The sequence below is a fragment of the Nycticebus coucang genome, chromosome 3 (assembly GCF_027406575.1).
Source record: "Nycticebus coucang isolate mNycCou1 chromosome 3, mNycCou1.pri, whole genome shotgun sequence".
NCBI lineage: Eukaryota > Metazoa > Chordata > Mammalia > Primates > Lorisidae > Nycticebus > Nycticebus coucang.
Window position 1 is genome coordinate 61600001 of NC_069782.1, and position 553221 is coordinate 62153221.

At 46.4% G+C, this 553221-nt stretch overlaps 15 protein-coding genes, 1 non-coding gene and 5 pseudogenes across 52 annotated transcripts; 10 read left to right on the plus strand and 11 right to left on the minus strand.

Annotated features, from left to right (window-relative positions):
* Positions 1-21194: 21194 nt before the first annotated feature.
* LOC128580577 (adenylate kinase isoenzyme 1-like) lies at positions 21195-22728 on the minus strand. Its single transcript, XM_053582593.1, has 2 exons — positions 22558-22728; positions 21195-21452 (listed from the first exon to the last, which is right to left on the minus strand). The coding sequence occupies exons 1-2, from the start codon at positions 22723-22725 to the stop codon at positions 21198-21200; spliced, it is 423 nt and encodes a 140-aa protein (XP_053438568.1). The 5' UTR covers positions 22726-22728; the 3' UTR covers positions 21195-21197.
* Positions 22729-25039: 2311 nt separating this feature from the next.
* GTF2F1 (general transcription factor IIF subunit 1) lies at positions 25040-33758 on the plus strand. 4 transcript variants are annotated; one of them, XM_053585098.1, is made up of 14 exons: positions 25040-25077; positions 25271-25459; positions 25547-25593; positions 26481-26553; positions 28169-28362; positions 29611-29781; positions 31481-31665; positions 32199-32352; positions 32437-32498; positions 32585-32704; positions 32824-32897; positions 32978-33116; positions 33318-33435; positions 33519-33758. In XM_053585098.1, exons 2-14 carry the CDS (start codon positions 25448-25450, stop codon positions 33721-33723), a joined length of 1554 nt encoding a protein of 517 aa, XP_053441073.1. In that variant the 5' UTR covers positions 25040-25077; positions 25271-25447; the 3' UTR covers positions 33724-33758. The 4 variants fall into 4 exon arrangements, with proteins under 4 accessions (XP_053441073.1, XP_053441074.1, XP_053441076.1 ...); XM_053585099.1 differs by lacking the exon at positions 25040-25077 and having other exon boundaries at positions 25085-25459; positions 32824-32894; XM_053585101.1 differs by lacking the exon at positions 25040-25077 and having other exon boundaries at positions 25085-25459; positions 32440-32498.
* Positions 33759-36828: 3070 nt separating this feature from the next.
* PSPN (persephin) lies at positions 36829-38878 on the plus strand. Its single transcript, XM_053584048.1, has one exon. It carries the CDS (start codon positions 38077-38079, stop codon positions 38626-38628), a length of 552 nt encoding a protein of 183 aa, XP_053440023.1. The 5' UTR covers positions 36829-38076; the 3' UTR covers positions 38629-38878.
* A 2-nt stretch (positions 38879-38880) lies between these two features.
* ALKBH7 (alkB homolog 7) lies at positions 38881-40593 on the minus strand. Its single transcript, XM_053584047.1, has 4 exons — positions 40363-40593; positions 39526-39699; positions 39311-39435; positions 38881-39107 (listed from the first exon to the last, which is right to left on the minus strand). Exons 1-4 carry the CDS (start codon positions 40591-40593, stop codon positions 38945-38947), a joined length of 693 nt encoding a protein of 230 aa, XP_053440022.1. The 3' UTR covers positions 38881-38944.
* Positions 40594-40712: 119 nt separating this feature from the next.
* Positions 40713-53512, minus strand: CLPP (caseinolytic mitochondrial matrix peptidase proteolytic subunit). 2 transcript variants are annotated; one of them, XM_053584045.1, is made up of 6 exons: positions 53235-53512; positions 53074-53145; positions 52467-52563; positions 49943-50130; positions 48727-48832; positions 40713-40946 (listed from the first exon to the last, which is right to left on the minus strand). In XM_053584045.1, the coding sequence occupies exons 1-6, from the start codon at positions 53430-53432 to the stop codon at positions 40720-40722; spliced, it is 888 nt and encodes a 295-aa protein (XP_053440020.1). In that variant the 5' UTR covers positions 53433-53512; the 3' UTR covers positions 40713-40719. The 2 variants fall into 2 exon arrangements, with proteins under 2 accessions (XP_053440020.1, XP_053440021.1); XM_053584046.1 differs by lacking the exon at positions 40713-40946 and adding an exon at positions 46101-46472 and having other exon boundaries at positions 53235-53506.
* LOC128581358 (myoneurin-like) lies at positions 40967-45982 on the plus strand (annotated as a pseudogene). Its single transcript, XR_008378800.1, has one exon. The product of XR_008378800.1 is annotated as a myoneurin-like (transcript).
* Positions 53513-71492: 17980 nt separating the features above from the next.
* ACER1 (alkaline ceramidase 1) lies at positions 71493-100920 on the plus strand. The gene is made up of 6 exons (XM_053585186.1): positions 71493-71597; positions 93584-93698; positions 93784-93925; positions 95190-95327; positions 100086-100223; positions 100442-100920. Exons 1-6 carry the CDS (start codon positions 71505-71507, stop codon positions 100608-100610), a joined length of 795 nt encoding a protein of 264 aa, XP_053441161.1. The 5' UTR covers positions 71493-71504; the 3' UTR covers positions 100611-100920.
* LOC128582729 (U6 spliceosomal RNA) lies at positions 97261-97367 on the plus strand. The gene has a single exon (XR_008379175.1). It is a non-coding gene; the product is annotated as a U6 spliceosomal RNA (small nuclear RNA).
* An 11840-nt stretch (positions 100921-112760) lies between the features above and the next one.
* Positions 112761-202786, plus strand: MLLT1 (MLLT1 super elongation complex subunit). Of its 3 annotated transcripts, XM_053584494.1 has the most exons (12): positions 112761-112864; positions 123569-123749; positions 132782-132864; positions 183320-183463; positions 186482-186607; positions 190619-191170; positions 194856-194943; positions 196693-196801; positions 199088-199187; positions 199473-199544; positions 199782-199853; positions 200063-202786. In XM_053584494.1, the coding sequence occupies exons 1-12, from the start codon at positions 112853-112855 to the stop codon at positions 200189-200191; spliced, it is 1668 nt and encodes a 555-aa protein (XP_053440469.1). In that variant the 5' UTR covers positions 112761-112852; the 3' UTR covers positions 200192-202786. The 3 variants fall into 3 exon arrangements, with proteins under 3 accessions (XP_053440469.1, XP_053440470.1, XP_053440471.1); XM_053584495.1 differs by lacking the exon at positions 186482-186607; XM_053584496.1 differs by lacking the exons at positions 112761-112864; positions 132782-132864 and having other exon boundaries at positions 123580-123749.
* Positions 202787-208937: 6151 nt separating this feature from the next.
* LOC128582277 (long-chain-fatty-acid--CoA ligase ACSBG2-like) lies at positions 208938-294451 on the minus strand. The gene is given in 14 exon segments (XM_053586024.1): positions 208938-210831; positions 211933-212179; positions 212706-212845; positions 213119-213336; positions 216607-216840; positions 216943-217124; positions 256176-256343; positions 260438-260587; positions 267321-267404; positions 270081-270201; positions 281072-281161; positions 283237-283294; positions 283297-283464; positions 294364-294451. Coding segments are annotated over 13 exon segments (1857 nt in total). The 5' UTR covers positions 283382-283464; positions 294364-294451; the 3' UTR covers positions 208938-210751.
* Positions 231048-232312, minus strand: LOC128582278 (long-chain-fatty-acid--CoA ligase ACSBG2-like). The gene is made up of 2 exons (XM_053586025.1): positions 231818-232312; positions 231048-231379 (listed from the first exon to the last, which is right to left on the minus strand). The coding sequence occupies exons 1-2, from the start codon at positions 231879-231881 to the stop codon at positions 231048-231050; spliced, it is 396 nt and encodes a 131-aa protein (XP_053442000.1). The 5' UTR covers positions 231882-232312.
* Positions 271118-271918, minus strand: LOC128582460 (ribulose-phosphate 3-epimerase-like; annotated as a pseudogene).
* On the minus strand, positions 277750-279434 carry LOC128582279 (WD repeat-containing protein 5-like; annotated as a pseudogene).
* A 9870-nt stretch (positions 294452-304321) lies between the features above and the next one.
* RFX2 (regulatory factor X2) lies at positions 304322-440345 on the plus strand. Of its 10 annotated transcripts, XM_053585958.1 has the most exons (19): positions 304527-304581; positions 356765-356822; positions 381433-381530; positions 384794-384883; positions 387421-387500; positions 389511-389772; positions 413155-413229; positions 422176-422357; positions 422852-422971; positions 425394-425509; positions 426442-426560; positions 426839-426951; positions 427450-427604; positions 428264-428361; positions 429539-429688; positions 430429-430637; positions 434606-434759; positions 435769-435811; positions 436374-440345. In XM_053585958.1, exons 3-19 carry the CDS (start codon positions 381441-381443, stop codon positions 436487-436489), a joined length of 2172 nt encoding a protein of 723 aa, XP_053441933.1. In that variant the 5' UTR covers positions 304527-304581; positions 356765-356822; positions 381433-381440; the 3' UTR covers positions 436490-440345. The 10 variants fall into 10 exon arrangements, with proteins under 10 accessions (XP_053441931.1, XP_053441937.1, XP_053441938.1 ...); XM_053585956.1 differs by lacking the exon at positions 356765-356822 and having other exon boundaries at positions 304322-304581; XM_053585960.1 differs by lacking the exons at positions 304527-304581; positions 356765-356822 and adding an exon at positions 359341-359400.
* LOC128582257 (NTF2-related export protein 1-like) lies at positions 375448-375838 on the minus strand (annotated as a pseudogene).
* A 13865-nt stretch (positions 440346-454210) lies between the features above and the next one.
* On the plus strand, positions 454211-518405 carry RANBP3 (RAN binding protein 3). Of its 19 annotated transcripts, none has more exons than XM_053585967.1 (19): positions 454225-454439; positions 476313-476368; positions 482968-483171; positions 491673-491709; positions 491804-491890; positions 493815-493886; positions 499674-499739; positions 500574-500666; positions 501671-501804; positions 503133-503204; positions 506543-506662; positions 508483-508586; positions 509349-509427; positions 510397-510499; positions 511040-511164; positions 514615-514735; positions 516798-516940; positions 517749-517935; positions 518087-518405. In XM_053585967.1, exons 1-19 carry the CDS (start codon positions 454418-454420, stop codon positions 518128-518130), a joined length of 1869 nt encoding a protein of 622 aa, XP_053441942.1. In that variant the 5' UTR covers positions 454225-454417; the 3' UTR covers positions 518131-518405. The 19 variants fall into 19 exon arrangements, with proteins under 19 accessions (XP_053441954.1, XP_053441955.1, XP_053441956.1 ...); XM_053585968.1 differs by having other exon boundaries at positions 511055-511164; XM_053585978.1 differs by having other exon boundaries at positions 454346-454439; positions 482968-483064.
* Positions 461240-462993, plus strand: LOC128582255 (Y-box-binding protein 1-like; annotated as a pseudogene). Its single transcript, XR_008379012.1, has one exon. The product of XR_008379012.1 is annotated as a Y-box-binding protein 1-like (transcript).
* On the minus strand, positions 512018-513261 carry LOC128582256 (proline-rich nuclear receptor coactivator 2). The gene has a single exon (XM_053585988.1). It carries the CDS (start codon positions 512856-512858, stop codon positions 512439-512441), a length of 420 nt encoding a protein of 139 aa, XP_053441963.1. The 5' UTR covers positions 512859-513261; the 3' UTR covers positions 512018-512438.
* CAPS (calcyphosine) lies at positions 518315-521095 on the minus strand. Its single transcript, XM_053585989.1, is given in 5 exon segments — positions 518315-520295; positions 520379-520582; positions 520755-520932; positions 521005-521059; positions 521062-521095. Coding segments are annotated over 5 exon segments (558 nt in total). The 5' UTR covers positions 521087-521095; the 3' UTR covers positions 518315-520199.
* A 3105-nt stretch (positions 521096-524200) lies between these two features.
* VMAC (vimentin type intermediate filament associated coiled-coil protein) lies at positions 524201-525980 on the minus strand. The gene is given in 3 exon segments (XM_053585991.1): positions 524201-524460; positions 524463-524514; positions 525741-525980. Coding segments are annotated over 3 exon segments (489 nt in total). The 5' UTR covers positions 525918-525980.
* Positions 525981-526910: 930 nt separating this feature from the next.
* NDUFA11 (NADH:ubiquinone oxidoreductase subunit A11) lies at positions 526911-534389 on the plus strand. Of its 2 annotated transcripts, none has more exons than XM_053585992.1 (4): positions 526911-527127; positions 532314-532406; positions 532683-532808; positions 534211-534389. In XM_053585992.1, exons 1-4 carry the CDS (start codon positions 527031-527033, stop codon positions 534321-534323), a joined length of 429 nt encoding a protein of 142 aa, XP_053441967.1. In that variant the 5' UTR covers positions 526911-527030; the 3' UTR covers positions 534324-534389. The 2 variants fall into 2 exon arrangements, with proteins under 2 accessions (XP_053441967.1, XP_053441968.1); XM_053585993.1 differs by having other exon boundaries at positions 526918-527127; positions 532686-532808.
* Positions 534390-553221: the final 18832 nt, after the last annotated feature.

Sequence of the window (553221 nt, forward strand, 5' to 3'; positions counted from 1 at the left end):
GCTCTGTGCTCTACCTTGCCCCGGCCCAGCACTCGGCGTACCATCGTCTCCATGGAGCAGTCGAACACAATGACAGCGTTGGGAGCCCGGCCCACCTAGGACCCGGCCACGAGGACTGGTGAGGCTGGGGCTGGACGCACTGGCCCCCACACCCCAGCTATCCAGAGACGAGCAGTCTAAGGTCACACAGGCAGGTAAAAAATAGGCCTCCCTGGCTCTTTTATTTTTATTATTTTATATTTTATTTTATTTTTTTATTTTGAGACAGTGTCTCACTATGTCACCCTGGGTAGAGTGCTGTGGCGTCACAGCTCACAGCAACCTGAAACTCTTGGGCTTAAGGGATTCTCTTGCCTCAGCCTTCCAAGTAGCTGGGACAGCACCCACCATGCCTGGCTATTGTTTGGTTGTGCTTGTCATTGTTTGGCAGCCCTGGACTGGATTTGAACCTGCCAGCTCCAGTGAATGTGGCTGGCACCCTAACAACTGAGCTACAGCACTGAGCCCTTATTTTATTTTTTTAGTTTGAGTTTCACATATTTATCTTCTGGAGAGGTATAATGGGACCTTTGCAGCCAAATCCTTCCCCTATCCCCCCCCCACACACACACACACAGGGAGTGAAGAATTGCCTTACTGTCCCCAGTCACCCAGCTTCCCCCTGCCCTGGAGGCACCCTGGTCACCTTCTCCTGTGTCTCCTTCTGGAGCTCTGCTAGGCATCAGGGATTCAAGCAAAGATAGTCCCACCTTTTTTATACAAATAGTAAAGACATTGAATTGGCTGCAACTTCATTCACTTAGCAGAGCTTGAGATGGTTCTGCATTGGCAAGTAAGACATTTGCTGATTCTTTTTTTCTTGAGACAGGGTCTCACTCTATCTCCCACTTAGGCTGGAGTGCAGTGTCATCATAGCTCACTGTGGCCTCCAACTCCTGGGGTTAAGCCATATTCCCACCTCAGCCTCCAAAGTAGGTGGTACTTAACAGGTCTTTCTGTTTCTTGTAGAGATGGAGTCTTATGTTGCTCAGGCTGGTCTTGTCCAATTCTTTTTAACCACTATATAGCATTCTTTCACAGGGATATACTGTATTTTATTCATTTATTTATTTATTATGAGACAGAGTCTCACTTTATCACCCTTGGTAGAGTGCCATGGCATCACAGCTCACAGCAACCTCCAGCTCCTGGGCTTAGGAGATTCTCTTGCCTCAGCCTCTCCAGTAGCTGGGACTACAGGCACCCACCAGAATACCTGGCTATTATTTTGTTGCAGTTTGGCAGGGGCCGGATTCGAACCTGCCACATTCAGTATATGGGGCTGGTGCCCTACCCACTGAGCCACAGGTGCTGCCCATATACTGTATTTTATTTTATTTATTTATTTATTTGAGACAGACTCTCACAATGTCACCCTAGGTAGAGTGCTGTGGTGTCACAGCTCACAGCAACCTCAAACTCTTGGGCTAAAGCAATTCCCTTGCCTCAGTCTGCCAAGTAGCTGGGACTACAGGTGACTGCCACAATGCTTGGCTATTTTTGTTGTTGTTGTTATAGTCATCATTGTTGTTTGGCAGGCCAGGGCTGAATTCCAACACACCAGCCCCGGTGTATGTGTCCAGTGCCCTAACCACTGAACTATAGGTGCCAAGCCACCATATTTTATTTAACTGCTTCCTCATGGATGGATTAAGTTGAGGTATTTCTTTTGAGATGGATTTAAGCACTCCTGACTTGGCTTCCTCCGGCCCAGACACTTTGACTGGAGAAGGTAGGTGCCCCCCCACTAGCTTATCACTGCTGGGTTCACCTCAAGGTGCCAGGTGCCACTCTACCTCCTCCCCACTTCTTCAGAATTTCCTTGTAAAAGAGAATCTGGCAGTACATTTATATATATATATATATATATATATATATATATATATATATATATATATATATATATATATATATATATATACAATCACAATCAAGTGGGTGGGATTCATTCCAGGAAAGCAAGGATGGTTCAATGCAATTGTCTTAACATCTAGGCAAGAAAAAACCCATATGATCACCCTCATAAACACAAAAAGTGCAATTAATAAAATTCAGCACACATTCCTGATTTTAAATGATTTGTAAAAGATAACTATCAGGAATTGCTAAATATTTCCTCTGTCTGCATCTTACTTAATGGGGAAACTTGCTTTCCCACTAAAGTCCACATCCATGCATTCAATCAATTGAAGACTGAAAGATAATGTTGCCCGCTATTGCCACTTTTTAAGTGGCAAATCTGACTTAGTAAAATTTGAGAGGGTTAGCTAAAGGCAGTGAGATGAAACAAAGCAATTCAAGAAAGCAAAAGTGTAAAGAGGGAGGTAAACATATCTGTTTTCAGATGATGTGATTATATTTCTGGAAAACCTAAGAACATCAACAGATCAGCTAATACAGACTTAGAAGAATCTGATAAAATAACAGGATATAAAGTTAACATATGGAAACCAATAGCCTGCGCTGCATGTATACAAAAGTCACAGTTACAAAAGGAGGCTCCACGTGAGATCAGTTGAATACATGAGCATGAGCTACATGATAGAATACTATGCAGTTGTAAAAAGGGACAAGAAAGATCTCTTGGTCCTGATGTGGGGTCTTCGGGATATACCATAAAGTAAGTAAAAAAGTTGAAGAATAGTATATATAAAATAAAAAGAACATATACACACACATCTATTTTTTATTTACAAAAAGAAATAGCAGAAGGACAAACTGAAACCTAATGAAAAAGGATCCCATGAAGGAAGGAGGGCACAAGCCAGGGTGAGAGTAGACAGGGATAGAAACAGGATCTCTCTGGATACACCTTTTTATGTGGCCTTGACTTTAGAATCATGAAATAATTTGCCAGCTCACAAATTAAATTTGGAAAAGCAATCTTTTTTTTTTTTTTTTTTTAGAGACAAAGCCTCAAGCTGTCACCCTGGTAGAGTGCTGTGGCATCACAGCTCACAGCAACCTCCAATTCTTGGGCTCAAGCGATTCTCCTGCCTCTGCCTCCCGAGTAGCTGGGACTACAGGCGCTGGCCACAACACCCGGCTATTTTTTGGTTGCAGCTGTCATTGTTGTTTGGCAGGCCCAGGCTGGATTCAAACCCGCCAGCTCAGGTGTATATAACTGGCACCTTAACTACTTGAACCACAGGCGCCAAGCCTGGAAAAGCAATCTTTAAGTATTGAAAAACAGAAAGAAATGACCCAACTGTGTATCAATTTCATTACATAATGACACAGAGAAAATGATTATTTCACGTGACCCAGTATTTCTAATGAACATTCACAGTGGGAGAGTTGGCCCTTCATATCCATGGGCTCCACATCCATGCATTCAATCAATTGAAGACTGAAAATATTTGGGGAGTGGGCAGCGCCTGTAGCTCAGTGGGTAGGGCACCGGCCCCATATACCGAAGGTAGCAGGTTTGAACCCGGCCCCAGCCAAACTGCAACAAAAAAAATAGCTGGGCATTGTGGTGGACACGTATAGTCCCAGCTACTTGGGAGGCTGAGGCAAGAGAATCACCTAGCCCAGGAGTTGGAGGTTGCTGGGAGCTGTGACACCAGGGCACTCTACTGAGGGCAATAAAGTGAGACTCTGTCAAAAATATATATTTGGGGGGGAGAAAAATATATATTTTTGGGGGGTGAGGAGAAAAAATTGCATCTTCAAGGTTGAATGTATAATATTAAAAAAAAAAGAAAAGAAAAGGAAAACAATTGCATCTGTACTAAACAAGTACAGACTTTTTTCCCCTTGTCATTATTCCCTAAACAATACAGTGTAACAAGTAATTTACATAGCATTTACATTGTATTAGGCCTTATAAGTAATCTAGAGATGATTCACAGTATACAGGAGAATATGTGTAGGTTCTATGCAAATATTACATTCACTGTATGTCAGAGACTTGACCATTCGTGGCATCCACAGATAATGAGGGACAACTGTATTTTATAAGGAAAACTAGAGCTGCACAGAAAGATTAAATTTCCTTCAGTAATTTCATACTTCTTTAAATTTCTTTTTACATTTAAAAAATTGACATATATGGGTGGCGCCTGTGGCTCAGTGAGTAGGGCGCCATATACCGAGGGTGGTGGGCCCAGCCTTTTGGCGAGTGCCTGTCGTCCCAGCTACTTGGGAGGCTGAGGCAAGAGAACTGCCTAAGCCCAAGAGCTGGAGGTTGCTGTGAGCTGTGATGCCACAGCACTCTACCGAGGGCAACAAAGTAAAACTGTCTCAAAAAAAAATTGTACATGTTTATGGGCTAAGTAGCGATGTTTCAATACATACAGTCTTATTCTTAGTAGTTAACATTAGTATGTTGTTTTGAAACTATTTTGTAGCTAATGATATCATACAAATAAGTATGTTTATGGTATTAGGAAACAAAATGTTTAGGGAAAGAGAAAAGAGAAGGAAAAACACTAAAGGTTATGTGTGAACTAGAACTATGAACTTGTGACTTGTGCTTTTTTTTTCCCTCTTTATAAGAGTATGTTTCCTGGCTCCGTCTGCTGGGAGGGCCTGGAAGCGATGACAACCCAATACCAATGTGTACTCTTTGCCCCCAAAATTGTGCCCCACAAATAAAGGGCTCCTTGGAGAAATGGCCCATTCCAGGACTGGAAAGGACATGTGAAATGTGGGATTTCAAAGTCTTATTCCAGAAAGCAAAGGAGCCTTCAACAGGGACACCAGTGTCAGTGTGAAGGGGCTGCTCTTGCCCCAGGATGTGACCACTTGAATATTAGAAAGAAAAATGACTGGAATTGATTAAAACACCTGGAATATGTGAAAAGCCATGAGTTCAAAGTGACGATAGAGACAGAGAATAAAACAGAGGAGCACAAAATACAATGGAGCCTCATTGTCACCATCGGTGCAATTGTGATACCAACTCCTTAACCTAAAATTAAAAGGAAAGACTTATCCCATATTTTTTCTTTTTCACTCTGTTGCCCTGGGTAGAGTGCTGTGGTGTCATAGCTCACGGCAACCTTAAACTCCTGGCTCAAGAGACCCCCTTGGCTTGGCACCTGTGGCTCAGCAGCTAGGGCACTGGCCACATACACCAAGACTGGTGGGTTAGAACCCAGCCCAGGCCTGCTAAACAATGACAACTGCAACCAAAAAAATAGCTAGGCGTTGTGGCAGGCACCTGTAGTCCCAGCTACTTGGGAGGCTGAGGCAAGAGAAAAGCTTAAGCCCAAGACTTTGAGGTTACTGTGACTACCAGGGTGACATAGTGAGATTCTGTCTCAAATAAAAAAAAAAGAAAAAGAAAAAGATCCTCTTGCCTCAGCCTCCCAAGTAGCTAGGACTACAGTGCCCACCCAATGCCAGGTTAATTTTTTCTATTTTTAGTAGAGATAGAGTCTTGTTACTGCTCAGGCACCCAAGCTCATGCGATCCACTCGCCTCAGCCTCCCAGAGTGCTAGGATGACAGTCATGAGCCACTGTGCCTGGCCTTATCCCAACTTTCTTGCAGAATATATATTTCAGGATAATAAAAAAGAAATAATTCTTCTTTAGGAAAAAACTCCAGGTAATATGCGAAGAAACTGACCATAAGAAAAAATTGCAGTTTTGCACCACTTAAAAAATAGCTGACTCAGATCAGCAACAATTCAAACAATTAGAGAAGAGTTTGATGGCGTATTTTGCAGCAGTCACTCTGACACTGCGTGAGTTAGTGGGGCTGCTGTAACAAAATACTGCAGGTCTGGACTCAAAGAAATGATTCACTTCACAGTTCTAGAGGCTGGAAGTCTGAGATGAGGTTCGAGCAGGGTGGGTTCCTTCTGAGGCCTCTCTCACATGACAGACAGCTGCCTTTCTCCTCTCTCCCCACACGGACACCCCTCTGCGTGTTTTCCACAGTGTCCTCACACAGTCACCCCCTCACTGCGTTTCCCCTGTGTCCCCACACGGTCACCCCTCAGCGTGTTTCCCCTGTGTCCTCACACGGTCACCCCTCTGTGCGTTTCCTCTGTGTCCTCACACGGTCACCCCTCTGTGCCTTTCCCCTGTGTCCTCACACGGTCACCACTCTGTATGTTTCCCCTGTGTCCTCACACGGTCACCCCTCAGCGCATTTCACCTGTGTCCCCACACGGTCACCCCTCTGTGCGTTTCCCCTGTGTCCCCACACGGTCACCCCTCTGTGCGTTTCCCCTGTGTCCCCACACGGTCACCCCTCTCTGCGTTTCCCCTGTGTCCCCACAGGGTCACCCCTCTGTGCGTTTCCCCTATGTCCTCACATGGTCACCCCTCTCTGCGTTTCCCCTGTGTCCTCACACAGTTACCACTCTGTGCATTTCCCCTGTGTCCTCACGCGGTCACCCCTCTGTCCATGTCTGCGTCCTTACACGGTCACCCCTCTGTGCCTGTCTGGGTCCTACTCTATTCTTATCAGGAGAGCAGTAATATTGCATTAGGATTCCCTCTACTGAGTTTTTTTTTTTTTTTTACCTTGACACCCCCACCTTTTTTTTGAGACAGATTCTCACTTTGTTGCCCTAGGTAGAGTGCTGTGGCATCTTAGCTCATAGCAACCTCAAACTCTTGTGCTTAAACAATTCCCTTGCCTCAGCCTCCCAAATAACTGGGACTACAGGTACCCACCGCAACGCCCAACTATTTTTAATTTTTATTTTTTTAAAGACAGAGTCTCACTTTTTCGCCCTCAGTGGAGAGCTGTGATATCACAGCTCACAGCAACCTCCAGCTTTTGGGCTTAGGCAATTCTCTTCCCTCAGCCTCCCAAGTAGCTGGGACTACAGTTGCCCACCACAACTGTTTGTTGCAGTTTCGTCAGGGTTCGAGTTCTATCCTGCCACCCTTGGTATATGGGGCCAGCGCCCTACTCACTGAGGCACAGGTGCCACCCTGCCTGCTATTTTTTGGTTCTAGTTCTCATTGTTGTTTGGCGGGCCTAGGCTGGATTCAAACCCGCTAGCTCCAGTGCATGTGGCTGGCACCCTCGCTGCTTGAGCTATAGGCACTGAGCCCCTTTCCCCTTTTTAAAGACACTAACTGCAAATACAGGCATATTCTGAAGGAATGGGGGTTAGCATTTCAACATTTACATTTTGGTCTGCTCACTGCAGACTCCTTACTACAAGCAGGGCAACAAGGCATCCAGGAGCCTCCTGAAGTAATGCAAACCCCAACAGTATCAGGTTGCAGAGCTCTACACCAATTTTACACCAGTTCACTGAGTAGGCACTAGAAGAACCAAGATGCTCTGGGGTAGACAGTTTCCACCATCATCACATTTCAATGGAAGAAGAATTTTTGGGGTGGCACCTGTGGCTCATTGGGTAGGGTGCCGGCCCCATATACCGAAGGTGGCAGGTTCAAGCCTGGCCCTGGCCAAACTGCCACAACAACAGCAACAAAATCGCCAGGCATCGTGGCAGGCACCTGTAGTCCCAGCTACTTGGGAGGCTGAGGCAAGACAATCGCCTAAGTCCAGGAGTTGGAGGTTGCTGTGAGCTGTGATGCCACAGCACTCTACCCAGGGTGATAAAGTAAGACTCTATCTGAAAAAAAAAGAATTTTGGGAGCATGACATACACCTTTGTTTTTCCCACTTTCTCTTTCTCCAGACTGCCAACTGGGGCTGGGCACTGTGGCTCACGCCTGTAATCCTAGCACTCTGGGAGGCTGAGATGCATGGATTGCTTGAGCTTAGGAGTTTGAGGTTGCTGTGAGCTAGGCTGATACCATTGTGCATATCCAGGGTGACAGAGTGGAACTCTGCCTCAAAAAAAAAAAAAAAAAAAAAAGCTTCCCACAGCTGGGCCCCAGTAAACATTAAATATATAACACATTTAAAAAATAAAATGCCTGCAATCTCAGCATTTTGGGAGGCTGAGGCAGGAGGATCACTTGAGGTCAGGAGTTTGAGGCTAGCCCAGGCAACATAGCAAGATCCTATCTCTATGGGCAAAAAAAAAATTCTTTTTCAAGACTGAGTCTTGCTCTGTTGCCCAGACTAAAGTGCTGTGGCATCAGCCTAGCTCACAGCAACCTCTAACTTCTGTACTGAGGTGATCCTCCTGCCTTAGCCTGTGGCAGGTGTCTGGGACTACAAGTGCCTGCCATGATACCCTGTTATTTTTTTCTATTTTTAGTAGAGGCAGGGTGTCACTTTTCCCCCAGACTGTTCTAGAACTCTTGAGAGGATGGAATCCTCGCACCTCAGCCTCCCATACTGCTAGGATTATAGGCTAGCACACCTGGCCAATAAAAAAAATTGTTTACAAGAATTAATTAGACATCGTGGTGTGTATCTGTAGCCCCCACCTACTTGGGAGGCTGAGGCAGGAGGATCACTTTGTTTGTATTTCAGCACCATTGCACTCCAGTCTGGGAGACAGAGCCAGATCCTGTCTCTAAAAAACAAAAACAAAAATAATTAAAAATGAAAATAAACAAACCAACCATGGCCTGATGGAAGTTCACATCACCTACAAAAAAGTGCATTTGAGACCTGAACATAACACCAATTTACAAGAAATATAGAGAGAGGAACATTTTTTTTTTTTTTTGTAGAGACAGAGTCTCACTTTATGGCCCTCGGTAGAGTGCCATGGCGTCACAGCTCACAGCAACTTCCAACTCCTGGGCTTAGTTGATTCTCTTGCCTCAGCCTCCCGAGTAGCTGGGACTATAGGCACTCGCCACAGAGAGGAACATATTTTTTTAAGAATGCTTTGCACCTGGGTGCAGTGGCTCACACCTGTAATCCCAGCACTCTGGGAGCTGAGGCAGGTAGATTGCTTGATCTCAGGAGTTTGAGACAAGCCTGAGCAACAGTGAGACCCTATCTCTACTAAAAATAGCTGGTTGTAGTGGCACCTGCCACTTTTAGCTGTAGTCTCAGCTATTTGGGAGGCTGAAGCAAGAGGATCACTTGAGCCCAGGAGTTTGAGGTTGCTGTGAGCTGTGATGCCATATCACTTTACCCAGTGTGACAGAGTGAGACTGTCTCAAAAGACCAAAAATAAAAAATAAAATAAATAAAAATGCTTTGCAGGGAGGCGCCTTTGGCTCAGTGAGTAGGGTGCCGACCCATATAGCGAAGGTAGCCGATTTGAACCTGGCCCCGGCCAAACTGCAACAAAAAAATGTCTGGGCGTTGGGCGAGCGCCTGTAGTCCCAGCTACTCTGGAGGCTGAGGCAACAGAATTGCCTAAACCCAAGAGCTAGAGGTTGCTGTGAGTTATGACGCCAGGCCACTCTTCCCAGGGTGACAAAGTGAGACTCTGTGTCTAAAAAAAAAAAAAATGCTTTGCAATCAGCAAAGTGCTCATTATTTGAAACTAACAAAAACCAAAGACCGGGCGGTGCCTGTGGCTCAACGAGTAGGGTGCCGGTTCCATATGCCGTAGGTGGCGGGAAAAATAAAGAGACAGAGATAGTAGGAGCACCTGTAAGGCACAAGAAGCATAAGACACAAATCAACCAGCTGCAATGGGTCCACCTTATTTGAATCCTGACTAAAACAAGAAATAAGTATAGAAAGATCAAAATAGTCACCGAAATTTGTGTATCAATTCATGACTTGGTGATATTAGAGTATTAAGGTGTAATCATGGAATTGTTATGATTTTTTTTTAGTAAAGAGCTAGCTTTATTCTTTAGGAAGTGCTATGATTTTTACAAAAGGCTTCATCTTTTAGAAATATAAACTAGATGGCAGCCGAGTAACAGCTTCCTTGCATCTGGGCACCGTGAGTCTGGGGAGATAGGACTCCAGGCATCTCTGGCTGGTGGGAACTGCCTATCATCACTCCTATGAAAATACAGGGAGTCAGCGAGAGACTTCTGGACCCCAAGAGGAGGACTAAAACAGTGGAAAGCCGGCAAGTGGTCGCGTGTGTTCAATCCGTCTAAACCCGCCCACAACTTCCACAGGCACAAGAACTTAAAGAGCAAGAGGAAGTGAAAGGAAAATTAGGGCAAGGAAACAGATAAAAGAAATCACTCATGAGGAAGAATCAGCAGAAAACTCCAGGCAACATGAAGAACCAGTCTAGAACAACCCCACCAAGGGACCATGAGGTAGCTACTGCAGATGATTCCACCAGTATAGAAATGTTAGGAATGACAGAAAGGGAATTTAGAATACACATGTTGAAAACAATGAAAGAAATGATGGAAACAATGAAGGAAATTGCTAATAAAGTGGAAAATAACCAAAAGGAAATCCAAAAACAGAATCAAATAAGAGATGAACGATATGAAGAATATAAAAAGGATATAGCAGACCTGAAGGAACTGAAACAGTCAATTAGGGAACTTAAAGATACAATGGAAAGTATCAGCAACAGGTTAGACCATGCAGAAGAAAGAATTTCAGAGGTAGAAGACAAAGTTCTTGAGATAACTCAGACAGTAAAAGAGGCAGAAAAGAAGAGAGAGAAAGCAGAACGTTCACTGTCAGAATTATGGGACTTTATGAAGCGTTCCAACATACGAGTTATAGGAATTCCAGAAGGGGAAGAAGAATGCCCCAGAGGAATGGAAGCCATACTAGAGAATATTATAAAAGAAAATTTCCCAAACATCACCAAAGAGTCTGACACACTGCTTTCAGAGGGATATCGGACCCCAGGTCGCCTCAACTCTAACCGAGCTTCTCCAAGACACATTGTGATGAACCTGTCCAAAGTCAAGACAAAAGAAAAGATTCTGCAAGCTGCCAGGAGTAAGCGCCAGTTGACCTACAGGGGCAAATCCATCAGAGTGACCGCAGACTTCTCTAATGAAACTTTCCAAGCAAGAAGACAATGGTCATCTACCTTTAATCTACTTAAACAGAACAATTTTCAGCCCAGAATTCTGTACCCTGCTAAGCTAAGCTTCAGAATTGACGGAGAAATCAAATCATTTACGGATATACAAACATTGAGGAAATTCGCCACAACAAGACCAGCTCTACAGGAAATACTTCAACCTGTTCTGCACACTGACCACCACAATGGATCAGCAGCAAAGTAAGAACTCAGAAATCAAAGGACAAAACCTAACCTCCACACTGATGCAAAAGATAAAATTAAGCAATGGACTCTCACCAAATAAGATGAATAGAATACTACCACACTTATCAATTATCTCAATAAATGTTAATGGCTTGAATTCCCCACTGAAGAGACATAGATTGGCTGACTGGATTAAAAAACACAAGCCATCCATTTGCTGTCTGCAAGAAACACACCTGGCCTCAAAAGACAAATTAAAGCTCCGAGTCAAGGGTTGGAAGACAATTTTTCAGGCAAACGGAATTCAGAAGAAAAGAGGAGTTGCAATCTTATTTTCAGATACATGTGGATTTAAAGCAACTAAAGTCAAAAAAGACAAAGATGGTCACTTTATATTGGTCAAGGGAAAACTACAACAAGAAGACATTTCCATTCTAAATATTTATGCACCCAATTTAAATGCTCCCAGATTCTTGAAGCAGACCTTACTCAGTCTGAGCAATATGATATCTGATAATACCATCATAACAGGGGACTTTAACACACCTCTTACAGAGCTGGACAGATCCTCTAAACAGAAATTAAACAAAGATGTAAGAGATTTAAATGAGACCCTAGAACAACTATGCTTGATAGATGCATATAGAACACTCCACCCCAAAGATAAAGAATATACATTCTTCTCATCACCCCATGGAACATTCTCCAAAATTGATCATATCCTGGGACACAAAACAAATATCAACAGAATCAGAAGAATTGAAATTTTACCTTGTATCTTTTCAGACCATAAGGCACTAAAGGTGGAACTCAACTCTAACAAAAATGCTCAAGCCCACCCAAAGGCATGGAAATTAAACAATCTTCTGTTGAATAACAGATGGGTGAAGGAAGAAATAAAACAGGAAATCATTAACTTCCTTGAGCATAACAACAATGAAGACACAAGCTACCAAAACCTGTGGGATACTGCAAAAGCAGTTTTGAGAGGAAAATTCATCGCTTTAGATGCCTACATTCGAAAAACAGAAAGAGAGCACATCAACAATCTCACAAGAGATCTTATGGAATTGGAAAAAGAAGAACAATCTAAGCCTAAACTCAGTAGAAGAAAAGAAATATCCAAAATCAAATCAGAGATCAATGAAATTGAAAACAAAAGAATCATTCAGAAGATTAATGAAACAAGGAGTTGGTTTTTTGAAAAAATAAATAAAATAGATAAACCATTAGCCAGACTAACTAGAAATAGAAAAGTAAAATCTCTAATAACCTCAATCAGAAACGATAAAGGGGAAATAACAACTGATCCCACAGAGATACAAGAGATCATCTCTGAATACTACCAGAAACTCTATGCCCAGAAATTTGACAATGTGAAGGAAATGGATCAATATTTGGAATCACACCCTCTCCCTAGACTTAGCCAGGAAGAAATAGACCTCCTGAACAGACCAATTTCAAGCACTGAGATCAAAGAAACAATAAAAAAACTTCCAACTAAAAAATGCCCTGGTCCAGATGGCTTCACTCCAGAATTCTATCAAACCTTCAAGGAAGAGCTTATTCCTGTACTGCAGAAATTATTCCAAAAAACTGAGGAAGAAGGAATCTTCCCCAACACATTCTATGAAGCAAACATCACCCTGATACCAAAACCAGGAAAAGACCCAAACAAAAAGGAGAATTTCAGACCAATCTCACTCATGAACATAGACGCAAAAATTCTCAACAAAATCCTCGCCAATAGACTACAGCTCATCATCAAAAAAGTCATTCATCATGATCAAGTAGGCTTCATCCCAGGGATGCAAGGCTGGTTTAACATACGCAAGTCTATAAACGTTATCCACCATATTAACAGAGGCAAAAATAAAGATCACATGATCCTCTCAATAGATGCAGAAAAAGCATTTGATAAAATCCAGCATCCTTTTCTAATTAGAACTCTGAAGAGTATAGGCATAGGTGGCACATTTCTAAAACTGATTGAAGCTATCTATGACAAACCCACAGCCAATATTTTACTGAATGGAGTAAAACTGAAAGCTTTTCCTCTTAGAACTGGAACCAGACAAGGGTGTCCTCTGTCACCTTTACTATTCAACGTAGTGCTGGAAGTTCTAGCCAATACAATTAGGCAAGACAAGGAAATAAAGGGAATCCAAATGGGAGCAGAGGAGGTCAAACTCTCCCTCTTTGCTGACGACATGATCTTATACTTAGAGAACCCCAAAGACTCAACCACAAGACTCCTAGAAGTCATCAGAAAATACAGTAATGTTTCAGGATATAAAATCAATGTCCACAAGTCAGTAGCTTTTGTATACACCAATAACAGTCAAGATGAGAAGCTAATTAAGGACACAACTCCCTTCACCATAGTTTCAAAGAAAATGAAATACCTAGGAATATACCTAACGAAGGAGGTGAAGGACCTCTATAAAGAAAACTATGAAATCCTCAGAAAGGAAATAGCAGAGGATATTAACAAATGGAAGAACATACCATGCTCATGGATGGGAAGAATCAACATTGTTAAAATGTCTATACTTCCCAAAGCTATCTACCTATTCAATGCCATTCCTATCAAAGTATCTACATCGTACTTTCAAGATTTGGAAAAAATGATTCTGCGTTTTGTATGGAACCGGAAAAAACCCCGTATAGCTAAGGCAGTTCTTAGTAACAAAAATAAAGCTGGGGGCGTCAGTATACCAGATTTTAGTCTGTACTACAAAGCCATAGTGGTCAAGACAGCATGGTACTGGCACAAAAACAGAGACATAGACACTTGGAATCGAATTGAACACCAAGAAATGAAACTAACATCTTACAACCACCTAATCTTTGATAAACCAAACAAGAACTTACCTTGGGGGAAAGACTCCCTATTCAATAAATGGTGTTGGGAGAACTGGATGTCTACATGTAAAAGACTGAAACTGGACCCACACCTTTCCCCACTCACAAAAATTGATTCAAGATGGATAAAGGACTTAAATTTAAGGCATGAAACAATAAAAATCCTCAAAGAAAGCATAGGAAAAACACTGGAAGATATTGGCCTGGGGGAAGACTTCATGAAGAAGACTGCCATGGCAATTGCAACAACATCAAAAATAAACAAATGGGACTTCATTAAACTGAAAAGCTTCTGTACAGCTAAGGACACAATAACCAAAGCAAAGAGACAACCTACACAATGGGAAAGGATATTTGCATATTTTCAATCAGACAAAAGCTTGATAACCAGGATCTATAGAGAACTCAAATTAATCCACATGAAAAAAGCCAACAATCCCTTATATCAATGGGCAAGAGACATGAATAGAACTTTCTCTAAAGATGACAGACGAATGGCTAACAAACATATGAAAAAATGTTCATCATCTCTATATATTAGAGAAATGCAAATCAAAACAACCCTGAGATATCATCTAACCCCAGTGAGAATGGCCCACATCACAAAATCTCAAAACTGCAGATGCTGGCGTGGATGTGGAGAGAAGGGAACACTTTTACACTGCTGGTGGGACTGCAAACTAGTACAACCTTTCTGGAAGGAAGTATGGAGAAACCTCAAAGCACTCAACCTAGACCTCCCATTCGATCCTGCAATCCCATTACTGGGCATCTACCCAGAAGGAAAAAAATCCTTTTATCATAAGGACACTTGTACTAGACTGTTTATGGCAGCTCAATTTACCATTGCCAAAATGTGGAAACAGCCTAAATGCCCACCAACCCAGGAATGGATTAACAAGCTGTGGTATATGTATACCATGGAATACTATTCAGCTATTAAAAAAAATGGAGACTTTACATCCTTCGTATTAACCTGGATGGAACTGGAAGACATTATTCTTAGTAAAGCATCACAAGAATGGAGAAGCATGAATCCTATGTACTCAATCTTGATATGAGGACAATTAATGACAATTAAGTTTATGGGGGGGGAAGCAGAAAGAGGGATGGAGGGAAGAGGGTGGGGCCTTAGTGTGTGTCACACTTTATGGGGGCAAGACATGATTGCAAGAGGGACTTTACCTAACAATTGCAATCAGTGTAACTGGCTTATTGTACCCTCAATGAATCCCCAACAATAAAAAAATAAATAAATAAATAAAATAAAATAAAATAAAAAAAAAAAAAGAAATATAAACTAAATGTTATGAATGGGAAAAAACTACTGAATCAGTGAGCAGGGCGCCGGCCCCATATGCCGAGGGTGGCGGATTCAAACCCAGCCCCGGCCAAACTACAACAAAAAAATAGCTGGGCGTTGTAGCGGGCGCCTGTAGTCCCAGCTACTCGGGAGGCTGAGGCAGGAGAATCGCCTAAGCCTAGGAGTTGGAGGTTGTGTGAGCTGTGTGATGCCACGGCACTCTACCGAGGGCAATAAAGTGAAACTCTGTCTCTACAAAAAAATAAATAAATAAATAAATACTGAATCTGAATCTGAGTAATCCAGTAGTTATCCTTCAGTGTGAGAGAGAAAGGAGGGAAAGAGGAATAAGTTAAATGATACCAGAAGGCAGCACATGCACAAATCCCAAATGTGGAACTTTGTCTAGGACAACTGCCAACGAGTCCCAGGCAAGGAGGGTGGCCACAACTGGATTAGGAGAGAACTATAGTGAGACTCTGTGTCCTTGCCCTTCGGGTATAAGGCATGGACCTCATTTGACACCTAAGTTTAGCCTCACAGCATTTCCACCCCCTTTCCTTCTTCTTTCCTTTCCTTCCTCCCTCTCTCCCTCTCTGCCTCCCTCCCTTCCTTCCTTCCTTCCCTCCTTTTTGACAGAGTCTCACTCTGTTGCCCCAGGCTACAGTGCAGTGGTGTCTCCATAGCTCACAGCAACCTCAAACTCCTGGGTTCAAGCCATCCTGCTGCTTCACCCCCCTGAGTAGCTGAGACTACAGACAAGTGCCATCACACTTGGTTAAATTTTTTTTTTTTTTTTGAGACAGAGCCTCAAGCCGTCCCCCTGGGTAGAGTGCTGTGGCATCACAGCTCACAGCAACCTCCAACTCCTAGGCTCAAACGATTCTCCTGCCTCAGCCTCCCAAGTAGCTGAGTCTATAGGCACCTGTCACAACACCTGGCTATTTTTTGGTTACAGCCATCATTGTTGTTTGGCAGGCCCAGGCTGGATTCGAACCCGCCAGCTTAGGTGTATGTGACTGGCGCCTTAGCCACTTGAGCCACAGGTGCCAAGCCGCTTAGTTAAATCTTTAAATTTTTTGTAGAAATGGGCGCCTGTGGCTCAGTCCATAAGGCGCCAGCCCCATATACCAAGGGTGGCGGGTTCAAACCCGGCCCCGGCCAAACTGCGACCAAAAAATAGCCGGGCGTTGTGGCGGGTGCCTGTAGTCCCAGCTGCTCGGGAGGCTGAGGCAAGAGAATCGCCTTAAGCCCAGGAGTTGGAGGTTGCTGTGAGCTGTGTGAGGCCACGGCACTCTACCGAGGGCCATAAAGTGAGACTCTGTCTCTACAAAAAAAAAAAAAAGAAAAATGCTAATATATGGGCGGCGCCTGTGGCTCAGTCGGTAAGGCGCCGGCCCCATATACCGAGGGTGGCGGGTTCAAACCCAGCCCCGGCCAAACTGCAACCAAAAAATAGCCGGGCGTTGTGGCGGGCGCCTGTAGTCCCAGCTGCTCAGGAGGCTGAGGCAAGAGAATCGCTTGAGCCCAGGAGTTGGAGGTTGCTGTGAGCCATGTGAGGCCACGGCACTCTATCGAGGGCCATAAAGTGAGACTCTGTCTCTACAAAAAAAAAAAAAAAATTTGTAGAAATGAGGTCTTGCAATGTTGCCCAGCCTGGTTTCAAAATCCTGGCAATCCTTCTGCTTCTAGGATTACTACACCCAGATAATCGCTATATCTGGATAATTTTTTAAGTTTTTTGTAGTGATGGGGTCTTGTTCTTGCTCAGGCTGGTCTCGAACTCCTAGGCTCAAATGATCTTCCTACCTCTGCCTCCCAAAGTGCTAAGATCACAGGAATGAGCCACAGTATCCAACCAATACTTATGTATTTTAATTTTTATTTTTATCGCCAGGCACAGTGGCTCACACCTGTAATCCTAGCACTCTTAGGAGGCCGAGGTGGGTAGATCACTCGAACTCAGGAGTTTGAGACCAGCCTGAGCTACAGTGAGACCTCATCTCTAAAAAATAGCCAAGCCTTGCTGGGCGTGATGGCTCATGCCTGTAATCCTAGCACATGGGAGGCCAAGGTGAGCAGATTCCCTGAGCTCACAAGTTCAAGGTCAACCTGAGCAAGAGCAAGACCCCGCCTCTAAAAAATAGCTGGGTACTCTGGTGGGTGCCTGTAGTCCCAGCTATCTGGGAGGCTGAGGCAAGACAATCACTTGAACCCAAGAGTTTGAGGTTGTTGTAAGCTATGATGCCATAGCACTCAAATGAGGATGAGACTCTGTCTAAAAAAAATAAAAATTAATTTTAAAAAATTGTGATAAAATATACATTAAAAAGTTTTTATTAATTATAGAGTCACAGCAAATATTCTCAGAGAGAATAGAGAGGCCCCAGTGGGTCCAATGAGAGGACCCTTTGCCCAGGTCCCATAATGGGGATGTCCGGATGGTCATCCAACATCAAAATCAGGAAATAGACAATGGTATGTATTTATTTGTACAGTTACCTGCATGGCAGGTGACATTAACTTTCCATCAACCAAACTGATATCTTTGTCTTTTAAAAAACAGTTAAGGTGGGCGGCGCCTGTGGCTCAGTCGGTGGGGCGCCGGCCCCATATACCCAGGGTGGCGGGTTCAAACCCGGCCCCGGCTGAACTGCAAACAACAAAAAAAAAAAAATAGCCGGGCGTTGTGGCGGGCGCCTGTGGTCCCAGCTACTCGGGAGGCTGAGGTAAGAGAATCGCTTAAGCCTGGGAGTTGGAGGTTGCTGTGAGCTGTGTGATGCCACGGCACTCTACCGAGGGCCATAAAGTGAGACTCTGTCTCTACAAAAAAAAAAAAACAGTTAAGATTCGGCGCTTGTAGCTCAGTGGTTAGGACGCTGGCCACATATACTGGGGCTGGCGGGTTTGAACCCAGTGGGCCTGCCAAACAACTACAACAACAACAATAGTCAGGTGCCTATAGCCCGAGCTACTTGGGAGGCTGAGCCAAGAGAATTGCATAAGCCCAGAGTTTGAGGTTGCTGTGAGCTGTGATGTTCATAGTACTCTACGGAGGGCAACATAGTGAGACTCTGTATCAAAAAAAAAAAAAAAGTTGGGCGGCTCCTGTGGCTCAGTGGGTAGGGCACCGGCCCCATATACGGAGGGTGGCGGGTTCAAACCTGGCCCTGGGCAAACTGCACAATACTGCAACAACAACAACAAAAATAGCTGGGTGTTGTGGCAGGCGCCTGTGGTCCCAGCTAGTTGGGAAGCTGAGGCAAGAGAATCGCCTAAGCCCAGGAGTTGGAGGTTGCTGTGAGCTGTGACGCCAGAGCACTCTACCAAGGATGACATAGTGAGACTGTTCTCTACAAAAAAAAAAAAAGTTAAGTAGAAAAAGAAAGTTAATGGAATTCCAAGTCCTAAATACTTGGCAATAGTATGCAGAGGTGGGAAACACACAGACTGAAGTCAACCAGTGACTTTGGTGGGGAAGCCTGGGAGAGACGCTCACATCACCACCACCACCCTCACCAGGAGCGGGCAGTGTCTGCAGCCTCTGAGCACGCCGGCGCTCCGAATGGAAACGCCAACAAGGAAGCCTTTAGTATGTCTGTGAGGAAACATTACAAATGCATGCACTCGGGGGCGATCCCTGGACGCCCAGGTTGAACCACAATCGCGGTTTGGCCACACTGGCTGTATCTGGGCCTAAACGTCCTACCGCTATTGCTGGTTCTGTATTTTCAAGCACATCCCAGATCCCGTTACTGGCGTTTCCTCGCTCATCCAGAATGCCGTCACCACATCTGACAGGATTAACATTAATTCTTAGATACCATTTAAACATCGTCCGCGCCACACGACACCTCTGCAGACTCTACCGCAGGGACCGCCACAAACTCAACTGCCTGCCTGGCGTGCCCGGGAGGCGCAGAAGGCACACCCCTCCGACCATCTCACGGCGTAGGGGTTAACAATCAGGGACCTGAAAGTAAGGCTGCCTGGGCTCCGCCGCCTAAGGGGTGAGACCCCGGGCCAGCCCTCTGGTCCCGCTGCGAGCGCCTGTTACGTTCTGTTAGATTGAGCGCGTTGGTGCGGAGCACCCGGAGCTGCGCGGGCTGGGTGAAAGCTCGGACAGCGCGCACGCTGCTGTTGCCATGGGGACCTGCAGGCCCCCCCACCCCCCGCTGCCAAGTCAGTCGGTTTTCGAGAAAAGCTGGCGGGGTTGATATGTCAGCTCCTATTGTTGAACGCTGGCCAAGAATCCAAAAAAGGAGAAGTGAAGCACCGCACAGTCCAAGCCCAACAGGTTGACGGTGTACCAGACGGGTCCCCGGGCGGTTCGGGATTTGCAGCTTTTGTTCTGAGACTTCGCGGCCACATGTGGAACCCACCCGCGGGGGCATCCGCTACCGTCCAGGCCTGGGGGTGAGGTCCGCAGAGCAGGGAATTGGCCCGGCCTCTGCCCGTGGGGAACGCCGGGGCCGGGAGAGGGCGCCCACGAACCAACCCCTTTTTAAGCTGACTGCACCGAGACCGCTAGACCTCTGGATTCTATCAAAGTGCCAGGACTTCTTCGAAAGGGATTTTCACTGGGATCCAGCAAGTCCCAGAAAAACCTAGAAGGCCTACAGCCTGCAGTTTCTTGTTCCCTGTCTAACCACTCAAAACGGAATGGGAATGATCCCCACCCCACCCGAAGTCCATAGGGAGGTTTAAAATTAACCTGGCCTGGATTCAGTGGTGCGACCCGGTAATCCCAGCACTCTGGGAGGCCAAGGCAGGAGGATTGCTTAAGGCCAGGAGTTTGAGACCAGCCAGGGCAACATAGCAAGACACGCCCACCCATCTCTACAAAAAATAGAAAAATTAGCCAGGTTTGGTGGTGCACACCAAGCTACTGTAGTCTTAGCTATTGGAAAGGGTGAGGCAGGAGTATCACTTGAGCCGAGGAGCTCAAGGCTGCAGTGAGCTATGATGATGCCACTGCATTCCAGCCTGGGCAATCCTGTCTCTTAAAAAAAGAAAGGAGGCCGGGCGTGGTGGCTCACGCCTGTAGTCCCAGCGCTGTGGGAGGCCGAGGCAGGTGGATTGCCTGAGCTCAGAGGTTCAAGACCCATATGAGCAGCAGTCAGCTAGAGTAAGACCCCGTCTCTACCAACAACATCAAAAACAGCCAGCACCGCAGGAGAAAGAAGAAAATCAACAAAAAGGAGTACTTCAAACAAAAGAAGAATGAACAAACACACTGAAATTAAAAATTTAAAAAAAAATTAAAAAAAAAGAAAGGAAGGGAGGGGAGGAGTATTTCCTAAAATGGCAATATAAATAAAACCAACCAACAGGATAAAAGAAAAACAGATAACCTGAAGAAATTCATATTCACTACAACTTGTTCAGTGCCAGCCCCTCCCCCTCTACTCAGTGTTCCAATGTCTCCATGTCACCACTTGGACCACACAATCTGAAATCGCCCACTCCTATTCTTCCAGAACTTTATTGTGTTTCTGTCTTTCTTTTTTTGTTTGTTTTTTTTTTTGGCCGGGGCTGGGTTTGAACCTGCCACCTCTGGCATATGGGACTGGCGCCCTACCCCTTGAGCCACAGGTGCCGCCCATGTGTTTCTGTCTTTCATTGCACTTAATGATCCCAGAAATGTCTTTGTTAAGAGCAGGGACTGTGTCTTATGAACTCTGTACCACCCCCACACTCAAGGACAATTCTTATTCTAAGAAGTTCAGGGATGGGCAGTTGGGAGGTTAAATAAACAGATGAATGAGCAACTGTGCTATGTATTCCCTCTCTATGGCCTAGAGAAGAGGCGGAACCCACCTGCTACTAAGGGGGTGAATTGTTCATCTCCCAGGTGCTGGGAATAAGGCATAAAGATAATAAAATAACTTCCTCCTTGCCCCCAAAGAGCTTGTTATCTCTTTACCTGGGTTCCAGAAGATTCCAACACCTTGACTGTCCCTTGATAACAAAACACTGCATTTTCCTCTCAGAACCTCCCTGGAGTCTCAACCCCTCTGCTCTCCAAGCAGTGCAGGCTTACCCAAGGTTGTGAGGGAGGGATGGGCTTTGCACCTTGACACATGCATGCAGGCATGCGCACACACACACACACTTTGGGGCCACTCACGATACGCTCAAATTCCTGGGCCTGTTTCAGCTCCCGGGGAAAGCCGTCGATGAGAAAGCCCTGGCATTCCGGGTGGGACAACATGTTGTCACTGACCATATCTAGGATGATGCCCTGGGAAGGAAGCAGGTGGATTCAGCACCTAAGACCCACATCTTACCATGACCCTCACCCTGGGGTGACCAGTTTCTATGAGGGTCACCCTAGCAAGCTTGCCTCCTCAGTCTGGACCTCAAGTGAAGACAGGGTGACAGGCTCAGTGCCCATAGCTCAGTGGTTAGAGTGCCAACCACATACACTGAAGCAAGCAGGTTTGAACCCGGCCCAGGCCTGCTAAAATAATAACTGCAACAAAAAAAATAGCCAGGCATTGTGGCAGGTGCTTGTAGTCCCAGCTGCTTGGAAGGCTCAGGCAAGAGAATTGCTTAGCCCAAGAGTTTGAGGTTGCTGTGAGCTGTGACGCCACAGCACTCTGCCCAGGGTGACAGCTTGAGACTGTCTCAGCAAAAAAAAAAAAAAAAGACAGGGTGACAATGTCCTGCTCAGCACCTGGATTCTGAGTCTGCTCTGATGGTCCAGTGCAGGGGTCCTCAAACTGCAGCCCACGGGCCACATGAGGCGGTGTGATTGTATTTGTTCACGTTTTGTTTTTTTACTTCAAAATAAGATATGTGCAGTGTGCATAGAAATTTGTTCATAGTTGTTTTTTTTTTTAACTATAGTCCAGCCCTCCAGCAGTCAGAGGGACAGTGAACTGGCCCCCTGTTTAAAAAGTTTGAGGACGCCTGGTCTAGGGAGACCACTGCTGAGAACTAGAGACCAATGGTTTACTGGCGGGGGATACCTACCAGAAGCTGGGGGTTTTGCGTGTCATCTAATCATCACCTCAGTATTATGAGGTACCGAGGTTCCCTCCATTTTACAGGTGAGGAAGCAGATTCAAAAGAGCTCAGTGATACTTGCAGAGTCATGAAGGGAATAAACACTAGCTAATTATACAGGGTGGTTCTTAAGTGCCAGGCAGTCTGCCTAATGCTTTATAGGGGCAATGTCATCCAAACCTCTCTACAGCCTTTTGTTGTGGTCTCCCCATTTTACATACAGGAAAATAGAGGCTCACTCTAACAAAGCAATGGCCAAGCCAGGAGCTGAGGTCTTGCTGCATGGCCTGTTCCCATGGCCCCTCTTCTTCCCCTCCCCACCACCCGTGAGCTCTCACCGTGGGCACCAAGAGTCCCTGCAGCATGAAGTCATGGATCTGCCGGCCCCGCTGGGTGCCTCTCTGGGCCTCCTGACGCAGCAGCTGGCCCAGCCCCACATGGCAGAGACCATACTTGGTGGCCATATACTTGCACTGTGTTCCTTTTCCACTGCCTGGACCGCCCATCACGAAGATGATCAGGACAGACTTCAGGATGTCTGTGGTGCCCGAGGGTAGAGGGAGGGGGTTGGATTAGCACCTGGGGATGCTGGGGCGGGGGGGGGGCTCTGTGATTGTGTTCAGAGGTTAGTAGAGCATGTCCTGAGGTGACACTGGATACAGGTCTCTTGGTGTACCCTCTTTTGCCCTAGAGTAGCATCTGTGGGTACATGTCCAGGCATCCTGTGAACAGGTGCTAATGTGTTGCTGTGGCTGAAACTGTAAGCTTCAATAGGCAGGCCCTTTGTGCATGGCAACTCTCTCAAGCATCCCAATGACTTTATTATCCCATTTTACTGTTGAGGAAACTGATCCCTGATTTCCCATCCCCCTGCCTTCACTTTGTGCTAGCCTAATGGGTCTCCTTTCCGTTCCTTGAACTTGCCAAACTCATTCCTCCCTTGCTGTTCTCTCCACCTGGCTCAGTTCTGTGAAAGGAAAATCATAGCCTCAGGCACCTGTGAAGAGTTGGCCCCACAGATCATTCATTAAGAAAATCTCTTGTGTGGGCGCAGTTGTCACGCCTATACTCCCAGCATTGTGGGAGGCTGAGGTTGGTGGATTGCTTGAGCTCAGGAGTTGAAGACCAGCCTGAGCAAAAATAAGACTGTCTCTACCAAAAATAGAAAAACTAGCCAGGTGTAGTGGCAGACACCTGTAGTCCTAGCTACTCGGGCAACTGAAGCAAGGATTGCTTGAGCCCAGGAGTTTGAGGCTGCTCTAAGGTAGGTTGATTCTATAGCACTCTACTCAGGGTGAGAGAGTGAGCCTCTGTCTAAAAAAAAAAAAAAAATCTGCTAATTTCTTGCTGATCTCCCATAAGCAAGGACATACAAATTGTACCTATGTCTAGCACCTAAAACTAAATCCCATCGGATTCCACACTAACAATGAATTACAAGTTTATCTTACAGGTAACAGACTGCAGACAACCTGAATCAGACATTCTTTTACCTATCCAAGAATATCTACATAATTGATGCTTCCCTCACTACCTTATTTTATGTAAAATTTATAGGTTTCTTGGGCCTCACAAGAACGTATCCACTGCCTCATAAGCACACCCCACCCTTCGCCTTTATCCTTTGTTGCCTTTAAAATGTAAAGGTTTCAACCCCCCTCCTTTTGGAAAAAAGGGACAGTTTGCACTCCATGTTTTGCACAGGTGCATCCTCAAACTCTTGGCTTAATAAACCTGCATTTATTGATATTTTTTGCCTCATTTATTTGTGTAGATAGTTCCTTCTGGTCAGTCACACCGCAGCCACCAGGCCTTCTGTAACAAGTCTCAAGAACCTCCACACCTCTAATACACCCTGTCTCAGAACCCCATTTCCTCCACAGCATTAGCCACAGTCAGCCCTGACTTCTGTTTACTTGTTGTGGTCTCCCCCCAGCCCAGACAGATTCTGTACCCCACAAAGGCAAAGATGATCATTACCGTATTCCCAGTAGTTGGCACAATTACTGCCATCTAGTAGAGGATGAGGAATAAAGGAATATCCAAGGCTACCAGACACATTTACGGCGTCTGCAGTTTATGGTCCAATACTTGCTTCTTGTTTCCCTCCTCCTGTGCTTAGCCAACTCCTATGCATCCCTCAGGGCTCAGATGAAACCTCTCCTCTTCCCTGAGCCCTCAGAGCTAACTGTGCTACTTCTTTTCCCTCCCGGGTCTCCTCCACGGCCCTGTAACCTACAAGAGGGAGGGGAGCAGGTTGACAGATTCCCTCCGTCGTGGGGCCCGGAACTCTGCAGGTCCGGAAGAGGATCGAGGAAAGGCTGAGTACGCGCAGTTGTGTCACTGTCATGAGGAGGTGTCGCGCGCACTTATGTAATGGGGGGGAGATACCTGCACCCCCTTCCTTTCCTCTACATCCTCCTTCCCTTTCCCTAGCAAGCCAGTCACCCCCGCGATGTTACCCTTCTCCCGAGGCCTCAGAGGCCTGCACTTCTGGGCCAGCTTGGACTTGCACAGACCCATCCCGTCAGCAGCCCCTTGCGGTGGTCGCGCCCCATTCCCACCCACGCTGACTCTTCCTGGCTTGGTTCAACGTCATAAGGGACCCCGTCCCGATCATTTTGCGAGGTGATGGGGTCCCCTCCCATCCCTGTAGTAGCTGGAGAAGAAGAATCCGAAACTATCTCTCAAGAGCCGAGCGATGGTTGCTATGGTGAAGCGGCCTCCGGAGCCACTTCCGGGGAGAGATAGCACATGCGCAAAGCTCCTAAAAAGCCGCAAGTAGGGGACTGAGTCAACCTCCCTACCCAGGATGCTCCGCGGGAACTTGCGGGCTGACGTCAGGAAGGTGGGTCCTGGTAGGTAGCGATTAAGTTAATCCTCTATATAAGAACTCCAGCGGCAGAAGCCAATTCTCGAGTCTCAGATTCACCTTGTGTTTCCTTCTCCGGAAAAAAAGGCAGGAAGGGCACAGGTGACAGCGTACTGAGGTGACCCCAGCCTCCGAGGCGGATGCCATCGAGACGGGGCTAGGGAAAATTTCACTTCCAGGTTACGAGCAGACGGATCTGGCCGAACGCTGCTTCCGGTTAGCTGCGTAGGGTTTGGGGTCCTGGTTCGTGGCCATAGACCCTACACCGAGAAGGCGGCTTCCACTGACTGAGGGACGTGAACTTCGGGAGAGACAAAAAGAATCCGGTCGGACCGGACCCGAACTGACCATTGCCCATGGCGACTCTAGTGAGTATGAATGAGGCGGGTTCGCGGGTTCCGGCGGGCGGCGACCTCCGCAGCCCCTCACTCACGATCTGCCTTCTCTTTCCGCAGGGCCCCTTGGGCCAGAATGTCACTGAGTACGTCGTTCGTGTTCCCAAGTAAGTCCTCGGCCCCACTGCCCATCCCCACCAAAAGGAATTATACCGTCACGAGGCTTCCTCCAGATTGGTAGCGACTTGGAGGGCAGGGCTAGGATTTGGGGGTAACACTGTTTCTTGAATGAATGAGTGAGTGCATTAATAAACAGCACGACTCAGCTACTTGGCCTAGTATTCAAGACTTATGTGGTCCTTTGCTGCCCGGACTCTAGCCGTAAAGACATATTCTTTGTTCTCTTTTCAGCTGGTCAGGGTTTTTTTTTTTTTCCTTTCTAGGCCTTTGTTCATGCTGTTCCTCTGTCAGGAGCGCCTTCCTCTCCTCCAACCCCCAAACTCTGCTGTGGATTCTTCTTATTTTTTTTTTTTTAGAGACAGAGTTTCACTTTGTCGCCCTCCGTAGAGTGCGATAGCATCACAGCTCACAGCAATCTCCAGCTCTTGGGCTTAGGCGATTCTCCTGCCTCAGCCTCCCAGGTAGCTGGGACTACAGACGTCCGCCACAACGCCCGGCTATTTTTTGTTGCAGTTTGGCCAGTCGGTATATGGGGGCCGGCCCCGCCCTCTGCTGAGGATTCTTGTTGATCATGCAAGACCCGCTTCCAATATTTTCCTCTTTAAGGAAGTACTCCCAGCTTGTCTTCCTTCTTCCCTCCTCAAAGCTGAGTTCTCAATTATCCCCACATCTTGGGTTTCCCCAAATTTTTCCCCCTCCTTCTGCTCTTTGCCTGAGGTCAGGAGGTGATGAGTCCCAGCTTTCCTGACAGACTGGAAGTCCCTGGAGTCTTTTATGAGTCCTTAGTATTGCCCACCACAAAGGGCTGAGGCACTATGAGTTTGTTGATTGAATGGTTGGTTGGATTAACACTTCCTCTTCTTGCCCACTCCAGGAACACAAATAAAAAATATAACATAATGGCATTTAATGCCGCTGATAAAGTCAACTTTGCTACTTGGAATCAGGTAAGTCCTTGGATCTTGGGGTTAAAGAACATGACCCTGGATTTGGTGGTTGTGATAGTTGTTTGCCCTTTCTTTTTCTTTCTTTTCTTTCTTTCCCCTCCCTCCCTCCCCCCTTTTTTTTTTTAACCCACAGTGCCAGCTTCTAAGTAATATTTGCTTAGACATAATAATAATTTAGCTTAGTTTCCTCAGTTTTCCCCGAGTGGACATAAAACAATGACAAAGGCTCAGGCTGAGGTGCTGACAATGACTTTTGTGTGTGTGTGTGTGTGTGTGTGTTTTTGAGACAGTTTCAAGCTGTTGCCATGGGTGGAGTACCGTGGTGTCATAGCTCATAGCAACCTCCAACTCCAGCTCAAACAATCTTCTTGCCTCAGTTTTTTCTATTTTTAGTAGAGATGGGGTCTTGATTTTGCTCAGGCTGGTCTTGAACTTGTGAGTTCAAGCAGTCCACACGCCTTGGCCTCCCAGAGTGCTAGGATTATAAGCATGAGCCACCATGCCCAGTTGACAATGATATTTTAAAATGTAATGTAGGGTAGTGGCAGGTGCCTATAGTCCCTACTACTCCAGAGGCTGAGGCAAGAAGATCACTTAAGCCCAGGAGTTTGAGGTTGCTGTGAGCTAGGACACCAGAGCACAGATAAAAATAAAATAAAATGTAATGTAGGGCCGGGCATGCTGGCTCATGCCTGTAATGCACTGTGGGAGGCTGAGGCAGATGGATTGCCTGAGCTCAGGAGTTTGAGATCAGCCTGAGCAAAAGTAAGACCCTGTCTCTACTTAAAATAGAAAAATTAGCCAGTCATGAGCCCAAGAGTTTGAGGTTGCTGTGAACTATTACACCAGCACTCTAGCCTGGGGCAAAAGAGTGAGACTCTGTCTCAAAAAAAAAGGTGTAGTGTAGACTGTTAAATTGCCCAAAGATTTAAATTTGGAAAAATCTCCTTTAAAGGTATCTAAATTCCTGGAGCAATTCTGAGTCAAATGGAGAGAGTTCTAAAGGAGGTAGTTTTTACTGTTTTTGTTTTGTTGTACTACGGAGATCTTGTTTATTTTTTTTACTTTTAATTTGGAAATAATTTTCAGAATTTCAAAAAGTTGTAGAAAGAGGCCAAGTGTGATGGCTCACACTTGTAATCCTGGTATTCTGGGAGGTGAAGACAGGAGGATCACTGGAGATCACTTTAGGAGTTTAAGACCAGCCTGAGCAAGAGCAAGACCCCATCTCTACTGAAAATAAAAATTGACCAGGTGTGGTGGCAGGTACCTGTATTTTCAGCTACTTGGGAGGCTGAGGCAAGAGAATCTCTTGAGACCATGAGGTTGAAGTTGCTATGAGTAGGCTGATGCCATGTTACTCCAGCCTGAGCAACAGAGTAAGACTCTGCCTCCAAAAAAAAGTTGTAAAAAGGGATGCAGTACAAGGTTTACCCAAATCCCCTTTACCCAGGTTCACTGAGCACTAACATTCTGCTTCCTTTTTTACTATGCCAGAAGTTGTCTTTGAGCATCTTAAAGCTCAGCTTAGGGAGAGTGAAACATGTTTCTAGTTGGGGCACAGCCCAAGTAGAGGCAGGGACCCTGAGAGGTTTTGCTTCTTGCTCCCCTGTAGGCTCGACTAGAACGGGACTTGAGCAACAAGAAAATTTACCAAGAGGAGGAGATGCCTGAGTCAGGTGCAGGCAGTGAGTTCAACCGCAAGCTTCGAGAGGAGGCCCGGAGGAAGAAGTACGGTGTTGTCCTCAAAGAGTTCCGGGCTGAGGACCAGCCCTGGCTGCTCCGTGTCAATGGCAAATCAGGCAGGAAGTAAGTGGGGTGTGGGTGGTGGGTGCCAGCCAAGGAACCAGCCCACATGCTCCCTCATGCCTGCACACTTTGTAGGATGTGGTCTCTGAACCTGTGCAATGAGAGAGCCAGCACTCCCACCCTTATAGGGTTTTATTTTTACAGATGAATTGGGTTGGTGCTCGTACCTAGGCCTCATGCAGCTCTGAGTGCCACAGTGTAAGAAGCCCGAGGGGCTGATGAGGGCAGAGGTGTTGTGAAGCTTGGGACAATCTTTTGTAGAGAGTGACCTGAGGACAGGGCAAGAGAGGTGAAGGTCAGGCTGATGAAGGGCACCCCAAGCAGCCTAACCGTCTGGACATGTGGGGAAGAAGTGTGTGATGGTGACAGACAGTGGGCTGGCTGGTACAGGGCAGTGGATGACATGATATGGCCAGACCCTGGGCCTTGGGGATCCCTAAAAAGCTGTAGTCAGAGAAGGGCATTCAGGTGAGATGACTGCCTGGACATTTGGGGCATAAAAGGGTGTGGCAAGGCCCTTGAGGAAGCTAGGAAGTCATTTAGGCTCCTGGAGATGTTGCCCCAGCCAAATGTCCTTCAGATCCACCAATGTCTCCCTGTCCCACCTCAGTCCTCTCCCTGTTTCTTTAGGCTCCCAGCTGTAGCTTGAAAACCGTGGAACCAGAGGCAAATCTAGACAGGTCTGACTCCAGGGCTGGGCTCTTCATGGCTGATCTAGTTCAGCCCTTGCACAAATGATCATGATACACATAACATGCCCACCTCTGAACCCATTCTGTGAGGCTGGAGTGCTGGCCCTGCTCCCCAGATGTGGAAGTTAAGACTTGGGTGGTCAGGGCAGCGCCTGTGGCTCAGTCGGTAAGGCGCCGGCCCCATATACCGAGGGTGGCGGGTTCAAACCCAGCCCCGGCCAAACTGCAACCAAAAAATAGCCGGGCGTTGTGGCGGGCGCCTGTAGTCCCAGCTACTCAGGAGGCTGAGGCAAGGGAATTGCTTAAGCCCAGGAGTTGGAGGTTGCTGTGAGCTGTGTGAGGCCACGGCACTGTACCGAGGGCCATAAAGTGAGACTCTGTCTCTACAAAAAAAAAAAAAAGACTTGGGTGGTCAAAAAGCCTCCCCACGGCTTCATATAATGTTGGGCTTTCTTTGGAGAGCCTTGGTAAGCGCCTTAGAGGAGGCAGGGTCTGGGAGTGCAGGCAGGGCCAGGCCAGTCTCTTTGGGCCAGGCTGTGACTGTGGCTCCTTGCAGGTTCAAAGGCGTAAAGAAGGGAGGCGTGACAGAGAACACATCCTACTACATCTTCACTCAGTGCCCTGATGGGGCCTTCGAGGCCTTCCCCGTGCACAACTGGTACAACTTCACACCCCTGGCCAGGCACCGCACCCTCACTGCTGAGGAGGCTGAGGAAGAATGGGAGAGGTGAGTGCGATGGGTGGGGCTGTGCCAGGGTGTGGGAAAGGGAAAGTGTTGCCAGACTTCATGCTGGGAGATGGGGCTCAGTGGAGGCTGGGGCAGACACTGACCTGCCCTCACAGGCTCTAAGCGCAGTGGGGAGGCAGACTAGAGACTCTCAGGTCAAGATGGGCATGTGCAGGACGCTGTGAGCAGTGGTGAGGCAAGAGCATGGATGGGCAGAGCAGGGTGGTCTAGATAGCCTCTCCATTTCCCCCAGCTGGGTTGGGGTCCTTGGCAGGGGGTCCTGCGAGTGGGCTCCTGAGCACTGGCATTGGTTGGGGTCTGGAGGTGAGATGGGTGAATGGCACGGGGCTGTAGGGACACAGTGTATGAGGCCAGACCAGAGTGACTATGGGAAAGGATGAGGCTGGGCCCAGATTTGGGGCCTCGATGCCTAGCTCAGGATGAAACTGCCATAAGGCTCCACCACCCTGGGGCACCTGCACACGGTGGGAGAGGCACCCTGGGTAAGTCTGCAAAACCACATTTGCATGTTTCCAGGATTAGTGAATGCTCACAGAATTTGTGGCTCCTAAAAGGTTAAAAAATCACCATTTTTTACCCCTTTGCTTAATCATTTTGCTTAGTTTTTACATTTTTGAATGAGTCATGGGTTGATTCAGCTCCAAAAGCAACCCCTATAAAAGGCAGACAGGCATGGCACCTTTTTTTTGTTTATTTTATAAGAGACAGGGTTTTCTTATGTCACCCAGGCCAGAGTGCAATGGTATTGGTAATAGCTCGCTGCAGCCTTGATCCTCCCACCTCAGCCTCACGACTAGCTGGGACTACACGTGTGTGACACTACACCCAGCTAACTTTGTTAGTTTATTTTTTGTAGAGATGGGGTCTTGCTATGTTGCCCAGGGTGATCTGAACTCCTAGGTTCAAGCAATACCCCCACCTTGCCCTCCCAAAGTACTGGGATTACAGGTGTGAGCCACCACTCCTGGCCTTGGCTCTTTTTCCCAGTAGTGTTCTGGGGATGCCTTTGGTTGCTTCATTTGCTATATTTTTCTTTAGAATCTGCATTGTAAGGTCATTAGATATAGTTCCATTCTTTAAAACATCCATGAGCAAGATGAGCACAGTGGCTCATGCCTATAATCCTAGCAATCTGGGAGGCCGAGGTGGGCGGATTGCCTGAGCTTCAGGAGTTTGAAACCAACCTGAACAAGAGTGAGACCCCATCTCTAAAACTAGCTGGGCATTTGGCAGGTGCCTGTAGTCCCAGCTTCTTGGGAAGCTGAGGCAAGAGGATCACTTGAACCCGAGTTTAAGGTTGCTGTGAGCCATGATGATGCCACAGCACTCTACCCAGGGTGATAGAGTGAGACTCTTGTCTCACAAAATAAATAAATATATAAAAATAAAACATCCATGAGCAGTGAGACAGTATTACAGTGTTCCAGTGACCCAAAGGAAACATCAGTACCTTGCCATTGTGAGCTGAGGGAGGTGCCGAGACAGAGAGAACCATGTGAGCCCTCCTCCTGGGGGGTCTCGGGCAGGGAAGGAGTCAAGGAGGGGGCGGGTTCTCAGGTGTCCACTGCTACCTGCTGAGTTGTCAGGGGTCAGAGCACTGGCAGTGCCTTCTGGGGCCCTGGCGCGGGTGCAGGGCTGGTGGCTTGTCAGCCACTCTGCCATCCCCTTCCCCCCACAGGAGGAACAAGGTGCTGAACCACTTCAGCATCATGCAGCAGCGGCGGCTCAAGGACCAGGACCAAGACGAGGATGAGGAAGACAAGGAGAAGCGTGGCCACAAGAAGGCCAGTGAGCTACTCATCCATGACCTGGAGGACGACCTGGAGATGTCATCTGACGACAGCGAGGCCAGCGGCGAGGGGTGTAAGGCTGGGGGCCCACTAGTACCAGGGCTTTAGTTCCTGGAGGTGACTGGTGGGCTAGCTGCTGAAAGGAAACGGTCGCTCACTGCAGTCCTGGAAATGAGAGGCTCTCAAGGCCACCCAGGGAAGCAGGACCGGGGCCGGGGAAACTTTGAGGCCATGGCCTGTAGTGAGGAGTCCACTGGAGGGCACTAACTACATAGGGACAGCCAGTCTGAGCCCTTCAGCATGCTCTGGGCTGCAAGGGCTATTGTGGTTGTCTGGTGCCTGGCAGTGGGGGATTTCGGCACATGGGGTATGCAGTGGGTGTGAGAGCATTAAAGGAAGGATTTGTGGATACAGGCTCAGGACTGGGGAGTTTGCCTAGGAGATGTATCCCCTGGGCCAGCCCTGCACATTTCGGGAGCACTTGGCTGGCCCTAGAGAGGGGCAGTGTCCCCAGGCTGCGAGGCCTGAGGATGTCAAAACAACCATAAAATATGAGAACTGAGATACATGTGTGGCCTGAACTGCCCCTACTTCTCCCTCCCCCAGGCAGCAGAGCCCCCAAGGCAAAGAGGAAGGTGCTACCCACCAAGGCAGGCAGGAAGAGGAAGAAGAAGAAGGGCTCAGATGATGAGGCCTTCGAGGACAGTGATGATGGGGACTTTGAAGGCCAGGAGGTGGACTACATGTCAGATGGCTCCAGGTGAGTGGTGAGGGGCAGGTATATGGCCCAGCCCTGAGGTCCCACGGCCCCCCACACACCCTCTACCCACTCCCTGTCTTACAGCAGCTCCCAGGATGAGCCAGAGGGCAAGCCCAAAGTGCTGCAGCAGGAGGAGGGGCCCAAGGGTAGGCCAAGACTAGTGTTGGCTGGTGGGGGTTGGGCCAGCTGTGCCCCACTCCCGTCACACCCGGCATGGCCTCCTGCCCCCCAGGTGTTGATGAGCAGAGCGAAAGCAGCGAAGAGAGCGAGGAGGAGAAGCCACCTGAGGAGGAGAAGGAGGAGGAGGAAGAAAAGAAGACACCCACCCCACAGGAGAAGAAGCGCCGGAAAGGTGGGACTCACAAGGCCTCAGCATTCAGGTCCCTTTATCTGCAGTGGAGGTGAGAGTGGGTGCAGGGGTCCCAGGGTAATTCTAAGCCCAGTTCTGTGCCACCCCCCACTTCCCTGCAGATAGCAGTGAGGAGTCAGACAGCTCGGAGGAGAGTGACATTGACAGCGAGGCCTCCTCAGCCCTCTTCATGGTAGTAAGTCCCAGCTGGGGGTGGGAATGTCCCAGCCGTCTAGTTTCTGGACTGATATCCCAATTCTACCTTTATCTCTGCAGAAGAAGAAGACACCCCCCAAGAGGGAGCGGAAGCCCTCAGGAGGCAGCTCAAGGGGCAACAGCCGCCCAAGCACACCCAGCGCTGAGGGCAGCAGCACCTCCTCCACCCTGCGGGCTGCTGCCAACAGACTAGAGCAGGGTGAATGCCCAGTGCCTCCCCACTGCCCCAGCCAGCCCCCACCCCTACCCTGGGATCTGAGGCCACAGGGGACAGAGAGGAAGGGTGGAGGCCTGTCCTTTGAGCCTTTTGTACCTCGATCTTGGCACTGTTCAGCCCAGGGTCCTGCCCCAAGTTCCAGCTCCCTATCCCTAAGACTCAGCCCTGACTCTGCTCCAAAAGGGAAGCGTGCAGGTGAGACACCGGCAGCTAAGCGGCTGCGGCTGGACGCTGGGCCCCAGAGTTTGTCTGGAAAGTCAGCCTCACAGCCACCATCGGGCAAGTCAACACCCAGCAGCGGGTGAGTTGGTAAGGACAGTGGGGAGGGCAGGGGCCAGAGGGGAGATTCTTACTCATGCCACCTCCCCACCCTCTGCTCCGCAGTGATGTGCAAGTGACTGAGGACGCTGTGCGCCGCTACCTCACCCGGAAACCCATGACCACGAAGGACCTGCTGAAGAAGTTCCAGACCAAGAAGACGGGCCTGAGCAGCGAGCAGACTGTGAATGTGCTGGCCCAGATCCTCAAGCGACTCAACCCTGAGCGCAAGATGATCAATGACAAGATGCACTTCTCCCTCAAGGAGTGAGGCTCTGCTCAATAAACAGGCTCTGTTCTCCAGGACTTCTCAGCTCATGAAGTCTGTGCTCACTGCCACGTGTCCTCTGCTGTTTGGTGTCTCTCCCTGAGTCCCAGCGCCCCAGTGTTAGCAATTCTTAAGCAGTTCTCTTCCAAGCCCTCCTGGAACCTTCAGATGCATTTTAGACCCTCTCACCCCCTTTTCCTCCTCACTCACCCTCTGACACACCGACTAAGCATCTGTGCTGCCTGCTGGGAAGCTTCTCTAGCTTCGTCTTCCCCTTCACTGGGCCTCTCTTCAGCCTCATTTGTCCACTGTGTGGCCCATTAGGTATTTAGGTTGCCAGTGACTCCATTTTCAATTGCTCAAAGTTGCCTTTGTTTCCTTTGCAGATCATTGTTCTGTTCGAGTAGTCTTTTATTTATTATTTATCATTATTATTATTATTTAGAGACAGTCTCACTTTATCGTCCTTGGTAGAATGCGGTGGTATCACAGCTCACAGCAACTTCCAACTTCTGGGCTTAGGCCATTCTCTTGCCTCAGCCTCCTGAGTAGTAGGTGCCTGCCACAACGCCCAGCTATTTTATGTTGCAGTTTGGCCAGGGCCGGGTTCAAACCCACCACCCTCAGTATATTAGGCTGGGGCCAGTGCCCTACCCACTGAGCCACAGGCACTGCCCAAGTAGTCTTTTTTTTTTTAATTGTTTTAGAGACAGGCTTGACGCCCATAGCTCAATGGTTAGGGCATCGTTGGCCACATACACTGAGGCTGGTGGGTTCGAACCTGGCCCTGGTCTGCTAAACAGCAATGACAACTGCAACAAAAAAATAGCTGGGAAGGGTGGCGCCTGTGGCTCAGTGAGTAGGGTGCCAGCCCCATATACCGAGGGTGGCGGGTTCAAACCCAGCCCTGGCTGAACTGCAACCAAAAAATAGCCGGGCGTTGTGGCGGGCGTCTGTAGTCCGAGCTGCCCGGGAGGCTGAGGCAGGAGAATCGCTGAAGCCCAGGAGCTAGAGGTTGCTGTGAGTCCTGTGACATCATGGCACTCTACTGAAGGCGGTTAAGTGAGACTCTGTCCCTACAAAAATAAATAAAAATAAAAAATAGCTGGGCACTGTGGCGGGTGCCTGTAGTCCCAGCTATGGGAGACTGAGGCAAGAGTATTGCTTAAGCCCAAGGCGCACTACTGAGGGTGACATAGACTCTGTCTCAAAAAAAAAAAAAATTGTTTTAGAGACAGCATCTTGCTCTGTCACCCAGGCAGGAGTGCAGTGATCTCATCATAGCTCACTGCAGCCTCCAACTCCTGGGCTCAAGTGAGCCTCCCACCTTAGCTTCCTGAGTAGCTAGGACTGCAGATGCCCACCATTACACCTGGCTCATGTTTTAATTTTAAGGATCTTTGTAGTCTTACCAGACACATCTAGAATCTCAGATTCCTGGGTTTCCTGTTCTATCTTCTGACTCCTCTTCATGATTATTATTTTTTGTTTGTTTGTTTTATTTGAGAGAGTCTGTCGCCCTGGGTAGAGTGTCGTGGCATTATAGCTCAGAGCAAACTCCCAGGCTCAAGTGATCCTCCTGCCTCAACCTGAATAGCTGGGACTATAGGCACCTACTATGGCACCCAGCTAGTTTTCCTATTTTTAGTAGAGACAGGTCTTGCTCTTGCTCAGGCTGTTCTCCAACTCCTCAGCTCAAGCAATCCACCCATCTTGGCCTCCTAGAGTGCTAGGATTACAGATGTTAGCTACCACGCCAGGCTGTGATAATTCTTTTTTTTATTTTTGAGACCGTCTCACTATGTCACCCTGGGTAGAGTGCCATGGCTTCACAGCTCACAGGAACCTCAAATTCTTGGGCTTAAGTGATTCTCTTGTTTTAGCCTCCCAAGTAGCAGGAAGTACAGGTGCCTGCCACGATGCCCGGCTATTTTTTTGGTTGCAGTTGTCATTGTTTAGCTGGCCCAGGCCAGATTAAACCCACCAGCCTGGGTGTATGTGATATACACCCTACCCACTATAAGCTATGGGTGCTGCAAAGATAATTATTTTCTTAACTGTTTTTTTTTTTTTTTTTTAGACAGTCTTACTTGGTCACCCTTGGTAGACTGCTATGGTGTCTTAGCTCATAGCAACCTCAAACTCTTGGGTTCAAGTGATCCTCTTACCTCAGTCTCCCAAGTAGCTGGGACTACAGGCACCTGCCACAATGCCCAGCTCTTTTAGAAAGACGGTCTCGCTCTTGTTCAGGCTTTTTTTTTTTTTTGAGACAGACTCAGCCTGTTGCCCTTGGTAGAGTGCTGTGGTGTCATAGCTCACACCAACCTCCAATTCGGGCTCAAGCGATCCTCTTTCCTCAGTTTTTCATTTTTAGTAGAGATGGGGCCTTGCTTTTGCTCATGCTGGTCTCGAACTTGTGAGCTCAAGTGATCCAACTGCCTTGGCCTCCCAGAGTTAGGATTACCAGTGTGAGTCACAGTAAGAGGCCTGGCCTATTTCTTGTGTTTTGTAATTTGGGACTGGACCTCACGGTCAGCTGGGGGTTCTTTGTGGGGATCCTCGGTAGCCTACTTTGCAGGGTGTTCCTTCCTGATGGTTTTCCCTGTGATTCTGCCTGCTACCCAGAGTATCATCCCATGCCCATTTTATATGTGATTCTCAGCTCAGGGACTCTGTCTCTAAATGACCACCAAAGCCTAACCTTCCTGGTTTCTGGAGCTGATTTTTCAGTTTTCCAGTGATGTTCACCTTATCTTTACATAGGCTTGGTTATGCATTTATTTTGTCCGGCATTGCCAGCATTCTGTAGGAGATAGGCTTTTCCAGTTCCTATGCAGTAATGTGGCTGAAAATGGAACTTAGTTGACTTCAGTCTCTGCTTCTGAACCTCTATTCTGAGTAATCTGGTTGTGGGGAGGATATTCTGTCTTGCCAGTGGTTGGAAAATGCAGGTTGGAAACTTAACCACTCAGCTCAGCAGGCCCTTGGCTGCTGAGGGGGAATGCCTGAGATAACAGGCTAATTCCTAGGAATGTCCCCCTTTTGGTCCAGCCTGCCTCCTACCCTCCTGTCATACAGGAAAGCAGCCCTGGCCCCTTGCCTTGGCAGATTCTCCCCTGCTGTTCGTGTCATGCAGACCTCAGTCTGCAGCCTCTCTACCAGGAGACTAGGCAGTATGGCACAATGGTTAGGGGGAGGGGGCCTTGTACTAAAGGGGACGTGAGTTCAAATCCCAAGTCTGTGACTTAACTCTGAGTGACTTCGGACAAGGGCCTTTTTGTTTGGTCTGAAGGTAACCTAAGGAAGTTCTCGCTGACGTTGGAGTTCAGGACACTGCCAGTCCTGCCTTATACACGAGGCAGTGAATGTCCTTGTGGCTGCTTCACTTACCTTTGTGTAATGAATCTAGAAGAAGATTTCTTGTGGCAGAGATGAGATTTACAATTCCAATAGCGGTTCATAATTCAGAGTTGCTACTAATTTACATCCTCACCAACAGTGTCAAGAGAATGCCTCAGTCACTCAAACCTGTATGCAACCATTCTATTTTTTGCCAATCTGATGGGGTGCAGACTCTAAATTTTACCCCATTCTCTCGTGCATGGGGTGGAGCCCCTTTTCAGACATCACAGGCTATTTGTACATATATTCCTTTGCCTCAGAAGGGGCCTCCAACTCCCCTCAGGCTTGATGCTCTTAGACCCCAACTAGTCTTGGGGTTCTCAGGTTGGCCTTTCGGATACAGGAGTGCCTGCCCCCCTGTATCCTAGTCCTTGTCTGTTCTCTGGCCTCTCCCTTTTCCTGTTTTGATGCTGACTCCGCCAGGCCCGGAGACAGGGGCATGAAGTCCTAATCCTCTAGGCAGGAGCCATAAGGGACTCACCAACCTGCCAAGCTGCTCTGCCCAGCATAAGCATCTGTCCCACCTGGCACGTAACCCGTTACATAGGGGCTTCTGACCCCCAGCACCCTGCCTTAGTGGGGAGGGACCCCGATGGTGGGGCCCCTGGAGCCCTCCACCTCCCTCTCCAGGCCATAGGTGGGGTGAGGACACTGGGCACCCACCCTGGGTTCAGCCCTGGCTACAGGCACAACCCTCATAAATCGGGGCATCAGGAGTGTCGGAAATGGGTCTGTGGAATGTCAGGGTTGGGTGGGCTGGGAGGGTGAGCCCTTAACTCTTAGGAGGGAAGGATGTAGGTTAGGAGCTTTGGCCTGGACCTGAGGATGTGGTAGCTGAACTGGTGCAGCAAATGGGGCCTTCTGGCTGCAGCAGCCGGTAGTGAAGAGGTTAGCCCCCCAGCCCAGGCAGGAGATAAATTCAGGACACAGACCTCCTCTGGACTTGCTGTCACAATGGCCACCAGGATGGTCCTGCTTTGCTCTCTGCTGCTGCTGTCACTGCAGTCAGGCCTGCACTGGGGCCCCAGTGACGGGGAGGTTCCAATGGCTAAAGGAGAGTTGTCTGAGCAGGTGGCAGAGGCTGGCAGGACCCAGCTGGGTAAGGACTCCCCAGGATCCCCATGGATTCCCAACTCCCTCCTGTCCAACCTTGGCCCAATATCAGCGCCCTTCTCTCCCCCAGGTATCCGCTGGTTTCCTGCACGCCTGCGCCGAGCACCAGCTGGCCCATGCCAGCTGTGGAGCCTGACCCTGCCCGTGGCAGAGCTGGGCCTGGGCTACGCCTCAGAGGAGAAAGTCATTTTCCGCTATTGTGCTGGCAGGTGCCCCCTTGGTGCCCGCACCCAGCATGGCCTGGTGTTGGGCCGGCTGAGGGGCCAGGGCCGAGCCCATGGTGGACCCTGCTGCCTGCCTACTCACTATGCTGATGTGACCTTCCTTGATGACCGTCACCACTGGCAGCGGCTGCCCCAGCTCTCAGCGGCTGCCTGTGGCTGTGGCGGGTGAAGGTGCCAGCCCAGGAGCCACACACTGGAGGAGCTCAGCTGACGTATTTGTTGTTGGCCTGGACACCGGAGAAACACCGGAGGGGAGGTAGAGCAGGGTGGTCAGCAATGAGCACAATAAAAAGACCACCCTCCCATACTTGTGACCATATTTTCAACCTCTACTGCCCACTGGGGTCGCCAACATCAGGTGCCATCCTGGGCTTCCTCAGTATGTCCCAGCTCCGGCAAGCAGCTAGCACAAGGACTCCCGGGTTGTCCATCTCCAACTTTATTCACAAATCTAGTCTCTAGGAAACTTGGGGATGGGCCTGGGGTCAGCAAGCAGGAGGTGGCTGTCTGGGGTCCCTTGGCCCCATCCCTTCTGGGAGGGAGCGGCAGATAACAGAGATGCGTCGCCTCCGGGGAATCCATCGCTCCCCAAAAAAGGACTCTTCATCCTGAAGGATCTCATGGGAAAAGTCATAACGGGCCGAGTCCCTGTGAGAGAAAACAGAGTCTATGTGATCAGGTGGGATAAGGGCAGCCCCTGCTCCAGGCAGTCCTGTGTTCACCTGTTTCCATCCCCCCACACCAGCTTAGAGCATCTTCTGCAGGGGCTGGATTGAGGGAAAGTGCTCAAGGTAGTGGGTGGACATTCAGCACATCCTGGGACAGGTAGAGGCTCCTTTGGCTGGTGGTACCTAAGGATGTAGAGGGAGCCTGGCTCCAGCAGGAGTTCCAGCCAATCTCCTGGCTCCTGGGTGTGCACCAGCCGCATGACACTGGAGGACAGGAGGGACAGGCCGGCAATGGTGTTCCCACAGAACTGGAAGAAGGGGTGTGGTTGTGGGTCAGGCTTTGGCCTGGCCTGCCCACCCCCCAGGCTGGGCATCTAAAGGCTCTGGCCTCTGCCCACCTTGATGCTGTCCACGTGGGGCTTGATATAGCCCCGAGGCTCCAGGTCCAGCACATGAACTGAGGAGAGCAGAGTCTGGCCAGGGCCAAAGGCAGCCGCCTCCACGCGCTGCAAGATGGCCCAGCTGGCCTCTGACCAATGCGACTTCTCTGTCTCCCGGAAGCCGTGGATGGCCTGCACAGAGGGTTGGGGTCAAGCCTGGGAGCTTACGGGGGAACAGGGTAACTGAAGCACAGATGGGGCATAAGGCAGGGCAAGGAAGGGGCTGGTCCTCCCAGTCTGATTTGATGCACCCTCAACGCGCAACCACTACCTCATCTAGGTCTCAAATCGATACAGGGGACCCCAGAGCCCATCTAGGCCTGACGTCAGTCCTTTGCAGCCACCCCCAGTCTCCAGTTCATCTTCCCCAATGCTGGTCCTGCCACAAAATTAAATTTTCAAGCACTCCTCTCAACTTGATCCCACTCAAGTCTGTCTCTGTCCCCAACAGTTGCCCTCCCTCATCTCACTACAAACCACCCTAAATTCCAAATTTCGAGGTTCCATATCCTGCCTCCAGTTAAGGCCAGGCCCCCAAAATACCCTTCCTCTGGGTCCAGCCTCTCCTACTGCTCCAGCCCCGCCCCTCGCTCTAGGTACCTCCCTGCCGTGGCCCTACCCCAGCGTGACCGGCCCCCAACAGCACCGGTTCTGTCGGTACCGCCACTGTGCGTCCCCGCCCATCCTAGCGCCCACCCACAACCACGCCCCCGGCGCATAAGCCCCGCCCTCCTCAGCTTTCTATTCCTGGGGCCTGCCACCCCCCCCTCGCTCCCCACGCCAAAACGGCCTCACCGCGTCCCAGTGGTCATATTCGTAGCGGCGGCGACGCAACTCAGGCTCTAGCTCCCGACTCAGCGTCTCCTCCTCAGCCGCGCTCAGGAAGCCAGGCCGCACCACGGCTGCGTCCCGCAGGCGGTTCAGCACGGCCGGGCCCGAGCCTCGTACCCACCGCGGCCCAGGCAGTGTCCAAAGAGCCAGCCGCCCACTCCCGGCCATAGTCCTGGAGCCGGGTAGTGGAAGCATTCGGGGTCAGGCAACGCCCACACTCCACAGCCATTGGCTGTGACTTGACAGTCTCCACCAGAGATTGGCTTTCTTCAGAGTCCCGCCTCTCCCTCAAGACTAGTGGTTGTTGGCTGCGCCGGTAACTCAAGGGGTAGGGCTCCAGCCTCTTACACCCGGGCTGGCGGGTTCGAACCCCCCCACCCCCACCCGCCAGCTAAAACAACAATGACAACTGCAACAAAAAAATAGCCGGGTGTTGTGGCGGGCGCCTGTAACCCCAGCTACTTGGGAGGCTGAGGCAAGAGAATCGCTTAAAGCCCAAGAGTTTGAAGTTGCTGTGAGCTGTGACGCCAGGGCGATAGCTTGAAAATCTGTCTCAAAAAGAAAAAGAAAAAAAAAAAGGACTACTGGTTGCTGCTCGGCCCACCTTTTCAAGTTATTGGCTCCCCAGAAACCGGTCCTCCCCTGCGCTATTGGACACCATCAACACAGTGGCGTAGACCATCGGCTGTGCCACAAGTCCACCTGTAACCTAACCCCGCCTCTTTCATAGTCTGTTTAGGGGTAAGGTCCCACCTAATGGGTGCTGGGCCAAGACTTCGTATAGGGCCCAGGACAGGTCCGACGTCAAGGGTCAGAGGAGGATTTGGGCCAAGGCTAAGGTCATGGAGTCGGCTAAGGCGAGAAGGGTCCTCAAAATAAGGCGGTGTGATTGTATTTGTTTTCGTTTTGTTTTTACTTCAAAATAAGATATGTGCAGTGTGCATAGGAATTTGTTCATAGTTTTTTTTTTTAACTATAGTCCCGCCCTCCAACGGTCTGAGGGACAGTGAACTGGCCCCCTGTTTAAAAAGTTTGAGGACCCCTGGAAGGGCTCAGTACAGTCAGGCTGAGGTAAAGGGGGTCAAGGTTACAGTGATTTTTTTTTTTTTAGGTTTGAAAATGGCTATGTGGGGTGGCGCCTGTGGCTCAAAGGGGTAGGGCGCCGGCCCCATATGCCGGAGGTGGCGGGTTCAAACCCAGCCCGGGCCAAAAAAAAAAAAAGAAAGAAAGAAAGAAAGAAAATGGCATTGTGGTCCTCTTTTTAAAGATTCCTCATATATGAATGCTGAAATATTTACAGGTGCAACAATACCTGTACTTCCAAATAATACGTATGTGTCCACATACACAGGGTGCCATAAAAAATGTATACACTTTAAAGAAAGGAAAAAACTATTAAAATTGTAATACTCAATATATATCAATAACATTTGTTATCTTGTATTTGTAACTTGTATCTCTTGTAATTGCAGTGACTTGAGTATTACAATTTTTTGGCACCCTCTGCGCACACGTGCGTGCGTGTTTTAGAGGCAGGGTCTTGCTCTGTCACCCACTCTGTATTGCAGTGGCATCATCACAACTCACTGCAACCTCAAACCCCTGGCTTCCAGCTCCTGCCTTAACCTCCCCAGTAGCTGGAACTTCAGGAATGCTCTACCATGCCCTGCTAATTTTTTTTTTTTTTCCGAGACAGTCTCAAGCTGTCACCCTGGGTAGAGTGCTATGGAGTCATAGCTCACAGCAACCTCCAACTCCAGCTCAAGAGATCCTCTTGCCTCAGTTTTTCTATTTTTTTTTTTTTTAGTAGAGATGGGGTCTCGAGTTTTGCTCAGGCTGGTCTTGAATTTGTGAGCTCAAGCAATCCAACCACCTCAGCGTCCCAGAGTGCTAGGATTACAGGCATGAGCCACCGCGCCTGGCCAAGCCCTGCTAATTTTAAATTTTTTTTGTAGAGACTGGGTCTTGCTGTGTTGCCCTGGCTAGCCTCAAACTCCTGGCCTCAAGTGATCCTTCCAATTCAGCCTCCCAGAGTGCTGGAATTATAGGCATGAGCCAATGCACCCAGCCTAAATAATGTATAGTATATCTTAAATAATCCATAATGAAAAGGTCAAACAACTGTAACCAATGAATATTACGCCCGAGCTCTTAATTTTAAAAGAAATTGACCCTAACTTTCCCTCTAGCTACATCTTCCAGACCTCTGCGCTCCTTGATATCAAAATTCTTAAAAAAACTTGTCTATTTCCAATATCCACCCCACATCCCCATCTTCTTTCTTTGTGCGTGTTTCTGGCTTTTGGCTCCCACAGCACTAAAAGTGCTGATTTAAGGCCCACAGTGCCACCCACAGTGCCAAATCCAATACTCAGGTCTTGGTATGGCCAGCTCATTCATCCATATGCAATGTCATCTACATTTTAATTTTAACCTCTTGACTATCAAACACCAGATGCAACTTATCCAAAATAACTCCTCATCCCCACCCCAATCCTGCTCCTCCCCTAGGCTTCCCATCTCTAGTGAAGTTATCTTTCTGGCTGCTTTGGGCCAACAACTTGGAGGTTTGAGACTGCTCTCTTTCTCTTGTCACACAGATCTCACATCCTAGCCCTACCTTTAAAACCTAGCTAGAAATCTTGCTAGCACTTTTGGGGGCCAAGGTGGGATAATCACTTGAAGCCAGTTGGAGACCAGCCTGGGCAACAGGCAACATAGCAAAACCCCATCTGTACAAAAAAATTTAAGAATTATCCAGGTATGGTGGCACATTTTTACTACTGGGGAGCCTGAGGTAGGAGGATTGCATCAGCCCTGGACTTCAACGTTGCAGTGAGCTATCACTGTGCCACTTCACTCCAGCCTGGGGAACAGACCCAGGCCCTTGCTGTGGAAAAAAAAAAAGAAAAGAAAAAAAAACAGGGAAGGTAGTATGCAGGTAGCTGTTGTCTGAGAAGCCAAGTGGAGGTGGGGTGGTCAGGGAAGACCTCACTGAGGTGGTGACATTTGACACCTGAAGGTGAGGGATGAAGCCATGTTGTTATCTAGGGGAAGAGCAGTCCAGGCAGAGGGCACAGTCAGTGCAAAAGCACTGTAGCAGGATTGTGCCTAGCATGTGGGAGGAACCAAAGGAAGGCATCCCAAAATGCCTCCCAAAATTAGATGCAGGAACCATCATATCCAGCCTGATTTTTTTTTTTTTTTTTTTTTTTTTTGAGACAAGAGTCTTACTCTGTGCCTTGGGTAGAGTACTGTGGCATCACAGCTCACAGCAACCTCAAACTCTTGGGCTCAAGTGATCCTCTTGTCTCAGCCTCCCAAGTGGCTGGCTCTACAGGCACCTGCCACAACACCTAGCTAGTTTTTCCATTTTTAGTAGAGACAGGGGTCTTGTTCTTGCTCAGACTGAATTTTTGTTTTTTTAAACTGTCTTAAACCTCACAAGAATGGAGGCTCTTTGAGAACATTTTTTTGTTTTCTTCACAGTATGCTGCAGCCTTCAGAACAGTGCCTTGAATATAGTATACACTCAGGAGAGTTTGCTGAAGGAAGGGAGGGTCTAAGTCTCAGTGTCAAAGTGGAAGCAGAAGGGGCCTGTGAACACCTTTAAGAAGTGGAGATGGAGAGAGCGAGTGAGGAAACCGTGCTCCCGTGAGCTGCTGTGGATCAAGTGTAAAATTCCATTCTGATATCAAAATGCAGTATTCACACCACTGTGACCCTTTTAGAGAGACTGAACAAACAACAAGAAGCAGGTTTTCTTTGTGACTGCACCATAGTGATTGGGGAATTCCAATGTAAAGCTCATAGGAATGTGCTCACCTCATTTTGGTGCAATCTACAGAAGCACTTCTGAGAACAATGTCTTTCTTGATCAGAGTCAGGTGAAGGCTGATGGATTTCAGAAATTGTTGGAGTTTATATACACAGGAACTTTAAATCTTTTTTTTTGGCCGGGGCTGAGTTTGAACCTGCCACCTCCAGCATATGGGACCGGCGCCCTACTCCTTGAGCCACAGGTGCGGCCCAGGAACTTTAAATCTTGACAGAGATATCTAGTATTACTGGAAACATTGAATTGAATCAATAGACTTGCCTTCTTACTCTGCGAGATTATAACACTTGGGAGAAATCAGAAAGTCTCTGCAGATTAAGTTTGGGCAAATCCTAAACAAGGAGCTTTGTCAAAGAAGTTATCTCAAAGTAAAAAGAACCCTTTCAACTCCCAAAAAGCAGGGCAGAATAAAATAGTGCAATACCCCAGTAACATTTTAGAAAATGCATCTGTTGAATTACTCTTAGATGCAATTAAGTTGTCCACACTTGTAGTAGAGCAAATTGCACAGAGAAATGATAATTCAGAACTCAAGTTAACATCAGTTATGGAAAACACTTTTCCAGCACAAGATACTGTGCAAACTATTACAGTGAAACGGAAACGAGGAAAATCACAGCCCAGCTGTGCTCTGAAAGAACACTGTATGTCCAATATAGCCAGTGTCAAGAGTCCATATGAGCTGGAGAACTCTGGGGAAGAGCTGGATCAGAGTGTCTCCAAGGCCAAGCCAGTGTGCAACACGTATGGGAAAGTATTTTCAGAAGCCAGCAGCTTGAGAAGGCACATGAGAATACACAAAGGAGTCAAACCTTACGTCTGCCACTTGTGTGGAAAGGCATTCACCCAGTGTAACCAGCTGAAAACACATGTAAGAACTCACACAGGTGAGAAGCCATACAAGTGTGAATTGTGATAAAGGATTTGCTCAGAAATGCCAGCTAGTCTTCCACAGTCGCATGCATCATGGTAAGGAAAAACCCTACAAATGTGATGTGTGCAATTTACAATTTGCAACTTCCAGCAATCTCAAGATTCATGCAAGGAAGCATAGTGGAGATAAGCCATGTCTGTGAAAGGTGTGGACAGATATCTGCCCAGGCCAGCACCCTGACCTATCACGTGCGGCGACACACTGGGGAAAAGCCGTATGTGTGTGACACATGTGGGAAGGCATTTGCTGTCTCTAGTTCTCTTATCACTCATTCTCGAATACATACAGGTGAAAAACTATACATATGTGGTATTTGTGGGAAAAGTTTAATTTCCTCAGGAGAGCTCAACAAACACTTTCAATCCCATACAGGAGAAAGACCATTTATCTGTGAATTGTGTGGAAATTCTTATACAGATATTAAAAATTTAAAGAAGCACAAAAGTCCATTCTGGTGCAGATAAAACTAGATTCCAGTATAAAAGATCATACTGTGAGTGAATAAGATTCCATACAAAAAAGCCCTTTATCAGAAGCTATGGATGTGAAGCCTTTTGATATGACTTTGCCTCTAGCTCTTCCACTTGGGGCTGAGGACCAGCACATGCTTCTGCCTATCACAGATAACCAGTCTCCTACATTAGATAAGTTGTTGAGGTCAACTGTGAATGGCTATTCAGAACCACAGCTGATTTTTTTACAACAGTTATACTAACTTTGTGAGGAACATGGAATTGCTAAGACATCTTTGGTAGTGACATAAACATCTCTGGCAAAGTGCATATATCCATAGTAAATTCCCATTCATTTGAGTTGTGACCATTTTTCATTCACTGAAGTAAAAGCACCAAAGATATATATCTATATCTATATATCTATCTATCTATCTATATATATATATGTGAAGTGGAGATGGAAAGCACCTCAGATGCAGAGCAAAAACACAAAGATTTAATTTAATTTAAAATCACAGTGTCTCAGCCAGGCTGCCCCACTGCAGGGGCACTCCTCAAATCCAAAGTTCCTCAAGGGGACTCTCTAGGCTCAGCAGCAAGGGGTGATCAGGGCTCACTTAGGGGTATGGCTGGCACTTGGACCCTCAACATGACTCCGAAGATGAGGTGCCGTTCTCTCAGGAGCTTGCTGGGACAGGGTCTGCCACTATTGTTGCCACAGGCTCCTTCTGCACCAGCTTGGGCTCGTCCTCACCATCCTGGGGAGGGTGGACCAAAACCTTGTCTAAGATGCCAAATTCCTGGGCCTCCATGGGGCTCATGTAGCGGTCCCTCTCCATGGCTGACTCTGGTGAGGGAAGCAGGTGGTACACATGAGGATAAGAACAGAGAGCTAGGGCCAGGACTGGCCTGAATGTTTGTGTTCCCCCCACCCCCCTCAATCCCTATGTTGAAGCCCTAGCCCCCAATGGGATAGTATTTAGAGATAAGGCCTTTTTGCTTTTTTTGAGACAGTCTTATTCTGTTGCCCTGGATAGAGTGTCCTGGCATCATCATAGCTCATAGCTACCTCAAGCTCCTGGGCTCAAGCAATCCTTTTTTTTGCCTCTGCCTAACCCAGCACAATGTGTTTTCTATTTTTAATAGAGACAGGGTCTTGCTTTTACTCAAGCTGGTCTGAGCTTGGCCTCCCAGAGTGCTAAGATTACAGACGTGAGCCACCATGCCCTGTCCTTGAGATAAGGCCTTTGAAAGGTAACTAGGGTTAGAGGAGCTCATGCGGTGGGCCCCCATAATAGAATTTGTGCCATTTTAAGAAGAGACTCCAGAGAGCTTGTTCTCTCTCCACCATGCAAGGACACAACGAGAAGGTTCATAAGCCAGGAGGGGATCCCTCGCCAGGAACTCAACCAGCCAGTACCCTGATCTTAGACTTCCAGCCTTTGTGAAAAACAAATCTCTGTTATTCAGGTCCCTCCCCCCAGTCTACATTTTGTTAGGCAGCCCAAGTTGAGTAAGACACGTCCTCATTACACCAATTCTTCCCTGTTTGATTTTGACCTCCTCACTCCGTGCCTCACTTTCCCCATCAGTAAAATACCTATTCCATTTTTTTTTTTTTTTTGAGACAGAGCCTCAAGCTGTAACACTGGGTAGAGTGCCATGGTGTCATAGCTCACAGCAACCTCCAATTTCGGCTCAAGTGATCCTCTTGCCTCAGTTTTTCTATTTTTAGTAGAAACAGAGTCTTGATTTTTTGCTCAGGCTGGTCTGGAACTCATGAGCTCAAGCAGTCCACCCACCTCAGCCTCCCAAAGTGCTATGATTATAGGCGTGAGCCCCTGCACCTGTCCTTTTTTACCTTTTATTGATACACATCCAGGAAAGTGTACAATTCATAAATGTATATCAAGATGGCTTTTCAGACTGAACAGATCCACAGGACCAGCACCCAGCCCAAAAGATGGAACATTGCTAGCTTCCCCAAAACCCCGCTTGGGTGTTAGTCACTAATCCTCTCCACCTGCTTCCTATGCCCCAAAGTAACTCCTACCCTCACAACATAGATTAGCTCTACCTATTTTTGTTTAAACCACAGCTAAGCTATGGGCACTGGGCCAGTTTGGGGCTCCCATGAACAGTATTGCCATTGTGTCCCTGTTCACATCTTTCATGGACACAAGCATCCATGGTTACACACTGAGCAGGGGAGCCAATGAATTTTTCTGCATGTTTAGGCTTAGCTAATAATGCCAAACAGCTTTCCAAAGTGGTTGTCCCATTTTCACGTCCACCTGTAGTAAATAAGCATTCCAGGTACTCTGTGCCTTCATCAGCATTTCGTATTGTCAGGTTTTTTTTTTTTTTTTTTTTTTTTATATATATATCTTAGTTGTTGTAGAGGACTGAAATGGCATTTTAATTTCCTTTCCCTAATACCTAATAATGAGTGATGTTACACATATTATTAAATATCATCACTTCTTTTTGAAGACCATGTTCAAACCTTTCAATTTCAATGAAGTTTTTTTGGTGAGGATTTCATAAGTTTATATTTTCTAAGGGCTCAGAACAGTGTTTCTTTCTTTTTTTTTTTTTTTTGTAGAGACAGAGTCTTACTTTATCGCCCTCGGTAGAGTGCCATGGCATCACACAGCTCACAGCAACCTCCAACTCCCGGGCTGAAGTGATTCTCTTGCCTCAGCCTCCCGAGCAGCTGGGACTACAGGCGCCCACCACAACACCCAGCTATTTTTTGGTTTGCAGTTCAGCCAGGGCCGGGTTTGAACCTGCCACCCTTGGTATATGGGGCTGGCGCCTTACCAACTGAGCCACAGGCGCCGCCCAGAACAGTGTTTCTTAATAAGACATGATTCTGCCCACTAGGATATACTTGGTGATATCTGGAGACATTTTTTGCTTCTTACTACTGGGGGAGGTTAGTGGCCTTTAGCGGGTGGAGGCCAGAGGCCCAGGACAGTCCCCACTACAGAGGATGATGTCCACAGGACTGAGACCGAGGAGCCTGGCTTAGAACATACATGGCGTGTTTGTATGCACTGAATAAATAAAGCAGGGCAGGTAGGAGCAGGGGCACTCACCGATCACCTGCAGGGTCTGCTTGGTATGCTTGGCGTAGATGTTGTAGAGCTGTTTCTTGAGTTTCATGATCTCCTCTGCCTGGATGGCAATGTCTGTGGCTTGGCCCTGAAGGGCATCCCAAGTGGAGTGAGAGATCAAAGGCCAGAATCAGTGTCACCCACTCATGAAGAGGCTCAGGATGAGGACTTGAGAGCCCTCCCTTGGCTTTGTTTGGGCTTCCAGTTTTCAGGCAGAAACAGGGATCTTCACATCCCTCCACATCTTGCTTTTTCCTGCCACTGGAAGGCCTTCTTGACTATACTAAGCATATTCTCTTATTTTCTGCATCTGGGGCCTTGCAGACTGAAGAAGAGCCCCTTCCAAGCCTAGCTAATTCTTAGAGACAACAAAAAACTCACTGCCCAGCATACCTTTTAAATACAAACCAACAAATCCAGAGCCCACACCCCCCAACCACCTCCCTCATGGGGCTCTCATACTACAAGCCATTTTCCTCCCCTACTCTATTCACCCAGGGCTGGGTACCAGACAACTAAGGACAGTCCCTACACCCCAGAGCCTACAAAAATGATTCAAACTAGGCCATCCTGAGGCTGTTTACCTTGCCTTGCCTGTTGCTTCCTATAGAGGCCACACTGCAGACTTGTGCCCATGTTTCCCCCTCCCTTCCTTTGCACCCCTCCCATGAACCTGGTGATTCTGTGTGATCCTGCATGGCATGCAATGGCTTAGTATGTCCCTTCTTCTTGGGATCTAAGTAACAAGCTACTTTTTCTTTTTCTTTTTTTTAGAGACAGAGTCTCGCTTTATCACCCACTCTATCAGTAGAGTGCTGTGACATCATAGCTCACAGCAACCTCCAGCTCTTGGGCTTAGGCGATTCTCTTGCCTCAGTCTCCCAAGTAGCTGGAACTACAGGCGCCCACCACAGTGCCCGGCTATTTTTTTATTGCAGTTTGGCCAGGGCCAGGTTAGAACTGGCCACCCTTGGCATATGGGGCTGGCACCCTACTACTCACTACTCACTGAGCCACAGGCACTGCCCACAAGCTATTTTTTCAATGTCAGTTGTCTCCCAATCTGTTGGCCTCACCATATGTGAATGAATAACAAAAACCTCCATTTTAAAACACTGACACCCACACCTGACTTCTGCCTAGTCTGTACCCAGACCCTGTCCTGTATCCCATCAGCAGCTTATGGCCCACCACTCACCCGAGCACCTCCAGATGGCTGATGGATCATGATGCGGGAGTTGGGCAGTGAGTGGCGCATGCCTGGGCTGCCTGCAGCAAGGAGCAGGGAGCCCATGCTGGCGGCCTGGCCCACACACCATGTGCAGATGGGGTTCAAGATGTACTGCATCGTGTCGTATATGGCCAGGCCTGCAGTCACCACTCCACCTAAGGGCAAGAGTGTGAATGAGAGGCTGGGTAGAAGCAGCCTTTTGAAACAGAGGTCAAAGGGGCTCAGGCCTGTAATCCTAGCACTCTGGGAGGCCAAGGCAAGTGGATCTTTTGAGCTCAGGAGTTCAAGACCAGCTTCAGCAAGAGTGAGACTGTCTCTAAAAGTTGTGGTGGGCACCTGTATTCCCAGCTACTTGGAAGGCTGAGCCAAGAGGATCACTTAAGCCCAAGTGTTTGAGGTTACTATAAGCTATGATGCCACAGCAATCTACTAAGGGTGAGAAAGTGAAACTGTCTCAAAAAATAAAAATAAATAAATAAAAAATAAAGCAGAGGTCATACAGGCAGATGTCACCATGGTTAGGGAACAGGCAACCAGGTGGGGCAAAAAGGAAAGTGCTTGTTGTAGTCAGGTGTTGCCACACAAACACATGAGCCCACTGAGACCAGATCTAGCAAATTTCCAAAAGAAACTACAAACCAGAAGAGAGTGTCAGCTAAGTGTGAAGACTCAGGAGCCAGCCTGCTTGGGTATGATCCCTGGCTGGGCAATTTATCATCTGTGTGACTGTGAACAAGTTACTCAGACCCTCTGACCACAGTCCCTCCAAGTAGATGGGAGATAACTAAATCATCTGCCCCATGTGGGCTTGGTATATGGACAAAATAAGTTAAATATGAATGAAATACTTTAAAAAGTGCCTGGTATATGGCTGGGCTTTGTATCTCACCCAGCACTCTGGAAGGCTGAGGCCAGAGGATCCCTTGACCTCAGCAAAACTGAGACCCCATCTATACTATTTACACGTTGTGTCAGGTGCCTATAGTCCCAACTACTCAGGAGGCTGTGGCAAGAGAATTGCTTGAGCCCAGAAGTTTGAGGTTGTTATATGAGCTAGGCTGAAATGACAGTATTCTAGCCGGAGCAATAGGGTGAGACTCTGTCTTAAAAAAATAATCGTAATATGGCTCGGCGCCTGTGGCTCAAGCGGCTAAGGCTCCAGCCACTACACCTGAGCTGGCGGGTTCGAATCCAGCCCCGTCCACCGCCAAACAACAATGACGGCTATAACCAAAAAATAGCTGGGGGTTGTAGCAGGCGCCTGTAGTCCCAGCTACTTGGGAGGCGGAGGCAAGAAAATCGCTTGAGCCCAGGAGTCAGAGATTGCTGTGAGCTGTGATGCCATGGCACTGTTGGCTCTGCCTCAAAAAAAAAAAAAAAAAAATAATACAATTATAGCCTAAGAATATGGGGAAAGAGGAAAGGGAGGGGAAAGGAGGGGAGAGGAGAGGATGAGTAGAGGGAGGGTAATTGGTGGGACCACACCTACAGTGCATCTTATAAGGGTACATGTGAAATTTACTAAATGTAGAATATAAAGGTCTTAACATAGTAACTAAGAAAATACCGTGAAGGCTATGTTAACCAGTTAGATGAAAATATTTCAAATTATATATAAAACCAGTACATTGTACCCCACGATTGCATTAATGTACATAGCTATGATTTAAACAAACAAATAAATAAATAAATAAAAATTAAAAAAAAAAATAAAAATGCCTGGCTTGGTGCCCGTAGCTCAGCAGTTAGGGTGCCAGCCACACACAGCAGGCAGGTGGGTTCGAATCCTGGGCAGGCCTGCTAAATAACAATGACAACTGCAACAAAAAAACAGCCAGGTGTTGTGGCAGGCGCCTGTAGTCACAGTTACATGGGAGGCTGAGGCAAGAGAACTGCTTAAGCCCAAGAGTTTGAGGTTGCTGCAAGCTGTGATGCCAAAGCACTCTACTGAGGGCAACATAGTGAGACTCTGTCCCCCCCCCCAAAAAAAAAATGCCCAGTGTAGTGAAGAAGTAATCAAAACTGCCTACTCTCTAAGCCAGGTGTGGTGGTGTGCACCTGTAGCTCCAGTCACTCGGGGAGGCTGAGGTGGAGGTTTTGCTTGAACCCAGGAGTTTGAGGCTGTGATGAGCTATTATTGCACCACTGCACTCCAGCCTTCGTTACAGAGTGACACCCTGCCTCTAACAAAATAATTTTTTAAAACTTTTTTAAAAAATTGACTATTCCCTTAAATCCACCAATTTTAAAAGGTCAGCCAGGTCAAGCTGACAAAACACTAAGCTTGGGATTACAGAGGTGCATTCTGTGGGTGAATCTTAGGTTTCAAAGCAAGCAAAAGGTACCTTTTGGGTAGTTTCAAGACACTTGAGATTCTGAAATTCTGGACCCTTTCTCCAGACGGTGAACATACCTGACTAGGGATTTTGGTCCCTGAGTCACCTGTGTGTCCTGAGGAGCGACCATGACACCCAGGAAAGGCCCTGCTCACCAGGGCTATTGATGTACATGTGGATGGGCTTCTTGTTGCTCTCCGACTGCAGGAACAGCAGCTGTGCAATAACAAGGCTGGCAACGCTGTCATCGATCTGCAGGTGGGGATGGTGGGGGGGGGGAGGGTATCCCCAGATTGGAGATGGGGAAAGAGTTTTAAGGAAGGGGCCTGGGAGATGGAGCTAGGGATGGATTAGGGAACCTGAAAGGGGTTCAGAGCCCAAGTGAGCCCAAGTAAAAGGTGTCAGGAAGGATTCAGGACCCAGAAGGGATAGAGGGTTATGGCTGGGACTCATGTGTGTCTGAGCACAGGAAGAGGGGAATCCGGACAGAGGAAGGGAAAGGATTAGAATGGTCAAGGACAGGAACTGGAACCCAGGAATGGGGAGGGGATGCGAGGTGTCAGGGAGAGGTACTCAGAGATACCGAGCAGAGGGAGTGAGGACCGGGGCAGGGGACTGAGGGCCAGGAAAGGAGTGAAAGGCAGTGGGAGGATTTGGGCCAGAGCGGAGCCGGGGGTGAAACCCTAGAGATCGCGAAGTCGTGAAGGAAGCGCTCGCGGGGTCGGGGCAGGCGGTGAGGAGGGTCCCGGCGCGGGCGCTCACCGGGCCCATGACGCACACGATGCGCTCCCGCAGCAGCCGCGAGTAGATGTCATAGGCGCGCTCGCCCCGGCCCTGGGGAAAATGAAGGAGGTGAGGGTTCACTCTTCCCCCAGCGCCCCCGCCCAGAGCCCCCGCGCCGCGTCTCCGCCCGGCCGCTGTACCGTCTGCTCCACCACGATGGGAATGAGCGGGAGGGCGCAAGCTGGCGTCGCGTGCAGGCTCCGAGGTAGGGCCAGGCTGCTCTTGGGTATCTGCAGCGGCGGCCGCTGCATGCGGAAGCGAGCGGCGAGACGAGGCCCCATCGCTGGGCCCCTGCTAGCGGCTACTCTGGCCCCCTTAGCCAATATTCCGTGCCACATCCCTCCGCTCGGCTTCCGTCAGATGGCGAAACTACAACCCCCGGCGTGCTTTGATCACGAAAAGCACGCACGCTAAGATGTTCACTTCCGGGAAACCGGGCGGGCACTGCTGGGGGCGGGGCGATTCAGGGGCGGAGCCTGAAGGGGGCGTGGCCAGAGTAGGAAGTAGATGCTGGAGAACTTTTAGGTCCACCAGTTTGAGTTCCCTTGGAGACCAATTGTTTTAGTTTTTTTAATTAAAAAAAAAAAAAAAAAACATGGCTCGGTGCCTGTAGCTCCGCGGCTAGGGCGCCAGGCACATACACCAGGGCTGGCGGGTTCGAACCCACCCGGGTTCTGCCAAACAACAATCACAACCAGAACAACAACAAAAAGAAAATACCTGGGTGGTGGGCGACTGTAGTCCCAGCTACTTGGGAGGCTGAGGCAGGAGAATCACAGCACTCTACCGAGGGAGAGTGAGAATCTGTCTCAAAAAACAAACAAAACAAAACATATATGTTGAGACAGGGTCTAGTTTTGTCGCCCAGGTGAAACGCAGGGGCCTGATCACAGCTCACTGCAGCATGGGACTCCTGTTCTCAAGGGATCCTCTCATGCCAACTTTCAGTGTAGCTGGGCTTAGAGGTGCAAGTCACTGCACCTGATCGTGTCTTAGTTGTCTACTTTTTATTATTTAAAAAATCAGCTCCGGCCTTCCCACAGCTCATCTGAAGTGGGAACCCATAAAGAACTCAGACTGGGCATTGGTGTTTAAAGAGCTTCCAGTCTGGTGGGGCTGACTCCGACTGGGATTGCCCCAGTCCACTTTTGGTCGCCTGTGGGATAGAGAGAAGGACCCCAGGCTGTGGGAGCCCAGAGGTTGGTGGACTCTGTGAAAGCTGTCCTTGGAGAAGTGGATTTTGGAACTGGGCTTTGAAGGATAGGTAGGAGTATGTTAGCTGGGGAAAAGGCATTCCCAGCATAGGGAAGAGAATGGGCAGAGAGTGGAAGGAGGAAGATTCCTGGTAATGCTGGGGCCTTTATTCCTCCTTACAGACCTTCTCAAGGCAGATCTTTTTTCATCTGTCAGCTCAAATGTCATCTAAGAGTGCCTCTTATTTTGTGTCCAGTGTCTACAATAGTGCTGTCACACAGTAGGTGCTTATCAAATACACAATGAACAAAGAGATGAAGAGGTGATAAGGGAGAAAGTTTAGGAGAAAAGGCTTTGGAGGCATCTGCAGAATGGGGATAATGATGAGCTGCCTCCTAGAGTTGTTGTGCATAAGGTCCACAGGAAGTGTCCAGGAATGCAATAAGTGCTCAATTTGAATTAACTATTGATATGTATTAGCTATTTAGGTGTGATATCAGGGACTGTGAAGGTCTGAGAGGTCCTCCCAGTCTATTTGAAGTGGATTTTAACATATCAATAAGAGTTCTCCAAAATGCCTAAGTGCTGGACTCTTAAAACTCCATACTGGGTCCTGTAGATAATAGTAGTCTTGTACTCTCTGTGACTTCAGGAGGACTTCAGTCTGATGAGGAGATAGAAGAGGATACAGATACTCTCAGCCTCATACAATCAGGGGCAAAACAGAGGGAGGGTCACAGAGGTGGACGAGTTTGGAGGAGGCCTGGAAAGTGCCCAAGGCAGAAGACCCAGATAGAGCCAAATGCTGGCAGGCAGGACCTCACTGTGGAGAGCTGGCATTTGGGCTCAGAGGGTGGTGCCCCCACAGTCTGGAAACTCACCTTTATTTCCCGCTGGGACTAAGGAGGTGAGTGGGCAGCAGCTGTCCCAGTTTCTACTGTGAGTCAGGCGGGTGGCCCTGCCTGGCTGGTTCCCCTGGGGCCTTAGCTCCTGCTCCACCCTGGAGAGATGGGCCAGGCCCTACCACCCCCATAGCCCTTCCCCTGGGCACTTCCCTGCACCCACCCTGCCCTCCCAGCCTCTGAGGTGGGGGTCTTCATTGCTGCCTCTTCTTCCCTGCCCTCTTTGTTTCATCTCTACCTCTAGACAGTTCAACTGCTAATCACCTTCATCAATACCATCCTGGCCTCTCAACAGCTCTCTACTGAGTGTCCCAGCTTACTTGTATCCCTGTGCCCTGCTGTCTTTTCTTTATTCCACAGCCTACTTGATCCTTGGAAAAGCTGAATTGAACTATGGCTCCCCAGAACTCCTGCCAACCTCTGCCCTCATCTCCTTCCAGCCTCCCTTCCGCACTGGGCTCCAGCAGCCACACTGGTCTGCAATCTCTTCCTCAAAAACGGCAAGCTCGATCCATCACAAGGCCTTTGCTTTGCTCTGCTTTGAGTCTAGCTCTTTCCCAGCACATATATCTCAGCTCAAATACCATCCCTTAAGAAAGCCTTCCCACGGGCGGCACCTGTGGCTCAGCCGGTAAGGTGCCGGCCCCATATACCTAGGGTGGCGGGTTCAAACCTGGCCCCGGCCAAACTGCAAGAAAAAAATAGCCAAGTGTTGTGGCGGGCGCCTGTAGTCCCAGCTACTCAGGAGGCTGAGGCAAGAGAATCACTTAAGCCCAGGAGTTGGAGGTTGCTGTGAGCTGTGTGATGCCATGGCACTGTACCTAGGGCCATAAAGTGAAACTCTGTCTCTACAAAAAAACAAAAACAAAAGCCTTCCCACATCACCTTTGCAAATGTCCTAGGCACTCTTCAGAACGTAAGCTTTGTTAGTGTTCTGCACTTTGCTACTGTCCGAAACAAATGAATTTCATTAATTCATTTGTTTCTTGATTGTCTATAGAATGTCAGCTCTGTGGTCCTTAGGATAGTGTTCATCTAAACTTTTTGATTAGAACTTAATAAGGAGAAACATACCTTATATAGTGTCTGAATACATGAAATACAAAAATTTTATGAAGTTATCCTTTAAATTCCTTTTTTATTTTTATTTATTTATTTTTTATCTTTTTGAGACAGAGTCTCATTCTGTTACCCTGGGTAGAATGCCATCTCTTGGCTTGGTGCCCATAGCACAGTGGTGAGGGCACCAACCACATACACCTGCCCCAAAGGTGGTGGATTCGAACCTGGCCCAGGACAGCTAAACAGCAATGGCAACTGCAACAAAAAATAGTCAGGCATTGTGGCGGACACTTGTAGTCCCAGCTACTTGAGAGGGTGAGGCAAAAGAAACGCTTAAGCCCAAGAGTTTGAGGTTGCTGTGAGCTGTGACTCCAAAGCATTCTACCCAGGGTGACATAGTGAGACTCTGTCTCAAAAAAAAAAAAAAAAACCATTTCTTGGGCTTGAGCAATCCTCTTGCCTCAGCTTCCCAAGTAGCTGGGAGTATAGGCATGTACCACCACATTTGGCTGTTTTGTTGTTGTTGTTTGTTTCTATTTTTTTTTTTTTTAATAGAAAAAGAAAAGAGAAAAGATCCTCATCCAGGTTAGAGATGGGGTCTTGCTCTTGCTCAGGCTGGTCTCAAACTCCTGAGTTCAAGCAATCTACCCACCTCAGCCTTCCAAAATGCTAAGATTGCAGGCGTGAGCCACCACGCCTGGCCTTAATTCTATTTTCAGAGGCAAGGATTATTCTATTGCCCAGGCTGAATAGCTGGTACTACAGGTACACACTGCCATGCTCAGGTAATTAAAAAAAAAATTTTTTTTCTTAGAGACAGGATCTTGCCCAGACTGACCTTGAACTTCTGGCCTTAAGTGGTCCTCCTGCCTTGGCCTCCCAAAGTGCTGGGATTACAGGCATGAGCCACTTTACCTGGCCTTATCCTTACTTTGAGCGATGTCCTTTGATATTTTCTATTCTGTTAGTCTATTCCAACCTTGGTACTATTGAAATTCTGAGTTGGAGAATTCTTTGGGAAGAGGGAAGGGTGTCCTGGGCACTGCAGGGCATTGAGATGCTCTCTGGACTCTGCCCCCTCTGTGTCAGGAGCACCCCCACAGTTTTTGGCCGGGGCCAGGTTTGAACCCACCACCTCCTATATATGGGGCTGGTGCCCTACTCCTTTGAGCCACAGGCGCCACCCTCAAAGTTGCTTGTAATAGAAATCATTATAATAGAAATGCCTCAGATATTGCTAAAGGCCCTCCAGAGGCCAAAGTTGCTTCCAGTTGAGAAACACTAAATTAAAGTGGGTAGTGACCTGAAGCTGAAAAAAAAATGTAACTTATTTTTCAATATTTCGGGTTAATTAAGGGTACAAAGAATTAGGTTACATTGTTTACATTTGTTAGGTAAAGCCCCTCTTAGAATTATGTCCCACCCCCATAAAAAGCAACTTTGAGGGTGGCGCCTGTGGCTCAAAGGAGTAGGGCACCAGCCCCATATATAGGAGGTGGTGGGTTCAAACCTGGCCCCGGCCAAAAACTGCCAAAAAAAAAAAAAGCAACTTCGGACAGTGCCTGGCACGTTGTAGGGACTCCATAAATATATATTTTTACACAAGGTATAATATAATATACCTTAATATATATAACAATATAATATATTTATAATATATAATATATTTATATATAATATATTATATAATATATTTATATATAATATATATTTTTACAAAAGGTATATATATATTTTTTTCCTGAGTCAGAGTCTCACTCTATTGCCCAGGTTAGAGTGCTATGGTGTCAGCCTAGTTCACAGCAACCTCAAACTCCTGGGTTCAAGCCATCCTCCTGGCTCAGTCTCCTAAGTAGCTGAGACTACAGGTGCTCGCCACAATACCTGGCTAATTTTTCTGTATTTAGTAGAGACAGGGTCTCACCCTTGTTCAGGCTGGTCTCAAACTCCTGAGCTCAAGGGAACCTCCTGCCTCAGCAACCCAGGGTCCCTGGGTGCTAGGATTATGTATATATTTTTAATGTGTCTTATGTCTTTTTTTTTTTTTTTTTTTCTGTAGTGATGTGATCTTAATATGTTGCCCAGGCTGGTCTCAAATTCCTGACCTCAAGCAATCCCCTGCCTCAGCCTCCCAAAGTGGGAGGATCCCAGGGAAAGCCACCACCCTCCATATTTATTTAATCATTTGAGACAGAGTCTCACTATGTCACTCTTGGTAGAGTGCTGTGGCATCCCAACTCACAGCAACCTCAACTCTTGGGCTTAAGCAGTTCTCTTGCCTCAGCCTCCCAAGTAGCTGGGACTACAGGTGCCCACCACAATGCCCAGCTTTTTTTTTTTTTTTTTTTTTGTAGTTGTCATTGTTGTTTAGCAGGCCCAGGCCAGGTTTTAACTCACCAGCCCCAGTGTATGTGGCCGGCATCCTAACCACTGAGCAACAGGCATTGAGCCCTCATAAGTATTTAATGTGTTTTATTCCTCTAAACTTTGTTTACTCAGTAAGTTCTGTATGAATGAATATTTTGGCTCTCACCTGCAAATCAGCCTGTCCTACTGGTTTTTGGTTATCATTCTATGATCAGAGAGAAGCTCTGATTGCAGTTACCTTTTCTAGGGTGAATGCAAATGGGCCTATTGAATTGATATAAATTGAAAATTAAAAAATAAAAGGATTTTTAGATACTCCAACGCATAAAATAGAAGAAAAATAGAAAAGAAAAGGAAACAGAACTAAGAGGTTGTGGATAAAGGATACTCCAAAAAAAAGCTTGTGGGAATTGCTACCATTTCTCTGGGAACTAAATTGATATTCCATTTCAAGTCCACACAGTCCACTTCTAATTATTAATTTCTACGAAATGATTAAAGGAGTGAACCAAGATTTGGCCACAAGGTTGCTTATGGCAGAGTTGTTTATACACCTGTTGTTTCAGTTAGCTATTTATGCCTAACAAATTTTAAGAATTTGAAACAAACACAGCTCATTATTTCTCACAATTTGAGAATCTAAATGGGGCTCAGCTAAGTGATTCTGCCTCATGTGAGGTTTGCATTATGGTCTTTACTCCACCTATGGCAGTGGGCTTCCGAGAGAGAGTTAGCAGAAGCTACCTGTTTTCTGGCTTAGAAGTCACATGGCAGCTCTCCTGCCATATTTCTTGGATAGAGCAAGTCACATGCCACACCCAAATTCAAGGGTTGGAGAAAAGGACATTGTGGGATGGAAGGAATTGATGATGGCGGTCTTTGGAGACAGTCTATCACACTGCACTATGAAGAGTTGGAAATAAATGTCAGTACGATGGCTGGGCATGGTGGCTCACACCTGTAATCCCAGCACTCTGGGAGGCTGAGATGTGAGGACCACTTGAGCTCAAGAGCTTGAGACCAGCCTGAGCAAGAGAAGAGACCTCCCTCTCTACTAAAAATACAGAGGGTACCCCAAAAAGTATACACATTTTAAGAAAGAAAAAAAACTGTATTAAAGTTTATTTATTTATTTAGTTAGTTAGTTATTTTTGAGATAGTGTCTCACTTTGTTGCCCTTGGTAGAGTGTCGTGGCATCATAGTTCATAGCAACCTCAAACTGTTGGGCACAAGTGATCCTCTTGCCTCAGCCTCCCAAGTAGCTGGAATTATAGGTAGCTACCACAATACCTGAATTTTTTTTATTTTTTATTTTTAGAAACAGTGTCTTGCTCTTGCTCAGGCTGATCTGGAACTCTTGAGCTCAGGCAATTCATCGCCTTGGCCTCCCAGAGTGTTGGGATTACAGGTGTGAGCCACCGCACCTGGCCTGTATTAAATTTTTAATATTCAAGTCATGTTTGACTTCTGCAATTACAAGAAGTGCTCAATGTGACTTGTATTCTTTTTTTTTTTTTTTGTAGAGACAGAGTCTCACTTTATCACCCTCGGTAGAGTGGCGTGGCATCACAGCTCACAGCAACCTCCAACTCCTGGTCTGAGGTAATTCTCTTGCCTCAGCCTCCCGAGTAGTTGGGACTACAGGCACCTGCCACAACGCCCAGCTATTTTTTTGTTGCAATTTGGCCGGGGCCGGGTTTGAACCCACCACCCTCGGTATATGGGGCTGGCACCCTACCTACCCACTGAGCCACAGGCACCGCCCAGTATTCATTTTTGTTATAGATATATAGAGAGTATTACACTTTTAGTATAGCTTGCTTGTTTCTTTGTCTCACTATGTCACCCTGGGTAGAATGCCGTGGCGTCACAGGTCACAGCAACCTCAAATTTGGGGGCTTAAGCGATTCTCTTGTCTCAGCCTCCCAACAAGCTGGGACTACAGGTGCCTGCTACAACACCTGGCTATTTTGTTGTTGTTGTTGCAGTTGTCATTATTAATTCAGCTGGCAGGGTTCAAACCCGCCAGCCTTGGTGCATGTGGCCGGCACTATAACCAGTGTGCTACAGGCACTGAGCCAGTTTGCTTATTTCAAAAAATATGTACACATTTTTTTGACACCCTCTATAACAAAAATTAGCAGGGCATTGTGGCACGTGCCTGTGGTTCCAGCTACCTGGGAGGCTGTGAGGCAAGAGGATCACTTGCTCAGGTGTTTGAGGTTGCTGTGAGCTATAATGATGCCACTCACTCTAGCTGGGTGACAGGGCAAGACTCTGTCTCAAAAAAAAAAAAATGTCTATAAGAAGACACTAGTCAAATGGCTTAAATTTTAAAGTTAAACCAAATGATCAAATATCCGTATTGAGAAATACAACCCATATTTACTGAGTACCTACTCTGCTTGAGGTTTTGTTAATTAGTTATGACAGTGAGGGAGAGAAGTCTTGATATCTTAGAAGATAGAAATGTCTTTCCTTCCAAGTAGCCATCTCGACATTGCCATCCAGAGTCTGTAGCGTGGCTCTATCACATGAATTCTCCATTAGCCAAAACCTAGTCACACTTTGCCACACTTCAAGGCTATTGGGAAATTTGTCTATTCCATCGATATTCATTGGGCATTGACTGTGTGCACAGCACTGGGGCACAGCAGTAAACAAAGCAGGCAAGTGCAAACAAAGGTAAAAATTCATGCCTACACGAAGCTTCATTCTGTGTCACCCAGATTCCCCTTCAAGGAGGGATTTGCTGCCTTGCTGAGGGATGTATGGTAAGCCCCCAGATTCCACTGATATGGTTAGCCTCAGCTGCACAGAGCCACCTCTAAGTCCCGTTTGTCCCAAGACAGCCTCACACCCAGTGCTGGGGCAAGGAAGAGAAATAAAGGTCTGGACATCTTGAGTTAATATGGAATGCTCTGAGCTCCAGAGCATTGTCAATGAAGGCCTCATCCAGCCTCAATCCCAGTTCACCAGTCCCCTTTCCCCAGTCCGGCTTGCTTCTTTGACAGCTCTTAATGGCTAATAAAGATCTTATTCCCCAAATTCCACAAATTCAGTATCCTCTTCCTAAGAGCCAAATGGTAACCAAGAACTTCATCATGCTTTTTTATGGCTGTAGTACATTCCACGATATAAAAGACCCGTAATTTATTTAGCCAGTTCCTTGTGGACAGATGTTTTCCCTGTGAGGAATAATTTTGTTTTCCTCTTACCAGATGTGTCTTTGAAGAGGCTTTTCTGCCTTGGCGAGCCCCACTGCTCAGCCTCTCATCTTCTTTATCTACATCCCCTTGGGACTCTCATCCAGCCTCATGGCTTTAAGTGCATGTGTGTGTCCCTGAATGTCTCCCAGGTTTGCCTTCCTCATCCAGATGTCTCACTTGAGCTCTAGACCCACCTCTGTCCTAACTTCTGTCAGATTTCGAATTAAGATCCTCAAAATTGGCATGTCTGAGCCTGAGTTCATGCCCATCTTGGCTCATTGCTTGTTCATCCTTGAACTTGCTCTTGCTAAAAAGCCTTCCATTGCCAGGTGCAGCAGCTCACACCTCTAACCCCAGCACTTAGGGAGGATGAGGCAGGAGGATTGCTTGAGGCCAGGAGTTTGAGACCAGCCTGGCCAATAGCAAGACCCTCATCTCTACAAAAAATAACATAATTAGCAGGCATGATAGTGTATTCCTGTAGTCCCAGCTACTTGGGAGGCTGAGACAGGAGGATTGCTTGAGCCCAGGAGTTCCAGGCTGCTGTGAGCTATAATAGTGCCACTGGACTGTAGCCTGTGTGACAGAGTAAGACACTTATCTTAAAAAAGAAAAAAAAAAGGTTAACCTCAGAATACCCAGTTGGGGTTATTAGATTTAAAGAGGAGACAATGAGGAATGACAAAATTGCATAATGCCATTCTGTGGGAGGAATAGGGGACAAAGACTCAATGCAAGAGAAACTTCCAAATTAGGGTTTCCAGATTTGGCAAATACAAATACAGAAGGCCCATTTAAATTTAGATTTTAGACTTATGAGGAATAATTTTTAGGTTAAGTGGATCCCATGCAGTATTTGGAATGTGTGTATGCTAAAAAGTTATTTGTCATTTATCTTCTCTGAAATTCAAATTTAAATTTTATCGATCAGTGCTTCTCCAAGTATGTCGTGGAGTTAAGCGTGTTAACAGATGATGTGATGGATTTCTTGAAACTCTGAGGTGGCTTGGGGACATGGCTAAGACTGAAGGAGTTTACGGACTCCCAACAGTGCCTCTAAATAGGGTCTAATTATACCAGATACCTTGCCTCTACTCTCCTGGGAGTCTGGAGTTGATCAGTAGGGATGGTACCAGGAAAGGACACTTGTAGATGTCTCCTCCTACCCCACAACATGAGGTATTCAGGTCATATCTGCCCAATTGGCTGGGAGATTTGGGGGTCTAACCCTTGTCCTTAGCAGCCTTAGTCTCCTCTTTAAGACAAGGAAATGCTTGGAAGTAGTCAGAGGATCCCAGACTTGGGAGCCATTCACAAATCATCTGTACAAGTTTGGCCCTATTCACATATTCACATATTCACACCTATGTGGGTACTATTATTTTCACTTTTATTACTCAAATTTCTAAACATGTAGAAAACATAGGATGAACTTTATAGGGAGCTCTCACTGCTTACAGCCAACATCAGAGATCAGCAAACATTTTCTGTATAAGTCTAGATTGTAAATATTATCATCTTGCTAGGTGTTATGGGCTGAGTTGTGTCTCCACAAATACAAATGTTGAAGCCCTAACGCCCAGAACTTCAGAATGTGACTGTTTTTGGAGATAGGGTTTTTAAAGAGGTCATTAAGGTTAAGTGAGATCTTATGGGTGGGTTTTATTTCAATATGACTAGAGTCCTTATAAGAAGAGGAGATGAGGACACAGCCTCACACAAAGAAAAGACATCAGGCACAAGCCAAGCAGTGAGGCCTCGGAAGACCAACCCTGCTGATGCCCTCACCTTGGATTTCTAGCTTCCAGAACTGTGAAAAAAAAAATACATTTCTGTTGAGGAAGCTGTCCATCTGTGGTATTTTGTTATGGCAGTCCTAGCAACCTCATATATTAGGTCAGATGTTCTCTGTTGCAATGTTTAACTCTGCCATCATAGCAGTAAAAACAGCCATGGGCAGCAGACAAACCGATCAGTGTGCCAATAAAACTTCATTTACAGGGGCGGCTCCTGTGGCTCAGTCGGTAAGGTGCCGGCCCCATATACCAAGGGTGGGGGGTTCAAACCCGGCCCCGGCTGAACTGCAACCAAAAAATAGCCGGGCGTTGTGGCGGGCGCCTGTAGTCCCAGCTACTCGGGAGGCTGAGGCAAGAGAATCGCTGGAGCCCAGGAGTTGGAGGTTGCTGTGAGCTGTGTGAGGCCATGGCACTCTACCGAGGGCTATAAAGTGAGACTCTGTCTCTACAAAAAAAAAAAAAAAAAAAAAAAAAACTTCATTTACAGGATGGGGGCAATGGTTCACTCCTGTAATCCTAGCACTTTGGGAGGCTGAGGCAGGAGGATTACTTGATCCCAGGCATTCAAGACCAGCCTAAGCAAGAGTGGGACCCCTGTCTTTACCAAGAATAGGAAAATTAGCCAAGTGTGGTGATGTGTACCTGTAGTCCCAGCTACCCAGTAGACTGAGGCAGGAAGACCACCTGAGCTCAGGATTTTGAGGCTACAGTGAGCTATGATGATGCCACTGCACTGTAGCCCTGGCTTAGATTCTACAATTAAAGTTTTGTTCTATTTGCTTGATCACATAGCTGCATAGTTTGTTTAAAGAAAAAACCAACTCCATCTTATTTTTTTTTTTTTTTTTTTGAGACAGAGTCTCACTCTGTCACCCTGGGTAGAGTGCCACGGCGTGAGCAACTTCAGTCTCTTGGGCTCAAGCAATCCTCTTGCCTCAGCCTCCTGAGTAGCTGGAATTATAGGCTCCCACCACAATGCCTGGCTTTATTAGAGATGGGGTCTCACTCTTGCTCAGGCTGGTCTCAAACACCTGAGCTCAGGCAATCCGCCCACCTCGACACCCAGCCCCCATCTTACTTTTTGGTGCATTTCAAAGTAAACTGCAAATATTACACACTCTTTTAATTTGACTATTGTGAAATAGTGAATATGTTTAGAAGAGGATATATAATGTATATGTTTGGTTTAAAGAAAAAATAAACAATCCAGCAATTGTACTTCTTGCTATTTACCCAAATGAGTTGAAAACTTATGTCAACTAAAAATCTGCACACAAATGTTTATAGAAATTTTATTCATAATTGCTAAATTTTGAAGGCAACAAAAATGCCCTTCAATAGGTAAATGGATAAACAAACATTGTGCATCTAGACAATGGAAAATTATTCAGCAATAGAGAGAAATGAGCTGTTGAGCTACTAACAGGTATAGAGGATTTAAATGTATAGCACTGAGGGAAAGAAGCCAACCTGAAAAGGCTCAATGCTGTGTGATTCCAGCTACATTTGTGTATATGGAATTCTGTAAAAAGCCAAAACTATGGGGACAGTAAAAGATCAGTGGTTCCCAGGGATTGGGGAAGGGGAATGAGTGGGTGGAACACAGGGGATTTTTAGGGCAGTGGGACTCCTCTGTGTGATCCTACAATGGTGGAGACATGTCATTGCACATTGTCCAAACCCAGAGAATGTGCAACAGCAAGAGAGAACCCTAATGTGAACTAAGGACTTCAGTTAATAACAACACGCCAGTATAACAAACATCCCACCTTAATGCAAGATGGGACTAACAGAGGGAATGGCGTGGAAGGTGTGGGAAGTCTATGCTGTCCGCTCAAATTTTCTATAAATGTAAAACTGTGATTAAAAGATAAAATCTTTCATTTAAAAAAGTAATAAACACCTGTATACCAACACTGAATTTAGGAAGTAGCACAATGACATCAAGAAAAATGCCTGTGAGGGCGGTGCCTGTGGCTCAAAGGGGTAGGGCACTGGCCCCATATGCCGGAGATGGCGGGTTCAAACCCAGCCCTGGCCCAAAAAACAAAAAAAAAAAAAAAGAAAAGAAAAATGCCTGTGTTAACTCATGCTACGAGCATCCTCTCCCCAGACTCTCCAAGGAGATGAGCACTCTTCTGGATTTTGTGTTCACTATTCCTTTGCTTTTTGTTTGTTTGTTTGGGAGTTTTGTTTTTTTGTTTGTTTGTTTTAAGTATTTTTAGCGTGGTAGCACTTACTTGTAATCCTAGCCACTCAGGAGGCTGAGGCAGAGGGTCTCTTAGACCCAGGAGTTTGAGGCTGCAGTGAGCTGTGATGACACCACTGTGCTCTAGCTGAGTGACAGATCAAGACCCCATCTCTAAAAACAAAAATTAAATTAAATTTAAAAATGTTATCACATATGCATGTCTCCCTAAACCCAAGGCAATATTAAAAATAATGACTAGGCCTCCCTCTGCATGAAAAACCCCTTCCTTGCTGGGTTGTGAAGAGGAGCTTGTTTGGTGTCACAGAGAAAAGACCAGGGTAGGGAGGACCTACCGGAGTGAGAGAAACTCAAGGCCGCAGGTAGTGACCAACCAGTACTGCAATATTTTAAAAACAGACACATTCATCCTGCTGTGTGCCTGCTGAGAGAGCAGCCCCGCCCTAAAAACTAATTAATTATTTAATATAGCTGAAGTTTTATCATTGTATAAATATTGTACAACACATCATAAAATCTATGATAGTATAATTATATTGTATTATAATCTAAGAATATATAAAATATCATAATGTAAACATATCAAAATTAGGTAAACAGACTTTTTTGGTCCCAGCTGTATCTTGCGAAGATTCATTTATGTCAATGCTGTGCCTGCTGTTCATTTATTTACATGTACCCATTAAATTAATACCCTACCATTGATTTATCTGATCGACGATTCATAGATGTTGGTGAGAAATTCCAGAATTTTACTATTGCAGGGAGGACTGCTATGAATAATCTTGTGCAGGAATCCTGGGTCCATGTGTGGAGGTGTCTCAGGGCAGGAGAGCTCCTCATTGTAGGACATGTGCGATTTTCTGGAGGGGTTAGAGAGGCCAGTCCACTGTGGCACATGCTCAGGCTCCCTTTCCACAGGAGGCAGTGGGTACAGGGACGTGGCTGCCTTGGTGGAGGATTTATTTCCCAGCAACTCTTGCATCTAGTCGAATGTGACTAAGTCTGACCAACAAGAGGGCAGCAAAGTGAAGAATGTCATTTCTGGACTGAGGTGAAGGATTCAGGGTATCCTCTTTGTGTTCTTCCCTTCTACTGGGGCTACCCTGAAAATAGCAAAGGAAAGCAGGCCATGTGTGGGAACGGAGACATCACAGGATAGCAGGAGCCTAGATTGCTAGCTAGGTCCCCACTCCATTCTGACTTTCCAGGACAGATGTGTATTCAATGGACTTTGTTTACATAAGATACAAAGTTTTATTCTTTTTCTTTTTTTCTTTTTTCAGAAACAGGGTCTTAGTCTGTTCTTTGTTGCCATAGTTAGAGTGCAGTGACATCATTACAGCTCACAGCAACCTCAAAGCCCTGGGCTCCAGTGATGTTCCTCCCTCAGCTTCCCAAGTAGCTGGGACTATAGGCAGGTGTCCCATGCCTGGATGATTTTTCTATTTTTTGTAGAGACAGGGTCTTGCTCTTGCACAGGCTGGTCTCAAACTCATGGACTCCCAGAGTGCTAGGATTAGAGGCATGAACCACCATGCCCAGCCTGTGGTATTTTCCTGTTCTAGCAATTGAGCTACCTTACCCAATAAAATACTAGATAATATCAAATTGTTTTCTAAAATGGTTGGCCACTTCACATTTCCATCTGTGTGATTGAGAGTTCTCTTCCTTCTCATCCTTACAGGTACTTGGAATTAGAAAACTTTTTTATTTTATTTTATTTTTTTTGGCTCCATGAGGAACACAGTCTTGAGGACACCTTTAGCCTGAAAGACTCAATTTGGGGGCAGAGGAGAGGAGCAAAACCCTACCTAACAGGTGCAGCAAACACTATCTGGGTGATGGGCAGACTTACAGCTCTGACTCAAGCATTACAAAAGCTATCCATGTAACAAAACCATTTGTACTCCCTTAATATTTTGAAATAAAAATGAACACAAAAGACCCAATTTGGACTCCTGACCTTCAGAACTGTAAGGTGATAAAATGTGTGCTCTCTTAAGCCGCTAAATTCATGGCCATTCATTACAGCAGCCATTGGAAACTTATACACCATGTTTCCTAGACTCCAGCCTTTCCCTCCCTTTCTCTTTCTGACCTTTCTTGCTGAGCCACCCCCTGCACATCTGGCTGCTCTGTTCTCCCTTGTCAGCTCTGTGATTTCCCAGGTTCCCTAGCCCGGGCTGGGCATGGGTACCTGTCACCACCTTGCTTCCTACTGCTTCACCAAGATTAAGAGAGCTGGATCCACTGGCTGCGCCTTGCCCCCCAGATAGGAACAGAAAGGGACTCCAGGGTCCATCTGCTCCACCCCTGCACGGAGCAGGGACTGGCCTGAGGTCACTCAAGGGGAAGGTGTCAGGCTCCCTGCTGCAGGGCTGGGTGGTGGTGGTGGTGTCTGCTCTCCCAGCCCACCTGGGGAAGGGACTTGGGGGCCAGGGCTGTGGCTAAATGGTATGTGCGTGGGGGGGGTTGTTGCCGTATGGAAGAGTCAGGTGGAGCTTCATTTCAGGCTTTGGGCACCTCCTCCCTCATCTCCATACTCAATATTCTTCCCATTTTTTTCCTGGGATCTCAAAGGCAAGGCACCTCTCTGGGTACCTGGCGGAGTGTGACCATTAAAGCCTTTGACACCTTGTCAATGGCAGCAGCAGCAGCACCAGCACCAGGACCAGCAATGACATTAGCCTTTTTTCATTCATTGCCCTGTCTCTCTAAAAATAGGGGTGGGGAAGCCCCCAAGAGCAGACACGCCTCTGGTGTGCAGTTCTGGAGAGTCTGGGGTCCCCAGTCCTGACTTCCAAGGATTCAAGGACTGTGAAAACTCCTGAGTCAGGTAGGCCTGGGTTAGAGTTCTATGTTCCTTTACTTCCTAAGCTGTGTGAATTGCCCTCTCTGATCCTTGGTTTGCTCACTCGTAATATGGAGAGGAGGATAATCCATCCAACTGTCACAAAGGCACGTAGAGACCAGTGGGTCAAAGGCTCAGCTCACAGCCTGGGCCAGAGTAGACTCTCAATAAACAGTAATGGCTTTTGTTATTATTGCCGACCTTGAATTTTAAGACAATCACACTTCTTTTTTTTTTTTTTTGAGATAGAGTCTCACTATGTCACCCTTGGTGGAGTGCCATGGCATCACTGCTCTCAGCAACCTCAAACTCTTGGGCCGAAGCGATTCTCTTGCTTCAGCCTCCCAAGTAGCTGGGACTACAGGTGTCCGCCACAACGTCCCCCTGTTTTTTGGTGGTTGTCGTCATTGTAGTTTTTAGCAGGCTCAGGCCGGGTTCGAACCCACCAGCCCCAGTGTATGTGGCTGCTCCCTAACCACTCAGTACAGGCACTGAGCTGCAATCACACTTTCACTAACTGCTTGCTAGTGCCTGGCTCTTTTCTATGCACTCAGCTTTCAGTATTATCTTGTTAAATGTTCTTCACAGCCCTAAGAGAGAGGAACTGTTGCTATCTCCAGGTTACTAGCAAGGAAACTAAAGCTCAAAGCAGAAAATGGTAGAGGGAAGAAAGCAACATCACCAATCTGAGCCTCAGTTTCCTCACTTGTAAAATGGGAACAGTAATTGAGTAGCACCACACTTTCTGGGCTGTTGTGAAGATTTAATGACCTAATGCATCATCTCCCTTGGAAGATAATTTTTTTTTTTTGAGACAGAGTCTCACTTTATCGCCCTCGGTAGAGTGCTGTGGCATCACAGCTCACAGCAACCTCCAGTTCTTGGGCTTAAGAGATTCTCTCGCCTCAGCCTCCCAAGTAGCTGGGACTACAGGCACCTGCTACTACACCTGGCTTTTTTTTTTTTTTTTTTTTTTGTGGTTGTCACTGTTGTTTAGCAGGCCCAGGCTGGGTTCGAACCCTCCAGTCTTGGTGCATGTGGCCAGTGCCATAAACACTGTGCAACAGGAACCGAAGCAGGAAGATAAATTTTGATATGTTGACCTACATTCAAAATAATTGAACTGTGTGGCAAGTAGTCTCCTTTTTAAAATTCTCAATAGAGGCTCAGCGCCTGTGGCTTAAGTGCCTAAGGCGGCCAGCTACCCCGTTTCCCCGAAAATAAGACATCCTCCGAAAATAAGACCTACTTACAGGAAAGATAAGATGTCCCCTGAAAATAAGACCTAGCGCATCTTTGGGAGCATACCTTAAAATAAGACACTGTCTTCTTTTCGGGGAAACAGGGTACATACACCTGAGCTGGCAGGTTCCAATCCAGCCTGGGCCCACCAAACAACAGTGATGGCTACAAACAAAAAATGGCCAGGCATTATGGCGGGTGCCTGTAGTCCCAGCTACTTGAGAGGAGGAGGCAGGAGAATCGCTTAAGCCCAGGAGTTGGAGGTTGCTGTGTGCTGTGATGCCACTGCACTCTACCCAGGGCGACAGCTTGAGGCTCTGTCTCAAATAATAAATAAATAAATAAAAATAAAAATAAATTCTCAATAGAGGAGAGAAGCTGGGTCAGTGCTAATGTTTTATGCCTCTTAACACTCCCTTTGTTTGATCTAAAATGATCCTTTACCAGGCAACAATATCCAGTTGAAAGTGATGTTATTATTTGTTTACATTGTATTTATTTTTTAGTAAGCTTGTCTTCCTGGAAGGTTGTATTTAATTTTTATTCACTGTAGGGTTACAATGTTTCCTTTTCCTTTTTCTTTTCTTCTTCTACTTTTTTTTTTTTTTTCAGAGATATTCTCACTCTGTCCCCCAGGCTGGAGTGCAGTGGAATGATATAGCTCATTGTAGCCTCAAACTCCTGGAGCTCAAGCATTCCTCCTACCTCTGCCTCCAGAGTAGCTGGGACTACGGGTGTGTGCCACCATACATGGCTGATTAATTATGTTGTTGTTGTAGAGACAGGGTCTCACTATGTTGCTCTGGCTAGTCTCAGACTCCTGGCCTCAAGTGATGTACCCACCTCAGCCTTCCAAAGTGCTGGCCTCCTCAAAAAGGCTTTGAAGGTGGCTTCTGGTGGAAGATGGAATATTCTGAGCATATGAAATATCAACCACACAAGAGAAATGGCTTCAATCCGATCCAACTTTCCATAGGACAGATGGGAAAACTGAGGTCCCCAAAGGGGAAATGAATGGGCAGGGACACTTGGCCAAGAACTCCAGGGAGATGAGCTGAGTTCTTGGCACTAGGTGTCTGGCTGTGCTGCTCCTGGCGTGGGGCTCTGGATGGTGCTGAAATAGTAAAACGTAATGGTGGGGAGGACCCTGGGGTCCAGATCCAGCCTGGGGTTACTTCCTATGTGCCCTCTGCAAATGTCTTTGTGCTCCGTGTCTTGGTTTGGTCATCTGTAAGATGGGGACAGCGATAGTGGACTCATCCCATCTCAGTGGACTCCATATTATTATTATTTTTCATTACTGTTCTAAAAACAGTCCTCCCCACCCCACAACTCCTTGCAAGCCTGGATGGGAGGCTTCCCTGCCCGCCCCCCACGCCCACAGCTCATGCCCAGGGCCACTGCCACTGCTCAGCCAGGCTGCCCTGTTGCAACCAGGAGCGACCCAGCAGGTTTTTCCTCTCAGCCTGCTGCGGGCTGGAGGTGTCCCCTCCCCACCTTCACAGCCCGGCCCTCTGAGCCTCCCTTGTCCCCAGTGTTAGGCACAGCCAGCAGGTGGCCGGTGCTGCGTCAAGATGCCTAGTATCCTTGCCTATCAGAGCTCTGAGGTGGACTGGTGTGAGAGCAACTTCCAGTACTCGGAGCTGGTTGCTGAGTTCTACAACACGGTGAGGACCAGGCCGGAGGGGGGCGGAGGAGCCTCACCAGACAGGTGCAGGTTTGAACTCACACCCTCACTGGGGAATCTTGCTTGAGTGAGTCACCTGTCTGAGCTATGGGTTTTCTCAGCTGTTAGCCAAGGGGAGCTGACTTTCATCTATTTGCTTGTTTTCACTTGGTGCCAAGCTCTGTGGTAGGTTTTGGGAACATAACTGTTGGCCAGAAAAAGGGCTGGGGTCTGGCCTCCCTGAACAAAGAAGGCTCACAAGACTTCAGGTGTTTGCAACTCAGGGTAATGGTGTTGTGATAGCAGGGCATATGGGCACCTGCCAACAGCAGGGGACAGAGGGACCCCCTGAGCCAGAGGGTCAGTCCAACCAGGGGTCGCTTCCTGGAAGAGGTGACCATGTCTGTCTTGTTCTCAGCTACATCCTCAACCCAGGGTGACCAACTTGTCTCTGTTTGCCTGGGACAATACTGGTTTCTTAAAATTCCATCTCCCCAGAAATCCCTCAGTTCTGGGCATAGCAGGATGGTTGGTTACCCTACCTACCACCAGCCCTGCTGAAGGACATTAGAGATGCTCAGATATCACAGATGCAACACCTGGCGTCCATGGCAGTAGTGCTTAACTGAAGTTCAACAGATGCAGGCAGCCAAAGACCATGTGTGCACCTGTGCTGCCCCTGTGCTGGGTGCTGGGGACACAATGGTGAAGGAGGCAGGGTGCATGCCTTCCAGGAGCTGCGGGGATGGAGTGTGGTCTGCACACAAGTTCTGTGCCTGGATGCAGTTCATGTACAGCAAACCATGAGCAAAGCATTATGGGAACATGGCTATTACATTCTTGCTGTGTCCCAGACACCATACTAAACATTTAATCTTCACAATGACATTGGGAATTAGAAACCATATTCCAGGTTAGGAAAAAGGCATTCAGAGAATTTGAAGACTATGCCCAAGACCATCCTGGTAGGTAGAGTCAGGATTGAAACTTGGTGAATCCAGGAGACATTTTTGTAGGTGGGTAAGTGGCTCAGTCCCAAGATTCCCTCATTGCTCTGACCTTGTTACCTTTGAACTTGTGGCTTCCCAGGGCTGGTGGATGGCAGTGTGAGACTCAGGGCTCTTCACGGAAGCTCTCACTGGTTCTTGTTCTTCTCTGGTCCTCAATAGTCCCATCTGTAAAATGGGAGGGAGCTGAACGTGCCAATCTCAAGAGGCTGAGGAGAGGGGCAGGGATGCCAGATCCCTTCTCTCTGGATCTCCAGCAGCTCTGTTCAGCCCATCTCCAGGTGGGGGTCCCCTCAGAAGGCACTGATTGACAGGGGGTGACTCAGAGGTGGGCTGGGCCTGGGGACAGCTGCGTGTTCTCATTTCATGCAAAATCCTCCCCCACTGAATCCTCTTTAGCCTGTCTCCAAATGGAGCAACTTGAGCAATGGCAGCTACTGCACAAGGCTGCAGGTCTCACGCTCTCTTCTGGCTCTGACACCCATTAGGAAAGAGATTTTACATCATCCTCACTCTGTAATTTCATTTCCAGATATTTATCAAGGAGAAAGTAAAGTTTCATAAGATAAGACTTACCTTTCCCTGGTGCAAACATACCTGGATATTTCCTATTCTAATTTATCCAAAACACTGTGCTCAGATGAGTCAGAGTTATACCAGAGAAATTTCTGTCCTGTCTTTAGGCCTATTAAAAGGAAAAAGGGAAAAAAAGGGTTTCCCTAAATCTTTCTCTTCCAAAACTCTTTGAGCATGTAGCTAATAAATAACATAGTTGTGAAAGTTGGGGTGGCAGACTTTTCTGCACAGCGCTGGCTGGTGCCAGCAGCAGCCAGGGAGCAGCCACAGGTAATACATGAATAAACAGGCAGAGCTGTGTGCCAATAAAACTTTTTTTAACAGACACTGAAATGTGAATTTGCTGTAGTTTTCACATCATGAAATAATCTCCTTTTAATTTTTTCAACATTTAACAATGTGAACATCATGCTTTAGTTTGCATGTGATTCGAGGTAGTGGCTGAACTTGGTCCATGGACTACAGTCTGCCAGCTCCTAGTCTACTCACTAAACAACAAGCAGTCACACACAAAGCAATACGTTTTTTTCTTCTTTTTATACCTCTCATTCCAGGGATTAAAAGTGAGTTTATTTCTAGTGACTATGGGCATGCTTGCTATGGGCAATTTGACAGCTTGTGTTGAGAAATGGATTTACAAATGACCGTCCTCTTCCTGACTTAGTCATTGCTGCACTAGGAATTTTTACCAAGGAGATAATCCCCAGAGACAGCGATATTTATACACAGAGTCACCCCTGAATCATTTGTATAGAAATGAATAAATGAATTAAAAAAATGGAAGCTGGCCATGCTTGGTAGCTCACTCCTGTAATCCTAGCACTCTGGGAGATGAAGGCAGGTGGATTGCCTGAGCTTAGGAGTTTGAGGCCAGCCTAAGCAAGAGTGAGCCTCCATCTCTAAAACAAGCCAGGCGTTGTGGCAGACACCCGTAGTCCCAGCTACCTGGTAGGCTGAGGCAAGAGGATCACTGAACTCAAGAGTTTGAGGTTGCTGTGAGCTATGACGCCACAGCACTCTACCAAGGGTGACCAAGTGGGGCTCAGCGCCTGTAGCTCAGGGGCTAGGGCGCCGGCCACATACACTGGGGCTAGTGGGTTTGAACCTGTCCTGGGCCTTCTAAACAACAATTACAGCTACAACAAAAATAGCGGGGTGTTGTGGTAGGTGCCTGTAGTCCCAGCTACTTGGGAGGCTGAGGCAAGAGAATCACTTAAGCACAAGAGTTTGAGGTTGCCACGAGCTGTGACACCATGACACTCTACCTAGTAAGACTCTGTCTCAAAAGAAAAAAATATATGGGCGGCACCTGTGGCTCAGTGAGTGTAGCACTGGCCCCATATACCAAGGTTGGCGGGTTTGAACCTGGCCCCGGACAAACTGCAACAGCAACAACAAAAAATACGAAAGCTATGACTTTGCCAGTGACATGTGTAGGGCTGAATGCACTCTGGGGAAATACTATACAGCTGTTTAGAAGCATGTTTCTGATCCAGGGATGTAAACAAGTAAATTAAAGAGAAAATATTTAGCAGAAAAAAATTTAAAAATATGTTCATATTGACTTCATCATTATCCATTGAGGAGTCTTTCTTTTTTGTGACTAAGTCTCACTCTGTCACCCTGGGTAGAGTGCTGTGGCTTCAGCCTAGCTCACAGCAACCTCAAACTCCTGGGCTCAAGTGATCTTCCTGCCTCAGCCTCCCTAGTATCTGGGGACTACAGGTGCACACCACAATGCCCAGCCAGGTTTTCTATTTTTAGTAGAGATGGGGTTTCGCTCTTGCTCAGGCTGGTCTTCAACACCTGAGTTCAAGCAATCTACCTGCCTCAGCCTCCCACAGTGTTGGGATTATAGGCATGAGCTGCCTCACCCAGCGCCGTTGATGAATCATTACTCACAGTTGGGAAATACTTCTCTGAAGAAGAATCTTACTTTCTTGCTGCTCTGCTTTCAAGAAACTGAGCCTAGGGCTGAGGAAGCAAAGCTCAAACACTTGTGGTCAGGGTTGTAGAAGAAGACAACACTGATGCACTCAGCCCAGGTGTTGGGGGTGTCTTCATAGAAAAAGGCACCTAGGAACTTGGGTTTTGGAAGATGAATAGGAGTTTGCCAAGTAGAGTAGGAGAGCAGAAAAGGGAGAAAGATGTGTCCAGGGAAGGAAAAGAGGAGCTGTTAAGTTTGGGAAAGGGAGAAAGCATGTTGCATGGCTAGAAGGTGGGGAGAGATGAAGACAGGCCTGTGTGCTGGGAAGGTCAGAGTGTCTGAAATGTATCCTGTGTTCATTCATGAATTTGCACACTCATCCAACCAAATTCTGTAAATCAACCCATGCTGGGTGATCCTGGGCTTCCAGAGAGGGTCAGTGCTCCCAGGCAGTCGTGGGTGGGAAGTGAGGGGTGGGGTTAGAATTAGAATCAGATTCCTACATCCCCATGGTGAGCTTGAGGCAGAGGGAGGAACAAGGTGCCAGAGGCCAGGCAGTGGGGATACCACAGGACGGACTGGGGAGGCGACATCAACAACACTGTGGACACTAACTCTTGAAGAACAGAGGAATGTCCTCTAAGGCTTTCAGGGCAAAAGGGCATGTGCAAAGGTCTTGAGGCAGGACAGCACTCCATCAGGAAACAGCCAGTAGCTTGATGCCCAGGCTATCTGTGGGCAAGGGTTTGAAGGCTGAGAGACCAGGCTGGAGAGGTGTCCAGGGGCCAAGTCCGAATGCCAGCTGGAGACTGTGTGCTCCATCCTGAAGGCACTGGTGGACTTGGATGGTTCTTGAGCAGAGGAGAGTCATGACAAAGTGTTGACTGGGACACTTGATTACATTTTGCAGATGTCTGGGAGATCCAGGGAAGGTCATCTAACAGGAAGAGAAGTCATGGAGCGGGAAGGGCTGGCTCAGTGGGGCTGGAGGAGAGGCCAAGGTGTGGGCCTGCAGACTGGCACTGGTCTCCAGGGGTTTCCTGCTGGGTCCCTGGCAACTTAGGAGAGTTTCAAGTGGAAAAGGCAGATGTTTCAAGGCTCCTGAAGCCCGAGAGGCTACTGGGATGCTGAATTTCTTTTCTGAGGGTCCTTCCAAGGCTTTAGAGGCTCTGAGTCTCATTACAAAACAAAGGAATGGTGTCCTGGCACAGGGAACTGCAGGCACAGGCACAGAGGCAGAACTGAGTAGAGGCGCCTGGTGCCAGTGAAGAGGGGGAGGTCAGAACGGCCCCTGTTCCTAGCCTCTGTGCTGCTGGCCTGTGCCCTGTGGTTCTAGCCCCTGCTCCTTGTGGACACCGTGTGACCTGGGGGAGACCTGCTTCTTTCTGAGCCCCTGGCTGCATGCAGTGGGCAGGTCCCATGAGCTCTACACCATGACTGTGAACTTGAGATCCAGACATACCTCCCTCTTCTGCCTTCCTCCTCATCAACATTCACAGCAAAAACAATTTATGATCAGGCTCCTCTGGAGTGCCAGGCCCTGCAAGAGAGTAAAGTGGGTGTAGTCCCTGTCCTCAGGGAGCAGCAGACGCAGTGAGTCAAATAATTACATGCACACATCTGGTGATCCATCCCATGACACATCCAGTGATCAGACTCAATCATCCCTCTGGATATTTTTTCTCCTTTTTGGTGACCCACAGCCTGCTAGCCTGGGGCTGACTGGGGGTCTGAGATGATGGGGTAGTGATTTCTTCTTCATTCAACAAGAATTGAAGGAGCATCTGGTATGTGTCTGGTTCTGTTTTAGGCTCTGGGGATACAGCAGTGGGCAAAAAGACAAAAACTCCTGCCCTGGTGGGGGCTACTCTTCTGAGGATAGGGAGACAGACAATTAACCAAGTCCAGGGTATGGGGTGTCAGGTGGTGGTAGTATGTGCTGAGGAAGAAAACCTCATTCATCCTTTTCTTCAGCAAGTATTTACTAAGGACCCATCCAACAGAGGGGCAAGTGTGGGGCCCCAACTCATATCAACAGGAAGGGGATAAGACAGCCCACATGTCCATCAGCAATGAGTGGACAGACCACACCTTGTCTGTAACACTCAACAGAGCACAGTTCAGCTGTGAAAAGGAAGGTAACTCTCACACAAGCTACAATGTAAATGAACCTTGGAAGCACTGCAGTGAATCACAAAGGACCACAAATTGTGTGATTCCATTCATAGGAAATATCCAAAACAGGCAAATTCATAGAGACTCAGACAAGATTTCTTTGGGGGATGTTGAAACTGTTCTGCAATTAGACAGTATCTATACTAAAACCATTGAATTGTCCAGTCTAAAAAGACTTTCATCGTAGTAATTTATTTTCAAATAAAAAAATATAAATATATATTTTAAACCCCACAGTTCCTGGTACATGCTATGAGAGATGTGAAAGTGCCGTTCATTAATTTTATTTGATATTTATTCATTGTATTGAACAAACAGCACTTAGTATAATCCCTATAAAAAATCCCATGAAATAGGAACTCTAATGTGTGCCATTTTACAGATGGGGAAATAAAGACTCAGAAAGGGTAATTTTCTTTCCCAAGGTTACACACCATGCAAATTACAAATGCCTAAAAGTTGCAAATACCCAAAGAACCTGGTCTCAGAGTCTCTCACTTAAGCTCAGGCTGTGAAATCACTTGCTTACCAATTAACGATTAATTATGTTCATCTTCATTCACTCACTGGAATCCTGTTGCTGGACTGAGGACTCCATCTGCCTGTCACCAAGCCAATCAATGGAGAAGCGGATGAGAGATTAACAATCCACTTTTATTAACAGAAAACCCAGCAATTCCAGAGAACAGTGAGGATATCTCTTTAAAGAGCTTTTCTGCTGAGCGGTGCCTGTGGCTCAGTGAGCAGGGTGCCGGCCCCATATACTGAGGGTGGTGGGTTCAAACCCAGCCCCGGCCAAACTGCAACAAAAAAAAAAAAAAAAAAAAAGAGCTATTCTGCTTTCCTGTTTCCCTTTGTTATTTTTATACCCTCATAGAAAAAGTAAGCATCAGCAAAGTTATTACTCATCACGCTATACATTAGAGATTCTCTTCATAGGTTACAAGGTTTCATCATATCTCCCTAGCTTAAAGTGGTTCTATCTTTAAAGCATTCCTACTCTAGACTACATTTACAGTTAGTCAGTGCTCCAGGTCTGGAGTTGGGTAGGAAGGAAGGCACTGCAGTATCAGTGTTGGAGCTATCAGAGGAGCAGGGTGTGTTGTTGCTGCACAGAGGCCAAGCAGGCTGGGCACCCTGCAGCTGATCCCAGTCCTGGTAAAACACCCGGGATCCTCCCAGAACACAGGAGGTTTGTGAGTTGCCGCCACAAGCCTCCGTCCCCATCCTACCAACCTCCCATCCTCCTGGGAGGCTGTCCCAGCACCGTGGTCCTTAGAGCATCTGGTCTCTTAACTTCATTTATAACAGAAGGCCTTGGACCTGAGTAAACAGCTACAGATTGTAGCACATGGGCTCACCCAGCCTCCAGGGCCTGTCCAGCAGCACCCTGCATGTGCTGGCTATTTAGGACAGCAGTGGCCACCAGCAGTGATCCCTTGTCCAGCATAAACCAATGACAAAAGCCAGGTATGGAGGGTGGGAGTTTGAGTTTTTGGCAATGAGGAGAAAGAACCAGGTATGTTTGGAGATGTTTGTTGAGTCAATGGATCCAACACATTTTTCTTGGGTGCCTATTGGGTGCCCCAAGTTAGAGATGTTAGGGACATAGTGAGGGATCACACACACACTCCTGTGTGAGGGATCACACGTCTCCTGTCCTCAGAGGATTCCCAGTCCCGCAGCAGAGGGCAGAAAGGGACAGCAAGTCAAGAGATGGATGACTGGAGGCTGGGCAGTGGCTCCCTCTGGTAGTCCCAGTACTCTGGGAGGCCAATGCGGGTGGATCACTTGAGCTCAGGAGGTTGAGACCAGCCTGAGACACAGTGAGACTGCATCTCTAAAAATAACCGGCCATTGTGGCCGGCACCTGCAGTCCCAGTTACTTGGGAGGTCGAGGCAAGGGAACGAGCTGTGACACCATGGCACTCTACCCAGGGGACAGCTTGAGACTCTGTCTCAGGAAAAAAAAAATGTAATGGATAATTGGCAAAGGGAAAGAAACTTACCCTCTCTGAGCCTTTGTTTTCCCGATCTATAAAATGGAACACATTAGAGCACCTACTTTGTGGGATTTTTATGAGGATTATAGCAAGTGCTATTTGTTCAATAAAATGAATAAACATCAAATAAAATGAAATGTAACAGTGGATTGGGAGAGAGCTCATTTATGGGAGCTGGGTGGGGCAAGGCTATAATTTCAGCTTAGGGTGGTGGGGGTGAATGAGGAAGGGGTCCCTCACTGCCTTTTCCCAAAGCTGAGGTGAGAAGGCGATTGCCCCACTCCCTCCACACTAAGCTATTCATTCAGTCCCCTTTGCTTGCCACACATGCTGCTGGGTACTGCTGATAAAACACCAGGCAGCTCCAGAATAACAGCCACACAGCCTGTGTGCCGGGCACCTGTACAGATTACTTACGTGCATTCTGTGCACGTGTGATTCTCTACAACAGGCATCCTCAAACTTTTTAAACAGGGCGCCAGTTCACTGTTCCTCAGACCATTGGAGGGCCAGACTATAGTTTAAAAAAAAAAAACTATGAACAAATTCCTGTGCACACTGCACATATCTTATTTTGAAGTAAAAAACAAATCGGGAACAAATACAATTCACACCACTTCATGTGGCCCGCGGGCTGCAGTTTGAGGATGCCTGCTCTACAACAACCTATTGAACACAGACTGCGCCGGGCCCTGTTCTAGGCATGTGTGGATGTGGGGAAGGTTTTCAACAGCAGTGGACAAAATATGCAAAACTGGTCCTGTGGCACTTAACTTTGTCATTCTCACTGCAGCATCTGAAGGTAGGAGGAGGGAAATGGGGTGTACTTTGTCTCCCAAGATCCTGGATCCACCTCAAGAAGGCAGGAACTTTGTTTTCAGGAATAGATTTGGTTCTTGAGCACTGACTAGGGACTCAAGGAGTGGTTGTTGAACACATGAATGAACAAGTGAATGAATGAAGGGAGGTGAAGTCACTGGCTGGGGCTCGGACCCAGGGAGTCCAGCTCATGTGTGTCCAGGAGCTTGGGACTGGGCTGACTCTGGAAAGAATCCCAGACAGGGATATCTCTCCTGCCTCACAGGTGGGGCAGGATGCTGGCAGCCCAGCCCTGAAGGCAGGGAGGGAGAGTGGCATCAGGACAGCCAAGTGGCCAGTTAGTCACTGTTTCCACCCGCTGCTGGGTCCTCCTTCTGAGCACTGGGGCATGGTTGGTAATGCCTACTGTAGCACTGCTGGCCTCTGAGCTTGGAATAACTGTGCCAGTGACCAGTCTATTATGATTTCCTCAGCAATAATGACAGTAGCCTTTGCTGTACATTGAGCCCATGCCACGTCTCTGTCATTGTTCACACCCCTCAGCAGTCTACAAGGTGACACTGGAGGTTCACTCTCAATGCAGGTAAGAGGCCCAAAGGTGTCAGTCACACAGCCAGGCAGCAGGGGAGCCTGGCTTCATCAATGCCGCTCCTCCTATCTTTCATAGGCAGAGGTTAAAAGCAGCTTCAGAGTCCCACAGAGTTGTACAACCTCAGAGAAGTCACTGCAGCTCTTTGAAATTTAATTTTCTCACCAGCAAATAAGAACCAGAAAGCTGGACCTCCTGTGCAAGACATGTGAGGCTTAGAAACAATCTCTGTAAATTTATGTGGTCAATAGATGAGAAGGTAACAGCCATGATGTCCTCCCCACTTTCTTTTTTTAAGTTTTTTTTTTTTTTTAATTTCAACTTCCTTGTTCATTCTTCTTCGTTTGAAGTACTCTTTTTTGTTGTTCATTTTCTTCTTCCTCTGGTGATGTTCTTGATGTTAGTAGAGACGGGGTCTTACTCTGGCTCACTGCTGTTTATACTGGTCTCGAACCTCTGAGCTCAGGCAATCCACCCGCCTCGGCCTCCCACAGCGCTGGGACTACAGGCATGAGCCACCACGCCTGGCCGCCCTCCCCAGTTTTTTGACATAGAATCTCATGTTGTCACCCAGGCTAGAGTACAGTTTTGTATTCATCATTGCTTACCGTAGCCTACAACTCCTGGACTCAAGTGATCCTTCTGCCTCAGGCTCCCAAGTAGCTGGGACTGCAGGCACCTGCCACCATACCCAGCTAATTTTTCTATTTTTTATAGAGACAGGGTCTCACTCTTGCTCAGGCTGGTCTCAAACTCCTGGCCTTAAGTAATCCTGCCTGTGGCTCCCAGAGTGTTGGGATTACAGGCATGAGCCACTGCACATGGCCCATGGTGCCTTTTATACAAAACTTTATGCATACAAGACTGCCTGCAGGGTTGTGCCTGTAGCTCAATCAGTAGGACGCTGGCCACATACACTGAGGGTGGCGGGTTCAAACCTGGCCCCAGCCAGCTAAAACAACAATGACAACTGCAAGAACAACAACAACAAAAACATAGCCGGAGGTTGTGGCAGGTGCCTGTAGTCCCAGCTACTTGGGAGGCTGAGGCAAGAGAATCGCTTAAGACCAAGAGTTTGAGGTTGCTGTGAGCTGTGACGTCACGGCACTCCACCCAAAGCCACAGCTTGAGACTCTGTCTCAAACACACACACACACACAAGCAAGACCTCCTGCAAAGTTTTTCACACATATCATGGGTGATCTGTCTGAGGTGGTTCTGAGATCCAGTCAATAGTCACCATTTACTGAGCACCTACTAGTTCCTGAGGGTGCAGTGGAGAGTAGGAAAGATACAGCTGTCCTTTGCTTTCAAGGTTTAGCAGGAGAGCAAGCGCATTCTAGAACAGAACCAATGTTCTGAAAGTGGAATAACACAGTACAGAAAAGACAGCCACTTGACCCTGGCTGGGGACTCAGGAAGGCTCTGTGGAGAAGGTGATGCCCAGGCCAATGGTGGCACAGAACCTGGCCTGGCCCAGAGGGGAGGTGGGGAACAAGACTTTTCCAGGCAGTGGGAACAGTATGTGCGAGGTCCTGGAGATAAAATTGAAGAGTGGTGACTTACAGAAGGAATTTACAAGCCAAGTTTAAGATTTTAGATTTTGTTTACAGGGAGCCGTGGGATATGTGGTGTTGAGTTTGGGAGAGTAGTTGAGGCAGTATCTCTGGGCAAGTGTTGATATGCCCAAGTACCAGTATTTGGCTGAAGGCAGAAGAACTTGTCACAGATGTGTGTGGACCTGAGGGAGAGCCATGGGCTGAGAAGAGTTCATGGAGAAGTTAGTGTGGCCCTTGTCCCGTCTGTCCTTGGACCCCATATGAGAGGGGAATTATGCAGCCATCTGTCGAGTTTTGTTCATTCAGCGTCCACTGCCCCATTTTCTTTTGACAACTGTCTAAGTCCATTTTGTGTTGTTATAAAGGAATACCCAAGACTGGGTAAATTACAAGGAAAAAATTTTTTCTTGGGTCACGATTCTGCTAGCTGGAAGATTAGCAATCTAGAGATGGGCTTGGGCTGCTTCCACTTAAAGGGGCAGGGTAAGGGCAGGGTGGGGGGAGAGATACTAGGCTAATTTTAAGACAGCCCTCAGCTCTTCCAGGGTAGGCTTTTGTCTGTTCATGAAGGATCCACCCCATGATAACACCTTCCACCAGGCCCTACCTCCAACGCTGGGGATCAAATTTCAACATGATGTTTGAGGGGACAGACATCCAAACCACAGCAACAATCATCAGCCCTCCCTGCTGGCGAGGTGTTGGTGGCGTGTTCAGTGAAAGTGCTCCCTGGAAAGATTGTCCTCTGGAGCAGTGTTTTTCAACCTTTTTTATCTCATGACACACTTGAACATACAGTTAAACTTCCCTGGCACACTTACATTATGTCAATCAAAAAACAAAAGAGTAAAAAAAAATAGAATATAATTACTGTGCTTTGAACGTCTTTTGAAAATTTAATTAATGATCTTTAAAAATTTTCATGGTGCCATAGATCCACTCATAGCACATGAGTCAAAAACCATTGTCCTACAGACTCAGAGCTGCCCAGGCGTCTGGTTCTCCTGAGTCAGGGCCATGAGTCCCCATTCCTTTCATGAGAAGCACTGCCATAATGAATGAATGAAGTATGTGCACACACATACTTAATAAATCATAAATAACATATTTATTACACACTTGCCAGCTCTACTTTTATCATGTAAATTCACCATAATCATTTCTTGCTGTTTGTACCAAAGGGCCTTCGCCCACGCACTGGTGGTGATGGCTCCATTGTATCCAAGCAATAGAAAGCTAGCTTAGGCAAAAAAAAGGAAAAATTTATTAAAAAATGTAGATAATGGGCTCGGTGCCTGTGGCTCAAGCGGCTAAGGTGCCAGCCACATACACCTGAGCTGGCAGGTTTGAATCCAGCCTGGGCCCACCAAACAACAATGACAGCTGAAACCAAAAAATAGCTGGGCGTTAAAGGCGCCTGTAATCCCAGCTACTTGGGAGGCAGAGGCAGGAGAATCACTTGAGCCTGAGAGTTGGAGGTTGCTGTGAGCTATGATGCCACAGCACTCTACCCAGGGCAATAGCTTGAGGCTCTGTCTCAAAAAAAAAAAAAAAGTAGAAATGGCTTTTCCAAATGCATCATCTGCAGTGGAGCCGCCACCAAGACACAGATTTGTGTAAAAACCCTTACAGGGAAGACCATCACTCTTGAGGTCACATAGAAAATGTAAAAGCCTAGATCCAGGCTTTTAAGGAAGGAGTTCCTCTTGATCAGCAAAGACTGATTTTTGCTGCCAAGCAACTGGGATGGACATACTCTGACTACAGCCTTCAAAAGAAGCCCACTCTTCTTCTTGTGTTAAGACTTCATGGTGATGCTATGAAAAGGAAGAAGTCTTATACCCTTCCCAAGAGGAATAAACGTAAGAGAGAGAAGGGTAAGCTGATTGTCCTGAAGTGTTGTAAGCTAGAGGAGAATGGCAGAATTAGTTGCCTTCACTGAGAGCGTCCTTTGGATAAATTCAGTGTTGGAGTTTTTATGGCCAGCCCACTTGTTAGCATTACTGTGGCAAATGTCTAATTTACTGATTCAATAAACCAGAAGGCAAGTAATTATATATGAGTTAAACAAAAGATATGAACTAAAAAGAAAAGTAGATAGTGCATTGGAAAGATACTGTGATTTGGGATATCTTAGAAATGGAAGGAGCACTTTCTAGGGAAGGCTGAGGCCCACGGCGGCTCTGGAGGACTCTGCAGAAAGGTATATGTTGGCCCTGCATATTTGCTTTGCTCTCTGCCTTAGACTCTCATAGTTGCACGACAGCTGCCACCTCCTAAATCTTACAATAGCATTCGAAGGCTTCTTTCGAGAGTTTCCAATGGAGCAACTCAATTTTAGCGACTCCAAAGCTGTGTGTCTGCACCAAGTCACAACTTTTCAAAAGAGATAATCTAATTGGCACAGCTGGTGTCTCATCCAGTAGGGTGGGTTCTTATTACATAAACGTCCAGTCTGGGGGAAGGTACCTGTGTGTTCTGGGATAGCTGATCTGGAAATATTTCCAATGCTAGTGATTGCATAACAAAGGCATGTGTGATAAAATTCTGGCCAATGATGGCTCAGCATCTGTAGCTCAGCTACAGCGTGCTAACACTGCAGGGTGCCAACCACATACACAGAGCTGGCGGGTTCGAATCCAGCCCTGGCCTGCCAAACAACAATGACAACTACAACCAAAAAAAAAAAAAAAAAAAATAGCCAGGTGTTGTGGCAGGCGCCTGTTGTCCCAGCTACTTAGGAGACTGAGGCAAGAGAATTGCTTAAGCTCAAGAGTTTGAGGTTGCTGTGAGAGGTGATGCCACAGCACTCTACTGAGGGTGACAAAGTGAGACTCTGTCTCAGAAACAAATAAATAAATAAAATAAATTCTGGCCAATGAGACATGAGGGAAAGCCTGATGGGAGCCTTCTGGGAAAGTTCTGTCTATTGAAACCTGGCCTTTGGACATTGCTGTGATGTCCACAAGGACAGGCTGAGAGCAAACACAAATTCTCAAGGACAACAATTCCCAAACATTTATATTTTGAAGACCCTTTTATATTCTGACATATTATTGAGGATCCCGAAGAGTTTCTGTTGATGTAAATCATATCTATCAAAAGACCTTGTCTATTGGCAGCTACCAGAACCAAGAACCAAGGTGGAAATCAACGATAAAAGTGGAGACATGGGCTGAAGCACCAGTTCACCCATGATGCTTGAGGAAGGTCCTCAAATTGTGATCTTCGAACTTGTTTCACAATCACAATTATGGAGAGCTGAGGGCTGTCCTAGAATCAGGGGGACTTGTGCTTCGTGAACCTGTGCAGGTTCCCAGTTGTCCAGTTACTAGGTGCATGGATACTGATCTTACATTATCTGAATGATTTCCCCACAGCCACCACTGTGCTCTCTCTCTTTTTTTTTTTTCTAAACAGGGTTCTTGCTGTCTCCTAGGCTGCAGTGTTATCATAGCTCACTGCAATCTCAAACTCCTGGGGTCAAGCAATCCTCACACCCACCTTAGTCCCCAGAGTAGCTGAGGCTATAGATGGACGCCATCATGCCTGGCTACATTCCCACCTCAGCCTTCCAAAATGCTGAGACTACAGGCACGAGTAACCACACCAGGTCTGTTCTGTCTTTTTGAATCTGAATCCTTTAACCAGGGCTCTGAGAATAACAGATACCTAGTTAATAGCGGGCTATTTCTTCACTTTCTAAGGCAATTGAGGAGCCCTTATAAGGGGAAGATTTTATTGGAGGAGAGAAGGAAAGAATAAAGCAAGCTGACTGTCCTTTAGTTGACATGTGCAGAAGAAAACACTGTGTCTGAGCTTATGTGAGACATTTATGTTTTTTGTTTGTTATGTGTGATACCCACTGTGGCTCTGAGTATCTGGGAAGAATTTGTGGGGAATCTAAGTCCTGCAAATCTGCAGGTCACTGCATGAAGCCATTGAAATTCTAATGCTTGTCCACAAATGAGACCCGGGGACCTTTAAGTCAACAGTGCTCAGAGGTAGGTAGCATCACAGATGCAGATATGGTTTGTTTGTTTGGTTTCTTTTTAGCCCTCAGTAGTGCTCTAGCATCACAGCTCACAGCAACCTCCAACTCCTGGGCTTAGGCAATTCTCTTGCGTCAGCCTCCTAAGTAGCTGGGATTACAGGCGCCTGCCACAACACCCAGCTATTTTTTTGTTGCAGTTTGGCTGGGGCCGGGTTTGAACCCGCTACCCTCTATGTGGGGCCGGCGCCCTAGTCACTGGGCCACAGGCACCCCCCACCAATGCAGCAATGGAAGTACATTACCTTCTCAAAACCCTGTCATTAGTAAACCAGGTGACATGGATTCAATCCCATGTCACTTAAATCCCACCACCTGTTTTATTTATTTATTTTTTGTGAGACAGAGTCTCACTATGTCATCCTAGGTAGAGTGCCGTGGCATCACAGCTCACACCTCAAGCAATTCTCTTGCCTCAGCCTCCCAAGTAGCTGAGACTACAGGTGCCTGCCACAATGCCTGGCTACATTTTTTTTTTTTAAAGAGACAGAGTCTCACTTTCTCACCCTCGGTAGAGTGCTGTGGCATTACAGCTCACAGCAACCTCCAACTCCTGGGGTTAGGCCATCCTCTTGCCTCAGCCTCCTGAGTAGTTGGGAGACTGCAGGTGCCCGCCACAATGCCTGGCCTTTTTTTTGGCAATTTGTCAGAGGGGCCGGGTTTGAACCCGCCACCCTCGGTATATAAGGCCAGGCAGCCTCCAGCTATTTTTTGGTTGCAGTTGTCATTGCTGTTTAGCTGGCCTGGGCTGGGTTCAAACCCGCCACCCTGTGCATGTGGCTGGCATGCATGTGCCTGGCACCTTATCTACTGTGCTATGGGCGCCGAGCCGCCACTACCTATTAATTTGGAAGCTTTGGTTTCAATAAAACATACAACTAAAAATGGCTTAAGCAGAAAGAATAACATCTTATTTTTATGAAAATGGAAGTCTGGCGTAGATGGGATAGGTTCCTTCAGCAGCAGAACAAACTTCAGCAGCAGAATATCAAACTGCTTAATATTTCATCTTTCTGGTCTGGTATCTCCAGGGTACAAGGATAGCAGAATATTGTCCAGGGACCGTGGACATAATGTCCTGGCATCCTTGAGACTCTTTCTGGGATTCCTTGAGATCAATGGGGTTTTTTTTTTGTTGTTGTTGTTGTTGTTTGTTTGTTTGGTTTCATTTCGTTTTATTGTTGGGGAATCACTGAGGGTACAATAAGCTAGGTTATACTGCTTGTGTTTGCTGGGTGAAGTCCCTCTATTAATAGAGGTCAATGTTATTTTCATACTATGAAGACATTATTTACTGTTTTCACTCTGATTCTCTAATGAGGCTACAATTGATTCTCCCAGTGGCTACACGATATGTAATGATGGTGGCCAAGGGAATGTGGAATATATCCTTATGTAGTCATGTGTTTTTAATTTCTCAGTTTCTTTCTGATATAGTAAATGTTTTTTTTTCATTTTTCTTTTTTCTTTTTTTTGAGACAGAGTCTCAAGCTGTCTCCCTGGATAGAGTGCTGTGGTGTCGCAGCTCACGGCAACCTCAAACTCTTGGGCTTAAGTGCTCCTCTTGCCTCAGCCTCCCAAGTAGCTGGAACTACAGGTGCCTGCCACAACACCCAGCTATTTTCTTTGTTGTTGTTGCAGTTGTCATTGTTGTTTTAGCAGGCCTGGACCAGGTTCGAACTCACCAGCCTCAGTGTATGTTGCCGGCACCCTACCCACTGAGTTACAGGCACCACCCTAATATAGTAAATCTTGATAAATATAATTTACATCAGCAAAAACTCTTTGGGGTCCTTGATAATATATAAGACTATAGGGCAGTGCCCATAGCTCAGTGAGTAGGGCACCAGCCACATACATCAAGGCTGGTGGGTTTGAACCCAGCCCAGGCCAGCTAAAACAACAATGACAACTGCAAGAAAAATATAGCCAGATTTTGTGGTGGGTGCCAATAGTCCCAGCTACTTGGGAGGCTGAGGCAAGAGAATCAGTTGAGCCCTAGAGTTTGAGGTTACTGTGAGCTGTGACACCATGGCACTCTACCCAGTGACAGCTTGAGACTCTGTCTCAAAAAAAAAAAAAAAAAGGAAGAATATAATAGGTTCTTGAGAACAACATGTTTTGGAACTGTTGTCCTGGAGAATTGTGTTTGCTCTCAATCTTATTTCCTCATGTTTGCAAAATAGCCACATCTTAAACATCACAGCAACGTCCAATTTTTTTTTTCACTAAGCCAGATTTCAATATAAAGAACTTTCCCAGAAGCCTCTCATGTCTCATTGGTTAGAATTCAATCACACACTCTTTTCTTAAGCAATTATTAGCAATGGAAATGACTCATGCCTTGAAATTAAGTCTTGCATCTGAAGGCCATGGCTTCCTGATCCTTTTTTTTTTTTTTTTGAGACAGAGTCTCACTTTGTTGCCCTCAGTGGAGTGCTGTAGCATCAGAGCTCACAGCAACCTGAAACTCCTGGGCTCAAGTGATCCTCTTGTCTCAGTCTCCCAAGTAGTTGGGACTATGGTGCTATAAGTATCTACCACAATGCCCTGCTACTTTTAGAGATGAGGTCTCATTCTTCCTCAGGCTGGTTTCAAACTTATGAGCTCAGGCAATCCATCTGCCTTGGCCTCCCAGATTACAGGTGTGAGCCATCGCGCCCAGCATTCTTCTTTTTCAAACAAAATTTGGGTTTATTTAGCAAAAAAGAAATGGGGTATGTATAGCTTAAGGTATAGATTCAGCAGATGTAGCAGAGTCTTAAAATAACAGTGGTTTAATGAAGACAAAAATTTATTTCTCTTTTACATAACATCTCATCAGAAATTTCCAAGACTCATGCGAAAACTTTCTGGTGCCAAAGACCCAGACTTTGGGTTATCTCTAGAGATTGTTATCTCTAGGCCATTGCCTTCGTCCTTAGGGTCCAAAAAGCCACCTCATCCCATCTGTAGGGGTACAATTTAGAAGCCACACTCTACCCTTCTGCTTATGTATTATTCATCAGAACTTGGTCACATGGTCATGTGTAGCGCAAGGGAGTGTGGGAAATGTATTCTTTAGCCAAGTGGTCATATGCTCAGCTTTAAAAAAAATATTCTGCTAGAGTAGAAGAAAGGGGAGAATTGGATTGGCTTATATTCCCCTTCTTGGTCTGGGCCTGGCCTTTCCATAGGATGTGTGTTCCCAGTCACAGTTTGGCTAATGAGGAAGAAGGATGATTGTTTTCCTTTGCAGGCTTCCCTACCAACCCTGGCCCTCCTGCAGCTCCAGAAAGTGGTACTGAAGCAATGCCAACATCTTTGGGCAGGGTGGGGGGCTGGCTTCTCCACAGTCATGGATACCAAGGTCTCCCAGGCAGCAATACCAGACCCCAGACCCGCTTTTCCTCATACTCTGGCTGACTTGATCCTCCTGAACTTATCACAATCACAGAGGATCAAATCCATGTGCTTATCACAAGCCTTAAAGGTGCCACTGAATATCAGGCCATCTTGTAGGAGATGTCTCATTCCTTCATCAGTGTGCTGTGGCCCCCTGCTACTCTTGTCCATAGTCATTATTTGCTGTTCCCTCAAATCTGATGTCCACAGTTAAAACTTCAGAATTCTTAAGACTTAGGGGAAGGCTAGATACAGAGATGATGCAGGTTCTCCTGGAGACCATGCAAGCTGGGAAGAAGCTTCAGCAGTAGACGGAGGCTGGTTTTTGCTTGGAATCAGCTTCCTTGGTGTTCCAATACTGCTCTAACCACCTCTTGGTGTCTCAGTTCCTCTGGAAATCCACCCACAGGTAGTTGCTCCTGCTGAGATCGCCTCAGATGCAACTCCCATTCTTGACTGCTCAGTGAGGTTGTCCTGTCTGGTCCGGACTTCCACCTCTACCCCCTGCTGTTCTGTGACCATATCAGGTGGAAGTGGTCCCTCTGTGCAGCACGAAGTGCTCAGCCTCCACTCTCTCCTGCTAACTGCCATGTTCTTGGTAGTCTTACTGATAGGCACTACTTTGATTCATTTGTTATTCACCAATCACTGATTGACACCTGATAAATAGCTTCTTCTGCCATGAAAACAGAGCTCTGATCCTTCTCATAAAACACTCACAAGTCCTTGGGATCTGATTTCAAATCCTGGATTCTCCATAACTGGTAGGCGATGGTGCTGGAAGCATCTGACCCCTCTGCCACTGGGTATTTTCTTCTATTATGTTGTTATTCCAATACTTACTTGAGTGGATTTTTTTGAGGATGAGTTAATATTTTGCCTGGAGCCTGGAACTAGTAAGTGTTGAATTATAGGGGGATAGGAAATTAATCCACTGGTAACCTTATCAATCATGGGATTCTAAATAAGTGCAGCCATATTCTATAGCCTCTATTTCCCCTCTTCCTCCCTGAGGAAGCTTTTCCTGGTCACCTCAACCCACAGTAATATTTTCTTTATCTCAGAAAGTTAATGCTGCATAATGAATCATCCTAAAATTTAGTGGCTTGAAACTATGACAAATTTTATTCTGCTCTTGGGTCTGTAATCTGAGCATGTATAGCTCATCTCTGCATCAGTTGGGGCCTTCAGCTTGAAGGGTAGGAGAAGGATACTCGGAAGAATCAAACAGCTGGGGCTCTTTCAGAATTTCTCTCTATCTCTATGTGATCTCCCTATGTCAGTGGTTTTCAACCTAATGCTGCAAATCTTTAATACAGTCATAAGGGGTCTCCATCCACAGGTTGAGAACCACTGCCCTATGTGACCCCTCCAGCATGGGGACTTTAAGGGTAGCCAGTTCTATTGCATGGTCTTTTTTTTTAAACTTTAAGGCAGGGTCTCATTCTGTCACCCACTGTGGTGTACAGTGGTGTGATCATGGCTCACTGATCACAGTTTGCAGCCTCAAACTGTGATCACTGATCACAGTTTGCAGCCTCAAACTCCTGGGCTTACGCAATCTTCCTGCCCCAGCCTCCTGAGTAGCTAAGCATGCACCACCATGCCTAGCTAATTCATAAGCAACTTCCTTTTTGATTCCTAACAAATGCAAACAATGTAACCCAGTTGTATGTATACTAATATTAATTTGTAAAAATAATTTTGAGTTACATCAGAAAGAAAGTGTTTTTTGTTTGTTTTTGTAGAGACAGGGTCTTATCTCTACAAAATGGTCTATGTTAACCAGGCTGGTCTCAAACTCCAGGGTTTATTAAGCCATTCTCTTTCCTCAGCCTCCCAAACTGCTGGGATTACAGGCTTGAGCCACTGCACCTAGCCCAAAAGTCTTATTCTCTCAGATAGAGACAGTAAGGTAGAAACCACAGTCCCTTTTATAACTTGACCTCAGAAGTCACAGACCATCACTTCTGCTTCATGCAAGTCAATGGGATAGTGTGTTGTCTTTTCTTGTCTACAAGGCCAAGGACTAATCATGACCTCCATATCTACAGGAAGGGAAAAGAGGGATAAAGGACAAGCCTTATTTAATGGAGTTCTTTCCCCTTAAGGACTGACCTGGAAGTAGTAAATGTCATTTACATTTTTATCCCATTGGCCAGACCAGGTCACATGGCCAGAACTGGGTCCAAGGAGGGCTGGGAGATGCTGTCTCTCACTGAGTAGTTGTGTGCCCAGCCAAAACCTGGGAGATACTATTTTTAAAGGAAAGTGGTCACACTCAGTGAATGAATAGAAAAATGGACAGAATTATGTGATTTTTAAATTTATTTTAAGGGCCAGGTCTTGGCCTCACTTTATTGCCCAGGTTGGAGTGCAGTGCGATTATCATTGCTCACTGTAGCCTCCCACTCCTGGGTTGCCTTGGAGCTGGGACTAAAGATGCATGTCACCATGCCTGGCTAATATTTCTATTTTTTGTAGAGACAGGGATCTATGTTGCCCAGGCTAGTCTCTGACTCAAGGCTTCAAGTGATCCTCCTGCTTCAGCCTCCCAAAGTGCTGGGATTACAGGCATGAGCCACTATACCTGTTCAAGTAATTGATCTATTGATGATCAGTTGATGGTCAAGGTCAGTTGAAAGGTTGACAGATGAGTTGTTGCCACTTTGAAATGCACTTTGGGACTGCTGCTGCTGACTCAGGTTTTGGACAGAGGGCAGCTCTCCTTCTGAAGCTAAGTCCCTTCCCCGATTAACAGGCCCTCTCTCCTTGTCTCCCTGTGCAGCCCAGTCCTCCCCTGTCTCACAGGCCCTCTCTCCATGTCTCCCTGTGCAGCCCTGTCCTCCCCTGTCTCACAGGCCCTCTCTCCTTTTCTCCCTGTGCAGCCCAGTCCTCCCCTGTCTGACAGGCCCTCTCTCCTTTTCTCCCTGTGCAGCCCAGTCCTCTCCCTATCTGACAGGCCCTCTCTCCTTGTCTCCCCGTGCAGCCCTATCCTCCCCTGTCTCACAGGCCCTCTCTCCATGTCTCCCTGTGCAGCCCTGTCCTCCCCTGTCTGACAGGCCCTCTCTCCTTGTCTCCCCGTGCAGCCCAGTCCTCTCCCTGTCTGACAGGCCCTCTCTCCTTGTCTCCCCGTGCAGCCCAGTCCTCCCCTGTCTGACAGGCCCTCTCTCCTTGTCTCCCCGTGCAGCCCAGTCCTCTCCCTGTCTGACAGGCCCTCTCTCCTTGTCTCCCCGTGCAGCCCAGTCCTCCCCTGTCTGACAGGCCCTCTCTCCTTGTCTCCCCGTGCAGCCCAGTCCTCTCCCTGTCTGACAGGCCCTCTCTCCTTGTCTCCCCGTGCAGCCCAGTCCTCTCCCTGTCTGACAGGCCCTCTCTCCTTGTCTCCCCGTGCAGCCCAGTCCTCCCCTGTCTCACAGGCCCTCTCTCCATGTCTCCCTGTGCAGCCCTGTCCTCCCCTGTCTCACAGGCCCTCTCTCCTTGTCTCCCCCGTGCAGCCCAGTCCTCTCCCTGTCTGACAGGCCCTCTCTCCTTGTCTCCCTGTGCAGCCCAGTCCTCCCCTGTCTGACAGGCCCTCTCTCCTTGTCTCCCTGTGCAGCCCAGTCCTCTCCCTGTCTGACAGGCCCTCTCTCCTTGTCTCCCTGTGCAGCCCAGTCCTCCCCTGACAGGCCCTCTTTCCTTGTCTCCCTGTGCAGCCCAGTCATCCCCTGTCTCACAGGCCCTCTCTCCACGTCTCCCTGTGCAGGCCAGTCCTCCTCTGTCTCACAGGCCCTCTCTCCACGTCTCCCGATGCAGCCCAGTCCCTCCCCTGTCTCACAGGCCCTCTCTCCATGTCTCCCTGTGCAGCCCAGTTCCTCCCCTGTCTGACAGGTCCTCTCTCATTGTCTCCCTGTGTTTCAGTTCAGCAATGTCTTGTTCTTCATCTTCGGACCACTCATGATGTTCTTGATGCATCCGTACGCCCAGAAACGCTCCCGCTTTGTCTATGGCATCGTGACCCTCTTCATGGTCATAGGTAGGCAGTGTGGGCTGTGACAGTGGGGACAGTGTGTTGGGGAGGGTGAGCCTCTGACTGTCTGCCCTTGCCTCTGCCACTGCAGGCCTGTTCTCCATGTACTTTCACATGACGCTCAGCTTCCTGGGCCAGCTGCTGGACGAGATTGCCATCCTTTGGCTGCTAGGTGGCGGCTACGGTATATGGATGCCCCGCTGCTACTTCCCTGCCTTCCTTGGGGGGAACAGGTGTGGCAGGACTGGCTGTTTTGGGAGGGTGGGGCCCGGGGAGGGTGGGGACCAAGTCTTCAGTTGACCCTGACTGAGCTCACCGGGGCCACATGGGTGCCTTCCTGTAAATCCTCTTTTTTTTTTTTTTTGCAGTTTTTGGCCATGGCTGGGTTTGAAGCCGCTACCTCTGGCATCTGGGTCCAGCACCCTACCCCTTTGAGCCACAGGCGCTGCCCCTACCTCCTGTAAATCCTATTGGGGACCTTGGAATCCCTCCCCTGACCAGCCTGATCCATCCGGATCCATCCTGACTTCCTTGGGCTTCCAAGCACCCTCTCCTGATCTTACTTGGTTTCTTGGAATTCCTCCCTTTTCTCACCCAGACAACCTGAGACCTTCTCTAGACTCCGTCTGAGCCACCTGGGGTGGGAGGAGTGTCCCAGGGCTCCGTGCCTAAGCTTACCTGTGACCCTACCCTCACCCTCCACCCCTGCCTATACTTCCTGGAAGCATTCATCTGGTTCTCTTAGGCCCCCTAAATCCACCCTACTCCAATCGCCTCTGAAGCCTTCTTCTTGAGGTAAACCTTCCAGGACATTCCCCCTTACCCCAGTTGCCTCTGGGAGCCCTGTAATCCTTCCTTGGTCCCTTGGTGTCTCTAGAAACCATTGTTTGACTTCTCTTAAATTTACCTGGCCCAGAGATCCTTCCTCCCAGCCCCCCTGGGCTCCCCAGTCACCTTACCTGGGAGCGTCACTGACTCTCCTCATGCTCCCCAACTCTACCTGGGTCTTTTTACTTTATTTACTTATTTATTTGAGATAAGACCTCTCTTTTGTTCCCAGGCTGGAGCACAGTGGCATCATCATAGCTCACTGCAGCCTGGAATTCCTGGGCTCAGGCAATCGTCCTGGATAGCTGGGACTACACGCACATACCTCCATGCCTGGATGATTTTTCTAAGTTTTTGTAGAGATGGAGTCCTGCTGTGTTGCTCAGCCTGGTCTCGAACTCCTTGTCTCAAGTGATCCTCTCGCCTGGGATTACAGGCATGAGCCATCACACCAGGCCTGGGTTCCCCCTTAGACCCTTTTTGGGCCCACATGGGCTCCCTGGGAACCTCTGCTGAGTCCACCTGGGAAACTCGGGATCCTCTTTGGAACCTCCTGGGTTCCAAACCCTTCCTTTTTCTCACCCATGTCGCCACCAGGTCTCTGAGTGAATGCCCCTAAATCCCTCAGGACATCCCTTTCCCACATACAGCTGAGCTCCTTTCTCCTAGGACCCAGTTCATCTGCCTGGTCTTTGTCACCACCATGGTCAGCACCTTGCTGTCCTTCCTGCGGCCCACAGTCAATGCCTACGCCCTCAATACCGTCGGCCTGCACATCCTCTACATCGTGTGCCAGGAGTACAAAAAGTGAGTGTGCTGCGGCACTGGGCAGCCCAGTACCCCTTTGAGCTCCTCTGATAGTCGCTCTGCTCCAGGCATTGACCTCTGCTCAGTGGGGGGAAGGGTGGGGGGATATCCCCCCTTCAAGGTCATCCACTAATGTGTGGCGGGCCAGAATTTGACTTCCATCCCTTTTTTTGTGATGAGGTCTCACTCTGTTGCTCAAACTAGAGTGCTGTGGCATCAGCCTAGCTCACAACAGCAATCTCAAACTCCTGAGTTCAAGCTATCCTCCTGCCTCAGCCTCCCAACTTACTCCTTCCTCTGGGTCAGAGGGTGATAGGTGGGGAGGTAAGAAGGAATAATTGCAAGAATAACTATAATCTCCAATCACTATTTTTGCTAGCATAGGGCAGCAGCCCCATAGAGAGGAAGCTAGGGAAATACAGACTTTAAAAGAACTTTTCTCCAATGCTTTGGTTTCCTATGGGGATCCTTATCGGCCAACTGAACTGGAAACCATTGGCCAACCCACTGGAAATCACTGGTCAATCCACTGGCAACCACTGGCCAGCCCAAATGGAAACCATTGTCCAGTAACTGGAAACCATTGGCCTACCCAAATGAAAAACATTGACCAACCCACTGGAAACCATTGGCCATTCTAATTGGAAATCATTGGCCATTCCAACTGGAATCTCAAGGACAAGGGAGCCTGTGAATTTGACCCACACATGTTGCAAGGCACAAGACTGAGAGAAGTGGAGTGATAGGTATAGATTGGAAAATGGGAGATATGGCTCACACACGTCTAACACAGTTAACCACACTCAGTTTATATGGACATTCCTTCAGTTTCTCAAAGATGGCCTCTTAGACCTGGTGTTGTTTAGATCAGAATCCAAACATGGTCTTTTAGGCCTCTTATCATACAGCAGTCCCTCAGTCCCCTCCTCCTTCCGTGTCTATATGCCTCTGATTTCTTTGTGAAGTCCAGACGTTTGTCATGTAGCATGATTCATGTTCTAGATTTGGCTATTTACGGCAGTGTCTTCTAACATGTTCCCTCCTTGTTTTTTTGTATTTACTGCAAATTAATCATTAGATATAACAGATGTTGATTTAGGTGTTTTGGGTTGTTTTGCTGGAATATTTCATGAGTGATGCCGGGTCTTCCTGTTCCATCCCAGAAGAACCTGGTAGAGTGATTGTTCCACGTGGAGTGTTGTTGAAGTGGACTAGTTGGTTTCCATGGTGTCACCAGGTTCCTTCCTATAAAGTTTTCTGTCAACCTTTCACCTAATGGTTTCAGCAGCCATAGATACTGCCTCAATCCATTTTCTTATCATGGGTTGCAAAAGGGTGATTTGCAGATTCTATTATTCCTTCTGGAGCTCTTCCATCAAGAAGGACAGAATATCCACATTGAAATATAGTTAAACAAGAAAGACACGATAGAGGATTGATTCTTTCTCTTTATTTACCAATTTCCAGAGTACTGAGTTGGTGCCTTAGCCATCTCTGGTAGGGACCAACAGAGCAGATTTTATTTTATTTTATTTATTTTTTTATTTATTTTAGAGACAGTGTCTCACTTTGTCACCCTTGGTAGAGTGCTGTGGCGTCACAGCTCACAGCAACCTCCAACTCATGGGCTTAGGTGATTCTCTTGCCTCAGACTCCCGAGTAGCTGGGACTACAGGCACCTGTCTACACTCAGCTATTTTTGTTGTTGTTGTTGTTGCAGTTTGGCCGGGGCCAGGTTTGAACCTGCCACCCTTGGTATACAGGGCTGGCGCCCTACTCACAGGCGCCACCCAACAAAGCAGATTTTAAAAAAGTCTCATTGTGGGGCAGTGCCTGTGGCTCAAAGGAGTAGGGAGCCAGCCCCATATGCTGGAGGTGGTGGGTTCAAACCCAGCCCCAGCCAAAAACTTCAAAAAAAAAAAAAAGTCTCATTGTACTCGCTTTGGCAGAACATACACTAAAATTGGAATGATACGGAGAAGATTAGCATGCCCCCTGCACAAGGATGACACACAAATTCACGAAGCATTCCATATTTAAATAAAAATAAAAAGGTATCATTATGAACTCATGGATTTTTATAGCTCCAAAGTATTTCAATTTATTACAGTCATTATTCTGTTTTACAAACTTTTCATGTTGAAATAATAATAGATTCATGGCAAGTTGCAAAAATAGCAGAGTCCCATGCATCCTTCTCTCAGCTTCCTCCAAAGGTAACATCTTATGTAAACCTGCCACAACTTCAAAAGGAGGGCATTGGCCAGGCATGGTGGCTCATGGCTGTGATCCCAGCATTCTGGGAGACTGAGCTGGGTGGATTGCTTGAGCTCGTGAGTTTTAGACCAGCCTGAGCAAGTGCAAGACACCGTCTCTAAAAAATAGCCAGGCATTGTGGTGTGCCTGTAGTCCCAGCTACTTGGGAGGCTGAGGAAAGAACATCACTTGATCTCAAGGGTTTGAAGTTGCTGTGAGTTATGATACCATAGCACTCGATTGGAGGTAAGAAAGTGAGACTCTGTCTCAAAAAAAAAAAAGAGGACATTGATATTGGTACAGTATTGTCAACTAGACTACAGACTTAATTCAGATCTTACTGGTTTTTTGTTCATTATGCATTTTGATGTTTAAACAGTTCCATTTTAGACTATGGGCAGAGCCTGTGCTTTTAACCATAAAGAAGTTGCTGTACCATTCATCTCAGATATGGCTTCTTCCCAAGGGACACCAAGGTTAGCTCTGTTGTAAGGGGAAACGCAGATTCTGATCTGAGTTGTCCCAACATTTTGTGTCCAGAGAACATTGCCCCTGGCTCACACATTCACACAGAGACATACACATCTCATAGACACAGACATAAATTTTCAAGCCTGATTCACAGGGGCACACACATCTATACCCCTAAACATATAAGCAGAAAAATATTTGCTGGTTAAGAATAAAGATCATGGCTCGGCACCTGTGGCTCAAGCAACTAAAGCGCCAGCCACATACACCTGAGCTGGAGGGTTCGAATCCAGCCCGGGCCCACCAAACAATAATGACGGCTACAACCAAAAAAATAGCCGGGCATTGTGGCGGGTGCCTATAGTCCCAGCTACTTGGGAGGCTCAGGCAGGAGAATCGCTTGAGCCCAGGAGTTGGAGGTTACTGTGACCTGTGATGCCATAAGCACTCTACCCAGGGTGACAGCTTGAGGCTCTGTTTAAAAAAAAAAGAATAAAGATCATGCAATCAGACAAACTTGGTTTAGATCCTGGCTCTGCCAACTTACTAGCTGTGTAACCATGGTATTGGGGCAGGGCGTAGGGTCACTGTCAGTGCTTCATCTCCAAGATTGTTGTGAGGAGAGAATTAATATCTGAATGATATTTAGTTAGTTAGTTAATTATTTTTGAGACAGGGTCTTGATCTGTCACCTGGCTAGAGTGCAGTGGCATCATTGAAACCTTAAACTCTAGGGCTCAACCGATCCTCTTACCTCAGCCTCCTGAGTAGCTGAGATTACAGTTGCCCAACACAGTGCCCGGCTAATTTTTTCTATTTTTTGTAGGGATGGGGTCTTGCTTTTGGTCAGGCTGGTCTCCAACTCCTGAGCTCAAGCAACTTTCCCATCTTGGCCTCCCAGAGTGCTGGGATTATGGCCTATTTTTGTTGCTGTTGTTCACCTTCATATAAATAATATTTTTTGCTTTGTATTTTTTTATTTTGCTTTTTGTATTTTATTTTTACCCTGTTTTCTTCTTTGTACATATTCGTGGGGTACAAGTGCAGTTTGGATTCACGGTAAGTCACATAGTGGTGAACTCAGCGCCTCCTGTGCACAGATCATTGCAGACTGCACCCGAACCTGCCAACCTTACGGACTTTTAAAAGTTCACACCTGGCATCCTGTAAATGCTTAGCAAGTGTCAGCTCTAATCAGGGATCAGCCCCCCCATTGCTGAGTGCTCCTTCCTTTCTCCCAGCCTCCAAGCCTCAACTCAGAAGGGGGAGTTTCCTTTTTTTTTTATTAAACCTTAGCTGTGTACATTAGTATGATCATGGGGCACCATACACTTGGTTCATATATCGTTTGACACATTTTCATCACATTAGTTAACATAGCTTTTGTAGCATTTTCTTAGTTATTTTGCTAAGACCTTTACATTCCACATTTACTAGGATTCACATATACCCTTGTAAGATGCACCGCAGGTGTAATCCCATTAATCCCCCTCCTTCCCCCTCCCTCCCCCCTCCCTCCCCTCCCTTTCCCCTTTCTCCCTATTCTTAGGTTATAACTGGGATATAGCTTTCATGTGAAGGTCCTACATTAGTTTCATAATAAGCGTGAGTACATTGGGTACTTTTTCTTCCATTCTTGAGACACTTTACTAAGAAGAATGTGTTCCAGCTCCATCCATGTAAACATGAAAGAGGTAAAGTCTCCATCTTTCTTTAAGGCTGCATAATATTCCATGGTGTACATATACCACAATTTATTGATCCATTCGTGGATTGATGGGCACATGGGCTTTTTCCATGACTTAGCAATTATGAATAGGGCTGCAATAAATATTCTGATACAGATATCTTTGTTATGGTGTGATTTTTGGTCTTCTGGGTATATGCCCAGTAGGGGGATTACAGGATTGAATGGCAGATCTATTTTTAGATCTTTAAGTGTTCTCCATATCTCAGAAGGGGGAGTTTCCTATCAGCCCCGCGGGTGTTGCTCTCTGAGTCAGGCTCTGGGTCACATTCCTCCCTCTCCAGGACCAAAAATAAGGAGCTTCGGCATCTGATCGAGGTCTCTGTGGTTCTGTGGGCCATCGCCCTGGCCAGCTGGATCAGTGACCGTCTGCTCTGCAGTTTCTGGCAGCAGATCCACTTCTTCTACCTTCACAGCATCTGGTGAGCACCTGCCTGGGAGCCTCAGGGCAGGAGCCTGGGGCGTGGGGGTGGGGGGCAGAGAGGGGAGACCCAGATACTGGGACTTGGCAGTAGGGGAGAAGGTTTCAGTCCAGGGCCAGACCCAGAAGATCTCTTTGGATGATCAGGGTCCCTGAGAAGTAAGGAGCAGGATGAGGCTGGAGACACCTGCGCCCTTACTACCCTTCCTGTGCCCACAGGCATGTGCTCATCAGCATCACCTTCCCTTATGGCATGGTCACCTTGGCCCTGTTGGACGCCAGCTATGAGATGCCGGGCGAAACCCTCAAAGTTCGCTACTGGCCCCGGGACACTTGGCTCGTGGGGCTGCCGTACGTAGAAGTCCAGAATGGCAACAAGAACTGCTGACTGTCCGACTGCCTGTGTCTTGAGGGAAGAACACCTGGACTAGGACTGGAGAATGTGGCTCTACCTCCATTCTTCCTTCCCTGCTCTCCTGTCTTAAGTCAGGGGGTGGATGTCGTGACATCTCTGATGATCCTGGAGGGCTGCCTCACACATCTCCCCTCCATGACCTGCCCCTGTCTTCTTTTATTTCCTCCTCTATGTCCACAGCTTCCCCATGACCATTGTCACACAAGCTGATGGAGCCAGATTACCAGCTGCTAGGATGACTGGGTGATGTGTACTCACCAGGCTGGAGCTTGTCTCCTGAGCATCTGATAAATATTGTTGGTCACTAGCAGACTCCCTGGATGTGTCTTCAGCCATAGCAATGTCTTGGTACTTAGGGGGCATTCCAGAGAACAAACATGACATCCAGCCACCTCATTCTACACATACACTCACAGACCCTGTTATGTTCCCATGGATTTGTGGGGTCTTCAGTTTTATAGCTGAAGAAAAGAGAGGCAGGCCCAGTCTGGGCAATTGGATGCTTTGGAGTCATGAGGACATCTAGGGGGCATGAGGGTGGTCAGCACAGCTTCTCAAAGCAGTGGGGGGTGGGGTGGGGAAAGGATGGACATCTAGGGGGCATGAGGGTGGTCAGCACAGGGTCTCAAAGCAGTGGGGTGGGGTGGGGAAAGGATGGACATGTAGGGGGAGTGAGGGTGATCAGCACAGGGTCTCGAAGCACTAGGGGTTGGTGGGGAAAGGATGGACATCTAGGAGGCGTGAGGGTGGTCAGCATAGGGTCTTGAAGCAGTTGGGGGGAGGTGGGGAAAGGATGGTTTTTATGATGGTTAAGAGCACAGGGCTTGGAGACAGGCAGATGTAAGTTTGAATCCTTGCTCCACCATTTCCTAGTTGTGTAATCTTGGGGAATTGGTTTTGCCTGCCTCCAAAGCTCAAGCATCTTTTCTGCAAAATAGAAATAATATTTCTTCCTTCATGGGATTCCCTCTGTGTGGATAAAACAAGCTAATGTATCTCAGGTGCTTAGCATAGAGTCCACCTGTCCATCCTTTAATTATCCACTGAATAATTTATCCATCCATCCATATTTTAATTCATCCACTGATTAATTTACGCATCTACCCATCCATCCATTTTTTATCCATCTATTGAACTCTCCATTGAATCATTTATCCACCTATCCTTTAATTTTCTCATCCACTAATTTATCCATCGATTCTTTATTTCACCTTTTGCCTATCTTTTTATCCACATATTCATTCATTAATGTATCCATCCATCCATTGAACTATCTATCCATTTATTATCCACGCATCCATTCTTCTACACTTAGCCATTCATTTGTCTGTTCATTTAATCATCCCAATCATTCAGTCATCCTTCACATTCATCTATTTTTACCCACACATCCATCCATCCCTTCAATAAAGGTATATATTGAGTTTCTACTGTATTTCAGACTTTGTAGATACAAAGACAACAAAAACGTGCAAAGTCCCTGCCCAGGTGAAGGAGACAGGTATCAAATGAATGAAATGATACATGAACAGAGCACTTCTAGACACTGATGAATACTATTAAGAAAAGATAAAAGGTGGTGGTGTTCTAAAGAATGGGTATTTGGTGAGGGACAGTGCACTTTTCAGACGAGCCCTCAATGATGAGGAAAATCAGCCATACCAGCAGCTAGGCAAGACCATTCTGGGCAGAATGGGAGGTGTGAAACCCTTGAGATGGGAATAAGCTTTCAAACTGGAGTGACAAAAAGAACTATGGCCAGACCTTAGTCAGTGATAGGGAAGGCATAGTAAGATGTTCTCCACCTGGGGAGCCCAGATTAGTTTTAATGTCCATGGATCACTTGACATTGTCTGCAAAAGATGGGTGTCTGAGCATATTATCATGTAGGCCCCTGGAGTGTATAATTTCAGATAGATTAAGAATATTCTCGTTTTATTGATGTGGCTCGGGGGGCAAGTGACTTGCCCATGACCACGCAGCCTGGATTCAAACCTAGATCTGTCCTTCCCCGAAAGCTCTTTGTACCACAGTGAGTCAGCAGTACAAGTAAACCCAAATCCCATTCCCCAGCTTCTGGGTTCTTCTGACTTTCTTGTTCTACAGATCAGAAGTTCTTCACCTGTGGCCCCAGAATAAATTGTAATGGAGGAAGAAGGGGTAGTTTCTCCAAACTTGAGAAATTATCTGCAAAATGTTAGGTGTCTTGGTATATTTTAGGGGAGAAGAGCTATGCTTCCAAGCGATTCCCTGAGGGGTGTTTGATGCCCCAAAAGTTAAGAACCTCAATTCACGATCTTCTGGGAGAGAATGGGAGTTGTATACAGAAGCATCTGCCTCTAGACTTCTTTCCCTCCTTTTCTGGCTTTTGCAGCTACATCTAAAAAAGCACTCTCTGTCTGTAAACACAGGGCACAATCTGTCCCTAGCATCTGTCCCCTGACCCTTACTGGTCCATCCTCGTAGCCTTGTCTTGGGGCATGGATGCAGCAGGTAAGCAGGACGCCTGGTGCTTGTCCAGTCTGTAATTCTAACTATCTGCGTGACCTTGGCAGGTCCTAGTACTCAGCAGGGAGGATTCTTGGTGACAAAGGACAAAATAATCACCTCCAGGCCAGTGCTCTGGTTCATGCCTGTAGTCCAAGCACTTTGGGAGGGCAAGGTGGGAGGATCACTTGATGTCAGAGTTTGAGACTAGGCTGAGCAAGAGTGAGACCCTGTCTCTAAAAATCTAAAAAAGTTATCCGTGTATGGTAGTGCACACCTATAGTTCCAGCTACTAAGGAGGCTGAGGCAGGAGGATAGCTTGAACTGAGAAGTTCAAGGCTGCAATGAGCTGTGATTGTGCCTTTCACTCCAGCCTGGGCAATAGAGCAAGACCCTAATCTCCAAAAACAAACAAACAAATCATCCATAAAACAAAAGAATTCATGAACCAAAACCCACATATTCTTTTGAAGGTAAGGCTCAGGTTGCAGATGTGGCTATATCCAGGCTTCAGATGATGTTGCCAGTGCCAGGCTCTCTCAGTCCTTCTGGTCCGCCTCATGGATGGGAAGGGGCCACCAGCAATGCTAGGCTTGTATGCTCTAAGCTGAAAAATAAACTTAAAAGCTCCATGCGCAACATGAAAAGGCCCTCAATGTCATTAGTCATTATGGAAATGAAAATCAAAACTGCAATAAGAGACGACTTCACAGCCCCTAGGTTGCCATAAGCAAGAAAAACAAAGCAAACAAAAAACCCCTTCCCCTAATGGAAAATAGGTGTTGCAGAGAATGCAAAGTAATCATAACCTTCATACATTGCTAGAGGGGATGTAAAATGGTGTAACTAAGGAAAACAATTTGGTAGTTAACTGTAAGTTCTATCCATCTGTTGATGAATGGATCAACAGAATGTGGTGTAGCAACAAATGGCATATTATTCAGTGACAAAAAGGAAGGAGGCTCTGACACAGGTTGCAACATGGATGGACTTTGAGGACATTGTGCTCAGTGAGAGAAGCCAGACACAGCCACAGTGTGACTCTGTTTCTATGAAATGTCCAGAACAGGCAGAGGCACAGAGACAAGAAGTGAATTCAGGGTAGCCAGGCTCAGCACTCGTAGCTCAGTGGTTAGGGTGCCAGCCACATACACTGAGGCTGGTGGGTTTGAACCTGGCCTGGGCCTGCTAAGCAACAATGGCAACTGCAACAACAACAAAAAATAGCCGGGTGTTGTGGCGGGTGCCTGTAGTCCTGGGCTCAAGTGATCCTCCCAAAGTGCTTAAGCCCCTCAGCTACTTGGGAGGCTGAGGCAAGAGAATCACCTAAGCCCAAGAGCTGGAGGTTTCTGTGAGCTGTAACGCCACAGCACTCTAACGAGGTTGAGAAAGTGAGACTCTGTCTCTAAAAAAAAAAAAATTCAGTGTAGCCAGAGGCTGGGGGGAGGAGGAGAGGGAAAAGACTCTTAATGGGGACTTGGCTTCTTCCTGGGATAATGAAACCACCTTGAAATGAGTTAGAGGTGATGGTTACACAATGTGGTGAATATTCTAGATGCCACTGAATTGTACTCTTTAATGTGGGTAATGGTTAATCTTATGTGAAATGAATTTTACTTCAATTAAAAAATAGAGGCCAGACATGGTGTCTCATGCCTGCAATCCCAGCACTCTGCAAGGCTAAGCTGGATGGATTGTTTGAGCTCAGAAGTTCAAGACCAGCCTGAGCCAAAGTGAGACTCTGTCTCTAAAAATAGCCGGGTGTTATGGTGGGTTCCTGTAGTACCAGCTACGCAGGAGACTGAGGCAAGAGGAACGTTCGAACCCAAGAGTTTGAGGTTGCTGTGAGCTGTGACGCATGGCACTCTAGCTTGGGGCAGCAACAGAGTGAGAACCTGTCAAAAAAAAAAAAAGAAAAGAAAGGAAAAAAAGAAAAAGAAAAAGAAAATAAAAACTGAAAAGCTCCCAGAGTCAATTACTGGATGAGGTTAGGTCATGGGCCTACCTCCATCTTTAAACCAATCCCAGTAGCCAGAGGGATTGCCCTCTGATTGCCCTTTGATTGGCCAGACCCAGTCAAGTCATCTGGGCCAGGGAAGCCTGTGATTAGAGGTTTGCCATCCCCCACTATGTTGACTGAAAGGAAGAAAGGGAAGTGAGGACTGAGGTCTTCCCTCAAACCTTGAACTTTGTCACAAATTGGCACTGTCCCAGGAGGCATCTGCCATTCAAAATTTTTCCAGAGGCACCTTACATTGGCCCGGGGTTGGGGGGAGCCCTCAAATCAGGGACCGTTACCAGAAAAAAAAGAGGGAACGAGGCTAAGAGAGGGAAAATGGTAAACATCTAGTGGAAATGCCTTGTTTTTACATATTTTGGGTCTGTTCTCAAACCATTCATGGATCCCTGTAAGAGTCAAATGCCCAGTATGACGTTCACGGCCTTCTCCAAGTTGGAGTTAACCTGGGGTAGGTTGGTCCCTGCGCTCTGCTCCGCTCTAGCCGGGTGATGTCTACCATTGCCGTGAGTACCCTTGTGGCTGGCAGCAGGCTAGACCATCTACCAGGTGAACTGTAGGGGACTACTAATGTGAAGGTTTCCCCTCGGGTACAATGTACATTATTCAGGTGATGGTTACACTAAAAGCCACCACTTCATCACTACCCAATACATTCATGCGATTGTATCCTCTAAATCTATTTTTTAAAACCAAAATTTACCTCACATAAGAGAAAAACTCAAATCAATTCAAGGTGGGGGATGGGGAAAGAAGAGGCAGGAGGGGATGGGTGTGCTCTCACTTAATGGGCACAATGTTAAGGTGTATGGCATACCTCTTGGGGATGAGACACAATTATAAGAGGGACTCTAAGTAACAATTACATTGTAACCTAATTCTTCCTACCCTCAAATTAACCTGACAGAATAATAAAAAAATGAATTTACTAAAAAAAAAAAAAAAAAACAAAAAAACAAAATTTAACACATTAAAAAAAAGGTCTTGGTGGTACTTGTGGCTCAGTCGGTAAGGCATCGACCCCATATACCAAGGGTGGTGGGTTCAAACCTGGCCCCGGCCAAACTGCAACAACAACAAAAATAGCCCGGCGTTGTGGCGGGCGCCTGTGGTAAGGCAAGAGAATCACCTAAGCACAGGAGTTGGAGGTTCCTGAGAGCTGTGTGACGCCAGGGCACTCTACCAAGGGCGATAAAGTGAGACTGTTTACCAAAAAAAAAAAAAAAAAAAGGTCTTCTCCGGGTGCAAACAAACTGATCCAGTAGAGGGCGGTAGAGACTTTTCGTAGAGGTAGTTTAGTTACAGACCGGAAATCAGATCCCAAATGCCCAGAATGGGCGGTGCCTGTAGCTCAGTGGGTAGGTCGCTGGCCACATACACCGCGGCTGGAGGGTTCAAACCCAACCTGGACCAGCTAAAACAACAATGACAACTGTAAATAAAAAATAGCCAGGCGTTGTGGCGGACGCCTGTAGCCTCATTTACTTGGGAGACTGAGGCAAGAGAATTGCTTAAGCCCAAGAGTTTGAGGTTGCTGTGAGCTGTGACACCACAGCTCTCTACCCAGGGCGACATAGTGAGACTCTATCTCAAGAAAAACAAAACAAAACAACAACAACAAAAATGCCCAGAATGTTGATTTATATCCCACCTGTGTCTCAGTTTCATTGTTTGTAATATTGGGATAACATGTTCAATAGATGCTATATTGATTTAATATCGCCAGTCATGCATTCTGGCAAATCCTCAAATTATCATTTGCTTTATGCTTTTCTTTAAATCTATTTTGTTTACATTGATGTATTTAAAGAAGAAACATTATATCACTTCAATAAATAACTTGTCTGAGCAAAAGTAGCCATACACTTAGATACAGTAGCAACACAAAGTGTTATTAACTGTAGTTCAGTTGATTCTTAAACCAGGCTACTTACTAGAATCCACAGTTGGGCTTTAAAAAAAGGTGTGTGGGGGGGGGGCGGGGGTGGATGTCTTTTTCCCATTCTAGAATAATAAAACCCGAATCCTTTAAGGTGGGGCCTGGGAACTGGTATTTTTTTTTCTTTTTGAGACAGGGGCTCACTCTGTCACCCAGGCTGGAGTACACTGGTGTCATCATAGCTCAATGCAGCTTTGAACTTCTGGGCTCAAGTGATCCTCCCAAAGTGCTAAGATTACAGGCCGAACCACCACACCTGGCCTGGGTACTGATATTTCTAAAAACTCCTGTGGGGAGGGGGACTCATATGGAGATTTGAATGTCCACTTAGAGTTGGAAAGGCCTATAAGAGAAATTGCCACTCGCCTCAAGGTCTGATGCCCAGAGTGGTTCTCTTTGCCATCAAGGGAGATTGGAGAACGGTAGGGAGGGGTTAAAGGTGCACAAAAAGGCTATGCATAGTCTGCTTCTTTTGAGACACTCATTCTTAAAACTCAGCTGCCATGCTGTAAGGAAGCCCAGTCCACTCTGTGGAGAAGCCTATATAGAGAAGAACCAACAGACAGGACTAACTTTGGTGGTCATAGATACACGAGCCACATTAGAGAGGCAGATTCCCTGAGCCTCAGAGAGTACCCCAGCTGTCCCCACTGAGCTCTGCCCAACTTGAAGATTCATGAGCAAAAGCAATGAGAATTGTTAAGTCACTAAGTTTAGGTCGTTTGCTGTATAGCAGTAGAAAACCAGAACAATGTTTTACACAAGCTTACCTTCAAACCTATATTCAAACATTATACTCTTCTCCAAAACATCGAAATTCCCCTTTGCTGTAACTCAGGGTTTATCTTCAGTTTCCTCTCCACCAGGAAGAGATGCCTTCCCTGACCTCAGTATTCAGAAAACATTTATGGATGTGCTCTGTCTCATAGGGGAGGCTCGTGGAAGGCTTAGAATGTGGGTATCTTAAGGGTCTAGTGCTCTGTCTCATAGGGGAGGCTCGTGGAAGGCTTAAAATGTGGGTATCTTAAGGGTCTAGTGCTCTGGACTCATGGTGGGTTGCTATCTCTGCCATAACTCATCTTGCAACTTTGGGCAAGTCACTTTACCTCTTATGAGCTTCAATTTTCCCCACCTGTAAAATGAGAGCAATAACACCTACCTCTCAGTATTATGAGGATGAAATGATATGAATACAAAATTTGTCCTCTCAAGCTTATACATAGCAGGTGTTGGTTATGACATGACCACCATTAATGAGAAAATGGAGCATCCCTCTGTTTACCTTCTGGAAGAAGGAACACAGCAATTGTTATCTTAAGCAAGGATATATTTTTATTCTTTTTTTTTTTTTTAAGAGATAGGGGTTTCATTTTGTTGCCCAGGCTGGTCTTGAACGACTGGTCTCAAGCCATGCTCTTGCCTTGGCTTCCCACAGTACTAGGATTACAGGTGTGAGCTACCATGCGTGGCCCATTTTAACCATTTTTGACTGCAGTTTAGTGGCATTAAGCATATTCACAGTGTTGTGCAACTATCACCACCATTTGTCTCCGATTATTTTCATCTTCCCAAATTGAAACTTTGTCCCCGGGAAACACTAACTCCCCACTCCTTCCCAGCACCTGGCACCCACCATTCTACTTTCTGTTTCTGTGACTCTGGCGGCTGTAGGGACCTCCTATGAGTGAGATCACACAGGATTTGTCTTTTTTTGACTGGATCACTTCACTGAGCATGGTTTCTTCATCATTCACTTATGTTGTAGCATGTGTGGAAATTTCTTTCCTTTTAAGGTTGAATGATAGTCCATTGTAGGGATATACCACATTTTATTCATACATTCATCTGTTAGTGGACACTTGAGTTGGTTTCCCAGTATTCTTTCTGATGCTTAAATGATTCCACTTTAGCCAGTGGAAGCCAAGGGAATTCAATTTTGAAAATCCCCACCAGTTCTGTACCTATTTAATAGGGTAAATTCCCAGATGACTAATGGTGTGGGGGATGAAGCTCATCTTTGCAACAATTGTGGCCTAAAGGTTCTTCCCTCCAAGTTTCCTTCAGACAGATTGCTATTTTCCTACCTTTTTTTTTTGACAGAGTCTCACTCTGTTGCTCCCAGGCTACAGTGCCTTGGCCTCAGCCTAGTTCGCAGCAACCTCATCCTCCTGGGTTTAAGACATCCTTCTGCCTCAGCCTCCTGAGCAGCTGGGACTATAGGCACTTGCTATCAGGCTTGGCTAATTTTTCTATTTTTAGTAGAGATGGGGACTTTCTTTGCTCAGGCTTGACTTGAACTTTTAACCTCAAGCAATCTTCCTGTCTTGTCCTCCTAGAGTGCTGAGATTTAGGCATGAGCCATTGCACCTGGCCATTCAGGAAAATTTTTGATCCTTCACTTGGAGCAGTGGTTCTGAAAGTTGAATGAGCCTCAAAACCATTTGCAGGGCTAGTTGAGCAACTGATGGGTACTCAAGCCTCCAAATTTTCTGATTCCATAAAACAGAGATGAGACCAGAATCTGCATGTCTAAAAAAGTATGAAAGTGATGCTCACGCTGCTGTTTGGGGACCACTTAGAACCATTTATACAGTTATAGGATTAAAAAAAAATTTTTTTTAGTTAACTTGTATATATTTGAAAAAAAAAATTTTAAGGTTGTACCAACATTGGAGTTGCTGCTTAATTTTCTCAGCATGATCTCCATTTTTTTTTTCTTTCCAGCAAAACCTGCCCAAGATTATAACTCATGGTGGTGTTACCAAGACAGCAATCCAGCCTTCAGAGTTTTTTTTTTTTGAGACAGAGTCTCACTTTGTCACCCTGGGTAGAGTGCTACGGCATCACAGCTCACAGCAACCTCCAACTCTTAAGTGATTCTCTTGCCTCAGCCTCCCAAGTAGCTGGGACTACAGGTGCCTGGCTATTTTTTGTTGTAGTTGTTATTGTTGTTTAGCTGGCCCAGGCTGGGTTCGAACCCACCACCCTCAGTGTATGTGGCTGATGCTATGGGTGCCGAGCCACCTTCAGAGTTTTTATCTAGACTCACTTCTATGCCTCAGTTATTCATTTTCTGGTGCTACTCTTCAGTGCAAAGCAACAATTTCACTACCTAAATGCTTGACTGACTCTTAAATGAGAAGTGGAGGGTAAAACAACCCCCCAAACCCCAACCCTCCCCCTTTTTTTTGAGACAGGGTCTCACTCAGTTGCCATGGGGTCGAGTGCCATTGCATCATAGCTCACAGCCAACTCTTGGGCCTAAGTGATCCTCTTGTCTCAGCCTCCTGAGTAGCTGGGACTATAGGGACCTGTCACAATGCCAGGCTACTCTTTTTTTTTTTTTTGTAGAGACAGAGTCTCACTTTATGGTCCTCAGCAGAGTGCCTTAGTGTGTAAGTGGCCTTACACAGCTCACAGCAACCTCCAACTCCTGGGCTTAAGTGATTCTCTTGCCTCAGCCTCCCAAGTAGCTGGGACTACAGGCGCCCGCCACAACGCCCAGCTATTTTTTGGTTGCTGTTTGGCCGGGGCCGGGTTTGAACCCGCCACCCTCGGTATATGGGGCCAGCGCCCTACCAACTGAGCCACAGGCGCCGCCCAATGCCAGGCTACTTTATCAGAGAGAGTCTCCCTCTGGCTTAGGCTGGTCTCACACTCATGAGCTCAGGCAATCCACCTGGCTTGGCCTCCCAGACTGCTAGGATTACAGGTGTGAGCCACTGCACCTGCCCAACTTGATTTTTATTTATAAGGAAGAATTTAAAATAACTGCTCAAGGGTTCCCAAATCACAAGCAGAAGTCTTAATCTTAAGGAACAGTGGCTTACAAGATCCTGAAAAAGATGAGTGTATGCCTATTTCCAACTTTGCAAATTGCTGTGTAATTTTGTGATCCCAGGTACATCAAAATTAGTTTTGGGGGGCCAGTTGTGGTGGCTCACAGCTGTAATTTCAGCACTTTGGGAAGCCAAAGTGGGAGGATCACTTACGTCTAGGAGTTTGAGACCAGCCTGGGCAATATAGTCAGGCCAAAAATATTTAAAAACAAAATTAGCCAAAGGCCAGGCTCAGTGGCTCTCACCTATAATCTTTGCACTCTGGGAGGCCCAGGCAGGTAGATTGCCTGAGCTCATGAGTTTGAGACCAGCCTGAGACACAGCAAGAACTCATCTCTAAAAAACTAGCTGGGCATTGTGGCAGGTGCCTATAGTCCCAGCTACTTGGGAAGCTGAGGCAAGAGGACAGCTTGAGTCCAAGGTTTGAGGTTGCTGTGAGCTTTGATGCTAAGGCACTCTACAGAGGTGACAAAGTGAGACTCTATCTCAAAACAAAACAAACATTCAAAAAATTAGCCAGTCATGGTGATGTATACCTTTTGTCCTAGCTATTCGAGTGCTTGAGGCAGGAGGATCCTTTGAGCCTCTGGGTTAGAATTTACAGCTATGTTCTTGTCATTGCACTCCAGCCTAGCTGATAGGGTGACACACTTTCTTAAAAAAAAAAATGTTTTTGGAGGGATTAGCATTACTTAAAATTTTATAGACAAAATGAGACTTTTTTTTTTTGTAGAGAAAGAGTCTCATTTTATCACCCTCAGTAGTGCCGTGGCATCACAGCTCAGAGCAACCTCCAACTCCTGGGTTTAGGCGATTCTCTTGCCTCAGCCTCCCAAGCAGCTGGGACTACAGGTGCCTGCCACAATGCCCAGCTATTTTTTTGTTGCAGTTTGACCAGGGCTGGGTTTGAACCCAGCACCCTTGGTATATGGGGCCAGCGCCCTACTAACTGAGCCACAGGTGCCGCCCTACTAACTGAGCCACAGGTGCCGCCTGAGACTCTTTTTAAAAACTTTGTCTTTATTGACAAATAATAATTGTATATTTTGTATTGGGTAGAATGTGATGGTTTGAGATACGCACACATGGTGGAAATAGCAAATCAAGGTAATGAACCTATTTGTCACATCACACACTTACCATTTCCTTGGGGTGAGAACATTCAAAATCCACTTTTAGCATTTTTTAAATATACAGAGTACATTATTACATATTATACTACCTTGCTGTGCAATAATAGATCACCAGAATTTATTCCTCTTGTCTAACTGAATAAACACGAGACTTTCCTGATCATTCCAAGGGCTCATTGCATCACACAGTGATCATATACAGCTGGGAAATAGAAGTGTCCTTGGGGCTCCCTCCCGACACATCGAACCTGAAACCTACCCGGCGGTCGGGGATGCTCCGGCGCGGGTATGTAGCTGCCACAGGGCAGCGACCCCTGCGGGCCACCGCGTACAGACACGCACGCACGCCCGCCCCCGCCCCGCTCCACGTGCCGCGCACACCTCAAGCTTCGCTCGGCACAGCTCGCCTCGCGCCTCCCTCCCTCCCTCCTCCCGCCCCTCCGCTCCCGGCTTCCTATTGGCTGCAGGCTTCGTCCCTCCGACCGCCGTCCGGCAGGCCCCCGCCAAGCAGGAAGTCCCGCCTCAGGAGCGGCCGTCCCGGCGGAAAATTGGCCCAGGCAGCTGTCAGTCGAGGCGGCGGGCCCGAGTCCGCGGCGAGGGCCCGTGGTCGGTGCGCGACCCGGAGTGGCGGTGGTTTCCGGTTCCGCGGGGCTGGCGGGCAGGCGGGCAGCCGGGAGCGGCGGCGGCGGCGGCGGCGGCGGCGGTGGTGCTTGACGGACAATGAGGGTGGCAGGGCGGCGCTGAGCGGCGGCGGCGGCGGCGAGCGACGCGGAGCCCGGGGGCGGGGTGGGGCACCAGCCATGGACAATCAGGTGAGGAGCGGCCGCGCCTCCCCGGCGCAGCCCTCCCGGCCCTCGCCCTCCCTACTTCCGCGGGCCCTGCCCTTCTCTGTCCCGGCCTCCCCGCCCCCGTCCCGCGCCCGTCTGCCCCGTTTTGTGCGCGCTCGCCGCTCCCGGGGCCTTTATGTGGGGCGGGGGCGCCCCTCCCCCATTCTCGACCCTGGCCCTGCTGGAGCACCTCGGACCCCCCTCGGGGATCCTGGCCGGGCCTAGAGCCCCAAGGGATCCCGCTCTTGGGGACCGCAGCCTGGCCCAGAGTTCCCTGGAACGCCCCTGCGGACCTCGGTCCGACCCAGAACCTCCTGGGACGCCCCTAGGGACTCAAGCTCGGCCCTGAACGCCCTGGGACGACCCTAGGAACCCCAGCCTGACTTAGAGTCCCTAAAGCCAGCTCTCAGGATCCCATCCTGTCCCAAAGCCTCCTCAGATCCCTCTTGGGACCTTTCACATTCCTCAGATCTGTCCTGTACCCTTTTGGGTCCAGGAGCACCCTGTGTGTCTTTTCCTCTCTGGACTTTTAGTCTCGCGTCGCCTCAAACTTCCTGACCCTCTCTTACCTGCTGCTAGTCTTCCCTTAAACCTCAGGTCGGGTTTGAGTTCCCCCAGGGCCCTAGGATCCTGGCCTGTATCCTCTCTCTTACTTGAACCCTGACCCAGCCTAAGGCTTCTTTCCTCTCATGCCCTACCTGGGCCTGTGCCTTTGCCCGACTGCTCAACTGGAGCAGCCCTTTCCCCTCACACCTTGTCCCAGCTTGAGCTCCTAACTGGTACCCCAGCCTCCCTGTTTAGCTCCAAGGACTCAGGGCTGTTTAGTGTCCTCTTCCTTTGGACTTGGATTTGCTTTTTCAGATTCCTTAGATGTACCCTACTGTTTCAGCTCCCCTCTAGTTTCAGGTCCTCCTGATTCTTTATTGGACCCCAGTGCCTGAGGGGCTGTCTCTTGCACCTCTTATACCAGGACCAGAGGCAGTTTCTTCTCTGACCTGGAGCCCCCAAATCCTTCAGATACCCACTGCCTGCCATTCCTCTCAACTTGGACTCTCATTGCCCCTGGGATCTTGATTTATGCTTCTCACATGTAACCCCAGTCTAGTTCCTGGCTTCACAGTCCTACAGAACCATACGACTGTTTTTACACTCAGGGTCTCCCATTTCATCCTGACCCCTCTGGCCTGATGCAGCTTTCAACCATTACTCTCTCCTCCCTCTGCCTCATTTCTTGCTCCTTCCCCAAGATCTTTCAGCCTCTGTCTAAACCCAGGGTGAGCTCTCATTCTCCCTGTGTTCTCTGGACAGCTCCTTCCCTTCCATCTGTGTTGGTTTTCTTAAATCTGAGGCCTTTCCAGCTCCTGGAACCTCCTTCACCCAACTCTACTGCCTCTTTTTCAGTACCCAAGCACCTTCCCCGTTCCCGCAAGCCCAGACCTTTGCTGTCCCCAACATAGGATCATTTCTTCCTCTGTCCCTGCTGTACTCTCTGGTTTTCTGGGGTGCAAGGCCGGGGGGAGGGAGGGGGGTGGCGACTGAAATCTCTGCCATTTCACAGGGGCAGGCTGGAGCGTCCCTGGCTGCTGGCACCACTGAGGTAGCTGTGTCTGGTAAAGGGGGGGCAAAAGGACCTCTCTCCTGCCTGTCCTGCTGCCTGTGGCACAGGGTCATTGAAGCGGGTGACCTGTGCCTCTGGCACCACTTGCAGAGTTTCCCTTTTGGCTTTGATGTTGTTGCCTTTCTCTTAAGAGGTAAGGAACAGTTTCCAGCATTTCTGCAGCATGATGTGAGTTAATTTCTCTTGAAGGGCTAGAGCTTTTGGCTTCCAATCTGTATTGTGTTAAAAAAACAAGCAAAATGTACCTTTGGTGTCCACTTTCAAGGAAGGCCACCTCTGGAAAGGTCTTGCTGGGTACCACAATGGTGTAGAGGATGGCCTGGATTCCCATTCCTTAGTACTGAGGGGTGATGTCTTAGTTCAGAGTGTGTCCTTTCCCCTTGTGATGTGACAGGCTGTGGAAGTCTGGGTGATTGTCAAGATAACCAAGTGGTGGAAATAGGTGGCGTTCTTGTTCTGTGACAGAAGGAAGTAAAAGTCTTGGTTTGGATTGACATCAGGGAGAGCTAGATTTGCACTGCCCCACAGGGCAGGCACCAGCACCTGTGGCTACTTTATTTAAACTCCAATGAAAAATTCTGTTTCTTGGTTGCACCAGCCACTTAGTTGGGCAGCAGGGACCCAGCTTTTCTATCAGTGAAGAAAGTTCATTGGACAGTGCTGGTCTACATCTTTGCAGAAATATTTGCAAGTGAAGCTGGTCCCAGAGGAAAGTGTATATGGACCCAAAGTCTGATTCTCCTTCCCCAGCTGTGTTTTCATACATATTTGGGAGAAGCCCAAGAGCTCTGTTTCTTCCTATAGAGCTGGAGGCCCCTGGGAGAACACAAGAAAATGGTGTCTTTTACCCAACTAGGTGAGTTGGCCAGAGCGTCCCAGCATGACATGGCTCAGGGAAAATGCTTTGAATCCAGCAGAATCCTGGCCTCCCCATCCCCTCCCCTCCAGATGATACTAACATGTAAATGTCTTACAGTGGAAACAGCATGACTGGGTGGAAAGTTGCTAACTTCTGAAGGCTTTGATTCTCTTTTCCTGTTTTACTTTCCTGTAGAACTTTCAGACCCAGCTAAGAAGTGGGATTTCCCATTTTACACTGGGCTCTCACCTTCTCAGGATTGGCATCCCATTGCCAGACACAGTCTTGCCCCAACCCTAACTCACACATTTTATTCCCTGCCTGTTTCCCCAGATCTGTGCTAGTTTTGTCTGTGGTGTTTGTATTATTATTATTTTTTTTTTGTAGGGGATGAGTGAGTGCTTTGCTTACTTAAGGGTTGTGTTTGGGAGGGGTGTGGTTTATCTCCAGGGCTGGGGCCAGGAGGTCCTGGGATGCAACATGATGCCACGTGGATAAGGCCAAGCAGATGCTTAAAAGATCAGGGAAGGATCTGGGAACTGCCACTGGGACTGGGGTTGCCGAAGGAGTTGGGAGGGGGTGTTTTTGTCTGGTAGTCATGCTCTCCAAAGGACCAGGGAGTACTCCTTCACAGTGGACTATGCCAGGCAGTTAGGGCAGGGCAGCCCAGTCAGATCAGGCAGTTGCTGCTTGCTCATACTGCAGACGTTCTTCTAACGAATTGAGAGCAGCACCTTGTGATGGTTCTCTTTGGATGGGAAAGTTTGTTTCTGATGGGATTGGCCTCACATTCAATACAGGGAAATGCAGGCATAGGAAGTCTCCAGCTACAGATCAAGGCCTGGTAGGATTCTTCTCCAAACTTGTAGAAAATCTCAGAATGCCCCGAGCACTGACCTTGATATCCGACTTCCTCTTCTATTCCCAGTTCTAAAGCTATTGCCTGGAAAGTGGACCTGCCAATTTTCTCTCCTTAAGTTATTGTAGTGTAAAGTAGTACTGCAGGCGGGGACCAGAGTCCTGCTTCCCTTTATGTCTGTTGTAGTTTCTGACAGCAAGGTTTTTGCATTCAGCTTTGCCAACTGCTGGTTAAATGAAAGTCTCTTGTTTTCCAGGACCACCTGGTCTGGTAACAAATGACTTTATTGGGGTTGTACAGATTCAAAAAATCCTCCAAGACTGCTCCCCTTTCCCCTAGGGAACTTGGGAGATACTCAGTACACTGTTTACATCTGAGGGTACCTTGTACGTAAATACTCCACCCAGGTCTCTCCTGACAGTTTGGTGAGGGTCGGTCTAACCAGGAACCCGAGAACTCTGAGGGTGTATTTGCTTATCCATGTCTGTACACACATTCTTAGAGAATTTCCAGAGAGAAATTCATTGAACCCCTCCTCATCCCTTTGTTATTAACCTTATGCTCCAAGTTAGGGGGATGAGCAAGGGGGATGTGCAGCCCCCTGTGTGCCAGTGGCTGGAAGACCAGAGCCTCAGGCAGCTGTCAATGAGAAGTCCCTGCCCTCTGATTTGGCAGCCCTCTGCTTTAGAGGGTTATCATGGACAGGATCCATGCTTATCTTTCTTACATTCTAATTCCATGTAACCCCCTGCGGGGGCCAGGAGGGAGAGCTGGTGTGCAGAGTATTTTATCTGGTCTTGTTGGCCATTGCTCCCCAGGATTGCAGAAACCCCATCACCTTTTCCCATTTGTGCATGTGTGGATTATGTTGCCAGCAACTGTGCTAGGTCCTTGTGGACCTCAAAATTAATTCAGGCTGAGGAGGGAAAAGACTCTTCAGTGCTCTCTCCTGGGAGGGAAAGAGATTGTTACATCAGAGCGAATTAGATGCAGTAACCTAACTCCAGGCATAATTATACCGCTTGGTAAATGTGAGTTCCCTGAGGAAAGGGCATCTATTGAATAGAATTCCCACCAGAAAACTGGGAAGTCTTACAGATAAACTAGTTGTTAAACACCTGCCTTCTGGGGCCCAGACTTCCCACAGGCAGGCTCGCAAGAAGAGGGATGGTTGGGTGAAGAAAGGGCTTAGAATTGGATGGAACTGTTGGAACAAGGCTGGCTCCTTTCTCTTTGCCAGGCGAGGGCTGGTGCAGTCCCCACATGGAAAGATCTGTACTCGGTAGTGCGAAAGTGTCCAGGAAACTGCCTTCTAGGATCTGTTTGCCTGGCCTATGTGATTAGGATTTGAGCCCTTTGATTCCAAGTGCCCTCTGCCAGCTGGCCTAGAGAGGATGGTATCCCAGTTGAGCCCTCTGCCCGCATGTGTCTCCAGATGGCCCTTGGAGGCCTTACTCATGCTGCCTACTCTGTCCACTGTCTTTCAGATGATTTCTGAAAGTGTAGAATGGCTAACACTTTCTGGGGCAGTCTCGGAAAGTTCACCTTTGTTCTGGGCTTCTATTGGGGAGTGGGTGACAGGGTGACCCCAAAGGTGCAGGGAAGTGATGGTTGCTGAGGCCAAGCCACTGGGGTCATTTCTAGCCACCCATTCCAGAGGTTCCTCAAAGTAGTAGCCTTCATGCAGCCAGTGATCCTGAAGTCTTGAAGGAACTTGTGAGATTGAGGCTCCCTTGTGAAAAAGTGGGGGGGACTGCTGCTGACAAGCCAGATTCATTCATTCCAAGATATCTTTGTGAGCTTAACCTGTCCCTTGACCTCAGCAATCAGAAACCTTCCTGGAGAATCAACTAATTAATTTGCTTCAATTCTTTGGTTCTGATAGCCGGGGAAGGTGTCCAGGTGGAGTGTAGGAAGGAGGAGGTATAACTATTGGCTGTGGAATTGGCTTAGCTGTATAATACATTATCATGACTTGACAAGTCAAAGCAGTTGGCTGAGGCTCAGCTTCTTGCTTGCCTCCAGTTAATGTATCGTGAATGTCTTACTGAATCAGTGATTGCTTTTTTTTTTTTTTTTTTTTTTGTTAATACAATGGCACAGTATCTGTGTTATCCCATCATCTTCATTTCTTAGAAGATTCCAGCATTCAGGGGAGAAAGCCCCAGAGTGCTGAAGGCCAGTTGCTGGGACCTTGAATCTGTTGGTTGAGTTTGTGGTGTACCTTAAGCAGGGGTGTTGAGGCTGAAGCTGGCACCAGCCCCCAGGGCATAGATGTCAACTGGGCAGTGCTTTGGGCACGGGCCTACCGGCTGCAAAGATCACCCATTGCTGCGTTGGAACCTTCCTGTTTACTTTGGCATCTGTGGCAGAGTTCTGGTGCTTACATTCTCCCTCTCTCCAATGGAATTGTGGTCTTTTATTCTTTCACAATAACTGCTCTGCCGCCTGTGTGCCCTGGGTAGGAACTTCATGTCATCGAAAATGCTGGGAAGTCAGCTGAAGTCTGAGCAGCCACATTGAATAAATCATTCCAAGGCGACGATATCATTATGTAGGAGTTGCCTCTCAGAAGCAGAAGTCATTTTCCAGTGTAGTAGTGGTATTGTTCTGATGACATGTATTTAGTTTTCACCTGTAACTCTCCCAGCAGTTCAGGGATTATCTTCTGTTCTCAACATGAGCACAGGTCAGAAAGAAAGGCAAAGGCCCATATGTGTAAGCCGACATGGTGATCACAGCATATAAGGGATAATGTAAATATTGTCTTGGGTTTGTTTCTGTTGAACATTCTCTATATGCAGCGCCATTCAAATAGATGCTTGTGGTTGATTTGAGTATTTCTTGTTTTGTTTTGTTTTGTTTTTTGCAGTTTTTGGCCAGGGCTGGGTTTGAACCCATCACCTCCAGTATATGGGGCCGGCGCCAAAGGATTCTTTGGCCACAGGCGCCGCCCTGAATATTTCTTGTTTATCCAGACATTCAGTTCCTCATCTCTAACTTTTGACAGGGTATTTTCACCTGAATTCCATAAATTCTCAGTGCCTGGGGTTTGTGAGGGTGCCTGAGCTCTGGCCCTGCCCTCTCCTACCATCTCTGGCCTAGGCAGCATCCCTCTTTCTGGATCTTGGTGTTGTTGGATGTCTTTCACCCTTGGTTCCCGCTACTTCCCTATATTCTGGGCTCTATTTACTCTCCCTCTTTCTTTTTAAAATTTGAGACAGGGTCTTGCTCTGTTGCCTGGGTTAGAGTGTAGTGGTGTCATCTTAGCTCACTGCAGCCTTAAACTCTTGGGCATAGCTGGGTGCAGTGGCTCACACCTGTAATCATAGCACTCTGGGAGGCCAGGGCAGGTGGATAGCTTAAGTTCAGGAGTTCAAGACTTGCCTGAGCAAGAGTGAGTTCCCATCTCCACTAAAAATGGAAAGCCTAACTGGGTGTTGTGGGGTGTTGAGGCGGGACACCTATAGTCGCCGCTGCTTGGGAGGCTGAGGCAAGAGGGTTGCTTGAGCCCAATTGGTAGAGGTTGCTGTGAGCTGTGATGCTAAGGCACTCTACCCAGGCAACTGAGTAAGACTCTGTCTCCAAAAAGCTGGGACCACGGGTGTGTGGCGCTGTGCTTGGCTAATTTGTCTATATTTTAGAGAGACGGTGGTCTTGTTCTTGCTCAGGTTGGTCTCAAACTCCTTGTCTCAAGTGATCCTCCTACCTCAGCCTCCCAGAGTTTTGGGATTATAGGCATTTTCCAGCCACTCTTTCTGCTTCCTCTCTCTTCCACCCCAGGGCTGCCCTGGCTGTTTGTCTTATTCTGCCTTTACCACGCACCACCCACCCCCACCAGAGGATGTTGATGCTGTCCGTCATGCTCTTAACCATCAGTTCTCCTTTTTTTTGTGTCCAATCTGGATGCACCTCTGTCCGGGTCCCAGCCCTCCCCTGTAGTGTACCTTGTCCCCTCTTCCTGTGGAGCCCCAATATGATGATTGTGCTCAGCCAGGGGAACTCATTCTGCCATAATTCTTTTTTTTTTCAATTAACTAATTTTTTAGTTGTTAAGTAAAAATTATATATAGTTATTGTGTGCAACTTTTTTTTTTTTTTTTTTTTTTTTGAGACAGAGTCTTTGTTGTCCTGGGTAGAGTGCTGAGGTGCCATAGCTCACAGCAACCTCAAACTCTTGGGCTTAAGTGATCCTCTTGTCTCAGCTTCCCAAGTAGCTGGGACTACAGGTGCCCCCACAGCACCTTGCTGTTTTTAGAGACGAGGTCTCACTCTAGCTCAGGCTGGTCTCAAACTCTTGAGCTCAGGCAATCTACCTGCCTCGGTTTCCCAGAGTGCTAGGATTACATGTATGAACCACTGGGCCCAGCCTATTGTGTACAACTTAAAAAAATTAATTTTTAAAATTTTACTCTTCATTTGCCTTATTTCTTGCACCTGGCTTGCTGTACACTCAGAGCCTCAAGCCTGCCTTGCCAGCTCTGCTGTACGCTGAGACATCGCTGTCCTCATTTGCCACTTTGGCCTTCTTCTTGGAAAGCACCACTTAGAGCTCCCTGACCTAGAAGGCTCTCTGGTTTAATTAATCCAGTGTTTGAGGGGGCCTCAAGTATGGTGGTTCCAAGATAGAAACGAAGAGGACAAAGATGTCCCTGCTGCCAAAGAGTTCTCAGGGGCCTCAGGGAACATCAGCAGCCCAGGGAAAAGGACAGGACAGAGCAGTGACTATGGAATTGTCCACACTTTGCAGAGACTTCAAGTCTCCTGGGGCATGGACGTTCTTTGGCGTGGGTCAGAAAAGACACTAGGGAAAGTAGCACTTGAGCTGCGACTGGGGGATGAGTAGTTTTAGGATAAGTTTAGGACATCCCAGACTGTAGGACTAGAAGCAATGAAGGCAGATAGAAGTGGACATTCCTGGTATGTTTTGGGCTAGCCAAACATCACTTGAGGTGGAACATAGGGCATGTGTGTTTCCTGTATTTTCTAGTTCTGGAATTCTAAGACATGCCATAAATTTAGGAATGGCTGTGTGCGCGCATGTGTTGTGTGTACCCAGTGGGGGAGTGGGGTGGGACTCAAACCCTTGCTCATTATCCACTGTAAAATGTATTCTCACTTCAAAAGGGTTAAAATGTGAAAAGAAGGTGAGTGTTTCAGACTTAAGGAAATATGCAGGTGGAGGATGGGAGGTGTGCTGAGGGGCTAGGACTTCATTCTCAGGAGGTGGCAAACTGCCAGAGCTTTAAAGCGGTGGGGGGCTGGAGGGGGAGGCAGCCAGATCCATCTGGTCTGACCTGCTTTCATTGCATGACAACTGAGAGCAGAGAGAGAAGGGCAGAGGGAGAGAAGCCAGTCAGGCTCTGGGACACTCAGCCAGAGGCAGGGGTTTGAGTGGGCCTTGGAATTCCAGAGAAGAGACAAATATAGGAGTGACTATGGCTACAGGGACACGCATGGGCAGTTGGTGAACTGGAGGGTCAGAGGCCCAGATGGAAGCTGTCTGATGTAGGGCTCCAGAGGGCAGCTGCGTGGGAGCTTCGCTTGGGAAGTGTGGGAGTCACCCACGGACTGCTTTGCTCCAGTTATCTCAGGACTCAGTGGCAAGTGTGTAAGTGTCCACTTGGCCCCTGCTTTATTTTGTAACATTCTTATATTTGATACTAGGTGTCCAGGCCATATCTATTAAAAGTCTGAGGAGGTTTTCACAAACTGGAGTGAGAGTTTGCCATCGGTTCCCTGTCGGTGATTTTGGCTGAGCCAGGTAGTAAGAATGCTTAGAAAACTTGTGGTTTTGTGTTCAGTATAGGGAAACTGGTCTGAGCTGCCTCAAATTTCAGGGCAGTCTCAGACACATGTGGGGTGAAGACAGCTTGACTGCCAAGGCCGTGGCTCTGCTGGGGACCTGCCACCAGGTGGCTGCAGGCTCACCTCTCAGTTCTCATTGGGAACCACCCATTCTGGCTTTGAATCTGCAAGCCAGGGTTTTAGCTTGTGACTTAGGGGATCTCAGGGAGCCTTGAGGAGGTGTCTTATGGGATGGCTAAGAATGAAAGTGCTCTGATAGGGAGCTTAGATGCTTTGCCCAGGAAAGCATGTGAGCAGGCCCTGCGGTTACATAGACCTGGGCTTGGGTCTGGTCCTTGCTCCTCACCAGCTGAATGACCTTGTGCGAGCTGCTTGGCAGCTCACTCTCAGAGCCTTGGTTTCCTCATCTGTGAAATGAGGTGACTGCCTGTGGGCTACACAATTAATTGTATTTGGTAAGATCTGGTGGGGATTCCAGTTCCAGACATTCACCTATTCGAGCAGAGTAGGTGAAAGCCATCACCAGGGGCTCTGCACCCATAGCACAGTGATTATGGAGCCAGCCATATATACTGAGAGTGACGGGTTCAAACCCAGCCTGGGCCAGCTAAACAACTGCAACTAAAAAATAGCCAGGTGTTGTGGCGGGCACCTATAGTCCCAGCTGCTTGGGAGGCTGAGGCAAGAGAATTGCTTCATCCCCAGAGTTTGAGGTTGCTGTGAGCTGTGACGCCATGGCACTCTACCAAGGGCGACATAGTAAGACTCTGTCTCAAGCTGTTATCTTGGGTAGAGTGCTGTGGCATCATATCTCACAGCAACCTCAAACTCGGGCTCAAGCAATCCTCTTGCCTCAGTTTCTCTTTCTTTCTTTTTTTTTTTTTTTAAGTACAGATGGGGATCTTGCTTTTGCTCAGGCTGGTCTTGAACTTGTGAGCTCAAGCAATCTACCTGCCTTGGCCTCCCAGAGTGCTAGGATTATAGGCATGAGCCACCGTGCCTGGCCAACCAGGGTAGTTTCTGATGGTGAGGAGTGCTAAGAAGAAGAAGGGCTGTGGTGATGAGAGTGCTGTGGGTGGCGGGGGCTCTCTCAGATTGGATGGCTGAGAAGGTTCCTTGTGGAGGTGACAGTCAAGCTGAGAGCTCAGGGACAGCAGAAGCTAAAGCATGGGTAGGCCAGGCAGAGCATCCTTGGCAGAAGGAACTGAAAGTGCTGTGGCCCAGAGGCAGGCATGAGCTGGGCTGATTGGAGCACCAGCCAGGAGGCTGTGCGGGTGAGATGGAGTTGGAAAGGGGAGAGAGGAGACACAGGGCTTGTGTGGGCTTGCCTAAGGGAGAAGGCAGGGGGTATGTGTGGCATACTGCAAGTCCCCCCCAAGCTATGCCTATTCTCTTTACTGATTTGGGAGGATATTGCCTCTCTCAGAGTCTCTGTACTGAATGTAGCCAGCACTGAGAGTGCGCCACAGGGGAGGTGGCAGAATAGCTGGCAGTGCCCTGTCTCAGGCTCGTACTGACCCTGTTCCCACTTTTCTTTCCCTCCAGTGCACTGTCCAGGTCAGGTTAGAGCTGGGGCATCGTGCCCAACTGCGTAAGAAGCCCACCACGGAGGGGTTCACCCACGACTGGATGGTGTTTGTCCGTGGCCCTGAGCAGTGTGAGATCCAGCACTTCGTGGAGAAGGTGGTCTTCTGGCTGCATGATAGCTTCCCCAAGCCCAGACGTGGTGAGTGGCTCCCAGCCTTGAGTCCCTGTGGCACTGACCAGTGTGGCTTCACTCCTGCAGAGTCCTGTCCCTGCCCAACTCCGGGAACAGCAAAGCCCCGTGCTGGGAGGCCCTGGCTCCTCCTTGGGATAAGGGCATTCGAGCTGATGCTCCTCATTCAGCTGTCGAGTTAGTCGCAGGGAAAACTGAAGAGAGGTGGCAGCTATCTGTCATGTCATCATTTAGACTTGGTCTCTGAGGGGGTGGGAAGGGTGTCCTAACCCAGCTGGTGAGTAAACAGGAAGTTGCTTACTGGGATTGAGTCTGTTTATTTGTGCCATTTTTAAGAATTCCTAATACTTGGAGTTGAAGGAATCACGGGAGCTCGTGTCCCGGCTGTCTTGTCTCCTACGCGTCTTCTTCCCCATTTCAGGCCTCAGGCTGACATTGGTGAAGTTCCTCAGTAACTATCCCCATCTGACCTCCCTGGAGGGCTCAATCTGATAGTATATAGGCAGGAACTTACCCAGTTTATGGTTAGAGGGACTTCCTGGGGAAGTGACCCCGAGGGAATGCAGGGTGGGTAATTTGGAACAAGGTTGGTGGTCTTGGGAGCTCTGTGGGGGCCGGCACCATGTCTGATTTTCAGACCACTGAGTCCCCAGTGAGTATGTATTGATAAAGGAATGAAGGGCTTACCATATTGAAGTGTTTCACAGTAGGGAATTGCTGTGCTGGGCTGCTGGTCCAGGTGGTTCCTGGGGCTGATGGGGGCTGAGCTGGGCATAAGCATGATGTCCTTTGCTGAAGCTCTGGGGATGCCGGCCCTGTGCCTGCAAGTGGTTTACAGTCTAGTGGTAAAGTGCCACATGCTACAGAAATAGACTTGTGGTTCCAAAGGGATGCCCACCTGAGGTTCCTAGTGATGCAGGAGCTATTTCTTTTTCTTTGGGTTCCTTCCATCAGCCTTCAGTTATTCCCTTCACTCCTTGTTTTTCCTTTCCTGGGTCCTCTCCTTCTTCCTCTTTTCCTTCCTTCTTTTCTAAGCCTTTTAGAGGATTGCAGCTATGGTCCCTGACAAAGACAGATAATGATAAAGCACCTCTTAGTAATAAGAACACATGGCATCTCTCAAGCACTTCCCACTAAGATCTTTCTATGCGGGATCATGTTTTGTTCTCACCACAACCGTCTTTACCAGCTGGGGGACAAGCCAGATGCCTGTGTTTTGAAGGAGGGTGAGCAGGCTAGTCCGTGGGCATGCAGGGTCCCTGTGGCCGCCTGTTTTTTATTGGTGTAGGGCCACGCCCATTTGAAGAAGCCTCACCTTTGCTTGCTTTGGCTGCCCTCCTCTCTTCCACCTGGGCCTGGCTGTCTCCTGCAGCATTCACTACAACTCTTCCTCACTGTATCTCTCACTCATCTTCTCCCCTTCCCTCTGTCTCCGAAGCACTAGGATGGACCTGGGATGATAATTCCCATCCACTTTAAAACTATTTATTTCATCTTCATTCCTAGCTTTGCTAGTAACCACGCAGCTTCTGGCAGTAACATGAATGGTGGTCTGCATTAATCACTTTCACCAGCTACCTGCTTTGAGGTCACATAAAAGTAGCATGTTCTCCAAGCCCCAAGTATCTGAAAAATGGGGTGATGGCTAAGGCTCACTCTCCTCAAGTGTTAGTTTGTGGGCAGCCCTTAGACTAGTAGCTGGACCCGTTGGTTGTAAAGTCTGTCCCTGCAGCCATTGTGCAGAGGCCAGTATGCAGAGGGCATCCTTATCAGATGTAACAAAGAGTAAACACCCAATTCCTTATTGTTGGATTGAATAAAACTCTGTTGGACTAAGAATGATACTTGATGTACTTCAGAAGTATCTTTTATACCAAATACGGACACATTATCACAAATCAAACAGAAACATGTAAGGCACAAAGTTGCTGTTCCCCACTCGCATACTAGTTCTGCCACCTGGAGCAATCTTTATAGCCCTTTCTGGATTGTGTTATTTTATCTGTTGTTGTTACTTTTTTTTTCTTTTAGGGCAACTTTGTTGCCCTTGGTAGAGTGCCATGGCATCATAGCACACAGCCACCTGCAGCTCTTGGGCTTAGGCCATTCTCTTGCTTCAGCCCCCACCCCCCTCAAGTAGCTGGGACTACAGGCAGCCGCCACAATGCCTGGGTATTTTTTTTTTTTTTTTTTTGCAGTTTGGCCAGGGCCAGGTTTGAACCCACCACCCTTGGTATATGGGGCCAGCGCTCTATTCACTGAGCCACAGGCACTGCCCCATGCTGTTACTATTTTTTTTAACAAATTCTTGCTTTGTGCCCAGGCTAGAGTACAGTGGTGTAATTCTAACTCATTGGACTGTTTTTTATAGTCCAGTATCTTGCTCTTGCTTTGGTTGTTTTTGTGTCTTTTTACCTTTAAGAGCCTTCATGGAAGAGTTCCACGGTACTGTTTTTAGGGAGGCCTCAGGCTATTGGGGCTAAATTGCAGTTTCTTTGCCCAATACACCTACATAGCCACATGCTTTTAGCCTTTTTTCTGGTTTATTTTTTTCCTTACACCGTCTTAACATGTTATATGTGTTACTTATCTTATCTATCCCTTTCAAGGAAGAGAGTTGGGTTAGTTTTGTTTACTGCTACATCCTTTGTGCCTGTCGGGATATAGTAAGTGTTTACTGAATGAAGGAATGAATTCATCCCTGTGAGTCCTTGTCCCTGCTATGCATGCTATTTTTATTTTCTTATAAAGAGACAGGATCTCTTTCTGCAGCCCAGGCTACAAGGCAATGGCATGATCATAGTTCACTGCAACCTCGAACTCCTAGCCTCAAGCAATTCTTGGTCTCCTAGAGAGCTGAGATTATAGGTGTGAGCTTTTATACTTGGCTTTTTTTTTTTTAACACCCCCCCCCCCCCCCAAATATTTCATTCTGGTTCTCTCTGACTTCTTCAATCACAATGAACCCTTTTGGGGGCCACCTAGCCATCACCCTGGGCCTTTTCTCTCATGTTCTTCTGGGAGGGATTTATTTATTGCCCTATGCTGAGTGTCAGAAAATGCTCATCCGGGCATTTTGGAATTAGGATTTTCAGATTAGGGATGCTGATGGAATGCAAATATTCAAAAGTCTGAAAAAAAACACTTTTGGTGCCAAGCGTTCCAGATGAGGGATACTTACCTTGCTCTATCACTTAGGGCTTTGCAAATGCTGCTTCATCATCTTCTGACGAGTCTGATGACACTGGGTTCTCATTCCATTACACATGACCTGGTTTTATTTTATTTTATTTTTTGTTGTTGTTGAGACAGAGCTTCAAGCTATCTCCCTAGGAAGAGTGCCATGCGTCACAGCTCACAGCAACCTCCAACTCCTGGGCTTAAGCGATTCTCTTGCATCAGCCTCCCAAGTAGCTGGGACTACAGGCACCCGCCACAACGCCCGGCTATTTTTTGGTTGTAGTTGTCATTGTTGTTTGGCGGGCCCAGACCGCATTTGAACCTGCCACCTCTGGTATATGTGGCTGGCGCCCTAGCCGCTGAGCTACAGGCACCACTGTGGTTTTTTTTCTTCCCTATAAAAGCATTTAAGGTGTTTGTTAGGATACTAAGATATGGGATTTTTATTGTTGCTCATTGTGTTTTGTGACTTTTAGTTCCTTTATTTTAGCTCTGTAAAGTTTCTATTTGATAGTTTTCTTCTACCTGTTTATTTCCTCTGTTTTTCTCTTTCTGGGAGGTTTATTACTTAACTTTTCTACGTCTAAGTCTTTTCATCTGTAAAATAAGAATGATTGTCTCTGCTGTGTAATATTGTTGTAAAGATTCAGTGGACTAGAGTTGGGCACTTAGAAATGATAGCCACAGTCTGTGTTTGTTTGTGTAATCTGCCAAATTGTTTTTTCATATCTCACCTTTTTAAACAAAAGTATCTTTTTGCTATGCTATTGGGGAGATTTCCTTTATTTTCCAGTCTTGCTGTTGAATTTAAAAACTGTAAGTATTTACCTGTAGTGTCTAAGAGCCCTTTCTTGTTTGTCGGGTATATCTCCTTAAATCTGAGGACATTGACTCCTAGGTGGTTTTTTCCCCCACTTTCTCTTTTTTCTCTAGTTCTCTTGCGGTTTCTAGATTATTTCCATTTCCTTGGCCTCTTTGCTCCAGGTGGGAATTTATTCTGAATTTGCTCTTTCATGGGAAGATGGGTCCTTATTAGCCAACAGGCTTGACAGTTCACAGGCCTCCCAGTTCCCTAAATGAGAAGGCCTTCACTCAGGGGTTCAGTTTCTGTACTTCCCTGAGATTGTCCTCTCAAGACATGGAACTTTTTGGATTTCCCCAGTGGGAAACTTGAGACTGCCCATGCTCTGGGTAGGGGGAGGTGAGAGGGAGGAGTCTCCAGGCCTGTGGTTCCAAACACAGCCTCACAGTTTGCCTCTTTTTTTTTTTAATAATTGTTTTAGTGAGACTTAATTCACATACCATAAAATCTACCCTTTCATCTGTACAATTAGTGTGTTTAGTGTATTCATATAGTTGTGCAGCCATTACCCCTCATTCTACTACCGCTGTCTAATTCCAGAGCATTTCTTTTACCCCAGAGAGAGCCCAGGCCCCCTTCCAGTTCTCACCCTCACAGTTCATCGAACCTGTCCCAGCCCTGGCCCAGTCCTTGAGAGCTCTGGCCCCATTCTGCTGTCCCTGCCCTGCAGCACTCCATGGCAGATTGTAGGCTGCTGCTTCCTTGTCCTGTCCCCTTGCCTGGTCTGCCCTGTCTACTTTCTGCCTTCTAGAGTCATGCGTAGCACTTGTGTCTCCTCCCCCCTGCCTCTGCACCCTCAGGGCTTTGTTTTGTGCTGAATTTGGCCACATGGCTCCCAAGCAGGATGGTAGGCCAGTGCATCTGCCTGGTCTCCTGTGTTGGACCAGAAGCCCTAACCCTTTACTTATCTCTGGAGGGACAGATGTTTTTCCAACCTGGAAGTACCTATCACTTGAAACATAACATGGGGAGGGCATGGAGAGTAGATTTAGAAATATAGTCACCCTCAGCAAAAGCAAGTGACCTGGGAGTCAGAGGCCTAGGAAGCTGAATGTGTTCCTTTTAGGAGGTGGTGCTGATATGGGGCTTTGTGGCTGGATGGGGTTCAGACAGGGGTCTAGGTGTGGGCAGGAAAGGGAGCATAGGGTGGAGTCTGCAAGCAGACTGCCTGTGGTTCCTCTGCTGGGGATTACAGGTGGGAGCTGCCCACTCTTCCTTTCTGGCCTATCTCCACTTTCCTTCCTACATGTTCCTTTCTGGTGCCTGGTCCTGAATGAGAGTTATGGGGATAGAGGGCAGGCTGCAGAGGCAAAGCACCAAGCAGATAGCTCTTGTGCAGCTGCAATGCTGCCACTTCTCTCTCTCTCTGCAGACCCCACGGAGGTTACAGACATGACTTGGCCTCCCTGTTTAAGAGTGTCTGAGTAATTCCTGTCCCTGGATGCCTGAGGGAGCTGTGGCCAGTGGTCTGCTGGGCAGTGTTTGACAGATACTTCCGAATGCTTCTGAAAGGAGGGGTTATGTCAGCAGGTCCAGGCTCTGGGGAGATACCCTGTTTCCCTGAAAATAAGACAGTGTCTTATTTTAAGGTGTGCCCCCAAAGACACGCTAGGTCTTATTTTCAGGGGACGTCTTATCTTTCCTGTAAGTAGGTCTTATTTTCAGAGGATGTCTTATTTTCAGGGAAACAGGGTAGTATGGATCAGGAATGATGTACACAATGAGAACAAGAAGGCAAGAAGGCCTACAGTAGGCTGGGCTAGGTAGTAGGTGCCTGTGATCTTGATACTCTGGGAGATTGAGGCAGGAGGATCCCTTGCTTGAGCTTAGGAGTTCAAGGCTGCATGAGCTATGATGGCACCATTGCATTCTGGCCTGGGTGATGGAGCAAGACTCCGTCTCTTGATAAAGAAGAAAGTCCTATAGCTGAGAGATCTAGGATACCAGGGAGTCTATGAGAGGGAACTGTGACCTGGTCAGGTGAGAGGCTTAGAGCAGGGGTCCCAGAGGAAGTGATCTGTGATTGAGAGGCTCACCATGGCTGCATCTCCAGACCTGACACCAGGCTGCTGAGTGCTGGGATGGGAGGTGATGGAGCTCCTTGCAGGAGTGTGAGAAGCAAGGGCAGGGGGAGCTACCAGGGGCGTGTCAGGCTGTGCAAGGCTCTGGTTACCCTTGCGGAAGATGCCCAGGAGGGAGCCTGAGGCAGGATGTGAGAAGTGTGGCTCAGGGACAGTGACCTGCACTCCATAAGCGTTCGGAAGTGTCCTTGAAAGCCAGGCGTTGTGGCGGGCACCTGTAGTCCCAGCTACTTGGGAGGTGGAGGCAGGAGAATCGCTTGAGCCCAGGAGTTGGAGGTTGCTGTGAGCTGTGATGCTACAGCACTCTACCCAGGGCAACAGCTTGAGGCTGTGTCTCAGAAAAAAGAAAAAGAAAGTTCTTGGTGAAAGGTAAGTTGCAGGAGAGGGAGTCAGGTGGCCTCCATTCTTGAGGGAGTGGTGGGCCCTGAGCTGAGGGATGCTGCATGTTAAAGAGGCAGAGGAGTTGGTTTGGGACGGACCTTGTTGTAGGAGCAGAACTCCAGCGGTGGCTGGAGTAGAGGTTAGGTTGGGGCTACTCATGACAGCTTTCTGCAGACTGCAGATTCTCCCTTGTGACTCAGAGCTGCTCTGTAGGGAGGCTGCTCCTTCCTTCCAGGGGGCCTGACCATCAGTCTGAGATGACCATCAGTCCCCAAGAGTAAGCACAAAGCGGCCAGAGGTGTCCTCTGGGCTTCTGTTGTTATCCTAACCCCTGACTGCCAAACACAGGTAGTGGTGGAGTGAATGAATGAATGAATGAATGAATGGGTATGATCCCTGATACAGTTTGGTAGTGCTAACAGCTCCTATGCAGACCCCGATGTCCATGTGACAGTAGCGTTTAGAGTGCCCAGCAGGGGCAGCTAGGATTACTGTTAGCTCAGGTGAGGAAACTTGTACACCAGCTGTGTACAAGGCCTTGCCATCTAGAAACTTATCTCATAGTGGGGCATGCAGCCAGTGGGGAGAGTAGTGCTTGAACCAGGCTTTCAGGGAAGGGGAGGGGACTAGGGTAGAAGGGACCCTGGGAATAGTACGTGGGCCTGGGCTGGCTTACATCCTGGTATCTGTCCTGCAGTTCCAGTTTCAGGGGCCAGGGATGAGTGGGCTTGGGAGCCTGAGCTTTTTGACCCCCTTCTTTGCTTTCCTGCAGTTTGCAGACTGGGACCTCATGCAGAGATGCCTAGCCAGCCCTGCCTTTGAGAGACCCAGTCTCTCCATATCTACCCTGCTTGCCAATTTTGTTTGGATAGATATATGACATATACAATATTAGATATTTGAGTCTTTAGTAGAAAAATCTAATGGTTTTGATTTTAAAAATCATGTTTCATTATGTTCCATTGATAGTTTTCTAGCAGTTTCTGTCTCGTTTAAGAATTACCTTACTAGTGCAGATCTATGCATATAAAGGTTTTTAACAATTGGCATTATGTTAGGTGAAATGAGCCAGATACAGAAAACAGAATGCATATCCTTAGTCCATGCAGAATTGAAATCAGTTGAACTTAGAGAAGCAGAGGGTAGGATGGTGGTTGCCAGTGGCTGAGCTTGGAAGGGTTGACATTGGGCCTTTCTGTTCTGCAAGGCGAGTCCTGGATCTGCTCTTCTGCATGGTGCCTGTTGCTGGCAGTGCCATAGTAGGTGCTTCAAGTTGCCATGAGTGTAGATCTTATGTTAAATGTTCCTAGAAAACAAAATCAGTAATAAAGGGGTGAGAGGAAACTTCAGCAGGTGATGGACATGTTTGTGGCCTTGATGGTGGTGATGAGTGTCTGCAGATCCCGAACTCATGGAGACATAGGTATGAAATAGGTAGCTTCCAGTGTGTCAATCAGACTTCAGTAAAGTGGGTAAAAAAGCTGCAGACAATCGGCAGGGTTTCTTCATGTCTCCCAATTATGGTTGCTTCTGCAGAGGGAGGGATGGGAGACAGGGGATTTGATTTCCACCAATTGTTTTCTTAAAAGAAACTGCATTTCTTTCCATGGTGTGTTATCAAAACATTTGACAGCTTGGCTTGGTGTCCGTCGTTCAGTGGTTAGGGCGCCAGCTGCATGCACCAGGGCTGGTGGGTTTGAACCTGGCCCAGGCCTGCTAAACAACAATGATAACAATAACAGTGACAGCAACAACAAAAAATAGCCAGGCGTTGTGGCGGGCACCTGTAGTTCCAGCTGCTTGTGAGGCTGAGGCGAGAGAATCGCTTAAGCCCAAGAGTTTGAGGTTGTTGTGAGCTGTGACACCACGGCACTCTTCTAAGGGGCAACCTAGTGAGACTCTGTCTAAAAAAATAAAAAGACATTTTGACAGCTTATTCTGGAGGGTGAAATTACAAATGATTATTTTATGCTGTTCTTTGTTTCAGTTTGGTAGTGTTTTCCTCCCCCCTTCAATCTCTGGGATTAACAAGGTTCTATTTGCACCCTTGGGACGATTCTCATTATGTGCTGGAATAGAACTCAGATAGTAGATTCTCTGCCACCTCCATGCTTCTCCATCTCCCAGTGTGCATGTCCTGGGCACAGACCAGGGCTCAGCTCCTGTGTTGGAGGCTGTCATGGTGGAGTGTGCAGCCCTGTCTAGAGGAAGGAATCCCACCGGCTCGCTCACCTCACTCAAGTCTGTGACTTGGTGCAGAGTGTAACTCACTAATACCCCTTCCTGTTCTCTCTTTGCTGACTGCCCTGGTGACCAGGTCACCTCTGCCCTGCCCCTTTTATTCCTTGGGGCCCCTTGAGCATGGAATTTGACTCTCCTTGGGGAGCTCAGCTTCCCAAAAAGCTGCCCTCCTGATAGCCTCAGCAAGGAGGTGGTAGAGGTGGCAGGGAATTGAGGGGGCACATGCTATTGCTGCTGGGGCCTGGGCCTTGAATGGGCAGGAAGCTGATGGATGCATTTTCTCCTTCTCTTTTTAGTGTGCAAGGAGCCCCCCTATAAAGTGGAGGAGTCGGGGTATGCTGGCTTCATCATGCCCATCGAGGTGCACTTCAAAAACAAGGTAGGGGTTCGATCCCTGTAGCACAGTGGTTATGGTGCCAGCCACATAGACCAAGGCTGACAGGTTCGAAACCGGCCCAGGCCAGCTAAACAATGACAACTGCAACAAAAAACAGCCGGGTGTTGTGGCGGGCTCCTGTAGTCCTAGCTACTTGGGAGGCTGAGGCAAGAGAATCACTTTAAACCCAAGAGTTTGAGGTTGCTGTGAGCTGTGACAGTATGGCACTCTACTGAGGGCAACATAGTGAAACTCTGTCTCAAAAAACAAACAAAAAAACCCCCTAGAAGCTAGGATCCTTGAGTAGCAGCGAGCAGGATGCACATCCTGGTAGAGGTCCCAGCAGAGCCCCTGGGCCAAGGATGCCATGGGCTGTTCACAAGGGAGGTAGTAGAAGTGGCCAGTCCTCAGCATGGACACACGTGCTGGTGATTGTCACAGGGAGGATATTGGTTTCCATTCCAATTGCTCTTGAGGGCCAGTGACCCTGTACCTGAGTGCCACTTCTTCAGAGGAACAGCATGGCTAGTCACCTAGAGAATTTGTCTGTAGCAACACGCCCTGATGGGGACAGGTTTCTCCATGGTCCTAGAAGGACATGTGAAGTGACTTAGATCTGGTAGTAATACAGATGTCCCATAACAGGCAGCTGGTTGGGTACACTTACCTAAGTGCATCTTCTGAGTAGAATCTTTGATGACCTACAGGGAGAGTAAATTCTTAATATTGTTGAATGACAGAGGCAAGTTATATGAATAATATAGAAAAAAATTATATCCATTAAAAATGTTAGCAAGGTGTAATCTGGGGGGTAGGATTGCAGAGGATCTTTATTTTCTTCTATCTGTGTTTTTTAAACTTTTTGTTGTTGTTGTTTAGTAATTAAAATAACTGGAGAGCCTGCCCATGTTCCTCTTCTTGGTGTCACCAAGGGGCCAGCAATGGCATTTCCTGGCTCAGGGCAGCTTGGCCACGGCTGGCTGCTTTCCTACAAATGCAGCTAGACTGGCGTGGAGACTATGCTGCCATCTCCTGGGAAGGTCCTCCTGGGAGGCCTGCAGTATGCCCTACTTACTTGCAAGCCCTCAGTGTATACCAGCCATGTGAGATGCATGGCAGGAATTGCACTGTTGCGTACACCACCTGTGGTAAGGGCCTCTAGGAGTGGCACTCAGATGTGTTGCCCTGTAGAGAGCTGGGTGACCTTTTAACAGATGTGACCAGATTTCAGGTATGAGGCCCTCTGGGGTCCTGTTCATAGAAATCTGGGTCATCCTGAGGCTTTTTGGGAGTTGAGGTCCCATTGGGAAAAGAGTGGAGACCATCTGAGGGTGGACCTCCAGGGGACCAGGGGCTTTGTCCTGGAGCAGGTGAGCTGCCAGACTCTTCAGGCTCCCTTTGGTACATGTGGAAGGGGAGTGCTAGCCCATGCATGGCACTGGTGCCTTGGAGGGATGGCAGTGGCACCAGAGTCCTTATGGCTAGTCTGAATTCACCATTGGGTGACTCAGATCAAATCCCTTCAAGGTTCCAAAGCAGTTTGGGGAAGGGAAAGCCAGTAACACCCTCATTATCCCCTGACACCTGTCTGGTCCCTGACCCAGCTTGCAGCCATGCAAGCACAGGTGGTACCCACTCCACTTGCCAGTCCCTTTAGGTGTCTGCCAAAAGACTTCAGCCAGTCCCTGGCTCCGTGGCAGGGGGTTGCCAGCACATGGATTTTTGGGACCTCTTTTCCTAAGGCTGGCTGCCTATTTGGAGGGAGGGTGGAGCAAGGCTGGGACGGTTTCTTATCCTGGGTTTCTTCTCCACGCCCTGTGGTAACCCCCAGCTGGCTGTGGACTGGCAGCCCCAAAGTAGTGGTGAAACGCATTCTGAGCATGTGCTATATCTGGCAGTGCTCACCTGAGCCTGAAACCTGTCTTTGGGCTGTTTATGTACTGAGTTCCCTGAGGCTCCACTGTGATGGGGAAAGGAAGTGGGCAGCCCTCTGCCCTAGGGTTTTTACTGCTGGGCTTAGCAGCCTCCCTTGTGCTGGGCCTCAGGGGCAGGTCACCCTTTCTGAGGATATTCTTTGAGTCTCTGCCTATTCTTTGGGGGTTCTTGGGGTTTTCTCTGGGGGGTGTGTATGTGTGTGTTTGCATGGGCTGTATGGGACCAGTGGTCCTCCAGAGAGCCTGTTGCTGTGCTCTTTGGAAGGCCCTACCAGGGGTCCTCAAACTTTTTAAACAGGGGGCCAGTTCACTGTCCCTCAGACCGTTGGAGGGCCGGACTATAGTTTAAAAAAAAATACAAAAACTATGAACAAATTCCTATGCACACTGCACATATCTTATTTTGAAGTAAAAAAAAAAAAAAACGGGAACAAATACAATCACACTGTCTCATGTGGCCCACAGGCAATAGTTTGAGGACCCCTGCTAGGCACTGCGCTCAGCACATTTCCACCTGCCTGGGCACCCTCTGGGGAGTGTGTGTGCAGGCTCTGCCACATCCAGCTCCTTAAGGCAACATCTGGTTTCTGCTCAAAGTGTTTGTTTTAGGGCTGGTTTATTGAGGTCTAATTTACATACAGTAAAACCCTCCCATTTTAGGTGTAGTGGGTTTTTCGGATCTCAGCATGTGTTTTCATTTGAACTCTGTTGGAGGATGGCCAATTTTTCTGTTAGAAAACAAAAAAAGACTATATTCCTCAATGTTTGTTTGAACGGTTCCTGCAGACACTGCATGGCTGGGACAGAGCTCCACCATGAGTCTTTTCTGAGGATTACAGTGTTGTCTCTCAGGACAAAGGCTGGCTGCTTCCTGTGCTCTGCACCTACTAGCTGGGATTCCTCTGGTTCTGATGGTGGCTGTGCTCACAGAGCCTTAGAGGGCCCTGCACCCAGAGAACCAGGGAGTGAGGCCCACCACGAGGGTTAGGGGTACGGGTCCTCATCACAGCTGTGGGGGTGTGTGCAGCGTGCCAGGCCTGTGCTAAGCATGTATGTTTTTAGTCTCCAAACAAGCCGCAGAGGAAGGTCATCGCCACAGTCTGTGGCTGGAGGAATTCCTGGATACTGAGTCACTTAGTGCCACAGATTATTTGGCAGAGCTGGGCTTGGAACCAGCTATGCGCAAGTACACACCCATTGCTTAAATTCCTGAGACATGATTTGCAAAAACTGGCTTAAAAAATAAAACTAACTGAAATAGGCATTACCTAGAATGATAGCTCTTAATGAATCGGGCTTTTATTTACATCTAGGGGCCAGGGACAGTATTTTTTTTTTATGTATTGTGTTCTACAAAGATTATTTACATGTGGGTCCCTATTATAGATTTTGTAAAGATCAGACAGTTGTACAAAAGTTGGTAAATTGTAAAAGCAGCCGATACAGACCAGAGAATACAGAGTGCTATTTGGAACAGGGTTGGGATTTGCAATGATTTTTTTTGCCCTGACATAGGCAAGGCTTGCATTTGGTTGCTAGGCATGGCTAACTCATCAGCGGTGGGTTGTAAGGGGGTAAGCCTCTAGGTCAGGTTGGCAGTATTGGTGTCTAGAGTGAATAGGGAGAGAGCAGTTAGGGGTACCTGGGGGCTCAAATTCCAGTCACTGGCTGTGTCACTGGGGACAGGTCACTCCTCTGGGTGTCAGTTTCTGCATTGTATCTACTTCTCAGGGCTGTCAGGAGGGTAGGTAGAGCACTGGGTGCAGGCCTAGCACAGGTCTTACACTCCTGAGTGTGTGCTGTTGCTGTGGAGCTGGAGTGGGCAGGGAGTGTGGTGGAGGAAAGAGCCTGGGAGACTTTAGAAAGCTGAATCTCCAGCCATGATAGAGGTGCTGTCGCTTCTTTAGTGAGGGCTAGGTCCATGGCCAGAGCAGAAAGGCACTTCTCAAACACAGAACCTTTCCTTATGTTGTGTGAGGATTTTTTTTTTTCTTTTTAGCTAGTATGTTTGACCTTGAATGTGGTTTTGTCTGTAAAATGAAGGAATTGTGTTTTATGTGGTGTTATGCACTGGAGCTTAACTGAGGCAGCATTTTGATGGACCTGTTGAGGAAAGATGCTCTTTTGATAATACATCACCCCTTTCTTTCAAGGAAAAAAGAAATGGAGGACTTCATCTGGTTACAGAAGTAATACATGTGTGTTGTAAAGAAATTGTTCTGAAACAAGAAGACAACATTGTTCAACATCTGCTGGGAATGTGTTCATTGGGCAACTCAGATTTTTTGCTGTTCTGTGTGTCTGCAAATGACAAAGCTTAGAGTATTGATTTGGGGTTTACAAATAAAGTTTCATGAGTAGGTGAATTCGAAAATGTGGAATCTACCAATGATGAAGACAAACTATACTATAATATGTGTGTCCATTCATCTGTTAGTGGACATGTGGGCTGCTCTGTCTGCTTGCTATTGTGAACAGTACTGCTATGAACATTTGTGTACATGGACTTGTTTCAATACCAATTTTCAATTTCTTCGGGTATACAGCTAATAATGGAATTGCCAGGTTATGTAGTAATTTTGTGTCTAACTTTTTGAAGAACTGTCAAGTTATTTTCCACAGTGGCTGCACCATTTTATGTTTCCACCAGCAATGTATGAGGATTCCCCTTTCTCCACATCCTCAGCAATGCTGCTTATTTTCTATCTTTTTTTTAAGTTATAGCCATCCTAGTGGGTGTGAAGCGGTAACACATTGAGATTTTTATTTGTATTTCCTAATTGCCAGTGATATTTTGCATCTTTTCACATACTTGTTGGCTGTTTGTATGTGGAGTAATGTCTTCATACATCCATTGCCCATGTTTGAGTTAGGCTGCTTGTCTTCCTGTGGTTGCATTATAGAAGTTCATTATGTATTCTGGACATTACTTCCTCACCAGGTGTGCACTTTGCAAATATTTTATCTCCTTCTCTAGATTGTTTTTTCACATTCTTCATAATACCCCTTGATGCACAAAAGTATTCAATTTTTGTGAAGTTCAGTTTATTTTTTTCTTCAATTGCTCAGACCATGCGTGTCAAATCTGTTACTCTGTTGCTAAATCTGAGGTCGTAAAGATTTATCACTTTGTTTACTTATACTAGTTTAATAGTTTTAATTCTTAGATAATTGGTCCATTTTGAGTTAACTTTTTTTTTTAGACAGAGCCTCAAGCTATTGCCCTGGGTAGAGTGCTGTGGCATCATAGCTCACAGCAACTCAAACTCCTGGGCTCAAGTGATTCTCCTGCCTCTGCCTCCCAAGTAGCTGGGAATACAGGCACCCGCCACAATGCCTGACTATTTTCTTGGTTGCAGCCATCGTTGTTTGGCAGGTCCGGGCTGGATTTGAACCTGCCAGCTCAGGTGTATGTGGCTGGCGCCTTAGCTGCTTGAGCCACAGGTGCCGAGCCAGAGTTAACTTTTGAATATGGAAGGAGGGGTAGGGCCCAGCTTTATGCTTTTCCGTGTGATTTAACAGGCGTCTCGGTGCCATTGGTTGAAGAAACTCTTCTTTTTCCATTAAGTGGTCTTAGCATCCTTGAAAATTAATTGACCATAGATTTTGAGTCTAAAACTGAACTCTTTTAATTGTTTCCATTCATCTGTATGTCTGGTCCTATGCTCATACCTTACCGTTTTCATTACTATAGCTTTGTAGGAAGTTTTGAGACCTTCAACTTTGTATTTTGTTTTCTTCCTCCTTCAGTATGAATTTGGTTATTCTGGGCCCCTTGTGGTTTTATATGAGTTTAAGGTTTTGCTTTTCTATTAAAAAAAAAAAAACAATTGGAATTTCAATAAAGATTACATTGAATTGCATTGAATCTGTGTATCATTTTTGGGACATCTTAGCAATATTAAGTCTTCCAGTCCATGAACATAGGATGTCTTTCTATTTAGTCAGGTTCTTTTTAAATTTTTTTTGGCAGTGTTTCGTAGTTTTCAGTGTATATAAATCTTTCACCTGCTTGATTAAATTCATTCCTGGGTATTTTATTCTTTTGGATGCTATTGTAATTGAAACTGCTTTTTTATGTGTTGATCTTGTACTTTGCAACTTTATTGAATTTGTTTATTAGCTTTAGTGATCTCTTTGTGGCTCCTTTGGGATTTTTATATATATGGAATCTTGCCATCAGCAAGTAGAGATAGTTTTGCTTCTTTCTATTTTGGATGTCTTTTCTTTCTTCTTCTTGCGTCATTGCTCTGGTTAGGACTCCCGGTACAATGTTGGGCAGTAGTGGTGAAACTGGGCATCCTGTGTTGTTTCTGACCTTCAGAAGGAAATGCCTTTTACATTAAGTGTGATGTCAGCTGTGGGTTTTTCTTTCTTTCTTTCTTTCTTTTTTTTTTTTCTTGAGACAGTCTCAAGCTGTCACCCTCAGGAGAGTGCCATGACGTCACAGCTTACAGCAACCTCAAACCCTTTGACTTAAGTGATTCTCTTGCCTTGGCCTTCCAAGTAACTACAGGTGCCTGCCACAACATGCAGCTATTTTTTTTGTTGTTGTTGTCATTATTGTTTAGCAGGCCTGGGACGGGTTTGAACCCGCCAGCCCCGGTGCATGTGGCCAGCACCCTGACCACTAGGCTATGGGCGCCCAGCCAGTTCTGTAGTTTTCTTATGATATCTTTGTCTGGCTTTGCTATCAAGGTGATGCTGACCGGAAAGAATGTGTTAGGAAGTTATTTCCTCCTCTTCTTAATTTTGGTAGAGTTTGAATAGGATTGGTATTCATTCTTCTTTGACTATTTGATAGAGTTCATCAGTGAAGCCACCTGGTCCTGAACTTTTCTCTTTAGGAAGTTTTTGATTACCGATTTAATCTCTTACTTGCTATAGATCTGTTGAGATTTTTCTACCTCTTCTTGAGTGAGTTTTAGTAATTTGTTTCAAGGACTATGTCCTTTTTATGATTAGTTTGTTGGTATAAAATCACTCATAGTATTCTATTGTAATTCCCTTAATTTTTGTAAAGGTAGTAGTTTTATTTCTGATCTTGGTTATTTGTGTGTTCTATTATCTTACTCTAGCTAAAGTTTTCTCAATTTAGTTGACTTCTTCAAAAAAATACCTTTTTTTTTTTTTTTTGAGATAGAGTCTCACTCTGTTGCCTTGAGTTATCATAACTCCCTGCCACCTCAAAATCTTGGGCTCAACTGATTCTCGTGCCTCAGCCTCCTGAGTAGCTGGGACTACCAGTGCCCACCACCATACCTCACTCGTTTTTCTATTTTTAATAGAGACAGGGTCTCATTTTTGCTCAGACTGATCTCGAATTCCTGATCTCAAGTGATCCTCCTGCCTTGACTTGCCAAAGTGCTAGGATTATAGGGCGTGAATCACTGTGCCTGCCCGAAGAACAAACTTGATTTTATTAAATCACCCAGTTGTCTTTTATTCTTTGTTTTGTATATCTCTGTTCTTATCTTTCTTTCTGATACCTTTGGGTTTTGCTTGTTCTGTCTCTAGTTCTTAAGGTATAAATTTAGCTATTGATTTGGCATCATTTTTATTTTTTAATGTAGGCTTTTGTATGTATAAATTTCCCTCTGAGCACTGCTTTCATTGCATTCTATAAGTCTTGGTATGCTGTGTTTTGTTTTTATTATCTCAAGGTATTTTCTAGTTTTCCTAGTGATTTCTTCCTTACTAGAGTCTCTAGAGAGAAACAATAGGAGAGGGGTGTGTGTGTGTTTAGGGGAATTGTCTCATCTGACTGTGGAGGCTGAGAAGTCTGACAATAGTCTATCTGCAAGCAGGAGATCCTGGCATGTTAGCAGTGTGGTTTATTCCATATCGGAAAGCCCCCAAACCAGCTAAGACCAAAGGACTAGGACCAGATACCTGGAGTGCAAGGCTGGAGAGGCTGGAGAGGCTGGAGTGCTGGTGTCTGAGGGCAGGAAAAGAAAGCCCCAGCTTCAGGAGAGAGTGGAAACCCCTTTCCTTTGACTTGTTTGTTCTCTCTGGACCTCCAGCCACCTCCTTGACACATGAAGCAAGTCTCCCTATTCAGTCTACTCACTCACACACCAGTCCCTAGAAACACCTTCACACACACACCAGAGCATGTTTTTCTTGTTATCTAGGTGTGCCTTAATGCAGGCAAGCCTAAGATCAACCATTTGAGTGGCACTTGGTGAAAATTTGTTGAATGATTGTCCAAGTGAATGAACCAGATTCATTCCAGAGGGGGTAACTGTTACGCATCTATGTATTAGAAACCTCTTGGCACAGTGCCTAACTTTCAAAAAATTGAGGTGAAATTCATGTAACATGAAATTAACCATTTTGAAGTGAACAGTTCATTGGCATTTAGTACATTCATGGTGTTGCACAACTACCATCTCTCTCCAGTTCCAAAACGTCATCACCCCAAAAAGGAAACTCTGCCCAGGAAGCAATTGTTTCTTATTTCCCCTTCACTCCAGTCCCTGGCAGCTACCTGTCTGAGTTCTGTCTCCGTGAATGTAACTATTCTGGAAGTTTCTTCTAAATACAGCATGTGATCTTCATGTCTAGATTCTATCCTGAGGACTGTATTTGTGAGTTCACCCATGTGGTGGTGTGTGTAAGAACTTCCTTCTCATGGCCAAGTAATATTCCATTGTATGAATATGCCACAATTTGTTTATACATTGATGAACATCTGGGCCATTTCTTTTTTTTAGCTATTGTGACTAGTGCTCTGTGGACAGGGATATATACGTGTTTGAGTGCCAGTTTTCAATTCTTTGGGGTGTTCCGTCAGCCCTCTGTATCCCCTGGTTCCGGATCTGTGAATTCAGCCAACCACAGATATAAAATATTTGGGAAAAAAAAATTTCACAAAATTCCACAAAGCAAAACTTGACATGCCAACTGCTATGTTGATTCCATGTGAATGAAGTGATGTGTAGGCATCGTATTAGGTATTTATAAGTAATCTAGAGATGATTTAAAGTATACTGGAGAGTGTTCATAGATGATATGCAAATACTATGCCATTTTATGTAAGAAACTTGTACCTCTGTGGCTTTTGATATACAAAGGGCATCCTGGATCTAATCCCCCATGGCTGTTGGGGTATGGCATTTCTGGGGCACATGGTAATTCTGGGTTTGATTTCTTGAGAGATCACCAAACTCTTTTCCATAGTAACCAAACCATTTTACATTGCCACCAGCAATACAGAACATTCCAATTTCTCCACGTCCTTGCCAACATTTGTTATTTTCTGGGGTTTTTTTTTGTTGTTGTTGTTGTTGTTTGTTTGTTTTTAATTATAGCCATCCTAATGGGTATGAAATAGTATCTCATGGTGGTTTTGATTTGAATTTACCTCGTGACTGATGATGTTAAGCATCTTTTCATGTGCTTATTGGCCCTTTGTACATCTTCTTTTCTTTGAAGACATGTCTGTTCAAGCCTTTGGCCCGTTTTTGAATTGGGTTGTTTTTCTTTTTGTTGCTGTGTTATAAGAGTTCTTTATATGGATTCTACATAAATTCCCATTTTTCAATGTTGCAAATAGAGCACATTGCCGGGCAGACTATGATGTGAGCTTTCCTGAGTTGGGAACTCTGACTCTTTGAGAGCTGTCCATATGGTCTCCCTCCCATCACAGGTGGACCAGAGGCCTCTATGTGCTGTGGCTGACTTGTTCTTTTGGAAAGTGGACTGGGGCCTGGGATACCTATTGGTACTGTTGGGACATAGCTGTGGTGCCCAGGATGAATCAATTTGTTCCTAAGTATACTAGGACTAGGCAGATGCAGGGGATTTTGCTGAAGTACTCCCTTTACATCTGGTTGTTGTCCCCAAAGTGGTCACAGGTGTTTTATGTCCTTCCTGTTCCAGTGAGTAAGTTAACATTTTGGACCCTGAACTGTCAATGCATGTAACTTAAATTTTCTTTTTCTTAGTAGCCATGTTGAAAAAAACAGGTACAGTTAGTTTTAATAATATAATTTATTTAACCCAGTATATCTAAAGTATTACCGCTTAAACATGTAGTCAATATTATTATATTTTTAATGGGATATTTTACATTGCTTTTTTTCATACTGAGTCTTCCAAATTGGTCTGTATATTATACTTACTATACATCTCAATTTGCACACAAAAGGCTTATCAGAAAGAGTTGTTCTGTATTTAGATTCTATAAAATTCACAAAGACATAAGTTCCCATACTCTCGTCAGTCCAAATGCATGTAAGAATCTTCCAATGACTGAACCATGTATGGTTTCTGATAAGTTAGGGGTTTTTTACATTTTTAAATTTTAAGATAATTTTAGACACAGAAGAATTGCAAAGATAGTACAGAGAGTTCTCACAGACCGCAAGGTTCCCTTAACAGTGATCAACACTGAGAAATTAACATTGGTACTACAGTAGGCTGCATTTAGCTGTCACGCCTCTTTTCTCAGTGTTGCCTCGTCTTCTGGGACCTTTATTATTTTGACATGCATTAGGAACGTGTCTTGTAGAATCTCCCTCAGCTTGTGTTTGGTGTTTTCTCATGACTACTCTGTGGTAAGAAGACCACAGAGAAGTACCATTCTTTGTATGTTGTATTAGGAGGTACCAGTTATGTTTTGTTTTTTTGTTGTTGGGTATTCATTGAGGGTACAAGAAACCAGGTTACTCTGATTGCATTTGTTAAGTAAAGTCCCTCTTACAATCGTGTCTTGCCCCCCAAAGGTGTGGCACACACCAAGGCCCCACCCTCTCCCTCCTTCCCTCTCTCTGCTCTTCCTTTCCCCACCCCTCCCTCCTTCTTTCTCTCTCTGCTCTCCCCTTCCCCCAAACCCCACCAAGTCATTAAGGGTCATTAATTGTCCTCATATCAAAATTGAATACATAGGATTCATGCTTCTCCATTCTTGTGAAAGCTTTACTCAGAATAATGTGTTCTACTTCCATCCAGGTTAATACAAAGGCTGTAAAGTCTCCATTTTTTTTGTTGTTGTTGTTGTAGAGACAGAGTGTCACTTTATGCCCCTCGGGTAGAGTGCCAAGTCTCCATTTTTTTATGGCTGAATAGTATTCCATGGTGTACATATACCACAGCTTGTTAATCCATTCCTGGGTTGGTGGACATTTAGGCTGTTTCCACATTTTGGCGATTGTAAATTGAGCTGTAATAAACAGTCTAGTGCATGTGTCCTTATGATAAAAGGATTTTTTTCCTTCTGGGTAGATGCCCAGGATTGGGATTGCAGGATCAAATGGGAAGTCTAGCATGAGTTCTTTAAGGTATCTCCATAGTTCCTTCAAAAAGGTTGTATTAGTTTGCAGTCCCACCAGCAGTGTAAAAGTGTTCCCTTCTCTCCACAACAACGCCAGCATCTGCAGTTTTGAGATTTTGTGATGTGGGCCATTCTCACTGGGGTTAGATGGTCAGGATGGTTTTGATTTGCATTTCTCTAATAATTAGGGATGATCAGCATTTTTTTCATATGTTTCTTAGCCTTTCATCTGTCTTCTTTAGAGAAGGTTCTATTCATGTCTCTTGCCCATTGATATATGGGATTGTTGGCTTTTTTCATGTGGATTAATTTGAATTCTCTGTAGATCCTAGTTGTTAAGCTTTTGTCTGATTCAAAATATGCAAATATCCTTTCCCATTGTATAGGTTGTACACTTGCTTTGGCTGTTGTCTCCTTAGTTGTACAGAAGCTTTTCAGTTTAATTAAGTCCCATTTGTTTATTTTTGTTGTTGCAATTGCCATGGCAGTCTTCTTCATGAAGTCTTTCCCCAGGCCAATATCTTCCAGTGTTTTTCCCATGCTTTCTTTGAGCATTTTAATTGTTTCATGACAAATTTAAGTCCTTTATCCATCTTGAATCAATTTTTGTGAGTGGAGAAACGTGTGGGTCCAGTTTCAGTCTTTCACGTGTGAATATTCAGTTATCCTAGCACCATTTATTGAATAGGGAGTCTTTCTCCCTATGTTCTTGTTTGGTTTATTGAAGATAAGGTGGTTGTAAGATGTTAGTTTTATTTCCTGGTTTTCTATTCGATTCCAAATGTCTGTGCCTCTTATTTTTGTGCCAGTACCATGCTGTCTTGACCACTATGCCTTTGTAGTATAGCTTGAAATCTGATATGCTGATGCCCCCAGCTTTGTTTTTTATTACTAAGAACTGCCTTAGGTATATGGTTTTTTTTTTTGTTTGTTTGTTTTTGCAGTATTTGGCTGGGGCTGAGCTTGAACCCGCCACCTCCAGCATATGGAGCCAGTGCCCTACTCCTTTGAGCCACAGGCACCGCCCGCTGTATGGGTTTTTTTTCTGGTTCCACACAGAAGTATTTTTTCCAAGTCTTGAAAGTGCAATTTTGGTATTTTAATACGGATGGCGTTGAATCAGTAGATTGCTTTGGGAAGTATAGACATTTTAACAATGTTGATTCTTCCCAGCCATGAGCATGGTATGTTCTTCCATTTGTTAAATATCCTCTGCTATTTCCTTTCTTAGGGTTTCATAATTTTCTTTCTTTTTTTTTTTTATCCACACTTTTCTTTTTTTTATTTTTATTTTTATTTTTTTTTTTATTGTTGGGGATTCATTGAGGGTACAATAAGCCAGTTACACTGATTGCAATTGTTAAAGGTAAAGTCCCTCTTGCAATCATGTCTTGCCCCCATAAAGTGTGACACACACTAAGGCCCCACCCCCCTCCCTCCATCCCTCTTTCTGCTTCACCCCCCCATAACCTTAATTGTCATTAATTGTCCTCATATCAAGATTGAGTACATAGGATTCATGTTTCTCCATTCTTGTGATGCTTTACTAAGAATAATGTCTTCCACTTCCATCCAGGTTCATACGAAGGATGTAAAGTCTCCATTTTTTTTAATGGCTGAATAGTATTCCATGGTATACATATACCACAGCTTGTTAATCCATTCCTGGGTTGGTGGGCATTTAGGCTGTTTCCACATTTTGGCGATTGTAAATTGAGCTGCCATAAACAGTCTAGTGCAAGTGTCCTTATGATAAAAGGATTTTTTTCCTTCTGGGTAGATGCCCAGTAATGGGATTGCAGGATCAAATGGGAAGTCTAGCTTGAGTGCTTTGAGGTTTCTCCATACTTCCTTCCAGAAGGGTTGTACTAGTTTGCAGTCCCACCAGCAGTGTAAAAGTGTTCCCTTCTCTCCACATCCACGCCAGCATCTGCAGTTTTGAGATTTTGTGATGTGGGCCATTCTCACTGGGGTTAGATGATATCTCAGGGTTGTTTTGATTTGCATTTCTCTAATATATAGAGATGATGAACATTTTTTCATGTGTTTGTTAGCCATTCGTCTGTCGTCTTTAGAGAAAGTTCTATTCATGTCTCTTGCCCATTGATATATGGGATTGTCAGCTTTTTTCATCTGGATTAATTTGAGTTCTCTATAGATCCTAGTTATCAAGCTTTTGTCTGATTGAAAATATGCAAATATCCTTTCCCATTGTGTAGGTTGTCTCTTTGCTTTGGTTATTGTCTCCTTAGCTGTACAGAAGCTTTTCAGTTTAATGAAGTCCCATTTGTTTATTTTTGTTGTTGTTGCAATTGCCATGGCAGTCTTCTTCATGAAGTCTTTCCCCAGGCCAATATCTTCCAGTGATTTTCCTATGCTTTCTTTGAGGATTTTTATTGTTTCATGCCTTAAATTTAAGTCCTTTATCCATCTTGAATCACTTTTTGTGAGTGGGGAAAGGTGTGTGTACAGTTTCAGTCTTTGACATGTAGACATCCAGTTCTCCCAACACCATTTATTGAATAGGGAGTCTTTCCCCCAAGGTAAGTTCTTGTTTGGTTTATCAAAGATTATGTGGTTGTAAGATGTTAGTTTCATTTCTTGGTTTTCAATTCGATTCCAAGTGTCTATGTCTCTGTTTTTATGCCAGTACCATGCTCTCTTGACCACTATGGCTTTGTAGTACAGACTAAAATCTGGTATGCTGATGCCCCCAGCTTCATTTTTATTACTAAGAACTGCCTTAGCTATACGGGGTTTTTTCTGGTTCCATACAAAACGCAGAATCATTTTTTCCAAATCTTGAAAGTACGATGTAGGTACTTTGATAGGAATGGCATTGAATAGGTAGATTGCTTTGGGAAGTATAGACATTTTAGCAATGTTGATTCTTCCCATCCATGAACATGGTATGTTCTTCCATTTGTTAATATCCTCTGCTGTTTCCTTTCTGAGGATTTCATAGTTTTCTTTATAGAGGTCCTTCACCTCCTTCGTTAGGTATATTCCTAGGTATTTCATTTTCTTTGAAACTATGGTGAAGGGAGTTGTGTCCTTAATTAGCTTCTCATCTTGACTGTTCTTGGTGTATAGAAAGGCTACTGACTTGTGGACATTGATTTTATATCCTGAAACATTACTGTATTTTTTGATGACTTCTAGGAGTCTTGTGGTTGAGTCTTTGGGATTCTCTAAGTATAAGATCATGTCGTCAGCAAAGAGGGAGAGTTTGACCTCCTCTGCTCCCATTTGGATTCCCTTTATTTCCTTGTCTTGCCTAATGGTATTGGCTAGAACTTACAGCACTATGTTGAATAATAAAGGTGACAGAGGACAACCTTGTCTGGTTCCAGTTCTAAGAGGAAAAGCTTTCAGTTTTACTCCATTCAGTAAAATATTGGCTGTGGGTTTGTCATAGATAGCTTCAATCAGTTTTAGAAATGTGCCACCTATGCCTATACTCTTCGGTGTTCTAATTAGAAAAGGATGCTGGATTTTGTCAAATGCTTTTTCTGCATCTATTGAGAGGATCATGTGATCTTTATTTTTGCCTCTGTTAATATGGTGGATAACGTTTATGGACTTGCGTATGTTAAACCAGCCTTGCATCCCTGGGATGAAGCCTACTTGATCATGATGAATGACTTTTTTGATGATAAGCTGTAATCTATTGGCTAGGATTTTGTTGAGAATTTTTGCGTCTATGTTCATGAGTGAGATTGGTCTGAAATTCTCCTTTTTGTTTGGGTCTTTTCCTGGTTTTGGTATCAGGGTGATGTTTGCTTCATAGAATGTGTTGGGGAAGATTCCCTCTTCCTCAATTTTTTGGAATAATTTCTGCAGTACAGGAATAAGCTCTTCCTTGAAGGTTTGATAGAATTCTGGAGTGAAGCCATCTGGACCAGGACATTTTTTGGTTGGAAGCTTTTTTATTGTTTCTTTGATCTCAGTGCTTGAAATTGGTCTGTTCAGGAGGTCTATTTCTTCCTGGCTAAGTCTAGGGAGAGGGTGTGATTCCAAATATTGATCCATTTCCTTCACATTGTCAAATTTCTGGGCATAGAGTTTCTGGTAGTATTCAGAGATGATCTCTTATATCTCTGTGGGATCAGTTGTTATTTCCCCTTTATCGTTTCTGATTGAGGTTACTAGAGATTTTACTTTTCTATTTCTAGTTAGTCTTGCCAATGGTTTATCTATTTTATTTATTTTTTCAAAAAACCAACTCCTTGTTTCATTAATTTTCTGAATGATTCTTTTGTTTTCAATTTCATTGATCTCTGATTTGATTTTGGATATTTCTTTTCTTCTACTGAGTTTAGGCTTAGATTGTTCTTCTTTTTCCAATTCCATAAGATCTCTTGTGAGATTGTTGATGTGCTCTCTTTCTGTTTTTCGAATGTAGGCGTCTAAAGCGATGAATTTTCCTCTCAAAACTGCTTTTGCAGCATCCCACAGGTTTTGATAGCTTGTGTCTTCATTGTTGTTATGCTCAAGGAAGTTAATGATTTCCTGTTTTATTTCTTCCTACACCCATCTGTTATTCAACAGAAGATTGTTTAATTTCCATGCCTTTGGGTGGGGTCGAGCATTTTTGTTAGCGTTGAGTTCCACCTTTAGTGCCTTATGGTCTGAGAAGATACAAGGTAAAATTTCAATTCTTTTGATTCTGTTGATATTTGTTTTGTGTCCCAGGATATGATCAATTTTGGAGAATGTTCCATGGGGTGATGAGAAGAATGTATATTCTTTATCTTTGGGGTGGAGTGTTCTATATGCGTCTATCAAGCATAGTTGTTCTAGGGTCTCATTTAAATCTCTTATATCTTTGTTTAATTTCTGTTTAGAGGATCTGTCCAGCTCTGTAAGAGGAGTGTTAAAGTCCCCTGTTATGATGGTATTATCAGATATCATATTGCTCAGACTGAGTAAGGTCTGCTTCAAGAATCTGGGAGCATTTAAATTGGGTGCATAAATATTTAGAATTGAAATGTCTTCTTGTTGTAGTTTTCCCTTGACCAATATAAAGTGACCATCTTTGTCTTTTTTGACTTTAGTTGCTTTAAATCCACATGTATCTGAAAATAAGATTGCAACTCCTCTTTTCTTCTGAATGCCATTTGCCTGAAAAATTGTCTTTCAACCTTTGACTCGGAGCTTTAATTTGTCTTTTGAAGCCAGGTGTGTTTCTTGCAGACAGCAAATGGATGGCTTGTGTTTTTTAATCCAGTCAGCCAATCTAGGTCTCTTCAGTGGGGAATTCAAGCCATTAACATTTATTGAGATAATTGATAAGTGTGGTAGTATTCTATTCGTCTTATTTGGTGAGAGTCCATTGCTTAGTCTTATCTTTTGCATCAGTGTGGAGGTTAGGTTCTGTCGTTTAATTTCTGAGTTCTTACTTTGCTGCTGATCCATTGTGGTGGTCAGTGTGCAGAACAGGTTGAAGTATTTCCTGTAGAGCTGGTCTCGTTGTGGCGAATTTCCTCAATGTTTGTATATCCGTAAATGATTTGATTTCTCCGTCAATTTTTAAGCTTAGCTTAGCAGGGTACAGAATTCTGGGCTGGAAATTGTTATCTTTAAGTAGATTAAAGGTAGATGACCATTGTCTTCTTGCTTGGAAAGTATCATTAGAGAAGTCTGCGGTCACTCTGATGGATTTGCCCCTGTAGGTCAAGTGGCAGTTACTCCTGGCAGCTTGCAGAATCTTTTCTTTTGTCTTGACTTTGCACAGGTTCATCACAATGTGTCTTGGAGAAGCTCGGTTAGAGTTGAGGCGACCTGGGATCCGATATCCCTCTGAAAGCAGTGTGTCAGAATCTTTGGTGATGTTTGGGAAATTTTCTTTTATAATATTCTCTAGTATGGCTTCCATTCCTCTGGGGCATTCTTCTTCCCCTTCTGGGATTCCTATAACTCGTATGTTGGAACGCTTCATCAAGTCCCATAATTCTGACAGTGAACGTTCTGCTTTCTCTCTCTTCTTTTCTGCCTCTTTTACTGTCTGAGTTATCTCAAGAACTTTGTCTTCTACCTCTGAAATTCTTTCTTCTGCATGGTCTAACCTGTTGCTGATACTTTCCATTGCATCTTTAAGTTCCCTGATTGACTGTTTCAGTTCCTTCAGGTCTGCTATATCCTTTTTATATTCTTCATATCGTTCACCTCTTATTTGATTCTGTTTTTGGATTTCCTTTTGGTTATTTTCCACTTTATTAGCAGTTTCCTTCATTGTTTCCATCATTTCTTTCATTGTTTTCAACATGTGTATTCTAAATTCCCTTTCTGTCATTCCTAACATTTCTATATAGGTGGAATCATCTGCAGTAGCTACCTCATGGTCCCTTGGCGGGGTTCTTCTGGACTGGTTCTTCATGTTGCCTGGAGTTTTCTGCTGATTCTTCCTCATGAGTGATTTCTTTTATCTGTTTCCTTGCCCTAATTTTCCTTTCACTTCCTCTTGCTCTTTAAGTTCTTGTGCCTGTGGACTAAGGGTTACAGGACCAGAGGGGTGAGAAGGTTGAAGTGAAAAAAGGGATGAAAGAAAGGAGGACCGAGTGATAAGAAAAAAAAGAAAGATAGAGAAAGGAGAGGGGGTGGGTATAAGGAATATTGACAAAGACAAGAGAGGCACAGAAAGAGGGAGACAGGGCAATGTAGGTGTACAGTAGGGTACTTTGACACAACCTTAAAAAAAACCCCACCTTCTGGGGGTGCCCGGTTGGGTGGTTCCCTGGAGGTCAGCAGCTCTTTGCTAACCTGATCAGACACAGTACCCCACCTCCACCAAGTAGAGGGGAAAGACAAAAATGCTATAAATCAAACCAAAACAAGCAAACAGAAAACTTTACGGGGATAAAATTGGGTGAAAAACCAAATAATAGCGGTAGAAACACTAGCAAAAATGAAGTTCTAGTTATTGAAAAAGGCAGCAATGGGAAATTATAATTGAACTAGAAAAATTGAGAAAGAAAAAGGGATCTGTAGGGAAAAGATTGAAATTAAAAAACAAAAGAACATGAACAACGTCAAAATAAACAAACAAAAAAAAAAACCAAACAAAAAAAAAGAAAAAAATACACAACCTAAAACAAACCAGTTTGTATATGTTATTGAATATTGTCTGGGCAACACGTGGTCTTTTGGGGTATGAGATGTTAATCATAGTTCTGATACGTCTGGAGGCTGCTGATTTCTCAAACCCCAGCAGGTAGACACCCTAAATCTCTCTTCAGCCCACTTAAAAGGCACTTTGAACTTGTAAACTTGCTGAGCAGAAGCTTTCCCAGCTTTCTCGCAGGAATCACTGCTGAAGTGGCTATCCACTTACCCAGTGTGCCAAAACCGGTCTCACTGTGCCCCTGAGGGTTAGGGCTGCAAGGCGGCTCAGGCCCCACCCTTAGGCTACTTGGTTGCTGGGTTACCAGCTCCCACCTGTTTCTAGCTCTGCGACCCTTAGGGCAGAGCTTGCCGGGGCAGATCACTGACAATGGTTCCGTGTGACCCACTGCCAAACACTATTAGCTCCGTCTAGCTCAGCGGCTCAGACTGGGGCCCTAGACAATGGCCAGAGTTCTCCGCACTCCCGCTCAGGCCCTCCCCAAGGCAGTTCAACTCAGTGCCAAGTCCAAGGACACCAAAACAGTTCACAGGTAAGGCCTTTCTGGTTTGCAGTCTCGCTGCTACTGAACTTACAGTTGTGGGCGGGTTTAGACGGATTGAACACACGCGACCACTTGCCGGTTTTCCACTGTTTTAGTCCTCCTCTTGGGGTCCAGAATTCTCTCGCTGACTCCCTGTATCCTCATAGGAGTGATGATAGGTAGATCCCACCAGCCAGAGATGCCTGGAGTCCTATCTCCCCAGACTCACGGTGCCCAGATGCAAGGAAGCTGTTACTCGGCCGCCATCTTGCTCCGCCCCTCATAATTTTCTTTATAGAGGTTATAGAGGTCCTTCACTTCTTTTCTTAGGTATATTCCTAGGTATTTCATTTTCTTGAAAGCTGTGGTGAATGGAATTGTGTCCTTATTTAGCCTCTCATCTCGGCTGTTATTGGCGTATACAAAGCCTGCTGTCTTGTGGACTTTGATTTTGTATCCTGAGACATTACTGTATTTTTTGATGACTTCCAGGAGTCTTATGGTTGAGTCTTTGGGGTTCTCTAAGTATAAGATCATATTGTCAGCAAAGAGGGAGAGTTTGACCTCCTGCTCCCGATTGGATTCCCTTTATTTCCTTGTCTTGCCTAATTATTTTGGCTAGAACTTCCACCACTATTTTGAATAGTAATGGTGACAGAGGACAACCTTGTCTGGTTCCAGTTCTAAGAGGAATAGCTTTCAGTTTTACTCCATTCAGTAAAATATTAGCTATGGGTTTGCCTTAGATAGCTTTGATCAGTTTAAGAAATGTGCCACCTATGCCTATACTCTTCACTGTGCTAATTAGATAAGGATGCTGGATTTTATCAAATGCTTTTTCTGCATGTATTGAGAGGATCATATGGTCTTTGTTTTTGCTTCTGTTGATACAGTGAATAATGTTTATGGACTTGCATATGTTAAACCATCCTTGCATCCTTAGGATGAAAACTACTTGATTGTGATGTATGACTTTTTTGATGATAAGCTGTAATCTGTTGGCTAGGATTTTGAGAATTTTTGCATCTATATTCATTAGTGAAATTGGTCTGAAATTCTCCTTTTTAGTTGGGTCTTTTCCTGATTTGGGTATCAGGGTGATGTTTGTTTCTTAGAATGTGTTGGGGAAGATTCCTTCCTCCTCAATTTTTTGGAATAATTTCTGCAGTACAGGAATAAGCTCTTCTTTGAAGGTTTGATAGAATTCTGGTGTGAAGCCATCCGACCAGAGCATTTTTTTGTTGGAAGATTTTTTAATGTTTCTTTGATCTCAGTGCTTGAAATTGGTCTGTTCAGAAGCTCTTATTTCTTCCTGGGTAAGTCTAGGGAGAGGGTGTGATTCCAAATATTGATCCATTTCCTTCATATTGTCGAATTTCTGGGCATAGAGTTTCTGGTAGTATTCAGAGATGATCTCTTGTATCTCTGTGACATCAGTTGTTATTTCCCCTTTATCATTTCTGTTTGGGGTTACTAGAGATTTTACTTTTCTGTTTCTAGTTAGTCTGGCCAAAGGTATATCTATTTTATTTATTTTTTCAAAAACCCAACTCCTTGTTTCATTCATTTTCTGAATGATTCTCTTGTTTGCAATTTCATGGGTCTCTGATTTAATTTTGGATATTTCTTTTCTTCTGCTGGGTTTAGGCTTAGATTGTTGTTCTTTTTCCAGTTCCATAAGATGGTTTGTGAGTTTGTTGATGCTGTCTCTTTCTGTTTTTCAAATGTAGGCATCTAAAGTGATGAATTTTCCTCTCAAAACTGCTTTTGCAGTATCCCACAGGTTTTGGTAGCTTGTGTTTTCATTGCTGTTATGCTCAAGGAAGTTAATGATTTCCTCTTTTATTTGTTCCTGCACCCAACTATCATTCAACAGAATGTTGTTTAATTTCCATGCCTTTGTGTGGGGTTGAATGTTTTTGTTGGAGTTGTTCCACCTTTAGTGCCTTGTGGTCTGAAATTTTACAAGGTAAAATTTCAATTTTTTTGATTCTGTTGAGGTTTGTTTTGTGTCCTAGGATATGATCAGTTTTGGAGAGTATTCCATGGGGCAATGAGAAGAATATATATTCTTTGGGATGGAGTGTTCTATATGAGTCTATCAGGCACAGTTGTTCTAGGGTCTCATTGAAGTCTCTTATATCTTTGTTTAATTTCTGTTTTGAGCAGGGGTCCTCAGACTTTTAAAACAGGGGGCCAGTTCACTGTCCCTCAGACCGTTGGAGGGCCAGACTATAGTTATAAAAAAAAATATATGAACAAGGATTCCTATGCACACTGGACATATCTTATTTTGAAGTAAAAAAACAAATACAACATTTAAAATGAAGAACAAGTAAAGTTAAATCAACAAACTTACCAGTATTTCAATGGGAACTATGAGCCTGCTTTTGGCTAATGAGATGGTCAATGTCCTGTTACATATATGTTACTGCTAGTCGTAACAATTGATGCATGTGTGCATCTGCTAGTCTAGATCTGGTTGGAGATTTGAGATGTTTCATTCTGGAAAAAGTCTGTTCACAGACATAAGTGCTGCCATCGATGGTTGCCATTTTGAGTGCATGGTTCCTGAGATTAGGATGTGTCTCAGAGGGGAGAGATGCATAGAAATTAGGAAGGCTGCTTGACTTGAATGTGTCTTTCAGAGAGTCACAATTCTGCAGTTCAGCCAGTTCCATTTGGTAAATCGTATCCACATTTTCAATGTCAATAGAAAATGGGTTACGGAAAAGCTGTATGTCCTGTTCATGGAGATGAAGCTCTTTAAATCTAAATTGGAACTCCTTTGCAACTTTTCCAGTGAATCTGCACGTTTTGTTTGGGAATGCAACCAGTGGTTTTTCCGCTAACAGATATTGAGTTGTGGGGAGATGGCAGAAATTTTCCTCCTTCACTTGTTTGATGAGAAGGCTTAATTTTACTTCAAATGCTTTCACATGTGATTGCATATCACAGATGAGCTTCCCCTTTCCTTGAAGTTGCACACTGAAACTGTTGAGTAGCTCTGTTACATCTGTCAGAAAGGCAAGGTGCCATTTCCATTCTGCATCATTGAGCTCTGGTACTTCTTTGTTTTTTGAAATCAGAAAAGCTGTAATCTGTGGAAGTAAATCACAGAAATGTTTCAAAACTCTCCCTCAACTCAGCCAACGGACTTCTGTGTGGTACAGAACATCTTCACAGGCAACATTTATCTCAGACAGAAATGCCTAAAATTGTCTGTGGTTTAGTGCATTACCTTTAATGAAGTTAACACAAGATACCACAGTTTTCATAACAGAGTCCCACTTCAGTGATTTACTACACAGTGCTTGTTGGTGGATGCGGCAGTGTATGGCTATTGGATGAGAATTGTTATGTCTGTCCATCTCTTGGTTAATGGGAGCAATTACTCCTTTCTTAGACCCCACCATGCTAGGAGCACCATCAGTTGTCACACTGGCTAGTTTTGCCCAGTCCAGCTCCAAACTATTCACAGTTTGGCAAACCCGTTCATAAATATCCTCTCCTGTAGTTGTTCCTTTGATGTTTTGCAGTGCAGCAAGCTCTTCTGCGACTTCGAAATAGTCATTCTTCCCACGAATAAAAATTAGAAGTTGTGCAGAATCACGAACATCATTACTTTTGTTGAGTGCCAAGGAAAAATAGGAAAGTTTTTTTGTGGAGTTTTGCAAATGCTGATGCAAATTGTCTCCCATTTCTTCAATCCTTCGTGTAATTGAGGGTCCTGAAAGACTCACTGTACAAAATAATTTGGCCTTCTCTGGACACAGCTCTTTGGCAACAGAAAGAAGGCATTCTTTAACAAATTCTTCCTCCACGAATGGTCTGCCAGTGCACACTGTTAGCTTGGCAACTTGAAAACTTGCTCACGGTGATGAAGTATTTAGCTGTTTCTGCTTCACAAAAGTATTTTGCTGAGTTGTCAATGTATATTTCAGTTTTAATATTTTATCTTTTCTCACTTCTTCGACTAAACAATCATTTATCTTTATGTTGAGTTTGATAGTGTCAACACAAATTGTATTCTTTGAACACAGACACTATATTCTGGCATATCAAACACACAGCTCTTTCCTTGTACTGCATGAAAACGTAATCATAAGTCCACTGTTCTTTGAATATCCTACACTCCGAGTCAATTTTTCTCTTTCTTGATATCATTGTTTCCTAGGGACTCCAAATTGCGATTGGTAAAATACTAATATACATATATAGTGCTCCAAAAACAATATACCAGCAATAACTTTGCCCACACAGAGACATATAGACTGCACTGCCCATCAATGCAGTCTGATCAGTGCCCATCAATGCAGTCTGATCAGTGTCCATCAATGCAGCCTTGCCAGTCCACATCATTTCAGTCTCACCAGTGCCCGTATGGTGGAACTCTGCTTTTACCTCAGGCTCACACTGGTGCGGTGTGGGAACAGGCACGATTATAGAGCCGGTTCCTTCAGCACCTTTCCAGTTCACACTACCCTGTGCGAACCGCACTGTGATCTGTGAACTTACACAGATGGGTGAGAAGACCCATGCGATCAGATTCCACTTCAGGAAAAAAGAAGGCACGTATGCCTTTTTTCTTCTGAATCTAATGCAAGTTCAGCCATACAAGCATATGGCTGAACTCGCACTGCTCAGAGATCGCAACAGTGTGAACCGGGGCTTACATAGCACACAACATACAACATCATACACAACTGAATAGCAATCAGAATGTAAATGCACTTAATGTTGATTATATTGGGTTTCCTACTCCTCGGCTGTCTGCAGAGCCGGATTAAGTTCCCATGGGGCCCTAGGCAGATTACCACTTTGGGGCCCTCATGTGATAACACTGAACACTGACCATTTGCATTAACACTGACCACTGACCATTTGCGATAACACTGAGCACTGACCATTTGCATTAATACTGAGCGCTAATAATTTGCATTAACACTGAGCACTTACAATTATCATTATCACTGAGCACTGACTATTTGCATTACCTCTGAGCACTGACAATTTGCATTAGCACTCAGCACTGACTATTTGCGTTATCACTGTGACGCAACCCCCCCAGAAACCACCCCCAACCAACTAACCAACCTAAAAAAAAAGGCTCCCCTGACTTCAAAAAAGGCTCTTCTAATTTCGAAAAAAGGCACCTCCTGTCTGCAAAAAAAAAGGTCTCATAACTTCAGAAATAAAAGCCCCCACCACCGCAAAAAAAAGGCCCTACTAATTGCAAAATAAAAAATAGACCTCCTAACTTCAAAAAAAAAAAAAATAAATCCTAACTTGTTTTTACCTCGGTCCTTAGGCAGCAGCAGGCTCTGCATAGGCAACCTGGTGACTCCTCTGATTACACCAGAGATTGAGAGGAGGAGTCGGAGAGTAGGAGAGGAGTCGGAGAGTGTGGGGCACATTCCACACATGCACACTGCCGGCTGGGACGAGTGGGCTGCTAAGCAAGACAGCAAAAACACCTGGTGGGGAGAGACAGAGAGAAGGAGGCGCAGGAAGAGACAGAGAGAGAGAAGGAGAGGAGTTGGAGAGTTGGCTCACATTCCACACATGTGCACTGTGGTCCCCGACAAGTTGGCTGCTAAGCAGGACAGGCAGCTGTGGCAAAAACACCTGGTGGGCCGGATAAATATTCTTGGTGGGCCGCATGTGGCCTGTGGGCCATAGTTTGAGGACTCTCGGTTTAGAGGATCTGTCCAGCTCTGTAAGAGGAGTGTTAAAGTCCCCTTTTATTATGGTGTTATAGGCTATCATATTGCTCAGACTGAGTAAGGTTTGTTTCAAGAATCTGGGAGCATTTAAGTTGGGTGCATAAATATTTAGAATTGAAACATCTTTTTGTATTTTTCCCTTGATGAATATGGAATAACCATCTTTGTCTTTTTTGACTTTAGTTGCTTTAAATCCACATGAAAAGTATCTGAAAATAAGATTGCAACCCCTCTTTTCTTCTGAATTCTGTTTGCCTGAATGATTGTCTTCAAATCCTTAGCTGTTAAGTTTTAATTTGTCTTTTGAAGCTAGGTGTATCCTGCAGACAGAAAATGGATGGCGTGTGTTTTTTAATCCAATCAGCCAATCTCTGCCTCTTTAGTGGGGAATTCAAGTCATTAACATTCATTGAGATAATTGAGAAGTGTGGTAGTGTTCTATTCATCTTATTTTGTGAGAGTCCATTGCTTAGTTTTATCTTTTGTATCATTGTAGAAGTTAAATTCTGTCCTTAATTGCTGAGATCTTACTTTGCTATTGATCCATTGTGACAGTCAGTGTGTAGAACAGGTTGAAGTATTTCCTATAGACCTGGGATTATTGTGGCGAATTTCCTCAATGTTTGCATATCAGTAAAATATTTGATTTCTTTGTCAGTTTTAAAGCTTAACATAGCAGGATATAGAATTCTGGGCTGGAAATTGTTCTGTTTAAGTAGATTAAAGGTAGATGACCATTGTCTTCTTGCTTGAAAAGTTTCATTAGAGTAGTCTGCAGTCACTCTGATGGATTTGCCCCTGTAGGTCAACTGGTGCTTACTCCTGGCAGCTTGAAGAATCTTTTCTTTTGTCTTGACTTTGGACAGGTTCATCACAATGTGTCTTGGAGAAGCTCGGTTAGAGTTGAGGCGACCTGGGGTCTGACATCCCTCTGAAAGGAGTGTGTCAGAATCTTTGGTGATATTTGGGAAATTTTCATTTATGATATTCTTTAGTATGGCTTCCATTCCTCTGGGTCATTTTTCTTCCCCTTCTGGGATACCTGTCACTCGAATGTTTGAACACATCATAAAGTCCCATAATTCTGACAGTGAGCGTTCTGCTTTCTCTCTCTTTTTTCCTGCCTCTTTAACTATCTCGGTTATCTCAAGAGCTTTGTCCTCTACCTCTGAGATTCTTTCTTCTGCATGGTTTAACCTGTTGCTGATACTTTCCATTGCATCTTTAAGTTCCCTAATTGACTGCTTCAGCTCTGCTATAACCTTTCTATATCTTCATATCGTTCATCTCTTATTTGATTCTGTTTTTGGATTTCCTTTTGGTTATTTTCCACTTTATTAGCAGTTTCCTTCATTGTTTCCATCATTTCCTTCATTGTTTTCAACATGTGTATTCTAAATTCCCTTTCTGTCATTCCTAACATTTCTTTATAGGTGGAATCCTCTGCAGTAGCTACCTCATGGTCCCTTGGGGTGGTTGCTCTGGACTGGTTTTTCATGTTGATAGGAGTTTTCTGATGTTTTTCTTCGTGAGTGTTTTCTTTTATCTGTTTCCTTGTCCTAATTTTCCTTTCACTTCCTCTTGCTCTTTAAGTTACTGTGCCTCTGGCCTAGGGTTTCAATGATTCCTTTTGGTACAGGACCAGAACTATGAGAAGATTGAAGAGCAAGAAGGAAAATAATATTTAAAGAGGAAAAAAAAGGACAAAAAAAGAGAAAGGAGAGGGGTTGAGTAAAAGGAAATATTGACAAAAATAAGAGAGGCACAGAAAGAGGGAGACAGGAGCAATATAGGTGTACAGTAGGGTACTTTGACCCAACCTTAAAACCCCCCAACCTCTGGGGGTTCCAGGTTGGGTCAGCAGCTCTTTGCCAGCCTGTTCAGACATAGTAGCCCACCTCCACCAAGTAGAGAGGAAAGACAAAAATGCTATAAATCAAACCAAAGCAAGCAAACAGAAAACTTTATGGGATAAAATTACGGGGAAACCCAAATAATAGGGGTAGAAACACTAGCAAAAATGAGGTTCTAATTGTTAAAGAAGGCAACAATGGAAAATCATTTTAAACTAGAAAAATGAAGAAATGAAAGAAGAAAAATCTAGAGGGAAAATGTTGAAATTTAAAAAAAAAGGGAGTGGGGGGCTCGGCGCCTGTGGCTCAAGTGGTTTAGGTACCAGCCACATGCACTGGAGCTTGTGGGTTCAAATCCAGCCTGGGCCCACCAAACAACAATGAAGGCTGAAACCAAAAACAATAGCTGGGTGTTGTGGCGGGTACGTGTAGTCCCAGCTACTTGGGAGGCAGAGGCAGGAGAATCGCTTGAGCCCAGGAGTTGGAGGTTGCTGTGAGCTGTGGTGCTGCAGCACTCTACCTAGGATGATAGCTTGAGACTCTGTTTCAAAAAAAAAAAAAACCCCAAACAAAGCAGTATATATATATCTTGCTGAATATTGTCTGGGCAACAGATGATCTTCTAGGGTATAAGATGTTAATCAACAATGCTGATACAGCTGTATGAGATGGAGACTGGAGGCCATGCTGATTTCTCAAACCCCAGAAAGTGGAGATCCTAAATCTCTCCTCAGCCTGTGTAAAAGCCACATTAAACTGCTAACCTTGGCTAAGCAGAAGCTTTCCCAGGAAAGCACTTGTCGCTGTGATCGCTCCTGAAGTGGCTATCCACTTACCCAGTGTGCCAAAACTGGTCTCACTCAATGCCCCTGAGGGCCAAAGCTGTAAGGCTGCTCAGTCACTAGATTATTCGCCCAGGGTCTCTCGCCCTCTCGCTTTGCAACCCTGAGGGCAGAGCTTGCCAGGGCAGTTCTCCCATAATAGCTCTGCACAGCCTATAGCCAAACACTTTTAGCTCCGTGGGGCTCAGGGACTCAGTCTGGGGCCCTAGACAAAGCTTAAAGTCCTCCGCATTCTCGCCCAAGTTCTCCCAAGGTAGTTCAACTCAGTGCCAAGTCCCCCAAAAAACCAAAACAGCTCACAGGTAAGGCCTTTCCAGTTTGCAATCTCACTGCTGCTGTACTTATAGCTGCCAGCAGGATTAGACCAAACGAACACAGGCAACCACTTGCAGTTCTCCATTGCTTTTGTCCTCCTCTTGGGGTCTAGAAGTCTCTCGCTGACTCCCAAGGGTTGGTTCTGGGCAGATCCCACCAGCCAGAGATGCCTGGAGTCTTCTCTCCCCAGTCTCACCGTGCCCAGTTGCAAGAAGCTGTTACTCGGCCACCATCTTGCTCCTCCCTCCAGGTACCAGTTTTTAATGTGACTTATGGTTAACAGGCGATGCTAACCTTTATCTCCGGGTTAGGGTGGTGCCTGTCAGGTTTCTCCATTGTCTAGGTGTTATCTGTTAGAAACAAGTAACTAAGGGAATTAAGCCCTCCATCTTGGAGCCCAGGAGCACACTCAAGGAACTGTAACAAACTGGTCGACATACCAAGATGGGCAACATGAGGAGCGTCCACTGAGTACATGTGGAGCATGTGAAAAGTAGGCCAACTTAGGGGGGTCCTACTGTACTTATTTTTTGGGGGAGGGGATACTTAGAAGCTATGCAGGTAACTTGTTTCTTTTCATACAGGTTGAGTATTTCTAATCCCAAAGTCCAGACTTTCAAACTTTTTTTATTTTTTTTGAGAGATTGAGTCTCATTATGATGCCCTCGGTAGAGTGCCATAGCATCACAGCTCACAGCAATCTCCAATTCCTGGGCTTAGGCGATTCTCTTGCCTCAGCCTCCTGAGTAGCTGGGACTACAGGCACCTGCCACAACGCCTGGCTATTTTTTGTTGCAGTTTGGCCCGGGCCGGATTTGAACCTGCCACCTTCTGTATATGTGGCCGGTGCCCTACCCACTGAGCCATAGGCACTGCCCAGTTTGAAACTTTTTGAGTGCTGACATGATGCTCAAAGGAAATGCTCATTAGAGTATTTGAATTTCTACTTTTTGGATTAGGGATGGTGAATCTGTAAGTATAATGGAGATATTCCAAAATTTGAAAAACTCTGAAATCTGAAACATTTCTGGTCTGGAGCATTTCAGATAAAGGATACTGAGCCTATAGTTACGCCTGCTGAGCGCCCCCTGTGGGTTCTAATGCTAGCATTTATTTCCTTCATATCTTCTACATTTATTAATTGGAATTTTTTGGTAAGGAAGAGTTGTCCCTTCTCCCCCATTTATTTATTTAGTCGTTTATTTATATCAATATGGATTCTTGGATATTTGTTTTTTATTTGTGTTATAATCCAATGTATAAATTGTTCTAGTTTTGTCCAGGGAGAGCTCTCACTTTGAAGTTAGCTCCTTGCTGGGCCTGGTGGGTCACACCTGTAATCCCAGCACTCTGGGATGCCAAGGTGGGTGGATTGTCTGAGCTCACGGATTCGAGACCAGACTGAGCAAGAATGAGACCCTGACTCTAAAAATAGCCTGGCGTTGTGGCGGGTGCCTGTAGTTCCAGCCACTTGGGACGCTGAGGTAAGAGAACCACTTGAGCCCGATGAGGTTGCTGTGAGCTATGACACCATGGCACTTTACCCAGGGCAACAAAGTAAGACTGTCTCAAACAAAAAAAAAAAAGTCAGCTCCTTTTCCCAGGTCCAGGCCCACACAACCATCACATCTTTTTTCTCTTATTATAGCTTTGTTTTTCCCAGATTGTCCTATCAGAAGATATGTAGCCCTTTGTGTCTGGTGTCTCTGACTTAGCAAAGTGCACTTAATTAAGATACACTCATGTTGTTGCATCAACAAATCATTTGATTCTTTTTCTGCCGAGGAGAGTTCCATTATATGAATGCAGTGCAGTTTATCCATTTATCTGTTGAAGGACATCTTGATTTCTAGTTTTTGGTCATTATGAATAAAGTTGCTGTAAATATTTGCATACAGGATTTTGTGTGCATATAAGTTTTCAGTTTATTTGGGTAAATATCCAGGAGTAAAGATTACCAGGTCATATGGTATATCTCTGGTTAACTTTATAAGAAACTGAAAACGGTTAACTTTTATAAGAAACAGCCCAACAGTTTTCTGAAGGGCTGTGCTGTTTTGCATTGCTATCAGCAGGAAAACTTCATGTTGCTTCATAGCCTCACCAGCACTTGATGGGTCAGGTTGTTTCTTTTCTCTTTCCTCTTCCTTCCTTCTCTCAGCTCCAGGTGTGGAGCTGAGTCTTGGGTGGGCTGGGGGCCTAGGGGCTGCTGGCCCTCCTGAAGCCTGGACCTGCCTCCCTACCCCCCACCCCCCTTCTTTTGTCTGTGTGTGTTGTATCTCTCTGTTAAACACCTTTATTGAGGTATCATTCCCACAATCTACAATTCACTCCATTTCATACAGTCCAGTGGTTTATTTGCATATTCAGAGCTGTACAACCATCATACCTTCACCACTGTCTAATGCCAGTGGAATTGCTGGGTCTTTTGGTTATTGTGTGTTTAACTTTTTGAGTAACTGCCAGATTGTTTCCCACTATGGCTGCACATTTGCAGTGTATGAGGGCCCCAGTTTCCCCACATCCTCACCAATACTTATTTCCTGTCTCTGATTACTTAAGGCTACCCTAGTGGGTATGAAGTGGTACCTGATTAGGTTTTGACTTACATCTTCCAGATGGCTGATTATCTTTTTATGCGCTTATTTGCAGTTCATGTATTGGTCAAGTATGTCTTCAGAATTTTATTCCTCCCTAGTTTTCTTTTTGGGGGAGAGCTATTTTTCTTATTGTTGACTTTTGGGAGTTCTTTATCTTATGTGTGATTTGCACATATTTTCTCCAAATCTGTGGCTTGTCTTGAGGCTATGCTTTTCCTTGTGCTGCCCAGTGGCAGCATGTGTGGGATGGACGGTCCCTCCAGCAGGGAGATGGCACCTAGCAGGGGAGGTTTATTCTTTGCAATTGAGGGTTTTTAAATGTTTATTTGTTGGCTGGGTCTCATTGGTTCATGCCTATATCCTAGTACCGTGGGAGACTGAGGCAGGAGTGTCCTTAGAACTAAGGAGTTTGAGATCAGCCTGAGGAAGACTGAGACCCCATCTCTACTTTCAAAAAAGAAAGAAAGAAACTAGCTGGGTATAGTGGTGTGTGCTTGTAGTCCCAGCTACTCAGGAGGCTGAGGCAGGAGGATCTCTTGAGCTGAGGCGTTTGAGGTTGCTGTGAGCTGTCATGACGCCACGGCTCCCTACTCAGGGTGACAGTGATACTCTGTCTCAAAAAAAAGAAGAAAATGTTTATTTGCAGTGAGGAGGATGAATTGTTTTTCTTCTGTTCCTTGCTGGAGTTTGGATTATCCATGCAACAAATACTTGCTAAGCTTAGGGCCTGCCAAGGCCCAGAGTGGATAGTAGCAGGCATCTAGCAGAGAAAGTGATGGCCCCAGAACAGGTCATAAGTTCACGGAAGCTGATACGCTGGGTGCTGAATGCATCACGGGAACCCAGTTAGGTTGGCCTCAGAGATGTTCCTGTGAGGCTGAGAGGACGGGAAGGCTACTTCAAGTGCAAGGACAGTTGTATGAAGACAGAGTCTGGATGTAAGGAATGAGAATAGGGAAAGGGGAGCTGGGTAGGGCTGCTCAGCGCCAGCACAGTGGGGGCCACTGGGATGTGATCGCAAGTGGGGCCCTCTGAACCCTCCGAGTCCCCAGCTAGGTGCCTGCCCATGCTCTTCTTAAGTAGATCACTCACATTATAAAGCAGACCTGGCTCACTCTCCCAGAAATAATCCAGTGATTGTGCCCTGGGGTCAGTTTGGAAGCAGGGTCTGGGCCTCAGAGGGGCCCTGAGGGTCCACGGCTGACCTGCAGGACATATGGGTGTGGAGCTGAGTCTTGGGTGGGTGAGGGGCTTGGGGCCGCTGCCTGTCCTGAAGCCTGCACCACCAGCCCACAGGCCCCCATGGTGACCCTGCCACATACCTGCTCTGTGTTCATCGCAGACTGACTTCTCTGCAGTTGATTTTTTTTTTTTTTGCTTTGATTTAATTTGAGTCATTAGCCAAGATCAGCAGTTGGAATCAGGAGCTCTTCTCCAAGACCTCGTTAGATGTGACTTGATTTTCCTTGGTAGTCCTCTTAGATCTCAGTTTTGTCTTTTTCACATCAAAGTTGTTTGCCATTTATTCCTGTGTTTCTGGCTCAGAGTACTTGGCAAAATCAGAGGTGCTGAGAGAATCAGTTGTCAGATGGAGGAGAGAGGTGGTCTGGGTTCCCAGAAATGACCCACTCTGTCATTTCTGTGTCCGATGTCATCCCCACAGCTTACCAGCCGGGCTCTTATGCATGTGGAACCCAATACTCACAGCGACAGCAGAGGGCTGTGCAGGCTTGGGTTCCACTCCTGTTGGGACCTCCCTTCACCATCAACATGATGACACATTTTAGGAGGAGGGAAAGAAACATGTTAAGGCTACAGACTGATTTTAAGAGATAGTACAATGTTCAGAAGTGGCAAAATGTGAAAAAGAAGTGTTTTTTTGTTATTTGTCACCCTCCCCCACCCACACACCACGCTATCAGTAGCTGTCACTAATGTTCCACAGTTCTGCTCACATGGGGTTATCTCAAGGCCCGGGGAGGGCGTGTTGGGACATTTTATTAGAAATTTTGCATGATTTTGGCTTGAAGTTCTTAGACACAAGTGAAACAGCACTGGCTTCAGAGTCTTAAAACCCTCTGAGGCCTCTTCTTGGACATATCCCAGGTTACAGGCGTTGGTGGGCTATGGGCAGCTGCACAGGCAGTCTGGCAGAGCTGGGAACATGCCAGGGTAGGTACCAGGACCACCAGATCTTGGTCCCCCACCCCCACCCTCTTATGGTAGAAACAGCTGCAAAAACCATCTGAAGCAGGGCCAGCAGGGCTTTCCTGGCCTGCCCTCAGGTTAAACAGAAACTAGGGAGAGCTGATCCCAGTGGAGTGAGGGACGGTGCAGGTTCTGGGGCTTGGCACACCCTCTCAGAGCCCATTGTGTTCTCGCCTTGTCTGCACACGTGGCTCCTTGCCTCTCCCGAGCTCTACAGAGTTCAGGAGGCGAGCAACCCCTCTGTGAGCACTCAGAGCTTCCCACCAGGGAAAATTGGCTGATGCTGCAGCCGAGGTCTCAACAGTAGACTGTGAGGAGCCAGAACAGAAGGGACATTGTGTAAGGACACACAGGGAAGGTCAGGGGGCTGCCAAATTGTGACAAGCTGCATGAACACACACTGGCCATGCTGCTCAGTTTGTCTTTCCCGGTGGCTTCTTTCTGTGCCTCCATGGATTTCCTGGAGGGCAGAGTCTGGAGCCAGGTGGAGAAGTCCCTTAAGAGAACCCCACAGCTCATCACAGTTACCCAAGGCCCCCTGGGGGCAGACAGTCCCCACTCCAACACCAACTGCTGGCTTGGAGTTGGAAGCACATGTTATGTTCCCCAAATTTCCTTCTTAGTCCACTTCTCTGAGACACTGTCTCTCAACAGATTGGTGTATGTCCTGTAGGGATGGGAGTGATTTGCATTTTCGCTCCCCAGAGCGGGACACAGAGAGGTGCTATGGAGTAGCGTGGGTCAGGGCCTGCCATTTGTGGAGCCCTTCCTGGACCTGGATCCTTCCTGCTGGCCACACAGGGTGGGGGGTGGGGGGTGGGGCCAGGAGGTGTGGGCCAGGCAGCCTCAGTGCAGGTTGGAGAGAGGTTGTCTCTGTGTTGGGCAAGGGCAGGCTCATGCCTCTCTGTCTTGCAGCTACCCTGCGACAAGCATGGCAGGAGGGAGGGAGGAGGCAGAGGAGCTGGCCCTGTGGGGCTCAGCGGAGGTACTAGTGGAGTTGGCATTGGTGCTGATGATGGCTGTCATCACATCCTGGGGGATGCGACCACCTGGCTTCTATTTTATCTGTTGTAATCCAGGTTTCTTCCCTTTACTTCCCTATTTTTTTTTTTTTTTTTGCAGAGACAGAGTTGCACTTTATTGCCCTCGGGCTTGCTCTTCACCTAGCCTGGAGTTTGATGGTGTGATTGTAGTTCACTGCAGCCTAGAACTCCTGGGCTTAGGTGATCTTAGCCTCCCAAAGCAGTGGGTTTCTTTCACCACCACACTTGGCCCAGGTTTCTTTTCCAAACTGCTGTTTTACATGTGCCATGTATATTGCAAGCTGCTTTCTCCTTCTTTTTGGTGTTAGGTTGGGGAGAAATCATTCAGTTAGGCTTCCAGATAATAGAAGCCAACTTAAAGCCTAAATATGTTCAGCTGTTTCCATAGAAAGCTCTTTACCACTTGTGCTTGCCTTTCTGCCTTCTTTGTCTTAGTTTCTAATTGCTTATCGATTCAGGGATTTACTTAGCTTATCACAACTGCAGATAACACTGTAGTGTGCAGGATAAAAATTGGAACTCTGTCCTGTGCACTGCCCTCCTCCTGAAAATAGTTGAGCATCTAGGTTCTGGACTGTTTCCCTGTGTGTTTCACATTCGTATCAAAAACATTTTTTTTCTTTTCTTTTTTGAGACAGAGTCCCTGACTAGAGTGCCATAGCATCATCTTAGCTCACAGCAACTTCAAACTCTTGGGCTCAAGCGATCCTCCTGCCTCAGCCTCCTGAGTAACTGGGACTACAGGCACACCTCACAATGGCTGGCTACTTTTTCTATTTTTAGTAGAGACGGGGTCTCATTCTTGCTCAGGCTGGTCTCAAACTCCTGAGTTCAAGCAATCCTCCCTCCTCAGCCTCCCAGAGTGCTAGGATTATAAGCATGAACCTCTTTGCCCAGCCTGGAAAACATTTCTTCAGTGTAAAAGCACTGGAGGTCTGGTGTATTCACTGCTTTGCAATTTGCTGTCTTCTCCTGGCAGTGTGTCTTAGGGGACCCACCATATTCGTGTGTCTGAGCATCTGTATGCAGCTGGGTTTTGGTATTCCTACTTTGCAGGTGAGGAAGCTGAGGCACAGACAAGCGACGTGACTGGCCAGGGCTGCACAGGAAGTGGGCGAGTCAGCTGGGCTACAGAGCCTGCCCTTGGAGTCACCAGCAGCACCTGTCGAATTTCTTCCAGGGACAGCCAGTACTCCATGGTGGAATTCATAGTTCAGAGGGACAAAAAGAGAACTTCACATCCTTCTCTGACCAGGGGCAGCCCCTTCCTGACAGGCTTATAAGTTGCTTGCTGCTTCTGCTGTCTCAGACAGTGGTTCAGTGATTGTCCACCCTGGACCTGACCTGGAGGCCCTGAGGGCACCTGCAGGAGTCTCCTCTGCTTCATGTGCAGTGCAGGCAGGCAGACATGGTAGGGGTCCTACCAGCCAGAGGCACCATTGTGCTTTCTCTCTCCCTCCTCTCACTGAGGCTCAGAGAGATGCAGCAGTGCAGCCAAGGTCACACAGCAAATTGATGATGGGCTGCTTCAGCACCTAGGGGGTCTGACCACATAGCCCACAGTTTTCAGCACACATTGTACTATTTTTCTTAAGCCTTTTTTTATTTTTAAGTTTTTCCTCTTCTAATTTCAAAGGTGGTATGTGTAGGTTGCAAAGAATTGAAATCCTGTCTGCAGGCCACTTCCTTGAAGTAACCACAATGCACAGTTAGTTGTCTGTTCTTTGAAAGCGTCTTTTTGGCTGAGTGTGAGTGTGTGAGTGAGTGTTGGGGGTATGGTGTGCAGCTTTTGGACTTGCTGCCTGGCCCTGCATCTGTGGGTCTGTGGAGTGAGTCCTGTCATGCGGGTCATCTGTGGTTTACCTGGCTGTTCTGCTGAGGAGCATGTCCTGTCACAGCAGTGACTTGTGGCCCTCCTGTACGCTTGACAGATGGCATTCTGGGAGTGAGATTGCAGGCGTGGGCTGTCTGCTGCTTGGACTTCTTTTCCCATGTCTCCTCTCCGGCTTTCTGCTAGCCAGTCAGCCAGCCCTGTTCCAGTTTGTTGTGAGCTGGAGAACCAAGCATGAGCACGTCAGGACTTTACCCAGAGGAGGCGTGGGAGGCCTCTGATGTGCTTGCCTTTTATTGCTTCTGCTTGGCTTTGTCAAATGATCAAACATCCCAGAACCCCAGTTTCTTCCCCTGATGGCCGGTGAGGATAGTGACTCATTCTGAGAGTATTCGTGTGGATGGAATAAGGTGCTGGGTAAAGCCTGCTGCCAGCACCTGGCTCCTGGAGGGTTAGGGCCAGCTGCTGCTGCTGTCTGCCCACTGAAGCAGGGTCTTCTGGGGCGGGGGGAGCAGGATTAGAGGATTCTCCACGGAAATGTGTTTACCCTCTTCCCAGCACTGCACAGAGGCTGCTCACAGGCACACGAGTGGTATTGAACTGAAGTTCAGATTCATAAGGCAGGCCAGGCAAAGCCTAGCATATAAGTTTAATTCTTTTCTAACATAGAAAACTGTAAAAAATGGCCTTTATAAAGAAGTAGAGAAAATGGCAGAGCAACCCCTCCTCCCTCCCATCCCCCTCCTTCCCCCCCCAGTCTAGCTTTAACAGCTGCCGACATTTGGGTCCTGTTTTCTCATCTCTGTTCCCAGCACTGTTTAGAATCAAGTCCTGGACATCATATCTTGTCATCTGTAGATATATCGGGATGTGCCTGTAAGAGAGAGGACTTTGTAAACAAAACACCTAACCACAACAGCATCATCATAGAAGCTGATAAATTAATAATTCCTTAATATCACATATCCAGTCACGTCACTTTCTTCTCTTGTCACACACACACACACACACAAACACGAGTCAGCTGTGTCTGTGTCCTGGAACCCACCCCTGCAAGTGCTGGGGACTAATTTGTTCAAGTGAGGATTCAAATAAGGTCAGTGTATCACTCTTGACTCTTAAGCCTCTTTAAATCTTTTTTCTCATCCTCTCTTTCCTCCCTTGCAAAGTATTTTGAGAAGAAGGTGTATTGTTTGTCCCACAGGGATGTTGATAGTGACATTTCAGTGTTTCCCTGGCACTTGGATCTAGATCCACAATCACATTCAGGTTTAACTTTATTATGTTTTAGAGTCTAGCATATGTGAACTCTGGGGCCTTACAAGGGAATGTCAGACAGGAGGGTCCTCAGGAGGGCTGGTTCCTCTGCTCTCACTCTGATGCAGGGAGGTCACTCTGGGTGTCCTCCAGGCCACGTGTGGGCAGGAGGGGACATTGGCCTCACCTGCACTAAGACGCCAAGCACTGTTGGCAACCACAGGGCCATGGATTGTGGCCCTGACGTGCCCTGCGACAGGACTAGCCTGGCCTCAAGGGCCCCAGACAAGCACTTGGCTTGATGCCCACCCTTTGGTGCTATGGAAGAGTGCACGCCGTGCCTCTGGCGCTGGTGCTGTGGACGAGTGCATGCAATGGAACTGGCTCTGGCTCTGTGGACAAGTGTATGCCATGGCTCTAGCTCTGGTGCTATGCATGTGTGCACGCCATGGCTCTGGCTGTGGCGCTGTGGAGAAGTGCATGCCATGGCTCTGACTCTGGCACTGTGGATGTATGCACACCATGGCTCTGGCTCTGGCACTGTGGACAAGTGCATTCCGTGGCTCTGGCACTGTGGACGAGTGCACACCATGGCTCTGGCTCTGGCACTGTGGACATATGCATGCTGCGGCTCTGGCTCTGGCACTGTGGACAAGTGCATGCTGTGGATCTGGCTCTGGTGCTGTGAACGTGTGCATGCCATGGCTCTGGCTCTGGCGCTGTGGACATGTGCATACAATGGAACTGGCTCTGGTGCTGTCGATCAGTGCATGTCGCGGCTTTGGTTCTGGTCATGTGGGTGAGTGCACGACGTGGCTCTGGCTCCAGTGCTGTGGACCAGTGCATGCCGTGGCTCTGGCTCTGATGCTGTGGATGAGTGTACGTCGTGGCTTTGCCTGTGGCTCTGGTTCTGGCACCAGTGTGGTCAGTTCCTCTGCATCTTAGTTTGCTAAGGTTGGAAACATGCTGGGTTGTGGCCAGTGGCCTGGGAATGGGTGGCTGCCACCGCTGAGAGTGGGGCCACATTGGGGTTCAGCTAGAGTAGCCAAGGCTGTTACCCTCCGGTGACCCTGCCAGTCCTTACAAGGCTGCTAGGCCTTGGAGCTTGGCAGTGCTGCCATGTCCAGTCTCACAGGAAACTAGGTCTCCAGGAGGCTGTCCAGGGAGGGATCTGCAGCCCTTCTGGGAGTCCCTAAGTGTCATGGGTCCTAGGTCTCATCCAGAGAGAGTGCCAGTTAGCAGCCATCCTCAGCGTGCTATTGCTGGTGGCACAGAGGGCTCTCCAGGCTGCAGCTGCCTTCCTTCCCCTCCAGGGAGTTGTGAAGAACACAGGCCGGTCTCCTCTTGCTGTAGCTGCCCACCCTGTTGGGTTTGTGTGGGTGTGTGGAGCCTTCTAGGGCCCAGGGGCTGCACAGGAAGCCCCCTGGCCAGTCCTGGCCCTGGTGCTGACCACATTCTCCACCCTGATTCCCTGTCTTCAGCTGTGACAGGGGACACTGGGAGCACCCATGTGGGGCTGTGAAGCACACACACATGCAGTGTTTAGTGATGCCCCTGGCCACATTCAAGGCTCTGCAGGTGCGTGACATAGTTCGGTCATGTCATGTTGTCATTGCAGTGGCTGTCTCACCTTTGTGCCCTGTCCATAAAGTTAGAGACCTTCCTTGGTCTTGGTCACTGCTGTGAACACATGGTAGGCACCTGGTACATTTTTGGTGGATAAATGAGTATTTAGGGACATTTGGCAGGTGGGCGTGCTAGCTTTGGTCCAGGCCTGTTAGGAGCAAAACACAATGGTGTCATTGTCCACTGTGCTTGTAGTCTGGTGGAGCAGGAGACCTTCGTCCTTCAGACTGTGACAGCACCTGGAAGAGAGCAAAGCGTGTGCCATACTTGGGGGCAGAGATCAGAATAGTTGGTGGGGGAGATCAGGGTGGGCGTGTGGTGCTGACTTCAGGCTATAGAAGTTATTGGTAGGTTGAGTTGAGCCACCAGCCGGTTTAAACGCCAGGTTGAAGGGGGGCCGGGTTGAAGCAGCTAGATGGTTAGGAAGTAGTGGGGGTCCAGGAGAGAGGGGACAGGAAGGGGCTGCAGACAAGTGGCTGGACGTGCTGTACAGCCAAAGTGCAAAGGGGCCACTGGGTGCAATGACATCTGGGAAGAGGATGGCCCAGCACTGAGCCCCAGGGTACCCTGTGGTAGGTAGTGGGCAGAGCTGGGTTGCGTCCCTGGGGAGTCCTATGGCTTCAGGTACTATCTGGTGGCTGCCCCTACCCCAGGTGCCCTGCTCAAGCCAGTGAATCCTTTGTGGAAAGAAAGGCATCTTCTGCTCGTGATAGCAACAACGCTAAGACTATGTCTGTGGCATTGCGTTGAGGCCACCTCTAAAGGACCAAAGCCTGGCAGACTGTGAGGGCAAGCCCCAGGCCTGTGTCTTTTCACTGCTGTGAGGATGTCAGCTCCCAGGCAGGCCTCCCCTCTTGTACCTCTCCCCAAGGGCCTAGGCTTCTTGGGTGGGAAGGGCTCCCTCAGCCACATCCCTCCTCTGAGCATGCAGCCTTGCTGTGCTGCATCCACTCAGGAAAGGCTATCGGGGAAAGCTTGGAGCATTTGCAGAAGTAGAGTGGGGCAGTAAGCCCTCTGTGGCCATCGCTGATGGTGGCCACCCTTGACAGTGGTCAGCACATGGCCAGGCCCATTATGGCTCAGTCCCTCCCACTGCCACCCTTGCATTTTTGGAGCACGAATCCCACACATTATCATTTCATATGTAAATACTTCAGAAGGGGCTGAAAAGATGGCCATGCTGAGACTATACCTATGAATTAATAGTGCCTTGATTATGCTATTATCATATTAATTTATAATAATTCCTTAGTTCCTTAAAATGTCAGTGTTTAATAAGTCTAGTATATTTCGGTTTGAATTAGGATTTCTTTTTCTTTTTTTGTGTGTGTGTGTTTCTTTCTTTTTTTTTATTGTTGGGGATTCATTGACGGTACAATAAGCCAGGTTACAATGATTGCAATTGTTAGGTAAAGTCCCTCTTGCAATCATGTCTTGCCCCCATAAAGTGTGACACGCACCAAGGCCCCACCCCCCTCCCTCCATCCCTCTTTCTGCTCCCCCCCCCCCACGTAACCTTAATTGTCATTAATTGTCCTCATATCAAAATTGAGTACATAGGATTCATGCTTCTCCATTCTTGTGATGCTTTACTAAGAATAATGTCTTCCACTTCCATCCCGGTTAATACGAAGGATGTAAAGTCTCCATTTTTTTTAATGGCTGAATAGTATTCCATGGTATACATATACCACAGCTTGTTAATCCGTTCCTGGGTCGGTGGGCATTTAGGCTGTTTCCACATTTTGGCGATTGTAAATTGAGCTGCAATAAACAGTCTAGTACAAGTGTCCTTATGATAAAAGGATTTTTTTCCTTCTGGGTAGATGCCCAGTAATGGGATTGCAGGATCAAATGGGAGGTCTAGCTTGAGTGCTTTGAGGTTTCTCCATACTTCCTTCCAGAAAGGTTGTAGTAGTTTGCAGTCCCACCAGCAGTGTAAAAGTGTTCCCTTCTCTCCACATCCACGCCAGCATCTGCAGTTTTGAGATTTTGTGATGTGGGCCATTCTCACTGGGGTTAGATGATATCTCAGGGTTGTTTTGATTTGCATTTCTCTAATATATAGAGATGATGAACATTTTTTCAGGTGTTTGTTAGCCATTCATCTCTCACTTTAGAGAAAGTTCTATTCATGTCTCTTGCCCATTGATGTATGGGATTGTTGGCTTTTTTCATGTGGATTAATTTGAGTTCTCTATAGATCCTAGTTATCAAGCTTTTGTCTGATTGAAAATATGCAAATATCCTTTCCCATCGTGTAGGTTGTCTCTTTGCTTTGGTTATTGTCTCCTTAGCTGTACAGAAGCTTTTCAGTTTAATGAAGTCCGATTTGTTTATTTTTTTTGTTGTTGCAATTGCCATGGCAGTCTTCTTCATGAAGTCTTTCCCCAGGCCAATATCTTCCAGTGATTTTCCTATGCTTTCTTTGAGGATTTTTATTGTTTTATGCCTTAAATTTAAGTCCTTTATCCATCTTGAATCAATTTTTGTGAGTGGGGAATGGTGTGGGTCCAGTTTCAGTCTTTTACATGTAGACATCCAGTTCTCCCAACACCATTTATTGAATAGGGTGTCTTTCCCCCAAGGTATGTTCTTGTTTGGTTTATCGAAGTTTAGGTGGTTGTAAGATGTTAGTTTCATTTCTTCGTTTTCAATTCTATTCCAAGTGTCTATGTCTCTGTTTTTGTGCCAGTACCATGCTGTCTTGAGCACTATGGCTTTGTAGTACAGACTAAAATCTGGTATGCTGATGCCCCCAGCTTTATTTTTATTACTAAGAAGTGCCTTAGCTATATGGGTTTTTTTTCTAGTTCCATACAAAACACAGAGTCATTTTTTCCAAATCTTGAAAGTACGATGTTGGTATTTTGATAGGAATGGCATTGAGTAGGTAGATTGCTTTGGGAAGTACAGACATTTTAACAATGTTGATTCTTCCCATCCATGAGCATGGTATGTTCTTCCATTTGTTAATATCCTCTGCTATTTCCTTTCTGAGGATTTCATAGTTTTCTTTATAGAGGTCCTTCACCTCCTTCGTTAGGTATATTCCTAGGTATTTCATTTTCTTTGAAACTATGGTGAAGGGAGTTGTGTCCTTAATTAGCTTCTCATCTTGACTGTTCTTGGTGTATAGAAAGGCTACTGACTTGTGGACATTGATTTTATATCCTGAAACATTACTGTATTTTTTGATGACTTCTAGGAGTCTTGTGGTTGAGTCTTTGGGATTCTCTAAGTATAAGATCATGTCGTCAGCAAAGAGGGAGAGTTTGACCTCCTCTGCTCCCATTTGGATTCCCTTTATTTCCTTGTCTTGCCTAATGGTATTGGCTAGAACTTCCAGCACTATGTTGAATAGTAAAGGTGACAGAGGACAACCTTGTCTGGTTCCAGTTCTAAGAGGAAAAGCTTTCAGTTTTACTCCATTCAGTAAAATATTGGCTGTGGGTTTGTCATAGATAGCTTCAATCAGTTTTAGAAATGTGCCACCTATGCCTATACTCTTCAGTGTTCTAATTAGAAAAGGATGCTGGATTTTATCAAATGCTTTTTCTGCATCTATTGAGAGGATCATGTGATCTTTATTTTTGCCTCTGTTAATATGGTGGATAACGTTTATGGACTTGCGTATGTTAAACCAGCCTTGCATCCCTGGGATGAAGCCTACTTGATCATGATGAATGACTTTTTTGATGATAAGCTGTAATCTATTGGCTAGGATTTTGCTGAGAATTTTTGCATCTATATTCATGAGTGAGATTGGTCTGAAATTCTCCTTTTTGTTTGGGTCTTTTCCTGGTTTTGGTATCAGGGTGATGTTTGCTTCATAGAATGTGTTGGGGAAGATTCCCTCTTCCTCAATTTTTTGGAATAATTTCTGCAGTACAGGAATAAGCTCTTCCTGGAAGGTTTGATAGAATTCTGGAGTGAAGCCATGTGGACCAGGGCATTTTTTGGTTGGAATATTTTTTATTGTTTCTTTGATCTCAGTACTTGAAATTGGTCTGTTCAGGAGCTCTGTTTCTTCCTGGCTGAGTGTAGGGAGAGGATGTGATTCCAAATATTGATCCATTTCCTTCACATTGTCAAATTTCTGGGCATAGAGTTTCTGGTAGTATTCAGAGATGATCTCTTGTATCTCTGTGGGATCAGTTGTTATTTCCCCTTTATCGTTTCTGATTGGGGTTACTAGAGATTTTACTTTTCTATTCCTCGTTAGTCTGGCCAATGGTTTATCTATTTTATTTATTTTTTCAAAAAACCAACTTCTTGTTTCATTAATTTTCTGAATGATTCTTTTGTTTTCAAATTCATTGATCTCTGATTTGATTTTGGATATTTCTTTTCTTCTACTAAGTTTAAGCTTAGATTGTTCTTCTTTTTCCAATTCCATAAGATCTCTTGTGAGATTGTTGATGTGCTCTCTTTCTGTTTTTCGAATGTAGGCGTCTAAAGCGATGAATTTTCCTCTCAAAACTGCTTTTGCAGCATCCCACAGGTTTTGATAGCTTGTGTCTTCATTGTTGTTATGCTCAAGGAAGTTAATGATTTCCTGTTTTATTTCTTCCTGCACCCATCTGTTATTCAACAGAAGATTGTTTAATTTCCATGCCTTTGGGTGGGGTCGAGCATTTTTGTTAGAGTTGAGTTCCACCTTTAGTGCCTTATGGTCTGAGAAGATACAAGGTAAAATTTCAATTCTTTTGATTCTGTTGATATTTGTTTTGTGTCCCAGGATATGATCAATTTTGGAGAATGTTCCATGGGGTGATGAGAAGAATGTATATTCTTTATCTTTGGGGTGGAGTGTTCTATATGCGTCTATCAAGCATAGTTGTTCTAGGGTCTCATTTAAATCTCTTATATCTTTGTTTAATTTCTGTTTAGAGGATCTGTCCAGCTCTGTAAGAGGAGTGTTAAAGTCCCCTGTTATGATGGTATTATCAGATATCATATTGCTCAGACTGAGTAAGGTCTGTTTCAAGAATCTGGGAGCATTTAAATTGGGTGCATAAATATTTAGAATTGAAATGTCTTCTTGTTGTATTTTTCCCTTGACCAATATAAAGTGACCATCTTTGTCTTTTTTGACTTTAGTTGCTTTAAATCCACATGTATCTGAAAATAAGATTGCAACTCCTCTTTTCTTCTGAATGCCATTTGCCTGAAAAATTGTCTTCCAATCCTTGACTCAGAGCTTTAATTTGTGTTTTGAAGCCAGGTGTGTTTCTTGCAGACAGCAAATGGATGGCTTGTGTTTTTTAATCCAGTCAGCCAATCTAGGTCTCTTCAGTGGGGAATTCAAGCCATTAACATTTATTGAGATAATTGATAAGTGTGGTAGTATTCTATTCGTCTTATTTGGTGAGAGTCCATTGCTTAGTCTTATCTTTTGCATCAGTGTGGAGGTTAGGTTCTGTCGTTTAATTTCTGAGTTCTTACTTTGCTGCTGATCCATTGTGGTGGTCAGTGTGCAGAACAGGTTGAAGTATTTCCTGTAGAGCTGGTCTCGTTGCGGCGAATTTCCTCAATGTTTGTATATCCGTAAATGATTTGATTTCTCCATCAATTTTTAAGCTTAGCTTAGCAGGGTACAGAATTCTGGGCTGGAAATTGTTATCTTTAAGTAGATTAAAGGTAGATGACCATTGTCTTCTTGCTTGAAAAGTTTCATTAGAGAAGTCTGCAGTCACTCTGATGGATTTGCCCCTGTAGGTCAACTGGTGCTTACTCGTGTCAGCTTGCAGAATCTTTTCTTTTGTCTTGATTTTGGACAGGTTCATCACAATGTGTCTTGGAGAAGCTCGGTTAGAGTTGAGGCGACCTGGGGTCCGATATCCCTCTGAAAGCAGTGTGTCAGAATCTTTGGTGCTATTTGGGAAATTTTCTTTTATAATATTCTCTAGTATGGCTTCCATTCCTCTGGGGCATTCTTCTTCCCCTTCTGGAATTCCTATAACTCATATGTTGGAACACTTCATAAAGTCCCATAATTCTGACAGTGAACGTTCTGCTTTCTCTCTCTTCTTTTCTGCCTCTTTTACTATCTGAGTTATCTCAAGAACTTTGTCTTCTACCTCTGAAATTCTTTCTTCTGCATGGTCTAACCTGTTGCTGATACTTTCCATTGCATCTTTAAGTTCCCTAGTTGACTATTTCAGTTCCTTCAGCTCTGCTGTATCCTTTTTATATTCTTCATATCGTTCATCTCTTATTTGATTCTGTTTTTGGATTTCCTTTTGGTTATTTTCCACTTTATTAGCAGTTTCCTTCATTGTTTCCATCATTTCTTTCATTGTTTTCAACATGTGTATTCTAAATTCCCTTTCTGTCATTCCTAACATTTCTGTATAGGTGGAATCATCTGCAGTAGCTACCTCATGGTCCCTTGGCGGGGTTCTTCTGGACTGGTTCTTCATGTTGCCTGGAGTTTTCTGCTGATTCTTCCTCATGAGTGATTTCTTTTATCTGTTTCCTTGCCCTAATTTTCCTTTCACTTCCTCTTGCTCTTTAAGTTCTTGTGCCTGTGGACTAAGGGTTACAGGACCAGAGGGGTGAGAAGGATGAAGAGCAAAAAAGGGATGAAAGAAAGGAGGACCGAGTGATAAGAAAAAAAAAAGAAAAATAGATAAAGGAGAGGGGGTGGGTAAAAGGAATATTGATAAAAAGAAGAGAGGCACAGAAAGAGGGAGACAGAGCAATATAGGTGTACAGTAGGGTACTTTGACACAACCTTAAGAAATCCCCACCTTCTGGGGGTGCCCGGTTGGGTGGTTCCCTTGAGGTCAGCAGCTCTTTGCTAACCTGATCAAACACAGTACCCCACCTCCACCAAGTAGAGAGGAAAGACAAAAATGCTATAAATCAAACCAAAACAAGCAAACAGAAAACTTTACGGGATATAATTGGGTGAAAAACCAAATAATAGCAGTAGAAACACTAGCAAAAATGAAGTTCTAGTTATTGAAAAAGGTAGCAATGGAAATTATAATTAAACTAGAAAAATTGAGAAAGAAAAATGATCTGTATGGAAAAGGTTGAAATTAAAATACAAAACAACATCAACAACATCAAAATAAACAAAAAAACAACCAAACCAAAAAAAAAAAAAAAAAAAGACACAACCAAAAACAAAGCAGTATGTATATGTTATTGAATATTGTCTGGGCAACACGTGGTCTTCTGGGGTATGAGATGTTAATCACAGTTCTGATACGACTGGAGGCTGCTGATTTCTCAAACCCCAGCAGGTAGACACCCTCAATCTCTCTTCAGCCCACTTAAAAGGCACTTTGAACTTGTAAACTTGCTGAGCAGAAGCTTTCCCAGCTTTCTCGCAGGAATCACTGCTGAAGTGGCTATCCACTTACCCAGTGTGCCAAAACCGGTCTCACTCTGCCCCTGAGGGTTAGGGCTGCAAGGCGGCTCAGACCCCACCCTTTGGCTACTTGGTCGCTGGGTTACCAGCTCCCACCCGATTCTAGCTCTGCGACCCTGAGAGCGGAGCTTGCCGGGGCAGATCGCTCACAATGGCTGCCTGTGACCCAGAGCCAAACACTATTAGCTCCGTCTGGCTCAGCGGCTCAGACTGGGGCCCTAGACAACGGCCAAAGCTCTCTGCGCTCCCGCTCAGTCTCTCCCCAAGGCAGTTCAACTGAGTGCCAAGTCCAAAGACACCAAAACAGTTCACAGGTAAGGCCTTTCTGGTTTGCAGTCTCGCTGCTGCTGAACTTACAGTTGCGGGCAGGTTTGGACGGATTGAACACACACGACCACTTGCCATTCTTCCACTGTTTTAGTCCTCCTCTTGGGGTCCAGAAGTCTGTCGCTGACTCCCTGTATCCTCACAGGGGTGATGATAGGCAGATCCCACCAGCTAGAGATGCCTGGAGTCCTATCTCCCCAGACTCATGGTGCCCAGATGCAAGGAAGCTGTTACTCAGCCGCCATCTTGCTCCGCCTCCTCTTTTTTTTTTTTTCTTTTTTGTTAGAGACAGAGTTTCACTTTGTCGCCCTCGGTAGTGTGCCATAGCGTCACCGCTAACAGCAACCTCTAGCTCTTGGGCTTAGGCAATTCTCCTGCTTCAGCCTCCTGAGTAGCTGGGACTAAGGGCACCCGCCACAACGCCCAGCTATTTTTTTTTTGCAGTTTGGCTGGGACTGGGTTTGAACCTGCCACCCTTGGTATTTAGGGCTGGCACCCTACTCACTGAGCCACAGCCGCCGCCCTGAATTAGAATTTCTATAAGACTCACACATTGAGATTCACTGATTTGTCTTTTAATTCCTTTTAAACTATAGATTATCCCTCAGCCTTTTCATTCATTGACTTTTTTTTTTCTTTACAATTTGTTGAGGAATCTGGGTAAGGCATCCTGCAGAGTCTGACACCATCTGGCTCTGGGGCCTTTGCCCCATTGTGGCCCCACGGCCGTCCTCTGAGTGGCATGCTCTCTGCCAGCACCTGCATTTGGGGCTCAATCTCTGCAGAGGGCCCAGCTCTACTGGCAGCTGGTGGTCTGTGCCTGGGCATTACGAAGCAGTGGTGCTTCCATTTCTTCGTGAGTTAGCTGGGACTATCTATATGGTTCACCCCCTCACTGTCTCCATCTTTACCTAGTGGCATCATTTTGGTAGGAGAAGCTCAAGAAGGGCTTGGTTGCCCACACTACCCACTTTTATCTCCTGGATTCAAACCAGCCGTGTGCTCCCAATAGTGAGAGCCAGAAGTCACCTTTTGTGCTGTAGAGTGTGGTTTTCTTACGATCTGGCAGTTCTTAAGCCCAAGTCCTCCTCCACCGCTGGGCACAGCTCACTGCAGGAATAACTTAGGGCAGTGGTTCTCAACCTTCCTAATGCTGCAACCCTTTAATACAGTTCCTCATGTTGTGCTGACCCCCAACCATAAAATTATTTTCGTTGCTACTTCATAACTGTAATTTTGTTACTGTTATGAATCTTTATGTAAATATCTGATATGCAGGATATATTTTCATCGTTACAAAGGGGTTGCAACTCACAGGTTGAGAACCGCTAACCTAGACCCTTCTCCCTGGGTCACCTGTTGCCACCTCACTCTAATTTCCCCTTTGAGCTGCCTGCCACTCCCTCCCAGGTTGTGGGGTTCCCCGCTGCTCTAGTCTGGAGGCCCCCTCTCCTTCCCCCCTTTACCTTTCATGACCTGATAGACTCCTTGCCCTTCTTTAAGCCATCACAGCCTCCAGGGAGCCATCCTGGCCCCCTTCCTACCCCTTAATCCATCGTGGCTTTCCAGGCATTTGGCTAATGTGGAGCACCTCCCCAGAGCTGACCATGCTTTGGGGAGAGGGCAGGAGAGGAGCCCCTGCTTCCCAAGGGTTCTCTGGCATTGTGTTGAGTCCTCCCTTTAGAGGCCACCTCTAAAGGACCAATGCCTGGTAGACTGTGTGGGCAAGCCCCAGGCCTGTGTCTATTCCCTGCTCGCCCCCTGGGACACATGCCTCAATACAGGCAGGGGACCCAGAGGAGGGGTGATGACCATATCTGGAGCTTTAAGGAAAGCTTTGTAGAGGGAGTGAGAGCTTGGCAATGTCTCAGAATATCTACCGGGTGATGTCCAGCTGCCCATAGCAAGTGTACATTGGGGCTTAATGCCAGGGCTCGTGGCCTGCCCTCCCCTCCCCCTGAGGCTCTCCCAGCTTCCTGCCATGCCTGTCCTGTGGTGGAGGCTGCCTTTCATGTTCCGGCAGGAAGGAGAAAGATGATGAGAAACTTTCTCCTTGCAGTTTTGTTTATGATTGGGAAGTAAAGCCCTCCCAAGGCTGACCTCCCCTTCAACTCTTTACCCAAACCTAGGTCACATGTCCACCCCAGACAAGAGGAAGGGGACTTCCTAGTCTATCCTAGACACTTCATGATTCCTCCCTTGGGTCTGTGTGGAAATTTGCTCTTCTGAGACCAGGGGCTCCCCCACCAAATTAGGTCAACATCAGCTACACTGGTTGGCCTTGGATTGGGAAGACCTGTTCACTTGTCTGCTTTCACCAGCCTGAACGCTGTGGAGGCTCTTCACCTTGACAGAGCGCTGGGGGATGGAGTCATTCGCAGTCTGCTTTTTGGAACTCCTGGGCGCTTGTGGGAGCTGCCACTGCTGTCTGTGTTGAACAGGCACATTGCCAGCCAGGCTCTCAGAGCTACTTAGACAAACCAATGGCCATGGGGGCAGCCTGAGGGGAGACATCCCTGCCCCCTTCCCTATTGCTTAAAAACATTGCCATGTACACTGTGAGCTCAGGGTACACGGGGCGTAGGAAGCTTGGGGCTGGGGCCTCTGCCATCTTTTTGGTGGTCTCTTTCAAAGCTCTGAGTGTAGTTTTCTCTCTCTCAAACTTTTACCACCCCTCATACTCCTAATTTTTTCCTCTTATAATCAGTAGCATTTTAACAAATTGGGATGTAATTCACATACCAAAATACTTTCCCTTCTAAAATGTACAAATTTGGTGGTGTTTAGTGTATTCACAATGTTAGACAATGTCATAATTTTCTGATTCTAGAATATTTTTATTACCCCTAAAGGAAACCCTATATCCATGAGCAGTCACTGCCTATGTCCCCTCCCCCTCCCCTTGCTCCTACCCCCAACTAATCCACTTCTTGTCTCTGTGGACTCACCTGTCCTGGACGTTTCATGGCGTTTTGTGTCTGTCGTCTTTCCTTAGTGCAGTGTTTGTAAGAGTCATCCCCATTGCAGCTTATGCCAGGCAGAGCCTGATGCCTTTTGCAGCTGAGCAATACTTCAGTTGTGGGTGGACCACACTTGCTTTCTGTTCATCTGTTGTTGGACATTTGTGTCATTTCCACTTTTTGACTATGGTAACAGTGAAGATGGACACATGTATCAAGTTTTCGTGTGAGCATGTGTTCGTTCTCTTGGGTACATATATCTAGAAGTTGGTGCATGGTTCATATGGTTACTCTGTATTTAACATGTTAACTGCCAGATTTCCAAAGTGGCCTGTACCATTTTACAGTCCGTCTAGTATTGCACAAGGGTTCTATTTGTCTTTTTATTGTTTCAAATTTTTTTTTATGTTCTAGATATTAACCCTTACCAGATTAATGATTTGCAAATATGTTCTCTTATTCTGTGGGTTGTCTTTTCACTTCCTTGACAGTGTCCTGTTTTACAGCACAAAATTTTAAAATTTTTGATGAAGTTTGATTTATCTAATTTCCTTTAGTTGCCTGAGGCTTTGGTGTCATATATAGGACATAATTGCTGGCCATAATCCCAGCACTTTGGGAGACTGAGATGGGAGGCTCTCTTGAGGCCAGGAGTTCAAGACCACCCTGGGTGACAGAGTGAGACCCTGTCTTTCAAAAAAAAGAGAGAGAGAGAAAGAAAGGAAAAATATTTGTCTCATCCAATATCAGGTGTATACTTGTAAGAGTTTTATAGTCTTAGCTCTTACATCTAGGTCTTTGATCCATTCCGAGTTGTTTTTTTATGTGAGATCGAGTTCACCTTCATTCTTTGTTGTGTGGATATCCAATTGTCCCAGAATTATTTGTTGAAGGGACAATTCAGTCCCCATCAGATGATCTTAGCCCGTGTCCAACACCGGTTGCCCATAAACCTCAGTGCCCATTAAAACTTCAGTTTCTCAGTGTGACACTCAGGCTTGTCTCAGAGTCTTCACTGTTTTTTTACTTGCCCAGTGTTCCTGCCCCAGAAGCACATCTCCATTCTGTGGGACCCCCAACTTACATAATTTGGTGCGAGGTGGGCTCTTTATATGAAGTATTTTGCTTTGGCACAGAAACTTGACCCTGTGTACTACCTTCTTCCCAGCAGGCCTGCCTCTGCCTGAGCCCCCGACTTTTGCTACAGATGTCAAACACTGCTTGGTCAGAGCCTTGCTTATGGCCGCTCCTCCCTTACTTGTCCTGCACATCCATCCTGTCTGTGCTGTAGGCAGTAAACCAAAGGGAAGGTCTCTGTCTCGTGGGGCAGCAAGGGTTCTGCCCCTGCCAGTGGCAGAAGTGTGCTCTTAAGCATCTAAGCACATCGTATTAGTGATCTTGGTTTCTGTCAAGAAGCCTACTATGCCCAGTCCACTGCAGGAGAGTCATAAGTTGATTTATTTTGAGGAAGCAAAGGAGGTGGACCAGGAGAGATGGAGAGGGGGAGTGGAGGCAGGTGAAGGAGAAAGGAAGGAGCTGGGCTGTCACCTGGGAGGCCTATCCCTGTCCTGTGGCCACAGCCTCCTGCCTGCCCCTCTGACTCAGACTTCCCTGTTTTCATTGTTTAAGGAGGAGCCTCGAAAAGTTTGCTTCACCTACGACCTGTTCCTGAACCTGGAGGGCAACCCGCCCGTGAACCACCTGCGCTGCGAGAAGCTCACCTTCAACAACCCCACCACTGAGTTCCGGTACAAGCTCCTGCGGGCTGGCGGGGTGAGTGCCCCAGAGGGTGGGCCTTCCCCCACCTGGCTCAGTGGCTGCTGTGCTGGCCACGTCTGCCCTGTCCTGGCTCCCTGTGTCAGAGGCATGCATTGGTGTTGGAGATGTTTTGGGATCTCCTTAACCCAGGTGCACACTAAGCAGGTGGTACCTGGAGGTGTATGCCAGGGCGTGGGTGGCTGTGGGTGATGAACTGCTGGTTCTCCCCCGCTTCCTGGGTGGCAGTGGTTAATTAGCATCTTCCTTCAGGAAGTGTCAGGGAAGGAATGGGTGTGAGGCCGGTCTGTCCGCGTGGCCAGGCCTAGACCTGGCTCGTAACCAGCCTGGCAGGGCCACCTGGGAAGGTGGCAGGGGGTCCTCTGTGAGTCACCTCTGTCCTATGAGGCCAGAAGACAGCATCACTTCAGAACTAGGACTTTTCAGTGAGTCGTATGGCCTGGATCTCTGTGCGGTGACCTGAGTGGAGCCTTTAGGGTTCTAGGAGGTGGAGCCTTTGGGGCTTTTGGAGATGGGGTGTGGCATGGTAGCTGGGGGAGGAGGACAGGGCACCTGGCTGCAGGTGGGTGGTCGTGTGGCGGCATGTGCAGCCTGTGGCTTGGTCACAGTGTGGCATAGCCACCTCGGTGACCCAGGGTCACAGAGCATTTGCCTAGATGTCAGCCTGTGCTTTTCTCATGGAGTAGGGGCCGGGTATGTATATGGGTATGTGTGGTAGGAGGGGCCACGTGTAGGGTATCTGGGGCTATGTGTGAGGGTGTGCGTCACGTGTGGGGTGTGTGCAGGGGAGACCCACCTCCCAAGGCAGTGGGGAGCCTGGTGGTATCTTGGGCTCCAGGAACAACCACACACTCTCTGCCGAGCACAGCTGAGTCCATGATGAACTTGTTACTTTTTGGTAAAAGGAATAGTTTGTGGCAGGTTTGAATGAGTCCTGCCGTGTCCCTAATAAAGACACCTTCTGGCTCTGAAGGACGGGTGAAGGAGGCGCTGGGTAGGTCTGCATGGACAGTGTGGCCCTGCGACCTCCCTGCTCTGATCCGCCTGCTTCCCACCTTCGGGTTTCCCACTGCTTGGCGCCAGGTGTCTCTGGGCTCCCTGAAGCCTTGTAGTTACGTTTCAAAGAAACAGCATCTCCCAGGTCTCTTGGGCAGCAGCCAGGACCAGCTCCCAATGGATGCAGTTTCCATTGCTCTGAAGAGAGGAATGCTCTGAGGACTAAGTGAATGTAGCAAGGGCTGGGAGGAAGAGGAGCTGGGGGCAGGTCCTGCTCAGCCTGTGCAGGGCTGGTGGGGGAGCAACCCAAGCCCTGTGGGCAGAGTGAGGGTGGTGGGCACCATCCACCCTCTGGGAGGGCTGCCCAGAGGAGGAGCTGGCTTGCTGCTCAGGAACTTTCTGGGCCTTCAGGGCTCACTCTGAGCTAGTGGCCAGGGTCCCCTCTAGCCTCAGGAGCAGTCTGAGGGACGGTGGCTGTTGTCCCGTGCTTCCTTGCATCTGCCTTTGCTGTCCTGAAGCCCAGAGTGTATCCAGCAGCGAGTCGCTGCAGCCCTTGCCCATGTAGCTGTCAGTGCTGGAGGAGCTGAAGAGCAGGCAGCCCTCCTCACATTCCTTACCAAGAGATCCCTTGGAGTTCTTGAAATTTCTTACGTGTACTTACAGAATGACTAGGGTGGGACTTCCCAGTGTTCTAGCCCTGTACCGCTCCAGGCTCTTTCTCATCCTTCACCCTGGTGGCCGAGGGTCTGTATTTACATCTGGGGAGAGGGGTCACCATGGCAGCACTGTGTTGCAGATAGAAGTGATCCACTTGTTCACTTTACCTGTTCTTTTTCCAAGGGTCTGTGTTACAGAGGAGAGAGGCACTTCCTGGACCTGAAGTAGTGTCAGTCTAGGGCACTGGTTGAGAGAGACTAGGGATGGGTTGACATGGGAGGAGGGGTGCGCACTCCCTGTGAGCATATCTGCAGGTAGGCAGGGCCTCAGCTGCCCTGGAGCATGGGGTATCTGTGGCCTGTCTCCAGGGAGCTACCTGTCAGGCATAGCGAGTGTGTCAGTCCACTGTTGGGGACTCCCAGGAACAACCCCACAGCTGTGTCCCTGTGACCACAGTATGTCAGCATCCTCAGATGAAGGGGTTGGCTTGTCCAGGAATCACAGGTGGTAATTGTTCTTAGTGGTACTGCTTCTGCCTGAATTCAGTACTTGTTAACTGTGTTTTCTACTTTTGTCTCGATTTGTGGCCATCTAGGAGGCTTGTCAGCATTAATCTGTAGTATGAGTATTTTGAGATCTTACGCAGGGCTTCCTCTCCCTGTAGCCAGTGTCCTAGGGGCACCTCCTGGAAGGATCTTAGCCTCCAAGACCAGACCTGGCACTTCCCCCAGGCTCAGGGCTGGCTTTGCACAGCTGCTTTTGCAGAGGACGGTGGGCTCTCCCCCCATGCAGGCCGCCTCCTGCCGTTGTCTCAGCATGCTTTGGGTCAGCTTCAGTCACCTGCAAGAAGATAAAGGCTTGTCCTGCGGTGCATGTGGGACACACTGAAGTTGCATCTGTGCAGACACCTTGGAAATGGCTCTCTGCAGCACGCTACCTGTCTTGGGCACCTGGCCTCTCACCCTCACCATGCTTCTTTCTGGCCTCTTGGCCTTGGCACATAGGCTGAGCATGGGCTGCAGCTGTCTTCTCATGCGTCCTGGCATGCTCTGCCAGTCTTCTCAGCCAGCTCTCTGCTCCACTGTGCCCTGGGGCTGTGCAGCCTAGCCACCCCAGGAGCCTAGGCTTCTCTTCACTCTTCACCACCCAGCCTGCTTCACCCGAGTGCTTAGTACCCAGCTCCCAGCAGGGAAAGTACCTGTGATTCTTCCAGGAAAGGGGAGCTCAGTCTCTCCTTTCTCCCCTCACCCCAAGAGGGAGCCCCGTTGCTATCAGCACGTCCACATGTCCACACGGGCCTCCTTCCTGTCTGGGACTGCTGGCCCCTGCCCATCATAATGCCTGTCTCTTCTCTGTCACTAGGTGATGGTAATGCCCGAAGGAGCAGACACGGTGTCCAGGCCCAGCCCTGACTACCCCATGTTGCCCACAATTCCACTCTCTGCCTTCTCTGACCCCAAGAAGACCAAACCGTCCCACGGCTCCAAGGTTAGTGAGGTGGAAGGCCTAGTTGTGTGGCGCTGCTGAGCTGAGCCTTCCACACCTGCACTCGCTCCCTTGGTGTCTTCCTCTTTGATCTCTCTGGCTTCCCCTATACCGATCACTGCCACTTCCTTAGGATTTCAGGAATGAACCAAGTGATCTTGGGTACTCTTCCCCATCCATCTTGAGGCCATACACCTGCCTGATCCCTTCCCTTCCCCTCATCCTGTTGAGCATGGGCTTGGCCACAGGACTACGCAGCCCAAAGCCCCAAGAGCTTCGCAGATGGCTGGCTAGGGCAGCCTCTGGGCAGAGCATTTGCATCCTGGACCGTGGCTGCTCACCTTCTCAGCTCTCCTGAGCACAGCCTGGCCAACCCCTGCCCTTGGCTGTACTTCTCTAGCAACGGCTTCCTTGGGGATGGGGGAAGGGGTGCATACAGTTTTGAGGAGGAAGAAATAATTTATCGTCCTCCTCAACCCAGTCAAGCAGGTGGCACTTGGTCTTCCTGAGGCTTCTCTTTCTCTGAACCACCCCAGAGTGGCTGCTCAAAGGACAAGCTGGAAAGCCCCTTGGAGAGTATCGTGATGTCCATATAAAGCTGTGAGCATGGGTCCTGTTCCTCTGCAGCCACCCACTTAGCACAGCCATTCCTGGGGGCTGAGGCCTTCAGGGCCCTCAGGTGGCTCCTGGGCATCATGCCTCTGAATTCACATGTCGTCTCCACTTCTGTGTTCTTTTTGCTCCACTTTCATGGGCTGGGGAACCCCAGATGGGACAAGTAGGGTTCTCAGCCATCATGCAGCCTCATCTGCCTGCTTGGCTGGAGGAGAGCTACAGTACCCAGGCAGGGTCTTTTTGGCCCTTTTGACAAGGCTGGCAGGTCTTGGAAATTGTCGTCAAAGTCTTCAAGCAGGGAACAGAGCCCTGAGGTCTAGGCCTGTCTTCCCCTGAGCTTCATGGAGGTGAAACGAAAGAGAAGCTTTTGCTAGGTGTCTCAGCAGCTTCCTTTCAAGCCATACACGGCTCTGTGGAAGTCCTGGTTATTTGACAGTTAAAGCCCTGTGGAAAAATGCCTTCCCTGCAATCAGCAGGCTTTGGAAGCTGCTCTTGGCATCTCTTTTGGAAAGTGGTCTTTGAGACCCCTAAGAGTCCTGGAGCCAGGTGTGTTTATCTGCCAGGCTTCTCTGGCTCCACTCTCTGCATTCTGGAGCCTTCTCTAGCCAGCTGGTGGAGAGGCTCAGGAGGTGTCTGTGTAGGTTTCTCAGGTGGCTCAAGGTCCTGTCAAGCCTCTCTCTGGCTCTCCAAGAGGGCCCCTTGTCCTTGCCATCACAGTCGCAGCATCGGGACCACAAGCCTAACTGCATGAGCCTGTGAGTGGCTCTCTCCTTCTCTGGCAATGGCTATTCACCTGGAGAGTCTGAGTTGTTCTCCAGGCAGAGGCCCAGCCTGGCTCACTGAGGCTGGGAGAGTAGGCATGGGGTGGGCCTTCTCGAACCTTCTTTCTTGGAATCCCTTGGGCTGGGGGACTGTTGGTAGGTCTGGCTGTTGCAACTATGGGTGATTTGGTTGCTAGCATTTGTCCCCACCTCACAGCCCCCAACCAGGGGTAGCATGGTGGCAATCAGGGAGAGGACATGACCCTCTAACCTCCGTGCCTAGGTTTATGCTGCAAGGAAGATGGCTCCTTCAGTTCCCGCCCCTGCACACCCAGGCCAGCACAGTTGGCAGCTGCTGCGATGCCCCATTCCCCCCATTTGATGTCAGACACTTGGCCTGGTGGTTTTTTTTCTAAGTCTCAATTCTTAACCATTCAGGGGTCGTGGACACCTGTAATAAGAACATAACTCTGATGGATCATCACTCCTATGGATGTCTGTGTAGTGCTCAAAGTTGGTAACCTTAAGAGAGCCAACTTTGTGGCCTGGTGTGTGCCCCTGGGAAGGCTCCTAGCTGTGGCAGCTGACCCCAGGGCCAGTAGCCTATGGTGGGAACTGTGTGTTTGCTCTTGTTCCATCCTTGGTGGTTGTGACATCATTTGAGCTCCTTTGGTCCACATGGGCATGTATCCATAGTGAGAAGGGGACAAGATGGCATATGGCACCCCTGCTTTATTCTTCCCTCCTAGGGAGCAGCCAGCTGGGGAGTGGAACCCCCAGGCATGGGCCCTGTTCCATGCACCATCCCCAAGAAACATACCCCAGGAGCATAGCCAGCTGCGGGGGCTCATAGTGTGAACAGCCCTTCCCACTGCCAGGGCATCAGCCAGGCCAACATGGGTAAGGAGGCATCAGTGGCCCCCTAGCCTCTGGGACTGTTTCTGAGCCTTTAACGTTGATATGTTTTGTGAATTTGCAAGAAGACGATGGGAAGACAGCAAACTGAGTCGACCAGACATGTGGCAGCTGCTCCATCTGTCCCTGTGGCTCTTTACGGGGAGGAATCTGTCCCTGGACACTCAGGTGGCCTTGGGAACAGGTAGCAGTAGCCCCTGACCAGCCTGCCCCTCCCGCATGTCTGGTGGTGAGCTAATGAAGTGATGAAGCATGGACACCTCCGTCTTCCCTGGTGCTTTCACTGGGCCCCAGAAGCCCTTCCCAGGACAGTGGGGCTGCCCTCAGAGCTGGGCTACTACTGGGGAGCCTGGGAGAGTGTTCACCCAGAGAGCCTCTGGGCTTACCACGCACCTCACCTGGCTGCTGTTCCATATTCCTGGATGTGTATGGCGACGCAGGGTGTCAAGGAAGACGTGGCCCCCACTGTAGGAGAGCTGATGGAGTATGGAGGGAGGACAGGATGGAAACATACAAATAGCAAAGCTCAGGCTAGGGCGTGGGCTGTGCTACTGTGGGTCGCCAATCCTGACGAGAATTCACCGTCTGCCAGGCCTGTGCCATCGCCTGGGGAGGTGGGTGCTTCTGCACTTGTTCAGAGGAGATGCCTGCCTGGGGTCCCGTGGCATTACTCCTTGGAGTTTCTGCCGCTCATTGTGTTTGACCTGCTTCTGTCCCCATTGGGAAGCCTCAGAGTCCAGGCTTCACCCTAAACCCTCTGAGACAGAGGCTCAGGAATACCTTTCCTGTCTCAGGAAGGCCAGCCAGGTGGTTTCAATTCTGAGAGGCCTAGTGCTGTCTCTGTGTAGTGCCCAGTAACCCAGTAGGTGCTCAATAGCATGGCTCCAGTGAACAGCTATCCCCAAGGATGGTGGAGCTGGCTGCATAGTGGAGGTGTGGGGACACAGGAGCCAAAGGAGCTCAGGGCGGAGGTTGGAATGTCAAAGCAGGAGACAGTGAAACAGTGAGCGTGTGTGCTGGGGGGTCAGAAGAGACTGAGAAAGGGACAGGGCCTGCACCAGGGTCCCACGTGCCCAGTGGCAGCCGTGAGCATTGGTGAGAGCGGGTGATGTGGCTTGCTGTGCTTGTTCTGACTCACTGTTCTCTTTCTGAGCTCAACAGGGGGTATCAGTGCATTCAGAGGGGTCTTAGCCTGCAGTCTCAGGGACTTGCTCACATTTTCTAGTAGTAACGGAGCAGCTCCATTTAAAACCCTAACCTGGCCAGGCCTGGTGGCTCAAGCCTTTAATCCTAGCACTCTGGGAGGCTGAGGCGGGTGGATTGCTTGAGCTCAGGAGTTTTGAGACCAGCCTGCGCATGGGCAAGACCTTCTCTATTTTTAAAAAGTAGAAAAACTAGCCAGGCATTGTGGCCGGTGCCTATAGTCCCAGCTACTCAGCAGGCTGAGGCAAGAGGATCCCTGAGTCCAAGAGTTTGAGGTTGCTGTGAGCTGATGCCACGGCGCTCTACCTGTGGTGACAGAGTGAGACTCTATCTCAACAAAACACAAAAACTCTCACCTGCCTTTTCACTTTATGGAAAAGACTCTAATTGAGTCTGAAACAGGTGGATTATACTTTTGTAGGGGGTTGGGGGTAGCAGAGCAAGGCAGTCCTTGTGACCAGGTGTTGAGATGCCATGTGATCAGGTGTTCCCCCCTTGCCTGCCCCCTTTGGCATTGCAGGATGCCAACAAGGATTGCAGCAAGGCCTCCAAGCCACACAAGGTAACCAAGGAGCACCGTGAACGACCCCGCAAGGACTCAGAGAGCAAGGGCTCCTCCAAGGAGCTGGAGCGCGAGCAGGCCAAGAGCTCCAAGGACACCTCGCGGAAGCTGGGTGAAGGCCGGCTCCCCAAGGAAGAGAAGGTGCCTCCACCCAAGGCTGCCTTCAAGGAGCCCAAGATGGCCCTAAAGGAGACCAAGCTGGAGAGCATGTCCCCCAAGGGGGGTCCCCCACCCCCACCCCCACCCAAGGCTTCCAGCAAGCGGCCAGCCACCTCAGACTCACCAAAGCCCAGCGCCAAGAAGCAGAAGAAGAGCAGCTCCAAGGGGTCTCGGAGCACCCCAGGCACCTCACCCCGTACCTCCTCATCCTTCTCAGACAAGAAGCCGGCCAAAGATAAGAGCAGTGCCCGAGGGGAGAAGGTGAAGGCTGAGAATGAGCCCAGGGAGGCCAGGAAGCCCCTGGAGGTAGAGGAGTCCAACTCGGAAGATGAGGCCTCCTTCAGGTCAGAGGTGAGAGGACCCCTCCATGTCAGCCCCGCCTGGGAGGAAGCCAGGAAGAGGGGTGCACATCAGCAGGCAGCATGGTAGGAGATGGGATCCGGAGCCCAGGGCTCAGGTCTTCACCAGCTTCTGTGCCTTGTACCTCGGTTTCCCTCTGCCAGGGTGATAGAGCCTGCTTTGTGAGAGCTGCCCTACTGATGGCCCTGGGCAAGCAAGGTCTCAGGGTGCTTAGGTTCGGGTCTTGGAAGCTGCCTTGGGGTGAGCAGGGTGAGCCTGGCAGGAAATCCTCTCTGATAACTGGGCATCAGGACATCTCATCTTGCTCTCCCTGTCTAGAGGTTTATTGATGGCACCTGAGCTGTGCCCAGTTCCCTTCCCAGGTGGCTATTGGAGGCGGGCAGCCATCAGCCCATCCCTCTCACCCATGGCTGCTACACACGGCTGGGACTTGGGATGATATTCTTCTTTGGCCCAACTGGTTTTCTAAGTGTGGGGCCAGGATCCCTTTCATGGTATGTCACCATGAAAGGCTCTGGGCTTATCCTGCAGCAGCCATGACTTTAGCCACAAGAGACAGTAGCTCGGCTTGGCGCCCATAGTTCAGTGGGTAGGGTGCCAACCACATATACCGAAGCTGGAGGGTTGGAGCCCGGCCGGGCCTGCTAAACAACAATGACAACTGCAACCAAAAAATAGCCAGGCATTGTGGTGGGCACCTGTAGTCCCAGCTACTTGGGAGGCTGAGGTAAGAGAATTGCTTAAGCCCAAGAGTTTGAGGTTGCTGTGAGCTGTGACGCTGTGGCACTCTACCGAGGGTGACATAGTGAGACTCTGTCTCCAAAAAAAAAAAAAAAGAGAGAGAGAGAGAGTAGCCAGACTTGGCCTTGAAGCCAGACCTTGTTTGGGGCCTCCAGCGCGGTATGTGGCTCCTGGTGTTCAGAGAATACATGTATGCATACATGAATGAATGAATGGTAGAGTTTAAGTTCCTCATCTTTATTGCTGGCCCCAACCCTGTCAGCCTTTTGTGGTTTCCAAATCTTTACTAGCCTGTGAGGGAGAGATTTGCTCTCCAGGCTGCTGTTCAGGCTCTGTTGGGACTTTGAAAGCAATTCCCAGAGACAGAACTGGAGCTGGTGGCAACACTGGCTGGGGGTGACTGACCTGTGGGAAACAGCTTATAGATATCCATGGGGGAGGGGAGGCTGAGCACCCAGCACTTCTCAGGGTGAAGACAGTGAGTGTCACCTGCCTGTGATCACAAGGTGGCAAGCCCTGGTGCTGACTTCCAGAAACTCTGGGCCTAGGTGGCCCTCTCAGTTGCAGCATGTTCTGTGGGTGCCTGCTTGGCACCTGAGTCTGCTCTTTCCTCTGGATATGTAGCTCTGAACAGGTAGGGAAATCCTGTCCCATGACCAGGCCTCTCTGGAGTCTTATAGGCCCTGCCCTGCTAGACTGGCCCCAGCAGTGTGTTGCACCAGGGCTCCAGATTCCTACTCTGTTGAGGAACATGTAGGATGTTCTGTGAGGCACTTCTGGCCATCTCAGGGTTGCCATGCCAAGATGGGGCATGGCAACCAAGACCTGTCCAGTGTCTGTGGGCTCAGGGTTGGAGGTATTTGAGGAAACTCCGGGGGTTTCTTCTTGGCTAAAGACTACCCATCTACCCACTGAAGGACTTCAGTTAAGTCCCTGACATTGCCCAGCCCTGTGGCTTTGGCAAATTGCAGGCACCTGTGGTGAAGGGGCAAGGTGGCCCGCAGGTTTAGAGGAGACTACACTAAGGAGCTGCAGCTGCCACACACAGCTGCCTCTTCCCTGCCCTGCAGTGCCCCACCTGGCCCCATTCCCCAGTTCCTCTGGCTGTTTCTTTGGGGTCCCTTCAGGCCTTGGGGTTCCTGAGCCAGTCAGTTCAGTCCACACATGGGCCAGTCATGGGCCCTGGGTGCCCTGTGTAGCCTAAGCACCTAGGTGTACTCCAGCAGCCCTTTTGACCATGCCACCTCCAGGCTCTTGGCTGACACCATTTCTGATTCTCCCTGCCTGTTGGATTTGCATGACTTTCCCCTGTGAGCACAGTGCCGCCACACCTGGGGCTTTGGGGCCCTCTTTGCATTCTGTCCCTGCTGACCCCAACCAGTGAAAATGAGAGCATGCACAGGGTGGGGGTGGTGAAGCAGGGGCCTGGGACCATCCTACCAGCCCACCTTCTTGTGCAGGCTGGCAGTTCCCTCACAGAAAGGGAAACTAAGGTTTGACACTGGGGACCACCTTGGTCCAAGTCGAGAAGCCAAATGGTGAGGAGGCAGGTTTAGAACAGGGCCCCAGAGATGGGACCCCTCCCCCAAGAATAAGCACTCCAGGGATGTGTGGGTGTACACGCCACACTGTCTGGTGTGTGCTAGAGAGTCAGGCTGGTCTGCACGGGTGGTGGGAAACCTGTATGGGCTTTCCTGGGGAGGGTCCCCAGAGAACATCATTTGCCAGTGGCAGGGTTCATAGCAGGAGCTACAATGGGCTGGGTGAGGCTGCCCCAAGCCCTGACCCCTCCTTTCTGCATGTGCCAGGGAATCTCTCCCCAGGCATCTTCTAGCTGTCACGGTGTGGGGGCTGCCCACACCCAAATGCAGTGGGGAAGGGCACCTGCCAAGACCCAGCAGGTCAGCTGGCTCCCTCTGCTAGCCCCTCCCTTCGCTTGATGAAGGGGTTCCAGCCACTTAGTTCCATGAGATGGGTCCCCTGAGGTGAGGGGCTGCATAGCCCCCAGCCTAAGGACAGACCTGCTGGGTCTGAGACAGCCTTTCTGGGGCCTGGGGTACCCTGAGCCAGGGGACCCTCCCTGAGCCTTCAGACTCCTGACTTCTGCCTTCTAGAGCCTGCCCATACCTGCCCCACTGCACCTACTGGCGCACACACTTGTGGGCAGCCCCATTCTGGCCCAGCCTCTGTGCTCAGTGACTGATACCTGTCCACCTGCGAGATGCAGCCCCAAGCTCCCCGTCCCTTGCACAAACACGTGTGCATGTGCACATTCTCAGCTACCCTCTCACCTGGGCATCTTGTCCCCTCTGTCCTTGTCACGATTATTTTGGTTTTTAATGCCCCCTGGTGGCTGAGCCTGGATGAACAGCAGCCGAAGGAGGAAGGACAGCCGTGGTATCTGTTGCCAAGTGTGCACACATACTCAAAATTACCTTGGTAGCCAGGGTTGGTGGCAGCACCTAGGCAGGGTGGTGGAGCTTTGTATCATCTCTGAGCCCCAGGAAAGTGTGTGAGTCTGAATGAGAAGCTTCCATTTCCAGCTCTCCTATTCCAGACCTCCCTGCCACCCCCCAGCCTCCCTCTTTGAGAACTGTGTTGCCCCATACACTCTTTTGCCTAGTCATATGAGAAAGCCTAGAGGTATTCTGAATCTTGCCTGGTGCTGCTGGAAACTGGAGTCCCTTGGTAGGACAGTCCCATGGTGTGCTGAGACTGAGGAAAGTAGGCTGCAGTGTGCGTGAGGAGCTGGGTGCCAACTTCCTGGCACGTTCTTAGGAGCAACATGGGTGGGTGTCCTGGGGACCCCTTGGGATGTCTGGGACAGACCTTCTGGGCAGTGGCACTGCCCGAGGGCATCTGCCCTGCCCCTTTCTCAGCTGAAAGGTGATGGCTCTTCCCTCTCTCCCCTCTGCTGCCATTTTGTGGGGTGAAGTCTGCCCAGTCAAGCCCATCCAACTCCAGCTCCAGTTCAGACTCCAGCTCGGATTCCGACTTTGAGCCGTCTCAGAACCACAGTCAAGGTGTGTAATGAGGGCAGCAGGAGGGGACCCCACAGGAGTAGAGCGTGCCCCCCACTGGAGGTCAGTGGGTACAGGGCTGCTGGGAGTCAGAGTGCTCCCACCCTGCCTCTCCAAGTTCACTGGCAGTGGAGCCTGCTCCATGCCAAGTTTTGGCCAGCTGTACACCCAAGTCTAGAAGCTGCTGCTGCTGCCAAAAAGACTTAAAACTTGCTGGAGGGCAGGGAGGGCCAACCCAGTTGGTTTCCTCTGGGCTGCATTTGGGCTTCTCAGCTTTCCCAGACTTTTCCAGGCTGGGCCTGCACAAGGACATGCCCATAGGGTTTTTGGTGGCTTGAATGGAGTCCGTATTTAAAAACAAAACAGACCAGGCACGATGGCGCACGCCTGTAATCCCAACACTTTAGGAGGCCGAAGTGGAAGGATCATTTGAGTCTAGGAGTGAGACCAACCTGAGCAAAAGCAAGACCCCATCTCTACAAAAAACTAGAAAAATTAGCTGGGCATGGTGGTGCATGCCTGCAGTCAGCTTCTTGGGAGGCCAAGGCAGGAGAATCACTTGAGATCAGCAGTTTGGGGCCTCAGTGACCTATGATTGTGCTACTGCACTTTAACCTAGGCAACTAGCAAGACCCCCATCTAGGGAAGATAAATAAATAAATGAAAATGAAAGCAAAACAGAAACAGGTCACGAGACCTTCAGCTGGGTTGGGGGGTGCTGCTCCTTTCTGTGGCCATTGGTGTCCTGGCACCCATCCCCGTGCTTTGAGCTGTGCTGATAAAGGGCTAGTGCCCTTCTGATGTGGGCCCTGCCAATTGCCAGAGACCATGGGCTCCACCCCTCCCTGCACCATGGGCCCATCTGCCTTCTCCCTGGAACCTGCCCCGACTTGGGAGGGTCCTGGGAAGCCACCCGGAGTCCACCAGCACCCATCCTCTGCTGGGCATAAGCTTCCCTACTAGTGCTCTGGAATGAGAGTCTGCTTCCCACACAGCTAGAATACTAGGGGCTGGGGGAGGGGCGCATAAGGGGGTCTGGCCTGGATTTCAGCCAAGCTGTTCCCAAGAGGGGCTGGGGGATGGGGCCCTTGAGCCCACACTCCTTCCAAGTGCTCTTGTCTGCTGGGAGGGGGGAACCTGACAGAGTGGGATCATGTGACCAAGGTAATTGAGGTCTTTGTGTCCCTCTGTTGCCTTGGTAACAGGAATATAAACCAAGATGCCGTCTGCAGGGGACTAAAACCCTGGGCCTCTGGAGAAAGGGGCGGACAGGGTCAGGAGCAGCAGAGGATATTACCAAGGGGGTGGGCAGGCCCAAGTTGGGGTACAGACTGAGCAGGGGCATCTTGTGGCCCTTGGGCAGAGCATCCGCACCCCTGGCTCCAGCTCCTGAGCCCTCCCCGGCAAGGGCTGGCTCATCCTGGGTGCTTGGCAGAGCCAGTGATCTCTGCATCTGGGAGCAGAGGAGGGGTTCTCATCCGGCTTTGGCAATGGAGGGGCCCTGCAACCCTGCTGCAGGACAGGGCCACGAAGGTAGAGAGGGAAGGGGAGCCAGAAGGGGGCCCCAGGAAGGGGCAGTCATGGTGTGAGGCAGTTCTTGGAGGTGGATGACCAGGTCCCTGGCAAAGCAGCCTCCTAGGCAGTTGGCAAGTGCACTGGGGTCCACAGTGTCAAGAAGCATGCTGGGGCCTGTGGGGGAGGGGCCACCGGCTCAGCTGGAGCCCTCCTCTCTCTCCCCTCAACCTGCCCCAGGACCCCTGCGCTCCATGGTGGAGGACCTGCAGTCGGAGGAGTCCGACGAGGACGACTCTTCGTCAGGCGAGGAGGCTGCTGTCAAGACAACCGCAGGGAGGGATTCCAGGTGACTGGGCCCAGTGGGAGAGCCAGCGGGTGCAGGCAGGGGCCCTGGGCAACCCTCTGGGTCTGCTGGAATGGTAAGGGTAAAGCAATGGCTAAAGGGTCTCCTGGCAGGATGGGGGTGGTCCCCAGGTGGCCTCAGGGCAGCCCGGGTGTCAGGGTGGGCTAGGGCCATGTGTTCTCTCCTGATCAGCCAAGTAAGGAACCCTAGGTGGCACCCTAACTTGTGGTTGCTGGTAGGTGCGGGCTGCCCAGGAGGGAGAGTAAAGTTCTGATAAAAGATCTCAATTGCCATTGGAGAAGAGAGATAGGGAAAAATGACTTGTGCCCTATAGTCTGAGGGCAGTGTTGCAGGGAGGTCAGGAGTGGGGAGCAAGAAAGAGGTTTTTCTGGTCTTGGGTCAGGGGAACCCCCAGTCCTTCCCTATGTGTGCTGCACACAGCACCCACTGAAAGCCCTGGCTGGAGGCTTGTAGACACCTAGGGTGGGGACCTGCTTTAGTGGCCTGCAGGCCGTTCCCCTAAAGGTGCAGGGGGAGCCAAGTTGCGTCCTTTGGATACCCCCCAGATCCTTGGGTGGGTGGGAGGCTCGGCTCCAGAGACATGGGCATCAGGAATGGGTCTGGGCATGTGTAGGGCAGGGGCAGTGGCCAGCAGCCCAGTCCTCTTGCAACTCTCCTCCCCTTAAGGCTGTGTGGCTCCTCTTGAAGATGGGGTTGGTCATCTGTCTGTTTCCAGTAAGGTATCCCCATATGGGATAAAATCCTACCTTTCCAAGAGCGATGACTATGACAGCCCTAACAGGCCTTGTGGGCCGTGCTGCCTATACCAGCATGGACACAGCGAGGCTCTTGGCCTTTGGAAGGCACAGATCTGAGGCCCCAAAGGGCTCTTAACCTCTGGACACAAGGAGGACAGTGACTTCCCTGGGACAGGGTAGTGGCTGCAGGCTCTTGCCTCAGTTTGGTCACATTCAGTGGAGATTCTATTGGGTGCCAAGAGCTATGAGCAGAAAGGCTGACAGATGTTCCCATTTTTGAGGGGCTCACAGCATGACACAGGGACCTAGATGAGGGAACACTTCTTGATGTCCTTTGGGGCCATGTGTGATGACCCTGGGCAAGGGCAAACCTGTGGGTGTCAGGGAGGGGGCCATGCAGGCCACCTTGTCTGAGCTGGTGCTAGCAAAGCCCCCACTCACCCCACTCTGCTCCCTGAGAGGCCCAAGTCTTTGCCAGAGCCCAGCTATTGCTTGTGGGACACAGGGCAGGGGCAGGTGGGAGCAGCACTCTGGGAACGTCACCTGGGCAATGGGAACAAGGACTGAGGCCAGACCTACAGCCTCCACAGGCCATAGGCAGAGTCCAGGAGGCTGCTGCACTTCTCTGGTGCTCATTCTGGGGGAGGTCTGGGAGGCCAGGGAGGAGCAGGACAGGGGCATGGCCACCTGGGCCTGGCTGTGGCCTCAGGTGCCTTCGGGTGCTTCACTGAGCAACAAGGGCCAGGATGAGTAACGTGTTGTGAAGTGACAGTTGTCAGTGTCCCTCTCGCTGGATTCAGCCCAAACAGCCCTGTTGGAGCAACATCCCAGGTACCAGAGAAATGGGTCTCTGAGGAGAGCTTTGCAGATCCAAGCTGGGTGACTTTCTGGATGTTGAGTGACCAAATGCCTCCCCGTCAGTAGTCGTGAATGTTTGTCCCCTGAGCCCAAGCTCACTGTTGTCCTCTGTAGTCCTCTTGGCAGCCTCTTATAGATGAGGAAATGGAGGCAGGGATGGAGGACCTGCCCCCAGGAGGTGGGAGGCTAAAAGCCTGGGCTTCGCCACCACCAGACACCCCATGTTTAAGATTGTTCCCTCCAATGTAAGGAGGCAGCCTGTGGGCCAGAGCACAGGGGTTGGGTGGCTGGGGTGGGGGTGGGGTCAGAGCAGTGCTATTAAGGGAGAGGGTAGATCCTCTCACAGGCAGCTCTGATGCCAACAGAGCCACAAAACCAAGCTGGCATGTGCAGTGCCCCCCAATCCCTCCCAGGATAGGTACCAAGGTCCTGTCCAAACCCTGCCTGGGCATACTGTGGCTGGCCCCAAAGGACTGGTTATTCAGGGATTGTCCATCCTGGGGCTTTTCCTCTTTCTTTTCTCTTTTTTCTTTTCATCAGAAGTAGCTGCCTAGAGCTTAGAGGGGGGGTTGTCTGTGGGAGCACCAGTTTGGTAAACGGGAGGGCCTGAGCCTGTGATAGCTGCAGGGCTGGGTGGGGTGGTGGGGACCTGATAAGCCATGTTGGTGTTCAGGTTGAGCTTCAGTGACAGCGAGAGTGATAATAGCGCTGATTCCTGCTTGCCTGGCCGTGAGCCCCCACCCCCCCAGAAGCCACCCCCACCCAACAGCAAGGTAAGCTTGGAGGCCCTGGGGGTACCCCACCATCAAGGCTGCTCTGGTGGTCCTGTCCCTGTCCTGAGGACTGAGGGCAGTGGGCGAGGAGGAGGCTGGATTCACCATCAAGCCCCAGGATGGGCAGGCCCTGACTAATCAGTCCTTTGGGGCCAGCCAGAGTATGCCCAGGCAGGGTTTGGACCTTGGTGTGCATCCTGGGAGGGATTGGGGGGCATTGCACATGCTTGCAGCTAGGGGAGAGCGTAGGCCAAAGCTCAGCAGCGATCTGGGGTTCCCCTGCAGGCATCAGGCCGGAGGAGCCCTGAGTCCTGCAGCAAGCCTGAGAAGACCCTCAAGAAGGGCACTTATGACAAGGTGGGGACACAGCCAGTAGAGGGCACCCTGGACTGTCCTTGGGTGAGGTTGGCCCTCCCTCCTCCTCCCAGCAGTGCTTAGGAAGGTGCCTCTTGCCCCTGGCACTGAGATACATCCTGGTGGCCCTCTGGGGCAGAACTGGTGGCTCTGCACTTTAAGGGGTGGCCCTGGGTGTTGGTGGGACCAGGAGGTGGGGCGGGCTACCTCATCTCACCTGCTGAGCCCGCCCTCTTGCAGGCCTACACTGATGAGCTGGTGGAGCTGCACCGGAGGCTGATGGCCCTGCGGGAGCGCAACGTGCTGCAGCAGGTACTGGTCCTGACTGTGTTGCCTGGCTCAGCCCTCCCTCAGGACCAGGGAGATGCATGCTGAGGTTGAAGGTGCCTCTGAGGGTTGTGAGCTGCTAGAGCACCTGGCTGCATCCCCCAGGAACCCAGCCCTTGTGGGGGTCCTGTGGCGTGGTGGCATATCTGCCCTCAGGACACTATCCCTGAAGCCACCCTGCCACTGCCTTGCAGATTGTGAACCTGATTGAGGAGACTGGCCACTTCAACGTCACCAACACCACCTTTGACTTCGACCTCTTCTCCTTGGATGAGACGACCGTGCGCAAGCTGCAGAGCTATCTGGAGGCTGTGGCCACATGACCCGGGGCTGGGTGCTGGCCCCCTGCTGCCAGGGTCCTGGGAGGCCACGGCCATGCCCTGCCTGCCCTTCTCTCTCTCAACTGGCCTGCCCGCAGCACTGCCTTAGTGACCGCCCTGTCCTCGGCCCTCACAGCCAGCTGCACTTTCCTTGGTGGCTCCCTACCCACCCTCTTCAACTTCTGGGGCCGAGGGGCTAGGCCAGCACTGCTGTTCCCAGCCACACACGAGCTGTCCCTCAGACTCCCCTTGGAGAGCGGCTTGTGTGAAAGGCAGCTCTGGTCCTTGCTCCCTGAAGGGGAAGAAATGGGCATGGATGGGGACCCTATCCCAGCCTTAGGACCAGCCCCTGCTCCACGGTGGGCTGTGTGGCATGGTTTCACTGCCTGGGCCTGAGTAGCTGGACCAACTGCCAGGAGCTATTTCTAGTCTCCCTGAATGGTTCAGAACATGTCCCCACCCACCAGGACCTCATAAGGCCCTGACTGTGTGTCTGCGTTGTTTTCATGTGTAGACTGAGGGCAGGCGTCACTGCTGGCTCTCCGTGCTAGGACTCCGTGCTGTGTCGTTCTCTCTGTATTATATACATGTGTGTGTTCTGTCTGTGCAAGAGTGGTTTCGGGTGTGCATCTGGGCAGCAGTGCACGTAGGGTGGGGTGGGGGGCTGATAAGGTGGGGCTTGTAGGTTAAAATGTCTCCACAGGTCTTGTGGTCAGGCTGGAGGCCGAGCCAGGAGCGGCCAGCCCTCTGAGACGAAGGGAGTAATCCTTTCCTCTTTGTGGTTCCAAGGGCACTGCTGCCACCTCCCGCCAGTCCTCCCTGGACAGTAAATGCTACATGGGGTCAGCGAGTCCTTAGGGCACCGGGAGCTGAAATCTCCACTCTGGGTGTCTTTGTGCCCCCATGGTCTCCAGGGCCAGACTTGGCACCATGGGGCTCTTCCCACAGGATCCTCTTCCTTTCCTTGATCAAGTCTTCGAACTTTGAAAAAAAATGAGCTTTTGCCAAATAAGATGGGATCATTTGTGGAGTTTCTGAGGCACATCTGACTCTGAGTCAGCTCCTCTAGCATGGGCCTCGGCCATGACAGGCCAGGTCACTTGGCTGGATTGGCCCCCCCAGGCTGCCTTTCTCTCCACTGTGGCCCGGCCTGGCCCACCCCGCACTGCTGCAGCCCTTGCTGGTGCTGAGCCTGGGGACTCACTCCTGTATGCCTGAGGCTCTCCAATGGCTGGCCGGTCCTGCTCTGCTCCAGTGCCCCCTTCCAAGGCCAGGGGGCCCTCATGGGGCCCACCTTGGCATGGCTTCCAGTCACCTCTGTTATTTAGTCACCTCTGTTTCCCTAGACCTTGACTTGAGTATCCTCTAGCTCCCACCTCCTACCCTCTGACTTTAGAGTCATTTCAAGTCCTCCTGCCCTGACCAAAATGGGGAGGAGAACAGCCCCATATGGGCTGCCTTCTCTCAAACCTCACTCCCGGCATGTGAATTTAGCCATGGGCTGAGGGACTCCATCATCCCCCCCACCCAGGTCCCTAATCTTGTCTGTGCTCTGATTCTGTCTGGCAGGCACAATCTGAACACTCCTTGGGCAGCTCCTGTCTCCAAGGCTTCCCCCAGCACCAGTTGTCTGGGAACACCCCAGAACTCTGGGGAAGGGCCTGCGATGTTGGTGGAAGCCTCTGGAACTCCTGGCCACCATGCTGCCTCTCCCAGTCCCACAGCCTTCAGGTGCCAACAAGAAAGAGGCAAGCTCCCGCCTCATCCCCTTCCAGGCAGGCCAATAATACTCCAAAGTGGACCTTCTTCTCTTCTCTGGACACCCTTTAAGACATCGGACAGAAGGAATTGGCCTGTGATGGGCGGAGTGGCGGCAGCTGCTCTACCCTCTGTGCACAGAGGCTGCCAGGGATCTCGGACCCTTGGGCTTTCTCTTTCACAGGATCCCCCAGGATTCACAGTGACAGCTATGTGAGCAGCCTTCGCTCAACTGGAGGAGGGCCAGGCACACCTGCCTGCCCTCAGCAACAGTGTCTGGCCCTTCCTGCTGTTTCCATGGCCCCCGGAATCACCAACTCCTGTCTCAGTTACCTCCTCCGGCCAGAAGGCCCCACCACTGTCCTCCAGAGCTGCTCTGGGCCCAGGGCTGGCTCCATGGCCACCTAGTGGACATACTGGGCCATCAGGCCCTGCCCACCCCCACTGCCTGGTGGCTGGGCCCATAGGGCTTTGGGGACACTTCCATAGGAAGGGGCCCGGCACTTTGTGATTGCCATGTGTTTTGTGTTAAGCCGCCTGCCCCCAGTGCAACCCCTGTGTTTTACTCTCCTGAACAAAGTGTAAACCAACGCCGAAAAGCAAATGGTATCGAATACCTTCATTACCCATAAGGGTTTTTACAAAGAATGTGTCTCACTAGGAACTAGGACACTTCAACCTGAGACCAGCTCCTGGTTAAAAGGAATAAGGAGAACTGCGTTTGTAACTGAGTTACAGGATTGTTTCTGTCCTGGATTTTAAACTTTTTTGTTAAATTGTGAAATTATGGAGGAGTTTTATAGAAAAAAAAAGTGAAATAAAGTCAGATGGTAAAGCAGACCTGCATATCTGCTTGGTTCCTCCTGCAGGGGTGGGGCTGGAGTGTGAGGCAGCATGGGTACCTCGTGCCCACTCTGGACTAGGCGAGAGGAGGGCTGGTGCCGTCTGCCAGTCTGCCCGTGGTAAGTTTTCTCTGCTACAGTGTGGCAGAACTGGGTGAGCCTCCAGGATGCAAAGCTCTTGCTGGTCCTATCTTAAGCATGTCTGTCCAGCTCCCCCGAAGAGGAGCACCAGTGTATTACTGAGTGGTCCACACCAGAGGCTGATGTCCTCTGGCCACCCTGCCCATGGTGGCAGCCGTTGACTGAGGTCACTCTCATCGACAGGCAGCAGCTGGGCGCAGCTTAACACCAGGTCATGCTGGGGTGTTTTTTTCCCTTCTCAGAACCAAAGATCCTGTCCCCAGTGTCAGTGTTGTGGCTGGCCCTGCCCAGGGCCTTTCCTACCAGTGAATGGTTTCGGATCCAAGCTTCTAAAGAAGGGTTATGGAGTGACAAAGGGTCTAGATTAGTCTCCCAGGGTTCTAAGACCCCAGCACACAGTGGAAGGACCATTTATGTGTAAAAATATAGTAGAGTGTTCACTGAGAGTTATCTCACAGCCACCAGAGGAGGTGGGCACTGCCATTAGAACCTTCACTTACAGAGGAAGAACCAGCTCAGAGAACAGACTGCCCTAAGATCACATCAGCAGATGCCTTTCCACAGCGTGGGCCAGCTGTGTGACGGCGTCATAACTGCTGTGATTACATGCTCACTGGTGGCTCTGACCCCTGGACAAGCAATCTAAGAACTTCGTAGGAAGACACTTTGGTCTATCCTTGCAGGCTATGGTTCTGTGGCTCTAGAGCAAGACCTTCCAGAAGGCTCCACAGGTGACTTTCTAAAAACTTAGCTGGAATTCTTTAAGTTAATACTTAATGTGACTGTGTGTCTCTCGGGGATACTGAGTGTAGATTGTAATTGAGCAGATGTAGGGGGGCCTCCCATTCCATCTTCATGACACTCCTGGAAGGTCCTGATGCTGCAGATCTGTGGACACCTGAGTATCAAGGGTCTGAGTCATGAGTAAAGTATTGTCCTTAAAAATGAAACATTACAGATAATACTGGGGTCTTCGTCTGGTGCGGTGGCTCATGACTGTAATCCTAACACTCTGGGAGGCTGAGATGGGAGGATCACTTGAGACCAGGAGTTTGAGACCAGCCTTAGTAAAGCAAGACCCCGTTGCTACTAAAAGAAAAATCAGCCAATTGTGGTGATGTGTATCTGTGATCCTAGCTACTTGGGACGCTAAGGGAGGAATTTGAGGCGGCTATGAGCTAGGATGAGATTCCATTAATTGGGGCAACAGAGGAGACCCTGTCTCAAAAACAAAACCAAAAACTGAGGTCTCTTTGGACCTATCCTTCCACAGCAATCCTTTTCCAGTGAGGAATTAAGATATAGTATTAAGAGACATTTCCTTGTGTGTGTGTGTGTATAATATTTTTACTTTTCCTGGAGTTAAAATTTGCCTTTGCTTTGTCTTCTGTGCATTAATCAGGCACAAAATCTTCCCAAAAGTTGTACGGAAGATTCTTGATGTCTCAAACACATCTGATAATCTATCAAGTTTTGATTTTCTTAAAATCCACCATCCAGCTGGTTTCTCTCTAGGCTACAAATGTTGTCTTGATAGTTCACCTCTCTTCCTGTCTCACAGACCCTGCTTCTCAAGTCTGACTTCATCATCTTCCTGCACGGCCTCCGTTGGTGGTGCACACCCTCCAGTAGCACTCTAAGAAGGACACAGGCCAGCTGGAGAACTCACACATCTGATGTTGTATTTATTCTATTCTCGCTTGATTGAGAGCCTGGAATAGTTTTGAGTTTTAGGTAGGAAATTATTTTTCCTCAGAATTTTTAAGACCTTGCTTGAGAAGGCTGATGCTAATCTGATTCCTAATCCCTTTGCACTTTTTTTTTAAGTTAACATCAGTAGATTGTTTATCTTTAATAATTATAATATTTCTAAAGCTTTCCACAAAAGGGCATTACAGTTCAATTTATTGCAAGCATCTTTTAAAACAAAAAGTCAGCACTATACTATAAAGGGCAATGAAGAACATCTTAAGTAAAAAGAGAATCATTTCAATCCAACAGACTTTTTTTCTCCATATCTACACCCAATGGCGATATTTTATACTTTAATTTCTAAACAGACAAATTTTTAAAAACTGATGAAAGCTACGTTTTACTCAGGAATACTATTTTCACATACATATAGGTTATTTAACAGTAGGTGTAAATTTGCTAAGCTTCAGGTGGCAAGATGCTAAGCTGTAAATTTAGTACTGTCCAGCTAGTTGTTTTCTTCTTGCCCTGCAGATGTTGGCAGCACGTACTGTTGAGAGACAACCTTGTTACCACTTCTTTTTTCATTATCAAATGCACTGCAGTAGAACATTTATGTCCTTAAGATGGAAGGCATAGCAAAAAGCCTCCCACAAATCTACTGGATATCACAATGTTCTGTTTGATAAATTCTGTGATTTCTTCACTTACATTTGTTGATTTCAGTTGATTTTTTCTTTACATCTTTTTCAACACTTCTAGTCGATTGCGTATAGCCACTGTGACTGGCGATCTGAAGAGGAAAGCCACCACCTCCTTCAGCCAGCAGTTGCTGCAAGCTTTACAACTTTCTATAACAAAAATCCTGCACATCTTACAAGGGTATATGTGAAACTTGGTAAACGGTCTGTAAAGCTAGTGAATGATGCCCCATGATCATATCAATGTACACAGCTATGATTTAATAAAAAAAAAAAAAAATCCTGCACACCAGCCAATGACACCACCCATTATAATCTGGGTAGCTACTGAGTATTTCTCTAGCTTTGGTCCAGAACCATGGCCAGATGCTCGATTCCACCAGTGATGTCTTCTTGCATACTCAGTTAAATCCAGCACTCAGTAATAGTCATCATCACTTTCATCATCTTGGGGAAGGGTTTGGCCCTTTGGGCTTTTCAATCTAGAAGCTTTCTTGGGTAGCATATGTGTATGTAGCTTTAGTGGATACCATTTTTCTTTTTTAATTTAATGTAATTGTATTTTTTTGAGACAGAGTCTGTCATCCTGAGGTAGAGTGCTCCGGCGTCACAGCTCACAGCAACCTCAACTCTTGACCTCAAGCAATCCTCTTGTCTCAGCCTCTTGAGTAGCTGGGACTACAGGAGCCCACCACAATGCCCAGATAATTTTTCTATTTTTAGTAGAGACAAGGTCTCGCTCTTGCTCAAGCTGGTCTTGGACTCTTGAGCTCAGGCAATCCTCCCCCGCAGGCCTCCCAGAGTGCTGGGATTACATAGGTCTGAGGCACTGTGCTCGGCCATGTGTTAGTGGTTTTAATGACTAACATTTTTTTCTTGGAGTCCCATCTGTGTTTACATTACTCACCTGTTCTTGCATGTTGTCTGCTCTCTCTTAGAATTCTTAGCATATTAATCATTCTTTTATTTCAAGATACTAAGGGGGTACAAATATTTTAGGTTACATGGATCATTTTTGCCATGTTTGAGTCCTGGCTATAGGTGTGCTGAATAGTGTTCACAGTACCCATTAAATGGGTTTATTTCCCTTCTCCCCACTCCCCCAGCTTCTTTCCACTGAGTCTTACTTCCTTCTGTGCACGTATGTGCTCATCAGTTCACTCCAATTTAATAGTGAGGACATGGGGTGTTTGTTTCTCCATGCTTGTAATATACTTCACTTAGGAAAACGGCTTCCAGTTCCATCCAGATTGTTGCAAAAGGTATTAGTTCATCTTTTTTTCTTGGCATATACCACATTTTATTAATCCACTCATGAATTGATGGGCACTTTGATTCCATATCTTTGCAATTGTGAATTGTGCTGCAATAAACATTTGAGTACAGATGTCTTTTTTGGGTTTTTTGTTTGTATGTTTGTTTTGAGACAGAGTCTCACTCTGTTGCCCTGGGTAAAGTAACAGAGTTGGCATCATCATAGCTCAAGCATCCCCAAACTCTTAGGTTCAAGTGATTCTCTTGCCTCAGCCTCCCAAGTAGCTGGGACTACACGTATGTGCCACCTCACCTGGCTAAGTATTTTATTTTTAGTGGAGATAGGGTCTTGCTCTTGCTCAGGCTGGTCTTGAACTCCTGAGCTCAAGGGATCCACCCACCTCAGCCTCAGAGTGCTAGGATTATAGGCGTGAGCCACTGCACCTGGACTGCAGGTGTCTTTATTAATTTATTTTTTTGAGACAGAGTCTCACTATGTCGCCCTCAGTAGAGTACTATGGCATCACAGCTCACAGCAACCTCAAACTCTTGGGTTTAAGCGATTCTTTTGCCTCAGCCTCCCAAGTGGCTGGGACTATGGTCACCCGCCACAACGCCCGGCTATTTTTTGGTTGCAGTTGTCATTGTTGTTTAGCTGGTCTGGCCGGATTCAAACCTGCCAGCGTCAGTGTATATGGCCAGCACCGTAACAACTGTGCTACAGGCGCTGAGCCAAGGTGTCTTTTATATAAAATGATTTCTTTTCCTTTGGGTAAATACCCAATAATGGAATTGCTAAATCAAATAGTAGGTCTACTTTTAGTTCTTGGAGGAATCGCCGTCCTATTTTCCATAGAGGTTGTACTGATTTGTAGTTCCACTAACAAGCATACTTTTCTCTCTGCATCCACACCAGCATCTGTTGTTTGTGGACTTTTTAATAAAACTCATCCTAACTGGGGTAAGTTAATATCTCATTGTGGTTTTAATTTCTATTTCCCTGATGATTAATGATGTTGATCTAAAGCATGAAACCATAAAAATTCTTTTTTTTTTTTTTGCAATTGTCATTGTTGTTTAACTGGCCCAGGCTGGGTTCAAACCCGCCAGGCTTGGTGTACGTGGCTGGTGCCGTAACCACTGTGCTATGGACGCCGAGCCAGAAACCATAAAAATTCTAGAGGAAAACATAGGAAAAACTCTTCTAAATGTTGGCCTAGGCAAAGAATTTATGGAAAAGACCCCAGTGGCAATCATGGCAACAACAAAAATTAATAAATGGGATTTGTTTAAACTAAGAACTTTCTGCACAGCTAAGGAAATAATCAACAGAGCAAACAGACAACCTACAGAATGGGAGAGAGTATTTGTAAGCTACACATCCAATAAAGGGCGCATAACCAGAATTTACAAAGGACTCAAGCATGTCAGCAAGAAAAAAAATCCTATTAAAAAGTGGGCAGAAGACATAAACAGATAGATGCTTCTCAAAAGACAAATGGGCAAGAAGCACAAAAAAGTGCTCCATCATCAGGGAGATCCATATTAATCATTTTTATTTAAGAGGCATAGTGTGGGGCCAAGCACAGTGGTTCATGTCTATAATCCTCTCTAGAAGGCCAAGGTGGGAGAATCACCTGAACTCAGGAGTTCTAGACCAGCTTGAGTAAGAGCGAGATCCTGTCTCTACTAAAAGTTGAAAAATTAGGCAAATTACAGTTGTGGCAGGCACCTGTAGTCCCAGCTATTCAGGAGGCTGAGGCAAGAAGATCACTTGAGCTCAGGAGTTTGAGGTTGCTGTGAGCTATGATGATGCCACAGCACTGTACCCAGGGCGACAGAGACTCTATCTCAAAAAAAAAAACCCACAATCTGATAATTCCAAAATCTCTGGCGTGGTGATGCTTGCTTGACTCGTTTCTCTACACTGTTTTCTTTTGTTTCCTTTTAGCATGTCTTGTATTTTTTTGTTCTTGTTGAAAACCATATGTGATAATATACTAGGTAAAAGGAACTGAGATAAATAGGCTTTTTGTGTGAGGTTTTGCGTTTCTCCAGCTAGGAGGTAGGCTGTGTTTGCTATTTGCTGTGGCATCAGAGGCTAAATTTTCTTGTGGCATCCTTGATTTTGTCTCTTCTCTTGCTGTAGGTTTCCTTAGAAATAGTATGTCTTGCAGTTCATGTGTAACCCACAGTTATTATACCGGACCCCTGGTAAAACATGGGGGAAGGGAGCGTTTTGCAGTCCTGTGAGTATTTCATGAGCCAGTGCTCCTGGGCTGTGGCCTTCACAAGTGTTTCTCAGAGGGAGTTGGAGTTGGCGAGTTCCCTCCCCCAAGGTTGGTCAGGCCATTTTTAGCCTTTCAGCTGTTTTTCTGGTTAGGATGGACACGATGACTTCCTAGCACCACACACGCTGGACCAGAAGCCAAGCCAACCAATTCCATGTGTTTATTTCTTGGATAACATTCCCTAGTATTTCTCCAGGGAAATAACATATTTTGCTGTGTATAATGTGCTCCCTTGTATAATGTACACACACACTTTTGACTCAAACTTGCAGGAAAATGCCCCTCAAGAAAGTGGCCAGGTTTCAGCCAGGAGAGGCACAGCTGGGGAGGACTAGCACCCTCCTGGTAAATTTACAGATCACACATACCCACCCTCCCAAGCCACTGCTCTGAAGCCTGCCCCCTCCCTCTCTCCCAGGAGCCCTTCATTCCCTGCCACATCACCGGCACAAGTGAGATGGACAAGCATATGGCTGGCAGGGCAGGAGCATTTGAGGCTACTCAGCCTGCAGGTAGCCAGGTGGGTCCCTGGGACCTGTGCAGGGCTTGCAGTCCACCTTCACCTGGCCAGGCCTCAGGCCTCAGGCCTCACTCTGCACATTCCTGCCATCAAGTCCTCCCCTAATCACGGCTCTCAGCAGAGGCCACTCTGGCCCGCTCCCACTGAATCCCAGATCCTCCCAGACTAGAAGATCTTTTAGACTTACGGCACCTCCCCCAGTGCACCCAGCAGGCCCCAGCGGGATGGCGCAGCAGCCCTAGGAGTGCTGCTGGGCTCCCCTACTTCCAAGCCATACTACCTATATATAATATATAGTTATTTTTCCCTCAAAACTTTGGGCAAAAACATGCACATTATACAAAGCAAGATCTGGTGGCTCTCCTTGAGTGCCAGTTCTTGGTACAGTCTCTCCTGATGTTGCTCTTCTGCTTCCTACTCATGTACAGGACTTTTGTAGATGCTCCCTGTGCATGTTCTGGCCTGGTAGCCACTTGCAGCCCCAGTGGGAACCTTGTCAGGGCTGAGCACTTGGCTGCGCGTGTCCACGGGCTTCACAGGGTCATCTCTGTATCTTCTCTACAAGGTGGGTGCCAGATGAGATTTAACATGTGCCATATGAACAAGGAGTCTCCCAAGTGTTTTTGATGAATCCAGTGTGTGAACTCCTTGAGCCTGGGTGTCCTTGACCCCATACACAGGCTAGTTGCAGGCCCTTGTCTGCCCTCTTATGCACCTCAGGGTGCTTGCAGGCAGCTGGGCCACAGCCCTGCACTGTCTCTAAAGAGGACAACAGGCCTGGGTGGCGCCTGTGGCTCAACGAGTAGGGCGCCAGCCCCATATGCTGGAGGTGCTGGGTTCAAACCCAGCCCCGGCCAAAAACTGCAACCAAAAAAAAAAAAAGGACAACAGGCCTGTCCACCAAACCCCAAACTACTTCTTACTTAAGATAGGGTGTGTATTTTTCAAAGTGAAAGGAAAGAAACCCAGGAGCTTTGTCAAGGCAGCTTCTGAATCTCACGGAGCCTTCACTGCGGAGCCAGGCACCACTGACATCTCCTCCTGGCAGTGGGAGCTGTCCCAAACACTGGAGTGCTAAGCAGCACACCAGCACCCACCCAGTCCATGCCAGATTACCAGATGTGACCACCACAGACATCACCACAGGAGCCCTATAAGCAGACTTGCTCCTGGGTGAGAGCCACTGCTCTAGTGAGCCAGTTTTATTAATTCTTTTAGACTTACAGCACTTCCCCTGAGAGTCATGCTAGTGGCCAGCAGGCCCCCTCGCTGGGCGTGCTTTCCTCCCTCTAAGAATTGGCTCCTTGATAGTCAATGGAAAGGGACACAGAGAGGGAATGGAGCCTCTTCCTGGCCACAACTAATCAGTCCTCCTTGTAAAACTTTTCAATTTCCTCTTGGTATATTTTGGCCACGATTGCCCTCTTCACTTTCGTTGTTGCCCCTGTAACAGAAGCAAGTCCCAGTCCTTCCACTCCTAGTAGGTCCCCAGGCAGTCCCTGCAGCCTGGCTGCCCAATAGGACAAGCGTTGGCAGGCTGAGTGTGCTCTAGGGATATGGGGAGGAGGGACATGGAGCAGCAGGAGGCTTTAGCTGGGTAGCCAGCAGAAGAGCCCTCGGTGCTAGGAGCCCATCCCAGAGTTCCTGAGAACCTGAGGCACTGGTTAAGACGTGGATGCCAGGCAGGGAGTGGTGGCTCACACCTGTCATCCCAGCACTCTAGAAGACTGAGTCAGGACAAGTGCTGGGCCTAGGAATTTGAGACCAGCCTGGGCAACACAGACCCCATTTCTACAAATATTAAAAAAAAAATAGCTGGAGGGCGCCTGTGGCTCAGTGAGTAGGGCACCGGCCCCATTTACTGAAGGTGGTGGGTTCAAACCTGGCCCCGGCCAAACTGCAACAAAAAATAGCTGGGCGTTGTGGGTGCCTGTAGTCCCAGCTACTTGGGAGGCTGAGGCAAGAGCATCGCCTAAGCCCAAGAGCTGGATGTTGCTGTGAGCTGTGAGGCCACAGCATTCTACCAAGGGTGACAAAGTGAGACTCTGTCTCTAAAAAAAAAAAAATTAGAGGGACATGGTGGTGTGTGCCCATGTTCCCAGCTACTTGGGAGGCTGAGGCAAGAGCATCGTCTAAGCCCAAGAGCTAGATGTTGCTGTGAGCTGTGAGGCCACGGCATTCTACCAAGGGTGACAAAGTGAGACTCTGTCTCTAAAAAAAAAAAACATTAGCTGGACATGGTGGTGTGTGCCCATGTTCCCAGCTACTTGGGAGGCTGAGGCAGGAGGATTGCTTGAGCCTAGGAGTTCAAAGCTGCAGTGAGCTATGATCATAACACTGCACTCCAGCCTGGGAGGCAGAGCTCCTGGGAAAGGGGCTGAGGGGTTTTGGCACCATGCCCTGTACCCTGTCAAGACTTACACGTGTTTTGCTGAATGATATAGGCAAAACCACATGGCCACCCAAGCCCCCCAAATTCAGCCTCAGCCCAGGGCTGCAGAATGCCACTGGCCATTTGGGCCCTTTCCTGTGCCCTGCCTCTCACCGAGCTCCCCGCCAGCAATGGAGAAGTCTGTGTTGAGGATGGTCCACTTGACAATTCTGGTACTCTCTGACTGAGCTTCCACGTTGATGGTGTCAATGACCTCGCTGATGAACCCTGTGATGATGTGGTCCTGGCCATTGATGATGTCTGTCAGCCTTGTAGAGTGGCTCTTGAGTTGCCGGCAGAAAGCCACGGCCTCGCTGGTCAGCATGTTTCGAGGCTCTCCTGTCTCCATATTGACCTGGCACTGCCGGGGGGAGTGGAGTTGGGCTACTCCTAGTCTGCCTCAGCACCTGCCACTTGCATAAACACCCAGCTCCCCACTGCACAGATGAGAACAGAGGCCCTGCCTGGGAGGGCATGTGTAGTGCTGCCCTGCTCTGTGACAGGCCGGGCCAGCCAAGCCGCACTGCATCTAACTGCTCTCTCACATCACTTGTCCTAAGATCAGGGCCACCAGTGCCTCCAAAAAGACAGGGGATGGTCTCAAGTGCCCATGGTGAGCACCAAGCACTATCTTTGGAATACTGTTCTTGGGTGGAGCCCCTTACCTACAAAATCCAGCACAGCAGGCCACTTCTCTGGGGTCACCTGGACCCCCACCCCACCCCAGCTCCCCTAGCCAGGGTGTGGCTAATATCCTGGACTTGGCACCGCGAGGGTGCCCCTCCCCTCTGAACCTCAGCATCCTCATCTTGCAACCAGGTCACCAGCACCCACTCAAACAACTGACAGTCCAGATTGTCATGAGGCCCAGGGACAGCCCAAGAGACCTTCAGCGTGAGCAGGGCGCACAGGTACGGAGCATCCTGGCCCACCACCACCACGTGCCGCACAATGGGGATGTACGTCTTTACGCGGTCCTCGATGGGTTTGGGGTTGACCTTTTCCCCAGAACTGAGAGTGATGATATCTATATGCAGAAAAGGAAGAGGTTTCATCTCTGAAAAGCTATAGCAAGTGAGCGAGGATTTGGGGTAGGGAAACTGGCGCAAAGCAGCCCCACCTTGCAAGGGACCCATAGCTGCTGCCCTCTGCATACAGACACCAAAGATGTATCCCAGGCATAAAAAAGGCACCCCTTCCTCCAGGCTGGAAATCAGTTCTCAGGTCAGCCCACAAGTCAGCCTTGTGCTGTGTGCAACCTGTACCACTGTCCTGCAGGGCCTGGCCCTGTCTTGCTCACCATTGACATTGCCTGTGATGTACAGGAACTTATTAACATCCAAAAAGCCCAGGTCCCCTGTGTGCATCCAGCCTTGGGAGTCCATCCTCTTCTCTGTCTCCTCCTTGTTGTTGAGATAACCCATGAAGATGTTCCGGCCCCAAATAGAGATGTTCCCAACACCCTCCTCGTCTTCCTTATGCACCCTGGTGTGGGCCCTGGGTAGCCCCTTCCCAGAGCTGTGGGGAATGAATGAGAAGGGGAAGTGTTAGACATGAGCAGATTTCATCCCTCACCAGATCAGGGACTCTCCTGTCCTTGCTCACCACCCCTCTTTCTCTTATTCACAAGACCACACAGATTCTAAGACTTCTTTCTTCCTTTTACCTCCTAAGAGTCCCACTGACCCAAAGTAGGTGGCCGATGTACAGCCACAGACTGGAAGTACAGACACCTAGCCAAGTCCCAGCTCTGAGCCAAGTCTAAGGAGGACGTAGAGGCATCACACCCAGCCCTTGTCCTCCAGGAGTTCACAGACCAGCCCAGGGCACAAGGCAAGACATATATAGGCCGGGCAAGGTGGCGAATGCCTGTAATCCCAGCATTTTGGGAGGGCAATGAAGGAGGATCACTTGAGGCCAGGAGTTTCAGATCAGCCTGGACAACATAATGAGATCCCATCTCTACAAAAAATAGAAAAACTAGCCAGGTGTGGTGGTGGGCACCTGTAGTCCCAACTACTTGGGAGGCTGAGGCAAAAGCCCTGGAGTTTGAGGTTGGAGTGAGCTATGATGATGCCACTGCATTCTAGCTTGGGCATTGAAGAAAAGAGAGAGAGAGAGAAGGAAAGAGAAAAGGAAGGAAGGAAGGAAGGCGGGGGGGGAGGAAGGAATGAAAGAAAGAGAAAGAAAGGAAGAAAGGAAGGAGAGAGAGAGAGAAAAAAGAAAAGAAAAACAAAAAGCAAAGAAAAGGAAAGAAAAGAAAAAAAAATTCAAGGTACCTTTCAATGGAATCAGTTGATGCATCAACTGTCTGGAGACTCAGGGCAGCCTTAAAACTGGTCCTGATCTACACACAGGCCACATACTGCTATGGAAGGAATTGGGTCTCCTTCACCCAAGTCATATTAACCCCAAAGATGATGGCATATGTAGATGGGGCCTTTAGGAGGTAATTAATGTTAGATGTGCTCTTGGGGTGGGGGCCCCCAGAGAGCTTTCTTTCTGTTAGGAAACATAGCAGGGACATAGCAAGAAGGGGGGCTGTCTGCAAGGAAGAGTGCCATATCAAGAACCCAACCACTTGACAGCTTGATCTTGGACTTTAGCTTCCAGAACTGTGAAAATATCAATCTTCACCCATGAACTAATCACCTCCCAAAGGACCTACCTTCTAATACCATCACCTTGGAAGTTAAGATATCAAAATGAATTTTAGGGGAGGGGGCACAAAATTCAGACCATAGAAGTCCTGAACCTCCTCTTAGAGAAATTACTTTATTTATTTTTATAAACTTTTTTAGAGACAGGGTCTCACTCTGTCACCCAGGCTAGAATGCAGTGTTGTGATAAAACTGCATTGTAGCCTAAAACTCTTGAGCTCAAGCGATCCTCCAGCCTCAGTCTCCTGAGTATCTGGGACTAAGGCACTCAACACCATGCCCAGCTAGTTTTTATTTTTAGTACAGATAAGGTCTTGGTATGTTGCCCAGGCTGATCTTGAACTCCTGAGCTCAAGGGATCCTTCCCACCTTAGCCTCCCAAAGTGCTGGAATTATAGGTGTGAGCCACCCCGCCTGACCTCAAGGAGTTACTTTAGAAAGGTCAAACTTCAAAACCCTTTTTCTGTCCTTTGTGAAGTAAACTACAGCTCCAAACTTACTTCCTCAAGGACCCGAGAGCCTGAAAGAACTCTTGGTCTCTCACTTTCAGTCTCCTGGGTTTCCTTTAAAACTCCCAGTCACCTCAGCATCAGTCAAAGTTGGGTTCACTTTTTGCTGGACTATTTTACTTTTTGCAGTAGTATTTTGGAAAAAATGTGTCCTCCCTGCTTTAACAGGCATCTGTCTGCCTGTGCTTCCCTTTGACTGTAGTCACCTAGTGAGAGGTGAGCCCAGGCAGGAAACCAGCCCAGTAAAAGGGCTATGACTTGCTCCTCATTCCTCATCTTGTCCTGTCCCATCAGTACAGGCTGCATGCAACAGAAAATGCATGTGGGGTCCCTTAACTAGATCAGTAGTTTTAGTAACTGACTTCCAAAAGGTGTCCACAATTTTTTTTTTTTTTTTTTTTTGTAGAGACAGAGTCTCACTTTATTGCCCTTGGTAGAGTGCTGTGGTGTCACACAGCTCACAGCAACCTCCAACTCCTGGGCTTAGGTGATTCTCTTGCCTCAGCCTCCTGAGTAGCTGTGACTATAGGCGCCCCCCACAACGCCTGGCTATTTTTTTGTTGCAGTTTGGCCGGGACTGGGTTTGAACCTGCCACCCTCGGTATATGGGGCCAGTGCCCTACCCACTGAGCCACAGGCACCACCCAGGTGTCCACATTTTTATGTAGCCCCCTCACACACTGCTCAGGGCTGACCTGTCATCAGATGTGGCAGAAATGACTGAGTGCCACTTCCGAGGTTAGCTCATAATAGATAATAGGATTGTCGGATCAAATATAAGATGCCTAACTAATTTTAAATTGCAGACAAAATTTTTTTAGTATAAGTTATGTCCCAAATAGTGCATGGGATATACTTACACTAAAAAATCCAAAATTTATTCATTATTTATCTGAAAGTCAAATTCAACTGGACTCCTGTATTTTTGTTTGCTAAATCTGGCAACCCTAATCATAAAAGACACTGTGGCTTTCACCTTGCTCTCTCTCTCTCTCCCCTCACTTGTTCCGAGGGAAGGTGGCTGCCATACTAGGAGGACCTTCAAGCAGCCCAGTGGAGAGAATCATGTAGCAAGGAGCCAGGGCCTCCTGCTGATGGCCAGCAAGGAGGGAGCCCCCAGCAGCCATGTGAGGGAACCTCTGTGGAAGCAACTCCCCAGCCCCTGTGGAGCCTGCAGAGGAGTCAGTGCCACTGACAGTTTGACTGCACCTCATGAGAGGTGCCCAAACCAGAACCACCCAATCATCAAGCACCTCCTAAACTCTTGACTCACAGAGACTGTGAGGTAGTAAATTATCATTCTAAGTTGCCAAGTCTGGCAGTGACATTCACAAAGCAGTAGGCACATTCACAGACAGTGGCTCTCACCTGAGATGCTAGGGTGTTAAAAATTATTTGCTGTTAGTAAGAACAGTTTGCAACTCAAAATGCAAATCAGAAAAGGGCTTGAGGTCATCCCCTCATAGGCTCACTCATTCATTTGCCTTTGGACCTGTGTTCCTTGGTGGGCAAGAGCCAAGTAGGGTGACCACATTTGACCTTAGGGTTCCCAGGTTAGGAGAAGGGGTCAGCCCACATCCTGGGCCTCTTTGCCTGCCTGTCCCTCCCCAAAGACCCACCTCAGCAGCCGGAAGGCCTTGTGGCTGGATACGGAGTGGATGCCTGTGCACTCGGTCAAGCCATAGAACTCAAAGATGGGTATGTTGAGGCTGAGGAAGAAGTCCAGGGTGGCCCTGGGGAGCCCTGGCCCCATGTTGAAGAACTGCTGGCAGTGTTCCAGGCCAAAGAACTTCCTGGCTGGGTTGAAGGTCAGGCTCTTGGCCAGGCCAAAGCATAGTGGAAGATCTATGTGCCTTGAGAAGCAGACACGGGGTAGCAGAGCATGGCCTCGGGACATCCCAGCCCAGCCTCCAGCAGCCCCCCAAAGCAGGTAGCCCTAGATATCCCAGCCTCACCCAAACATCCGCTTCTGATTGGTCCTCAGTCCCAGCATCATGGCCCACTTGTCAAACTTCCTCCGCAGCGTGGTCGAGTCCAGCTGGCTGGCCTTGAGGTTGTCAAGCATCCGGTCCCAGATCCATGGGACGCCATAGAATGTGGTGGGCCTCACCTCCCGCAGAATGTCCATCAGCGAACCCTGCACAGGCAGGGGCATTGGGGCCAGCAGAGGAGGGTCCTCAGCCCCACCCCTGCCAGACCAGACAGGCTTCCTGTGTTCGCCCCCACCTCCAGGTGTTTGCAAGCCGAGGCAGGAGCCAGGTCATGAGTGGCAGGGAGGTGGTTACAGCGATTGCTAGAGCTTGGGTGAGGACCACCCTGCGCAGGCATACATGGCAAAGTCCCTGTCCTCTTCCCTGTGGCCCAGCACATGGGAGATTCAGCCACACTGTGGGCTAGCCCGGTAGTTCATGTCTCCCTCTCCTGGAACTGAGTCAGATGAGGAGGAAGAGAAGAGATGTAGGGTGGGGAAGGGGGAAAAGAAAGAAGAGATAGAGAGAGAGGGGAAGAAAGAGAAATACAGTAAGAGAAAAAACTAGAGAGAGAAAAGGGAGAAGGAGAGAGAAAAAAAAAAGAAAGGGATAAGGCAAGAGAGACACACAAAGAAGAAGAGAGAAAGAGGAAGAGGCAGCAAGAGAAAGAGAAAAATAGAGATAGAGGGAGGGAGAGAGAGAGAGAGAGAGAGATATAAGACAGAGAAAGAAAGGCCAGGCATGGTGGCTCATGCCTGTAATCCTAACACTCTGGGAAGCTGAGGTGGGTGGATCACCTGAGCTCAAGAGTTTGAGACAAGCCTGAGCAAGAGCAAGATCTCGTCTGTACTAAAACAGAAAAACTAGCCAGGTGTTGTAATGGGCACCTGTAGTCTCAGCGACTCAGGCCGGGCACAGTGGCTCAGGCCTATAGTCCCACCTACTCAGGGAGAGTGAGGCAGGAAGATCACTTGAGCCCAAGAGTTGAAGGTTGCTGTGAGCTATAACACCACAGCACTCTTCCCAGGGTGACAGAGTGAGACTCTGTCTCAAAAAAAAAGTAAATAAAAAGAGAGAGAAAGAGAAATACGCAGAGATGGGCAGAGATAGATGTAGGGCAAGAGGGAACAGGAGGAAAGCGACACTACCAGCTCTGGCTTGTCACTATTTTCCAATCTTCTCAGTTCCTAAGAATGATTCCCTGGTGACCATAACCAAAAACCCACTCCTGAGGGATGGAGGTAAGATTTGCCCTCTCACCCAATGTGAAGCCCACGGCCCATAAGCCATGTCTCCCAGGCCAGTCAGGGCCACAGCTGCCAGCTGATGCAGTTCTCCCACATCAGACACAAAATGGTTTCTTTTAAAAAGTGCCCCAAACAAGGCTGAGTGCAGTGGCTCACACCTGTAATTCCAGCACTCTGGGGGGCTGAGATGCTTGAGCTCAGGAGTTTGAGACCAGCCTAAGCAAGAGCAAGACCCAGTCTCTAAAAATAGCCAGGAGTTATGGCAAGCCCCTGTAGTCCCAGCTATTTGGGAGGCAGAGGCAAGAGAATCGCTTGAGCCCAAGAGTTTGAGGTTGCTGTGAGCTGTGACACCAGCGCACTTTATGGAGGGCAAGAAAATGAGACTTTGTCTCAAACAAAACAAAACAAAACAAAACAAAAAAACCCTCCCAGACCTGTAATCCTAGCCCTCTGGGAAGCTGAGGCAGGATTGCTTGAGCTGTAAGGTCTGAGACCAGCCTCAGCAAAAGCAATACCCCGTCTATACTAAAAATAGAAAAACTGAGGCAAGAGGATCGCTTGCACCCAAGAGTTTGAGGCTGCTGTGGGCTATGACTCCATGGCACTCTACCCAGGGCAACAGAGTGAGACTCTGTATCCAAAAAAAAAAAAGCCCCAAACCATACTATTTTGTGACCTGTGAAAAATGATATGAAGTTTCAATAGTCATGTTCATAAAATTTTGCTTTTCTTTCCATGAGGACTTTGCGGAAATTTGTTCCTTCCCTAAGTACCTATTCTATTAGCGCAATTTACCTCTTGTCTGGAAAACCCTAATTTATACCTTGGCCCCTCTACAGAATAAGATTTTGGGGTAAAAATGAGCCACCCCAAACCCTCTATGGCTTTTCTGTTTCCTATCTTGATGGCAAATGCGTGCTTTTCTATGTTCACAGATGAATACAGTGTGACTGATGTGTCACCATATACCTCAGGGACCTTGTGTGCTATTTTTTAAAATTGTGGTAAAATATATGCATAGTATAAAATATGCCATCTTATCCATTTTTAAGTGCACAGCTCAGTGGCATTAAGCACACCCACAGTGCCGTGCTACCATCACTACCCTCTGTTTCCAGAACTTTCTCATCTTCCCAAACTCAAACTCTGCCTCCATGAAACACTAACTCCCCACCCATCCCAGCCCCTGGCACTACCTTCTACTTTCTGTCACTGTAGGAATCACACACGATTTTTCCCTCTGTGACTGGCTTATTTTACTGAGTGTAAGGTTCGTCTAGATGAAGCAGAGTCTCCTTCCGTTCATGACTGAGTCCACAAGGATGGATTTAACTGTGTTTAACCACTCTATGCTGAAGGACACTCTCCTACATATAAGGGCTGAAATTAGTTTCCCTCTAACCCCAGAAGGGGTGGGCAATGCGTCCCATTCTCCATAATACCAACTATCATCCACTCCAACACTAGCTCCTATCCACTCCAACACTAGCTCTGATCCTCATCCACTCCAACACTAGCCCTCATCCACTCCAACACTAGTCTTCATTCACTCCAACATTATCTCTCTTCCTTATCCACTCCAACACTACCTCTCATCCTCATCCACTCCAACACTAGGTCTCTTCCTCATCCACTCTAACAATAGCTGTCATCCACTCCAACAATAGCTGTCATCCTCATCCACTCCAACACAGGCTCTCATTCACTCCAATACCAGCTCTCTTCCTCAGCCACTACCACACTAGCTCTGACCTTCATTCACTCCAACACTACCTCTCATCCGCTCCAAAACTAGCCCTCATCCACTCCAACATTAGCTCGCTTCCTTATCCACTCCAACACTAGCTCTCATCCACTCCAACACTAGATCTCATCCACTCCAAAACTAGCTTTCATCCACTCCAACACTAACCCTCATTCACTCCAACATTAGCTCTCTTCCTTATCCACTCCAATAGTAGCTCTCTTCCTTATCCACTCCAATAGTAGCTCTCATCCTTATCCACTCCAACACTAGCTCTTATCCTCATCTACTCCAACACTAGCTCTTATCCTCATCCACTCCAACACTAGATCTCATCCACTCCAGCACTAGCTCTTATCCTCATCCACTCCAACACTAGATCTCATCCACTCCAGCACTAGCTCTCATCCTCATCCACTCCAACACTAGCTCTCATCCACTCCAGCACTAGCTCTCATCCTCATCCACTCCAACACTAGCTCTCATCCACTCCAGCACTACCTCTTATCCTCATCTACTCCAACACTACCTCTTATCCTCATCCATACCAACTCTTATCCTCATCCACTCCAACACTAGATCTCATCCCCTTCAGCACTAGCTCTCATCCTCATCCACTCCAACACTAGCTCTCATCCACTCCAGCACTACCTCTTATCCTCATCTACTCCAACACTACCTCTTATCCTCATCCATACCAACTCTTATCCTCATCCACTCCAACACTAGATCTCATCCCCTTCAGCACTAGCTCTCATCCTCATCCATTCCAACACTAGCTCTCATCCTCATCCACACCAACACTACTTTTAACCTCATCAACTCCAACACTAGCTTTCATCCACTCCAACACTAGCTCTCATCCACTCCAACACTATCTCTTATCCTCATCCTCTCCAACACTAGATCTCATCCGCTCCAGCACTAGCTCTCATTCTCATCTACTCCAACACTAGCTTTTATCCTCATCCACTCCAACACTAGCTCTCATCCACTCCACCTCTTTCCTTTCTTTGGTGGGGAAACTGAGGACCAGAGGCATGGTAGGGCCAGTGTGGACTGAGACTTCCACTCAGGACAGCCCTTCATCCACTGCTTTTGTCACCCAGTGGGGGTCAGGGAGCTCCACTGACCTTCACAGCTTCTGGCTGAGCAAAGTAGAGTGCCCCAGCTACCTCAATGGTGACCCACATGTCGAAGATTTGGGCCCCCATGTAGGTGAGTGGGAGGTAGTTCACCAGGACTTCTTGCCCTTCCGGGGGGCACTTATAACAAAGGCTCTGGACAGTGGCTGCTGTGGTCCAGGTGATCTGAAAGACAGTAAACCAGTCCCGCAGGCCCCCTCATTCTCAGACCCCAGAAGTACCTGTGTGGGTGGCTGGGGACAGAGTTGGGGGCCCAGCCTTCTCTGGGTAGGACACTCACATTATCATGGCTCAACATCACAGCTTTTGGGGGGCCTGTGGCTGACAGGCTGAAGACCAAGGTACAGCACTGATTGGGCTTTTGTGAGTCGATGACCTGGTCCAGCCTGTAGTCTGAGACACCCTCTGCGAGGTCCAGGAAACTTTGCCACTGCTCCAAGAAAGAGAGAAGCCCCAGGAAAGCTCCCCGGATTTCCCTCAATCTAGCAACCTCAGCTCTAGGCCAGGGGTTCACAGAGCTCTTGGCATCCCCCAGCATAGAACTTGCCCCAAAGCACACCATGGCCTTGCCCCCCTCCCCCACCATCCTCTCCCTGGCCAGGCTCACCGAATACAGGTTTGTCTGCTCCGTCTGGATTACCTCCTTGTACTGAACAATGGCTTTGAGATGCTTCAAGCAGCCCTGGATCTGCAGGACATCAGCTGCTCAGCCGTGCACAGCCTCAAGGCCCATGTGCACGAAGGCAGCTGACACCCAAGCCCACAACCATCACCACTATTTTCAGAACATTCCATCACCCTAAATGGAAGCCCTCTACCCATTAGCAGTCAATCCCCTTCTCTAGGCCCTGGTAACCACTGATCTCTGCTTTCTTTTGTGTGGATTTGGTGATTTCGTATTAGAAGGAACACAATCTGTGGACTTTTGTGTCTAGTTATTTCACTGAGCAAGCTTCACCCGTGCTGTGGCTGCTGTGGACTGTCATCAGAGCTTCGCTCCTCCATATACCTGAACAATATCCTGTTGCATGTGCAGACTGCATTCCGCTTATCCACTCACCCAGTGAAGGACATCTGGGTTGTTTCCCTTAATGGCAGTCATGAATAATGCTGCCATAAATATTTGTGCACATTGTTTGTTTTCTTTTCTTTCTTTCTTTCTTTTTTTTTAGACAGAATCTCACTTTGTTACCCTCAGTAGAGTGCATGGCATCACAGCTCACAGCAACCTCAAACTCTTTAGCTTATGCGATTCTTTTGGCTCAGCCTCCCAAGTAGTTGGGACTACAGGAGCCTGCCACAATGCCCAGATATTTTTCTTTTTTTTTTTTTTTTTTGAGACAGAACCTCAAGCTGTCACCCTGGGTAGCGTGCAATGGCATCACAGCTCACAGCAACCTCCAACTCTTGGGCTCAAGTGATTCTCCTGCCTCCACCTCCCAAGTAGCTGGAACTACAGGCACCTGCCATAATGCCCAGCTGTTTTTTGGTTGCAGCCATCATTGTTATTTGGCGGGCCCGGGCTGGATTCGAACCCACCAACTTGAGCCACAGGCGCTTGAGCCAATGCCCAGATATTTTCAGAGACAGGGTCTCACTCTTATTCAGGTTAGTCATGAATTCCTGAGCTCAAGCAATCCCGCTGCTTGGCCTCCCAGAGTGTTGGGATTATAGGTGTGAGCCACCATACCTGGACCTTTGCCTATTTTTAAATCAGGTTGTCTTTTTGCTATTTGTTCCCAAATTGTTTTTTTTTTTTAATTTTAGATTGTGAGGGTACAAACAACTAGGTTATAATATTTGCATTTGTTAGTGTTGTAGTTGTGTCCCACTCCCAGGAGGTGTGCCATATACCTTTACATTGTGCCTATTAAGTGGGAGCACACCAATCCCCTCCCTTCCTTCCTTCTTCTCCCTTCCTCCTCCCCCTTCCCCCAACTTGAATTGAATTGAGTTTTTCTTGTGTGGACATGAATTAGATCATCTACTGGCTTCATATTAGTATTATTAGATACTTGATTTTCCATTTTTATGATACTTTACATCCAGATTAATACAAAAAATGTAAGGTCTCCATCTTTTTTATGACTTAATAGTAGTCCATGGTATGTATATACCACAGTTTATTAATACATTCCTTGGTTAATGGGCATTTAGATTGTTTCCACATCTTAGTGATTGTAATTTAAGCTGTGATAAACAATCTAGTGCATATGTTCTTATGAGAAAATGATTTTTTTTTTCTTCTAGGTAGATGCCTAGTAATGGGATTGTAGGATCAAATGGAAGGTTTACTTTTAGCTCTTCGAGGATTCTCCATACTTCTTTCCAAAGAGGCTGCATTAGTTTGCATTCCACCAACAGTGTAAAAGTGTTCCCTTTTCTCCACATCTGTGCCAGCATCTCCAGCTTTGGGACTTTGTGATGTGGGCTATTCTCACTGGGGTTAGGTGATATCTCGTGGGGGGGGGGGTTGATTTGCATTTCTCCGATGATTAGGGCCAATGAGCATTTTTTCATATGTTAGTCATTCATCTGTCTTCTTCAGAGAAGATTCTGTCCATGTCTCTTACCCAGACCAATTGCTTTTCAATTTAGTTGTCCACATGTAAAAATTAGGGAGATTTCACATTACTGTCCAGAGTTTTCTTGGGGAAACAGTGATCAAAAAATGTTTGAAAAATATGATTCTTGGCTTGGCACCTGTAGCACAGTAGTATACGGTGCCAGCCACATACACCGAGGGTGGCCAGTTCGAACCTGGCCTGGGCCAGCTAAACAACAATGATAACTGCAACAAAAAATAGCCAGGCATTGTGGCAGGCACCTGTAGTCCCAGCTACTTGGGAGACTGAGGCAAGAGAATCGCTTAAGCCTGGGAGTTTGAGGTTGCTGTGAGCAACTCTACCAAGGGTGACATAAATGAGTCTCATATATATATATATGAGTCTAGCCAGGTGAGGTGGCTCACACCTGTAATCCTAGCACTGGGAGGTAGAGGCAGGTGGACTGCCTGAGCTTAGGAGTTTGAGACCAGCCTGAGCAAGAGTGAGACCCTTCTCTACTAAAAAAATAGAAAAATTAGACAGGCATAGTGGCAAGTGCCTACACTCCCATCTACACAGGAGGCTAAGGCAGAAGAATTACTCCAGCCCAGGAGTTTGAGGCTGCAATGAGCTATGATGATGCCACCACACTCTAGCCTGGGGGACAGAGTGAGACCCTGTCTCAAAAAACAAAAAGAAAAAAAATTAAAATGATTCTATGACACCCTATGGCCTTGCTGGCTGGCTCTGACAGTGGCACATGGCACTTATTCGTGCACTCACCAACTGTATGCCAGGCTCCGTTCTAGGTGCTGGGAACCCAGCAGTGAGAGCTGAGATAATACTGGCTGCCTTCATGGTATTTATGTCCTTGGGAGAAGGGGGAGCTCAACAGACAATAATTAAAAATAAATAAGGCAATGTTAGAATCCACTAGCATATAGTTCAGCGTGACAGAAAGGAATGGGGATTGCGTGGGGAGGAAGTTTGAAGGCAGTATTTTTATAAAGGGTGATCTAGAAAATTCCTACTGGCAAGATGACATTTAAGCTGGCCAGGAATGGTGGCTCATGCCTGTGATTCTAGTGCTCTGGGAGGCCAAGGCAGGAGGATCCCTTGAGCTCAGGAGTTTTGAGACCAGCTTGAACAAGAGTCTTTAGTAGAGACCCTATCTCTACTAAAAAAAGAAAAACTAGCTGCGCATTGTGGTGGGTGCCTGCAGTCTCAGCTACTTGGGAGACTGAGGCAGGAAGATCACTTGAGCCTAGGAGTTTGAGGTTGCTGTGAACTAGGCTGACACCATAGTACTCTAGCCTGGGCAACAGAGTGAAACTCTATTTGAAAAAAAAAAAAAAAAGATGACATTTTAAGCAAAGACCTGAGGGAGGTGAGGGTGTGAGCTATGGAGGTATCTGGAGGAAAAGAATTCCAGGCAGTGGTCACAGTCCATGCCAAGGCCTTGGGGTAGGACCATGCCTGGCATCTTGGAGGCACAGTGAGGAGGCTAGAACAGAGTAAGGAGGGGGAGAACTGGAGGAGGGGAGGAAAGAGAGGGGACAGGGTAGGTTGTGCAGGGCCTGGTGAGGTGAGAGGTGGGAGCCCTGGGAAGTTTTTGAACAAAGGAAGGATACTCATTTATTATCTCAAAGTCACCATAATTCAGAAACCCAGAGTGCACCAATGGGTCTCTGCTTAAGAGTCTCACAAGCCCAAAATCAAGGCATCAGCTGCCCTGTGCTCCTTCTGGGGGATTCAGGGGAGGATCTGTTTTCTTGCTTGCTAAGGGTGTTGGCAGAATTCAGTTCCTTGTGGTCCAAGGAGGAGGTCCCCCTCCCTGTCTCCTCACTCACTGTCAGCTGTGGGTCAATCTCAGTTTCTGCAGGAGAGCTGCCTTCCTTGTTTGTAGCCTCTTAATCCATTTTCAAAGCCAGCAACAGCATGTTGAATTCCTCCCATGCTTTGAAAATCTCTAATCTCCCTTCCCCCTCACCTCTCCTACACCCAGCAGGAGGAAATTCTCTGTGCTTTTAAGTCTTCATTTGCCTAGGTAATCCAGATAAATTCCCTGTCTTGAAGTCCTTAAACTTAATCCCATCTGCAAAAGTTTCCCTTGATACACAGGGTACCATAGTCACAGGTTCCAGGGATCAGGCATGAATGTCCTTTGGCCATTATTCTGCCTGTGACACAGAGCCAGTGGGATTTCCTGGTGCAGGTGGAGGAAGAGACAGGAGCCACCAGGATGATGCCCGAGCTGGGATCTTAGCAGCAGGAATGGTGAAGCTGCCACAGCCTGAGTCAGGGCAGAGGGAGGAGCAGTTTCGGGGGAGAAGAGCAGGAGCTCTGTTTTGCACAGGCTGAGCTTGGGATGCCTGTTACACATCCAAGTGGAATTACCAGGAAGACTGAATACAGGAATGTAGAAGGCTGCAGCGATAGATGCCACTGGGATAAACACTGGGCAAGAAAGAGAAAATCACAGTAGAACACATAAGGGAAGGAGCAGCCTGTGAAAATGGCTGACTGGGGACATGTCTGGCCCCTTAGGCATCCAAGCTTTTGAGACAAAGTCTTGCTGTGTCACCCAGGCTAGAGTGCCATGGCCTCACCCTAGCTCACAGCAACCTTAAAACTCCGGGGTTCAAGCCATGGGATTCCATTCGGTCAAATGTCTATAACAGACAAATCTATGTGGACAAAAGTGGGCAGGTGGTTGCTGAAGGTTGGGGGTGGGGAGGGCTGGGGCAGCAGGGAGTGACTGCTAATGGATGGGGTTTCCTTTGGGGTGATGAAAATGTTCTGCAATCAGGGAGAGGACATCATTGCACAATATGGTGAATGTACTTGAATGCCCCTGAATTGCCCACTTAAGAACAGTCAAGATGGGTAGATGGTACATAATGTGAAATTTTTGTAAAAAGCAGGCTGGGAGCTGGGGATGGATTCTGCTGAAGCTGGCAGATGGAAGTCACAGCTCAGCTTCTGATTGGCTGTTATCTCAAACAGAACTGCACCAGGATGTACAGTTTCATTTTGTCCCTTCTGTAAAATGGGCTTAAAAGTAGTTTCTGCCTCATAAAAGTTGTTTACAAGAGACAAGGTCTTGGCTTGGACCTTGGTAAAGTGGGTGCTCCATGCATGTGGATTCTTATCACAATCATCATCCCAATATTATTATGAGGTCACCCAAAATCCAACAATCTCTCTCACCTAGAGGAGTAAGTTGACCTTAAGCTTGGATTTGCTACATCGTGGGGTCCCACCTCCCACCTTGGGGTGGCTTGTAGCATGAGCCCCGGAGACAATCTTGGACTGGCCCTGACTCCCTCAGGACACATCAGAGGCAGCAGCATGCAGAGATGCCCCAGGAAACATAACACTCCAGCACGTTTTAGGGGGCCCCTCTGGACCGGCCCACCCACGCCGATAGGGACCTACCATTCCCAACTGTGCACAACAATGGGATGGTCTGTGACCCTCTAGTTGAACTTCATTTCTTTATTAGGCAAGGTCCATGCCTGTAACCTAAGCCATGAACCCCCCCCCCACACACACACACAGCAAGCTCCCCTGGCTCCCAAGCCGGCGTGTCACTGACCTGTAGGATTTTCTGCAGCTGCCTGTCATTATCCACCACAAAGATGTCCATCTCTGCGTTTTCGGCGATGATCTGGCAGGACTTTGGAGTGCTGTTAGTCAAGATGCCAACAGAAAAGCCTCTAAAAGAAGCCAAAAGGTGAGGGCTTGCTGGGTGAGTGCTTCAGGGAAACCCAACATTCTTGGGAGTCCCAGACACCCCGATGCGCACCGTTATTTGAAGGTGGGACTCAGGGACAGCCCTGCCCTGGCCCTCCCTCAAGGGATTCTCAATGTTCAGGATGGGTGGAGAGAGGGCTCAGCAAGAGAGAGCCCAGATAAACCGAGAAGGTTTTCTGGAGGAGGGGTGATGGGTCTGGAGGGAGGAGGGGCTCTGGGAGATGGAAGAGGGGTTACAGGAGCAGGGCTCCGCAGGATCTATGTGAGTTTAAACGTTGGGAAGGGTAAGCTAGGCTATGTTCAAGACTGGGTCATTGACAAATATCACTGAGCACAGACTGAAGTGGAGCTATGGTCAGAGCTCCCTGTCCTAAGGACTTTTCCCTGAAACCCGTCTCAAGAGAAGGTGCGCTGGTGGCCTCCATGCATTCCCAGGAAAGACAAGGAACCCTTACCCTGCCAGGATGGCACCGATGCTGGCAATGACCCACTCCTCTGAATTCAGCCCCATGATCCCCACACCGTGGAAGCGCTGGAGGCCCAGCTGGGGAAGGAGGTCCTCATCAGGCTCTGACAGGCTGGCGGCTAACACCCCCAGCCTGCCCAGGAGCCTCTGGCTTACTAGTTCAGACTCCCTTTTGTCTGTTGACCATTGTCCTTTACCCCCTCTGATAAAGTAACCCATCCTTCCATTGCAAGCTCCACATGTTTATCCAGAGCAAGGCTTCTCAGCCAGGGGCTGATTCTGTTCCACTTAAAACCTTGTGACACCTGGAGGCATTAGGGGTTGTCACAAATTGGAGGAGGGAATGACAATGGCACTGAGTAGATGAACAGCAGTGAAGGTCGCCATAGTCCCCACCCCAAATCCAGCCCCAATGACCTAATAACAGGATTGAGAAATCCCAAAATACAAAATGCCTACCTGACATTTGTACACATAAATTATTTTGCAAAGTCAGGACAATAGTATCTACCCATGTTATCACAACATGATTTCTTTCTTTCTTTTTTATTTTTTTGAGACAGGGTCTTATGCTGTCATCCTAAGTACATGCTGTGGCATCATCACAGCTCACAACAACCTCAATCTCTTGTGCTCAAGAGATCCTCTTGTCTCAGCCTCCCAAATAGCTGAGACTACACATGCCTGCCACCATGCCTGGCTAGTTTTTCTCACTCTTGCTCAAGCTGATCTCTAAAGTCCTAAGCTCAAGGGATCTGCCACTTTCAGTCTCCCAGAGTGCTAGGATTACAGGTGTGAGCTACGGCAACCAGCCCCTGATTTTGTTCACAAAACCATGTATCTCATTTATTTTCCCCAGTCTTTAAATATTCTCTACAACATCAGGCTGTGTGTGGCAGCCCATACCTATAATTCTAGCACTCTGGGAGGCCAAGGTTGGTGGATTGCTTGAGCTTAGGAGTTCAAGACCAACCTGAACACGAGAGGCTCCTTCTCTACTAAAATATAGGAAAACTAGCTGGGGGTTGTGGCAGACACCTGTAGTCCTAGTTATTCAGGAGGCTAAGGCAAGAGAATCCCTTAAGCCCAGGAGTTTGAGGTTGCTGTGAGCTATGATGCCACGACACTCTACCCAGGAGAACAGAGTAAGACTCTGCCTCAAAAAATAAATAAGTAAAATAAAAATAAATATTCTCTGTGATGTCAAATATAACACCTCTATAACACGTAATATCAGACGTCATGATTTAATAATCCCCCTTATTGGTTGATACATAGGTGGGTTCTGGTTGGTGCATTTTTCTTGTTTGCTTGTTTCATTTTTCTTGTTTGCTTGTATCAGATAAAATGCTGCAGTAGCTCAGACTTTGCTTATGCACATGACTTTTGTGCCAGTATTTGGATCAACTGAGCCATCAAAGGTGGTGCACATCTCAGTTCCACTCGATCATTGTGGCATAAAAGGTGAGTCCATCAGATCCAGGTGGGGCCTTTCCAAGCTATGCCAGACTCTTAGATACAGCAGTCCCCCCCTTTCCTCTTCTAACAGGCATCTCAACCCAACACAGCCCCCATGGAATTGAGGAGTTTATCCCCCCATCCCAAACCTGCTCCCTCCCTCCACTCTGGCCTGTCATGATCTTAGTCAATAGTAGCTCCATCCTTCAAGTTACATGGGGGTAGAAACTTCATTCTGAGACACCCAAGAAATCCTGTGAACTTTATCTTCAGAATTTGGTCACCTATCACCCCCTCTCCTGCGATTATCACCTTGGTCCAAACTGTTTCCATCCAGTCTGTCCTCCCCCAAACGGCCACAGAGGGTGCTTGTGAATGCCTGAGTCAGAGCTTGTCCCTTTGCCCACAATCCTGCACGGCTCCCACCTACATTGGGAGAAAAGCCTAAGTCCTCCCTGAAGCCACAAGGGCCTGCAAGACCTACCCCATCCCTTCCCTGCCCTCCCCTCCTCCTTCTTTCCCGCTCCTCACTGTGCTCCAGTCACACAGGCCTCCTTGCTGTACCTCCAACAAGCCAGATGCAGTCTTCACTCAGGGCCTTCACACAGGCTGTTCCCTTGACCTGAACACTCTTCCCCCAGATCTCCTATGACTCCCTCCCTCACCTTGTTTAAATCTTTGTTGAAATGTCACCCTCTCTCAGCAAGGCTCCCCTTGGCCACCATATGTTAAAATTTTAACCCTGGCTTAGGCTCTGTTGACTTCATTGTCTAACTAGAACCTGAGTTACTTACAATGCTGACTTGGGCTAGTCTCTTGAGGTCTCTTATCCCCTTTTCTAATCAGAAACAAATAGGCATTCATTCATTCAACAAACACCAGAGGGCCAGAAGAAGGCAATCTGGCTTCCTGCCCTCCTGGAATTGGCCAATTAAACAAATAAATGACATGGTACCAGATGGCAGTGAAGGCTGGGCACAAAACGTTTGAAAGAGGCTGTAATGGAAAGGGTAAGGAGGAAGGTCTGGGGAACCAGGGCAGTAAGGAGAGGCCTCTCTAAGAAATGCCACTGTGGAAGAGACACAGTAAGGACAACAACCATAAAAATAATAGCTAATGCTGACATGGTGCTTCATGTGGGCCAGAGCTATTTGATGTGTGTCTCAACTCACTGAATCCAGCAGCAATCCTGTGTTAGGAGCTATTTTTTATATATTTATATATGAACGTTAATGTAAAATATTTTACATTAAAATTTTATATATTCACATATTTTACTAGAAAACATATATTAAACTCAATATAGAAGTATAAAATTCATATATATTAGATGTATTTTACATATTATAAAAATATAAGATATATACTTTAATATATTCAATATGTTTAATAAGTATACATGTTGTATATATCAAAATGTCCATTTTACATATGAGGAAACTTGAGGCACAAAGAAGCAAAGTAAACACGCAGCTAATGCTGGGCTGGGATTCAAACTGACGTCATAAACAGCCTGATTTTCTAGATTTTCTTTTCTTTTTTTTTTGAACTGGGATACAGAATGAATACTGCAGTATGTAATTTTAATCACTGGCTGCGAAACACGAGAGAACACGAGATGAAAGTGAGAAGAACGGGGATGGGGTGAGGGTGGGGCTGGTTCACAGCAGCGCGCAGGCGCAGGATGGGGCCGGAGAAGCGCGCGGCAGGAGGGGCGTGAGAAGGCGGTTACAGTCGCGCGCAGGCGCAGGATGGGGAAGGAGAGGCACGGGTAGGAGGGGCGTGGGAGGACGTGGGAGGGCGGTTAGAGTAGCGCGCAGGCGCACGCTGTACCTTAAGGAAGGCTTTGGCCGCTCTCCGGCATTCTTCATAGTACTCGATGTAGGTGAGCAGGTGCCAGTTGTCCTTGTACTTGGAGCCGAGCGCGATGTAGTTGGCGTACTTGATGGCTGTGCCCATGATCATGTCGTGTATGGTGAGCGGCGCCTTCTCAGTGAACGAGTTCTCGTCCTGCCGCAACCGCACCTCGCCATGGCTCTGTGTGGTCCAGTAACTGGAACCTGTGAGCAGACGGGATCCGCGGCGGCCGAGACCGCCAGACAGGCAGAGGAGGAGCGGGATGGAGGGGCAGGGGAGGAGGACAGAGAAAGGATTCAGGGCCAGGGGACAGTAAGATTCATTGACCCAGAGAGAGTTCAGGAGGAAACCTCCCAGCAAGCAAGCCCAAGGTCGCTCCGGGACTCCCTCCCTCCCCAGAAACCAGGCCCCTCTGACATGTGCTGACCACCTTCCACCCCTGGACACCCAGGCCAGCATTGTGGCAGAAGGATAGTGCCCCTAGCTCTAGCCTTCTCTAAAGGGACAAACAGAAACAAAAGGACCTCAAGGATCCCAACCCTGGCTGAGCCACCCATAGCCAGCCCTGAAAGCCAGACCCTCACCCTCAAACTGGCCTCTGCAGGAACACTAACCTCATCCAGGGCCCGAGGAGCCTCTACCTGTATTTTTTCCTGAGTGCCGAGCACCTTCCTGCCATGGCCTCCTAGTCTTTTTTGAGGTCATTGTGTCCAGAATATCTTTGTTTCCCTTCTCACTGTCTGGTGGGCATCCAGTTTGCTAGAGCTGGGCAGACATATTCAAACAAAATTACAGGGGGTAGAGGGTTGGCAGCGTCCAACAGGGAGGCACAGGGTTCCCACCTAGTCATGGGGATGGATGGCCAGGGAAGGCAGCTCTGAACAAAGGGTAAAAGTTGAGCAGGCAAAGAAGGAAGGGAGAAACAGCTTAGGAGAGGGAGCAACATGATGAAGGCCCTTCCGGCTGGAGTGTAAAGGAGGAGATATGCATAAGAGAAAATGAAACAAGGAGTTAGTAAAGAATTGTTTCCACAGCCTTCTATGTTCATCTCCCATGCAGCGTGCAGCCCGCTTCATCCCTGGAAGGAGCTGAAATATCTACCTCTCCCCCAAACCCTCTCTCCTACCCACAACACATTTTCACCCCTCTCTGTCATTAGGAGGACAAAGCCAGGTCTTGGCTCCACTTTCTTTTTATCAGCTTTGTCACTCCCACTGTAGCCATAGGGGACAGTGGACTCCAGACTGTACATCTAGAATGTTCTTGCCCATTGCCAGTTCTTGTGACATCACTGGATTCCACAGCCCTGAGACATGATAGGGACACATCCCTCTGCCCCTTTGCAGAGGCTTGTTTTCGAAAGCAAGGAGGGGGTCCATCCAAGAAGACTGTTCACTGACCCCACAAGCCAGTGGTCTCCAGAGTGACAGTCCCCAAGCAAGCTGGGGGCAAAGTCTTGGGATTATATCTGGTGGGTGGAGGGACTTCAGCGTCACTGCATTGCTGTGAGAGGAGGCAGATGAAGAAGAAGTGGCCTCTATGAGGCCAAGGAAGCAGAGCCCTGGGCTTGCAAAAGGTCAAGTTAGAGGACTTAAGTCGCTGTGCCTGGGTTTTTATGAACTTTGCCAACGAGCATGATCTCTATTTAGAATAGTTTCCCAAATGTGTGTACAATGACATTTTCTTTTTCTTTTTTTTTGGAGTTTTTGGCTGGGGCTGGGTTTGAACCTGCCACCTCTGACATATAGGGCCGGCGCCCTAGTCCTTTGAGCCATAGGCGCTGCCCGACATTTTCAAATATTGTTGGATGTTGTTGAGATTGACAAACTATGAGCCAAAAAAAATAGGCTGGGTGCAGTGGCTCATGCCTGTAATCTTAGCACTCTGGGAGGCCCAAGTGGGTGGATTGTTAAACCTTAGGAGTTCAAGACCCCATCCTACTAAAAACAGAAAAAAAAATAGCTGGGTGTCATTGAGGGCACCTGTAATTCCCAGTGTTCAGGAGGCTGAGGCAAAAGGATTACTTGAGCCCAAGAGACTGAGGTTGCTATCAACCTTGATGATGCCACAGCACTCTACACAGAGTGAGACTTTGTCTCCAAAAAAAAAAGAAAAAAAATAGAATGACCATGTTATCCTGCAGTTCTACTTCTGTGTATATGCACCAAAGCATTGGAAGCAGGGGATTGAAGAGAGAATTGTACACTTATTTATGTTCATAGCAGCATGATTTGCAATAGCCAATTGGAAGTAACCCAGTGCCCATGCCCATAATGTACAAATAGATAAGTAAAATACAGGAGATAGAAGTATCTGAGGGCTGTTTGGAAAGTCTCAAACCATGCAAAATGGAACATGTTATTAGCAGTGGCTGGATACTTTCTGGACAGCCCTTGTATGCGAGGTAGAATATTCAGCCAAGGAAGGCAATTCTGACACTAGGTACAACATGGATGAACCTCAAAGACATGTTCAGTGAAATAAACTAGTCAAGGAAAGATAAATACTCTTACGATTCCACTCATACAGCATAGAAAGGAGTAAAATTCAAGAGATAGTATAATGGTGGTTGTGAGGGAAGGGAGGAATGGGGAGTTGTTTAATGGGTACAGAGTGGAAAGATGAAGAAAGTTCTGCAGATACATGGTAGTGATGGTTACATGACAATGAGTGCACTTAATGCCACTGAAATGTATACTAAAAATGACAAACTTTGTGTTATATATCTTACCAAAATTTACAAATAAATTTAATATCTTGTTGCTTCTTAAAGAACAACTATTAGAATAGTGAGGACAGAATGAGAATCAGTGTAGAAAATACATAGATTCCTCTACTGAGGTTGAGCTTTTTTTCTTGACAGTCTATGCAAAGATTTTTTTTCTTATCTATGCAAAAAGACTAGACATTTTAAGAAATACTGTATTTTGCTGTGTATAATGTGCACTTTTTGCCTAAATTTTTGAGGGAAAAATAAGGATGCACATTATACTTGGGCACTATTTGTTACTGGTACATAAAATTTCTTGTACATTGTATCTGTCATTTTTTTTTTTTTTTGGAGACAGAGTCTCATTATGTCACCCTCGGTAGAGTGCTGTGGCGTCACAGCTCACAGCAACCTCAAACTCTTGGGCTTAAGCAATTATCTTGCCTCAGCCTCCCAAGCAGCTGGAACTACAGGCGTCCCCACAATGCCCAGCTGTTTTTTTGTTGCAGTTGTCATTGTTGAGCTGGCTCAGGCTGGGTTCAAACCCCCTGACTGAGCTACGGGCACTGCCTTATATCTAGTTTTTATTTTGTAATAATTCGTTACATAAAATTTCTTACACCATAGTATGTTAAGAATGAATGTTAAAATTCCTTTATAATACAAAAACGTACCCAAATATAAACAAATAAAAATTTGAAATAAAAAAAGGCTTTTTGGGCTAAAAACCTGGGTGCACATTATACATGGGAGTGCATTATTCATGGCAAAATACTTGTAGGTTGGCAGTGACATGTTTAGATACAAATCAAGAGTATTCCCATATACCCAGATTAACCACTTAGAATACTTGAAAAGGGAGAAAAATCACACCTACAAATAGAGACGATTCTATAAAATAGAATTGAATTGACCCAAAATTATTCAAGATAGTTATGGGTAAATTATAAAGCTTTGCTTAAAAAATTACAATTATGGAAAACATGGTAATGAATATACCTTGAAAAGGACACGTGTTCAGAGTGTAAGAGCTGAAATAAGCAGAGTGAAAAAAAGCTGAAATAAGCACCTTGCTCAGCTTCAGCTGGGAGAGTATACATTGGCCAATTTTTCACTCCTTTGTGCATGTCTGGGAATGACCTGGAAAGTGCCATGATTACAGATTCAGGGGTTACACATAAATTTTAGCAAACAGGTGAATTTGCAAATACAGTCAGCAAATAATGAAGATTGACTGTACTTAGATATTAAAAAGTAAAAGCCCAGTAGCCCAGCTCTATGGTGGGTGCCTATAGTCCCAGCTACTTGGGAGGCTGAGGCAAGAGAATTGTGTAAGCTCAAGAGTTTGAGGTACTGTGAGCTGTGACTCCACAGCACTCTATCGAGGGCAACATAGTGAGACTCTATCTCAAAAAAAAAAAAAAGTAAAAGCCCATCAAATGATTGAGGAGGGCCATTAAATATGACACTAGCCTTTTAAGTATTGCATTAAATTGTTTTTGTAAAGAGAATGCCTTTATAGATTTCTGGTATATTTGTAATTTTGTATTTTATAAATGAAACAAAAGGGGCTCTGGGAGCTTGTGGGTGTCCAAAATCCCAAGAGATGCTGAGTTTTGTGTCTCCTGTTCTAATGCACTGTCCATCTCAGCCAGTTGTTTATGAATGGGATCTTCAATTACATCTGCCATATCTTTCCTTGGGGGGGGGGTTGATCTATTCTGGTTATTCATGTTACCAGAGTTTTTCTGCTGATTCCATCCCATGGTTGTTTTACTCCCTTTGATTTTTTCCCCTGGGGCTTTGTCGAGGGCCTGTACAGTGTTGTGGCCTGAGAAACTGGGGCCCTGTCTGGTGTGGTGGGGCTAAATGGTTCTGTCTTGTTTTCAGCTGGTTTCTGTTCCACCCTAGTGAAACAGATACTCTGGATTGAAGTGTCAGCTGTGGAGAAATATCAGCAATTAAGTCACCCCGCCCCCCACTGGCAAACAATTGGAAAAGAAAAATCAAACCTTCCTACCACCGTGCACCCAGGGCACCACCTGATTTGTCCTCAGCTGATTGGTTCAGTTCAAACGGTCCAAATCAATTGTCTCAGTATGCACCTATCTTGGGTGAGAGAGTTTAAGAGGTCTCTGGAAACTGGATCACAGGGGTCTGGTGACTACTCTGGTGTGGCTTGCTCCAGTGCTGCATGGAGTCAGGAGGAGCCACCCAGCCAATAGATCAGTCTGGGAAGGTTGCTGCCTCCTTCCCCACCTTGCACCACTGTCACACCCAGTCACTGATAGCCCTGCAGTTGGCTGACCCAGTTGCCTGCAGTGAACCAGTACTCCAGGATTTTGCACATGCCTGAATCACAAGGAAGTCTGCCAGGCCGCTGCACTCTGACTCTCTCTAGCAGGAGGAGGTGAGGCCTGACAACCTCGGGTGCTTGATGAAGGTTGGGGGTTTTCATTCAGGTCCATTCTCTCCCCTGATTAATGTTACTGACAGAACAGAACGGAAAAACTTTGCGGTTCCCCTGCAGAAGAGAAGCTGCATTGAGTTCCAAATCAGCTTGTCTTTGCTCTTGTATTGTCTATAGGCTAACGATCCCCTGAGGGCCAGGTGCATCTTAGGTTCGGTAAAGCAGACCTCTGGGTCAGCCCCACCCTGGGAGTTTCCCTGGTTTGCAAGTTGGAGTTGCCTCAGGTAAGTCCTATACTCACAGTCTCTGGTTGCCCAGGGAGACAGGGGATGTGTCTTCAGAATATTCGGTAGTGAGCCATATTGCTAGCAAAAGAGGGCTGCTGTTTTGTTTTGTTTTTTTTAATCATAGCTGTGCACATTAGTATGATCATGGGGGATGATACGCTTGGTTCATAGACTGTTTGACACATTTTCATCACACTAGTTAACATAGCTTTCCTGGCATGTTTGCCAAGACCCTTATGCCAAGACCCTTATGCCTCAGGCAACCGCTGCTCCGGTGCAGCTCCCTTCCGGCCAACCATCCTCTCTCCACTCCCATGCCCCAGAGTCTGCACTGACCAGATGCAGCCTGGCACTGTCTACACCCCTTGAGGAATCACCCAAGAGTCTGGACTCCTGGGAGACAGGCCTCCAGACCTTGGAGCGAGAGCAGAGGGGAGCACTGGGAGCCTGGGGTTGCGGGCAGAGAACACACACAGTTTTACAGTTTTATGCCTGGCTGTATTGTCACCAAAAGATGGCTGTTGCACTGTGCCGCAGGGAACTGCCGCTCCAGTGCAGTCCCCTCTCCGCCGACCGTCCTGTCCTCACTCCCGTGCCCCAGAGCCGGCGCTGACCAGCTGCAGTCGAGGCCCCGTCCACACCCCTTGAGAAATCACCCAAGACTCTGAACTCCTGGGGGACTGGCTTCCAGACCTCAGTGTGAGTGGAGGGGAGCACTGGGAGCTCAGAATTCCAGGTAGAGACTATATACAGTTTATGCAGTTTTATGCCTGGCAGGAGGATGCCATAGCACCCTAGTAGGGGAGGTAGGTCCAGTTTTTAGAGGGTCTCTCCCATGGAGTGTAGTGGGAGGACCTTTGAACTCTGCCCAATTGTTTGTCAGAATCAACATTTTAAATGAACCCTGGCCACTTCCTTTCTGCAGGCGAAGGAATTTAGCTAGATGAAAGACTCAGGTACATAAACACACTAAAGATGTTCTTTGTGGCATTATTTTGTAACACAGCATAGGGATTGGCTAAAGAAATTGTGGTTGTGTCAGAGACAAGATGGCTGATTGAAGCCAGCTTTCCACAGAGGCTCCTATCCAGAAGGAGAGTTAAAGGACAGAAATTTAGCGAGTAACCTGGTGGATTAGAGCTGCACCAAGAGAGAAGGTTAAAGAATGCACATCAACCCCGCTGAGGTGAGCTGCGACCACAAGGATACAAACAAAAGGTACAAAATCCACCAAGCAGACGGGAGTCCCTTCCCCCATGAGAATGGCTCAGAGTGCCCCACAAACAAACAAGCAGAGTTCAAAGGTCCTCCCAGTACACTCCATGGGAGAGACCCTCTAAAAACTGGACCTACCACCCCTACTGGGGTGCTATGGCATTGTCCTGCCAGGCATAAAACTGTATAGAGCTTTGTATATTCTCTGCCTGCAATTCTGGGCTCCCAGCACTCCCCTCCACTCTCAGTCTGAGGTCTGGAGGCCTGCCCCCCCCATGAGTCCAGATTCTTGGGTGATTTCTCGAGGGGTGTGGACAGGGCCTAGACTGCAGCTGGTTAGTGCTGATTCTGTGGCACAGGAGTGAGGAGAGGAGCGGCGGTGCCCCGAGGTGCAGAGCAGCAGCCATTTTTGGCAACAATAGGGCTCACCCCCAAATATTCTGAAGCCACACCCCTTGTATCCCTGGGCAACCAGAGGAAGCCAGGCATCTTCTCAGGTGGCAATCACTGCAGAACAGATCAGGGACTGAAACGCAGGCCCCATGAGTAAATGGTTTGCCTGAGACAGTACCGGCCTGGGTGGAGTGCAGGGACTAGAAAATGCATGCGCAGACTCAGGAAATCCCAGGGTGGGGCTCACCCAGAGGACCACTTTACTGAGCCTAAGACGCACCCAGCCTTCAGAGGATCGTCACCTATACACAAAGGAAGGCAGGAGGCTACAACTGACACCTAATTGTGCTGCGAATACAAACCTGCATGAGCAAAGGCAGGGCCTGAGGTTCAGGTTCTGGAAATTCAAAACAGCTTCTCTTCTACAGGGGAATTTAGCACGGACAGAAACAAATTCCCACAAAGTTGGGTTCTCTTCTGTCGGTAACATCAATCAGGGGCGGGGCTGGAACCGAGTGAACATCCCCCAGCCTCCATCAAGTGCCCGAGGTGGTCAGGCCTCACCTCCCCCTGCTGGATAGAGGCAGAGAGCAGTGGCCTGGCTGAGCAGATACAGATTTCCTTGTGATTCAGGCAGGTGCAAACCCCTGGAGTATCTGCTCACTGGACGCAACTGGGTCACAGCCCTGAAGGGCTATCAGTGACTGGGTGTGACAGAGGTGCAAGGTGGGGAAGGAGGCATCAACCTTCCCAGACTAATCTATTTGCTGGGTGAGTCCTCCTGACTTCACGAAGCACTGGAGCAAGTCATATTTGAGTTGTCAGCAGACCCCTGTGATCCAGTTGCCAGAAACCTTTTAAACTCTACCACCTGAGACAGGTACTGACTGAGACAATTGATTTGGACCTTTTGAACTGAGCGAATCGCCAGAGGACTATCCAAGTGGTGCACTGGGTATGTGGTTGTAGGAAGGTTTGATTTTTTTCCTTTTCTGATTGTTGCCTGTGGGGGGTGCAGTGACTAAATTGCTGGTATTTCTCCACAGCTCAGACTACAACCCAGATAACTGTTTCACTCGGGTCGGACAGAGACCAGCTGAAAACAAGACAGAACCACTTAGCCCCACCACACCAAACAGGGCCCCAGTTTCTCAGGACGTAGCACTGTACAGGTCCTCGACAAAGCTCCGGGGACAAAGTCAAATGGTGTAAAATAATCATGGGTGGAATCAGCAGAAAAACTCTGGTAACATGAATAACCAGAATAGATCAAGCCTCCCCACCCCCCAAGGAAAGATACGGTAGATGTAACTGAAGATCCCATTCATAAACAGATGGCTGGGAAGTCAGGAATCGAAATCAGAAAATCAGAATTTGGATTGCAAATAAGATTAATAGAATGGAGGAAAATTTGGACTTAGAAATTCGAGGAGGAATTCAAAAGTCGGATTAGAAATTCGAGGAGAAATTCAAAAGTTATCTCAAGAATTTAATGAATTTAAAGACAAAACCACCAAAGATTTTGATGCACTGAAGCAAGAATTTGCAGCCCTCAAAGATATGAAAAATACAGCAGAATCCCTCAGTAACAGAGTGGAGCAAGCAGAAGAAAGGATTTCTGACATTGAAGACAAAGCTTTTGAGTGCTCACAAACTCTCAAAGGGGAAGAGAAATGGAGAGAAAAATTGGATCATTCTCTCAGAGAGCTCTGGGATCATTTGAAGAAGGCTAATATCTGCCTCATTGGAATCCCTGAAAGTGATAAAGTGGCCTCGCAAGGCACAGAGGCCCTTCTCCATGAAATTATGGAAGAGAATTTTCCAGACATGCCAAGAGATTCTGAAATTCAGAGAGCAGTTTCAGAAACCCAGCATGACTCAATCCAAATAAGACATCCCCTAGACATACCATAATTAACTTCATTAAAGTTAATACGAAGGAAAAGATTCTGAAAGCACCCAGACGTAAGAAATCCATTACCTACAAGGGGAAGAATATTTCAGAGGATATCTCTGCTGGGGAAACTTTTCAAGACAGAAGAGGGTGCTCATCAACTAAAGCAAAATAACTTTCAACCCCGGATCCTGTATCCAGATAAACTGAGTTTCATTTATGATGGAGAAATTAAATACTTTAAAGACACTCATATGGTGAAGAAATTTGCCATAACCAAACCAGCTCGTCAGGATATTCTCAGACCTATCCTCCATAATGACCAGCCCAATCCTCTACCACTAAAGTAAACTCACTCTGAAACTCTTCATCAAACTCCAACTTCCACAGTGGCGAAATGTGGAAGGCTGACACCACAGCATCTATTTTGTAGGCCAAGTGCTATTTCCGGTACTAACAGACTTAAGTTCTATTTCCCTGCAAATGCTAGACCTAAGTTTCTATTTCCCTGCTAACACTAGGCCTCTTCTCATAAATCACGTGAGCGAAACTTTGAAGGTTGCTGTTGGAACTTATCTCCACCAAGGCCAGGAACTTATCTATACCAAGGCCAGGTTGCTTGGATACCTGGTGACGTAAACCTCCTCCTTCACCTACCCTTATATACCCTAGAAGAACTTTGCAATAAACGAGACTTGATCAGACTCCTGTCTTGTCTCCATTCTTCGTGCCCCTTGCCCCTTTTTCATTCTCACCGCCTCCTCCAGGTATCCCTGTCAACTGACCCGCGGGCCGGGTCAGCGAAAAAATTAAAAATGTCCACTGGACTTTCGAAAAACTCAATACCCAAAATTTTACCAGACTTGTCAATATTCTCCATTAATGTGAATGGCTTGAACTGTCCTCTAAAGAGGCACAGGTTAGCTGACTGGATACAAAAACTCGGACCAGATATTTGCTACATACAAGAATCTCATCTTACCTTAAACAATAAATATAGACTCAGGGTGCAAGGATGGTCATCCATATTTCAAGCAAATGGTAATCAGAAAAAAGCAGGTGTTGCAATTTTATTTGCAGACACAATAGGCTTTAAACTAACAAAAGTAAGAAAGGATAAGAATGGTAACTTCAAATTTGTTAAAGGTAATACTCAATATGATGAGATTTCAATTATTCATATTTATGCACCCAACCAGAATGTGCCTCAATTTATAAGAGAAACTCTTGACAGGCGCAACTTGATTTCCACCAGCTCCATAATAGTCAACGATTTCAACACTCCTTTGGCAGTGTTGGATCGATCCTTCCATAAGAAGCTGAGCAAAGAAATTTTAGATTTGAACTGAACCATCCAACATTTGGATTTAGTAGAAATCTATAGAACATTTCATCCCCAAAAAACTGAATACACATAATTCTTATCAGCCCACGTAACATACTCCAAAATCGATCACATCTTAGGTCACAAGTCGAACCTCAGTAAATTTAAAGGAATAGAAATTATTCCTTACATCTTCTCAGACCACCTGTTGTTCAGTAACAACAGGAATCTGCATACTCATACAAAAACATGGAATTTAAATAACCTTATGCTGAATGATAGCTGGGTCAGAGATGAGATTGAGAAGAAAAATGCCAAATTTTTGGAACAAAACAACAACAAAGACATGAATTATCAGAACCTCTGGAATACCGCAAAGGGAGTCCTAAGAGGTAAATTTATAGCACTGCAAGCCTTTGGAAGAGAACGGAAAGAGAAGAAGTTAACAACTTAATGGGACATCTCAATCAACTGGAAAAGGAAGAACATTCCAACCCCAAACCCAGAGGAAGAAAAGAAATAATCAAAATTAGAGCAGAATTAAATGAAATTGAAAACAAAAGAATTGTACAACAGATCAATCAATCAAAAAGTTGATTTAATGAAAAGGTCAATAAAATAGGTAAACCTTGGGCTAATCTAACCGGGGAAAAAAAGCGTAAAATCTCTAATTTCATCACTCAAAAATGACAAAGATGAAATAACAACAGACTCCTCAGAAATTAAAAAAATCCTTAATGAATATTACAAGAAACTGTATTCTCAGAAATATGAAAATCTGAAGGAAATTGACCAAACTTGGAAGCACGTCACCTTCAAGACTTACCCAGAATCAAGTGGAAATGTTGAACAGGCCAAAATCACATTCTGAAATAGCATCAACCATACAAAATCTCCCTAAAAAGAAAAGCCCAGGACCAGATGGCTTCACGTCAGAATTCTACCAATTCTTTAAAGAGGAGCTAATACCTATATTACTCAACCTGTTCCAAAATGTAGAAAAAGAAGGAACACTACCCAACACATTCTATGAAGCAAACATCACCCTGATTCCCAAACCAGGAAAAGACCCAACAATAAAAGAAAATTATAGACCAACATGACTAATGAATATAGATGTAAAAATATTCAACAAGATCCTAACAAACAGAACAGCAACAGATCAAACAAATTATACATCATGACCAAGTCAGGGTTATCCCAGAGTCTCAAGGCTGGTTGAATATACGTAAATCTATAAGTATAATTCAGCACGTAAACAAATTAAAAAACAAAGATTATATGATTCTCTCAATTGATGCAGAAAAAGCTTTTGATAAATCCAGCTTCCCTTCATGATCAGAACATGTAAGAAAATTGGCATAGAAGGGACATTTCTTAAACTGATAGAGGCCATCTACACCAAACCCACAGCCAATATCATATTGAATGGAGTTAAATTGAAATCAAATTTCCACTCAGATCAGGAACCAGACAAGGCTGCCCATTGTCTCCACTGCTCTTGAACATTGTAATGGAAGTTTTACTCATCATTACTAGAAGAAAAGGAAATCAAGGGTATCCATATAGGGTCAGAAGAGATCAAACTTTCGCTCTTCACAGATGATATGATTGTATATCTGGAAAATACCAAGGATTCTACTACAAAACTCTTAGAAATGATCAAGGAATACAGCAGTGTCTCAGGTTACAAAATCAACATTCATAAATCCATAGCCTTTATATATACCAACAATAGGCAAGCAGAAAAAAAAAGTTAAGGACTCTATTCCATTCACAGTAGTGCCAAAGAAGATGAAATATTTGGGAGTTTATCTAACGACGTGAAAGAGAACTTTACAGAGAACTATGAAACTCTAAGTAAAGAAATAGCTGAAAATGTTAACAAATGGAAAAACATACCATGCTCGTGGCTGGGAAAAATCAACATTGTTAAAATGTCCGTACTACCCAAAGCAATATATAATTTTAATGCAATCCCTATTAAAGCTCCACTGTCATACTTTAAAAATCATGAAAAAACAATACTTTGCTTTATATGGAATCAGAAAAAACCTCGAATAGCCAAGACATTACTCAAAAATAAAAACAAAGCAGGAGGAATTACGCTACCAGACCTCAGATTATACTACAAATTGACAGTGATCAAAACAGCATGGTATTGGCAGAAAAACAGAGAAGTAGATGTCTGAAACAGAATAGAGAACCAAGAGATGAATCCAGCTACTTACCATTATTTTATCTTTGACAAGCCAATTAATAACATTCAGTGGGGAAAAGATTCCCTATTTAACAAATGGTGCTGGGTGAACTGGCTGGCAACCTGTAGAAGACTGAAACTGGACCCACACCTTTCACCATTAACTAAGATAGACTCTCACTGGATCAAAGATTTAAACTTAAGACACGAAACAATAAAAATACTAGAAGAGAGTGCAGGGAAAACCCTTGAAAAAATCAGTCTGGTCGACTATTTTATGAGGAGGACCCCCAGGCAACTGAAGCAGCTTCAAAAATACACTACTGGGACCTGATCAAACCAAAAACCTTATGCACAGTCAAGAACACAGTAATTAAAGCTAGCAGACAGCCCTCAGAATGGGAGAAGATATTTGTAGGTTACGTCTCCGACAAAGGTTTAATAACCAAAATCCTCGGAGAATTCAAATGTAGAAGCAAGAAAAGAACAAGTTATCCCATCGCAGGCTGGGCAAGGGACTTGAGGAGAAAATTCTCTGAAGAAGACAGGCACGCAGCCTACTGACATATGAAAAAATGCTCATTATCTTTAATCATCAGAGAAATGCAAATCAAAACTACTTTGAGATATCACCTAACTCCAGTAAGATTAGCCTATATCACAAAATCCTAAGACCAGAGATGTTGGCGTGGATGTGGAGAAAAGGGAACACTTCTACACTGCTGGTGGGAATGCAAATTAATACATTGCTTTTGGAAAGATGTTTAGAGAACACTTAGAGATTTAAAAATAGACCTGCCATTCAATCCTATAATTCCTCTACTAGGCATATACCCAGAAGACCAAAAATCACATCATAACAAAGATATTTGTGACCAGAATGTTTATTGCAGCCCAATTCATAATTGCTAAGTCATGGAAAAAGCCCAAGTGCCCATCGATCCACGAATGGATTAATAAATTGTGGTATATGTACACCATGGAATATTATGCAGCCTTAAAGAAAGATGGAGACTTTACCTCTTTCATATTTACATGGATGGAGCTGGAACATATTCTTCTTAGTAAAGTATCTCAAGAATGGAAAAATAAGTATCCAATGTACTCAGCCCTACGGTGAAAGTAATTTATGGCTTTCATATGGAAGCTATAACCCAGTTATAACCCAAGAATATAGGGAAGGGTGGAAGGGAGGGGAGAGAGAAAGATGGGCAGAGGGAGGGTTATTGGTGGGAATACACCTCTGGTGCATCTTACAAGGGTACATGTGAAGCTTAATAAATGTAGAATATAAATGTCTTAACACAATAACTAAGAAAATACCAGGAAGGCATTGTTAACCAGTGTGATGAAAATGAGTCAAACCGGCCTGTCAGTTGGTCCAGAGTGAGGAGCTCGGGCGCTGGAGCCAAGAGAGACTCCTGAGGTTAAGCTTGCTGCTGCCACAGCCACCGCTTGGGCCTTTGCCTGGAGGGAGCCGCAGAGGGTCCATTGCCGCTGTCCTCTGGAGGGCAGCATGATTAGGAGCCTGGACCTCCAGGAGGGATTTTTCATCATCCCCCCTCCCCCCAACCAGGGAGCCAGAGAGCGGCCGCCAAACAAAGGTACCAATTGCCCCACGAGAGGAGGAGGAGCCATAGCTTCAGGCTCAGCAGCCACTGCACCCACTGCCCTTCTTCCCAGTCTCTTCCCCTGGGCTGCTGGTTTTCAGGGGGAGGAGGAGAGGGGATTCTGGACGTGCCAGGGTCAGATCTCGCCTCTGAGGAAGGTGCAGGTGAACCCGATGTTTGTGAGGGTGTATCGGTCCCAGAAGCATCATGAAGGCCCTTGATGAGCCTCCCTATTTGACAGGGGGCACTGATGTGAGTTCTAAATACAGAGGAACCTTTTGTGAAGCCAAGATCAAGACAGCAAAAATACTTCTTAAAGTCAAGGTGACATTTAGACATGATTCTTCAACAGTGAAAGTTCAGGATGACCATATAAAAGGCCCACTAAAAATTGATAGGTCATGCACTAGCAATTAGTGATGTAAGTTACATGTAGATCTAAAACCTCAGAAAGTGGGTTAGGAGCAAGATGGCGGCCGAGTAACAGCTTCCCTGCAACAGGGCATGGTGAGTCTGGGGAGATAAGACTCCAGGCATCTCTGGCTGGTGGGATCTGTCTATAATCATCCTTTTGAGGATACAGGGAGTTAGCAAGGGACTTCTGGACCCCAACAGGAGGACAAAAACAGTGGAAAACTGGCAAGTGGTTGTGTGTGTTTGATTGACCTAATCCCGCCGGCAAACATAAGTACAAGCAGCAGTGAGACTGCAAACCAGAAAGGCTTAACCTGTGAACCGTTTCGGTGTTTTTGGACTTGGCACTCAGTTGAACTGCCTTGGGGAGAGCTTGAGCAGGAGTGTGGAGAACTTTGGGCATTGTCTAGGGCCCCAGACTGAGCCACTGAGCCGGACGGAGCTAATAGTATTTGGCTGTGGGCCGCAAGGAGCCATAGTGAGAATACTGCCCCGGCAAGCTCTGCCTCAGGGTTGCAGAGCAAGAATGGGGCAGGAGCTAGTAACCTAGTGACTAAGCAGCCTAAAGGCAGGGACTGAGACGCCTTACAGCCTTAACCTTCAGGGGCAGAGTGAGACCAGTTTGGGCACATGGGAGCCTCAGGCTGTTGTCCTGGGTAGAGTGCCGTGGTGTCACAGCTCAGCAACCTCAAACTCCTGGGCTCGACGCCGCCTGGACCTCCATAAGAGCTGCGCTGCGACCCCCAACCTATGATCTGCGCCCGCCGGGCCTCCGCATGCCCTGAGCAGGAACTGCAGGAGCTGTGCAACCCTGTGTCCTCACTCGTGTACCCTCCTCTGCACTGGCCCTCTCATCTGGCCAGGGACACTGGCAGCCGCGTGCCCACCAGAGCCTGCCCTGCCTCTGTGCAAAGCCCTTCTCCTGGCCAGAGACTGCTGGAGCCTTGGGCTCCCTGTGCCCAAGTCACTGGGTGCCAGGCACTCCCAGAACCAAGCTCACCACCTCCCACCCTGTTGCTGGATCTGGTGTGTCACACTCTGGAACTGCTTCCACAACCAGAACTCCCTAGCTGGGACAGCCCATAGGAACTACACAGGGTCATGCCCTACAAAGATCCAGCAACAACAGAGTGATCCCGCTGGGGTCTAATCTTGGAGAGACACCTCCCCAACTCTGAGGACAGCCAGAGGCAATGGTGAAAAATAAACATGAGGCGAAATCAACAGAAAAACTCTGGCAATATGAATAATCAGAGTAGATCAACTCCCCCAAGGATCAATGGGGCAGACACAGCACAAGATCCCATGCACAAACAAATAGCCAAGATGTCAGAAACCGAATTCAGAATCTGGATAGCAAATAAGATCGAATTAGAATTCCAAAAAGTAATCCAAAACACATCTCAAGAATTCAACAAATTCAAAGACCAAATGACCAAAGATTTTGGCACATTGAGACAAGAAGTTGCAGCCCTCAAAGATCTGAGAAACACAGTAGAATCCCTCAGTAACAGAATGGAGCAAGCAGAAGGAAGGATTTCTGACATTGAAGACAAAGCTTTCAAACGCTCCCAAACTCTCAATGAGGAAGAGAAATGGAGGGCAAAAACAGATCACTCTCTCAGAGGGTTCTGGGATAATTCAAAGAAAACCAATATTCGTCTTATAGGGATACCTGAAAGCGATGAAGTGGCTTCACAGGGCACAGAGTCCCTTCTCCATGAGATTATGAAGGAGAACTTTCCAGACATGTCAAGAGATTCTGAAATTCAGATAGCAGACAGTTTCAGAACTCCAGCATGACTCAACCCAAATAAGACATCCCCCAGACACCTCATAATCAATTTCACTAAAGTTAATATGAAGGAGAAAATTCTGAAAACAGCCAGATGAAAGAAAACCATCATCTACAAGGAGAAGAATATTAGAATAACTGCAGATCTCTCTGCTGAAACCTTTCAAGCTAGAAGAGGATGGTCATCGACTTTTAATCTCCTAAAAGAAAATAACTTCAACCCAGGATCCAGTACCCAGCTAAACTGAGTTTCATTTATGACGGAGAAATTAAATACTTCAATGACATTCACATGTTGAAGAAATTTGCCATAACTAAACCAGCTCTCCAGGATATTCTCAGACCTATCCTCCATAAAGACCAGCATAATCCTCCACCACAAAAGTAAACCCACCCAAAAACTGCCAGCAGAAAAAAGAAATAACCAAAATCGGGCGGTGCCTTTGGCTAAGTGAGTAGTGTGCTGGCCCCATATGCTGAGGGTGGTGAAATCAAACCAAACCCCGGCCAAACTGCAACAATAAAAAAAAAAATTAAAAAAAAGAAATAACCAGAATCAGAGCAGATTTAAATGAAATTGAAAACAAAAGAATGATACAACAGATCAATAAATCCAAAAGTTGGTTTTGTGAAAAGATCAATGAAATAGATAAACCTTTGGCCAACCTAACCAGGAAAAAAAGAGTAAAATCTCTAATTTCATCAATCAGAAATGGTAACGATGAAATAACAACAGACTCCTCAGAAATTAAAAAAATCCTTAACAAATACTACAAGAAACTCTACACTCAGAAATATAAAAATCTGAAAGAAATCCACCAATACATGGAAGCACACCACCTACCAAGACGTAGCCAGAATGAAGTGGACATGTTGAACAGGCCTATATTAAGTTCTGAAATAGCATCAACTATACAAAATCTCCCTAAAAAGAAAAGTCCAGGACCAGATGGCTTTACATCAGAATTCTACCAAACGTTTAAAGAAGAACTAGTACCTATATTATTAAACCTCTTCCAAAATATAGAAAAAGAAGGAATATTACCCAACGCATTTTACGAAGCAAACATCACCTTGATCCCCAAACCAGGGAAAGACCCAACAAGAAAAGAAAATTATAGACCAATATCACTAATGAATATTGATGCTAAAATACTCAATCAGATCCTAACAAACAGAATCCAACAACACATCAAAAAAATCAAACACCATGACCAAGTGGGATTTATCCCAGGGTCTCAAGGCTTGTTCAATATACGTAAATCTATAAATGTAATTCAGCACATAAACAAATAAAAATAAGGACCATATGATTCTCTCAATTGATGCAGAAAAAGCTTTTGATAATATCCAGCATCCCTTCATGATCAGAACACTTAAGAAAATTGGTATAGAAGGGACTAAACTAATGGCCTCTTAAACTAATAGAGGCCATCTACAGCAAACCCACAGCCAATATCATATTGAATGGAGTTAAATTGAAATCATTTCCACTTAGATCAGGAACCAGGCAAGGTTGCCCATTGTCTCCACTGCTATTTAACATTGTAATGGAAGTTTTAGCCATTGCAATTAGGGAAGAAAAGGAGATCAAGAGTATCCATATAGAGTCAGAAAAGATCAAACTTTTGTTCTTCACAGATGATATGATCATATATCTGGAAAACACCAGGGATTCTACTACCAAACTTTTAGAAGTCATCAAGGAATACAGCAATGTCTCAGGCTACAAAATCAACACCCATAAATCTGTAGCCTTTATATATACCAACAATAGGCAAGCAGAAAAAACAGTCAAGGACTCTATTCCTTTCACAGTAGTGCCAAAGAAGATGAAATATTTGGGAGTATACCTAACAAAGGACGTAAAAGATCTCTGCAAAGAGAACTATGAAACTTTAAGAAAAGAAATAGCTGAAGATGTTAACAAATGGAAAAACATACCATGCTCATGGCTGGGAAGAATCAACATTGTTAAAATGTCTATACTACCCAAAGCAATATATAATTTTAATGCAATTCCTATTAAAGCTCCATCATCATATTTTAAAGATCTTGGAAAAGTAATACTTTGTTTTATATGGAATCAGAAAAGAAAAACCTCGAATAGCCAAAACATTACTCAGCAATAAAAACAAAGCAGGAGGAATTGCGCTGCCAGACCTGAGACTATACTATAAATCGATAGTGATCAAAACAGTATGGTACTGGCACAAAAACAGAGAAGTAGATGTCTGGAACAGAATAGAGAACCAAGAGATGAATCCAGCTACTTACCATTATTTAATCTTTGACAAGCCAATTAAAAACCTTCAGGGGGGAAAAGATTCCCTATTTAAAAATGGTGCTGGGTGAACTGGCTGGCAACTTGTAAAGATTGAAACTGGACCCATGCCTTTCACCATTAACTAAGATAGACTCTCACTGGATAAAAGATTTAAACTTAAGACATGAAACTATAAAAATACTTGAAGAAATTGCAGGGAAAACTCTTGAAGGAATCGGCCTGGGTGAATATTTTATGAGGAGGACTCCCCAGGCAATTGAAGCAGTATCAAAAATACACTACTGGGACCTGATCAAACTAAAAAGCTTCTGCAGAGCTAAGAACATAGTAAATAAAGCAAGCAGATAGCCCTCAGAATGGGAGAAAATATTTGCAGGTTATACCTCCGATAAAGGTCTAATAACCAGAATCCACAGAGAACTCAAACGTATTATCAAGAAAAGAACATGTGATCCCATCTCAGGGTTGGCAAGGGACTTGAAGAGAAACTTCTCTAAAGAAGACAGATTTGCGATCTACCAACACAAGAAAAAAAGCTCATCATCCTTAATCATCAGAGAAATGCAAATCAAAACTACTTTGAGATATCACCTAACCCCGGTAAGAGTAGCCCACATAACAAATTCCCAAAACCAGAGATGTTGGCATGGATGTGGAGAAAAGGGCGCACTTCTACACTGCTGGTGGGAATGCACACTAATACGTTCCTTCTGGAAGGATGTTTGGAGAATACTTAGAGATCTAAAAATAGACCTGCCATTCGATCCTATAATTCCTTTACTAGGTTTATACCCAGAAGACCAAAAATCACAATATAACAAAGACATCTGTACCAGAATGTTTATTGCAGCCCAATTCATAATTGCTAAGTCATGGAAGAAGCCCAAGTGCCCATTGACCCACGAATGGACTAGCAAATCGTGGTACATGTATACCATGGATTATGCAGCCTTAAAGAAAGATGGAGACTTTACCTCTTTCCTGTTTACAAGGATGGAGCTGGAACATATTCTTCTTAGTATCTCAGAAATGTAAGAAAAAGTATCCAATGTACTCAGCCCTACTATGAAGCTAAATTATAGCTTTCACATGAAGGCTATAACCCAACTATAGCACAAAACTAAGGGGAAAGGGCCAAGAAAGGAGAATGGAGGGGGGATATTGGGGTGGAAGGTGGGCAATAGGTGGGGCCACACCTACAGTGCATCTTAGAATGGGTACAGGCGAAACTTACTAAATGCAGAATACAAATGTCTACATACAATAAGAAAATGCCATGAACAGTTTGATGAGAATATTTCAAATTGTATATGAAACCAGCACATTGTACCCCTTGATTGCACTAATGTACACAGCTATGTTTTAACAATAAAAAATGAATTAATTAAAAAAAATAAACAATAAATTTAAAAAATGTGTCAAACGGTCTGTAAAACCAGTGTATGGTGCCCCATGATCACATTAACGTACACAGCTATGATTTAATAATAAAAAAATTAAATAAATAAAATAAAATAAGAAATTGTGGTTGCATGCAGTGGAATATTATGTAACTGTTAAAAAGATGCAGGTTTCTCCCCTAAACTGATCTACAGGTTCAATGCAATCTCTATCCAAACGCAGGCAGGCTTTTTCATACAAACCAACAAGCTGATCTTATAAATTTATACAGAAAGGCAGAGGATCTAAAGTAACCAAAGCAATTTTGGAAAGGAAAAATAAAATCAGAGGACTTACTACATGATTTTATTTTTTAATTTTAATTTATTTACTTATGTATTTAGTTTTGGGACAGAGTCTCATTCTGTTGCTATGGGTAGAGTGCCCTGGTGTCATCATAGCTTCTAGCATTTTAAAACTTATTATAAAGTAGGGTGATCAACCATCCATGTTTATCCAGAAATGGAAAAGTTATTAAAATTTGGAACTTTTGATTAAAACTGGGAATGTCCCAGGAAAAATAGGACAAAATTTGTCATTCTGCTATAAATCTATAAATCTAGTGTAATCAAGGAAGTATGGTTTTGGTGTAAGGATAAACATGCAAATAAATGGAACAGAATAGAAGATCCAGAAACAAAACTTTACATTTATGATCAACTGATTTTTCTCTTCTTTCTTTCTTATTTATTTATTTATGTGTTTATTTTTTGAGTCTCTGTTGACTTGGGTAGAGTGCCAGGGGATCATAGCTCATAGCAACCTCAAACTCTTGGGCTCAAGGGATCCTCTTGCCTCAACCTCTGGAATAGTTGTGCACCTGGCTAATTTTTCTAGTATTTTTAGTACAGATGGGATCTCAGTCTTGCTCAGGCTGGTTTTGAACTCCTGAGCTCAAGTGATTCTACGGCTTCAGCCTCCCAGAGTGCTAAGATTATAGGCATGAGCCACCATGCCTGGCCTGATCAATGGATTTTTAACAAAATTACCAAGGCAGTTCTGTTGGGGGAAAATATGCATCTATGTATCATCTATCTATCTATATCTATCTATCTATCTATCTATCTAAAATATGTATCACAAGCACATGAGTGCATCTTAATTTTCATCAAACACAAATGTTAACTCAAAATATATAAATGTAAGAGCTAAAAATAAAAGCCTTATAGCAGAAAAGATAGAAGAAAAACTTGATGGCTTTAGAGTAGGCAGAGATTTTCTATCTACAATACCAAGAACAAGAACATAAAAGAAAAAAAATAATAAATTGGACTTTATCAAAGTTAAACACTTTTTTGTGCTTCAGAAGAAACAAAAAGATGGGCTGCAGAACTGGGAGAAAGTATTTGCAAATCATAAATTTAATAAAGGATTCATAACTAGATATATAAAAAATCCTAATGTGCAACAATGTTTTTTTGTTTTTTTGTTTTTGCAACAATGTTTTTAAATGGGCAAAACATTTGAAAAGATGCTTCTCCAAAGAAGATATACCAACAGCCAATAAGCACATGAAAAGATGCTCACTGTCCTCAATCATCAGGGAAATGCACATCAGAATGATGGAGTACCACTCACACCCACGAGGAGTGACAATAATAACAATAGGAATAATGTAAACAGGGCCAGATGCAGTCCTCACGCTTGTAGTGCCAGCTACTCAGGAGGGAGGACCAGCCCAGGAGCTTGAGGTTGCAGTGAGTTATGATTATACTACTGCCCTCCAGCCTGGGCAACAGAACAAGACCTCATCTCTAAAAAACTAAAAAAAAATAAGAAGTGTTACTGAGGATGTGGAAGAACTATAACCTTCATACACTTCTGGTTGGAATATGAAATGGTGCAGTTACTTTAGAAAACACTCTAGCAGTTTCTTAAAATGCTTAGATGCTTTTATTATCATTCAGACTGACAATTTTTAAAATTTTGATAACATTAGGGCTGATGTGGGTGTAGGAAAATGGGAACTTCTCAAGACCTGTAGGTGAATGTGTATACATTCTGTACTCAGCCAGGAAAAACAATGTATTGAATATATACCATATCTCAGGCACTGAGCATGCGTAATATGAAAGTGATTGAGAGGGACCAAAGAAATATTTAGCACCGAATTGACTGAGGAGGAAGAGTCAAGCACGCAAAGAACAGACAAAGAAGCTTCTAGAAGGAAGTGCAAAGGTCTGTTTGATGGAGAGTGTGGGAGAAAAAAATAATGTCAAGATCTCAAGATCTTCATGTCCTAACTCCAAGAAACCTATGAATATATTTTAAGTTATGAATCTTGAGATGTCCTGGGTTATTTGGGTGGGCCCAATGTTATTGCAAGTGTTCTTGCAGTAAGAGAGAAGCAGAAAGGTCAGGGTCATGTGGGGTGTGATGATGGAGGTGATTGAGTGTGTGTGACAGAGAGAGAGATTGAGATTGGAAGATCCTATGCTGCTGTCCTTGAAGACAGAGGAAGGGACCAATCGCTTCTCAGCCTTTTGGCTAAGATCAAGTGCAGAGGAAGAGGCCACAAGCAAAGGCATGTAGTAGCTTCTAAAAGCTGGAAAAGACAGCCAAGCACAGTGGCTCACACCTATAATCCCAGCACTCTGGGTGGCTGAAGCAGGAGAATCACTTGAGGCCAGGAGTTCAAGACCAGTCAGAACAAGAGTGAGACTCTGTCTTTGCTGAAAATAGGTAACTTAGCCAGGCATCATTGTGGGCACCTATAGTCCCAGCTATTCAGGAGGGTGAGGAAGGAGGATCACTTGATCCCCAGAGTTTGAGGCTGCAGTGAGTGATGAAGATGTCACCGCCACTGTATTTCAGCCTGAGTGACAGAATGAGACCCTGTCTAAACAAACAACTCCCCCATACACACATACAAACTAGAAAAGGCAAGAAAATGGATTTTTCCCCCAGAATCTCCAGGAGGAATGTAGCCCTGCCAGCACCTTGATTTTTAGCGCAGTTAAATCCATTTTGACCTTCCAGTCTCCAGAACTATAAAATAATAAATTGATATTGTTTTCAGCCATTCAGTTTGTGGTCATTTGCTGTGGCAGTAATAGGAAGCTAATTCAGAGTGTGGCTGGTGGGGTAGTGGGAAAGGGGAAGCTGAATGCCAGAGGTCACTCCTAGCTCTACTAGGTTTGCAAAGTCCAGACATAGAAGAAGTAAAGTTTTTCTCTCACATAATTACTCTGGAAAATTTATCAAAGGATAATCTCTACCTAAATGAAAGAATCATTCTTTAAAGAAGGCAAAAACTCCAAAAAAACAGGGGATCCAATCCGGGAGTAGGGGAAAGGGATAGCTCTGAGTGGTAGCTTGTAGAAGGCACTGTTAAAGTTCCATCCTGATCCCTAGTTGTTCATAGTTTCCTTTTTCCCAGAGAACTGCCCTCCCTCAGATGAGGTTCAAGGGCCCACCTACTCTCCTTAAAGTGAGACAACACTGTGGCACCACTCATGCCTCGGAGCTTCCCACAGGATCCATCTGAGGTTACAGTCCAGCTGAATCTATTAATACATGCATCTTTTCTTGCTTTCTTTCCCTGGCCTATCCTGCTCCCTTCACCATTTTCATCTGAGAGCCCCCACCAATAAATCACAAAAAAATTCTCCATTTCATGTTTTGCTTCTAGGAGACCCAACCCAGGACAAGCTAAAACAACAATCAGTCCAGCTTAGGACAGAAGGATGAAAAAAAAAAAAAGCAAGGTTGGGCGTGGTGGCTCATGCCTATAATCCTAGCACTCTGGGAGGTCAAGGCGGGTGGATTGGTTGAGCTCAGGAGTTTGAGACCAGTCTGAGCCATAGCGAGAGACCATCTTTAAAAAAAAAATAGCCAGGCATTGTGGTAGGCACCTATAGTCCCAGCTACTCAGGAGGCTGAGGCAAGAGGATCCTTGAGCTCAAGAGTTTGAGGTTGCTGTGAGCTATGATGCCACAGCACTCTACCAAGGGTGACCAAGTGACATTCTATCTCAAAAAAAAAAAATGCAATGAATAATTAATTGAGCCTTTGGAGAATATTGATAAGCATGACAGATTAGATGGAGCAATTAGACAGATATGAAAAAGAATCACCAAATTGGAAAAGAAAGGCAACTACTAACTCTGGGAAAAACAAAAGATTGGACCACACAGGAAATGTAATAATATGATAAACTACTTGACTCAGTTAACTAAGAATGATTAACATTAAGAGGATGGAGAAGAGAAAATGGGTAGAGAAGGGGGAAGAAGAAGACTAAATCTTCACTCACCACAATAGAAAAATGTAACATAATATTTCAAAGTGGATAAATAAAAAAGCAGTACCACATATTTAAAACACTAGAGGTAAATATCGAAAGAAATCTTAAAAACTATCTGAAAGAGGTTGCCTCTATGCGGTAATTTGGGACACTGCTGTTTTTCAAAAAAAGTCCAAAATCCCTTATCTCAAACGCTTGGGGCCAGATGATGTGGTTTGGAATTTAGAATTCTCCGGCCTTCAAAAAGGTAATACAGTACATATTCTATCTAGCATATGCCTCCTTCCCTGGCATCTGAGAAAGCCCAGTAGAATCCATCTCATTAGTATTTCTGCAGTAATATGTATGCATATTCCCAGTATGTGGGATAAAATGAAGACCACAATTATGATTATTTCAGTTTAGATCAGACTTTATTGCCAAAAACTCTTGGTTGTTGGAACTTTTTGCATTGGGAATACTGACTTTTAAAATGACACATACACACATACACACATTTTACTTTCAATACCACTTACATCTCTGTCCTGGGTTGTTCAGTGTTCAATCTGCACAACCATACATGGGTGCCCTGACTTGGATAAAAGTAAAAACTAAAAGAAGGTGGACATCTGTTTTTAGTGCTGCTAAATGGAATGTAAGATGAAGGTAGAGAAAACTCCCTCAGACCTGGAGCTTCACAAAAAAAAATTTGTCAAGTGAATGAACAACCATCCATTTACACAGGCTGCCCTGGAGAATGCAGTGGGGTCCCCAGTCATTACTTAGTCTTACCCGGAGAGCATCTGGCTGAGCAAAGTATGTGACTGCCCCAATCTTTATAGGTATCCAGATGTCCATCATCTGTGCTGCAATGTGGCTGAGGGGGAGGTAGCTGACCACCACCTCCCGCTTCTCCAATAGACCAAAGTCTTTTGAAACTGCCCCTGCCATCCGCGTGATCTAGAACACAAAGGGTGATCCAAAATGCCTTGCCCCTGGCCACTTATTTAGCAAACATAAGGCACATCCTATATGTTAGGCACTGTTCTGGTACTTCACAAACATGGAGTCATTTAACATAACACGGGGGGTTGGTGACTACCAATCTCTCTATTTTATGATGGTGAAACTGAAACACAGTATGGGTCACTTACTTGCCTGAGGCTAGTGGGAGTTACAAGACTCCCTGGGCTGCTTTGGGGTAGGGTGGTTTGCAGATCCCCTTGGGTCCAACGACAGATTCAGAATGTCTTCGTGGACACTCAGAAAACTGAAGGTTTCAGTAAGAGTCCCAGAGTCAAATCCTGCCTTCATCATTTGTTAGAACTTGGACTATTCACTTAAAATCCCTCATGGCCTCTATGTCCTAATCTGTGAAGTGGAGAATAGAGGCTTCCCATGTCCATTATAAAACAATGGAACCAATACTGTCAAATAAACAAAAAGGCTACTCATAATCCTATAACATAAACACCCCCCAAATTAACATATTTGTGCTTTTCTTTCTCCAATGCATACATTCATATAAAGCCTTAGTGTATCTATAATTTTGCCATCTCTATTTCTCACTGGTGTTGTATATCTCTGGTGCATGGTTACCGCATTCATCCAGCCACAGAGACCTCCTTGCTGTTCCTCTAATACATTAGGCATGGTGCAGCCTCAGGGCCTTTGTACTGGCTGTTCCATTTGGAATGCTGTTCCTCCAGCTTTTTTCCCCACTGTACCATGGATGGCTACTTCTTGGATGTTAAGTCTCAATTCAAATGTCACCTCCAGGCTTGGCACCTGTAGCTCAAGTGGCTAAGGCACCAGCCACATACACCAGAACGGTGGGTTCGAATCCAGGCTGGGCCTGCCAAACAACAAAGACAACTGTAGCCAAAAACTAGCAGGGAGTTGTGGCAGGCGCCTGTAGTCCCAGCTACTTGTGAGATTGAGGCAAGAGAATTGCTTAAGCCCAGGAGTTGGAGGATGCTGTGAGCTGTGATGCCACAGCACTCTACCCAGGGCGATAGCTTGAAGCTCTGTCTCAAAAAAAAAAAAAAATGTCCCCTCCATGGAAGGGCCATCTCACCCAAGCTGAGTCCTGTCCAAATTCCAGACCCATAAACAATACACAGTCAATGTTTTACATCACTAAGTCCTAGGATGTTTTGTTACACAGTAACAGCATATAGCATATTAAATAATTTAATCTGCACAGCAACTCTAAAAGGTAGGAACCATTCTTATATCTATTTTAAAGATAGGGAAAATGAGGCCCTGAAAAGTTAAGGAATTTGCCCCAAGGACACATAGCCAGCAAATGGAAGAGCTAGGATTCAAACACAGGAGGTCTTGCTTCAGGGCCTGTGCTTATAAGCCCTGTGCTAGAAGAATATTTTACCAGACATGAAACCACTAAAAGCATAAGTGCTAGCCAGCACAGGGAGAGGATCCTTTCCAATCAGATTTTGTTCACTCATTCATTCCCCAAAAGTGAATCAAATACTTCACTGGCTACCAGTGAATAAAACAGGCCCTGACCTTGGGGAGCTAATGCTCATACGCATATAACAAGTGAGCATATAACACATCGGTGTCAGAAATGCTAAGGCAATGGCAGCCATGGAGGACTGTGCGCAGAGGAGGGACAGACCCTGACAGGCAGCCATGGAGGACTGTGCGCAGAGGAGGGACAGACCCTGACAGGCAGCCATGGAGGACTGTGCGCAGAGGAGGGACAGGCCCTGACAACAGTTGCTCCCAGGTGCTTCCTGGTTGCTGCTTGGGGGGAGACAGTGCCTGGGGGATGAAGGCAGGAGGGGTGAACAGGGCAGAGGCACAGGTCCAGGAAAGCACTGGTGGGGGCTGGACCCAAATTAATTTTTCTGTATCTTGCATCATACAGTTGGGTCCAGGCTTGTTTCTTTACAAGGGTTCCTGTGATGTCTGAATATTTGTTTTTACTCCTATGATTTATTGACAACTGTTTTCCTTGTTATTATGAAAAATATATCTATACATCTGATATTACAAGAAGCTGAGTTTCAATTTACTTATACACTTTAATCCCTAGTTCACTGTCTTGCTCAAGAGGAAGTGTGAGAGAGTAACAAAGTAGTTGTAGAAGAATCAAAAAACCTTTTAAGAGGTCTCAGGTGGCACCTGTGGCTCAAGGAGTAGGGCACCGGCCCCATATACCAGAGGTGGTAGGTTCAAACCCAGCCCTGGCCAAAAACTGCAAACAAAAAACAAACAAAAAAAAGAAAGAAAGAAAAGAAAAGAAAAAACCTCCAAGAGGTCTCAAGCTAAGATTCAGGAGGAGGAAGGGAATTCAGCAACAAAAAAAAGTGTTTGCAAAAGGCTTGGATTCACATTAAAGTGAGAAATCTGGGTTTGGTGTGGAGGTTTATGTTTGTAGTTCCAGCACTTTGTGAGAAGGCAGGAGGACCACTTGAAGCCAGGTGTATGAGGCTGCCATAAGCTAGGATGGTGCCTGCAAATAGCCACTGTGCTTCAGCCTGGGCAACATAGCAAGATCCCACTCTAAAAACAATTAAAATTAAAACTAGCAATCTTTCTGACTCACAGAGAGGAACTCTAACTTATAATGGATGCATACTCTGCCACACCTTTTTTCTGCTTTTGTGACTTGCACACACGCATATCACTTGTCATTTTTCAGTTTTTAACAAAAATTGCAATTTGCCTTGTGTACTGTTCTGCAACTGGCTTTTGGATGTTTATCACTGCACCCTTGGACATCTTTGCACATCAGCTACATACATCTACAGTGTAGTTAAATGTGTAGATCATGCAGCCAGCTGGCCAGGGCTCATGTGCTGGCTCTATGGCATTGCCCAGTGTGTGACTGAGGACAAGCAAGGCTCTGGGCTTCAGTTTTCTCATCAGCAAAAGACCATGTGCCAGAGGAACTGGACAGACACTAAGAGGAGTCGCTAAGCATAAAACGCTGGCATACAGTGACCATGAAACAAATACTATCTCTTTATTTTCTTTAAAGAAAGCTTTATTAAGATGTAACTGTTATGCAATAAATTGCATATATTTAACTGCAATTTGACACAAATTGGGAAGTGTCTACCCCTGTTAAACCACCAGCACCATTAGGATAGTGGATGTGTCCCTACCCACCCCCCACTGAAAGTTTCCTCCTGCCCTGCCTGCTCCTTTCCAGGCAACCACCCACTTCCTTTTTGTCATTATAGAAACGTTTGAAATTTCTAGAGTTTTATTTCATTTTAATTTATTTTTTGAGGCAGGGTATCACTTTGTCACCTAGGCTGGAGATTAGTGGCATTACTGTGATCCTTATGCCTTAGCCGCCTGAGTAGATGAGACTACAGGTATGCCTACCATACACAGCTAATTATTTTGTTTTTTAAAGACAGGGTCTCACTATGTTACCCAGCCTGTCTTGAATTCCTGGCCTCAAGTGATCCTCCTGCCTTAGGACTACAAGTGTAAGCCACCATGACCAGCCTCTAGGACATAATATGAATGAAATCACACAGCACGCATTCCATTTATTCTTTTACAAAAGTGATCTAAATTACCATCAGTCTTGGACTCTGCCCAAACATGGCTAAGTTTGTCTCTAAGAAGCAGCCTACCTTAAGCAATCAAGAAAATCAACTTCTGTTGGATCCCTCTCCCCAAGGCACAGAACGCACATGCTGGTTTTCCACATACTTATTTTATTATTTAACACAATTCTGAGCTCTCTACAAGTATTAACTTGTTTCAACTTCAAAACAATCCACAAGGTAGGGACTATTCTATCACTCCCATTTCACAAATGAGGAAACTGAGGCTTGGAATGTAAGTTGTCTTGCTCAAGATCATAGAGCCAGACTTTGGAACTGGGTCTGCACAGAATCTGTTGATTTCAACCCCTGCACAACACCACCCTCTCTGAAGCGACCACACAACTCTCTAGCCCCCAGTGGTGAAGAAACCACTGTGTGCTAGACCCCTGGATATCACCCTGCCCCTGGAACAAAAACATTCTGAAGCTATCACTCCAGAAAGAAGGGACTTTGGCTTACATTGTCATGGATGAGCATTGCTCCCTTGGGTGGGCCTATGGTCCCCGAAGTGTAGATGATAAGGGTGCATTGATTAGCTTTCTGGCTCTCAATAATTCTCTCCAGTTGAGTGTCAGGAATGCTACTGCCAAGTTCCATGAAATCATCCCACTGTGGACAGAAAATATAAGCAGAGGATAAGGAGACAGCCAGGAATCTCCTTCCTGGATCAGATCTTGTCCTAACAACCTTTCCTAAAGCGTTATTTCACAGAAAGAGAAATGGCTTAGGATGTACCAGTCCTGGAACCTCCTATGAAAGTCCTAAGATGTCTGATTCTGCTCTGTCACTTTGGAAGGGCCACTTAAGCTCCCCTTGCCTCAGTTTCCTCATTTGTAAAATTCAGACCCAACTCTGTGGAGTAATAGAGTTACTATATGTACAATAATATGCTTGGAATAGTAGGGGGCACATGATTAAGTAAATTTTAAATAAAGACAGGTTGCAAAAGGGCTGTTGGATCTAAGCCATAGTGGAAACTGCAGCAAAAGGTAAAAGTTGCATGCCTATAAACATATTATTAAATGGTCAGTGGTTTTCATAAAAATAGTATTGATGCATTGCAACTATTAAAGCCAAGAAAGTAAAATGATAGTAAATTCTGTCTTGGGTATACATAAAATAGCTAAACTTAAAATGATACGTGTATCAGGACCAAACTCCTTGGGCTGTCTAGACACTAATAGAGTTAATACATATAAAATGTTCAGAACAGTACAGTAGTTGGCATGTGCTAAGTGTTCTGTGGCATCAGATATTATTTGCTGCCTTCCCAAGTTCCACTCCTCACCACCAGCTTCTTCATCATTGGTTGGACAGGGCTGATTCTACTCATAGGTTCAGAAATCAACCTGATTGGTTTAGGACAGAATATTCCATTAGCTTGGGTCACAATGATTGGATCTGGCCTGGGCATGTGACCTCAAGTGGTCCAATCACAGTGAAGATAAAGACTTTAGCCAGGAATTCTGGAACATGGACTCTGGGCATGAATGAGTCAAGATGTGGCCATAGAAGATGCTGAACTATCTCAGGGCTATGAGAGGAAGCAAAGCCAAAGTGAGGCCAAGAAATCAAGAAAGCAAAATAGAGTCCAGGTCACATTCTTTGAGTCCTTGGTTACAATTATGCCTGAAATCCACATCCTAAGCTGTAGTTACATAAACAGACAAATTATCTTCTTTTGCATAAGTGATTTGGGCTTGGGCCTTTGTCACTTGCAGCCACAGGTATTCTTACTGATAACAGATACATTATCTCCATGCTGCAGAAAAGGGGGGCTGAGTCTCAGGAGGGATAGCTTACTTGCCCAAGGTCACACAGAAAGTAAACAGAGGAACTAGCATTCAAACCTGATTGCCTGTGCTCTTAACTTATAGAATCCAGTGTCTCCAAGTGAACTGTTGCATTGTGTTTACTGAGTATCACATGGAACACACAGAAATTCTACCACTGAACACCCCATAAGGCTTTAGATGAGGATTATACACTAACTTCAAGATGGAGGGGCACAAGTCCTCCAGAAATGGCCAGTGTCACCAGCTTGTGATGCTTGTGATGATTCTGGATCCATCTAAGGAGACACCACCCTCTCCTGGTGTCAAGTGGGTGGGGGCCAGGCATGCTGTTCAACATCCAACAGTGTATTGGAAAGCCCCTTACAACAAAGAATTATCCACCCCAATGTCAACAGGAATGAAGATGAGAAACCCTGCTGTAAGTACTATTGCTAAGAAATGAGCCCCCCTACCTTTTTTCACATTTGCAATTTTATATTTATTTGCCTGACTAGTGCCTGTTAGTCAGTCAACCAAAATATTAATGATACATCTCCTATCTGTTCCATCTTTGCTCAGAACAGTGGGAAAATGGCTGTGAACTAAATAGGCAGAGTCGCTACTGTCAAGGATCATACAATCTCAGGAGAGGACACCAACAATAAAAACAAAGCTGGTGATGTGGCAGACTACAGCTTTTCCTAGGGAAGCCCACTGAGGAGGAAGTGCCCAGTGTCATGACATTGCTAAGGAAGCACATTACAAGTAGGAGGCCCAGCAATTGTAAAGGTGTGGGGATGGAGAACAGTTGTATATGTTCTAGGAGCTAAATGTAAGCCAGTGTGGCTAGAGGGTGCAAGAGGATAGTGGTGGGAGATGGGTCAGAAAGTTTGGCTTGGTGCTCATAGCTCAGTGGGTAGGGCACCAGCCACATACATACTGAAGCTGGTGGGTTTGAACCCGGCCCAGGCCACCTAAACAACAATGACAACTGTGACCAAAAAATAGCTGGGCATTATGGCGGGCACCTGTAGTCCCAGCTACTTGGGAGGCTGAGGCAAGAGAACTGATTAAGCCCAAGAGTTTGAGGTTGCTGTAAACTGTGACGCCACACAGTCTACCAAGGGTGACATAGTGAGACTCTGTCTCAAAAAAAAAAAAAGAAGAAAAAGAAAGTTCCATAAGACAAGGACATCAGGACATTCACATCAGATCTTTGGAGTAAAAAAGAAGTAAAAACAACATGAAAAAAAGCTGAGATAGCAGTTGAAAGAAAAGTTACACGTTGGGGGCGGAGACAAGATGGCTTATTGAAGCCAGCTTTCCACAGAGGCTCCCATCCAGAAGGAGAGTTAAAGGACAGAAATATAGCAAGTAACCTGGTGGATTAGAGCTGCGCCAAGAGAGAAGGTTGAAGAACGCACATCAACTCTGCTGAGGCAAGCTGCAACCCCAAGGATATAAACAAAAGGTACAAAATCCATCACCAAGCAGACGGGAGTCCCCTCCCCCATGAGAATGGCTCTGAGTACCCCATAAACAAATGAGCAGAGTTCAAAAGTCCTCCCATTATACTCCACAGGAGAGACCCTCTAAAAACTAGACCTACTTCCCCTACTAGGGTGCTATGGCACTCTCCTGCCAGGCATAAAACTGTGTAAAGCTGTATATATCCTCTACCTGCAATTCTGAGCTCCCATCACTCCCCTCCACTCTCACTCTGAGGTCTGGAGGCCTGTCCCCCAGGAGTCCAGATTCTTGGGTGTTTTCTCGAGAGGTGTGGACAGGGCCTGGACTGCTGCTGGTCAGTGCTAATTTGTGGCATGGGAGTGAGGAGAGGACAGTCAGCTGAGAGGGAATCACACAAAGAGTGGCAGTGCCCCGAGGCATAGAGCAGCAGCCATTTTTGGCAACAATAGGGGTCACCCCTGGATATCTATGCTCATGGCTGGGAAGAATCAACATTGTTAAAATGTCCATACTATCCAAAGCAATATACAATTTTAATGCAATCCCTATTAAAGCTCCACTGTCATATTTTAAAGATCTTGAAAAAATAATACTTCATTTTATATGCAATCAGAAAAAACCTCAAATAGCCAAGACATTACTCAGAAATAAAAACAAGCAGAAGGAATCACGCTACCGGACCTCAGACTATACTATAAATTGAAAGTGATCAAAACAGCATGGTACTGGCACAAAAACAGAGAGGTAGATGTGTGGAACAGAATAGAGAAGCAACAGATGAACCCAGCTACTTACCGTTATTTGATCTTTGACAAGCAAATTAAAAACATTCAGTGGAGAAAAGATTCCCTATTTAACAAATGGTGCTGGGTGAACTGGCTGGCAACCTGTAGAAGACTGAAACTGGACCCACACCTTTCACCATTAACTAAGATAGACTCTCACCAGATTAAAGATTTAAATTTAAGACATGAAACTATAAAAATACTAGCAGAAAGTTTAGGGAAAACTCTTGAAGAAATTGATCTGAGTGAATATTTTATGAGGAGGACCTCCCAAGCAATTGAAGCAGCTTCGAAAATACACTACTGGGACCTGATCAAACTAAAAAGCTTCTGCACAGCCAAGAACACAGTAAATAGAGCAAACAAGCAGCCCTCAGAATGAGAGAAAATATTTGTAGGTTATGTCTCCGACAAAGGTTTAATAACCAGAATTCATAGAGAACCCAAATGTATAAGCAAGAAAAGAACAAGTGATCCATCTCAGGCTGGGTAAGGGACTTGAAGAGAAACTTCTCTGAAGAAGACAGGTGCACGGCCTACAGACATATGAAAAAAAGCTTGTTATCCTTAATCATCAGAGAAATGCAAATCAAAACTACTTTGAGATATCATCTAACTCCAGTAAGATTAGCCCATATCACAAAATCCCAAGACCAGAGATGTTGGCGTGGATGTGGAGAAAAGGGAACACTTCTACACTGCTGGTGGGAATGCAAATTAATACATTCCTTTTGGAAAGATGTTTGGAGAACACTTAGGGATCTAAAAATAGACATGCCATTCAATCCTATAATTTCTCTATTAGGTATATACCCAGAAGACCAAAAATCACATCATAACAAAGATATTTGTACCAGAATGTTTATTGCAGCCCAATTCATAATTGCTAAGTCATGGAAAAAACCCAAGTGCCCATCGATCCACGAATTTATTAATTGTGGTATATGTACACCATGGAATATTATGCAGCCTTAAAGAAAGATGGAGACTTTACCTCTTTCATATTTACATGGATGGAGCTGGAACATATTCTTCTTAGTAAAGTATCTCAAGAATGGAAAAATAAGTATCCAATGTACTCAGCCCTACTGTGAAATTAATCTATGGCTTTCATATGAAAGCTATAACCCAGTTATAACCTAAAAATATGGGGAAGGGGGAGAGGGAGGGGAGGGAGGGGGGAGGATGGGCGGAGGGAGGGTGATTGGTAGGATTACACCTACGTTGCATCTTACAAGGGTACGTGTGAAACTTAGTAAATGTAGAATATAAATGTCTTAGCACAATAACTAAGAAATGCCAGGAAGGCTATGTTAGCCAGTGTGATGAAAATGTGTCAAATGGTCCATAAAACCAGTGTATGGTGCCCCAAGATCGCATTAATGTACACAGCTATGATTTAATAAAAAAAAAAGAAAAAGAAAAGTTACACATTAAAAACGTTAAATAATGTAAAGTTTCCAAATAATGGAAGTGGCTTGGAGTGTACTCGATTGTGACATCTACTTTCATACTGTCATCTTTGTAGGAGAAGATTGTAGGTGAAAAGTGTTGGGACTTTTTTTGTTTGTTTTTTTATTAAATCATAACTTTGTATATTGAGGCATTTATGGGTTTCAGTGTACTGATTTGATATACAATGTAAAATGCTTATATTTAACTGATTAATACATCCATCACCTCGCTTACTTATTTGTTGTGGTAAGACAATTATACTATTTTCTTAATAGTTTTGAAATGTACAAGAAAGGAGCCTTTAAGTTACCCAAGACTTAAGATGCTATTGCTATAGTGGGTACTCTGAACCTCTAAAAAGGTCTTTAATTGTGATTGGTTGTCTCGCTTCCTTAGTCATTGTCCTGGTATTAATATATTCAGATGGACACTTCTGTGTGCTGAAAGGCTCACAAGCTGACGAGCGCTGTGGCTGGCCAGAAAGGACCGTGGACACCTTTTCTCTCACTGGCATGGAGTTTAAATCAAATAAATTCTGTGGCTTTGGGGGACTTCTGATTATAACAATAGGCTTTGAGGGTCTTATCTTGTGGAAATTAAAAGAAACTTGGCTCTCTCTCTCTCTCTCATTCTCTATAAAGATCTGAGCCACTACATAAGTCCAGCAATCCTGAAGTCACCATGCTAGAGAGGTCACATGAGAGAGACCACAATGATGGAAAAGATACTAGAAGACCCCCCAAGTCCAGGTCTGGGACTCGAGTAAAGATTCATAACCTTGCTTATGGTACAAATTTTTAAAACCTTGGCAAACAAGTTAAATAATATTTTAAGGTAGTATTTTAAAATGCATGATTAAAATCACAGTTCATGATGACTAAAATATCAAAATTTTTAGTAAGTGGTAAAAGCTGTAGCATGGCAGTTGAATCTAAGCCACAATGGAGACTTCAGCAAAAGAAAAAATTTGCAATCCCTATGTACATATTTTTACATATTTTAAAACGGTAATGGTTTTAATAAAAATATTATTGAGGACTTTGCAGCTGTTAAAGCTAGGAAAGTAAAATCATAATAAATTCTGGCTTGGGTGAAAATAAAATTTTTAAACCTAAACTAATGTGAGTTTTACCATATCTAATTTGCCATTTTCAGTATATATTTCAATTGTCTTAATGTCCTCAAAAAAATTAGCAATAGAATGGTGGTTGTTGGCTGGGCGCGGTAGCTCACACCTTAATCCTAGCACTCTGGAAGGCTGAGGGGGGTAGATTTCTTGAGCTCACGGGTTCAAGACCAGCCTGAATCAGAGTGAGACACCCCCACCACCACCATCTCTAAAAGTAGCCGGGCATTGTGGTGGGTGCCTATAGTCACAGGTGCTTAGGAGGGTGAGGCAAGAGAATCACTTAAGCCCAAGAGTTTGAGATTGCTGTGAGCTGTGACACCATAGCACTCTACCTAGGGTAACAAAATGAGACTCTGTCTCAAAAAATGGAGACATAAAAAATAATAAAAAATAAATGGTGGTTGGTTTTACTTACCAGTTTGGTGGAGGTCTTTGTTACACAGCAATAAATAGCTAGAACAGACATTTTCCCATTCATTAGTCCCCTTACACGAGAAAAGAAAAATGACTCAAAGGTTCCATCCACTTTCCCAAGGCCAGCCTCACCCTCCTTTGCTCACCTCCCACCTTTCCTCAAAGGGCCAAACCTTCCCTTACAAGACCCTGCCACTTCCTTTGTAAGTTCTCATCCACCCTGGCGAGGTCTGATCCACTGCTGTTTCCAGACCTCTCCCCTCCCTTCGCTCACCCTGGCGAGGCCATGCCCCAGCGCCCAGGTCCACACTTACAAAGTACAGGTTGTTACGGCTCTCTTTCATCAGCAGCCGGTACTGGACAATCTCCTTTAGAGTCTCCAGTCTGCTCCATGGAATCTGAAATACAGTTCTCTGTGGGCAGCATGGCAACTCAGCCCTGGGAAAACCTGAGTGAAGCTGGGTGGAGTCCAAGCTCACTCTATGGCAACTCCAGCTCTTCTCTTTTCCCTGCTCACACCATAGAACATTGCTCTTTGTCTCAACTGCCTCTAAATGGTCTGAGTTGGGACTGCTGGTTTTTTTGTGGTCTGTATCAACAGCCTTCCAATAGTTGGAGGTAGATGTAGGCAACAGCCTTCCCAAAACAACACGTCTCAGAGCGAATATGCTACACAGAATTGTGGATCTTGGTTGTTGAACTCAAGGAAGTCTCTCCTTGCTTTTTCCTTCTCTCTTTTCCCTGCACCACGCAGCCAGAATTCAGCCAACCCTTAAGCTGGAGTCAGGCAACAAAAATCCTCCATGAAGGTGTCTGGAACTGGATAGATTAACAACCCCCTCCCCATATTTAGCACTGCAAGGTTTAGGTGACCCAACCTAGGGATTCACACATCCTTTCATGCCAAAGAAGGAGGGTTCCTCTCTGACTTTTCTTAGCCAATCTGATGAATAAATCACTACCAGTGCCCATTCTGGTAATTACAGCCACGCCTCTGGCTCAGGTTGGAGAGAAAAGACAGAATCCCACAAAGCAGGCAGATAAGAGTTTTCCAGAAAGAAGCAGACATTCAAAGAGGCTGGAGCAGGCAGTAGCTTGAGATATTTGAAGAATGTAAAAAGTTCCGGATGGCCAGAGTGGGAACCCAGGAGAGTGATAGGTGGGGGAGGCAGGTTGGCGGAGCTTTGGAGGCAGAGACAAGGAGTGTGGGGTTTAAGGGAGGAAGGAGCCGTGATTATTACCCCAACCAAAGATCCCCAGTGGAGGAGCATGTAAGGACCCTCATTTGAATCTTCCCCACAAAATGACTGGAATAACAAATGCTCCAAAATGGTGTCTTCAGTGAAACTAGGAATAAGAAATAATCCAGATGTTGCTTTCTGCATGTAAGGCTGAAAATACCAGAAGCAGGACCGGAATCTCCAGCAGCAAGGTGGTTGTTGAGGGCAAGGAGAGGATATAAGGCATTTCCCAGTGACAGAAAACTCTAATTAAGCTAGTGTTCACAGTAGGAAGAAGGACCCCCGCCCATTCACCACCCACCACCTCACAGTGTGTTCTGCTCATAGAACAAACAGACATGACATGGGACCACAGAAGCATCATTTAAGAAAGTAATTTTTTAAAACCCCGGGCTGAAGGTCAGAGATTAGGAATTCCTTCCTGAATGAGGTTAGGAATTAGGAGTCAAAAGAGTTCCGGCAGCACAATGTGTCAAGTCTGAAAAATGTCCCCTAATTTCAGAGATGCTAAAATGTAGGGACACATGAAGCTGACAGCGGATTGGAGGACACCGTCCACGGTAACCCACATCTCAACTCTCAGGATGGTAAAATGGGAAGAAATCTGTGACACTAAGTAATGAAATAGGGCAGTAGTCCTCAACCTTTATGGCACCAGGGGTCAGTTTCCTGGAAGAACATTTTTCCACAGACTAAGGTGGGTGAGTTAGGGATGGGAGAGGAGGCAGAGCTCAGGCCCAGGGGTCAGGGGCCCCAGAGATAAGGTATTAAAGAAACTGTCACAAGAGTCTTGAGCTGAAGGTTGAATCTAGTCATCTAGGCTCCCTGCTGTCAAGGACTCCCCTTCTCTCTGGATCCTCCAACCAAAAGCCAATTCAGGAAACAACACATTCAAACCCACAAGAGAAACTGAAAAGATTTCAGTGATGACCACACCAAGATACTATCAGAAAAAAATCAAAAGGTATCAAATTTCACAGTGCAAAAGAAAATTCACTTCACAAACCAACATTCCTATATAAAATTAAAAATGTACTGAATGCAATGCAGCTAATAAGGAAGAACACAAAGCAACATACAAGCCACTCAGGAAAGAGCACGATGCCAGAGCAAAGTGAAATAGGAATTTAGCGGAGAAAAACATTCAGAAATTAAGACTGACAAGAAATGAAGAAAATTACAAGTAGCACAAGCTTAAAATAATTATACCTCTAAAAGGAAAACCATCAGGGTGGGTGTAGTGGCTCATGCCTGTAATCCTAGCACTTTAGGAGGCTGTGGTAGGAGAATGGCTTGAGATCAGGAGTTTGAGACCAGCCTGAACAATATAATAAGAGCTCTGCAAAACATAGAAAAAATTAGCCACACACCTGTAATGTCAGCTACTCAGGAGGCTGAGGCAGAAGGATCGCTTCAACCTAGGAGTTTGAGGTTGCTGTGAGCTGTGATGGTACCACTGCACTCTAGCCTGGGCAATAGAGGGAGACCCTGCCTAACAAAAGAAGAAGAAGAAGGAGGAGGAGGAGGAGGAGGAGGAGAGGGGAAAAAAAATCAATAGTTGGATGTATATCAAATAATACATGAACACTTTAATGGAGGATGAATGGTAAACTAAGGTAATATGAATTGGAAATTAAACTCTCCCACTCTGCTCCCCCCAAAAGCAGCTTCATCAGAAGCTGTGGTCATAGAGGATTCTTGCTGAACCTGTGCATGGAGTAAACACCACCACCCCACCTTATTGTTAGTATCTACCTGGGAGCACGAGGCTACTGACCAGAGCCCTGGGGTCCCTTGGGAGACTTTGGAGAGCAGGACTAGATAAGAATTTACCGAAAGGATTTTCTGTAACTGTTGATCATTTTCAACCAGCAAGATGTTCACCTTGGCTTGACTGATGATGTATTGACAAGCCTCAACAGAGTTGGTGGCATAAATACCGACACAAAGACCCCTGGGAAAAGAAATTACATTCACGTGTCTGCCCACGCACACCTTCAGGTGAGAGTGGCTTGAAAGGTAAGGGGAGAGGAAAGGTTTTCAGGTAAGTTCTGAGCTTGTAGCCTCCCCACCAGCTTTCCATTTTTCCCAACTTAGCAGTGATGAAGACAATGAAAATGATAGTGATGATGGGAGTGGCAACTCCTAGGAAGTCATAACAACAGGTCAAGGGCAAGATGAGGCCAAGGGCAGTGCATTTGCTTGTTCAAGGTTACACAGCAAGTAATTGTTAGACCTGGGATTTGATCCACAGCTCAGCCAACAGTTCCCTTTATTCACAGCCTTCTGTTCTAGCTGTTGTCACCCAGTTGTGGCTGTGATTTGCATTTCTCACCAGCTAAAGACATCGAGCATCTTTACAAGTGCTTGTTGCCTGCTTTCCTGTATGACTTTTCTGCTCAAGTCTTCTGCTCAACCAACTCAATCCTAACTAGGATTTCTTTTCTTTCTTTCTTTTTTTTTTTTTTTAAGGGAAAATATAAGCATTTCCTTTGTATTTGGAAAGCTGAGAAATAGAAAATTTTTGTAGAAATATAAAAAGTTTTTCATAGTGGCCAATATGCCCTGTTAGGCAGTAAGACACATTTCCATTTGTGGCTTTAATACGGCCATATATTTACTCCTTATAAAAATCAAATCTCTCAGTAAAAACTATTTCACCACACTAATCTTTCAATTATATCACTAAAAATGAGTTATAAACACCAATTGATAACCTCTTAAAACATACTGCATAAAATATTTTTATCACTGAGTGAGTAATTGCTTCAAAGCAGTGCTGCCTGCAGTCTGATTTGGTGGTCAGTGTTCCTGTTCTCCAGTAAAAAGGAGAACTCGTGAGCAGAAACACTGAGCTCCTTGTGGTTTCATCAATCAAGAGAACATTTCTGAGCAGCTTCTGAGCAAACATTTCTTAACAGTTCGCTTACAGATCTGGAGTCTTCACGCCTCATAATGGCACTGCCAGGTGCAATCATGTCTGCTTCTGCTTCTGCACACTGACAGACAGTGTCAGGTCTTCCACCACCAAGCTCTATATCCAAAGATGGGAACAGATTCCTCAACCAGTGAAACTTTGGCATCATATCTTCTACGAATTTCTGTCCTCCAAACCCAAGTTCCACTGTCATAACCAAGGCCATGTCCATTTGATCAGCCCATGGTGCCAAATACTCAACTGTTGTTCCTGGTTTGATGGCAAGGCCAACCTTCTCCTCTTCTCCCGTCTTTTATTAAAGCCCTTGGGTTCTCAGTAGCCTCCTGGTTTGATGACAAGGCCAACCTTCATCCATTCTCCCACATGTCTTTCCTTAGAGGCTGTGGGTTCTCAGGAACCTCGAGTTGAAGGGTGTTCCGACTGGCTCTTGCTACAGCCACTGGCTTTACCCACTGCCTGGCCTGGACACCACCATGTGCATGTCTAGGAAGGGTCCTGGCCTCGCTGCATTCAGAGGCTACTAACACAGGGTGACCAAAGGTGATGCTGGGAACAAAATGCAAAAAAACTAACTTCCCTGTACATCCAGGTGTAGATAAGCCTCCCCAGAGTCTAACATCCTGAGGCACTCAACCCCTAAATTGGCCAGGTCGCTGTTGAGGATGAACAGGCCAATCTTGCAGCCTGATGCTGGTTCCCTTGAGTAGGATTTCTTTATATATTCTAGAGACATAGTACCAGTCCTTTGTCAGATTCGAGTTTTGTGAGTATTTCCTCCAAGAGTGTGATCTGCCTATTCATTTTGTTGTTTGTATCTTTTAATGAGCAGAAGTTTTTAATGCTAATGAAGCCCTATTCATCTGCATTTTCTTTAATGCTTTTTGCTTTCTTGTCCTAAGTAATCTTTGCCTACTCCCAGGCTGTGAAGATGTTCTCCTGTGTTTTCTTTTCTCCTGAAGCTTTAACTTTTTTTTTTTTTTGAGACGGAGTCTCGCTATGCCGCCCTCAATAAAGTGCTGTAGCATCATAGCTCACAGCAACCTCCAACTCCTGGGCTTAGGCGTTTCTCTTGCCTCAGCCTCCCGAGTAGCTGGGACTACAGGCGCCCACCACAATGCCTGGCTATATTTTTGTTGCAGTTTGGCTGGGGCTGGGTTGAAACCCACCACCCTCGGTATATGGGGCTAGCGCCCTACCCACTGAGCCACAGGCATTTAGTTCCATGACCTAGGCTGGAGTGCATTGGTGCAATCATAGCTTATTGCAACCTCCTGGGCTCAAGCAATTCCCCTGTCTCAGCTTCCAAAGCAGCTGGAACTATAGGCACATGCCACAATGCCTGAGTAATTTTTCTATTTTGTGTAGAGATGGAGGTTTCACTATTTTGCTTAGGCTGGTCTTAAACTCCTGGGCGTAAGTGATCCTCCTGCCTCAGCCTCCCAAAGCACTAGGATCACAGGCATAAGCCACCACACTTAGTCTTAATTTTCATAATTAGGTCTACAATCCATCTGGATTTAATTTTTTTTTTTTAGAGACAGAGTCTCACTTTATCGCCCTCAGTATAGTACCGTGGCATCACAGCTCACAGCAACCTCTAACTCGTGGGCTTAGGTGATTCTCTTGCCTCAGCCTCCCAAGTAGCTGGAACTACAGGAGCCCACCACAACATCCAGCTATTTTTTGTTGCAGTTTGGCTGGGGCCAGATTCAAACTCCCCAGCCTCAGTATATGGAGCTGGCGCCCTATCCACTGAGCCACAGGTGCCACCCCTGGATGTAATTTTTGCATTTGGTGTGAGGTAGGGATCAAGGCTGATTTATTTTTCCATGTGAATATACAATTGATCCACCACCATTGGATTTCTCTGGTGTCATCATTAAAATCCAGTGACCAAGTATATTTGGGTCTATTTCTGGGTTTTCTGCTCCATTAATCGAGTTGTTGTGCTTTTAATAGGGCAGGGAATTATGCAGGTTATAATTATGTATAATATATTCCCTCATCAGTACTTATAAGCACATACTATTTGCTAGGTACTGCACTTTACAGCATAGTAATCTTCATCTAACTGACTCTTCCTAATAATTCTGTGAGATATGAAGGTATGTTGCTCTCATGCTCATTTATACAGAGGACTGCAGGCAGAATGGGGACTGAAGACCCCATTCTTGGCAGGGAAGGGTACCCCCGGCAAAAGGGAAAATTAAAAAGTAAGCTAGCTGAAGGAGTCAGAACAAAGAAAAGTCAGCTAATTTACCTTTAAGCCGGCCATTGCTAAATTTCTTATCTGAACAAGTTTCCAGCCTTTCCTGTAACTCTGGTCTATTGGGAATACAACTTACACAAATACCCTGCTAAGTCTGTGAACACTCTGAGGAAAACAACGTCCATAGAAGAAACTGTGGCAAGTCCTAGAAAAGATACACCTTCTAGGTCATTTCTGTCTATTAAACAGACAAAGCAGATACCCGCTGTGGAGATTTGCATTTGGCTGGGGCAGAGACCAAGGTAACAGCTCAAGCTCTGAGATATCGGCAGGAGGGCTTAACATCCCTTATCACAGAGGAAAATCCTCTGTTGTGGTGATGAGAGGAAAATGCCTCTCTCCCACCGATTCCTCAGAGGAGATTAACGCCAGTGGTATTTTACTCCACAGTGAACTAGTCCCAACTGCTAGGACTGGCACCCACTACAATGCCCAGCTATTTTTAGAGACAGGGTCTCTCTCTAGCTCAGGCAGGTGTTGAACTCAAACTTGTGAGCTCAAGCAATCTGCCTGCCTCCGCCTCCCAGAGTGCTAGGATTATAGGTGTGAGCCACTGTGCCTGGCAGATAAGTCTCTATAAAAGTTTATTCCACACTGTAAGGCAGGAATAATATGTGCACATAAAAATTTAGAAAATAGAAAATAACATATTAGAGCATTCTTAATCTTAATGATCAAATATAAGTAATGATAATACTTCTCTAGTCATGTAACTGCAGCAGATCAATCTGGTCCAACTTTTATGTAATAATACCACATGTTGTTTTTCAGTTGCTAAGACTCCCCCCACCAGTGAAAGTCACATCACCTGAGCATGCCCAATGAACCAAGCCTGCAACCATAGTTTTCTCTTGTCTCTTTGCCAGTGACTTGCATAAAGCATTTCTTTTCTTAAAACCTGATGACCTGGTATTGGCATCTGTGCATATTAGGCAACAAGCCCATTGATTGCTTAGTAAACTCCCTTGTTTTTTTTTCTTGGCTTTTAACTGCTACTACTATTGTTGTGTTAGGACTAGTAGGCCTAGGCTAAGATAGAAAGGTGTCAGGCCTAGGATATAATGGAAAAATACCAGTTAACTCCTGGGCTAACTCCTGGCAAATTTCCAGACTGCAAGCTTTCAAAAAAATTGAAATAAATCTAGTTCATTCCCAAGACAGATGGGAAAGTACTAAGTAATTTCTTGCTTCTAGTTCACTACAAATTTCTTGTTCGGCTAACTCCCTGGGAAACAGACCAGGAGGTACCAACTGTTTCTGGACTGACTTTTAAACAATACCAAGTTGAGAAAGTACTAAAACTAAGTTGTATGGGGGGAAAGTACTGAAACTAAAATGTATAGGGGAAAATATTAAAACAAAGGTATCTGACATATGACTGACAAACCGCAAAATTCTGCTTCTGTACAATGCTTGTTTGTTACCCTACCCAGATGCACCTGAGCAGCCTGCATGCCAACCAGGATGCAGACTAAGCCTTAAAAACCCGACCCCTTAGGCACTCGGGGCTGCTCTCAGAAACCCCATGTTGGAACACCAAGGCAGTTGCCCACAGGCTCTTCAATAAAAAGACTCCTCTTTAAATTTGTTTGGCAGTGTGGTCTTTGTGGAACTCCTAGGCACAACAGTTGTTATTATTATAATCATCATCTCAAGATTGACAAACTTGAGTTTAGATCTCTGGGTCTTTACCCAGCCACAGTATGATTTTGGTGGGGGGAAGCCACTTAATCTCTCTTGGCCCCACGTCACCACCACCATTATTCCTTGGGATAACAAGCCTACTTCATATGACTGCTGTGAGCAGTCAGTAAAACCATATGGGTAAAAGACTGGTGGGTAACAGATGGTATATTATAGTTGCTATTTTTTAATTTTAAGTATAGTTGTAAACGTACAGTGCATAAATATTTTGATACATGCTTTTATACTTCTTACAACATCAAAAATGTTTAACATGTGCTCTTCAGAGCCATCGCATTAAAATCATGCCAAATATTAAATCAAAGAAGTATTAAAGCCAGAAGATCTGTTATTGTTCTACCCTGGACACGTCTAGAAAGAATTTAGGTTCTTTCTAACTTTTGCCATCACTAATAACACTTGCAAGAAGCATCTTGTGTCCACAAGACTTAAATTCACATTTTGGTTTAATTTGTTTAAGTAAATTTCCAAAAGTAGAATTACCAGTTCAAAAGCAAGTCAATATTTTATTTTTATTGTTATTTTTTCATGATTACAAAGTCTTACATAATCACTGTGAGAAGGCAATTGTTTCCTATAATATTCTTGCAAAAAATAGCAACTATTAGCATTTTGATAAATATCCCTCCTTATTTTTCTATCTATGCATATATAATTATACCCCCAAAATGAAATATTACAGTCTAGACTAGTTTACAACCTATTCTTTTCAGCTGAAAAAAAAAAAAGAGCATTTTTGAAGTCCATTGATAGCTCTTTCCTGGATGCTACCCTGAAGGTTGTACTGATCGTACTGCAACTAGATGTAGGGCAGAGAAAATCTGCCCACTTTCTTGAGTTAATACATCTTACATGAAGTGTTCTTGCAAATTCATTAACCAATAAAAAGGGAAAAACTGGACAAATTAAGAAATACAAATACAAAATGGTCAGCCCTTCTAGAGAAAAGAGTGTGAATAAAAATAAGATTTACATTTTATTTTTCACCTTAACATAGGCAAACTTTAGTCTCCAGAGATAACTCCCTGGCCAGTCTCAAAACCATCTTCCTTTCAAGATGTGCTTTGGACGTCTCCAAATGCCAGTTCAATCTGGGCCTCACGGTGAATTAATAAAGGCTCTTTGCAAAGTCAGGATTTTAAGTGCTCATACCCAGCGGGTCAGATGTTCTGAAATATCTTGTAAAAATACCCACATATGTGAACTAGAATCTATGGACTTTATATAGATATAAAAAATGTTTGTGGCTGGATGTGGTGGCTCACACCTGTAATCCCAGAGTGTGATTACAGGCCAAGGCAGGTGGATTGCTTGAGCTTAGGAGGTCGAGACCAGTCTGAGCAAGAGTGAGACCCTGTCTCTACTAAAACTAAAAACTAGTTAGGCATTGTGGCCCAAGCCTATCTAAGTACTTGGGAGGTTGAGGCAAGAGGATACCTCAAGCCCAAGAGTTTGAGGTTGCTTTAGCCTGGATGACAAGAGTGAGACTCTATCTCAAAAAAAAAAAAAGTTCATGTCATAATAGTTCTTTGTAATAGCAGAAATCTGTAATCACTGCTAGTCATGATGAATGGATATTGCATCCTATGTCTACCGGTGAAGCACTGGCCAAATAACTCATAGTAAATTCAAACAAGGCAATAACATGCTGCCACTGAGGAGGGAAGTGTTAACATGGATAAACATTTTAAGTGAAAAACAAAGCAGATTCAATAACCAAATTCTAGCTTGAGCCTATTTTTAACAGGTCATATGTGCTATACACATACTTCTGTGAACACATATGTGTGCTTACACATGCATACAAAATGTGTAGGAAGGAAAACCACTGTTCATTGTGGTTACTCTAGGAAGATAGGATGTTGCTAGATAAAAAAATAGAAACTTTTGTATTTTTATTATTTTTTTTTTTCACAAACTCCCTCCTTTTATCATGGTCTGTACTGCTGGTTGTGGTCTGAACATCAGTGGGATGGATGGGGAAACCATGATCTCCATGCTGTCAGCACATGAACTGTGAATCCCAGGACACAAAGATTCTTTACATGGAAATAACCTTACAATGCTATGTTTCCAGAAAAGACTTGAAAATACGCTGGGTACTATGACAGGCAGGAATCATGAACAGCTGGAGCCATGTTTTAGAGCAACTACTTGACACCGAGACCAGGACCACAGAGGATGAGGCGGGAGAGGCCAGCAGGCCAGAGCCATGGTGGGGAGATGGGTCACAGCATCGCACTGGGGCAGAATATCAAGGGATACAGAACGTTTACTGGAAAAACACAACTCATGATAAATTGAACTTCACCCTTTTGTAATAAAAAATTAAAAATTTTTGTTGACTCTGAACACAATACAGACTAGGAACACTTCCCTAGACAGTGTTAGAAGAATTGGCAAGAAATGTCACCAGGAAATTAGGACTTTCCAGTGGTCCACTCCCCCTCAGCCAAATCGTCTTCAAAGAGGAGAGGGCTCAAGTCAGGCCCTGCCCAGGTCCCCAGACCCAGACCAGGGCCACATCCACGACACCCACTGTTCTTGCCGATCCAGATAAGTCCCGACAGTCTCTCGGGGTAGCCAAGGGCTTAGCAGTTGCTCTTCCACAGCTTAATCATTTTGTCCTTTTCTAGTGCCCTGAGGCGATGATGTTCTCTGTTGGGTGACAAGCTGTTGAAATCACAACATCTGTATGGCCTTGTAGTTTCTGTACAATCTCTTTTGTCTGAAGGTTCCAAATGTAAACCAGGCTGTTCTCTGAACCGGATACGATCCACTTCCCACCAGTGACTGAGAAATTGGCAAATATGCAGTATTTCTCATTCTTGTGGCCAGGGTATGTCTTCAGGCACTTCCCCTTGCTGTAGTCCCAGAGCTTCAGGGTGTTGTCCAGCATGGCAGCCAAGACACATTTTCCATTCAGAGAAAACCTGATGAATGACACTGGGGGGTTGTCACCCTCGATGAGCATCTTCAGGCACTGGCCAGAGTTTGTGTACCGGATGCAACAGAGACTGTCATAGCTACTTGAAACTATCAAGGATCCATATGATTAAAATGAAAGGCTGAGACCGGATCCAAGTGTGCCGGCAAAGTCTTGAGGCACTTCCCTGTCTTCACATCCCATATCCTCACGCTCTCATCAAACGAGCCTGAGACAATGGGGTCGGACTGGGGGTTGAAGTTACAGCAAAAGACACAATTACTGCGCCCCTTCACAGTTTTCAGACACTTTCCCGAGCTTACATCCCATATCTTCAAGGTTTTATCATCTGAGGCAGAAACAAGGAGGTTGGAATCTGATGACCAGGCTACGTCAGATATTCCCAGTTTGTGACCAGATATGGTTTTCTCTAATTTCCCATCATATGCTCCCCAAATTTCTTTTATTTTTTTTTTATTAAATCATAGCTGTGTACATTAATGCGATCATGGGGCACCATATACTGGTTTTATAGACGTTTGACACATTTTCATCACACTGATTAACATAGCCTTCCTGGCATTTTCTTAGTTATTGTGTTAAGATATTTACATTCTACATTTACTAAATTTCACATACACCCTTGTAAGATGCACCGCAGGTGTAATCCCACTAATCACCCTTACTCTGCCCACCTCCCCCCTCCCTCCCTTCCCTCTCCCCCTTCCCCATGCTTAGGTTATAACTGGGTTATAGCTTTCATATGAAAGCCATAAATTAGTTTCATAGTAGGGCTGAGTACATTGGATACTTTTTCTTCCATTCTTGAGATACTTTACTAAGAAGAATATGTTCCAGATCCATCCATGTAAACATGAAAGAGGTAAAGTCTCCATCTTTCTTTAAGGCTGCATAATATTCCATGGTGTACATATACCACAATTTATTAATCCATTCGTGGATCGATGGGCACTTGGGCTTTTTCCATGACTTAGCAATTATGAATTGGGCTGCAATAAACATTCTGGTACAAATATCTTTGTTATGATGTGATTTTTGGTCTTCTGGGTATATGCCTAGTAGAGGAATTATAGGATTGAATGCTCCCCAAATTTTAATGAGTTTATCAGCAGATGAACTTGCCAGCCACTCTCCATTTGGGCTGAATTTCACAGAGGAGCCAGCAAGGGTGAATTTTAGAGAGCAGTTTGGTTTAATGGGTGTGGGCTTGCTTTGAGTGGCTGACGAGGAAGGCGTTGGCTGTGCTCTGACAGCCTCGGTCTCTGGCTTCTTCTCCTCTGTCGCCATGGCTCTGAAGCCGGCCCCACAGGGCATGTGGCGGGAGTCACAGGGAAAGGGCGCTCTGCTGACGGCGTCCTAGAGTGGGAACCCACCGGTAAGGGCGAACCGGACGTCGAGTCGACTGTCTCCTGGGCGGGAGCGTGGACCGGGTTCCTGTATTTTTCTTTTGTATTATTAACATGTAAACCAGTGCTTCTCATCTGGGGAGATGTTTGTCTTTCAGGGACATTCAGTGATATTTGAAGAGACATTTGTGGTTGTCATAACCTGCACGGAGGATTGGAGGCCAGGGTCGCTGCTCAGCACAGTGCAGGGCCTAGAACAGCCCCGCCCCATAGCACAGTCCCGCTCACAGAACAGCCCCGCCCCATAGCACAGCCCCGCCCCATTTAACAGTCCCGCCCACAATATAGTCCCGCCCCACAGCACAGTCCCGCCCACAGAACAGCCCCGCCCCAAGAGGCCACAGCACCAACTGGGAGAGTTTCCCAAGGTAAACAAAGGGACAGACTTTTTTCCTTTTTTTCCTTGTAGGAGTCATTTGCAAACTTAAACACTGCACAGCACATGGTAACTTCAAATGCATTCTTTTCACTTGGCTTCAAAACATTTAGGACAGGAAAATCCACCTGAACTGTAGTAGCTGGTTGGTTAATCATCATTCACTTAAATGCTTACTGAGCAACCTGATAAACCAGACCTTAAAAATGAACAAAAAAAAAATTTTTTTTGAAGCAGTTTTATTTTGTCGCCCTCAGTAGAGAGTTGTGGTGTCATAGCTCACAGAAACCTGAGACTCCTGGGCTCAAGTGATTCTCTTGCCTCAGCCTCCTGAGTAGCTGGGACTACAGGCACCGGTCACAACGCCTGGCTATTTTTTTAGAGACGGGGTCTTGCTGTGGCTCGGGCTGGTCTCAAACCTGTGAGCTCAGGCAGTCCACCTGCCTCAGTCTACTAGAGTGCTGGGATCACATATCTGGCCCAAAACATGATTCTTGCTCATGGGGAGCTAAATGTCAGGCTATCCTATCTGTTCCCTAAGTCCTAGCTATAATCAGAAGAGTTTCCTTTTTCTTTTCTTTTTTTTAAGAGACAGGGTCTTGTTCTGTCATCCATGCTGAAGTGCACTGGCATGAACACAGCTCACTGTAACTTCAAACTTCTGAGCTCAAGCAATCCTTCTGCCTCAGCTTCCCAAGTAGCTAGGACTACAGGTGCACATTAGCTACCACCATGCCTAGCTAATTTTTCTGTTCTTTGTAGAGATGGGGGTCTCAAATTCCTGAGCTCAAACTATCTTCCTACCTTGGCCTCCCACACTGCTGGGATTACAGGTGTGAATCACCATGCCCAGCCTGGAGTTCCCCTTTTATTGTGTTTCTTTTTAAAGCTGGGTTGGGGGGCTGGTGCTGCTACACTGGCTGTGTGGGCCTCAGTCTCCTCATCTGTAAATAGGGGATAACATTTTACGTTGCTGTTGTGAGGTTTTACAGGAGCATGCACACAGAGGACAATGCTTGGCACATAAGCAGAAATCTCTAAAGTGTTATCTGTGTCAATCCCTTCTGCTAACCTGGGGCTCGACGTGAAATTCCCATGCACATCTCAACCTAAACCAGCCCAGAGCCGCCAGGCCCGGGGAAGTAGCTGGCCAGTACTCACAGTGGACAAGCCAGCAGCCTTACCCTGTTAAGATAGAGCCAAGAGCAGCAACAAACCACTGCACAGAGTTAAAACCCAGGATGCCAACTCCATGGAAACACTCCAAGCCCAGCGAGGAAGGAAAAAAACAGACAAACAAAACATAAACACAGATATGTGAGAGCTTTAAGGCTGTCATGTGGGGGAGGGGACAATAGCACTGAGCTGACAATATGGGGCATGATATTTTTGTGACTATTTTGAGGTTTGTTTGCCTCCCTCTACGTAACACCTCATTTATTTATTTATTTTATTTTATTTGCAGTTTTTGGCCGGGGCTGGGTTTGAACGTGCCACCTCTGGTATATGGGGCCGGCGCCCTACTCCCTTGAACCACAGGTGCTGCCCCATTTACTTATTTTTTATTTCAGGAAAACATATATAACATGGAATTTACCGTTTTAACTTTTTTTTTTTTTTTTTTTTTTTGCAGTTTTAGCCGGGGCCGGGCTTAAACCAGCCACCCCTGGTATAATGGGGCTGGCGCCTTACGCCTTGAGGCCACAGGTGCCACCCACATTTTAACCATTTTAAAGTGGCATTAAGCACACAACTGTCACCACCCTCCATCTCCAGAACTTTCTCATCTTCCCAAACTGAAACTATGTCACCAGCTCCCTACCCCCGCCCCTTCCCCATGCACCCACCTTCTACTTTCTGTCTCTGTGGACCTGCCAACTCTAGGATCACACAGGATGTGCCCTTTTGTGTGTGGCTCATTTCACTGAGGACAGTGTCCTCAAAGTCCATCCACATTGTGGCAGGTGTCACAATTTCCTTCCTCTTTAAGGATGAGTCATGTTGCATCGTGTGGACAGACCCATTGTGTTTATTCATTCATCCATCAAGACATGAGTTGCTTCCACCTTTTGGCTATGGTGAATAATGCTGTTATGAACCTAAGTGTACAAATATCTCTTCATGTCCCTGCTTTCAAATATGCACAAGATTGCGAGATTCTATGATAATTCTGTTTAACTTTTTGAGGAATCACTTTACTGTTTCCCATAGTTGCTGCATCATTTATATTCCCAAAAGCAGTGTACAAGAATCCCTATTTCTTCATGTCCTTCCTCAAACTTTGTTTTTTTTTTTAAATAATAGCCACCATCCTAATAGGTGTGAATTTACTTTTATTTTTAATAACAAAAGCATTCAAACAGTGATATCAGATTGTGGTGATAAATTGTACATGTAAAGACATGGTTGATAATGAACCAGAAACTCAGGTACTAAGGTGGGGTCGGAGAACCTCCCTTTGGTTCTGGGTATCTCCAACTTGTTGAAACTTTTCGTGACATGGGATTGAAGGTGACAATGATGCTATTCTTTAGAGGAGAGTAAGCATGTGGAAGGCCTCTGCCTGCTGATGCTTTAGAATGAACTACCAAATATTTCAGTGACAAAAAGGCTGTGTTCTTTGTAGGCAGAGTGTTTTTATTAATATGTAGATAGACTGATTTGTTTCTAATTAGATCTCTGAGGTTTAGGGGAGGAAGGGGACCTTGAACCTCAGGAATCAAGAACTAAAGGGGACCACCTTTCAGGAGAGATGAACCAGCGCAGCAACATGGTGTCAGGGTGGAGCCACCAAAAAAAAACTCAGCCCAAGGGGGTGGTTCTTAACTGTAACCATCCCACCAAGGGATACCCTTTCACAATGGGAGATAATGTACTGAATTAATTATCTACTGCATAAAACACGCAGTTATTGTTGCACTTCCTATGGGTGGGGAGTCTGGGTGTGGCTTTGCTAGGTCTTCATCAGGATCTTCCAAAGCTGTAACTGAGGTATTGGTGTCCTTATGCATTTTGTACCACATCTAATTATAAATGAGGTCTGACTATTAGGCACTTTTTCTAGGATGAGTTTGCAAACCTAATTGTCTGACCTTGTATAAAGATAGTTCTGGTGGCCATTCCAGAAAGAAGAGTTCCCAAATTGCTTTGAAGGGTGGACTATGTGCTGGCCTCTGTGAATAGCTTCCCAAGAGGAGTACTTTGAAGGTGACCATAGTGATATTCAGCAATGAGATGTGTAGCACTTTTTCTAGGATGAGTTCATAAACTCAATTGTCCAATCTTGTATGTGCATATTACCTATTCTGAATAAATGAGAAAAAATGAATGAACAAATGATACATTTACCTTGAGCAAGGACCTGGCAGCCTTCCAACAAGCCTCATAGTACTGGCTGAAATTCAGATTTCCCACTTGTTGCCGTTTTTGGATGCAAGGGCTGGATGTGTCCCAAACCAGCTGACAGAATCTCGAAATAATTCAGGGATGGTCATCGGAGCCTCATGGCCTGGTCCATATTTTGATAGCCTCAGAAGGACTTCTCCATTTCGATGGATGGTCCACAGCCTGGGAGCAACTGCAAACAGTCACGAGGGTTGAGCACAAATGTTATTATTTATCTCATTGGGGGTGGTAATGGTATCTTTTTGGACCAAAGGTGCTGGGAGTTGAATTAATCCTACTCTTTGTGTGACGTTACATGGTCAATATTGATTAAGTCAAGTTTTCCCTCTTATATTTATTTTTTCATTATCCTCTTAACAATTTTTTTTTTTTTCTGAGACAAAGTCTCCCTCTGTCACCCAGGTTAGAGTGCAGTGGAGTCATCATAGCTCACTGCAGCCTCAAACTCTTGGGCTCAAGCGATCCTCCTGCCTTAGTCTCTTATGTAGCTGAAACTACGTGCGCCTGCCACCACACTCAGTTAAATTTTGTATTTTTTATAGAGTCTGGCTATATTGTCCTAGCTGGTCTCAAATTCCTGGGTTCAAGAGATCCTCCTCCCTAGGCCTCTTAGAATACCAGGATTACAGGTGTGAGCCACTGTGCCCAACCCCTCTCAACAATTTTTTTAAAAAATTTTTTTTTGCTTTCAATTTCAGCTGGCTTTCACTCTTCTTAGTTTGAAGTTATTTTATTTTCCATTCTTCCTTTAGCGATTCTCTTGCCCTTTGTCTCCCAAGTACCTGGGATTACAGGCGCCCGCCACAAGCCTGGCTTTTTTTTTTTTTTTTTTTTGGTAGAGACCGGGTTTCACTCATGCTCATACTGGTCTCGAACCTTTGAGCTGAGGAAATCCACCCGCCTCAGCCTCCCACAGGGCTGGGACTACAGGAGTGAGCCACCACACCCGGCCCCCTTTCAACAATTTTTAATGAAACTTTTAAAGCATCCACGACAGCCAGTAGGATCATATATCAACCTCCCTCTCACCCATGACCTAAATTCTATAACTGCTGGCAGTCTTCTGTATTTGCTTTAGCATGTATCTATCTGGCTGTCCTTACATCCATTGCTTCATCTTATTTTTTGATGCATTTTAGAGCAAGCTAAAACTATCCACCCATTTCACCCTTAAACACTTTTGCATATGAATCATTTGCTAGAGTTCTATATTATTGACAGGGTTTTTTTTTTTTTAAAGGTATGCAGTGGATGACATATGCTTTGGCCAATGAAACATAAGAAGTGACTGATACCTGTTACTCCCAGGGAGAAGATGTAAGAGCTAGTACATGATTCACCATGCTGTAGTCTGTAGGGGAAACTGAGCCCTGATCTTTAGCATAAGACTTACTTCCTGCTTAAGAGATCTGGAGAATCATGAAAATGGTAGGTGAGTTATGTGAGTGGAGGAGATCAGAAAACTGGCCTCCAAGAGAGAATGTGTGTGTGAGGTGTGGGAGTGATCTTGAGTTTGTTCAACTGAACCTGGTCTACTAGAGAGGGAGCAGCTGGAAATGGCAGAGGAGGCAGCTGTATTGGAAGAAAATTGCACATCCACCTACTATTCTTTTCCCCTTGACAAGATATGGACCTGATATATGGGTTCTTAAAAGTGCTGGCACCAGGCTGGTAGGAAGACCAGTGATGCAGTAGGCTCACATGGTCATCAGCAGACACTAGGGTGACCAGTGTATTAGTGCTAGGTTGGTCACAACAAAGTGCCCCAGGCTGAGTGGCTGTAACAACAGCGATGTGCTTTTTCATGATCCTGAGGTCAGAAGTCTGAAATTCAGGTGTCAGCAGAGTCTCAGGAGGGACCCTGAGAACACGAGGAAGAATGTTTATTTTCTGATGAATGCAAGCAATCTCTGGCATTCCTTGGCTTGTAGGTGCATTACTCCAATCTCTGCCTTCATCTTCACGTGGACTCCTCCTCTGTGTCTGTGTCTAAATCCTCCTCTATTTTTTGAGACAGAGTCTCATTCTATTGCCTCAGGCTGTAGTGCAGTGGCGTCGTCATAGCTCACTGCAACCTCAAACTCCTGGGCTCAATCAATCCTCCTGCTCAGTCTCCTGAGTAGCTGGGACTACAGTCACCTGCACCTCGCCCAGCTACTTCTTCTATTTTTAGTAGAGATGGAGTCTCACTCTTGCTCAGGCTGTTCTTGAACTCTTGACCTCAAGTGAGGAGGCCTTGGCCTCCCAGAGTGCTGGGATTACAGGCATGAACCACTGTGTACAGCCAGAAATTTCCCTTTTTTATAAGGACGCCAGTCATATTGGATCAGGATCCACTCTCATGACCTTACTTTAACTTATTGGATCTGCAGTGACCTTATTTCCAAATAAGGTCACATTCTGAGCTACTAGGGGTTTAGAACTTCAGCCTATAAATTGGGACAGCATGGTGGTGAGGGGACACAATTTAGCACATAACAACCCACATCAAAGGAAGACTAGCTCCTAGAGCAGCGGTTCTCAACCGCTGGGAGTCAAATGACCCTTTCACAAGGGTCGCCTAGACCATCCTGCATATCAGATATTTACATTATGATTCATAACAATAGCAAAATTATGGTTATGAAGTCTATGAACTCTAAATTCAGATTAAGTGTTTCTGATAAAAATTTAGTATCTGAATTGAGATGTGCTGTTAGCATAAAACACACATCATATTTTTAAGATTTAGCATTTAAAAAAAAGAAAGTAAAATATCTCATTAGTAATTATATGTCACAGTGATGATATTTTAGCTACACTAAGTTAAATAAAATAGATTTATTGATGATATTTTAGCTACATTAAGTTAAATAAAATAGATTATTAAAACTAATTTCACCTGTTTCTTTTATTTATGTGCTATTAGAAAATATAATATTTGTGGCTCACATTATTGTTATTTTTAGAAAAAGGGACCTTGTCATTGTCACCTAGGCTTGAGTGCAGTGATGTGATCAGAGCTCACTGCAGCCTCCTGGGCTCAAGCAATCCTGCCTCGGCCTCTAGAGTAGTTAGGAATTCAGGTGTGTACCACCACTCCCGGCTAATTTTTTACATTTTTTTATAGAGGACGCAGTCTTGCTGTGTTGCCCTAGTGTGCACCTATAGTCCCAGCTACTCAGGAGGCTGAGCCGGGAGAATCACTTGAGCTCAGGAGTAGGAGAGTGCAGTGAGCTACGATGATGCCACTGCACTCCAGCCTGGATAACAGAGCAAGACCCTGTCTCACAAAAAAAAAAAAAAAAAAAGGAAATCTTTTCAATTGAAACCTCATTCTTGGAAAACCTCTTTTATATTACATATACACCTAAACTGATCACAAACATGAAACAAAAATAAAGTCTTTTTTTTTATTTTTTTATTTTTTTTATTATTTATTTATTTTTTTGGCCGGGGCTGGGTTTGAACCCGCCACCTCCGGCATATGGGACCAGCGCCCTACTCCTTGAGCCACAGGCGCCGCCCCAAAAATAAAGTCTTAATCTTAATTTTATTTTATATATTTTTTAAGACAAAGTCTCAGTATGTCACCCTGGGTAGAGAGTGGTGGCATCACAGCTCACAGCAACCTCAAACTCTTGGGCTTAAGCAATTCTCTTGTCTCAGCCTCCCAAGTAACTGGAACTACAGGAGTCTGCCACAATGCCTGGCTAGTTTTTTTTTTTTTTTTTTTTTGTAGAGACAGAGTCTCACTTTATGGCCCTCGGTAGAGTGCTGTGGCATCACACAGCTCACAGCAACCTCCAACTCCTGGGCCCAAGCGATTCTCTTGCCTCAGCCTCCCGAGTAGCTGGGACTACAGGCGCCCGCCACAACGCCCGGCTATTTTTTTTTTTTGGTTGCAATTTGGCCGGGGCCGGGTATGAACCCACCACCCTTGGTATATGGGGCCGGCGCCTTACCGACTGAGCCACAGGCGCCGCCTGGCTAGTTTTTAGAGACGAGGTCTTGCTCTGGCTCAGTCTAGTTTCAAACCTGTGAGTTCAGGCAATCAACTTATAATGGATTATGGGCTGAGCCACTATACCAACTACTTTGTTTATTTTGAGACAGAGTTTCAAGTTGTTGCCCTGGATAGAGTGCTGTGGTATTACAGCTCATAGCAACCTCCAACTCTTCGGCTTAAGCAATTCTCTTGCTTTAGCCTCTCAAGTACAGGTGCCTGCCACAATGCCTGGCTTTTTTTTTTTTTTTTGTAGTGTCATTGTTGTTTGGCAGGCCCTGGGCTGGGCTCAAACCCACCAGCTCCAGTGTATGTGGCCGGTGCCCTAACCACTGAGCTATGGATGCGAACCTTAATCTTTTTCTTTCTTTCTTTTTTTTTTTTTTATTAAGTCATTTGTACATAGATCGTAAATACATTTATGCCATTATGGGATTTGATGTGTTGATTATTAGTACAAATTGGAGTGCTTACATCCTAGTAATCAACATAACTTTCACCTCATTTACCCAATTACAGCATTAAGACATTTGTGTTCTACACCTGATAAATCCAACTTGTACTTGCAATATGCTCCATGGATGTGGTGCGCCCTACTATCCCTCCCTCTGTTAACCCACCCTTGTCCCCTCCCTTGTTCCTCCCCTTCCCTCCTTCATCCTAGGCTATAGTTGTGTTTCATTCTTCATATGCAAGTGTGAGTGATTCTAAATTGGTTTCACAGTAGTACTGAGTATACTGGATTTTTTTTTCCATTCCTGAGATACTTTACTAAGAATAATATTTTCCAGCTCCATCCATGTAAACATAAAAAAAGTCTCCATTTTTTAATGCTGCATAGTATTCCATGGTATACATATACCACAATTTATTAATCCATTCATGGGTCGACCTTAATCTTAACAGTACATTTTATTTTACCTCTTTTATCCTCTATATTATAATTTCAACATGTAATCAAAATAGAAAACATCAATAGGATATTTTGCATTCTTTCTCTCACCCTAAATGCTGTAAATCTGGTGTACTTTGGGTAGTTGCCCATCTCAGTTTGGCCATGTTTTGAGTGCTGACTGCCTGCATGGAACTTGTAGCCTACCATACTGGATAGCGCATGTGTAGAAGAAAGAAAGGTTTAAAAAATTGGTTGGCATTGATTATACAAAATGGCCCAAACATGGCTTCTATCTGCCCTATCTTATTTATTTGTCCACTGCAGGCAGGGACCTTTTTGTTTGAAGCCCACCAGCACCAAACTCAAATTCTCACACTTCTAATGGCTATAAATATAGCATGCATAAGCATATTTTTAACCAGTTAGAACAGTGATTTTCAACCCATGTGCCAGGAGAGAATCTGGTGTGCCTTGGAGACTTTTAAAGATCATTAATTAAATTATTTTTGGAAGAAGTTCAAAGCATAGTAAGTCCAATTTTTTTTTTTTTTTTTTTGAGACAGAGTCTCACTGGATAGAGTGCCGTGATGTTAAAGCTCACAGCAACCTCAAAGTCTTGGGCTTAAGCGATTCTCTCTATATAGGCACCTGCCACAATGCCTGGCTATTTTTAGGTTATAGTTGTCATTGTTGTTTCAGGTGGGAGCTGGATTCAAACCCTCCAGCTCTGGTGTATGTGGTGTAGCCGCTGAGCTACAGGAGCCGAGCCAGTACATTCCTTTTTTTTTTTTTTTTTTTTACTCTTTTCTCTTTTTTTTTGCTAGACATAATTTAAGTGTGTCACAGAAGTTTGACTATAGGTTCAAGTGTGCTGTGAGATAAAAATGGTTGAAAACACTGACCTAGAATCTTCTTGCTTTGCATACTCCACGAAACTGCACCCAACATCTGCTAGCCATAGATAAGACAAATCCTGAAGCTATAAAGGACTCAAATTGTTGCTGCCCTTCAGAGTTTTCTAATTCACAGACTTTGCTGCTGAAAGACATCACCTAGACACCTAACCCCCACCCCCAAAAACCCCTACTCTCCCATGAGCTCCCTTGCCCTCCTCCTCCCTTCTGTGAGGTGGCCCCACACCACAAGTCCCTGGGAAGGGGCCTCCCCCACATGCAGAGATCTGACCAAGTGCTGCCCCTCATGCCTGCTGTGCAATACTGCCATCTTGTGTTCTTACCTTTTCCTGACATGTCCCAAGTCCCTTAAACGCACCGTGATCTGGAACCAATGAACTCATATGTAAATCTTGGCCCCTAAAGCTGCAACTTCCCTATCTATTTGGGGAAGAGGACTAATTATTTTTATTTCAGCTTAATATGAGGGTAGGTCACGATTAGGTTACACTGTTTGCGTTTGTTAGAGTCCAAGTTGTAATTGTGTCCCTCACCCAGGAGGTGTGCCATATACCCTTACACTGTGCCTATTTGTCCTTGGGCAGAGATACGAAGAGAACCTTCTCCGAAGAAGACAGATGAATAGCCAAAAAAAATATGAAAAAATGCCCATCCTCCCTAATCATCAGAGAAATGCAAATAAAAACCACCCGGAGATATCACCTAACCTCAGTGAGCATGGCCCACATCTCAAAGTCTCAAAGCTGCAGATGCTGGTGTGGATGTGGAGAAAAGGGAACACTTTTATACTGCTGGTGGGACTGCAAACTAATGCCACCTCTTTGGAAAGAAGTATGGAGAATCCTCAAAGATCTAAAAGTAAACCTTCCATTTGATTCCACAATCCCACTCCTAGGCATCTACCCAGAAGAAAACTATCATTTTACTATAAAGACATATGCACTAGAACGTTTATTGCAGCTCAGTTCACAATTGCCAAGATATGGAATCAACCCAGGAGCCCATCAGCACATGAATGGATTAAAAAGCTGTGGTACATGAATAACATGGCGTAGTATTCAGTTGTTAAAAAGAAAAGAGACTTTACATCTTTTATATTAACCAGAATGGAGTTGAAGAACATTCTCCTTAGCAAAGTATCACAAGAAAGGATAAGAAAGTATCCCATGTACTCAATGCTAATATGAAACCAGTAAACAACTACACGCCCACACAAGGGGAAAACGCAATTAAACTCAAGTGGAGGGCAAGGGGGAAGAAAGGGGATTAGTGTGCTCTCAACTAACATGCAAAATTAATTTTTTTTGAGACAGCGTCTCGCTCTTAAAATTTTAATGAATTAATTCTTGCTATGTTTTGTGGTCTTTAAATGATACAAATTTGACAGAATGCAAGGGACATTGATAGTGTGAAATAACATTGCTATGGCAAGACAGCAGTTATGGCCAGCTGACATCAGAGAGGCCTGCAGTTCCCAGGTACGTCATCTATAGCCATGAGGGGCCTCATCCAAGGCTCCTGCCAGGGTAGCCAACATGAAGTAGGAGGCTGGAGCTGTGTCTCGGATTCCTACAGATTTTGAGCATGCTGAGCAACATCTGACACCCATTGTCCACCACAGACAAGGGAGTTCTCTTTTCCCTGTACTAGTACTAGAAAATACTAGAGCCATGTATGTTCCTGGTGCCAAGGAGAGGGTAGGAAGCCCAAGGACCACTTTCGACAGGCCACAGGGATCCTGGTAGATGCAGCTCCAAGCAAAGGCCCCAAATTTCCATCTTTGTGTGCATCAGATTCTTTGGTGAATTTGCAGTTGGTGAGCCCTTCCAGCCAGGACTGAGCCAGCAGCTGCGTCACTGCTCTAACAATGCACGGAGATTAAAGCTTCATCATTATTTGAAATACCCAATAGGAAAATATTAAACTGGTTCAAAATTCATTCACAAGAGATTTTCAAGCTTGTATTTGTGAAGGAGGAAGAGCTGTTGGGATCTTCAGATAGAATTTCACCTGTCATAATTTCTTAGTGGCTTGTAAAAAGTGGTTTTAAATTTCTTATCACCTATTTGTACACAAAAGTTTCTTGCCAATTGTACCTATCAAGAAAGTGAGGAAATTGGCTGGACATGGTGGCTCATGCCTATAATCCCAGCACTCTGAAAGGCCAAGATGTGTGGATTCCTTAAGCTCAAGAGTTTGAGACCAGCCTGAGAAAGAGTCAGACCTTGTCTCTACTAAGAAAATTAGAAAAACTAGCCAGACATTGTGGTTCACGCCTGTAGTGTCAGCTACTTGAGAGGCTGAGGCAAGCAGATCTCTTGAGCCCAAGAGTTTGAGGTTGCTGTGAGCTATGATGCCATGGCACTCTACCCAGGTAACCAGGGCAACAGAGTGAGGCGCTGTCTCAAGAAAAAGAAAAAAAATAAACAGAAAGAAAAGAAAGGAAAGAAAAAGAAAGTGAGAAGTCGGAAATAGTACCCTGTTTCCCCAAAAATAAGACATCCTCCAAAAATAAGACCTACTTACAGGAAAGATAAGACGTCCCCTGAAAATAAGACCTAGAGCATCTTTGGGAGCACACCTTAAAATAAGACACTGTCTTATTTTTGGGGAAACAGGGTAGTATATTCATATCATGGAATATTACTTGGTAATTATGTTAAAAATAAAGGGAATGATATGCTCAAGACAACGTGGATGAACATTACAGACATGATATTACATAAAAGAAACCAGATATGAAACAGCATATTGCATATTTTCATAATTATGACGTTCAAGAATGAGCAACATAAATATGGCGATATAAGCCAGAAAGAATAATGGAGTGGAAGTATTAACCGGAAAAGGACCAGAAAGACTTCTTTGTGGGAATGGCAACATCCTATAACCTTGATCTAAGTGCTGGTGACAGGGTTGACACATATGTGAAAAGTCACATGTACATAAATAATTAAAATTGTGCACGTTTCATCTTGATGGAAAAATTGTGCACTTTGATGTATGTAGGTTACAGCTCAGTTTTTAAAAGTCACAAAAATATTTTAAAATGTTTTATCACATTAAAAAGGAACTTAAAGAGATCATTAGCAAAATTTCTCATTCATAAATTGATCACCAAATACAGTGATTATAAGCACAAAAGCTAATTTTAAAAGTTATGTTCATGGCCGGGTGTGGTGGCTCATGCCTGTAATCCTAGCACTCTGGGAGGCCAAGGGGGGTGAATTGCTTGAGCAAGAGTGAGACCCCCTATCTAAAAATAGCCGGGTGTTGTGGCCAGCATCTGTAGTCCCAGCTACTTAGGAGGTTGAGGCAAGAGGATCGCTTAAGGTTGCTGTGAGCTATGATACCACATATTCTCCGGAGGGTGACAAAGTGAGACTCTGTCTCAAAAAAAAAAAAAGTTATGTTCAGGCAAGAAAGATCAGGTTCCTTATTAAAAATTTGAAAAAGATACATTCTTCTTAGTGAAGAATCACAAGAATGGAAAAGCCAGTATCCAATCAATACTACCGTAATATGAAGCCAGTAGAGGAACTAATTCATGCCCACACAAGAGAAAAATTCAATTCAATTCAAGTGGAGGTGAGGGGCAAGAAAGGAGGGGGAGAGGGATAGGTGTGCTCCACCTAGGCACAGTGTAAGCACATATGGCACACCTCCTGGGTTCAAGACACAACTACAACAGGGACCTTACATTAACAAATGCGAACATTGTAAGTTAATCGTTTGAACCTTCATCTTAATCTGAAATTAAAAAAATAAATATATCTATACATAAAAATATATTTTAAATAAAAAATTTGGAAAGTATTTTATGAAGAAGATTTATACAAATATATACCAATGTTATCATTTTCTACATGAACCTCATGGCAAAAACAACTAAGAAACACTGGACTGAGGGATAGTAAAAGAAATCCTTTTACAACTTGGGATATTCAAAACTCAGAGTTTTGCATTTTTGTCCATATATTCACATTTTTTAAATTTTTTTATATATATTCACATTTTTTTATTATTGAGATGGAGTCTCACTATGTCACCCTTGGTAGAGTGCCATGGGGTCACAGCTCACAGCAACCTCAAACTCTTGGGCTTAAGTGATTCTCTTGCTGCAGACTCCCAAGTAGCTGGGACTACAGGCACCTGTCACAACGCCTGGCTATTTTTTGGTTGTAGTTGTCATTGTTGTTTGGCAGGCCTGGGCCAGGTTTGAACCCACCCTGGTGTATGGGGCCTGCGCCATAACCACTGAGCTACAGGCACTGAGCCAACACATTTATTAATATCTTTATTGCCTGTTCTCACAGGATAAAATAAATACATCCTGATATAGGTTGAATTTAATTATTTAATTATTTTGTTTCCCCTCTGTTTGACCACATCATAAACTGAAGTTTTAGGATAAAAGTAGAATTCGCAAAAGCTTTAACTTCAGGAATTTTATTCCATCTGTGTCTTTAAAGGTCAGGGCATGTGTTCAGAGTCTCCAAAGTGGGTCCATTAAGCTCATTATGGCTGTAAGAAAGAATGCATAATTTTCAACCTCACCTATGTAAGGATGTGCTTTCTTTAAAATAAAAAATGACTATTGTGAAACAATAGCAGCCTGGGTAAAAAAAATACAAGGAAGTTTCCAAGAAAATACAGAGGATTGCCCAATGTGCCCATATGTCCTATTCCTTTACCTGTTTGTGATTTTTTCCAAATGATAATAAAAGTGCTAGAGCTCACATGGTGACATACTCAAAAGAAAATGAATAAGACTCGTGTCATTTATAAAGACATACATGAACGCAAAGCCCTCATTATCCTTCCTGGTAGATCTTTGTATCATTTCTGAAAATACTCTAGTGTTCACACACAGACCCAAGACTAATCAAAGCTCTATTGTTACCATCGCAACTAACTTGGTGTAATTCAGCTAAGAATGTTCAATTTTGTAAAGTAGGCAGCCAATATGCCAGTGGTCCCTTGGTTACAGACAAATTCCTGAGAATGTCTTTAGGTCACATTTATACGTAACTCAGATCCCTGCTGAACAGTGCATATACAGTAATAATAGTAATAATAGCAATATATAATGGCTCATATGTGTTAAGAATACAGTGCATTACTATAATAATGGCAATTCCTCTGTGCTGTAATAATAAGTCATATAAACTATGTGCGCTTTTAATTCAAACAAATAGAACATAAAAACAAACATACAAAAAGTTTACAGAGGAGATAGGAGAAATTTCAGGAAAGAAACGAAAGGTTTCCACTCACCTAACGTTGCATCGATGCTTGCTGGAAAGGCATTTGTGAGGCAGGAAGGCAGACTGACATTATTCAGAAGATGATGATGGAAGTGCTGGAGAGGATGGAGTGGTGGACAGGAGTTGATTCTGTCGCTGAAATGGAGGGAGCTTTCCACCGAAATGAGTTTCTTGAAAAAAAGGCATCTAGGGTTGTTGGCACAGCCTTTTTCTTTTTTTCATCATAAATAACCTCGTAGCAGCTGATGTTCTAACAGTGCAGTGAATGCAAATCCTGCTTCAGTGAGATGAAAGGCTTTAGCGGAGTCTTGTGAACTTTGTTGGCTCTGTATCCTTTGATTCTTGGTGCCCTTGTCTTTCTGTCAGCTGCTGAGAAGCCTCAAGCCGTGCACGTCTGTTTACATATGTGGGAGAAACTAGCTCCCAAGTTATCAATTTAATCATTTAATAATAAATTACCCTGATGGGGAGCCTCGGGAGCCCGCTCCGAAGTACAGGGCGCCCTAACTGGGGTTGTCCCTAACCCAGGACTGCCTGTACTTAACAGCTCTTGTTGCTGAAACTTTTTGTTTCTCTTCCTGTTTTCTTTTTAAAAACTTCTTTCTTTCTCATTCTTCACTCCTTTTATTTTTTCTCCAAACTCTTCTCCCCCCCCACCCCATTTTCCTTTTCCCTCTTTCCTTTCTTTGTTCCTTGCATGTGCAGCCAACACAGAAATTGGCACAGCCATTCTATTAATATTCCAACCCTGCACCCCAGGAGCCTTCCTGATCTCCTTGAGAGGATTTGCCCTCAGTGGTTGTAAATTTTTTTTTCCTTCCAGATGGGCTTCCTTCTAATTAAAAGGTTTTTGTTGTTGTTGTTTTGTTTTGTTTTTTGAGCCAGAGTCTCACTTTGTGCCCCTGGGTAGAGTGCTGTGGCATCACAGCTCACAGCAATCTCAAACTCTTGGACCCAAGCAGAAGGAAGGGAGAAAGTGTGAATGTTTCCTCAGTTGACCCTTTGGATGAGACTGCAACCCCAGCTGACAGTTTGGCCCAATCTCATCAGAGACCTTGAGCTAGAAACACCCACCTAAACTGCACCCAGATTCCTGACCAACAGAAATGACATGAGATAACAAAGCTCATTTTAAGCTGCTACATTTGGGGGCAATAGATAATGAATACACTAAGTTCCCTTATATGTAAAATGGGACTAATAATGTCAGAATTATGAAGATTAAATGAGTTTTTATTGATAAAATGATGGAGAAATCACCTGGCACATAGTAAGACCTCAATAAATGTTTGCATATTGACTTCAAAAGATAGTGTGTTTGGGAGGATTGCTTGAGGCCATGAGTTCAAGACAAGTCTGAGCAAGAGCAAGACCCTGTCTCTACACAAAATAGGAAAAATTAGCCAGGTGTGGTGATGCATGCCTGCAGTCCCAGCTACTGGAGAGGCTGAGGCAGGAGGATGGCTTGAGCCCAGGAGTTTGAAGTTGCTGTGAGTTTTGATCACACCATGGCATTCTAGCCTAGATGACAGAGTGAGATGCTGTAGTCCCAGCTAGGCAGCAAGAAACAGGTGTAAATTTCCTGCAGGAAATTTCTGCTTGGACTTACACTTTGGTCACTGGTAGCTTCCCAGTACCCCTATTGTGGCCCAAATAAAGTCAAAGAAATTCCATGTTCCCCTAGCCCAGGATGCTCAGGGCAGACAGGAAGGAGAGAATTAGCCTCAGATTCTGAACAGATGGAGGAAAGGCTGATAGTGCCTATGGACACTCTGCTCCAGTACATTCCAGAAAGGAGGTATTGCCTGCTTAAAGAAGCCCCTGGAGGAGGCTCGGTGCCTGCCACATACACCTGAGCTGGTGGGTTCCAATCCAGCCCGGGCCCGCCAAACAACAATGACAGCTGCAACCAAAAAAAATAGCCGGGCGTTGTAATGGGCGCCTGTAGTCCCAGCTAGTGGGGAGGCTGAGGTAGGAGGATCACTTGAGCACAGGAGTTTGAGGTTGCAGTGAGCTATGATGATGCCATGGTACTCTAGCCTGGGTAACAGAGTGAAACCTTGTCTCCAAAAAATATATGTTACTCAGATATAATTCACATAATATCTGTTTCACCATTTTAAAGTATATAATTCAATGGTTTTAAATGTATTTAAAGAATTGTGCAACTATCACCATTTTCCAGCTCCAGAACATTTCATTACCCCCGAGGAAAATGCTGTCCTCATTATCAGTCCTTTCCCATTCCACCTTTAGCCCAGCCCCCGGGGGCTGCTAATATGCTTTCTGTCTCTGGGGTTTCCCATTCTGGACATTTCATATAAGTGGAATTACGGGCTGGATATTGTGGCAGGCACCCGTATTCTCAACTCCCTGCTTGGGAGGCTGAGGCAGGAAGATTGCTTGAGACCAGGAATTCAAGGCTATAACATGTTATAATCATGTCTATGAATAGCCATTGCACTCCAGTCTGAGCAACAGGGAGAGATCTCATCTCTTTAAATAAATAAATAGATAAGAATGTAAAAATAAATCAGTAGAATTACACACTGTGTGGCCTTCTGTGTCTGGCTTTTCTTGCTGAGCCTGATGTTTTTAAGGTTCATCCATGTTGTAACTTGTGTTAGTACTTCAACCTTTTCACAGCCAAATAATATTTAATTGTACAAATATATTACATTTTGTTTATCCATTCATCCACAGATGGACACTGGGATCATTTCCACTTTGAGGCTATTACAACTAATACTGTTACGAACAGTATTGCAGGCCTTTGTGCAAACGTGTGTTTTCAGTTCCACTGAATGTACACCTTGGAGTGGAATTGTTGAGTTCCATGGTAGTTGCATGGTTTACTTTATTTGAGGAACTAGGACTTTCAGTTTTAAAAGCAGGACAAGTCTGAAGGAAACCAGGGTGAACTTGCCACCCTGTGAGTGAGTCCTCCTTGGTGTCACTTGCCTTGAACCTTAGGTTAAGAGGCCAGACAACCATGATGTTGCCTTCCTTCCACCTCCACTCAGTTTTCCACCCCTGATGGTTCCTCCTCTGTGATGTTAGCTCCGCCATCTTCCCTCTAAGCTGTGCCCAAGATCCTCCAAAGATGGTCTTCCAAAATAGTTCAAGCAGCTTTTTAAATTTTTCCAACACAGTCTTACTCTGTTGCCCTGGGTGGAGTGTTGTGGCATCATAGCTCACAGCAACCTTGTACTCCTGGGCTCAAGCAATCCTCCTGCCTCAGCCTCTTGAATAGCTGAGACTACAGGCTAGTGCCACTACACCTAGCATAGTTTTTCTATTTTGAATAAAGATGGTGTCTTGCTCTTGCTCAGGCTGTTCTTGACTTCTGAGCTCAAGCGATACATGGGCCTCAGCCTCCCAGAGTGCTAGGATTACAGGCATGAGCCACCGTGCCTGGCCCTCCAATGGCTTCTTTTTTTTCTCTCTTTTTTTTCTTTTGAGACAGAGCCTCAAGCTGTCGCCCTGGGTGGAGTGCTGTGGCATCATAGCTCACAGCAAACTCCAACTCCTGGGCTCAAGTGATTCTCCTGCCTCTGCCTCCCAAGTAGCTGGGACTACAGGCGCCCATTACAACGCCCGGCTATTTTTTTTGGTTGCAGCTGTCATTGTTGTTTGGCGGGCCCGGGCTGGATTGGAACCCACCAGCTCAGGTGTATGTGGCAGGCACCGAGCCTCCTCCAGGGGCTTCTTTAAGCAGGCAATACCTCCTTTCTGGAACGTACTGGAGCAGAGTGTCCATAGGCACTATCAGCCTTTCCTCCATCTGTTCAGAATCTAAGGCTAATTCTCTCCTTCCTGTCTGCCCTGAGCATCCTGGGCTAGGGGAACATGGGATTTCTTTGACTTTATTTGGGCCACAATAGGGGTACTGGGAAGCTACCAGTGACCAAAGTGTAAGTCCAAGCAGAAATTTCCTGCAGGAAATTTACACCTGTTTCTTGCTGCCCTCGCATAATATATAATAACTGAGCAGGAAATCTCAGAACTTCCATGAAAAGTTAAGGATGAATCTCAGAGAAACCCTTACATCTCTTTCCTGGATTATAACTGGAGGCTTGACACTCTTCATATATGCTTGGAATTGCATTCTTTTTCCTCTACATTCCCCCCAGTGGAAGAGTTTCCTTGATTTTTCTGCCCACCTAGCCTTAAGAGAATTGGGCAAGCAAAGAATTGAAAGCAGGATCTCAAAGAGATTTTTGTACATCCTGTTCATAGCAGCATGATTTACGATAGACGAGAGGTGGAAATGGCCCAAGTGTCCATGGGTGGATGGATGGATAAACACAACGTGGCCCATCCATACGGTGGAATAAAAGGAAATCCTGACACATGCTGCAAATTAGATGAACTTGAAGACATTATGCTAAGAAAGAAACCAGTCACAAATGGACAAATATATGAGTTCTGCAGAATAATTAAGTCTACAGAGACAAAAAGTAGAAAGTGGGTGCCAGGAGCTGGGGGAGGGATGGAGAGTTAGTGTCTCATGGAGACAGAGTTTCAGTTTGGGAAGATGAGAAAGTTCTGGAGATGGAGGGTGGTGATGGTTGCCCAATAATGTGAATGTACTTAATGCCACTGAACTGTGCACTTAAAAATGGTTAAGATGGTGAATTTTATGTTATATATATTTCATCACAATTAAAATAAAATTTAATAGACATTTGGGCAAGAAGCCTGTACGTGCTGACTTGACATTTCATCATCCGTTCCTTCAATAATCATTTACTCAGGAAGAACTAAGTCTAATTAGTTCTCTCTACCTTACCACCACTGACATCTGGGACTGGATCATTCCCTAGGTGAGGCTGTTCTGGGACTGCAAGCTGTTGAGCAGTGCTCCTGACCCCACCCACTCCATACCAGGAGATGCCAGCCCTGCTCATAATAGCCCCGAATGTCTCCAGACATCACAAGGGTCCCTAAGAGGTGCAGAATCACCCCCAGGTGAGACTCCCGCAAGAGACTCTGTCCCATAATCATCTGCCCTGCTGAATTCCTAAAAGGCTGCACCCATTTAAATCCATATACTAAGTGGGAGGGAGAGAGGAGGTAAATTCTAGGAGGTGGGGAACTAACCCTAGTCTATATAATAACATCTGACCCGTTGTGAATTTATTTTGGCTTATAGTGTGATCTAGAAACCTAACTTGGTCTCCCCCCAAAAAAATAATTAATGTAGGGGTTTCTTAACCTCAGCACTGTGGACATTTGGGGCTGTATCAGCTTCAGGGTGGGTGATACAGCCCCATACTGCAGGGTGCCAAGCAGGGTCTCTGGCCTCCACCTACTCCACACCAAGAGCACCCCCATACCACCAAATATCCCCTGGGGAAGCAGAATTCCTAGATGATGGGGGTACTTCTGTATATTGACAGAAAACTGCTCTTTAATGGGATTTACATAGATGGGTGGTTGAGGTAAAGGCAATTCACAGGAAGGCAAATGAAATGGGGTGCAAAGCTGAAAGTTCAACTAGGGTAGACACAGTGATTGTAGAATTCCCCAGTGAGGTGGCAATCTGCTTGGAAGAATTTTAGAGGTAATAATTTAGACAGAAGTTCCCAAATCTAAAGACTTCTTGCTCAATAGGAGAGTATAAAGATGATTGGGAGGGGACTTTTAGAAAAAAATGCTTTGGAAGAGAACTTGTGAGGTGCTGAGGGATGGGTTTGGGAACAAGTCTGATTATACATTACCCAGATCCTGGTGAAGAGGACTTCAAGTTCTCTAATAAGACCGCTTAAGAGCAGGGAGTTCATGGTGCCTGCCACCTGCTGGGAACCATTGGATGCGAAGTGAGAGCTTTCTGCAGCTGAGCAAAGGCAAGTTGCTCCCCAATTGAGATGAGCTTGGAAACACCAAGTGTGTTTGGGAAAATATGTGTTTCTTAGACTAATGTTTTAGTCCATTTGGGCTTCCATAACAAAAATACCTTAGGCAGGGAAATTTATAAACAAAAGAAATTTGTTGCTCATGGTCTTTGGAGGCTGGGAAGTTCAAAATCAAGGCAGCAGGAAATCTGGTGTCTGTTGAAGGCCTCTTCTTCCTAGATGGCACCTTCTGTGGATTCTTACATGGCAACAGGGGCAAACAGGCTCCCTTAAGCCTCTTTTATAAGGGCACTAATCCCATTAATGAGAATGGAGTCCTTGTGACCTGATTGCTATTCAATTTCTTTTTTCTTTTCTTTTCTTTCTTTCTTTTTTTTTTGAGACAGTCTCATTATGTCACCTTCAATAGAATGCGCTTCTCTTGCCTCAGCCTCCCAAGTACCTGGGACTACAGGTGCCTGCCACAATGCCCAGCTATTTTTTATTTTTTAAATTGCAGTTGTCATTGTTGTTTGGGAGACCTGGGCTGGGTTTGAACCTGCCAGCCCGTTGTATGTGGCTGGTGCCTTAGCACTGAGCCAATATATAAAAAAATCAATTTCTTTTTTTTTTTTTTGAGACAGAGCCTCAAGCTGTCACGCTGGGTAGAGTGCTGTAGTATCACAGCTCACAGCAACCTCCAACTCCTGGGCTCAAGCGATTCTCCTGCCTCTGCCTCCCAAGTACCTAGGACTACAGGCACCCACCACAATGCCCAGGTATTTTTTTTTTTTTTTTTGGTTGTAGTTGTCATTGCTGTTTGGTGGGCCCGGGTTGAATTTGAACCCGCCAGTTCTGGTGTATGTGGCTGGTGCCTTAGCCTCTTGAGCTACAGGCACCGAACCAAAATATCAATTTCTTACTTGTTGTAAGTTTATTCAGATTTTCTATTTCTTTTTTATTTTTTTCTTTAACCAGAGTCAATGTAGAAAGATTTTCTATTTCGTCTTGAATCAGTTTTGGTAGTTTGTGTCTTTCTGGGAAGTTGTCCATTTCTTTTAGGTTATTTGATACTTATTAGTTCTCATTTAGATTATCTAATTTGTTGACATATAAACTTTCATAATATTGCCTTATCATCCTTTTTATTCCCATAAGATTGGTAGTGTTGTCCTTTCTTTGATTTCTGATTTTAGTAATTTGAGTCTTCTGTCTTTCTTGGTCAGTCTAGTTAAAAGTTTGTCAACTTTTTTTTTTCAAAGAATCAACTTGTGGTTTTGTTGATTATCTCTATTTTTTATTTTCTATTTCATTTGTTCCTTCCATACGACGCTGCTTTGAAAAGGCCTAAATTTGCTTGAGGGCATGGATATTGGAGGGTGCAGCTTACAAGTTATTATGAGGAGGTAAAAGGTAGGACATCTGAGAACATACAGAACTTGTAATGCTAGATGTGGATGGATATTCCTCACAACACATCAGGAAGTGTGGTTGATGGTAGGTGTTTGAGATGTGTGCATATGCATATTTTGTGTATTCCAGACAGGTATAGTTTTCTGTATTCACCTAGTGTTTCTTGCAGACAAAAACTGCACATAAACAAAGCAAAAACTTTCACGTTGTGCTCAATTGTTTCCTGTCACATGCACCACACAAGGACAAATTCACATTTCTAAAACAAGTGTTCTGGGCTCAGCACCTGTAGCACAGTGGTTACAGTGCCAGAGATATACACTGAGGATAGGGAGTTCGAACCCAGCCCAGACCAGCTAAACAAAGATGACAACTGCAACAAAAAATAGCAGGGCATTGTGATGGGCGCCTGTAATCTCAACTACTTGGGAGGCTGAGGCAAGAGAATCCCTTAAGCCTATGAGTTTGAGGTTGCTGTAAGCTGTGTCACCACGGCACTCTCTTGAGGGCAACATAGTGAGACTGTCTCAAATAAAATAAAATAAAAATAAAACAAGTGTTCTAGTTTTGCCCTAAAACTTCATCTCTCACTCCCTGCATCTAGTCCAGTGGAAAGTTCTCCAGAATGTACCCTAACCCATCCACTCACATCCAGCTCCACGGCCAGATCCCAAATCCAATCTGCCATACTTTCCAGTCCAAGAGAACTGGGGACAGACTTCCAGGTTCTGTCTCTGACCTTCTGTCTCCTGTAATTCATTCCCCATGCATTGGCTCAACTGAGCTTTTAAAATCACAAATCAGATTACATTTACATGTTCCTCCCACCTATAACCCTCTACCTGCTCCCCTATCTGATCAAGACTCTTCCTCATGGCCAATGAGGCCTCCACTGAAATGATCATCACTATCCTCTGACTTACTCTCCACACTTCACTCTGCTCCAGCCATGTCCAAGGACCTCCTTTCTGTTTCTCTGACAAGAATTTTCATGCCAAAGATTTTGAATTCAAAATTGTCTTCCCTCATTCCTCATTATATTGGCCCAAATGTCATCTCAGAGAGATCCTGAGTGACCAACTCTTCCTGCTTTGTCTGAGAATTTCCCAGTCTTAGCAGTGAAATTCTCTGTCCTGGGAAACCCCTCAGTTTTGGACCAACCAGGATGGTTGGTCACCCTAGAGAGGTCATTCTTGGCTGCTCTAAGATAAGCCTCACCCACTCTCCCCCCAAGTCACTATTATCTCACTTTTCCTATTGGTGTAAGAATTATATCAGTTTTATCTGTGTCTCTAGAATCTAGCAAATAGTAGGCACTTAACAAATATTTTTGTCTAAATTAATAATGGGGAAAAAATGAAAAAAAATAAAATAAAACTAAATTAATAATGGAATCAAAAAGATTAATTATTTTGGACTGCTGGAGATTAAGACTCCCTCACATGAAAATCTTTGAGAAGTAACTCATTAGAAAATGGTGAAATCAATTTAGCAAATCACTATCAACATTTTAACTTAAATGAAAGAGAACAGAAAATGCCAGAATGCATTGCTTCAAGTATCGTTTCCGGAAAATTTGATTTTAGTTATTGATGTGTTTCTGTGGATTGGACCTCTGAGTATTTCCTGCTGCTGCTGAGGTTGCTGAGGTTCCTCCAATCTCTCTTCCTATTCTTTTTCAGGATGTGATGTTTAAGATTTAATGAGTTAGCATTACAAAAATACTTAGATCATTTTCTGGCACATAGGAACAATTTAATCACTGCTCACTAATATGATTACTTGTTGAATGAATAAAAGGGCCTGACTCTAATCTTCCCTTGGGTAGCCCTGGCTGCCTCTTCTCAGAACAATCCTGTTGCTCCCATGGGTCCCGTCTCTTTTCTCAAATAACTAACTATATATGTTTCTTTATTTATTCTATTTATTGTTACTATCCCCCACTATAATATAAGTTCTATGAGGTTCTGGCTGGTTCATCTACCACCTTAGGGAGAAGGGGAAGTAGGACAAACATTTTATGTAAAGGAGCATATAGTAAATATTTTAGGCTTTGCATATGCCATGCGGTCTATAACCAACAACTCTCCACTACTCAACTTTTGTAGTGTAAATCAGCCTCCCATCTTGCACAAATGAAGTAGGGGGTGTGTTCCAATAAAATTTTATTTACAAACATAAGATGACTGGTTGCAAGGCCACAGTTTGCCAACCTATAAACTAGTTGGAAATACTGGCTTCAAGAAATTAAAATCGAGTTTCTTATAATGTTCACACGTCACAGTCTTTTGATTATTTTCTTTAACCATAAAAATATCTTTAAAATTCTCAGCTTGTGGGCCATGAAAAAACAAGGCAGTATTTCGGAGTTTGCCGACCGCTAAGCAGAGTGCATCCTACATGTCCAGTATTCAGCCTGTGGACTAGACGAAGACCCCTGCAGCTCCTAAAAGTAGGCACTTGCACCCCTCAACACGCGCCTCCAATCCAACGGCCCGCGCGCGCCTCCCGGCGGTCAACCCTCCCAAGCCGCGCGCGCCTCCCATCATATCCCGCCCTCCTTCACGACGATTGGCTGAGTCTCCCCCTCGTTCTAGCCGGGAGACGCCCTCTCTGACTAGCACCGTGGGTAGCCAATGGGACGTCGTAAGATCTTGCGCCCCGCCCCCTCCACACCCGTTGGAGGTGGCGTGGGCGGGCCGTTGGAGGGGTGGGGCGAGGAGCCTGGTAACCGTTGCTGGTAACAACGCCCCGCCCCACAGCGCCCAGCGGGAGGGCAGGAGGCGCGGGGCCCGCGGGCAAGCGGGCAGGCGGGCGGGCGGGCGGCGGGAGCCAGAGGAGGAGCGGCCGCCGCCGCCACCGCCGCCGCCATAGAGACTGTAGCCGTGGAGACTGTTACTTACCAACGGGGACCAACACGCAGCAGCCGCCGCTGCCTCCGCGGGAGCTGCTGCCCGAACTCCTGGCCGGAACTCCAGGTGACCGATGCTACCGCCCCGGGCCGGACCGGGGAGTGCGGGGCCGCCGGGGACCGGCTCCCTCGGAGCGGGGGTTCGGGGAGCGCGCCGCCGCCGAGCACCCCAAAACGTCCGGCAGAGCGCGCCTGGGGTCCCACCTCCGCAATCTTGGTCCCAAGTGCGCGGCTGAGTTTCGGGGGACCCTGGTGACGCCCTCTCCTTCCTTTTTAACCGAACTCGGGGAGGTGGGGACCCGTCGCCTCACTTTTTACAAAACTTCCAGAGGTTGGTGCGTCTGGGAACCCCTTTCTCACGCCCACTCTCAAACTTGCTGAATTAGGGCGCCCCAGAAAGCGGTTTCAAACTCTTAAAACTCCCTGAACTGGGGTCCCCAGAATCTTCTTCTCACTTTTGTACCCCAGGTCTCTGAGTTGGGGGTGCCCAGCGATCACTCTCTTACTCATACTCTCAAATTCCCTGAATTGGGAGCTGCTGAGGACCGTTGTCTTTCACTCCCAAGTCCCTGAATTGGGATTGCCTGGGAGATACTTTCATCACTTTACTTCCTAAGTCCCCGAAATTGGGGCATTCTGGGGCCCTTCTCATTCAGCCGCAAACTCCCTGAATTGGGAGGGACTCAAAGACGCCCTTCTCATTTTTACCTCCAAATTCCTGGATTTGAGTTGTCCTGGGGGAACCCCCTTTCATTTGATTCCCAGAGGTATTGAGTTTAGGGGGCGCCCCTGCAACCCCAAAGTCGATGAGTTTGTCTTGGGGAGAACCCCTTATCTCCTTTTGTCACTTTTCACCTCAAACTTCCCCTGATAACCAATTTCTTACCTTTTCACCCCCAAATTATTGTGTTTAGGGCTCTTCGGACACCCTCTCCTCCTCCCGCCAGTTCTTTCACGCTCCACAGGAAACCCCTTTGCACACGGAATGATCTGAACTGGAGAAAAGTTTCACCAGGGTGTGGGTGGTGCCCCCCCAATTTATTAATTTATTATTTTGTTAAAGAGCCCAAACTGTTCCGTGGCATTTTCTCTTGATGTTGTGGGAGTGCGTGTTTGCATATTTAAGCTCCACCTCTTGCCCCCCAACACACACACACCAACACACACTCACACCCCAACCCCTTCTAAGTGCGCCTTATTTCTCTTCCTTCCCCCTCTCTCGGAGAGACCATCGCACATGGTCGTCACCAGCCTCGGGCTCCATTCCTATCGGTTTTTCTCGTTACTCTGCTCTGGTAAGAAAGTTGAGTCTTCCAGTGCCAGGTGGCTATTTCCAGGACCCTGGGGCCCAGCCTGCTCTGGCCATTCCGGAGGCGGCAGCGGTGGAATGGTTGGTTCATCTTCCTATTTTAACCTCCTGCTTGCCCCTCAGGACTGGTGAAGGGAGAGAGGGCAGGTGCGACTCCACGGCTGGCTGCCTCTTGGAACCCACAGACCCCCTACTTTGGGGTGTTGCTAGCTTTACTCCTGCTCTCCAGTCTTCTTGTTTTGTACCATAAAGTGTCAGTGCAGGCCTTGATGAGTATTCCACTCCCCACCCAAATATAAAACCTTGTACTAGGATCATTCTCAACTAAGAGTTCCTCAACAAAATAATAATAATAGCATAAAACACCAATAACAAAAAGCCTTTTTTGGTGGGGGAGGGTTGTATGTTTTTATTGGCTGGGGTTATTTAGTTATTTATTTTTTTTAGAGATGGGGTGTCACTATGTTGCCCAGGCTGGACTCCAACTGCTGGGCTAGAGTGATCCTCCAACCTATAGCTGGGGCTATAGGTACCAGGGGCCATGCCACTCAGCTTTACTGAAATATCTCTTACTGAGATATTTTTACTTCTGAGACATTATTTGTTTGCTTTATATAAAAGATCCTTACACTCTGCCCTTCTGGGGTTTGGGAGGTGGAGCATGGGTACGAGTACCTATTCTTTTTTCTACTCAAGTTTAAAGACGTGAACGGACTCTAAAATAACCTTAGAAATGGCAATTCGTATTTCTGACCAGAAAAATAAGAATTTATGGTGAGCCCAGCCCCCATAGGAAAAGAATAATTTTGTTAATCACTAGGGCCCCTTCATCAGCAGGCTTGGAAAAGTATTAGAAGGGATTTATATGATGGAAAAGGTCAATGGTTCTGTGATCCTGTGATACTTCAACTAATTTTGGGTCAGGAATGAGTTCAGAACTAGTTTGCCTGCATAGTAAAAGCAATACTGTATGTTAGTACTTATGGTAAATTTCTTTAAACCACTGAATCTGAGAGAGGAGGGACAGAGTTATTGATTACTTCAAGTAATGGAATCAGTTCTTTGAAATTCAATGATACTTGCTTTCTGGATTTTATTCATCTTTTAACAGCGTTTACTATTGAAGTCCTGTTCAAGATTTACTAGTGATGCAATTTATTTCTTAGATTTAATTTTTTAAGTTTCATATTAGAATTACAGTTAACTAATAGTAATATTAAATTGATTTAACTTTAATTAGTATTATAATTGAGTCAAATTTTTAGTGTACAATATTTAGTATAAAATATTTTTAGTAAAATTTTATTTTATTTTATTTTTTGAGACCGAGTCTCATTTTGTCACCCTCTGTAGAATGCGATGACATCACAGCTCACAGCAACCTCAAACTCTTGGGCTCAAGTGATCCTCTTGCCTCAGCCTCTTAAATAGCCTGGACTAGAGGCACCTGCCACAACGCCAGCTATGAGAGACTGGTGTCTCGCTCTTGCTTAGGCTGGTCTCAAACTCCTGAGCTCAAGAAATCCAATACCTGCCTCAGCCTACCAGAGTGAGCTACCATTCCCAGCCTTAGTCTGGTTTTTTAATAGTAACTCATGATTATTTTGCTTGTAAAATTCTAGGGCTAGAAGGAGCTACCTCTTATATTTCTTTCTTTTTAATTAACTGAGGGTTAACTACTTGTGCCCCCCCCCACCTACTTTAGAAAATATGAAAATTTTTAAAAAGCTTCTTTCAGAGAAACCATCTCACTTGTCAGGACCCTCACTAAAGTAGAGGAACAAGACATAACAAATTCATAGTCTTGTCTCTGAAATTCCCAGTCTAGGACACATCATGTTTCTGCATGGAAGTATATAAATATTCACACAAAATGGAGGTAGGTAAGGACTACCCCTTATAAGTAACTTCATGTGAGTTCAGATCAGGTTTTGTCACCAAGTGAGTCTATGCCAAATTTACAAAACAAAACTTTCTGTTTTCTGGATTTTGGAATTGTAAGGGATTGTGGGATTATGTATTTTATTTTTAAAGAAACATTTTGACCCCCTCTAGAATTTAAACAGTAAGCAGCCCCTCCATGGGCCATATTCTCTCATACATATACTGGGCATGGCATGAGTTCTTTTTGTGCTGCCTGGATGGATTGATGGACAATGGTACATATGCTAGAAATTAAAGAAATCACCTTCTTGCTTCCTTTAAACCCCAAGATCAGCAAAGGAATTCTTATAGGAAAAAGGAAACAGAAGAAGACCCAGAATAAAGGGGATGAATGAGATGAGGTGGGTGAAGGAGGAAGGAAGAAGATCCACAATTCTAGAAGGAATCTGGATCTTAGGAGCTCCTGCTGGCGCAGGGGTCAAGATCTTCCCTGCAGAAAAGTCTGTAGCTGCTAGCTCGGCCCATCCTGGTGGATTTTGACAGATAACTTGGAATTAAGGTGGCCAAGCCAAGCTGGTCATAGTCCCCGAAATCTACTTCTTGCAGAGTACCTGCCTCTCCACCTCTTAGTTCTTCTGCCCTGCTGGCCTCTGGAACTTCATCATGCTCTTCCTGGACAACTCTTTGCTCCGGTATTTGGAGAGCTCACTCCCCCACTTCCTTCAGGCCTTTTCTTAAGTATCATCAGGCCACCTACTTGAAAACAGTGCTTTTAGCCTCCTTCCCTGCTTTCTTTGTCTTAGCGTTTATCTCTATCCAACACACCGTACAGTCAATGTATTTATTACTGTTGTCTGCTTTGTTAGAATGTCAGCTCAGTGAGGGGAAGAAGTTCTATTTTATTTTGTCGAATAGATGGGTTGATGGACAGATGGCATATACGCTGAAAATTAGAGAAAAAACTGAAATGGTTTTATTAATGTCTGTGTCCTCAGGGCTGAAAATAATTGTGGCACTCCATAAATCTTTGTAAAATGAATAAACAGAAGTTTTCCTCAGCACCTGTGAGGAAAGCATATGTGGAAATTAAAATTTACTCATTACTTACTACATATTGCCAGCTCTGAGACTCAGTAGAGCTCAAACTGGGTAATGGGGGAAGAGGGAAGAGGAATGGAAAAATTACTGGTTGTTAGTGCTGGGTGTTGTAGACAAGGGCTTTGGAGCATGGCAGAGAAGGGGTTAAATTGTGGTATCACCACTTATGAGCTTAGTGGCTCATTCTGTGAAATCAACAAAAATAGCTTGTATGGTTGCTATTTTAGATATATTTTCTATAAATTTTTTTTTTTTTTTTTTTTGAGACGGGGTCCTCCCATGTTGTCTGGGCTGGTTTTGAACTTCCAGCTTCCAGCAATCCTCCGGCCTTAGCCTCCAGAGTAGCACCACTGCACCTGGCTATTAATAAACTATTTAACACAGGTCCTACCACCTGATAGGCGTTCAGCAAAGGCTTTCTGTTGTCATCATCATCATTATCATCGTTATTATTGGAATGAAGCAAACCAGATAGTAAGTAGCCTGGGATCATCAAATCTTTATTATGGTTTCCTGAATGCTGAGGAGGTGTTCAGTAAGTATATCTTGCTTGATTGAGTGGATGAGCTTTATGCTGTAGAAAATGCCTTTAAGTTAATTTAGAAATTCACTCATACAAATCTGTCACTGTGCAAGTGTAAGTGCTCATCATAAACAGAAGCACCAAGAAGAGTGGCTTGAAGTTCTACATTTTGATTGTGGTATTGGACCATTGGAAATTACTCCCCAAACCTCAATAATACTTACTGATGAATTTGGGGGATGGCCAGTTCTGTAGGCAGAACTTATAGATGAGAACATTTTAAAACTGGTTTTCCAGCTCGGCACCTGTGGCTCAAGCGGCTAAGGCGCCAGCCACATACACCTGAGCTGGCAGGTTCGAATCCAGCCCGGGCCCGCCAAACAACAATGACGGCTTCAACCAAAAAATAGCCGGGTATTGTGGCGGGCACCTGTAGTCCCAGCTACTTGGGAGGCGGAGGCAGGAGAATCGGGTGGGCCCAGGAATTGGAGGTTGCTGTGAGCTGTGATGCCACGGCACTCTACCCAGGGCAACAGTTTGAGGCTTTGTCTCAAAAAAAAAAAAAAAAAAAAAAAACAACAAAACTGGTTTTCCTTCTTTGTTATCACTGACTCTTAGATGCCAACATGGTCGAAGTTTAGAAAGCAGCATTTGGAGGTAAGGGCTGTCTTGGTCTTTGTGCCAGGAATTGAGTGGATCCCTTAGGAGCAGACAGCCCAGCCTTGCTACACCTCCATTGTTTTTTCCTGAAAGTGCATTCCTGTTTTATGATACATAGGTCTTACATGTTGTAAAACTGTGTTTTATCCCCTGGCAATGTTCATTCTTACTTTTAATGTTTCTGAATTCTCTGGCTTTCTGAAAAATACAGTTGACTTGCTGCTACTTATAGATCTATATAAAGCAAGTGGATTTTTGGAAGCTTTGAATCAGTTTACACCTGCCATAGTTCATGTTTTAAAATTGAAGGAAAACGATAAAGCCATTGGAAATGCATAGACTGTACATGTAATGGCCTGATACAGTGATTATTTATTATGTAATGTAGCTATATATGGTATGCATAATATCATATATATGGTAAGCCTGTTTCTACTAAGATCTCTGCAGTTATTTTGAGTGTGGGTGGGTGGGTGTGTTTGAGAAGGGGTGAGGGGATTATTTATAAGAGACTTCTTATATGTGAATTTGACCCAAAAATTGAACAGTAGAGTAGACAAAACAAGGCAGTGTGAAGCTCACTGGGTGTCTAATGCCCAACAAAGTTCTCAAGGAGGTATGTGGCAGAGAGAAGACCCAGCAATTCCCAGGGCCTTGGACAACATGGGGAAGAGTTTGGATGCACTTTTAAGTATCAACTGAATTGTTAGTAGATTTCACCTCTGCCCATAGCTGTCTGATCTAGGGTGGCTAGCCATTTACTGGAAAACCTGCTTTCCAGACAGACCTCTGACATTTGTTCATTATGTATCCATTTGTTCACCTTTTCACTTACTCATTGCCCTCTTTGAGTAAAGCACTATCCTATGAGGTTACAAAGGCCTAAGACTGACAAAGAGAAGCAGTGGTGTTAAGCAGGGGCTGTGCTAGAGGTCTCTACAGGGCACAGAGGGTGCCCAAAGTGGGTAGGCCAGCTCTCCCTGGTGGGGCCAGGAATGGTCTGAAAAGAGGACATGGGCTTGAGCTGAATCTTGAGTGTGGTGTTCTGCATGGAGCAGGTGGGTAAGTGGAGATGTGGCTATATTTTCAAGAACATGCAAGCACTTCCTGGTGGCTGAGTCAGGGTCCAAGGAAGATTATACCAATGAGGGGAGCCAGGGGCAGGGTTTAGAGGGCCTTGGTCTAAGCAGCTATCCACAGACTACACCTGTGGGCCAAATCCAGCCTGTGGTCTGCTTTTGTAAGTAAAATTTTATTGGCTAATGGCCATGCTCATTTCACTTAATATATTGTCTGTTTCTGACTGCTTTTGCATGGCTGTGAGTATTTTCATGGCTGAGTATTTACAACAGAAATAGAATGTGGCTTACAAAGCCTGAAATATTTACTGCCTGGCTCTTTACAGGAAAGTTTGCTAACCCCTGGTTAGGTGGTTGGAGCTTCTCTCCAGTTCTGGGCCCAGAGGCTTTTAGTGGCACAGCTCTGTGATCAGGCGGGCTTTTAGTAGATGCATTGGAAAGCTTGGAGTCTGGAGGTAGGAAATGCAGAGAGTACCATCACCTTTGTATAGGGGAGGGTGACAAGGGCCTGCCCTAAAGCAACAACTAGGGAATGGTGAGAAAGACAGAGCTTCAAAGGTCCCAAGGCCTTCATGAGACCTGGATATTCACTGTGGGGTGAGGAGTAAGGAAGAGCCTAGGGTGGTTCCCAGGTGTCTGCTTTTAGAGATTGAGCAGAACATGCTACTTCAACAACTTAGGGAACATGGAGAAAGCTGGTTTGGGAGTAAGAGGGTAATGAGTCCAGTCATGTGCTTGGTGAGTTCAAGAGGTTTGTGAGGTGTGAGTGGAACAGTTTTCTAGTAGGCAGCTAACTGGGTTTTAGGGTCTAGAGCTGAAGGGCAGTCCAGGCTAGGGGTCAAAGTTTAGGAACTACCAGCATATAATTGGTCATTTTAGTGGTGGAAATGGATGAGGTCACCCAAGAAGAGGGTGGAGCGTGAGAACAGAAGGCCAAGGACAGAGCCATTGAAATTCAAGGAGGAGGAAGCCAAGGAGGAGTCAACATAGGAAAGTTGTATTGTTTTTATTTTTAATTGTGGTAAAATATACATAACATAAAATTTGTATTTTAATCACGTTTAAGCGAACAACTCAGTGGCATTAAGCACATTCAGTGTTGTGCAACTGTCACTACCCTCCATCCCAGGACTCTTTCCCTCTTCCCAAACAAAATTCTGTTCCAGTTAAACAGTGTCTCCCTCCCCTCAACCTGGAGCACCCACTGTTCTACTTTCTGTCTCTGTATTTGAGGCTCTGCCTGATATGAATGGAATAAGAGAGTATTTGTTTTTCTGTGACTGGCTTATTTCACTTAAAACTGTGTCTTCGAGGTTCATCCATGTTGTAGCATATGTCAGAATTTCCTTCCTTTTTAAGGCTGAAAAATATTCCATTGCATGTTGTATTATGCAACATGCCATGTTGTATTTATCCATGGATGCTTGGGTTGTTGCCTCCTTTTGGCTATTGTGAATCATGCCAGACAGAGGAAGTTTTGAAAGTATTCTTAGGTGGAGGGAGAACCTAGACCAAGGCTCAGAAGGCAAAAGAGGGCATGACTTCAGGGACAGCACCATAAAGACCAAGATCTGATAGAGAATACAAAGATTAGACTTGGACAAGTCCCGTGGGAAAGGATTCTGTCCCCACAAAAAAAGCAGAAGTCTTGAGTCGTGAACACCTGTCTCCCTGGAAAACTGTTGCGATCAAACCAATGCTATAGAAGTCCATTCCTAAAGTCACAACAGCACTTAATTATGCTTTTTTAAAAAATGCAAACAATTTATCTTTTAGAAACAGTGTCTTGTTTCCAAGGATACATTTCTGTCCTAAAGGTGATATGTGGGGTAAGGCATTGGAAGCAGTTTCCAAAAAAAATTGCCAATCCACAAAATGTTCCTCTTCTACCCGGGCCAGTGGGAACCCAAAGAAAACACCAGGAAGGACTTTTTCCCACCTCTCTCATTCTCAGAATATGTACAGACAGATGTAGCCTGCTTTGAGAAAAAATATATGAGGGATTCCAGACACACTGAAAACAGATTAAAGGATGTGCTTCTGATTTTAAAAAGAATTCTTCCTACAAATAGAAATTTCATTTAAGAAAATAGAAGAATTCTTTGTCTTCTATAAAAATTCACCTTAGTAGGGGCTTCATTCTCTGAGGAGCTCCCTGGGGTCTTCATTCATTTATTCAGCAAATATTTGTGTGCCCAAAATAGCAGCCATCTGAGGATCTTACAGTTGGTTGAGTATGTATATTAATATATCATCATGTGGAAAGTAAAGAGAGGAGAAGATGCTAGAGAAATTTAAAATTGTTAGCAACCATTGGCAACTGGCATTGAGACCCAAGTTAAAAACAGAAAATCTTTTGGGAGCAAATCAGTTGTATAAATCCTGGAGGAATATATCCTTGAAATGATAGACACGGGTGAGTAGAAAGTATTTCTGGGAGTCCTGTGTGATTCGGTTAATTGCTTAGTTCACAATGGGGCATACCTTTGCTGATGAAAGTGCTCATTGGGGAGACTCAGCATGCAAAGGAAAAGACCTGTCAATTGGGAGTTGTCTAATTGAACACACTGTGGGATGGTAGAGGTTGTAACATGGTGTCCCCATGACATAGCGCCCCCATGTAGACTTCTGGTCAAGAAACTTCCATCTTCCTCCCATTTGCATGGTCCTTCAGAACCTAGCTTTGCTCTTTCTTCCAGTTCCAGTGGCTGTTAAAGTCTTTGTCATCCTTTTCTCCTGTTCTGTGGCAGTAACTGTCTAGCCTTCTGGTCACCAATAATGAGGGTGCTCCATGATCACTTCTGTGTCTCCCTCACAGACCCAGGGCTGCTTTGTCTCCTGAGTCTTATTCATCTCCTCCCACCTGTCTTGCTGTGGCTCTTCTGGGCTACACCAGGAGGAACGATATGTGCTTTCTCTCTGCTTCTGTTAGCAAGCTGACAAGCTGGCCCCTCCCCTTTGTCATGACCACCTTGAACTTAGCTTGGTGTCCAAGGCTCATCTGGCTCTCGCTCCATCTTCATTTTTGTTGCCTCGCCTCACTGCTTCTCCAAATGAGCCTGCCATGCCTTGAACACCTCGTGTGCTCTCCTATCCCCTCTCTCTGGAATGTCATGTCTATGGAAGAACATCCTGCTCTTCTCTCAAGACCCTTCACCAGGCTCTGTTGATGTGCAACCTCGAGGTTTTTATTGGTGAGGTAAGTTAGAAAGTATATTTGGAGCCAGGTTATTCTTGGTGGTGGGAGCTCTTCTGTGCACTGTCCCTGGCCTCTACCTGCTTCCCAAGTGGTGACAGCCAACCACATCTTCAGACATCCACTCCAGCCACAAGTGGCAAGGACTGCAAGTGAATTGCCACAGCACCTAGATTTCACATCTTTGACAGGTGGTAGTGATTATCTGTCTCATTTCCTATTCTCAGTTGTAACAAGGTACTGGTGGATGGCGACAGCTACCCCTGCCACGCTTCCCACAGGCCATCACATGTAGGCCTTCATATTGGTGCTGTGGGGTCTTGTGCTAGAAGCTGAACACACAATGGAGAATATAATATGCCTGATTCTGTGTCTAAGCCAATGGCAACAGTTTGATTTGTCTCTTATTTTGCTTTGGAACTTTCCAAAGATTTTACTCTGTCAAAAAGTCCATGTGGAACAAATGCAGAGCTATTTGTGCCTATTTGAATTGTTTTATCAACAAAATGTTGAATAAATGAATTCTCCTTTTTACTCTGAGAAAAGCAAGGTTATAGGCCAACTTGTTAGTTTTTAACCCTTAACCTTTGCTGGGATGCAACCAATTTGTGCAAAATTCGAAAGCTTTGGAGACTGTCAGGCCACCCCAAGAAGTCAGCCCTGAACCCTGAGCTGTGTGGGAGGACATAGTTACAGGGAATGAATAGAATTGCTTTAAAATTTACTCACTTTGTAGACAAATATTTCTAACCCTGGCTCCCTTCCTTAGAGACCCATTTCCCTATCTTCATTTCCTGGTTCAGAAAATGAACCACTGGGCAGAGGGCGACAGACATAGAATCCACTTCCTTTCCAGATCTTTTTTAGGTCTTCTCAAAGGATTGAGAAGGCAGTCTCATGTGGGTACTAAGATGTCATTAACCGTTCTGTAATCCCTCTGACCTCTGTCACAATGCGGCAATGTGGCAAAACCAAGGAGGAGGAATGGCTCAAGGTCATTGCCCAGGCTTTGGTGGACTTTGAAGGAAGTGCATCTCACTGAAGTCTATCCCTATCTTGCACCCAAGCACCCACTGCACTGCCATGGCATAGGGACAGTCCCCATTTCTGAAGTTCCACCAAGGACCACTCATTTCTAGTTAGGCTGGCAATAATCATTATCAGGAAGAGAGGTCATTTTTAATGTAAGTCAAAATATAAAGCACTTATAAATGCTAAGATAAACTTCATGAATAACAAAGTTCTCTTACTTGTTTCCAAATAGAAACTCCAAAATAATTGTATATTCAGTTGTCTGGTTACAAAGTTCTTCAATAAAGTAATATGCTGCTGTTCATCAAGCCATTCATCTTCTCTGATCCATAGAAGATTGTCCATTGCTATGTGATAACATTTCCAGTTCTTGGATAAGGAAATTGGAAGCATTTGGATAGGGAAACTGATTTAAATCAGCCAGGATTTCCCCTTTTTTTTTTTTTTTTAAAGCTTTTCCACATTTATTACATTTGTATGGTTTCTCACGTGTGACTTCTCATATGCAGAGTAACAGATGACATTCGAGGAAAAGCTCTGCCACACTCATTACATGCATAAGGTTTCTCCCCAGTATGAATTTTCTCATGTTCAATAAGATTTTGCTTCTGGCTGAAGGATTTCCCACATTCCTTGCATTCATAGGGTTTTTCTCCAGTGTGGATTCTCTCATGTTCAATGAGATTGGATTTCTGACTGAAGGCTGCCCCGGCCTGCGGGGAATTCAACGGGGACCTGGGAAACAAAGGGGTCAGTCGAATGAGGGGACAAGAGACACGAAAGAATGAGAACAAGTCAAGAGTCTGATCAAGCTCCGAAGAGTTTATTGTTTCAGCTGGGCTTATAAGCATTCAAATGAGGAAGTAACTAAGGGCTATTCCTAACAGGGCGGGGAGGGGGCTAGTTTCTGGAAAATTACTAGGAGAAGGACCCTAAGGCGGGGGGTGCATTTTTGAGGAGATATGCAAGGGGAAAGTACTGTTGCTGTTTACGGTTGAATTCCTGAGAATAGTTTGCTCATAAAATCAAGATAGCAAGGGGCATTTTTGTGATATGTTTTGGCTCCTGGCATCTCCTCCCTGTTAGTTTTTTAAATTATTGGGGTCTGTCAGTTGTCGGAGTAGAAGAGAGGGCATTAACCTTTTGGGGGGAAGTATTGACCTGATTCCTCCCACAGGCATAATGACCGCATGAAAAGTTTGAGCATCTTTTGGGGAGGAGAGGAGAAATTTTTTTTTTTTTTTTTTGTAGAGACAGAGTCTCACTGTACCGCCCTCGGGTAGAGTGCCGTGGCATCACATGGCTCACAGCAACCTCTAACTCTTGGGCTTACGCGATTCTCTTGCCTCAGCCTCCCGAGCAGCTGGGACTACAGGCACGCACCACAACGCCCGGCTATTTTCCTGTTGCAGTTTGGCTGGGGCTGGGTCTGAACCCGCCACCCTCGGCATATGGGGCCGGCACCCTACTCACTGAGCCACAGGCGCCGCCCAAGAGGAGAAATTTTTACGACGCTAACCTCTATGCAAATCAGGTTTGCTTCCAAGGGACTCAGAGAGGATGTTTATGCCTTCCCTTTGCAGTGTCTTTCTTGCACCCTGTAAAAAGGTACCCAGGTTGTACTCACATATGGTGAGTCAACGTGCATAGCTCTGAGTGCTTACGTGGTTCCCGGAGGAATATCTTCGTTGTTAGGTTCGGCGAGACCCTGGTCTGCAAGGTCGAGTCTATGATAATGGACTTGAATGGGTTTTGATGCCAGGGAGTCAATCTGTGATTTGATAAAATTCATGATTTTGTTAAGAATAATGGGTCCAAGGGTGATTATTAATAGCAAGCTAATAAGGGGACCTGCAAGGAGCATGAGTAAGGAGTACGTGGAGGATTTCCACCACTCGTTTGCCTCAGAAGAAAATTTTTGTTTTTGTAAATCTAAGCTAAGCTTATGAAGTTTGTCAATCTGTGTTTCTACTGTGCCTGATTCATTAACAAAGTAACAACATTCCTCTTGTAGAAATAGACATGTTCCTCCTTTTTCAGCTGTGAGGAAGTCTAAGGCTCGTGTATTTTGTAGGGTTACTTGGGCGAGGGAGGTTATTTGTCTTTGTAGGGAGGCAAGGGATTCTGCAGAGGCCTCGACTGCTAGTTGGAATTGTTCTGTTAACTTGGCAGCAGTGATGTAGGAGTGCCCAAGGGCCCCTCCTGCAAGTCCCGCAGATACAGCAGATGTTGCAAGAGAGATACCCGCAACTAGGGGAAGGAAAACAGCACGTTTGTTTCTGGAAAAAACACGAGAGTCAATTTTGTCCAAGGGGGAAATAAATTCAGTAGGTGTACAGATGTTTAGTTGAGGAATAAGAGTTACTGGGAGGCACAAGGCTGTAGGCTGAAGTGGGAGGGTAAGATTTTTGGAAAGAGTGCCGTTGCACCAAATGAAGGAGCGGGGGGGGGGGGGGCGGGGGGGCGGTGATGTTTTGGGTAGGTGGAGAAGTGGTGTTGCAGAGTCTAGTAGAAGCGTTAGAATAACAAAAGATGAAGGAGTCTTCCTGGGGGTTTAAGAACAGAGAAATATCGAGTAGGGGTTTAAAGGATGTTTCTTCTAAAGCAGTAGTGTTCAGGGGAGATGGCAAAGGGACGGCGGTAAGGGGTGGGCAGCCGAGACTGGCGCAGAGGAAGCAAGAGGTGAGGTTGCCTAGCCCGCTCATATTGGCAATAAGGAGACCTTCGCGGAGGAGAGTAAGCCAGGAAAAAAGGGCTATCTGGGGAAGGGGGTGCAAGTTGTTTAAGCAAGGCGTTTTCTTGGTTTTGAATCTGGGTATGAAGGGTGGTTTGGATTTGTACGAGGGAGCGCCATATGAATAGCTTGCTGGAAGGCCAGGAGCTGTATGAGGTAGGGTACATGGCGCCTTTGACAGGGGATGTCCATCTATTGTCCCATGGATCTTGAATGATAAGGGTGTAGTGGTCTTGGAAGTAAAAAAGCTTATGGGGGCTATTGTAAGGAAGTGAACTAATGGAATAACTTGAATCAGGACATTGGGTTGGGTGAATATTGCAGTAGTAATAGGGACAGCCTACATTTTGCATGTACCAGTAATCTTTACAATTACGATCGGTTTGATCGTACAAAAAACATAGATGTGGGCGGGGATGCCATGCTTGGATTTTAAAGTCAGTAAAATTAAGAAAAATGGTAGAACTTCATCCAGAAGGCGGGCAGTCGGCAGTGGCTAGGAGGTGGCCGAAACCTTTTTCATCAGTCGTGTTTTTGGTTAAATAGAAGCGCCAAGCAAAGGGCTTGGTGACCGCTGGAACAGGTTGGCCCACTGCCGGGAGGCAGAAGATCAGGAGATAAGGCAGCATCATGGATGGAAATCCGTGGTTCTGGAAGGAGAAAGAAGAAAGATAATCTCAGGGAGGTTCTTCTCCCTGGATTTTAGATTTGTTATCAATTTGTTTTACTAGTCTTTCAGGCAGCCATCTGGCTGCATTTTCTTTGGTATCAAATAGGCATACGGATCCTCGGCCCCAGATAAGAACGGGGTCTGGGCCGTTCCATTTCCTTCCATCGGTGAGTGGATCCTTCCATAGGACTGTGGCATAATTTTTATTTGTGTCTGGGTGCCAAAGGCGGTCAGCGGCAGACTTGCCCTGGGCATCCATATTTAAAAAATTAAGGACAAATAGGGCATGTGAAGAATGTTTCTTGGGGATCCTTTCGTGGGATATAATTCTCCCTTTTTTAATTTGTGAAAGGTATTTTTAAGGGTTTGATGAGCACGTTCAATGATGCCTTGTCCCTGAGGATTATAAGGTGTGCCAGTAATATGTTTAATCTGCATTTGGTGGCAAAACTCCTGAAAGTTTTTTCCGGTGTATCCGGGGCCGTTGTCAGTTTTGATGATTTTAGGTCTGCCCATGACTGAGAGACAATTAAGGACATGGGTGATAACGTTTTTGGAGGCTTCTCCAGTATGGAGGGTAGCAAATATAAATCCACTGAAGGTGTCTATAGTTACATGCAAGTACTTGAGATTGCCAAATTCAGGGATGTGTGTAATATCCATTTGCCATATATCATTAGGAATTAGACCTCTGGGATTAACACCTATATGAGGGGAGGGTACTAGGGTGACACAGGCTGGGCATTGTTTAACAATTTGTTGTGCTTGTTCCCGGGTAATTTTAAAAGCTAGCTGTAGGGTTTGGGCGTTTAAATGATGTAGGGCGTGGCATGGCTGGGCTTCTGCAATAGGGTCTACAGAAATAGGGAAGGTGAGGCGGGTGGCCGCATCAGCACAAGCGTTTCCTTTGGCGAGAGGACCGCGCAGATCAGAATGGGCGCGAAGGTGTTCAAGATAAAAGGGGTAATTTCTGGAGTTGATTAATTTTTGTAGGTGGATAAAAAGGGGGTTGGCGTTGGTGGAGGGTTTAATATAGGGAATTGTCTCAAGGAGAGGAACTGAATGAGCAATGTAAGCGCTATCAGTATATAGATTAAAAGGATGATTAGTTAAGGTTAAGAAAACTTGAATTACTGCATAAAGTTCTACAAGTTGTGCTGATTTAAAAGGAGATTGGACAGTGGTGGTTTGTCCGTCTATGGTGTAGGCAGCAAGACCATTAGAGGAGCCATCGGTAAACACAAAGCATGCCTCAGGAAGTGGTTGAGAGGAAGTTATTCTTGGAAAAATAAAAGGGTGAATTTTGCTGAATTGGAGTAATTTGTCGGCAGGGTAATGATTGTCAATCGCACTGGAAAAAGATAAACAGGCAATTGGCCACTCATCTGTGGTTTGTAAGAGCCAGTTTAGCTGGTCTTTTGTATAGGGTAATATTAACCTGTCAAGATCCTTGCCAAAGAACTGACGACTTTGTTCGCGTCCTAAACGGACGAGGTTGGCAACTAAGGTAGCATAAGGGACGAGAATCTTGGAAGGGGAAGCAGGAAGGTGGGTCCATAAGAGAGGACCATGTTGCCAAAATACTCCAGTAGGGGTATGAGGTGTGGCACAAATAACGAATGAGAAGGGTTTGTCATAAGAGACAAAAGTGACTCCTTGGTTCTGGATGGCCACCTCGACAGTTTTTAGGGCTGTTATTGCTGCAGGGGTTAAGGAGCAGGGGGAGGAGAGGTTAGGATCACCTTTAAGGTTGTCGAAGAGGGGCTTGAGGTCTCCGGTGGTAAGTTTGAGATAGGGTCTAATCCAATTAATATGGCCTAAAAGTTTTTGAAAATCATTTAAGGTTTTTAAATGGCTGGTTCTTTGTTTTTGTTTTTTTTTTTTATTATTAAATCATAATTGTATACATTGATATGATCATGGGGCATCATACACTCGCTTCATAGACCATTTGACACATTTTCATCACAATGGTTAACATAGCCTTTCCGGCGTTATCTCAGTTACTGTGCCAAAACATTTACATTCTACATTTACCAAGTTTCACAAATACCCCTGTAAGATGCACCACAGGTGTGATCCCACCGATCCCCTTCCCTCTACCCACAACCTCCCCTCCCTTTCCCACTTCCCCCTATTGTTAGGTTGTAACTGGGTTATAGCTTTCATGTGAGAGCCCCAAATTAGTTTCATAGTAGGGCTGAGTACATTGGGTACTTTTTCTTCCATTCTTGAGATACTTTACTAAGAAGAATATGTTCCAGCTCCATCCATGTAAACATGAAAGAGGTAAAGTCTCCATCTTTCTTTAAGGCTGCATAGTATTCCATGGTGTACATATACCACAATTTATTAATCCATTCGTGGATCGATGGGCACTTGGGCTTTTTCCATGACTTAGCAATTATGAATTGGGCTGCAAAAAACATTCTGGTACAACTATCTTTGTCATGTTGTGATTTTTGGTCTTCTGGGTATATGCCCAGCAGAGGCATTACAGGATTGAATGGCAGATCTATTTTTAGATCTCTGAGTGTTCTCCATATATCTTTCCAAAAGGAATGTATTAATTTGCATTCCCACCAGCAGTGCAGAAGTGTTCCCTTTTCTCCGCATCCACGCCAACATCTCTGGTCTTCAGATTTTGTGATATAGGCTAGTCTCAGTGGAGTTAGATGATATCTCAAAGTAGTTTTGGTTTGCATTTCTCTGATGATTAAAGATGATGAGCATTTTTTCATATGTCTGAAGGCCGTGCGCCTGTCTTCTTCAGAGAAGTTTCTCTTCAAATCCCTTGCCCAGCCTGCGATGGGATCCCTTGTTTTTTTCTTGCTGATGCGTTTGAGTTCTCTGTGGATTCTGGTTATTAAACCTTTGTCAGAGATATACCCTGCAAATATCTTCTCCCATTCTGAGGGCTGTTTGCTTGCTTTACTTACAGTGTTCTTAGCTGTGCAGAAGCTTTTTAGTTTGATCAAGTCCCAGTAGTGTATTTTTGAAGCTGCTTCAATTGCCCGGGGGGTTCTCCTCATGAAATACTCACCCAGACCAATTTCTTCAAGGGTTGTCCCTGCATTCTCCTCTAGTATTTTTATAGTTTCATGTCTTAAGTTTAAATCTTTAATCCAGTGAGAGTCTATCTTAGTTAATGGTGAAAGGTGTGGGTCCAATTTCAGTCTTCTGCAGGTTGCCAGCCAGTTCACCCAGCACCATTTGTTAAATAGGGAATCTTTTCCCCACTGAATGTTTTTAATTGGCTTGTCAAAAATCAAATAGCGGTAAGTAGCTGGATTCATCTCTTGGTTCTCTATTCTGTTCCAGACATCTACTTCTCTGTTTTTGTGCCAATACCATGCTGTTTTGATCACTATTGATATGTAGTAAAGTCTGAGGTCTGGTAGTGTGATTCCTCCTGTTTTGTTTTTATTTCTGAGTAATGTCTTGGCTATTCGAAGTTTTTTCTGATTCCATATAAAACAAAGTATTGTTTTTTCAAGATCTTTAAAATATGACAGTGGAGCTTTAATAGGGAGTGCGTTGAAATTATATATTGCTTTGGGTAGTATGGACATTTTGACAATGTTGATTCTTCCCAGCCATGAGCATGGTATGTTTTTCCATTTGTTAACATTTTCAGCTATTTCTTTTCTTAGAGTTTCATAGTTCTCTTTATAGAGATCTTTCACGTCTTTTGTTAGGTAAATTCCCAAATATTTCATCTTCTTTGGCACTACTGTGAATGGGATAGAGTCCTTAACTGCTTTTTCAACTTGACTGTTGTTGGTGTATATAAAGGCTACCGATTTATGGATGTTGATTTTGTAACCTGAGACGCTGCTGTATTCCTTGATCACTTCTAGGAGTTTTGTAGTAGAGTCCCTAGTGTTTTCCAGATACACAATCATATCATCTGCGAAGAGCGAAAGTTTGATCTCTTTTGACGCTATATGGATACCCTTGATCGCCTTTTCTTCCCTAATTGCGGTGGCTAAAACTTCCATTACAATGTTGAAAAGCAATGGAGACAATGGGCAGCCTTGTCTGGTTCCTGATCTGAGTGGAAATGATTCCAATTTAACTCCATTCAATATGATATTGGCTGTGGGTTTGCTGTAGATGGCCTCTATCAGTTTAAGGAAAGTCCCTTCTAGACCAATTTTCTTGAGTGTTCTGATCATGAAGGATGCTGGATATTATCAAAAGCTTTTTCTGCATCAATTGAGAGAATCATATGGTCTTTGTTTTTTAATTTGTTTATGTGCTGAATTACATTTATAGATTTACGTATATTGAACCAGCCTTGACACCCTGGGATAAAACCAACTTGGTCATAATGTATAATTTGTTTGATGTGTTGCTGGATTCTGTTTGTTAGGATTTTGTTGAATATTTTTCCATCTATATTCATTAGTGATATTGGTCTATAATTTTCTTTTCTTGTTGGGTCTTTTCCTGGTTTGGGGATCAGGGTGATGTTTGCTTCATAGAACGTGTTGGGTAGTCTTCCTTCTTTTTCTACGTTTTGGAGCAGGTTGAGTAATATAGGTACTAATTCCTCGTTAAAGGTTTGGTAGAATTCTTTTCTTGTTTTTGTTTTTTTGTTTTTTTGTTTTTGATTTTTGGCCGGAGCTGGGTTTGAACCCGCCACCTCCGGCTTATGGGACTGGCGCCCTACTCCTTGAGCCACAGGAGCCGCCCCGGTTTGGTAGAATTCTGACGTGAAACCATCTGGTCCTGGGCTTTTCTTTTTAGGGAGGTTTTGTATAGTTGATGCTATTTCTGAACTTGATATGGGTCTGTTCAACATTTCCACTTGATTCTGGTTAAGTCTTGGAAGGTGGCGTGCTTCCAAGTATCGGTCAATTTCCTTCAGATTTTCATATTTCTGAGAATAAAGTTTCTTGTAATATTCATTAAGGATTTTTTGGATTTCTGATGAGTCTGTTGTTATTTCGTCTTTGTTGTTTCTGATTGATGAGATTAGAGATTTTACTCTTTTTTTCTGATTAGGTTGGTCAGAGGTTTATCTATTTTATTGACCTTTTCAAAAAACCAGCTTTTCGATTTATTGATCTGTTTTATTATTCTTTTGTTTTCAATTTCATTTAATTCTGCTCTAATTTTGGTTATTTCTTTTCTTCTACTGGGTTTGGGGTTGGAATGTTCTTCCTTTTCCAGTTGCTTGAGATGTCCCATTAAGTTGTTAACTTCCTCTCTTTCCGTTCTCTTGAGGAAGGCTTGCAGTGCTATAAATTTCCCTCTTAGAACTGCCTTAGCGGTGTCCCAGAGGTTCTGATAGTTTGTGTCTTCATTGTCGTTTTGTTCCAAAAAATTGGCGATTTCTTTCTTAATCTCATCTCTGACCCAGCTATCATTCAGCATAAGGTTATTTAACTTCCATGTTTTTGTATAAGTATGCAGATTCCCGTTGTTACTCATTTCAAGTTTTATTCCATGATGGTCCTAAAAGATGCATGGAATAATTTCTATTCCTTTAAATTTACTGAGGTTAGACTTGTGACCTAAAATGTGGTCAATTTTGGAGTAAGTTCCGTGGGCTGATGAGAAGTATGTGTATTCAGTTTTGTTGGGATGAAATGTTCTGTAGATGTCTGCTAAATCTATATATTGGATGGTTAGGTTTAAATCTAAGATTTCTTTGCTCAGCTTCTTGCTGGAGGATCGATCCAACAGTGCCAAAGGAGTGTTGAAATCTCCGACGATTATGGAGCTGGAGGAAATCAAGTTACTCATGTCTCTTAGAGTTTCTCTTATAAATTGAGGTGCATTCTGTTTGGGTGCATAGATATTAATAATTGAGATCTCATCATGTTGAGTATTACCCTTAACAAATATGAAGTGACCATTCTTGTCCTTCCTTACTTTTGATGGTTTAAAGCCTACTGTATCTGCAAATAAAATTGCAACACCTGCTTTTTTCTGATTACCATTTGCCTGAAATACGGATGACCATCCTTTCACCCTGAGTCTGTATTTGTCTTTTAAGTTGAGATGTGACTCTTGTATGCAACAAATATCTGGCTTGAGTTTTTGTATCCAGTCAGCTAACCTATGCCTCTTTAGAGGACAGTTTAAGCCATTCACATTGATGGAGAGTATTGATAAGTCTGGTGGAATTTTGGGTATCAAGTGTTTCAAAGGTCCAGTGGACATTTTTAATCCTTTCGCCAGTGTGGAAGTTGGAGTTTGATCCGAAGTTTCTGAGTGAGTTTACTTTTGTGGTATAGGATTGGGTTGGTCATTGTGGAGGATAGGTCTGAGAACATCCTGAAGAGCTGGTTTACTTATGGCAAATTTTTTCAACATATGAATGTCATTGAAGTATTTAATTATTCTCCATCATAGATGAAACTCAGTTTAGCTGGATACAAGATCCTGGGTTGAAAGTTTTTTTGCTTTAGGAGATTAAAAGTTGATGACCACTCTCTTCTGGCTTGAAAAGTTTCAGCAGAGAGATCTGCAGTTATTCTAATATTCTTACCTTTGTACGTAATAGTTTTCTTTCGCCGGGCTGCTTTGAGAATCTTCTCTTTCATGTTAACTTTAGTGTAGCTAATTATGATATGTCTGGGGGATGACTTATTGGGGTTGAATCGTGCTGGGGTTCTGAAGCTGTCTGCTATCTGAATTTCAGATTCTCTAGGCATGTCTGGAAAATTTTCTTTCATAATTTCATGCAGAATGGCCTCTGTGCCCTTGGAGGCCACTTCATCATTCTCAGAAATCCCAATAATTCATAAATTGCTTTTTTTCAAATTATCTGAGAGCTCTCTGAGTGAGTGATCTGTTTTTGCTCTCCATTTCTCTTCCTGTTTGAGAGATTGGGAGCGTTTGAAGACTTTATCTTCAATGCCAGAAATCCTTTCTTCTGCTTGCTCCATTCTGTTGCTGAGGGATTCTACTGTATTTTTCATATCTTTGAGGGCTGTAAATTCTTGCTTCAGTGTGTCTAAGTCTTTGGTGGTTTTGTCTTTAAATTCGTTAAATTCTTGAGACAACTTTTGAATTTCTCCTCGAATTCCTAATTCCATTTTATTAATCTTGTCTGCAATCCAAATTCTGAATTCGATTTCTGACATCTCAGCCAGTTGTTTATGAATGGGATCTTCAATCACATCTGCCGTATCTTTTCTTGGGGGGGTTGATCTATTCTGGTTATTCATGTTACCAGAGTTTTTCCGCTGATTCCGCCCCATGGTTATTTTACTCCCTTTGATTTTTCCCCTGGGGCTTTATCAAGGGCCCATACAGTGTTGTGGCCTGAGAAACTGGGGCCCTGTCTTGTGTGGTGTAGTTAAGTGGTTCTGTCTTGTTTTCAGCTGGTTTCTGTTCAATCCTATTGCAACTTCTACTCTGGTTTGAAATCTCAGCTGTGTGGAAAAATCAGCAATTAAGTCACCCCACCTGCCCCCCTCTGGCCCCAGTTGGAAAAGGAGAATCAAACCTTCCTACAACCACGCACCCAGAGCACCGCCTGAAAAGTCCTCAGTCTATTAGCCCAGTTCAAAAGGTCCAAATCAACTGTCTCAATCGGCACCTGTCTCGGGTGGGAGAGTTCAAGATGTCTCTGGGAACTGGATCACAGCGGCCTGGTGACTCCTCTGACACGGCTCATCCCAGTGCAGCGTGGAGTCAGGAGGAGCCGCCCAGCAAACAGAGCAGTCTGGGAAGGTTGACATCTCCTTCCCCACTTTTCCCCTCCGTTGGACCCAGTCACTGGTATCTCTGCAGATGGCTAACCCAGTTGCCTGCAGTGAACAGACACTCCAGGGGTTTGCACCTGCCGGAATCGCAAGGAAGTCTGCCAGGCTCCCGCAGACTGCCGCTATTTAGCAGGAGGAGATGGGGCCTGACATCTTTGAGTGCTTGATGCAGGTGATGGGAAGGAGGTGTTCACTCAGGCTTAGCCCCGTCCCTGATGGGTGCTGTTAACAGAACAGAACAGAACAGACAACTTTGTGGGGTTCTGTCTCTGTTCCTGCCGAAATCGCCTACAGAAGACGGGCTGTTCTGAATTCAAACGTCTTTGCTGCTGGAGGTTTGTGTCCTCTTTGCTGCTGAAGGCTTGCGTCCGATCACCTCTCTGGGTTGGCCCTGCCCTGGAAGCTTCCTGGGTTTGTGAGCAGCGTCAGGAAATCCCCCGCTCACCGGTGGCTTCCTCTGGTTGCCCAGGGAGACAGGGGGTGTGGCCTCAGAATATCCAGAAGTGAGCCGTTCTGCCGTTAAAGAAAAAACGGCTGTTGCTCTGCCTCCAGGGAACTGCCGCTCTGGTGTGGGCACTCAGCTGACCCTTTTCTCCTCTGTCTCGCGCCCCAGAGTCAGCACTGAGCAGCCGCAGTTTATGCTGGGTCCACACCCCTCGAGAGATCCCCCAAGAATCTGAACTCTTGGGGGACAGGCCCCCAGAACCCGAATGGGAGTGGGGGAGAAGCTAGAGTTTCATTCAGTTTTATGCCTGGCCGTACTGTTGCCCGCCCGGGGAGGGCTGCTGCACCACCGCAGGGAAGTGCCACCAAGGCTTGATTTCCCCTCAGCAGAGTGCCTTCTCCTCGCTCACGTGTCTCAGAGTCAGCGCTGACCTGACGCAGCTCAGGCACTGTGCACTCCCCTGGAGAAATCACCCAAGGATCCAAACTCCTGGGGGATAGGCCTCCAGACCCCGAGTGAGAGTAGGGGCGCTCAGCGGGGAAGCTAGAGTTTTATTCAGTTTTGTGTAGTAATGTTGCCCGGGTGGAAGGCTGCTGCACTGCACCGCAGGGAAGTGCCGCCGAGGTGTGACTCCCCCTCAGCCCGGTGCCCTCTCCTCACTCGCGTGTCTCAGAGTCTGTGCTGACCAGTCGCAGCGCGGGCACTGTGCACTCCCCTCGAGAAATCACCCAAGGATCCGAACTCCTGGGGGACAGGCCCCCAGACCCCGAGTGAGAGTTGGGGGGAAGCTAGAGTTTCATTCAGTTTTAAGCCTGGCCGTATTGATGCACCACACCACAGGGAAGTGCCGCCGAGGCGTGACTCCCCCTCAGCCCGGTGCCCTCTCCTCACTTGCGTGCCTCAGAGTCAATGCTGACCAGTCGCAACTCGGGTACTGTCCACTCCCTTTGATAAATCACTCAAGAATCCGAACTCCTGGGGGACAGGCCTCCAGACCTCAGTGGGCGGGAGGGGAGTGTTGGGGATTCAGAGTTGCAGGCAAAGGATTTTTAAAGTTTTATTCAGTTTTATGCCCTGCAGGAGAACACCACGGCACCCCAGTAGGGGAGGTAGGTCCAGTTTTTAGAAGGTCTCTCCCGTGGAGTGTAGTGGGAGGGCCTTTAATTTCTGCCCGTTTGTTTAATTGTGGGGCTCTTGAGCCGGTCTCATGGGGGAGGGGGACTCCCGTCTGCTTGGTGGTGGATTTTGTACCTTTTGTTTGCGTCCTTGTGATCACAGCTTGCCTCAGAGGTGTTGATGTGCGTTCTTCAACCTTCTCTCTTGGTGTGGCTCAAGTCCACCAGGATACTTACTAAATTCCTGTCCCTTAACTCTCCTTCTGGATGGGAGCCTCTGTTGAAAGCTGGCTTCAGTCCGCCATCTTGTCTCCCTCCTCCAAATGGCTGGTTCTTAATTGGAGTTTTTGTGTGGTGATTTTCTGATGGTGGAGCTCAAATCCTAAATAAAAATAGGGGTCTTTTAATTGAATTTTATCTGGGGCAATTTGGAGGCCTCGGTCTATTAATCTCTGTGAGAGTTGTTGACTACATAGGAGTACTTGGGAAGCATCTGCTCCTGCTAAAAGAATGTCATCCATGTAGTGAATTGTATAGATAGTAGGCCATAATGTTCGAAAAGGGTCAATAATTTGGGCTATAAACTTTTGGCACAGTGTTGGGCTGTTAGCCATGCCTTGAGGTAGAACTTTCCAATGGAAGCGAGGCATGGAAATTAGTTACTGGTAAGCTAAATGCAAAGCGTGCCTTGTCTTCGGGATGTAAGGGAATAGTAAAGAAGCAATCTTTGAGGTCAATTATAATCTTATAAAATCCAGCAGGGATAGCCACGGGAGTAGGCAGACCTGGTTGTAAAGCTCCCATGGAAAGCATTGTTTTATTTATTTCTCTTAAATCTTGCAGTAGTCTCCATTTGCCAGATTTCTTTTTTATGACAAAAATAGGAGTATTCCAAGGGGAAGTAGTAGGTTCAATATGGCCAGCAGCAAGCTGTTCCTGTACTAACATTGCTGCTGCAGTTAATTTTTCTGTAGTTAACGGCCATTGATTGACCCACACCGGTTCATTGGATTTCCAAGTAATCTTATCAGCGTGGGGTACAGGAAGGTGAATAGCCGTCAGGGTAAATTTTCTATGCCTAGTCCAGCGCGGTTAAGATTTGAGGTTATTTGAATGGGCTCTTTTATTCCTTGGGAATATTTCCCTAATCCCTGACCAGCGCGAAACCCTTGTTTTAACATTTGGTGGGTGATGGTTTCGTTTGGACTGCACATAATTAGTTTTAGTTGGGCAAGGATGTCTCTGCCCCAGAGATTGACTGGGAGGCCAGGCACAACATAAGGTTGAACAGTACCAGTGTTGCCTTCCTCGTCTGTCCATTTGAGGATTTCAACACTCTGTTGGGGGTTGGAGGTTTGGCCAATACCCCGGAGATGGGTTAGGGAAGTAGTGAGGGGCCAGGAAGGGGGCCAGTATTTACTGGCGATTACTGTGGCGTCTGCCCCAGTGTCAAGTAATCCTTCAAAAGTTTTGCCGTTTAATTGTAGCTTAAGGAGGGGTTTTTCTTGTGTGATTTGTCTGACCCAATAAGCGTCAGAGGAACTAAGGTTATGAGTACCCCGGGTTTTTAGAGAATAAGGATGGCTGGAGGGTAATAGCTGAGCTATTCTTTGGCCTGGGTGAATGGTTATAGGGCTGAGGGAGGCGGAAGCAAGTATTTTAATTTCTCCAGCGTAATCGTTATCAATGATGCCAGGGGGAATAGTGAGGCCTTGCAGGGTGGTACTGGCACGGCCAAGAAGAAGTCCGAAAGTGTTGGGGGGCAAGGGGCCATAAACCCCAGTAGGGAGGATTTGGATGCCCATTTCAGGTGTTAGTATTGCGCTGGTGGAGGAACAGAGGTTCAGTCCTGCGCTGCCAGCAGTTGCTCAGGAGAGGGAGAGGAGGCTTGGACTTGAGGGGGTGGGTTTTGGGGGACAAACCTGATAGCCCCAGAGGTTTGTGCCCATTTGGGGGCCAGGGGCTGGTCCCGTAGGAAGTTTCCCTGCTTTTGAGGTAGGGGATTGCCTTGGGCGTCTGTTTTCAAATGGCATTCGGACGCCCAGTGTTTGCCTCGCTTGCATCGTGGACAAAGAGAGGGGGGTATGGGTCGTTCGGCCTTAGGGGCCGTGCAGTCTCTAGAAAAGTGTCCTGGTTGTTTACAATTAAAACAAGTTTTTGGGTTGTTTCCCTGAGCGAATTCTTTAAGGGCGGCTCCAATAGCAAGTCCCATGGAGTGAGCGGTGCCGATACCTGCACAAAGTTTAACATAATCAGAAATGGTCTTGCCCCTGCGGTGAGGCCGTATGGCGGCTTGACATGCAGGGTTTGCATTTTCAAATGCAAGATGTTTAATGAACTCGCTTTCATTTTCTTGCTGGCCGACAAGTCTCTCAGCCGCATTGGTAAGGCGGCTGATGAAATTACTATAAGGCTCGTCAGGGCCCTGTCAAATGTTGGCCAAGGAGGTAGTTGCTGATCCCTTGGGAGGGAGCTTTCTCTATGCTTTAAGGGCAGCATTCTGTATTTGGGCCAGGAGGCCGGGGGAAAATTTAGCTTGTCTAATGTTAGTATCATAGGGACTACGTCCCATGAGTTTATCCCTAGTCCATTTCTTGGAGGTCTTATTTTCAAGATTACGGGCTGCTGTTTCTTTGCAGTTATCAGCATATTCGGTTCTCCAGAGGACATAATCACCTCCAGGCAGGGTGGCGCAGGTTATAAAGAACCAGTCATTTGGGGTGAGCCACCACTCGCTCAGAGATTCAACTATAGATATAGTGAAAGGGGCTGTGGGGCCATAGAGGGACACAGCAGTTTTTAATTCTTTAACATGCTTGAAATTCAAGTGACGATACTGCTGATCGGCAGTTTCAGCTTTTTCCGCATCTGAGTCAGAGGCCTCGTAGTCATTATCTGAGGCGTCATCTGCCGAGGGGTATTCGTCCCCATCAGAGGGAGGTTTTGGTTCTGATTCGGGAGGGGGATTCCCTTTTATCTTAGTTACAGGAAAGGCATGCAGCGCCTTTAAAGGTTTTTGTTTTGAGCTATGTTTATGGAACGTTGGGGTGAGAGGGGGAGGATTTTTAGCTCCAATTCTAAAGCACGTAACTCTTGAATGAGTTTTAAATGTTCCTTCCTTGTTTGGAGTAAATCCTTAAGGGAGGAGACCTCTTGACATAATTTGCGTTTGACATTTTCAATTGGAGTGTCTACGCCTAGAATGGGAGTACTAAATAGAGGGGCAGAAGCATAGGAAGGGGGATGATTTAGGACGGAAGGGAAGAGAGGCCAGTCAGAATTGTGATGCTTAGCGGCCTCCTCTTCCCAGGTGGTTGTTTCTTTGGGGGAAAGGGAGTTGGGAGGGGGCTCCTCGAGGGAGGGGTATAGGGAATTAACAGGAGGTTTGGGAGGTTTAGGATTGGAGGGAGTGTCAGGCTCAGGCATAGGAACAGAAACAGAAGGGCAGGCTGAGGGTGGTCTGGAGTGTTCTTTAAGCACCTTCTCTCCTTCTTTAACAGCCTCTTGGACATCAGGCCATTGGTTGTAAGTTTTTAAAATATCATAGATCAAGTTCCAGTAGGAAAATGCCTGAACGGGGATTTTTTCGGGGCCGAATGTTCTATAATAATCTTTTAGACAATCACCGACTCTAGTCCATCTCAGAAGATCAATAGTGCCTTCTTGGGGGAACCAAGGACAGATATCACCAATGAAAACAAAAAATTTATAGAGATCTTTTTTCTTTACCCAAATTCCTCGTGTCTTGAGGGACTCCTTGAGTCCCTGAATAAACAAGTCATGTTTACTTAACGTTTGTCCCATAAACTCGTTGCTTTCTCTTACCTTGGCGGATCAGACTCGCAGGTGGGCAATTCTGCGGCAATTGCGGTGCAGATCTTCACTCATGTCCTCCTTGTGGTGCGGTGATCACAGTGCGGATTTTCACTCACAACCTTGGTGTTGCGGCAATCCAATGATAAGGGTACCCTTACTGGCAGCAACGTTCGATGACACCCCCGTACCCTTGCCCCACGTTTGGGCGCAAATTGCCCCGGCCCACGGGGAATTCAACGGGGACCTGGGAAACAAAGGGGTCAGTCGAATGAGGGGACAAGAGACACGAAAGAATGAGAGCAAGTCAAGAGTCTGATCAAGCTCCGAAGAGTTTATTGTTTCAGCTGGGCTTATAAGCATTCAAACGAGAAAGTAACTAAGGGCTATTCCTAACAGGGCGGGGAGGGGGCTAGTTTCTGGAAAATTACTAGGAGAAGGACCCTAAGGTGGGGGGTGCATTTTTGAGGAGATATGCAAGGGGAAAGTACCGTTGCTGTTTACGGTTGAATTCCTAAGAATAGTTTGCTCGTAAAATCAAGATAGCAAGGGGCATTTTTATGATGTTTTGGCTCCCGGCAGAAGGCTTTCCAACAATCCTTACATGCATAAAGTTTTTCACCAGTATGAATTCTCTGGTGTCTAATAAGGTTTGACATCTGAATGAAAGCTTTTCCACATTCATTACACTTATACAACTTTTCCCCAGTATGAATTTTCTGATGTGTAATAAGATTTTCCTTCCTGCTGAAGGCTTTTCCACATTTCTTACATTCATAGGGCTTCTGTCCAGCATGAATTCTCTCATGTCTCATGAAGTCAAATTTATGACTGAAGTCTTGTCCACACCAATTACACTTAAATGGGGATACAACATAGGATGAGCAATGGTGAAATGGTTTCTCGTACTTGTTGCATTCATAATTTTTCTCTCTTATACAGCCTTTCTCATAACTATTTAAGCCTAAATTACGTTCCAAACCCTTATCAAGTGAGTCAGATTCATAGAAACTGTGTCTTGAAGTAACAATGTCTGTGCTCAGAGCAAATATTTTTGCAACTTTTTCTCTCTGTCTCTCTCTTTTTTTTTTTTTTTGTAGAGACAGAGTTTCACTTTATGGTCCTAGGTAGAGTGCCATGGCATCACACAGCTCACAGCAACCTCCAATTCCTGGGCTTAAACGATTCTCTTGCCTCAGCCTCCAGAGTAGCTGGGACTACAGTCGCCCGCCACAACGCCCGGCTATTTTTTGGTTGCAGTTTGGCCGGGGCCGGGTTTGAACCCGCCACCCTGGGTATATGGGGCCGGCACCTTACCGACTGAGCCACAGGTGCCGCCCATTTTTGCAACTTTTTTACATTCAATGACTTTTTCCTTAATCAGAGCTTTCTTGGAGATGGGTGTGATTTTCCTCACAAGTGTTTACTGTTGCTTCTTGATCTTTTCATCAGCTTCCCAAACTTCTGGACATGCCTTCCAAACATTCCTTCCTCCATCACCCATGGCTCTTCTTCTTGTCCAACTTAAATATCACAGCTGGTTTGGTGACTTGACAGCCCACTGTGACTAGGTTGCTATAATTCTCCAACATCACATCCTGGTACAAGATCCTCTCAGCAGGTTTCATTTGCTGCCACTCCTCCTTGGTGAAGTCCACAGCCACATCTTTAAATGTCACTGTCACAAGAGATCTGGTTGTATCCTCTTCTTCCTTGGAAAGGGAATAGTCCTGAGAACACCAAGCTCTCCTTTCCATCATGTGGGTCAAATGCTCCATTGTCACACAGCTATTTGCTGAGCTCTGAAGGCTGGGAATTCAGTCATTCACACCTTTCCTGTTCTGGGCAGAAGGGTTAAGATAAACTGCAGTTCCAGCAACTTCAGGATCTACCCTTTCCCAGGGCTCTCCAGCCTCTAAGGCAGGCCTCAGGTCAGAAGGTCTCCTTATATGATAGATACTTCAGGCTCTTTTTTTTTTATTTTTTTTTTTAATTCTATGATCCTATGAAAACTTGAGTGGATCCTAAGAGATTTTCAAAGTAGAGATTATCTCCTGCCATCTTGGGGAAGGACTATGCTGTCCAGAAGTTCTGACAAATGTTTTGTGAATGAGCAAACTCTTTTTCCTGTCATTCAGACCAAAAAAGGAGAATTTATCGAGAAAGGTGGAGAGTGGTATATTGACCACAGAATAAAGAAGGTGCTCTCAGTAGAGAGCAGTAAGACCTTAAAAGTGGTGTGACTGCTGGATCACCATGGTTGAGTTTTAAAAATAACTAGTTACCATGACCTCACCTACTGAGCGCCTACTGTGTACTTGGCACTTTATATATACTACGTCTAGCCCTTGCAGAAGCCCAGCAGGGTCAGTGTGATCACCACATCCTTCAGAAGGTGACATGCTGTAGCGTGCATCTCAGTTCTTCACACAAATAGCTGAGGGATCCTTCCTGTGCTAAACTCAACTGGACTTTCCTTTTACCCACAATGTTCTCTCAGTCTGGATTCTTCTTTCTGCTTCCGAAAGGGTTGAGCCCAGAATCCAGCAAGAAAAGCAGGGCCTCTAGTGAAGGAGGGATGTGTAGTTGTAGGTCCCCCCCACCCCCAGCTGTGACTCTCTCCAGAAACTGGAGTAGCCCAGACTCTACTCCTTGTCCTGGGGATGGATGGAGCCATTGCCTCTGTTGCCCAGGCTTGAAGGCTGGGGGCCACCTCATCTCCCTTTACCTCACTAACCCCTTTTCTGTAGTCACTAGCTCCTGTATGTTCCACTTTCCAAATGGTTTTTTTTTTTTATTTATCCTTCCCTTTTGATTTCTGATAATGCTGTTCTGATTCAGACCTTCCAACTCAAGACTGTTAAAATTCTGACTCCTCCCTTCACATGAAGCTATGGCACACATCCTCTTGTTTTCCTTCTGAATCTGAGGCTTTCTTTTGCTCTCAGTAGTGGCCTTAAGCTGGTAGGGACTTGGAGAATGAGGATCAAATGATACATGTATAGTAAAACACCTAGTAATGTGAGGATTTATTTTGCCATTTATTGCTCTTCACCAACAGGTAAGAGGAAACTTTTACCAAGGGTTTAGGAAATATTTGTGGGGCAAATTATTGTAAATTCAAGGAACCTGTCCAATAAATAGTTCTGTAAATTGGCAAAAGTACCAGTACTGCATATGAGCAAAGTACCCTTGTTTCATTTGAGCAAGGAAAGCCTACAGAATGTTTTAGTAGTCCAAAGAAGTGGGGTCGGCACATATTCTCAGTAAAGGGTCAGGTAGTATTAAATCAATGTTTTAGGTTCTGCAGGCCAGATGGTGGCTCAACTCTCTCCCATTGTAGCTCAAAAGCAGCTGTAGACAATGTGTGAATGCATGGGCAAGGCCATGTGCCAGTAAAGCTTTATTTATAGACGCTGAAATGTGAATTTCATATAATTTTCACGTGTTACAAAATACTTTGATTTGAATTTTTTCCAACCACTTAAAAATGTAAAAACCATTTGTAACTTGTGGGCCATACACAAACAAGCAAGCAGGTTGGCCTAAATTTGGCCTGTGGGCTGTAGTTTGCTGACTCCTGCCCCTTGGGAGGGAGTCTAGGGGCTCTGACTGCCAATCATAGCCCTTCTCCAGATGGCCCAGGCTGTTTCTCCCCTTCCTGCCCAGTTCCAGCCAACCCAGGCTCTGCCCTTTCTCTTCTCTGCCTGATTTCCCCACCCACCTCCATGGCAAGGCCCTGCCTGTCCTGCTACCTTTTGCCACATAAGGAATTATTTGTGTACATCTCCTTTTCTGTCTTTCCCTGCATAAAACCCTTGAGGATAGAGACCATGTCTAACTATGTTTGTGGGACACCAAACAGTAATTATTTGTTGGATTGACTTGAGTTCTTACTAGATAGAGATCACATCTAGATCTAAAAATTATTTTGCTTACTTTCTAGTAAAATAGGGATCTCAAGATATTTGTGACTCTACTGTTTGGTGATTTAGTTGAAGAGTCTTCTAGACTATTGGTCATTACCAACCAATATAGAAATATGAAGCATCTATGTGTGTAATTTTTAGTTTTCTAGTAGCTACATTTTTAAAAAATTAAGTCAAGTGAAAGTAATTTAATAATACATTTTATTCAATGCACTGTATCAAAATATTGTCATTTCAACATATAACCTAAACGAAAAAATTACTGTTGTGATATTTCACTTTCTTTTTTGTGTGCCAAGTCTTTGAAATCTCTTTCCAGACCAGCCATATTGCAAGTACTTAGTGGCCACAAATGAGTTCCTGTACTGGCCTGTGGAGGTACAGGTGTTAAAGTCCAGGCAGGCACAAGTTTTAAGTCATCTCTTTTCTTTTTAAAAGGTGACCACTATGTTATAATAGCTTCTTACTGGCATCCAGGTATTTTTATTTTTTTCTGGAGATAGGATCTTGCATTACAGCCCGAATATCTGGGCTCAAGTGATCCTCCTGCCTCAGCCTTCCAAAGTACTGAGATTATAAGTGTGAATTTCTATGCCCTGCTGTGTCCAGATACATGTATGTCATAGGCACAAAAGTGTAAGGTCGGGCGACTCCTTTGGCTCAGTGAGTAGGGCACCGGCCCCATGTACCGAGGGTGGCTGATTCGAACCTGGCCCCAGCCAAACTGCAACAAAAAATAGCTGGGTGTTGTGACGGGCACCTTTAGTCCCAGCTACTCTGGAGGCTGAGGCAAGAGAATCGCCTAAGCCCAAGAGCTGGAGGTCGCTGTGAGCTATGATGTCACGCACTCTACCGAGGGCGATAAAGTGAGACTCTGTCTCAAAAAATTAAAAAAAAAAATAGACAAAAGTGTAAGGTCATCACAAACTCCATGTAGCAGAGGTCCACTTGACTTCATTGTTTCCCATTTTCTAAAGTAGCCATCATTGGCCTTTTAAGACATGTAGTCCACTGTGACCTCAGCATTCCCTGGTGACCATTCAGGACTTTAGAATCCTGTGAGTAGTTCTCATAATTCCATCTACTTCCTCTTTTCTATTATGAAAGTCTTACCTTTTCCTTGTGAAATATACAAATAGTACAGAGAAAAAAGAGGATAAAAGAGCCTCTGGCTTCATCATCCTCTCTCCTCCTGCCCCTTTCACTGTCAAGAAAAATTTGGATCAGATATTTTATATGCATATAAAACATACATCAATTCTTTATTATTTTTTAAATTGGGATATAACTTACCATAAAATATATACTTTTATTTTTTTTTAAATATATACTTTTAATGTGTGTAATTTAGTGGCTCTTTTATAAGATTATGCAGTTATCAGCTCTCCTCACCTAATGTTTACTGTATATCTTTCCTTATTACTGTTTGTGCTTCATTCTTTCTGTGTAAGTGTGTAAGCCTGCACTGTACAGATGGGCTGAAAGTATGTAACTGGCTCCTTATTGAGAGGCATTTTGGTTATACCCTTTTACTTTTACCAGCAATGCTGCAGTAGGCACCCTTGTCCAAATATATCTGTGCAGGTGTATGAGATGTCTGCAGACTCCTGCAAGGGAAATCACTGGGCCTAAGGGACTTCTTCCCCTGGGGGTGGGCTGGCTTGCATTTACATCCACAATCTGTTCAATGTGACTTTCCATTTTTGTACTTGCCTAAAACTGTACCACCACCTCCAGCAGGATGGGCTGGTGCCACCTCCTCCCCTTCCCCACATCACAAGGGTTCTTTTTCCCCAGGCTATCCTTTGCCCTTAAGTCCTGGTCCCATTTATTGCCTCCCAGTCCCATACAAACTCTTTACCTTCTAAACATTTCGGAGTAGCAGGTCACAGACGTTTTGACCATCTGGTGAAAATGAGAGTCACTTCCATCCCGCCCTAGGCAAATGCATGCTGAGGTCAAGATGGTAGCATTTGAACACCATGAAAGGGTTCTCAGACTTGTTCCGTGTCAGCTTGGCCCCACCCATCTCAAAGCCGATGTGTGACTGACTCAACCTTGTTCTGTCTGTGAGCTGTGCCAGTGCTGCCTGCGTGTGCCTCTGGGAGGCCTGATTGCTGGGCTGGTTTGCTCTGCTGCAAGTTCGTGCCTGTTGCCCTTGACGCTGCCCTGACCCACCCGGGACCCCCCCAACAATGCCATTTCCCTCCCTGCTGAATTCTCTGTGGTTTTAGACTCTTTGCTGCCTTTATACTCCACCAAAACATTCATTCTGCTTCCTTCCCAGTAGAAAACCTTTCCCAGAAGTCCAGGATGCAACCTGCTGGGCCACCTCTGTCCTAGAGGGCCTTTGCCCCTGTTCCAGCTTAGATGGTTGGCCACCTGTCACATCTGTCTGCTTCCTTCAGGCTGAGTAGGGAGCTCACAGGAAGCTCAGTTGTGGCTGAGTAGATCCTGTTCTTGAACCTCTTTCTTGTTCTTATAGTTGACTTCTTATAGTTAGATTCTTTCTCTTTAACTCTATGCAACAGATTGAAATCAGGATTCCTTTGACCTAATCCTGGATAACTCATTCATTCCTAATCTGAGCTTTTCTCTCATTTTAAAATCAGTGTAACTGGCTTATTGTACCCTCAATGAATCCCCAACAATAAAAAAAAAAAAAAAAATCAGTGACTCATATTTTTCTTTTTAAAATCTTCAAGATTTCTGAGACACTAACCTCAACTGGTTTTTCATTTTTCTTTCTTTTTTTTTTTTTGCTTCCATAAATGACGAATCTTCTAGAAACTCCCCGCTCCTTTATTCTCCAGTGTTAATGATCACTGAGGGCGTGGCCCAGAAAGTCTTCATTCTCTTGACTCCCAAACTGGGACATATTCTCATTTCAGATTCCCGACTGTGAAATGCCTACCTATACTGTCGTTCCTCTTTTATTCTATTTATGGGACAGGTCTGATCAAATGTTTTGGCACCTTAGATGCAGCATTTCTAAAACAGACCTCCTTACACCTATTTCCCTTTCTGTTACTGGAGGTTTTCACAAAGAAAGTCTCTTAGGGATAGTGTGCAAAGGAGTATTTTTGTTTGTTACCAAAGTTTATTTCTGAAAATGCTAAAAAAATTGGACTTTAGAAGTTTTCATGACTTACTTTCTCATAATTATGACCAATATCACTCCAAGGTAAAGAATATAGGAACAGGGCAGCACCTGTGGCTCAAGGAGTAGGGCGCCGGCCCCATATACTGGAGGTGGTTGGTTCAAACCTGGCCCCGGCCAAAACTGCAAAAAAAAATAAAAATAATAAGAATATAGGAACAATTTTAGTTTATCATCTGATTTTATTGTTGTCCAGCATTTGCCAACACAGTTTATCATTTTCTTTTTTTAATCCAGATAAAATTAACATAACATAAAATTTATCATTTTAACCATTTACAAAGAGTTTTCATTCAGTGGTTTTCAGGGTATTCATAATACTGTGAAGCCACCGTCCTTATCCAATTCCAGGACATTTCCATCACCACAGAAGGAGCCCTGTGCTCAGTATAGTCCATTACAACTCCCTCTCCTCCAGCCTGTGGCAGCCTCAATCCACTTTCTGTGTCTATGGATTTTCCTGGGCTGGACATTTCCTATAAATGGAATCATACAGTATGCGACTTTTCCCGTGTGACTGGCTTCTTTCACTTATATAATATTTTGAAGTTCAGCTATGTTGTAACCTGTGTCAGAGCTTCATTCTCTTTTACAGCTGAATAATATTCCATTGTATGGATGGACCACATTTGTTTATTCATTCATCCCTTGATGGAGATTTGGTTGTTTCTGATCTTTGACTATTATGAATAGTGCTGCTATGAACATTTGTTGACACATTTATTTTCATTTCTTTTGGTAATATTCCTGACTCCTGCTGAGTCATATGGGAACTCCATGTTTAACTGTCAAACTGTTTACCACAGCAGCTGTACCATTTTACATTCCCACCAGCTGTGAATGAGGGCTCCAGTTTCTCCACATCCTCACCAGCACTTATTTTCCCTCACTTTCAGCATAGCCAAGCTAGCAAGTATGAAAATGGTATTTCATTGTGGTTTTGATCTGCATTTCCCTAATAACTAATGATGTTCAGCATCTTTTTGGGTGTTTATTGGCCATTGCATTTGTATATCTTCTTTTGACAAATTCAAAGGTATCATCTTACATAATAATTTTCTCACATCCACAAGCTTTTTTTCCTCTGTGAAATGCCCAAAGATCCTGAATCATGAAGGTGTAGGGCAAACGTAAGAGCTACATAGGGTGGTTGTGGTGGAGAGAGGGTGTGTTAGTCTATTCTGGCTGCTTTAACAAAAATCTCATAGTCTAGGTGGCTTATAAATAATTAATCACTGTTTTGGAGGCTGGGAAGTCCAAGACCAAGGCACTGGCAGATTCATTGTCTACTGAGGGCCCATTTTTCGGTTCACAGATGGTGCCTTCTCACTGTCCTCACGTGGTAGAAGGGGCAAGGGAGGTCTGTGGAGCCTCTTGTAGAGCTAAACCTCACAAAAATAAATTCTGTGTGACTTCTGAATCATTTGTTGTAGAATTAAGACATTGCTTAGGAAGTCCTGACAGAACCCAGGAAGGACTCAGAACTGGAGTCAGACTTCTCTGGGGTGAGAAAGTTATCGAGGACTCACCTTAGGTCAGAAACCAAATATGGCAAATTGGGTCCATTTTTCTTTGTTTGCATAATGGTGAGTGTGACAAAACAAAAAATTAGGTCCGTTTCCGTGTTTGAATGGATGAGCCCTAGAAAAGAATGTTGCTTCTCCCTAAGCCCTCCCCTCCTTCACCCATTCTCCAGTCTTTCTCTTGTGGGTTTTCTCAGAGGTTGGGCACTTCTGGGCTCCGTGGCCCATAATTAATTGTTAGTAAGGTGTTCTTTAGGCATAGCCAATTAGCAGCATGATACCGTCCCAGACTGTTTGAATTCCCAAATATAGGGTGGTGGGAGGAAAAAGCAGCTGCCTTTGGGCCACGGTTCCCCACTGGAGACAGGGATGTGTGTCCCACTCTGCTCCTGTGCAGGCTGTGCTTGGGCCACATCCACCATGATGCTGCCTCTGTAGTGTGTGACTTGTGGCCTGATGCTACCATCCACCTCAGCCAGGAAGTGAGTTCATTTTTGTCACTTTCTTCTAAAGGCTGCAGACCAGCCTGGTTCATACAATATGGCTTATTTAAACTGGAGTTCTTGAATTTGTAAACTGAAGTTTAAGGAGACTAAAAAAAGTTTTTTTTTAAGACATACTGCTTTAGCCCAATGGTTTTTTATCTTTTCTTTAATCTGGACCTCCTTTAGAATGCTAAATGTTAGGAATTTCTTCCCAAAAGAATAGATACACACGCTACCTACTTTTTCATGTTGAGTTCAAGTTCACAGGCTGCCCAAAGTGCAGCTTTATGAATCCACAGACCTGGTTTTAGGATCCTGCTTCAGCCATTTGAACAGGGATGTTGCAGACTTGAAATTGCTTGGCCCAGTATTCACTAGGCTTTTAAAAATAGAATGGGAAAAACTTGGGTGTAAACAGAAAAGTCTGTTTGTGTCTTTGTAGTGGGGTTGAGTCAGCGACACAGTCCATTTGAAAATGGCAGTAAGGAAGTACACCACTGCACACAGGCACGCACAGGCATCACCACAGAAGGAGAAAGTAGAACTTGTCTTATTTGAGCCTTTGAAAATTCACTTTTTGGGTACCCCAGCTGGCATAATTAAATCCTCATGTGTTGTTACTTAACTTTAATTACTTGTTTAGTTATGTGCCACATAGCAACATTTTGGTTGATGACCAACAGCATATACAGCAGTGGTGTCGTCAGATTGTAATGCCCCATCTTGGGTGGGGCCTGTGGCTCAGTGGGTAGGGCGCTGGCCCCATATATCGAGAGTGGCAGGTTCAAACCCAGCCCCGGCCAAACTGCAACTAAAAATAGCCAGGTGTTGTGGCGGGCACCTGTAGTCCCAGCTACTCAGGAGGCTGAGGCAAGAGAATCACCTAAGCCCAAGAGCTGGAGGTTGCTGTGAGCTATGTGATGCCACAGCACTGTACTGAGAGTGATAAAGTGAAACTCTTGTCTCTTAAAAAAAAAAAATCATGTGATGCCCCATCTCTCCTGTACTGTTTTTGTCACAGTTGTCTAGAGTGTTCAGCTCAATCACATGCTGTGCTGTTGTGCAGCCTAGGAGCACTAGGAGAGACCACACAGCCTGGGTGTGTAGTAGGCTACACCAGCTAGGTTTGTGTAAGTGCACTTTTGGATGTTTGCATCGTGACGAAATCACCTAAAGAGACATTTCTCAGAATGTATTCCTGTTGTTAAGTGACACATGACTGTATTTTACTTCAACTGAGTGCCAAGTCCATTCAACAGGGTAAGGACAGTATTTTCAATAAATGATATCGGGAAAACTGAATAAAATCGAATTCTTATCTTATACCATATACAAAAATTAACTCAAAATGGATCAAAGACCTAAACATGAGAGCTAAAATTATAAAACTCTTAGGCATAAGAGCATAGGCAACAAGAGAAACATAGTAAATTGGATTTAAAATTAAAAACTCTCATGCATCAAAGAACAGCATCAATGGAATAAAGAGGCAACCCAAAGAATGGGAGAAAAAATTACCAAATCATATCTGATAAGGGTTAATTTCCAAAATATATAAAGAACTTCTATAATTCCACAAAATGAAACAACAAAAAAATAAACCCCCAAACTAATAAGGCCAGCCATGGTGGCTCACACATGTATTCCTAGGACTTTGGGAGGCCAAAGCAGGAGGATTGCTTGAGGTCAGAAGTTCAAGACCAACCTGATCAAGAACAAGACCTTGTCTCCACAAAAAAATTTAAAAATAAGCTGGGCATGGTGGCAGGTGCCTATAGTCCAGGTACTGAGGAAGCTGAGCCATGAGGATCACTGGAGCCCAGGAGTTTGAGGTAGCAGTGAGCTGTGATCATGCCACTATACTCTAGCCTGGGTGACAGAGCGAGACTCTATCTTTAAAAAATGGGCAAAATATTTGTATAGATAGTTCTCCAAAGATATATAAATGGCTAGTAAGCAGTTGAAAAGATGCTTAACACCACTAGTGGATTACTGGGGAAATACAAATCAAAACCACAATAATATCACTTCCCACCCATTAAGATGGCTGTTATAAAAAAAAAAGTGTTGGTGAGAATGTGGAAAAATTGGAACCCATGTGAACTGTTGGTGGAAATGTAAAATGGTACAGCAGCTATGGAAAACAGTATGGCAGTTCCTCAAAAAGTTAAACATAGAATTACCACATGATCTAGAATTCTACTTCTGTGTCTATACCACAGATTTGAACAGAGATATATGGACACTGATGGTCATAGAAGCATTATTCACAGTAGCCAAAAGGTGGAAGCAACTCATGTGTCCACTGATGGATGAGTAAATAAACAAAACGTGGTCCACCCATAAAGTGGGACATTGCTCAGCTTTAAAAAGGGAGGAGATTCTAACACATGATACAATGTGGATGAACCTTGAGGACATGATGCTCAGTGAAATATGCCAATCACAAAAGGACAAATCCTGTGTGATACCACTCAGAGGGGGTCTCTAGAGTTGCCAGGTTCACAGAGACAGGAATCGAAAGTGGGTGCCAGGGGCCGGGGAGGGGATGGGGAGTTGGTGTTTCCTGGGGACAGAGTTTCAGTTTGGGAAGATGAGAAAGTTCTGGAGATGGATGGTGGTGACAGTTGCATGGCATTTCATTTACTTAATACCATTGAACCATACACTTACTTAAACATAGTTAAAATGGTAAATTGTAACTATGTATTATGTATGTTTACCACAATTTAAAAAATAATAAAAAAAGTAGTTTACTCCAATTGTATTTCCCAGCATTATGTTAATAGGAAGCTTATTCCTTTATAGTTTGCATCTGGCAACCCCCACCCCCACCCCCACCTCTCCTGCTGAATTGTGGGGTCATAGTTTTATTTTATTTTATTTTTTGCAGTTTTTGCCGGGGCCTGAACTGGCCACCCCCTGTGGGGTCATAGTTTTAATAAAGACCCTAATGATTACCTTATGTGTAGTCCTATATTAGCCAAATGATGTGCAGTGAGTTTGTTTGATTTCTATACCCTCAGCTCGGAGGGTTGATGGCCTTTCGAGTTGATGGCCCTTAGTAGAAAGAACATCTTGAGGTCCAGTTCCCTGCTGCTCATAGAGGATTCCCGCACCATGCCCAGGGCCACCTTGTGCCTTCTCTGCTGGAGAGATCTGAGTGCCCTGGGCATGTGCACTCATTTCATCATTTCATGTTTGATGATGGAAGACAATAAAAAGCAACCTAAGTGGGCCTGTAAGAAAGGAGAACATGAGACTGAGTTATGCAGAATTGTTTGAGTGCCCACTTGCTTGCAGGTATTTTTCTGTGAGTGTAATTATGAATAAGACATGATCTTTACATGGCTGTCCAAAACAAACTACAGACCAGGGTTCAAATCTGGCGCACTGCTATTTTTGACCCTTTTTTTTTTTTTTGATGCTTCCACAAGCTGAGAATATTTTTTTTGCATTTTGAAATGATTGGAAAAAAAGAATATTTTGTAGTACATGAAAATTATATGAAATCAAAGTACAGTATCTATAAAGAAATCATTTAAAGTTTTATACATCATTTAAAGTTTTATTGGAATAGCATCAGTACCATTACTAGGGTAAGGCACATGAGCTGCTAGCTTGGGGCATAACATTTAAGGTGGAACCCAAAAAAGTTGTCATCAAGATACTGTAGAATGTAAATGTTTTGGCACAGTAACTGAGATAACGCCGGAAAGGCTATGTTAACCACTGTGATAAAAATGTGTCAAATGGTTTATGAAGTGAGTGTATGATGCCCCATAATCATATCATTGTATACAGTTATGATTTAATAAAAAATAAATAAATAAATAAATAAAAAGAAAGATACATAATTTTTTTTTGGTTCATCATGCTTTATTCTGATGGAAGTACCAGGTTTCAATTGACTAGGTAACCAGTGATCCATTACTATATATACAGTTAACGCAAACGGTTGACTCATAACACAAGATACATAATTTTTTCTTTTTTTTTTTTTTTTTTTTTTTGTGGTTTTTGGCCGGGGCTAGGTCCAGCATCTGGGACCGGCGCCCTACTCCTTGAGCCACAGGTGCTGCCCAAGATACATAATATTTTAATGTAGTATTTTTAAAATTCAAAATAAATGCCTCCAAATTCTATGATGAACAAAATATGAAGATTTTCAATTGAGACAAGATCGGCATTGCTGATGTTTTTCTTTTGCCCCAGGCTCCAGCTTGGCTCTGAAGGGCACTAGGGGCATTCACGACCACACCTCTCCTACATCCACGCTGCTTTCTTGGACATGGGAGGGGTCGCGTAGTTACAACACAGACCATATGGCCCACAAAGCCAAAAATATGTATGCTCTGACCCTTTATAGAAAGTTTACCCTGGCCAGACACGACGGCTCATGCCTGTAATTTCAGACTTTGGCAGGCCAAGGCAGGAGAATCATTTGAGGCCAGGAGTTTGAAACTAGCCTGGACAATGTAAGTGAGGCCCCTATCTCTACAAAAATTAATAAATTAGCCAGTGTGGTGGTGCCTATAGTTCCAGTTACATGAGAAGCTGGGGGAGGAGGATTGCTGAACCCAGGATTTTGAGGCTGCAGTGAGCTGTGATGGTACTACTGCACTCCAGCCCGGGTGACAGGGCAAGATCCTATCTCTAAAAAGAAAAACAGTTTACCAATCCTGATAGACATCAATTCAGGAGAAAAGGACTCTCTCCCTTACTGTATTAATCTCTAACAATGACTAACTTTCACCAAACTATAGATACAGCATCTGGTCCATTTCCCTTCTCTACCTTTTCATGTACCTGTTTTAATAAAATTTCATTTTTGGATAATGACATTTGTAAGTCATTAGGGCAATTGACACTGAATAAACATGCTAATGTTTGTGTGTTGTGATGATTTACTAAGAGTATAATTACCTACATTAAAAATTTATAGAAGCCATCGTTTACCTTCATGTTAACTAAATACTTAATTAGTAACTCTTCATTTAATGGGCTTTATTTACTTGGGTTTGTAAAATCATATATTTCCTTCCCAGCTTCCATGTATAGATCTTGGAAGGATAATTATTATGAAACTTGTAAAAATAACGTATGTCATGGTAGCTTCTGCCCTGGTTTTCTTGCTTCACTCTTTCTCCCTACAAACTAAAAACTGTGCTCTTTTAAAAATATTTGTCAGATTATTTTGACGAATAATAAAATATTACAGTTTGGTCAAGGCCGGGTTCAAATCCACCACCCTCTACTCACTGAGCCACAGGTGCCGCCACCTCATTCTTCTCATAGCATAGTGTTACAGCAAGAAGGTACCATGATTTATTTAACAGTTTCTCTATGATTAACATCAAAGTTTCTAGTTTTTTGTGACTTCAACTAATGCCACTGGGTACATTTTGTCCATATACTTTTTTCCCCCCAATTTTACTGTCATATATTTCACTAACACATATCCACCTGATAGAGTAATATTTGGCCATATAAAAGAAGCAAACACTGACACAAATAAAATACGAAATAAAATATGAAACTTTATTTATAAAGTTAAGCCATTTAAAATATACACAGGTAGTTCAGTGGATTTTAGTATACTGTATTCTTAAAGGTGTGCGGTCTTTATCTAATTTCAGAACATTTTCATCCCCCCAAAAGAAACCCCATACCGATTAGCAGTTGGTCCCCATCCCCTGCCCCAGCCCCTGGCAGCCACCATCTGCTTTCTGTCTCCCTGGATTTGCCTGTCTGAACATTTGATATAAATAGATCATAGACTGTGTGGTCTTTTGTGACTGGCTTTTTCCACTTAATGTGAAGTTTTCAAGGTTCGTCCACAGTAGTGTGTGTCAGTGTTTGCTTCTTTTGTATGGCCACATATTACTCCATCATGTGGATATGTCTTGCTTTGTTTATCCATTCATCAGTTGATGAACATTTGGGTTGTTTCTACTTTGGGGCTATTAGGAGTAATGTTTCTGTGAACATTAGTACCCAGATGTTTGTGTGGCCATGCACGTTTCTGCACATGTGTATTTCTGTAGGGCAGATTCTGAGAAGGGAGAAACATACCACTTCTAGCTGACTCTGATGCTGTGTAGGTTCAGACATTTCATCCTCTGCAGAGGCAGATCACCGCTGCTTTCCTAGCAGCTGGTGCCTGAAGGCTTTGCCTCAGCTCCCTGGCACACGCTCATGGCCAACACTATAGACACCCTGGCCTGCTTTTGACCTAGCACTGGAGAAGGAATTGGCAACACCCCCAGTCTAATGATTCAACCCCCAGAAACTTACAACAAAGATGAGAAAACAAAACGGCTCTCCTTTGGGGGCACTGAAGTTTAAGAATTAAGGAAGCACTCTGGCTCTCTTTCTACCTCTTGGAGAGGGTGGCACTGAACACAGTGGCATTAATCATCATTTATCAAGCAGTTTATGAGATGGTAGGCCAGGGATAGTGTTGCATGTGGTAAGAGTGTTGTGCATGCTACAAGCCTTATGGAAGGACTGGGTTTCTAAGGAGCAAAAGGGATAGATGTTGAATATTGTTTCTGTAACAGTAACATAGCAGTGTTTGTCTGGAAGGAGACTTGTAACATTTGGCAAGATGTGGAGAAAGAAATGAGTATTAAGTATTTGGTTAAAATGATGAACCCCACTAATATGCCCTGGAATGAACATAGCACATAGTGGGAGGCACTCCCTGAAGAGTTTATCAAGATCATTTGTGTTTGAAATCACAAATAGCAAAGAGCATAACCGCTTTTAGGGTTTAGGGTATTTAAATCAGCAAATTGGTCTTGGTTACTTTAGAATGGAGTGAATTACAACAATGGTGCTAACAAACATTTATTGAGCATTTTCTGTGTGATGGGCTGGCAATAAAATTCCATGCTTTGTAGGCTTCATTTTATTTAATACAACCACCCAAAGCAGATACAATTATTTTTTTCTGTTTATTTTCTGTTTATCTATTAAATAGATGGGAAGATTTAAGTCCCTGGCTGAGGTCACCCAGTTAGAAAATTGAAGGTCTAGGGTCTGGCCCCAGGCTCCTTCTCTTGCAGCCCTGTTGTGTTTCGAAGTTTCATGGCTTTGCTCAGCTTTAGCTCTCTTCTCCCTTGGATTTCTTCCTCAGCCACATCCTCCAACTGATCATGATCTTTGAACTAGAGAAAGGACTTCTTTCCTGCTCCATCTGCACCCACTTCCCTGGCAATCTAAGTCACACAAGCTGAAACACCTTAGGACTTGTGATTTGTGTCTCCAGCACAGTTGCCTCCCTGAGTCCCAGACTGGGGTAGTGGCTGTATCGGGGTGTCAGGCTCTCTGTGTCCAGAACAGGGTGCCTGATTTGACCTTGTACCTGTCATCTCCTGCCTGCCCATGGGCTTCCTGAGCCCGGCATTAGGCAGTCCCATCCCCTAGGTGCTCAGAATGACTCCAAGCCTTAAGTCAGCCTTGACCTTGCTCTTTCTTTGACCTTCTATGTCACCTCCCTCAGCAGAACTGGCTGGCTCTGTCCACTCCCATTATCTGGACCTCCATCACCTCTCTCCTAGCCATCTGACTATGCACATTGCCTCAGTTGATCACTAATGCTCTAAAATATACATCATACTGTTTCACTGTGCCCTGAACCTTCTGGTGGCTTCCTACCATGCTCAGAGTGAAAGACAAAGACCCCACTGTGGCACCCTCACAATGTTAAGGCCATCTCCTCCTCCTGCAACTTTGTTTTAGTCCATTTAGGCTGTTCAACAAAGCACCATAGCCTGGGGGCTTGTGCTCTGGAGGCTGGAAAGCCATGGTCAGAGTGCCAGCAGGGTCGGGTTGTGATGAGGGCCCACTTTCTGGGGTGCCTGGTGGGAAGACAGTGAGAGAGCTCCCTGGGGTCCCTTTTAACCCCCGATGTAACCACCTCCTGAAGGCCCCATCACTTAAGGCCGTGGCCTGGGGTGAGGATTTCAGGATTTGAATTTGGTGGAGGAACACAATGTTCAGTCCATAGTGTCCTCCTAACTCACTTTGTCACACACGGATGGCATCCTCGGGTGACCCCATGTGCCTCAGTCCTGCTGAGCACCCTCGTTGGCAAGCCTTCCCAGTGATGGCACTTTCCTCACATGATCCCCACCTCTGCCCTACCTCTGCTCCTGGTCACCTTGTCACCCTGCACCCATGCTGCACTCCTCTGCTCATTTGAGTTTAGTTTTCTTCTAAGCATTTTTCATCTCCTGACATCCTGTGTCCTGGGTATCGTCTGTCCACTCTTCAGTGTCAGCACCACATGGTCAGGGACTTGGTCTGTTTCGCTCCCTGCTGTGCCCCAGCATGTGGAGCCGTGCTGAGATGTGGCAGCTGCTCAGGCTGTGTTTGTTGAATAAATGAATGATGATGGAGTGCCATAGGCTCCAAAGGAGCGAGATGTGGGCACACTTCAAGCCACAGCCCCTGTGCCCCAGAACTGGGGAGGGTGAAGGGTATACAAATGCTGGCTGTGTACTAAAAGGGCAAGAGGAAGGTTCTGGTGTGCCCTCTCAGCCTGGGGTTTGGAAGGTACCAGTTTGGGATGAAAGGAAAAGCTTTCCTTGGCACCATGGCATCTGTTTCCTGCCTGAGGTGTGCCCCACACCGCTCACAGCAACCAAACCCCACCTCCTTATGTTTGCCATCGGTGGCCAGCCACCTTATTGGGGCTGCCCTCCATTCACTCTCCATCTTCTGAGTGTTGACCTTGGCTGGGTAGGGTGGGTCATTAGTGGATTGAGCCTTGCACTGCCCAGAGAATCAGCCTTAGCACAATGAGCTCCTGCTGCCCAGGGTGGGTCTGTCTAGGGGCTGCCACAGAGTCACTCTGTGGTTGTTCCTGGTCATTCATGTGTGAGGACAAAACACACTTCCCATTTGCTAGAGAGGAGGGTCAGAGGAGGTGACCAGGAGAGAGGTGATGGAGGTCCAGATGATGGGAGTGGACAGAGCCAGTCAGCTTTGCTGAGGGAGGTGACATAGAAGGTCAAAGAAAGAGCAAGGTCAAGGCTGACTTGGTATGCCACACCTCTCAGATACTTCCCTGATTAATGCTGGCTAAGCAAAGAGCCAGTATGGATTCTGAAGAGGAGTATTTAGTCCAAATTATTGAGTGTAGCCATCCACATTTAATCCAATCTTAAGCATGACATTTGCGTTGTAAGAAGGAAAATTTGACTCACACAGAACTCCAACTGCATCATTATTCCACTCTGTTGTAAGCTTTAGAGGGTTTTTATTGATTTAATTTTCCTTCTTATTTGAATTGTTTCATATTCCATTTGGATGAAAATATTTCAAATATTTCTTTGAAAAATTTGGCTGGATGCAGTAATCCTTTAATCCCAGAACTCTGGGAGGTCAAGGTGGGAGAATCTCTTGATGTCAGGAGTTTGAGACCAGGAGCAGGAGCAAGATCCTGTCTCTACAAAATAACAGAAAAATGGCTGAGCATTGTGGTGGGCGCCTATAGTCCCAGCTACTTGGGAGGCTGAGGTGAGCCCAGGTGTTTGGGGTTGTAGTGAGTTATGATAATGCCACTGCTCTACAGCCTAGGTAACAGAGAGAGACCTGGTCTAAAAAAAATAAAATCATGCAGTCATAGTAATAAAATGCTTTCTGGATCACCCAGCAGTCAGGTGGATACATGAGCACCCCGAGAAGTCTAGAAACAAGGCAATATGGAAAGAATAGTGAGACGTGGGAGGGTCCAGGTGTAGATAATGAATCAGAGAGGTGAGCTGGGCCAGGGAAGCAAGGGAGAAAGGTGCTTACCAGGGCTGCAGTTAGGTTTCTTTTTTTTCTTTTTTCATTTTGACTAGAATATGGGTTTTATTATCATGCACAGACATAAAAATGATTCTTATACATAAAGCTGTTCCCTCTTTACAAATATGTATGCACAAGATGCTTGTACTAAATAAAAATAAAAGGATAAACATAATATAAAGGGGATAATTTTATCAGCAAAAGGAGCTATACTGAACAAAATAACTTAAAATTATTTTATTTTATTTTATTTTTTTAGGTTTCATTGTACCCATTTCTGTTTCTCTTTCTACCTCTCCAGCAGAGTTAGAGCATTTTATTCCATTTTTTCCAAAGTTATCTTTTGCCTTGCTTTGGCAGTAGAATTAATACAGAGCTGGGAATGGAGACACCAAAAGAAGAACCAGACAAAGTTGGGGGTTTGTTATTTCCTCTCTTCAACTTTGTGAGTTGCTTGCTGGTTCCACGCTCTTTCTGAAGCCCTATCTCTAACAAGCTGGAAGAAAGTGCTGAGGAAAATAAACACTCATTGTTGTTTCAACTCTTGATGGACTAGGAAAGCCATTTCAAATATTGTACAGGTTTTAAAATGCCTTTTTAAATTAAAAAAAATAACATTTTCCCTGCAAGGGAAATTGTCTTTTTTAAACAATTGATTTTAGTATTTCTTCTTAGAATTAATTTGGACTAAATAGTTTGAAAACCTAAAATACCTCCAACATTTTCGTCTTTGGGTTTATTTTCATTTTTTTTTTAATTAAATCATAGCTGTGTACATCAGTATGATCATGGGGCACCATACACTTGGTTCATAGACCATTTGACACATTTTCATCACATTAGTTGACATAGCCCTCCTGGCATTTTCTTAGTTACTTTGCTAAGACATTTACATTCCACATTTACCAAGCCTCACATATGCCCTTGTAAGATGCACCACAGGTGTGATCCTTTCAATGCCCCTCCCTCTACCCACCTCCCCCCTCCCTCCCCACCCTTTCCCCCTTCCCCCTATTCTTAGGTTGTAACTGGGTTATAGCTTTCATGTGAAGGTCCGAAATTAGTTTCATAGTAGGGGTGAGTACATTGGATACTTTTCTTCCATTCTTGAGATACTTTACTGAGAGGTTTAATTAGAATAATGAGTTTAACAGAAAGACATTTTTCGGTCCATTTTGTTAGAGTACACTGAAGTTTGGTCTGGGGTTGAAACTTTGAGGGGAACAGAAACAGAATATCTGTTTGTTCCCAGATTGGATAGTGGAATTTGAGATGAGTAGGGGAGATGACAGATGGAATAAATCTAATCTTGTCTTTTATTGACTCATTTTTTTTCTTCTGAGATCCTTGGGCCTTGCTGAAGGGATCTTTGATTTGACTTTCTATCCCGAGCTGATTGAGATCTGTTCATACTTCAGAGATTGATGGTAGCTTAACAGCACCAGAAGTTCTTTCCCTCCCCAAAATAGGTGAAAGCTCCCCTGGTGGGGCTGAGTCCATTCCTTGTTCAAAGTGGGAGAACTGTGCTTTTAAAACTCTCACAGCAAGATTCCTGGCCTTGCTCATTTTGTCTTGCATTAAATTTCTTGCATTAAAAATCTTGTATACTGCAAGCATGACTTGGCAGTAAATATACTTTTATTGACTTTAGAACATTTTTCTTATTTAAGGTTGTGTGTTTGTATGTTGACACAGTGAGAAAAATAGGAGTGTTAAAACTCATTTCTTTCTTTTTCTTTTTTTTTTTTTTTTGAGACAGACTCTCTCTTTGACCTCCTTGGTAGAGTGCCATGACATCATAGCTCACAGCAACCTCAAACTCTTGGGCTCAAGTGATTCTCTTGCCTCAGCCTCCTGAGAAAGAAAAGATCAGTCTTTTTGGTGGATTTGAAAAGAGATATAGAGTAACCATAAAGAAAGTGGTACAAAAAAAAAAAAAGGCAGATCACATGTATGGGCATAAATGTGATGGGGGAAGCAGCTGGCAGGCTATTGAGGTGGGCCCCAGGGTGGGTGGGTATTGGTCCCATGGAGCCCTGAAGCCTGAAGCCCAGGCTTGTGTCTGAGAGCCCAAGATCTGCTGGGGACTTTGATGTGAGGTCTGTAGACCTAAGTCGTCATGTTCCATGCCAGGCCCTGCCAGTGGCTTTAAGCCCTTCCACCTTGGTGAGATTGGAGGCCCCCAAGCAGCCTGCAGGGCCCAGCACTCTGGCTTCTAGGGGCTGGCAGGGAGTAGACACAGGAATTCTATGGCTGGGGAATGGGACAGGGAATAGGGGCTCCCTAAAGGAACTGTGACTCATTAACATGGATTATTTCACCTTATATCCTCTATATGCCTATGGCTCCAGTCATGTCCTCTATATACACTGATGGCTCCAGCTTATATCCTCTATATACTGATGGCTCCAGCCATAACATCTGTAAACTATGGCTCCAGTCATGTCCTCTATACGTTGATGGCTCCAGTCATGTCCTCTATATACTGATGGCTTCAGTCATGTCCTCTATACACTTGATGGCTCCAGTCATGTCCTCTATACACACTGATGGCTCCAGTCATGTCCTCTATGTATACTGATGGCTCCAGTTATGTCCTCTATACGCTGATGGCTCCAGTCATGCCCTCTATATGCTGATGGCTCCAGTCATGTTCTCTATACATTGAGGGCTCTAGTCATGCCTTCTATAGTCTGATGGCTCCAGTCATGTCCTCTATACACACTGATGGCTCCAGTCATGTCCTCTATACGCTGATGGCTCTAGTCATGTCGTTTATACACCGATGGCTCCTGCCATGTCCTCTATATGTTGATGGCTCTAGTCATGACCTCTATACACCAATGGCTCTAGTCATGCCCTCTATACACTGATGACTGTAGTCATGTCCTCTATACACTGATGTCTCCAGTCATGACTTCTATACGTTGATGGCTCCCGTCATGTCCTCTATACGTTGATTGCTCCAGTCATGTCCTCTATACATTGATGGCTGCAGTCATGTCCTCTATACACTGATGGCTCCCGTCATGTCCTCTATACGTTGATTGCTCCAGTCATGTCCTCTATACATTGATGGCTGCAGTCATGTCCTCTATACACTGATGGCTCCAGTCATGTCCTCTATACGCTGATGGCTCCAGTCATGTCCTCTATACGTTGATGGCTGCAGTCATGTCCTCTATACGTTGATGGCTCCAGTCATGTCCTCTATACACTGATGGCTCCAGTCATGTCCTCTATACACTGATGGCTCCAGTCATGTCCTGTATACGCTGATGGCTCCAGTCATGTCCTGTATACACACTGATGGCTCCAGTCATGTCCTCTATACACACTGATGGCTCCAGTCATGTCCTCTATACACACTGATGGCTCCAGTCATGTCCTCTATACACACTGATGGCTCCAGTCATGTCCTCTGTACACACTGATGGCTCCAGTCGTGTCCTCTATACACACGGATGGCTCCAGTCATGCCCTCTATACACTGATGGCTCCAGTCATGCCCTCTATACGTTGATGGCTCCAGTCATGTCTTCTATAGGTTGATGGCTTCAGTCATGTCCTCTATATACACTGATAGCTCCAGCTTATGTCCTCTATACACTGATGGCTCCAGTCATGCCCTCTATACGTTGATGGCTCCAGTCATGTCTTCTATAGGTTGATGGCTTCAGTCATGTCCTCTATACACACTGATAGCTCCAGCTTATGTCCTCTATACACTGATGGCTCCAGTCATGTCTTCTATACACACTGATGGCTCCAGTCGTGTCCTCTATACACACTGATGGCTCCAGTCATGTCCTCTACACGCTGATGGCTCCAGTCATGCCCTCTATACGTTGATGGCTCCAGTCATGTCTTCTATAGGTTGATGGCTTCAGTCATGTCCTCTATACACACTGATAGCTCCAGCTTATGTCCTCTATACACTGATGGCTCCAGTCATGCCCTCTATACGTTGATGGCTCCAGTCATGTCTTCTATAGGTTGATGGCTTCAGTCATGTCCTCTATACACACTGATAGCTCCAGCTTATGTCCTCTATACACTGATGGCTCCAGTCATGTCCTCTATACACACTGATGGCTCCAGTCATGTCCTCTATACACACTGATGGCTCCAGTCATGTCCTCTATACACACTGATGGCTCCAGTCATGTCCTCTACACGCTGATGGCTCCAGTCATGCCCTCTATACACTGATGGCTCCAGTCATGCCCTCTATACGTTGATGGCTCCAGTCATGTCTTCTATAGGTTGATGGCTTCAGTCATTTCCTCTATACACACTGATAGCTCCAGCTTATGTCCTCTATACACTGATGGCTCCAGTCATGTCCTCTATACGCTGATGGCGCCAGTCATGTCCTCTATACGCTGATGGCTCCAGTCATGTCCTCTATATGCTGATGGCTCCAGTCATGTCCTCTATATGCTGATGGCTCCAGTCATGTCCTTTATATGTTGATGGCTCCAGTCATGTCCTCTATACACTTATGTCTCCAGTCATGTCTTCTATACACTGATGGCTCCAATCATGGCCCCTATACACTGATGGCTCTAGCCATGTTGTCTGTAAACTATGGCTCCAGGTCATATCCTCTATACATTGATGGTTCTAACCATGTCTTCTATATACCGATGGCCCCAGACTTACATGCTTTCTTCATATCTCCAGCTGGGTATCTAAGAGCCTCTCCCACTTCCCACCTTTGGAATCAACTTCGAGTGCTCTCCAGGCTTGTTTCTTAGGACATTTTCCTGACCTCAGTTGCCAAGAACCTTGGAAGAACCCTTGACTCCTTCTTTCTCTCACCTGTCCCTATCCAACCCATCAGCATATCAGGCTAACTCCCTCTAATGTTCACCTAGAGCAGGCATCCTCAAATTGTAGCCCGCGGGCCACAATGAATTGTATTTGTTCCCGTTTTGTTTTTTACTTCAAAATAACATATGTGCAGTGTGCATAGGAATTTTTTCATAGTTTTTTTTTTAAACTATAGTCCGGCCCTCCAACGGTCTGAGGGACAGTGAATTGGTCCCCTGTTTAAAAAGTTTGAGGACGCCTGACCTAGAGTATGACAGCTCTCCCTTCTATGGCTGTCACAGCCAGGCCCCCTCTCTTGCCTGGATTATAACAATTGCCTCCTAACTGTGCTCTGTGCTCTAACCCTTTTCCTTCTTTGCCTCTTCTCGACCCAGCAGCCAGAGGGTCCTGTTTAAAATGTGAATCAACTTGATCATTCCTGGGTTCAGACAATTTGATCACTTCCACTGCACCCCTACCAAAAGTCAGATCCCTTTTTCCTCCTCCGTTTCACTTGGCTCTATTCACAAGCAAGAAACAGTTTGCCTCGGGGCCTTTGCACTGGCTGTTTCCCCAGACATCTGAACATCTCCAACCTGCACTTTCCTCCTCATCCCTTTACTCTAATCATCTGCTTGAAGAGGCTTTGACAACTGTTTAAATGTAATTGTCCCACCAAATCCCAGCATTCCTGTCTCTGCTTCATTATTCCCCTTGGCACTTATCACAGGATGATATAGTTTGTCATTAGATGTATGATATATTTCTCTCATTTATCTCACTTGCTGTCTAAATCCTTGCCCCTACCCCAACTACTACAATATAAGGTCCATAAAGGAAAGGAATTTCATCTGTTTTGATTACTAGCCAATGCCTCGCCCATGCTAAGCATTGAATAAATAATATCTTTTATAATGATTAATGAATGACATAGGTAGGATCCCTGGGTTAACCCCCTTCGAGATATGGGGTTGTGGTCCTTAGAGCTGCATGTCAAGCTTTCTTTGGGATGGAACATCCCTGTAAGAACCCAGTGGAATCCCCTGAGCACTGCCCAACAAAGATTCCGGTGGCTGCTGGGGGTTTGACCTCTGGGACTAGGAAACCACACTTATCACTCCATGTTACCACTTAGTTGTAGGTTAATGGCCTAAGAGTGGCTTCAAATTCGACCACAGGTTCAAATTGTAACAGCATGGAATCCACTTTGCCTTCTTCTCAGGGAGACACATTGATTCCATCTTGTTTATTCCAGGAGTGACCCTTGGATGGTATCTTAAGAAAACAGAGTTTCGGGCGGTGCCTGTGGCTGAGTGAGTAGGGCGCCGGCCCCATATGCCGAGGGTGGCAGGTTCAAACCCAGCCCCGGCCAAACTGCAACAAAAAAATAGCCGGGCATTGTGGCAGGCGCCTGTAGTCTCAGCTGCTCGGGAGGCTGAGGCAAGAGAATCGCGTAAGCCCAAGAGTTAGAGGTTGCTGTGAGCCGTGTGATGCCACGGCACTCTACCCGAGGGCGGTACAGTGACACTCTGTCTCTACAAAAGAAAAAAAAAGAAAACAGAGTTTCTGTGCACTGACTATATCTGTCTAAGAGTCAAATGTGAGCTGAGAGCCAAAGGCTATACTTAATCATGCACAAATCCATTAGCCTGTGTGCTTTTATAATCTAAAATGTTCACTCACTGAGTCCAGAGCTACATGCTGCCCATTCTATCACAATGTTTTAAGATCCTTTGCTAAGATTGCCAAAGGCAAGACCACTGCTTAGAGCTCTGCCTCTCCTTCTCCAAGTCCCAAAGCCATGGAGAATCCACACTGAGCCTGAGCTGCTCTGCACAGAGCAAAGGCTTTGTTGGCTTATTTTTCCTTCATAGATCAAGATTGCCCAATACTAGGGCCTTCCCTGCCACCTCATTCAGGAGGTGGGGGGGTGGTGGTCTTGTGCTTCTTGCTATCTGGGGGCTACTGATGTGGCCTGGCTTCCTCTTAGAAGAGTTTTCCTCTCCCTGGGTGGGGTGGGAAGAGCAGGCACAGTGACATCAGATACTGTAAGTTACTTCTGGCAAAGTCCCACAAGGCATTTCTGACGCTGAGTCAGTGGTTCCGCCAGCACTTATTCCATAGTACATGATGCTTTAAAAAGTATTTTTAATTAAGTATCTACTTCTCTGTGTTTATAATTTTTTCAGATAACTTAATCCCCGATTCTTTTTACTTTGCCCAGAAAATACTTATGCAGCTATGAACTATCCCACATTGTTTGTTTGATGATAAACAGATTCTTTCCTCTTAGAGAAAAAGAGGAAGGACGTTCTGCTCCCAGGACTAGGAAGGATTAAAATCTCTCCTGTGATGCCTTCTTACCACAGAGAGAGTTGATCTTTCTTGGGTTTTGTTGTTTCAGAACAAATATGGTAAACTGTTTTCTCCTTGGTTACTATAGAGAAGAGATTATTTGCCTTTCTCTTTGGGCTTCTGAAAATAATAGATTACATATTTGGGAGGGTTTGGGTTTTGGTTTTTTTTTTTTTTTCTTTTTTAGATCTGGTTAATGTGAGATAGAGGGGGTTGCTCCGGGATGATATTGTTTGGTTTGGGACGTATTCTCCCAGTTGCCCAGCAACAGGCTCTTGAAACCGGGAGTGGACTGCGTTGCCCCTGGCAACCGTTGTTACTTAGCAAACAATGAGGGCCAGGCAAACAGCACGGAGAGCGTGGACTCCAGGTCTTAATTGACCATCTGTATGTATTTTTCTTGATGAAATTATGTCGGAGTTTGATTTGCCACAACAGGTAGACGCAAGTCCATCTGGGGTTTCTAAGTAAAGCATTTTGTTGTGTCCATATCCCATCCTATTTACACGCAGAGGAGCTTTTGAAATTAACTTCTGGCCGTTTGAATATGACCCAGACTGCTCTCAACTGGAGACTTATTTTAGTCTTAAGTGGAATTTCTTTTTTGATCTAATTCTTGGTGTTTATAAAATCATTACTTGCCAACCTTGTACATCATAGGTAAATCTGCACTCTCTCCAGTACTTTTTAGCAAAGCATTTTCAATCCTGGTGCTCAAGAATATTAGAAAAGCAGGCTCGGCTCCTGTGGCTCAAGCGGCTAAGGTGCCAGCCACGTACACCTGAGCTGATGGGTTCGAATCCAGCCCGGGCCCGCTAAACAACAATGATGGCTGCAACCAAAAAGTAGCCAGGCATTGTGACGGCGCCTGTAGTCCCAGCTACTTGGGAGGTGGAGGCAGGAGAATTGCTTGAGCCCAGGAGTTGGAGGTTGCTGTGAGCTGTGATGCCACAGGCAATCTACCCAGGGCGAAAGCTTGAGGCTCTGTCTCCAAAAAAAAAAAAAAGAATATTAGAAAAGCAAAGAGTTAGACCCTGGACAGTTCATGTTTAGAGACATTCACATATAGGATTGGCTGGTGAGGGTGACTGGACCTTCCACGTCCTTGATGTTCATGTTAAGAAGCAGGGTCCTCAGGTAACCCTAAGCCTAATGTAGCTAGTTAGGGGAGGCCAAGTGTTCCCATTAACAGGGGAACAGTGCCCTGTTGATGGCACTTTGCAACTATAAATTGGATTCATGTCCCCACCTCCTCAATGGAGAGCAAGACATAGCAATTGTTTACAAGAGTTTGGTTACTTAGGTAAATAACACCCCTGAACTTCATTCAAAGCAAGTGACACATTTCTTTCCCTCCTCCCGGCACTGCCTCCTGCCCCCACCCCACAGCCAGGGCTATAAATTGAAAACTGTGAGCCAGTACAGGTTATAGGTGTGGACTTCATCCTTGCTTATTCATCTTGAGTGCAATCTGACTAATGCAGCAACAACCGCCTCGAACAGACACACCAGCCCATCAGTAAAACAGCTCTCGCGGTGAGACTTGCTTTGGTTGTATGGACTTTTTTTTATTTTTTTTTAAGGGCAATTCACTTTGTAGTTGAAATGCCCTGAGAAAATGTTCATTGCATTTTTATGCCAGCATTTCAGCTAATGTCTTGGGACTATTTAAAGTATCTGAACGAGTTCCCAGCTTTATTTTTCAGCAGAAACTTATAATGAAATGGCATTTGTGTTATATAACAAATAAAAGCAAGCTTTTTTTGTTTTTTTAAGGCAAGCTTATTAGCCATCAGCTCTATTAAGATCCAGTAACAGCAAGTATTGCTGAAATCAAAATGAATATCTCTGACTTACACAAAGACTCCCCCAAAAGAATAGCTAAACTATGCAATTCATCCTGCAACCTACTGCGGGAGTTTTAGAAGATCACTCTGTACTTAAAAAGATAAATCCAAAAGAAGTGGGTGGCGCCTGTGGCTCAAGGAGTAGGGCGCCGGTCCCATATGCCGGAGGTGGCGGGTTCAAACCCAGCCCCGGCCAAAAACCACAAAAAAAAAAAAAAAAAAAAATCCAAAAGAAGTGCTGTTCTGCCTTCCACAAAATTATTTTGTACCTAGTCCCCAGTATAAGCAAGTCATTGTTTGGGAATTATAGACACATTTAAAATTTTTCTTTTTAAATTAATCTTTGAAAAAATTTTCCTGTGGAAATATTTTCCCTCATGTCAGGCTTTGTTTGGGCAAACCACTTAACAATCTTTAGGTAAATTTTTTAATCTGTCAGCTGAAAGTGCTGGGTCAGGTGATTTTTAAGGGCCTCTCCAGTGCTGTGATTCTAGGTGGAAATTATTGAATCTGAGCTACACCATTTCTCTGCTTTTTAAATTCCATAATCAGGTGTTGATGGAGGAGAGGATGTGGGGTAAATTGGAAAGGCCTTGTATGTGACGTTTGGAGGATCCAGAAAGCCAGACTCCTCTTGGCTTGAGTCAGCTGTGGAGGTGTGGACAGAACATTGCCCCTTAGTCTTTGTCCATCTCTGGAGATCTCTGTGGGGACAGGAAGTGCCACACAGGCAGGATGAGACTCTTGCCACCAGGCAGGAATGGGCACCCAGTGTTCCTGCCTCCATGTCGCCCGGCTCGGAACCCAGCAAATGCTGTGGAAGAAGCAGCCTGGGCCTGCCCCCTCACCCTTTGGCTGCCTGGGTCACTTTGACAGGTTTTGGAGGTGGTAGGACAGGAGGGCGTGAGTAAGGTCAGCCCTTCTTGGTGCAGCAGGCAGGCTGGCTGGGTTTTCACTGGCCTCATACATTCCCCACATTCACCTTGACCATGGCAGCTGCTTTTTGGGTCCCCCAGCTCTCTGCTCAAGGATGTTGTACAGAAAGAGAGAGGAAAATGAGAAGAGAGAAAGGGTGGTAAGAGAAGGAGCACAATACAATGGCACTATGCCTTCAAGACCTGCACCCCAGAGCCCAGACTGACCCCTGTGGCCATCTGAAAATGGGGGCTTATGGCTGGCCAAAGAGAGTGAGGAGAGCAGGTGTCCCCTCATTCTCTCTTTCACCACAGCACACCTTGAGCATCTTCCAGGCAATGTGCTAGGCTGAGGCTGGGACGAGGGAGTAGAGAGGAGTTGCAGAGGTGACACAGATCCACTCTTTGTTTTCTCCAGGAAGCTGGCCAAGAAACCAGGCTGTGACCAGCTGTGTGACAGGAAGCAGACAGACTTGAGGGGAAAATGGGGAATGGGTATGGTTGATCTAGAACTGGTGTGGGTGGTGAAGGTATGACCTTAGACTGTGGTCTCAACAGGGGTGATTGAGCCCCTAGGGGACATTGAGCAATGTTTGGGGACATCTATGATTGTCAAGACTAGAGGGAGCTCCTGGCATCTGCAGTGCCCAGGATGCCCCATCCTAGAACACCATCAGGCCCCAAATTCTCACAGTGCCATGGTCAGAAAGCCCCACAGTAGGTGATGAGCTGATTCAATCACTGCTGCACTTGACATTGGTCCATTTTCAAACAGCTGGTTGCTGTTTCCTTCCTTCCTTCCCTTTCTGACTGAGCAGTCATTTGTTCTTAGCTGTTGTGTGCAGGTGGACTTTGAGGGACAGTGTTGCCCTGCTTTGGCCCCACTTGTGAGGTCCTGTCCTTCCCCATCCTGGTGGATGTATAATCCCTGTCCTCTCCTCATGGCCTTGCTCACAGGGGATACCAGTCCCAGCCTCTAATGACCCACCATGTGCTGCTGCCACCTAGTCACTGCAAGTCTGGACCTCTGTGCTCCACTTGGCCTCCCCTAATTCTGCTAAGAACTTGGACTTTCTGGGTCAAAGTGCTCAGCACAGTGGCTGACACTCAGGCTGACATTCATCAGGCCTGAATTTGAAGTCTGGCATCTTGAATTCTGTTTGTATTAAACTGGAAGTTGCTTCAGAGCTATGTAGATAACCCCATTTAAAACTCCATCAGAAATCAGAGGAAGCCCTGCTTTCTGCAGAGTGGGCATTATAGGCAGAGAGTAGGGAGGCAGGTAGTTGAATGCATGAGAGGAAATGTTTCTAGGAGCGAGAACCAGAGGGTAGAACAAGACTCAGCAGCCCAAGTGAGAGAAATGTGGGCCAGGAGGGACTCCCAGATGTCCTGAAATTCCAAGTTCCTCCCAGCTACTGCAAATAAATAAAGAGCCACTACTTATCTTGAACTGCAGAGAATGGGCAAAATGTACAAGTCCATCTAGAATTCCTGCAATCATTCATTCATGGGAATCATATAAATTATAGTTCCAATAGCATAAGCTAAATTCTAGAAATTTCTAAAGCAAAAAAGTAAACTTATGTTGCTAATTTTGAGTGCTCATTTGAGCAATTTATATACGGGATGATTCAGAAAGTGAGATGCTGGGAGTCTTAAAGATGTGTACGTCCTTCTGCCAAAGGGGTGACAAGGCCAAACCAGAGCTGAAGACCCAGGTCACACCCAGTTCTGCCACTTCCTCCTTGTGGCTGGAGCTTACTCCCCAGAGTAAGGACCCAGTGGCTGGGTTGGGAAGTAGGGAGGGAACCAAGGTTCTCCAGGGCTGGGCTCTTTGCCTAGCTGTGCATATATAGTCTTCAGGTGACAAGGTCTTGATCACCAGAGGAGACTGAGCTGTCTTGTGAGTGTGAATGACAGGTCCCAACCTTCTAATGTAGGCCACTCAGCCTTCTCAATGACAATAGACCCTCTTGCCATCAGAATGTCACAGAACTCCACCTAGGCAACTGGCCTGTAAGTGTCCCTTGATTTGAACATACATATTTTTTGTGAGCAATGGGAATCCATGGAAGGGTGTTTTTGAGCCAGGGCAGTGACAAGACATTGTTAATCTTTTGAATCACCCAATGTGAAAGAAAATTGGCCTGGGAAAGCTGAGGCCGGAAGCAGGGAGTTCCAGGTACAAGATTGGGGGGTACGGGGTGCACAGACTCACTAAAATAGCAGCAAGAATAGAAGACAGGGGTGTGGGGAGAGATGGGAGATGGTATCAGGTGGAAACAGCAGGACTGAGTCACCAGCCACACGTGTCCCATGCCCCAAGGCCAAGGGACATGTCCCAGACTTGAGCAGCCCAGTGGCCTAGGAAACATGGGAGAAGTGTCAAGTTTAGGGGGAAGGAAGTTCCCTGAGGACTTGTTGAAGCACCTGAAGGGATGCTCAGGTAGAAAGGTCTGGGAGGCAGCTAGAAATGGGTACTAAAGCTGGGTGATCTGGGCAGTGCTGGAAATTGTGGTGCAGTGAGGTTGTGTCTATAATGAGTGTGATGGGGGAAGGAAAGGGAAAAAGGGCTGGGGGCACGCAGGGGCCAAAGAGGGGCCAAAGCAGGGGACCAAGGAAATGCCATTGGAAGGAGGGTGAGGCCAGACGACGGCGATGCCCAGACATGAGGAAGGACAGAAGTTCAAAGAGCAACCCCAAACACTACAGAGAGGTCAAGTTCAGAAGAACTGAAAACTGCCCCATGCAGGCCTTGGGGAGACCAGTGGGGCAGACATGAGAACAGCCTAGAGAAGACAACACAGACTCTCTTCACGGATCTGGTCTCACCAAGACAGAAGAACTGGTATCCTGAGGGAAAATAAAGGTGAAGGTCATGGTAGTAGTGAATGTTGTCCTTAACGGAGGAGATGTGAACCTATCCCTCAGCTGAAAGATCTGAGCCCGTGCAGAGGTGAATTATGAGCTTGATGGATGGATCCTCGGAGTGAGAAAGAGGTTCTAGAACTTTCTAGAAGGGGCTAGGGGCCTTTTTTGTGTGTGTGTGTGTGTTTTTTGGCCGGGGCTGGGTTTGAACCCGCCACCTCCGGCATATGGGACCGGCGCCCTACTCCTTGAGCCACAGGCGCGCCTGGGCTAGGGGCCTTTTTCTGAAAAGTTCTGAAAAGGGCCAGAGCATAAATATTATGGTTGCTGGTCTGCCTCTCAGCTCCTCAGCTCTGCTGTTGGAGCAGAAAAGCCATCAGAGACAGCATACACATGGGAGGGGAAGGTGCAAGGAAGAGGGATGGGGATGTCATAAGTGGGGCAGAGGAGGGGGTTGGAGGAGCAGAGAGGGCAGTGAAGGGGCTGGGAGAGGCCACGTGACTTGCAGAGAAAGAACTGTATTTTGAGGTTTTCTCCCATATGTGTGTGTAAATATGTGAACATGCCTCCCATTTTTACTGTAAGAATCACCGATTTTTGTCTATTGGGAGTACTCAACATTCTGTTTAACAGAAAGAAGTCTGGTGTAAGAAAAGCATCTTATGAGTGGTTTGGGCCATTTTTCTCATGTCAACCTGTATTGGGTGTTGTATTTATATCTGCGTATGTGTGTGTGTATATACATGTGTACATGCATGTTTGTGTGTACATGTGTGTTCGTGTGAAGTGTGTGTTTATATGTGGGTGTTGTGTACATGTGTCTGGTGTGCATGTGTGGACGTGTCTATTTGTGTGTATGAGTGTGGGTGTGTGTGAGAGAGACACTTCTTAGGCCCAGTCCTAGAGGACAGATAGTGATGGTCAGTCTTCAGCTTGGTATCAGTTAACTTTCATTCCACTGTGATGAACTTCAGGACACCCCTAACCTGGTTTCCTGGAAACCAAGTTTTATGGTGTTTAAGTTATTTTTAATAAGTGATGGAATTAAGTTGCCTGCCAAAAGAATATTTGCTGCAGCTCGGCGCCTGTGGTTCAAATGGCTAAGGTGCCAGTCACATACACCTGAACTGGCGGGTTCAAATCCAGCCCAGGCCCACCAAACAACAATAATGGCTGAAACCAAAAAAAAAAAAAAAAAAATGGCCAGGCATTTTGGCAGGCGCCTGTAGTCCCAGCTACTTGGGAGGCAGAGGCAGGAGAATCTCTTGAGCCCAGGAGTTGAGTTTGCTGTGAGCTGTGATGCCACAGCACTCTACCCAGGGCAACAGCTTGAGGCTCTGTCTCAAAAAAAAAAAATACACATATATATATATATGTGTGTGTATTTTTTTTTTCTGGGTAAAAATGTCAGTGGGGGTCAGTGGTTTTTTAATTTAGATTTTCCCCTGAATTCGTTACATTTTCCCCTGAATGGCGGTTAATGAGATCACCATACTTTGTTGTGGAAAATTTTTACGTTAATAGTCAAATCACATCTCTTTTTTTTTTTTTTTTTTTTGTTGGCTGGCTTGTTTATTTTATTTTTAAAAAGACCAAAAAAAAAAAAAAAAGACAGAGAGAAGAAGAAAGAACTCTACTGTTACAAAGAGTCAAAAGCAACACCTCCCCACGGCCCAGACTTCTTCTTGACTCTATTATTTTACTTACATATTTTAAAATGCTTAGTCAGTATGGGAAACTGAACTATTGCTTAGCAACCAAATTTATACAGAAAATCAGGTCTGGAAGACCCATCCCAGCGAGCAGGGCTCTAAGCGGAAGACCCAGGAAGAGCAGACAGCCAAGAAGACACGGCTCAGAGCTGCCCCCTCAGAGCCTGCGTTCGATCCTAATCATGAGTCTGGCTGACAGAACTGAGCTCTCTGCAACAGAGGCTCTGTGCAAGGCCTCGTCTGTGTGGCAGAGGCTCTGTGCGACGCGTCCTCTGTCTGTGGAGAGGCTCTGTGAGACACATCTGTCTGTGCAGAGGCTCTGTGTGATGCGTCCTCTGTCTGTGGAGAGGCTCTGTGTGATGCGTCCTCTGTCTGTGGACAGGCTCTGAGTGACGCATCTGTCTGTGGAGAGGTTCTGTGTGACATATCCTCTGTCTGTGGAGAGGCTCTGAGTGATGCATCTGTCTGTGGAGAGGCTCTGTGTGATGCATCCTCTGTCTGTGGGGAGGCTCTGTGTGATGCATCCTCTGTCTGTGGGGAGGCTCTGTGTGATGCGTCCTTTGTCTATGGAGAGGATCTGTGTGACGCGTCCTCTGTCTGTGGAGAGGCTCTGTGTGACACATCTGTGTATGGAGAGGTTCTGTGTGACATATCCTCTATCTGTGGAGATGCTCTGTGTGATGCTTCCTCTGTCTGTGGAGAGGCTGTGTGCAACGTGTCCTCTGTCTGTGGAGGGGCTCTGTGCGATGCATCCTCTGCCTGTGGAGAGGCTCTGTGTGAACACATCTGTCTGTGGAGAGGTTCTGTGTGACATATCCTCTATCTGTGGAGATGCTCTGTGTGATGCGTCCTCTGTCTGTGGAGAGGCTCTGTGCGAATGCGTCCTCTGTTTGTGGAGAGGCTCTGTGTGACACATCCTCAGTCTGTGGAGAGGCTCTGTGTGATGTGTCCTCTGTCTGTGGAGAGGCTCTGTGTGACGCATCTGTCTGTGGAGAGGCTCTGAGTGATGCATCTGTCTGTGGAGAGGCTCTGTGTGAAGCGTCCTCCGTCTGTGGAGAGGTTCTGTGTGACATATCCTCTTATCTGTGGAGAGTCTCTGTGTGATGCGTCCTCCGTCTGTGGAGAGGCTCTGTGTGATGCGTCCTCTGTCTGTGGAGAGGCTCTGTGTGACATATCCTCTATCTGTGGAGAGTCTCTGTGTGATGCGTCCTCCGTCTGTGGAGAGGCTCTGTGTGATGCGTCCTCCATCTGTGGAGAGGCTCTGTGTGATGCGTCCTCTGTCTGTGGAGAGGTTCTGTGTGACATATCCTCTATCTGTGGAGAGACTCTGTGTGATGCATCCTCTGTGGATAGGCTCTGTGTGACACATCTGTGTGTGGAGACGTTCTGTGTGACATATCTTCTATCTGTGGAGAGACTCTGTGTGATGCATCCTCTGTCTGTGGAGAGGCTCTGTGCGACGCGTCCTCTGTCTGTGGAAAGGCTCTGTGTGACGCGTCCTCCGTCTGTGGAGAGGCTCTGTGCGATGCATCCTCTGTCTGTGGAGAGGCTCTGTGTGACGCATCCTCTGTCTGTGGAGAGGCTCTGTGTGACGCATCTGTCTATGGAGAGGTTCTGTGTGACATATCCTCTATCTGTGGAGAGGCTCTGTGTGACATATCCTCTATCTGTGGAGAGGCTCCGTTGATGCGTCCTCTGTCTATGGAGAGGGTCTGTATGATGCGTCCTCTGTCTGTAGAGAGGCTCTATGCGACACATCCTCTGTCTGTGGAGAGGCTCTGTGTGACGCATCCTCTGTCTGTGGAGAGGCTCTGTGTGATGTGTCCTCTGTCTAGGGAGAGGCTCTGTGCAACGCGTCCTCTGTCTGTGGAGAGGCTCTGTGTGACGCATCTGTCTGTGGAGAGGTTCTGTGTGACATATCCTCTATCTGTGGAGAGGCTCTGTGCAACACATCCTCTGTCTGTGGAGAGGCTCTGAGTGATGCATCTGTCTGTGAAGAGGCTCTGTGTGACGCATCCTCTGTCTGTGGAGAGGCTCTGTGTGATGCATCCTCTGTGGAGAGGCTCTGTGTGACACATCTGTCTGTGGAGAGGTTCTGTGTGACATATTTTCTATCTGTGGAGAGGCTCTGTGTGATGCATCCTCTGTCTGTGGTGAGGCTCTGTGCGACATGTCCTCTGTCTGTGGAGAGGCTCTGTGTGACACATCTATCTGTGGAGAGGTTCTGTGTGACATATCCTCTATCTGTGGAGAGGCTCTGTGTGATGCATCCTCCGTCTGTGGAGAGGCTCTGTGTGACGCTTCCTCTGTGGATTGGCTCTGTGTGACACATCTGTCTGTGGAGAGGTTCTGTGTGACATATCCTCTATCTGTGGAGAGTCTCTGTGTGATGCGTCCTCTGTCTATGGAGAGGCTCTGTGTGATGCATCCTCTGTCTGTGGAGAGGCTCTGTTCAACGCATCATGTGTTCATCACTCAGTCATTGCTCACAACCCCAGAAGTAGATGTAATAAACAACTCCACTGGGCGGCGCCTGTGGCTCAAGGAGTAGGGCGCCGGTCCCATATGCCGGAGGTGGTGGGTTCAAACCCAGCCCTGGCCAAAAACTGATTCATAAGTAGTGTTGAGCCTGGTGGCTTGGAAGCTCAGCAGAGGTCTCAGCCGTCTCACACTACTGCCAAAAGCAAAAGGCAGTCCTCTCTGGAGGAAAGTAATATCAAATTATCTCCTTAATTCTTTATACACAGTGCCTTTCCATGAAAGTGTTGGATTTCGAGGCAGCTGCTGTGCCTCAAAATGTCGGGATTTGGGGCAGCATCCTGGGCCCTCGGTTCCTGGCGTACTCTTGGCGCAGCAAACAGGCCAAGAGGCCTGGGCTCCAACCGGCAATCGTCTTTCCCTCTGTCTGCGTCTGACCCGCCTGGTGGTTCAGAGGTTCACCACGGACCTAAATCACATCTCTTTAAGAGGGAAGTAATTGGGTGTTTCCCTCCCCCTCAGTAACTGATCCCAAGCCTCTGACAGCCTTCCCCTACCAGATCCCTCACTCTGCTGAGAGCCCTGTAGAGGCCAGTTGTCAAGGACTTGGTTCCGACCCTCTGCTACAGAAAGGAGGGAAAGTTTGGCTTCCCAGAAGAAAACAGGAACAGAAGCGCAATTCTTAGCCAAAGAAAAAGGAATTTGAATTCCAAAGATACTTTATTTTTAGAGAAACTTGGTGCCAGCTCCTATCCTTGAAAGTCCATCGTTGCAGAAGAAGAGAACCAAAAAGTGACTAAGGATGATGGAGCACCAAAAGGCTTAGACAAAGAAGGAAGAATGGGTCATGGCGTGCTGAAATTTGCTACTCTGGAAAATAGCGGGTAGCCCTCGAAGGGTCTGGTCATCTTTTTCCGCTCTGATTTCACACTTCTTGTCTAGCTAAATTGTCATGATTTTGTGTCCTGCAGTCTCCTCCATTTTATTCTTTTGTCTACAGTCTCATTTTACTCACAGGCTGTTTGAATCCTTCTCAGACATCATGCATCCATTTAGAACAGGGATTCTCAGTGGGGACTCGTCTGCCCCCAGGAGACACTGGGCGATGTCCGGAGCATCTGTAGTTTTTATGACTGGGGTGAGTGGAGGCAGGACACTGCTCAGCAGCCTTCAGTACCCAGGACGGCCCCACCCACAGAACCATCTGCCCCCACTGTTCACAGTGCTCTGGGGAGAGATGGTTGGATGTTGAGAACTAACTGGGTGCACTGGGAGTGACCCCAGCACAAGAAAGGATGTGTGTAGTTCTACTGTCAAGAAGTACAATCAAGTCCACTTTGCAGTAGAAGGAAAGGGATGTTTAGCTTCTCAAACAAATGGGCATCCTCTCCATGCCTAGAGCTTAGCAGGGGCCACACACACGCATGGATAGTGGAGACTGAATCCAAAACACTCATCACTTGTTCCTTAGACCTGACCTTCAGGCTGAAGTGAGCCAAGAGAAGGAAATGGACAGGATTTTTCTGGGCCTCGTAGTAAGCCCTGGGAGTGTTAGGACAAATGTTGAGGCAGGATCCAGGCTTTACAACAACAGATACTCCTGAGAGTGTTCTGGGCTTGTCCCTTCTTGTTCAGAGAGAGGAAGTTAATTGTTTTCCTGGGGCTAATGAACTCTGGTGCCATCTGGATGCCACCCGGCACTGGGAGAGGGGCCATGTGTCTCCTTAAGGCAGGAGGTCATTAACCAGCTAGAATGAAGGTGACTAAAAACTGCTTAGCTTTCCCTTCGTTGATTACAACCAAAGATGGCAAAATGTTGTCTAAATATTGATCATACCTCAGGCAGGTGATAGCTCCATTTGGCATTTGGAAGAACAGGAATAGAAAAGAGATTGCTTAAGGTCACAGTGAGTCAGTGCAGAGCCAGGAACAGGGCCCAGAAATTGCACTCAGCATTTTCTCCATTTCCTTTCCTGACATTACTGGTTACTAGGCGATGGGAGTATTTTCCTGTAAACACAAGCCTGTTCCTTTGTGCCCAGGCACATTCATTCATTGCAGCATGATCCAGGCTGCTGCTTGTGGTGTCTCTCCTTTGCCCCCTCACATAAACTCAGGAAACCATGGTGGATGTTGCCCCTGGTGAGTTTTACTCAGCAGCATCTCTCAAAGGTCAAGTGTGTGTTTGGTTTACTTGGTCAGCTGTTCAAGGTCAAATGTGCATTTTGTGGATTCCAAATGCTGGTGCCAGCTAAGGAGGGGTAATTGCATTGCTGATTCTATGCTTTCCCACTTTATTTTATGCCTGCCCCTATCTTGGACCAAGATTGCAAATGAAACATGCTTAGCTTATGAATAACACTCTGGGCATGTTTCTGAGCCTGGCAAGGCCAGGCTAGGTAAAAGGTCATATCTTCAGCTTTACATGAGTTATTCTGAGGTTCCTGTAACCCAGTCTAAGGGGACTCCAGTGGAGGTGATCAGAGAAAGGACTGAAAAAAGAAGAAAAGACAAAGGAATGTGAGAAAGAAAGGACAGGGAGGCCAGTTTCTGAATGACCCCCAGTTCCCATGGCAAGTCCAGGTTCAGAGCAGAGGTGTGGCCTTCATTTAGTCGTGCTGACTGGACTTTGGTGGATTTAGAGATTGGCAAACTGGGGGCTAGAAAGGTGGTCTACAATGTTCGTCCTAGTGCACCAAGGACTTTAGAGTAAATGGATTGCTGATATTCATGTCCAGGGGCCCTGCCTCCTGCTCCCTCTGCCAGGTAGAGGAGTGACTCAGGATCCAGTGTCACACCTTCTGGAAAGCCTACACAAACCACTGCTCTTGCCACAATAGAGCTGCTCGGATGGCAAGACAGTGCGTGCTTGCTTTATGTTCGTCCTCTTGAGTTGACAGCTAGTTGCTGGGTATTTTTGTTTGACTTTTTATTATGGAACTTTCAAGTATCTACAAAGTAAGCTGCAGTGAACCCCATATAGCCACCACCCTCAGCATCCTGCTATATTCCCATGCCACCTGTATACCCCATCCTCCTCTACATTGTTATATTTATATAGGCTGGGGGGTGGTTAGGTTAAAACTTACATACAGTAACTGTTCATATTTTGGCTGGCTAATTTTGACAAATGGCCACTCCATGACACTCACCACCTGTTACCATAGCGAATGTGTCCATCTCCCTAGAAATTTCCTCCTGTCCCTCCCCGGTCAATCCCACCCCCATTACTTTTTAGATTAGTTTTGTCAGTTCTACCTTATCTGCTTTCTGGACAGAGCTTCTTTTATTCAGCATAATGATTTTGAGATTCATCCATGTATTGTGAATATCAGTCATTCATTCTTTTCTATTAATAGTATTCTAGTACTACTCTTCCATTAGCTTTTTTTTTTTTTTTTTTTTTTTTTAGTGAGTTAAAACAACCATTTTATTTGCTCATAATTCTGAGTCAGTAATTTTGGCTGGGCTCAGCAGGGTGATTCTCATGCTGGTCCTGCCTTGTGTTGCTGTGTTTGTTGGGTGGCCCAGGTGGGACTGGATGAACTAAGACAGCCTCCCTTCCTCACATGTTTGGCATTTGATTCTAGCTGTTGGCTAGGTCTCTCCATGTGGCATAAAGATTTTAGCCTGAACAGGTTTACCAGTTTATTGCAAAGAATACAGATGAGAAGGATAGAGCAAGGAAAATGGAAAGTGGCATGAAGGTTTGCACACGTGCCTCTCAGAACCTCCACATGTTCAGCTATCTGGAAGCTCCTCTGTCAGTTTTTTAGCTATGCCTTTTTCTTTTCTAGTAGTTGCTTTGGGGATTACAATATGTATCTTTAAAGCATCATAGGCTACAATTTCTCATCCATTCTTCTGATGAGAAGCAGTTGGGCTATTTCTTCTTTTTGGCAATCATAAGTAAAACTGCTATGAACATGCTTATACAAGTTTCTTTTTGAAGACATACATTTTTGTGTCTCTTGGATAAATACCTAGGAGAGGAACTCTGGGTAGAAGGATGGGTTTAACTTTCTAGAAAACTACCAGGCCTTTTACAGCATGATTGCATCAATTCCACCCCCCACAGCAGCTTGCACTCATTTCAGTTCTCCATGTGCTTGCTGTGGTGGATGCTGTCAGGCTTGTTGGTGTCAGTCATTCTAGTGAATGGTTAGTGAAGTGGTTGTCTCACTGTGGTTTGTATTTTCAGTGACCTAGAAACTAATGAGGTTGAACGTTATCTCATATACTTTTGGGCATTTGTGTATCTTTATTAAGTGCCTATTCAAGTGTTTTGCCTGTTTCCCCTGTTAGGTTATTTGTCTTATTATTGAATTGTAGGAAATACATGTTTTGCAAGTATTTCTACGACTGCGGTTTACCTATTTGTGTTCTTTTTTTTTTTTTTTTTTTTTTTGTGGTTTTTGGCCGGGCTGGGTTTGAACCCGCCACCTCCGGCATATGGGACCGGCGCCCTACTCCTTGAGCCACAGGCGCCGCCCCCTATTTGTGTTCTTAATGGAACCTTTTTATGAGCAGACGTTTTAAATTTTGGTGTACTCCAACTTATCAAGTTTATTTATGCTATTGCTTTCTGTATCTTGTCTAAGAAAGCTTTGCCTAACTCTCTCTGTTTTCACTGAGAAGTTTCATAGGTTTAGCTTTTATGTGTATGTCTGTGGTCTAAGTTCAGATTACTTTCATGTATGGTGCGAGGTAGGAGTAAATGTTTATTTTCCCCCCTGTATGGAAAGCCTATTACTCTAGTACCATTTGTTTAAATGACTTTTCTGTCTCTGTTGAATTGCCTTTACACTTTCTCTGTTGAATTGCCTTTACACTTTTGTCAAAGATTTTGACAATTGAGAAGGAAAAGAGGAAGGGCTCCATTAGAAAATAAAAATTATACATTCCATTTGGGTTTGCTAAAAAACAATAGTAAAGTTTTTTAAAGACAAAAAAATCAATGATAAAAGTATGGGTTATTTATTAGTTATATGTTGCTGGATTCGATTTATTGATATTTCGTTAATGATTTTTCCATATATATTAATGAGAGATATTGATCCAAATACTTTTCTTTCTTTTTTTTTATACTTTTTTTGTTTCAGGTTAGTATAAGGGTACAAACAATTAGGTTACAATATTTGCGTTCGTCTCTCTTGTAGTTGTGTCCTACACCCAAAAGGTGTGCCATACACCTCTCACCTCTACATGGTGCCCATTAAGTGGGAGCACACCAAACCCTCTTCCCCACAAGTTGAATTGAATTGAGTTTTTCTCTTATGTGGGTGTATATTAAATCATCTACTGGCTTCATATTATTATTGAGTACATTGGATACTTGCTTTTCCATTCTTGGGATACTTTACTCAGAGGAATGTGTTTCAATTCCATCCAGGTTAATACAAAAGATGTAAAGTCGTCTTCTTTTTTTAGTGGCTGAATAGTATTCCATGGTATACATATACCATACCTTCTTAATCCATTCCTGGGTTGATAGACATTTAGGTTGTTTCCATATCTTGGCAATTGTAAATTGAGCTGTGATAAACTATCTAGTGCAAATGTCTTTATGAATAAATGATTTTTTTTTCTTCTGGGTACGTGCTTAGTAACGGGATTGCAGGATCAAATGGGAAGGTCTAATTTGAGTTCTTTGAGGATTATCCATACTTCTTTCCAAAGAGGCTGTATTAGTTAGTTCTAGTCCCACCGACAGTGTAAAAGTGTTCCCTTCTCTCTACATCTGTGCCAACATCTGTAGCTTTGGGACTTCATGATGTGGGCCATTCTCACTGGGGTTAGGTGATATCTTAGGGTGGTCTTGATTAGCATTTCTCTGATGATTAGGGATGATGAGCATATTTTCATGTTTGTTGGCCATTCATCTGTCTTCATCAGAGCAGGTTCTGTTCATGTCTCTTTCCCAGTGACAGATGGGATTGTTTGCTCTATTTTTGTTGATAAATTTGAGTTCTCTATAGATCCTAGTTATCAAACCTTTGTCAGATTCATAACATGCAAAAATCTTTTCCCATTCTGAAAATTGTCTGTTTGCTTTAATTGTTGTGTCTTAGCTGTGCAGAAGCTTTTCAGTTTACTTTTCTTATAATGTCTTTATCAAATTTTGTTACTGGCTTAATGACCTCATAAAATGAGTTGTGAAAGTATTTTTTTTTCTATTTTCTCATGGAGTTTGTGTATTAACTCCTTTTTTGGTATTTGATAGCATTCACCAGTAAAACTATATGTGCCTGAAGTTTTGTTGTAAGGAGATTTTTTATTATATTCAATTTCTTCCTTAGATATAAGGCATTTGCATTTTCTATTTCATCTTGTGTCAGGTTTGGTGTGTTGTACTTTTCTAAAAAACTCATTTGACCTAAATTATTGAATTTATTGGCTAAAATTCATAATAGTTTCTTACTGTCATTTTGATTCCTGTAGGACCTATAGTGGTAAATCTCATTTCATTCTTGATAATTGGTAATTTGGTTTCTTTTCTTTTCTTTCTTTTTTTTTTTTTTGTTTACCTTTTTTATTGGTCTTTCTAGGAGGTTGTCAGTTAATCTTCTCTTTTTCAAAGACTTAATTTTTAAGAGCAATTTTGCAATTTTAAGTACACATCAAGATTGAGAAATTTTTCCATGTCCCCTCCCTTCAGATGTGTATAACCTCCCTCATTGCCAACATCCCCCACCAGAGTGGTACATTGGTTATAATTAATGAAATCTGCATTGACAGATCATTATCACCCAAAGTCCATAGTTTACATTGGAGTTCACTCATACATTCTAAGAGTCTTGACAAACGTATAATGACATGTATCTACCTTTATGGTAACGTGCAGAATAGTTCTACTGACCTAAAAATCCTCCATGGTCTGGCTACTCATCCCTCTCTCCTCTCTAAACCCTGGCAACTACTGTTTTTACTGTCTCTATAGTTTTTACCTTTCTGAAATATTCTATAATTGTAATCATACAGTATGTGGCTTTTTAAGATTGGCTTCGTTAATGTAGTGGTAATGTGTTTAAATTTCCTTTATGGTTTTTTGTGGCTTGATAGCTTATTTCTGATTTGAAGGAATTTCAATTTTTAGGAAATTTTTATTTTGTTCATTTTCTCCATTGTTTGTGAAATTGTTCTTTATTATTTTCCTTCTTCCTACTTAAGTTTAATTTGCCTATATTTTTATAGCTTCTTAAAAATTTATTTTTTTTAAAGACAGGGTCTTACTTTTTCACCCAGGTAGGGAATAACCTCACAACTCATTCTAACCTCAAATTCCTGGGCTCAAGCAATCTTCCCACCTCCCACCTCAGCCTTCCAAGTAACTGGGACTACAGATACACACACACCACATGCTCAGATAATCTTTTTTTTTTTCCCGTGGAGATGAAGTCTTTCTGTGTTGCCCAGGCTGATCTCAAACTGTTGGCCTCAAGCGATCCTCCTTCCTTGTCTTACCAAATAAAGTTTTTTAAGGTCAAAAACTTAAATGATTGATTTTTCCCCCGCCAAGGGACAGAAGCAACATTTGTATTATTATATTATTTGTCAGAATTTCCAGAATCAGGGTCTCCACTGGGCAAGTAGTAAAATAGAAAAGTTTACACTTTTAAAAGAAAACAATGACAAATAAGCCTCAACACAGGGTAGTCTGCAGGGTCCCTGCAATGACAAAAATGAACTATGTTCCCCACATTTGAGATTTGAGTGTCTCTACAGAGCTGGGGCTGAAACAAAGAGCCTTTGTTGCCCCCACTAGCTGGCCCAGTCCTGGAACTGGAAGCAGTCACTTACAGTCTTTCACGTGGAGTTGCTGGGTGAGGCCTGGGCAGTCAGGATGAAGCTCTGGTTGAAGTCCCATTGTTTGTCACCCTCAAGCTTCACCGTTCCACAGATCACAACAAGGACTATGGTCTGACTTGGTGTGGCTTCATCATGAACAGGCTGGCAGTCTACCACATTATTCCAGAACTTACTGCAAGGCAATGTTTAAAAAAACTCACTCAAAGTTTCTTGTCCTGAAACAACATTTCCATTCTAAACCTGGGTGACTGTCTGCACACACAGGAGGGACAGGTGTAGTAGACGTTTCCTCGGCGGCTCTGCAGGCCGGATCCACATAAGCCTTGAGATCCACTGATGCCATCTCTGGTTCTGTGAAAACTCAACCTGGTGGTGTTGAGGCCACCAGGGTGTTTCCTCTTACTTGGGAAGCCAGAGGCTGCACAGTCATGTTTGGGCTGGTGCTGGCATTGCTACCTATTCCAAATGATTGGTTCTTAATCTTTTCTTTCTGTTATAAGCATATAAAGCTATTATCTCCTTCTAAGCACTGCTATAGATGCATCCACAAATTGTGGTGTTTATATTATCATTTGGCTTTAAATATTTTCTAATTTCTCTTGTGATTTATTATTTGACCTATGGATCATTTGAGGGATAAATTTTAACTTTTCTAAATATTTGGCATTTTTCTAGCTATCTTTTTAATCCCTAATTTATTCCATTGTGGTCAAAGTACACACATGCTCTGTATAATTTCAGTCTTTTTAAAGGTATTGAGACTTGTCTTACAGCCCAGAATATGACCTATAACAGTGAATATTCTATATGAATTTGCAGAGAATGCAAGTTTTGAATGTAACTTTTCATAAATGTCAATTAGATCAATGTGGTGATAGTATAATTCAGATAGTCTACATCCTTACTGAAATTTTTGTTTAGTTCTTCTATCAAAATCACTGAATGAAGGATATTGAAAATCTCCAACTATGATCTCCAACATAGTTTCTTCCTTTAGTTCTGGTAATTTTTTTCTTTATGTATTTCGAAGCTGTATTGCTATGTACATACACATCTATAAAGATTACATCATCCTGATAAATTGCTAATTTTATCATGATGACATTTAATCTCTTGTCAGTGTCTCTATTCTCTATGAACATAGCTTGTCTTGAAGTCTATTTTTTCTGATTATTATGGCCACTCCCTATTTCTTAAGGTTAGAGTTTGTATGATGTATTTACTTGCAACCTATGTGTGCCTTTATTTTTAAAGAGGATTTCTTTTGGGGAGCATATAATGGGATCTTGTCTGTTATCCACGCTGACCATTTCTGCCTTTTCACTCGGTGTTTATTCGGTTTGCATTTAATATAATTATTATTACATTTTGTTTCAGGAAAGCCATTTGCCACTAGCTTTCTATTTATTTCATCTGCTTTTTGTTTCTTGCCTTATGGGGGGACAATTAATTATGTTTAGTAGGATTTCATTTGATTGTTAGTTTTTTTAGCTATACCTGTTTGTGTTTTTTTTTCATCGTGGTTTAAAAGTTATAATATACATCATTATGCATCACAGTTTACATAGAGTTAATTTGTTAATACTTTATGTAAAATACAAGAAGCTTACATGTATAACTCAGTTTGCCTCATCCTTTATGCTATTATTGTGATATAGATCACATCTACATGTTATAAGCCCCACAATAGAGTGTTATGAAGTATTTTGTTAAACATATGTATTTTGAAGAAATTAAGAGAGGAAAAGAAAAAATTGTCTTTTAAAATTACTTATGTATTTATCATTTTGAGTGATGTTTACTCCTTCTAATAAATCTAATTTTACCATATGATATTTTTCCTTTATCCTAAGGAAATTTCTTTAGCATTTCTCCTAGTGTAGTTAGCAAAATTCATCAGGTTTTGTTTATCTGAAAATATCTTTACTTCACCTTCATTTTTAAAGAATAGTTTTGCTGGATATAGAATTTTAGGTTGAGGCCGGCACCTGTGGCTCAAGGAGTAGGGCACCAGCCCCATATACTGGGGGTGGCAGGCTCAAGCCTGGCCCCGGCCAAAACTGCAAAAAAAAGAAAAAAAAAAAAAAAGGATTCTAGGTTGACAGGTATTTTTCCTCCCAGCATGCTGAAGATTCCATTGTTTTTTTATTGCCATTATTACTGATGAGAAGTCCGTATCCACATTATTTTTCTCTGTTTTTAAATTTTTCTCTTTATTTCTTTGATTTTAGCAATTTAACCGTAGCATACCTAAGTTGATTTTCTTTGTATTTATCCTTTTGGGGTTCATTGGACTTCTGAATTGATATCTAGCACCAAATTTAAGAGGTATTCAGCCATTCTTCAGTATTTTTTTTTTCTCTTTCATTCTCTCCTTTTCTTCTGGAACTCCAGTTAGATATAGAGAATGCCAAAAATGTATATACATTTTAAGAAAGGAAAAAACTGTATTAAAATTGTAATACTCAATATATACCAGTAACTACAGATGAATGTAAGTCATGTTTGAATTCTGCAATTTCAGGAGTGCTCAAACATGACTAGTATTACAATGTTAATACAATGTTTTTCTTTCTTTCTTTTTTTTTTTTGAGACAGAGCCTCAAGCTGTCGCCCTGGGTGGAGTGCTGTAGCATCACAGCTCACAGCAACCTCCAACTCCTGGGCTTTAAGCGATTCTCTTGCCTCAGCCTCCCAAGTAGCCGATACGACAGGCGCCCGCCACAACACCTGGCTATTTTTTCGTTGCAGCCATCATTGTTGTTTGGTGGGCCCGGGCTGGATTCGAACCTGCCAGCTCAGGTGGCTGGTGCCTTAGCCGCTTGAGCCACAGGTGCCAAGCCAAACATTTTTTATTTTTTATTTTTGCAGTTTTTGGACAGGACTGGGTTTGAACCTGCCATCTTCAGCATATGGGACCGGTGCTCTACTCCTTTGAGCCATAGCCACCACCCTAAAAATTTTTTTTAAAGATGGGATCTCACTATGTTGCTCATGCTGGTCTTGAACTCTTAAGCTTAAACGATTCTTCTGCCTGAGTCTCCCAGGCATGAGCCACTGGGCCTGTCCCAGTTTGGTTCTTTCTGATGGTTTCTGTTTCTTGGCTGATATTTCTGTATGTTCATTTATGATGTATATTCCTTCCTTTAAGTTCTTGAACATATTTTTAGTAGCTACTTTAGTTCTTGTCTACTCTCTGTACCATCTGGATTACCTTGGGCTTGGTTATAATTGACTCCTTTTCTCTTTTCTTGAGTTCCAGTTACTTTCCTGCTTTTTCTCATAGCTTATGATTTTTATTGGGTCCTGGACATCATGAATGATAAGTTGTATAATATCTAGATTCTGCTGAATTCCCTTGAAGGAAGCTGACTTAACTAGATTCAAACTTTCTCTACTACAGTGGCCAGCAGTTGAAATCTCCACTTAGTTTTTTCATCTTTGAGCTACTGTTTTTTCCCTAAGACCTCTGGTATCTCCCTCCCTCCCCCAACCTGTGTGGTATAATCAGCTGGCTAAAGATTTGGCTGGATTTAACAGGCAGATTTGGGGACTTGCTCCTTCTGTGACTGTCACTCTTCCAGAACTCACCTCACCCCAAGCATTAAGAACTCTATTTTCTGACACTTCAGGACGACTAGCCTGATGTTTTCCACTGCCCAGGCATTTGTGGACTGGGCATGCCCCTCGCAAAAAGCCACAGACTCTCCAGTCTGACATGTAAACAGTACATGTTAAATAATGTGTTAAAAGTGGAAAACAGATTATGTGAAAAATCCTGTAATATGAAGTCACTTGCATTACAGAAGGTGTGTCCTGGCCATAGTGAGCAGAGCATGGTCTCACCATTTCCCCTAGCGCTCTAACCAGCTCTCCATATTTAAATAAGGTCTGGCCTTTGCAGCAATATTATTTCCACCTGTGGAACAAGGAACTGGTCTTAGTTAAGTGAGTTTTTTCACTTTCTCAAGGGTAGATTCTTTTCTAGAGGAGTTTTATTCAAAGCATTTCCTCCTAGTATACCCACTTCTTGGCTTCAGATGGGAACAATGTGGTGTGTGGCGTGCAAGTGACTGATTTAAACATTTAGAGAAAACTATAAATACAAGTTTGATTAAGCTTGATTAAACAACTTCCAGCAGAAAAATTCCAAAGATTAGTTCTGTTAAGGAGAGAGAGAAAGTTGGAGACCCAGAAAATACACAATTGGAAATTCATAATCTTTTCAAGAGATTGTTGGTGTCCTGATAAGGTAGATGTTAATGTCCCCAGCCAATCACCACGTGGCTCTGGTGCCATCTAGTGGTAGGAGCTGAGTCAGTCTCACATAGAACTGAAAAAAGGGGAGGCCCCAGGCACTTGGGAGGGCAGTGTGGGGAATTAGGGAATAGTCCCTGGGCAACACAGCAAGATCCCATCTCCACAATAAATAAATAACTGTGAGGACTGTTTGACTTTTAGCATTTTAATATAATTAATTTGTGTCATCTGCCACTTTTTTTCTGATATTAACAGAGTCTTTTCATATAGAATTTTAAAACTACCTATTTGAAAGATGTATGAATCTGACAGGAAAGAAATATACTTTTGTATATTTCTTATGTATATTTCCTATTTTCCTATGGACATAGATCACCATAAACAGGCAGTTTTTATTTACTGCCAAAATTCCTGAGGACTTTTATTTAGCTCAGGATAAAATGCACCTTTTTTCTTGCTCCCTCCACAGATCAGTTTTTTTGTCCCTAGGACAGTGTTTCTCAAGTTGTTCCTCACAGGAACTTGGCAATATCTGAAGAAATTGTGGTTGTCATGACCTGGGGAGAGGGTGCTCCATATATCAAGTGGGTGGAGGCCAGCGATACTACTCAGCATCCTGCAGTGCCCAGGATACCCACCTCACTACAACAAAGTGCTGCAGTAGGGAACTCTACCTTAGGATTTCTCCAGTTATAGTTTTTGTTTGTTTGTTTGAGACAGAGTCTCACTATGTCACCCTCAGTGAAGTGTTGTGGCATCATAGCTCACAGCAACCTCCAACTCTTGGGCTTAAGCGATTCTCTTGCCTCTGCCTCCTGAGTAGCTGGGACTACAGGCGCCTGCCACAGTGCCCGGCTATTTTTTTGTTGCAGTTGTCATTGTTGTTTAGCTGACCTGCCTGCCTCGGTGTATGTGGCCGATGCTGTAGTCACTGTGCTATGCGTGCTGAGCCCAATTGTAGTTTGAGGTGCAGTAGCTCCCCAAATGGCAGTCATCTGCCAAGGGCTTTCAAATTGCTGGATAAATGAATATGCAATTGAGCCCTTCAAAATAGTTCTTGTCCCCAGCCTTCTGCTGGAGAATTCTGGCAGTTGTATGGTAACACAGAGCTAGCTTTATTTTGGTTTTTTGGCTGTTTTGTTTTTTGAGTCAGGATCTTGCTCTGTCTCCTGGGCTGGAGTATACTGGCGCAGTCATAAAGCTCACTGAAGCCCCAAACTCCTGGGTTCAGGCGATCCTCTGCCTCAGCCCTCTCAAGTAGCTGGGACTACAGTCCCATGCCACCACACTCAGCTAATTTTTTAAATTTTTGTAGACATGGGGTCTATGTTCCCAGGCTGATCTCAAACTCATAGGCTTAAGTGATCCTCCTACCTCAGCCTCCCAAAGTGCAGGAATTAATAGGCATGAGCCAACACACCTGGCTTGTTTTGGTTTTATATTTCATTTTTCAAAATATAAATTACAAAAATGTTTTTCTCTCCATCTCCTCTCTCCATCTATGGAACAGTTCTACAAAAGTTTTCCACCTTCCTTAACCAGTCCTGCCAGAGTCTCTGCATTTCTACTTTGAAGAATGTAAGAAGTTACTGCTTCCCCTTTTTGAACTTGTAAGTTGCCTCCTTGGGCTTCATATTCACAACCCTTGCCCACCAATCTCTCATTACCTCTCTTTAGAACTGAGCATGCAGAATTCGGAGAGTGGATCGGAGTCTCCGGCTTCTGTGGCTCTGCGTCCGTCAGCGGCAGCCCAGCCCGTGCCAGCCTCCCCACAGGTAACACCTGCCTTGGGACAGGAGTGCGACAACAGTATGGATGTGTTCCTTGTAGGTTTGAAGACTACTTGGATCAAATCTATATTTTTCTGAATGGACTTCTCAGCCCCAAGACTACTTCTATAGAAGTAGGAACCCCTTTCTTCATGCCTAATAATTAAGCATGTTCACTTTTTGTGAATAAAGTCCTACCTGGGAAATGATATGAACTGAAAAATAAACCACTACCCCAAATTCCACTTAGTCTCTTCTTATTTTCAATGAAATTTTCTTGTACCTTGGAAATGACCCCTTTACACAGAAGTATTTCATGGATAAGGCAAAAGATAAGTTAGAATTTAGTTTGAGGGAATCTAGCACTAGAATGGGCATATTCTTTAAAACCTACAGAGAGAGGATTTTTAAATTGAAACTGTCTGAATGTCTGCAATAGACTGAAATAAGCATAAGTGGGCATGGTGGTTTACTCCTATAGTCCCAGCTCATTGGGAGACCAAAGTGGGAATGTCACTTGAACCCAGGAGTTCCAGGCTGGCCTGGACAACACAGTAAGACCCCTGTCTCTAAAAAGAAAAAAAAAATGTTTTTAATTAGGTAGGCATAGTGGCATATGCCTGTAGCCTCAGCTTTTGAGGAGGCTGAGGCTGGAGGATCACTTGAGCCCAGAAATGGGAGGTTAATGGTGAGCTGGCCATAACCAGCTTTATACTTTAGCCTGGCACAGAGTGAGACCCCATCTCAAAAAACGAGGAGGGAGTAAGGAAGGAAGAAGAGAAGGAAGGGGGAAGAGACAGAGAGAGAGAGAAGCTATAAAGTACACATGAACACAAAGTGAGTGGCAGAGGCCATATGAAAGAGACCTGGGGCTCAAGTGATCCTCCAGCCTCAGCCTCCTGAATAGCTGGGTCTATAGGCATATGCCACTATGCCTACCTGTGACCATGTGATCACCCTCGATTTAGAACCTACAAAAAGGAACACAGCAAAAAGCAATTATTAAAGTGGGGGGAAAATTTAACAAAAACAAAAAGGCAGACAGCAAAGCAGTTTATTTGATTTAGAATAGTGGTTCTCAACCTGTGGGTCGCAACCCCTTTGGACTGTATTAAAAGGTTGCAGCATTAGGAAGGTTGAGAACCACTGATTTAGAAAGTGTAGTTGGATATCTTTAGCTTTTATTTCTTACAAATATTGGGGGGGCAGTCTCAGAAGCAGATCTGAGATACCATTGTCCTGCCAGTAGATTGTGACCTAATTGGTTTGCTCCCTGCCCTCTCTCCCCCCCCCACCCCTTACTGCCTCAGGTCCTTATCCCTCTCAGGCACTCACTGGGCCTGGCCTGGCTGGACTTCACCGCCTTCAGCAGCAGCCTCAGTGGACAGGTCTTTGTGTCGCTGTCACAGCTTGAAATGTGGCCTGTGTGCTCAAGGAACTGGACTTGACAATTTATGTAAATCTCACTGACTTTAAATTTAAACACAGCTGCTGCTAGTAGCTACTGTATTGGGTGGCTTGGTGCTAGGAGAGTATAAATGGAAATGCTTAATATTCTTACTTTTTTATTTAACTGAAGTAAAATTCAGGTAACACAAAATTAATCATTTTAAAGTGTACAATTCAGTGGTGTTTAGTACATTCACAACGTTGTGCAGCTATCACCTCTGTCTAGTTCTGGAGCTGATCATCTCCCCCAAATAAACCCATGTCTCCATTAGTGGTCACTCTCCAGCCTCTCCTCATCCCTAGTACCTACAAATCCACCGTCTGTCTCTGTGGATCTGCCTGTTCTGGACATTTCATGTAAATGGAGTCGCACACTGTGTGTCCTTCTGTGTCTGTCTTCTCTCACAGCATCCTCAAGGTTCATCCACATTGCAGCCTGTGTCAGAGCCTCCTTCCTTGTCATGGCTGAGTGACATTCCTGTATGAGGATGGACCACAGTGGGTTTATCTACTCATGCTGTTGGTGCTTGTCTCATCTGTGTCTTTTTGTCTTTGGTTGTGAGCTCACAGACAGCCATGTCCTTTTGAATTCTCCTAGTACGCAGCACCCAGTTCAGCTGGAACCTAAATGGCCCTTAGGGGTGTCCTTTTCTTTCTTTTTTCTTTTTTTTTAGAGACAGAGTCTCTCTTTATCGCCCTTGGTCAAGTGCCATGGCATCACGTAGCTCACAGCAACCTTAAACTCTTGGGCTTAAGCGATTCTCTTGTCTCTCTTGCCTCCCAAGTAGCTGGGACTACAGGGAGTCCCACCACAACGCCCGGCTATTTTTTGTTGCAGTTTGGCCATGGCTGAGTTCGAACCTGCCACCCTCGGTATATGGGGCCAGCGCCCTACCCACTGAGCCACAGGCACCACGCTGGGGTATGCTTTTTAGTACCTCCTTCATCTTATAGCTCCATTCCTGAGACACTAACCCAGCACCCCCCAGAGTCACCACAGCCCAAGACATTCAATGTCCTTGTCAGAGAATCACCACATGGCAGTTGATGACTTCTAAAACCTAGCTCTAAATAAACATGAAAAACACTCCTATTTCTCTCTCATATCTGGAATTTGCTTTGACCCTCCATGTTTTCATAGCTCTGTGTGGCCAGTCAGGTGCTGGGGGCAAAATATCGAAGCCACAGCTGTGGAGACTAGACTCAGGAGGCCAGAAAGCAGTGGAGGCAGAGAGTGGGTCCAGATGCAGGATTCCTAACTCCAGGCTTGGCTGTACAGTTCAGTACTCCATGGCCTTACATACTACTTGGCCACTCTGGGCTTTGTTTCTTTCTCTTGTATAAAATAAGGAGAAGTCCAGTGTGTACAGCAAAGCTGTGGAGGGCCACAAAGCACTCTCCTAGAGCATTGGTGAGGATGGCTGTCTAGAGGCTCCCTCTCTTCACTCAGCAGTCCCCTCTGTACCAGGGACAGCCAGCATCACCTTACCACAGACTCTTGATCCCAGAGACAACACTGCTTGGGTCCAAGAAGAGGCACATGTGCTTCCGTGTGTGTGTGCATACACGTATATGTGTGTCCCCATGCCCACAGGTCTGTGCTTGTGCATGGTACACGAGGGTGAATGTATATGCACACTTGTGTACGTATGTGGGGTGTTAGTGTACCTGCAGTGTGTCTGCCCAAGTCAGCGTGAGTGCCCTGCCCCACTCCTCTCAATCCCACCTGTTTAGACGAAGCAGGCAAACAGCTTCCTATATACTGTGTTTGGCACTGACCTCTAACTAGTCTAACTGCCCTCCTTTCCCTTCTCTTTTAGAGGGTGTTGGTCCAGGCAGCCAGCTCTGCCCCAAAAGGGGCCCAGATGCAGCCCATTTCTCTCCCCAGAGTTCAGCAGGTGCCACAGCAGGTAACAATAGTGCCACAGCACCAGCCACACCACAACACGGTTAGCACTTGGCAATGCAGAACAGTGTCTGAGCTATGCATCCTTTTCATGGGCTAGCTTAAGTTTCTTAGCCAGAAGCCTCTTCCAGAAGCTATGTGATTTTTTTTTTAATTCATTTACTATAGATAGATACAAGCCAGGAAAGCTGGTGTTCTTTCTTTCATTCATAAATTCTGCAGGCATTTGGGAAGTGAGAGAGCGCCCAGTGCCTACAGGTAGAGCTGAAGTAGAAATGCAGACAGAAAGAAAGGGTTCTAAGGCCAGGCATGGTGGCTTGCGCCTATAATCCCAGTGCTTTGGGAGGCCAACATGGTAGGATCACTTGAGGCCAGGAGTTCAAGACCAGCCTGGGCAACATAGCAAGATCCTATCTCTACAAAACATTTTTATTTAAAAATTAGTCAGACATGGTGGCATGTGCCTATAGTCCCAGCTACTGGGGAGGCTGAGGCTGAAGGATCACTTGATCAGGGGAGTTTGAGGTTACTGTGAGCTAGGATGACACCATGCACTCCAGCATGGAAGACAGAGCAAAACCCCTCCATGTCTTAAAAAAAAAAAAAAAGGAAATGAAGCATTCCTGTGTGGAGGAACACAGTACCTCCTGGAGAGGAAGACTCATCTGCAAGCAAGTGCTGTACCCTCAGATGAGTGCGTGACAGAGGAGATGTCTCTTGTGAATTGAATTATCTAAAAATAAAGTTTGAAAGCACAGCTCATCACCCAAATAGTAACCCAGATCGTATCTCAGGGACAGTCAGTGGATCTAGAAGGGCCGGCCTTTCCTTTTCCTTTTCCTTCTTTTTTCTTTTCTTTTTATTCTTTTTTTGACAGAGTCTCACTCTGTTGCCCTCGGTAGAATACCCTGGCATCACAGCTCATAGCAACCTCAAACTCTTGGGCTCAAGTGATCCTCTTGCCTCAGCCTCCCAAGTAGCTAGGACTACAGGCACCTGCCACAACGCCTAGCTATTTTTAGTAGAAACAAGGTCTTTCTGGTACTCGGGCTGATCTCAAACTCCTGAGCTCAGGCAATCCACCCATGTCATCCTAGCTCACTGTAATCTCAAGCCTCATCCTCTCAAGAGTGCTAGGATTACAGGTGTATTCGTAGCATGACTGACTCAGCAAACCATTTCTAAAAAAAAAGCCAAATACTACTTTTTTTGGTTTTGTAGGCTAGGCAGTTTCTGAAACAACTATTGGATTCTGCCACTGAAGTACAAAAGCAGCAATGTAAACAAATGGTCATGGCTGTGTACCAATAAAACTTTACTTACAAAAGCAGGCAGTGGGCCAGATTTGGCCCTTAGGTTAGAGTTTGCACACTCTGCTCTGTAGAATCCTGAGTTAAAGTTAATTCAGAGCCTAGAAAATGCACCTGCCTCTTCAAAGGTGTTCTGCTTAGATTAGTAGCATATCTATAGATGTTGTCAGGTGGCTGTGTCCATAGGAATGGGGAAGGTTTGTAGACCCAGTATGGACACAAGATCTTAGGGCAGTGGCTCCTATCTCTCTTCAGGAATACCATCAAGGAAGGGGAGATAGAGACCTATGTGTGATTCTAGAGGCTTCTTCAACTCAGGGCAACTCAAGCTCGCCAGGTGACTTCTGCATTTCACTTGGTTCCCTGGAGTTTGATGTTCAACTTCCACCCCTGGTGATAACACCCAGCACATGGTCTCTCCTGGAACTTGTTATTACAGGGTTGTGCCTTGGGCACATGTATACCATGCTTGGTTGTCCTGGAGGTCCATGCAGGTCAGCCCCATCCTGCAGCTTCAGGCGAAGGCTTTAGAAAAAGGTCATCACGAGACCCAAATCAGTCCACCACAGTGGCCCTCCATCTTCTCACCCCACAATTATGTTGACCTGGGCACCCATTAAGATGCCCTCCTTGGTGAGAGTTTATAGAGTTCCATGCGCAAAGTGCTGGACAGGGCATGGGGTGGGCACTAGGATCCTCCCATCACCCCATCTCTCAAGGTGTGTTGCTCCTTCCCACTCTGCCCAGATGTTAGAGCCTCTCTCTCCTCTCAGTCAGGGAGTGTTAGGGAGAGGGGCTGGTAGAATGTTATCAGCTTGAGCCATCTGCCCATACCAGGAACTGTCCAACATGCCAAGGTTGGAGCTTTGTTCACGACTTTGGCTTCCACCACTCTGGATAGAAGCCATGCTGCTGTGTATACAGATTAGGGGCCACTGATCTTGCTTCCCTGGAGCACCACAGCAGAAGTGAGCCCAGACTCAGAAACCACAGCAGAACTCTGAAGATCTGCAGCACATTTGTGAGCCATTTGGGCCCCTTGAGGATCTGTTGTCCTTTTGTTACTGTCTTTCCTGGCATTTTTCTAGGAGTGCTGACTGTGGGAGGGTAAATTGTACTTGGTACTAAATATTCATAAAAGGCAGCAGAGGCCATTTTCAGCTTGAATGATCCAGAAATAATTGGCAAGAGAACTACTTGCTGTAATACAATGCATTTGCTGTTGTTGCAGGTCCAGCCCGTGCAGCACGTGTACCCTGCCCAGGTGCAGTACGTGGAGGGGGGAGATGCCGTCTACACGAACGGGACCATGTACGTGCATGTCCCTCAGGGACCACATCCAGAACCTTCTCTCATGAAGCTTCCTCCTTCTTCCCTCTGGGGATGTGTTTGAACAAATTTCTGTCCCTTATCTTTTCAGAGATAAATGCTATTCACTAAATGCTATTAACATAGTACTAGGACAGCACAACACTGTAGAGACCTTTGTATTTTTTCTTTTACTTCTAGAAAAGGCAGTCTTTAAAAGAAAAAACTAAAAACTCATCCAACTTTTAGTTCTGAAGTTTCAGTCTTTGCAGTCTCAAAACCTTTGCTACCTTTGTTAAACTCTAGCTTGTTATCATGTTGATAAAACTTGATTTTCCATTTCTCAAGGACCCCTATGGTGTCTGCTCTCTAACTACATGATGCTTGGGGCAGAGAATTATGCATCTCTGTTGCAGTTCATTTTGCTTGAGACACGTTTATTTTTGTGTTTTGACTTGCTTCACAAGAGCAAGGGCTTGGTGTGATTTCTGAGTTGTAGGACTTCCTAAAGCACCACATTTAAGACTGTGAAGCACTGACATCAATGAGTACATGTAAAACTGGGGAGTCAACATAGACTCCATATGTTGTATTGAGGTCACTTTCCCAGTTTTGATGTTATACTACAATCATACAGGATGTCACCTTGGGGGACAAATAGATGGCAGTACTCAAGTTTAATTTAAAAATTCCATTTTCAGCCCAGCGCCTGTAACTCAGTGTAACCAGCCGCATACACCAGGCTGGTGGGTGTGTGAACAACAGTGACAACTGCAACAAAAAAAATAGTCAAGCATGCCGGGTGCCTGTAGTCCCAGCTACTTGGGAGACTGAGGCAAGAGAATCACTTGAGCCCAGGAGTTTGAAGTTGCTGTGAGCTGTGACACTACAGCACTCAACTGAGGACAATGAAGTGAGACTCTATCTCAAAAAATAAATAAATAAAAATAAATAAAAATTTCAGTTTCAACAGACATTGCTAATCCTTTAATTCAGGCATTAAAGGAATATTAGATGGGGCAGTGCCTGAGCTCAATGAGTAGGGCGCCAGCCCCATACACCGGAGGTGGTGGGTTCAAACCCAGCCCCGGCCAAAAAAAAAAAGGAATATTAGATGAATATGAATCCTTGGTGTCACTCGGAAATTCTTTTTCTTATACAATTTCATTCTTTTTAACTTTCTGGAAGTTACAAAATTAGTACCTGGAATCCCATGGACCGTTCCTCCTCCAGCTTGTCCCAGTGGTGACACTGTTTATTGACTATGGGATAATCTTAAAACCTGGACACTGACACTGGGGCAGTGCTGTTAGCAGGCCTGCGGACTTCATTGCGTTTTACCATCTTTATGCACATTCCTTTTTGTGTGTGCATACGTGTGTATATTTCTGTTCAGTTTTGTCACATGTATAGATTTGTGTAACCACCACAGTAAGATATAAAACTGTTTCAGAATCTCCACAGAGGAGCTCCCTCTGTGACCCATTTACCCATATAGAATTTTTAAATGGTCGGTTTTCAATTAGTCAGTCTGTCATCTGAATATTTTCAGAGATGGCAGGTTTTTTGGTTTTTTTAAGACAGAGTCTCACTGTATCTACCCTCAGTAGAGAGCTGTGGCGTCACAGCTCACAGCAACTTCAAACTGTTGGGCTCAAGTGATTCTCTTGCCTCAGCCTGCAAAGTAGTTAAGACTACAGGCACCTGCCACAACACCTGGCTATTTTTTTATTGTAGTTGTCGTTATTGTTTGACAGGCCCAGGCTGGATTCAAACCCACCAGCTCCAGTGTATGTGGCTGGCGCCCTAGCCACTGAGCTACAGGTGCCAAGCCAGAGATGGCAGTGTTGAACTTTGTTCTATGTTTGAATTCCATATGCCATGTCCAGATTGCTCCATATGCCTGGTCTCATGGGGTTCCAGTCTTTACCTGAACTTCTGCTGGATTCCTTTGAAACTCAGACGAAGCACTTAACCCAGACAGTTTCACAGTGACTTCTCTCTTTCTAACAGACGAACGGCCTATACCTACAACCCCGAGCCTCAGATGTACGCCCCCAGTAGCGCAGCTTCTTACTTCGAGGCCCCGGGTGGCACCCAGGTGACAGTGGCAGCCTCGTCCCCACCCACGGTACCCTCCCACAGCATGGTGGGCATCACCATGGATGTTGGGGGAAGCCCCCTCGTCTCCAGCGCGGGAGCCTATCTCATCCATGGGGGCATAGACGGTGCACGACATTCTCTGGCCCATACCTCCCGGTCATCACCAGCCACGGTATGTAGGAGGCTCCCGAGGGCCAACAGGGTAGTGTAAGACTTTCAGCAGCAGGGATGGGAAGTAAGAGGCAACCCAAAGACCTAGGGGGAACTATCATCTGCTGTGGACCCAGGTGGCCGATGTGGCAGTCCTGCCAGCCTCACCTGGGCCCAGCGACCCTAGGCAGGTCTGTAGAGCTCTTTGAATTTCAGTTTATCATTGGTACAAAGAGGAAGACAAGCCGTGCTCACGGGACATGGCGAAGAGTGAATGAATAAAGCACCTCCCAGCGCTAGTGCTGCTGCTATTACTGTCGTCACTGCTACCATCGCTGTTACTGTTATCAGAGACTTAGCTCAGTTCATCACCCTGAAAACTGGACCCGCCCAAACAAGAGAAAGTTTCCCTGCAGAACTCTACTGAATTCTTACTTCCATGTTCCTGTGGAAAAAAATTATTTACCTGCTTTTAAAAAGCCTTTGCTTTTAAAACTCAGTTTTCCAGGTTTACTTTTGTTTCATTTTTTAAATTAACACAGTGAAATTGACTTTTTGGCATACATCCCTATGAATTTGACACGTGTGGGTTTGTGTAACCACCCCACAATCAGGACTCCCAGAAAACCCCTACATGATATTTGTTGGCAGTCACAACCTCCCCCACACTGGCCTCAGCCCCGACAACCCCACAACTCCTAACCTGTTCCCTGGCACTGTAGTCTTATCTTTATAGGCATGTTGTAAACACAGAATCATACAGCAGACAACACTTTGAGATTAGCTTCCTTGACTCTGTGTGGTGCCTTTGAGATTTAATCAAGTTGCTGTATGCCAGCAGTTCTCAACCTGTGGATTGCAACCCCTTTATAACAATGCAAATACATCACAGCATTAGGAAGGTTGAGAACCACTGCCACGGATCAGAGTTTGGTTCTTTTTTGTTATTGAGTGATATTCCACTATGATACAGTTTATTTATTCATTTACTAGTTGAGGACCATTTGGATGGTTTCCATTTGGGGGAAATTATGAATGAACCAACTCAAAGTAATCACATGCAGGTTTTTGTATGGACATGTATTTTTCTTTCTTTTGGGTAAATCTCTACAAGTGGAATTGCTACTCATAAATGTGTATGTTTAACTTATCAGAAACCACCTAAGAGTTTTCCCAAGTGGTTGTACCACTTTGCCTTCCCACCAGTAACACCTGAGATTTCTTGTCGATCCACTTCATCGTCTGAACGTGATGTTGTCAGTACCCTTTAATCTGGTCATTCTAATAGGCCTCTCTGTGGTTGTAACTTGCATTTTCTTTATAGCTGATGATGGAAGGCAGATTTTCATGTGCTTGTTTTCTCTTTGGTGAAATGCCAGTTCAACACATTTTCTTATTTTTTTAAACTGGGTTGGTTGTTTTTGACAGCTGAGTTTTGAGAATTCTTTATATTAATATACATTCTGGATACAAGTGGATACAAGTCCCCTTTCAGATAGGTGATTTGAAAATATTTTCTCCCATTCTGTAGTGTGTTTTTCATTCTCTAAAGAGTTATCTTTTGTGGAGAAAAAAATTTTTTTTTTTAATTTTGATGACATCTAATTTATCAATTTTTCATTTTTGGCTCACGCTTTTGATGCCAGGTCTAAGAATTCTGTCTGTGTACAGGTTTCCTGTTTTCTTTCAAAGTTTTGTAGTTTTACACTTTACATTTAAATACCTTTCTTATTGAGTTAATTTGAATAGATAGAACGTTTAAGTTGAGTGGTTTTTTTCTCATATGAAACAACAAGTTGTTCTAGCCTCATTTATTAAACAGACTATCCTTTTTCCATGGGATTACTTTTGCACCTTTATTAAAATAATTGGCTGTATGGGTGTGGGTCAATTTTAGGACATTGTATTCCATTCCACTGATCTGTGTGCTTATCCCTTTGTGAATAGCACAGTCTTAATTACTATGGCTTTACAGTAAGTCTTAAAATTAAGTAGAATGGCTCCTTCTACTTTGTTTCTTCTTTAATATTATATTGGCTATTTATATAAACTTAATGCCCCTGTATAAGTTTTAGGTCAATTTATCTATGTCTACAAAAAAATCCTACTAAGATTTTTTTATTAAATTGCATTGAATCAATTTGGGGAGAACTGACCTCTTTACTGTGACCATGGTATGTTTTCCCACTTATTTAGATCCACTTTGATTTTTTTCATCAGCATTTTATGATTTTTAGCATACAGCTCCTGGACATGTTTTGTTAGATTTATACCTAGGTGTTTTGTGGGTTAGGAGCTATTATAAATTGTATTGCTTTGTTCCCAGTCTTAGGGGGGAAAAACTTCGGTCTTTCATTGCTAACTAAGATATTAAAGGTGGACTTTTCATAAATATACTTTTTCGGGCTGAGGTATTTCCTTTCTATTTCAAATTTTCTGTGAGTCTTTATTATAAATAGTTGTTGAATTTTGTCAAATTCTTTTTCTTCATTGGTGTGATCATATATTTTTTCTTCTTTATGGTATTAATATGATGGATTATACTGATTGATTTTCAATTACCCACCTTCTTGTTTTGGCGTGGAGCTAATCTCTGGAAATAGAAGATAATGGTCTAGCTTTGTCCCTGGTTTTTTGTTTTTGTTTGGTCCCAGTGTGTTTCAGGGGTCACTCTGATATCAGAAGAAGAGGCCTCCTGAATGTAATCTCTCTCTTCCCGTGTCCAGAGGGATCCCAAAGACCTGGCTCTGAAGACAGGCATGGAGTTCCTGTTCTTTCTCCCTCTCTTCTAGCAAGAAGTTGCATGCTTTCTAGAGTCTGTGATATTATGGGGTGGCACTCGCTGCTCTGTCAGAGGTGTGTCTGCTTCTCCTACATCCCCACTCAGTGCCTCAGAGCCATCAGCATCCCCGGGCCTGCGTGACTACAGGAGACCAGACATACATGTCCCCTAGAGGACCAGCTAGGTGGAACCAAGTTTAGAGATTGGAAAGCTTTCCTCACAGACAACCCTGATTTTCAGGTTTGATTTTAGCAAACTGCATCCACTTATAATGGTAGAATATCTTGGGATCATACATCACAAAGGTACTGAGAAAAACAGCAGTGTCCTCCGGGTTCAGAACCATCTTATTGCAAGCAAATGTGCTACTCAGACCCTCAGCCACCCAGTTACTATGGTTAATTGTCTGGCTTGCTTTGGAAAAATTGAATTTCTTCATACACACACTGTCATGCTCCTGGGGAGTTATCTTGGATGAGAATCTTATTCCTTATTCCTCTTCTTGCCCTGTTATTGTTCATTGGCTTATTTTTGGCATGGGAACATCTCACAAGGATGTCACAGAGATTCGAGGGACTTTCCTGGAGCCAAGAACAAGAATGGCCTGAGACTGCAACAGAAATACAGTTCCTGCATCCACCAGTTTGTTCATATCAGAGCTTTGTTTAGTGGGACTTGAAGTTAATCCCAAAAACAGAGCATGAAGACTGAAGCAAATTGCCACCCACAGCCTCAGTGACTGATTTCCGACTTCTGACCAAATGGTTTGAGTGTTTACTTCTGGTTTCATCAGTATTATAAATCCTAAAAGTTAATCGCCCAAATGGTGAGTTTGATAAGAACGTTTTCTGTTGTCCTTATTTTCACTATAGGGAGCAGAAAGACATACTCTTATAGCTTCAGCCCAAATATAGCCTTCTTTTGTGCCCTTTGGGTTGTGTCCAGAGGAGGCTGAAGGTCACTTGGTGAGGGTGTGGGGTATAGGAAGAAACCCCTCCACACTGGCAGCTGGCTTCAGAGGGCCTTCCTCCCCAGGGGCTGCATGGGGCCATGCTGTGGAAACAAGTGGCCTCCACAGAACACACAATGGGAACTGGTGAAGACAAAAGGTCTACCCCATTTTTTAAATATAAAGAATCAAGCATTCCTGGGCATCCAGATCTGTCTGACAAGGGATAACTTGACCCATGGGTCCAAGTTCACACCTTAGTAGTGTCTCTTTGAACACTCCTACATTAGAGTCCTAGCCCATGGTTACAGGTGCTGGGACCAGTAGCCATAGAGATTCAGATCAGGCATAGGCTGGAGAGTAGGCAGGGACTCACACCAGAGACTCACTTCAGGACTCCAAATGCCAAGTCCACCAGCACATCCTCTGCAGAGGATGGAAGGACAGATGTTTCACCTTGGAGAACAGTGGCAAATAGATTTTCATCTCTCTGGTTGTGTTCAGCTGACAGAACCAGAAAGAACTGCTGTAAGCTTTGTGGCTTCAGATGTGATTTTTAAATATGCCTAGCAATTCACCATACATTTTTTTTCTGCCCTAAGTGAGAAAATCCTCAACTACTGAGGAAAAGCCAGAATCTCAGCAGTCCATTCTCTTGGACTACTTTGGGTCTTCATCATTCCCAATATTAAAAGGCAAGAGGCCAGACAAGGTGATTCATGCCCATAATCCCAAAACTCTGGGGAGCTGAGGGAGGGAATCACTTGAGCTCAGGAATTCAAGACCAGCCTGAGCAAGAGCAAGATCCTGTCTCTGCAAAATATAAAATAATTAGCTGGACACAGTATCACGTCCCTATACTCTCAGCTATTCGGGAGGCTGAGGCAGGAGTTTGAGGAGCTGTGAGTTATGATCACACCACTGTCTTTTGGGACAACAAAGCAAGACTCTATCTAAAGAAAGAAGAGAGAGAAAGAAAGACATGATATTTTTAGCCTTGGACAGATAGATAGATTCAAGTTCTTTTTTTTATTATTATTGTTGGGGAATCATTGAGGGTACAATAAGCCAGGTTATACTGCTTGCGTTTGCTGGGTGAAGTCCCTCTATTAATAGTGTCCTGCTCCCAAGAGGTGTATCATACATTGTGGCCCCACACCCCCTCCCTCATTCCCTCTTTCCCCTCTCCCCACCATGTACTAGCTTCAATTGTCCTCATATCAGAAGTGAGTACATTGGATTCTTGCTTTCTTGCTTCTCCATTCTTGTGATGCTTTACTAAGAATAATGTATTTCTTTTTTTTTTTTGAGAGTCTCACTTTGTCGCCTTTGGTAGAGTGCTGTGGTGTCAGCAACAACACCTCAAACAACCTCAAATTCTTGAGCTTAAGCGATTCTCTTGCCTCAGACTGTAGCTGGGACTACAGGCACCCACCACAATGCCTGGCTATTTTTTTTTTTTTTTGTAGTTGTCATTGTTTTGCAGCCCCAGGCCGGGTTCGAACCTGCTAGCCCTGGGGTATATGGCTGGCACCCTAGCTGCTGAGCTACAGGTGCTGAGCCAGAAGAATGTATTTCATCTCCATCCAGATTAATACAAAAGATATAACGTCACCATCATTTTTACCACAGCTTGTTAATCCATTTCTGGTTTGGTGGGCATTTAGGTCCTTTCCACAATTGGGCAATTGTAAATTGAGCTGCAATAAACAGTCTAGTGCAAATGTCCTTATGGTAAATTTTTTTTTTTTTGTCTGGGTAGATGTCCTGTAATGGGATTGCAGGATCAAATGGGAGGTCTAGTTTGAGTTCTTTGAGGGTTCTCCATACTTACTTCCAAAAAGGTTATATTAGTTTGCAGTCCCACGAGCAGCGTGAAAGTGTTCCTTCTTTCCACAACCCATGCCAGCTTTGAGTCTTTGTGATGTGGGCCATTCTCTGTGGAGTTAGGTGATATCTCAGAGTGGTTTTGATTTGCATTTCTCTGATAATTAGGGACGATGAGCACTTTTTCATATGCTTGTTAGCCATTCATCTGTCCTCTTTAGAGAAGGTTCTGTTCATATCACTTGCCCACCAATATAGGGGATTGTTGGCTTTTTGTTGTTGTTGCTTAATTTGAGTTCTCTGTAGATTCTAGTTACCAAGCTTTTGTCCGATTCATAATATGCGAATATCTTTTCCCATTCTGATGGTTGTCTATTTGCTTTGATTGTTGTCTCCTTAGCCATACAGAAGCTTTTCAGCTTAATTAAGTCCCATTTGTTTATTTTTGTTGTTGCTGCAATTGCCATGGAAGTCTTCATAAAATCTTTCCCTAGGCCGGTATCTTTAAGTATCTTCCCCATACTTTCTTCGAGGATTTTTATTGATTCATGCCTTAGATTTATATCTTTTCTCCCTTTTGAATCAATTTTAGTGAGTAGAGAAAGATGCAGATCCAGTTTCAGTCTTTTACATGTGGTTATCCAGTTCTCCCAGCACCATTTATTGAATAGGGATTCTTTCCCCCAGTGAATGTTCTTGTTTGGTTAATCAAAGATCAGTCTTTTACATATAGACATCCAGTTCTCCCAACACCATTTATTGAATAGGGAGTCTTTCCCCCAACGTATGTTCTTGTTTGATTTATCGAAGATTAGGTGGTTATAAGATGTTAGTTTCATTTCTTGGTTTTCAATTTGATTCCAAGTGTCTATGTCTCTATTTTTGTGCCAGTACCATACTGTCTTGACCACTATGGCTTTGTAGTACAGACTAAAATCTGGTATGCTGATGCCCCCAGCTTTATTTTTATTACTAAGAACTGCTTTAGCTATACGGGGTTTTTTCTGGTTCCATACAAAATGCAGAATCATTTTTTCCAAATCTTGAAAGTACGATGTTGGTATTTTGATAGGAATGGCATTGAATAGGTAGATTGCTTTGGGAAGTATAGACATTTTAACAATGTTGATTCTTCCCATCCATGAGCATGGTATGTTCTTCCATTTGTTAATGTCCTCTGCTATTTCCTTTCTGAGGATTTCATAATTTTCTTTATAGAGGTCCTTCACCTCCTTCGTTAGGTATATTCCTAGGTACTTCATTTTCTTTGAAACTATGGTGAAGGGACTTGTGTCCTTAATTAGCTTCTCATCTTGACTGTTATTGGCATATACAAAGGCTACTGACTTATGGACATTGATTTTATATCCTGAAACATTACTGTATTTTTTGATGACTTCTAGGAGTCTTGTGGTTAAGTCTTTGGGGTTCTCCAAGTATAAGATCATGTCGTCAGCAAAAAGGGAGAGTTTGATCTCCTCTGCTCCCATTTGGATTCCCTTTATTTCCTTGTCTTGCCTAATTGTATTGGCTAGAACTTCCAGCACTATGTTGAATGGTAAAGGTGACAGAGGACAACCTTGTCTGGTTCCAGTTCTAAGAGGAAAAGCTTTGAGTTTTACTCCATTCAGTAAAATATTAGCTGTGGGTTTGTCATAGATAGCTTCGATCAGTTTTAGAAATGTGCCACCTATGCCTATATTCTTCAGTGTTCTAATTAGAAAAGGATGCTGGATTTTATCAAATGCTTTTTCTGCATCTATTGAGAGGATCATATGATCCTGGACCCACAGGACCCACTGGACCCACACCTTTCCCCACTCACAAAAATTGATTCAAGATGGATAAAGGACTTAAATTTAAGGCATGAAACAATAAAAATCCTCAAAGAAAGCATAGGAAAAACACTGGAAGATATTGGCCTGGGGAAAGACTTCATGAAGAAGACTGCCATGGCAATTGCAACAACAACAAAAATAAACAAATGGGACTTCATTAAACTGAAAAGCTTCTGTACAGCTAAGGAGACAACAACCAAAGCAAAGAGACAACCTACACAATGGGAAACGATATTTGCATATTTTCAATCAGACAAAAGCTTGATAACTAGGATCTATAGAGAACTCAAATTAATCCACATGAAAAAAGCCAACAGTCCCATATATCAATGGGCAAGAGACATGAATAGAACCTTCTCTAAAGATGACAGACGAATGGCTAACAAACATATGAAAAAATGTTCATCATCTCTATATATTAGAGAAATGCAAATCAAAACAACCCTGAGATATCATCTAACCCCAGTGAGAATGGCCTACATCACAAAATCTCAAAACTGCAGATGCTGGCATGGATGTGGAGAAAAGGGAACACTTTTACACTGCTGGTGGGACTGCGAACTAGTACAACCTTTCTGGAAGGAAGTATGGAGAAACCTCAAAGCACGCAACCTAGACCTCCCATTTGATCCTGCAATCCCATTACTGGGCATCTACCCAGAAGGAAAAAGATCCTTTTATCATAAGGACACTTGTACTAGACTGTTTATTGCAGCTCAATTTACAATCGCCAAAATGTGGAAACAACCTAAATGCCCACCAACCCAGGAATGGATTAACAAGCTGTGGTATATGTATACCATGGAATACTATTCAGCTATTTAAAAAAATGGAGACTTTACATCCTTCGTATTATCCTGGATGGAAGTGGAAGACATTATTCTTAGTAAAGCATCACAAGAATGGAGAAGCATGAATCCTATGTACTCAATTTTGATATAAGGACAATTAATGACAATTAAGGTTATGGGGGGGAGGAAAAGCAGAAAGAGGGATGGAGGGAGGGGAGTGGGGCCTTGGTGTGTGTCACACTTTATGGGGGCAAGACATGATTGCAAGAGGGACTTTGCCTAACAATTGCAATCAATGTAACCTGGCTTATTGTACCCTCAATGAATCCCCAACAATAAAAAAAAAAAAAAAAAAAAGAAAGAAATGACAGACAAAAAAAAAAGGAAAAATCAGGTGGCTATAAGATTTTAGTTTCATCTCATGGTGTTCTATTTGATTCCAGATGTCTATGTCTCTTTCTGTGCCAATATCATGCTTTTTTTTTTTTTCTTTGTAGAGACGGAGTCTCACTTTATGGCCCTCGGTAGAGTGCCGTGGCATCACACAGCTCACAGCAACCTCCAACTCTTGGGCTTAAGCGATTCTCTTGCCTCAGCCTCCCAAGTAGCTGGGACTACAGGCGGCCGCCACAACGCCCAGCTATTTTTTGGTTGCAGTTCAGCTGGGGCCGGGTTTGAACCCGCCACCCTCGGTATATGGGGCCGGCGCCTTACCGACTGAGCCACAGGCGCCGCCCTATCATGCTGTTTTTATAACTATGGCCTTGTAGTACAACCTAAAGTCTGGTAGACTAATGTTCCCAGTGTTGTTTTTATTACTAAGAATTGCCTTAGCTATACGGGTTTTTTTCTGGTTCCATATAAAATAAAGAATTATTTTTTCCAGATCATGAAAGTATGATGTTAGTATTTTAATGGGGATTGCATTGAATCTGTAGATTACTTTGGGAAGTATAGACATTTTCACAATGTTGATTCTTCCCAGCCATGAGCATGGTATGTTCTTCCATTTGTTAATATCTTCTGCTATTTCTTTTCTTAGGGTTTCATAGTTTTTTTTTATAGAAGTCCTTCACCTCTTTTGTTAGGTATATTCCTAGGTATTCATTTTCTTTGAAACTATGGTGAAGAGAGTTATTGGCTGTTATTGGTGTATACAAAGGCTACTGACTTGTGGACATTGATTTTTATATCCTGAGACATTACTGTATTTTTTGATGACTTCCAGAAATCTTGTGGTTGAGTCTTTGGGGTTCTCTAAGTATAAGATCATATCGTCAGCAAAGAGGGTGAGTTTCACTTCCACTGCCACTATTTGGATAACCTTTATTACCTTCTCTTGCTTGGTTGTATTGGCTAGAACTTCCATCACTATGTTGAATAGTAATGGTGACAGAGGACAACTTTGTCTGGTTCCAGTTCTAAGAGGAAAAGCTTTCAGTTTTACTCCATTCAGTATAGTATTAGCTGTGAAGTTTATCATAGATGGCTTCAATCAGTTTAAGAAATGTGCCACCAATGCTTATATTCTTCAGAGTTCTAATTGGAAAAGGATGCTGGATTTTATTGAATGCTTTTTCTGCATCTACTGAGAGGATCATATGGTTTTTGTTTTTGCTTCTGTTAATGTGGTGAATAACGTTTATGGACTTGCGTATGTTAAACCATCCTTGCATCCCTGGGATGAAACTTACTTGATCGTGATGTATGACTTTTTAAATGATAAGCTGTAATCTATTGGCTAGGATTGTATTGAGAATTTTTGCATCTATATTCATTAGTGAAATTGGTCTGTAGTTCTCCTTTTTAATTGGATCTTTTCCTGGTTTTGGTATCAGGGTGATGTTTGCTTCGTAGAATGTGTTGCGAAAGATTCCTTCCCTCTCCAATTTTTTGGAGTAATTTCTACAGTATGGGTATAAATTTTTCTTTGAAGGTTTGATAGAATTCTGGTGTGAAGCCATCCAGACCAGGACATTTTTTTGTTGGAAGATTTTTTATTGTTTCTTTGATCTCAGTGCTTGAAATTGGTCTGTTCAGAAGGCCAATTTCTTATTGATTAAGTCTAGGGAGAGGGTATTATTCCAAGTATTGATCCATTTCCTCTACATTGTCAAATTTCTGGGCATAGAGTTTCTTGTAGTATTCAGAGATAATCTCATGTATCTCTGTGGCATCTGTTGTTATTTCCTCTTTATCATTTCTGATTGAGGTTGCTAGAGATTTTACTTTTTACTTTAACTGTTTCTAGTTAGTCTGGCCAAAGGTTTACCTATTTTATTTACTTTTTCAAAAAACCAACTTTTTGTTTCATTAATTTTCTGAATGATTTGTTTTATTTTCAATTTCATTAATTTCTGATTTGATTTTGGCTATTTTTTTCTGCTGGGTTTAGGGTTAGATTGTTCTTCTTTTTCCAATTCCATAAGATGGTTTGTGAGTGTGCTGATGCGCTCACTCTCTGTTTTTCGAAGGTAGGCATCTAGTGCAATAAATTTTCCTCTCAAGACTGCTTTTTCTATATCCCAGAGGTTTTGGTAACTTGTGTCTTCATTGTTGTTATGTTTGAGGAAATTAACAAATTCCTCTTTTATCTCTTCCTGAACCCAACTATCATTTCTGTTGGAGTTGAGTTTCACCTTTATAGCTTTGTGGTCTGAGAAGAGACATGGTATAATTTCTGTTCCTTTAATTTTGCTGAGGTTTGATTAGTATCCTAGGAAGTGATCTATTTTGGAGTATGTGCCATGAGCTGATGAGAAAAATGCTTAATATTTTGCTTTGGGATGATGTGTTCTGTATATGACTATCAATCTCATTTGTTCTAGGGTCACATTTACGTCCTTTGTATCCTTGTTTAGTTTCTGTTTAGAGGATCTGTCCAGTTCTGTCAGAGGGGGGAGCTGAAGTCCCTGACTATTAAGGGTTATGAGCTATCATATTGCTCAGACCCTCAAGATCTGTTGTATAGATCTGGGAACATTTAAGTTGGGTGCATAAGTGTTTAAAATTGAGATGTCTTCTTATTGTATTTTTCCTTTGACCAGTATGAAGTGTCCATCTTTGTCTTTCTTAACTAATATTGCTTTGAATCCACTTGTATCTAAGAATAAGATTGCAACCCCTCCTTTCTTCTGATTTCCATTTTCTTGAAACCCTGTTTTCCATCCCTTAACCCTGAGTTTTGATTTGTCCTTTAGGGCTAGGTGTGTCTCCTGCATACAGCATATGGATGGCTTGTGTTTTTTTCATCCAATCAGCCAGCCTGTGCCTCTTCAGTGGGGAATTCAATCTATTGGCATTTATTAAGAATATCAGGGCGGCGCCTGTGGCTCAGTGAGTAGGGCGCTGGCCCCATATGCTGAGGGTGGCGGGTTCAAACCCAGCCCCGGCCAAACTGCAACAAAAAAATAGCCGGGCGTTGTGGTGGGCGCCTGTAGTCCCAGCTACTCGGGAGGCTGAGGCAAGAGAATTGCGTAAGCCCAAGAGTTAGAGGTTGCTGTGAGCCGTGTGATGCCATGGCACTCTACCCGAGGGCGGTACAGTGAGACTCTGTCTCTACAAAAAAAAAAAAAAAAAGAATATCAATAAGTGTGGTAGAATTCTATTCATCTTATTATGAGATAGTTTGTTTTGTAGATTTATCCTTTGTGCCATTGTGGAAGCTAAGTTCTGGCCTTGGCTTCTAGATGTTACTTTGGTGGTGGTCCACTGTGGTGTTCAATATTAAGAATAGGTCTAAGTATTTCCTGTAGAGCTGGTCTTGTTGTGAATTTCCTCAGTGCTTATATATCTGCAAAAGATTTGATTTCTCCATCAATTTTGAAGCTAAGTCTAGCAGGATACAGGATTCTGGACTATAAATTATTTTGTTTAAGGATGTCGAAGGAGGATGACTGTGCTCTCCTGGCTTGGAAAGTTTCAGTTGAAAAGTCTGCTGTCATCCTAATGCTCTGCCCTTGTATGTCAATTGGCACTTATTCCTAACTGCTTACAGTATTTTCTCCTTCATCTTGACTTTGGACAGGTTCATTACAATGTGTCTTGGAGAGGCTCTGTTAGAGTTGATATGACCCAGACTTCGACATCCATCTGAAAGGAATGTGATCAGGATCTTTAATAACACTTGGGAAGTTTTCATTTATGATATACTCCAGTATGGCTTCCATACCTTTGGGACAATCTTCTTCCCCTTCAGAGATTCCTATTATCCATACATTTGAACACTTCATGGTGTCTTGTAATTCTCTAAGTGCCTGCTCTGCTTTCTCTCTTTTCTTTTTTTTTTTTTTTTTTTTGGCCGGGGCTGGGTTTGAACCCGCCACCTCCGGCATATGGGACCGGCACCCTACCCGCTGAGCCACAGGTGCCACCCTCTCTTTTCTTTTCTGACTCTGTAACTACCTGTGTTAACTCAAAAATTTTATCCTATAACTCTGATGTTCCTCTTCTCTGTGGTCTAATCTATTTTTGATACTTTCTACTGTATCTTTACCTTAATTTCCTTAAGCTCATCCATGTCTTTTCTTTTTTTTTATTATTAAATCATAGCTGTGTACATTAATGCAATCATGGGGCACCGTACACTGGTTTTATATACCTTTGACATATTTTCATCACACTGGTTAACATAGCCTTCCTGGCATTTTCTTAGTTATTGTGTGAAGACATTTATATTCTACATTTTGTAAGTTTCACATGTACCCTTGTAAGAAGCACCATAGGTGTGATCCCACCACATTATCTTTTTTATATTCTACATATCTGTTGTCTGACTTTTGGTTCTTTCTATTTTCTCATCCATTCCTTTGTTGTCTTAATCATCTATATATTAAATTCCCTTTATGTCAGATCCATTAATTCTTTTTTTTTTCCTTTTTTTTTTTGAGACAAAGCCTCAAGCTGTCGGCCTGGGTAGAGTGCCATGGCATCATAGGTCACAGCCACCTCCAACTTCTGGGCATAAGCGATTCTCTTGCCTCAGCCTCCAAGGTAGCTGGGACTAGAGGCACCTGCCACAATACCTATCTATTTTTTGTTGCTGTTGTCGTTATTGTTTAGCAGGCCCGAGCTGGATTTGAACCTGTCAGCTCTGGTGTTATGTGGCTGATGCCTTAGCCACTTAAGCTACAGGTGCAGAGCCCAGATTCACTAATTCTTTATAAGATGAGTCTTCTGTAAAATCTGCCTCATGGTCCCTTGGAGGAGTTGCTCTATTTGGTTTTTCATGGTGCCTCAATTTTTCTGCTGGTTCCTCCTCGTGTGTGCTTTCTTCTTGTTCACCTCTTTGTGCACCTTTTTTCATCTCAGTTCCTCCTTTGTTTCAAAATTACCTTGTCTCAGGGTTTATGTGATGAAGAGACCTCTTGGTGTGAGGCCAAAATGAGGAGAAAGGTAGGCAGTAGGCAGGGAGAAACAAAGGGAAAAGAAAGAAAAAGTAAAAAAGAATGAAAGAGTAGAAGAAAAGAAAAAAAAGGAAGGAGGAATAACAGGAGAAATAAAACTTGGAGAACAGGTGAGAAGGAGGTCAGGAGGAGAGGCTGAAAGTGACAGAAGAAATGATATATCAGGATGGTGCTAAGGCCACATTTACATCTCAAGGGTTTTGAGGGGGCTGGACTGGAAGGGTTCCTCAAAATCAGGCAGTCCTTGTAAGCCTGAGTGTTAGGAAGGGAAGGAAAAGGGCTTAAACTAGCAAGGGAAGGAAAAGAGGTAAAACCAAAAACACTAAGAAAACATTAAGTAAGAATGAAAATGAAATAGAAGAATTCTGCAGCTGTGGTCTTGCCAGTACAATCTGCATAGGGCCAGAAGTAGAAAGGTCTTTTAGCCCCCTTGAGCCAGATCCCTGCTGTGGCCTACCTGCCAGACTACAAATGTTTCCCCCTGGTCTGAACAAAAAAAAAAAAAAAGAAAGAAAGAAAAAGAAAAGAAATAATATTAAGATAAGAATAAATAAAGGAAATTAAAAATACTGTTATATCTAATAGAAGAGAGAGAGAGGGAAGTAGAATAAAGAAAGAAATAAGAAAAAGAGAGGGGATAGCTTAGCTGTTGCAGAGGCAATTATTGTGGAGAGATGAGAATGGTAGAAGAGTCTCTGTCCAGAGAGAGAAAGTACTGGAGTGAATATGGAGAGAGAATAAACGAGGCTAAAATACTGTAACCAAAAAATACAGGAGGCCTTGCTCCTGATGAAAGTAAAAATAGAAGTTAAGAAAAGAACCAACCATACAAATAAGCAAGAAACAAAACACATCAATACAAAACATTGAAAAGCTCTAAAAACCAAAAATAAGCAACCTCAGTAACAAATTAAAGAAAAGAAAAAGAAAATACTAACAAGAAGAAGAAAGAAAAAAATAAACAAGGGGCGGTGCCTGTGGCTCAATGGGATAGGGCCCCAGTCCCATATGCTGGAGATGGTGGGTTCAAACCCAGCCCTGGCCCAAAAAATAAATAAATAAATAAAAATAAACAAAATAAAAAACTAATTATTTATATGTACATATATATATTTATGGCAGGAGAGTCCAACTTTAGTAGGAATATATTTGTGTTGCAATATATTGCTGGAACATCAGGTGGTCCTGTAGTTTTAGGGGATGGACAACACCGCTGATAACCTCTCTCTAGAACCCAGGCATAGACCAGATCCCCAACTTAATTGTCCCCAGGGATCACCTGATTATTCCCTCAGCATTCAGGTTCCACCAGATTGGGAACTCCGTTCTCTCCTGAATCCTTCAGAGGTAGGTCTCACCGTGCCCCAGACCACAGTTCTCCTGGGGTGCTAGAGTCCCTGAGCCTGTCACAACTAGAGGACCAATCCTAGCAGGCGGAACTAAAATGGCTATGTTCCTGTAGGTGACCTGGCCTCACGACCTTGCCATAATGGCCGAGCCCTTGCTATCTCCACCACTGGCCAGACTGGTGGCAAATCCCTTCCAGCCAGCCCTCAAATCTGGCTGCTATATACTGTTCAGGTTTGCCCTCTCTTCCAGGCAATCCACTCAATGCACTTCCCTTGAGAACCAAAAGCTGCAAAAAGGCCTCCTTATATCCCATACCTCTGCAGCTCCCAGGCTCCCACCACTGGCCTGCACAAGACTTTCCTAGTATGTCGTCATCTCTGCCCTGCTCCTCTAGTTCTCATATAGCAACCAGCACTGACCACCTCACAGTGCACCCCAAGCCACAGCTCCAGGCAAAATCTCTTCTCCAAATGCTGCCCGACTAACTCTTGTTTCTCAGTTGCTCTCGGAGAGCTTGGCCTGATGGTCTTCTCCTATCTTGCCTCAAGATCTATAATACTATATATATTCCTGAGATAGGCCAGCTGAAATCATACAAATAATCTTTACTCGTGTTATCAGAAACCCAGCTCCTGTTTTAAAAGCTCAAATGAAGGCTCAGCACCCATGCTCAGTGGTTATAGTGCCAGTCACACACACCGAGGCTGGTGGGTTCAAACCCAGCCTGGGCCTGCTAAACAACAATGACAACTACAACAACAAAAATAGCCAGGCATTGTGGTGGAGGCCTGTAGTCCCAGTTACTTGGAGGCTGAGGCAAGAGAATCACTTAAGCCCAAGAGTTTGAAGTTGCTGTGAGCTGTGATGCCACAGCACTCTACCGAGGGTGACATGGTGAGACTCTGCCTCAAAAAAAAAAAAGCTCAAGTGAACATCTTGTACCTGACTGTCAATACACACTGAGACAGACAGAAAGACAAGTCTTGCCTTGTGTACCTAGCACATGAGGAGAGGGACACAAGGTGGCTCCAATTTGATATGTTGGGAAGTTTCCTGTTTCAGTTAGAGCTGGGTCAGCCTGGGAGGACACTGAGGATGCCTTCTGCTCCCTAGGAGTGGCCTGGCATCCTAGTGGCCCACAGGTCTGGTATACCTCCATGAGGCTTCACAGTTCATGACAGAATCATCAGTTGCAAATGTATCTTCTTCTGTAGCCTGGGTCTTTAGTGAAGACACAAAATTAAAAAATCACCTGGTGATCAGGCGTGGTGGTTCACATCTGTAATCCCAGGACTTTGGGAGGTAGAGATGGAAGGATTGAAGCCAGGAGTTTGAAACCAGACTGGACAACACAGTGAGACTCTATTTCTAAAAAAAAAAGACAAGGCTCAGCGCCTATAGCTCAGTGGCTAGGGCACCCACCACATACATCAGGCCTGCTAAACAATGACAAGTACAGCAACAACAAAAAAAGCCGGGCGTTGTGGCAGGGGCCTGTAGTCCCAGCTACTTGGGAGGATGAGGCAAGAGAATCACTTAAGCCCAAGAGTTTGAGGTTGCTGTGAGCTGGGACAAAACGGCACTCCACCAAGGGCAACAACCTAGTGAGACTCTGTCTCAAAATAAAAGACAAAAGTCATCTGACCACTCCTACTGTCTGCCAGAAGTTTATTCACCCCCTGCACATAAGATACTTTGTCCAACTATTAGATCAAATTATTTGCTGGCAAACACATATGATAATAGTCACTCTTCCCACTGCTTGGCTTTGATAATTACCACATTCAGGTACTGTTTTATAAAGGAATTTTGACAATAGTGCATCTTCTTTTTCTCTCACTAAAAGTATCTATCCTCACTTTTAAATTGTTTATTTTATTTTTTTTTTTTGAGATAAAGTCTCAGTCTCTTGCCCTGAGGTTGAGTGCCATGTTGTCATAGCTCACAGCAACCCCAAACTCTTGAGTTCAAGCAATCCTCTTATCTCAACCTCCAGAGTAGTAGGAACTATAGGCACCTGGCACACCTGGCTGGTTTTTCCATTTGTAAAGACAGGGTCTTGTTCTACTCAGGCTGGTCTCAAGCTCCTGAGCTCAGGCAATCTACCCACCTCAGCCACTTTTTAAAATTTAAGACTTTTTTAGTGCAGTTTAAGTTTTTAGCTTGTAACATTTGTACTGAGGCAATGTTGATACATTGTTGTTAACTAGGGTCCAGGTCTACCTTAGGGTTCATTCTTGGTGTATATTCTATAGGTTTGACAAATGTTTGATAAGATTATCACTTTTAAAGCTGGTTTTACAAGTTTTTTGCAAAAGTGGGTACAGGAGGCAAACCCAGCCAGGAGATGTGGCTGTCACTTTCATATTGGCCATAGATGGCCCTTGGCTGGGGCGGCTGTCCTCTGACAGGTTCTTTTAATGAACTTATCAGTGGAATGACCAAGTGCCAGATGCTAATGAACTCGGAGGAAGGATAGTCCTCACCCTCCCTTTGTGGTGACAGCCTGTTCACTACAACCAAGGTCAAGGTACACATGTAGTCCTGGAGTTAGGTAAATTCCTGCTAGGCCACTTATCTTCTCTTTGCTGTTACCCTTAGGTTCTTGAGACAGTGTATCTTTTTTCATTTGTTTTAGAGAAGGAGTCTTACCCAGACAGCCTGGGACTACTGGGCTCCAGTCACCTTCCTGCCTTAGCCTCCCAAGCGCCGCCACCTCCCTGCTGGGGCCCACATCTTCTTGGATTGAGGTCGTGGGGCCAGCAAGCAGGGACGACCAAAAATATTTCTTGGCTCTGCCAGAGCTGTGCACTTTGATAGAAACTTAAGAATAACAACAACAAACTCCAGTCGAAGCACTCAATTAAAGTTTAAGGGTTTTTTTGTTTGTTTGTTTTTATTGTTGGGGATTCATTGAGGGTACAATAAGCCAGGTTACACTGATTGCAATTGTTAGGCAAAGTCCCTCTTGCAATCATGTCTTGCCCCCATAAAGTGTGACACACACCAAGGCCCCAAAAATTTAAGTTTTAAAGATGGCTAGAGGGCTGGCGGACGTGTTGGCCCGCACGGTGAGGGCGCTCTTTGCTGGGCAGATGCATGCACTGCACCTGCAGCCCCAGCTCTCCTGCACCACCCCTCATCTGGCCAGGGGAAGAGAGGCTGGCGGTGCTTGCTGAGCGCCTTGTCCTTTTCAGGTGTTTATCAACATTTTCAAAGACCGGACGCCTTGGGAAGTCCCACTATGGATTAAATTCATTTTCTGTATTGGTGGGCCTGTTCAAACCCTATTTAATGGCTACCGGGTTTTGAGGGTGATGGAAATACAAATCTTATTTTGTATCTTTTCCACAACACTCGTTATAACTCCAAGATTTTTAGCTCTCTTAATTATATCAGACAAGCCTCTGGGTATCCCCAAGACCCTTTTAGGGAGTCCATGAGCTCAAAACTATTTTCACAATAGCACTAAATCTATAGTTGCCTTTTGTCCTATGTTGATGTTTGCATTGATTATTCAGAATCAACATGGTTGAAACAACTGAACCTTAGCTTGAATCTAGGCTGAGACAGCAAACTTTTCTAGAAGTCACTGTATTCTTCACCATGATGTACTCACATTAAAAATTTTTTTTAATTTTTAATTTAAAGAGAACCAGGTGCAGTGGCTCATACATGTAATTCCAGCAACTCAGGAGGCTGAGATCAAATGATCACTTGAGGTCAAGACTTTGAGACCAGCCTGAGCAATAAAGCAAAATCCCATCTCCAAAAACATAAATAAATAAAAATATTTTTAAAGGGGGAGACAGAAAATACCAGTTTCATTTAAGAATGTCCTTGCTGCAGCAGGAAAAAAAGTATTAATTTTATTAAGTTTTAACCCTTGAGCATACATCTTTAGTATTCTATGTGATGAGATGGAAAGTCTACCAAAGTACACTGATCATTTCTAGGAAAAGCCTGCTTGTGTTTGTTTGAATTGTAGACAGAACTAATGATTGTTTTCATAAAACAGTATTTTGAATTGGAAAAATGACAGACTGTGATTATTCAGGCTCAATTATTTGGCAGACTTTCTCAAAAATGAACAATGTTAAACCTGACATATTAAGGAAAACAGCTGGTAGTTTTTTGTTGCCAATGATAAAATTTAAGTTTTCAAACAAAAAATTATAATTTTGGAAAAGTTGTGTCTGCCACTAAGAACCTGACAAATTCTCAGTAGTTAATGACTTTTCTTATGAAGTTGGTAGAGATGTTAACAAATGTGATTTCTTGATATTATGTCAACGTTTAGAAGATCTGCCAACTCAGAACCTCTATTTTCCTAGTGACCAATGCATAGTGTTATTATATAAAACCATGCCCATCAGTAAAAGATACATTCAAATTGCAAGAGAGACTAATGTATTTTTTAATGTTAGCTCTATGTATTTATTTTTCTTGAAATAAAAATCTATATATTATAAAATTTGCTATTTCAAAGAATACAACTCAATGGCATTTAGTACATTCACAATGTTGTACAACCATCACCTCATCTAAATCCAGAATATTTCATTACCACAAAGGTAAACATCATTCACGTTAGCTGTCATACTGCATTGCCCCTCACACCATCCCCTGACAACCATTAATATGCTCTATATCTCCAGGGATTTGCTTTTTCTATACATTTCAATAAAAGGAAATATATAACATATGGCCTTATGTAATTAGCTTCTTTCACAAGTGTCATGTTTTTAAGGTTCATTCGTGCTACAATATGTTAGAACTTTTTTTTTTTTTTTGGTTGGGAGCATATGTTAGAACTTTATTCCTTTTTGTGGCTAGATAATATTCTATTGTATAGACGGACCACATTTTGTCTATCCCTTTATCTGTTGATTTACATTTGAGTTTTTTACTTTTTTGACGCTTTGAATATGTCATTCCACTGCCTCCTGGAATCCATGGTTCTGATGAGAAATCAACTTTACTTTCATTAGGCAAACCCAGTTGATTTTCTCTTACTGCTTTCAGGATTCTCTGTCTTTGTCTTTCAACAGTTTGATTATAATGTGTCTGGGTATGGATTTCTTTGAGCTTATACTAGAGTTTTGTTGAAATTTTTGAATGTGTAGATTCATGTCTTTATCAAATTTGGGAACTTTTCAGCCATTATATCTTCAGATATATTTTCTGTCTCTTTCTTTCCTCTCCGGGGACTCCTATTGTATGTTTCTTAGTATGCCTGATGGTATCACACAGTTTCTTAGACTCAGTTTATTTTCTTTTTTTTTCATTATTTTTTCTCTCTGGCCCTCAGACCCAAATAGAGTAATCCCAATTGACCTATCCTTAAAAGTCTCCTGATTCTTTCTTCTGCCTGCTCAAATCTGTGTTGAACCTCTCCTAGTGATTCTTTCATTTTAGCTATCATACTTTAAACTCCAGAATTTCTATTTGTTGCCTTTTTACAATTTCTGTATCTTTATCAATATTCTCTAATTGGCAAGGCTTCTTTGTCGTGGCTTCTTTTGATGCTTTGTATGTGGTTTCCTTTGGGCATATTTTAAATAGTGAATTTAAACTGTCTGATAAATCCAATGTCTGGGCTTTCTCAGGGACACTTCTACTTTTTTTTTTATGTTTGGGCCATATTTCTGTTTGCATGCCTCATAATCTTTGTGGAAACCTAGATATTTCGAATATGGCAACTCTGGATATCAATTCTTGGTCCTCCCTGGGTTTTTTGATTGCTGCTCATAGTTGTTATTGATTGTTTGTTTAATGATCTTTCTGGACTAGTTTTGTAAAATTTATGTTCTTTTTCATGCATAGCCACTGAAATCTCTGTTTGCTTAGCTTAGCGTTCAGCTACTGATTCAACAGTTTTCCTTAAATGCCAAGGTTCATCTGTTGTTTTTCTTGGTTAAGGGTTCACCTGGTTGCTATAACCTTTCCATTGGCTTCCGGAGTTCAGATAAAGTTGATTTTGATGGTTTGAGTTCCCTAAGGTGCCATTTTTGCTGATGTCATCTCAAGAGTAATAAAAGGAAAAAAAAAAAAAAGAGTAATGGATTTCAATGTAAATGAGTATGAAAACCTCATTGGTATGGTTTCAAATTCTACCTTGCAACTAACTTTCAAGAAACAACTAGTTGGCTCAGCGCCTGTAGCTCAAGTGGTTAAGGCACCAGCCACATACACCAGAGCTGGCAGGTTCGAATCCATCCCAGGCCTGCCAAACAACACTGACAATTACAACCAAAAAATAGCCAGGCATTATGGCTGGCACCTATAGTCAAAGCTACTTGGGAGGCTGAGGCCAGAGAATCGCTTGAGCCCAGGAGTTGGAGGTTGCTGTGAGCTGTGATGCCACGGCACTCTACCAAGACTGACAGCTTGAGGCTCTGTCTCAAAGAAAAAAAAAAAAGAAAGAAAAGAAAAGAAACTTCTAGTTGTCAAATGTTAGTGTAATAGCAAGTAAAAACATCTACGGTTATCTGAAAAGGCTATTAAAACACTGCTCCTTTTCCAATTATATATCTGTGTGAGACCATTTTTTTTTTCATATACTCCAAATAAAACAGCATGGTAACAGATGAAAATGTGGAAGCACATGTGTGGATCTGTCTTTTATAGATCAGACACTCAAGAGATTTATAATGATGTAAAACAATTCTGCTCATCTAATTTTTTCTTTTGGAATTAGGAAAATATAGCTATTCTTCGTTTTAAAATGTTATGTTAACCTGTAATGGATATATATTTTTAAATGAATGAATACATGTATTTTTAAAATTTTCCACTTTAATTTCTAGTATGTTCAATATTGATAGATTTAAATGTAAAAATAAAAGCTCCCTTTTGGGGGAGGGTGCCGAAATCTTAAAATTTTTCAGTTGTGTAAATGTGTCATCAGACCAAATGGTTGAGATTCACCATTCTGAGAGAGGTTTTTTTCTTTCCCTTTCCAGTCTGCTGTGCTCTAGACAAGGCCACCCAAGGCTTGGGCAGACTTGTGGAGGTCATGAACTCCACTCTCAGGATACCCATGGTTGGGTGGTGTCACACGTGGAAGGATGACTGCCCTGGCTTCTCCCTGTTGAGGGGGAAGCAAGAGCCATGTGCTTTGCCAGGCCTTGCCTGAACTGCCAAGATGCAGATCACAATGCCCATGGGACTGGGGAGAGGTAGATATGGTTTTCCTCTCTATCATAGAGGCAGTGATGAGTGCCTCCTCCTCACTCACCTGCACCCTGGGGCTGACAGGTGGGCAAGGTGGAGGGTGGTCTCACAGTCCTCCTTTGCCTCATCCTCCCCAGCACCTTCTATATTTCTTAAAGGTGACACCAACATCTTCTTTGGCTTGTAGCAAGTGCAGCTAGTAAGAGAAAGCAGGACCACAGCAGTCAAAGAGCCCCTGGGAGAAGCAGTCACCCTCTCCTTGAACTCAGCTCTGAGGAACAAAATTTCTGAAATACATAGTTGGTTGACCTGCTTTTTGCAGAAGCATCATCCAAGTCTTTGGCCTCCCTGAGTATTTTAGGAAAGGAAGCATATACTTTAGGTCCAATTCCTTCCATCACAGTTCTCTGCCCATCAGGTGGGCTGCAGCAGATTTTAAATTTCTGTTTTCCACATACAAGCCTAGGTCACATCTGACACAGGCAGATGCTGTGGCAGCCAAGCCCAGCCGGGTGCTTCCTCCTGAGAAGACTTACTGCCCACCTCCCCTCCAGCAGGTCCCTTAGGACCCAACTCCAAAGCCCCCTTCTTCTAGCAAGTCCTGCCATTAGCATCCCTGACTCTTTCTTCCAAGACTGTTCTCTTTCCCACCCAGCTCTCTTTGTGCAACTCATACTTCGTAAACATTCAGGATCTGATCTCTGTGGCTGTGTCCACTGGCTAGGGTCCTACACCTCCTGATGGTAGGGTCTGTATCTTTGGCCTCATCGATATTTTCCCAGAGCCTGCAGCGGGCAGACCCTGGGCTTTGTGACAGGACAGCCTGGCTGGGTGATCAATGCTGCCATCTTTCCTTGGTTATGTTCACTTGATTCTCCCTAGCAATAGAGGGGGTTTGTGGAGAGGAGTGAGTGATTATCATGCTGGCTTTTCAGACACCTGAATTTATGCAGGAACTATGTATTAATATGTTATGCATGTACACTGGCATATGTTGTGTTAAAATCCTATGGCGAGTTTTCACAATATAACTTTATTCTCCTGCTTATGTTGAACAGTCTATCAGGCTCTTTTGCATGTGATGAAGTAACACTCCCTGGCACAGCTTTGACTCACAATTTAACTCACCTCCACGCCTGCTTCTGTGGAGCTTTGTTTTTATTTTATAGGAACTCAAATCATTATTTGGATATTAATAAAAACAAATTTTGGCTGATGCTAACCATCTGATTTCCCCTTTTTTTTTCCATTTTGTTTTGTTTTGTTTCTGCACACATTTTCTTTAGCTTGAAATGGCGATTGAAAACCTCCAAAAAAGCGAAGGAATCACTTCACACAAAAGCGGTTTACTCAACAGCCATGTAAGTGTGTGTCTGACTTGGCAATCTATCCCTGCTCTGCTTGTGACCTGCATAGACATTTTAAAAACAGAGGCAATGAAATGACACCTTTATAGTGCTAAAAGTGAAGGGGAGGGTGCCAACATAGAATTCTATACCCAGCAAAAATATCCTTCAACAATAAAAACAGGAAATCCAGACAGGTTCTTCATTTGTAAAAGGTAGAAAATAATAGCACCTCCTAGGGCTGTTACAGAGATTAAATTATTTAATGTATAATCAGTAGATTTATGTATTAAAAAGAAAAACAAAATAGCAGGAACAAAAGAGAGAAAATGGCATAGGATCAGGAGTGCAATAAAGACTCTTAGCTAATTTTCTTGGGATCAGCTATTTAAAAGAAATGATAATTAGAGAAAAGCATAACACAACTAATACCTACTGATTTTAGTTGTATAAGATTTTTTTCCTTTTCTGTCTCATGGGAGGAAACCGTGATTGCAGGTCCTGTGTTGGGAAGTTGTGGATATCCTGGCTCTGGGAGGCTCACGCTGGAGTGGGACTGGAGGAGGTGACTGGCTCGGGGTCATTATTTCCAAGGACAATTGAGAAGGAAGCCTCTGGAATCTTCACATTCATTCCTTTCACCTTCTCTTCCAAATGCTCTCAGTTCCACTTGGAACATACTTGGAAATGTATTCTTTGTTTCAGAACTAGAGCAGGTGGCAAAAGTCAGAATGTGCTTCTAGCAGTTGTTCTCTAGCTCTTAAACTGGGGTTTGACATTCTCTTGAGAATTCGAACATCAAAGAAAAAGAAGTCCCTTTTAGTGTAACCTGACCCTAACTATGACCTCATCAAGCCCCTTGTGCTGGCCAACCTTTAGAATAAGGTGCTACTTGGAAGACAGTGATTATGGGAGTAGAACTTGATATCAGGAAAGGTCCGGAAAACTGGGTTCATGGGTTGGGCACCAGCGTGGTTGGCTGCTCAAGGCAGCACCTGAGGAGGGCTCTGGTCCCTTCTCCAGAGGGCTGGTCATTAGAAAGAAGAAAAAGCAGAAATATTTCTCTCTGCCACTTGTCTTAAAGTAAAAGGAAGTATACTAGGCCCCCCATCAGTGCCCCAGCCCCTACCTGTCTGGGAGAGACATGGGCACCCTGTTGTCCATACTACTGGCTCTCTATAGACAGACCCAGGGAGGGGAAATCTTCAGCATGTGCTTAGAGAGAGGATCCCCCAACCCCAGGTTTTAAACCAGAGCACAATGAGTAGAAAAGCCAGGAGAATGACATCTGTATTCAATAAGACAAGCCTATGTGGCCACATTGTAGCCTGTGGGGCCTTGGGAGAGAGAGAGCCAGTGAGGCGGGCAGAGCAGGGGGCATAGCCCCAGGCAGACAGCATGGCAATGGCTGCAGAGAAGTTAAAATGTCTACAGGAGAACAAGCAAGCTGCTTGTCTCTGCTGCAGGTGTGCTTCTGGCAAGCTAACACTTTTCATTTGGAACGTAGATTTTCTCAGGTTGCTCCCCTTTTCTAGCAGTTTTCTCACTGGTGATTTGTTGCTAAGTTGTTTTCTTTCATCATGAGCTGTGATTCATAGGATTTGGGGCTTGGTGACCTAGAAACAAAGAAAGAAATAAAATTTTTCTCACTTGGGAGGTAGGTAGATTGCCTGAGCTTATGAGTTCAAGACCAGCCTAAGCAAGATCAAGACCTTATCTCTTAAAAAATATATATATATACATAGCTGGGCATTGTGGAGGGCATCTGTATTCCCAGCTACTCAGGAGGCTGAGGCAAGAGAATTGCTTAAGCCCAAGAGTTTGAGGTCGCTGTGAGCTGTGACCACGGCGCTCTACCGAGGGTGACAAAGTGAGACTCTTTCTCAAAAGAAAAAAAAAAAAAAGATTTTTCTAAAAATTCCTGCACAAACACTGGGGCAAAATAAGCCTGGATCTTGTTTTGACAAATGTGAGATAAGGGGAGAAAGAGAGGCCTTAAAGAATTGGATCTGCTGATGGATGGGGCAGTGCAACCTCCACTGCCTGGGGGCACTCACAGCGGGTAGCCTCCAGTCTGCCTGTGGCTAAGATTGTGCTGGCTGTGGGCAGCAGCCTTCTGGAGGTTCAGGATGCATTGCAGAACCAGTCACAGTTCCTTTGAGAGCCCAGCCTTGGGGCCACAGTGCCAGAAGGCACACATGCCTTGTGGGCCAGTGTTCCCAGAGAGCTCCAGGCTAAGTGTCCTACCAGTAGCTGGGCTATGCTGCTTCCTCCCTGATGCCACTTGGTGATGTTAGCCCACTGTCTGCTGTGTGTAGGGCTCTGTCTTGGTCAGTACCAAACATAGGGAGCTTTGCATTTGAGGGCAGAGGCCATGTGGAAATGCACACCCACGTTAAACCCACATGTGCACAGAGGTTTCTGAGGGCAACAGGGCCTGGAAGATCATCCCGGCCAGCTAACGGTCAGCCTGGTATGGAAACCCTGACAAGGAGTCCCGAGAAGTTTCGAGGATTATATGACTTTTGTTCTTTTCAATTAAGAAATGCAAATAATCCAAGATCATTTAGACTTTTACTGATGCCCCACCTAGTAGTCGTTGCCTGCAGGCTAGGGTGGGGTTAGCAGAGCCAGTCCAACAGTGACCTTGTCCAAAAGTTGATTCAGTGGCTATTACACCTTCCTGTGGCCACGATCTTGGTTGTGCAATGGTTTTCCTTCAGTATCCTGTGCCTTCACCCCACTGGGACCCACCCAGGCTGTTTCCCAGTGAGCGTCGCCACCCAGGCCTCCCCTTGATGACACACCAGCACATCCACCTGCCACTTGAATCAGCAGTTCATCACAGATGTCCAAAGCCTCACCCTGCCCTTAGCACCCACCCAGTCTCCTCCTGCCACCATCCTGTCTCCCTGCTTCTCCCACCTCCTCCTTCACCACTGCCTTAGCTGCCACCACCTCCCCATGGGTTATTTCTACTGCCTCCTGGCCAGCCCCTGTGCCTGCCCTCACTATGTAGGCCCTTTTCCTGGCAGTCACCAGGGTGATTTTAGGCCACTCTGCTCAGAAGTCCCAGGGCTCCCCTAGGCATCCAGGTAAAGCCAGGATCATCAAAATGGCCCCCAAGGCCGTACACGACTTACCTGTCCCCTCCTTGCTCTCCCCTCTTCCTTCTCTTCCCCTCTTCACTCTGCTTCAGCCACTGGGGCCTCCTTGCTGGTCCTACCCCAGGGCCTTTGCACAGGCTGTGCTCAGTGCCTAGAGCTCTGTCCACCATGGCTCCTCCCTAGCCTCCTTCCTGTCCTTACTTGGAGGGGGCGCTTACCTGGCACCTGCATACCACACTGACTTAAAATTGTAGTTCTCCCTCCATGACGATGTTTCTGGCTCCCTTTCTCACATTCATTTTTCTCATAACACTTAGCACCATCCCTTATTTAGTTCATTTTACCTATTTTTTGTGAGTGTGTGTGAGAATGGACACCTGGGGAGAAGGCAGTTTATGTCTGTTTTTCTGTTTTACTCGCCACCACGTCCCCAGTCTGGCATAGAGTCAACTCTCAGGACATATTTGCAGGATGGGTGAAATACTGCCCCCACATTTCCAAACTGGGTGTAGTAACGCAGAACACACGTGGATGCTCAGAAGAGCTGCCCAAGCTTCTGGCATTTGGCCCAGCAAGGATACAGCTTGTCAGCAGCCAGTCAGGAGTCAGTGTCCCCAATAGCAGAAGCAAGTATCTTAGAAGACAGGGGCTGGGCAAGTGGCATGAGCCCTGCCCTCCCACCTATAGGTGAGGATGTCTGTCTACAGGCTGCTCCACCAGGGAGCCTAGAACCACGGAGGCAGTAGGTGGGGTTGGACTTTTTTTTTTCTCAAAGGAAGGATTCAATCTATTTATTTAAGAAGTTTGCCATCCTGCCAGATCATAACAAATGTGTACATATGTACATTGTCTTAGAGAGCATTTTCTTTATTCCTGTTTGATAGTGACACAGAAGTAACACAAACATGAGCAGACCACACTCACAGTGGAATATCCCCAAACTGGCAGGGTGGCCTTGTCCAGCTAGCTGTCTCTTTCCTTGCCTGAAGGCACCTGAGTCCCAAGAGGTTACATAACGTGCAATGGGGAGGTGGCACATTTCGACTCTTGTGGCCAGTTTACTGAGACTGACCTGTGATGTTCGGTCCGTACCAGACTCAAGCTGGGGTGTGTGGATCCAGAGCTAGGTGACTCACTCCCAGCAGCCACGGACATGTAGAGCTTGATTGGAGTCTGTAAGTGCCTGGCACTTTACCTCCAGGCTGTCTCCCTCCTGGGTGGTTCTCCTGAACTGCCCCCACGGACCTGCTGCAGTCAGTCTTCTCTCTGGTTACTCTCTGTCAAGGAGGAAGGACTTGTCACAGTGCATCCTTTTAATGTCATCATCAGTGTAATTACCCAAAGAGAGAGTTCTGCTTTTAATTTAAAATCCATAGGGGATAAAGAGGGCAAGAGACCATCTTTTCCAAAACTTCTTTTCATGTCTGACTGCTAGATAGATCTTAGATGCTGCCTTATGCTGCCTTTCAGGACCTTTAGTCCTGTGCTCCATCCCACAAAATCTGGCCTCACACATGTAGCCTGAGAATGCATCATCTTTTGGCTTCTGCCCAATGTGGCTTGGCTCTCAGGCCCTTGAGACATGGGGCTGCTCTGGCTGTGGCTCCTGGGCCCACGAGAGAATGTCTTAGACATGGCATTTGGGGCTCCCTTAGCCTCAGAATGATGGGGGGAGTCCGGGGCTTCTGTGTCCAAATGCTTTCCACATGCACCCCACATGCTAGAGTCCCCTTTGCTCCTCAGGACCCCTATCCACATGGTCACTCTTTCTTGGCTGCCAGACTTGAGACAACTTCAACATCCTGGGGGTGCCCACACGGACAGAAGGAAATAGAAAGAAAGGCAGAGATGGAGACAAAAACAGAAACAGAGAGAGCTAGGGAGGTCCATTTCTGCCCTCAGAGACTGCTCACTCCAGCAGGGGAGACAAGCCACACAAGTAAGTACACAGGACAGTCCAGGTGTGAAACATTCTGTGAAAGAACACAGGGCCCAAACAAATACTAGCCCCTGGGCGGCACCTGTGGCTCAAGGAGTAGGGCGCCGGTCCCATATGCCGGAGGTGGCGGGTTCAAACCCAGCCCCGGCCGAAAAAAAAAAAAAAAAAAAAAATACTAGCCCCTTCCTTCCCTGGATCCCAAACCAAGTGAAAACAAGACAGAAGGGGCCAGGACGGTGGCTCATGCCTATAATCCCAGCACTTTGGGAGGCTGAGGCAGAAGGATTCCTTGAGCCCAGGAGTTCAAGACCAGCTTGAGCAAGAGTGAGATCCTGTCTCTACTTAAAATTTTAAAAGTAGCCAGGCACAGTGATGTGCACCCATATGGTAGTCCTAACTACTTGGGAGGCTGAGGCAGGAGGATTGCTTGAGCCCAGGAGTTGGAGGCTGAGTGAGCTATGATGACACCATGTACTCCAACCTGGGTGACAAAGTAAGAACCTGTCTCTAAAAAATTAAAATTTAAGAAAAACTTTCAAAAAGATGAAAGGAGTGGCAGAGAGCTAAATTACCCCATTCCCTACTGGCTCAGTGCTGCAGGGACCTCCCTGGGAGCTGCAGGGAGGTGGCTTCTGCCTACCAATGGTGGTGCTGCCCTACCAGTGTCAATCAGGTAGCACTGACTGGGCCTACCAGCTGTTCCCAAGTCACTCCCAGACTCCCCAGGGGTGTGAGTTCCTGAACCTCCCCCAGAGAAAGGCGTGGAAGCATGGTCAGAGTACTGGGCTGGACTGAGAGTGCACAGCAGAGCCACCTGCGATGAGTTCAGAAAGTCAGATAGAGACAGAGGGGCCAGGGGTGAGGGAGAACCAAAGACATTTCCTGAGGGTATGAGTACCTGGCCAGCGCAGCACTGAACAGACAGCTGCTCTGCACCTAGTTTGTCCGAAGATAAAAGGTACAAATACCCTTGCCCAGCCTTTAATTGGATCACTTGTTCTTTTCTTGCTTATACGTTTGAGTTCTCTGTGTATTCTGTTTATTAAACCTTTATCGGAGACATAACCTGCAAATATCTTCTTCCATTCTGAGGGCTGAGAAGATGCCGGGAAGGCTATGTTAACCAGTGTGATGAAAATGAGTCAAACGGTCTATAAAACCAGTGTATGGTGCCCCATGATCGCATTAATGTACACAGCTATGATTTAATAAAAAAAAAAAAAAAAAAAAGGTGCAAATGACTTTCTGGGAAGTGAAAAATCTGCATTCTTTTTCCCAGAGGGGCAAGGGAGGAAGAAAAATATTCTCCCAGTGGCCTCCTCTCTTTGCCCTTGAATTTGGGCAACTCCTGCCCAGAGCTCCGGCCTTGGCCACTGCCCCTCCTCTCATTGTTCTCGTCCTGTCTCCTCATTTTGCCTGTCAGCTACCCTGGTAGTCAGGACACTTAACATTGGACAGATGAGATTGACAGCTGCTAACTGGTCACACACACAGTTGGGGGCAGGGGACACAGTACCCAGGGCTGCTACACAGTAGCAAGAGGAAGCAGTCCCTGGGGCGGCGCCTGTGGCTCAGTGAGTAGGGCGCCGGACCCATATACCGAGGGTGGCAGGTTCAAACCCGGCTCCGGCCAAACTGCAACAAAAAAATAGCCGGGCGTTGTGGCAGGTGCCTGTGGTCCCAGCTACTCGGGAGGCTGAAGCAGGAGAATCTCCTGGGCCCTGGAGTTGTAGGTTGCTGTGAGCTGTGTGACACCATGGCACTCTACCAAGGGCGATAAGGTGAGACTCTAATCTCTTAAAAAAAAAAAAAAAGAGGAAGCAGTCCCCCCATTCCCTCAGGAGGAGGTGACTGGCCTGTTTGAGAAATTCTGTGGCCTGGCAAGGAGCTGAAACCCAGTAATGGGGAGAAGCAGGGCTGCCCTGTCCCGTGGAAAGGGGGCTGTCTGGCCACAGGATGTTATTTGCAGGAGCACAGTAGGGAGGGGGCTTGTGGTGTGGTGCCGGAAGCAGCACATGACTTTGGACCTCCACTTTAGGCTCCTCCACTCTCCTCTGCCTCCTCAGCCCTCCCTGCACACAGCAGCACCCACCTGTGTGTCTTCTCACCGACCCTGAAGATCCTTTCCTGGCTCTTTGGTGCCAGGATGATACATGGTCCTAACCTCTGCCCTGACCTCCAGCCTGACCCTGAGGCGCCTGCTATCTAGAAGATAGCCCACCACCCTAACTCAGCCAGGCGACAGTGCTTCTGTTAACAGGGCCCTGCGTGTACCCTGTGTCCCAGAGCCCCTGCACTTGGTCTCAGACCTGCCTATCATCCCCTGAAGGGACCCCAGGGCAGGTCTTCTCCCTAGTGCCTGCCCTTCTCTGGCCCTGGGCCCTGGAAGGCCTGGGATGTGCAGGGTGGGTGGGGCCACAAGGTCGCTTTTGTTGACGAGGGCACATCAGAGCCTCCCAAAGCTGTGTTTACACCGGAGGCCGAGGCTAACTGCTTTTCTAGCTTGCAGTCCCTGGTGGATGAAGCAGGCAGAGCCTTCCTGGGGAGACGCCTCCCTTGGGTCTTGCAGGATGCTCAGCACGTGAAGACAGAGCTTCTCAGGCCCAGGGGATGTGTAGGAGCCCAGCACTCCCACACGGACAGGGGCTGGAGACTCAGAACCACACTCGGAAGGCCCAGGCAGCAAGGGCCCCTCAGGACTCTGAAGTGAGATCTGGATTCAGGTGTTGCCTCTGTGCATGCCTGCCCTTCTCCAAAATCCCAGTGGTCAGTTACTACATCAGACCTCTCTGGATCAGGGGAAAGATGATCAGAGAGCAGACAGGGAAGCCAGAATCAAGTTGCAGGGTTTAGGGCTTTGGCCTGTAAGCTGGGCCATGGACCAGTACCAGTAGGTGGCCTGTTAGGAACCAGGCCACATGGCAGAAGGTGAGCTGCAGATGAGTGCGGAAGCTTTATCTGTGTTTACAGCTGCTCCCTTCACTCACATCACTGCCTGGGTTCCTCCTCCTGTCAGGTCAGCAGCAGGGTTAGATTCTCACAGGAGCAGGCACCCTACTGTAACTTGTACCTGTGAGAGGCTAGGCTGTGCTCCTTCTGAGAATCTAATGCCTGATGATCTGAGGTGGGGATGTAATACGCTTGAATCAGCCCGAAACTATCCCCCCACCCTGAGTCTGTGAAAAGATTGTCTTCCATGAAACTGGTCCCTGATGCCAGAAAGGTTGGGGCTGCTGCTTAGGGCACTTTGCTGGAGGTATCCTCAGGCGAGGATCTTCCTTCTATGTCCACACCCATGTGGCTCTTACCCTTCCAACCTGACACTGACTCCAGAGGCACAGACCCCAGCTCTGGACTTATATAGTCTGCCTTTTGACTTAGAGCAAAAACCTGACATGTAAGAGTTTATAAATTTTATTAGATTTCCATTCATGCCTTTCTCAGTTGGGGATCCTAGTGAGTGTTAGTGCACCTCTTTGTGTGGTCGTTATTTAGTTCAGAGAGCAGCGCTAACAAGCCCCTCGGGTTGTCTCTAATCTCTCTGTCATTCTTGGCATCAGAATTTCTCTCCGTTCCTATACATTCAGGAGATATTTGGTGTCTGGACACTGCATGGTGGTGTATGGGTTTTAAATTATGAAAACAGAACATAACAGGTCTTGAGCACATGCAGATTTTTTTAAAGTAAGTCGAGGAATCTGAAAACTAGGCTGAAGATTGAAGGAATAAATAAAGGAATGAAAATAAGCCACTGATTATATGCTTAGAGTGCACAGATAAGTGACAAAGAAAATGGGTCTCCTCATCACCTTTGGTAGTAGAGGGCAAGCAAACAATTCTCTTAATGAATCCATGTTAGCATTTTAGCTTTTTTTCAGGATTTTGAGAAATGTACATATGGCTTCCTTTGCCCAGCTCCAGTGGCTCTTAGACAATTATGAAACTGCGGAAGGTGTGAGTCTGCCCAGGAGTTCTCTGTACAACCACTACCTTCGCCACTGCCAGGAGCACAAGCTGGACCCAGTGAATGCTGCCTCCTTTGGGAAACTGATCCGTTCTGTGTTTATGGGGCTGAGGACACGGCGGCTGGGCACCAGGTGGGTAGATACCAACTTGATGAAGCCAAATGTCTGATCACCCCCACGTGCCCATCTCCCTCTTGCTTTCTCTAAAAATCGAGAGCTTTGGGGACAACATAGGGCTTCTTCTTCTTGTCCTGACTCATAGTCACCTCTGGGTGAACCTGGCGTGGCTCCGAGTTGGCCAGGGCTGGGCATGACTGTGGACCCTATTCTCATTTAGAAAATGAACCGAGGTTCATTCTGGTTTTCCCTCTCCTTTTGAAATTTCCCATGACAACAAGTTTTTTTAAAAAAGCAGCCTCTAGGCCACGGTGATGGCTTATACCTGTAATCCCAGCACTTCTGCCTGTAATCCCAACACTTTCAGATGCCGAGGCAGGAAGATTACTTGAGGCCAGCCTGGGCAACATAGCAAGATGCCCATCTTGGAAAAAAAGAAAAGAAAGAGTACCTGTCTTCTTGTCAGGATGCCTGCAAAGGGAGTTGATCCTGGGCTGTTTGGTTTCTAGGGGCAACTCAAAGTATCATTACTATGGGATCCGCCTGAAGCCAGACTCCCCCCTGAACCGACTGCAGGAAGACACCCAGTACATGGCCATGCGGCAGCAGCCCCTGCACCAGAAGCCCAGGTGGGTGGCTTCTCCGCAAAGTGAACTCAGTCGCACCACCCAGCCCCAGCACCCTTGAGGGAGCCAAGATACTCATCTGTGCTGAGAGCGCCCCAGGCTGGCAGGAGGCATGGGCCGCTGGGAAGCAATTCTATCTAGCTAACAGAGTTTTCATGTGTTTAATCTACTTCTTTAAAGTAGATTTTAATTTTTAGAGCAGTTCTAAGTTCACAGTGAAATTGAGTGGAAGGTACACAGAGTTTCCATACATTCCCCGCCCCTATATCTACACAGCAGCCACCCCAGAGCGGTACTGGTCACGATGTATGAACCTCTTGGGCGCCTTGTCATCACCCAGGGTCCTTGGTCTGCATTCAGGCTCATTCTTGGTGGTATACATTCTGTGGGTGTCTCCACCATCACAGCATCACACAGAGTAGTCCCACTGCCCTAAAACTCCCCTGTGTTCCACCCATCCCTCCCTTCTCCCTCCCCTCTTCCTCCCTCTTCCCTTTCCCAGAATGGAATAGTCGGCATTGTAGGTCTTTCATTTTTAAAGTTTAGAGGAAAAAAGGAAGAGAACACTGAAAATAAACCAAGAAGCCAGGAGAATGAAGCAAATAGACTCAAGTTACTACCACTTCCTAACACTTTGATCCAGTGGCTAAAAGGCCTAGTGTGGTCTGGAATGCCGTCTTCTCCGCCTCACACGCTTCCTCGTCCTCCCAGGCAGGGTCAGCATCTTTTTTTAAAGAACCAGTGCAACTATCTTCAGGGGTCCTCAAACTTTTTAAATGGGGGCCAGTTCACTGTCCCTCAGACCGTTGGTGGGCCTGTTAAAAAAAAAAAACTATGAACAAATTCCTATGCACACTGCACATATCTTATTTTGAAGTAAAAAAACAAAACAGGAACAAATACAATCACACTGCCTCATGTGGCCCATGGGCCGCAGTTTAAGGACCCCTGAGCCTTCCAGGGAGATGGTTTCTGCAACATCTGCTCCATTCCTGCTGCTGTCAGGAAATCAGCCTCACATAGCACACAAATCAGTAGGCGTGGCTGTGTGCAAATAAAAGTTTATTTACAAAAACAAGGTACAGAACAAGGTCCCCAGTCCATAGTTTGCTAATGGCTAGTTTAGGACCCACTCAAATGTCACCACCCACAGCCTTCTGGTGTATCCCCGTAAGCCAAAGAGCACTTCCTCTCCCTAGCCCTCTCTAGAGAGTCTGGATGGTTTAAGGGCAGGGCCTGTCACAGTTGACCTTCACACCTACCACCTACCTGCCAAACACATGAACACAGCCACTCCTGAGTCTGTGACTCAAAAGCCCGGTGACTCCTAACCATGTGGCCAGTCATGTGAGTTGGAGGTCACAGAAAAAAGTTCCTAGAATATTCTCTAGGAGCCAACAGCTAAGAATGGGGCCAATCACCCATCTGCACTGTGCTGTCTGTGAACACAGACCCTGCAGCTTGGCACTACTGTCGTTCACTTTTGGCTCCTCGCATACACCTGAAGTGAATCTGTACTCTAGGCGGTGTGTTATTTTAGGAGCAGCCACATGTTTCATGGGGACAGGCTGATGCCATATGAGTGTGGGAAACCATTTCCTGACCGTGTGTCCAATGCTCAGACAGACCGCACCTCACCAGCATGCTTCTCCCATATCGCAGTGGGCCCAGCCCCCTTTCTCTATGAGGAAAAGTGCTCACATCTGGGGCTGGCTCCAACCCTGCTTTCCCCGCTGTGTGCCATCTGGGGAGGCCTGCTTCTATTACCACTTCTTAGGCTGCTGCCTAAACAAAAGTCACAGAATCTCCTTTGAGATTACACAGTAGTAAGGATGTTTGTGATTCCACGCAACAAATTTCACTTGTCTTCTAAGAGAGAAGTGGGGGGGCGGAAATAGGTACATACAACCCAAGTGTCCATCAACACTGGGATCTACACACTCAATAGAATATTACTCAGCCCTAAAATGGAAGAAAATTCTAACACTTGCTAAAACACCGGTGAACCTTGAGTACATGATGCTTAGTGACAGAAGTCAAGACACAAAAGGACAAAGCCTGTGTAATCCCACTCACAGGAGGGCTCTAGAGTTAGCAGGTTCACAGAGATAGGAAGTAGAAGGTGGATGCCGGGTCTGGGGAGGGGGAGAAGAATTAGTGTCTCTTGGGGACAATTTCAGTTTGGGAAGATGAGAAGATTCTGGAGATGGAGGGTGGTAACAGTTGCATAACAATGTAGAGTGTGCTTAATGCCACTGAGTGGTGCCCCTAAAAATGGTTAAAGTGGTAATTTTTGCATTACATGTACTTGACCACAACTTGTACACACACACACACACATTCCATCCTGTACAGCCCCTGCTCCTAGAGTCCAGCCCAGGCAGCACTGCTGGGCCTCATGTTGGCACATGTGTCCCCTGCCCAGGTACCGGCCAGCTCAGAAGACGGACAGCCTTGGGGACAGTGGCTCCCATAGCGGCCTACACAGCACACCCGAGCAGGCTATGGCCGCACAGAGCCAGCACCACCAGCAGTACATAGGTGAGTGGCGCCCGGACGGGGCCTCCCTGGGCAGCCTGGGGCACGTGCCTTTCAGCACTAGCAGCACTTCAGTGCTGCTTTTAATAGTTTTCTCATATGACACCTCTTCAGGCAAATAGAAAGTTCTAGATAGACTTTATGGTATCTCTGAACTTTTAGAACAATCAGCTAAAACAACATATAAAGTAACTATTAGGAAAATGAGTAAAATGAAACAGCCAGCAGAGAGGTCACAGGATTCTTTCCAAGCCCATGCTCTGGCACAGCAGGGTCTATCTCCTCCCTGTATTCTCCTCCCACTCAGCAAGAGCTTTTAGGGCACGTTAGCCTCTTCCCTGGGTGCTACTTAGGGGACACTGTCCCAACCAGCTGGCCAAACAGTGATGCCATGTCTGCCCTGGGAGGGCATCCTAATGCAGAACCTGTCTCAGGGATACCTAGGGGAGACTCATGGTGTCACCAATATTTTATCATTCATATTGGAATGGAGCCCTGACTGCCCCACTGATGAAGAGCCTGAAGGCACTGTCCTGCCCAAGGACAAGCTTATCTCCCTGTGTAAAATGAAACAGCCAGCAGAGAGGAAGCAGGATATTTTCCAAGCATCCTGAGGGACTCTAAGGACACTCAGGAGCTTCCCTGTACTTTCACTATATTTTTTGAGCCTGGACAGAACCCTGCTAGGTTGAGTGTTCTGAAGAGACTGCAATAGTGTGAGGCCCGTCTCTAGGAGGTTACCCCAGGGACACTTTGGCTAGCTGCCTCCCAGAGGCACTTCCCTCGGCTGGCTCTGTGGGTGCCTGCTGTGCTGACAAGGATGGCAGTTCTGAGCACTTCTTGTGTTCCAGGACCTGGGCTCAAGGCTTCTACAGCTATTAAGGGCCCCCATTTTCCAAAGAGCCCCTTTCTAAGGTTCTGTGTTCTTCCCCCAGATGTCTCCCACATCTTCCCAGACTTCCCAGCACCTGACCTGGGCAGCATCCTGTTGCAAGAGAGCCTCACCCTGCATGATGTCAAGGCCCTGCAGCTGGCATACAGACGGCACTGCGAGGTGACTGCCCCACATCTCTCACCAGAACTGCCACATAGTCGCCAGGTGTCCCCAGCAACACCAAGGAGACAGGAGCCCTAAGTCCCCCCCACCACGTGTCCTCTCTCAGAGCAGGGGCCCTCCATCCACTTCTAGCACCTGCTTCTCTGCTCTCCTGGGATCTCTGTCAGGATTTTAGAAGACCCCACTGTGACCTACATCTTGGCTCCTTGCTTGCCGTGTTGTGGGGACATAGGATGGATATGCACCCTCATCTAACTGATGAGTTTTATTCCTAGGCAACTCTAGATGTTGTGATGAACCTCCAGTTCCACTACATTGAGAAGCTGTGGCTGTCCTTCTGGAACTCTAAGGCCTCCTCCAGTGATGGCCCAACCCCTCTACCTGCCAGGTGACTGCCCAGCATCTCAGCGGGCCACACAGCTGCAGCCTGGCTCAGTTCACAGGCCTCTGCAGACTCAACCCACATGCTGTCCCCTGCTAATGCTTATATCTGACCCACAGACAAGGGTGTCAGCTCTCCAAGAAGCAGAGCTCAGCCCCTCCTCTGTCCCTGTCATTTTCAGACTTGGTAGAATTGTTCTGTAATGCATGTAGCCATTTGCCCCTTTTCAAATCAGACAGTTTGAACACATAGGTGACGATGATGCAATCCCAAATGGAAGAGACCTCATGTTGGCCACAAGCAAGGGAAGGGACAGTGTGGTTCCCTAAGGGAAATACAGAGGCTCGGGGGTAGCAGCCTGGGAACAATCTGGAGTGGCGTAGTCAAGGCTCCAGCCCACCATCACCCAGCCCTCTGCTCACGTCAGTCCAGCAGTTCAGTCATCCCCTGCTGACTTACCCACCCAGACCCAGCCAGCTCAGCACTGTGCTCCTCCTTCCACAGTGACGAAGAGCCTGAAGGCATCATCCTGCCCAAGGACAAGCTCATCTCCCTGTGTAAACACGACTCCATCCTCAAATGGATGAGGAGCTGTGACCACATCCTCTACCAGGCCCTGGTGGAGATTCTCATCCCTGACGTGCTGCGGCCGGTCCCCAGTAAGCAGACCCTGCCCCGCTGCTTCATCTTCTGCTTTTCTGTCTCCCTACACAGTTCAGCCACCATATGCCCCTCTCTTTCACAAGAATCCAGAGGCCTGAGCAGCAGTCAGCCATCCCTGGGCTGGGACCCTCTGGCACCTGTGTTCTTCCTTTCTTCCAACCCAAGGGAGCTCATAGTGGCTCTAGGGAGCTCTACCCACCAAGAGCAGGCCAGGCAAGGTTCAGTGCTTTATGGAAGGTTTTCTGGGGGCATGAAAGCCAGCCTTTGAGAGCAGCCTGGTCACCCACAGCCCTTGCTACAGGGAAGCCACAGCCCAGGGCCTCATGGGGGTGCTGCCCCTACAGGATGTAAGCAGTATCCTGGGCCTCAAACACTCGTGCCAGGAGCACCCCAGGCATTGCCTATTATCCCGTAGGGTGGGATCACCCCATGTGAAACTCACCCTGAACAGTGGGGACAGACGGACCTGGCCATCCCTAACTCTTCCTCAGAGGCTCTGTTACTGCCTGCTTGGTTGTTCTTCTTCCCTCCATGTCACTTGTTCTTTCAGGTGGTCATTTTCATTGCATTTGCATCATCTCTTACACTCAGAGCTGATTTTCAGGGGCGATCTGCTGCCTTCTTCACTGTTAAAACCATGATCCATGTCTCCCAGGTACCTTGACACAGGCAATACGGAATTTTGCCAAGAGCTTGGAAGGCTGGTTGACGAATGCTATGAGTGACTTCCCACAGCAAGTCATCCAGACCAAGGTAACATGGGGGCAAGGTCTGGGCAGGGTCCTGAGGCAGATGAGAGGAGGAGCCCCAAAGAAAGCCAACTTTCTCTATGTGTCATGAGAGCAGCTGATACTCTCAGCGAGTGCTGAGGATGTGGTTGATGTAGAATAGGTGCTGGGAAGGCAGGAGGATCTCTTGAGCTCAGGAGTTCGAGACTAGCCTGAATAACATAGAGACCCCATCTCTACTAAATATAGAAAAATTACTGGGCATTGTGGTGCCTGTACATGTAGTCTCAGCTCCAGGAAGCTGAGGCAGGAGGATGGCTTGAGCCCAACATTTTGAGGCTATGGTGAACTATGATGACACCACTGCACTTTATCCTGGGTGACAGAGTGAGATCTTTTCTCAAAAAAAAAAAAAAAAAGTAAAGACTTGGCGTACAAGTGGAAAAGAGAATGATCACCAATCATTCTCCTAAGCATCTTATAAAAAGCTATTGGACACAGATGCAGTAGGCTTCAGGGCATCTAGTCTATCCACCTACACTTTGGAATTGGTCTGTTAGGCAGTAATTCTAAACGTCAGTGTCCCACCTAGGTAACTATTAAAAATTCATATTCCTGGCTCGGCGCCAGTCACATACACCTGAGCTGGCGGGTTCAAATCCAGCCTGGGCCCACCAAACAACAATGATGTCTGCAACTAAAAAATGGCCAGGTGTTGTGGCAGGCACCTATAATCCCAGCTACCTGGGAGGCAAAGGCAGGAGAATCGCTTGAGCCCAGGAATTGGAGGCTGCTGTGAGCTGTGATGCCACAGCACTCTACCCAGGGTGACAGCTTGAGGCTCTTTCTCAAAAAAAAAAAAAAAAATTCATATTCCCTAGCCATGCCCAGGAGGGCCCAGGAATCTGTATTTTTGGCTGAGTGTCAGAGGGCTTCCTTCCTCTTCCTTATAGAAGCAGGGTATGACTATGCTTGCCAGCACTGTGGCATCTGTCAGAGCTGCCTCCTGATGCACTGGAGAGGCCTCTAGCCTTCACTGACTCTTTCTCTTCAAGTCCTTAGAGTGACTGCAGAGAGGGGGAATCTTTCTTCCTTGCAGGAGTTGCTCCTCCCTGCATTGTCCCTGAGCCCACACGGCCCTGCAAGGAGCAGAGCAGGACGAGCTCTCCCAACAAGTGCTCACCACGAGGCCTTGCTTACAGGTTGGTGTTGTCAGTGCCTTTGCCCAGACTCTGCGGAGATACACATCCCTCAATCATCTAGCTCAGGCGGCCCGGGCAGTTCTTCAAAACACGTCCCAGATCAACCAGATGCTCAGCGACCTTAACCGCGTGGACTTTGCCAACGTGCAGGTGACTTTCTCCAGTGCAGTTCCCCAGGGCCTCCACCTGCAGAGCAGAGATGATAATTATGTGACTTCAGCCTGCATTTCAGACCTGGGTCCTCCCCTGCCCCACTGGCCTAGGCTTTTCATCCTGTGGAAAACCCAGCAGACCCACAAAATCAAGCCTACAGCAAAATCTGGCACCTAATCTGGTGCCCAGCCCACGTTAACTGCTGCATGAAGCACATCCCAGGTGCTATGACCAACACCTGTGTTCCTCTTCCTTGCAAAGGCTCCCAGCTCCCAAAGTCCTAGCACCACATTCTCCACTCTGTTGCCATTTTTCTGGCTCCATCACCTAGGCCTGGCAAAGTGCAGGCACACAGCAGGTGGTCAGCAGTCAGGTCCTGCAGCCACACTTCTGCCTCACTTCAGGCCCTGCTTTATCCATTAAGTACATAAGTACACACTCATGTTTAGAAGGGTGAGCACTTCAAAATAAAACAAACAGAAACATGGTATAGCATGAGCTTTGATCCAGAAAGACCCAGGTGTAAGTCCACAGAAGCCAGTCTTGTCCCCCAGTCCCTGGCACTCTGTTCTACCGCCTAGAAGTAGACACTAAGGGTGCTTGGCTCCCAGCTGTCAAGGCCAAGGGCATGGAGGCTTGAGCATGGCATAATGTCCCCCCTAGATGAGGGGGCATCCCTGACAGGTTTGTGTAGCCTGTCTGGAGTGTGGCTGACACTAGCCCCATCCTGAACACAGGAGCAAGCCTCTTGGGTCTGCCAGTGTGAAGAGAGCGTGGTGCAGAGGCTAGAGCAGGACTTCAAGCTGACCCTGCAGCAGCAGAGCTCCCTGGACCAGTGGGCCAGCTGGCTGGACAATGTGGTCACCCAGGTCCTGAAGCAGCATGTGGGCAGCCCCAGCTTCCCCAAGGCTGCCCGGCAGTTTTTGCTGAAATGGTCCTTTTACAGGTACGTCCCTCCTGAATTTCAGGGTTGGGGGAGTTCTGGAAGTGACCCTACCTGCCTCCTAGTCACTGAGCTTAGAGGAAAACGGGGTTTCGGAGGGTACTGAATGAATCCCCAAAACAAGTGCTTGCTCTGTGGGCCTTGTTCCTAGTGGGAACCTCCTGGGAGCAAGACCAGAACCCTACCCACGGCCTAAAGCTAAGTTGAAGCTTGCACAGACAGATAGACTTCTGGAAAAGCTCAGCAGGTGAAGCACATATTTGTCTCTGCTCTGGAGCAAACCCTCTCGAGGGGCAGGAAGAGGTGCTTTCGAAAGGCATAGGCCCACAAGAACAGACTACAGGAGAGCCCAAGAGGCAGATGAGAGACAAGAAGCAGCCTTTGAGAAGTGGTGTTGAGCGAGGTGGTCAGTTAGGACAAGCCAAACCAGAAGTTGACATTGAGCCTGCTCACTGTATCAACACAGAAGAGGCAGCCACAGCACCAGCAAGTCCCTGTCCCAGTGTCCCCCACCAGGCACAGACTGGCGTGGGTCATGGGGGATCATGTGTATATATGCGACAATTATGTATGAATACAGTAGAGCCTCCGTAAGTCGACTACCCAAGGGACCATACCAAACTGGTCAACATGCGGAGTGGTCACATTACGAACTAGAGCTGCCGTGCTGGTATGTACATGTGGTGCATGTCCAGTCTATGAAAACTAGGTCAATGTAAGGAAGTGGTCAGTGCAGAGAGGTGGTCAGCTATGGATGCTCCACTGTGTATCATAATGATATATAAAAAGAAGTTGATCCCAGGCAGTGGGTTCTCGACTGCAGGGCTGTCGCTGCCATCCATAGGTAAAACTCCTCTTGCTCAGGGAAATCTCAGTTCTTCTCCTAAGGCCCTTAGCCTGATCAGACAGAGCTCAACCATATTATCAAGGATCATTTCCTTTACTTAAAGCCAAATGATGTGAACCCTGTCTAAGAATACCTCACAGCAGTGCCTGGGTTAGTGTTTGAATAACTGAATGCTAGAGCCCAGCCAAACTAATCATCACAGAAAGTAACTATAGGAGAGAAGAAATAAGAAGGAAAAACATGACAGGATATTGAACCTTTTATCAATCCAAAAGGTTCAATATCTTTCTCTTAAAGAAGAAATTAATATTAGCTGCATATTGAACCTTTTATCAGTCCAAAAGGTTCAATATCCAGCTAATATTAATTTCTTCTTTAAGAGAAGAAAAGAAAATAATAAAAACATAACCAAGAAATACCTCTTCTGGGCAGTACCTGTAGCTCAGTGGGTAGGGTGCCAGCCACATACGTCAAGGCTGGTGGGTTCAAACCTGGCCCGGGCCTGCTAAACAACAATGACAAGTGCAACAAACAAAAAAATAGCTGGGCATTGTGGTGGGTGCCTGTAGTCCCAGCTACTTGGGAGGCTGAGGCAGGAGAATCACTTAAGCTCAAGAATTTGAGGTTGCTGTGAGCTGTGATGTCACAGCACTCTACCCAGAGCAACAGCTTCAGTCTCTTGTCTCCAAAAAAAAAACAAAAACAAAAGAAAATATCTCTTCTTAGTAGCAGATCAGTTAGCTAAATATAAATTTTTTTTTTTTTTTTGGAGGCAGAGTCTTACTTTGTCACCCTAGATAGAGTGCTGTGGCATCACAGCTCACAGCAACCTCAAACTCTTGGGCTCTAGTGATTCTCTTGCCTCAGCTTCCCAATTAGCTGGGACTACAGGCACCTGCCACAATACCTGGCTACTTTTAGAGATGACATCTCGCTCTGGCTCAGGCTGGGCTCAAACCCGGGGCTCAGGCAATCCACCTGCCTCAGCCTCCCAGAGTGCTGGGATTATAGGTGTGAGCCACCACGCCCAGCCCAGCTAAATATGAATCTTTTTTAAAAAAGTACTTTGAGGGCGGCGCCTGTGGCTCAGTGAGTAGGGCGCCAGCCCCATATGCCAAGGGTGGCGGGTTCAAACCCAGCCCCAGCCAAACTGCAACAACAACAACAAAAAAAAATCGCCGGGCATTGTGGCGGGCGCCTGTAGTCCCAGCTGCTTGGGAGGCTGAGGCAAGAGAATCGCGTAAGCCCGAGAGTCAGAGGTTGCTGTGAGCCGTGTGACGCCACGGCACTCTACCGAGGGCGGTACAGTGAGACTCTGTCTCTACAAAAAAAAAAAGTACTTTGAGAGACTGAGGTAGGAGGATATCTCTTGAGCTCAAGAGTTCAAAACCAGCCTGGGCAACATAACAAGACCCCATCTCTACAAAAAAGTTTTTTTTAATTAGCCAAGAGTGGTGGTGGCACCTGTAATCCCAGCTACTCAGGAGGCTAAAGTGGGAAGATTGCTTGAGCCCAGGAGTTCGAAGATACAGTGAGCTGTGATTGCACCACCCCATTCAAGCCTGAGTGACAGAACAAGACCCTGTCTCTAAAAAGTAATAGTATAGAGAGTAAAAATTCAAAAACAAAAAAGATATCTCAAAACTGAAGGGTACACATCTCCAATTGAAAAAGCTGCCAAGTTCCCAGCACAACAAAGAAGCCTCCGGAGGAGCTTACCTCCTTGTGGGATTTCAGGACAGCACACTTAGACCAGTCACAGAAGCTTCCAGAGAGAGAACAGGCCAGGAACCAGAGCAATGTCAGATTTCCAAGCAAAGATGTGGACATCTAGGAGGCTGTGGAGCAGGGTCCTCAGATCTCTGAAGGGAAATTATTTCTAGGCAGTGGAGCCAGGGCTTCAGCAGGGACGTTGCCCAGAAGGAGGCCTGTGCATACCGAGATGATCCCTGCAGCTCTATGGGAGAGTTTTGGTCTCACTGAGTGATAAATACAGGGAAAATTTTGCATCTTTTTCTAAAAAGAGCTAGTCATTACCCCCTGAAAACAATGACACCAAGGCTGTGGGGTAGTTGGGTGCATCACTCCAGCCACCCCATCCTCATGGGGGTGGGCTTTGGGGAAAGAGGCATTAGGGGCCAAGCTAGGTGCAAGAGGAGGTTTGCAGCTATGGTTAATAACTAAATATGAACAGCTTCAGTGTTTTTGTTGTTGTTGCTGTTGTTTATAAACAGGGTCTTGCTCTGTCACCCAGGCTGGAGTGCAGTGGCATAATCACAGCTCAGTGCAGCCTCCAACTTGGAACACAAGCAGGCTCCTGCCTCTCGGTGTTATCCATAGTGTGTCTCTCTTTCCTTTTCTAGTCCTTTCTGTTCCCTTCTTTCCTGCATCAGCTTTGAGAGCTTATGAGTTTTACTGTGAGATGGGCCTCAGGGGCTAGAGGCTAACCGGCAGGTGTTCTTGGAGGCCACAGTTTTTGACCAGATGCCACATTGTATAATTCCTATAGATCAGGGGTTGCCTTTTCTATAAAGAACCAGATAGTATTTGACACTGTCATGGGGAAAGACAACATACGCAGGAGCAGGCATGGTGTGTGCTAGTTAAACTCCATCTGTGGACACAGAGGTGCATTGCATATAATTTTCACACATCAACAGAGACCACTTTTGATTCTTTCTAACCATTTCAAAATGTGCAAACCATCTTCAGCTCATGGGCTGAGGGCTGGATGTGGTCTGGATCTGGACCATGATCTGCCAGGCCTCTGCTTTAGATGGAGAGTAATGCACCCTGGAGGTGGCACCAGCCACTAGTCTGCACTCTGACTCAGATCAAAAATGCCAGTAGGGAAAGTCAGGAACTGGAAACCAACTTCCTGTGCTTGTGCTAGAGACAGTCACATTCATGTTTCAGAGCAGCCCTGTGTGGTCTCTGGGAGTGAGTGATCAGCCCTGCCCCTGCCAGCTGGTCACACCCGACTCAGGGTATCTGGCAGGTGTAGGACCCAGGGTTCTCAGACAAGCAGGGGGCAGGGCGCACTTTGCTTTTGCAAAGCTTAGACTAAGGTCCCAAGATCTAGGCTCTCCAGAAAGGCCTCCCACCTCTGCCCACTTGCCCCCAGCTCCATGGTGATCCGGGACCTGACCCTGCGCAGTGCCGCCAGCTTTGGCTCCTTCCACCTCATCCGCCTGCTCTACGACGAGTACATGTTCTACCTGGTTGAGCACCGTGTGGCTGAGGCCACTGGGGAGACACCGATCGCTGTGATGGGGGAGGTGAGGCCCCTCTGCCCTACCCCTGCTCACTGTGACTCTGGCAGGCTTCCTGCCTCACCTAGGAGGCCACAGATACCACCTGTGGGTTTCTTTATATAATATAACACATACCATCTTAAAGTGCACAGTTCAGTGGCTCATTTAGTACATTTACAGTGTTCAGTTGTCCACTGCTCTCTAGTTCCAGGACATTCCATCACCCCAAAAGGAAACCCATCCCCATCAGCAGTTTCTCCCTATCTTTTCTCTGACCCACTGGCAACCACAGCTCTACTCCCCATCTCTGTGGACAGAGTCACACACCGTGTGTCCTTCTGTGTCCAGCTTCTCTCATGACGTCCTTGAGGTCCATGCACATTGCAGCCTGTGTGAGAGCCTCCTTCCTTGTCATGACTGAGTGACATTCCACTTTGTGGGTGTACCATGTTGGGTTTGTCCACTCACGCCTTGTTTTGGGCATTTGGCTGCTGTGAGCATGCCTGTGTGAGTCTTTGTATACACACTTGTTTTCAGTTCTTTGGGGTCTGCACCTCAGAGTAGACTTGGCGGGCTGTATGGGGATGCTTTGAGGAAGAAGTGAGGGGATGCTTGATGAATGGCAGGGCTCCCTGCACACTCACTGCTCAGAGGAAGCCCTGGTGTTGTGAATTCCTCACAGTGGCCCTGGGCTCTGGGGCAACCATGAGGTAGTTTTGTGCCATGTACAGACTCTAGAGGAGTAGAGATAGCTTGGCCCTGGTCCCCACACCAACACTAAAGCCAGAGGAGCCATACCTGAGGAACCGTGGGTGCCCTATCTCTCACTGGCCTGAGCAGCACCTCCCAGAAAGGTGAGAGGGGCCTTGGCCAGACACCTGACAGCATCAGAGGCCCCACCACCACAGGGCAGAACCCCACTCACTCTACTGTCAGTGAGGACATAGCTCAAGATGCGCTTGGCTGATGTCTCTGGGACTGAAGGACAGCTATCACCCTCTGTGGACACCCTGACTCTGGGTTTCTCTTTCAGTTCAATGATCTCTCCTCCCTGTCACTGACGCTGCTTGACAAAGGTGGGTACATCCCTGGCTTTCCCTCCCTGGGCTTGTAACCCTCGACTTGGCCTGGCCACCCCATCTCATGACAAGCAGTTGGAAACTGGTGCAGCCTCTTGGCAGGGAAGGCCCATAGAAGCTGACATCCAGATGGCGGAGGGTGCCTGGGCAGCAGCCACATCCCCGTGATGTCCCTGAAGACTGGCTCGGCTGGCCCAGAACTTGATCCCACCATCCAGGCAGCTCCACATCAGGCCCAGAGCAGCAAGACCCTGGTCAGGACTGGGTGGCCCATAGCTTCCTGCACCAACACCCAGAGAGAGAATGGGACAGACAGGCCAGAGAGAGCCCAGCCTTGCGGGGAGCATGGCCCAGACCAGTCAGCTGGTCAGGGGAGGGCATGAGACAGAGGCTCCCTCGACAGCACAGGAGGACAGAACAGGCCAGAGCAGAGGCCGAGGTAGCTGCACAGGCTGCCATGTGTCCTTGAGGCCCTGGCCTGTTCGTGCCTGTGTAACTTTATGAATATTTGATTTTCTCTCTCTCTTCTTCCCATGGCTCTCCCACCCCCAACATACAGACGACCTTGGTGAAGAGCAGCATGGCAATGAGGCCGACCTGGACTGCCGCAGCCTTGGCGAACCCCTGGTGAAGCGGGAGCGCAATGACCCCAACCACAACCTGCAGGGCATCTAGCACCCATAGGCGCCTCCCAAGAGGTTCCGGAAGATGTTGCCCAGCCACTCTGAGAACCTGGACTTCACCGGCTCTACCACATTCGTGTCTCTTAGATGATGTGATGTTTACTCTGACTCAAGGGAGGCTCCCAGGGTTAGTGCTCTTAAAGGACGAGATACTGTTCAAGAAGAAGAATGGAGTTACAGCTGCAGAAGCTCACAGCAGGCTCCCACTGCCATGGCTGTGTTCTGAGCTTCTGAGTGCCTGAGCAGCCCTCCAGGGGCTTATTCAAGACAAAGTGTCCCCTGACAGAATTGTGAACTTTGGCCAGAGTCCCTGAAGGGTCGTGCTGAGAGCGTTGGTCCCTCCATTCAGCTGCTACCAATTTTCGACATGATTTAAAAGAAAAATCTGCAGAGCCTAAGAAGAAAGGGACAGCTTCTGACCCCCTTGTCCTACCATTGTTGAATAGGTACAGAGCTCGCCAGCATCCATGGGGTCCCCTCAGGAATGGAAAGCGGAGTGTCCTCACTCTGGTGCCTCTGTCAGGAAAGAATGGACCCATCTCAGCAGCTGCACCTCATAGCCTTTCGTGAATTAGGCCATCCTCTGCTTCCCACCCTGCTTGACTCTGCTGGGGCAGGGAGGCCAGTGGCCCATGGGAAGCTAGATCACTAGGCACCAAAAGATTGTATGGAAGCAGCTGGCAGTCCCACTGTCCCTGGCTGGATCGACAGCCTAAAAAAGAACAAGCCATGGAAACAGTCCCACTCATGCCAAGACATAATAGCATCTTTTTAAAAATTAAAACCAGACGTTTTTTCAGCAACAGGAAGGTTGTGGAGTTCTGTCCAGTTCACAGTCAACACCAAGCCAAACTGCTAGCTCTGGAATGAGTCTGTTTGCCTTTGGAAGGCAGCCACCCCACAGGTACAAACAAGGTGCCTATGACCACTCCGTGCAGTCTTCTAGAATGCCTCCCTCTGAATTCACTATCCTTGGGTACTCTGACCCATCTCAACCTCTTCAGAGTCAAAACTCTTTGGGGACAGACACCCTTAACTTTAAGATGCTCCAAATTTGCCTCCATGGAAATACGTAGCTGTTGCATTTGGTTAGCTACTTGCAGGAGTCCTGTCCCAAAACCAGCGAGAGAGGAAGACAGACCTCGGTCTAGGAAGCACCATCTAATGAAATGCAATAGTTTCTCTTTTTGGAAATATGTTTATACCGATAGTTTTGTGCTCTAATTGTTATTAGAATGTTTCTTATGAATGTGTATATTGCCGTGTATTCAGTTCTAAGTATTTTATTCTCATTCACACAGAAGGTACTAATGTATAAAGGTATTAATGCATTCATGTGGCCTTTAAAACCCTCCCTTCATGGCTTTGCTTCACTCTGCCTGCACCAGAGCAGAGTAGGGAAGGAAGAGAAAGATGCACCCTTACCTTAGAAACAGAAATCCATAGTAATCACAATGTTGATCTGGTCTTACAGTTCAAAACTTAGATGAAATTGGACAGAAAGAATGTCTTTAAAATACATGTCTCCTCCCTGGGATACACTTAAGCTCATGGTTGGCAGATTGTAATGACCTGGCTTTTCTTCCATTTGTGGTAACCAATACAAACTGAGTTTCTGCCTATGTTCTGTCCAGTCTGTCACAGGATCCGCGGGGAGAGAGAAAAATGGCAGTAAAGTCATTCTCGTTTTTCATAGTAATAAACATCCTCCCATCCTCCCCCAAGCCACTCCACCTGCCCAGCAGTGCCCCTGAGGGTGAGATGCACCCTCCTACCTGTCAGCCCCTGCTGCCCTGGAACACCACTGCAGCCAGCTTGGCCACTTCAGGCCCAGAGATGTGTCCTGCTCACATTGTGAGCACACTAGCCGCCTTCAGATGTGGTAGAGTGACGCAGCCAGGGCTACTCCTCAGGGTTTGTCAGCGTAGCGGTGGGGCCAAACTCCAGGGTCACTTGAGAATCATTGCATAAGCTTGTCACAAAATGAATGGTTCCTGGACTCAAGTCTGACTTGGTGAGATTAGGGTGGGGGTGGCTATAGGACTTGAAGGAGCTCCACAGAGGAGAGTGCTGGGCTCACGAACCAGGGAGAGGACCCACAGGCTGTACGACATCCCAGCAAGGCTGACACAGTTCCTGGTCAGCTACCGCTGAAATCTGCTTGGATCCCAAGCTGGTGCCCTTCTGTCCCAGAAAGAAGGCCTGGCATCCCGGGTGGCACTAGAATTGCCCATCACTCACCTGGACTGAGAGATCCTTAGACTGACCTCAGTGTAGTGCTCTGGTCTCACCACCTTGAAATTCTTAATTTTTGGAGAAAGCGCCCATGTTTTAATTTTGTACTTAGCCACCAGGTGTGTGGCTCATCCCAGGGAGCTGCTGGGACTCAACATGTCCCTACTGTGCTGACTCCTTCCAGGCTCCAAGTGTCGGGTAGGAGTCTACTCCTTCCAACCTATGGGGGCCTTGATTTCAGACCTGCTGCACCTGAACCAGATCAGACAAGTAGCAACCCTTCCACAAGCAGCAGTGCTCCCAGCCGCCGCCTCAGAGATCCAGGCCCCATGTGGGACTACAGAGTCCTGGACAAGAGACCCAGCTGTTCCCTTGGAGCCTGTGAGTCTGGTGACAGAGTGGAAGCTCATAAGCAGCTCTGGTGATGGTGCCCCAGAGGTGGCCACCTGAGGAGAGAGGAGTGTGCTCAAGGTCCTCAGGCTGGCAAGTGCCTCACAGGGCCCATTGGTTAGGGTCCCAGGGTGCACATATCTCACAAATAAGAAGAACCTTGGTCCTTCCAAGCACTCGTAGGAGGCACTGACTGTAATCACAGCAGGCTCCACACTAGATGCTTCTGACCCATCTCCTCTTTTTTACAATCTTTTACTATCTTTTGCCCTCGTTTTTGTTTGTTTGTTTGTTTTTGAGACAGTCTCACTTTATCACCCTCAGTAGAGTGCTGTGGTGTCACAGCTCACAGCAACCTCCATCTCCTGGGTTTTTTAGGCGATTCTCTCGCCTCAGCCTCCCAAGTAGCTGGGACTACAGGTGCCCACCACAACACCCGGCTATTTTTTTGTTGCAGTTTGGCCGGGGCTGGGTTTGAACCCACCACCCTCAGCATATGGGGCTGGCACCCTACCCCACTGAGCCATAGGTGCCGCCCTATTGCCCTCATTTTACACATCAAAGCTGCTGGCTGGAATGCACATATGATGGCTAGAGCATCAGCAGCCATCTTGGAACTGGAGGTGGAAGTGTTATGATAAGGATGACAAAGCAATGACACAGAAGGGGCCTGGGTCCCTAGTGATAATGTAACTGCTTAATAGCCTCCAGACAGACCGCAGAAAGGGTGGTCAGGGGTCTCTCACATGACCTATCTATCTTCACAAACTGGTGGCAGGTTCACACATAACACACACACTCTCTCAGTGGCAAGTATGCTAAGAAGGGAGGATGCTCTGGCTGAGAGTGTCCCCTGTCTCCTGGTTTTCCTTCTGCCATTCTGGCTGCTGCCCCTCTGCCCCTGGGAACTGCCCTCTTCTCTTTCCACATCCTTAGTGACTGGGACCATTCCCACGAGGGAAGCAACACTCCACATGCTGCCAACTTGCTCCATTTTCTCTCAGAGCCTCACAAGCACCTGGTCCTCAACAGGAAGACAGGAGCTGGGCATCTGCTGCTCCACATGTCTCCATCGAAGCACAGGCTGCCATCCCTCCCCTGCAGTGCCCTTCTTCTCAGCTCCATAATTCCTAACTGTGTCTTCAAGTAAACTATTTACTTTCATTGGATTTCCCATCTGGAAAAACAATGATAAAAATACTCAGCTAGAGAATGATGCCCCATGATCATACCAATGTACACAGCTGTGATTTAATAAAAAAATACCCACCTGACAGTGCTGTTGTGAGAAATAATATAGGCCAAGCACAGTGGCTCACACCTGTAATCCCCACATTCTGGGAGGCCAAGGCAGGTGGATTGCCTGAGCTCAGGAGTTCGAGACCAGCCTGAGAAAGAGCCAGACCCCATCTCTAAAAACAGCTGGGTGTTGTGGCGCCTGTAGTCCCAGCTACTTGGGAGGCTGAGGCAAGAGGATCTCTTGAGGCCAGGAATTTGAGGTTGCTGTGAGCTATGATGCCACAGCAGTCTACCAAGGGTAACAAAGTAAGATTCTAACAAAGGAAGGGGGTGGGGGAGGAAAGGAAAGAAAGGAAGAAAAAACACACCTGTAATCCCAGTTGGCTCACACCTGTAGTCCCAGAACTCTGGGAGGCCAAGGTAGGAGAATCCCTTGAGCTCAGGAGTTCAAGTCCAGCCTGAGCAAGAGTGAGGCCCCATCTCTACTAAAAATAAAAAAACTAGCCAGGCATTGTGGTGGACGCCTGTAGTCCTAGCTACCCAGAGGTCGAGGCAAGAGGATCACTTGAGTTCAAGAGTTTAAGGTTGCGGGCTGAACCTGAGTAGGGCACCAGCCCCATATTCTGAGGGTGGCGGGTTTGAACCCAGCCCCGGCCAAACTGCAACAAAAAAATAGCCAGATGTTGTGGCAGGCACCTGTAGTTCCAGCTACTCGGGAGGCTGAGGCAAGAGAATCACCTAAGCCCAAGAGCTGGAGGTAGCTGTGAGCTGTGATGGCATGGCACTCTACTGAGGGCGACAAAGTAAATTAAAAAAAATAAGAGTTTGAGATTGCTGTGAGCTGTGATGATACCACTGCAAACTACCCCAGGCGACAGAGTAAGACTGTCTCCAAAAAAAATTTTTTAAAAAGCACTGGAGTAAGCCTCGATAAGTGTTTCTTCCTTTGTATACTTGGACAGGTGGGGCTGGATCATCCTCTGTGCTGCCCTGGGCCCTGCACGGTGCTGAGTAGCAGCCCTGGCCTCTGCCCACTGCACTCCAGGAGTACACCAACCTCAGTCCTGACTACCAAATTGAGTCCAGACACTGCCACTATCCTCTGCAAACTGGAAGCATCTTCCTCTTCAGCACTGAACTTTTTATTTTTAATTGGTAATTCTTTTGGAAAGGCTTGCTGAATGCTACCCACCTAGATTAGGATCTCTTACACCCCCAAGTGACCTTCCACACTCTATAGTAATTGTTTGCAAATCTCTTTTTCCCATAAGTTCTATGGGTGAGTAGATTTCACCTCCCTTGCTCAATGCTGTATTTCCTGGTCTAACACAGCTCAGCAGGCAGTGGGAGAGAATGGGAGTGCAAGAGTGAGTGAGGAAGGCTTGTCACAGAAGATGACACAGTGATCCTGGGGAGGCAGGGAAAGCGTGCCCTGGCAAAGGAGAGAAAAAGTCTGGAGGAGGCTGAGAAATGGGCAAACTAAAGGAACTGGATTCATGTAAGGGGTCACCACTGAGGAGTTTTGATGTACTCGAAGCTGGGCTTTAGAAAGATTTATTCTGCTAGGAACAATTACATAGCAAGAAAAAAAAAAAATGGAAGCAGGGAGGCCAGTTAGGTGTTTATTAAAATCATACAAGTGGCTTGGCACCCATAGTTCAGTGGTTAGGGCGCCAGCCACATACACCAGGGAGGTTCAAGCCCAGCCCAGGCCTGCTGAATAACAATGACAACTACAGCAAAAAATAGTCGGGCATTGTGGTGGGGTGCCTGTAGCCCCAGCTACTTGGGAGGCTGAGGCAAGAGAATTGCTTAAGCCCAAGAGTTGAGGTTGGTTGCTGTGAGCTGTGATACCACGGCACTCTACCCAGGGTGACATAGTGAGACTTTGTCTCAATAAATAAATAAAATAAAAGGAAAATAATACAAGTGAGGGGGATATGGGCATGGAGAAAAGTGCCCTGTTTGCCCCATGGTGGCCAAAGGGCTGAGGAAAACAAGTTAGTGGGTTATGACCAGATTTTCTTTAATGAACCAGGATAGAAATCTGTCTACGGGCCATACCACCCTGAACGTACCCAGTCTTGTCTGATCTCGGAAGCTAAGCAGGGTCAGGCCTGGTTAGTACTTGGATGGGAGAAATCAAAGCCATCAGGAGTGTCAATGTATTTTTAAACTGCCTTTGTAATTTTTTTTTTTTTTTTGAGACAGAGTTGCCCTTGGTAGACTTCAGTGGCATCATAGTTCACAGCAACCTCAAACTTTTGGGCTAAAGTGATCCTCTTGCCTCAGCCTCCCAAGTAGCTGAGACTATAGGCGCCCAACACAGTGCGTGGTTATTTTGTCTACTTTTAGTAGAGATGGGGATCTCCCTCTTGCTCAGGCTGGTCTCAAACTCCTGAGCTCAAGGCATCCTCCCACCTTAGCTTCCCAGAGTGCTGGGCTTATAGGCCTAAGCCACCAATGCTTGGTTAGCTTTGTGAAATTTTTATTTAGTGTGTGTGTGTGTATGTGTGTGTGTGCATGCACATGCACACATATATATACATAACATGCATTGTACAGCGCTGCAATGTAAAAACTCACAATACTAGAGTCATTCTCAACCTATTTGAGATCACAGGCCTCCTCTAGAATCCTCCGTCATGAATACTTACAGGGTTTTGCTATTCAGCATTCGTCCTGCCTCCTTTTGGAATAGCACCCTGATTATTTTGGGGGAATGACTTTTCTCCTGTGGTTTTAAATACTGTCTTCACGTGGGTGGCTCTCACACATGGAGGGAAGCTGTTCCAGGCGAAGGGACAGGACGAGTTCAGCATGTGTGGGGAGCAGGGAGCAAGGAGGCCAGTCTGGCTGGCACTAGATGCTTCTACTTGGATGTCTCAAACGGCACCTGAGAGCAGTGGCTGGTCACACAGAAGCACCTGCTCAATAAGTAGTGGAGGGATGAGTTACTTGGGAGGTGAGGTTAATAACATGCCCCACATGCTGGTCCCAAGTGACTCTTTCTCCTTAGAATCTGAACTGCAAGGTGAATTGTAAAGCTGAAAGCCATCAAAGTTCAGCCATTCTCAGGGAGGTACCTCGCTAATTTTGCCCAGCGGGCCCCCAAGACCCTCTGGGGCTGCCATTTCTTCTCCTTTCCCTTTAATCTTATGGACATCTTCCTAACTTTCCAGCAAAGCTCCTTGGCTTAGGTCTACCACAGATGTTCTGGGGAGATTGCAACTAGTCTCGAAACATATATATCCTCAGTACCCACGAATTTTGCAGCCAGACTCAGAGATTGCAACTAGTCTCAAAACAGATATACTCTATATATCTGACTCCTTGAAACCCTCCTGACCTGAGAGCCCCTGTCTACAGGTGTTGCTTTTGCAGTGTTTTTTAGCTTTTGCAGTGACTGCTTGGCAACTGCAGTCAACCTAGGAGCATCGTCTTGAGAAAGCAAAGTACAACTGAGACGTCCTGCATCACCTGCATGACCTGGCTCACAGACGACGCCAGATCTTTAACAGATGCCGAGCCTTGGCATTCTAATAAGTACAGTTACTCAGAGGAAACTGCGCCCAGCCCAGCTGTGAATGCACTCCAATCCTCTGCTGCCCCGCAGTGGTCACTGTGTGACACAGCCTCTTCCTTTTCACCAGGGTCACTGCCAGCTTGGATTTTGCCCTGAAGCTAGAGCACCATGGGAAAGAGTGAAAAAGCTAGTTTCCTTTCTTCCCCTTCCCCCCGCACCCCTTCTCTTCCTCTAATGTTCTATTTTTATTTACACAGATTCAAAAAGTCTCCCCACAAGATACTCAGTAATTACACAGGGAAATATAATCACCTGGCAGACACCATCCAGAGGTGCTCAACCTGTGGGTTGCAACCCCTTTGGACTGTATTAAAGGTTGGCGGCATTAGGAAGGTTGAGGACTACTGAGTCGAGTGACCTACATTTTGTAATCACTAATGGTACAAATCATCACCATGAGCCTCCAGGTACACTGAGAAAGACACGCATCAGTTCTATTTTAATTCCTGCCCAAAGTGCATAATCTGAATTTAATTATGGGGAAACATCCAACAAAGGAGCATTCTACAAAATAATTCAGCAGTACTCATTGGAAGCATCATGGCTGAGAAAAAAATAAGAAAAATTGAGAAAATGATCCAGACTAAAGGAGACTAAATAGGAATTTTATCTAAGTGCAAGGTTGGATCCAGACTAAATCCTGGAACAAAAAAAGGACACTAGACCTGACCAGATGAAATTTGGATAAGGTTTTCACATTAGTGAATAACAGTACTGACTGTGAATTTCCTGGTTTTGATCATTGGTCTGTGTAAGATGATATTTGAGGGAAGCTGGATAGAGGCTGGATGGAGTTCTTTGTACTGTTTTTGCAACTTTTTATAAGTCTGAATTTTTTTCAAATGGGAAAGTTTAAAAAATTAAAATAAAAATAAAATAGAGTAAGATGAGTGTTTTACCCTAGTTCCATAGCACAGACAGCTGCTGCAGAATGCAGGAGTTAAGGGGTTGCAGTTTCTCTCCCATGGCTAAGAAGGCTGGTGAGGCTGCAGGCATGGGTGGAGACCCTTCTCATGGCCTCAGTTAGCAGCATCCACCTTGGACACCTGCTGTGTCCTGTGTCCTGAGAGAGGGCAGGAGTGGCTGGGAACCTGCATCTCCTGCTCCCAGACCTATTTACCAGCTGAGAGCAAGAGAAACCTAGAGCAGCAGAAAGCCTCTTTTCTGCCCAGCTCTACAGAGGAAGTGGCATGGTTAATTTTGTGTCACCTTGACTGACTGCAGGGTGCCCGGATGAAACAGTATTTTGTGGTATTTCTGTGAGAGTGTTTCCAGATGAGATTGAGGATTTGAATCAGTGGACTGAGTAGTAAAGCAGATGGCCCTCCCTGAAGTGGGTGAGCCTCATCCAATCGGTTGAAGGCCCCAGTAGTACAAAAGGCAGCTGAAGAATTAACCCCTTTTTCCTGCCTCATTGTTTGAGCAGTCATCTCATCTCCTCCTGGCCTCATCCTGGGATTTACACTAGTAGGTGCTGGCTCTCAGGCCTTGGACTTGGACTGAATCATACTACTGATTTTCAGCATACGTAGCTCGAAGACGGTAGATCCCCAGGTTCCTCAGCTTTCATGATTGCATGAGCCAACTTCCACAGTGCATTGATCCACCGCCTACTTATTTATTCATCCATCTATTTCCTATCAGCTCTATTTCTCTGGAGAACTCTAACATGGTATGGGGGGAGCCAAGACACAAACAGGCACAGGGACTAGGCTGCAGGGCTCCTGGTCTTCAGTTCAGGACACCCACCTGCACTCTGAGGAGAGATGCCTCTAAACATTTCAGACATTTTCAAAGAGTCTATGGGAACTCCACCTTCCCAAACTACCTGTTCCTGTGATTCCCAGTCCATGCCTGGATTGGGTGTGCTGTTGGTTCCTAGAAGGGCCTCTGGGCTGACACTGGCTCTCCCAAGTCCCTCAGTCTCTCCAGCTGTACCCCAGGCTCTGCGCAACTTAAGTCCCTGCAGCTCTGGTGTGGGATGGTGGCTGTGGCCTCCTCTGTGGCTCCTGCGTGCAGGCTTTCCTAATACCCCTTCCCGAGTCCTCCCCACATATCCTTTCTCTGCCAGAGATTCTCAAACCTGCGCAGGTCTTGCTCCTCCTTGAAACCAGTTCTAGTAAGTTCTTGTTGTGCTCAGGACACAGACCAATTAATCACAGGGCCACCGGGCCTGGCTAGGGCTGCCTTTGTCTTTGCTGGGCCATGTGCCCTCCCTCCAGCATTCCCCTTCCACCCTCACTCACCATCTCAAGTCTTAATTCCTCCATGGACCAAGTGGTTTATAAATAACAGACGTTTATTTCACACAGTTGGAGTCTGGAAGTCCAAGATCAAAGTAGAAGCAGTGGCTGGTGAGGCCCCACTTCCTGGTTCATAGACAGTGCCTTTTCACTGTGTCCCCATGTAGTGGAAGGAAGGGCCAAGGATCTCTCCAGGGCTCTTTTCGAAAAGCACTAAGCCCATTCATGAGGGCTCCACCCTCCTGACCTACTCAACTCCCAAAGGGCCCCTATCCCCTATACCATCACCTTGGGGGTGAAGATTTCAACATATGGATTTGGAGGACATGTAAATGTTTAGACCATAGTACCTGGGTCAACCTATTTTGACCACAGTGATGAGAAAAGAGCAAGCAGGAAGGTAAACTAGCTTTTCCTCTTCCTGCTCCTTTCCTATTTATCTTCTACCAGGCTGCTGAGACACAGACATAAACCACATTCCTTTCCCTGTGGGCATTCATGGAAGCCAGCTGGAGGTCTCTCCTTAGCTGAAACTGCACATTCCAGCTGGATTTTAGGACTCAGGCCCATATCTCCCAGTATCCATTAGCTTGCTCACCTGTGGGGCCCATGTCTGCAGCACAATATCAAATCCAACCGAAAGGGGGCCTGAGGCAAGTTTTGTTTGCCTTCTCCTCCATCTCCTGTTAAACCTTAAGCAAAATGCACACTATGGTCACTATTTTGGGAGCTGGGATTTTGGTTTCTGGGGAAGCATGCTGCCTTGTGCCTCCATGCAGGCAATGGGCAATTAACTGAGACCCAGTCACTCACTGGCATTCTTTAACTCAGCTTTACTGAGCAATAATTCTAAAAAAAATTTTTCCCTTTACTTTGTTAAGGTATCATTGAGAAATAAAAATTGTGTAATTTAAGGGGGTACAGTGTGATGTTTCGATACATGTATACATGGTGAAATGATCCATCCCTCATCATCCTTTCTTTGTGGTGAGAACATTTAAGATATCTCTTATTAGTTTTCAAGTATATGCTACATTATTATTATTATTTTTTTTTTTTGTAGAGACAGAGTCTTACTTTATGGCCCTCGGTAGAGTGCCGTGGCCTCACACAGCTCACAGCAACCTCCAACTTCTGGGCTTAAGCGATTCTCTTGCCTCAGCCTCCCAAGTAGCTGGGACTACAGGCGCCCGCCACAACGCCTGGCTATTTTTTGGTTGCAGTTTGGCCGGGGCCGGGTTTGAACCCGCCACCCTCGGTATATGGGGCTGGCGCCTTACCGACTGAGCCACAGGCGCTGCCCAATGCTACATTATTATTAACTACAGTCACTGTTCTGTAGGATAGAGCTCTAGAACTTATTCCTCCTGCTAACTGAAACTCTGTGCCCTTTGTACATGGGGGTTCCTTCCCCCACCCCAGTTCTTCATAACCACCATTCTACTCTCTGCTTCTAGCACTTCAACTCTTTCAGATTCCACATATAAATGAGATCACACAGCGTCTCTCTGTTAACCTGCCTAGGTTATCTTACTTAGCACTTCCTGCTTCCAACCCTTGCAATCAGAAAAGAACTGAGATTCCTCACTGTTGTCCTTCCTTAACCTCATTCCTCCCCTTCTCCCTCCGGTCACTATGCTGCAGCCACACCGAGCTCCTCACTGTCCCTCCAGAATGCCAAGCTGCTTCCTGCCTCAGGGACTTTGCACTCACTGTTCTGGTTACACTCCTTCTACAGATCTACTAAAGCTCCACCTCCTCAGAGGGGACTTCGGCCAAACCAATCTAAAGAATCCCCTCTGTCATTGTGTCACAATGCACTGTTTTCTTTGTAGCACTTGTCAGTATCTCATTTGCTTGTTCAACTTGAGAACCCAATGTGTAGAACAGTACCTGATGTGTGGCAGGTGCAGAGGGTATACACTGCTGGATAACACACATTCTCAAACTGCAGTGGCTTATATCAGCAACTACCATTTATATTTCATGGTTTTCTGTGGGTGAGAAATGGGAAGGGGTAGGATAGGTGATTCTTTCTCAGGGTTCAGGGTCTGTCATCCAACTAAAGTCAGTGGCTGTTGTTGGGATTGGCTGGGCATGTCTTGCTCAGGCCCTTGCCATGAGGCCCATGTTTCAGCTTCCCTACCACATGAAAGCCTCAGAACAGTTGGACTCTTTACCAGTGGGCCAAAAGCTTTCAGAATGATTGTTCCAGCAGCAGAGCAGGCAGAAGTTGCATTCCTGCTTTTTACAAGATGTTCCAAAAGTCACCCCTAAAGTGACCGTACATACAGAAAATGAGACATTGTAGTTAAATGTACCTTTATTTACAAAATGTTCATTACAAAATTTTACAAAAGGTGACCAACAAAGAGAATATTTTGTACATTTTATAAAATTTTATAATGAATATTTTGTGGGTAAAGGTACATTTAGCTATAATTTCCCATTTTCCCACACATGGGAAATGAAGGAAACAGAGCCCTGGCTTCTTGATAAGAGGAAGCTCAAAAAATTTAGCCCCAAATTTTAAAACCATCACAGTGGGTAATTAAGTATTTGTTCAAACGGTCATTGGCTAAGTTAATTTGCAAGAGGACACCAACTAAAGAAAGCAAAGGAAGGCCTAAGGGGCAACTGGGTTGGCAGCCATCAACACTAGAATTATAAAACCAGTGGAAATTCAGTTGGCTCTTCCTGCTGATAGGTTTTGTACTTCTCGGTGTCCTTTGACACAACTGGATTATTTTTAGCAGGTGATAGCATGTTGCTGGGAATTTCCCAACGTGGGATGAATGTGGTGTATGAAATGACTTTAGGCAACACGTAGACATGGCATTAAATGACGCTGAATCACAGAGACTATAGTTAGCCTGTTTTCAATTCTTTCACTCCTTATCATGATAAGTGGAAAGTTTCTCTTGAGGGATAATATGCCTCTAGCAACGCTCTAATACTTTGCTAATCTCTCTTTACATCAAAGAAAAAGCAGACTTTAGGTTCAGCAACTTGGTAGGCAACAGTAACTACTTAGAGATTAAAAACATTGTTTTGTTTTTGTGTTTACTTTAACAATGACCTATCACAGCTTAGGGTTTTCTTTTTTTTTTTTTGAGACAGAGTCCCACTGTGTCATCCTGGGTAGAGTGCTCTAGCGTCACAGCTCACAGCAACCTCCAACTCTTGGGTTTAAGTGATTGTCTTGCCTCAGCCTCCCAAGTAGCTGGGACTACAGGCACCCGCCACAATCCCTGGCTACTTTTTGGTTGTAATTGTCATTGTTGTTTGGCAGGCCTGGGCTGGGTTCGAACCTGCCACCTCCAGTGTATGTGGCTGGCGCTCTAGCCACTGAGCTACAGGCGCCAGGCCAGGGTTTTCTATTGTAAATGGTGATATAAAATATCTATTTAATGTAAACTTAAGCCAAAAGAAAAGTATTAAGTTCATTAAAAGTCAGAGGATTCATACATATGGCAAAGGCTGAAAAGACCCACCCACAAGAATTGAACAATGAAATTAACAAGCTGGGACAGAGAAACCCACAGTTCTACACATAGTGGGTGACAAAGTGAGCTAACATTCTACCTATTCCCAAAGAATTTCTAACTCAAGGTCTGTGGTTTGTGCCTATAGCTTGCTGGCAAATATAGGGTATTAAGGAAATTTTTATTTCAGATTAATGAGGGCAAAAATGAATAGGTTACACTGTTTGTGTTTGTTAGGTAAAGTTCACATTGTTATTGAGCCCTTCACCCAGGGGGTGTGCTGTATACCCTACATTGTGCCCATTAGGTGAGGGCTTACCAGTACGTCCTTCCTTCTCCTCCCCCCACCCTCCCACTTGAGTTTGTGGGTTGTTTTTTTTTTATTTTTTGAGACAGAGTCTCATTACGTTGCCCTCATGGCATCACAGCTCACAGCAACCTCAATATTCCTGACCTCAAGCGATTCTCTTGCGTCAGCCTCCCAAGTAGCTGGGACTATGGGCGCCTGCCACAATCCCCGGCTATTTTGTTGTTTAGCTGGCCTGGGTTGGGTTTGAACCCGCCACCCTCAGCGTATGTGGCTGGTGCCATAACCACTGTGCTAAGGGCAGCAAGCTGAGTTTATGTTTTTCTCTCATGTAGGCGTGTAGTTATAGTTGTTTATCCACTGGTTTCATATTAGTATTGAGTACATTGTTTGTTTTTGTTTTTGGCCAGGGCTAGGTTTGAACCCGCCACCTCCGGCATATGGGACTGGTGCCCTACTCCTTGAGCCACAGGCGCCACCCCAGTATTGAGTACATTGGATACTTGCTTTTCCATTTGTGTGATACTTTATTTACTAAGAAGAATGTTCTTCAATTCCATCCAGGTAAATACAAAAGATATAAAGTCTCCATCTTTTTATGGTTGAATAGTATTCCATGGTATACATATAGCACAGTTTATTAATCCATGCAGGTGTTGATGGGCACTTGATTTAATGTCTTGGTGATTGTGAATTGAGCTGTAATAAACATTCTAGTGCAAATCTCCTTAAGGTAGAATGATTTTTTTTCTTCTGGGTAGATACCTAGTAATGGGATTATGGGATCAAAGGAAGGTTAACTTTTAGATCTTTCAGGATTCTTCATACTTCTTTCCAAAGAAACTATATTACTTTACAGTCCCACCAACAGTGTAAAAGCTTTCCCTTCTTTTCACATCCACACCAGCATCTGCAGCTTTGGGACTTTGTGATGTGGGCTCTTCTCATTGGGGTTAGGTGGTATCTCAGGGTGGTTTTGATTTGCATGTCACTGATTGATTAGGGATGATGAGCATTTTTTTCATGTGTGTTGGCCATTCATCTGCCTTCTTCAGGGATGGTTCTGTTCATATCTCTTGCCCATTTATAAATGGGATTATTTGTTCTTTTCTTGATTGAGTTCTCTGTAGATTCTAGTTATATTAATTTGAAATAAAAAAGTACAAGATGTATGAAATATTTTTGTAAATGTCCAGGAATGTATGTGTATTTTTTCACTCTCTCTGTTGTGTATTTTAGATTTAGGGGATCTTTTTTTTTTAATTTCAGAGTAATAACGGTACCTACCATTGGGCTACACTGTTTATGTTTATTAGGAAAAGTCTGAGTGTGTTTGTCACTCAGGAAGCCCCCACGTAGAGGATACAATGCAGGAGCATATGGCACACCTCCTGTATGTGTGTGTGTATTTGTGTGTGGAGGGAGAGACAGGTGAGAGAAAGAGCAGGAAAGAGGAAGAGCCAGGAGAGAGATCATAAATGGGTCAAAGTATTTATAGGTAAACATGGATAAAAGGTATATTGTTTATCATCCATCCAGTTTTTCTGCAAATATACTTTCTTTTTTTTTTTTTTTTTTTGGCCGGGGCTGGGTTTGAACCCGCCACCTCCAGCATATGGGACTGGCGCCCTACCCCTTGAGCCACAGGCGCCGCCCCAAATATACTTTCAATAAATGCATTTGTAAAATTTAGGAAAAAAGGAAAATTTTAATGGTATTCAATATATCCCACCCCACCCCCGACAAAAATAAATAAAAATTCCATTTAAAAAGTGCTTCTTAAGATCCAATGTGCACAGGAAGCCCCTGGGGATCCTTTTTTTTTTTTTTAAAGAGACAGTCTCACTTTGTTGCCCTTCGGTAGAGTGCAATAGCTGTCACAGCTCATAGCAACCTCCAGCTCTTGGGCTTAGGCGATTCTCTAGCCTCAGCCTCCCGAGTAGCTGGGACTACAGGTGCCCGCCACAACGTCTGGCTATTTTTTTATTGCAGTTTGGCCAGGGCCAGGTTCGAACCCACCATCCTTGGTATATGAGACGGGTGCCCTACTCACTGAGCCACAGGTGCTGGTGCCCTGGGGATTTTTTTTAAATGCAGATTCTGATTCGGGTCTGGATTGGGGTCTAGGATTCTAAATTTCTAACGAGTCTGTAGGTGATGATGATCCTGAAGGTCTGGGACTATACTAAAAAAGCAGTAAGCTCTTGGAAAAAAACCTGATATGCTTTCCCACATCCCTTCCCAACTCTGTGGTTAATTAACATCACATTATAGCTTAAAGTAGGCCATGGCTGAAGCATTTACACGAAGAAAATCTGCAAACACTACAAATCAGAGCTCAACTTGTTTTATTAATTGTCCTCTAGACTATGACAGTAGTAGAAAAGTATCAGTAAAATTACAAAAAACCGCATATAGTCATACACATACGTTCATATTGACGAACACATTTTCTTCCCAAGAAGCAGTTCTTCAACATTTACCAGATATACAGATAAGATAGGCTCACCATGTAAATACATGTGTCCAGATTAGGGGTTGGCAAACTTACTTCTGCAAAGACACAAATAGTAAATACTTCAAAAATTTTTTTGCCACACAGTCTCTGTTAAACAGACTCAGTTCTGCTGTTATAACTTAAAAGCAGCCAGAGACAACGTATGAGTAAGTGTGGTTGTTTTCAAATAAAACTTTATTTATGGACACTAGAATTTAAATTTCATATAATTGTCATGTCAGGAGAGACTATTTTTCTTTTGATATCTTTTCACAGCCTGTTTAAAAACACACACACACACACCTTTCTCAGTTCACAGCCAGATTTGGGCCACAGTTTATACAGAACTTGCTTCACTCCCTTCTAGATCATACTGGAGAAAAAAAGGAAAAGCTGGGACTCAAACTTTGATAAGACCTGGAATACAAAGTCCCAAGCAGAGGGATCAGCAAGTGCAAAGAACTTGAAGCTGGAATGAGTTTGTTGTACTCCACGAACAGAGAGACCCATGTGGCTAAAATGGGAAGAGCAGTAAAAAGTTAGAATTTATTCCAAGTTCAGCTGAAACTCTTTGAAAGGACGGAGGATGGCTGAGCCCTTGATATTCATAATTTTAGTTTATATATACGTATACTAGTTATATACATACATACATACTGTTTTTGAGACAGTCTCACTTCGTCACCCTCAGTTGAATGCCCTGGCATCATAGTTCACACCAACCTCAAACTCCTGGGTTCAGGTGATCCTCCTGCCTCTGCCTCCGGACTAGCTGGGACTAGAGGTGCCCGCCATAACGCCTGGCTAGATTTTCTAATTTTAGTAGAGACGGGATCTCGCCCTTGCTCAGGCTGGTCTCCAACTGGGTGCTCAAGCGCTCAGCCTCCCACACTGCTGGGATTACAGGTGTGAGCCACAGCGCACATTCAATTTTTAGTTTATATTTGTAAACGATTCCTCAGTCTGCTGCCATGTGCAGTGGGGAGCCTGGAGCTTGATAAGAGTGACACGAAGGGTGGCGAAGAGGCTGTCCCGTCTTCCAGGAAAGGGATTAGGAAACGGGGCCAGGGCGGTGCCGGCTGCCGGTGACAGCGGCTGAGTTTAGACCAAGCCAAGTGTTTGCTGAGAGTCGGAGCAGGCGAGTGGACCCACTCCAGGAGGCCCAACTCTCTCACAACACACGCCTTGTGAGGTTGGCAATCCCATTTCACAGATGGAGAACCGCGAGGTGCGGCGCCGGGAGTCTGGCTGCCGGGGCCCCAAGTGGCGCGCTCAGAAAGGTCCCGTCTCTTTCGCCGAGTCCCCTACCCAGCACGTCCGTCCACGGGCCGCCCCCTCCCCGAAGCCGGTGTTCTTCAACCTCAGCTTTGCTTCCCCTCCCGCTACCTCACCGTGTGGCCCTCTGGAAAGCGTCTGCCCAAGGTACCCGCTCCTGGGACCGGGAAACTGAGGCCTGAGGTTTTAGGCCTCCTGCCGGCGCGTGGGGAAAGCCCCCGGAGCCGCAGAGGGTTTATCTAGAGGCAGGTTTCGGCTCTATGGCTCATTTTTCCACTTCTGGGGACCCCCGGAAAGCAAGAGGCAGACCAGAAGTGTCAAAACCAGGTCCGCCGCCTCACAAGACCCTGGTTCAGGTCACACCACCGACTGCGCACTCGCGGCCACCGCGCACGCGCCCTACCCTACCCTTTCCGGTCCACGCCCCTTCTGTAGGCGGGAAAAAGAGGCGGATGGCGGTTAATACGCAGGCGCGTGCTTGGAGAGTGGCCAGGCTGGGAAGGCCACCGGAACTCGATTAAGCGCGCTGCTGAGCGCGCAGGCGCGAAGTTGTCCGCCTTGCACTGCGTCGGCTCGTCAAGTGCGCACGCGCGCGAATTTCTGGCAAAAAGCAAGCAAGCCCGGGCCCGCGCGGGGCCTTGTGGGAGGGTTTAAGGAAGTAAAATGGCGGACCTGGCGAACGAAGGTAGGGAGGCGTCGTTGGGGGCCAGCTGGCGGCCTGGGAACGGGCGGCGGGACGCCCAGGGGCCACGGGTCCAAGGGGGTTAGCGCCGCGGACTGCGAGGTTCCCTTTCTCTCCGGGGTAGCGGCCCAGCGGGCCCTGCAGCCGCCCCCCATTGCGTCCCCTCAGGCCAGGCTCACCGACCCGGCCAACACTCCAGGCAGCCGCGTTCTTCCCATCGTTTGGCCAGAGATGCCGGCAAGCCGCTGGAGTCGCGGCCCTGAGGCTCTTCCGCCTCGCAGATCAGTCCTGAGGCTGAAGGGGCCGGGAGGCAGCCTCAGAGCCTGGGCCTCGGATGTAAATAGACCTTGGGGCCTGGTTGTGGGCGCGAGCGCGCCAGGCTTCCTCTCCTGCCCCCTCGACATCGGGGATCCGTTATCTCTCCTTCTCCGACCTGGCTGTCCATCCCCTAAATTCTGTGAAATCTTCGTCCTCTGCAGGCCGGCTCCGCGCCGAGGACAGAGAAAGCCCGGGTTGTCTTCACCCATTCCCTGCCCCGTACTTTGCCCCCAGTTCCCCCGGGCCCTTTGGGGCGCCTGTGTCTGCTGATTCAGGCTCTGGCTGCTTTTTGGCCCCTCACCCCCCTTTTTTGGGCTGCAAGTCCAGAGAGAGACCGGTTGGTTTCCTTCTCTGTGGAGCGCTGCCATCTCACCCGAGCGTTTTTTGACAAGGTTATCTTCCAAATTCCCCAGAGAAAGCGCTCTGCAAGGCTGATGTCTGCCTACAAGGACAGTCCTGTTGCTATCGCTGTAGCTTCAGGACTTCCAAGGCCTATATTTAACTCCCTCCTTTTCTCCGTGCACACCTGCAAGCAGACTCTATACCTGTCTGGCTCTAACTCCACCATACCATGCTCCCTGCTATTGGAGGGTGTCTTGAGGTTTCCCTCGCGAATTGCACTGAAGAATGAATGATGATAGTAAGTGCTCAGTCTTGTGGAGCATTTGGGATGGTATCAGATACCTTTCAAAGTTTTGACATACTGTTATCTCTGGTAATACTCCTCACAAAAGCCCTATGAGGCATAGGTACTATTGGCCCCATTCTCTTGATGAGGAAATGAGTTAGAGTGGGTAAGTTACTTACCCAAGGCAGGACAACGTAGCTATTGAGCAGAGATGTGGACCAAGGTGATCTGGCTTCTGTGTCTCCCATTCTTAACTATCTTAGCCTGCATCTCTTTTAAAAGGTAAAGGAGCCATTCCAACTTATGATGTCCAGATAAAGGCAGGAAAGTGACTGTACAAATGGAGCTCAATATGACATACTTCATATATTTATTTGTAGAGCCCTATAGTTTCTTTCTTTTTTTTTGAGACAAGAGTCTCACTTTATCGTCCCCTGTAGAGTGCTTTGGCGTCACAGCTCACAGCAACCTTCAACTCCTGGGCTTAGGCGATTCTTTTGCCTCAGCTTCCCAAGTAGCTGGGACTACAGGCACCCACCATAACCCCAGCTATTTTTTTGTTGCAGTTTGGCCGGGACCGGGTTCAAACCCACCACCCTCGGTATATGGGGCCTGCGCGCTACCCACTGAGCCACAAGCACCATCCCCATATAGTTTCTTAAACGCAAGACTTATATGTGCAACATCATATTTAACATCTCCATCTGGGTGTCTCATAGGCACATCTAACAGCACATCCAAAACAAAATTCTTATCCTCCCCCACCATCACCAGAACCTGCACTTCTCAGTCTTTCTCCCACTGTAATAAATGGCAAGTCCATTCTTTTAGTTGCTGAGGCCTAAAACCTCCAGGTCACCCCTGACTCCCCTGTTTCTCTCATACTCCTAAGTAAATTGTCAGTTCTACCATAACAATGCTTCGAAAGGGTGACCCCTTCCCATTATCCTTACCCATCTCAACACTTCTCAGCCCAGAAGCCAGAGCAGGCCAGCCCCTGCTATCTTCCCTGTCCTATCTCACCACTCTTTCCCTGACTTGCTCAGCTCTAACTGTCCTGGCTCTCTTAGTTTTCCTTGAATGGTCCATATATTTCTTCCTTTTAGCCTTTTTTCCTGCTGGTTCTTCTGACTGAAACAATTTTCCCCCACATATCCTCATGACTCACTCTTTCTCATGTGTTACTTTATTACTGAGAACTCTGGCCACCATCTTAAGTCATGTCCACATTCCTTATTCCCTTTACCCCATTACTGCTGTCTAGCATACTAGGTTTTACTTGTTTGACTGCCCAGTTTGTTTGTCATGATCATCTAGAACAGTACCTGGCCCAGAGGAGGAATCTAAGAAATACCCCCTGCAAGGGAATACATTTGAGCACAGGGAAAATTATGGATTGCTGTTTTCTAGGGGATACTGTTTCTAGCTTATGCTATATGCATGGGCTGTCCATTGTCAATGACATAGTTGAACTGAAAATTATCAAACAGAAATGGAAATGCTACTCTCACCTAGCATTGTATCTCTGACAATCTTGATCTTTGTGCCACAGATATCCCTGTGATCCTCTCATCAGTCCCTGTGTGTTTCTTGAAGATTCTATTTCTGGTTTGGTTTGTGCAGTCTGTTAAGATGTTTTAATTCCTGGGCGGCGCCTGTGGCTCAAGGAGTAGGGCGCTGGTCCCATATGCCGGAGGTGGTGGGTTCAAACCCAGCCCCGGCCAAAAACCACAAAAAAAAGATGTTTTAATTCCTTACTATGTAAAGGGGGACTTCCTTCTCCATGTATTTCTGAAGCTTTGGGGACTGCCACATAGTTGTGCTTTTCCTCTTGCTATGTAAACTTCAGTCAAATGTCCTCTTGGCTTCTGTGCTTCCAGACAGGGATTCTAAGTTGTTCCATCCTCATATCTTGTCCTCCACTCACTGTCCTCTCTGGGCCAGTCCCAGCTCAGTGTCAGTCTGAGCAGTGACTGTCCTGATATTGCCTGGCTATGCGTCAGTATCACCTGGGAAGTTTTCTTGAAACCGCACATACCCAGACCCCACTCCTTACAGGTTCTGTGAGGTGTTGGTTGGGTCCTGGGCATTTGAACAGATAGCAGCCCAGATAATTCTGATATGCAGCCAGAATTGAGGCCTACCAGTTTGAGTAATAAAGGTTAGGTATGCTGTGTTTGTGTACAAGGAAATGTTTTCAGTTGTGTGCCCAGTACAGTATCCTATTTGCCATGGTGATCTATTCATGGATGGTGATAGGAACTCCCACAGCCCTTTCTTGGTAGTCCTGATCTGTTAAAGTCGAACTCCCACAGCCTTTCTTGGTAGTCCTGATCTGTTAAAGTCTAGTTGGAATGCTTCTGTCCTAGAAGAGTATATGTGTGTGTTTTACACTGTCCAGGGATAGTTTCCTATGTTTGGCAATTTCACTGTTGATACCTCCCAAACTCTGGAGTTGTTCTGCATCATAGACTGACATCATGATTTGAAGGCAGAGTTTTGTCCCTGCTAAAGGTAGAGAAGAATGGAAGAATGTGCATAAGGTATACTTGAGTCTACCCAGCGTTAAATGGTAACATAAATTCCTTACTAGCCTGTAGACATACATAGTGGAAACATGGGAAATGGTATGAAGCAGGGTTTTCAACTTTGGCACAGTTAACATTTTGAGCTGGGTAGTTCTCTATTCTCTATGTTGTAGGATGTTTGGCAACACAGTGGCATCCTTGAAACTGCTCACTAGATGCCATTAACACACACACACCCCCCACCCCAAGGGTCATGATAACCAAAATTGTCTCCAGACAGACATAGCCACCTGAGGGTGGAGAGTACGGGTACAGCATCGACCCAGGTAAGACTGACTGGTATTGATGATGGGGACACAGACAACTGGGCCCGTATTTTTTATTCTGCTATTTACTCTGAGTCACCTTGGGCAAATTTCTTAGCTTCTTTGAGCCTCATTTTCCTTACCAATAAATTGGGAATATTGATAACTGTACCTCTCTCATGGTTGCTGTGAGCATTAGAGAAGTTAATGCGCATGAATTGTTCAGCATCTGTCTCCACCCTCAGTGTTAGACACTCAGTGGTAGCTGTCTGTACTATAGTCGCCTCTGCTCTAGACACAGCTTAAGTGCTTTGCAAAAAAGAGAGTCTAAATACTGCAGGTGCCCTTATCCCACTTGGAGATGGCCCTGCCTAGAGCCTGTGATGGGAGACCAGCCCTGCCTGTCACTGGGTGATCACCTAGCCCAGGGTTTCTCACCCTCAGCACTATAGACCTTGTAGGTTGTTGGGAATCAGATAATTGTCTACAGTGAGGGTCTACCCTGCATTGTAGGAATTTGATCAGTCTCCTTGGCCTCTACCCACTAAATGCTAACAATATAACCCCACTGTCTCTAACCTGAAATCATGATAACTGAACATTGCTGTGTCCCTGGTAGTAGAATTGCCTAAGTGTGGGTAGAGAGATTTTCAAGAGTAGTTTGGCTTTTCTCCATTTGGACCTTACTTTTTTTTTTTTTAGAGACAGAGTCTCACTTTGTCGCCCTCAGTAGGGTGTCACAGCTCACAACAACCTCCAGCTCTTGGGCTTAGGTAATTCTCTTGCCTCAGCCTCCCTAGTAGCTAGGACTACAGGTGCCCGTCACAACACCCGGCTATTTTTTTGTTGCAGTTTGGCCGGGGCTGGGTTTGAACCCACCACCCTCAGTATATGGGGCTGGTGCCCTACTCACTGAGCCACAGGTGCTGCCCTGAACCTTACTTGTTGACTTAAAACCCTGAGAGAATGAAATGAAACTGAATTTTTATCATTAGCTACAACTCATTGGAATCCTCATTTCACTTGATTCTCAACACCTCTTTCCCCTGCCCTAAACTTTATTTTTAGGATAAGGGAGAAATAGTTGTTCAAACATTTTCATGAGTTTATAAAAATTAACTCTGGGATTTGTCCTGAGATCAGAATGTATGCTTTCCCCTTGCCTGTGCCACCTGTGGGTGCAGCAGAGGGAGGTTGCTGGTAGCTGTGGGGTGATGTGATAACTCAGAGACTCCAGAGTCTTTGTTTTTTGTACACTTTGAAGAAGTATAAGTTTTGCCCAGGATCTTGTGTAGACACATAAAAGCGTAATAGTTCTGCCAAACATGGCAACTGTGTCCTTAGTCCTCAGTTAACTGGGAATGGGATCTCCCCAGCAGTCATGTCACCCTCGTACATTTGCTAGGTATTAGGGTCTCTTGGGATCTGCTATGTGCCAATACTCTGAGATTGGGGGTTAGTGGAAGGAGCTGGAATTGGATGAGGTTAGAATAGGTGACCTGAGGCTGGCATTGGGGGGAGGCACAGTGTTTGGTGGGGGAAGGGAGCATTTTAGGTTCTGAGTTACTTCATGCCTATTCTGTTGAGAGAATAGGCTGGGATGTAGTGGCAGATAAAGGCTGTGTGGGGAGCCCTTTGGGATTCTGGGAAGTGAATACCATTCATGAAAACGGCAAGAGACAGGCAAGATTTGCAGAGATGGCAGCTTGGCGCCTATAGCTCAGCAGCTAGGGTGCCAGCCACATATATCGGAGGTGGTGGGTTCAAATCCAGCCCAGGCCTGCCAAACAACAATGACATCTATAACCAAAAAATAGCCGGGCGTTGTGGCGGGCGCCTGTAAGTCCCAGCTACTTGGGAGACTGAAGCAAGAGAATTGCTTGAGCCCAAGAGTTAGAGGTTGCTGTGAGCTGTGACGCCACAGCTCTCTACCGAGGGCGACATACTGAGACTCTTGTCTCAAAAAAAAAAAAAAAAAAAAAAAGACCTGCAGAGATGGCTTGTATTGGCTTGGCTGGGTGTTGGTAGCTCTCCATGGTACTTTGAAGCAATCACAAGGCACGTGGATTTGCATGGTTCTCTATTTGGGATCTAGTGGTGGTAGCAGGGCAGTAAGCTTCTTTTGTTTTCTTTTAAAAGGACTTGTGGTCCAGAGGAAGTAGTGTTCTGCGTGCCTCTATTCTACTCCAGAGAGGGGCCTCAGGATATCTCTCACCCCCGCAGCATGTCTACAGTTTGCTCCCTCTGGGGTGGTCTTGGCATTTAATGCTGTGGCATAGCACTCACTGTGACTGAGCCATGGTTGCACTTCACGCTTGCTTAAAGAAGTTGCTGGAGAAAATAAAAACTACTGCCTGGGTTGCACCATTGGAAATGGTTCCAGGAATTCTAGGGTGTCTGTAGTTTTTCAGAGCTCCACAGATGTTTTACGATATGAAACCAGAGTTGAAAGCCACAGGCAGAAGTCACAAACTTGCTTGAGGAGCAAGCAGACATACTTAATTTGGCCCATTTAGGGTTTTGTTCTTAGGAGCCAACACTTAAATATTCTGAGATTTAAAGGCAGAGGATGAGGTGGGGGGTTGGGGGGAATCCAGATTTCTGATTTCTCTTGGAAGATAGCAGCCACCCTTGGGCTGCATATTCTTGCACAGTAACTATTCTTCTGGGCTGAGGAGCAGCTCCCATCCTTGAGACAGACTGCATCCTCCTGGACACCACTGTCTTCACCATGCTGCTCAGGGCCTAACCTGCTTCATTTTCTTATGGGGCCTGCCAAACTTTGGTTGGCATCTGGGTTTCAGTCCTGTCATACAGCCTCCTTAGACTTTTTGATGTCTGCCCTCAGTGCTTGTTAGCATAGTACCTTAGTGTAAAACTCGTAGTCTATAATTAATTCAGGATTTAGTGTCCTTGGAATGCTGATACTCAGAGTAGCACGTGGCAGTGGTTCTCAAAGATAGTCTGGGCCTGTGCGACTTCCCAGGGCCTTTTTGAGGGGACTGCAAATTCAAAAGTATTTTTATAATAATACAGGGACGTAGCTGGGTGTGGTGGCTTGTGCCTGTAATCTTACCGCTCTGGGAGGCTGAGGCTAGAGGAGTAAGATCAGGAGTTTAAGACTAGTCTGAGCAAGAGTGAGATTTCCCTCTCTACTAAAACTAGAAAAATTAGCTGGACATCATGGTAGGTGCATGTAGTCTCAGGTACTCAGGAGGCTGAGGCAGGAGGATTGTTTGAAGCCAGGAGTTTAAGGTTGCTGTGAGCTAGGTTGATGTCACAGCACTCTGCCCTGAGCAACAGAGTAAGACTCGGTCTCGAAACAAAACAAAACAGGAACAGTATTTGCCTTTTTTATTCTCATTTTTTCAGGGAAGTTTTTTTCCAGATACTATATGATATGTTATCTAGCAATAGGTAAACTATAGAAGCAGATAAGAGAATTCAAGCTTGGCGTTCGATCGGTAGCGGGAGCGGAGAGCGGACCCCAGAGAGCCCTGAGCAGCCCCACCGCCGCCACCGGCCTAGTTACCATCACACATTGGGAGGAGCCGCAGCTGCTGCAGCCGGCCCCAGTCACCATCACCGCAACCATGAGCAGTGAGGCTGAGACCCAGCAGCCGCCCGCCGCCCCCGCCCTCAGCACTGCCAACACCAAGCCCGGCACTACGGGCAGCAGCGCAGGGAGCGGTGGCCCGGACGGTCTCAAATCTGTGGCGCCTGCCGGCAAGGACAAGAAAATCATCACAACAAAGGTTTTGGGAACAGTAAAATGGTTCAATGTGAGAAACGGATATGGTTTCATCAACAGGAATAACACCAAGGAAGATGTATTTGTACACCAGACTGCCGTAAAGAAGAATAACTCCAGGAAGTACCTTCGCAGTGTAGGAGATGGAGAGACTGTGGAGTTTGATGTTGTTGAAGGAGAAAAGGGTGCGGAGGCAGCAAATGTTACAGGCCCTGGTGGAATTCCAGTTCAAGGCAGTAAATATGCAGCAGACCGTAACCATTATAGGCACTATCCACGTCTCGGGTCCTCCATGCAATTACCAGCAGAATTACCAGAATAGCGAGAGTGGGGGAAAAGAACGAGGGATTGGAGAGAGCTCCTGAAGGCCGGGACCAACAACGCCGGCCCTACCGCAGGCGAAGGTTCCCACCTTACTACATGCGGAGACCCTATGGGCATCGACCACAGTATTCCAACCCTCCTGTGCAGGGAGAAGTGATGGAGGGTGCTGACAACCAGGGTGCAGGAGAACAAGGTAGACCAGTAAGACAGAATATGTATCGGGGTTATAGACCACGATTCCACAGGGGTCCTCCTCGCCAAAGACAGCACAGAGAAGACGGCAATGAAGAGGATAAAGAGAATCAAAGAGATGAGACCCAAGGTCAGCAGCCGCCTCAACGTGGGTACTGTCGCAACTTCAATTACCGACACAGACCCCCAGAAAACCCTAAACCACAAGATGGCAAAGAGACAAAAGCAGCCGATCCACCAGCTGAGAATTCGTCCGCTCCCGAGGCTGAGCAGGGCGGGGCTGAGTAAATGCCGGCTTACCATCTCTACCATCGTCCAGTTTAGTCATCCAACAAGAAGAAACGAATATGAAATTCCAGCAATAAGAAATGAGCAAAAGATTGAAGCTGAAGACCTTAAGTGCTTGCTTTTTGCCTGTTGACCAGATAACTAGAGCTATCTGCATTATCTATAGCATGGGGTTTTTATTATTTTTACCTAAAGAAGTCTTTTTTGGTAATAACAAACATGTTTTTTTTTTTTTTTTTTTTGGTTTTTGGCTGGGGCTGGGTTTGAACCTACCACCTCCAGCATATGGGACCGGTGCCCTACTCCTTGAGCCACAGGCGTCGCCCAACAAACATGTTTTTTAAAAAAGCCTGGTTTTTCTCAATAACGCCTTTAAAGGTTTTTAAATTGTTTCATATCTGGTCAAGTTGAGATTTTTAAAAACTTCATTTTTAATTTGTAATAAAAGTTTACAACTTGATTTTTTCAAAAAAGTCAACAAACTGCAAGCACCTGTTAATAAAGATCTTAAATAATGAAAAAAAAAAAGGAATTCAAGCTTGATGTAGTGGTATACACATGTAGTTCCAGCTACCTGGGAGGCCAAGCTGGAGGATTGCTTAAGCCTAGGAGTTCAAGGTCAACCTGGGTAACATAGCAACCAGCAACCTCACAACAACTCCGTCTCTTTAAAAAAAAGAGAGTGAGAGAGGAAAAAGAGAATTCAGCTATATTCTCTTAAGCCAGATGTTAAAGAAATTTGTCAAACTCTGGCAGGCTGAGGCAGGAGGTCAGGAGTTCAAGAGCAAGACTTTGTCTCCTAAAAAAAGAAAAATTAACCAGGTGTGGTGGCACACATATGTAATCCCAGCTACCCTGGAGGCTGAGGCAGGAGGCCTCTGGAGCCCTCTGGAATTTGAAGTTGCAGTGAGATAAGATGATACCACTGAGGCAACAAGTCAAGACTCTGTCTCCCCCCAAAAAGAATCTGTAATCCCAGCTACCCTGGTGGCTGAGGCAGGAAGCCTCTGGAGCCCTCTGGAGTTTGAAGTTGCAGTGAGCTATGATGATACCACTGAGGCCACAAATCAAGACCCTGTCTCCCCCTAGAAAGAAAATCCATACAGTGAGGAGGGAGAAGAAAGGTTAATTACAGAAGCTGAGGGGATCACAGCTTGGTTTGTGCCATCTGATCTGTGGGGAATTTATTTTGGTGTATAATCAAGTTAAGGATCAAACTCAATTTTTTCAGTGAATGCAATGCCTTTCCTGGGTCGGTTTTCAGGAGAACAAGTGCTCATTAACTGGATGCTGCTGCTTCATTTTCCAAGTAATTAATGCAAGATTTCTTAACTTCAGCACTGTTCACATTTGGAGTTGAATCATTCTTGGTGTTGGGTGATGGTTCTGATAAGCAGCAAAGGATGTTGGTCAGCATCCTGGGTCTCCATCCATTAGATGCCATAATATCTCTTCCCCCATCATGACAACCAAAAATATCTCTAGTGCAAAAATACTCATGGGTTATAGGATTGAATAAAACTGTTCAGGAATAAATTATTTGCCAATTAGAGCTTAGGGCTCATCTTCCCAACCTTCCTTTTCCATTATGGCCTTTTGGCAGCTAAGTAGGCATTGTGGACTTCATATCCCTGGACGAGCATTTTCCTTAATCTTCAGCACTGACTCAGGTCCAAGGTGAAGACCTGAGCAGAATGTCAGAATTGGGAAGGACCTTTAGTGGTGGTCCAGGTGCAGGGCTGAAACCCAAGGCCATGTATGCAGAGGGCCAGTGTGGGCCACTGTGCCTATCTCACTGTAGTCAGCAGGACACAAGGATGTCACGGGGATGTGGCTGTGGTAAATAAGAAGAATTCTGTAAATCGCCTAATACAGCATCTAGTAAAGGCCATTTAACAAGTGCTTGAAGCACCTATTGGAAGCATAGGTGTCTGGCAGTAAGAGTAGAGTGTTGGGAGATTGGCTTGGATTTCAGTAGGCAAAGGAAATGACAATCCAACAGAAATCTTCCCAGTGAGGCAGTAGCATCTAGTTAATGAGCACTTGTCCTCCTGAAAACCGACCCATGTAAGGCACTGCATTCACTGTCAGTATTTATGGTATTCAAAGAAAAGCAGGAAATCGTAGTCAATAGTAGTTACTCTATGCACATGTTTGAGAGGCAGGCTTTGCCTTTTGAGGTAAGTTTAAAATGCCTTTTCTAAATTAAACTCCCCTAGGTTTGCCATGCAGAATTTTGGTAACTTGTTTGCTCATATTAAATTCTCCATGTTGCATCTGTAAGGGTAGAGTGTGAGAGGGGAAAACAGTCCTTGTGAGTTTGTCTTTCTCTGGGGGTGAGGGTGAGAAAACAAGCTACTCATTGCTCAGTGGAAAAAAGGTATTTTTATGGCTTGGTGGTGGCAGCTGCTGGGTCTTGACAGTCCAAGGCCTGGGTCAGAGCCTGTAAACTGGATAAATCCAGATTCCTCACCGCCACCTCTGGGCCCTCCCCAGCCCTCTCCAACCTCTCTGCAACTTCTTCCCTCTTACGTGGGCTTCCTGGCCCTTTCTGGCCTTAGGACCTTTGTACTCCCCCCCCACTTATCTGTCTCATCCCTTCTCATCCTTCATGTCTACGCTTCAGAGAGGTCTTCCCCAACCACTCACTCTTCCACTATCCTGCTATTTTCTGTATAGCACCTCTCTCCAGAATTATGTAGTTGTCTCAGCACGAAGCCATTTGTCTTCTCTCTTTTCCCACTAGAGAGCTGTGGCACTATCTGCCTTTACATCCCCCCTCCAGTGCTGAGCTCAGTGCCTGGCACAGAGTAGGTGCTCAGTAAATCCTGACAACAGGGCAAGCTTGGCTGACTGGCCTCCTTCAAACCTTACCTCGGTGTTTCTTTCAGTCTCAGCACAGCCGAGGGATTCTGAGCAGCTGAGCATTCTCACTGAGTGGCCTGGGTGTCCAGGTAGCTCTTGGATCTAATCATTCCACTCCTTGGAAGGGGCCAAACTGTAAGGCAAAATTTACCAGTGTCAGGAACCTGGCAGCTGGCAGCCATCCTTGAGTCCAAGGCCCTTGTTTTGGGTGGCATCAGTGTGTTTGCTTTGCAGTCCTTTGAGTATGATGATGACACCAGAGCTAACGTGGAATGGGTGGTATGTGATACTCTGTGTAGGCACCATTTCCTTTTTTTTTGAGACAGCCTCAAGCTGTCACCCTGGTTAGAGTGCTATGGGTGTCATAGCTCACAGCAACCTCAAACTCTTGAGTTCAAGAGATCCTCTTGTCTCAGTTTTTCTATTTTCAGTAGAGATGGGGGTCTCACTTTTCCTAAGGCTGGTCTTGAACTCCTGAGCTTAAGCAAGCCACCCATGTTTGGCCTCCCAAAGTGCTAGGATTACAGGTGCGAGCCACCTTGCCCCAGCCTCACCGTTTCATTTAATTTTTACTGTGACTGCTTATGCTGAAATACCATCCCTGCTATACAGAGGAGGATATTATGAAGGGAAGGTAAGTTCCTTCACTTGCCAGGATCCTGGTGGCAAGTGTTTGAGTCAGGTTTGTACACATATGAAGACCAGAGCCCACACTCTCAAGTTTCATCAGTTTTCCCCTGCTGCCTCAGCAGAAGTTCTATAGTTTGAGGATTTCCATCCCACAAGTTTCTCTTTAGAGAGGATTTATTAGATTCTCCTGGAACCTTCCCTCAAGCTTCAGACACTTTCAGGGCACCTCAGTGGTGTTGGTGTCTCACTACCTTGTGGCAAAACAGAGAAGTGCCATCAGAATTGGATTGCTGAATTTCTTCTGTCAGGTTTAGGCAACATAGCTGACTTTGTGTAAGTTTGTGAGATTTCTGTTGGATTCAAGGCACAAAGGTGCCCAAAGTGCAAGTTCTGCTCCCAGGGGCTTACAGCTGGGTGGGGCAGAGTGGGGAGGCCTAGGCAGCTCTGGCTGCAGCACTGATACGTGTAGAGATAAAGAAGGCAGATGTGGTTTGGCCCTCGTTGGGTAGTCAGCAGGACACAAGGATGTCACGGGGATGTGGCTGTGGTAAATAAGAAGAATTCTGTAAATCGCCTAATATAGCATCTAGTAAAGGCCATTTAACAAGTGCTTGAAGCTCCTGCTATTGGAAGCATAGGTGTCTGGCAGTAAGAGTAGAGTGTTGGGAGATTGGCTTGGATTTCAGTAGGCAAAGGAAATGACAAGATGAAGAGTATTCCAGAAGGAAATGCATAAAGTGTACAATGTCAGCTCTAAAAACTACAGCCCATAATCTCCATAAGAACAGTTGAGAATTGCCAGAGGAAAAATACTGAAAGTGTCACATGATTTCCTGCTTTTCTTTGAATACCATAAATATTGACAGTGAATGCAGTGCCTTACACGGGTCGGTGAGAGATGTATTGTATGTATATTATTATATTATGTATATACTTTGAACACCTCTTGTAATTGCAGAAGTCAGACGTGACCTGTATTCATCTTTTGTTATCAACATCTATTGAGTATTACAATTTTTTTTTTTTTTTAGACAGAGTCTCACTATGTCACCCTCGGTAGAGTGCCGTGACATTACAGCTCACAGCAACCTCAAACTCTTGGGTTTAAGCTATTCTCTTGCCTTAGCCTCCCACGTAGCTGGGACTATAGGTGCCTGCCACAACGCCCAGCTGTTTTTTTGTTGCAGTTGTCATTGTTGTTTAGCAGGCCCGGGCTGGGTTCAAACCTGCCACCCTCAGTGCATGTGGCCAGTGCCATAACCACTGTGCTACGGGTGCCAAGCCTGAGTATTACTATTTTTACACAGTTTTTTCCTTTCTGAAGATATGCGTATTTTTTTTTTTACACTTCTGTATATTCTGACTGCTGAGGAAAGAGTTAAGTTACACAGGGGCCCACCACCCTGTGTTAGCTGGTCTGGTGAGCCCCAAATATGCTGTGCATGGAGAGGCAGAGAGGCATCACCTAGCAACAGCATGTTTGAGATCCATTCCATTCTTCACCAAAGAATTAGTTGGAGGATAGAGCTGACACATCGTGACTTATTTACCTTTCTGTTGTGGCACAGAACTGTTTATAATAATTCCTGAGTAAAAAAATAAATGACATGAAGGGTCAAGATATTGTCGCCAGATTACAGCGGTTGCCACATATTAACAGGCTATTATTTGTGTTGGCAAGATGCTTTCCATATTTTTTTTCACAGATAAGAAGATTAAGACATATCAGCCCAAGATTAAAGCTAAATTTACACAAGTACCTTGCTGACAGTTTGGTCAAGAATTCTAAGTGGCTTTCCAGATGGAGGCAGTTTCCTGGCAGGTGTTGGAGCCATCGTCAGGAGGAGGATAAACAGAAAAGGCAAAAATATACCAGATTCTCTTCTGTGTTTTCCTGGAGATACTTAGTTTCTTCTATTTAAATTTAGCAGGAAATCCTCCAAGAGAGAGGCTGGAGGGAGCCACAGGGAGAGGGGGCACCAAAGCTTATTACAGGGCATGCTGCCCTTGCTACTCTATACATTACTTCTGCAGCAGTAAAGAAAGTTTATGTGGAAGGGGAGAGAGTTGAGATGGTAGGGGAGTGTGTGTTGTCAGATTCTGAATATGTTATGCAAAGCATTCCATGGTTACATTTTCAGCAAAGACAGAATGCAACTTGTTTCACAACTGAGTGTGCACCTTGGAATGTGTCTTTGATTCTTTTTTTTGGTTTTGAGGCAGAGTCTCACTCTGTCACCTACATAGAGTGCTATGCAGTCGTAGCTCACACCAACTTCAAGCTCCTGGGCCTAAGAGATCCTCTTCCTTCAGCCTCCTAAGTAGCTGGGGCTACAGGTGCCACCACAATGCCCAGCTATTTTTAGAGATGGTGTCTCACTCTTGCTCATGCTGGTCTCTAACTCTTGAGCTTAAGGGATCCACCTGCCTTGGCTTCCCAGAGTGCTGGAATTACAGGTGTGAGCCACAGTGCCTGGCCTCTGTCTTTAATTCTTTTTCCTTTTTTTTTTTTTTTTTTTGGAGGTAGTCTTACTTTGTCTCTCTTGGTAGAGTGCCTTGGCGTCATAGCTCACAGCAACCTCCAACTCTTGGACTTACAGGGATTACAGGCATGAGCCTCCTTGCCTGGCCTGTCTTTGATTCTTTTCTCGACATTCTTTTTTTTTTTTTGTAGAGACAGAGTCTCACTGTACCGCCCTCGGGTAGAGGTGCCGTGGCATCACACAGCTCACAACAACCTCCAACTCTCGGGCTTATGCGATTCTCTTGCCTCAGCCTCCCAAGCAACTGGGACTACAGGCGCCCGCCACCCGGCTATTTTTTTTGTTGTTGCAGTTTGGCCGGGGCCGGGTTTGAACCCGCCACCCTCGGCATATGGGGCCGGCGCCCTACTCACTGAGCCACAGGCGCCGCCCTTTTCTCGACATTCTTAAAGGACTTAAATCTCTGCAAGGATCTGTGTAATTGCACATGGTATTCTTGGGGCGGGTGGTCACATGTCCTGTGAGAAGCCTTGCACTGACCCCAAAGCTTGTCACAAGCCCCCTAGTTTAGTTTGTGCTCTCCTGTAGGTCCCTATGCAGAATGTTGACAGGCAGCTGCTTTATTCTTTATTTATTTATTTATTTTTAATTAGCTGCTTTATTCTTGATGGCGAGCAGCATGGTACTGAGGAGCATCGGCTTCCAAGTCAGGCCCACCTGGATTAGAGACCTTTTCCCACCATGGACTAGTCACTGGACTCTGTTTTCTTTCCTGTAAAATAAGGACATTGATGTAACCTACCTCTTATGGTAGTTATACAGATTCAGTGAGAATGATACAGGTAAAACATAAAAAATAAAGAAGTATTTGATGAAACCATCCTGAGTTTGGGAAATCCCATGCAGATAACTTTGCTGCATGAAACATGGCAGAGGCTGGGAGAAGTCTACAGACACTATTCTAAGACCCCTGTTAACCTAGAGGGCTGGGGAGCACATTCTTTGGGCTTCGGGCCAGCTCCCGCCCTCACTTGCAGTGGGCAGCGAGGGCCCCACCACCTTTCCAAGTGTCTCTATAGTTCCTACTACCCACCCTATCCCAACATGCTCTCCTTCCTTCCTTAGAGAAGCTGCGGGGCAAGATGTTCTCTACTGTGCCCCCCTCCCTCTTCCCAGCTGCCTCTGAAATAGATACATAAGTCATTTTGTGTAAAGATTTTGCTATCAACCAATTGGCAGAAATGACACAGATAAAAACCTTGTGTTTTGGTCCCTGGTTGTTGAGGTGGTACCAGGAAGCCTATTATTTTAATTTGTTCAAGTGTCAGGCTATTTAAAACTATGTTTCTTTTGACCGTTCTTAACCCAGTGTTTGAGGAGGTAGTTTCTGGGCTTAGACAAAGATGTCACACACAAAATTATAGAGATGACCTTGGCCAAGATTTTTAAAGACCTCCCACACATGCAAGCTATCTGTGGATCATCAATGGACCTTCTCTTGGAGGGGCCACCTATTTGAGACCCCACATCTCTAGAGACTTACAGCTCCCCCCAGGGACAATAATCCATGGCTTCTCAGGTCAGAAGGGAACCTGTGCCCTTCCATGCCCTCCTGCCTTTTCTTTGCAGTGGTCTTTGCTTCATTTCCTCGAAAAACTGCCTGAGTTTGACTGGGGTTTGCCTTCTGGGATCCTCTTCTGCTGGCCCATGTAGGTGTGAGCATGCAGGCCTCAGGCACAGGGCAGGGTGGAGGTGTACCCACCTAGCTCCTGTTGCCTTGTTTTCTAGTCTGTCCCTAGGGTATGTCTCAAGCACTGGCACAGTACCAGACCTACTGCTGACCTCCTAGTTTGCCAGTGCTCCTCACATCCTGCTGCAAGTTCTTCCTGTGCTCACCTGGCAAAATGCTGCTTGTTCTTCTACTCACACCTCTTCCATGAAGTTTTCCTTGATTTCACTCCTTTCTGCAGTCTTACTGGATTAGGACCCCCCCCCCCAGCTTTGCCCTCCCAGGGTTCCTTGTGCTTGTAATGTTCAGTTGAAGTTTTTGTTTTTTTTTTTAAGAGACAGAGTCTCACTTTGTCGCCCTTGGTAGAGTGCTGTGTCATCACAGCTCACAGCAACCTCCAGCTCTTGGGCTTAGGTGATTCTCTTACCTCAGCCTCCCAAGTAGCTGGGACTACAGGTGCCCACCACAACACCCAGATGTTTTTTGATGCAGTTTAGCCGGGGCCAGGTTCGAACCCACCACCCTTAGTATATGGGGCCAGCACCCTACTGACTGAGCCACAGGCACGGCCTCAGTTTGAAGTCTTATGTCTGCTCCTGACAGGCAGGGGACATGTCTCTCTGTATCACTGCCTTGTCCCCATAGGTTGATGGGGTGTCTGGTATACTGAGTGCTTGGATATGTGGAATTGTTGAAAGTTGTAGTAGCTGCTGAAAGAATATTTGTTTGACTCTGTGAATCCCACATGCAGCTGAGGGAATGGGAAAGAGTACCCTGACAGTCACAGCCATAGGAGGATGAAAAGGCAGGAGTTGAGGGAACAGGGTAAGGGGCTCCCCAGCAGCTGGCAGAGGTTTAGAATGAGTGCAGAGATCACCAAGCTTTCTGTGCTGAGACTTGCTCAGTTCTTAGCAAAGACCAAGACCTAGACTCAGGCCCTTTCCTGGGTATCACAGCTGGTCTGTTCCAGTTTGCATCTGAGCCTCACAGTTGGGAGGATAGGTAGCAGGGGACAAGAAGGGGAGCTGCACAGTGGGCCAGGATGCCAGCAGGGGCTCACTCCTCTTAACTTCTATTTAGGCCATCCCTCTCCCCTTGCTGTGATTGGGGCAGGCAGGGGACTTTCCCTGGCTTAGGTCTGGTTGTCCTGTGAATCACCTAATTAGGTTCAGGTTGAGTGTTAACCTGGACATAGGAGCTGGGGAGGGCCCAGGAGGAGGCTGCTGGATTGGAGGAAGAGGGGTCAAATGGGGCAGTAGCCACCTTGGACTTGGTTTGCAGTGCCCTGAAAAGCATGCTGAGGCCAGAGGAGAAGCACTACACCAGCTACAGGCAAGGTCTTGTTTGCAGTGACCTGGGAGGTCCAACCAAGCAGGAGTGGACCCCCGTATCACACACCAGTGTTAGTCACAATCAGTCTGTGAAACAGGGTCCTGGCATGGGGTTCCTGGAAAGGTGACTTCCATGGTTAGATCATTTGGTCAAAAGGGGTCTTTCTATTAGTTTCCTGAATTCTATACTGTGCTGCTGTGTGTAGTCGGTCACCAGGCAGGGAGTGTTTTACTGGACCATTTTACAAAAAAACATTTGTTTGACAGAATCTGGGCTAAATAGTTTGCATTTGTTGATATTTAAATATTTTAGGTTTTCATGGTAATCTGGGTCTCCAAAAATCTCTGGTGGTAGTTTTTCCCTGACCTGTGAAAGCAAAGCTGGGCTAGGCATTAAAGCAGGTCATAGTAGCCTCCCTGCTTCTGGTCCCCTGTGCATTCCCTAAACTTGGGTTTCAGGTAGTGGCATGCATTTTACTGTCTCGCTGACATGACAGAAGCAGTTTGGTGATGAAGGATGACCACCGAAAACAGTCCATCCCCATTTCGATCAGTGTAGGGTGGTCCTATGTGGAATGGGACACAAGTACCAGTTTGCAGTTTGGGTACTTATTGCTGAGTGGAAGTGCAGTTTGTGTAACTGATGGCTTTGTGTTCAGGGTAGAGAGGTGATGGTTCATTTCTATGCTTTAGTTAGTACAGTGAATTAAAGAATGAAGGCTGCCTGCCGTCAGCAGGGGGCTCTGCTGCAGTCCTTGACTAATGGCTGCATCCTGTCTATTCCTCTGGAGAACCCTGACTGTGCCTCCTCCTTGGTCCTAATCTTTTTGTGTGCTATGTGGCATTTCATTCACGCTGTAACTGCTGGTTAAGCCCCTGCTGTGTGTGAAGTTCTGTGTTTGCCATGGGGGATACAGAGGTGAGCAGGACAGATGAGGCCCCAATCCTATAGCTCAGGTTCTAGAGGTAGATGCTGTCAGTGACCGATGAATGCCTCTAGGAGTGCCAGGGCTCCTCAGTGCCAGCCCACCATGTGCACTGCTGCCCCCATCACATGTTTTCCCGTTAAGTCTTCTGCTCTCAGCCTCCTGTTCTCTACCTTTCCTGTGGTGCCATGCACAGAATAAGGGCTTAGTAAATGTTTATGGGAGTATATATCAGCTGGTGTTCTATGTGTGGACAAGTAGAGATGGGTTTAGTTCAAATACTTACTGGATGATGTCTACACAGCATGTGCTGGGTAATGTGCTGGGGACAGAGCTGTTTCAGATGCTGTGCCTCTAGTCACTCAGCCACCATCACAGGCAGCCTCTGAGTGCCCCATGGCAGGGTAGAATCCAGAGTCGTGATCAGGAGGGAGCAGAGCAGGGCATGTGTGCAGTCCAAACTGGGAGCTTCCTGAGGGAGCTAGCCACACAGAAGGTAAACACATATTCTAGGTAGAGGGACAGAACCAGGCAGAAGTCCAGGAGTATGTCATGAACATGGGGCATGCAGGGGACAGCAGGCTCTTTATCATGGTAGTCAGGTGGGAGGGTGTGGCTTGTCCAAAGGAACTCAAAATGTCCATAAAAGGAAGTTGGCAGTTCTGAGTGCACGTTTTACATCAGTGGTTCTGCCTGCTCTATAGACCCCTGATTTAAGGGTCTGAAAGTAGAGGCAGAGAAAGAAAGAGGTTCTGAGGGTGGCAGGGATGGGGAACAGGGGACAGGAGGTAATTAGGGAGGATCTGATTGAGCATCACCCTAACTTTCCTGTTCTCTGGATCTCTGCTTTCAGAGCTCAACCCACATGTCCCCTTCCATAGCCTCCCTCTACTTCTAGCTGGGCAGCTAGCCCAGGTCCATGACAGGGTTGTTCCTTCATCAGAGAGGTCCTCTCTTAGCCCAAGCCTGCTATGTAGTCTAGAAAGGCTTCAAGTCATAGGCAGCCCTGGCCTCCAGAAGTTGCCTCAATAGCCGAGGTCACCTCTGAGCATATGCAGATCAACCAACACAGTTCTCATCACTAGAAATCTCTTCCACTTCTCTCCAAAGGATCCTATCTCTGTTCTGCCCTTCCTCACTAGCCTGGCACCATGCCTTCATCAGATATTTATTGGATTGCCACGACATGCCAAGTACTGTTCTTGGGCCAAAGGATGCCAAGGGGAGCAGAATAGTGTCTGTACTCTCCTGGAGTTTGTACCTTAGTAGGAAGACAGACTGCAAATCATAAGTATGGGCCAGGTGAAGAAAAAGAAAGTATGTTAGCTTCACTTTGAGGCTACTCCAAGGTTTATTCTCTCAGTGCCCAAGTACAGCATATGTCTAATTAAGTCCACAGTGGCTAGACCGTGCTTTTCTCAGGCTGAAGTAACACAGGGCAGAAATGTACCTCAGACTGGGAAAGCCCAGGCGTTGCTAGGAGCCTGTGAGAGAGCAGGTGCCTGAATTCCACTTGCTGCAGGGGCCCAGTGCACGTGCAGCAGGCTCTCCCTGAATTAAGCAAAATTCAGCATTGCTTGGCCTAGCTTTGGGCCAAGTTCAACTCAGGACCTCCAACAGTGTGACCAGGATTTAGTTATCCATCTCTAGTTCTGTTTTCCCTCTGGGTTTGCTCCAGTTCCAGGCCCTTTATGGTGACACATGACTGCTGGTGGTCCCAGGGTCACCTCCCACCAGCCCAGGAGCGCCAGCAGGAAGAAAGCACTCCTTCCCCAGGGGGCTCTTAACAAAAGGCCTGGCCTTCTTCACATGCTGCTGTGTTCCCTAAAGCTGGAGCCTGCAGTACTATCCTTGTCAGGCTAGAGCCAGGGCTGAGGTTGGGTCCCTCTGAAACGTTGGGGGTGTTGGGGAGGGGTGGTTCTCCAAAGCAGATGGGGCTGGGGAGTGTGGAGATGGCCCAAACCCTAACTGCTTTCTGTGCCTCTGGGTACCTTGGCGGGGCCTGGTCTGTAGGGTACAGGGCAGTGCCGCAAGGTCTCTAGGTTCCCCAGTGGCAGACGGGGCTGCGACTTTGCCCCAGGGTCCCCTGTAGCATTCCTTTGACGTCATTTATTGTCCAACAGAAGCACATTCATTCGAGTTTATTAAGCAATAGCTGTGTGGGGTGTCAAGGAGGTGGCTACCTAAAGGAGGCCTAGAAGCTACATTGGAGATGTGTCAGTGTCATTCACCCCAATATTTGCTGCGTGCAGTTGGATTCAGATGCAGCAAGGCTTTGGGGAGCATGGTGGAGGGAACATCAGGATGAGTGGGCTGCCTGCCTGTGGACTGTTGCCCCAAAGTCAAGACTTCTGCAGGAGTGGGATGGTGTTGACCCATCACTTTTCAGTTGCCACCCACCTGATCTCCCCACATCTATCCTCTCTCCCCTTTCCCCAAACTCTTCTCTTTCAGTCTGAACAGACCCCCTGCTTCCCAGTGCCTTCTCCAGCATTTCTCCAGATCCTTGGTATGGTAGCCCACACCCCACCCTAGCACTCTAAGAGGTGTGCCTTTGAGCTGCTGTTCTCCCTCCATTTCTTCTTCTTGAGACCCCAGCACAGCACTCTCTTCTCGGGCTGTGCCCAGGTGTTACTAGGGGCCTGTGAGAGCAGGTGCCTGAATTCCACTTGCTGCAGGGGCCCAGTACACCTGTAGCAGGCTTTCCCTAGGCTCAGAGCTCCTGCTTTACCAAGCCCTAGGTGCCTTGAAAAGTGAACGCAGGCCTCAGGGCACTTGAGGCCATGAGGCAGATGTGGTGTGGGCCTCCCCTGTAGAGTCATGGCAGTCCTCATCAGTGTGTCCCAAGGGAACTTTACTGAGCTGCCACTCACACTAAGGTGAGTGCTGAGAGCTGTGGATGTGGCTGCCCCTGGGTTAGGAGACAAATGGTGTTTTGTGGAAATTGCAGTGGTAGAGAATCCCATGGTGTTTCTTCTTTCAACAGCAGCTGTCCTAGGTGGGCTCTCAGACCCTCAGTGGCTCCCTGTTCTCCCTCCCTAATGTAGAGGGAAGTTTGCATCCTGGGCCTGCTGGGCCAGGTCTCCAAAGAGCATTAAGCAACCTGGCTAGCAGATACAGATCAATTGCTTTCTGGCCTGCAAATTAAACAAAACAAAACAAACAACAACAAAAAAACAAATTTATCTCCAACATTGGAAATTCAGGAGGTTTCACATAAAAATCTGGAGTCTCTATGCCACATTCCCGCAGGACTACACAGTGGCTGGCACTTTCTTTGTGCATTTCTGCTCTCATGTGCATTCCTACTCCAAGCAAGTCTTGAAAGCTCCTTGTTAATTAAACAATGTGCATAGAAAAACAGGTCTGTATAATACCAGTAAGTGTTGAATTTCATACTGAACACACCCACGCATCCAAGTGTCCATGACAAGGAGCTGCCCTAAGTGATTTGATGCTCTTTGAAGTTAGTAGCTTTTATATACACACACACATACATACACTTATAAACAAATGTAGCTTTGTTTACTGTATGTATATAGTATTGGGGGGAGAAAAACCAATTTTTCTTTTTGCAGAAAAGCCTGCCATTGCTCCTCCTGTCTTTGTGTTTCAGAAGGATAAAGGACAAAAGGTAAGGGGCCGGTATGTTCTCTCTTTGCATCATTACTCTGATTTCTTCTTTCCTAGGGAGTTTTTCCTTCAGGTTGCATTACCATAGCTGCTTCTGCCCACAGGTGGGGAGACCTAGGCAGGGGTCTTTAAGACTACATTGGGCTGGGTGCGGTTTCATGCGCCTGTAATCCCAGCACTCTGAGAGGCTGAGGCCGGTGGATTGCCTGCACTCACAGGTTCGAGACCAGCCTGAGCCAGAGTGAGACCTGTCTCTAAAAATAGGCGGGCATTGTGGCAGGTGCCTGTAGTCCCAGCTACTGGGGAGGCTGGGGCAAGAGAATTGCCTAAGCCCAGGAGTTGGAGGTCGCTATGAGCTGTGATGCCACAGCACTCTATCAAGGGCTACAAAGTGAGACTGTCTCAAAAAGACAAAAAAAAAAAAAGACTTTGCACATTTGGCTTGGAGAGGGAAAGCTTGGCCTTAGATTACTATGCAGAGAGGTTAAAGGGTTAAGGCAGGTCTGGTGTGGGAGGGGCTCGCAGAGTGTGGCTTGTTCAAACCCTGTCAGCAATATTCTTCTAAATTCCTAATGATTTGTTTTAGAAAATGCCCCTGCATACTAGGAGGAGTAGCAGTAGCAGAGGAGCAGACTAGGGGGAAAGGTGGAAGGAAAGGGGATGAAGAGAGAATAGAGAGCAAAAGTGGTTAAGGGGCAAAATAGAACCTTTAAAGATTTTAGGGGCATTCTTTTGGCTCTAACCAAGTTGGCATAAAGGTATTTAGAATGAGTTTGCTTGCATTACATACTTATTATCCATCATCATGAGGTTGCTTCCCCCCCCCCTTGAGTTTGGGGTGTTCAGGTGCACCTTTGTTAGAATGGTGCCTGTCAAAGGTCTAACAGGTGTGGAGTAGGGTCTGTGATAAAACAGCCATAGACCCATAGATGTTGCTTACCTTGAGCCTTTGGTTTACATCCTTCCCTGACAGATAAGTGTGTAAGATCGGAGTTATGTCAGAAGTTAGTTGGTATCTGTAGCAGTGTTTCCCAGCTTATATGAGGATTCCCTCTATTTGTCTAAAAATTGTGTGGTTGCTTCCCACTGAGGCACCATGCTGGTAGTTGTAATTTATTATGATACTTGTTGCAACCTTTATGGTTACAAACTGCTGAATTTAGAAGTATTTTTGTATCTGGTTGATAATTAACAGCATTTGAGAATCTCATCAACTTGGTGCTCCTGTGGATTCTGTCTGTTGGAGGCAACTGGCTCCCAGGTTGGGAGCTGCTGTTCTAGTAATTTGGGACTCATGACTTAAATCCTATCTAGTGATTTCGGACTCATGGCTGCTCATCTTAAATCCTGTCCGTTGGTCTGAGAAGAAGCCAGAATTTCTCTTTCAGTGGCCCAGTTTTCCTAAGCAATGTTCAAGTGCCTAGCAGAGAATGGAGGAGACTGTGTATTAGAGAGAGAGAGAGAGAGAGAGAGAGAGAGTGTGTGTGTGTGTGTGTGTGTGACAGAGACTGCCCCTAGCCCAAACCCGACCCCACACAAGGTACCTCTGGGCTTATTATCTACCTAGGCTTGTCACTTTAACTGTTATCTCATTCTCACCTTTAACTTTCCCATTGTTAATTCTTTTGCTTAAGGAAGAATCAGGAAACCTGTGAAAACCTTTTTCCAGGTGGTATTTTCTTTTTTTTTTTTTTTTTTTTTGTGGTTTTTGGCCGGGGCTGGGTTTGAACCCGCCACCTCCGGCATATGGGACTGGCGCCCTACTCCTTGAGCCACAGGCGCCACCCCCAGGTGGTATTTTCAATGTACATCTAACTCTGCTCTCTCCTCTGCCTTGGGCCCAGACCAGTACAGCTTAATTACATGTGTTTTTCTTATCTAACCTTTGGAGGTTCAGTCTGTATGAAGGGGCTAACAATGGCCTTTCCTGTAGTTTTTAGGGACGTAATATTAAAGTCTTAGGAGTTGGATGTATTAGAGCTCTGTTTGAGATGCTATTCAGTAAAATCAGGCTTTTATAGAATTTTGTAATGGATTATGGTCATCTTTTGAACCACTTTCATTTTAAAGCGGGGGTCCACTGCTGTTTGTTTGTTTATTTTTAGGTCCCTTGCCCAGGCTTACTTCAGAATTCCTAGGCTCAAGTGATCCTCCCATTTCAGCCTCCCTGGTAGTTGGGACTACAGGCCTGTTTTATAAAGTTTTGTTGGAGCATAGCCACACCAGGCCCCAGTACAGTAACAACAGCAGTTAGGACAGCAACCATATGGCCTACAGAGTTCAACATACTTAGTATCGACCCTTTGCAGAAAAAATGTTTGCAACCCTTGATTTAAAATAATAATAGGAATTCTTCAAGCTTGCACACCTTATGGACAGCTTGCATGATGAAACACTAAAATGTAATATGTGCTCAGATGAATTTTAAATACGTTTAAGAATCTCTAGCTCTTATTTCAGTACTATTCTCAAAGCAAAGGTGGTTCTGTTGCTTTGTGATTTGAAGGCTTGTTTACATGTACATTCCCTTCAAGGGAATCTGTGCTAGAGTTGAACCTGAACTGGCAGGCTAGCAAGGAAGGCTTCTGCATCATTTTAAAAATGCCCTGGTATAGTCCCTGTCAAAATGTTGACTCAGAGCCAATTCTAAATGGGCTTCTAAAAATAACTGCTCTCCAGCTCTTCGTATAGAAGTGGGGAGCTGTACATACAGAGGTTCCCAAATGCCCTACAATCCCTGTAAGGGCGTTTGAGAACCTCTCTATGTTAAAGACAGACACAGAAGGAGCCTTTGTGAGGGTTGTTTTCTCAGCTGTCATTGCCTGTGAGTCAGGTATAAAGTAAACACAGAAGGCAGATGTCTAGCTTCACTCCTCCTTGGCTTCTCCAGGCCTTCAGAAAGCAGCCACAATATTCCTGTCAAAAATGAGAATTTGAAGACCATTCAGTTTCATTCTTTCTTACAGAGATAATCTACCTATCCCCTCTTACTATCCAGAAGCCAAGTTGAAAAAAAAAACCTATAGGGCTACTGTTGGTTATCCCCTCTTACTATCCAGAAGCCAAGTTGAAAAAAAAACCTATAGGGCTACTGTTGGTTTTGGTTTTGGTTTTCTGAGCAGATTTTCCCCCATTTTGCTTCAACTATCTATTTTGAAAATTTCAAATTTTATTTTGGACATTTTCAAGTCTTTAGAAAAGAATAATACTGTGAACACTTGGTTGTACTTCACCCCACTTCACTATTGGTGCTCCAGCCCTGAATGCTTATGCCTGTCTGTGAGCTCCATCTGCATAACGTCCTCCCTAATGCTGCATCAGCAGCGGCCCCTGGAAACAGGCCATTCTCCTCCATGGCCTCAATACTATGTCACTCCTAAGAAAGTGGTGTCCTACAACACGTAGTCCGTATTTTATTAATTTATTTTTTATATTTTTTAGAAACAGTCTCACTTTGTCGCCCTCAGTAGAGTGCTGTAGCGTCACAGCTCACAGCTACCTCCAGCTCTTGGGCTCAGGCGATTCTTTTGCCTCAGCCTCCCGAGTAGCTGGGACTATAGGTGGTGCCACAGCACCCGTCTATTTTTTGTTGTAGTTTGACTGGGGCCAGGTTCAAACCTACCACCCTCAGTATATGGGGCCAGCACCCTACTTACTGAGCCACAGGTGCCACCCTGTAGTCTGTATTTTAAATTATACTAATTGTCCCAGAAATGTTTACTGTAGTGACTTTTTGAACAACATCTTAATTGGGAAATCCTATTAGCAACTGTGGAAATAACTAACTTGTCTTTCAGTAATGATTTCAAAGCACATAATGAGTTGGCATAAAAGGGCCTGTTTGCCCTCATTCAAAAGAAAGAGCTGGCTTAGCGCCTGTTGCTCAGTGGTTAGGGTGCCGGCCACATACATCAGAGCTGGCGGGTTCAAACCTAGCCCAAGCCTGCTAAACAACAATGACAACAACAACAAATAGCTGGGCATTGTGGCAGGCACCTGTAGTCCTAGCTACTTGGGAGGCTGAGGCAACATAATCACTTAAACCCAAGAGTTTGAGGTTGCTGTGAGCTGTGCTGCCATGGCACTCTACCAGGGGTGACAAAGTAAGACTCTGTGTCAAAAAAAAAAAAAAAGAGAAAGAGCTTCATATGCCCAGGTGTTATTGCTGAATCATGATTGAGATTAAGGATTTAGATGAAAAGAAAGAAATTAAGCTGCCAGCCTAGGAGTTTTTTGTTTTTGTTTTGTGGCCAAACCACACAGTGTTTTATGTGGATGCTGCTGTCATGCCAAATTGCATTTGCAGCAGACTGCACATTGGTGGTAGTGGCCTGCATATGGAATCCCAGTGGCTTTTTGCTTAGCCTTAGGACAGGTTGCCAAATCCTTCTATTGTTCCAGGTTAGAAAAAGCGACAGACAATTTGGACAGTTTGAACTTCCAAAACTTACAGTTTTGAACTTTAGTCCTGGCACCTAAAATGAATTCCTGGCCAGATTGGGCACAGGAATTTTATTTACTTCCTTCCCTGAATGTACTTCCTGGGTATGGCTGTCTTCCTGAAATGCTTATATTTACATGCATTTGTATTTAGGGGGCAAAAATGTTCCTTAACTATCTTGAATAGAGACAGAGTTCTTTCTTTTTCTTTCCAATGTGAAGAGAATTTAAATGTCTTCATGTGGGTTGTTTCATTGTTTGTAATGACTACATGTTTCTTTCAATTGTTCTTTCTTCAAAGCATTTGTTAAGCTGAAGGCTCTGGGATTACACTGGCAGGGTAATGCCTGTTTGGTAAGAAGACAGAAGGCACCACTTAGCAGAAGATGCAGTGTTACTGAACACACTGGATTTAGGCCTAATTGTGAAGCTTACTATTGATGAGATAAGCTTGCACACAAGGCTTTTGTCAGCCACATGTATTTTAGGGTGATGATAAAGTCTGGTGAAGTCTTAATGCCTGATTTTACCAAACATTGAAAAACTACAAGGCCCTCATCTTGGTTCTGGAGAACTTGCCCAAGAGAAACACTAGGACCCAAACAGAAAATGCTGGCACAACATGTGTTAATTCTACTAAGAAATGTCTCTAGATCCAAGAGAAGACGTGATATGACACTTCTTAACCCTTGTTAAGAGTCATTCATTTAAATGAAGATGAAGAATTGGACCCTGTTCTGATCCCTTGATTTCTATCTTGATGAATTTCTTTTTGGTCCTTCCATTTAGTCATTATGAGGGTATTTGAACATTTACATTCCAAAAGCAGGAGTTTTAAATCAAATTCCAGTGGTTCTCTGGTGAGGTCTTATATCTCTAGCCATAAAGTAACAGCAAATGGTGGTGGCTGGACTGCCCCTGCCCACAGCACCTGGTGCAGGTTTGGGAAGGCATTTGTGTCAGTGGATCTCCCCTGGATAGAAAGAGGTGATGGTGTCCCTTGGTGACTCTTGAGACAGGAAGATGAGTTAACATTATGTTGCTCTTTGCTTTCCTAAGTATTCTTGAAAGAGCTCTTAAATCCTTTTCATAAAGTTTCCAGAACACACATTAAAAAGTAATGCCCCAGCCCTATCCAAAGAGGTCAGTCCCTTCACAGGGAGACAGGATAGCCCTGTAGTCATTTAGGTTATCAGGTGAGGAAAAGGGCCCTGTGTCATTGGACAATGCCATGTTGGAAGTTTGGGGCCTAAAACCCATTTGTTTTAGGATGCCAGGTGCATAAACCATTTCTCAAGAAAAGATCCTTGGAAGTATGGCCATAGCACTCTCAGCCCTTGGAAGCCTCTTCTTAACCCCAAGAACCACCCTAAAGGTTGCCAAGTGTTTTACTTTGGGGGAGAAAGACTTCCAGAACCAGCTTGCTCTTCACCTTGGCTGTTTTCCAAATAACCTCTTGCCTGGATGTTTGGGGTGTGCCTGGGAGAATCTCAGCCCTGGAGCTCGATTGGTGTGCTCTGCCCTCTCCAGCTGAACTACCCACTGATTCAAACACCACCTCTCATGGTCTCTGTCACCCTACACTTGTATTCACTGAGGCAAGAAAGCACTTTCTTCCTATCAGGTACAAGCAGAACAAATGGAAAGATGCTGGGAGAACTAGCAAGATGCAGAAGCCTTTGACCCTGGATTTCCTTCTTACCTATGCAGTGTTCTCTCCTACCTTTCCCAAGCTCAGAAGTGGTGTGGAGATCCTGTGCATGTTTTGTATTCTTTTGAGGAAGTGTGTTATTGGCCTGTAGTGATTTTAAGAGTCTTTGGCATAACTGTCCCTGCTCCTTGGCCACCAAGAGGCCTTGAGGCTCATAAGCAGAGTTGCTCTGTGCTAGCCCACCCATAGTTTTGAAAAAAAGCATCCGGGCTTCTCACAGGCAGCACCAAACCCACTTAACATTTTCCTTCCTTAGCTGGGAAGGCCAGTTTTGTTGAACAGAACACAGTGGCATGTTCTTGCTTTTTTGGTCCATCCACCCAGGCGGGTCTCACTGTTTCCCTAGAGATCCAGCCCTCTCCATCCCTGTACCCTTGCCCTGCCCTTCCTTGTCCTATGGCGCAGCCTTTATATTCACATTGAAGGAAAATTGTCTTTTTTGCTCCCAGTCCTCTGCAGAGCAAAAAGACTTGTCGGATTCGGGAGAGGAGCCTCAGGGGGAGGCTGAGGCCCCCCACCATGGCACGGGTCACCCCGAGTCAGCTGGTGAGCATGCCCTAGAACCTCCTGCCCCCGCTAGCACTTCCGCCAGCACTCCTCCGCCTCCCGCTCCTGAAGCCCAGCTTCCTCCTTTCCCGCGAGAACTGGCAGGGGTAAGTCCACATCTACCGGAACTCCTACTGCCCAGGGGGCCCCTTTCCCATCTGTTCCCTCAGATCTAGGCCCTAGATAACTGTAAGCAGCTGATGGTAACTTAAAAGATGACTAGGATTCCTTCAACTCCCTTCAATTTGTGCTGCTGAAAAGTTAGGGAAGATTGAGTCCCCTTTTATGTGTAGGCTTTTCTAATTGGGGGGCTGTAGACCCCATAGCGAGGGGTGAATCCTCTTTCCTGGAAAAGACATGAGGGATCAAGAGAGGAATTGAATGGTGGGGCAGAACTTTCCAAATCAAACTCGACCCCTTCTCCCTCCTTCCATTTTTCTTTTTCCTTTCCCTGAACTTGGGCATACAAGTTCAGTGTCTTAGAAACCCAAGAAGCTAAGGCTTCCTTTGATATGTAGGAACAGGAGTTGTCTAACACAGATTGCTTTGCAAGACTGATTGTTTGGATTGTGGTTAGGCAGTGAACTGCTTGTCTTCGATCAAAGCAGGAAGAAGAAAAGACTCTTCCTTTGAATCCAGAAGGGAATCCCTTGAGCCCTTTATCTTTGTATTAAGAAGGCTTTTGAAGATTATAGGTGGAGAAGATTGTGAACTCTCAACAACAAGAAATGAAATGTCTTGGGTTTTTGAAGTTTGATAAATTGGGAAAGGTAAACATCATCCTACATTCAGGATTGAAAACTCCATCCTCTAGATATCTAATGCCAGAAGACCCCTATTCTCATGACAGGTAGAAAGGACTATTAACAAAACAAAGGGCCCAGCTCTACCATTCTGAACACCAAGCAGCCTTCCGGGGCAGCACAATCCCACACCTCACCCTAGACCTCAGCAATTCCTTCTGTCACATACTGGTCCCCTGTTTGCTTAAGAAAACCATTAAATAAAATTAAGTTGTAGCCACCAAACCCTGAGACACTTAGGAATTGGTATTCAGCCAGGGGTAAGTTGAAGTCCTATTTTAACATTTTGGAAGAATCATGGGGAAAGAGGCAGCAGTCTTTACCATGTGCCAGAGTCTTTGCAAGAAAAGGGAGTAATCCATCATGGCACAGAGAGGGTTTAGGGTGGCAAGACATGCTTAGAAGCTAAGGATTCTAGCCTGAAGACACTTGCAACACCTTGTGCTGGGAGTGTACCCGTCAAATGAGTGCTGCCAGGGCAAGAATTAGGAGGTGGTCACTTTTTTTTTTTTTTTTTTTGACAGAGCAGCTCCCAGAAAGGTCTCTGAAGTTAGGTATTGTGAGTTATTGTTTCTTTGGTATTCAAGGGCCCAGGAAATGGCATTCTCAAGTCTCTGTCATTAGCCCTTAAGAACAGATGATCTTCATCTGAGTCTACTAAGAAGTGGCAGGTTTCAGAATGAGAGTAACAAACAGGACAGGTGGACCACAGAGCTTTTGTGACAGCAGCTGTTCTACAAGAGCAACAGGCTCGGCCAGGCACAGTGGCTCACGTCTGTAATCCCAGCACTCTGGGAGGCCAAGGCAGGTGGATTGCCTGAGCTCATGGGTTTGAGACCAGCCTGAGCAAGAGCAAGACCCGTCTCTAAAAATAGCTGGGTGTTGTGGCAGGCGCCTGTAGTCCCAGCTACTGGGGAGGCTGAGGCAGGAGAATTGCTTGAGTCTAAGAGTTTGAGGTTGCCATGAGCTATGATGCTGTGGCACTCTACAAAGGGTGACGTGGTGAGACTCTGTCTCAAAAAATAAAATAAAGAGCAACAGGCTCTTGTAGAGGCACATGGGAGAAGTTTCCCAAGGTAGCCTCACTTCCCACCCATGGCCAGGCTAGGCATTGCTGTGTGGCCTGGCCAGTCCAGGTGGTGGGTGTGCCATAGAACTCAGCTTCTAGAGTCTTACAGACTTTTGAATCAGAAGCTCTAATCCTAAGGGAGTTGGCAGTCCCCAAATTGGCAAACAAAAAGTGACACATGGCAAAGAGCCTAAAGATGAGTTGTTAAGTCCCCATGAAAAAAGGCCAGGATTGAGAGACTGGTGGGACTAGTTGTAAATGTACCAGCACAGCACTGGGCTGCATGCATATGACCCACATGCACATACTCTCTCGTTTTAGCATTTATAACTTTAGGGTATGCAGTATTGGAAGCCTCAATAGCACCACTGTCACACTGCTTGATGATGGTTCCCAGCCAGCAAAGCTGACTCCCTTGTACTCTCTGCAGAGAAAATGCTGGCTGGTTGTTAACTTCTCCCATTAATTGGCTTTCTTTGCTGATTGGGTATGCTCAAAACACGGGAGGGTCATTTATCAAGTCAGATGAAACTTGATCCCAGCTATTGAGGCCGAAATTTTTCTTTGGTTAATTCCACTGTTTTCTTTTGCTTCAGAACAAATTTGAATCTTGCCCTGTATCATGTTGAGAGTTCAGGAAACAGCCTACACGTTACCCAGTGGGCCTCATCTGTCTTGTCTAGTCCATTCTCTTTATTCCACAGTCCCTGGGGGGAATGTACAGCCAAGAGTTGTTTAAATAGTGGTGCACTGAATTGTTGTTTATAAAGGGGCCTTATCATCTTTCATTCTCATCAGAACTCTGGCCGTGGCACACTTGGTACCAGGAAAAAGTCTCTATGTATCAGACTTCCTGGCTTTGAGAAGACAGTTTGAAGAATACCAAACCACATCCAGATTCAGTTCTCTGTTTGATCCAGAGAAGGCAGGCTGCTCTCAATGCTTGCTCCGTACCTAGTGGAATTGTGCAGTGCTGAAGTTCTGTACCAAGGCACTGCTGAGCTTCAAAAATCTGTTTATTAGACGTACCAGGAAGCTTAAGAAGATCCTGGAATGAGCCCCTTTGGCTAGATAGATTCCCTTCACCTCTTAGCTCCTGCACAGGGTTTGACCCTCACTGCCCTCCACATTCAGACCTTTGGGGCTGCTTCTCTTTTGCTCTTTTCAGTGTCTGCCTTTTCAGCAAGAATCTCCATGCTGCTTGCCTCAGTCCCAGAATAAGCGGCATTGAATTTTCCCATAATTTACTTTGCATCCCAGGCATCCAATTTCCTGCAACCACAACCAGCCAGATTTCCTAACTCATCAATTCAGACCGGGATTCACTGAGACTCTGCCAGACCAATTGGTAGCTACTGTTTTCTAGAAAGAAAATGTGGCCTTGCTTTCTGGTCTTTTCTAAGGGACTGGGTCAGGTAGACAGTACTGTTCATTCCTGCTTACTGCCTGTTTGTCCTTGTCATCTGTTCAGTCCGCTTCTGAAACCTGGCCTCGAATCAGCTCCAGCCAGTCTGGCACCTTTGTCTTCCTTGGGGCCATCCCAGGTAGCCTCATAGGAGCTGTGTGTTTTTGGTGGGGCAATTCTTAATAAATGTAACAATCGTGACTTTTACTGTTTTGTCTTCATAGATGCCTCCTACCTCTACATTCACATTCAGGGTTGGGTGTGACCCCTATGTTGCAGTTGGTGACAGGGATTCTTGTGTTTGGTGTCCTAGGAGGAAAGCTGGCTGCAGGTCCTGCCTCCACCCAGCTAGGAGGGTGAAGGCACCATCCAGCAGCACAACGAGCAGCAGCTGTGGTTGCTTGAGCCTTACCAGCCTGGAGCCTGGGCACTGCAGGAGGGCTCTTCACTTCTCTTAGCCTGCTTCTTTCATTTGTGCTGTCCTGATGCCAGAAAGAGAAGTTGAAGGGTGCTCTTTTGTCTTTTTTCTCTCTGGCTCCCTTGTTTATTAATTTGGAATGTTTTCATCTTGGTATTCCAAATGGCTGCTGACCCAGCATTCCTTACATGTCCTCTTGAAGTCCTGACCTTGCTGTGGTGAAGTCCAGTTTGGGTAAAAGCAGAGGAGGAAGAAATGGGGCCCTTACACCCTGTTTCTGCATGAGTCCCTATTGTGGTGGCTCTTGAGCTGTGGGCTGTAGACCTCTGGGATCTGAGCCCACATGTATCCTAGGCCTATTCTACACTGACCCCTCAGAACCTACTCTTTTGATTGGAGTGGAGGGTGGCCCCCTTCTCTGACTTCCTTGACACCAAACAGGTCCAGCTACTGTGCTGCCATGTTTCAAGGAAATGGAAGATGTTAGTGGAACTGGCCTTGGCCTTCAAGAGTGACTTGGAGTAGTATTCCTGAAGCATAGAACTCTTTCTGCTTTGAGGAAGATAGCATGAGTCAGCCAGACAGCAAACTCCAGGTTCTGCTGAGAGGAGAGGCCCTGTGTTCCAGCAGGTCATGGAAGGAAGAATCTGACATGGGCACAGGTCAGGCGGCACCTCTAGTGGGAGCTGGTGAGGATTTTCAGGAGAGCCAGTGTTGTTGCAGACACTCCCTCTTCCTGCTTTTCCTTCTGGTTCTTAGTAAGGGGAGTTACTGGCAGCAGTTTGCGCCTTGCTTCTGAGTTGGCAGTTGCGGACCTCCCTGGTGATTCTGGCAGCATCTGGAAGGTTCGCTCAGTATGGAGATCTTCCTGTGTTGTCCTACCCTAGCCCTGGCTTCCAAGACTGAGTGCCCCACCACTTTCCTACAGGCGAGTTCGTAAAAGCAATTTGAGGCTTGGATTTGAGTGTATCTTGAGTTCAGGTGTTGAAGAACAGCTGAATCTTGTCTGGCCAGGTCTCCCCTCATGCTATAGTATCTGAAGGGGACATAGTGGAGGATGTCGGCCCCATCCACACAGCAAGTCCTCGCTGAGCGCCTTTTGTGCATGGTATCCGAGTATTGGTATATGAGCTTTGTTGCAGCAGGAGACACATACCAGAAAGACCCTGATAGAACAAAGCAGGGTAGAAAGAGAGCCCAAGAGGGTCTGGGCGCAGTACGGGTGAGCACCTGTTTACCTAAGGGAGTGGTCACAGTGAGCAGTCTCTGAAGGACAGTATCCCAAGGGAAAGTACCCGGGAGTTGTGGGAAGAGCACAGTCAGCATGTTCAGAGAACTGGAAGGGGCCGTAAGGGAAGCAGTGAGCCCCAGGGGTCTGGAGCTGCTCTGTGATACAGGGGAGCAGGGAGGTGGGAAGGAACCATGCTGGGGGACTGATCAGAGACTTGGCTCAGTTCCAGATGTGTTCCCCACCCTCAGTAATCAGTAAAGCATCCAGACAAAACATTGGAAGTAGAGGACTTGAATGCTAGAAACCAACTAGACCTAACAGGCATCTACAGAACACCCCTCCCAGAAGCGGCAGGGGGATGTTGCCTTCATGTGCACACAGAACATTCTGGAGGGCAGACCATTTTCCAAGGCCACAAAGCACACATCTTGATAAATTTAAAAAGATTGAAATCATACAGAGTATGTCCTCTGACCACAATGGAATGAAATTAGAAATCTGAAAGAAAAATAGGAAATTTGTGCATGTAGGAATTAACTTAGATACGTAGCAGACCAAAGAGAATTAGGAGTCCAAACCTCTTAAGATTGCAACAGAGCGGGGAGTGTCCTAAGCAGGGGCTGAGGAACTATGAGGAAGCCAGGGACTATCAGCTGTCAGCACCACTAGCCCAGGCATGGGCATCACTATAGATTGTTCTCACCATAAGGCTAGGGCAAGAAACTTCACTGCTCTCTTTGGCCTGAAGAGTGCCTGAGAGGCATATTTTTTTCCTTGAGCAAATGCTAAATACTGTGAAGACCAGGTCCCTCCTAGGACTTGAAGTCTTGTGCGGGACCCTACCCCAAATCCCAGGATCATAGTAAAAGCCAGGAAGGAAAAGTATGAGGAACGTTGATCACATGACTGAGAGATTCATTCTCATCTGAAGGGGAAGGAGGATGTCATCTGGTGAGAGAGCAGGTTGTTCGTAGATCCCAAAGGATGTCCAGGTCCCAAAGGTCATTCAGGAAGGGACAGATGCCCCAAGACCCAGGAGGCCACCGTGCAAGGGTTGGGGTACAGTTGAGATCTCAGTGAATTAAAACAGGAGAGGAGAGTGGAGAGTCATGGGATGACGTGTGGTGTGGGAACATGTGGGGCCCACTGGTAGGAGTGGGCAGAAGGATGCTTGAGGCTGGGACACCCACTTTGAACAGGGACCTGCACAGAGGATTCGGTGGTCCTGTAGCATTCAGGAGGGCGTGAGTCACTGAGGAGGATGTGTCCTGTATTGGAGTTGCTGGAGCTGGCCTGGGATAGGATGCCTGGGCTCTGCTGGGTGAGCCAAGGTTTCAGCACCTGGCCTGGGCAGTAGCCACCTCACTTAGACTCTCCCACCTTTGCTATCTGGACCCCACTGATGGCCCCTGGGGAAAGGGATGATATGGGGAGGCTGATGACAAGCCAGAGACAGCTCCATGTTATCAGATGCAATTTTCAGACTTTGGCACCTATGGAATGGGAGCACTGTCTGAGTGCGTCTCAGCTTCACCTGCAGGCTTGGGCATAGAAGTACTTCTTTTTTTTTTTGGCCAGGGCTGGGTTTGAACCCACCACCTCTGGCATATGAGACGGGCGCCCTACTCCTTGAGCCACAGGCACCGCCCTGGAAGTACTTCTTAATCCTCACATCCCTAGCTCCCATTCTCTCCTGACCCCAACACAGCCTAAGGTAGTGGTTCTCAACCTTCCTAATGCCACAGTGTATTTTTGTTGTTCAAAAGGGGTCGGGACCCCGCAGGCCTAAGGGGTTCATGTTTTGCCACATCCAGGTGTAAGTAATGGACATTAAAATAATGACAGGAACTGAGCTTTGCATTTTTGCACTGGGCTGAGCATGAGACCTGTTCTGGGTCACTGCCCCAATCCCTCCCTTCAAGGGAGACACCGCAGCATCCTCTTTTTCTAAGTGAGGAAACCAAAGCCTGAGCGAGGTAAGGTTCATACTTAGGAAGCAGCAGAGCCAGGTAAACTGACTAAATTCCACAAGCCTTTAAGAAGTGGTGAGGACAGAGCAGCCTTGATGTTCTGCCTGCATATCCTGGCTGTTGTTTTGTGCTGGCACTAGGACCAGCATACTTGACACCAATATTTTGTTCCATTTTGGACTTGGTATTTTAACCGTTGCCCCAGTGATTAATAGAATTCCCTGTTGTATTAGACGGATTTTACTTCCCGTGCATTTTGTCTGTGGTCTCCTCTGAGCCTCCCAGTTGCCCAGACATACAGTGGGTTGTTATTATCTGGCCCTCATTTCACAGACACATCCTCCAGACCAGCGGTTCTCAACCTGTGGGTCACAGCCCCTTTGTAACAATGAAAATACATAGCGGCATTTGGAATGTTGAGAACCACTGTTCCAGACCATTTCCTAAGAGCTCTAAGAACACAGACCTCAAGCGAGAAACACAAGCTTGCTTTTCTAACACAAACCTGAGTGGTCAGTTCTTACCAGGGAGGGGAAAGTCCGGGTTAGGACTTTCTTTTCTTACTGTTGTGAATTAGCTATGTGACTTTGAGGAAACTTCCTACCATCTCTGGACTCCCATTGCCACCAACTCTGGCCCTGGGCCTATAACCTAAGATCATGTTTATATTTTTAAAGGCTTGTTAAAATAAAAACAAAGAAGAATAATATGACAGACACCAAATGTGGCCTGCACGGCCAAAAGTACCTGGCTCCCATAATCTTAAGTTTTGTTTATTGCAGTTATACTTTTATATACCACTCTGCAGTTTGCAAAGCTCTTCACTTAATCCCTAACAGCTCACTGAGGTGGGCAGCCCTAATTTAGCTAAACTTGACCTCCAAGGAGATTTTCAGAAAATAAGAAAAATTGGCTCTTCTGCTTACTCTTAAGCAGAGTATGCCAGGAGGAGTGGCACTCACTATCAGCTTGCTTTTGGCTGCCGTGTTCAAGACAGAGCATACGTGAGGGATTGTGTGTTAGGAGAGAAGATGAACACTATTCATTTTTTGTCATAATTGTTAGTTGTTCACATTCTAAAAACTAAAGGTTGATAAAGTAGGAAATTCTTCAGCTCCCTTCTCTCTCAGCTTGTGATTGTTCTGTTGTCTGTAGAGCTCTTGTCTTTGATGGTTATGCTCTGGACACTTGGCAAGGGGCTTTGGTCCAAATCATCAAAACTCTTACTTGCTCTGTAAATAATAGCCCACCTTGAGACAGGGATCTATCTGCACCATAGAATGTTCCAAGGCAAAGCTCAGAAACCACTCTGATCCTGGTGTTATACAACCATCTTAACAAGCCTGCAGCTCTTCATAACATAGCGGGGAGGGTCACTTTTCAGTTCTTGGCAAAGGGAACTGTGGCCAGATAAAGTTTCACTGTGTTTGAGTTTGGGGGAGGCAGGCCAGGTAATTGTAACCTGTGGAGAAACAGAAACAGATCCTTGTGTTATACATGCTCTCCTTGGCACATGGTTTGGTAAGCCAGATTCAGAGGTTCATCAGAGATAACTTTTGAGCCGTAGGTTGAGATATGTAGTGTGGGTGGCTGAGCTTGGGGAGTTAGCCTTCAGCATCATTGTGTATCAGGTTCCATTGGTTATGGAGCTGAGAACTGTTGGCTTGTAGCACAGCGCTTTCTTACCACCCTGATGTGTGCTCTTGTTTCAGAGATCAGCCAGAGGCTCCAGTCCCGAAGGCGGAGAAGGTAAAGAAATATCTAACATGCTTGACCATCTTAACCAGTTATAAAAACAGAAGTAACCTTACTTTTCTCCTCCTATTCTCATTGTTTTCTGTAGATTCTGACCGAGAAGATGGAAATTACTGCCCTCCTGTCAAGAGAGAAAGAACATCATCTTTAACACAGTTCCCCCCCACACAGTCAGGTAATACAGACTTGGTGAATGACGAAAGCATTTGTGCTCATAACCCTACTGCTCCCCTCCAGTGCCTTTCATCCATCCTCTGTCTCCTTCCCAGATCAGTTAGAATCAAACCCAGGGTTGGTCTCCATCAGGAGTGAGATTAGAGCTTGCCCAAAATGTAGCAACAGATGTCCCCTCTCTGGAATCAGTGACGCTTAATAGGGTGGTGAGACTTGGCAGCTTATTAGGAAGACTATGAAATCATCCCTCTGAAATGGAGGGGAAGGATTCACTGTTGGGAGCCCTGTAGGGGTCTCTGACTGACTGTTAGTAACCTCTCTAGTTTTCAGGGCTACTGACCACAGACTGAATGTTGGGGTGGGGTGTTCTGAACAGGGCCTACCCAGCATTGGCAGCCCAGGGATAGCCCAGACATGCACATATACCCAGTAACTAACAAGCCATAAGGTCCCAGCAGAGACCTGATGTGATGCCATGAGCTCTCAGAAGCTTGGTGAGGCTTGTCAGGGCAAGCCATACTAGGACTGTGAAAGGAGTGGACACAAGAGTTGGAGGCCCTGGATTATGAGGTGTGGCCTGAGCACAGGCACAGAGGTCAAGGCAGGTGGGGACATATGAAGGCTAGTGTAAGAAAGAGGCAGGTTCCCGGGGCAGAGAGAGCCATTGGGGCTTCTTAGTTTCCAGGCTCCAGCTGGGGAATGCCCCTTCTGATTGGAGGATGAACACCTTAGGCTCTTCCATTCGCATCCTGACTTCCCCACAAGATAACACAAATTATCTTGTGTTCTCTGTCTCAGCTTTCTAGTACCAGATTGGAGATACCATGCCATTAGAGAGCTTCTCTGGTTACCAGCCTGGAATTCATCCCTGGGAAGTTCACAGAAATAATTTTACAGTTGGTAACCTTCAGCATATTGCTGTAAGGGAAAAAACACTCTTGAAAGTTGTTTCTGCTTATAAAAGTCGTGCAGACATGACAATGTAGAAAGGCAGTGTCCTTTCATGGTCATCTCTCTTACACACTTGATTTCATGCCCATTTCCCTTAATGTTGATTTGGGACATGGCCATATCCTTTTTTGTGACTGTTAGTTTCACCTGTAAGTTACACTGTCACCTGCTGACCAGATGCTAAAGAACTGTTTGCATTGTTTGCAATCCAAGCTGCACTTGACGTCCTTTTCTTAAGGACCTCTGTGCACATGGGCAGAATGGGGAGCTTCCACTTCCTGGTTTTTGGTTTCATTCTTCCCCACTCACCACTTGCTTACTTGCTACATCCATAGCCCCCATAGAGAGGAGAGGTAGCCTTTTGTGCTGTTGCCAGAACTAAAGGGACAAAGGGCTGCCAATCAGTTTTCCCCCAGCCTGCTTGAAATTGCCTCCCTCTAGTGCAGTGGCACCTAGAAGGTACTCAGCTCTTAGCCGTCAGGGAAATGAGAGGTGTAAGAGGCACCAAAAGTGTTTTTCACTCTGACCTCCTTATGCTCAGGCTTAGTTCTTCACCTCTGAGGTCTGCATCCTTTGTGGAAGCCTGTCAGCCAGCCTTTACCCTAGGGAGCAGTTGCTATCATAAAGTAAGATCTGTGGGAGAGAGGCAGCCTCCTGTGCAGTGTGGAGCATCTAGGGCCCTCTGCTGCCCTGCTGGCTTGCCCCCCCGCCGCCCCCAACCCAGGAGTGTCAGGACAAGACAGGCAGCCCCCAGTAGACCAAAGTTTCCATGAGACAGATGAAGGCCATTGCGTTGGAGACTCCCATTCTTGCTGAGCTTTGGGTTTGCTTTATCAGAAAAGGTTGATGCCTTGTTCAAGGAGTGCTGTTCCCTTCTGAGCTGGGGCTTGAGACTCAACCCTGCTTGTCTACCTTGCCTACTCACACTGTTTTTCCTCTTGTTTCCTCCCCTGCCTGCACCTCCGTGGTGACAGTATCAAAAAACAATGTATTTATGCCATCAACCTTCTGCGAGTCATCTACAGGCAATTCTGACTCAGAACCAGGTGAGCCTTCGTGTCCCTCTGCCTTCCCACCAGTCCAGGGGAGAGTTTCCTGGGAGGAAAAGCAGTCAGTGTTGAAAAAATAAGATCTTCATCAGGATTGGGCATTTTATTTTATTTTATTTATTTATTTGTAGTTTTTGACTGGGGCTGGGTTTGAACCAGCCACCTCCGGCATATGGGGCTGGCGCCCTACCCCTTTGAGCCACAGGTGCTGCCCAGGATTGGGCATTTTAAACCAGCTCTTTTTTCAGTTCCTAATTTTTCCCCCTATCTCTTACACCTGTAAATTTGGAGTCTCACATGAGACAAGGCTTTATAAGCCCTTGAATGTCTGTTTCTATGAGCAGGGCCAAGTTGCAAGCAGTTTTAAGTCCTTTTTAAAAAAGTCTTTCAAGAGATATATTATTCATTTTTCAAAAGTTTATATAAGTAATGCATTCATAGTGTTTAAGAAGAAAAGTAGATCAGAAATACATCAAATAAAAAGAACCCCTGGCCAGGCTTGGCGCCTATAGCCTCAGTGGTTAACAGGCGCCAGCCACATACACCAGGGGTGGTGGGTTTGAACACGGCCAGGCCTGCTGAACAACAATGACAACTACAATAATAAATAAATAAATAAAATAGCTGGATGTTCTGGCGGGCGCCTGTAGTCCCAGCTACTCAGGAGGCTGAGGCAAGAGAATCGCTTAAGCCCAAGAGTTTAAGGTTGCTGTGAACTGTGATGCCACGAAAAGAACCTCAGGCCATTCTCCCTGCCATTACAAAAGTAACTCCTGTGACAATATATTATTTTCCAGAGCCCCTTTCTACATATTAAATTCTCACATGAATTAATATTGCTTAAGAGCTGTTTAGAGAAGTATGTTTAATCACAGCTTTAAAACTTTAAGAAAAACATCTTGATCCTTTCTGAAGGGTATAGAACCTTCCTTTTTTGGTCTTTAGCTAGAGAACCAAGTCCAAGATTTCCTGAAAGTCTCTTCCACATGGCTGAAATTCCTCATAAAACATTTAACGAGAAAGTTTAACAACTCAAATTCTGTAACCCAACCTGCCTTACATAAATTCATTGCTGACTTCAAAAGCATTGCCAGATAAAGTCATATGCTGGTCTGATGTCCCTGTCAAGGGAAGAGGCAATTCTTTATAACTTTAAAGATTGATTTGATGGCACCATTTCAAATAGTTGAATTCATTTTGATTCCAAAATCAGACTGTTTTGAGCTGATCCCTCAATCTTGCCCTGCAGAGGAGCTTGGGTTTTCCAGGTCCTCAGGAACGGCAGGTTGTCTGTCAGATCTGGGTGTCGCTTGGCAGGTGGAGGTCTGAACAGTGGGAGCAGGGCCTATGGTTCTTGTCCAGGTTATCTGTTGCTAAGCTGCATTTCTCAGTCCCTTTATGGTTTTGAGACTCTCACAATCACTCTCGCAGTCTGAGTGATGGCCTCCCTTCCCTCTCAGCAACACTTTTCTACATTAGCAAGTAAATTCTGCAAAATGAACTTCACATCCTTGTCTGCTTGCCTGCTTTCTATTTTTTAGCTTAAATTTTGAAAAACTTTAACACTTCCTGAATTATAAAGTGCTTCTCTATTCTTTTACCTGGAGGCCCCAATCAGTTTTCCCCAATTATCCCCTAGGCCACAGACGGGTACCAATCTGTGACCTATTGGGAACTGGGCCACACAGCAGCACCATCTGAGCTCCACCTCTTATTCCTCTCACTGCCTCTGTAGAAAAATTATCTTCCATGAAATTGGTGCCTGGTGCCAAAAAGGTTCCAGTCCACGGCCTCTTAGGAACCAGGCTGCATAGCAGGAGATAAGCAGCAAGTGAGCTGTATTCACAGCTATTCTCTGTTGCTTGCATCACCACCTGAGTTCTATCTCCTGTCCATCACCTCCCTTTGGGCGGAAAAATTGTTTTACCTGAACCCGGTCCCTCGTGCCAAGTAGGGTTGAGGATAGCTGCTTTAGAGCAAAGGGATCAAACCTATGTCACACGTTGCGGCATCTGTCTCCTAGCGGGAAGTTGTCCCTTGACTTGTTATAAGTTGGTGGTTCTAGGGAAGTCCTTTAATGTGGGTTTTCCCAGTGTGTCTTGGTAATTAGAGCCAGGTTAGGCAGCTTGGGTGAGAAGGTCACAAAAGTGATACTGTTCCCTCAGTGTGTGCAGTGTTCACTTATCCCCTTGTTAGCAGGGTTAACTTTGATCCCTTGGCTAGGGCACTGTCTTCTAAGTTTCACCACTGGGTGAAAATTGCTTTTCTTCAGGCTTTGTGGTGGATAATTTTTTGGAGAGATACTTTGAGACTCTGGACAGTGCATGTCCCATCTTACTTCTACCCTCCAGTTTTTATGCCCAGTCGTGTTTTGTTTCTGGAATGAGTTTTCATTTTGATGGTTGCCCCGTGGAGATATCCCCACCATTCCCCTGTGTTTATTCATTGGCATTTCACTGGACAGAAAGCTTGCTTTTCTCCCCATTACTTATTCCTTGATTATGTCAGTGGGCTATAATCTGTTGTCACTAGTTTTTATTTTAATGTGCAGGTTGTCCCAGATTCAGCCAGTGGAAGCTTTGTTGGGAGGTTCCTGTGTCCTTTTGGCATGTCCCCACCATTCCTTTGAGCACTTCCTTTATTTTTTCACAGCAAAAGGCTCTTGGCTCATTTTCTTCTCTATTCCAGCCCTGGAGTTGCTAACGTTCCTCATAGAGGCCCTAGTTCTTTGTGGCGGAGAGTGGTCTTTAGAACCAAGATCTGGGTACTGCATGTGCTCCCATGATCTTACCATCTCATGGCATGTCTCTGTTCCCAGACTGCAGCAGACAGAGCTGGGTTTACACTCTACTAGAATCTCTCTGTATTCAGAGATGGTCTGGAGAACATGGGTACCGCCAATCCAGGACCATCAGGGTTCCTTTAGCTTCCCCTCAGCAGATTTCTGCCCCTTAAATTTGGCTCTCGCTGTCCTTGGTGTGTGACCTGTTGCTCTCTCCCCACCTTGTACCAGCACCATCATTTCACATGCCCCAGCTGCCTACCTGGCTGCTTCCTCCTGAATCCTTCTCAACACCTGCTGCATGCCAGGTTTAATTCCAGTATGCTTTCCTGGTCAAATCAAGGCTTCCCTGTCCTTCAGACATCACTCAGAGACTTAGGCAGGCCTGAACCCCCACAAAACAGGAGCCACCTTGTTTCTCAGAAGGGCAAAGGCTGCCCCAGTGGTGGGGGGTTGGGATGGGATGGAGGTGGGTGGCAGCCTCTTCTTCTAAGGGATGCATGTGCCCTTGGGGAGACTTAAGTACAGTAGCCCGCACAGCCCCAAGCCTCACTCTGACTATGTTGCAAGAAAAGGGAGTTTCTGGAAGGAATCAGAAGCAATTGCCCATGTTTTAAAGGAGTGGGACCCAAGACAGGGGCCTCCAGAGTTTAGCTGCTCCGGGAGCACACTTCACTGCTTTCACGGGCCCCTTCAGTCCCCTAAGGCCCTAGTTCCCTTTGGAAATACAGCATGCTTGTCTATCTGCCTATCTATTCATTGCAGCTTTCAGTATGGATTTCCTGTGTTGCTGCAGGGTGGGCATGGGTCTGAGCCCAGAACTACTAGCTGGTCAGTGGTGACAGTTACCTAGGCCTGCCGTGCCTCATCAGCCTGAAGGTTCCTTGGTTGGAAAGCCAGTGTGAAGGCTTTCTAAAAATTATCTCAATGTATCTAAATTACTGGTCATCTAAATAATCCTATGCTTTGGAAATGTAATTCAGTATTTCCCTCATAAAAAGGAACATGTGGCAGTGAGCATCTCTTCCTTCTGCATCCTGTGGTGTCTGGTTCTCCTGAGTTTGGTTTTATGACCACCCTATTATGGGAGAGGCACCAACCCCACTAGCAGGCTCAACTCATTCATGTTAACTAGTAATGAGAGTTGTTAAGATCCTGTTATCGCCCAAGGAAAGCAGTATGACTCCCCAGCACAGCAGGGGAAGTGTTTTTCTTTAACATTCTGAATCCTGCTTTGATTTTCCTTTATATCTGAATGTTCAGTCTGACAAAGTGTTCTGGGTCTTGTCATCATTGTCTTAGTATACAATTGAGTGTTTTTTTCGTGTATCCACAGAGCTGGGCTGTCCTCACCATAATTAATTTTAAAACATTTCCATCGCTTCAGAAGCAAGCCCTGACTCTGTCAGCAATCATCCCCCAAACTGCCTCCTCCAGCTGCTGGCAACCATGAATCCACTTTCTCCATGAATTTGCCCCCATTCTGAACCTTTCATATAAATAGAATCAGACTACATGTATGACTTTATGGAGCCTTTTTTTTTTTCTTTTTCTTGCCTTTATATTTATTGAAGTCTTTTATTTCTTCCAGCAGTGTTTTATAGTTTCCTTTTGTTATATTTTTTCCCAAGTATTCTGGTGCTTTTATAAAATGAAATTATTTTCTTTTTTTTTTTTTTTTGGTTTTTTTTTTTTTGGCCGGGGCTGGGTTTGAACCCGCCACCTCCGGCATATGGGATCGGCACCCTACTCCTTGAGCCACAGGTGCCGCCGGAATTATTTTCTTAATTTCATTCTCAGATTGTTCACTGGTAGTGTGTAGACATAGAATTGATTTGTGTGTGTTGATATTGTGCTCTGCTTCCCAACAAAGGTTGAACCTTAGCACAAAAACAGGGCTGCCCCTAGGAGATGTGATGCCATAGCACCTGTGCTTCCTAGATGTGGGCCTGCCTGCCGGAGTCAGGGGCCTTTTATGATGATCCTTCCTGTCATAGATCAGGCTAGATTGCTATCCCCACCAGTGGACAAGGTCACCAAGACACACAGATGGGGAGATGTGGGATCCATGTGGAAAGGTGTCTGAGCTGAAGCCAGACTTTCGAGATAGCTCTTGGGCATTTGCTTTTCCAGCTCTGTGCATTTTTTTTTTTTTTCCTCTTTTGAGATAGTCTCACTATGTCGCCCTCAGTAGAGTGCTGTGGCGTCACAGCTCACAGCAACCTCAAACTCCCAGGCCTAAGCAATTCTCTTGCCTCAGCCTCCCAAGTAGCTGGGACTACAGGCACCTGCCACAATGCCTGGCCGTTTTTTGTTGCAGTTGTCGTTGTTGTTTAGCTGGCCCGGGCATGATTTGAACTTATCACTTTCCGTGTTTGTGGCTGGCACCGTAACTTACACTATGCTATGGGCACTGAGCCCCATCTCTGTTCATTTGTCAGCCCAAGCTCCATCCTCGGGAGACTTAGTCTCCTTACAGGTGCCAGGAGAGCTGTCTCTCACTAAGCAACTGGCACATCTGGAAAAGGAAGGAAGCTAGGCTCCTGCCACCTTGACCTTTTCACCACAAAAAGCGGATCTCATTCCTCAAACATCTGATGGTAGGGCTGAGGCTTTTCTAAGCTACAGACACATGCTGTAACAGAAGTACTCTAGGAAAGGGACACAGCTCCCTGGAACCTTTGCTCTATGACTCCCTGACTTTCTCCTGGGCTGTGCCTCAGCTCCTAAGCAGGCCATTGGGGATCAGTGCACTCAGCCTCACTCTGGGCACCCACTGTTAGTAGTATGCCTCAGAGACACCACTTCCTGAGGCCCCTGCCTCTCTCCCACCCCCTAGCTGCTGCATTGCCCTGCCAGTTGGACAGATGGAAATGTTTCCCCTAAGTCTCCAGGCCCATGGTCACTGAGTCTGAGACCAAAGCCCTCTCCTGCCTCCCTCCTCCCAGGCCCAGCCCCTGCCTAGGCAAACCTGCTGTTTATAATTCATCTTGTGCTTTTAGAGGAAAGGAGCAGTGGGTTCCGGTTGAAGCCACCAACCCTGATCCATGGCCAGGCACCCAGCGCAGGTAGGTCACGTGCCTCCACGGAGAACGGGGAAAACAGCTTCCTGACAGCTTTCCAGGTCTCTTGTCCAGCCACACCTGGACACTGCAGCCTCACCTGTGTTCTAGGCTATCTGTGACCTGACCGATGAGCCCTGGAAAGCTACTCAAAGAAAGGCAGTTGACAGGGGGCTGGGGACTGCTCCCTGTGAGCCCTGTGCACTCAGAAGAGGTGGCATTCCAGGACCAGGCTTGGTGTGGGATGGGGTGGGGTGTGCTGAGTCTGTACCTAGCTATAGCATGGCAGTGCAGCCTGTTTCTTCAGAACATTCTGGCCTTAACATGCTGTGTGTTAAACCTCAGTTCGCAGAACTGCTGCCATGTGAGCTCAGGCAATTCCCTTGGGAAGAGGATCGCTTGAGCCCAAGAGTTTGAGGTTGCTGTGAGCTGTGACGCCATGGCACTCTACCAGGGGTGACAAAATAAGACTCTGTCTCCAAAAAGTAAAAATAAAAAAAATAATAATTAAAAAGTGGGTGCAAAGGATGCCTTTGTGTGACCCCATGCAGAGTCCTAAAGGTCATGGGGCGGCTGTGGTTTCTCTACTCTCTCCTTGCTATCTCCACTTGATGGCTAGGAATTTTTACTTAATCACATATAAAAATAACAATAGCCAGAATCTGCATGCCTCCCTGCAAAGACATCAGGTTTCTTTTTTTTTTTTTTTTTTTAAAGTTTTTCCCTTCCAAGTTAACCTGCTGGGGGTCAGTCAGTCTTCTCTGAAGTACCTGGGCGCAGGGGGTCTTGAGTTTCCGCCAGGGAACTGGAGGCCCTGGGAAAGCCAACATCTGTTCCCAGGTCTGCCAAGCCAGAAGCCGAAGGAGCAGCAGCGGAGTGTGCTTCGTCCAGCAGTGTTACAAGCCCCGCAGCCAAAGGCGCTGTCCCAGACTGGTAAGAATCGGCAGCCTTGGCACCTAGGCTCAGACGGCAGGGTAAAGAAGTTATGAAGTCATGCCTGAGACAGCAGTGTCTCGGCACAGGTGACAACTGAATGCACCCAGAAATACAGAGAGCTAGGAAAAGGTGATCCTTTAAATCAGCCACCCCCACCCGGTTCCCTCCAGCCTGCAAGGCCCACAGAGGAGGAGAGAGAAGCACCTCCCCCCAGATGACTGTGGGGAAATGGGCTCTGTTTGTTCTCTTGTCTCCATAAAATCTGGCCAGTTCCTGGGAATGTTTAGATTTGCATGTTTGCAGATAAAGCTTCAGCCTTTTAACTTTATAGGTCATCTAAGAGATGTGAAGAGTCCTTTTGGTTAGATGTGCATTTTTACCTTATTTACCAGCCTTTATATGTAGCTCCTAAAACTGTACTTCCATTCTATCTTGGGAGGTAGTGGTGTCCAATTAGTCCTTAATTTTCTTAACACTAATGAGCTTTTCTTTGGAGGCAACTCAGCATCTAACACAAAGGAAATAGTTCATATTTCTGAAGGGTTTTTGGTAACATTGTTTTAATCTAATGCTAAACAGTCAAAGCCAGATTTAAAATTGTGTGTGTCATAAACTCTTTAACTATTTAAGGGGAGGAATGCACGATCTCCTTACTAGGAACATTCATAAAGAATTGTTCCCCAATATATTTTCTTTTTCTGTTTTTTTTTCCCCCCCCTTTAGTTAGTAGTAATGCTTTTAGACACACTGAAAAGTCACATGGTTCTTTTTGAAATAAAAATAAGATAGCCTCATATCTGAGGTAGACTCATATCTATGAGGTTTTCTTAACCTAAGAATTTATGGCTCTTCATAGAGACATGAGGTCCTTTCCTTAAAAAGGAGATGTGTGCAAGGGCCTACACAGTAGGAGGATGTCCAGTCCCTCAGCAAGTAGGGGAGGGAGGTGCCTCTCTGAACACTAGTGTTCCCTGCCTCCTTTCCTCCCCTCCCCACCACAGTCCCCAACAGTGGCACCAACGGGCTTAGCATTCCAGCAGACTGCACAGGGCCAGGGCCAGTGCCAGCAGCATCACCTGGAAACACTGCACAGAGAAGTCTTTCTGAATCTGCCGAAGAGGCACGTACACTTGAGGTAAGTGGGTCCTGCATGGGTGGTAGGGTGATGCTTCTGGGGTTCTGTTGAGTGCATGGACTGTTTACCTGTTCTGTGCAGTTTCAACATGAGGCTGTTTTAAGGATTCCTGGATTTGCTCAGTGGTCTTAGTGAGTAATCATAACTGATGAACCAAATTACTAGACTGCCAAGACTGGTCTTTCTCCATTAGTCACAGAGAACGGTGCCACAAGCATGCTCTGCCCGAGTTTTCCTGCTGGGGCACCTGGATCACTGTGTTCTGTGGAATCACTGAACCAGAGGGACAGCTGGCAGATGAGTGTCTTGCAGCAATTATGTAGAAACAGCTTGCTCCCTTTTCTGTCCCAAACCCAGACAATCCCTCGGGGACTCATATGAGTGCTCAATTCTAGTTGAAAAAGTTTGCCTGGGAAGTCAGCTCAGAAATAGTTCATTTAAAGGGGAAAAGTCCTTCAGGATATAGGCCTAAGGCAGTGTGTTTCATAGCCATTGTAAAACAAGGGGCATTTGGTAACGAGCCTGCTGTTGAGGTTGGTAGAGATGGGTTTGGAGTTGAGAGTGTGGAAACATACCCCATGGCCTCTTCCATGTGAAAGCTGGATGGGATCTGTATGTCTGCTTTCCGCTCCATCCATTTCAGTGGCCTGTGGTTTTATGCCCTCCACCTCCAGTAGATGCCCAAGCTCAGTTGGTGAAAATGGCTATTTACGGGCGGCGCCTGTGGCTCAGTCAGTAAGGCGCCGGCCCCATATGCCGAGGATAGCGGGTTCAAACCCAGCCCCGGCCAAACTGCAACAAAAAAATAGCTGGGCGTTGTGGCAGGTGCCTGTAGTCCCAGCTGCTCGGGAGGCTGAGGCAAGAGAATCGCGTAAGCCCAAGAGTTAGAGGTTGCTGTGAGCCGTGTGACGCCATGGCACTCTACCTGAGGGCGGTACAGTGAGACTCTGTCTCTACAAAAAAAAAAAAAGAAAAGAAAATGGCTATTTACAATTAAAATTTAAACCATATCCCTGAGGAGGTTCCCCCTAAAAGCACGTCCACCATACTACTGCTTGGGAGCTTCAGTAGCTGGGCTTGTCAGGGTTCAGGGTGCTCAGGTGTGTAGTTTTTGAGTTGGAGGGAGACCTGGAAGTGACCCAGCCCATCCTGTCCTCCTCCAGCATTCCCAGTGGTGGGTACACAGGCCACGTAGGCAGCACCAGCTTGGTCCCCATCTGCCTGAGTCGCTTTCCTGTTGGTTCTAGCCCTTCCTCAGCAATGCAGACAAGTGTGCTCCCTACCAGCGTTGAGTTCAGAGGTCGGGCCTCTCCATTTCCCTTCTTCAGGCTGGACACCCCTGGGAGCCGAAGTCAGTTTCCATGCCGCAGGGTCTCCTGGCTGCCACTCCCAGTTCCCAGGTGTGTCCCTCCCGGTTTCCCAAAGCCATGTGGGTCTGGGATGGAGCCCCACATGCCACACACCCATCAGCGGCTCTGCATGTGGTTTACATGCAGAGGTTGCACCCATACTATCCCATGATTACCTGGCTCTGCTGAGATTGGCAGGGCGGGCTGTGTGTGCCCTTCTCTGGCCTTTTCAGCAGCAGCCCAAGCATGACCTTTGCCTCTCCACACCATCCACAAACATGGCACACACTAACACGGTGCCTGTCAGGGACCATGAGCTATGGGAGGCAGCCTTTAGTAGTAGGGCTTATGGGTTGGGGTGGCCAATATGTGAGCAGCCAAGGTTAGACTTCAGATGCTTTCTTTGGGAAGTGGGGAAAAGCCATTACACACAAACATGCATACATGTGTACACACATAGACTGTGATTACAGGTGTCAGAATTTGCTTGTTAGTACCATTAAGGCCTTTTAAAAGGTCTTATCAGGTTATAAACATACTCTATGGTCAGAAACATTTGTCTGTCTAGCTGGGCATTGTGATGGGTGCATGTAGTTCCAGCTACTTTGGAGGCTGAGGCAAGAGAATCGCTTGAACCCAAGAGTTTGAGGTTGCTGTGAGCTGTGACGCCATGGCACTCTACCGAGGGTGACATAATGAGACTGTCTCAAAGAAAGAAAGAAAGAAAAGAAACATTTGGCTGTTTACATCTCTTCCTGTGTCCCCCACCTCAGGTGACTCTGTGGGCTCTGCCTACTTGGGAACAGCACTGGTCAGAGGGTGAACAGGGAACACAGCATACTGAAGTCAAGGGCCGGGCATGCGTTTCTGCTAAGTTTCTTCCCAATGGTCTGCAGTGGAGCTAGGGATTGGTCTGTCCTCTGAGGACTCCCAGATCGCCACATACAGATTGTGTTTCATTTTAAAAGGCCATGCTCACTCTTGCACAGGCATGAGGCTTCAGTGTGAAGTCATCAGCAAAATTTATAGGGAGCACAAACTCTTTAAATGTGTTCCAGAAAGTGTAATTTGTGCTGTGACCCACCCTTCTTGGGGCTCGGTAGTCTTTCCTGCCCTGCAGAAGCACTGTGTGGCATCAGGCTGTCTGCAGCCTTTCTCACTTGGAGTTCGCAGTCTTCAGGTCTTGTCACATCTCTTTGTGTTTTTGTCCATCATACACATCCCCAGAGCATCTGCCCAAAAGACATTTTAAACTTCAAATTACACAATAGCTCTTACCTTGTAGTGTAAGAAAAACATGTATGAAGTGCCAGCAACTCCATATTCCATTATCCCAAGATAAATGAATCCATTAATGTTAGTTACAAAGTAACTGCATGTTAAAAATATTTAAACAGGGGCGGCGCCTGTGGCTCAGTCGGTAAGGTGCCGGCCCCATATACCGAGGGTGGCGGGTTCAAACCCCGCCCCAGCCAAACTGCAACCAAAAAATAGCTGGGCGTTGTGGTGGGCGCCTGTAGTCCCAGCTACTCGGGAGGCTGAGGCAAGAGAATCGCTTAAGCCCAGGAGTTGGAGGTTGCTGTGAGCTGTGTGATGCCACGGCACTCTACCGAGGGCCATAAAGTGAGACTGTCTCTACCAAAAAAAAATATTTAAACAGGGCAGTGCCTGTGGCTCAGTCGGTAGGGCGCTGGCCCCATATACCGAGGGTGGCAGGTTCAAACCCGGCCCCGGCCAAACTGCAACCAAAAAAATAGCCGGGCGTTGTGGCGGGCGCCTGTAGTCCCAGCTACTCGGGAGGCTGAGGCCAGAGACTTGCTTAAGCCCAGAAGTTGGAGGTTGCTGTGAGCTGTGTGAGGCCACGGCACTCTACCAAGGGCCATAAAGTGAGACTCTGTCTCTACCAAAAAAAAAAATATTTAAACAGTAGAGAAATTTTATAAAGTATCAAGTGAAAGACACCATCCAGTTAACTTAGCTCTTTTAATAGTTTAAATTCTCTCTCCTGTTTTCTATCCTGGACATTTCTAAATACACAGACTTAGGATTAGGTTTGCTTTTGGATCACACTTCTGTATCCCACGTCTTAGCTTTTTCTTCCAGTCAGTGTATAATGGACACCATTTCATATCAAAGACCTGCCTCTCTATTGGTTACAGCTACATTGTATTTTCTTTACCCACCTCTTTTTTCCCTTTTTTTTTTGGAAACCGGGTCTCACTCTTTTGCCCAGGCTAGAGTGCTGTTGTGTCAGCCTAGCTCATAGCAACCTCAAACTCCTGGACTCAAGTGATCCTCCTGCCTCAGCTTCCTGAATAGCTGGAAGAACTCTAGGTACCTGCTACAACGTGTGGCTAGTATTTTCTTTTTTTGGGGGGGGGGGGTGTTATTTGTTTGTTTTAGAGACAGAGTCTTGCTCTTGCTCAGGCTGGTTTTGAACTCCTGAGCTTAAATAACCCACCTACCTTGGCCTCCCAGAGTGCTATGATTACAGGTGTGAACCACTGTGCCCAGCCACCACCACCACCCCCCTTTTTTTTTTTCATTGTTGTTGCAGTTTTGGCTGGGACCAGTAACCTTACTCTTCTGGTATCTGGGGCCAGTGCCACAGGCGCCTTTTTTTTTAAAGAGACATCCTCTCTCTCTGTTGCCTAGGCTGGAGCACAGTAGTACAGTCATACCTTACTGCAGTCTTCAACTGCTGGGCTCAAGCAATCCTCCTGCCTCAGACTCTCAAGAAGTAGAACTGCAAGTTTGTGCCACCACATCCAGCTAATTAATTTTTAAATTTTTTTGTAGAAGCAGGGTCTTGCTGTGTTGTCCAGTCTGGTTTCAAGCTTCTGGGCTTAAGTGATCCTTCCACCTTGACCTCCCAAATTGTTGGGATTACAGGTGTTAGCTGTCACACCCAACAGGGGCTTTTTTATATCAGAAGCAAATATGACTCTAAGCAAATGTTGATTAAAAGCATCTCAATAAAGCAGCCTTGTAGCATCTGCGGAAGCCCTGGAGAGCTCGGCCTCACAGAGGCCTTCAGGACTAGAGACCAGCCTCTGCCATGTGGCTTTCAAGTACCCAAACCTGTCCCTCTCATATTGATTCCCATGTGTCTAAAACAAATCCATGTGCCTGTGAAGGCAACCAGCAGCTTGTGGTTGGTGACGTCAGGGACCTTCTCCCAGGGCCCCACCCAGGGAACCTCTATCACAGGCTGCTGGCAAGGCTGGTCCTAGGACAAGTCTCAGGCTGACTCTTGCCAGGGACCTCTGCCCAGAGGAGAAGTGGAGTAAACAAGGTGCAATGGCATCACCTGGGGTCTTTCTTATCTTCTGAGTGTGTCACCTTTTTTGGGTTATGTATTTTGTGGTGGTGGTGTTTTTTTTAAATAGGAGAAAGAACCCCAGAAATATGAGTCTGGCAATACTTATGAGGAAGAAAACTGTGAGAAAAAAGAACAAGCTGCACAGCAAGCCTTCGTATTTGGACAGAACTTGAGGGACAGAGTTAAGGTATGTGATGGGCTGTGCCTCTCCCAAGTTACACAACAGGAAAGTAGTGGGTGGGGAGGAGAGGGACAGCTCTGTGAGTCACAGCACAGCCAGCTGCTGCTCTGCATGCTTCCCACCTTCCCTAGCTCCCAGGCACACACCCGCCCAGCCGCCAGGCTGCAGAGTTCCCACCTGTGGTGGCTTGTCAAGTCAGGCTCCCTCGTGCTCCCTAGGCAGGGGATAGGGAGCAGCTGATCATGCTTAGCCCTGAGAACTCAGATTTTCATAGCAGAGAAGAGAGTAGACAGCATAATCAATACTTTCCACATTGCGCCAGAGACTTTTTCAGTGTTTCTCCATCTCAGCATTAACGCATTTGGACTAGATCATTCTTGGTTTTCTGAGGGACTGTTGTGGGCACTGCAGGTGCTGAGCAATGTCCTTGGCCCACTCCATGCCAGGAGCCCCCCTCCCCCCACTTTTCCCAGTCGTGACAGCGAAAGATGTCAATTGTTCTCCGGGGGACAGAATCACTTGTGCAGGAAACGATTCCATTTTCTTTCCTGAAAGACAACAGTAAAGTCTGTCAGCTCTCAGCTTCCCTCTAGTAGCTTCAGTACTACCCTTTTTCTAAGTGTGATGGTCTAGTCTGGAGACTTAGTGACAGGGAACATCCCTGGACCTTTGTGCTGGGGCTCTGGGAAGACCACCTCTCCCAGCCACAGGCACAGGACCTTCTGTGGCACTTCCAGCAGCTCATCTGGCAAGAAGCTTCTTTAGAAGCCTGAGAGGCAGTATCATGGCTTTATCTAGAGGCATTTTTGGTCATCACAAGTAGGGGACATTTCTGGCATGGAGTGGATAGAGGCCAGGTATCTTATAGTGCCCAGGATGGCCCCACAGAAAACAAACTGGCCCAGCCATCAATAGTGCCAACGAGGAAGAATCTTGAGATAAAGAAACAGATCTCTGTGGAGTGTAGGAAGCACTGGATTGAGTTTTCCGCTTCTTCCCTTGTTGCTTGCTGTGCATCAGAAGCACAAACTGCTGAGACAGGTGTCAGTGAATGTTGCTGTGGCTTGAAATCAAAAGAATAACTCCCTTGGGAGCTGTTCCCTCCAGAGAGGAGGCAGGAAGAGCTTGGCTATTGGACCTTAGGCTCTGTTGAGTCTGTGCCTGGAGCTTGGGGGGAGAGCTGCTTTGAAATTGGGATGGGCCCAATGTGTAGGGCTCTGTGTGGGCTTCAGAGTCTCACAGTCAGCCCCATCACCTGTCAAAGACACTTGAGCTCTGGTCTCATCTCCGTGGGCCTCTGCCCTCTTGTCTGTAAGATGGGGTCCACAATATCCACTTCACAAGGTTCCGGGAGGACTCAGCTAGATAATGTATCTGACAGACTAAGCACAGCCATTGCAGTGTAAAAGAAGCCCTCAGGAGGTGATGCTTTTCTCATGTTTATAGTAAACCTCTTAAAATACCTGCTTGTAAATTTTCTATGTTCTTGATACAGAGGCATTGACAAAAATGCCAGCAAGATGCCAGCTTGTAGGTAGTATTCTACAACAAGGTAGAAAAAGCTCTCTGCTGCTTTATGTACATTTTTGTGTGTTAACTGTTGAAAGCAGGAAGTGGTAGCATTGACTATAGCCCTACTCCCCAACCCCCGCCATACTCGCGCATGCCTGTCTGTGTGTGTGTGTGAGAGAGAGAGAGAGAGAGACAGGGACAGGGAGAGGGTGCACCCCGCCTGCACCTGCACCTTGGCTTGTACAGGCAGACTGAGTTGTAAAGTTCCAGGCCCTGTCATTCTCTGAGTAGCAAGTGTCTTCTCCATTCTCTAGCTAATGAATGAGAACACTGATGAAGCTGACATGGAAAACGCTGGACACCCCAGTTCAGAAATGCCAACTGCAACAAACTATTTCCTTCAGTATATCAGCTCCAGGTATAGTGGCCAGCCTTAGCATGGTGGTGCAAGTGTTTGGGAAAGTCCCCAGCCACAGAGGGGCCCACGATCCTCAGGCCTAGGAGCCTTGGCACCTGGACCAAAAGCCAGGCAGCTCCAGGGGAAGCAGATGCCTTCAGGATCCAGGTCACCATCTGGGCCCAGCTGTGGACAGGACAGGGTGGTGGGCTTTGTCCTGGGATTGGACAGATACTTGAGGCTGGACCAGAGCTCTGTGGGGTTGTCCAGGGGTGTGTGAAAGGCACGGCCCTTGAGGTGACCTCTGTCATACAGACCTCCTGCTCAGAACAGACCTGAAGGGGCCAGTTGTGGCTCAGTTGCTTTGCATCAGCTGCAAGGTTTCAAAAGCCCTGGTGCCCCTTTACCTTCAGCTTGGGCACATGGGGTAAAGACCCTGCCCTGTGCTCGATCAGCACTTCCCGTGGTGGAGCTCACACATAGCCCAGCTGTCCCTCCAGGTGTTTGAGGAGAAAGTGTGTTCTGCCTGGGAAATAGGCCTGAGGAACGGGTAGAACATGGGCTTCCCTAGTACTGTTGGGTCCCTTTATCCAAGACAGGCTACAGATCCATGTTTTCATGTGGCGCAGTGAGGCAGTATCATGGACCCTGTCTCTGGCGCACACAGCAGAGAGGACCCTGCGCTGTGCCTCGTGCACCCATGTGCCTGCATCTGTGTGTATGTTCATTTGCCTGGCCACACCTACCTGTTGTCTCTACACTCACTACACATCTTCTCTTCAGTTTAGAGAACTCGACCAGTAGTGCCGATGCTTCCAGCAACAAGTTCGTATTTGGCCAGAACATGAGTGAGCGAGTTTTGGTGAGTGGCCATGTTGGGACTGTTCTTGGAGACCAGAAGTTTCGTGTCGAGAGGGCAGGGGGAGTGTGGCTGCTGCATTGTCTCCTGTAAAGTTGGGACACTCAGCTGCAAGTAAGAGAAAAAAGACCTGGCTCAGACTCCACTGGAAGGTGAGGCCAAGGTCATTGGCTCTGGCAGCCCAGGAACCAGCTTCTCCCAAGATGGGTTTGCTTCCCCTGAGGCCATGGGGCTATGCTGGCAGTGGGGGGCCACAGTTCCTCCCTGCCAGGCCAGCTGGGATTGCAGCCATCAGACAGAAGTCTTCGGTCATCTGCTGCTGGGCCACCCTTAACCCTCTCAAGCCGAGAGAGGCCAGCCCCATCCAGACCGTGAGACTACAGCCCAAAAGAGGACAAGCCCTCTGTATTTTCTGCCTACACAGGCCAGCTGTGCTGGCAGACAGGGCTGTGGCCTCCCTGCTTCCCTGATCACACACCACAGCTAATGCTTTGGAGCACAAAAGAGCTATCTCCATTCCCAGAGAGCCCAGCCAGCCTAGGAGAGGGTTCTGGAATGGTTTGCCAACTTCCTTTTGATTGTGATTATATGGGGCCCCCTCTTCTCCATCTTTGTTTCAGCTTGTACTAAATTAATGAGGCACCTTCTGCTTTCTTCTTTGGCTTCATTACTACCCTTTTTCTGTTATATTCAGTATTCAAATAAATATGCAAAGCCTTACCTCCCATAGCCATGTGGATGAAGGTGACTGGGGACACTCACCCCCTGGCAACACCTGAGAGACCATGTGCAGAAGCTTCAAGGCAGTTTGGGAGTGTTCATATGAAACGTGCAAGGGTGGCCAGGGAGCACATGGCATGAGGAGCTGGGCAGAGGTGTGCCCAGAGCTTCTGTCCCCACTCAGAGTCTGTCCATTCAGCAGCCATGTGTCCCCCATGACCACTTCCCCCATGTTTCTTTGTTTCTCTTCAGAGCCCTCCCAAATTGAATGAGATCAGTTCAGATGCCAACAGAGAAAACTTGGTTGCTGAGTCTGGGTCCGAATCTTCTTCCCAGGAGGCCACCCCTGAGAAAGGTGTGTTATAGTCTTGTTTCCCCATGGCTCAGGGGGTAATGGATGACGAGAGGACACTGTGTTCATCCACACTCTGCCTGGGAGGGAGGAGGGGACTGACTCTTCCCTGCAGTAAGGAACAATGTGTGAACCAGCTACCGAATGGTCCGTATGCAGTGGCCATGGCCTTCAGGGCTCTGCACTGCAGTGAGCAGAGAGGCATCTGTATTAAAGAACACGTGGGCCCATGTTGTTGAGCAGCAGTGGGGAGGGTAGTGAGGTACCATGGCACCCTTTATACTTTGAAGCAGCAGGCACAGGAGAGTCTCCTTGTCCTGTCTTGTACTGCATGGGAAGTCAGGATCCGGAACCACACTTGGCAGCTCCTGAGTAGTCTCCCTGCGCATCCTGAGGCTAAACATCTTGGCCTGTGTCCAAAGTCCACTCTGGCCACTGTGTCTGGCTCTCCTAGAGTAGTCAGTGTCCTTGAGGCCAGAACCACCCTCTCAGTTTCCTGCAAGCTACACACTCTCCCCTTACCGAATAGTCAGCCTTGTTTAGCTAATAATATTTCAGAGTCCTTGGCCGAGTCAGCAGCCGCCTACACCAAGGCCACAGCACGGAAGTGTTTGCTGGAAAAAGTGGAAGTCATCACCGGGGAAGAGGCAGAGAGCAACGTGTTACAGGTGAGGGAGCCAAAGGCCTGGGTCTTCAAGGTCCTTTGTGTTCCTGGGGGTCCTACCCCCAAGGGTTGGATCTGCAGCCTTGGCACCTGGGCCTCCCCTTTGTGGGCTGCTGGCCTATACCCTGTAGCCTCATTGGAGGGCTCTTATGGAGAGCTTAGCCTGAGACAGGGGTCTTCTGGTTTTGTTTTGGTTTTAGAGCAGGAGGGTCTGTTTTGAGATATTCTTGATGGTTTGGGAAATGACAAAGACTATGGGAAAAAACACCTTCCTGTTGTCACCCATAATTAACACATGTAATCATTTTGTCTCAGTAGGAAGAAAATCAGATGCAGCCAGAATTGCAAACCCGCCCTCTCCATCCCTGTCTCCCACCCCGCTCCTCCTCCTGAGGCCACACCTCCCAAGCTGGCTGGGTTTGGTGGGCAGTGTCCATCTGCTTCCTTTCTCTGGACACATACAGATGTGTCTATGTCTATAAATCACGTAGAGTACTATGGAGTTTTTAGTGGTACTGCTTTTTTTCCCCATTTATTTTATTTATTTTTTTTTTTTGTAGAGACAGAGTCTCACTTTGCCGCCCGTAGAGTGCCATGATGTCACACGGTTCACAGCAACCTCCAGCTTTTGGGCTTACGTGATTCTCTTGCCTCAGCCTCCCGAGCAGCTGGGACTACAGGCGCCCGCCACAACACCCGGCTATTTTTTGGTTGCATTTTGGCCGAGGCCGGGTTTGAACCCACTACCCTCGGTATATGGGGCCGGCACCCTACTCGCTGAGCCACAGGTGCCACCCTCCCCATTTATTTTTTTTTTTTTTTTGGCAGTGCATCAGATTTTATTACTGGTGTGGCTGTTTCTAGTATATTTAACTTTGAAATGTTCAACTAGTTTTCAATCTCTGTCTTAGCTAGATGCTTATCATCTTAGTCGCTAACTCAACACATAAATCTACTAAGACCCATGAATGATAATCTTAAATTACTGTTTTTCCCCCAACAATAGAAAAAGCTGATTCCTTTACCATTCCCCAAATCTAAACTTGAATAGTTTCACTTATAAGATACTCAGTTGAGAATATTACCAAATACAAATCATTAATTTCTTTAAGCTGCACTGATACTATTACATCACAGTGCACACAACACGTAGAGCAAATGAGATGAAGTCTAAATATACTTTTCACTTATAATTAGTTCTACACAAAAGGATTCCCTAGTCAATCTGTTTCAGACCAGTTGACTATATCCATAAGCAACAGTATACTTTATCTTATTTTATACTTGTACTTTAAGTAAGGTTTTAAGTTGAAATGTCATTATTTCCTTATCTGAAGGATTGAAGGAAACAGGAACCCAGTGGCTTGGAGGTTTGGGAAGAACACTTGGTGATGGTGGCTCACTAAATTTGGCTCCAGCATAGTTTTGATTAGCTTGAGATTTAAAAAGTAAGCTGGGACTTGATAAGCTTGAGTTCCAATTTTGATTATTTGGAAAATTTTTGTTCTTCCCCCCATTTTGCATGGCTTGCCATGCAGCTGCTGATGAGTTATAACCATGTCCTCTTTCTTTTTTCTTATGAACAATCTTCATCTGAGAATTCTGATCCTTGGTCTTCTGTCTATTAATCTGTTGTTGGTTCTTACTAACATTTCTAGATTGAGGGGCTGGAATGTTATACCTTTCTCCACCACCCATCTTCAGCTTCTTTGTCACCTTTCAGTCTGCTTTCCCGATTGTAGGATTTCCACTACCTGTCCTCTTCCTTGCTGCCAAGCCCAGGATAATAGGTGTTGCTTTCTGAAGGATCCTTTCCTTTGTCTCAATACAGAAGTTTTCATGGGCTGATCTGCTGAGTTCAGCCTAGGAGCTGAGGCCAACATCTGAGTCTCCTCAGCACACAAGTTTGAGAGAAGCCCTAGCAACTCCAGGCTCGGACTACGGAGGCGGCGGCTTCCTCTCAATGTCGAAGCCTCCCTCCCTTTCCAGGGAGAAACGAGGCACGGATCGAACGAGGCCCACAAGTAGCGACGAGCTGGCTGCTGACCACCCGATACCTCCTCCCCGACCTCCTCCTCCAGCCTCTACCGACAAAATGCCCCATTTATTTTTTAATGTAGTCATGTTGAGAGAGATTGGCTTAGAGGGAACTGTACTTCTCTGTGAAGGACTACATATGGTCTTTGTCACATATTGTTATTTTCTTAACATATATACAATAGCTTTATTGGCCAGGCACGGTGGCTCACGCCTGTAATCCTAGCACTCCAGGAAGCTAAGGCATTGGATAGCCGGAGCTCAGGAATTCAAGACCAGCCTGAGCAAGAGCAAGACCTTGTCTGTACTGAAAATAGAAAAACTAGCTGGGCTCAGTGATATATGCTACTTGGGAAGCTGAAGCAGGAGGATTGCTCAACCCCAGAAAGTTTGAGGTTGCTGTGAGCTATGACACCATGGCACTCTACCCAGGGTGACAGAGTGAGACTCTATCTCAAAATAAATAAATAAACAAAACAGCCTTATTGAGATATACTACACCTACTATATAATTTAAATCATGCAGTTCAGTGGATTTTAAGTATATTCATAGAATTGTACAGCTATTACTACAATCTAGTGTAAAACATCTTTGTTCCCCACAAAGAAACCCCATTCCTGTCAGCCGTCTCTCCCCACTCACTCCCCCAGCCCCTGACAACCACTTACTGACTTCCTGTCTCTGTGGATTTGCCTGTTCAGGACATTTCGTATGAATGGCACTGTGTGTCCTTCTGTGTCTGGCTTCTCTCACTCAGCATAATGTTCTCAAGGCTACATTTTGTAGTTTCTGTCAGAGCCTCCCTCATTCTTATGACTGAACATGTTTCATTATAAGGATGGACCACATTTGTTTACCCATTCATCAGTTGATACTTGGCTTATTTTTATGTTTTGGCTGTTGTGAATCATACGGCTATCAACATTTGCGTACAGGTTTTTGTGTGAACACATGTTCCCTTCATGTTCCCTTTCTCTTGGGTAGATCCTTCAGAGTGCAATTGCTGGGCCATGTGGTAGCTCCATGTTTAACTCTTTGAGGCACTGCCAGACTGTTTTCCACAGCAGCTGTACCATTTTCTTTCCCTACCAGCAGTGAATAAGGTCTCTGTTTCTCCACGTGGTTATAGCCACACATAGCAGATGTGAAGTGACATCTCACTGTGGTTCTGATGTGTGTTTCCTTAATGATTGGGTTCTTTTTTTTTTTTTTTTTTAATATCCCTTTTAAAATATAAAACCTTTCAAGCTTAATGGCAGAATAGGAAACTGCCCAAGGGCTAGGTGTGTCCCGCAAGCCAGAGTCTGCTGACCCTGGAAGTCCATGCAGGTTAAATGTCACTACTCTCAGGGTCCATCCTCAGCAGAACATCCAGCCAGGCTCCCTGCTCACTAAGGGCCACCGTGTGTGTTCCAGATCCAGTGTAAGCTGTTTGTCTTTGACAAGACCTCACAGTCATGGGTGGAGAGAGGACGGGGGCTGCTCAGGCTCAACGACATGGCGTCAACCGACGACGGGACATTACAGTCCCGACTGGGTGAGCTGCTGAGGGCTACTGAAAGGGTCTGTGGTGGGGCTCCGTGGAGAGGGCTGGAGACAGTGCGGTCAGAACTGCAAATGCCAAAGGGGTGAAGGGAGTTATTGCGACCTGGTGCTTGTCAGAGTAGAGGAGCAGGGAAGCCATCCCCACAGGAAAGCCACACACACATCGTTCAGCTTTCAGCACCTGGTCTGAAAAGGGTCTGAGGGGCTATTGCCCCTCCTGACTCAGTGTCAAAGTACATAAAAGTCTATGGCAATTTTTAAACTGATTTTCTGACAATAAAATGGGAGTTTTATGGCAAAAAGGAAAAAAGAAAAAGTCAAAGATCAACTATGATTTCTTTATAAAGAGAAATGCCAGCTGATTATGTTTTAGTGGTCCATTCCTCCTGTTTTGGGTCCTTTTTAAGGAAATAAGGCAGAGGGGTTTTTTTCTTTGTTTGATTTTGGTTTTTTGGTTGTGGTGGTTTTGTTTTTTGTTGTTGAGTTTTTTTTGTTTTTCTTTTGTTTGTTTTCTTTTGTGACAGGGTCTTACTCTGTCACCCAGATATAGAGCCCTGGTGTCAGCCTATCCCACAGCAACCTTAAACTTCTGGGCTCAAGTGATCTTCCTGCCTCAGCCTCCCCAGTAGCTGGGACTACAGACACCCACTACAATGGCTGGCTAGTCTTTCTATTTTTAGTAGAGACGGGGTCTTGCTCTTGCTCAGGCTGGTCTCAAAATTCCTGAGCTGAAGGGATCCTCCTGCCTCAGCCTCCCAGAGTGTTAGGATTATAAGTGTGAGCCACCATGCCTGTCCAAAACGGCAGTTTTTTATCCTGTTCTTTTCATTTGCTGTTTTATGAGCATCTTCCCAGATCACTATTTTCCCTTTAAAATAATGATTGTTTTTGAAAAACTTACATGAATGTTCTGTTGACAGTTAATGGACTTTTCCCTATTGATGGACACTTAACCTGTTCTGATGTTTTTACTGTCATAGATAATGCTACTGGGGCTGTCCATTCCCAGAAACGAGTGTGTGCATGTGTGCACACACACAGCACATATGCGTGTACATTTGAATGATATGCACGTCCATCTTTTTCTTTTATTTTCAAAGTGTCTTTTGGTCTTTGCAGAATGTGGATTTCGAGCCCAGCAGTAGCTCAAGTAGCCCCTTTGAAACAAAGTTTTCACACACCTTGACTCAGAGACACTCCCCAAATTGGAACAGAGATAAGGAGAGTCCCTCTAGGCCAGGACTGCTCTCGTCTCCCCCGGGGACATCCTCTGACTTTGCTTTTTCTTGTGGAAACATTCAAATATGTGTGAATAAAAAGTGTGTAGTGCCTGAGTGCATAGGTCATCCCCTCTGCCTGGGTCGTCAGGCGGTGGCCTCCTCACCCTCAGAGCAGTCCCAGGCCCCCTGTCTTTCTGCTTCTGAAGTGATCTCTGGGGAGATCCGGTTACTGGACCCCAGCAGCGTGAGGAGCTTCTAATCTTCTCCAGGCCTGTTCCAGTGGGCAGAGGTCCCCAACAGGAGAGTAGGCAGAGAAATAAGGCTGTCCTGTTTCCCTTCACCATCTACTGCCCTTGGTCTTTCTAGGTCCCTCTCAGTAGGAGGTCTGAGTTGTAGCCTTAGTCCACCTTCTAATGAAAGAACACGGGGCGCGGCTTGACCCAGCAGATGTGGAGACAATCAGAAGGGCATCACTCCCTGTCACATGCAGAACACACACATCAGAAGTGTGCATCCCCCCCATCTAGTGACCCTCCTCTTGCTCCTGTCTAACCCCTTCCACAAGGGTACTCCTATTCTGGTGCCTGCCTGTGTGGACCAAATAAAACCCTCTACAACCTGTATGTGGCCTCTGGTCTGCAGTGCCAGCCTGTGAGGCCGCTGCCCTACCATAACCTTCATGCTGGGGGAGCAGGATGGTGCTGGGGCTGGGAGTCTTCAGAGTCATGGGCTTTTGCCCTGGGATACTGAATTTCCCTCTAGGTGTCTATTCTGGGAGCTGCCATTTGCGGGGTGGGAGGGACAGGCTGGAGCTCAGTGCCTTGTTGGTTGCAGTGATGCGGACCCAGGGGAGCCTGCGGCTCATCCTCAACACCAAGCTATGGGCTCAGATGCAGATCGACAAGGCCAGCGAGAAGGGCATCCGCATTACAGCCATGGACACCGAGGACCAGGGTGTGAAGGTCTTCCTCATCTCGGTGAGTTGCCCCAGGATGCCCCTCACAGCCACCAGCCTCTGGGAAAGAGGAGTGACCAGCACAGCTCCCAGAGGATGGCAGCACTCCTTTGAAGTGCCCAGGAAGGGAGGGGCCACACACCTTGTCCCACCAGCCACACTGAGGCTTCTCGGCACACCGGGCACCATAGGTGGTGCTAAGGGGTGCTAGTCTGGGTGTAGACATGGAAGGTGGGCCCCCTGGGAGGTGAGTGAGTGAGCAGGGAGGCCCTTTCCTCACAGCAAGAAGCAGTAGTGGCATCTCCTAATAAGCCCCCCAGGGCCACGTGGTGGTGACAGCAACACAGGTGCAGACTCTGAGCCCCTGGGGGAAGCTGGCGGGGGAGGGCAGTGCTGGGGAAGGCTCAGAGCCCAGGCCCAATACCAGCTTTGGGGCTGGGGTGCTTCAGTCCACTGTTGGGCAGGGCAGGGATGAGGGGATTAAGCTATAGTCACTGCCTAGGACACAGGGTTGGGTTCTTCCCAGTTGCTGTGGACCCTCTGTGGGACAGCCTCTGGAAGCACTTATCCATGGTAGTCATCTTCCTTTTCCTAGCCCAGAGGAACTGTTGGGACTTGGCTGAGATGGGGTCAGGTGTTCAGGGTGAACACCCCCATGGGACAGATGGACAGATGATAGCATATCCACCAGCCGTGACCTCTGGGCCCCAGACCAGCACTGACCTGCCTGACCCTCTCAGCCCCTCAGGACCTGGCATTTCTGTTACTGTCCCCGGCAAGCGGGTAGAGTACTAGAGTCCCGAGGGCCTTACAGCCCCTGTATCCCCCAGGCCAGCTCCAAGGACACAGGTCAGCTGTATGCAGCCCTGCATCACCGCATCCTGGCCCTGCGCAGCCGTGCAGAGCAGGAACAGGAAGCCAAGATGCCTGCCCCTGAGCCTGGGGCAGCCCCATCCAATGAAGAGGATGACAGCGATGATGACGATGTCCTGGCTCCCTCAGGGGCTAATGGAGCTGGTGAGCCAGGCAGTCCCCACTTTGGGGAACCCAAGAGGGCTGGTATGCAGGTCCCCAGTGACCTCTGGGCAGGGTTGTCCTGACGGGAGAAGTCCAGGTTTTTTCCAGGGTGGACCAGGCCCAAATATAAGGGGCTACTGCTTCCCTGCAGGTGCTGGCGACGAAGGAGACGGGCAGACGGCTGGGAGCACATAGCGGCTGGGCTAGCTGCACACCAGGCTGCTGCTTTGTCCGTCTGTCTGCCCATCCACCTCCTCCCCACAGGCAGCATGGAGGGGTGCTGGGTGCCAAACCCTGCTGGGTGGGCCACAGTCTGGAGCTGCACATCCTGTTCAAAGCAGACTTGGAAACTGCCTGAATGTGGTTTGGGACATGAGAACTCATCATATTGATGAGCAAAACAAAAAAGAACATTTCTTCCCTCCCCTCCTTTGAATTGAAATGGCACATTAAGGCTTGTCACGGCTTCTTACTGGGACTGGAGACCTCCTTACTTCACCCCTTGTGTTTCTACCTTTTGTGTCCAGCCAGAGCCTCTGGCCTCTCCACTACCCACACCACCTGCCCTATGGGGAGGAGCTGGCCCTCTACTGTGCCTAGGGCTCCCTCCCCACCCCCACCCACCTGCTGAGCTCCCTCCTCCCAGCAGCCTGGCCTTGGGAACTCATGGAAGTGTATACACTGGGCCTTGTGGACAGTTTAACTACTCTCTATTTCCCACTTTTCATATTCTGATTTGGGGTTTATATTTTACAGATCTTTTTTGTTTCTTTTTATTTTCAAAGGCTCTGTTTTTAGTTTCTTCAATTAATGTGCCCTGAAGCATTGAGATGGCACAGCCCATCCCCTTTTCCTTCTAAGGTCCTGGCCTCTGAAGTGAGGGGTCAAGCTGCTCTGGGGGTTTGGACCCCCACTTGTTTCTCGCCCCAGGTTCCTCCAGGCTGAGTCATGGAGTACTGAGGGTTGGGCCTTTGGCCTGGTCTGGAGAGTGCCTATCTGGAAAAAGGTCCCTGAATGGGGAGGGTTTCCCACCCTCATCCCTGTCCACATCATGTGGTTCACCCATCATCATGCCCCCAGGCACAGACCTGCTTCCTGCTGTTGGCTATTCCCTCCCCAGCCTCAGACATCACTGTCCCCAACACTGTGACCATGGGCATATCTGAGGAGGACCCTAACCAGGCCAGGGGCTGGCCTCTGACAACAGGCTGTCCCATGCATGTAGCACATAGAAACAGGCACCTGTGCCCACCCCACTCTATCGTGTAGCCAAGAGTCAGCCAGGCATCTTCTGCCTGGGGAGGCTGCAGAGGAGGTCCCCCATGCCAGGGCATCCTCAGAACTTCAGGGGACATCACCCCACCCCACACTGGAGGGTGAAGAGAAGGCTGTGCTGCTCACACTCTGGGTTAGCTGGAGCCCTCAGCCTGGGCAGCTCCGTTGGCTGGCACTGCCCAGCAAACCTGCATCTGGGAGTATAGAAGAGACCTCCCGAGAGATCAGTCACACTTCCGTGCTTTAAGCCTTAGCCAACTAGTGAAAGTAAAACCAGATAATGCCCGTGTGTTTTGGAACATTTATGTAAGATTGTCATATGAGGGTGGCGCCTGTGGCTCAGCGGGTAGGGCGCCGGCCCCATATGCCGAGGGTGGCGGGTTCAAACCCAGCCCCGGCCAAACTGCAACAAAAAAATAGCCAGGCGTTGTGGCTGGCGCCTGTAGTCCCAGCTACTCGGGAGGCTGAGGCAAGAGAATCGCTTAAGCCCAGGAGTTAGAGGTTGCTGTGAGCTGTGTGAGGTCACGGCACTCTACCGAGGGCGATCAGGTGAGACTCTGTCTCTACAAAAAAAAAAAAAAAAAAAAAAGATTGTCATATGAAATGTATTTGGGAACTACATTAAACTTTTAACTAAAACCCTGGCCTTCCACATGCCCCAGGGGCCTCAGGAAGCCAGAGGACCTGGCCCTTGCCTTGTACTCCATATCTAGGCAGGTGTCCTCACTCTGCCTCCCCACCCAGGGGTCACCTAGGGGCCCACAGGAGGGCAGGCACATCAACAGGGACACCTGAGGCCTCAGGTCAGTACAGTGTCAGTGTCCTTTATTCCACCTCTGTCTGGTAGCAGGGCAGGAACCTAGTTCAGCTGGTTCTGCAGCCTCAATTCCCCTGCCCACCCTTTCCTCACCAGGGCCCTGCTCAGCTCAACTCAAAGTGAGAAGGGTCCTGGCTGGGGATGGGAGAGGGGTGCTGAGCTAGGGCACTGCTCACAGCTGCCAAGCACTGATCATGGCCACAAACTCTTCATCTGTGTCCATGGAGACATTCACACCACTGTAGTCCTGGAATTCTGCCAGCGTGACCTGGGGATACAATGTGTTTTAGGGGGAACTAGAGGCCCCGATGGGCTGCCTCAGGTGGAGGTGGGACCCGCCGGGCCACCCACCTGCCCATCCTCAGAGGAGTCGAAGTTGTCCAGGAAGTGGCCGAGCACCTCCTCCTCAGTCCACTCCCCACTGTGTACCTTGGGGTGGGAGCAGCCACTGTAGACCCCATGGAGGTCATCCACTGTCACCACACCGTCCCCCCTGCCATCCAGCTTAGCAAATGCGGCTGCAATAACTGCCTTCCAGGCCGGGGACATAGGAGGCTGTGGGGAGGCAGTCACTGGGAGCAGAGCTCGGCAGGTCTCCCCAGCCCTCCCTTCCACCTCCCAGAGCACATGCAGAGAGGGGCCTGCTACCCCTGAGTGGGCGCCACCTCTGGGTCTCATGCTTGGATGCCTCACACCCAGAAGATGCGCCAGGTGGGTGGGGCCTCACCCGCAGAGCCCACAGGAATTCCTCCAGGTCCAGCCTTCCACTGCCATCCCGGTCCCAGTGCCTGCACAGGGCCTCCACCTCTGCCTCTACCAGCACCAGTCCCAACTGGGCCAGGCCCTTCTGGAGCTCCCCCGCGTCCAAGCATCTGCTCCTGTCCTCGTTCTGGTGGCGGAAGAGCCTGGGGGACAGGGACATGGTTGGATGAAGGTCTTGGTGGCTGGGGTAGGGGGGGTGCAAATGGTCAGCTCACCTGGCTAGGCTCTGGATGCCTGAGGCCCCTTGGGACAGGCACTATTCCCAGAGTTCTCCACAGTGGCATCCACACTGTCCATGCTGGATTGGGGTTCCGTGTGTAGCTGCTGGGGGAGAGGGCAAGGGGAAACTTATTCCCTGCCAGCCAGCCCCACCCTGGGCACTTGTCCCTCACTTGCTTCGCTGGCCTGTGTCTGCCCCACTGATGGCTGAGCCCAGTGTTCGCTGTGCGTCCTGCCCAGTTTGTTGCTAGGGGACAGTGGCTCTGGAAACTGGGAGGGCCCCAGCTGTAACCCTCACTGTGCTGGGGCATGTGGCAGGGCTGGGAGGGATAGGGTGGAGGCCTGTGACAGAGCCATGCCCAGGTGGGCAGGGAGGAGGGACAGGCTACAGCCCTGAAGGGATGGAAGTGTCCTGGGTGGAAACAAAGCTGTGGTGGGAGATGCTTGCACCCTGATTTCCTGTGTGGCCTAGGGTGAGTCGCTTCCCCTCTTTGGGCTTCATGGGCAGCTTGGCCAAAGCCAGGGCCCACAGAATTGCCAAGCAATCAAAAATCAAAAGGACTCCAGGTAACCCTGATCCTGGGGGTCCCAAGGTCTCCCACTCAGGCCTACATCCAGTAAGAGGTCCTCTCAGCATTAACCATGGCAAAGCTGGTAGTTTTGGAGCCAGTCACAGTATTTTTGTTGTGGCATTACTTGGCGTGTTCTTGCATTACAAGATGGGTGAGCCAGAGACTGGCACCAAGTGAAGAAGTGGCCCTCTGAGCCCTGATGTAAACGACAAGGGACAAAGGCCACCTCACAGAAGGCCTTTGATAGAGGCTTCAGACATGAATTTCAGGCCAGGCTGGTCACGTGTCCCAGGATTTAACAATGTAGGCTCTGTTAGGAGCCTGCAGCCTATAGTAGGAACCCCCAGGGATTATCAGAGGCTTTTCAAAGCTTGGCCTAACAGTGCAATTGTGTTGTTGGAAGTTGCCTTTGCAGTTAATCTACAAGCTACCCAGTGCTGTGGTTCAGATCATGGGTGGTATAACACTTGTCAGTTTTATGAGGTGTCACAGTGACATTTTACTGTTAATTTTTTTTTTTTTTTGACAGTCTCACTATGTTGCCCTTAGTAGAGGGCTGTGGCGTCACAGCACACAGCAACCTCTAACTCTTGGGCAATTGTGATTCTCTTGTCTTAGTCTTCCAAGTAGTTGGAACTACAGGCTACAACACCCAGCTATTTTCTTTTTTGGTTGTAGTTGTTTGGCAGGCCCCGGTTGGGTTCGAACCCATCAGCTCCGGTGTATGTGGCTGGCAACCTAGCCACTGAGCTACAGGTGCCGAGCCAGTACTGAAATTCTGATGGCTTGCTGGAATCCAAAACGATTGAGTAGGCAGAGAAAAACTTCATTGTGTTTTTTTATATTACAAACATGCATTTTTTTACCTATAAAAAAATTGTAAAATATAATCACAATATTATAATTTTGTTTTGGCTTTTTTTTTTTTTTTGAGACAGAGTCTTACTCTGTTGCTGTGAGCTAAGATAAGGCCATAGCTTAGCTCACAGCAACCTCAAACTACTTCTGGGCTCAGGTGGTTCTCCTGCCTCAGCCTCCTAAGTAGCTGGGACTACAGCTACTCACCACAATGCCTGGCTACTTTTTCCATTTTTAATACAGACCAGGTCTGGGTCTTGCTTAGGCTGGTCTTGAATTCCTGAGCCCAAGCGATTTTCCTGCCTTGGCCTCACAGAGTGCTAGGATTACAGGTGTGAACCACTGCGCCTGGCCTGGCATCTCATTTTAAAAAGAGTTAAAAATTTCAAAAGAACCTCCACCAATGTTGGAAGTGCCGTGGCCCTTCAGAACTGGAGGCCGTTTCTCTTCACTTTTCTGAGCCTCATTTTGCACAACTGTAAAATAGGACAATGCCTGTGTCTACAGGTGGCTGCAAAGATCAGACACGATCACGTGTTTAGAGTGCCTGACACAAGCTCCCTAGACTGTATCTCATGTCAAGACCCAGGGGAGCTCCAGCCTGAACCACAAACACAGAGGGCCACCTCTCCAGACCCCTGCCAGGAAGAAAGGATGAAGAAGGCCAAGAAATCATCTTGTTTATTCCTAGGCAAAGACAGGCCCCAGCCTGCCTCCCCCTTTGTACAAACAGTCCCCCACCCCCCACCCCCCGGCTTTATTCATCCTGAAGAGAAAATGGGGCCATTGTTATTGCACAAAGGGGAAATCACCATTTGATTCCAGGTGTGCATGCAGTGCCTTCCTGAGGGCTGGGGTGGCCACTGACCTGGGCTGAAAAAGACTCTGCACCCACCCACCCCAGCAGTTCCTGTTCCTGGTATAACCATTTCCTGAGTGAGGAGGCTGGAGAACTATTGCTGTCCAGGCCAGGCATGGAAGGCACAAGGCTTCTTTACCTGGTTTAAAAGCAAGGTACCATGATGCCCTGGGCCAAGGACAATGTAGAAACAGGAGTTAAGAAAATAGATTCTCTGGGCTGAGATAGCTACTTGTTAAAAAAGTTAGACTGGCCTGAACAGGGACTGGCTCCGTTCAGGACCAACAGACCTTGCTGGGGCTCCTGGAATGTGTTAAGCCCTGAAGACAAACAGGGAATCAGACGGAGAAATCCCTGGCTTCATGGAGCTTACATTCTGATGGTAAGAAAACAAAATGTGGAAAACAAAAAATCTACCCAATGTAAAATGGCATGAGGTTTAGAGGTTCTCAGTTCTGATCTGGCGTAAAGAAAAAACTTCAGACCTGAGATGGGGGCTGCCTCAGGAGAAATAATAAAAAGGGACAGAACAACTCAAGTAATGTGAAACTTGCTGCCATCTGCCTCCACCAGAGGGAAAGGTCTCAAACTCAGTTGCTTCAAGACAGATAACCTAAGAGAAGTGAGGGGACCAGTTGAAACTCACACCAAGCTAAAAGGGTACCCTAGACTCAGATCTAAGCAAGCATGTCCCCATCTTGCCAGAAATCCAGATTTATGTATGAGCATTGTCAATTTTTAACAAGGGTGATTGATTTGAACTTCAAAAAACAAATTCTGTCTGCATTAAACATCCTCATTTGGCCTGTGGGTCTGTTTTCAGCTTATTTTGATGCTATGACTCTGCCACAGGGTCCCCACCAGAACACTAAGGACACCCAAAACAGTGGCCTGTCTCCAGATTCACACTGTAGTCCCAAATACCGCAGGCTGGAGCTGGTCCATGTCCCCTTCTTCCCCAGTGCTATTAGTAAGGGGTAGGTCAGGCACACCAGGGAGTGGGTAGTTGGGGTCACTGACTAGCAGAGGTCCCAGGCGCTCAGCCTCAGCCAGGGCAGCCAGCAGCCTGGCCAGGGGCAGCCGGCAGTAACAGATGTCCTGCAGCATCTCAGCCCAGGGCTGCAAGTGTCTGATGAACTCATCCCTCTGGTGCACAGCGGCCGCAGCCTGTGGACAGTAGCCTCAGAAGTCAGCAGCTGCTCCCGGAGAGTGACAATCTCACTGGCAGGAAGGCAAGATGAGGTGGTTACAGTCCTGGGCATCAGAGGGTCTGCTCCTTCCTACTTCTGACTCCCCCGAGGCCCCCCGTAATCTTTAGGGGTAAAGTCTCTACTCTTCCCTCTGCCTCGGGGTCCTTCATATTATTGGACTCAGTGTTATCTTCCCCTAAATTCGTATGTTGAAGCCCTAATCCCCAATGGGAAGGTATTTGGAGATGAGACCTTTGGGAGATAATTAGGGTTAGATAAGGTCATCATCAGGGGCCCCCCACAATGAGATTAGTAAATACCCTTATATGAAGAGAAACCAAAGAACTCGTGGCTCTCTGCCATGTGAGGACGCAGGGAGAAGGCAGCAGCCTCAAGCCATGAAGACAGCCTTCACTACACCCTGGCGCTGCTGGCACTCTATTCTCAGAATTCACCTCCAAAACTGTGAGAAATAATTCTGTTGTTTAAACTACCCATTTTATAGTAGTTTTTTATGGCAGCCCAAACTAAGACAGACTTCATCACTGCTCACTTTTCCTGTGGTTCCCTCTGCCCCAACATCTTTTTCCTCTTCCATGAAGCCTTCCCTTTGAGACCTCTCAGGTCCCTATGTGCACTGCCTTCAAACTCCTTAACTACTTGTGTTGTAACCACCCAGTGATGTGTCTGTCTCCCCCACTGGACTGTGAACTCTCTATGGGCAGGGCTGTGTAGGTCTCACCGGTTGATGTAAGTGCCAACCCAGCACAGTACCTGGCACAAAGTATATGTTCCATAAAGATGAGTGAATGCATCCCATTAGCTCTGAATTAGTAATCATTTCCCACCTGAGCCCAAGCTACTCCCTCCTTTCTGGGTGCTTGTCTTATCTCATCCCTTTCAATCCTCAGCTGCCACAGGGGCTCTTCAAAAACGCTGATATAATTCCATCCTCCCCTGCTCAAGAGCCTACCATGGCCCCGATGCCTATGACTGGTGATCAGTGGTCCCTGTGCCACTCAGTACCAGTTGATTCTGTGTGTGGTAAAGTGGGCCCTGTTTGAAATTAGAGATCCACGCTTGGGTCACATCTCTCAACTTTACATACTGATGACTAATTCGAGTTTTTTGGTATTTCTTTTTTCAATCCCACCAGCAGGCCAGCTTCCACATTGAATGCACACGGTTCCCCCTGCCCTTGCTTGCTTTCCGATCTCGGCTCCGCCTCCGCCCATTTCCTCCGAGAAGTCCACCGGGCCTCATCAGTCCTTGGCGCAGCCCAGCTCGTCCAGGGCAGCGCGCAGCTGCTGGTCGTGGCGTGCTGTGCGCTCCGCCGTGTCCAGCCGCGCTTCCAGCTCCGCTGCGCGTCGGTGCACGGCCGCCAGGTGTGCGTTTGCCTCCCGGATTTGCAAGGCAGGAGGTGCAGACATGGTTCCGGCAGCAATCTAGGCATGGCCACACACCCCCGACCGCCCCAAACCGGCAAGTCGCTGCCCCACCCTCCGACCGGTTTCCTCAGAACCTGGTCTTGATTGGCCATGGCCCTTACTGGACTTCACCTCCAGGGCCGGCTTGCCTTTCCTCCAACCTGAACATCCTTACTGGTTCTGGCATCTTGAAACTCCGCCCCTGAGCCCGGCCTAACTCCAAGATCGGTCTTGACAGACCATGCCCAATGTCCTCCAGTGTCTCCCCCAGCTCAGGCTCGGGAAATGGCATCGGTCTCGCCTTAGAGACAAGCCCCGCCTTACTTAAAATAAACACCAGGATTGGTCCAGACCTCACAGAACGGCAAGCCTGGCCACGCCCCTAGAACCTACACCTCGCCCTTGGCACTTGTCGCCCCGGGTTCTGGCCACACCCCCAATGCCCGCGCAAGTGTACTTCATCCGTCCGAGGGCTTGGACAAGCTGTTGATTGGACCTAGGTAACGTCCTGCGAGGATTCTAGCACTAGGATTGATGACTTTTCCAGCAAGCCCCGCCCCTGAATCTGGCCACCGCCCCAAAACTGTCGCCGGCTTTTCGGACTCCAGCTTTGCTACAAGGGTATGACCACGCCCCACACAGATTCTGGCTCTGGGAGTGGCCACGTCTCCGCCATGCCCCGCCCCATAATTAGGTCTCACTCCTATCAAGCGTAGGTCTGCTGCGCGCCCTAATCGGCACCTGAATGTGGGCCTACCACCTGTCACAGTCCCTCCGTCGGGCACCACCTGTGGTAGTCAAATCATCCCTAACATAGAACCTCCTGAGCTGGGACTAGCGGAACTTGTCTTTACTCATTTCAGTACGCCACAGTTCCCCCTCGGAGAATTGGCCCGGGGGGTGCACGTGCTGCTTGCTCTCTTACGCCAGGCCCGCCCCGGGCATGTTCGTACAACCCGTGTCCGCCGCGCTCAATAAAGTTGCGCGCTTGTTGCTGGCTCGTCCACCCGGGAGGCTGCGCACGCAGCCCTGAAAGTCTCGCGAGAGCCCGTGGCGCTGTCCTTTGGGCTGCGGAGCACGCAGGGTCAGCTGTGTGGTGCCCACACTTCGGCTACCATGGCGCGGAGGCTCCTCCGTCAGTACTGGGACATCCCGGATGGCACCGACTGCCACCGCAAAGCCTACGCTAGCACCAGTATCGGCGGCGCCGTTGGTGAGCGTCGGCCGGGCCCCGAGGGTGGAGGGCGAAGGGAGTTCATAGGGTCACTGGGGGCTGTCCGAGTAGGTTCTGGGGGCCAGGGAATCTCCCGGGTGGCATGTGGTCGTCACTGGGGTATATGAAGAGGTCATGGGGGACTTCTGTGTGAGATAGACGTGCTGACGGGGAGTCCAGCAGAGTTAGGGGGCACAGGGCAGTCGTGGTGCATGTGACTAACTGGTCACTGGGTTCGTCAGGAGCGGTTCCTGGGTGCTGGCAGTCTGGGGGGAGGCGTGAAGAGTTATTTATTTATTTATTTTTTTTTGAGACAGGATCTCACTATGTCCTCGCAGCAACAGCAACCTCCAATTTGGGGGCTTAAGCAATTCTCTTGCGTCAGCCTCCCCAATTGGGGAGCTGAGCCCAGCTGTAGATGGGGTCCAGCTATTTTTTGTTACAGTTGTGATTGTTGTTTAGCAGGCCCTGACCGGCTTCGAACCCACCACCCCTGGTGCATGTGGCCGGCGCCTTAACCATTGAGCTATGGGCGCCGAGCTGTGTGAGGAGGTTATTGTTGAAGCTGTTGCCAGGCTTTGGGGAAGTTGTGAAGCAGACGGGGTCCATTATCGGAATCAAGGAGTAAAGGGGTCATGAGATTTGCCAACGGAGCAAATTGAGATCTCAAAATTTGAGATCGACGGTCATTGGGCATTTTGGGGGTGCCTAAAGGGGAACAGAAGCTTGATAAAGTTTGAGAGTAAAACGAAGTCTTTCCAGGATTGAGGTGGGAGTCGTCAGGAACATCCGAAACTTTTTTTTTTTTGTAGAGACAGAGTCTAACTTTGTCGCCCTTGGTAGAGTGCTATAGCATCACAGCTCACAGCAACCTCCAGCTCTTGGGCTTCAGCAATTCTTTTGCCTTAGCCTCCCGAGTAGCTGGGACTACAGGCGCCCACAACAATGCCCGGCTATTTTTTTGTTGCAGTTCAGCCGGGGCTGGGTTTGAACCCTCCACCCTGAGTATATGGGGCCGGCACCCTACTCACTGCGCCACAGGCGCTGCCAGAACATCTGAAACTTTTATTGGGGCCACCAAAGGGGTTCCAGATGAGGTGAGTCAAGAGCTACTAAGTGGGTAGCCTTGTGGGGGCATGAGGGGACCCACATCCTCCAGTAGGGGAGACACCAGAGTCTCCTACTGTCCAGCCTGAGCATTTCACAGACATAGTGAAAATATCATATTTTCATTTCTCAGAACTGGGAGAAGTATATTTATTGTCCCAGAGTCATTTAGGGCAGGGCTGCAAATCCAGGTCTGCCGACCTATCCCTAGAGCAGTGGTTCTCAACCTTCCTAATGCCGGGATGTATTTTCACTGTTACAAAAGGGTGGCGACCCACAGGTTGAGAACCGCTGCCGTAGAGGTTTCTAGGGCAAGGAATGTGCCCACAGCATGGGATATGGAGGGTCTCCAGGAGAAAGGGGAGTCCCAGGGGATGGGGTTACATGTAGTCTGCTTGAATGGGGAGTTGTTGGAAAGGTGTGTGTTGAGGAGCAACAGGTCTGTGGGGTCTTCCAGGGAAACACTGTGCCTGTGCTCACTGTCCCTGAAATTTTCACTGGCCACCTCCACTCAGCATACAGGACTTGGCGTAAACATGTTTCTGGGTCCTCTCCTTACTGCCTCACTCAACTTCATTTCAAGCCTCCCCTCATTCCTCATCTGAGGGAGATAACTTGGTTTGTGTCTGACTTCCTTCAAATGGGGACTCTGGATGGCAGGAATACTGTGCTCGAAGCCCCTTGTGGGCCCTAACTGGGAAAGAATGAATGAACGAGGCACCTTGTGGGCACATAGCAACTTTGTGAGTGAGTGAGTGAACTAGTGAGGCATCTTGTGCACACATAGTAACAATGAACAAATTAAGGAGTAAAGGACAGTAACTGAATGAATGAATGCACACACATGGTGTCTGAAGGATCTTCATGAGTCAGGGAGATGGCAGTGGGTGGAGTAGAGGGAAGGGGAGCCTTTTGGAGGCTGTCGAGGGGGCTTCTGACGGGGTGGGATGTGGCAGTTACTGAGAGGATTTCTGCTGGACAAGTGGGTGTAGTCCCTAGCCTTTGAGGGATAGTCAAGGGGATCACAAGTCCTCTGCTCCCAGTTCAGGGATTTTGGGGAGGGGATAACAGGTAGTGGGGCACTTGCTGTATCAGGGTGCTCCATGAGCTGGAGATCCTTGGCTGGAACTACTGACTTACAGGAATGGTGTTGATAAGTTTCTCCCCAGGGGTCACTCCATGACTGAGTTCTAGAGTCATCGCTGAATCTAGTCTGGGGTTGAGAGGTTATAAGACCCTAGAGGCTGGCCTGGTCCTGGATTTGCACTTACCAGTTTCCATGCAGGACAAGGAGTCCCCTCTGAATAAGAATCTTTAAGCTCATGACTGTAATCCCAGCACTTGGGGAAGCTGAGGTGGAAGGCTTGCTTGAGCCCAGGAGTTTGACACCAGCCTGGGAACATAGTGAGGCCCCCATCTCCAAAAAAAAAAAAGGTCTCCCTGACAGAGTCTCACTTTTTCACCCTGGGTAGAGTGCCGTGGCATCATACCTCACAGCAACCTTAAACTCCTGGGCTCAAGCGATCCTCTTGCCTCAGCCTCCCAGGCGCCCACCATAACACTTGGCTATTTTTTTTTTTTAAGAGACAGGGTCTCTTGCTCAGGCCAGTTGTGAGCTCAAGCAGTCCACCGAGAGTGCTGGGATTACAGGCATGAGCCAGTGCACCCAGCCCCCAGATTTAAAAATGAAACCAGCATTATAGCCCACCTATAGTCCCAGCTACTGGGGAAGCTAAAGCAGAAGAATCACTTGAGTCCAGGAGTTGAGGCTACAGTGACCTATGATTGTACCTCTGTACTCTTGCCTGGGTAACAGAACAAGACCCTGTCTCTAAAAAAGAAAAGAATCTTTTTTTTGAGACAGAGTCTCACTCTATCACCCTCGGTAGAGAGCTGTGGCGTCACAGCTCACAGCAACCTTCAACTCTTGGGCTCAGGTGATTCTCTTGTCTCAGCCTCCTGAGTAGCTGGACTACAGGTGCCCGCCAGAATGCCCGGCTATTTTTTTTTTTTTTTTGTAGAGACAGAGTCTCACTTTATGGCCCTCGGTAGAGTGCCTTGGCCTCACACAGCTCACAGCAACCTCCAACTCCTGGGCTTAAGCGATTCTCTTGCCTCAGCCTCCCGAGTAGCTGGGACTACAGGCGCCCGCCACAACGCCCGGCTATTTTTTGGTTGCAGTTTGGCCGGGGCCAGGTTTGAACCCACCACCCTCGGTACATGGGGCCGGCGCCTTACCGACTGAGCCACAGGCACCGCCCGCCCAGCTATTTTTTTGTTTGCAGGTTTTTTGGCCTGGACCGGGTTTGAACCCACCACCTCTGGTATATGGGGCCGGCACCCTACGCCTTGAACCACAGGCACCGCCCATACCCAGCTATTTTTTTTGTTACCATTTGGCTGGGGCCGGGTTCGAACCCGCCACCCACAGTGTATGGGGCTGGTGCCCTACCCACTGAGCTACAGGTGCTGCCCAAAGAAAAAGAATATTTATAAACTGGCGTGTATGTGTATTTGAGAGCTGAGCTATGACTAAGGCTGCTGGGCCAGGGAGAGGTGATGGGAGCTGGGGAGAGGCGCAAACTGGATTCCATTCCCTGACCCTGTATGTAGCAGCCCCAGCCTCACTCCAACCCCCAGGCCTAGCACTTGGCTCCATCCACCTTTCTGAGGTCAAGCAGGACTCCTAGGGTCCAGTGTGGGGTTGAGAGAAATAAAACCCACAAAGCACTCTTGATGTGTGGCTTACCCCCCATCCCCCACATCCCTGGACCTTGTTTTCCCCATTCTTGTAGGAAGGGAGCAGTCTTGGCCCTTCTCAGCATTGCTCTCAGACAAATGTGAAAAATGTCTCCAGCAGCTCTTGGGTGGCAGAACCCAAGTGGAAGCTGAATCAGAGGCAAGGCTAGGGCCAGGAGTTGGGACGGAGGCACTACCAAGCCTGGAAGGCCCGGTGATCTAGTGAAGCCGGAGGCTGGGGGGCTAGGACAGAGCGAGGGTTTTGGTCAGACCTGCATGGCTTCCAGACTAGCTGTGCTGGGTGTCCTTAGGCAAATCGCTTGTCTCTCTAAGGTCCCAGAGGCCCCTGAGGGGGAGGAAAGGTGAGGGCTGCCCTTGTCTGTGGCAGTTCTATTTTGTCTGGGATAGGGTGGCCCCAGTTCCCCCAGCTGGCAGTTGGGATGTGTTGGGGGGTCTGTAGGGAGAGGGAGATTGTTTGTCTGCCTTGAGCTGTGTTGGCTGGAGGACGGGGGGATCCCTGGGTTGGGCCAGCCTTAGGCTGCTTGTCCACTATAGGGGGGCTGGTGAAGCCAGGGGGACTGAGGGGCTGTGGGGGAAGCTCGGGACCTGCACAGCCTTGCCCAACATAAAACCTCCATCTTCATCATCCACTTGGCACTGGACTCCAGGCCCCACTTTTGCCCGGGCCCGACATGCAGAGAAGCCAATGTCAGGGTTGGGTGGCTAAGGCAGATGGCAGAGCTGGAAGTGCTGACCAGAGTGGCGTGGCCGAGTGGGCATGGGTGGCAGCCAGGCAGCCAGATGTGTGGGGGAGGGCCGGGGCTGAGCTGCCAGGGCAGAGAGGAGGCTTGGAAGTGATGAGAAGGAGGTGTTGGCAGCTGGAGCAGAGCCAGGGAGGGGTGTGGAGCCCCAAGCCCCCAAGAGAATGGCACCTTTGATGGTAGTTGGGCCTGGGTGCCAGGGCTTGTGGGTGGCACCACTGTGGCACCTGAGCAGGCGGCGCATGGTTGGGGAGCAGCCCAGGTCATGAATGTTCCTCCACCTGAGGGCTAGCAAGGGTGTCAGGGAGCTGACAGGTAATCTGCCTCCACTAATACTGGGCAGGCTTGAAACTTATCTCCAAGTAAAGCAGGGACACCTGGGGGTGAGGCCTCCCTGGCTTTGGAACAGCACCCTCCCCTTTCAAATCTAGCTCTGCTACCCAGTAGCTCAGGGTCCTGGGTGAAGAAGGTACTGCCAGGAGCCACTTGGGGTAGCATCATGAGGCCTAGGGACAGAGCCTCCAGCAAGGACTTAACCAGCGTGCAGTCTGAGCAGCCTCCATCACCTCTGTCTTGCAGGCCTGGCTACCTCTGCCTATAGCCTCTCACTCAATCCCTCTGGCACAGTCCTTGAAGGAGTGGCCAGGGCTGGACGATATACATTTACTGCAGGTGAGCAAGCATGGTGGGCAGGGCTGGGGGCTCTCCTGGCACTGCCCTGGCCCTTGAAGTATATTCCACAGCTCCTGGTCAGTGTCCACAGTCTAAGCCACCAGGGAGAGTTCCTTTTTTAGGGACACATGTCAGGCTGGGAATGGTCTCAGGAGACCAGCTGGGTATCGGGTGGGGTGCCTGTCGCTGTCCATACTAGAGGGTTCTGCCCTCTGCCCACCCGTAGTAAGTGTCCAGCAGCCTCCTGCTGAGGCCCCTAACTCAGCTTCTGCCCAGCAGCTGCTATTGGAGCCGTGTTTGGCCTTGCCTCGTGCATCAGCGCCCAGGTCCGTGAGAAGCCTGACGACCCCCTGAACTACTTCATCGGAGGCTGTGCAGGAGGCCTGACCCTGGGAGCACGCAGTGAGTGGGCTCCCCCCCACGCTTCCCGTACTAGCAGAATAACCCCTGACCTCCCCTGACCCAGAGCCCTCTCTGTTCTGTCCTGAACAAGGAGTCAGGTGGGGGCTGGGTGCACGGATGCTGCCCCTAACTCCAGTCAGCTCAGTGAGAGTAGCACTGCCATTTGCCCACCAGGCCAAGTCCTCCCAGGGTGCCCTTTGGCATTCAGCCTGGCCCCTGCATTCTGTTCCAGCCTGTTTGCTATGCCTCCAACATGCCAGGTGTGGTCCTGCCTCGGGGCCTTTGTGTGGGCTGTGCGCTCTGCCTAGAACACTCCTCTAGGTGTCAGCACAGCCTCACTGCCCCAGCCACTCTATGTTATCCAGCCCCTTTCCCTGCGGCTGCCTTCACTCCACGTCCCCCTCTCTGCCATGCCTCATCAGGGAACATGGGTCACCGCCCATGTTGACCACTGGCCTGTGGCACAGAGAGAAGGTGACACTCCCTGCACTCTGTTCTTCTAGCAGCACACAGAAACCTTCAGGGGAGCTACTCTCAAAACCCCCACTTTACAGATTCGGGAACTGGGGCTCAGGGAGGGACTTGGGTGGCTCTGGGTTGGCCCGGCACTAGGGAGCCTGTCTGGTGTAGGGAGTGGGTGCTACTTCTCCCAGCCCCTGTGGGCCCAGACTCCAGGGTCACTGCTGCCTGTGTCCCTGGCTCACTGAGACTCATGCTCTTGGAGCATGTTGCTCAATGCCAGGTTCCAGCCAAGCTGAGATGGTGGGTGGCCCAGGGAGGGGAGGAAGCCCATTCCTATGGCCCCTGTACCGAGACTTTGTCGCATTCCCATCCACCTGACTCTGGCTGGGACCAGCTCCTGCCCTGTCTGCAATGGGCAGGTCTGGTGGATAGAACATATTTCCTTCCTTATCTGGCTCAGTGCTTCAAGCAGGAAAATCCAAGCAAATGGAGGCCCTGTCTGTGCTCCTTGGTTCACAGAGCATAGATGCGTGGTGTGGCCTGACCCTGGCACCTGTGGGTAGGGGAGAGGCTGTACCACACTGAAGTGTTGGTTGTTGCCTGGCACCCTGCCTGTCCTGACTCCCAAACAAGGAGTCAGGTGGGGGCTGGGTGCACAGATGCTATGTAGCAGTGTGGTGTCCTCCTCACCTCAGGGGTGGTCAGTGTATGGCCAGTGTAGACCTAACACCTAGGATTCCTGCTGCAAAGAGACCTGGGCTCAGGCCTTCCTCTGAGCTTGTTTTTGCATCTCTGAAGTCTAGTGCCCCTGCTGACCTTGTGGGAGGTTTGAGTGACCTTCTGAAGTAAAGGATTCTCAGTCCAGCTCCCAGGGTGGCCACTGGCTGGGGCATGGAACCCATACTTCCACATGCCTGACATTACCTCCTTACTGTCACAGCTCACAACTACGGGATCGGTGCCACTGCCTGCATGTACATGGGCATAGCGGCCGCCCTAGTCAAGATGGGCAAGCTGGAAGGCTGGAGAGTGTTTGGAGAGCCCAGGGTGTGAGCCCTGCCATCTGCCAGGACCTCAGCAGATTGGGATACTTCTGGAAATAAATTCTGTGTATATGTGTCTGAGTGTCCCAGAGGGCTTGGCAACAGGAATATGCCACTGAGGGAGGGAGGCTCAGGGTGGCAAGGGCATTAGTCTGGCCCTACAGCGCTGGGAGTGTGACAGGCTGGGGCCAGAGGGAGCCTAGGAGTGGGACTTGGCTAGGATACTGGGGCAGGATAGGGGCCTGCAGTTGCCTGCCAATGATGTAAACTGGTCCCAGTTGCGCACAGCTCATCCTCTGTTCTGGCCATAGCTCCCCTGCAATTCGCTACCATCCCCTTTCTGGGCCTGTCCCCAAAGCCAACAGAATGTGGAAAACACGCCTGGGCAGCATCTCCAAGTTCTTAGGCATTGGAGCAGAGAGGCCTGGACAGACGGCCCAGGAGTCTCATCCCATCCAGCAGTTCCCTAGGGCATAGCGGGACAGGATTCTGTTGTAATCTCCGTCTGTGGTGCCTGACAGGCCCTGCAGTTTAGGCAGCCCTGAAATGTGGGCGCTACCCTGGGCTTTTTCTCCAGAACTGTCTCATGCTTCCTGGCAGCTCGAGCTGAAGCCTGGTAAGGGCTCACATGCCACCATGATGAGATGGGCTATAAATTAGGGCGCTGCAGGCCCCACCCAGGGGAGCAAAGCTACGTGGCCCTCCTGTGACCACACTGGCTCTTCCCAACCCTGCACTCGAGCCCACCCCTGGGGCCTAGACATAGTTAAACACCAAACTCCACTTTTATCTTCACTTTGCCTCTCTGTCCACCCAGGGTAGTGCCCTCTGATTGTTGAGCAGCTCAACTTGAACGCAAGCAGAGCCTGGAGTGAGGCCACGCTGCAGTCCTGCTGTGTTTTTTTTGTTTTTTTTTTTTTTTTTGTCCATGTACAGTGATTCCAGATCTCCTCTTTCAGCTCTTTTCTCCCCACCTACCCTGAAGTGGGATCAGATAAGTGTTCGGGCCTGAGGGAGCCAGGCAGCAGCTCAGGGTCATGTCCAGGACTGTGTGCCTGAGTCTGGACTTGAGGCTTCCTGAGGAGAGGTGGCTGGGAGGGGAGGGGCCTGGAGTCTGAGGCAGCTTTGGATAAAGTGAAGGCTTTGTGTTGATACCCTGCACTTGATTTCTTCCCTGGCTCTGAGTCCTTGGTGACATCAGCATCAAAGCCTCTGCTTTCCCACATGGCAAATGGGAATAACATCCATTGCTCAGCCCCAGATGTTCCATGAAGAAGGACGGTTCCACCCCTGCAGGCTCCCTGTCCACTCTGGGGCCCCTGTGGCTTCTGCTCTGTATCCTCCGTGGCCAGTAGAGGATGCAGCTCTACCGGGGGCAGGGTGCAGGCCACCATCTTGTCTTCTCATCTCTTTTCCTTCCTGTCCATCCTAAGACAGCCAGCAGGTCACAGGTTCCAAGAGAGGGCAGCATAGCCCATACTCCCAGTTTGGATACAGGGCTGGACAGGGGAAGGGACCTGCCCAAGGCCCACAGTGAGTGCTGTTCTTGCACTGAAGCCACTTCTAAAAGCATGTCCACCTGGGCCTCCTGCAAGTCCAAACCCTGTACCAGATCTCATAGTCCCCTTTCATAGATGTGCACACCAAGGCCTAGGGGAAGAGGAAGGGAAATTCAAAGCCAGTGAGCCCTGCCCCGCCATCCAGCCTCTGTTTATTCCCTGCCTTCAAGAGAGCCTGCACCTCAGACTGGGAGCTGTGCTTGCTGCCCACCTAGCCTGGTTTTGGGCCAGTTGCCAGTGTTGGTGTGAGTCTGCCAGGCCCCCCAGAGTTGGGCAGGAGGGGGCATCTGCTCTCTGAGCTCCAGGGAGCCTCAAAATTCAAGCCCCATTGCCCATAAACATTTACTAGGTTATAAAGAGCTGACATCACTCTTGCATCACGCACAGCTCTCCCCGCCAAGGGCCCTGTCCAGAACATCTGCCTCTGCCATGCAGCTTCCTGTTGGACAGCTAAAGAATCTTTTGGAATTTACTCAGATTTCAACATGGCCCTTCCCAGCCCCAAGCAGGCAGTTAGGGTGGCCCTGGGGGCAAAGAGGGCTTCCTGGAGGAGGTGGCATGAAAAAAGGGGGCTAAAGGATGTGTTTTCAGATTTGTCCAAGGAAGAAGGGTGTCTAGGCAAAGGTGAAATCAAGAAGGCCTGGTGTGCCATCAGGGCCACACAATCCCCAAGACCCAGAGATAGGTCCTTTGCAAGATGTTGGCCCTGCCCCTCCAGGGTCTCTAAGCTCTTAGTTGGGCAGGAAAACATTAGCACAGCGGTTCTCAACCTGTGGGTTGCAACCCCTTTGGGGGTCGAATGACTTTCACAGGGGTCGCCTAAGACCATCCTGCATATCAGATATTTACATTACGATTTATAACTAGCAAAATTACAGCTATGAAGTAGCAACGAAAATAATTTTATGGTTGAGGGTCACCACAACATGAGGAACTGTATGAAAGGGTCTCGGCATTAGGAAGGTTGAGAACCACTGCGTTAGCAAGAAAAAAAGGGAAGAATCCAAGAGCCCCTCCAAGCTGCCAGGCTGGTCAGATTGTGTTACGACCTCAGCAGCTCCACATCATGTATATCAGTCCTGTTCCACAGATGAGGAAACAGGCCCCAGGGAGGCACTTTCTGAGCCTGCCTCATAGTGGACACTAGAAGTGTTACTTCTCGGGGGCGGCGCCTGTGGCTCAGTGAGAGGGGCGCCGGCCCCATATGCCAAGGGTGGCGGGTTCAAACCCAGCCCCGGCCAAACTGCAACCAAAAAATAGCCGGGCGTTGTGGCGGGCGCCTGTAGTCCCAGCTACTCTGGAGGCTGAGGCAAGAGAATTGCTTAAGCCCAAGAGTTAGAGGTTGCTGTGAGCCATGTGACGCCACGGCACTCTACCCGAGGGCGGTACAGTGAGACTCTGTCTCTACAAAAAAAAAAAAAAAGAAGTGTTACTTCTCTTGCTATTATTAGCTATTACTTGGAAACAAGTATCTTCTTTTTACTTTCCAAGTGGTCTCGATTGGAACAAAAACAAGCCAACGAGGAAAGGAAGGTGTTCTCGTATCCCAAGTTGTCTCAGGAGCAAAATTACACTTCTGCAAACTACTGTGAAAGGTGGTGTTGAATGTGGGCTAGGCGCTTGTTAATGTGTTGGTGACCAGGATGGGATAGGAGGTTGTTGAAAAGACCCCATGGAATGATGTTCACCCTACTGGGGCTGAACAGCTGGTCCTCCTGCCCTCTGACCCCTTTGCAAGCCCCTGGGTCTCCAAATTCATCCTGGGTCTGCCCCTGGTCCCATCTCAGCCTCACCCACTAAGACCAGCAAAGTCCCTTCCACCTTGGTCCCTGGCCTCCACCATTGGCCCCCCATGGTCTATCCTTGCAACAGCCAGATGGCACCCATGAACACCTGAGTCAGGGCCTGTCTCTTGTCTGCCTACAGCCCTCATGGCTCCCACCTCCCTCAGCATCAAAGCCTAAGTCCTCCCTGGAGTCCACCAGGCCCTGCACAACTTGCCCTGTGCCCACTTTCCTCTTTCTCTGCCCCCTCCTCACTCTGTTGCAGACACACTGGCCTCTTTGCTATGCCTTCAATACACCAGGCACTGTCCTGCCCCAGGGCCTTTGCACATGCTGTGCCTGCTGCCTGAATGCTTTTTTCTAGGTGCCCCTACAGCTCACCCCTCCAGTTTTCAGCTCAGATGTCATGTCCTCCCACACTCCACCTTCTAGTTCTGTCCATAGCACTTACCAGCTTCTAAATCCCATGTCATCATTACATATATTATTTACGTGTGTCTCTTTGAGGGCTGGGATGTGTCCTGGATCTTATATCCTCTGGTTACCCCATGCCCCACACCCGGCCCAGGAGCTCAGCAGGGCTTCATAAATATGTGTGGAATGAATGAATGGATAGGGTGGCGCCTGTGGCTCAAGGAGTAGGGTGCCGGCCCCATATACTGGAGGTGGTGGGTTCAAACCCAGCCCTGGCCAAAAACCGGAAAAAAAAAAAATGAATGAATGGATAAACAAAGAAAGTGAATCTCCACGTTGGCCACTGACATGAGGTTCAGAGGTGGGACTGAGAACAGTTTGAGGATGGCTTTGCAACCTTCTCACTATTCCCCCATTTGATGATGGCTCTAGGGACATGAGAGAAACCATCCATCTCAGAGAATCTCAAAGTCAAGATTCAGAATTTATGTAACAAGCACAGTCACACTGCTTGATATTGTTTTGGTCAGTGACAGGCTGTGTATATGATGGAGTCCCATCAGATTACAATCCCATATTCTTCTTACTGCACTGCACCTTTTCTTTTCTTTTCTTTATTTTTTTGTAGAGACAGAGTCTCACTGTACCGCCCTCGGGTAGAGTGCCGTGGCGTCACACGGCTCACAGCAACCTCTAACTCTTGGGCTTACGCGATTCTCTTGCCTCAGCCTCCCAAGCAGCTGGGACTACAGGCGCCCGCCACAACGCCCAGCTATTTTTTTTTTTTGTTGCAGTTTGGCCGGGGCTGGGTCCGAACCCGCCACCCTCGGCATATGGGGCCGGCGCCCTACTCACTGAGCCACAGGCGCCGCCCTACACTGCACCTTTTCTGTGTTTAGAAATGTTCAGGACACGGATACCATCGTGTTTCAGTGGCCTACAGCGTTCCATGCAGGAGTGCACTGTGCAGGTTACCCCAGAAGCAGCAGGCAGCACCCCTCAGCCCGGGCGGCAGCGGGCCCTGCCCAGGATGTGTGTGTGCATGCTGACGGAGCCCCCTAGCACATCTCTCAGCATGTGTCCACTTTGTTAAGCAGGGAATGGCTAGTGAGTGCCTGAGTACCTACACTGTGGGTATTCCCAGTGGGAGTCACCTCTACAAATAAGACCACTGAGATCTCCACTTTCTTAGAGCACAAAATCTGGACTAGAGGGAGAAGTGTCAAAAATGAGCAAACAAGGGTGGCACCTGTGGCTCAGTGAGTAGGGCGCCAGCCCCATATACCGAGGGTGGCGGGTTCAAACCCAGCCCCGGCTGAACTGCAACCAAAAAATAGCCGGGCGTTGTGGCGGGCACCTGTAGTCCCAGCTGCTTGGGAGGCTGAGGCAGGAGAATCGCTGAAGCCCAAGAGCTAGAGGTTGCTGTGAGTCCTGTGACATCATGGCACTCTACTGAAGGCTGTAAAGTGAGACTCTGTCTCTACAAAAAAAAAAAAAAAAATGAGCAAACAAGACAAGTAGTTTCACCATGTCCCTACCCTGTCACTGTCCCCAGCGATACCAGTCACATTTCTCATTTCTCCTTCCAAAACTGTGCTTGGGAGATAAAGGCAAGGTGGCCTGAGAGACAGAGATCGGGGCCCATAGCTGGGGGTGGTCTGGGGAAGACCTGTGGGGCCAAGAGGCAGCCAGCTTTGGGGTTCCAGTGGGGAGCCTTCTTCAGGCAGAAGCACAACTTGTGCAAAGACACTGACCGCAGCCCTGTAACCTCCAGAAGACCAGTGTGGTAGGATCAAGTGCCTGTGAATTGGGGGCTCAGAATGCCTCAGGGATGTCATGTCACTGTGCCCACAGGGGCCCTGTCAGAGTAGAGGCGGGGTGAGGGTCTCAGTAAAGAGGATCCCAGGTTCTCTGGCTGTGTTGCAGTAGAGGCTCCAGCCTCAAAGACCAAAGCCAGGATTGTCATCACTTCCACTTTCTGGAAGTAGGGGGATAGAGATTTGTGCCCCCTTGCCACACCTGGCTTGACATCCAGACCCTGTAAGAGACCAGATTCCCAGTCCCAGGTCTTCTTGGGTGCCCCCTGCATCCATGAGATTCACACAACTAGAGAGTGACTTTGTCCATGGGGAAACTAAGGTACAGAGCAGCCTAAGGGGCCCCACTGAACCCCCTTCAGTCAATCTCCTGCCACTCACTGTGGTCCTTCTTAGAGTTTGCACACAGGCCTGGCTTTAGACACAGAGAGGGGCCCCTAGTCCCCTCACTGGTGTGCACAGGTCTGAGCCAGCTCAGTCCCTGGGGGTTCCCACCACACTGGGTGGTCGCTGAGCTGCACAGGGCTCAGTAAGGCCTGGCTGGTCCCTGGCCCAGCCCGGCCTGCGTCACCTGGGAGGCCTTGCGGGGCTCTGCTCAGTTGCTGACCTGGAGCAGAAAAGATGTGAGCCAGGTGGAGCTCACAGCTGTGGGGCCAAGGAAAGATGTTGGGCCCAAACAGAAGGGCCATAGCAGAGTGATGCCCTGACCTGAAATCTGTAGGTCCCTCACTTTTAAAAACCCATTTTGCCCATTTTTTTTCACATCAGTCTTTCTAAAATATATTTTACAGCTTATTTTCTTTCAGTAGGTAAAGCAGACTCAGGCCATAGAATTGGAAAGATTCCAAAGGGTGCTCAGAGTAAAGCCCAGCTGCCCCACCCCAGCACTATCCTTGGTCCCAGCTGGGCTCTGTGCAGAAACAAGCATGTGTGTTTTCTTTCCCCACAGAAACAGCATCATACACTCTCTGCTTTGTTGCCACCCTCAGTCTAGTTGCCTCTTAACAGTTCATCTTGGAATTCTTCTCATTTAGTGAAAAACTTCCTCTTTTTATTTTTATTTTTTGTAGAGGTGGGTTATCCCTTCGTTGCTCAGGCTGGTCTCAAACTCCTGCCCTCAGTCAATCTTCCCACCTCAGATTCCTGGGATCACACACACACTCCTCTTTCTTTAAGGGTGGTATAATATTCCACCCTGAGGCTGACCATTGTCACCAAAAAGCATATTTCCTCCTTCCCAGGCTTTGGGTCCTATCCATCAACAAGGACTTGTAACAAGTGTCATTTTGCACGTGGATGGATATTCCTGCACTCTTAAAAAACATTTTCAGTTAGTAAGCTCTATTTTTTAGAACACGTTTAGGTTTACAGAAAAATTGAGCAGAGAGTTCCCATGTGCCCACTCTCCATGCAGTTTCTTTTGCCCCCATCTTGCATTAAGGTGGGATGTTTGTTATACCGGCGTGTTGTTATTAACTGAAGTGCTTTGTTCACATTAGGGCTCTCTCTTGATGTTGCACATTCTCTGGGTTTGGACAATGTGCAATGACACGTCTCCACCATTATAGGATCACACAGAGCAGTCCCACTGCCCTAAAAATCCCGTGTTCCACCCGTTCATTCCCCCTCCCCAATCCCTGGGAACCACTGATCTTTTTAGTGTCTCCATATTTTTGCCTTTTCCAGCATGTCCTGCAGTCAGAATCACACAGCCTGGCTACTTCACTCAGTAATATGCACTTAAGATCCCCCTGGGTCTGCCCATGGCTTAACAACTCATTATTCTTAGGCACTGAATAATATTCCATTGTCTGGATGCACCAGTGTTTATTTATCCACTCATGTACCAAAGGACATCTTGGTGGCTTCCAAGTCTTGGCAGTTGTGAATAAAGCTGCTAGAAACATCCATGTGCAGGTTTTTGTATGGACATAAGTTTTCATCCCCTTTTGGTAAATACCTAGGAGCAAAACCACTGGATTGGATGGTAGGAATATGTTCAGCTTTATAAGAACCTGCCAGACTGTCTTTTAAAAGTAGATGCACCATTTTGCATTCTCACCAGCAATGAATGGATTTTCTTGTTGCTTTGTATCTTTGCCAGCATTTGGCGTTAGCAGAGCTTTGGATTTGGGCCATTCTAGTAGGTGTGTAGGGATAATTCTTTGTTTTAATTTTGCCTAAAATTTTACATAAATATCTGTTGCATCTCCTCACAGGTGCCAAACACAATTCCCTGGTTTTAGCACTTTTTTTTTTTTGCCAGGGCTGGGTTTGAACTCGCCACCTCCGGCATATGGGACCAGCACCCTACTCCTTGAGCCACAGGTGCCGCCCAAGCACCTTTTTTTTTTTTCTTTGATACATTGTCTTGCTTTGTCACCCAGGCTAAAGTGCAGTGGTGTTATCATAGATCACTGCAGCCTCACACTCCTGGGCTCAAGGGTTCCTCCTGCCTCAACCTCCCCAGTAGCTAGGGGTCTAGGCATGTGCCACCATGCTTGCTAATTTTTAAAATTTTTATTTTTTTGTAGAGATGGGGTCTTGTTATTGCCAGTGGCTGGTCTTGAACTCGTGATCTCTTAAAATAGCATGTATGATGGCCTCAGAAAGATCCTCCAAGTGCTGGCGTTATAGGCATGAGCCACTGCACCCCTCCTCCAGCACCTTTTTGTACAACGTAATTTTTTGGCCATCTCAGTGCAATTTGGGTTAGTAGATGGGAGGCACTGGTATCTCATTTTACAGATCGGGAAACCTAAGGCTCTGAGAGGGATAACTAATCGCCCAGGGTCACACAGCAAATGGAGTAGAGCCAGGGCATCTGTGACTGACACTGGAGCAATTCCACCTGCTGTGTGCCAGGGCCTATGCTGGGCATCAGGGACAGAGTGGGGCTGAGACAGACCCAGACCCCTCCCCCTGGCCCAAGGCTCACAGGCCAGTGGGGGAGATGGACACATAAGGAATAGGGCTGTAATAGGGTTTCATAGGCAGACAGGGTCCCAGAGGAGGCAGCTGACACAGCCAAGGAGTCTTTGTCAAGAGAAGGGAAAAGAGTGGCCCAGGCAAGAGAAATAGCATGTATGATGGCTCAAAGACAGAAAGGGGTAGGGGCAGAAGGGGTCTGCTTCCCGCCCCTGCCCCAACTTGGACACTTGAGCCCCTTGCCTTCCCTCACTGGCTCTGCAGCCCCCATTAGTGAGGCCTCCTGCTGGGGAGCCTGGAAGTCCCAGGTGTTGCTGCCCATATGCTGCCCAGCAGCTGCCATTAAAAATGAATAATGAGCCAGAGTGAGTGGGAACCTGGATGATGGCAGGGTGGGCAGGGCCGGGGGAGGCAGAGAGGCCCTGCAGCTCTTCCATTTGGCTGGTCCCAGCACTGGGGAGCCACCTGTAAGCCTCGTGTGGCTGCCATGGCTCTCAGCATCTGCCTGCCCGGAATTACCCCCTACTTAGCTAAGGCTGTCAGAAAAGCAAATAAAACTGCAGGATTTTCAGGGTGTAGTGGCGCCTGTAGTCCCAGGTACTCAGGAGACTGAGGCAGGAGTATTGCTTGAGCCAAAGAGTTTGACATTGTGGGGAGCTATGATGACACCACTGCACTCCAGAGTGGGTGACAGAGCCAGCTTCTGTCTCTATTATAAAAATTAAAAAGAAAAACAAAAAAACCACAGGTTAACAAACCAGTTAAATTTGATGGCTGTGCATTATACCTCAGTGTCCTTACCCGGACTATGGGTGAATACCTGGATGTGATCAGCATCCACCAGTCAGAGGGACCCTGGCCTCGGGGAGGCTGCAGGCCTCTCTGTCATGTGTGCCTCCCACTTGGATGCTGGACCTCGAGGTTCCTGGGGACCCAGAATAGGGGCTCAGTTATGATGGAAGAGGTTAAGGCTGCACCTATCTCCCATTTGGAGTGAATTTTTTTTTCTAAGAGATAGAATCTTGCTCTATCTCCCAAGCTGAAGTGCAGAGGTGTAATCATAGCTCACAGCAACCTCAAACTCTTGGGTTCAAACGATCCCCTTGCCTCAGCCTCCCACGTGGCTGGGACTACAGGTGAGCACCACCAGGCCTTGTAATTTTTTTTTTTTTTTTTAGACAGAGTCTCATTTTGTCACCCTTAGTAGAGTGCCGTGGTATTTTCATAGCTCACAGTAACCTCCAACTCTTGGGGCACAAGAGATCCTCTTGTCTCAGCCTCCCTAGTAGCTGGGACTTCAGGTGCTCACCATAATGCCTGGCTGTTTTTTTCTCTTTTTAGTAGAGAAGGGGTCTCCCTCTTGCTCAGACTGGTCTCAAACTCCTAAACTCAAGCAGTCCACCTGTCTCAGCCTCCCAGAATGCTAAGATTACAGGTATGAGGCGCCCAGCTGAGGCTCTGTAATTAAAAAAAAAAAAATTCTTTTTTTTAGAGATGAGGTCTCACCATCCTGTTCTGGCTGATCTCAAAGCCCTGGCCTCAAGTGATTCTCCTGCCTCTGACTTCCAAAGCGCTGAGATTACAGGTGTGAGCCACCTCACCTGGCCTGAAGTGGATGCATTTTATATTTTAGTAAATTATCCATCTATTCAGTGCTCCTGGAGACCACCAGTGCTGTGCTACCCCTCCTTGATCCTCCCTTAGCCTTGTGAGGGTATTTCAGGCCCCTAGGAGGTCACCTTGGGATGTTACATCCTTCGTATTAACTTGGATGGAAGTGGAAGACATTATTAGTAAAGCATCACAAGAATGGAGAAGCATGAATCCTACGTACTCAATTTTGATATGAGGACAATTAATGACAATTAAGGTTATGGGGGGGAAGCATAAAGAGGGATGGAAAGAGGGGGGTGGGGCCTTGGTGTGTGTCACACTTTATGGGGGCAAGACATGATTGCAAGAAGGACTTTACCTAACAATTGCAATCAGTGTAACCTGGCTTATTGTACCCTCAATGAATCCCCAACAATAAAAAAAAAAAGAAAGACCCAAAGTTACCATGACTCTGGAAGTCTCTGGAGAGGTCCCTGGCAGGGGAAGAAAGGGGGGGGGGGAATCAGATGCTGCCTCCCCCAAGGGCACATTACTTTCCTCTTACCTTCGTCAGCCTTTAGGGAGGACTTGTGGTGAGGGCACAGCCTCAAATCTTGAGTTCAAATCCTGCTTCTGTCACTTGTGAGTTGTGGCAATTTGAGGCAATCACTTTCTCTGTGCCTTGGTTTCCTCACCTGTAAAATGGGGCTAATTACAACACTAATAATGATACTAGCTGTCAGGGTTGTTGAGAGAATCAAATGCACTAATGCAATCCAGGAGCTTGTTCTGGAGCATAGTTAGCATTCACTTAAGTGATGGCTGGGGCCCCAGACTCCCTCCAGGCCCAGGGGGAGGGGCTGAGTGGGAAGTGGAGGTTAATTTTAGGCCTGATGACACTGCCTGGCGGTCTGCCTTGTCTAAATATCCCCGGTGGAGCGTCCTCCCACCCCCAACCTCTGACATCCAAGGAGCCTGTTTATTCATTCTTGTAGGCTGGAGCATTCTTTGCTTGCCTGCGCCTGCCACAGGCTCCATCCAGAGCCATGCTCAGCCCCACCATGTCACCCTGGGTGAGGACCACCTCACCTGTAGATTCCTCTGAGATAGTGGCCCAGGGCAGTCAGGGTGGGGGCCAGGGAAGCACAGGCAGGGGCCCCATCCTGTCCCCCAATCCAGAGATAATCCGAGTCTCCCTTTGTAGTTCTCTAAGAGTCCCAGCTTCCATCTGCGTTAACTCACAGGCACTATCAATTCTTCGGCACCTGTTTACTGAGTACCCAAGTGGGTGCCAGGTCTCAAAGGCCCTGCTCTATGGGGTTCCCAATCTTGGAAGGAGACACTGAAAAGCCAAGAAACAAATAAGAGAATTTTCTTTCTTTCTTTGCCTTTTTTTTGAGACAGAGTTTCACTTTGTCACCCTAGGTAAAGTGGTGTGGTGTCACAACTCACAGCAACTTCCAACTCTTGGGCTCCAATGATCCTCTTGCCTCAGCCTCCTAAGTAGCTGGGACTTACAAGCACCTGCCACAACGCCCGGCTATTTTTAGAGATGGGATCTTGGTTTGGCTCAGGCTGGTCTCAAACTTGCGAGTTCAGGCAATCCACCTACATTGGCCTTCCAGAATGTTGGGATTATAGGGGTGAGCCACCATGCCTAGCCAGGAGAATTTTCAAGCATGGTTAATAATCCTCCCTTCCATCCTCTCTTCCTCCCTTCCTCCCTCCCTTCCTTGATATGATTATTGATATTATTGATCATGATTACTGGGTGTTGGGTATTATTAAGGTACTCTAGGTTCAGCAGAAAGCAAAACAGGCCAAGATCCCTCATAGACTATGACCTTCTGGTGGGAGACAATGGCAAGAGGCAATAACTGTGAGAAAGTCAAATGCAGGGTCAGGTTCAATGGTAGCAATTGTTATGGAGACAAATGAAGCAAGGGAGTGGATAGGGAGTTGGGGAGGGGATGCAATTGGAACAAATGATTGGAGAAGGAACATGCAGGGGAAAAGGGTTTCAGGCAGAGGGAGCAGCATATATCAAGGTCCTGGGGCACAAACAGTGAGGCACCACACGGGAGTTACAGCAGGACCTATGGCCTTTCCCCTGAGATTGGCTCTGAGCCAAGGATGGGCAACACATGGCCTGACATTCTCATGGCTCCCCTTGTTCTAATGTCCAATTCTCAGCACAGAAGCCTTCCAGAAGGGGCAGGCCCAGGCTGCAGCTGGGCTGGGGGCCTGAGTGACTGCAGATGGATTTTGATTGTACACGAGGACTTCTGGAACATTCTGACAAGCTGGGTAAGGGGAAACTGCTGCTCTCCAGAGAATGCCAATGGGGACAGGGCTGCAGGAGGGGCAGGCGGATTCTGGCACATCTTCTCAAAGTGGCATCTCCACATTCTCCCACAGTGCCAGGCTTGATGCCCAGACTACTAGCATTCTTGGCTCCGGTTTTTGCTGTCGGAGAGACAGGTGTTTTATCTTGAAAACCTCCCCCCAAAACAAGAGACCAAGAAAAAAACCTAAGCTTTTTTACCTCCCGGTCCCAACAGAAGACTTAACTGTTCTCTTTCTTGCAATTCACCTTCATTGGCTTTTCTGAGCTGCCACAACGTGCTCCACAAAACCTTTCCAGAATGAGAGAAAGGCCCCTTTGTTCCTCAACCCCACATATTCCCTAGAATTTTCTCTTCCTCCGTGCACCTAGATGCTATTATTTTTTTGCACATAGTTTTGCAATGGGCTTTTTTCCACTTAACAATAGATGGCCCCACAGCTTTTATTTCCAGAAATTGGAAAATGAAGCGTGTCCAGGCTACGCCTCTTCACCCAACATGGGCCGAAATTTAAGCTACGTGAATCCAGCTGGGTCAGGGTGTCAGGGGTGGGTAGACCCCAACATGATACGGGGCTGGGGCAAGGAAGGGCTAAGGCAGGCCGTATATGGACCAGGTGTCTGTATCCTGGGGCTTCCCTGACGCCCTCTACACTCAGTGGTCACAGGACCACGTGGATGAGCAAAGAGAAGCTGGTGCTTGAAGTTACAAGAAAGGAAACTGAGGCCCAAGCCTGAGGGTTTCTGGCCCTGTCCACTGTTCCTCATACCCTGCAGAGGCATATGCAAGATTCCTCTAGTGTCCTAGAGGTCACCTCCACCTCCTAAAGAGAGTGCTGGCATTGGCTCTACTGTGCAGACCAGATGGCTGAGGCCCAGAGAAGTGGGGAAACTCGCCTTAGGCCACACAGCTGCCAGAGGTCAAGGGTTCTCCAGAGCCCTTGGGGTTGAGACCTTTGAGATCAGAAGGGCCCTGCTTTTAGCCCAGCTCCATTGCATAGGGGCTGCAGGTTGGTTTTGACTATAAATAAGGACTTTCAGAACATTCTGGAACGTTTTGGGGTTGGGGGAACTTGCTGCTCTCTGGAGAATGCGAAGGAAGACTGGCTGGTCAGGGTGGAGGTGAATTCCAGATAGTCTCTGAGCTCTATTTCCCCATCTGCACCATGAATGAGCAGAGATATGTGTCATACCAGGGCAGAGGGTGACAGGCACAAGATGAGCAGAGTGTGGGGGGTCTGGGGGGCCTCTCCCAAGCCCACAGGTGACCCCAGAGCTGAGCCAGCCTTGCCAGGCCCATCACTCACCTGCCTCCCACACCACATACCTGGAGGCCTCTCTCCACCACCTGGCTGCAAGCCAAGGGTCCCAGGAGGCAGATGGGGGCCCTCGGAGGCCAGGTTAAGGCTTCCCTACAGGCTGGTGAGGACTGGTCCCCAGAGGACAGGGGTAGGAGGCATAGGGTACCGTGTTTCCAGAGTCTCTGGCACCACTATCTCTACCTGAATGGACATCAGAGCTGAGCCACTCTCTTTCCCTCAACTTGTCTTTCTTTTCCTCTGCCTGGATCTTTCTCTGAGGTTCAGAGGGGCATAGGAACCTTCTGTGGCCCCCAAAAGGGCAGGGCCCAGCCACCTTGCCAACACTGAGGGACCCCGGGTGCCCCCTCGAGCCTCAGTACTATCCCTGAACCCCCACACTGCCCTCCCACATGCACCACATTGCCTGGGTGGTTCATTGTTCCTCCCTCCTGGCCCAGGGGCCCTTCTCCCTCCTGCTGAGCTGCCAGCCACCCCTTGGCTCATAGCCCGGAGGCCCCAGGGGAAGGAAACTTCCAGGGGACTGGTGGCTCTGTCATCCTCCAAGCCTAGGCCAAGGGAGGTGGTGGTGGGGGTCCATTGAGGGCAGAGACCCCAGTCAGGGGCCATGGCCTCCCTGCACTCAACAGTTTGGTCTCAGCTCCTCTATATCCCTGTGGTTCCTCCATCTGGGCCCTGGGCCCTTTTACAGGGAGACTCCACCGAGTTTAGCCTGTGAGCCTTGCACAGAGAGGGTCAGCAAATATCCCAGGTGACACAGCAAATTCAGGAAGAGCCCCAGCTCTGTCTGGTGATGGGCTAGGAGCTCCTTCCTGATGCTCCAAGGGGCCAGTGGGTGGTTGAGCTGTGGCTCCTGATTCAAATCTCAATTCCTAATTGGCCTTGACTGCCAGCTGTATGAACAAGGTGGGTCCAGAGGAGGAGCTCCAGGAGGAAGGCACCAGTTCAGAGGGCAAAAGGGGGATTCAGGGTGGGGGCCAGGGCTGACTTTGGGGCCAGAGGAGGGACTCAGTCGGTGATCGTGCCAGTGGAGCAATTTGGGGTGGGGGAAGACTCGATCTGGAGCCTGTCTCCTACCCTGCTCTGTCACAGGAGCATGAAGGTTATTTCCAGTCTCTGTGGAGTGACAGGACTCACTGGCAAGGGTGCGTATAGCCAGAATTGAAGAGGAGCTCCTGATGGCTCCAGGAACCCCCCCCGCCAGCTTTTGGGGCTCAGTCAGAGTCAGGGTGCAGTTGGGCGAGAACAGCTGCCCAGGAGCACTATTGCTGCCATCAGCCTGGCCGTCCAGCCCCACTGCCCAGGGATCACATCAGGGAATGCCCAGGGCCCTGCAGCCTTCTGCTGAAGACCTATGTTTGGATTTCTGATTCCATCTTCCCTCCTCTCTGGCTCCGCCAGTTTCTCTGTCCTCACACAGCTGTCAACCCAGCAGGGCAAGGGGCACAGTGTGGTCTGAGCTATGAATGGGACACAAAGCCAGGTGTAGCAGCCACAGGAAGGCCTTGGCCTGGCTCGGGGTACAGAGGAGCCTCTATGTGGGGAGCCTCCCTGGAAGAGGTGCCTGCACCAAGCCCTGAAGCACAACTAGGAATTATCGAGGAGGTAGGGGACAAAAAGCACACTTGTACAAGCTTGGTGACTCCAGGCAAGGAGCTCCCTGTCTCCGGGCTTCGGTTTTCACATCAGCAGGGTGGCTATGGATACACTTGCCCATCAAGGCTTGGCCAAGGGCCCAGGACACAGTGACAGCAAGACTGATAACCCTTGAGTTATTTTTTCATAAGTTACAGGCAATGCCCCCAGTCAAGGCATGAAAGATGGGTGGATTTAGGTCAACTGCTACAAATGGCCTGCACTGGGGGACTTCAGCCTCCTGGCCCAGGCTTGTCTCCTAGAACCTGCTGGCCTGGACCTGCCTGGACACTCAGTCTTCTGAAAATGATTTCTACCTTGGACTGTGTAGCCTCTGCACCAGGTTGGAATTAATAGAGTTGAGACCATCCTCTCCAAACCAGTCTCTCAGACCATTTCTCTCAAACTCTCCAGGAAGCTTGGCTGGCTCCCTAGACTCGCCACTGACTGGCAGAACCAGTCAGGGAGAGGGAGTGGTTTGAGTCACACAGAGGAGCTTGGCTGGGCCACCAGAACAGAGCCTCAGCCTTTGTTCTGATCTGGATGGCCATTGTCACTTGCCAAAACATTTGAGGCAGCCTCCTCTTTCTCCTTGTTCTCTTTGCCTCTGCTCTGTCTTTGATGGCCTGTTGCCAGCATGTCCAGCACATCTCAGAACATGAGGCAACATGGTAACCCCTCTGCTTGAAGCCTCTCATGGCTCTCTATTGCCCTGGGCTAAACCCCATCACTGACCACAGCTGGACATGGCTGGATGTGGCCTGGCTTCAGCAAAAGCTCTGCCTCTTGCTGCCTGTGAGAACCCAGCCTGTTAGATTTCCTCCATTTCCTCCAGTGTGCCATGACCTCTTCTGCCTCTAGGCAGAGGCTGTTCCCTCTGTTCCCTCCCCAGCCATGCACTTCCCCGCTCTTCCCTTTGAACTTAGAGAACTCCTACTTAGGCTTTAGCTCATACAGCAGGCCAGCAGGTCCTAGCTGGCTCAACATCCAGAAAACCCAGATGGGGTCACCACAATCTTGTACTGCAAATTTTAAGTGGCAGATCCTTTGTAAGTGTTGAGCATTGTCTGAGGAACCCACTGACCCCCGCGGTCTCCCTGGGTCTGCTATGCAGCATGTGCATGATAGCAGGATGATGGACTGACAGAACAAGATGGGGGGCAGCTCGTGGGAGTGAAGACAGGAAAGCTGAAAATCTCTCTCACTTTCTGCTCTCCACTTCTGAAGGGACCTCTGGTGCCCTCCCCAGGAAACCCACTTTGAAAAATGGTGGTTTAGGTCAGCCTTCTCATTTTATGGATGGTCAACTGTGTACCCAAAGTCATACACCCTGAGACCACATGTGGGGCCAGGGCCGGGGCCAGGCCTTGCCTCTAACTTCTTCCACTTTACCTATTCTTACAACTGGCACTAAAGGAGTCCTATAATTCCCTTCTGGATGATGGGCCCAACTCCAGGACATGGTGCGCTGGGGTTCTGGATGGCACAGCAGTGCTGCAAGGTCTGCTTTCTTGTCTGTCTCCTGCTGGCTTGGCCGCATCCATGCCCTGGAAACTCTGCTATGACCCAGCCTTCAGGCTCTTCATGAGCTGTTTGGTGCTGCCGGCTCACTGTGCCCCCAGGTAAGGCCTCTTGGGGCACATTTACCCCCCACCCCAGAACATGTGGGGTACCCCCTAGGCACCCAAGTCTATGTGGATTCGGATCGCAGCTGGTTCTGGCACAGAACCTAGGCTGGAGGGTCTGCAGGCTATGGAATGGTCTGGAGCTTTGCCAGCAGCCATTAGGCACAGGCAGGGGTGGTGGAGGGTATGGAGGTTCTGGTTGATTTGCCCTGTGGCATTTTTCATTCTTTTTCTAGGAACAGTATCTTGAGTTCAATTGGGTGGGGTGTTAGCCCTGACCTCCCCGCTTTTTCCCCAGAGGAAGGAAATTTTCAGGGGGCTGGTGGCTCTGTCACTCACTCATCCCAGACCGAGGGAGTTGTTAGGGGTCTGATGAGGGCAGAGACCCCCGCCAGGGGGCCCAGATGGCTTCACTGCAAACCACAAGCCCACAAGCTTGTCTCAGCTCATCCAGAGACAGACGAGGAGACTCCTGTGGTTCCCCTCTCTGGGTGCTGACCTGGCCCTTTTACAGGGAGACCCCACCAAGCTCAGCCTGTGAGCCTTGCTCAGAAAGTGTCAGCAAGTATCTCAGGTCACACAGCAAATTCAGGATGAGCCAAACTCTGCCTGGAGCTGTCATCTTGGCCAGTGCTGCCATCCATCCTCTCTCTACTCAGAGGTCACAGCTGTGGAATGACTCTCCACCAGAGAGCGACTTTTGGATTTTGAATCCTTGAGTACAACTCAATTTCTTACTCCTTCCCTTTTCTCTTCCTCCTCCAGCTTTTGTGTGCTTATGGGGATGCCAAAACCAGCAGGGGAATGGATCCCCATGCGGCCTGAGCTCTGATGGAGATACACAGGGCAGCTGCAGGAGTCAGAGGAGGGATCTGGTGCAACTTAGAGGGCAGAGGACTCTTCATCATTTTGGGGCATCAGTTTTCACATCAGCCCCAGGAGTTATTTTTTCAATAAGTCACAGACAATGCCCACAAGGCATGAGAGATGGCAGTAGTAGGGTCAACTGCTACAAATGGCCTGCACTGGGGGACTTCAGCCTCTTGGCCCAGTCCTGCCTCCTAGAACCTGCTGGTCTGGACCTCTTCTTTCTCTTGCTCTCTCTGCCTCTGCTCTGTCTGTCTTTGATGGCCTGTCCCCAGCATGTCCTGAGAGAACATCTCAGAACACCAGGCAACATGGTAACCCCTCTGTTTGAAGCCTCTCATGGCTCCCTATTGCCCTGTGCTGAACCCTGTCGCTGACTCTTCATTATCTTGGGGCTTCAGTTTTCACATCAGCCCCAGGAGTTATTTTTTCAATGAGTCACAGACAATGCCCACAGTCAAGGCATGAGAAGTGAGTAAATTTAGGTCAACCCCTCTTGCAAATGCCCTGCCCTGGAGGACCCTAGGCCCAGTCCCGCCCCCCAGGACATGCTGTCCTGAAACTAGCTGGGCACCCAGATGGTGGAACCCCAGTGTTCAGTAGCCTCCTGGAAATGATATATAGGACAGGGTGGACCTGTTCTAGAAAAATTAGCCTGACGCGGTGTAGCCTCTGTACTGAGGTCAGGATTAACAGATTTGAGACCATCCTCTCCAAAACAGTCTCCCAGACCATCTCTCTCAAATGCTCCAGGAAATTTAGCTGGCTTCCACACTGACTGGTAGGACTGGGCAGGGCAAGGGAGTGGTTTGACTCATACAGAGGAGCTTGGCTGGGCCACCAGAACAGAGCCTCGGCCTTTGCTCTGATCTGGATGGCCATCGTCACTTGCCAAAACATTTAAGGCAGCCTCTTCTTTCTCTTGTTCTCTCTGCCTCTGCTCTGTCTCCGATGGCCTGTCCCTAGCATGTCCTGAGAGAACATCTCAGAACACCAGGCAACATGGTCACCCCTCTGTTTGAA

What these genes read in the sequence shown, in the direction of transcription:
- LOC128580577 (XM_053582593.1), bottom strand. Translation starts at nt 22,725, where the DNA reads ATGGGCGGTCCAGGCAGTGGAAAAGGAACACAGTGCAAGTATATGGCC. An exon ending in AGGGACTCTTGGTGCCCACG is followed by an intron (nt 21,453 to 22,557) that starts GTGAGAGCTCAC and finishes CTTCCTTCCCAG; the next exon opens with GGCATCATCCTAGATATGGT.
- GTF2F1 (XM_053585098.1), top strand. An exon ending in TACGTCGTTCGTGTTCCCAA is followed by an intron (nt 25,594 to 26,480) that starts GTAAGTCCTCGG and finishes TGCCCACTCCAG; the next exon opens with GAACACAAATAAAAAATATA. An exon ending in GGAGAAGAAGCGCCGGAAAG is followed by an intron (nt 32,705 to 32,823) that starts GTGGGACTCACA and finishes ACTTCCCTGCAG; the next exon opens with ATAGCAGTGAGGAGTCAGAC.
- PSPN (XM_053584048.1), top strand. Translation starts at nt 38,077, where the DNA reads ATGGCCACCAGGATGGTCCTGCTTTGCTCTCTGCTGCTGCTGTCACTG.
- ALKBH7 (XM_053584047.1), bottom strand. Translation starts at nt 40,593, where the DNA reads ATGCTTCCACTACCCGGCTCCAGGACTATGGCCGGGAGTGGGCGGCTG. An exon ending in AATATGACCACTGGGACGCG is followed by an intron (nt 39,700 to 40,362) that starts GTGAGGCCGTTT and finishes CCCTCTGTGCAG; the next exon opens with GCCATCCACGGCTTCCGGGA. An exon ending in GGCTCCCTCTACATCCTTAG is followed by an intron (nt 39,108 to 39,310) that starts GTACCACCAGCC and finishes TTTCTCTCACAG; the next exon opens with GGACTCGGCCCGTTATGACT.
- CLPP (XM_053584045.1), bottom strand. Translation starts at nt 53,432, where the DNA reads ATGTGGCACGGAATATTGGCTAAGGGGGCCAGAGTAGCCGCTAGCAGG. An exon ending in TCGTGTGCGTCATGGGCCCG is followed by an intron (nt 52,564 to 53,073) that starts GTGAGCGCCCGC and finishes CCCCACCTGCAG; the next exon opens with ATCGATGACAGCGTTGCCAG. An exon ending in GCAGACCCTGCAGGTGATCG is followed by an intron (nt 40,947 to 48,726) that starts GTGAGTGCCCCT and finishes TTTTTGAGACAG; the next exon opens with ATTTTCAAGCTATCGCCCTG.
- ACER1 (XM_053585186.1), top strand. Translation starts at nt 71,505, where the DNA reads ATGCCTAGTATCCTTGCCTATCAGAGCTCTGAGGTGGACTGGTGTGAG. An exon ending in GTGTGCCAGGAGTACAAAAA is followed by an intron (nt 95,328 to 100,085) that starts GTGAGTGTGCTG and finishes CTCCCTCTCCAG; the next exon opens with GACCAAAAATAAGGAGCTTC. An exon ending in TTCTACCTTCACAGCATCTG is followed by an intron (nt 100,224 to 100,441) that starts GTGAGCACCTGC and finishes CTGTGCCCACAG; the next exon opens with GCATGTGCTCATCAGCATCA.
- MLLT1 (XM_053584494.1), top strand. An exon ending in CACCCCCACCCAACAGCAAG is followed by an intron (nt 199,188 to 199,472) that starts GTAAGCTTGGAG and finishes GTTCCCCTGCAG; the next exon opens with GCATCAGGCCGGAGGAGCCC. An exon ending in AGCGCAACGTGCTGCAGCAG is followed by an intron (nt 199,854 to 200,062) that starts GTACTGGTCCTG and finishes ACTGCCTTGCAG; the next exon opens with ATTGTGAACCTGATTGAGGA.
- LOC128582278 (XM_053586025.1), bottom strand. Translation starts at nt 231,881, where the DNA reads ATGACCTCAAAAAAGACTAGGAGGCCATGGCAGGAAGGTGCTCGGCAC. An exon ending in GCACTCAGGAAAAAATACAG is followed by an intron (nt 231,380 to 231,817) that starts GTAGAGGCTCCT and finishes GTCTGCTCACAG; the next exon opens with GTTCCAGTTACTGGACCACA.
- RFX2 (XM_053585956.1), top strand. Translation starts at nt 381,441, where the DNA reads ATGCAGAATTCGGAGAGTGGATCGGAGTCTCCGGCTTCTGTGGCTCTG. An exon ending in CCGTGCCAGCCTCCCCACAG is followed by an intron (nt 381,531 to 384,793) that starts GTAACACCTGCC and finishes CTTCTCTTTTAG; the next exon opens with AGGGTGTTGGTCCAGGCAGC. An exon ending in AGCAAGTCATCCAGACCAAG is followed by an intron (nt 428,362 to 429,538) that starts GTAACATGGGGG and finishes CCTTGCTTACAG; the next exon opens with GTTGGTGTTGTCAGTGCCTT.
- RANBP3 (XM_053585967.1), top strand. Translation starts at nt 454,418, where the DNA reads ATGGCGGACCTGGCGAACGAAG. An exon ending in CAGTCCCGAAGGCGGAGAAG is followed by an intron (nt 491,710 to 491,803) that starts GTAAAGAAATAT and finishes TGTTTTCTGTAG; the next exon opens with ATTCTGACCGAGAAGATGGA. An exon ending in GACATTACAGTCCCGACTGG is followed by an intron (nt 514,736 to 516,797) that starts GTGAGCTGCTGA and finishes TGTTGGTTGCAG; the next exon opens with TGATGCGGACCCAGGGGAGC.
- LOC128582256 (XM_053585988.1), bottom strand. Translation starts at nt 512,858, where the DNA reads ATGGGTGGTGGAGAAAGGTATAACATTCCAGCCCCTCAATCTAGAAAT.
- NDUFA11 (XM_053585992.1), top strand. Translation starts at nt 527,031, where the DNA reads ATGGCGCGGAGGCTCCTCCGTCAGTACTGGGACATCCCGGATGGCACC. An exon ending in CAGTATCGGCGGCGCCGTTG is followed by an intron (nt 527,128 to 532,313) that starts GTGAGCGTCGGC and finishes TCTGTCTTGCAG; the next exon opens with GCCTGGCTACCTCTGCCTAT. An exon ending in ACGATATACATTTACTGCAG is followed by an intron (nt 532,407 to 532,682) that starts GTGAGCAAGCAT and finishes GCTTCTGCCCAG; the next exon opens with CAGCTGCTATTGGAGCCGTG.